We start from the raw sequence: 576,716 nt of genomic DNA on the forward strand, positions 1-576,716 counted from the left end.
TTTTTATTTGTCTTTTCATTTATTTTTAAAACTTTTAGTCTATAAACATAAAAATTGTTGTTGCACTTGTGCAAATAAACATGTTACTTAGTACAGAAAAATTTTCTTTCTTGCTAATAATGTCAGATACTAATTAAATGACTTACATTAAAGTGCATTTTGGGCTAAGTACTCATCGGATGCCATCATAATTTAGAAATTGATGGTTTTGAACTATTTAAACTGTGACAGATTTTATATTAATTTTGTTCTGTATTCTTTTCTCATAGCTTGTATTAATATAAATTAAGAGACAGTTTAGTGCCAACAGGGTGATAAATATCTGATTTGTGCCCTATAATTAACTGCTATATATATGTATTTTTTTTAGTTGAAGTATAGTTGACACACAGTGTTACATTAATTTCAGGTTATGACATAGTGTTTCAACAAGTCTTTACATTATGCTGTGCTCACAAGTATAGCTACCATCTGTCACCACAGAACACTATTACAATACTGTTGCCTGTATTCTCTGTGCTGTGATTTTATTCCCAAGACTTATTCATTCCATAACTGGAAGTCTTTATTGCCCACTTCCCTCCACCCATTTTGCCCATCCTTCCACCCCTCTCCCCTCTGGCAACCTTTGGTTTGTTCTCTGTATTTATGAATTTGTTTCTGCTTTTTGTTTATTCCTTTTTTTTTTTTTTTTTAAGATTCCACATGTAAATGAAATCGTATAGTATTTGTCTCTCTTTCTCTGACTTATTTCACATAGCATAATGCCCTCTCGGTCCATTCATGCTATCACAAATGGCAAGGTCTCACCCTTTTTTGTGGCTGAGTAATATTCTGGTGTGTGTGTGTGTGTGTGTGTGTGTGTGTGTGTGTGTGTGTATCACATCTTCTTTATTCATTAATCTATCAATGGACACTTATGTTGCTTCCATAGCATGGCTATGCTGCAATAAACATATAGGTGTATATATCTTTTTGAATTGTGTTTTTTTTTTCTTTAAGTACATACCCTGTACTGGAATTACTGGATCATATGGTATTTTTATTTTTAATTTTTTGAGGAAACTTCATACTGTTTTCCATAGTGGCTATACCAATTTACATTCCCACCAAGTGTGAAACAAGAGTTCCTTTTTCTCCACATCCTCACCAATACTTGTTATTTCTTGTCTTTTTTGATTCGAGTCATTCTGGCAGGTATAATGTGATATCTCATTGTGGTTTTGATTTGCATTTCCTTGATGATTAGTGATGTTGAGCACCTTCTTATGTGTCTGTTGGCCATCTGTATGCCTTCTTTGGAAAAATGTCAATTCAGATCCTCTGCCCATTTTTTAATTGGATTGTTTGTTTTTTTGGCACTGAATTATTTAAGTTCTTTCTATATTTTGGATATATTAACCCCTTATTAGATACATTATTTGTGGATATCTTCTGCCATTCAGTAGGTTGCCTTTTTTTTTGTTGATGATTTCCTTTGCTGGGCAAAAGCTTTTTATTTTGATGTAGTTTCAATAGTTTAATCTTGCTTTTGTTTCCTTTGCTTGAAGAACTATATCTAGAAAAGATCTATATGTCTTTTTTTTTTTTTTTTTTTTTTTTTTTTTTGTGAGAGCACCAGACTGTTTGGAATACCAAAGCTTTGCAGTGTGTTTTGAAATCTGGGATTGTGTTACCTCCAGCTTTATTCTTCTTTCTCAACCTTGCTTTGTCAGATTGGGGTCTTCTGTGGTTCCATACAGATTTTAGGATTATTTATTCTAGTTATATGAAAAATGCTATCAGTATTTTAATAGGGATTGCATTGAATCTTTAGGTTGCTTTGGGTAATGTGGACATTTTAACAATATTAATTCTTTCAATCCATGAGCATGGCATATCTTCATTTGTGTCATCTTCAATTTTTTCATCAGTGTTTTATAGTTTTCAGGGTATAGGTATTTCACCTCCTTGGTTAAGTTTCTTTCTAGGTATTTTAATTCTTCTTGATGTAGTTATAAATGGGATTGTTTTCTTAATTATTCTTTCTGATACTTTGTTATTAGGGTATAGAAACAGGACTGATTTCTGTGTATTAATTTTATATCCTGCGACTTTACTGAATTCATTTATTACTTCTAATAGTTTTTTGGTGGAGTCCTAATGGTTTTCTACGTATAGTCTAATGATGTGTGCTAAAAGTGACAGTTTAACTTCTTTACCAATTTGCATAACTTTTTCTTTTTCTTGTCTGATTGCTGTGGTAAGTACTTCCAGTACTACATTGAATAAAAGTGACGAGTGGTCATCCGTGTCTTGTTCCTTATCTTAAAGGAAAAGGTCTCAATATTTCATCATTGAGTATGATGTTAGTTGTTGTTTTTTGTATATGGTCTGTATTATGATGAGGTGGGTTTTCTCTAAACCCACTTTAGTGAGAGCTTTTATCATGAATAGATGTTGAATTTTGTCAGATGTCTTTTCTGCATCTATTGAGATAATCATATGCTTTTTATCCTTCATTTTGTTGATGTGGTCTATCATGTTGACTGATTTGCAAATACTGAAACATTCTCGCATCCCTGCAGTAAATCCCACTTGCTCATGGTGAACGATCCTTTTAATATATTGTTGAACGTGGTTTGTTAATATTTTGTTGAGGGTTTTTGCATTTTTGTTCATTAGGGATATTGGCCATTTATTTTCTTTTTTTGTGTGTGTGGCATCTTTGTCTGGTTTTTGGTATTAGGATAATTTTGGCCTCGTAGAATATATTTGGAAGCTTTTCCTCCTCTCCTATTTTCTGGAATAATTTGAAGAGAATAGGTATTATCTCTTCTTTAGATGTTCAGTAGAATTCACCTGTGACTCCACCTGGTCCTGGACTTTTGTTTGTTGGAAGTTTTTGGATTACTGATTCAGTTTTGTTACAAGTGATTGACCTATTCAGATTTTCTTTTTCTTCCTGATTCAGATTTGGAAGATTTTATGTTTCGAGTAATTTGTCCATTTTTTCCAGGTTGTCCAATTTCTTGACATATAATTTTTCATAGTATTCTCTTCTTTGTGACAGATTATTTTATTTATTTATTTATTTATTTATTTTCCAACGTTTATTCATTTTTGGGACAGAGAGAGACAGAGCATGAATGGGGGAGGGGCAGAGAGAGAGGGAGACACAGAATCGGAAACAGGCTCCAGGCTCCGAGCCATCAGCCCAGAGCCCGACGCGGGGCTCGAACTCACGGACCGCGAGATCGTGACCTGGATGAAGTCGGACGCTTAACCGACTGCGCCACCCAGGCGCCCCTGTGACAGACAGATTATTTTAAAGTTAATTAAAACACACTTCTTTTGCATTATTAGTTCAAATAATACGAAAGCACTTCGATATTATTTTAGTGGGTGCATTTCAATGTTTTACAAGTTGGGTTTTTTGCATTGTGATCTATGTCTTGTTTACAAATGCTGGGGTTAATATTTCGTGAGTAGTAAATTGTCAGTTAACATGAGCTTTTGTAATTGAAATCTGAAACTACACCTATAGGTTAAACATAATATTAATGTGTATTAGGTCAAATGGCTAGACACAAATTAGCAATGCATTGGCACCATTTCAGTATCCTGATGATCTAGCTGTGTTCCTTTGCATGAATAGTATTTATAGTGGTTTAATTCATAGTATTCTTTAGCTCTGAGTTTTGTTTAATGTAAGAAGGCTAGTGAAGTTAATTATGTTGTCTAGAAATTGAAAAAGAAACCCACCAACAACCACAAAGATTGCTGCTAATGTTGATATGATTGAATTCATAGTAGAGGCAGCTGGATTTAATTATCAGTTTGCAACGTTGTGGTTTCAGCAGCAATTGCTGAGGAATGGATAATGCGAGTAGCCTTCAAAGCCACTCACATTAGAGATAAAAACCTTGTCATTCAGGCAGACAGCTGACTGAACAAGTATTAAAATGAACAAAGATTTCCCAAGGGAGGTTGCAGACTAAGGTTTGGTTTTGTCTCCTTGGCTTCGATTCAAATATGTCAGAGACATAGGATCTTATTCTTTTTAACTTAATAAAACGTTAGCCATTCTTAGCATTAAGGCGTGTGTTGGTAGAGAGGTTGATGGTGGGGGGCATTAAGTGACAATTACAGAAATTCTTAGTTAGCTAATTATTCCATTCCTTATTCAGTTCATTTATGGGGAGAATGTAGAAAAGAATCCGTGGTTTCTAATTATCTTAGTAGCATTACCTAAATACCAACTTAAATTCTGTCACAGCTATGACTGAGCTGGCTAAGAGCAACAATGACTACTGGTAGCAGAAATCCAATATTTTTTCTATAAATCAATGTTTCTCAACAGTGGCACAATTGGCATCCTTTGGCCACATAATTCTTTGCTGTGGGGGACTGTCCTCTGAATTGTAAGATAGCCTGGCTTCTGGGCACAGAATGCCAGTAACCCCCTCTCACAGTTGTGAAGACTTACCGTGTCTCCAAATATTTGCCAAAAGTGCCCTGGCAATCAAAATTGCCCCGCTTTGAGAACTACTGCTGTAAGTGTATGAGAGGAACACAGGCAGGTTAATTTTAGAAGGTCTAACAAATTTCTCCTTCCTAATAAGCCCTTGGTGTTGTCAGCTTACTACTCTTCCATAAGGACAGGTCTTGTGCTTAGTAGTCCCAAGAGAATGGAATACTTGTAGGAAATATTAACATCTTAGACTTTTAAAATTTTTAACATGTTTTTCATCAAAAAGCTCCTAGAGTTTAAATGCTTGTGTATACACACATAGACACAGACAAACACACGTACACACAAACACTAGACTGCTATACCTTGGTTGTGTTCACTTTTATAAGTAGCGTCCTCATGATACTCTAGGTGGAACATTCAGAAGTGCGATGTCTCAACATAAATTCTGTCGTTGCTGTTGCTTCCCTGCACAGCAGTACCTCATACTCTAGGAAGCAACCCTTTAGCGACATAAGATACGAAACAGCAGGATGCAATAAAGAATGAATGAATCTTTAATGAATAGTTTTTAATAGAAGTCGCATTGTTTTAATATGCAGAAGATAACATGGTATTAGTGCTGGCAATTAATTAAGGAATCCTTGCCAAGATAATTGGTAATCATTTTCTTAATTTCTTTGTGTGATTCAATAAATACATTTTTTTTTCAACGTTTATTTATTTTTGGGACAGAGAGAGACAGAGCATGAACGGGGGAGGGGCAGAGAGAGAGGGAGACACAGAGTCGGAAACAGGCTCCAGGCTCCGAGCCATCAGCCCAGAGCCCGACGTGGGGCTCGAACTCACGGACCGCGAGATCGTGACCTGGCTGAAGTCGGACGCTTAACCGACTGCGCCACCCAGGCGCCCCTAAATACATTTTTTTTAAGTGTGATAACATTAGCTGACTGAATCACAGCTCCCCTTGCATGTAGCTGAGAGTTACCAGACTGAAGTTCACAAATGTTAGGTAGTTTGCCCTGCATTGCATTAACCAATGAATCAAAAGAATAATTAAAATAAAAAGACTTGCCTGTTCTTAAAAGTATGATTCAAAAAAAAAAAGCCCTCTTAGGCTTAGGTGATTTCACTTTTTTTTGTTATATTTTTAATCTCTGCTTATCTCAAAGCCTCCACCTAAAGAAGAACATAGGAGCTCACAGATGTGGTGGTGTTTGGGTGCGGGAAATAGAACCCAGAAATTGGAGTTCTGTTCTTGGCTTTCTCACCTGTATGACCTTGAGCAGGCTGGGATTTACTTCCTATTTTCTTCTATATAATAGGAGGTAACTCTTCTCACCCCAGCCAACTCTTCCTAAAATTTTCTAGGAATTAATTAGAGACGTCATTTCAAGTGTTTTGCAAGCCTAGAAGAAAAGCACTCTCTGTACCATAAGATATTACCCAGGTTTTTTCTTCCTGCTCTTCTCTATGCCAGGCAGCTCTGTTTCTCCTGTCTACTCTCATCTATCCATTTAGCTGTTGGGGGTTGATTAAACTGTTACTCACACTCTCCTTCCCAGCTTGCATTAAAGGAACAGTATTAGATTTCATTCTGTTGAGAGATTTAAACCCTACCTTGTCTGACAGACTTTGAATTCACCTCTTAAATGCATTCCTACAGGCCCCAGTCACAGTATCAACAAAGTTGAAAACACCAACTTTATTTCTTAGTCACCTTGAATAAAAATGATGCCGTTTATTTTTAACAAGTTTGGAATATTCTGATACAAGCACTATCAGCCCTGATGTACTTTCAGTAATGGGAATGGTGTCTGTGCTGGTTTTGTTTTGTTTTGTTGTTTTTGTTTTTTTCTCTTTATGGAAAACTTATTTCTAACAGTTTCCTTTTTTGTAAATCTAATTGCTTTTGGTTCACCAAGAATTCATGGGCAATTGCTTTTCTCACTATTACAAATATATTGCAAGTGGAGCTTTTATATTCAGGGTTGCTGACCTGAATCTGTTTTCCTTCACAGTAATCTTGTGCTGTTTCCAAGCTTAGGAAAGCTGACAGAGTTTGAAAAGACAATATTCATCAGTCAGACGATGGGTGCTGGTTTTGCATCTTTTACACATAATTGTCAAAAAATCTTATTAATACCCAACTACGGGCCAATGCATGAAAATATAATCAGAACATTGCAGAACGGATTCAGAGACAAACAGGAACCTTCATTTTCGACCCCAATTTACTGCTATCCCACACAAATTTGGTGGTTTCAATTTCCGAAGAAATTATCTATATCAGACATGTAGACTCATGGTCCAGAGGTTATAGGAAATGTCACTTTATATTAAAAAAGAACCCACCTGATACCTGGCTTTATGCGTTACTCCTTGCATTAATAATGATGTGTTTCCAGTCTTAATTCTACTTTTCAATCCTGGGGGACACATATTTTAATTTTTTATTGGTTGTGGTAGAGTTTCAGCAGATTTATAGGAAGCCCTCACATATACAGAGAAGTGTATATGCTTCGTGTGTGATTGTGTTTGTGTTTGTGTGTGTGTGTATGTGTGTGTGTGTTTGAGTGTGTTGGTCGATGAGAGAGAAGGAAATGGCAACAGTTGATTTCAATTGAAGCAGCACTATTTTAAGTAGACACAAAATAGAATATTTCTATTCACTTAGCCATTTTCTTATTCTCACTCGGTCTCAGACTCTGAAATTTGATGGTAAGATGGGTTAGGAAGATGAAAATAATAAAGAAGAAGTCAGTTTACCAATGATTTAATCTGTAGGGTAAAATCCATTGAAATTCAAAGCATTGGAAGGTCCAATTTTAGTAAAAAGCAGTGGATACTGATACAGTGCACAATTTCCCACCCTTTATATGATTGGGCTGGGACTGACAGCATTTAAAAGGTAGGGTACTGTGCCTATATTGGCATGTAGTTTCAATTTATGCTTTGTAAAATTTTTATGTGGACCTATTTTTTCATTTAAATGTCTAATCATGAAATATTCTTAGAGACTTGAAAAACCTCCAAAAACTTAGATGTATGAAAAAAGCAGAAAATATTATATTTATGATAAGTTGCTATTTTGAGAAATGACAGGGGGCTTTTCAAATAACTAATTGTAAGGTCTCACTCTTTAGGTGAGGACAGCTTTGTTGTTGTTGGTCAAGTAGACTGAGGTTGTCCAAGGAGTCCGTTTTGAATCCAGATGTAAATCATCTAGAAAACAAATATAAAATGTGTAGTACAGGTATTTATATGTGAAATCTAATATTTATATTCTGTGTAATCTGGAGAAGGATCTCTGGCTCCCTTCTTTGCCCTATGGGTGTCATATTACTCAATGATATTGTGTTTGATTTGTGCATAAAGGTTTTTCTGAGCAGATTCAGGTCATATTTTCTATTAGAATCTTAATGATTTTTAAAAATTTCAAACTTACTTTTCATGTATAAATGAAAGATTTAGCTAAAATGGTTTAATTTTTTAATGTTTATTTACTTTTGAGAGAGAGAGACAGAATGAGAGGTGGGGCGGGGAGCAGGGGGAGAGTTGGGGGGAGAGCAGAGAGAGATGGAGACACAGAATCCCAAGTAAGCTCCAGGCTCTGAGCAGTCAGCACAGAACCTGATATGAGGCTCGAACCCATGACCTGTGAGATCATCACCTGAGCTGAAGGTGGACACTTAACTGACTGAGCCACCCAGGAGTCCCCAAAATGGTTTATAATAGTCTTTGCTTCTCAGACATTTCTAGAACTTGTTTGTGCCATGTTTTGATATCCAACTTAGTGCTTTTTAAAATTTAGCACTAGTCCTTAATTTTATTCTCGAATCCTTTTAAATGTATAAAGTTTGCCTCCTCCTAATAGAGTGGGATGACAGAGTTTGCACGTGATAAGCTCTTTGATGAGAAGGAATGCATGGTGTTTAGCATTTTCTTAGACTGGAATATTTTTAAAACTGAAGTAGGGGCGCCTGGGTGGCGCAGTCGGTTGAGCGTCCGACTTCAGCCAGGTCACGATCTCGCGGTCCGTGAGTTCGAGCCCCGCATCGGGCTCTGGGCTGATGGCTCGGAGCCTGGAGCCTGTTTCCGATTCTGTGTCTCCCTCTCTCTCTGCCCCTCCCCCGTTCATGCTCTGTCTCTCTCTGTCCCAAAAATAAATAAATGTTGAAAAAAAAAGTTAAAAAAAAAAAAAAACTGAAGTAGTCTTCAGTAGCCATTTCCCCTATTTCTGTGTGTTTTTTTTTGTTTTTTTTTTTTTTTTTTTTTTAAGAGGACTGGACATGTCCAAACTAAATTCCTCATCTTCCTCTGAAATCACTACCCCAGGGGCTTCGTTTTCTCCTTGATGGTAACAACTTCCAGTTGCTCAGGCCAAACATCTGGATGTCATCCTTGATTGTCCCTCTCTTTTATATCCCAGGACTAATCTTTCAAAAAATCTTTTTGAACCTATGTTCAAATTATGTCCAGAACCTATCACTTTTCACCACCTCCACTGCTATTACCCTCATCCAAACTACCATCATCTTTTGCTTTGATGATTGTAGTGTCCTCCTTAACTGGCTCCCTGCTTCTGTCTTTGCTCTCTTATCTTTCCTTACAAAGTAGCCAGAGCAATCCTGGTGAAAGCAGAGTCAGAGTGTGTTTCCCTTTTGATCAGATGCTGCAGTGGCTGCCTACAGCCCTTACTGCATAGAAGAATCTATGAGATGTGCTCCTGCCATCCTGTCATCTGTCTGAGTTCATCTCCACTGACTTCTCTTCCCACCCCACTTTCCAACCACACTGGCCTCATTGCTACTCCTCACATATGCTGGATATTTTCCTGCCTTGGGTGTTTGCTGTGGCTCTTGCTTCACCTCTGTCACTCCTGGATACCTTCTAGATGTTCTTCTTCTACATATGTTCCTGATGGGTTCCCCATCTAATGTCTTCTTCCCGTGAGAGTGTCTTCACTATCTTTAACATTATAACTGTTTCCCTGACACTCTCTGTCCTTCTGACCATGCTTTTTTTCCTCTCTGGCTCTGACCACTGACTAACAGACTATACAACTTAGTTATTTTGTATTTTCTGTCATTGCTTACTAGAATGCCAACTTTATGAAGGCAGGGATTTTTGTTGGTTTTGTTCAATATTATATTTCCAGCCTGGAACAGCTCTTGGCACATAGCATATACTATATAATACTCACTCTCATTCATTTACTGATGATTGTGGGTAGATTTTCACTTTTATCGTTTAACTTTATTCTCCGCTGTGCTCCCAGGACCATTTGATACAGAGTTAGGTCTTGACTCATGAGTAGACTTTGAACAGATAAAGAGAAACAAGAGGCATTCAGGGAGCAGAAAGAGAGTTTGCAAAGACACTGAGAAGTGAGAGAACAGTGTGTGAAGATTTGTGAAGGAATGTAAGAAAGGAAATGGTAGCAGAACAACATTAGAAGGTTTACAGCAAGCATATTAGCAAGGGACTTGTGTTTTCCACCAGGGTGCCCACATTTATCCTGTGGGCAGTGGTGAACCATTAAAAGATTACGCAGGGTTGACTTACTCAGATTAGTATTCTGGGGAAAAAATATCACTGCAGTGTAAATTCTTTCAAAAAATTGTGAACTTCTCAAATTGTACAGATGGGTATAGAAAATGATTTTTCTTACAACATAATTATCATGAGACAGTACCCTGGAAAGGCTTATAACTTAAATAAATTTGGATCAAAGTTGCAGACACAGCGACATTTGCACATCTGAGCTTGAACAAGGGCTTATGTGACAGGTGTAAAATAAATGGCTTTGGACCCTAATCCAGTTTTAGGAATTTTGTACCACTGATGTGATGTTCCTGTTTTACTATCACAACAGGCTGGTTATTACTGTACTTCATTATCACTGAATGTGCTTTGATATTATTTGCAGCTAAAGGGCAAATGGTAACTTTTAATTAACAGTATTTTCAATTACTTTTCATTCTACGTTTGTAAAGAAAAGAAATGACTAAATGAAATCCACTTGCTTTGTGAAAACAAAGACTTTTCTTAGTGGCAGAAAAATAGCCCCTAGGGGAAGAAATTTTATTTTTCGAGAAGTGTTGGAGGGTGGTATTTTAGAGATAGTATGTGGGTCGCCAACAGTAGTCACACTTTTCCAGGTAAAGAGAGACTCTACCAGGTGGACAGTCTCTGGAAGCAGCCACATGTTCAATTAAAATGTTTTAGCGAATGTAGTGAGAGTTGGGTAGTTTTTCATCTTTATCTCAATTTCCAGCACATCAAAAGAATTTAACTTTAATTGCCTCTTATAGGAATTAATCTGTATGGAAGCCTATCTCTAAATAGCCAGAGAGGCCATGCCCAAATGTGAAGCCAATCTTCTCTCCACACTTGCAAGTGCCCCAGAGAGATTTGCTCACATGTAAACAGACCCCTATTGGGTCCCTATTAGTAGAACTAACAGTAACTTATTTTAAATTGAGATTTTAGGAATTCCAATAATTTTTTTTTTTTTTTTTGTCAGGATTCTTGGTTCCAAGCAACAGAAACTTGTTGGGTATTTTAAGCCTAAAAGGATTTCACTGGTTGACTGGTAGGGGAGGAGAGGGACACACTTATTGATGGGGAGGTAGAAAGTCTTGGAGGGAAAGTTTGCAGGAACCAGGAAGCTCTAGGGGAAGCAGGAACCATAGCCACTAGCAGAAGTCTGGTTTGTCAATGGCCACTGATGCTACAAGGAATTTGGCTTTCAGAAATTCTTCTTTTCTCATGATTCAAGCTGCCAGAAGCAAGTACCTGATAGTCTATCAGGAAGTGGGCAGTGGAAAACTCTGTCCTCTTCTGATTCTTAGCAGGAGGCCACAGTACAATGTAGGCCCTACTGCCTAGATTATACCAAATGGACAATTTGGCCCAAAGAGAGACCACAATGTTCATAGGAAATGGGGGAAGGTTGCATGCTATTAAAATGACCGATATATGCTGTTCTTGGTATTTTGTTGTTTGTTGCTTTGCTTTTTTTCAAGTGACTAGTATGGTGAGGGGCACGAATTCTTTTTTTTGTAAATTGGTTTAAAATATCCATGTATCTATATCTGTCCGTATAGCATATAGATTTTTTTTTTTCTTGTGGAAGAGGAGTTATGTATGGGTTTGGATGGAAAAGGAAGAAGGTTTGATAAAGGCCAAATGTACTCTCTATCTGTAGTAACTCAGGTTTATCTGTAGTACCATAAACCCAAAATTGTTGTTCCAAATTATACTTGAACTGCATTACTTTTTACTTGCGCTCTGCTCCCGAATTACTAACAAAAGTGAGGCAGCATACACCAAAAAGGTCTTTATATGTTTTTCTTACTAAAAATCAGGCTGGGATCAAAGGTAACCATTGATTAAAACAGGCAGATGTATGTACACACACACACACACACACACACACACACACACACATATGTATTTATGTATCTATTTAATATTCTTAGTTTTTTAGAGTCTGTTACAGGACTGATGTTCCCTAAACACTTTGGTGCTTTTTTTTTTAAAGAACCAATAAATTATTTTGTATAACCATGGGATAATTATCAAAATCAGGAGGTTAACATAGACAGAATACTAAGGACCTCATTTCAGAGTTCACCAATTGTCCAAATGGCCTTTACAGCAAAAATAAAACTCAGATCCTGTGTTGTATTGTGCTGTCATGTCTACTTGGTCTTTGTCATATGGTATACTCCCTTGTTAATCTCAAAAGAAATATATTTTTTTAAATTTTTAACATTTTTATTCACATTTTGAGGGGGGGGGGTAGAGAGAGAGGGAGACACAGAATCCAAAGCAGGCTCCAGGCTCCAAACTGTCAGTACAGAGCCCTTCGTGGGGTCTGAACACATGAACTGTGAGATTATAATCTGAGCCGAAATCAGAAGCTTAACCGACTGAGCCACCCAGGTGCCCTGAAAAAGTTTTTTCTGTACTTTAAGATATTGATATTTTTTGAATATTTTTCAGAATGTCCCTCATTTTGAGTTTGGTCGATAGATTTCCTTATGAATGGATTTAGGTTTTATGCTTTTGGCAACCCGATACCAAAAATGATGTATTCTCAGTGCATCATTTTAGGAGACCCATGAGGTCAGTTTCCATTCCTGAACTGTTCACTTTGATCATTTTCTCAAGGTTGTGCTTGATAAGTTACTGTCCATCTTTAGAAGGCTCAAAGGTAGTTAGATCCCAAAGCAAGACAATAAACGCTGTGTGTAAGGTGTTCTGAGAGGAATAGAGAGGTGCTTACTTCACCCAGAGGGTCCTGGTTTGTGAGATGCTTTTGAAAATACATGCAAATCAATGTGTCTAAGAAAGGAGAGATTTTTTTCCATTTCTTTTAGAATGGTTGGAGTCAAATGATGACTTTTTCTAAAAGAGACTATAATTTATTTGAAACAAAAAGTTCTAGTCATATTAAATCATAACAAAGAATGTTATAGAACTACTGTTATGAGTTTATGAACTTGTTTTATCTTAAAAATTTGCTTTTCTATAATGAGGTGACATGATGGCCACATAAATAGGTAAAAATAGTAAATGAAACCTATCTAGAATGTTATACAGACTTTTGATTATTTTTATGTGATATAATTGGAGGATTATGGATTCTTCATGTGGAAGATTCAAAAAATATTAAACCTGGTGTCCATGGCTCCCTGAGCATATGCAAGGATAAGCTTCATGAGTGTATGAAATCTTTTAAAAATTTCTTTTAATGTTTATTTATTTTTGAGAGAGAGAGAGAGAGAGAGAGAGAGACAGCACAAGCAGGGGAGGGGAAGCGGGGGCCGGTGGGGAGACACAGAATCTGAAGCATGCTCCAGGCTCTGAGCTGTCAGCACAGAACCTGATGTGGGGCTCGAACCCATGAACCATGAGATCATGACCTGAGGCGAAGTCAGACAGTTAACCGACTGAGACACCCAGGTGCCCCCACTTTTTTGTATTATTATTTTTGTATGAAATCCTTTAAATTGTAAGCCAACTTTTTGTGAGTTTGTATTTTATGTACATTTTTCTCTCACGGAGTCTGTAGCTTTTATCAGATTCTTAGTGCGTCTTTTGAATCCCTCTAAATTAAGAAAGCATTTGTGGAGTGGTACATTGAAAGTAGATTTATAGCCCTAGACTAGCTATACTCAGTGAAATCTTAGGTCAGTAATTTAATCTTTCTAAGCTTCAGTTTCTTCTTTTCTAAAATAAGAGTTTTAATTAAGGTCAAGTTTCCCTAATAAGTGTATCTCTGTCAACAAGTATGTTTTAGAGACTTTTGCAATCTAGGTGAACACAGGTAAGGTTTTTTAGCCATTAGAGTGATGACCCTCACAGTGTATTAAGAAATTTGAATCTTGACTTGAAGTTTACCTTGAAAAATCTGCAAACCTATCTTCTCTGGGTCCAAATTACAGCACAGCAGTCATTTGGAGCAGATCAGTGCTCATGTGTTTGTACAGACATATGTGCTCAGGTTCTCCACAGTCTTTGCCATGCTCTATAGTCTCACACCAGACTGCTCCACTCACTTATATGGTTTTCCTTCCCCCGAATCCATCTGATATCCTGTCCTCAGATACACACAATATACTCTTTAGCTGGGGAAAGAGAATGGGTGATAATGAGGTGACACAATGTCAGGTAGGCATGCCTCTTTGTGCCTTTATTGAGAGAATTCTGAAGCTCTCTGTATTCCTATGTGTGCCCTGATTGTGGAGGAAGGTTTAACACTTTTTACTGAGAAGGATACCTGTACTCAGTGGATGCTGGAAAATTATTGCCAACTTGTATCACACATCTCGTATTACACTCTCAAGTATTTGCTATCCATCAGTATTTTAGGATGTTATGTTACATCAGGCTTAATAGATCCCAAATCAGAGCAAGAGAGAGTTCTGAAAAAATGGGAAAGGGTATGATAAAACTTCTCAGGCCCTGTTTGCTCACAAGCAAGATGAAACCTGAAATAATTGTGCATTTTAGAGAACTTCATTGACTCTTTTTCTGTAAAGGGCCACAGAGTAAGTATTTTTGGCTTTGTAGGCCATGCAGTCTGTGTTGCAAGCACACAAGCCACTTTTGACAATGTATTAATACATAAATAATGGCTGTGTTACAATAAAATTTTATTGACAAAAAAAAGGAAAATTTGGCTGTAGGTTGTAGTTTACCAACCTCTGGGCTAGAAACCCATTAGAATAAGGAGTGTGGTTTTAAGAGGGGCTTAAAAATCTTGATGCGAAGTCACAAAGATTAAAATAAGATGCTAATACAGGAAGTATTAAAAAAGATGACCCACAAGAAAAGCAGTCTGGGATTGTTTAACTCCACCAACAGGAGGCTGTTGGGTGACATAATTTATGTCTGACATGAAAGATAATTTCCTGACAATGAGAGTGTTACAGTGTCGAATGAATTATTAAGGCAGTTTGTGGACTCTCCCAGAAAGGTTTTAAAAATAGTATAAATTTTCATCTTTCTGAGATGGCTTTCTTTGGAACTGTAAACAGGATAATCTGTAGGCACTGGAAGATGAACAGTGTGGAATGTAGAACTCTATTTGAAAATGGAATTGGAATAGGATTGGACAGAAGCAGAGCAACAATTCAGAATTCTGATCTATCAGTACTTAGTACTTTCATGTTATTAGGCAAGGATTTTTAAAAACCATTTTGCTAGTCTCTGAAATGCCCAGTGTTGCAGGGAATATGGTTGATTAACATCTAATACAATTATTAATAGTGTATTTAATGATTATTAAATGCTACACAAAACTTAAATAGCAGATATAATATTTCATTTAAAAGAATTATCCTTAGGGGCGCCTGGGTGGCGCAGTTGGTTAAGCGTCCGACTTCAGCCAGGTCACGATCTCGCGATCCGTGAGTTCGAGCCCCGCGTCAGTCTCTGGGCTGACGGCTCCGAGCCTGGAGCCTGTTTCCGATTCTGTGTCTCCCTCTCTCTCTGCCCCTCCCCCGTTCATGCTCTGTCTCTCTCTGTCCCAAAAATAAATAAAAAAACGTTGAAAAAAAATTAAAAAAAAAAAAGAAAAAAAAAAAAGAATTATCCTTAAATTCTTTTGAAAGCCCCACAATACATTCTATTAAGTTATCCATGCACAAAACGATGATTTTTGTGAATGGGGAATAAAGATTATGCATCTACATTTCACTTACTTATTTGGTCACATTGTGTGTCACAAACTTATGACAGTAATTGAAGCAACTTTAATCAATTTTTGGTTACTATCTCTGTTATATCAAATAGATTTATAGAAAAATATTATGACAGCATTGGCAGAAACTTTGGAGGTTATCTAGTTCAAAGGCTTAATAGTTAAGATAGAGAAACTATAACCCTGTCGTGGGTTTTATTGCACCTGATAAAAACTTAGAACTTCAACTACATTGTTTATTCCACAAAACTAACTTTTTCAATTTGGGTTTTTTTTTTTTTTTTGTCAAAACAGTTGCTCATAAAATAGAATAATTTCAAGTTTCATAGATCTACTTAGCCAAAGAATTTAGTATTTGTATAACTTGGTTAAGTTTAAATACCCAGTCCTTTTCCAGGACTGTGCGATGGTCATTCTGTCAGTTTCTTCTTTTATTGTCTTAACATGTGTTATGTATTACGAGAATCTGTGCTATTCATTCCAATAATGGAATAGAATGAGGCATGATAGTAGAGACTGCTATCTCATGTGGTGAATTAAAAATTTATTCTGTCTTGTTATAGTCTTATGGGGGAGGTGTAATTGGGGAGCAAATGTGATCACTGTGTTATGCATATTAGAGGGTAAATAAAATTTAATAGAGAAGACCTCTTCCTTGTTAGTCGGGCTTAAACTGAGTATAATTGCAAATTAAAATTTAATCTGAGAATGTCTGTGTCTTTCAGACGTTATATAATGAAGAAAAAATATGAAGTATTTCTTTTTCAAAGAAATAGGTATAATTTCAAAATTATACCTATTTCAAAATAGGTATAATTTGAAATTATACCTATTTCGAAATAGGTATAATTAACTTAGCAGAGCAATTTTGCTCTACCATCCCTTCCTCATGTGATTAAAAATGTTTCCTTTAAAGCAGTGAATTAGGGAGGCTTTGACACTCATTTCAGGGATTCTACACTTAAACAAAAAAGTTTTTGGAACGTTTAAATTGAATCTACTATACCAGTAGGTTGTGAGTGAGTGTTTATGCTTATATTTGTGTTTGTGTGAGAAAAACCAGGTTGTGAGAAAAATCAGGCTCGTTAAATTAGTTACTACTCCAGCAGGAGAAGCAAAAATGTTGTTTTCTGGCTTAATCACTTGTAATAAACAGACTTGACCCTTAATGATGCTGGATATTTCTGAAAGGTAATTTCACCCTCAGAAGATTTGCTGCTGTTGATAGATAGATAGATAGATAGATAGATAGATAGATAGATAGATAGATAGATAGATATAGGCTTTTAGCCTCTGAATGCAGTTACAAAAGAGGAGTTCCAAAATCTCTGAGCTACAGCAACATCACAGTTGGAGTACTAATCTCCTTAAGATCAATTATGGCTGGTGCGTATGCTTATTTGCTTCTTAAAACCTGAACTATAATCTGCGCACAGTAAAATGCACAGATAATAAGTATACAGTTCAATGAATTTTAAAAATTGCATACACCTGTGTAACCCATATTCCTATCAAAATATAGAAAAGTTTCATTACCATAGGATTTTTCCTGTTCCTTCCCATCATTCCCTGAATTGAACACCTACTTCAACCCAGGCAACCACTCTTCCTATATTTCACCATAGCTTAGTTATGCTGTTGCAGAAGTTCTTATAAATAGCATTGCAAAGTGTGCCCTCTATCGTTCCTGGCTTCTTTCCCTCAGCAAAATGTTTTCTGAAGTTCACCTATGACGTTGCATGTATGCTGCATGATGTTGGCAGTTCATTTCTTTTTATTGCTGAGTAAGAATGCTTTTGTTGTGACTTCTTGTTTTATAATTTAAGTTAAAACTATGTGGGGATAATGGACTATCCTCTTCTAAGTTAGAGAATAGGACCACATTTGAGTACTCCATATAGACCAGTTCTTCCTATAGCATATCCTATTATAGAAAATATTTCTATATACACAAATTATTCAGTCTCGATGACAACCAATAGTTCACATATTTTGCCATAAATAGTTGAGGATAAAATTGTGTCAGAGTCTTAGAAGTTTTTAATAGATACCTATCTAATATTTACCAATTTTATTAAATAAATACTTATTAGGAGCCTAATATATGACAGATATAGCACCAGATGATTTTTAATGTATTTTGAAATTATGTATAAAAACTCTAGAAGAAATGAAATGTCAGCCACTGATCTAAACCTCTTTATTTATTTGTTATTGATGCTTACCAGTTTTAGTATAAATCTGTCACTCTCTAGGCTGAAGATGCATGATCTGGGGTAGGTACTGAGAAAAGTGAGTTCTTATACACCATGTTTCAAAAAACAGTTTGTCCTGAAGGCTTTCTTTGCTGCTTGCTGTTGAAAAATGGACTCCATGGGGTTGAAGCATCATGGAGATTTTAATTAAGTTTTAATTAAATGTTTTCCATGGTTTTGCATAATAAGGAGATAATATCAAATCTAATTCCTGCAAAATCTAACATGCATCTAGGTAATCAACACATGAGTTATCTGTAAGCATCCGCATAGTTGAGTACCATTTCTATTAAGTGTATGTTAAAAGGATGATCCTTACAGTGTCTCTATATGTGTTAGAATACGTGAAACCAGAACTCTCCAGGGGAGAAAAATTTTGTTTTAACTTTTACCTCACATTTCATTATAGTGACAATTGAATGATTTAATGTCTCTGAAATTAGTGTGTTTTCGTGTTTGCTAGTTAAAGAAACTCTTGCATAAGCACTCTTTTGGACTTTTAAAAGTCTAAGGGGATAGACTATAAAATGTTGCATAACCTTCAAATGTGTGAATATGGTGGGAGTTGCCTAAACTCTTTGTTGTCTGTAATTGGGGAATAATGATATACCAAGACAATAAGCTTGTTGTAAGGCTTACATGAGACATTATAGTATTTCATTGCCACACATTGGCTAAAACCCATACTTTAGTCCTTATATCTGAATGGAATTATAGGATAACTACAAAGATCAGCTAACAGGAATGAACTTTCAAAATATATCACAGTTCTGTCATTTCTTCATTTTTAATATACTGTAAGCCTTAAACAAATGAAAGTATCCCATATCTCTCTTGACCTTTGGGAAGCTCTAGTTTAAAAGATCTATAACATGTAATATAATCCAGTTGACCAAACATATATTGAATTTTCCCTAGTTGCCAAGGACTTTATTAAGTACTAGAAATACAAAAAATGAATAATTCAAGATTGCTCACTTCCTTTTCCCTGTTCAGCTTTTGTCCTTACTTCTTTTGGCTTTTCATTCAATATGTATTTTTACCCCTAATTTCAAGACCTATATTTTAACTGTAAATGAATAGGTCAGACTGGATGGTTTCTAAAATCTCTTCTATTTCTGCAATTCTATGCCTTCTAAATCTATGCTTTGAATACTAATATAGATATATGTGCAAATACTGAAGCAGGCTTTGCTGAGAAATGCAGGAAGTTTGAAATAATTTTATATCCAAATTAAAGAAACTAAACTTCAGACTCAGACAGGCCTAGGTGCAAATATTTACCATTTGGATAAGCTACCAAATCTCCTTAAATTTATCTCCATGGAGTAATCAATCCCTAAAATAGGGATACAAATACTACTTACTTTATAGAGTGTTATAGAGATTAAATGAGATAATGCATGTAAGACACTTAAACAGATGTGTTCAGAATATAATAAGCTTAAGGTGAGTATTACTCATTGTTATTCAGGCAGTATAAATATAAGTAATTTATTTATCTGGAAAAGCGTCCCTCCCTAAATGTTCGGAAGTTAGATAAAATGTGTTTGTCTTCATTTTACAAGAAAAGTTAGTGAACTTGGTGATGATGGAAAAATAAATGTATTTTCTGTTCATTGGAGTCATGCTCTTGTCGAGAGTAGCAGTTTGAGGTTCTTTGGTGGCAGAGGAATATGGCACAGTAGAACCATCTTCTATCTGGTATCCTCATTGCTTAGCACAATACTGAACACAACAGCTCTACCACATGTTTGCTGAATGGATGAACAAGTGATCGATTGGGTGAATGAATGGAAAGGATTCCACAAGATCATTTTGTCCTTTATACACTAGGGAAAAAGTCTTACTCAAGGCAACATTAGTGTATAGTTGAATTGGGACCAGAATCCAGATTTGCCTACTTGTTGGTATTTTTCCATAATTCTATAATCTTCTGTTTCTTACAATGACACAAATTCACGGCCATGCTGCATTATGATGACTTCACAAAACATGTGATACATTCATATTTTTGGCTTATTCATAGCAAGAATTTCAAGTACTAAGTGAGGTAGTTAGCATTACTTCTCCTATTTTATTTTCAGAAATGTGGGGCTGGGGAAAAAAAGGAGATGACCTAGGATTACAGACCAATTTTTAGTATCCAGCAAAAGTTTGTTCCGGAGGAGTGCTATTCTCTCAACGTTATAATGTTATCCCATCTTTTCCAAGTCAGTAATGGCCATATGACTGGGAACTGGCCCTTCCAACGGCACTCTGTGGCTCTTTTGCATTCCACTGGATCTGTTACGATTATGGAATCCTATTAAGAAGATTCCCTTTGAGAGTTTGAGATAAAAGACCCTGAATGTGTATCATTAAGAGTTATAACATTGGGCAAAAGTCATGCTTCCTTTTATATATCTTTGATCTTAATGATCTGAGTTTGGGCCAAAATGGAGTTATGCTCTTGGAACAGCTGCAGGGGTAAAAAAGAGCATTTTTGAGAGGGATAGAAATTGAGAAATATGAATTGAAATCAGGACTAGTGAAATCACTTCAGCAGCTGGGTATAAAGGAGCATTTTGAAATCTAGAATGGCGATGTACCAATACTTAGGGCCAGGTGTTTTTAATTAAACATATCTTAAAGTATTAAAAATTAGAACTGCGCACATCCTTCAGGATTTTGACCTCCATATTTTGTGTGTGGGGTTAGATAGAGAGTAAAAACATAACAAGGAACTAAAGAAACTGCCAGTAGGAAAATCAGTTGAAATAATCCAGATGCTTCTACCATTTTAAAGGTCAAATCTGGTTTGCTCATAAAGCGCAGAGTACTATGAGAGGAGATGTTTAATAAATCTTGGAATTTGGTAGTAGAAGAAAAGTAGTGAATTTACAGTCCTTAAGCTTGGTTGCGTGGATTTTCACATTATGCCATCTAAGAGTAGAAAAGATTTCTTCCAGCTGTAAAATTGTGGGTTAAAAGAAATGTCACACTTTAACTTTTTTTTTCCTATTTAAATGAATATCCATATGTTCTGAATGTTACCAGATTTTCAGGCTTTAGAAACTGAAGGCTTTTTATTCATAGGACAGGATTTGCAGGAGCTACTATAGTGCAAATTCATCCTCCTAACTCTCTTAACATAGATATATTTCTCTTTGGAAATATCAGCTCTTGGGTAGCAAGAATAATTTCATTGTGGCCTTCATAGCTTTTGGCTTTTGTCTGAAAAATCCAGGAAGTGCAGAGGTTATGATGTATTGCTTCGGTGGCATGAACGCTTGTCCCTTAGGATTGACATTTCAGGAACTTCTTCATGTGTTACAAAGCCACCTGCAGAGATTATTTGAAAGTCACTGGATAGCTGACTTCACCCACAGGGAAAGTGACAGGGACCTGGAGTAGAGTCTTTTCAGTGGAAACCTTTAGGCATAATTAGATTATTCTAGCAGGTAGCGGATTCATGTCAATCCAGCCATCTCCAGAGGATGCTGGGAGCTACCAGCATCACACGACAGCTTTCACTGGCTGGTTGCCACTGTACTCTGAGTTAACTTCAGGGACCTTTTGAACTGCCTTTAGGGTGTGGGGTAGGATTTCAGCAGGCTCTAGAGACATTTTAAAGATTCATTCTCTGTGAGTTGGTCCTAGGGATTCAGAGGGAACCTGGATGGTGGAGGTAATTCAAGGGTCCTCTGAAATGTGAACTATGTATAAAATACTGGTTTGACATATACTGACTTATTCATATAATACTGGCATGCATTATTCATAAAATATTCACAAAATGCTGGGCACAAAATATTGGTGTTGAGACATGGTTGATACTAAGCATGATGGCTAATTGTATGTGTCAGTTTTGGCTAATGGCTGCCCTGATAATTGGTAGTAAAACATAACCTCTAGGTGTGTCCTTGAAATTGTTTCTGAAGAGATTAGCATTTGAAATGGCAAACTGAATAAAGGAGATATCCCTCACCTGTGTATGTGGGCATCATTCTATGCATTGAGGGCCTGAATGGGAAAACAACAACAACAACAACAACAACAACAACAACAACAAACCAGAAGGATAAATTTGCTCTCTCTGTTGAGCTGGGACATCCATCTTCTCCTGACTTTGGAGAACATTGGTACTCCTTGGTACTAGGCCTTCAGACTCGGATCAGAGCTTACACCATTGGTTCCCCGACTCAGAATGGAACTTACACCACTGGCTCCTCTGGTTTTCTGGCCTTCGGACTTGGACTGAATTATACCAATTTACAGATGGCAGATAGTGGGACTTCTGGGACTCCATAATTACATGAGCCAATTCCTATAATAAGTCTTTTTAAAAAATCTATCTATCTATCTATCTATCTATCTATCTATCTATCTATCTATCATCTATCAGCTTATCTGTCAGTGTATGTATCTCTAGTAGTTCTGTTTCTCTGGACAAACTTGATGAATATAGATTTAGGTGCCAAGACTTGTTCTAGAGGAGTAGAATTTTAAGAATGAGTTTTCTGAATTGGTTTTGTTGTTTCTGGAATTGGCTCTCTAATCTGATTAAAGACAGGAATGACTCTATTTCCAGTAGTAAAGAGAGCATGGATAGTTCATGGCGTGAGCTGTATATACAGATATGTAAACTATCTGCACTGGATGCTCCTAATCAACCACTTGTAAGAAGCAAGGAGTGAAATGACTTCGTAGATGATAGTTTTGAATGTTTTTGGAAGACTAAGGAATATAATGACATTGGTTGGCTACTCCTAATGTCTCTGGTCAAAGTGGTGAAAGAAAAGGATGAGCTCAGGGATTCAAATTCCCAGCTCAAGCACCGGCTGTATAAATGACCTAAGAACTTCTGTGTGTGCCTTGAAGGAAAACCTTATCTCTTGTAGCTAGCTGCAGGGCTGAAATTGCTGAAACTCAGAATCTCAGGCTGTGGTTGGCCGAATTATAATGCAAGTTGAACTCAGCCTCAAGGGGTATCTACTATTAATGTGAAGACACTGATTGGAAAGAATGGGACCCTGTAAGTTAGGATGAAGATGTGTGGGAAGACTCTCATTAAGCTGGGGACATCAAGTGCCTAAATTCTGATGAGTCTTCTTTCTTAGTAGATGTGGCCTTCTCACCCCCCAGTGACAGCTGCTTCTCTACTCCCAGTGGTAGAGATCTCACCACCCCTGATTGAGGGGATTAACCCTGCCTTGTCCCAAGGCACTGCATCCCTGAACCACTCACCATGAAAGACAATGCTGATTCTTCTCAGGACACACCCCTACCTCTCTGCTTCTACACCTATAACTAGACTCAAGTCCCAGAAGGCATTTAAAAATGAGGTATAAAATATGACCTATGGCAAGGTGAACTACACTAAATTAGAGTTTTCTAATTTTTACAAGCAGAAATCCAGGGAACATAGGTGGGAATACATATGAAGAGTGTGGGAGAATGGTGGAAGGAACAAAAAATTGGATCAGGCCAAATTTATTGATATGGGCACACTAAGCAAAGGCTTTGCATTTACTGTTGTAGCTTGGAGAGTTAGAAGGGGCTCTTACAGTTTGTCTGGTTGAACCAAAAGATGGCCCACTGTGAATGAATTGGAAATGCCTGACCTCTCTTGGTTTAATGTAGAGGAGGGATCCAGAAGCTTAGGGAGATGTTAGAGTGGATTTTTCATTTTCCCTTACTGTGGGAAATAAATTTTTCGTGGACTCTCCAGCATCCTTGAAGAGCTGCATAATCACTCTCCTCTGTAGGCCAGACCTTACAGTGGTTATCACAGCCACTCAATTGGAAAACCTGTGTAATGGGAATAATTGGATCCTGGGGTGACAGGGGCCAAGTGGTGACACTCAACTGGCAAAAGCAAGTTGGACAGCAGAGACACTGATAAAGAAATAACACAGAACATGCTTTAGATATTCAACTTTGTCTATACTTTATAGTTCTTTAAGCCTGATTTTAATAAGATATTTGGACCAACACTTGGCACGAAGACTAATGAATTTGAAATATCTCAGTAGATTGTATAATTGGTTTAGAAATGGTAAATTCTACATCTAGTAAGCCACTGTCCTAAGTTTTAAAATAATTCTGGTGTGTCAAAATGCTTTTGCATATTCAGATAAACACTGGTGACTATTTCATTATTGCAGCAGAGTCTGGTGTAGGTGAGGTGTAACAAATACCAACAGTGAGGAAATCTGGTTCTTTCAAGTCTGTGTTTTTGGCTGAGGCTGCAGAATTTCCCAGTGGTGTCTGTTATAAAGCAACATGCAGGCCTTGGCAGCAAGTTAGAGATAACAAGACTACTCTCCCAAAGATCATCCAAGCTGCATGCTAAATTTTGCCCATCTGTCACCTGTCTCCTCTGTCCCATGTCAGAATCAGATTTGGAACTGGTGACATTGGAGGTACTTGATATGGCTGGCAGAACGAAACCCAGAGGTCTTATTGTTCGTGACAGTTCGGATGTACTTGAATAGTAATTACTGTTCATATGGATTTCCTTGTGGTGTTCTCCTGTTTTATGAGCTTCCATCTTTTAGATGGGTCACAGTGTACATGGTACTGAATATTAGAATCAGCAAGAGATGGTACCACGGAGTGGTTTTTTTCAACATTATTTAGAGTGAAAGCCAAAGAATGCTAGTATGGACCTAACATTTGATTGGACTGTATTTGTTGTATATGAACCAAGTAGATGAGGGTAAGTAGTGTAGAGCTATCACTATATTTCCAGAGAACTATGGTTTGAAATGTTTAAGTTTTATGAGTATATAATTGAAAATGTCACATTCAAACATATCTGTTTACACACAACATTATCGATGAATCTCAGAAACAATGTTGAATAAAAACCATATCCAAGAAAGTAGGTACACTATGATTCCATTTATATAACATTCAAATACGGGCAAACCTATTATATGGTCCAAAAAATTAGGGTAATGGTTTCCCTTGCAGTAGTACCTGGAAGTGAGGCAAAGCGGGAACATCTGAGATGCCAATAATGTTCTCCTTTCTTCATCTGGGTAATGGTTACATGATGGACTAAAATTTATGAAACTGTATGTTGATATTTATTTTGTGTGCTTTCCTGTTTAAATATTATTCTTCAATTAAAAATATAAAAAAAATGAGAATTACCTTCTAAAGTAAAATAACGGTTATTTAAAAACATCACAAAACGATAAAGGTATAGGAAGCAAGGAATTGGTTTTCAACATTGTTCAGAATTGCGATCAATGCTGACAATAATCATTTATTGTCACAGCACATCTCCTGTGTTAGACACAGATGTAAGTGTTAGAATTATAACACTTATTTAATGATTACATCAGGTTTTGAGGTTCTTATTATCCCAATTTTTGGTTTGTTAAGGAGGAATTGGGACTTGGAGAAATTAAGCAGCTTGCTCAAGGTCACATAGCAAGTTGGTGGTCATGCATGAATTTGAATGCTTGTCTGTTTGACTACAAAGGAGGGGGAGCTCTTGTACCGTGCCCCTAGCTTCCTCTTACCATCCCAGTTGCACACTGAGACAAGTTGTTAATTTCAGAATCTGGACCGAATTTTATTTTGGGGACAGGCAGTTTTCTTTCTGGATTTAACTTTCTGTTCCCATGATAATGAATGATTATTATTACTAACATTTTGTTCTCAATCTGTACTCAAAATTTATAGAGCTGAGACAAAATCAAATACAAAGCAGCAATATTAGTTTAACCCTAAAGTTCAGAAAAGCCAAAGAGTAAGTACTATTTCACAAACAAGTCAAACAGGTAGATGTGGGAACATTTTTCACTGGCAGTCTCATATTTATTTTTTATTATTTTATGAAGCTGCTTCCTAGTTTTGCCCTTTGTGCTTCTAAAGGTCATGGTTGAGAGAATAAGTGAGAGATATTAAGATAAAACCTTTGAATTTAAGTATAGTTTTTAATGTATTAGGGCAATATCGGGTGATTAGATTTTGAGAAGTGTAAAGAATCATATTTTATTTCTCATTGGAAAACTTATTTCCTCCCCTGGGCCACACATGGGGCGAGATCTAGGGAAAAAGGGATATGGGGTGGTAGGACCATATGGGAGAGAGGCAATAACTTACCCGCAAGTGACAATTAGGGGAATGTCTTAATTCTTTTGGACTACTAAAACAAAAATATCATTTACTGGATGACTTAAACAGCACACATTCATTTCCAACAGTTCTGGAGCCTGGGAAGTCTAAGATCAAGGTGCCGGCAGAGAGGCAGAAGAAGTGGAACATGAATGTTGTATAGTTTTAAAAGCACTGTCGCCTCTCATTACACTCTCCTGATTCTGTGAGATTGGTATCACTGTTATGTCAATTTTATAGATTACATATCTGAGGCTCAGAGAGGCTAATTAGCACAAACACATTTAGCTAGTAAGCCACAGACTGTGGGAATGAAGGAGGAGGGGCAGTTCATTATGACTAGATAAATTGGGAAATGTGTGAATTAGGTCTGGAGGATTTAAGCACAAGAAAGTCAAAGGACAGGTACTGCTGGTTGGAATAAACCATGGGAGCCGAAAGCATGAGAAAGCGTGGCTCTTTTGGTCTGTAGCCAACTATCCACTGTGGGTGGAGGATAGGTCCCAGGGCCAGTGTAGTTTGGCTGCATATACAATTCTTTTGTGATCACATTATGAGGTCCCGGTTCCGTAGGTTGTGGGAAGGAGTGCTTCTCTTCTGACTTGGAGGCAAGTTAATGCCAGTCACTCCCAAAGTCCTAGCCTACCTCCTCTGTATCCCTTTTCCCCTATCCCTTGCCCCTACACTAGTACCATGTGTGGCCCCAGGGGGGAAATGAACACGGGTGTCGTGGATGGGTAGGACAGTGAAATGATGAAAGAAGAGAACAGGTAGTGTGTTACTGCAATAGTGCAACGTGGGCTTGAACAAGGAGAGGTTAGTGGAACTAGGAAGGGGGCCATTGGAGAACATTCCAAGGGTTTCCCAGTGAGGCCCAGGTGTTCCTGACTTCATGTAACTTCCCATTTAATTACCATTACAGAGCAATCCTGAGAGATCTCATTAAAGAATTTTCATTGTAACTCTGTTTACTCACTGTTTGGAGAAAGTGTGGTTCTTTATCAATTTATTAAGATCACAGAAAGAGTAAGTGCGGCACTTTTATTTATTTTGCTTTTTTTTGTTGTACATACATAAATTATGAAATGGAATTTTGAATTACAAAGCCTTGGCTTTGAAAAGATTTGAGGTAAATATAACTGGCTACACTACATACCACTACGATTTCCTGACTACATGGCTGGCATGTCTTAGGTTAACACCCAGTGCAGATTGGTATTCCTTTTAATACCCTCTCTTCTGTAAAACAGGATTATTTTGGGCAATAATCCTGAGAGATCAGTAATTGCTTTCTTGATTTTCTCTTTAGCTCTAAACAATTAAATTTGAATATATTTAACTTTAAGTTTTAATACAGTCCACAGATGAAATAAATTTTACATGTAGCAAATGAAAATATTAAACTTTATACTCTTTCGTTGCTTTAAATTTTAAATTTTAAGCACAAATAAAAATTCCGTGTGGTTGCGTAGAATGCCAGAATTAAAGTAACTCAAGTTCTGTTTCTTCTTTACAAAGACTGTGCTGCTATTGCTTATTTTGAATATACTGATTAAATATAGAAACGTAGTATTGCACATGTTAGAAACATGAATTGCACCTGAAGGAGCCTCAGATGATTCTGAACTATTATAAAGTTATACTTGAATGCGTGTAGTTTAGTCTTTAGCTATTAGGAACTAGTTGCATAAGTGGAATTTGGTTGAATGATCTAAGTTCTCTGAAATTCTATGTGGAATCCAATATTTATGAAATGATAAAGAATAAAAGCATGTGACGCTGAAACTTGCATGTATTATTAAAACGCAACAGTAACTGTGTACTTGTTTAGAAATTTGACCAACGAAATGTTTTTTCAGTGTATTTTGTCACGGATGGTTTTTAATGTGCAAATGTGTAGTGATAAAAACCTGACCTTACTAGTTTATGTTTTCAGAGTATCTATAGGCAATGTACTGTCTAACTGCCTGTGCTCACGGAGGCGTCTTCAGCCTCATCCTTGTATGCCATTGCCTTGACTGGCGCCTTTACTCCCTCTGGAGTGACTCCTTTTCTCCTGGCCCAACCTCCTGCCATGTATCTTCATTGCCCTTCCAGTCTCTGTCAGACACCACCTATGTTACTCAATGCCCGTGACTGAATGCTATGTCTCCTCCCTTTGAACTCACTATGTACTATTATCATTACTCCGGGGATCACTCTGTGGTTTTAACTTTGTAAATACTGTCTTTGAGAGTAGAGTCTTCGGGGTGCCTGGGTGGCTCAGTTGGTTGAGCGTCTGACTTCGGCTCAGGTCATGATCTCACAGTCCGTGAGTTTGAGCCCTACGTTGGGCTCTGTACTGACAGCTGAGAGACTGGAGCCTCCTTTGGATTCTGTGTCTCCCTCTCTCTCTGCCCTTCCCCTGCTCATGCTCTGTCTCTCTCTGTCTCAAAAATAAATAAAAGCATTTACAAAAATTTAAAGAGAGTAGAGTCTTTACTTTTTATTTTTGAGCACATAGCCTGGATACTTTTTAAATTTAGCCAAACCAGTCCTTAGACACATTATATTGCTTAAGCAGAAAGGGAACTATTACAGTGACCGCATTTTGTTTCTGTTTCTGTTTTGGTGTTGTTATAGAAACTCACAAATAAGATTTTGGGGAATATGAATACATAAAAACCTTTTCAATATAAATATTGAACTTTATATATTTTCTACCAAAATTTAAATTTGCTTAGTATTTTTCCTCCAGAACAAGACAAGCAACTCTGTTCCCTTATCTAGCCCCACTGTCATTTCCTACTTTCTAATGTATGAAATTTTAGTTCTATTTATATATTTTTTTACCATTCCAGTTTTTTTTTGCACCCAGTATTTAATTAGAATTACCAATATATTTTTATAATTACTTTTGTCATACTTTTATATATTCTATTCCTTCTTTCTGTGCCTTTCTTCTTCCTGAAATATGTTCTTTAGTAATTCTTGCAGTGAGTATCTATTGGTGGTAAACTTTCCTACCCTTTACATTTCTGAAGAGTCTGTTTTACTCATACTGTTAAAGGCTAGTTTAGCTGAATATGTAATTTTAGATTGGTAGTTACTTGCTCTCAGTATTTTGACAGATTCCAGCTGCTGTTATAGCCGTTGAGATATATGTTGTCAGTCTAATTGTCATTTATCTAAAGATTATTTATCTTTTGTCTTAGGAGGCTTTTAAAATATTCTCTTTATCTTTAATGTGTTCTAATTTCATTAGAATGGATTTATATGTGAATGAATTAAACTTTTTTTAATGTTTATTTATTTTTGAGAGAAAGAGAGAGAGAGAGAGAGAGTGTGTGAGCAGGGCAAGCAGGGAGGGATACACAGCATCCAAAGCAGGCTCAAGGCTCCGAACTGTCAGCACAGAGCCTGACATGGGGCTTGAACTCATGGACCGTGAGATCATGACCTGAGCCAAAGTCAGAGGCTTAACTGACTGCCCCACCCAGGCACCCCTATGTGAATTTATTTTTAATTTATTTTGTTTTCTCCCAGTTTTCACTTTCTGAGAATACATTCTGTTTAATTCTTGAAGTTTCTCAGGCATCATTATGATTATTTTCTTTTGAATATTGCTTTTTCATTATTCTCTCAACATGCTACTTCAGGAACTCCTACTTGCGATATATGGGAGCACAAAGTGAGCACTCGTGCCCCAATATATGAATATTTACTCTGTCCAGGGCATGTGAATGACTATATCTTTTTGCTCTTTGCAGTTAAGCAGAACTGTGTAACTTATTATGGGCAATAAAATGTAAGCCTAAGTGATGTGTCTTGTTTCCAAGCTGAGGTAAGGAAAAGCCCTTGTGCAACTTTCTGGGTTCTCTTTCCTTCTGCCTCAGCAATTATGGAAGAGGGCCCTGAATAAAGATAAATACATTTTTATTAAAAAAATACATTTTTATTAAGCCACAAAGATTTTGGAGATGTTTGTTACTGAAATGTTTGTTACTTTGAATAGAATAGGGAGCCTCTCTATTCTGCATGTCACATAAAATTATCTTTTATAGTTTTCACTCATTTATTTCTCCAATACAATATTTCAGCTGAATAATTACTTCTTTAACTGTGTTGAACTCAGGATTCATGCCTTTTTGGATTCATTTTAGTAACTATCTTTTTACAACGTTATGATTCTTTATTCATCATAGCCATCTGTTCTCACTTTTAAATGATTATAATTTCTGGTAGTTGAGTTGATTCCCATAAGGGTATGTTGGGTTTCTAGCCCTGCAATGGTATTGGTGTGTTATATATCTTGTTTCTGAATCAGAGAATGACTGGACCCAGGGTCAGAGTGAGGAGTGTTGGCTCCCACTCACTGCCTTGACTGCAGCTTGATGGAGTCTCACCTGGGCAGTGGTCATCATTTTGTTGAGGCTCCTTTCATAAGTCAGGGAAGCTAAACTCAGCCTCCGGTTTTATAGCCTGAGTCTAGTTACAGTCCCCTGAAGCAATGGAACACTTTGGGCTCCTGTTATTCCTTCTTCTCACCTTGAAATTTCTTATATCTATCCGGGAACCTAGTAGGCTACTGTTACTGTTTATGTTTCTGTTCCAAGGTGTTTATCTTGTTCTTGAGTTCAGTTTTGTTGTTTTACATATCATGTATATCATAGAGCATAAAATTATAAATATACTAATGTGTGTGTTTCTCTCATTACTATGGGCTTGACACATAGGGAATGAGTATTTATACTTGAACTCACAATTTCATCTTAATAAGAAGTCAAAGTCTTTAATTTAAATGAGATTAAACCTCTGACTCATCATATGGTGATCTTTCTCTTATTACAAACTGCAGATATTTCATTTTGATTTATTTCTCTCGCAGTGGTTTTTATTTGGTTGTTAAAAAAGATTTCTGAGAAGTAAGAGGTCTTTTTGGTGTGGGTGGGGTAATTTATTGAAACCAAAAGATCTTCAGAGCAGACTAATCAGTATCATTAAATGCACCAACTCTCTCCTTTGCTAAGCAGATGAGTGTGGGTTAGCTAAGCTTTTCAGTCTTCCTATATTTGTTTTTCTTATTATCCTTCATTCAGTAATAGAATTAATAGTAGCTTAAGGGGAAAAAATTCAGAGATATGTGACCATCCAGAGTAAAATTACTGAATATAATATCAGTGGTAGCTAAGCGAAGAGGTTATGCCACTTTCGTTTTTTTGTGTTACTCTGAGTGAGATGAAAATCAGACTCTGTTTCACTCTGTGTTGGTGAGCCTTTAGGTGCCAGATCTCTGAGATTGCCTAGAATATAAAATGTAATTTTTTTCCAGAGGAGCACCCATAGAGATAGAACAATGTTTACTTTCAAGATTAGGTTTTCTTTTATTCTTCCTTTGCTAAGTGTTTGCTATCACACATGTGTCTCCTTTGAGAATATTTTTATGGGGAATCGAAACATTCAAAACAATTTCATGGATAATTTTCCACATTATTATGGACGCTTTTCCTTTATTAAAATGCTTAAAAATAAGCTTCCCCAGTGCATTTACTTGCTTTTAAATCATTCCTTCTTTAACCAAAAAATATTTTACTTTGCAAAAGATAATCATTTCAGTGGAAATAGTTCTAAAATGCATGCCGTATATGTTACTTGCTGTACTGGGTTACATGTAGTGTTTCTCCAAAATTCATGTCTACCCAGAACCTGTGACTATGACTTTATTCGGACATAGGATCTTTGCAGACATAATTAAGTTCAGATGAGGTCATACTGGATTATGGTGGTCCACTATAACAGGTGTCATAGAAAAAGGAAATTTGGGCACAGATACACAGAAGGAATGATACCATGTGAAAGCAGAGATAGAAATTGGAGTGATGCATCTATAAGCCAAGGGATGCCAAGAATCGCGAGCCATTATTAGAAGCTAGGTTTGGAGGTATGGAGTAGATTCTCCCGTAGAGCTTCCAGAAGGAGCCAACCTGGCTGATATCTTGATTTTGGACTTCTAGCCTTCAGAACTGTAGGGGAATAAATTTCTGTTGTTTTAGGCCCCCAGGTTGCAGCACATTTGTCATACAAGCCATATGAAAACAATACATCTTTTTACATGGTATATTCTGAACATAATGCAACCTTTATTTGTGCTATAAACAAGTTGGGCTTAGCCTAATGTCATGATGTTTCAAGGGGTCATTGAAGTGTTCTTGACTTACTTTGTCCCTCAAAGAAAGTAAATAATGAAACTTTGATGTTTTTGCTGGCCATTTTGTCTTATGGTCATCTGCTATTCTATTTCTCTGTCTATATATGTATTTCCTTTTTTCTTCCTCTCTGTGTCTAAATACATGTTATATTCTAAGAAGGATCAATAGTTTCCTGGAGAAAAAAAAAAAACAACCAACCTAAGTTTTGCTAAATTAGTTTTTTACTTTTTATTTTTTTTAATTTTTTTTTCAACGTTTATTTATTTTTGGGACAGAGAGAGACAGAGCATGAACGGGGGAGGGGCAGAGAGAGAGGGAGACACAGAATCGGAAACAGGCTCCAGGCTCTGAGCCATCAGCCCAGAGCCCGACGCGGGGCTCGAACTCATGGACTGCGAGATCGTGACCTGGCTGAAGTCGGACGCTTAACCGACTGCGCCACCCAGGCGCCCCAGTTTTTTACTTTTATACACAGCTCTAAGTCCATGGACTCAGGTGTAAGGATCCCCGATTTCTCAAAGTGTATCTGGCCATGGATGCTCTAGAAAAAAAAATGGTGGGTGATGATGGTGGTGATGGTTGTGCTGTTTATGGTCAAAAGTAGTTTGGGAAATGCTGCCTACTTTGTCCCTCCTTTGGCAAATTTATACTCTCTTGCTATGTGTACTAAAGACTCCAAGAAGTTCAAAAGTAAAGAATCTTGTTTAAACTAGTACTTGACATCAGAACACTTTCTATGATATCATCTATAAATATCTCAAGAGTCTACAGAAATCACTTTGAAGAACACTGTCTTAAAGGGAAAAATGCCTGTTTCTTGGTAAGCAGTTTTCTCTAAGCTCAGAGCTGAGGATTTCTTTGTGGACCTTGTTTGAATATTTAAGGTTACCAAAAGTGGGAGTGTCAGAGACATGAGGAGTTGTTCTAATTTGTTCTTAACAATAATTAATCTTCCTAAAGTATCCTTCATTTAGGTAGGATTTTGCCTGTTGTTTGTTTGAGGTTTTTTGCATTTGTTTTTCTGTCATAATTTCGGTGCTGAGAAAGATGAAGTAAATCTCTATTTGGGAAATGCTGTATAAAACTGTTATTTCAATAATAAACAACAAATTGGCAAGATTTTAGTGTCCATTTGTAGTAAGTGTTAGGGAGGAAAATAAAATAGGCCAGAGGAATAGGAAGGTGATGGGTGAAAGTTGGTGCAAGTTTGCAGTTTTGATGATTGTGATCAGAAAAGTTATCACTGAGAAGATGGAATTTGATAAAAAAATAAATAAAACCAAAAATACCCAAAGAAGGTAAGAGAACAAGCCATGTGGCTATGTTGTGGGAGAGCAATCTGGAAAGAAGCAACAGCCAATGCAAGACTCAGAGGCAGGGGTGTGTTTGATGTCAGCAATAGCACTAGATTGTATATATAGAGCAAAGGGAATAAGGCGTAGATACAAGGGTATAAGATCAGTGAGATGGTGGTGGGTATGGTATGGAGACGTTGTAGGTCATTATAAGAATTTTAGCTTCCATTTTGAGTGAGATGGGAAGTTACTGAAGAGATGGGAGCAGAGAAATGACACGATCTACCTTATATTTTGAAAAGAGCATGATGACTGTTGAGTTTTGCCACCAAACTCATATACCAGCTTTCATAAAGACATTTTGAAAATAGACTGAGGTAGTTTCTCATGGAGAGGAACTCCTACTGTGGAGGCAGATGTCATAGGGACTATAAGAGTGGATTAGACTCTTTCATTTTCTCTTTAGAGAAAAATGACCTAGGGATAACAAAGGAGTCACTGTGGTGGGAGAATGTTTTTAGAAAAATCTGAGCTGAGAGCCTGTCTGTTTTCTTTTCTTTAGCTCTCTGGAAAGAAGGACCTGCTCAAGTTGATATGTGTCACTATCAGTTTTGAATTAATCATTTGTGCTCTGGCATTTAATTGCCACCAGAATAGAAGGAAAATCTTGTCATGAAAAGTTCTATGTTACAAGTATTCTAGGTGGTGTTAGAAGCCCAAGATACAAGCCTCTGTACTTTCATCTTGTTTGACTATCTGATCATTAAATAGAATTTTGAAAACTGGCAAGTGAAAAATAGAATGAAGAATTTGTCCTGTTTTTCTTAAACCATCTATACCTTCGGATAAACAAAAAGTTGATGAGAAGAATGTTCTTTTTAAAGAACTGTACTAATTAATGGAAAAGAACAGGGGTCATATTATGAACCGTCCATTAATGAACCAACCACTTATCAAATATATCCCTTCTCAGACATCCCTTCCTGCAGATATATGTTCTCATCCCATCCCATTCTGTCAACTTTTTTCTGATCAGTATATCCCATATTGTTATATGTGGTTGTGTTAAGCAGTAAAATGCAAATTATTTCATCATTTCTAAATGAGAATAGTAATTGTTCAAAAAATATGGGCTTTCACAAAGTCCACCAAAGCAGTGCTAGAGCACTATTTGAATCACTGTTAAAATTATCAACAAACAAGGGTCTGGGAGAACTGTACCAGTTGTTATTTGAAGGAAAGAAAAAAAATTTGCAGATGATCATAGATAGTGCTTCTAAAGTGACATTTTAAAAATGTCAAAGATTAATAATAATAACAGCTGTCAATTATTAATGTATACCATATGCCAAGTGCTATTCCAAGTGCTTTGCATGTAATCTTGATTGGGCTATTGATTTGGCTGTACCTGTGTCAAAGGGTCATAATAATGGAAGTGTAGATAAGCTAAAAGTTTATTATTCTTTAACATAAAAGCCTGAACTGATAAAACTTCTCTGCTCAACAAAATTCTTGAGGCCCAGCTCCTTCCATGCTCCTTCATGTTGTTCTCTTTCCCTACTGTGTTTGCCTCCTTCTCACATTCCGACAGATCTCATTCTCTCTGTGCATTTCTCCCAGTCATCCTTTTCTTTCTTGTAGGGCTCCAACCTGGAAGTTACACATGCTACCTTTGCTCACGTACCACCGTTGAGTACTTATTCCTTGGCCACATCTAGCTGCACTGATGGCAAATGGCAAGGAAGTGTATTATTATTATTATTATTATTTTTTTTTTCTGGCTATGTGTGTGTTCAGATGACCAATAGTAGGCTCTGCCCCTTAGGGATTATTTTATTTTATCCCCATAATAATCCTATGAAATAGGTTCTATCATGATTCCTGTATTATAAATGAGACATCTTAGGCACAGAAAGGTTTGATAGTTTTCCCAAAGTCAGGAGATTCCTTAAATGTGTTTATAAATACGACCTTTGTTACGATTTTGCTATGAACATCAAAAAGAATGTCAGTATTTCTCAAACTTTCTGTGGTAAAGGAACATTTTTTTGTCTTTTCTCAAACATTCTAGATGGATAATTTTATAAAATGCAATAAAAATGTGGCCATCCTGTAAAATTGCCAAGCACATTCTTTTAATTATGTTCATATGGTGTAGACCGGGAAGAATAGTCTGTGAGCTGGTACCAGTCCTCAGATCACAATTTGTGTAGACCTAAGCTAGGTCGTATAGTTTTAACAATCAACTTTATTGGGAAAATCAACATGACTCTCTCAGCCTTGGCAAACTTGATTTAGTCATTGTTTGCTCAAAAAACCAACATGCAATTGCAATTACAGATACATATGTTTTTAAAATGTAAACTTTTATTTAAAAATAAAATGCAAACTTGTTTTAGTAATTTTTAGTGTAAAGAAGTATAAAATTTGTGAATCTCATTTTATTACTATTTGCTGCCAGTTGTGTGTGTGTGTGTGTGTGTGTGTGTAAGTACTAATTATCCTCAGGGACCTCTTCTTGTACATTCACAAATGTACTCAAAATCTTTGGCAGTCACCAGAGCTATGAGGTCCTTTAATTTCAGAAAATGATTTGATTATAGTTATGATAAAAGACATATGTCAATAAATCTATCAAACAGACATATGACAAAAATAAGAGATTATATGCAGGTGGGGTAGTGAATATATTATCATCTAGGCTAGTTGAAGCCATTTCATATCATGGGTGAATTCTGCTCCATTGGTCGTGGATACCTAGGATATAATATTGAGAAAGACTCTTAGTCCAAGCGGGCTCAGCTGGGAAAACCTGTCATGCTTGATTAATGATGGCTGGAAGAGGAGCAGGTGAGGTGGCATGCATGCCATGCATTCTCCTCCATTAACTCTTATACTGGTTCGGAGCTTCCAGCAACAAAGGGACAGCATTCAACATGGCGGGTTACGTTTATTACTTAATGAAGAAGCAATGTTTACATTTGTAAGAAAGATTGACTTTTTCTTTTTCTAAATTCCAAGAGAATTTTGTTTTTCTAAATGGATGGGATATTGGAAAATGTAATGAATGGTATCCTAAACAATGTTTTTTTTCAGGAAAGGTACAAACATTTATATACCTTTTAAAAAATATGTCAAATCTTGATAATCCAAAAATATATCAGGAAAAAGAAACAAGGTTGGTGAGAATTTCCCCAAATATTGTATTGTACTTATACAGGATAACCAAGGAGGATAGGATGAATGTATGGAAAGTTACATAATCAATCAATTACACCCTCTTTTCGCTTTATATATCCTTCTTTTTTGAAGAAATCTTCTTATTTTTCCTCTGTGACCAAACACATGACTTGACATTGTACTGAAGAAGAAGAGGTTCAGTAATGAGGTGTGGATTAGACATGTCAGGGAGATTAGACAGTCCTGGAAGGTGGTATTTGCAAACTTCCAACTATCTCCGATGTCCTAACATTGGTTTTGACAACCTGTAACTATGACAAAAGCAGCAAGGAGATGAATTTTAATAATGCTCAAACGCAGTAGGTAAAATAGTGTATCCTGAGTATACTGCCATTTTCTTCTCTAGACACTTTTCCCATTTCTCACCTTTTCTTCCCTTCTTCCCGTGTACTTTTATCTATTATGTTTGTTCCATGTCCAACATTTTGTACCCCTCTCTCCCAATCCCAATCTTCCCAGAAGTGTAATGTTTTTGAATTGTATAGGAGACAGATTAAAGATTATCTCTGACCTTGTCGGCTAACAAGACTGGGTTTAAGTTGTTAAATGCTTCAGGAATTACTTCTTAATAGTAAGACCTAGTACTGATTCTATCTCAGTGTACTGCTTTCTCTAACACTGCAATACCTCAAGCTTATAGTAACACCTTCTTATTAGATTTTCTCTATTTAAAATTAAAAGCACACCATTGTTGTCCATACAATAAATAATACTAAATTATAAATACTCTTTTAAGGGATGAGTGAATTTTAAATTTTTTAAAATGTTAATTGGGGAAGTTGCCACTTTTAGAGTAGCAAACACTGGATTTAGTATCCTACCAGAAACAACACCCCAAAAATAGATAAAACATATGAAACAATGGTTTTCAAGACACAGGGCATTAGGCGCTGGAAGTCTTTAATCTGACAGATAGAACACAAATGAAGTGTTGCCTATGACTACCCAGTCTATAGCCCTGAGAGTTTCTAGGCTGTTGCACTGGGAGGGGGAACCCTGTCAGACTCCTTACATTGAGAAGACAGAGCTGGGCATCCAAGGAGACTCAGCAGTCTACTACACAGTAAGAAAATGCTGGACGTCTTCAGAGGACACTCCCTCAAGTCAGAGTACTGATCATCAAGGTCATGGGGAAAAGACTCACCTGAAAGGATTAGAAGGTACAGTGTCTGATGCCCATAGGGTAAAATGTCTGTTTCTACCAGCCAAACTGAAAAAGTCATAATTAACAGATCATTGACTAAATTACTCAGTGATGGGGAATAATTAACCCTAGACTAAGCGTTGCTCCGAACTATGTAATAAATCATAAAAGCAAGACCTGAAAGAGTCAAACTGTCACCAAATAACAACTTTTCAAGTGGGCCAGAATAATGAACAAGATACTCCATATTTGGGCCATAAAGCAAGTCTTAATACATTTAAGAGGATCCAGATCCTATAAACATGTTACCTGACCACAATGGAACTTAATGTAAAATCAGTAACAGAAAGATATTTGGGAAATCTTCCAAACTTTCAAAAACTAATTATAATATACCTTTAAGTAATCCAGAACTCAAAGGAGAAATCAAAGGAGGAAATCAAAAGTAGTTTGAATTGAATGCAAATGGAGATACAGCTTCTTCAGAATTTGCCGGATGCTGCTAAAGCAGTTCTTAGGGAGAAAATTTTAGCACTAAGTGCCTGTATTGGAAATAAGAAAGGTCTCCAATTAGTGACTTTAGCTTCCAAGTTTAGAAACTAAAAAAGCAGTACAAATTAAATCCAAAGTGAGCCTGGAAAAAAAAATACTAAAGATCAGAGAGAGAACCAATGAAAGAGAGAACAGAAAAACAATACAGAAAATCAATGAAGCAAAATCCGATTCATGAGAAAATCAATATTATTGATAAACTCCTAGCCAGACTGATAGGGAAAAAGAGTAAAGACATAATTACCAAGTATCAGAAATGAAAGAGGTGACATCACTATAGATTATATACACATTACAAGGATAGTAAGGGAATATTATGAATAACGTTATGCCAATATATTCAATAACTTAGATGCAATGGACATATTCATTGAAAGACATAAATTACCAAAACTCATTCAAGAAGAAATCAATAAGCTGAAGAGCCCTTTATATGTCAAGAAATTGCATTTATGGTTCAAAACCTCTGACAAAGAAAACTCTAGGCCCACAAAGCTTCACTGGTGAATTCTGCCAAACATTTAAGGAGGAAAATAATGCTAACTCTGCACAAACTTTTCCATAAAAATTTGAAAGATTATTGCCCAACTCATTCTTTGTGACCAGCATTGTCCTGATAACAAAATCAGACAAACACATTGCAAGAAAAAAAGCAAAGAAACATGAAGGGGTATTGATATAAACTTTTTAAATTCTAAATGAAAGTTTTAGAAAATTGAATCCAACAATATGTAAAAAAAGATAAAATGACCAAAAAAAGCAACAATCATCCCAGCCAGTCTGTTTACCCATTGAATAGTGGATTATGCCACTGGTAGTACACTGGAAACAGGTTAGCTTTACATCAAATTTTTTAGTAACTATAGTCGTCAGGGGTATTTGTCCCATGTATAGATGAGGAACTGAAGCTCAGAGAATTGAAAAAAATAAAGGGAGTTTAGCAAGCTTTCAGGGCATAAGATAATGAAAAATTAAAAACATTTCTGTATATTTGCAACAAACCATACAATTAAACTAACAAAGTAAAACGTGTACAATGGGATGAAAAAACATGAAATTATTTAGATCATCTGACAAAATATGTGAAGGAATTATACACTGAAATTGCAAAACATTATTAACAGAAATTAAAGAAGAACTAAGAAAGGCAGAAGAAGTCACTTCTCCCTAAGCTAATCTATAGATTTAATGCAATCCCAATAAAAATCCTAGCAGAGAGAGAGAGACAGAGAGAGCGAGAATTATTCTAAAGTCACAAGGAATGTAAAGGACCTAGAGTAGCCAAAACAGCTTTGCAGTGGAAGACAAGTTGGAGAACGGACATTACCCAATATTAAGATTTACTATAAGCAAGACAGTATGGTATTGGCACAAAGATAGACTAATGTATCAAAAGACAGCTCAAAATTAGGCCTAAACATAGGTAGACAGATGATTTTCTACAAAGCTGAAAAGCCAATTCACTGGATAAGGGACAGTTTCGTTTGTTTTATTTTTTTCTTCTTCAACAAACAGTGCTGGAACTTGGATATTTAGGCAACACAAAAGGACAGAAGAGAAAAAAAAAAAACATCAAAATGGAGTATAGACCTATTTGTAAAACAAAAACTGTAAAATTTCTTAAGGGAAGCACAGGTGAAAATCTTGGTAATGTTGGGTTAGATAAAGGTTTTTTTTTTTTTAAGATATGACACCAAAAGTACAATACTCAGAAAAAAAATTGATAAATTAGACTTCAGCAAAATTAAACACTGTTGGTGTTGAAAAGACATTGTTAGGGGCGCCTGGTTTGCTCAGTTGGTTAAGCATCTGCCTTCAGTTATCCATCTGCCTTTTGGCTCAGTTCATGATCTCACGGTTTATGAGCTCTAGCCACGCTTCCTGTGAGCTTGTGCCCTGCTTCAGGTGAGCTCAGGCCTGCTTTGGGTGAGCATGAGCCCCCCATCGGGTGAGCATGAGCCCCCCATCGGGTAAGCATGAGTCCTGTTTCAGGTGAGCCCCGCTTCTCTCTGTCTCTCATCTTTCCCTCTCTCTCTGCCCCTTGCTCACTTGCACACACTCTCTCTCTCTCTCTCTCAAAAAGAAAAGAAAAGAAAACAGAAAAAAAAAAAAAGAAAAGAAAAGAAAAAAAAGACAAGACAAGACACTGTTAGGAGAATGAAAAGATAAGTCACAAAATGGGAGGCTATTTTTACAAAGCATACATCTGATAAAGGATATATACCCTAAATATATAAAGGACTCTCAAAAATCAACAATAAGAAACCAACCTAACTTTCAAAAGTGACAAAAGACTTAAACATATACATCATGAAAGAAGACATACAGATGGCAAATAAGCACATAAAAAGATGTTCAACGTTATGTTATTCAAGAAATGCAAATTAGAACCACAAGAAAAGATCGCTACACACCTAATAGAATCTCTACAAATAAGAAGACTGACAATGTTGGCAGGAGTTTGAGGGAACTGGAACTCCCATATGCTGTTGATGGAAATGTAAAATTGTACCACTTTGTAAACGGTTTGGCAGTTTTTAAAAAATTTAAACATACACCTGTCATGTCACCCCGCCATTTCTCTGGTCATTGACTAGAGAAATGAAAGCATAAGTTCATACAAAGATTTGTATGTTAATGTTCACAGCCATGACCATAAAAAGCCCTGAATTTCATTAACAGATGAGTGGAAAAACAAACTGCAGTGTGTTCATCCACTGTAATGCTACTCAGCAAAACGAAGGGATGAACTATTGCTACACATAATATGGATGGATTGCGAAATAATTATGCTGACTGAAAGAAACTGGACAAAAAAGAGATGCTGTGTACATGCTGCATGATTTCATTGTATAGAATTATAGGAAATGCAAATAAATATTCAGTCACAGAAAGTAGATCGATTTTTGCTTGATGGGGCTTGGGGAGTGGTAATGGTGGAACAAGACTTGGAGAAATTACACAGGGGCACTGGGAAACTTTTGGGGGTGAAAAATATATTCATTTTGTTGATTTTGATGGTGGTTCTATGAACATTTGTATATGTCAAAATTTATCAAATGCATGCTTTAAATATTTGTGGCTTATTATGTTTATCAATTATAGCTCAATAATGCTGTTAAAAATGCTAATTGTGAGGGCTTTCTGCTGTTGTTTGCCAGCTCTTAGAGAGTGTCTTTCCAAACAACTTCAGCTCTAAGTAAAATGCCTAGTCAATATTGCTTCATACCAAGCAGCCATACTCTCTATTGAATCCTTTTTCATCTTTGCAAGTGGCTCTGTAACACCGAAAAATTCTGCAAGTTCAGTCTTTAATCCCTGGTGTAGATGAGACCTTAATGTCTTCAACAACGGCCTTGTCAGCTGCTCTCTCATCCCAGCTCTGCTTGAATAGGAAACTCACCCCCTAACAGGAGTGTACTGTAACTTTGGAAAGTTCTCACTCTTAGAAAGTTCTTGGGCCTGTTGATAAGTTTCTATGTATATTGTTACTGATTTTTAAGAAACTATAAATTGTTACAGAAAATCTTTAATATTTGAAAGCCCAAATCTGGGAATGAGATAAGCCTCATTAAGAGCAGCAGCAGTATCCTACAGTGATGTCCCTACTGGATCCCTCCTTAACTGCCACCAAGGAGAGGGTCAGCATGGGGAATGTCAAGGGAGTGGCCTTACAGGTGGGGTGTGATAGGTTCCTGACCTTTCCCCACGCTTCGCTCAAAATCAAATTATTTTGATCTGTTTTAATATTCTGTTTTTGTGCAAGTTATCTCTTGACAGCTTTTTTTTTTTCCTACTGGAGTGAAAATCACTGGAGTGGTGGAAAGAACTTCTTTGAGGAGAGGAAGATGGATTTACATCTTTCTCACCCATTTCCTAGATGTTTTCCACATTAGTAATGTTGGTAAGCCAGGTTAAGTGAAATACTGAGCTGTAAGAATTGAGTTACTACATCAACATCATTGTTTCTGTATTAGTTTGCTAGGGCTGCCATAACAAAACACCACAGACCGGGTGGTGTTTTATGATCTCACAGTTCTGGAGGCTAAAAGTCCAAGATCAAGGCATCAGTAGGTTTGGTTTCTTCTGAGGCTTCTTTCCTTGGCTTGTAGATGGCCAGCCTCTCACTGTGACATCATGTACTCGCCCTTAGGTCTGCATCTTCTCTGTGTGCTAATTTCCTCCTTTTGTAAGCACACTGGTTGCATTGGATTAGGATCCACCCATGTCAAGCCTGATTTTACCTTAATTACCCCTTCAAAGGTCCTATCTTCAAATACAGTCACATTCAAAGGTCTTGGGGGTTAAGACTTCAACATAAGAACTTGAGTAGAGGGACATAATTCAGCCCATAACAGTTTACTTTTTTTTTTTTAAATAAACGGAGGACCTATGTTTCAAGATTCTTAACAGCAATAATGGGATAATCTATATAAAGCAATAATAAAGCATCTGGAACATGTTAGGTACTCAGTGGATGATAACTACTGTAATTTTGAAAAAAAATATGTAAATCTGTGCTTCTATAGAGAAAAATTTTTTAGATCATTGCTGTTCTGCCTTTAAGCGTAAGACTTTTTTCCCTGTAATTTATTTAAAAATTTTTTTAACATTTATTTATTTTTGAGAGAGAGAGAGAGCGAGCGAGCATAAGTGGGGGAGGGGCAGAGGGAGACACAGAATCCAAAGCAAGCTCCAGGCTCTAGGCTGTCAGCACTGAGCCTGATCCCACAAACTGTGAGATCATGACCTGAGCTGAAGTTGGATGCTTAACCAACTGAGCCACCCCGGCGCCCCCCTTTTCCCCCTGTAATTTAAAACGTATTAAGATGTAATAGGAATCTATAAAGACATCACAGAAAATGCTATTCAGGTTACAATTTGTGTCTATTTTTAACAATTAAATTTGATAGAAATGGCAAGACTACTTTTATTTACACAACTCTTCACTCAAATGAAGAGGAACAATAGCTCTCAGTGCTCTAGAGCTCTTAATTGAAGAAGCCCAATGAGGAGTGCAGGGTAGGCAGAAGGTACAGAATGGCAGTGGTAGCAATTTGTACAGCTTCCGATTTCCCGCATGTTTACAATTTCAGAGGAGAAATGAGAATTTGCTCCGTTGCTTTTTAAGCTGTGGTCATAGGAACAGTTGTTTCATATTTTTTCCTCTAGTGAGAAATTTCAGAAGTCTGAAATTCAAATATATCTGTGAAATGCAAATAGTTTTATTTATTAATGGCCACTAATGGTCTGTGATCATCACAGCTGATTAAGTAAATAAGCAAATCACTTATTTGAAGTTTGCAGAATTGAATTCACAGATTTTCTAATTGTTTTCCCTTCATTTGGATTTAGCAATATCTGATCTTCAATTGAGTCAAGGAACCAAAGCTTCAAAAGAATACACTTTGAAGGAGCAGAGGAGTATCTTATAATTATAAAACGTCATGATACTCTTTAAAATTCTATATGTTATTCATAATTTCTAAGCTCAATGATCTGTACTGTTATATTAATTAACTCTCAAAATTCTAATAGCTGAGCAGATCACTTGATTTCGCTTGCCTACACTACTTTATGTTAATTAATGAAAACCATAAATTCGGAGCCCTTGCAAATTGTGCTGCTTCATTGCATTTAGTGCTCTTGTAATTCCTACTCTTAATTAAATAATGAGCCTCCAGAGCACTTTCCTAGCTGTGAGTTATACTATGTTGTAGATACAGCTGGCATTCCCACTACCCCGTCCGTTCAACCAATGTGTGTATTTTCTAACAGGTAGAAGAGTTTATTATTCAGCCTTGGTGCCTGATGTGGTGAGACACATGATATAGGAAAACCTACCTCTGTTTTGACCAGGTTGCCCAGATTGGATTTTCACTTGCTTTTTCCTGTTAACCGGGCTTGTATTTCCTTATGGTTTGTGCAGGCCACATCTATAGAAATGGAACAATCAGATATAGTGTACTGTTTCCTTCCCTGAAGGAACCTCTCTTTGTCATTCATTCAGAAATCAACAAATATAGATTGAGTATCTAGTGAGTACCCAGGTGGATACAGCAGTGAACAGGTGTTCCTATGAGAAAGCATTTAAATCTCCATTTACATAAGTTTCTGAATCTTGCAACATTTCAATAGAGAGAAAGTACAGTATTTTGAGAGTCTCCTACAAAGGAATTTTAAAAACAAATTATTTGTAAGAGGTTGTCCTAGTAAAAATGCATGATAAAGAAATCATCATTTAAGCAGAAAGATCTTAATAAGCTGGGCTTGTTGCTTACCCATGCTTATGGCATTCATCCACTTCCCTTCTCATTTCCCAAATACAGTTCCTGACCGATTTATCAATTTTTACTTCTTGCTTGCAGGATCCTTAATTTTTTATGGGGTTGTTTAGCACAGAGTGAGATAGGGCTTGTTTTGGTTTTCATGCCATAAGTTACTTAGTTTTACCATAAAAAAGTAAACATAAGTTACAGTTTATTTTTAATAAGTGATGAAATCATTTTCACATGTAAGATTTACTATAGAAGAAAAGCAGGCGTTCCACGAGTGGCAAAATAATTCAAGGACAAAAGTGACCCAGAATAGCTGATAGGAGATACTAAATGACTACTTGGAAGCAAGAAATATTTAATTTGATTGACATAGCTAATTCTTGATTTTTTATGAATCATGTTTCAAATACGTGGATTATCCAATATTTCTCTTTCTTCTTGATCCCTGCCTTCAGCTATTTAATTTATTTCTGGCAAAGAAAATGAAATAGTTTTACAGCTCATTCCAATTTAAGAAAATATATTGATTATTCATATTCAAAGTTATATGTAATAAAATATTGATTAAAAGAGATTCAAAATGATATGTAATGAACTTCGGTTATTATACTATTTAATTGACTCTAATACAGTGCACTGAAAATGTGGTTCACAAACTGTTACAGCATGCATTAAAAGAATTTTAGAGAAACATGTACAAGTGCTAATAGCAATTTGCCTTTCTCATACACCCACATGCATGATTAGTGGACTCTTCACTGAACAAAGTAGAGCTAAAAAAGGAATTAAGGGTAAACAAAGAAACAATCAAACACTAGTCCTTCACTACAGATAGCTTAAGTATTACTGTTTATAAGATGTCCTTGATTGCTAAATGCTTTATCAATTTTAAGATGAATCTCAACTGTAGGGATGTTAAAATGTGAAGAAAGTGTTATCTTAGAGTTGTTGATATGGTAGTTTTCCATTATTAATTTACTCCTTTATTTTCCCATGGGGCATTTTTTTTTTTAATTTTTTTTTAACGTTTATTTATTTTTGAGACAGAGAGAGACAGAGCATGAACGGGGGAGGGTCAGAGAGAGGGAGACACAGAATCGGAAACAGGCTCCAGGCTCTGAGCTGTCAGCACAGAGCCCGACGCGGGGCTCGAACTCAGGGACCGTGAGATCATGACCTGAGCTGAAGTCGGCCGCTCAACCGACTGAGCCACCCAGGTGCCCCAGCCCATGGGGCATTTTTTATGGGATATCTTGAAGGTGATTATTTCATAATTTTTGTAGTAATTTCAACAGTTGTGTGCTATATTAGGAAATGATTTGGGTTTGACGGCAGACAGACTGCTGTTTACTGGGTTTACGACATTGGACAAGGCTCACGTTCCTTAATGGTGAAGAGAAATAAAAAAAACATATGTATCTCAGAGTTGTTCATACTGCTTTATTATCTCCACTTGACTCATGGAAGAGGGCACTGGAAATGTGTTTCTTTTTATTTATAACAAATAAATCAAATATGTGCACATGCTCATACATATAATTTTTTGTGCCTTGAGAGAATATAAATTGATAGTTTCAAAATCAAGCTATGACATTTTAAATATTTATTCTAGAAAAATTAGACTGTAATTATATGAATACCAGGGTCAAATTTTTTAAATGAGGTCAAGAATTACCTCTCATAATTTTGACTCTTTTGACTTCCGTTACAAGTAAGAGCTCATTGAATAAATATTGAAAATAAATTAAGTTGGAGTATTCTCTTAATTTTAATTAGTTTTTAAATTATTCATCTGTTGAACCAGAATATTTGATACATATCTTCTACAGAAATAAAATTTTGTAACTCAGTATTTTAAACTATTTGGAGTAATTACATAATCTTGATTTCTTGCTAATTTTTAATAAGTTTGCGTCTTAAAAATTTTAATACTAATTATTCACTAATGAAAATTTCTTTGGAGCATATAGTATTTTCTTTAAGATAGTAAAACTCTAACAAATAGTGTTAACTAAGTAATCTTGACCACCACACTTAAATAAAGACATTTATGTTTAGATAGTTTTTATTTTGAACTCTGATTTTATCAACAGAATTGTATGCTAACATCTGAGTTAATTAAATGAATTAGACCCGTATTATACTTACCTTATGCTTGATATGTATTAAAACTGATATCTCAAATTATAGTATTAGAATAATAGCACTTTGATTTAGTCTAAATGTTAGGAAACTAGAACTTACATTTGGAAATGAAACAAACTACAGAAAATAGACTTTCCTTATTTACCTTTATCTTTATTCAAGTAATTATATTAACTATAATATTTTGTTGCATATATATATATATACACACACACACTTTTGGTGTACAAAGTATTTTGTACATGTTTTAAATATTTTTACAATTATAGAAATATATTCCTTTTAGAAAAGTAAAAAAAATAAAGTTGTTATTTTTTGTGTTGCATGTGATATTTATTTATTTATTTATTTATTTACTTATGTTTCTAGTCTTATACAGAAATGTATTATTATTTTTTTTTCAACTTTTATTTATTTTTGGGACAGAGAGAGACAGAGTATGAACGGGGGAGGGGCAGAGAGAGAGAGGGAGACACAGAATCGGAAAGAGGCTTCAGGCTCTGAGCCATCAGCCCAGAGCCCGACGCGGGGCTCGAACTCACGGACCGCGAGATCGTGACCTGGCTGAAGTCGGACGCTTAACCGGATCGCGAGATCGTGACCTGGCTGAGGTCGGACGCTTAACCGACTGCGCCACCCAGGCGCCCCATATTTTTTAACTTAAATATTATCTAACTATGTTGATAGCTACTGTGTTTTAGGATTAAAAAAATTTTTTTTTACTTAATTAGATAATATTCTGTCCTTTAAACATAATGTTGTGTAACATTTATTCAATTTAATTAAAGTCTCTTAATATACATAATCCATCATATGAATGTTTTAGCATTTAGTAAACCATTCACCTTTTATTGAATATTTAGGCTGGTTTTCAACCTAAATACTGTAAGTAATGTTCTGGGGTATCTTCACATATGCTTTATGTGGTCTCTTGATCACAGTGAATGGGGTAGGCAAGAACTGGTTTATAATTTTTTTTTTTCATTGCTAGCAAAGAATTGACAGGCCAAGACACTGACTCAGTGTCACAAAATCAGGAAATTTAAGTGTCAGTAGATAAGACCAGATGTTTGATGTTTAATTAATTGCTTATTCCTTTAAAGTGCTGTCATCATCAAAGGGTTTAAGATAGGGGTGGCGCTCATAAAGTATGTACAACAGCTGTATAGCTGAACAGAGTTGATGGCAATGTCGTGAATTATGTGGTCTTGTTTACATGAGATTTCAGTGTTGGTGGAGATCGTGACCTATTGAGGGATGAAACTAAATATAACAGAACTTAAGAAATGTATGGAACAGAATCTTTGACAGAACAATGTTATCCCTGTGCAATCGGTGAAAATGGAAGGGGATTCTAATTAATCCAACCAAGTCAACCGAAATCAAATTTGGTAATCAAAAAGTGAACAGATGTGTGGGTAATGCTGACCACATATATGATTTACCAGAAACAGAAAATACAGGACTCAAAAACTGATGTGTGTACAGATTATAGAATTGGCATTCCAGATATGCATTTCAAATTAGACTTCAAAACTGTAACTTAGAATATACATGTTTTAGAGAAACAACATAGGCTCCCCCTTAGTTAGGTTAGCATTGTCATTTCCCCTAATACCTGGTAAAGGTGTAGCAGCTTCTCACTATACCATTTCCTCATAATGGTATGGATTTAATCCTATCTTCTATTTTAGGGGCTTCTCTTTAATTGAATCATGGGAGTCATTCGTGTTTCCTGTGAGTAAAGTTGGCACACGTCACAAGCAATGGACAAGCACATAGGGCCGTAAAGAGCATACACTTAGCCCTGAGCAAAACAGTAACTGGCTCATTGGGACCTTGCACTTCCCAAAATGCTGAGGGCAGCTGAGAACGGGGCCATACAGAGAGAAGTGATTTACAGTACTTATAAGTGGGAAGTGCTGATGTGCTACTGGGTCCTAACCTGACTGCCAAACGAGAGAGCCACACCAGAATGATCCACATACTCATCTCCCTGCCCATCCTGGGTTGGTCGCTGTGACCAGGCGAGGTCTCTGTTTTTCTGCCTTCTGAAATAAGAATTCTGATTTGATTTTTTATACCAATTGTCTGAGAACAATAGTGCTGTTCTTTAGATGTATTTCAAGACCGATTTCATGCTCACTGTCTGGACAAGTCACCAGTGTAGTGATTTGGAGTGATACACATTTTCTTTCTTTCGTGAGTTGCTAATACAATGTAATACATATAAAATTTTCTGAGCCTCAGTTTCCTCTCTGCAAAATGAGATAAATAAACTTACCTAGAAGGGTCATGAAAAGTGAATATGATTATGCAGATAAAGTATAGAGAATACTCAACACTTGGTAGCTATTGTTATTTATGTAAGTAGTCAAAATCATAACAGAAGAAACATAGGCTTGTGCATCAGGTACATTCATTTGAAAGTTTTATCTTTGCCACTTAATAGCTATATGATTCACTAAGCTCAAATGTTATAATATTTGAAATTTCTCTTGAGTTCTTTAGATAACAGGTAAACTGGGCACAAGTATTTTGGGGGATGCTTACAGTGTCAGAACTCTTCTGGAATTATTTAAGAGCAACTCAAGAATGATTTTTTTAGAGTAGTTGTTAATTTTTGGAAAGTACATGGTTGAATTTGGTCGTCAATATTTTGTGATGAAGGTATGTATCATGAATGGTTGACATTCACTGTTGCAATAATAATTTAAGCTCATATAATGAATCAGTTCAAATCACTGAGCATATTTACCAAGCTGTACACATAATTAACATTTTAATTCCCCTGAATATCTTATCTCATTATCCACACTGCTTAGGAAAATATATTAAATAGACTTTGGCAACCAGCAAGCTTAGGCTCTATCAGACCACAATACAAGGACATTGAGTTTCCATTAGTGACCATGTGAGTTTGAGGTAACTTTTGAAATGAAGTTAGGGAAAGTTGTTCATGTTCTTATGATTACACTCACTACAGAGAGCTTTGAAGGAATGGAGGTTGGAATTTGGATAGAATGGGTGAGATTTGAAAATGGACTCTGGAAATTAAACATTTTCCAAGCCAACAAACTGGTAATTTTACCAATGTCCTTCCCACGTGTGCTCACTACTTTTACAGCCTCTGCTCATGCTGCTCTTAGTTTTAAATAGTTGAACTTCTGGCCAGATTCTAAGCTTTTATTTCTTTTGCTTGGTAATTCTTATTTTCTTTCTATTTTACTTCTTCTTTTTCCTGAGACATATTTTGAAAAGAAAGAAGTAGATGTTCAGCAATAGGACCAATTGTCAAGTAAGCAAATATTCGTTTTGATGTAAAATGATAGTCTCTGAATTCCCGTTAAAATCCCCATTAGGACACAGAGGGAAAAAAGGCCAACTCATAACATTGAAAGCCAAGATTCACAATCAATCTATTGCCAGGATTTGGCAATTTGTGCTAATTGTGCTAATTGGTAAAGTGAAAAAATAAACAGGTTAACTTGGATAGGACTCATTTCAATTCACGAAATTGGTGAGAAGATATGTACATCTAGCTATTCACTAGTAAAACATTTGAATTGAAAAAATAAATAAAAATAACTTTTGAAAAGTTTAATCTCTTTAGGGAGTGCTTCTGCCAATTGAGATGCACTAAAATTATGACATTAAAAATGAGGAAGTCTTTGTTAAAAAACAAATAGGGGCGCCTGGGTGGCGCAGTCGGTTAAGCCTCCGACTTCAGCCAGGTCACGATCTCGCGGTCCGTGGGTTCGAGACCCGCGTCGGGCTCTGGGCTGATGGCTCAGAGCCTGGAGCCTGTTTCCGATTCTGTGTCTCCCTCTCTCTCTGCCCCTCGCCCGTTCATGCTCTGTCTCTCTCTGTCCCAAAAATAAATAAACGTTGAAAAAAAAAATTAAAAAAACAAAAACAAAAAAAACAAATAAGTTTGAGGCAAGGTTTAATTGGTTAGACTTAAATCTAAATAGTAGTTGTTTGAAATTTGAAAATAAAATTCAACAGAAAACTTTAAAAAGTACTTCTTAAAGTACTTCTTAAAGTACTATGTACATGTAAACATAAAAATTTAATTGAAAAGAGATTAAACTCACAGAATTGTATTAACTAAGACCTGCAAGTATAAAGCAGGAAATAAAGAGAGGTCAAAGTGGTTTTTTTTTTTGTTTTTTTTTTTAATTTTTTTTTTTTTCAACATTTACTTATTTTTGGGACAGAGCATGATCGGGCGAGGGGCAGAGAGAGAGGGAGACACAGAATCGGAAACAGGCTCCAGGCTCTGAGCCGTCAGCCCAGAGCCCGACGCGGGGCTCGAACTCACAGACCGCGAGATCGTGACCTGGCTGAAGTCAGACGCTTAACCGACTGCGCCACCCAGGCGCCCCGGTCAAAGTGTTCTTAATTTCTTGTTTTGTGTGGTTGGATGTCAACAGCTATGGTATCTTTTGGTTATTGCTAATTTGGATCTATAGTTTAAATATTTAAAGATAACCACTACTGGAGTTAAACTATTCCGTACCTACCTACTGGAAAATATAAGTTACTGGAGAATATAAAAATTATTAAAAGTTATAAATCAAAGTAAGCATTTTAAAACAGCATAAAACTATATAATGGAAGACCAAATACAATAGCTCTCCAATAAATATGTTAAACTCCTTAGTTAATGTATAATATTTTTTGCATTTGGTTAAAAACTAAAGTATGATTATTTTGTATTTATCCAAAGACAGAATTTTAAAAAGAATCAATAGGGTAATATTCAGACAAATATAAAGAGAAAGAGAATAGAGATAGCTAAATTAATTTCAGACAAATGTATTTTACAGGAAAAATTTATTTTTCTTTGATTTAAAGAAAAATTACAGGGGCACCTGGGTGGCTCAGTTGGTTAAGCATCCAGCTTCAGCTCAGGTTGTGATCTCAGTTTGTGAGTTGGAGCCCCATGTCGGTCTCTGTGCTGACAGCTCAGAGCCTGGAGCCTGTTTCAGGTCCTGTGTCTTCCTCTCTCTCTGCCCCTCCCCCCGGCTCACACTCTGTCTCTCTCATAAATAAATAAACATAAAAAAATTTTATAAAAAAAAAAATTGCCATCTTGATAAAGCTATAACAGGAAAATAAATGAGATAATCATTGAGAGATATGCAAGCAAAATTGACAAAAATAAATGTTTTAGAATTGAATATTCCATTCAGCAATTAAATAAAGTGAACACACTAGAATAAATTAATCAAGTTTAGTTAATATACATAAAATTGAACTTTGTATCTTTCAAATACTGTATTTTATTCAAGAATCAAGAAACACTGATTTACAAATTTACAAATGCACAGGGTACATTCATTGATAACATAAATATTCATTGAATGAATGTTAAAGGTAACAAATGGACTAGAGAAAAAACAATTCTCTAATACTGAAGGGCCATACTTTACCTAAGAAAATGGGAGCCAGAAGTAATTTAGCTTAAGCTAACAGAATGTAAGAGAAAACTCTTAGCTTTAAGTCCTCTCATGATTAAACATGAACTAATAACACAAATTAATTAAGGATTTAAATCACAAATTTAAATTTTCTTTTTCAACGTTTATTTATTTTTGGGACAGAGAGAGACAGAGCACGAACGGGGGAGGGGCAGAGAGAGAGGGAGACACAGAATCGGAAGCAGGCTCCAGGCTCTGAGCTGTCAGCCCAGAGCCTGACGCAGGGCTCGAACTCCCGGACCGCAAGATCGCGACCTGGCTGAAGTCGGACGCTTAACCGACTGCGCCACCCAGGCGCCCCTTAAATCACAAATTTAGAAAAAAATAAATATAGGCCTATTTTCGATGAAAATAATAAAACTAAAGGCAGACTTCATTAAGTTATTTAAAAAAAACATTGAAAATCTTGTTCTTTAAAAGTACATTCAAGAATTTGTTCTATTAAAAATATAATTAATAAGAATAAAAGATAAAACTTAAGTTGAAAATTACAGGAAGGATACAGATACTATAAAGTAGATTCTACACTCTTATACTTGAAAATATAAATGAAATATTTCTGAAAACACACCAACTCTCAAAATTTACTCTAGCAGAAATCAAATATTAGACCAGTAATCCTAGCAAAATTGTAAATAAAATTGAGATTATTGCCTCCATAAAAGTTTCTGAAGTCAGATGAGTTCTGAAGACATACTGTACATTCCATTGTAGAGCATGGAAAATTTAGAATACTGAGCATCCCATTTCAGAAACCAGCATTTATTTTGATTACTGAATATAATAAATTTAGTGCAAAAAGTCTATGCATCTGACTCACAAATGAAAATAGAATGGTTATGGTAGGAACTGTATTATTAATTTTATCCTTGAACTATCTCTATTCGGTCTCTTACATTGCTAATAGAATTCTTATTTTCTGTGTGCCGTAATCTTCCAAGCCCAAGATGATTAAACGTGATTGGTCTAACTCTAAGAATGATAATTATGTTTCTCTTCGCCAGTTGTTCACTTTCCCAGCCTTCCGTACAGAATGTTGCTGATTGACTCAGGTCTGTCCAATGGAACTTATGGGGAACTCTGCTAGAGAATGTCTGGGTAAAGCTGACTTGGTGTCCTAATACAAGGATCAGTTAGAAGAGGAAGGCTTGTTGGTGTTGTCTAGAGTAGCAGCAACCATTTGGCAAACATGAGCCGTCAAGTGTGAAAAACAAAGGCTTTGGCTGTTGTTAAAAATGGTGGAGGAGAAAGAGATAAAAAAAGGACAATGACAGGATTGACTTGCTGACCCAGGCCTGAAATCACCTCTTAGGTTTTTCCTGGTAAATGAAATAAAACACCTCCCCACCCCCCCACACACACTCACAGGCTCACACGCATGCGCGCGTGCAAACACACACACACACACACACACACACACACACACACACACACACCACTGCCACTGTTGTAGGTGTTTTGTTCTAACAGCTAGGAGCACTCATCTGATATCAAGACAAAAAAAATCCAAAATAAAATACTGGCAAAGAAAAAAAAAACATCAATTCATCCAAAGAATCATTCACCACATTTTGATAAAATTATTTTAAACAAAAAGTCACTTTAAGAAGTAAGGATAGTCTGACGTTGGGAACTTTATTAACGTAATAGCACAACACTAAGTCTCATGATGCTAAAAAAATTGACATCCATTACTAATTTTTTTTAATGTGAGTAAATTTAGAATACATGTGTTAAACTTTAAAAAATAATATTCTAGTGATTTTTTTCCATATTTGGGGCAAGCTGAGGCTACTCATTATTATTTTAATTTAAATATTGTTCTGGAAGTTCCAGTCAATGAAATATGACCTGAAATAAAGACAAAATTATAAATTTTGAAAAGGAAATTAATACTGTTATTTGAAAACAATATGATTATATGCTTATATATCCCAAGAGGATACACTGAATTGATAAGAGTGTTCATTAAAGTGTCCCTAGATGAAATATATATTGTCTGATCTAAAGAAATTAACAGGATATACATAGTCCCCATAGATTACAGTGATGATAGCACTAATATCTAAAATTAAGGAAGTTTATCAAGAGACAAAAAACCTATAATGTGCATCCAGTTCTATGCAGGGGAGACAGACATTGGCCCTGAGACAAAATAATTTCAGTCACTATGAAGGTCTGTTGTGCTTATGTTGTAAGGTTATCATCTTTCACCAAGAGATAGATGAAATATCCTTAAAAACATTTATCATCTTTCATTCTGATTTCATCTCTGCCTAACAAAATTCTGATAAATTATTTGGCTTCTAGATAACTTGATCCTAGGTGTGTGTGTGTGTGTGTGTGTGTGTGTGTGTGTGTGTGTCCTATGAATAGAACTTTCGAGTACTCTCATAACTGATAAAGGGCTATTCCCATTAATACATCAATAAATTAGAATTCTGATTAACCACAAAAGAACTGGAAAATATAAATTGTTTAACAAAGATGTTGCAAAAAATAGTTAAATGAATATAAGTGAAGTGATTACATATTGAATATATCAAAATGAATTCCACATGGATTAAACAGATTTTATCTTTAAAATAAATAAATACATAAAAAGACTTAAAAATTTAGGAAGAGCATATGCATGTATATTTAACTTAATATGCCAGGTTTAAGAAGAACTTACTGATAGAAAATTATTTCAGATGTGATGACATCTTGCCTAGGTTAGTAGGTAATATTGTTTAAAAGTGTATTTGAAATGTAAATGTCCCAAAGTAGACCAGTTAGACCAATTATTTTGGGAGGAATGTCTCCTCCTAAAAAGTATATATATATATATATATATATATATATATATATATATATGTATATATATATATGTAATTCCAAATACGGTTTCTACACTCACTACCCCTCTTGGATCAGGGCTCTTAAGATCTTTTACAAGCCTTAAAATTCTTTGGTGGCCACCCTTATATCTCCTAGTCATTCGTTTTCCTCTAGGATTGAGCAAATCAGAAAAAAATCTCCTCTTGTCCGTGATTGTTTCCTCACATCTCCACAGGCTGAGACCAGATAAACTTCAGTTTTTAAACGTCTGTGTCAGGACCTGCTAGGTGCCCAGAGCAGGGAGACAGGGAAAGGTGGCCTTTCTGCATCTTAGGCTGGGGCAACAGTATTCTGTGAACTTGTCCCTCCTCCCTCCCCCTAGTATTTTCCATATCCTCCTGTGACATTGCACCCTTGCCTATCATCATTGCATGCCACCTGTGGTGCCTACCCACAATGAAAATGAAGAAAAGAATGACACAAAGACAGGGGTAAGGAAGCTGAGTAGCCTGGAAATAATCAGTGGTGTTGCTTGAGATCTCCCGTCCCCCCCCACACCTAAGCTTTGCCTGAGAGAAAGGTTTGTCTGGGTGAAATTCTATGTATAATGTCACTACCAGAGTCACGTCTTCCGTGTCCTGCTCTGCCACTCTAGCACCTTGTAAAGTACCTAGAACTTTGTTCCATTTGTATGAAATGGCTCAGAATCATGCTTCATTACCTAATGTATAAAATACAGATTCAGATATAGGACAGGTGTTTTAAAGGTATCAATATATAATGTATGAAAGTACAGGGTGTCTGAAAATTGTACACATAAAAGCAGAGATGAACTACACATAAAGAAAAAAATGCAAAAAAAATCCTACAAAAAATATTAAAAGAAAATGAGGAAACAGGGAATCTATAACAACAACACAAAAACAAGAAAAAGTTTATTTTATTTTTTTATTTTTATTTAAAAAAATTTTTTTTTCTTCAACGTTTATTTATTTTTGGGACAGAGAGAGACAGAGCATGAATGGGGGAGGGGCAGAGAGAGAGGGAGACACAGAATCGGAAACAGGCTCCAGGCTCTGAGCCATCAGCCCAGAGCCCGACGCGGGGCTCGAACCCACGGACTGTGAGATCGTGACCTGGCTGAAGTCGGACGCTTAACCGACTGCGCCACCCAGGCGCCCCTGAAAAAGTTTATTTTAATTTAAAAATCAATAAAAATAAAATGCTATGCTGTTGGTGGGAATGCAAACTGGTACAGACACTCTGGAAAACAGTATGGAGGTTCCTCAAAAAGTTAAAAATAGAACTGCAGTATGGTCCAGGAATCACACTACTGAGTATTTACCCCTAAAATACAAAAATACTAATTTAAAGGGATACATGCACCCCCATGCTTACAGCAGCAATATTTACAATAGCCAAATTATGGAAGCAACCCAGGCAGGTGTCCATCAATAGATGAATGGATAAAGAAAATGTGATTATATATATATATATATATATATATATATATATATATATATATATATATATATTTGTTAAATAAATTTGTTAAATTGTTAAATATATTTGTTAAATAAATATATATATATAACAAATATATATTTGTTAAATAACACTTTAAGAAAGATAGGGTAAAATTGTAAGAGCTTCCCTTTTTTTTTTTTTAATTTTTTTTTCAACGTTTATTTATTTTTGGGACAGAGAGAGACAGAGCATGAACAGGGGAGGGGCAGAGAGAGAGGGAGACACAGAATCGGAAACAGGCTCCAGGCTCTGAGCCATCAGCCCAGAGCCCGACGCGGGGCTCGAACTCACGGACCGCAAGATCGTGACCTGGCTGAAGTCGGACGCTTAACCGACTGCGCCACCCAGGCGCCCCTTCCCTTTTTTTATAAAAAAAAATATGTGTGTGTGTAAGTCTGTCTATACGTGCACATGCTTCCATATGGTTAAAAAAAAATCTGAACACTGTAGAAAAAAAAAAGATAAACTTGTTCTTCTTTACCCTTCATCCTAACAATTCCAATCAATAGAGACAATCATTGTTATCAGCACTTTTTTTTTTTTTAACGTTTATTTATTTTTTTGGGACACAGAGAGACAGAGCATGAACGGGGGAGGGGCAGAGAGAGAGGGAGACACAGAATCGGAAACAGGCTCCAGGCTCTGAGCCATCAGCCCAGAGCCCGACGCGGGGCTCGAACTCACGGACCGCGAGATCGTGACCTGGCTGAAGTCGGCCGCTCAACCGACTGCGCCACCCAGGCGCCCCAGCACTTTTTTTTTTGATGATGACTGTTAGAATCTTAAAACCCCCATATCTCTCTTTATCAGCTTTAGACAGTAGTTATTGACTTCCCTTATGAAAAATTAGGAGTTTAAAATGCCTAAACTTCCTGCCAATCTTTGTAAGCTCTTATTATTTTCAACCCTTCTCGGTTTCTTGATTTATGACATATATTTAACATTATTTATTACCATCTAAAAAAAGAGTTAGTAGTCTTCATTACTTTCCCTTTCTGTTTCATCCTCCACTTCATAAAATTTGTTATATTATTATTATTATATTGTCAGGTTTCATAATATTTAAATTATCTTCTGTATTTATTTTGTGTTTTGCCTTTAGATTGATTCTAAAAACTAAAAAACCCATCAATATTGAATATGTTATGATTTTGTATCTATTCTGTGTATAGATACATGTATTTATATATATTTCACTGTAAGTATATAGTGTAATTGGACCCATAGAAAAAGAAGTTACATTATTTGTCTCCAAAACTTTGTTGCTTGAAGGATAATTTCCAAGCATCAAGTTGTCATTGATTCTTTGAATTCTTTCCCATTTTCTTTCCATTTTCTGTTTTTACTTCCTTCAGCTGCCCATGTTTCTTGTACCCTTGTCATCATCTTTCTTGGAGTTCTTTTTGGTTTTGATGGAAGATTTGGCATTATACATATATATAATATATAATATATATGACATATATATGTATATGTATGTATATATGTCATATGTATATATATGTATATACATTGTAGTTACATACATACATATATATTTTATGTATATACATTATATATACATATACATACATATATATATGTGTGTATGTGTATATAATGTTTTCAGTGGAAAGCTTTCTGTTTGCTTGAATTTGTAAAAATGATTTTTATTTTCCTCTTCCACTAATTTGGCAGTGTATGAAATTTTAAATTTAATATCATTTTCCTTCAAGATTTTAAAAATTTTGCTTTTTTGTGTGTTCTTGCATACAGTATTGCTAAAGAGAAACTGATGATAATGCAGATTGTGAGATCGGGTGAAACATTGAATCTTGTTGATTTGTATGTAATAGGTTTATTCAATTTGGAAGCTTTTAGTATTTTGTCTTTATCTTTAGAATACTGAAATCACCAAAGAGTTTGCAGGTGTGTATCTATGTTTTTTTAAATTCTTTTTATTTTCTTAATCTTTCTCAGCCATACTTGAGCCATTTCAATTTAAAAACACATGTCTTGGGGCGCCTGGATGGCTCAGTTGGTTGAACGTCAGACTTCAGCTAAGGTCATGATCTCCTGGTTCTGTCAGCTGTGCTGACAGCTTAGAGCCTAGAACCTGCTTCAGATTCTGTGTGTCTCTTTCTCTTTGCCCCTCTCTCACTCATGCTCTATCTCTTTCAAAAATAAATAAACACTAAAAAAATAAAAAAAACTATGTCTTTCTATTCTGTTTATTATTATTATTATTATTATTATTATTATTATTATTATTATTTCTTTGAGTCTGTATTTCTTTTTCATTGATTCATTTCTTTCCTACCTGGATATTGTGCCTCTTGGATTTTTCATTTGTGACTCTTAACTTTTTATCCTTACTATTCATTTCTTTATTTTGCTTTTCATCCCGTGAAACTTCTTTACTTTCATCCTACAGACCACTCCTTTGGTTTTCAGTTGTTTTATTCTACCATTAAACCAACTGTTTTCAAACTCTGGGTCACAACATGGGTCCTTTGGGTCATGGGTCCTTCCTAAAAAATAAATAGAATTATCATAGAGATTATATGGAATTATTATTTGGTGAAATTTTACACACACATGCACACACACACACACACACACACACACACATAACATATCAGAATGTTAAATATATTTATTGGCCAAAAAAGCTTCAAAGCCACTGAGTTAGCCCATAATGAATTGGTTTTATTAAGAAATTTCCAAATCTTTACCTTTTTGTCCTTGAATTGTTCTCCCAATCATAGAGGGCTCTTCTTGATTTATAGAGGTAATATCCTTCTTGGCTGTCTCTGAAGATACTAAAAATATTTTTGGAGAACTGTTTTCCCTGCTGATTGGCCTCTGTTTTCTCCCAGGTTTGTTAATATGTTTCCTTGTTTTATTTCCTTATTTTCATCCTTTCCATATTCCTCCAGTATCTGGTAGTCTTTGTTTGACTATGTAGATTTATGAATAAAGGATTAGTTTAATTAGTATAGCTAGCTTGCTTGGAATTTTCATGTAGTTTTATAGTTCTGTTTTCCCAACATCCCTTCAATGTGAGATTCTACTTTCAAACTCTAAAGGGCAGATGCCTGGGTGGCTCAGTCATTTAAGCATCTGACTCTTAGTTTCAGCTTAGGCCATGATCTCATGGTTTGTGAGTTTGAGCCCCACATCAGGCTCCACACTGACAGTGAGGAACCGGGTTGGGATTCTCTCTCTCCTGCTCTCTCTTTCTGCCCCCGCCCCTCTTTCAAAATAAATAAACTTACAAATTTTAAAAAAACCTCTAAAGGGCACAGTTTGTTGACAGGAGGCACTGCACAGTGGTGTTGTTGGGCAGAGTATACTGTCCCATGATACTTTTCAGTGCCAAGTAAGGATTTCACTCTGGGAGTGAAGAATCTTAGTGAATTTCATTTCTGAGTCAGTGTATTCTTTCTTGCCATATATTGTAGAAGCTTGTCATTACCTTAAACCCTATTCTTTTTTTCTCTTAGGCTTTAACACCCATACATGGAACTCTCCCCTGGGAGATGACCCATTTTCTTAGGAGAAAAGTTCCCTGGGGTTAATCCTGAGGGAAAAAGTTACTAACCTCTATCTGCAATGGAATGGCTATCTATCTGGTCCAACCGTTCTAAATATAGTACTTTCATTAATCTACTCATATGATGTATCCTGGCTCTCTTCTGTCATTGTACTCACTGACTTTGAACTTGAAGTGTCTACAGAGCTCCCTTGGGGAGAATCCTCCTAATCACTGGTGTTTCACGCTGTGGTTTTCTCTGCTCTGTATTATTCTATAATCAGATTACGTCTGATTTTTATGTTTCAGGAATTCTTCAAATATATGCAGTATGTTGGTATTCTTTCTTCCATTTTCAAAAATGTTTTGGTTCCTTTCACAAATATCTTGTCTGTCTTTTCAGCAGGAACTTGTGAGAGAAGGGAGGAAGGCATCTGTTCAGTCTGTGTCTTAAACTGGACAAGCATAACGTTCCTTGAAATAAATTTGGCTTTTTATGGCAAGAACTCTTCTTACTCTTTACTCAGTGATTCTACGTCAGTGAACAAATCCTGAGCGATATGAGCTACATGCAGAAACTGAGTTGTGTTTATGTGGAGTTATAAGAATACCACATAGTATAAAAAATGTAGTATAGCAGGATAATTTATATGAATTATGGTTTACTGATCCAATAGCATACCATAATATCATTAAAAGTCATGGGTCTGAGGTTTCTTCAAATTATTTGAAAAATCTTTGAAATATTATGTTAAATTAAAAACTGCGTAAAGAGGTTCAGTTGAGCATCTGACTGTTGATTTCGGCTCAGGTTATGATCCCAGGGTTGTGGGATCGAGCCCCAAGTCAGGCTCCATGATTCACTGTCTCTCTCTCTCTCTCTCTCTCTCTCTCTCTCTCTCTCTCCCCGTCTCTCTCCCTCTCTCTCCCTCCCTCCCCCTTTTCCCCTCTCCTCTGCTCTGTCTCTGTGTTTCTCAAAAAAAGCTGCATATATATATATATAAGATAGTCACAAACCTATAAATAAAAAATTGTGTATATTTATACAATGACAGGAGAATCCAGTATGTCAAACTACCAGCTGCAGTTCAATCTGATTGTGGTCCTACTGTTACTTTTTCTTTTCTGTAATGTTAACAATATTTTTTAGTTTATATAGTGAACATGTATTATTTTATACTAATAAACTATTTAAAATATTTTAAAGATATATTACGTATTTATATGCTTGGTCCTTGGGAGGAGAAGCCTACTTTTATTTTTACCTCTATTAATAATTCTCTATAATGTGACAGCACTTATCATACATAATTTTGAAATTATCTTGTGTGTGTTTCCCCAGCACAACCTGACTGTAAGTCCTTTGAAGGTAGGAGCACTATTACTGTTTTTTTAAAAATAGTGTTTAGCGTAGAATAGGTGTTCATATCCCTCCCCCCCTCCTATTTTTTTCAGCTTTTACTTTTTTTGACGTAACAGCAGTTCTCAAAATGTGATCAGTGGACTTCTGGGTGTCCTCAAGACATCTTATGGCATTTTGTGAAAGGAAATTTTTTCCACGAGAATACTAAGGCTTAGTATCGGCCTTCTTCAGTGTGGTGCAATTGCCCTGATTGTACAAAGCAATAATGGGTAAAATATGCATTAGCACAAATAAGGCAGTGGCCCGGTATTCACAGTCGCTGTAGTTTTCACTGCCATCGTACATTTATAGTTAAAAAAAAAAAAAAAAAAGTTTGCCACTTTTATTTAAGAATGTCTGATGAAATGGTAAAAATGCTAACTGGATTAGGTCATAATTCTTGAATACACAACCTTTGAATATTCTGTGTGATAAAGTGGGGTGTTTGCAAAAAGCACTTCTGTATTGGTAAGTGATCCATTTCAAGGGCAAGGAAGACAGTATACCGCAGTGCAAGAGACAGTACCCAGTTCACTGAGGTGGTTTCAGACTGGACATGGCAGCGAGGCTTTAAGAAACTGCCATTTGTCAACTTTTGATGTAGTGTCAAAGAAGAGCGTCCATAATTATCTTAAAAAGCTAATAAAATATTTCTCTCTTTCTCTACCACATATCTATGGGTAGCTGGATTGTTTGTTACATACATGCACCAAAACAACCCATTTTGACAGATTAAATGCAGAGGCAGATATAAGAATTCACTATCTTCTTTTAAGTCAGAACATTAAAGAGATGTACAAAAATATAAAATATGACATTCTACCTATTTTTTGAAAAATATAGTTATTTTCATTAAAAATGTATTGTAACGTATGATGGGTTGTTACTATTATATTTAAACAAATTAATGACTAAATAGCTTTTTAAATTCTCAGTTTAAATATGTAACATGGTGAATAGTGATAGATATAATCTACATATACAGAAACTCTTTAGATTCCTCAATAATTTTTAAAAATATAAAGGAGTATTCAATATATCCAGTTTGTTTCTTGTTAACTTATTATCACTGGAAAATGTTAAGTGACTTGCCCAAAGCTACATGCTACTGACGGGCAGAGGCAGGATTTGAGCTAATATCTGACTGTTCCAAAGCTCTTCTTCCTGTTTCTGTATTCAATCCTTGAAAGCTAGGGGGCTTTTTCAGATCTTTGCCAATATCTAATCGTAAATAATTTCTTGATTGATTATCACTTTCATCAGTTTGGCATCCAGCAAGTTATGAGTAATGATGGAGTATATTTATGGGTAGAATTTTGAGGACTCTTGTATACATTTCTGAAATGTCCTTGACATCCCCAGGAGTTATCAACCATTCTTTCTTTAGATAGAGTTGACTTTCAGTTATCACACCTGTGCCTATTCAGGCTTTTGGGCACTCTAAACAATTTTTTTTAATTTCTTTGTCTCTTCTGAATTTGAATGTTCTCAATTCTTAGTGAGCATATTGTTACCACAATTGCTGTTAACAGTTGCTATTGTAGGTTACAAGTAAAACAGGTATTGTTAAGTGGCTTCTGTATTTGCTACTAATCACTATTATGATGTATCTCATGTAATATCAACAATCATTATTGGAATTTCAGAATTTCTATACAGTACTCATCTTGATAGTTCAGTCTCCAGTGTCTTATAATAACTCCCTCTTGCTTATGGCTTCAGTTTTCATATGAGAATACGCCCAATATGATACCCACCAATATGGCTTCTTTCCCAAGTCATGAATCATACAGCTCTGCTTGCTCTTCTGGCACTATCCCCTGTAGCTTATCCATTCCAGGTGGATCACTTGCTGTCTTCTTGCCAATTCCCTCATTCTACTAAGTTTATTCATTTATTTTGAGAGAGACGGAGACAGCACAAGCCAGGGAGGGGCAGAGAAAGAGAGGGAGACAGAGAATCCCAAGAAGGCTCAGTGTTGCTAGTTCAGAGCCCTACCTGGGGCTTGAACTTAGGAAATAGTGAGATCACGACCTGAACTGAAACTAACAGTCAGATGCTTAACCGACTAAGCCACCCATGCTCCAGGGTACGTGGTGTCTTAAAACAGAGACACACGAGTGGGTCCAACTCATCCCCTCTGCCAGGCCATCATGGAGACCACACTGTAAGACTCTGATTGTCCTTTAGAGATCATATTGGAAAATTGGTGTAGAAGTTTGGTGACACTGATTTTGAACACCACCATGATGTTCCAAATGCCTTCTGGGCAGTCTCCCACTTTGGGGTAGGATTGCAAGCTATTCTCTTTAATTTTCAAAAGAAAATGTCACCTTCACCACTTGCATGTCTGATCTCTATAGAAAAAGGTGTGTTGCTTCAGTGGAGAATGCCTGTGTGTTTCAAGAATTCATTCCCTGTGACTTTAGTCTCAAATTGTCTACTCTTCATATTTTTACCAAAAAGTCTAGATGTCATTTTTCTAAATTTAATTGTCAGTCCAGAGAGAGGCTGTGGAGCCTAAATAAAGTGAATTTCCTCAGGGATCGACCATCACTTGTATCATCTCTCTGGAATTTCTTTCTCCTACTTTTATCCTGATGTATTTGCTTACTTCTCAGTGTCAACCTTTGCTTGCCTGAACCCTTCCCAGTTGGCTATTTCTTAGTCCTGACAGTTTTATCTGTCCTACTGGCCTACTGATCTTGGATTTCTTGACCTGGCAAATTTTCATGGAGAGATCTATTGGCAACCTTTATCCTCACTTTAGGAAGCCTGGTGGCCTTTACTCGTAGATACTTCCTCGCAGACCACGTGTACTATATCTGAATTATTCCTGGTTGTGAATGTAGAGGTGCCAAATACCCGTTTTTCTGGGTTGTCAAACCTGAGTAAAGTCAGATCCCCAGGTAGCTATATATTTGGACTTTATGGAAATGGTTTCACTCTGCTTTAATGTAATGCATTTGACATCATTAAGAACTAGATTGAGATATGTTCATATGAAGGTTTCTGCAACCTTTACTAGCCTATGGGAAGACCTTGCCCATTATTATATTATTTTTGGTCATCCTTACCTAAAGATCTACATGATAAATTTATCTTAAAATATGTTGGGTAATATTTGCCTTCTCTGCTGAAATGGTACTTGTAGATTATTATATAATGAATACTGACTGGTTTGTCATATTTTGTCTTTTGCATTGTCCAGTGGGAGTCATAAAGCTTTTTTGTTGTGCTCATTTTGCTTAAGTTTACTCAGAGTAAGTTTATTTGGTATTCACCTATTTATTTGATATTTATGAGATTCCTTAACTCAAAGTGATGACTTAAATTACTCCATGATTTTATGTCTTGCCTTAGTCCAACAGATATCTAAGCACAGAGATATAAAAATAATAACAGAGAAGAGCCATGTAATAACAAAAGGAAATAGTTATTAAGACCTTGCAGGGTCCAAAGAAAATAAAGGAAATTAGAGATAATAAAATAGGCTAACTTTATGTGGGCCAGGGATAGTCAGGATAACTCCAAATCATCTCCCATCCAACACCTGAATTATTTCCACCAGCTTCACTCCTACCTCAGTGGCATTACAGTCTTCCCTCTTGGACTTCTGATGAGTGGACTCAGAGATGACTTATCCTTGAAGTCTTTCTGTTCTGCCCCATCTTGCTTGGTCATTGGAAGGAGTGTCACAGAAGGAAGAAAGTGATACTAAGTAGTATTCTCAAAGGCACAGACCTATTGGACATTCTGTGGTACATTTGTGTATAAAGAAAGATGTATATGAATAAGTAGAGGGGGTTTAGATCTTGTCAATGTTGGCTTATTGCATAGGGGGGTCTATATACTGAATTCATTTTTTTGTGTGTCACATTTTATTCATCTTTATTTTTCCTTTGTGATTGCGTTTTATTTGTAGAAGAAACTTACTCCTTGCTTTTCTTTTCCTGTATGGCCACATCTTCTGCAGGGTCCAGGAGCTCCCTTTAAAGCCAGTGCTCTTAGATGACTTGTCCTGATGATCTTCATACCATGGCTTTGAGTATTTTTTAATTGATTATTATTTGTGATAAACTGAAATGAGGGAAACTTATTTCCAAACTATGAAGCTGGGGCACACAAGAGTTAAGTGTTTATCAAAGCTTCCTAGCAAGGAGAGCTGGAGTGAGAAGTCACAGCTGTGAGTGATGAGTCTACTGCTTATCTCCAGGGACTTGTGGTACAGGTTTCTAGCCTCTTTCTTGACATTTCTGTGGACTTGTTTGTAACCTTGGAAGTCATAGTGTGGGAGGGAGAAGGGGGAAGAGGTGAGCAAAGTAAATAACAGTCTAATATATACCATCTCTCTCTTTCTAGATAGAATTTTATGATCTTTAATGTATTCTTACGAAAGGAAATCAAATTTTTAGAAGGTGACATAGAAATTCATAGAATCACCACATGCAAAATTATCCTTTTAATCTCACATATATGTATGTGTGTGTGTGTGTGTGTATATATATATATATATATATATATATATGAAAATATGTACATTTTCTTTTTATCTACCTCATCCTCACATCCCTCCTGACAAAATTCAAATTGTATTTTAAGTGTTCTTCTCTTGGTTAGGGCTGCTGCCATTTACAGGAAATTTTTCATTAAATTTTTTTCAAAATTTGTTGCTTTGAAAGGCCCCCTAGGGTTATGTAGGGTGTAGGTATACACAATTATTATCCGCTGTCAGCAAAACTGAATAGCTGGGAGGGAATAATTATACACTCCCTGGTGCCATAAGCCACTTCTGAACATATTGCAATATATACTGGATTCATTTTAAAGTGGTTGTAACTAAATGAATCACAACCTTTTGGGGATAGGGTAATAGATAGTATATTAAGACTGTGTACAGTCGGTAAAAAGTCAGTATATTAAAATCTGTCAGTAAAGGTCATCATTGACTATGGGTTAATATCTGTAGTCAGTGCCTTGGCTAGTGCCAATATGTGTTGCCCTTATCTTTCACATGGCTCAAGGCAGGAAATGAGATCTGAACCTTCAGCTGTAGGGATAGGAACCAGATTGCCAAATTATTCTTAGTGAAGAGAAGTTTTTGCTATTTTTTAAAATGGTTTTGGGTATTTTAGTGTTGAGGTATAATAGAGGATTTTATAGTCTTTGGACTTTTGGATCCAGGGAGAGAAAAGATGTGCCCTTTTTCGCTCACCCTACCCCCAACCAATTACCTTTGGAGAGGCATCAGCTGTGTTTTGCTAATGAGCATTGCCGGAGGACGTTCTGGAAGCTCACGGAATGTGGGGACTTGTAAGAGTCACAGTGGAATCAGACAACCTGTCAGTCTGTTTATACATGTGCTGGCGTTTTCTTTGCAAGGCATGCAAACCAATTAGAGTGAGGCTCTTTTAGAACATTTTTGAGGGGGTGGACACTTCCTTTAATGTCTGGCATGAACATCTGTTGTATTGGGAAGAGTGAGATCAACAATTTTTTGATCAATTTTTGGAGGAAAATTTAGGATGAAGGTAAAAACCAAGTTTTGTTTAACAAGGATTAGCAGAGAAAATTGAGTTCCATATCTCTGTACAGTTTGAAAGTTCAAAAGAATGAGGACAAACATGTTTCCTTGACCATGCTTTTCATTAAGTGCCTATTGTTTTGATAATTAGTTCATTATAGAGGAGAGATGTGAATAGTGACCTCTGTCCAGTCTGGCTCATGAAAAACAAATGGACTGATTCCTCTGGGCAGTGTGATCAATTACTAGTAATGAAGCTGAAATGAATGATTCTGATATGCCTTTGCACATTTTATTTTGCAAAGAAATTGTGTCTTATACAGTTTGAGAGAAAGCAAGGGCTTAGTATTAGCACCATAATGTTCTGCCTTCTGACCCGACCCTTTCCAAATCAAGACTTCCTGTCAAATAAATTCGACTGGTGCCTTGAGGAGGAATCAGGTGAATATGGGGCAGAGACAGCAGAGTTACATTTTGAAGGTTTCCTACTATGTGAATAGCAACCAGTTATAGAATAGGTAACTGTCAGCAGTTTTATTTTAATTCATTGCTAGATGGAATCTCAGGGAGGAAGTGTTCTCATATGTAGTGAAAGGTTCCTTTTTTCTAAATTGTGCAATGACTGAAAATTGTGGCTGTCACTACTTGTATTTTTACTCTCAACAATTATAATAAAGCGATGGCAATAATATTTAGAAGTTGATACCGAGGATCTATAAACATTCATTGCAAAATCTTGTATGTAATGTTACCATTCCAGAATTACTGCCACCTCATCCCATTGAAAAGCCAAATAGGATCTGTAACAGTGGATGGAACCTGGGCATTATCATCTCCTTCTTTGTTGGTTGCTGTCTGGCTGGAAGTGCTGGAATTATTAACTGCAATTTTCTACTTAGGGTACCTGGGACAATTGAGATAAATTTTAGTTTCGCTCCAGTTTTGCGTGTCCTGTTTCCTGCTTTGACCAAAGCCTACTTTGAAGGAATTATGTATTTGCTTTGTTATAATAGTGATGTAAAAATAAAAGGTCTGTGAAGAGTTAACTTCATTATTTTCTTCTGATGGCTTGAGCAAGGAAATTTTGGGGTCTTTTGGTTACTGACCCATCATTACTGCAGGGCGAGGGAGTAATACATGTATAGGTTTAATACTCTGATTGATAGGTGTACCTTATTAAAATTGTGAATGACGATGTAGCAGATCATAGTATTTTATACTGGAAAGAGCCAAATAACTATCATTAGTAGGCCCAGTCATCAGGGCTCATCACCTGTTAGCTCTGTGATTGTGAGAGAATCGTCTAGCTTCTAGAATAGTCTCCAGATCTGTTCCATAAGATTAATGTGCTAAACTATCCGTAATATCGCCTCTAACTCCAATATTCTATTCTTTAGTGATCTGAAACTGTAATCATCCATTAGTATGTTTAGTAGACAAAATTTATAGTCACTGGGGACTGGTACCAGGACCTCACTTGTATCATCTACTAGTACGACTAAGAAGATTATGAGTGGGAACAAAATCTATTTTTCAGGAGCTTACAGCCTAGAGAAGACAGACAGGTAAATAACTCACTCTAATACAGTGTGGCAAATACTGGGTAAGACCCATCTGCTTGTCTCCCTCTGGGATAGTTAGTTGTTTAAGGAGGAATCTCAGCCTGTGGACCTCAGGGATCTTCTGGGAAGACAGATTAAAAAGACTTAGAGTCTGACCCTGTGGCTGTTGGATTCTTTGTGGGAGTTTTCAAAATAGGTAAGAAGCCAATCCTGGAATGAAATAGATGCCTAACCTTATCATAAAAACCATGTCAATTTTCAGAGTTGACAGATATTTTGTTGTGACCCTCCAAAGGCCCCTCCAACCCAACCAAATGTCCTCCAACCCAGCTCTGAAAAGATATGTCCAGTTTTATCAAGGGAGACAATTGAAACAAAGATAGCATTGAAAATGGGAACCTTTGGAGAACCTAATGGAAGAGCTGCTACATGATTGAAAACAGAGGTTCTCTTTTCCGTGAGGGCTGTATTGATGAATACAGCAGTGGCATGATTGGATTCATAGCTATGGAGACAGTACCCCAGAAATGAAATCAAGGCCAGTCTCTAGTTAAGAAATGGCAGCAGCCTCTGTTGGAGCTTTCAGGTACTATACCAGCAAAGATAAAATAAAATTTTTTAATTTAATAATCTTAAGCTTTTCTGTGTATGCGTGGCGTGTCATAGCCCATTTAAGAGGGCTAAAGACCTTTTGTTCCTCCCATCCCAGTGATTCAAATTTGCATTTACAGAGTTTGCCACTTACTCCTATATTTTGCCAGAACTAACATGCTAGTAGATGTAGGACATGCCATTTTAGGTATCACTAAGAAAGAAAAATCAAGTAAAGTAAGTTTTGTTATCATTCTACTTTATATGTACTGCAAGAGCTCTTTAAAGGGCCTCTGACTGCCAGGTGAGTTTGCTGGCTCGGTCCTACCGAACTTGAAACAAAGAGGAGTCTATAATGGTTGTACTACCTGGGCTGGCAAATATCAGAGACAAGCAATGGTGCAAAGAAATCTATCTGGTCTTGCAGCATGTTTGCTTGGCATAAAACTCCCATGTTTATATTCAGGGGCTCTAAGATTGGTTTGGAAAGGGAAGGATGGAAAAAAGGATCAGCTGTAATCTCACAGTGGGAGAGTTTAGGGAAGGAGTGACAGAGCAATTCATAGTTCGTTGAAAAGGCCAAACATTTGTAAGATGCATCCTGATTTCAGCAATATTACAATGTAAAAAAAAATGCATCTTAGAATAGAGGAAATAGAAATATGTATGCCGTGCAATAAGGAGGAGCTTTTTTTTTTTTTAATTTTTTTTTCAACGTTTTATTTATTTTTGGGACAGAGAGAGACAGAGCATAAACGGGGGAGGGGCAGAGAGAGACGGAGACACAGAATCGGAAACAGGCTCCAGGCTCCGAGCCATCAGCCCAGAGCCCGACGCGGGGCTCGAACTCACGGACCGCGAGATCGTGACCTGGCTGAAGTCGGACGCTTAACCGACTGCGCCACCCAGGCGCCCCAAGGAGGAGCTTTTTAATGTCACCAGGTATTGAATGTTGAAAGGCAGCTAGGCCACATAGGCAAGTGAAAATTGATGGAACTGGGCATCAGTGCTCTCATGGCTAATGGTAAATTCTCTTCTGTGAATGAGAGAGGGGAGAGAAAAAGAGACCAGAGAAACAGAGAAGCAGAGAGACTATCTTCTTCTTTGAGGACAAGCTTACTGGGTTGATTTTTAATCTGTTTGGAGAGCCTAATAGTGGTTAAGGATTCAACTTTGATAATCATTTAATGGTTTAAAAGATCACCATGTGCCTAAGAGGCATCTGGGGCTAGTGAAAAAAGAGACTTAGGGTCTAAGTGGTGTGGTAGAGGGTCTAAGTTTAAAAATTATTTTTATTTTTCTTGGAATTCATGTACTTCATTGACTAACCTCAAGTTTTACTTAAGCTGCAGAATCATGGATGACATGATGGAGTAGGGTGATCATGTATATTTCTTTCATTTCCCCCCTCAGTTGAGTAAAGCTCTTGTGTGCATAAGAATCAGTTGGAGATCTGGTTAGAAAATATTTAGTCCTGGTCCTGATCCTAGAGATTTTGGAGCTGATTACAGTGTCTGGAGTCTATATTTTTCAAAAGCATCCTATCCCTACTATTTCTAATAAAGATTGTGCAAATATTATATTTTAAGAAACATGATCTCATGGCTAATGGTAAATTGCTTTATTACGGTGGTCCTCTGTCTATCCCTAGCACTCTTCAGTTAAAACTTTCCTTTTTTCTCTAAGAATCCTCAGAATCAGAAAGATTCCCACACCCCCAACCCCAGGAGGTCTCTTCAGTAGTGTATCAAAAATACCATCTTTGGCTCAGTTTAAACTAGATGGACATTTCAAAAAAGTATATATTCACACACATATCCTTTGCATAGAAACATATTACTTCCTAGAAGTTTTTAGATTTCACATTATAGAGGCAAATTAAGTGCCTAGAAATGCTTGTCATTACTCATTGCACACAGTCACTGCTGGGCTGCTCAACTGCGAACAGTATTCTAACCTACATGCTCCTTAGTTTTGAAGACTAACAAGATACCATTCAGTCTTTTCTGGATAAAAAAAAATACCAGAAGACCCATTCATGGGCTAACGTATTTGCTTGGTAATACATTTGGAGAGAAGAAGAAAATATATGATGGTACTGTTAATTGAATGATGCAAACATTTGTGATAATACTCAAGCACATTGTGCTGAGTAACTAAGGAAGATGAGTATGTGGTAGGGATGGAAGTATGTGAGCTGACTTTTAGCCCATCAACAAAGGGTTTGGGCCATTTGTGTTGGATAATTTGTGGATTTAAGAGAATTTGTTTTCTTTCAAGAAGGAAATGATGCATGCAATATTCCATATATAATTTGTTGAGTAAGAGATAATTGCTGTACACATTAACCAACTATTTGCATTTAATTAGCAACGGTTTCTGCTACTGTAATGTTTCTTTTAAGTAAATGTTTGGAAGTATGTTTATTTTATTTAGTAACTTTTTAAAGATGTTGCCACATCTCCATGCTTCTCAAAGGTTACCTAAATATCCTACTCAAGGAAAACATTTTTCATTTACGCAGTGTCATAGACTTCAGTTTCCTCATCTGTCTGAGGGCTTGCATTAGGTAAGGTGTAATATTCATATCAGCACTGACATGTGGTTGCAATTATGTTTATGGCGTTATATTACATATTTTAGAATTGCCATCAGTAACGGTTTAGTTTGTATTCCTTTTAGGAAGGATGCATGGGAATATATTGCAAAGCAGGGCCTGTCAAAGCCAGGTTCTTGGACTGTCTGCCTCTGACTCACCTAGGAAGCTGGCTGAAAATGTGGATTTCCATAGTGCATTGGGCTGAATTGTGTCCCCAGCCCCTCTCCCCATTCATATGTTGAAGTCCCTACCCTTAATGTGACTGTATTCAGAGATAGGGCTTTTAGGAGATAATTAATTTTAATTGTGATCATAAGTGGGGGCGGGTGTCTTAATCTGATAGAATTGGTGACCTTGTATGAAGAGAGAGATCTTTCTTTCCCTTTGCACCATGGGAAGGCCTTGTGAGGGAGGACACAGAGAGAAGAGGGCCATCTGGAAGCCGGAAAGAGAGCTCTCACGAGGAACTGAATCAGCTGGCACCTCGATTTTGGACTTCCTAGGCTTCAGAAATGTGAGAAATAAATTTGTGTTGTTTAAGCCATCCAGTTTATGATATTTTATTACAGCAGCCTGAGCTGACACTTGGTTCCACCTCAGTTTTCCCGGATCCAAAATACCAGAAATGAGGTGGCATAAGAATCTGTATTATAAAGAAGCTCCTATGCCTGACACATGTAGGCAGTCAATATGGGGGGAGCACAGAGGAGAAGACAGGTGGTGTCACCGCAGCAGGATAGCAGGGGGTGAGGATTGAGGTTTGGTGGGAGTATTTGGTCTTTAAGTTTAAATGTTTGAATGTCTGAGGCCCTGAGCAGGGCCAGGGACTTGATGGTAGACCATGGCAGCCTCTGCTCAGACAGCCAGTCAAATGTTTTGATCGTGTATGGAAAATCCAGATGACTTCTGGAAGAAGCCAGCCACACCCTGAGCCAGGGTTATGAACCCAGTTGTGCGGCTACAGAATCTGGTAGACATCTCATGGCTTTTGCATTTATTTCTCCCATTGGATTTAATACTGCAGGTGTTTCTGAAGATACCTTTGTGCCCTTTATTTTTTAGGTTCTTAGTATCTTTATACTGTTCCTGACACAATCCTCTTAGTGTTTTCTGTACCGGACTTTGTTTCCTTTGTCTATTCTGTAATATCACCCTCTCTCACAAAAATGGAGGCATGTAGTTACATGTATACACACACTGGCAACACTTTCACAAGGAACTTTTTCTGACCAATTGATAAACTAATCCTTCCAAATATATTAATGGATTTGCAGATGATGAATTTCCAGGTAACTTACTTACATTTTAATAGAGAGCCTTCAGGAGGCAAAGCCTGGAAACACCAAGGAGTTATTTTACTGACAAAAATTTCAGGCCATTTTCCTTTCAGTTATCATGTAGGCGGCTGTCTCATTGACTTAAGTCCAGGAACAACCTCACTCAAAGGTATAAATAAAACAGAACCAGACTAGTTCTATTCAAGGTCATAAAAAAGTGATAAAAGAGACCTGCTCTTCTCTGGCCCAGATCCATGTGACTGGACACTTTCCCTTCCTGTTCCTATTTGTTCAAGGACCATGCTTTATTAAAATTCTCATTCTCTCCCTCTTCTTTTGTCCTTAGTCCCTGTTTTTCTGCCTGTATCAATTCAAACTTGTTCAAATCTCTCCTCTGAAAACCCAATACCAGTCCTGCATGCACTTCTGTTTCCTCTGTTTTGTTTGATTTTATTTTACTATTTTATTTTATTTTATTTTATTTTATTTTATTTTATTTTATTTTACTTTATTTTATTTTATTATTTTATTTTATTTATTTAATGTATTTGTTAAATTTACATCCAAGTTAGTCAGCATATAGTGCAATCATGATTTCAGGAGTAGAATCCAGAGATTCATCCCCTATATATATCATCTAGCACTCATCCCAATAAATGTCTTCCTTAATGCCCCTTACCCATTTAGCCCATCACCCCACCCCACAACCCCTCTAGCAACCCTCAGTTCTCTATATGTAAGAGTCTCTTATGTTTTGTCCCCCTCCCTGTTTTTATATTATTTTTGCTTCCCTTCCCTTATGTTCATCTGTTTTGTATCTTAAATTCCACATATGAGTGAAGTCATATATTTTGTTTTTCTCTGGCTATTTTGCTTAGCATAATACCCTCAGTTCCATCCATGTAGTTGCAAATGGCAAGATTTCGTTCTTTTTGATTGCCAAGTAATACTCCATTGTATATATATACCACATCTTCTTTATCCATTCATCTGTCGAAGGACATTTGCGCTCTTTCCATACTTTGGCTATTGTCGATAGCACTGCTATTAACATTGGGGTACATGTGCCCCTTTGAAACAGCACACCTGTATTCCTTGGGTAATACCTAGTAGTGCAATTGCTGGGTCATAGGGTAGTTCTATTTTTAACTTTCTGAGGAACCTCCATCCTGTTTTCCAGAGTGGCTGTACCAGTTTGCATTCCCACCATCAGTGTTAAAGGGTTCCTCTTTCTCCACATCCTCACCAACATCTATTGTTGCCTGGGTTGTTAATTTTAGACATTCTGACAAGTGTGAGGTGGTATCTCATTTCGTTTTGATTTATATTTCCTTGATGGTGAGTGATGCTGAGCAGTTTTTCATGTGTCTGTTAGCCATCTGGATGTTTTCTTTGGAAAAGTGTCTATTCATGTCTTTTGCCCATTTCTTCACTGGATTATTTGTTTTTTGGGTGTTGAGTTTGATAAGTTCTTTATAGATTTTGGATACTAACCCTTTATCTGATACATCACTTGCAAATATCTTTTACCTTTCTGTTGGCTACCTTTTAGTTTTTCTGATTCTTTCCTTAGCCATGCAGAAGATTTCTATCTCCTTGAGGTCCCAATAGTTTATTTTTCCTTGCTTCCCTTGCCTCCGGAGACGTGTTGAGTAAGAAGTTGCTGCAGCCGACGTGAAAGAGGTTTTTGCCTGCCTTATTCTCTAGCATTTTGATGGCTTCCTGCCTTATGTTTAGGTCTTTCATCCATTTTGAGTTTATTTTTGTGTATGGTGTAAGAACGTGGTCCAGGTTCACTCTTCTGCATGTCACTGTCTAGTTTTCCCAACACCATTTCCTGAAGAGACTGTCTTTATTCCATTGGATGTTCTTTCCTGCTTTGTCAAAGATTAGTTGGCCATATGTTTGTGGGTCCATTTCTGGGTTCTTTATTCTGTTCCATTGATATAAGTGTCTGTTTTTATGCCAGTACCACGAAACTTTGGTTTTCTTTTTCAGGATTGCTTTGGCTATTTGGTGCCTTTCCTGGTTCCATACAAATTTTAGGATTGTTTGCTATAGCTCTGTGAAGAATGCTGGTGTTATTTTGATAAGGATTGCATTGAATATGTAGATCACTTTGGGTAGTATCGACATTTAACAGTATTTGTTCTTCTAGTCCATGAGCATGGAACATTTTCCCAATTTTTCGTCTTCAGTTTCTTTCATAAGGGTAATGCCCTTATAGATTTCAATGTATAGATGTATACATTTCAATGTATAGATTTTTCACCTCTTTGGTTAGGTTTATTTCTAGGTATTTTATCGTTTTGGTGCAAGTGTAAATGGGATCGATTCCTTGATTTCTCTTTCTGTTGCTTCATTATTGATGTAAAGAAATGCAACCAATTTCTGTGCATTGATTTTATATTCTGAGACTTTGCCAACTTAATAGATCAGTTCTAGCAGTTTTTTTTTTAATTTTTTTAACATTTATTTATTTTTGAGACAAAGACAGAGCATGAACGGGGGGGGGGTCAGAGAAAGAGGGAGACACAGAATCCGAAACAGGCTCCAGGCTCTGAGCTGTCAGCACAGAGCCCGACATGGGGCTTGAACCCACAGACCGCAAGATCATGACCTGAGCCAAAGTCGGACGCTTAACCGACTGAGCCACCCAGGCGCCCCAGTTCTAGCAGTTTTTTGATGGAATCTTTTGGGTTTTCCATACAGAGTATCATGTCATCTGTGAAGAGTGAAAATTTGACTTCCTGCTTGTCGATTTGAATGCCTTTTATTTCTTAGTGTTTTCTGATTGTGAGGCTAGGGCTTCCAATACTATGTTGAATAACAGTGGTGAGGGTGGACATCCCTGTGGTGTTCTTGACCTTAGGGGAAAAGTTCTCAGTTTTTCCCCATTGACTATGATATTAGTGGTGGGACTTTCATATATGGCTCTTATGATATTGAGGTATGATCCTTCTACCCCTACTTTCTTGTGGGTTTTTATCAAGAAAGGATGCTGTATTTTGTCAAATGCTTTCTCTGCATTTATTGAGAGGATCATGTGGTTTTTGTCTTTTCTTTTATTAATGTAATGTATCACATTGACAGATTTGCAGATACTGAACCTGCATTCCAGGTATAAATACCACTTACTCGTGGTGAATAATTCTTTTAATGTATTGTTGGATCTGGTTGGCTAGTATCTTGTTTAGAATTTTTGCGTCCATGTCCATCAGGGAAATTGGTCTATAGTTCTCCTTTTTAGTGGGGTCTTTAGTTTTGGAATCAAGATAATGCTGGCCTTGCAGAATGAGTTTGGAAGTTTTCCTTCCATTTCTATTTTTTGGAACAGCTTCAAAAGAAGAGGTGTTAACTCTTCTTTATTTTTTTTAAATTTTTTTTAACGTTTTTTAATTTTATTTTTGAGACAGAGAGAGACAAAGCATGAACAGGGGAGGGTCAGAGAGAGGGAGACACAGAATCTGAAACAGGCTCCAGGCTCTGAGCTGTCAGCACAGAGCCTGATGCGGGGCTCAAACTCACGGACCGCGAGATCATGACCTGAGCCAAAGTTGGCCATTAACTGACTGAGCCACCCAGGCGCCCCTGTTAACTCTTCTTTAAATGTTAGGTGGCATTCCCCTGGAAAGCCATCTGGCCCTGGATTCTTGTTTTTTGATTACTAAGTCAGTTTCTTTACTGGTTATGGATCTGTTCAAATTTTCTATTTCTTCTTGTTTCAGTTTTCGTAATTGATGTTTCCAGGAATTTGTCCATTTCTTGCAGATTGCCCATTTTATTGGCATTTAATTGCTCATAATATTCTCTTATTGTTGTTTTTATTTCTGCAGTGTTGGTTGTGATCTCTCCTCATTCATTCTTGCTTTTATTTATTTGGGTCCTTTCCTTTTTCTTTTTATCAAACTGGCTAGGGGTTTATTAATTTTGTTAATTCTTTCAGAGAACCAGCTCTTGGTTTCATTGATCTGTTCTACTGTTATTTCAGTTTCAATAGAATTGATTTCTACTCCAATCTTTATTATTCCCCCTCTTCTGCTGGTTTTGGGTTTTATTTGCTGTTCTTTCCATGCTGTTTAAGGTATAAGGTTAGGTTGTGTATCTGAGACCTTTCTTCTTTTTTTAGGAAGGCCTGGATTGCTATATACTTCCCTCTATGCCGGCCTTTGTTGCATCCCAGAGGTTTTGGGCTGTGGTGTTATCATTTTCATTGGCTTCCATGTACTTTTTAATTTCCTCTTTAACTTATTGGTTAACCCATTTATATTTTAGTAGGATATTCTTTAATCTCTAAGTATTTGTTGTCTTTCCAAATTTTTTCTTGTGGTTGAATTTGAGTTTCATAGCATTGTGGTCTGAAAGTATGCACATATGATCTTGATCTTTTTGTAATTGTTGAGGGCTGATTTGTGTCCCAATGTGTGATCTTTCCTGGAGAATGTTCCATGTGCACCTGAGAAGAATTTGTATTCTGCTGCCTTAGGATTAAGTGTTCTGAATATATCTGTTAAGTCCATCCAGTCCAGTGTGTCATTCAAAGCCACTGTTTCCTTGTTGATTTTCTGCTTAGATGATCTGTTCATTGTTGTAGGTGGGGTCTTGAAGTCCCCTACTATTATGGTATTATTGTCAATGAGTTTCTTTATATTTGTGATTAATTGATTTATATATTTGGATTTCTCCACATTGGGGGAATAAATATTTACAATTATTTGCTCTTCTTGGTGGATAGTCCCCTTAATTATGATATAATGCCCTTCCTCATCTCTTGCTACAATATTTATTTTAAAATCTAGACTATCTGATATAAGTATGGCTACTCTAGCTTACTTTGGTGACCATTAGCATGATAGATGATAGATGGTTCTCTATCCCCTTACTTTCAATCTGAAGGTGTCTTTAGGTCTAAAATGGTCTTGTAAACAGCATATAGATGGATCTTGTTTGCTTAAACATTCTATTACCCTATGTCTTTTGATTGAAGCATTTAGTCCATTGACATTTAGAGTGAGTACTGAAAGATATAAATTTATATCTACTTTTTTGCCTATAGAGTTGGAGTTTCTGGTGATGTTCTCTGGTCCCTTCTAGTCTTTGTCGCTTTTGGTCTCTTTTTTGTTTTGTTTCATCCTATCTCCCCCCAGAGAGTCCCTCTTAAATTTTCTTGCAGGGCTGGTTTAGTGGTCCCAAACTCCTTTAATTTTTGTTTGTTTGGGAATCTCTTTAGCTACCCTTCTATTCTGAATGACAGCCTTGGTGGATAAAGAATTCTCGTATGCATATTTTCCTGATTCAGCCCGTTGAATGTATCCTGCCACTCCTCTCTGGCCTGCCACATTTTTGTGGATAGGTCTCCTGTGAACCTGATCTGTCTTTCCTTATAGGTTAAGACTTGTTTTCCCTTGCTGCTTTCATAATTTTTTCCTTGTCTGTGTATTTTGTGAATTTTACACTGATATACCTTGTTGATGGTCAATTTTTATTGAATCTAATGGGAGTTCTCTGTGCTTCCTGGATTTTGATGTTTGTGTCTTTCCTCAGGATAGGAAAGTTTTCTGCTCCGATTTGTTCACATAAACCTTCTACCCCTTTTTCTCTCTGTTTCTCTTGGGACTCCTATGATTCAGATGCTATTCCTTTTTAATGAGACACTGAGTTCTGTAATTCTTATATCATGACCACTTGCCTTAATTTCTCTCCTTTTTTCTGCTTCATTATTCTCCATAATTTTGTCTTGTGTATCACTGATTCGCTGCTCTGCCTCATCCATCTGTGCTGCTGTGACAGCCATTCGAAATTGCAACTCAGTTATAGCATTTTTAATTTCGTCCTGACTAGATTTTACTTCTTTTATCTCTGCAGAAAGGGATTCTATGCTTTTTTACTTCTTTCTTTCTTTTTAATATTTATTTATTTTTGAAAGAGAGAGACAGAAAATTAGTGGGGAAGGGACAGAGAGAGAAGGATACACAGAATCCAAAGGAGGATCCAGGCTTTGAGTGGTCAGCCCACAGGCCAGTGCAGGGCTCAAACTCACGAACTCTGAGATCATGATCTGAGCCAAAGTCAGATGCTCAACTGACTGAGCCACCAGGTGCCCCTATGCTTCTTTAAACTCCAGCTAGTATTCTTATTATCATGATTTTAAATTCTAGTTCAGACATCTTGCTAATATCTGTGTTGATTGAGTCTCTGGCTGTCATTTCTTCCTGTTCTTTCTTTTGGGGTGAATTCCTTCTTTCCATCATTTTGGAGGAAGAAAAAGAATTAATAAAATAAAAAAATAAGAATTACAAAATTAAAAACAGCAACAACAAAAAGACAAATAAAGAAAGCTAGATCCTTGGTGTGTTTTGGTCTGGTTTTTGACCTTGATCGAATAGAGAAAAAATGGAAAGAAAAGAAAAAAGAAAAAAAAGGAAAAAAGGAAAAAATAAGAAAACGTTTAAAAATTTAAAAAGTATAAATAGAATAAAATAAAATGAAGAAAGGATAGGATAAAAAACATAAAAAAATAGAAAATATAGTAAAAATTAAAAAAAATAAATAGAAAATACAAATAATTTTTTCTCTTTCTGTATCCAAGAATAAGAAAAGAAAAAGAAAAAAAATGAATTGATGGTCCAATGAACAGAATGAAATCTGAATGAAATTACATCTAATTCCCGCTAAGTCAAAGTATGAAACACTATAATCTGTAAACTAAGCAGGCCGAGAGACTTGTGGTAGTCCTCTAGGACTTGGTTGGTGCACTTGAACTGGACTTGGTTGAACAGCTCCATTCTCCACTAGGTGGCAATGCTTAGCTTACTGGGGTGGTTCAGTGTGGTGTTCGTGTATGTGAAGGCACAAGAGAGGTGAAAATGACGTCACACAGCTTTCCAGACTCCAGCCTCAGAACTGTTCTCTCAGTGACCAGCCATCAGGCACCTCTCCTTTGTCTCCTGCTTCCATCTACTCCCTGCTTCTACATTGTGACCAAGCTGTCAGCATACCAGGTGGCACCTCTCTCCTGAATTTTATCTCAGATGGGGCTCTGTTTCCAAACCGCTCACTTCTGAGGGCCCTGTGGTTTGGGCCTGCTCTGACTCTCTTGGGGAGCGTCTTGCCGAGCAATGGTCAGGTGCTGGGTTGCCCCCAAGAATGCTTATGCAACCGCACCACTACAGAGACCCAGAGACTGCATCCAGGTGTCAACCTGCCCCAGAAAAAGTTCATGCAATTGTGTAGTAGCAATGGTTCAGGAGACTATGGCAAATCACAGCACACAAGTGGCTCCAGGTTTCACCACACCCTAGCATCCTTGTTCCAACATCAGCAAACATTGCTTTTCTCTGGGGTCTGCTGGGACCCTTTCCCATGCAGAGGCTACACAGCCTCTACCAAATGTCCTCCTAGCAGGGGTATCGCCTCTCCACTGTGGCCCAAGGGCCCTCAGACCTCTCAGTCTGCTCCTGGGATTTGCCTTGCCACCATAGCACTGCCAGGTATCAAGCTATGGAATTTCCTACTCTGTGCTTCCCTGTTTATAGAGTCCTAATGGCGTTGAAACCCTTTCCTTTTTCCTTTTCCCCTTTCTTGTTCTGGCCCTTGTGGATGCTTCCACTCTTTCCCTTTCTTTCCACCTGCTCCCAGGGGTTGTGCTTTTCCCATACTTTCTCCTCATCTCTGCCCTCTCTTCTCAAACAAAAATAACTCCTTACCCTCTGCAGCTTTTCTGTCCCCCAGTTCACCTCTCCATACAATGTACCTGCTGAGTTCTGTGGCTCAAGTTATGCAGGTTGTTGTGTTAATCCTTAGATCAATTTTCTAGCTGTGCAAAATGGCTTGTTTCTGATCTAGTTGCATTTCAGGGATGAGATAAGCAGAAATTTAATGTAGCTCCACCATCTTGTTCCCTCCCCTCTGTTTAATCTCCTCTGTGTTCTTGAGCCAAATGCCTAGAAAAATGATTTTATGGAATCACTGTCCCTATGTTTTATTTCTTGCTCCTTCTTTAATCTGGCTTCTTGCAACTCTCACCCTGTATATAGCCCAACTAAGGTCATCAAGGACTTCTCTCTTACTGAACTTAATCAACATTTGATAGTCTTTAGACCTTGAGAGGCATTGCCCACTGTTAATTATCTTCACATTGTCTAAAGTAACAACATTCATGCAAACACTTAAAGCAATTATGTGTTCACCACATACCAGAGAGAAAAGTTCCAGATTATAACTGTGACAGTTGTAGGAATATGCCCTTGATCCCTGATCCCTTATTCTCCTGGGCCTGAATCTGAATTCTGAGGACCAGAAACCACTGAAAGTAGGGGTAGGGAATTGAAGCTAAGGGAGAAGGAAGAATTTAACATTCCTCCACTGCCTTTAAGGATTTTCAGGTCCGAAGTAAGCTCCCACTTGGATAGAGCAGTTATCCTAGTGCAGGGTTTCCTAAACTTGGCATTACTGAGATTTGGGGATAGGTAATTTGTTGTTGTGGGAGACTGTGCTGTTATTGTAGAATGCTTAGCATCCGTCCTGGCATCTACTCACTAGATGCAAGTAGCATCGACTCTTCCCAGCTGTGACAGCTAAAAATGTCTCTAAATTACCAAATATTCCCTGAAGGCAGAATACCCCTCCTCTTTCATGCATCTTTCCCAACAGAGAACCACTGTTAAGGGAAATGAAATTGGAGTTTTAATTATGGTACTGGAAAAGATATTCAAATTACTGAAACAAGCTGTCCTAGTGACTAAAGAAGATAGGAGAAGCTACAGGACCTGCCAGAATTTCATACGGTTGTAGAGGACCAAAGTTTTAAAAGATCCATATGAAGAAAAACCCAACTATTTTTAGGGTTGCACCCCCACTCTTGTCATATTTTGAATAAAATTTTTATACCTACTTATGTAAAAGGGTAAATATATGAATATATATTTTACTTTTTCCCGGACAGTTTTGCCCCAGCTTAATTATTAATAGAATCCCTTTCCATTCTAAAAAGTGTCCCACTGTGGACAATAAATGACATGATCATCAGCTCTGTATTTTCTCAACAACATTCTAAGCATCAGGAGGGAAGCTAATTCTTTCTTATGCACTCATGTATGCTCACAGTACTTTTGTTGCGGTGGTTAATTTTAGGTGTCAACTTGATTGGGCCAAGAGTTGCACATATCAAACATTATTTCTGAATGTGTCTGTGAGAGTGTTTCTGGATGAGATTATCACTTGGATCTGTAGACTCAAAGTACACTTAGCCCTTGAACAATGCGGGTTTGAACTGTGAAGGTCCACTTACATGTGGATTTTTAAAAAAATATAAATACAGTACTGTACATGTACTTTTTTCTTCCTTTTGATTTTTTTAATAACATATTATTTTCTCTAGCTTACTGTATTGTGTTAGTATAGTATACATATAAGGTACAAAATATGTGTTAATTGACTATGTTATTGGTAAGGCTCCCAATCAATAGTAGGCTATTAGTGGTTAATTTGGGGGGAGTTAAAAGTTATATGTGCATTTTTGACTGCAGGACGGGTCAGTGCTCCTAACCCCCATGTTGTTCAAGAGTCAACAACATCAGTGGTCATCATTCAGTCTTTTGAGTGCCTGAATAGAACAAAAAGTCAGAAGAAGGAAGAGTTTCCTCCTTTTTGCTTCCTGCCTGCCAGCTGAGCTGGGCCATTGGTCTTTTCGTACCCTTGGACTGGAATTCATACCATCAGCTAGCTCCCTTGGTTCTTAAGCCTTCAGATTGAGGCTAGAATTATACCACCAGTTTTCCTGGGTCTCTAGCTTACAGATAGCAGATCATGGGACTTTACAGTATAATTGTGTGAACCAGTTCTTCACAATTAATCTCTTCCTGTACATATATCTTGTTGGTTCTTTGGTTCTGTTTCTCTGGAGAACCCTGCTTAATATGGTCATGTAGTGGTAAATCAATAAATAGTTTTGAACCTGCAGTAAAAACAAAACTCAGTTAATCATGTTATGTAATCTATCAGCAGGATTAGACAGAGCCCTAACAAAATGAGGCAAACTTCCATACAAGGTATTTCCCTCTATAAGCCATGGTGCAGTTTAGAAGTCCTTTCTAGGATATAGTGGGTTTTCTGGCTGGATTTCAACCAGAGCACCTTGCCCAGATTCAGCTAGGGAAGCAGGCTGGTTACAAACACAGTTGAAAGCATTTTATTTTACAGCTCTACAAGTCTAATCGTATTTTGAAAAGATCATCATTGTTCAGACTTTATACACTATTGGTAGGGCAGTTCACTTGATTTGTTTCCAAAGGGGAATAAATGAATAAAGAATTTAGATTCTGAAGGATATTTTTTGGGTAAGAATTCAGTGCCAAAGAGGTATGCCTTAAAGAATTGTTCTAGATAGCATCTTTGTTTCCTCATCCTTCTTTGCACTCATAGAGACACATACATGCTCACAAAAATTGTGTACTTTACCTTACCTGTCATTTTCAAGTTCTCATTGTGGAGTTATTTGCTGAAGAAATTGAGAATTACTCTGTATTTAGGAACAAATCAGAGATGACATATAATGACTGGTAGAATTCTCACCTTGGTCTTTAATAAGAACAAGATGGCTTAATTCATCTCTTTGAAGAAAAGCTTAACATCCTACAACTGTTGTAAATATAAATCTGCACTAATATCCTGAAAAATTCCTTAACACTTCTGGAATTACTGATATGTTTGCTTCCAAAAATAATGGTAAATTCTTGAAAACATTTATGATTAAAGTAGATTGAGAAAGAAATAATATTATTTTCCTCTTGTAGCTGGGAACTTTTGATGTATGAATTTCGCATGCCCCTGTGAATCAGATGTTATTAACCTCATTGTATATTTGAATAAACAATGATTCTGTGAGTTTAGGATTTAAACACAGATCTTCCTGACTCTGAGTGATTATATCTTCCAGTATTTGATTAGAAGTCTTTTGACCAATATTAGAAGGTAAAAGAACAAATATTCTATCAAACGTATTGAATTTAATATGCAGAAATCCTTGTGAACTTGGACAAATTATATAAACACATCAAACTTCTATTTGTTTTATCTGCAAAATAAAGATGGTAAGACTAACTGCCTTATAGGACTGTTAAGAGAGTAAGATTAGATCATGTACTTATAGAATTTCACAGAATCTCTGCACACAGCGAGTGTTCAGTAACTTTGATGCATTTTGATACATCAGTAAATTATTTTTATTATTTTTCTTCTAAGTTTTTATTTAAATTCTAGATAGTTAACATACGGTGTAATATTAGTTTCAGATGTAGAATTTAGTGCCTCATCACTTACATAAAACACCCAGTGCTCAACACAATTGCCATCCTTAATACCCATCTTTCATCTAGGCCATCCCCTTTCCACCTCCCCTCCAGCAACCCTGTTTGTTCTCTATCATTAAGAGTCTGTTTCTTGGTTTTCCTCTCTTTCCCCCCACCCCCCGCCATGTTAATTAGTTCTGTTTCTTAAGTTCCACATATGAGTGAAATCATATGGCATTTGTCCTTCAGTCAATTATTTTTAATATATGTAGGAAATAATTTTAGGACATCGATAACTTAAAAATTATTTTGCTTTGTGCCATAATTAGGTATTTAATAAGAATCTGTTACTTTCACACAGTATGCTGGATATTATCAAGAACATAGAGAATCATCTTGTCTGCTGTTGAACCACTTGGGTCCTGGCTATGAAGATAAAACACACACCTAAGTCAGAGAGCACCAAGTGGTGAGATCTTACCTGTAAATGTACTAGGAATTTGATGGAGAGAGAAATTGTTGTGGGCCCCAATAAAATGTGAGCCATGTTGCTATTGGCTCCGAAGGAAGGTGTAGAATATGAAGAGGAAAGGAGGGCAGGTACAAGGGGGGTAGATCATGAGTAATGTTACAAAGGTGTGAGGAGCAAGGCCCTTTCAGGAAAAGCAACCAGAGCTAATGATACTGCCTTACAGAAATAAAAAAGGAGAGAGAACTGTTTTCAAGTTGGATACCCTGTTCAGTGCTTTATAATTTTCCTTACAGACATTTTGAGAAGCAAATGAGTAAACTGGGCCAATTGGGAAATTGATGCCCATTCTCTCCACTTCTTATAGAAACCTTTACAGTGGTGAAGGAAATGAGGGCCTCGCAGGGGTGAGAGTCTGAACAATCCATAGTCTCCCAGTGTGGATTTTCTCCCCGGTAAAGTAGCACGTGCAAAAATGCAAAGGTCAGCTTCTGAAACGTTTTATATTTACATGTGGAGTAGCCTAAATTGTTTGAAAATGTTACTTTGATTAATATTCACCGCCAAGCAGCCTCCCTGCCTATTCATTGGACTTTGCTTTCACCAAATAGGTGAGGAATCCTCGCTAGACTGATTAGACTCCTTTGTTCCTCTACCCCGGTATTTACCTATCACTGATGTCTTCTAGTGTCTGTGGCAATGGGTGTGAGATTACTTTTCCATAGATCAAACTTCAGAGAGATTTTTATAAGTTTTAAGCCTTTGTACTTAGATTCATCTTATCTATACTTTCAAGTGTCCTTTCCTACCATCTTTTAGCAGCTTTATTAAGATATCATACACATAACAACCTTATTTAAATTTACTCATGTTCAGTGACTTTTCATGCAATCATAGAATCATGCAGCCATTGCTACAGTCAATTTTAGAAGGTTTTCATCACCTCAGAGAGAAACCCTCCCTCACTCCTTCCATCTCCCCAGCCTAGGTAACCAAGAAACTACTTTCCATCTGCATAGATTTGCCTTTTCTGGACATTTCATGTAAATAGAATCATGTAGTGAGTGGCTGGCTTCTTTCAGGTAACGTAATGTTTTTGAGTTCATCCAGGTTGTCATATGCATCAGGACTTCCTTTCATTAATACTCCGTTGTACAGAAACACCACATTTTACTTACTCTTTCATCAGTTCTGGACATTTGGGTTGTTTCAACTTCTTGGCTATTATGAATAATGCTACTAAGAACATTCAAGTGCAGTTTTTGTGTGACCATTTTTAAATTTCTTTTCAGTAGTATTTCTGGAGTGGAATAGTTGGATCACTTGGTAACCCTATGTTTAACTTTTTCATGCCCTTTTGAGCCTGGAGCTGGCTTCACAATATCCCTAAACCAGGCATGCAAAACACCCTTGTTTTGCATGGCTCCTTCTTAGGCCCTCTGCTCTTCTTGTACCCATATTCTCTTGTATGTCTTCATGCTAATCCCATGCTTAGAATAACAGCCAAATGCATATCTCTGGCCTAGACTGCTTCTCTGGACTCTAAATATTTATATCCAAATGTTCAATAGCAGTTCTTTTTGAACACCCCACAGGGACTTCTAAATCAATCTTTTATTCTTCTCCCTTCCACCATGCTCCTCCTCCTATATATTCTAAGTGGGTGAATGACACATCCTAATAAGAAATCCAATAGCCACATGAGGCTTCTTTCCCTTCTATAATCCATCACCAAACCCTATTGATTCAGCCTCCTAAGAATCATGAATGTGTCCCCTCATTCCATGCTCACAGTTACCACTCTGCTTTAATCTCTCAAGTCTTCTCCATGTGGTAGCCTCTTAACTTATCACCATGCAGATCATCCCCTTCCTCCTCCATCTGTTCTTCCTGAGGCTGCCAGAAAAGTTGCTCTGAAACACACATCTAATCATTTCACTCTGCTGCCTAAAACCTCTCAATGTTTCCCCACAGTCTGCAGAATAAAAAAGCAAACTCTTGTGCTTGGTGCCCCAAACCATCCATAACCGGACCGTCACAGTCTCTTGAGTTTCCTCTTCAAGTATTTCCATCCTGTATCCAGACACCAGATTCTGTAGAGGCCTCTAGATGTGCTGTAGGTATTTTCATGGCCTCATATCAGTTTCCCCAGACTGTCCTGGTTCTAAGCCCCTCTTTAGTTGGACTAAATTTACAATTTATTTGTGGAACAAATAAATAGACATGTATTGTAAAAAATAACATCTCTTTTGTTCTTCAAGACATCTTAGGCCTTTGGGAAGAATTGTCTATAATCTCAGCTTGAATTGGTTTGCTTCTCAAAGCATTTTGCACTTTCTTTCATCACAGATATTATTGGGCTATATTTTAAGTGTCCCTTAACTAGCCCAACTTCCTCAATTCACTGTTCTTTGAGGAAAAGACCACATCTGTTTTGTCTTTGTCATCTCAGCACTCTCTATGATAGTAGGCACTGAATAGTATGTTCAATGAATGCACGAATGCCATATCTGCAAATATTTCAAGAACCTTCAGATCTTCTGTGTTTCAGATTCCCTGCCTGTATTTGATCTAACCCAGCTTCTTCCAGGCCTAGAGGTAGTGAGAGTATTAAGCACTTGATATGAAGTACTGGTGGTACTCTTACTCTGACAGCCTTTTCTTACACCTGTTTTCCTGCCAGCTATAGCTTTCCTTTTCTTTCTGGTTCTCATGGTTATTCTTGCTGTTTTACTTCAGATTGGCAAGGCTGACTGTTTAGACAGGTCTCGAGAGGCCATGAGACCTGAACTAATCCTATGACTTGTGAGGGCTCTGTGTGTGCCTGGTCTTCATGCTGTGACCTTATTATTCTATGCAGCCCTGTAGGTGATTCTCTTTGACATGGGTATAATGGAAAGTGAAACATTTGCCTCTGTAATGGCCATTGCATAATGGGCAAAGAAATATCCACGTAATTTTATAAGCTTTCTGTAAGTTTCTTTGGCTCTTCCTGTTTTAAAAAAAAAATATTTTAGAGAGAGAGAATTTGCATGTGTGGAGGCAGGAGAGGCAGAGACAGAGAGAGAGAGAGAGAGAGAGAGAGAAAGAGAGAGAGAGAATCTTAAGTAGGCTCCACATTTAGTATGGAGCCCAATGCAAGGCTCAATCCACGACCCTGGGATCATGATCTGAGCCAAAATCAAGAGTTGATCGCTTAACAGACTGAGCCACCCAGGCACCCCTGACTCTTCCTTTAAACAGTTGAGTAATTTATTAGTTACAACTTTAAAAAAAGAAAGTGAGTGGAGTGATATAGGAATTCAACTTCTGCATACCTCTTTCCCCACACAGAGTTCTGAGAATCACTTTTTAAAATCTCTGCTTCTGTTGTAAGGAAAATGGCTTTTATTTCAGTGTTTCCCATGGGGCTTTCGATTCCTCTCATTAAAATGAATGTATTTGCAGTTTGGAGGAAGAATTAATAGGGCCGTCCTGTTGAATGTTGAATGAAAGAGTGAATGCATTAAAGGCAGAAGAAGCTCTTGCCTGTATACATGTAAAATGTGAAATATTGTACAAAAAAATATAGCTGACATCTAGTTCCAAAAATGCATTACTAGCCTGTTAGTCTAACAAAACAGTTCAAGGTTTGTTTTGTTTTGTTTTGTCATTTGAGTTGTGATTGGTAGCTTGGTAGCTTTAAATTTCTTTGTATTTGGATATTGACTAGCATGAAAAAGTATAAAAAAAAAAAACTTCAGAAAAAGTTTTAGCTTTTTTATATTTCATACAGCATTCCAAATAAAATACATGATTACATTGGTGATTGAGTAATTTAGTGTTCATTATCAAAAAGCTGTATTTCCTGTGCCTTTGTCTCTGGGACGTGTATGGTTTAAAGACATTTGTAAAGATTTCAGACAACAATTGGAAATCTATTTCATAAAGCAAAGAAAGATGACTGTGATATTGTAGGGCTTAGAAGTAGTTACCCCACAGGATTGTTTTCAGTTTTAAATACACAACTTCGAAGAAAGGTAGATAGGCTTTCAAGCCTACCAATACTCTTAGGCATTGCCAATAAGGCCAAGTCTGGAGAAAATGAAAGCAAAAGATATAAAGTAGTAATTTCATAATGAGACTTTGTTTATTCCAGGAGATAAATGAGATTCACAGATGGATACAGAAAGAATCTACATTAAGTGTAATATACTGAATGGCTGGTTTGTAGTTTTCTTCCGAGGTTTCCTTTTTGAACATCTGAATTAATTCTCAATTCTGAAAATTTCCACAGGTTGTTTGAGAATTGTTTCCTTCATTACTTGTAAATATGTTTCTTGAGATTACCACCCAGAGAGTCTTAAACTCAGAAAAATCAAGCAGAATCTGTTTTCCAAATTTGTTGAAGAAACCAAACATTCCTCTAAATTCTGTGTATACACCTCTCCATCCTCTGCTGGAAGAAGAGTTAAGTTAGGAGGGAAGAGGCGATATGGAGGCACAGATTGACTGCATAGGCTTGTGAACCACCCTTTAATGGTTATCTCAGTAAAACAACAAGGACACCATAAAGCCAGTGAGGTTGAGGAATGGTGAGGGGCAGAGAAGCAGCTTCTTCTGTTTTGTTGGTGATTGTCAAGGGGAAGTCTGTAAATACAGCTCAGAGTGTAGAAAGAGTCAACACATACTTGACTTTTATAGTATAACATGTGAATACAGAACACACGGGGAAAGATGTTTTATGAGAAAGTAGTCTTTTGATAGAAGGCATACCTTAAATTTTATGCTTGAAATAAACTGAAATACCAAATCATTTTCTAAGTTAACAGCAAAGACTTATTGAAATGACATGGTTTTTCTTTGCACTGGAATTTAAGCAATGAGGCAAAGCTTTCAGAGAGCTGTGTTAGATCTTTTCAAGTATATTGATAATAGCAAGAGATGTTTTGTTTAGCTTCTGAGTAGGTTTTCTCTCTCTTTTTAGGTGTTATTGTTAAATGTTGTATCCCATCTGTTGTATCAAAATGGAAATGGCTATCAGTGATTCAGTTCTTACCACCCATAGTTGAAGCTTCATGTAGGAATATCCGCTTAGATGAAATAACAACTCTGACTTACTGTTGAGAATAATGAGTAAGTTGAATATAAGGCATGTAAGTTGTATACCATGAGACTTGGAAGAAGTTCAAAGTTACTCCACTCCTCCCTTTCTCAGCCAATATTTCACAGTAATCTGAAATCTAATATTCCCAGCATGTATATATTTACTTATTTGTTTGCTCGTTTATTTAACAAACGTTTGTATGGCACTTACCATGTGTTAGGCACTGTTGTAAATACTTAACAGAACTAAGTAAGATAGATACTCTTATCATTCATTTGCAGATGCGAAAATGGAGGAAAAGTAGCAAAATATTATTTTCCCAAGGCTACACACTATAGGTATGGAAATCAGGCAGGCTGACTCTCAAATCTGTACCTTCAGCTACTAAGCTGTGTACTTTCACTTCTCCAAGCTATGAGTTTATACATAAAGGCTATGTTTGAAAAAATCAAAATACTATGGTAAAGAGGAACAATATATTAATAGCCACAAATACATTACTCTAAACAATGTAAATGTCTTATAAAGAGCTGACTGGTTTTCCAGAGGGGAACTAAGACCTAGAAGTTTATTGGGGGAAAGGAGGGGTGGAAAGGTTTAAAATTCAGGCTATAAATAGGGGCACCTGGGTGGCTCCCTTGGTTAAGTGAGTTCTGTTCAGGTCATGATCTTGTGGATCATGGGTTCCAGCACTGCATCTGGCTCTGCACTGACAGGTCAACCTGGAGCCTGCTTCAGATTCTCTCTGTGCTTCCCTCACTTGTGCTCGCTCAAAAGTAAATAAATAAACATTAAACAACAACAACAACTCAGGCTACATATGGAAGAAGAAAGCTTCAGAAAGGCCCTAGGTATATTTGGGAAGGGTTGTTGTAGCCAGTCAGATGGGTGCCCACATGGGCTTCTGAACAGACTTGACTGTTTTAGAATATTAATCAGGTTTAGTCACCCTAATCAATTTTTTACTTTGTCTGCTTTTCATTCTAAGTATTTTTTTTGTTGTTTTCCTCTTCTCCCTACTCCCTTTCCTTCCTTCCTCTGTCTCCTCCTCCCTTACCCTCCTCTTTACATTCTTTCTTCTCTAGTTAATGTCAAGATCATATATTCTTTGTAGCAATCTAACATTTAGTTTGTTTATTGAACCCAAATCACATGAACTCTCTTATTAAGCACATTCAGTGTGTTTCAGACTAAAAACTGATGGTCCTTTGGTGAATCCTGGCCCACATTGGTATGTGACTTTGTGTTAGTCCACATATTGCTGTGTTGTGTTTTTAACTGAGTTAGTGTCTATATCAGCCAGGATAAGCTCTTTATAGCTATCACAATCACAGACACACACACACACACACACACACACACACACACACACACACACACCTCAGTAGTATAAAATAACAAAATTTTATCTTTCACTCACGTAGCACATGTATCACAGGAGGACAATTGCACTGAATTGCCTTCACTCTGCACCCGCCTTGATAAAGCAGCCACTATCTGGGGTATTATTAATTGCTAGAGCAGAGAGAAAAGAGCTTTGGAAGGTCAGACACCCACAATGAAAATCTGGCTTAACGAATCATTGAGAAGACCTGGTCACATGGCATAATCCAGCCACAAAGGGATCAGGCAGTACACTTGTACTATTTGGCCAGAAGGTTAAGAGCTTGTGACTCTTACAGTTGCACACATCTAAAATTCAGAAGAGTTCCCCAAAAAGTCGTTTTTTTCTTAATTAAGTCAGAAGATTTGGCATTATTCTCCAATCCCTACTAGGAACCAGTTGGTTAAAGCTAAATAGCAGGTGTCTTGTTGATACAAGTTATGTGGCAAGCCTCTCATTTACCAATTCCATCTCCCCCAGTCATCCTGATTCAGTGCCCATAACCATATTTACTATTCTGGAAGTGCTTTTTTTCTTCTAGAGGGTTTAAGAGGGAAGTATTTGTAACCACACTTATCAAAAGTAGAAAAACAAATGATTAAAACAAAGTCCAGGTTTAAAGAAGAACAGAATAGTGTGCGCATGTATGCATGTTACGTATATGTGTATATGTTTTGTTGTTGTGTTTTTGTTTTTGTTTTTGTTTTAGGAAGCTAAAAAATGTTTATGGCTTAATATTTATTTAATCTGAAAAAAAGTTCACATCAAAATTTTTTATTTGTCTCTTTAAATTATCCACCATCAGTCTAAATAAAAATACAGATGGGGTACATGTGGATTAATTAATTTTGTTCTTAGAACATCTTTTAAAGTTTCACTGGAGGCTTGAGTTTAAAATATTATTATTCAATATATATGATCTGTTGCAAACAAGAGGTCACAGTAGTTCAGATTTGAAAAGAACAATAGCCCACATGGAATTTAAAAATAAAGTATGTGTATGATGCCGTGCTTTTTTTCTACCTGCTTTTTTACATATGTTTGAGGATCTTATTTTCTCCAGGAAAATTCATTTATGTTCATATTGAAGGGGTTCAGAACAAGCCTCCCCAAAATGTGCTATTTGGGCATGTGGATTACTTTGAGCTGAAGTCAGTCAAGGCCCAAAAGACTCAGGAATAGCTTTTACCTCCCCTTAAGTGCCTAAAAGAATTTAGATAGAGGACCTGGTCCAAGAGAACTGTCACCAAAGGTAACTCCAAAAAAATGGGCTAGGTGTGGTAAATTGGGGGGGAAGCTCAGGAGGGCCTGGAGATCAAACTCCTCTCTGTGTATCATTATCTTTGTATGACATAGCAAACATTTATTGATCAAACATTTTTCTTCCCATTTTCTTGTGAAATGTCTTCCTTCTCTTTGGTGTCTCAGACCCCTTCTTAGTTCAGGATGGCATAGAAAACTCAATTGCCTGACTACCTGTGGGTCTCCTGTCCTTATGGGGATTTGATATGTATGTCATTAAATTTTTCTCCTGTTAATCTGTCTAATGTAAATTTAATTAATAGACCAGCCAAAGAATCTAGAAGGGTAAAGAAAAAAATTTCCTTCCTTCTGATGTACATTTTCATCTTGACAGGGATAGGGACAGAATTGAAGTTAGCCATTATTCACCTGCCAGACAAAACAATTATTAATTTAAATAAACTCAATGTGAATTTGTTTAAAAACAAACAAACATTGGTCAACCTTTTGTTTCTGAAGTTTAGATTAATCATATTTGGGATTTTTGAATGCATGGTTGGGATTAAGATGAAAAGATTTTCCAAATAGCTCTGGACACTATTATAACAAAATACCATTTACCATTTCATATCAGAAGGTGATCAATTCTAAATGATCTACATTTTAGGAATTGGTTTGAAGAGTCTAAAAATTGATATTTCACTTAGCACTACTGTGAGAAGATCTTTACATATTACAGAGAACAAATATATGCATTTTTAACCTTTTACTATTAAATTGGGATGAAATATCCTATTTTACTCTGAATATGAAGTGTCATACTTTAAAGCATATTAAACTTTAGATGGCTCACTCTATATTGCCGAATCATATGAATGGCCATGGACAGCTGAGTGAATAAGTTTGAGGAATGACAACTCAATGTGTTATTCCTTTCAAATGAAAGCTGTAGAAATTCAATCTGCCTTGTCTACTTTTAGACATTAATATAAGGTCAATCTATTTTTGTATTTCAGTTGTACTAAATTTAAAATGCCAGGTTTCATTCATGTCTTATGGTAACTCTTAACGCTAACCATTTCCCAAAATATTTTCTAAAGTGCATATAAAAGCCTACTGGAAAAAAAAAAGTAGATTGGCTCTTGTGTAGGTTAATCAAAGTATGAATAGTTAAAAATACTCTCCTTAAAACAAGGTTATTACAATTGTTTTATTTATTTATTTATTTATTTATTTATTTATTTATTTATTTATTTATTTATAATATTTATTTTTGAGAGCCAGACAGAGTGTGAGTGTGGGAGGGGCAGAGAGAAAGGGAGACACAGAACATGAAGCAGGCTCTAGGCTCTGAACTGTCAGCACAGAGCCCCATGCAGGGCTTGAACTCACAAACCATGTGATCATGACCTGAGCTGAAGTCGGATGCTCAACCCACTGAGCCACCCAGGCACTGCAAGGTTATTATAATTGTAGGTGAAAATACATCTAGTGAAATGTGACAGGTTCTAATTTTTCTTTTGCCAAGAGAGTAGAGTTGAAATCATAGCATCTTCAGGGAAATATAAATATCCATAATTTCTGGATGAGAGAGGATTTGGGATGATGAGCCCTTTAAGAATTTTTATCATGAACAGTAATAAAAAGAAAAACTCTTTTTCTGTATCCACAACACTTCTGACACCAAATGTGTGGGGCTTTTCCCCTCATGAACCAATTCACTAACCCTCTGAACACCAACTGGGTAACCTAAAATTCACTCTGGCACTATCTGGAGTTACTGCAGACTCCCCAAATTAAGGGCTTGATTTCACAAGGCTGCTCCTTACATCTGATGCAATCTCAAGTCCTGTACTTCTGATCAACCTGTTATAAATTGGAGATTTCCCATGACCCAATTCTTGGGTTTGGTAATTTACTAGAATAACTCACAAAACTCAGGAAAGTGCTTTATTTACTATTGCTAGTTTATTATAGAGAATACAACCCAAGAACAGTTAAATGGAAGAGATGCATTGGATAAGGTATGTGGGAAGGGGTGCAGAGCTTCTGTGCCTTCTGGAGGCACACCACCCTCCCAGCACTACATGTGTTATCAGCTTGGAAGCTCTCTGAACCCCTATGTTTAGGTTTTTTTTTTTTTAATAGACGTTCCATTATGTAGGCAAGAGTGATTAAATCGTTGGCCATTGGTGAGTGAACTCAACCTCCACTTCCTCTCCTGTCCCCTGAGGTCAGAGGTGGGGATGAAAATTCCACCCCTTTAATCACAAAGATGGTTCCTCTGGCAACCCAGCCGCATCTCCCAGAGTCACCCAATTAACATAAACTCTGCTATAGTTGAAAGGGGCTTATTTTGAACAACAAAAGACACTCCTCTAACCCCTATCATACAGGATATTACAAGGGACTGAGGAGCTAAATGCCAGGAACTGGAGAAAAAGACCAAATGCATATTTTTTTATTATATCCCAATAGCACAATTACACCATTTTTTGCATATTAAGGACAGTTTTATCACAATATAGGGAATCCCTAAGCAAGCAATTGTTTCCTGTTTTTTTTTCCACATATTTATTATCATCCGTAATATGCCATGTGCTATTGTTTGCTAGGTACTTGTCTTTTTCGCCATCAAATTTAGGTTTGTAATTTCAGCATTTTGATCTGTGATGAATTTCTTATGATATACATCCTTATGATGAAGTTTTGAAGTGATGTTGTTGTCTGGAGACAACAGCAACGGAAAAATTCTTGAAGATGTCTTTAGTGCAAAAAGGTGATTTTATTAAAGCATGGGGAGAGGACCCATAGGCAGGAAGAGCTGCACTGGGGTTGTCACCAGTAACTCATTATATACCCTTAGGTTGGGAGGGGGTCATAGAGAGAGTAAGTCTGTAAGTATTTTGGAAGCAAAGTTTCCAGGACTTTAGAGGTTAGTTGTTGCTAGGGAAACACCATTTATTTCCTTTTAATAAAACATCAGTCATGAGACCCTTCAGATGTATATCGGGGGGCCATAAGCTTGGAGTATGATTGCCAGCATGTCTCTTGAGGCAGTTGAGATAAAGGAGGTAGACTTAGAGGATCCTTGAGGTTGGGATAATGTTAAGCTAAGATTCCCTTATGCCCCCAGCAAAGTGTCATCATCAAGGCAGTTGAGCTCCTAGAGGGACGTAACTTTGCCAATTTCAAGGACTTGTCCGTGGGCTGTAGGCAGTAAGGTACGGGAATTTAATATTTCATTTGCCTTAGGTTCCCACATTACTATGGCAAGCACTTAAACCCCTATCCTTTGTTCTTGGGTAGCCAGGAGTGTCCAAGAAATATCACACATATTCCATGAGGGGTTCGGGGCGGGGTTGCTATTAGCCTGTATTTTGCCCTCAGCTTGCTCCACGCTTCCTCATCACTTACTAGTTTTGTGAAGTGCCCATGATCTCTTGATGGGAACACACCCATTATTGTAGCACCTAGGACAGGTCTAGAAAATCTTGAATCTTTCTTTTTACAATCTTTCTTTACTTTTCCTCTGAGATCTTTGAACTTTACTTTCCTGAATTTGGGTGCAAGTATCACAGGTGTGATACACTACTCAAATCCTGTACGATGGTGTGATCATTTCCTCCCAAGGTTTCAACTATTTCCTTAACCAACCACTGAATCAGAATGATGTTGAGAGAGGTACTTCTCCTTGCTTTTTCAAGTTCCTGAGAGATTAAGCTGTCAGGCTAGGCAAGTAAAGCATTTATCAGATCTTCTTTTAGTTGGATGAGAGCATCCAGCTAGTTGAAGGCTTTTTCTACCTGGCATCATGTCTGAGTTCATTTTCTCCTCACTATCGGGAAAGCACTATTGACATAAACTCTTGGTTATCCATCCTTCAGCTGTCGGTAGCCTCATTGCATAGTGCAGTGTCTGATAAATAGTAATTCAATAATTTTTTTGTTGAATAATGTAATAAATGATTAATTCTAGCCCAGTCTTTATGTACTAAGGTCTCTTCTGTTTCTTTCCTTATTCTTACCCATGTGCTGCCTCCGTGCTCTACACTCCGGTTTGCAGACTTCAGAACTTATCTTCTACATGTTACACAGCATTTTGTACAAGGTGCCCCTCTTTTTTGTTGCTGTACTGAGTCAAGAGTCCCATCCAATGTATTAGAGAAGCCAATGAGAGTTTTACTAACAATATTATGTTTTCAACTTCATCTCACTGATTATTCACTATCTGTATGTTTTCATTCTCCTGTTTTTAGTTTTAAGGGTCATACCTGACCACCTTTCCAGTTATTTGTGCCTGAGAATGAATGAATTCTTCCTCCATATTATTCTTTTTAGGCTCTATAAGTCACTCTTTGCAATGTCCAATTGTATAGTTTTATCACCTGTCTTCTACGTTTCAGTTGAAAAGATCTTAGTGAATGTCTATTTTATGATCTTATGTCTTTGAACTTTAAGTTGCTTTTACAATAAGATACTAGATATACCATAAGAATTAACATATTTAAAAGACATTTTCAGCATGTGAAAGTGTCAGTGTATGTTCATTGCAGAAGAAAAAACGTGTGTTGTGGATTTGAACAAAGACTTTTCACCTTAGGCTCAGATTATCTGATTATTAAAACACACTCGCATCTCAAAGCCCCAGTTCTCTTATAATGTCATGACCTTTAACTGGAAGAAGAGATGCAAATACCACTTGTCCTCACAAATAAGTAAGCCATTAGAGGAACATTTTTGTTTTCTTCAGGCTTTCCCCCTTATTCTCAGGGGATTACCTAAAGAGCACCTGATGGGTTCCATGCATTTGGTCAGGAAGAGAGCAAACCTCTCTATTAGCTGTCAAATACATATCAATGTATGTGTTTAGCAGCAGTTTACTAAATCATCACCCAGAATTCTGTTCATCTGCTAGCACCTTGAAATTATGTGACATTATAAAATGCTGTAGCTTAATCACAAAGGTCAGTGGCTACCTTCTTTGAATAAGGGCAATGTCTTATACCTTTAATGTAACTTCAGAACTTCAAGGATATAAAGCAGTAGCTTTCAACCTTGGACACACATAGAGAGCTTTAAAAAATGCTGAAGCCTGGGATCCATTCCCAGAGATTCTTGAGTACAGAATTTTGGGCGTCTGAAGTTTAGAAAGCCTCTCAGGTGATTTTAATGTGAAGCCGGCTTTAAGAACCACTGACATGGGTCAGTGCTTCTCAAACCTTAGTGTGAATACAAATCACCTGGGGATCTCCTTAAGCTTCCTTCTCAGGGAGTAATGGGAGCCTAAGAGTCTGCATTCCTAACAAGCTCCCAGAGGAAGCTGATGGGTTCCTGGACCCCACTGAAGAGTAAGCAAGTAGAATTCCTCTTTCTTTTCCCTCTTTGTCATATTCTTCTACTCTCCAGAATTTTGACACCCACCAGTTTTACTTCCATACCACCTTCTTAGAATCTTTTCCTTTCGTACTTTTCTGTGGGGTGTTGCACACAACTTTTTCTGAGAATTTGCTCCTTTCTAATAAGCCAGGACATAGAGAGGCATTCCTCGACCCTTGTGCCTTCCTTTGTAGCAGAGAGGCCAACTTGCATTTACAGTGTACATAATTGGTGAGTGCCTTAGGCAGGGAGATAAATATAGCTCTGGTCACTGGAAGGTTTCCTTCAGTGGCCCTATCTTCCAGGTCTCCTGTTGAAAAACTGCCTTTTATAGCTCCCTTGGGAGTCCTTTGTTGTTAACTTCTGGGAAAAACTGCATCCAAGTGATCCAACCAACTGTCTTCTGCCGTAGCTAACCTGTGCTTAATTGCTTGTCGTTGATAATTAGCTCTAATTCGCACAGCTTTCTTGAACTTGGAAAGCAATGTTCCAAATTCAATATTCTGTTTTAAAAGTCATAGGCTTTTCTGTCTCTTTTGCTTTATCTAATTCACCAAAGTGTAACTTTCAGGTCTTTGAATCATGGTAAATGATGGTGGTTCTCAGCTTTTATTATGTATGAGCATCACCTGGGCTGCTGATTAGTCATGATGATTCCTGGTTTGGTATTCAGAGGATCTCATTTGCCGGGTCTAAAGTAGACCCAGGTATCTGTATATTAAGTGTCCCTCTAGGGTGATTCTGTTGTAGGCAATCCAACCTTGGGGAAATACTATTTTTGACCTCGCTTCTCAAGCTTTAATGTATATTTGAGTCATCTGGGGATCTTGTTACAATGTAGATTCTGGTTTAGCAGTTTTGGGATGGGATATTTCTAACAAGCCTTTTGGTCCCAAGAGCACAAGATTCTGAGAAGTAAGGCTTTAGATTAAATAGTAATACCATACAATTCATACTTGTAAGTGTACATCACCTTAAATCTAATATAATGTATGTTTAATATCATATCTGTGTGTTTAAACATAAGCTTCTTAAGAGCAAAAGTCTCAAATTATAGAATGCCAAACTTGGAGAGGATCTACATAACTAATCCAGAGATCTTTTGCCAAGCTTAACCCAAAGATCCAGACCTTCAGCTCGGCCTCATTTTGTTTAAAGGAAACATTGCATATAAGTGTCTTTTAAAAATATGTGACTTGCCAGTTTTCCTCAGCCTCCACCTATCCTCTGAAGGCTTTTGAGTTTGGCAGTCTGCTAAAATTCTTTCTATTTGAGGTTCAATAAGAGAAGGTTATTGGTCATTTTCACACTCTTAACTGTTGAAGAGCTGGGGATGGGCTTAAACTTGTCTCAAGACTGGGCACATAGTGCCTTGTTTGTTTATTGCTTAAATACCTGCATCACAGTGTTGGTTTTGAAGATTCTTTGGACTTGTAAATCTTATACAGAACACATAGTCCCTGTTTTGCTTTAGTATTAAAACTCAAAAGTGACAGGGAAAAAGAAAACAAAACAAAAAAAGCTGTCCTAGATTCATTGTTACTGGGTATAAGGTCGGTCCTTGGCCTTTGGCTTGCTTCAGTAGCTTTAGCATAAGACTGATCTCAACAAAGCATCACTAATGTGACATCTCTCATGTGGAAAGGAAGCCTTGGCTTCACAAAATATCCCTTTATCAATAAGATGAAATTATTTTCCATCGTCTCCTGTGGAATTTATTAGAGTGAAGAAAAAGAAAGGATTTTTATTTAAGAGGAAAACTAAATCTAAAAGCCTAGTGTGGACTAGGCAGAAATTTTGCTGGATAAGGGTGAATTTAATCATTAATTCTGCCATTCGTGTGACAAGCTCTAGGCAAATATTTAGCATCTCCAAACTGATTTCCCATCTGTGAAATGGACATAATAATAGGTACCTGCTGAGCTATATACAATTAAAAACTACAATGAAACTATTTGCAACATAATTCACAGCAAAGAGTAATCATTAACTCTCTTACTAGATTTGGTTTTTTAACATATATAGCCATTGTAAATTCTCATTGTTTTTACATATTTGCACTCTGTGAGTCAGATGTATAATTTTTCTATATTTAGACTATTTAAATTCTGGAAGTTTTACATAGATGACTAAAAACATAAATATAGATGGAGAATGGCGGTAAAAACATTGGGTATTACTTATTGTTACAGAATCTTTTAAATAAAAGCCAGGTCAGAAATTCAGAATACAATGTATGAGAGGAACAAGGTGATGAGTTTATACTGAATTATAAAATTGAAGATCATTAGTGTTTTAGAAAACAATTTGCTAAGATAAATCATTTCTCTGTAGCATTTGCGATAAGCTGTATAGTGTTGTTCTTTTCAAGAACATTTTGGGCAACAGAAAAACTACCAGATTATGGAGGAGAATTTTCTTATTTTCCTTTGTCCTGGGAAAAATAATTTAATCCCCTTACGTTCGCTGTTTAAACCCACGAACTCTGAACTAGGGAAAATTTGCTCCCCTCAACCGCAAAGGGGGACATTTGGTGATGTCTAGAGACATTTTTGTTGCCATGACTGGAGGGAGGTGCCTCTACTCACTAGAGACCAGTGATGCTGCTCCATAGCCTACAACTTGCAGGGACACACCTGCCACAATAAAGGATTATTGAACCCAAAATGTCAGTAGTGCAGAGGTTGAGAGATCCTGCTTTAATCTATAGATGGATCAAAATAAATGGTACAGTATTAAAAGTCTGTAGCTCTAAACCATGCTTTCTCAATGGGGGCAATATGGTTTTCAAGGGGGAAAGAAATGACTTTTGGTGGGCACAGAGTATCTATATTATCATGGATCTGGCCCTCCAAAAGTCTATCCTTCTCAGTAAAGAGACATACAGTATATCTGTGATGTTAAAATTTCGTGGGGATAGGATGGCCAATTAGGGAAAAATTGTCTAAATAGGCTTCTTAGTGGATGACACTGAAAAAATAAAAATAAAAAAACAAAAAAAACAAAAAGTTGAACACTGCTCAACCAAATGAGCAAATGACCCTAGGTAGGTCCCTTCAGCCTTTTGTGCTTCAGTTCCCCATGTGTCCTCATGGGATTTTGTGATGGTGAAAGTAACATTAAACACCATATATTTATTGGTGCCCGTTAGTCTAGACCCTATCTTATACTGGTAGCAACTGGCACGGCAACCCTGTGAGATAAATAGACTCTTTTTTTTTTTTTTGTAGATGAAGAACCCAAGGCTCATGTAACCTATCTTAGTATTAAAAGCAAATAAGTGGAAAGGACCACCCAAGATTTCATATCTAACTGACTTCAAAGTGTTTTTTCTTTCTTCTGCCTTTCATTAGCTCACATTATAACAAACAGGTGTTATTTCATCATTGCAAGTAATAAAGCAAGCACGTGTCCAGGATTTTCTCTGGGGAAGTAAACATTATGGGTAATGTTTGTAGCTTTTTAAAGTAATAGCCAGCCTCAGGAAACCTCTCTCCTTCCTTTCAAGACTCTCCCTCCATCTCCCGATTCCAACATTCCCCCTCTCCTCCAGAACCCAGAACATGTGCCAAGGTTTTTTTGTTTTCGTTTTTGTTTTTTTCTCTCTCTCTTGCAGGCACTTTTCACTCCATCCCTCTGCTGACTCATCCCCCACTGCCTGTACCAACCTTTTGAATTTTACAAAACTATTCCTTATCTCTGTGGCTCACTTTAGATGCCCTCTTATCCTACTCTTTTCCTTCCCAGGCATCTTCTTTGTAAGACTCATTTGCAACTTCTGCCTTTGCTTCTTTAGCTGCTGTTTGCTCTTCAGCATCCCCAAATTATGCTTTTATTTATTTTCACTGGATCTCATGAGATGGCCATCTCTGGTATTTTCACTGTGGGTGCTCTCTTTTACTTGAAACTCCCTGCTCTCTTAATTTCTGAGACATCCTTCTCTCCTGGAATTCCTTCTGCTTTTCTGACCATTCCTTGTCAGCCTTTTATGCCCATACCAAAGTGATGGTGGTCCATAGGGATATGGTCTCCTGGCTTTGGATCTCCAGCCAAATATCACTTCTGATCCATGTGTTATCCTATCACCTCCTGAATATGTCCACAGGGACCTCCAGGCTCCCCAGAGAAAGTAAACTTACCCTCTCCCTTCCCTTGCAAATTTACTTCTTCTCTGGTATTTCTTATCTTGGGTACTGATGCCACCTAGATAATATGTGTACCAGTTCTAGTATAGCACATGGAGGCCACTCAAAAATAGTACTTATTACTAATTTAATCTTCATACAACACTATTAGCTAAGTACTATTATTATTATTTCCATTTTACAAATGAGAAATTGAGGCACAGAGTGATTAAGTGGCCTGCCTACAGTCATTCTTGCTTTCTCCATAACAATAGCTAATTAGTAACCAAGCCCTTTTCATTCTATAACATGTCTCCATCTCCTACTGCCTATATTCAGGTTCTCTTTATTTCTCATGTGACCTGTGGCAGTAACGCCCATTGCTGTTTCTTCCTGTAGCAGTACCTTGCCCCCATCACACCATCTCCACCAGGGTCAGATCGGAGTGCTCTTTCCAAAAACATTTACCTGCTCACGATATTCCCTTTCTTGAAACTCCTCAGTGGCTTCTGTTTCTTGCGGTTTAATCCAAATGCCATGTCATAGCATGATGTGCCCTCCTGAGCTAGCCTGTTCTTGCTTCATCTGCTTTAGACCTGCTTTAGAACTCATGCTCAGGCCACACAGAATAATGATAATTCTTAAATGCATCATGCTCCTTCACATTTCCATGATTTTATTCACACTGCATTCTCTACTCAAAATGCCCTTTCTTCTTTGTCTTCCTGAAGAGCCCCTACTCATCTATGGCTGACATAAAATGTCAACTACTTTAGGAAGCATTTTTACCTGAAATCTCAAGGGCAAATGAGCCCTAGTTTGTCCCAATGAACAGTGTATGTACATTTAGCATAGTATCTCTAACAGTTAAGTTGTCCTACTTTGGGTTACAGGGGGGTTCAGAGGTTGGACTCTGGGTTTGAACCCTTAGCGTAACTCTTAGTAGTTTTGTGTCTCTTGGAAAATTACTCCCCTTATCTACATCTATAAAATGGGGATCAAATAGGGATACTTAGGGTTGTTTAGAGCACTGAGATAATCACAGAAAGTGTTTGGCACATCAGAGCATGTGACTTTCCAGCTCTCAACATTCTCACGGGTTCCTATCATATTTGTAGATATAAATAAATAAATAAATAAATAAATAAAATGTAGACTATTGTTATCTTTTCTATCTAAATATATTCAGTCTTGATTTCAGAAAAAGAGAGGTTTTGGAAGGTAAGGGATACCTGTATTTATTATTGTGTTTACAATCTTGCATGATCCAGGTGTTGGCTCTTCCTGACCTGGTTTCCTAGCACTTTTTTCTTCACTCTCTCATTTTGCCCTCATTGACATCCTTATGCTTTCTTGGCCTTGGCATCTAAACTACCACCTTAGAGACTTTGCCTTCCTTGTTTTCTCCACCTTGATTGTTTTTCCCACTAATTTCCAAGTGGCTCCATGTAAGCTGTTGTTCAAAGGTCACTTAAGCAATTTATCTAAAGTAGAAGCCCCTTCACTTTATTTCCTTTTAATTTTCTTCATCACACTTAGTGTTTGATGTATTAATAATTTGTTTGCTTGTTTTTGGTCTCTGTCATTTGCTGCAATATAAATGTCATGACTTTGTTTTGTTTACTGCTGTATTCTTGAGAACTAGAATAATGCTTGACTTATAGTAGGTACTTAAATACATTTGTTGAGTAAATAAATGAATAAATTAGTGGATTATATTGTTATAATTCTTTAGTAGATGTGTCCTGAAAAGCAGCAATCAGATCCTTTTTGTCTTTATACACCAAGTTCATTGGTTTTAAAACTGTGTTCTTTGGAGCCCTGGAGTTTCTACTAAAATTCTGCTAGGGGCTAGCAGTCCTGGTTTTTAGCTCCAATTTTATATGTGTTATATAATGATTTGTAGTAATGGTTTCACTGCTAAAGGGCTTTGAAATCCATTGGCCTAGTATATCTCTAACACATTTAGTAAGTCATTCAATAAGTGTTTGCTGGATGAATGAATGAAACTGCCATAAATGTTGTCTTCAACCAGAAGAATAACATAGAGCTGACATTTTGTTGAATATCCTATCCATAATAAAATATCACCACCAGCATTAAGTTTTATTTGTGCATCCTTCCAAAACTAACTTAGATGTGATTTAAAAATTAAATATATATATATATATATACATATATATGTATATATATATATATATTTTTTAAAATATTTTTCTAATACAGCCTAATGGCTTTTCTACTTTTGTGGCATTCCTTTTATTGTTTCTTCATATAATTAAGTCAGTGAATACCAGTGATACATATGGAAACAAAAGGCACTAATTAAATTACTTATCACAAGGTAATTACTTTTTTATTAGCAAACTAGAAGATGATTCAGCATTCCTCATATCTTACTAAAATGTTCTATACCTTCAAGATATTGGCAATATTTGACTTGGATAGCATTAAAATTTTATTTGTATTTGATGAGTCTTGAAAAAGTTACATAATTACATTTGATATTATATAAAATATAAATATATAATAATTATATATGATGTATATTATATATAATTATACATAATTATATAAAATATCAAATGTAATAAACTAATTTGGTTTGACAGAATTAGAAATGTTCATAATGAGGTAAAATTTTAAGTGTAGTTTATATATTTTATTTAATTTAATATAAAATGTAGGTGCTAATAATGGCCATAGAAAGTTCAAAAGGAGTTCCGAATTTTCACACAGATCTGGTCTCTGGTACTTGTGAGTGGAAGAATTCAAATTGTTTAAGGTCCTTCCATTGCAGTAATTTTTAATAAGCTGTTTTGATTCTCCTCAGGTCCCACATATCCCACTTCGTGAGAAAGAAAGTAAAGAAAGGAAGTGGTGATAATGGCAGTGAGGATTTGAAGTGCAGGTTTAGAATACATGGAAATCAGAAGAAAGGTAGATGGCATGGTCATCCCAGGAAGGAGGAAGCTAATTCTGGCCATGAAACAAGATGTTTGTTAGCCACAGCTAGTTTTCATTGGAAACAGCTAGGGGGATTGAGAATCACTGGGAGGCATTTGCCCCACATTGGAGAAAAAATACTATGCTCCATGGCTAAAGTGAACTGAAGACAAATATGTTGAGGTAATCTAAACTGCTTACTAATGAATAGAGAGATTTAGAGAGAGATGAAATTAGATTAGGTCATCTCATTTTCTATATAGTAGGATCTTTCTAATCAGATTGAAAACTAGGAAAAGGGGTATGGAGGACATCGGTGATGCATTTGATTCTTTTGTCGTGTTGACAGCAAAAATGTTTTGGTAGCTTTAGGCTCTCTGAATGGGTGCTGGAGGGAATGTTTTTCATTCTTGAGGTCCAGGTCAGTCTCAGATCATGATGATATTCTGAGTCATAAGAAATGAAAAATGCTACTGTTTTCAGTTTTTAGTTTAACCTGTGATTAGCTTTTGGCAAATGGAGCCTTAAGTCTCTTCACTGGCCAATGTCAGAAACATGCATTTGCACACACATACACACACATACACACACATACCCACGAACATGGATTGTTTCACTTTGTTATGTGACACGAATGTCAACCATTCAATGGACACATTTTAATAAAGCATTAACAGCAATATTGAGAACGACATTATGGAGCATAGGTATTTACATTAAAACATGACCGTAAAGGTCATCTATTTCAACACCTGTATTCTACAGACATGGAATCTGAGATACATAAAGGTGACACATTCAAGGTCACACAATCTAAGTTATTAGAAAGAGTCAGGTCTAGAATCAAAGTGCTTAGGCTCCCACAGTGCTCATTATCAATAAGGGATGTCTGGTTAGGTCATGTATTTAATATTTGTTTATCTATTCATTCAAATATTCACCCCACATATTTTGAAGTTAGGTCTCAATTTACACAAGACATCATATGAATCTTTATTTCCCCCATTAAATAACTTAAGTGCATACATTTTCCTGTGAATATAATTTTGGCAACATCTCATAGTACTCTCATTCTCTAACTCTTAAGACACTTTATAATTTATTCATTATTCTTTGTTTCTTTTGAGTAAATAGCTCTGTTGGGGAACTTTTTTTTTTTTAATTTATAAATTTCTAGTTTTGTTGCATGCAAGTTAAAGGATAGAAAGCTTTTTACTTTTGGAAATTATTTAAGGTTTATGGTCAAATTCATAGTGAACTTCTTCATGCTATTAGTGGAGATTGTGACCTAGGCTAAAATCAAGAGTGGGAAGCTTAAGCGGCTGAGCCACCCAGGTGCTCCCCTAGTTTTTAAAAAATAAATTTCAAGTCTATATTTTGTATATAAAGGTTAATGACTCAATTTTGAGTGGATTATATAATCATCAAATATCCCTTTTTGTCTTTGAATTTAATTTTGATTAGTATTAATATTGCTATATTTGCTTTTTTATTCTTTCCACATGTATCTGATGCATCTTTTTTTTTCAACTTCCAAACATCTTGTTTTTTCTAATGTTTATTTACTTTTTTTTTTCTTTGAACTATTTACTTTTGAGAGAGAGAGAAAGAGAGACAGAGTGTGAGTGGGGGAGGGACAGAGAGAGAGAGAGGGTCTGATGTATCTTTTCTATTCCTTTATTTTAATCTGTCTATGCCATTTAATTTCAGCTATATCTTCTATAATCAGTAGTAGATTAATTTATAATTTATTTTCTTTTGATTTATCGTATCCTATTACTTTATGTTTTCTAGTTGCTATCTTTATTTTTACCACTTAAGTCTTCTATTCCTTCTTTTTCTTTGAGTGTTCTTTATTTTATATTTTCTTCTTTGTGATTTAGACTTTATTCATCTTGTTTTTTGAAGCTAAGTTATTAGATGACTGAGCTGGGTGGCTCAGTCAGTTAAGTGTCCAACTTTGGCTCAGGTCATCATCTCACAGTTCGTGGGTTCGAGCCCCGCGTCGGGCTCTGTACTGACAGCTCAGAGCCTGGAGCTTGTTTCAGATTCTGTGTCTCCCTCTCTCTCTGCCCCTCCCCTGTTCGTGTTCTGTCTCTGTCTCAAGAATAAATAAACATTAAAAAAATTTAAAGAAAAGATTACTACAGATTTAGCATTTAATGTGCTACAGTCATTTGACCCCTTTGTCATTAATAAATGTCCTTTTTTATCTTTAATGATGCCTTTTGCCTTAAATACTATCCTTCTGATATGAGTCTAATCTTGCTTTTAGTTTTATTTTAATCTTTAGTTTTATTTTGATTAGTGTTTAATGGTACTAATTTATTTTTTTATTGAAGGATAATTAACACAATGTTATATTAATTTCAGGTGTACAACATATTCCTTCAACAATTCTATACGTTATTCAGTGCTCACCATAAGTGAAGTCACAATCTGTCACCAATGGTATTACGATATTAACTATATTCCCTATGCTGTAATTTATATCTCCAAGATATATTTATTTTATTACTAGAAGTTTACACATCTTAACCCCTTTATTTCATTTTTATTATTAATGTTTATCCTTAAAATTGTAAACTCATATTTAAACTATCTTTTTTTGGGGCGCCTGGGTGGCTTGGTCGGTTAAGCGTCTGACTTCGGCTCAGGTCATGATCTCACGGTCCATGAGTTCAAGCCCCGCGTCGGGCTCTGTGCTGACAGCTCAGAGCCTGGAGCCTGTTTCAGATTCTGTGTCTCCCTCTCTCTCTGCCCCTCCCCTGTTCATGCTCTGTCCCTCTCTGTCTCAAAAATAAATAAATGTTAAAAAAAAATTTTTTTAAAGGAAAAAAATAAACTATCTTTTTGTTTAACATATAATACTAACCAAATATTTATATTTATATGCCCTCTGTTTTACTACAGTCATCTGTAATTTCACCAAGAAGTTAATAATTCTTTTTTAAAAGCTATTTTTTTATTAAAGTATAGTTGACACGCAATGTTACATTCGTTTCAGGTATGCAACATAATGATTCAACAACTCCACATTATGTTATGCTCACCACAGATGTGACTACTGTGTGTCACCATACAACGCCATTACAAAACCGTTGACTATGTTCCCTATATTCTACCTGACGATTCTTTTGTATTATGCCTCCACTTTCCGTATATCTTTAAACTTACCAGAAGTTTCGTATACATCTTTAGAACTAATGATCATTTATGATTCCTTTCTTTACCATCTTTTCTTATATTTCACATTTCTCTTTCTTGGATTAATTTTTCACTAATTGGGATGAATTCCCAAGTGAGTCTTTGAAATAGTACTTGTTTGCTTTCAAAATCATCTTGATTTTCTTCTACTTGAATGCTAATTTGTAGGTTAGACATTTTAAGCTCATAGTTATTTTCCCTCAGAAGGTTGAAGAACTTTCTCAGGTCTTTCAAATTAAGCCAATAGTAGGGGTGCTCAGTAGGGGTGGCTCAGTAGGTTAGGCGACTGACTTCGGCTCAGGTCATGATCTCGTGGTTCGTGGGTTTGAGCCCTGCGTCGGGCTCTGTGCTGACAGCTCAGAGCCTGGAGCCTGCTTCAGATTCTGTGTCTCCCCCCTCTCTGCCCCTCCCCCGCTCACACTCTGTCTCTGTCTCTCAATAATAAATAAACGTTAAAAAAAATTAGAAAAAAAAAGACAAATTAAGCCAACAGTATTGAAATTTATGATGTAAATAGAGAAATTTGAGGCAAACAGTAATAGAGGATACTGGACACACAGTCAAAGGGCTGACAGAAGTTAGGTAAAGCACTGAGCTCAAATGTCACTACAATATCAGTGGAGATTCAGTATCTGACTACAGTCTCCCCAAAGAGTATAACTGATTTACCAATTGCCAAGGACCCCAAAGAAGAGCCAGTTGGAGGGACCAACTATCTTTTGTGGGTAACATTGAAGGGGAAGTCAAGGGTCTGGTACTTACATATATGATCCAGGAGTTAAGTTCCTTTTAGAGGCATATCAAACAGCAGACTGTTTCCAGACTGACCTTGCTAGTGAGGAAGCTCTGTCTGTAGGAGAGAGACATTTTACAGGGAAAAGATAGTGTCAGCCAAACTAAAGAAAATAATTCACGAGGAAAGCCAAGGTTTTCATAATATAACTGTACATTATGTAAAACAGTGGAATATGCAGATGAATTAGAAACTGAGCATGTCAGAACAAATTTTGTAAACTTGGTGGCCTAAAACAACAAGAATTTATTCTGTCTTACATCTGAAGGTCTGAAGTGTGATATTGGGAGGTTACTGGGGCCACACTCCTTCTGGAGTCTCTGGGGAGAATCATCCCAGCTTCTAGGAGCTCTCAATATCATTGTAGCTGCCTCACTTCAGTCTCTGCCTCTGTCATCTTCGTATGGCTTTTCCCTTTTCTCTGCTCATGTCTACCCTTCTGTCTTTTATAAGGACACTTGTCATTAAATTTAGGGCCAACATTGGTACTTTAGGATGATCTCATCTTGAGATCCTTAACTTAATTAAATCTTCAAAGATTCTTTTTCCAAATAAGATCACATTCCCAGGGTCTGGGTGGACATGTCTTTGGAGGCAGGGAGCAATTAAAATCACTACAGCAGACAAATTCATGTTCAAAAATAAATACCAGCCCAAACAGTGATACATAAATGAGAATAGGTGTTGGGCTTATTTATACTGGTGTAATGTGAATAATGGAGGGTTGGTATTGAAATGAATAAACATAACGTTCAGTATTTTGCAATTCATATTATGTCTCCAAGACATTGATTCTCAGAGTGTAATGTTCATATAAAATCACCTGGGGTCTCCAATTAAAAATGAAGACATTTTAGGCTCCATTCCCAGAGATTTTGTTTTAATAAATCTGCATGAGACCCAGGAATCTGCAAGTGAGTAGGCAGAAAGAGAAGGAAAAAAAAAATCTAAGTTTTATAGGATTTAATACAATTTTGAGAAGAGTCTTATGAAAAAAAATAACACGGGCGCCTGAGTGGCGTAGTCAGTTAAATATCTGACTCGATTTCGGCTCAGGTCATGATCTCAGTTTGTGAGATCGAGCCCAGTGTTGGGCTCAGCATGGAACGTAGAGCTTGCTTGTGATTCTCGCTCTTTCTCTCTGCCCCTTCCCTGCTCATGCTCTCCCTCTCAAAAAAAATAAGTGAACTTAAAAGAAAAGAATGCAAACTTACAAGTATGAACTTAAGGTCTAGTGTCACAGTAAGTTATCTCAGAAGCTTAAACTGAGCTAGCTTTTTGGCAAATCTGCCCTGGCAGTCACCCTAAGAATCTACCATGCGATCGATAGACCCCTCTTAGTGGAAAACTGTTTTAGTGTACATCTCCTACCTATCTTTCGTTGTTGTTAAACATCATTTCTTGCTAGAATGCTGTGTTTTACAAATATAACTTCTCTTTACAATCTTATCTGAGAGTTAATTACTTAGACAAAACCCTTAAGGTTGATTAGAATTATGACTATATTAGGGGAGGGGTTGGTCCCTGGTATTAAATGTAAGACTTGTAAACTTCAAAAATTCCTTTCATATAATCCTTATTGTTACTGTTAGTATTACACATTTTCTAGTTTCTTTCCTGGAAGCATCATGGGATGGAGAAAGAGGGCATACATTACAAATCCCAGGTACCCTTCTTTGAGACTATGCATGAGATGAATATCTTACCAAATTGCTTCCAGGATTGAATGTGGTAATATATGGGTGCCTGATACAGGGACTGCACAGATTCTTGTTAATACTTCTTTTCTCACTTCGGGTTATTTTTTTCTTTTCTCCCTCCTTACCTCTTTCCACTTTCTCTAACATAGCTTTGCTCCTAGATTGAATAACTGGAAAAAAAAAAAAAAAAAAGCCCTGTACACTTCTCTACGGAGATTTGCATTTTCACATATTTTCACCAGTTCACATATGAAAAGACCAATGAAAATCTGTTACTTTTCTTATGCAATTGAAACAATTGGTTCATAATGCTAGTAGCATTTTTTAAAACTTTTCACCGAGGTTTTCTCTAGGCTAGATTCTGCCATCGTGCTCCATATACATTATTGTCTTTAATTCCCAGAAGAAACCTATAATGGAGGCACAATAAATATCTCCCATTGTTTCTTTTAATTTATTGAGATTTAATTTACATGTAATACTATATAAGTTTAAGGTGTTTAACATGTTGATATGATGCATTTACATATTGCTATACCCTTATCTCCATAATTTTAGCTAATACCTCTATACCTCACATAATTATCATCTTTTTTGTGTGTGTGTGGTGGGCACAATTTAGATCTAGTCTGTTACCACCTTTGAAGTTTATAACACAATGTTTTTGTTTATAATCATGAAGCTATGAATTAGATCTCCAGGACTTATTTACCTACTAGTTCCAAGTTTGTATCCTTACACAACATATTTTATCTCCCATTTTTACAATGAAAAAACTGAGACTTACAAAGCCTTATGTGACTTTTCCAAGAAGACGCACAATGAGGAAATGGCAAAATAAAGACACCTACACTGGTTGACCTGGAGCTTTGTTCTTTGTCACTGCTACAATTTTGAGATATTTCTGAATTAGCTAAATCAACTGTATTCCTAGTAACCAATTTCTATTACTTAACAATAAACTTCTGTGTGTGTTAGCAGCCAGTGGTAATAGAATGTTCTTTGCTTTATTTGAAATGGTACAGACATATTGTAGTTGTGGGCACTTGAACCTAGGAAATTACAGAGAATACAATTTTCAGTGATTGGGTAGAAATGCTTTTAATTTCCATCTTCTTTTGGCAGTTATACTTTTTTAATAAAATTCTTTGCTGTACATTTCAGTTTTTACTAATATGATTATGTGGTCTAACATCAAAAGGGCTCATTGCTTAATGACCAAGAACCAAGCATGTGAGGATGCAGACATTGGAAATGGTTTTAAACAAATCAATTTCAAGTGAATTAATCTTTGAAAACAGTGCTTGAGTGTTTTCCATATGAAAGTCATTTCCATTATGACTTCATAGAGCTATTCAAAGTGTCTTTTTGATGTTTATTGTCTTTATGGTACGAAGAGTAGCTACATTGCGTTATAATAACATGGTTTATTTCTGTCTCTAAATTATCTACGGAGGAGAGTGGATTTATATAGTTGTGTATATTTGCTCAGCATCTCTTCAGTATCCTTCCAGAATCACTTATACATTGCCTTTGGTTGTATATGTATCTTAGTGAAAATGACATAAGCACTGAATCAGAGTGATGCACCATTTACTCTGTGGGGCTTTATGTATTGTCACTACAATTGCATGTTCACAGCCAGCTTGGTGTACTTAAGATTTACAAGTCATTTGTTTGCTTCCAAGGAGTCATCTGTGATGACATTGTATATTAAAGTCGCTAAACAAATTATATATTTTTGTGCCTAGAACTTCAATGATTCAAGATGAATCTGCAGCTTTCTTTTCTTTCCCTTCCTCCCTTCTTTCCCTTCCTCCCTTCTTTTCCTTCCTTCCTGCCTTCCTTCCTTCCTCTCTCTTTCTTTATTCAAAGAGCAGTATATATTTTGTAATTCATTGGGTAACTTCACTGAGAACCTGAAATCATTTTTCTTAGAAATCTCTCTTCTTCCAATTTTTGCCTTTGCATTTATATTGTCTCTGTGGCCCAACTTAATATTTAAGTCTCAAAGTAATTCACACTTTTCAAGCATTCTCTTCATTGGTATTTTTAAACTTAGATTTTATCTTCTCCCATCCAGTCACTAGATTGATACGATCAAAAGTGAAGTTATAGATGTGAGGTCTTTGTAAGCACTTAGTGTATACAAAAAAAGAAGCCTGGTCTGAGGGGAAAAAAAAATAAATGTTAGAAGAATCTAATATTCCCCCAATATTTTTTGAATATTCCTCATAAAATAATTCTTTTGATTTCTATTTTAAAAGAACACATGAAATTCTTATAAATATTTTAGGTAAACATTTACAGCAGATCTTTATTAAAAGGTTACTTAAACCTTTTTTTTTTTTTTAAATCTTTTTGAGTAGCTAGTTGATTTTACTCAAGCCAGCTTCCTGGCATTGAACATGAAACCATTAAGTATCCATGTTGTAATGTCAGATGGAGATATTTTAAATTTTTTGGCATTTACTTAGAGAGTTCCTTCTCTGTCTCCCCAGATGACAAAAATGTTGCTTATTATTTAATTCAAAGTAAAATTGTACCATGATGACAGGGCTTTATAAAAAGAATACAGCGATAGCCCATGCCACAGACTGAATTATAGAAGCCTATATCATATTTGTAAGTTTGGCTCAGCAAATACTACTTCTAATTCTAATTCTACATGGTTTCAAGTAGGTAAATACAGAAAACATAATAAATATTCTTTTATTTCTCTTTCCTTTGTTCCTTCCTGCTCCTTATTTCATCCCACCACAAATAGAGTTTTGAGTTAGAAATGAAAACACAGAAGTGATGAACACCAGTACTCCAGGATTGCTTTAGACGTAGACTTCTGGTGTCTATGAAGAACTCTGTCACACAATTCAAAGTCCTTTTGAAATTGTATAGGCTTTGAATCATCAAATTTGAAGGAATTTGGCAGTTATTCAGTCCTCCATCTGCCTCCAATAAAAGCTGCTTTATTAAGTCATCCAGTGAGATGGGAATCTGTGCTTTCTTTTAGGCTTTGAGAGAAAATGATTCAGTAATCTCTTTTATAACTTATTTCAGTGTTTAATAACTCAAACTGTCAAAAAAGATTTTTTCATCATTAGCCTAAATTCTTTTTGTTGTCATTTAAACCCAAGAATCAGATGAACGGCCTCACAGAATTAATCTATGAATGCAACATCAAAGGACACAATAATTACAACCCAAGCTGTTTTGCCTCACTCAAGACATCCTAATTCTAAAAGTCCAGAACTGGGACTCTTATTAACAGTGCTTAAATTTTAGTATTTAATACTCCTAATATTTATAAAGACAAAATCTGTTGCATATGCCTCTGAATGCCGAAAACTATAAAAAGAATGATATTTCTTTTTTTTTTTTTTTTTTTTTTTTTTTTTTTTTTTAAATTTTTTTTTTTTCAATGTTTTATTTTATTTTTGGGACAGAGAGAGACAGAGCATGAACAGGGGAGGGGCAGAGAGAGAGGGAGACACAGAATCGGAAACAGGCTCCAGGCTCTGAGCCATCAGCCCAGAGCCTGACGCGGGGCTCGAACTCACGGACCGCGAGATCGTGACCTGGCTGAAGTCGGACGCTTAACCGACTGCGCCACCCAGGCGCCCCCAAGAATGATATTTCTTAATAATGTGCATTTTGTTACCCTTTCCGTTTACTGTGGTTGAAATGATGTGTCTTCATCTACACCTGCTTCCTCCGTTCAGCTTTCTTATTTTGGGCTCTAATTCTTCTTATTGTCTGCCTCAATTCCAGCCTAGTTCTATAGCTTCAAACATGTAAGTTTTTCTTCCATCCTATGCCCAGCTACAGGTATTGCCCCTTCCAACTTCTGTCTTTATTGTTACTATACCATAGCTGACCCACTGCCAGTTCTAGAGAACCTGTAGCTAATGCTCTCATTCCTTTGCTACTTCTATTGCTGCTGCTACACGTATGCCACCTGGTCAATAGGCCCCAGAAGCATGAACAGTGCTGGGAAACATGCTGATCCTGGGAAAAGAACCAGCACTAGAAATCAATGTAGTCTCTCGATGTTTTGCTTATATGTATTATCCAAAATGGATTTGGTTACATTTAAAGAAAAACTAATACCCTTCAGATTTTGCCCAAGAAAAGATGAGGGAAGGTGTATTTACCTGATTTTTAAAATTCATCCCAGAGTATGACACATTGATTGGAGTGGTTGAGATTCGATGCAAGTGAGAGAAGCCCAATTTAGAATAGCTCAGGAAGAAAAAAAGAGTGGATTAGCCTACGTAATCAAATGATGTGAGGGAAGAGGTGCATCTGGCATCAGGAACGTTGGGGATGAAGATACTAAAGTGATACCAGAATTCTCTCCATCTCCCCATCCCCTGCTCTTTGACTTGGGGGTCTCTTGTCTCTTAAGACACGCTTCTACAGAGGACAGTTCTTGGTGCTTCACAACCCATAGCTTTGCCACTGGGTGGGTATTAGAGTTCTTTCTTTAGCTCCAGTATAGAAAACTCTGATTTTGATGAGATGATTATTGATGATGTTAAGCAGGAGTTTGTGTTAACCTATTGGACATCTTAAAAGGCTTGCCTTGGTGGCCCTGTCTGATTGTGGGGAAAGTGGGTTGGAAAGAAAGGGAAACCAATTAGAAGGTCATTGCAGTAAGTTGGGTTGAGAAATAATGGTGGTTTGGGGTAGAATTGTCAGAGTAAAGAGACTGAAAATAGTTCAATTGGAAGGTATTTTGGAGGCCAATGAACAGGCCAGAATGATGAATTGGGAGTGAGATGTGAAGAATCAAAGAAGAAACAGGGTAACTCTTATGTTTTTGGTCTAAGCAATTAGATGGTGATATTATTTAATGAGAAAGAAAATGCCCCAGTATAAAATATGTAATATATATATATTCCAGCAAGTATTTATACATTTATTTTGTAGATTTAAACAAATAGGGAAATACTATGTCTTTATATCCAAAGACAATTACATTCTACAAGATTGCAATTGCTACTATCCAATTTTGCCTTTTAGCAGAACTAGAATGAGTCAGAGAAATGGGTAGGAAGAGCCATATAAAAAACACACCCCTCTGTGCCCACAGATGGTTAGACTGGTGGTGAACCCATATACAACCAGTACTGTGTTTGGTATGCCAACTGGATATTTAGTGTGCGCTTTGAATAAATAACATAGAAACTATACCAGTTAAGTAGAAGGAGAAGACACTTGGTCATAATATGAGGGTTGAAATGGTACAAAGAGGAAGAATCACTTGAAAATTGAATTTTAGGGGAACAAGAATTACAAGGAAGCAAAAAAAGTGGCTCTGCAAGGAAAATCACGACCACGCAACAGACTAGATGCACCAAACAGAAATAAGATACCAACCACTCCATGCTCTGAGAGAATGAGAATTTGTCTTGACATCTGAGTTTCCCCTTCAGACCGTGTATCGACAGCCAAAAGTGTGTTTCCTCTCTTTGGATATAAGTATTTCCTGTACTAGATATAGACTTGGAATATTCCCCTTTAGGCAGAGTTGGAAATTCTGATTCAGATAAGAAACTTATCAGAGATGCAGAAAAATATTTATGTACAAAGATGTGTGTAGCCAAATTTTTGAACAGGAAAATAACTTAAGTCCCCCCAAAAGGGAAATGATTATAGTATTCAAACAGAGGAATATTATGCAACCAATATATTATATATTGACAATTCAGTTATATATCGATGCTCATATTATAGTATTAAGTTAAAAGCAAAAACAATACAAAACTGAAAGTAGTCTGGGACTCTAAAATATGATTCTATATTATTTCTATACATCAACCAACCTGTGAGAAAGCAGGGCCCTAAGGGTCCCTCAGTTATCTCTGAATGTTTCTCAGGGATCTGTCAATGCTTTGTAACATTTCCTTCTCTAGCCTTTGTTCTGGCCTTCAGGTCTTGACCTTGCTGCGGATGGATCCTGTGAGATCACCATGTCATAGGGACTGACTGCCATCTTTTGGTAATTGTGGCCAACATTTGCCTCAGTCTTGGAGTGGGGAGTTTTCTCCTCTTAGTACCCCACAGCAGCAGCATTCTAGACTTTACTAAAGGTACTGGAGTAAGAGAAGTAGAGTATGGATTTGCTTCTGTCAGTGGTGACTCCTAGCATTTGTAACCTAAAAGTAACCTCATATCTAGGCTTTTGGAAGGTCCCCATGTACTATCGCAACTTCCAGAAATAGGAATTTCCAGATAGGTCCATATCTTTAGAGTCTCAGTCTTTTTTTTTTTTTTTTTTTTTTTTTTTTTTTAATTTTTTTTTTTCCAACGTTTATTTATTTTTGGGACAGAGAGAGACAGAGCATGAACGGGGGAGGGGCAGAGAGAGAGGGAGACACAGAATCGGAAACAGGCTCCAGGCTCCGAGCCATCAGCCCAGAGCCCGACGCGGGGCTCGAACTCACGGACCGCGAGATCGTGACCTGGCTGAAATCGGATGCTTAACCGACTGCGCCACCCAGGCGCCCCTAGAGTCTCAGTCTTAATGCACTGCAGCCATGGACAGAAGAGGAATACTTTTCTGTCTCAAGTCCAGTTTCCCCTGAACATCTGAGAATGATTGGTAATGAAACATAAAGTTACAAATTAAAAATACAATCTTGCCAGTAGAACCAGTTTATAAGTGCACAGAACCCTCAGTGCCTCCATATGAAGCAGGTATCCTAACAACAACAGAAAGGTACCAACCAAACTCCTCATTAGCTACAAGCCTTGCAGAGTGGCCCCTTTCCAGAAGGAAAATTCCCCTAAGGGAAAATTCACTTTTCTACCCTAGAATTCAGAAACTGCTTATAACCCCCAAAATAATATTATTGAAAATGAAATTATTTACATCATATTCTTCAATGGACATTTGTGAACAGTGATTATTTCTGGGAAATGAGAGTGTACTCTTTAATAATTTTCTATAATTTTCCAAATTTCCTGTATTGAACATGTATTATAAAAATGAAATTTTTTTTTAAATTTTTTTAATTTTTTTTTTCAACGTTTATTTATTTTTGGGACAGAGAGAGACAGAGCATGAACGGGGGAGGGGCAGAGAGAGAGGGAGACACAGAATCGGAAACAGGCTCCAGGCTCTGAGCCATCAGCCCAGAGCCTGACGCGGGGCTCGAACTCACTGACTGTGAGATCGTGACCTGGCTGAAGTCGGACACTTAGCCGACTGCGCCACCCAGGCGCCCCAAAATGAAATAATTTTAAAAAGCTTATGTTGGGGTTTACCTTCATTTACTGTAAATAAGTAATAGTTGTTTGCCTAGCTAGCTTATTAATGGCTTGAATACCACTGACTTGATAGACTTTTAATTTAAATGAAAATTTCTTATTCTGAAAAAAACTAGCAGCTTCTGTTAGTACAATGACAATTGCATCTGTGAGAATTTCAGTCATAATTTCTTACAGGAAAAGAGGTCAAGACTCCTAAAAAGTACCAAAAAGGTAAAATCTCACTTCCCCCCAGTTAAATCAGAACATTATTAACTCTGTTTTTGTTTTGTTTTGTTTTGTTTTTAACTGTGTGTGTGTGTGTGTGTGTGTGTGTGTGTGTGTGTGTGTGTGTGTGTGTTGGGGTGGGTGTTTCTGTGTTGGGGGAAGAAGCTCTTTCCAAATGAGGTTAATTATTGAACTTCCAAATGAACTGTTTTTAAAGTACAAAACCAGGGCTAATTCTATGGCATGGACTCTCTGAGATCATCAAAATTTTCAGCATTAATGAGATTATTATATCATTATGGTATCATTTGTGATAGTATTTCATATCTTGGGTTTAAGTAACCATCTCAGCACTAATTTTGAACCAATTAATTATATATGCCAACAGAATTCAGGTTGAGTTAGTTTCAAACTACATTCCCTTTGACTGTGGTGGAAATAGACAAGAAACTTTAATTCAGTTTTAAGTGCAAAATAATTAAATGAATTGAGTTTGTTAATGGAATCTTCTGATTGGAAATGCCAGGAGGTCAATCAAGTAGTTTTATAGAATTTCTGTGAATTAAAATCATATCTCCAAGTAATGTGATAAATACTCACTCTATAGACTGAAAACATTGTTCATTTAATTGCCTTTCTTTTAAATTAGTCTAGAATAGGTAGTTTCATTAAATTTTATAGAAACCACTATACACTTTTAAAAGCACCATTTCTTAATATGTATTTGGTGGGGAAGCTTTTGTCATCCCTTTTTCTTGATCAAAACAAAACTCTTTGGAGGAATTTTTCTTTTTCTCTTTTACCTTTCTTTCTTTCTTTCTTTCTTTCTTTCTTTCTTTCCTCCCTTCTTTCTTTCTTTTCTTTCTTTTTCTTTTTTCTCTTTTTCTCTTTTTCTTTCTCTCTCTCTTTCTCTTTCTCTTTCTCTCTTTCTCTCTCTCTTTCTCTCTCTCTCTTTCTCTCTCTCTCTCTCCTCTCTTTCTCTCTTTTCCTCTTTCTCTTTCTCTTTAAAACACTACTAATGTAGTGTTTCTTTGGTTTATATTGCAAAATATATACAAACTGTATAGCTTTTGATACTGAGATTCAATTCCAATGTGAATCCTCTATCTACAATGAAATATCTTTTCATAAATGCCCTGAAAACATTTAAGCAAGAATCTTGCTTAAAACAGTGTGATTTTGTGATTTGTTTGAGGTATTTTAAAACAACTCACAGAGCTCTGTTACCCTTGGCCTCTTACTTCCTTCCATCAGTTGAAATGTCAATTTTTAAATCATTTCTTTTTTTTTTTTTTTAAATTTTTTTTTTCAACGTTTATTTATTTTTGGGACAGAGAGAGACAGAGCATGAACGGGGGAGGGGCAGAGAGAGAGGGAGACACAGAATCGGAAACAGGCTCCAGGCTCCGAGCCATCAGCCCAGAGCCCGACGCGGGGCTCGAACCCACGGACCGCGAGATCGTGACCTGGCTGAAGTCGGACGCTTAACTGACTGCGCCACCCAGGCGCCCCTTTAAATCATTTCTTAATTTTACTTTCTCACTTTCTTTTTCAGTATGGAACTTATCCATCCTTTCACTGACCTTTGTAAATGGTTTTCTTTGTTATAAGAACAAAGTAACAGTGCCCTCTTACTTGATAATTATTAGGAAACTATGAGATCAAGGAAGGAATAATTAATTTTATGTCTCTTCTTGTTCTAAATCCCCTGTGCTTTTTGATGTCAGTCCTTATGGACCGGAAGGGAAAAAGAAAAACTACTGCAAGTAGTTTACTGCTTCTGAATTTAGGCAAAGGCCATCTCTTAAAATAGGAATAGAGTTTTCCTTTAGTTTTTATTGAGTGGGTTAACTACATATGTTTATTTTTTTCTGTTAAGCAAATAGCAAACAGGTCAAATTGAAATTGTTTCCATTAAAATTCACATAATTTTTGTAATACAATATTGAACTTGCCTATGTTAATTAGCTGAAGACAAGTCCGTTTCTTACAGAATAAATATATTAGGCCAAAAACTATAATCCCTCTCTTCATTTTATAATTATCTATGCATAGAGAGCAAAAGGAGTGAATTCGTGGTCTTGTTTTTTTTTTTTTTTTTTTTTTTTTTTTTTCTAGGTACATTCTTAAGCATTAGATAGCTATCTGTTCTGCTGGATAATTTCTGTTAATTAAAATTGATAATCCCAGAAAATGAAGTTCGTTACATTCATCTCTTGAGTCATTTTCGCCTCCTGTAAGTTTTGGATAATGAGGTCATCTGCTTCTTTGAAATGCCTCATGACTCTTGGCTGTTCAGAGAGATTGTCCATCTAAAACAGATAGCATAAGGTAATGAGACTCCTTTCCCATCTCATGGTGAAAGAACATTTTCTTTCTTGCCTTTTTTTTTTTTTTTTTTTTTGCTTAGAAACTCTATGCAGAAATGAAATTATATATCTAATATTTTATGATTAATAATTTTTTCCTTCAGGGTTACTGTTTTTCCCCTGTTTTTACCCTAATATATCTTGTTAAACAATGAAGCAGGTGACACTACCATTTGGCTTTAATGGCTGGCTTCTGAAAAGCATAATCATTCATCAAATTTATTTTTTAATTATGGCTCCCCCGGCCATTCACAAATATTCTTTGAAACAGTTTGTTAGGGTAAAAGTTAAATGTGATATTTTCATAATCTAGGGACTAAAGAGACCTTCAAAAACTCCTTTTGATGAAATAAGTAATAAAATACGAAAACAACCAAATCTGCAGTACAGTATGTATGTGTATATGCTAGAATCTTTATGCAAATTTGAAAACTTCTTATAGTTTTTTTTTAGAGTGAAAATATGCCAGGACGTCAGACTTATAAACCCCTCTTGTCTTCAGTCTCATTGGCTATGTCCAATAAAGTTTGATATTTCCTAAAGGACCATTATGGTTTATTGGCTCAATGAAGCAAGTTGGAAAAAGTTTTGTGCAGCACCTTTTCTGTGCTCTGGGTGTTTTATAAAATTACAAAGTAGATTCCCACTTTAAACAATTCCCATTGATGGGTTTACTTCCAGTGTGGCAAAACTGGGCCTGAGGGAGTAACTACACAAGTGTCTCTTATACATATACACACTAGCTCTACCGTGCTAACTGCTCCAAAGAGAGTATCCTTCAAGCAATGGTTAACATAGTGTTAATTTCCTCTTTTGGATATTTGCCAGGGTATCACGGTCAAGGTAATTGTATGGAGGATGGTTTGGGAGTCAGATGATTAACATTTTGTTATACAGGAGGAGATCTCTAAAAAATAGATTCATTCATTATCTTGAAAATTCTTTCTGAATATACAGATTTTCACGGCTAGACCATTGGTACTGGACACGGAAGAATTCTGGTTTTCCTCACTAATATCAATTTCCAAAACCAAATTTTAAAATCTACTTCTTAGTATAGAGAAGGGAAATAAGAAAACAATGAACAGGTCTGCTTAGTGTTTAAATAGATTAGTAGAGATGGATCTGGAAAATGCCCTTCCAGCAAACATACAAAGGAATGGAAGCTTTTCCTCTTTCATTTGTTGTTGTTGTGATTTTAAAACATTGATTCCTAGGCTGCCATTTGTAACTTAAAGGATAAACTTTAAAGCATACTTTATTCCATTATTTTATGTATTTGTTTTCTTAATATATATTAAACTATTCGGGTACAATTCAAGAGCTTCAGGTCAGAAAATGTATTCACTGTTCCCTGAAAAAGTGAATAAAGTCTCCAAGACAACCTATTAAGTTTATGGAAACACTTGACGTGCATGATCTGGCTAGAAGGAAAAAAAAAAGAGACAGAAGTGTGCTATTGAAAGATAATTTACAAAACAGATAAAATCACAGCTCTCATACAAATATAAAATGAACATATATCAGAGATTTTATTCAACTCCTTAATTAATGAGAAAAGTAGTAAGATGTTACAACTAGTTGAAAGGAAAATTCAAAGAAACATCTATATGAGCAGTAAGAAAAGCTGAAATGAATGTACAAGTAAATGCAAAACTGCTCTGTCCACAAACCAATAATGAATCACATTTCATGGGACTCAATTCATTTGCATTTCTATAGATAGGATTGATTTGCATTATTTTTAGTTTTCTAAAATTTACAGGGTTGTACAATAGCTCCAAGACAATGAAAGGCAGAAGTAACCAAGAAGGATGCACTAAACAGGACATCCAGCAGCATTTTTGCCCTGTTCAAGCCTTTCCCAATTTTTCCTGATAGTAAAAAAGTTCAAATGTTGTCTTCCTACAAGCTTGCTCACTAGGTGAAAAACATGAGTTTTTCCCATTAATTTTAATAAGCTATCTGGCAAAAATAATTGCAAATTAGATTCAAGTGAATAAGAACTATGATTCCAAGGTGAATAGAATATACTTCCTGCCACCCAAGACCATTTAACCTTTTAAATGAGAGCAGCGAGGTCTGGAATGTGCTCTACGTAAATTATGAACTGCTGGGTGAATGTTGTAGAAGTTTCGACTTGGGAAGATCAAAGAGGGGTTGGCTCTTAATGATATTAAGTTGACTTAACTGCTTGCAAAGGGGACTCTTTTCTGATTATCCACATCCAATCTTCCTCATGTCTGATTGTTGCAACTGGGGAGGGACTTCCCTCTCCATGAAGGCAAGCTAGTAGAGGCTAGTAGAGTGTGTTGTGTTGTGTCTCAAACATATATACAAACTTTGAGTGTAAAATGAAGCACCCTAAGTGGAGAATTTCTAGATCCCAGATATTATGTTCTGAAGATGTAAAAAAAAAAAAAAAAAAAAAAAAATCATGATTTTTTTTTTTTTTTTTTTTTTTAATCAGAGGTGGAAGGTAAGAAGCCAAGTTGGAAGGATGCTGTGCCCAAAGCTGAGGTTAGACAAGTGTGGGCATGTCTGAAAATCAGTTGGTGAGGCTGCTGGTAAACCTAATTAATGTGAAAGAACAGAAATTCTTTGAAATCAAAGACTACATGCTTTATTCTTACTCACAAAGAAGTAAAGAGTTTGGTATAATTTAAGAGTAACGTAAAATAGTTTTCAGAATGCTACTATAATCACGGAGTTCATTAAAATATATGCCCATTTTTCTTGCTTTACAGAGTTTTGCCTTGCACGTTAATATCAAAATTTATTATAGCAAATTTTACTCATGACCTTTTTTTTTAAACAAAGTTTCAAAGTTTCCTATGTTCATTTTATTGAGCTCAGGGATTTACATGGTAGCAGATATAAGAGATGAGTCCTGTCCTACTCATTAGTAGGGGCAGATGTTTCTCTAGGACTACTGAGAGATGTTCTTAGTAATCGTAATTATAATAAAAAATCTCTGCTTTATTAAGATGTGCTTCTGAGAGGAAGTCTTTCATTTTAAAAGATAAGGAGCTCCGAACATGTCCTATTCAGCAGAATCTAAAAAATCTAGTGAATGCTGGGAGAGTGTTCTAAATGCAGTGTGTGGGATCTCTTTGTCTTGACTGGCGTGTGACAAATGACCTAAATGAATAAAATAAAGGAGGTGGCTGATAAATTAATTTTGTCTTTTGCTAAACTTTGTGGTAGACTTTGTAATAGTGAATTTTAGATGCTGATTACTTTATACTGTCGCTATTTATAAAATTCTGCAGTTGTTGCCTGAATGTTGTGGAGGCATTTGGGTCTAGTATAGAGATTGGATTTTTATTTGTCACATTGTCATTTCCTAACTTTTATAACCTTATACTTGATTGGAAAAGGGACAACAAGTGCTAGATGAGGGTTTTCTTGTTTGGGGTTAAAAAAAAAAACAAATTGCACTTTCTGGTAGAAAAGAGGAGGGCACAAGATTCAAGAAGAGAATTTTTGCAACTAGAGCTTTCTTAAAAACCTTAGTATGTTTGCACACTGTGGATATGGCCATAGCAATTATAGATGCAATTAAAAAGTGTCACCTGATAAAGATTAAGTTAATAAGAACAGATTCAAAGCATCTGAGGTTTGCATCTGCAACTGGATTGCCACCTAAAAGGAGAGGTTGCATATAATTTGCTGATGGAATTGATAGAATGACTCGGTATCTTCTAAATATCAGGAACAATATTATAGTATCATTCAGATATTGTCTAAAATACCACTAATACAAGATTCTTCTTGGATTGTGAGGTAATGTTACAATAAGTGTTTTTGTTGCTAGTAAATATAAGATTTTTCTTGCATTGTGAGGTAATGTTATAATAAATGTTTTGGTTGTAATAAATTATGCTGGTAATAAGGGATATAGAAAACTGAAAAGTTGTAAAGAAGCATTTTACCTTCAGGTTGGGGACACACCCCTCTCTAATGGGTAGAAGTATATGGCAAATAGAAAAGTGTACTCTGTGGTATAAAATTCATTTGATACTTGATTTTAGAATAAGAAGACATATGCTGGGTGCCATCTTGCCACTTGTTACCCATCTTTCCTTAGAGATACTGCTAAACTGCGTCCTCTTTCCTCATTTTGAAATGAGTTTAATGCTATCACCATAGGATTGTAGTGAGGAATTAATGAAATAAAATTACCTGGCCTAGAGCCTGGCACATGATGAGTGTTCAGTTAAGTATTTATTCGCCTTGCCTCTTTCTAGAATCTGGTTGGAATGACCCATGAAATAATTCAGTTTCTTTTCCATGATGCTGTGATCGTCTTCCTTGTCTGTCTCACTACAGCAGAGGGACACCGATTCCTGTCACATCAGTAACAGAGGCATGTGCCAGCAGTTTCTGGATGCTACCAGGATGTCTAAGTGAAGTAGATGAATAATTTGGAAAAAAAAAAAAAACCTCTCAATTGATTCTGATAGGATTCTCTCTAATTGAAGAATTGTCATAATATAATTACATTTTTTTTTCTGCAGTGCGTTGACGAAAGAAGGAGGCCTATGAATGAAATGCATAATTTTTCTGGCTCTGGAAATATACAAAGTACAATTGTCAAATTATACTTGTGGGTTATAAGTCAGTCACTGCTCATCTTCAGGTGAGCTCTTAAGACTCACATCTGTAGACCTGGGAACCCAGAGCACAAAGGTGCAGTGGCTGGGGAATTGATTTTTTTTTCTACATTGTTGTAAAAACACATTTCCGAGTATAAACACATTTTTATCTATATTTCTGATCAAAAATGGACTGTATTTTTCTCTTACTAATCTGTGCCATCTGATCAACCAGCCATTTCAAACCAGGGTTAGTCTTAGGCCCAGTTTTAAAATAAGTAACATCCTATCAGTGGAACTAGAAACCTTTCTTGAAGGCTACTTACTGGTTTCAAGCAAGAGGGACAAAAATTCAGTAACACAGAACAGACTTCTAAGTAAGTTGTTTTTCTTGGGCACATTGTATATGCTGAAAAGTTAATGCTGTTTTTAAAGTTAATTCATGATAATTGAACTGAAGTGCTTGGAAAGTGCTGTCAGAGAGTGTATTTATGAACCCTGTGCCCTCTCTGTCCATTCAGTAAAAGCACCGTTCAGTAAAAGAAAGGAGAGTGAGCTGGCTGCATGGTGAGCACTTAGCCATATTTGCCTCCTTTCCCTCAAAAGTATCTGTTTTTCTAAGTGCTTTTTTTCTTTTATTCCATCTACCTCATTGAGTCAGCACACCTGCAAGGCCCATTATCACTCCACTCTGAAGACTGGGAAGGGCTGATAAAATGTATTTTTGTGTGATTCACTGCAAATAACCTTTGCTGCTCGGAGGTGTAGGTTGGAGATGGCAGTATAGGTTGGGAGGAGGAGAACATGTGGCACAAGTGAGTGAATTAATCTACTGTTTGGACAATCACATTGGCAGATACTTTAAATAAATAAAATGGCAAGCCTTTGTTAGAATGGAGGACATTCATTGTTTTCATGACTGCGGCTGGAAATGAGTCATTTATAGGAAGGGTTACACTTTTACCCAGCAATTCCATTTTATAGTAGCAAAAAGTTGGTAACCACCTTTCTCTTCAACAATAGCAGGCTAATCAAATTATGCTCTATTTAAACAATGGGATACTAAGCAGGCCTTAAAATGATGATCTAAAGTAATATTTAATTACATGGGAAACTACCCTGATAAATGTAGTGAAAAAGGCTATGAGACCATATTTTTTGTTTTAAGAGAAGTATTTCTCTATGTGAAAGAAAAGAGGCTAGCAAAATACCCATATAATATTAACAGTAATATTCTTTTTGTGATGGAATTAAAATTTCTTATTCTCATTGCATTGAATAACTAGGAACTATAAGGCATTATAGTAAAGTTATGAGAAAATTGTAAATAAATAACTTTTGAAAAGAGTGTGGGCATGTCAAGAAAGTCATGCTTGTAAACAAAAAGAAATTAGAAAGTGGGAAAGGCTTGTTTCAGCACATTTCTGATTAATTACCCAACTATATTACGTTGTTCAAGAATTGAGCCTTCCAGGGGCGCCTGGGTGGCGCAGTCGATTAAGCGTCCGACTTCAGCCAGGTCACGATCTTGCGGTCCGTGAGTTCGAGCCCCGCGTCAGGCTCTGGGCTGATGGCTCGGAGCCTGGAGCCTGTTTCCGATTCTGTGTCTCCCTCTCTCTCTGCCCCTCCCCCGTTCATGCTCTGTCTCTCTCTGTCCCAAAAATAAATAAAAAACGTTGAAAAAAAATTAAAAAAAAAAATTGAGCCCTCCAGAAGTCTCTTTGCAAATAAGCCTAATATTAAGGAAGAAACCTATAAGAACCAAGAACATGCAGTTGTGAAAAAAATTTAGAAGCCTCATCAGTATATCAAGGCTTAAAAAATAATTGAATCCACAATAGCTTCTTAGCCTGAAAATGAAATCAGGTGGTAATTATTTAGAAGTGAGAGTGTATTATTGTGTGTAAAACTAGATTTTAAAATATGTGTAATACAAAATATTTATACTATAAAATATTTCATGAACTAACAAAATTCTGCAAAGACATTGAGCTTGTGGGGGGAATTGATCGGGATTCTTCACAGCACTATCTGTATAAAAGTGAATAGTCTGGGGGCATTAGACGGGTGGCAGTGGAAAAAACAGGGAGTTGGAATGGCTTTCTGCTCACCTCACTGGGCTGTATGACCTCTTTGGACCTTGCTGTTCTAATCTGAAAATTGGAGAAAATAATAATAAATACCTATTAAAGTTGTTAAGTAAAAAGCATATTTAAAGTGCTTAGGAAAATGCTTGCCAAATAGCAGCGATTCAATGAATATTAGCTCTATGCTTGAATTTGGAGTCTCCCTTGGTGATTCAAATTTAATTATGGAAAAAAGCTAATGGCTTCAAAAGTAGCCATTTTAGAGAGTGAATTCACAGTGGGGAGGAAAAACTCAAGCAGTTATTCTTTTACAGAACTCCGTGAACAGGTCTTGGGCTCATTTATTCAATATGATGCCAAATGGCCATGGAACAGTGGGTTTTCATATTTCTGTCATTTGTTTGGGTTCAGATTTGACTTTGATAAGTTCACAAGTGCAGAGATTCTTTTAGCTGGAGAACAAGTTGGGTTCTCACCCTAGAAACTTCATGTTCAGTAGGTTAATTTGATTGGCAGCCATTCTAATGGAGAGATTCAGAAGTAGAAGAACAAATCTGTGGTAATTAATGCCTGAATTATTGAGTAAGGAAATTAGGTTGGAATTTCGTCATCATGACATCTATTACCTTCCATAATCTTTACCTCAGGAAAAACATTTAAAAAATCTCTTTTTTCGCAAGAATGACTATCGTAGGGGAAAGGAAGTGTTAAAACAGCTATATGAAATTACATTCTCTTAGGTGTTGTATGAAACAGTTTTCTCTGACATGTAATTTGCCTTTAAACAATCCAGAAGAGTTTGAATGGTGATTGTTAACTGAGTCTATCCAGATAGTTCAGTGACAGGGCAGCATGTGGACTTAGTGATGTCTCTGGATGTATGTCTACTTGACTAAGACACAGAGGTGAGCTCTTCTGGGGTGACAGTGATCCAAAGATTTAAATCAAATTATAAAAGTAGAATCTTCCAGGCTTTCAACCTTACTTCTTTTAGTCCATTTTGTTTAAAATCATTGCAGGCTAGATTTTCTGCTTACCTGTTTTCGAGTTGCAGTAATACTGGAATAATCATTTCGGGAACCACAACAAACATGTCCTCTAAGGCTCTCAGGCTACTGGATAAAGCAAAGAGATTCTATGATTATTAAGAGCTTTCAACATCTGAATTTGGTCTGGGAAAGCACGCTGTGCAATATTTTTCAGACTTGTAAAGCACATAGAAATGGATAGTATTGGACATATGGAGTTGTTCATTTTGCAGAACACTTGCTATCAGATGTTCTTAAATAACAGGATGAAGAACACATGCTTCATTAGCTCGATTGTCTGTGGATAACTGTGGTGATGCTCAACTTTTCTTTCACTTGCAAGTTTATGATGCTTTGGAAATTCTCTCTGAAATTTGCCACAGTGTGTAATGCTTGCACATTGCTTTAATCAAATTATTCAGCCCTACTGAAATCCTGCTGGAGTCCATCAAGATATTTCTACTTAGCAATAATAATATTATCACATAAAGCTACATCCAGCCTTTAAATTACAATGCTAGGGGCTGTATTTTGAAGATCCAACATTCTAGAATTCCTATTCAACTGTCAACATATTTTCCCATTACCTTTTATGTAAACAACAACAAACAAAAACTACAACAATCTTCAGCCTTTAATATTAGACCTAATAATGCTAATGTTACCTTTGGCCATCCAGTTATTGAATAGCTCTTTTAGGTGTCATGAAGTCAAATGTTTACTATGCCTTTTTTAAGTTTGCTTATTTTTTGAGAGAGGCAGAGACAGCACCAGTGGGGGAAGGGCAGAGAGACAGGGAGACAAAGAATCCCAAGCAGGCTCCACACTGACAGTGGGGCTCAAACCCACGAAACCATGAGACCATGACCTGAGCAGAAACCAAGAGTCGGACACTTAACCACCTGTGCCAGCCAGGCATCCCCAAATGCTTATTATATTAACAGCAAGAAGAGATAGTAACTCTAGAGAACTGGGAAGTGGGCAGTTATCACTCACCACCTGGGGGTCATTGCATTGTAGCAACAGAAACCTAATGGGTGCATGTGTATTAATTTCCTATTAGTGTGACAAATTACTACAAACTTGGTGGACTTAAATATATTATCTTACAGTTCTAGAGGTGAGAAGTTGGAAGTGGGTCTCATTTAGCTAAAATCAGGGTGTTGGCAGGGTTGCCTTTCTTCTGAAGGCTCTAAGGGAGAATTCCATTTCCTTAACCTTTTCCATTTTCTAGATGCAGTCTGCACTCCTTGGCTGCTGGCCCCCTTCTATCTTCAAGCTCAGCAATAGCCAAATAGCCTGTGTCTCTCTGGCACTAATTCTTTTCCTTCCCTTTTCCACATTTAAAGGACTCTTATGATTATCTTGGACCCACCTGGATAACCCAGGATAATCTATTTTAACATCAGGTTATTAGGAGCCTTAATCTCATCTGCAACCTTAATTCCTGCTTGCCCTGTAATATAATATATTCATGGGTTCTAAAGATTAGGGCATGGATTTTGGAGGGGGATTATTCCACCTATCTTAGAGTGTGTTTTCATTTTTTTCTCAAAGTTTACTTTTGAGAGAGAGAGAGAGAGAGAGAGAGAGAGAGAGAATGTGGAGGATGGCATGGAGAAGAGGAAGAGAGAGAGAATCCCAAGCAGGCTCTGAGCTGTCAGTGCAGAGCCTGACTTGGGACTCTGTCTCATGAATTGCAATCCAGGCATCCCTGCATTTCCATTCTTAAAAGAAGCTGGGAACCCATGATTTAGGTGAAATATCTGGATATTTAAATCTTTGAAACTACACATATACATATATTATATGGTCCATTTGGGCCAATAGGCTGCCTATTTACAACCACTAATGTATTGCATGTCTGACTCAATGCAAAGTATCATGTCTCTTTTACTCAGGGCTTTTCAGTCTAATCAAGGAAGTAAACATTTAAGAATGTGTATAAAGCAATATGTCAACAACATAGTACAAGGAACACTAGTAGAGGCTTCGGAAATGATCATTATAGAGTGAAGCAAGATAGGTCTTAAAAAAATTGTGATGGAGCTAGATTGGCAAAGGGGAATTTAAAACATATTATGAGTAGCTGGAGCAAGACCAGCAGTGGTGTGAATAGGAAAAAACCAGAGCGTGTAGTGACTCACCAAGAAGATGGTCTTGTTGGTGTAGGAGGAACCAGATTGAGGATAGGTTATATGGTACAGTGGTCCAGTTAACACACAGCATTCAAGTCTTTCTTTAGCATTTGGCTTTATTTTGAGATGCAATAAATTGTTTTAGTTTCATGTGCCAGAGAAACACATTGATATAATATAGGCTCAGGAAGTTATTTTGAGAGTTATCATAACAGAAAATGAAAGCATGACAATAAGAAGAATGACTGTTCTAGTTATCCAGGTGTGCTGTAATGAGAAACCTATACTAGCGTGCTCGGTGTGGGTTGAAAAAATCTAAAGACATTGCAAAGAAAGGATCAGCAGGGCTTGGTGAATGACTGGCAGTGAGGAGCTAATGAGATAAAGGTAATGACAAGATTTGAAGCATGGGGAGTAGGAGAACAATGGAATCACTGGCTGAGGTATATAGATTTGGGTAATTAAAGCCATGGAATTAGATGCATTTTTCTCAAAGGGAAAGAGCTAAAGTATGAGGGGATAGGAGAAGAAGGAAGAGCAGGACCATTGTAACACAGTGTCTCAACAGCCAGGTAGGAAGGAGTTTTAGGAGAGACACATAAGGAATCCTGTGATAACAAATACAGTTTGTTTGCAGTGTGAGAATTGCTGGATGGATACAGAAGTTGAGAAGGCAAGATAAAGAAGACTTGTTCAAAAGAGTTTGCAGTGGAATTTGAGGGAGAAATGAAATGCTTGGTAAGGGTGAGGAGATGAATTTCTAGGTTTGTTAGTCTTGAAGTGGTTACAAGACAGAAAAAGGCCAAGAGAAGAGTGGAGAGTAATGTTCCTGAAGAGATAGGTGTGATGGACACCTTTGAAGTGCCTATGACACCAACTTCTTTTGTGAGATGCGCTCATTCTATCTTCAGGGTGAGCCCAGGAGACGCTTCTCTACTTCATGAGCTCACCCTATTGGCTACGATATATTTTCAGAGAGGAAATGAGCACCGGATACACGATAGACTAATCAGAATCTGTTCTCTAAGACATGTGTGGTTGAGCCTAAGAAGTGGATGTTATGAAATGAGGACATGTAAACTCAGGCTCTGAAGGTGCTATTTAGCTGTGTACATGTGCCTCACAGCAGTGAGAATCAGTCAAGAGATAGGAGAAAGAGAGGAAGCAAGAGAGGTGGAAAGAAAGTGCAAGCAAAGAATGAGGGAGGGGCAGAAAGAGGAAGACTCTGCCTGCATTTCTGCTGTTTTCCTGTTCCTGCTTTGAGCTCCTTCCGGTTTTCCCTCTTTCTTTAGATTTCAGTGATTATCCCATATCTTTTCCAGACATTCTCTTCTTTGCTTAAACTAGGTTGAAGTGATTCTGTTACTTTTACCCAAAAGAGTGAGGAATAAGACATAAGGCAAAGTTAAATACAGAACACTGGCTGACATTTTGAGAGGGCTTCCTAAGGTAAGAGGCAAGTGGAGAGATTTGGTACGATGAATATCTGGGAAACCAGATAACCAAAAGAGGTACTTTGGAAGCCTCATGTTCTTTATCCTATGATTAATTTAAGCCTCAGTTAGAAGATACATCTTCTGAGAAGTCTTCCTTCAACTGCTACTCTAGGTAAGGGGCCACTTTAATATGTTCCCTCCTGTATGTTGTAGGATTTATTTTACTGTATTTAAATTGTGGGTGTACTTGTCTACAAGCGGCTCTAGACATTAAGCTCTAAAGAGTCAGGGACTACCTGTATTTGTTAGAGAACAGTTCATATCTTCCCAGTAGAGACCAATAATTTTCCATTTTGCACGGTGTAAGTAAAGCTTTATACAGTTGAAACAGTTCTTCCTTGAAATGTTTAAAGTAGAAACTTAGTTGATCCATGCAACATCATGAGAACATGCCTAAAGATTTTAAATATATTGTTTGATTTGCTATTTCAATTATGCAGTGCTTAAAATTATTTGGGGGAAGTTGTTGATTTCTTTAAGTATTAATGGTAGTTACTTTCACAGCAATCTCAAAGTTGTATTGCCTGATAATTTTAGGGGTCTAGATGTTCTAAATACAAATATAGAGGGAAATAAAAAGGCAGAATATTCCTAATGATATGTGACTTGGTTTAGCAAAAATGTTTTAAGTAGTAAAGTGTGCAGTTAGGGGACATGTAATAATAAAATCAAGTACATAAAATGAGTTGGGCACTTGACTAGTCAAGCTTCTCCAAAGGGCGTCCAAGTGACTCAGTCTGTTAAGCGTCTGACTTTTGATTTTGCCTTAGGTCATGATCTCATGGTTCGTGGGTTTGAACCCCAAATGGAGCTCTGTGCTGACAGTGTGGAGCCTGCTTGGAATTCTCTCTCCCCCTTTCTCTGCCCCTCCCGCACTTGCGAGCTCTCTCTCTCTTTCTCAAAGTAGATAAACTTAAATTAAAAAAAAAAAAAAAATTAAAAAAAGAAGCCTCTCCAAGCAGGTCTTCAAGCACACTGCTGCAACAAGTGACGTTCACCCCTCTACTAACCTCAAAATAAAGAAATCGTGTTGTATCTCTTCTTTTCAATAAGGCCGGATTCCTCTGGTAGTAAGAAAAGCGTGTAGAAGTGATGTCATTATGGACATAGTTCAGGGCCAGCACAGATATTTTGGATTTTTAAGCTGTAAAAGAGATGGCATGCTTAACCATCATTTGCAGGACTTGATGATTGTAGACTCACACTATAGGAATTAGACAAATCTGCCATCGCGTGAGAACCAATTTTAGCAGAATTGACTCATGTTTGAAGTTCTGAAGATTTCAAGTCCTTGGTTCTGAAAATAACACACTTATTCATTCATACTCACACCCTGCTTTACCCTGTACTGGAAAGCAGCCCATGTATAAGCGAAAGGCCCCCCTCTTGTCTCCCATGTCATTCACATCAGTGTTGGCAGGTGTCAGGTTATCAGTCCTTCTTGGTCTTCCTTCACACACTTGAGCTATCGGAATCATTTTTTTTCCCCTCATTGAAACCCATTCCATCATCTTCTGAACATACTGATCTTCAGTCATGCACATACTCATCATACTCTTCCTGGTGTTTCTGCCTTCAGGCCTCCCCTTCTCATTATTTCTATATTGGTCACTCTGTCCTCACAGCTGATGCCAATCACGCTTCTCACAAGTGCATTTCAAAGGCATTGAGCCTCTGGTGTTTCACTCGCGGGAAAATAATACTGAATCTCTCGTTTGTACCTGTAGTGTAGATTCACTTAGCTGATTTAATTTGACTACTAGTCAAAAATTTTAAGAACTTTTATAAAAGTACATGCATTTTAAATCCTTCCCCAGTATTCCCTTTTCACCCTATACACAAGTGAAAAGAGAAGAATTTCCTATAACGAGCACAGAGGACAATTGTACCACACACAAAAGAAAGGATCAATATTAATCATGACCTGCAGTCATACTACCTTTGGCTATGATCATCTCAGATCTCCCATTTGAGAGGGGCCCAGCTGGCTGCAGTTTTTTAAATAAAGAACCCTGTGGGAGGGCCAAGAGGTGGTCAGAAGCATTTCTGGTGATTCTGTTTGTGGCACTGCGTTCTGGCAAGTCTGCAACTCTGCCTTTCTCGCGATCATGTATGCTCACTGGATTTCCCGTAGAAATTTTCATAAGATTATTACTAGTCTACTGTGGTCAATGTGTACTGATCCTACCTCACACGTTGGATAGATTTTTTTTTTAAGATATTTGGTTCAAGTAGATTCAAGAAAAACAACAACAATAGTGAGACCTGATTGGAATGTTAGGAAATGTCAGCTGCTGTGCAGCCTACTTCATCTAATTAAATTCTCAGCAATGTAAATTAACTTCTGGCCACATAATACAGGTGAGATGCTGTGGCGTAGAGGCATTGAGAATCATGTTCCATCAGTTTTGAGATGCATGTGTCTTAGTCCATTCGGGCTGCTATCACAAAATACCACAGACTAGGTGGCTTATAAACACCAGACACTTATTTCTCACAGTTCTGGGGCTGGAAGTCCAAGGTCAGGGTCCCAGTACAGTCAGGTTGTGGTGAAGGCCCTCTTTTGGTTTGCAGAATTCCACCTTCTCACCATGTCCTCACGTGGTAGAAGGGTTGATAGAGCTTTGCCAGACCTCTTTTAATAAAGGCACCGATCCCATTCATGAGGGCCCTGCCTTCATGACCTAACTACCTCCCAAGGGTCCCCCCGCCCTGCCCTATTAATACCAGCACCTCGGGCATTAAGTTTTCAACATAAGAATTTTGGGAAAGACACAAGCATTCAGACCATAGCACACAGTTTTCACATTTTAACATCTCCCAAATTGAGTCACGTCTTACTATCGATGTGTTACAAAGGTAACCGGCAGTTTTATTTTTCCGAGTGGCACATGAGATACTAGTATATATCTTCCAGTCCCTGGTGGTTTTGATTTCACAAAATGTGAGACTTTGTCTAACCCCATCCAGTTACTGTGTGGTAAAGCAGACTGGAAATCCCAGGCTACGCTCTCCAACGTTACATTTCCAAGAAAGGAAAGCTGGGAATGAGGTGGAAGCACTCCAACTGATTCGAAGTAGCCTGTTCTCTGTGAAGATGTGACATTCTTTCCACGGCTAGAGTTGACGTTGACAAAAAGATTGGTAAAAAGTTTGTCATTCTCGCCCCAGTTTTTATCGAGAGCAATTATGCAGGTCAGAGGGTGTGATCTCAGTGGCACTGGATGGAGAGGATAATAAGCTTGGAAACTCCTTTCGGTTTTCTGTCTGATTATGATACTTGCTGTGCAGATAAGGAAAGGACCTTTGAGTCTCTTTGTTTTTAGAATCTTATTTCTCTGGACTTTTTCTATATTCTCGTCTGCAGTCCTGAGCAGTCCTTGAATATACAGGTTATCCTCTCTGGACTCATAACCTAATTAATCAAAGACAAGGGCAGCCATCTCTTTGCTTAGGGACTGATAGTTTTCTGTTACACATTAGGAAATGTGTCTCAGAAGGCATTTATCTTTCTTTACTTGCTGTTCACATTGAAGAGAGAGAGTGAGAAGAGCAATAAATGGTTTCTCCTCTTCGGAGTGTTTCAGCATTTTCTGTGTGGCTTCTCATGTTCCTCTGCCTCCTGTTTTACTAGCACTTCAGAATGTCTGACAGTCTGTTTTAGAGACAGTTTATTGGCTGTGATGCTGAGAAACATTGCAACTTATGTTTCTTCATTTTTTTCTGCTCTGTTTTCCTTTCCAAATTAATACCAGAAATGGCAACCATTTTATAAGTGGGAACTTGTCAAGAGAACTGGAAAAAAAAAATCCAATCCCAGACTCCTGTGATGTGATGTTAATGAAATATTTTGGTGTGCTAAAACCTTAATTTAATACTGGCCTGGTGAGTGAAGCTGTCTTGTAATGAGTATCTTCAAGTCACAAAAACGCTTGAAACATTTCCAAAGATAATCAGAGTTCTGTAACACCAAACTTCATCTTGGGGGTAAATCACATAAAGAATTCCAAATATTTAACACACTCTCTCAGCAAAGATCAATCTCATGTGAGTTGTTGGATCAGACTTTTTATTGACCTTTGATAAAGGTAAATGCTGATGTTGGGAATCATGTAACTGCATCATTTGTGACAAGATGGACCCTTCTTAAAACCAGGAATTAGATGCTCAACTCAAATACTCTAATAACAGCTCTTTAAATCACTGAATCCTTTTTTTTTTATGACTTGTGGGTTATTTTAAGATATTTTAAAACCACTACTCCAGCTGTTCCGCCTATTCTTTGCCTGGGGATTATTTATTTATTTATTTATTTATCCAGCTTACAAACATAAAGTTCAAATTTCCACTTGAAAAAGTCAGGGAGTTTCTAATGCCAAATAGGAGAAATTATTTTTTGATCCATGTTCCTCCTGCCTGACTTGTACTTTCTCATCACTTGTCTGCCATCCAATTAATGCATATCAGTTTTGTTTTGTCACCTCTGTTGAGAAATGTGATTGAATGATTAGTCCAATTTCATGCTATTACCTAACACATCACACATACGTAATTGAACGAAATGCTGTAGGTAGACTTGCCTGAGTTTGTGCTTCAGTAATTTCTCACAGAGTTAATGTAAGCATCACTTCCTCAGAAACAAAGATAACTAGGGCCAGCTATGTAATTTGTGGAGCTAAGTGCAGAAAAATAAAACAAAAACAAAAACAAAAACAAAAAACAAAAAAAAGAAAAGAAAAAGGCAAGGCCCCACCTAGAAGTGAGGAAATCAATGGTCAGTGTCCTTTTCCCACAGTTTTGTGGACAAGTGACTCCTAAGGGACTACATCGTCTACACTAGACACCTGGACTGGGGGTTGACAGGTGGACCATGGAGTGCATTGTGGGGCTGGCAGTCCCCTCAAATGCTAATGCATGCCTGTGCCTACCTACACACAGGCTCCCAATAAGGGACCAAGCCCTCACCCCTGCCCTAGGCAGGGAGCAGAGAAGCCCAGAGTAGGGGGGGGAGCTGATTTGGGAGGAAGAGGTAAGAACCTGTCTGGGGGATTGCAGGACGCTATGTGAGTTGGGGCTCCAAGCTTGGTCCATGTGCCACTGGCCCATTGAATGTCACTTAAAACACACAAACTCAAAGATAAAATGATTCAGAATTTCAAGATGGCAACCACAGAGCATTAAAGCCATTTGAAATTGCCCTGGTGGTATGCCCTTGAAGCCTTCCTTGAATGATAACTACTCCTTCTTTTGTGAACTACTTACTTCAATTACTCTATGTTTGCTTCATGTTTTGAATATTTATTCATAAGCATTTCTCTTTACTAGGTCATGCACTAATGAGCAGTCTGGTAGCATAAGTAGTATCTTTCTTGGAATTCCTACTTATTATATTTATAGCTGCAGTACTGCACATAATAGGTTTATTAATTAGAAAAAGAAAACACAAAAATACATGATTCAAAGAATATTAGCTAAACCCTAACTTTTAGTTTATTTAATATAGTAACGAGGCACTTATGTATATAATTTTCTAATATCTCCTTGAGTATTATATTACTTTTCAGGTTTGTAGGTCTAGAGAGTATAAAGGAGATTGGTTATTTCCATCTGAGTGTTGTGAGTGTTGTTCATGCTACAAGTCAGTTGTTTCTGACCCTGGCTGCGGATTTCAATCGCCCAGAAATTATCTTATAAACCCTGATGCTTGGGCTCTTCACTCAGTTTCTGACTGAAGTGAATAATACTCATTTACACTGAGTAAATGACTAAGTGAGAGACTGGTCATTATAGCTTTTCAACGCTCAGAGGGTGAAAGGGGACTGTGGGGGGTGGGGGGGGTGGGGTAAAAGCTAGTTGTGGGCTGGGGCTGTCAACCTGAGCCCCTACACAAGCCTCTCCATTTGGCTTTGCCCTCTCAGAGCCTGGTAGCTGGGTTCTGAGGAATAGAGCAAGCGTTAGGATGCTCAGGTAGAACTCACAAGGCTGGCTGTGACCTAGCCTCGGAAATCCCAATGCATTGCTTCTGACACATTCTGTTTGTCAAGCGAGCCACTGAGGCCAATCTAGATAAAAGAAAGGAAAAATTAGACTCCACTTCTTGTTGGTGGAGTGTCAAGATTACCTTTGAGAAGAGCATGTAGGATGTAAAATATTGTTACATTTATCTTTGGAAATGCAACCTGCTGCAGAGGTCATGAACCCTTTAAAATCATTTTAGGCAGAACTGCAATATTAGAAAACCAAGGAAGTAGCCCAAGGTGTAGTTTGTTCCCCATTGTTTTTTTGAGTTCACAAGCTTGGCTTTTAAGATTTACCATGCTATGATTTCTAACTCTGGTGGTAAAAATTCTATTCATTTTTAAGAATGTTTGTAATGATAAAAGTGTATTGCTGAATTTTTAAAAATGAAAACAATGATAAATGGCAATCTTTTTATTTTGCTGCACTTTCCTTCCTAGCCCCAATTAAGTAAAAGCAATGTATGAAATTTAGGATTTGGAAGGCCAGTCAATCCAACTCTCTAGTTTTATATCCACACGTCCAAAGAAACAAAACACTGAAAAGCCTAGATTTTATGAAACCTTACCTTGGCACACTGCCTCTTCGTATCTATCACTTCAATAAAGAGACCTCATTAATTCTTTATCCAACCTGATTCAACTCAGTCCCCAGGTTTAGATGGTAACAGGTGTTCATCCACACCTGCCTGACTTTAGGTCTTTCCTGGGCATGGCAAAGGCCTGGAACTTTGTGGGTTCAGTTTAGGTTCAGTTTGTAGAACCAGAGTGGTATTTTTTTGATGTTATGAACGTTCAACAAAAGTTAGAAAACAGTAACATAAAGTTTTCTCATTCAGCATATTTATAATATCTGTTGAGCAACCTAAACCCATTTAGGCAACCCAAACTGAGTTTATGGTACGCATGATATATAGATATTTTACGAGGCTCTAAGGAGTGTTTATCTTTGGTGAGAACACACTCAGCAGCAGTAAATGCAGGCTATGGAAACATCTGTGCGTTTGTTTTATCCCAGGTAAATTTATACTTATGTCATTTTTTTTCTTTCTAAGAACTATGATTAGTAGCAGAATTTTTGGAATAGATTACTAGGCCAGTCTCGAAGTAGTAAGTTGGTACGTTTTTTGCATGGGCCAAGATTCAGCTATAGGAAAGAGTCATGAAATTATCTGCACTACGAGCATCAGAGTTACAGATACATTTCAGTTACTGACCCAGTCTCTTCTTATTAGCATTTTGAACACTTTTTTTTTTTCTAATTGAAGCCTCCCTTGTACGCTTCCATGTGGTCCTTTTCTTACCTTTGTTGTTGTTGTTGCTGCTGCTCTTGTTTTTAAATAATTAATCAATATTCGTCCCTCTTCTCTCATCTTGACATCCTTTGGCTTTTTACAATGCGAGAATGGACACCTACCAACTGTCTAGTTTTCAGTTTGTCCCTACGTGAAGGACCACCTCTTTCAATACCACTTGGAGTACTCAAAAAACATGTGGTTCTTGGACCTACTCCAGATCTTATGGGATCAGTAAAATGCCCCACAAATCTGCATTTCAGCAGGTTTCCCCGGTGATTCTTAGTCATGAGAAATTTTGAGACCTACGTCTTACTGCTCAGCGGGCCATCCTCGGACTGGCAGGTTAGATATCCCTGGGGAGCTTGTTAGGAATGCAGAATCTCAGGTCCCCACCCCACACTTACTGAATTAGAAGCTGCATTTTAGCAGCAGGTACCAATAATTGGTATTCACTTAAATTCTGAGAAGCAGTGATACAGAAGGCTTAGTCCAAATTCCTAATGACTAACATAATTGTTACTACCCGTGTCTCCAGCTCCTTTTCCTGCCCCTTTCCGTCATGTGTACATTCCACTTGAGTCACTCCCAACTAGGAAAATGAGCCTGAAAAGTGCAGGTATTCTACTATTTTTGAGCTGCAAAATAAAAATTTTCTGTGGTTCAACCTAGATACTTGTGGTTCCTTGTATAAAGAGTTGCTGTTCCACGATTCCTTGTGTTTCCTTTCTGCTGCAATGACCCCTTTGCAAACTTGATGAATTGTTACTCATTCTAGAGGATGTTCTTTTATAAAGTTTGACTAACATCTGTACAGCTGAGATCCTGGCAGTTTTAATCTGCCCATCACCCATTGCAATGACTAGAATATATAAGGAATTCAGTTAATACTTAATGAATGTGAAATGAATGAGTATTTCAAATGTTTTCTGTCTTCTTCACCACAAAGCCACTACTGGTGATGGAAGCTTTTATTATAGTTTCCCTTATAACAGCTAGTATCAAAAGAAAACAAAGCAGAAATGTATTTTCCAATTCTTAATATAAAATATATAATATAATATGTTTTGCATGGTGCAAAATATATGTCCCTAAAAATTGTCACTAATTATGGTATTGGTCAAAAAATTAATGCCTTTTAGGGAAATACTCCTCTCTATTTGAACCCTATGCTTTATAGAAAGTTTCGACTCTTCTTAAGATAGTAATAGTCACCTCTAAATTTACCAGTTTTTAACTGGGTTTGTTGCTACCTCTACTGATATGGGATAGGGTTAGCAGGGCACTTCTGGTTTTATTCTAGGAAAAAAAAAAAAGGAAACCAGATAACATCTTTACATCTTGAGTTTTTCTGCTGTGATATGAGAATAACAAAGAACACAGCTTGGATAAGTTCCAGCTTGGCTAGAGAATATATACTTCACATTTGCTCTTTGACTTTAGCATTATTATCTTGTGATTTAAGGATTTCCCTTTTGTTTGGAAGGTTTTTCTTCAGATAAATGCATCCTTGATGAAAATGAGATCTTAATAAAATTTTAACCCAGACACTATGAAATTAAACACATACTCTATTTTAAAAAAAGTAATTTTCACTTTATACCAAATAGTAACAGATCCCCCAGATTGCTTGCCAAGAGATTACCCGGACAGTTCTGATTGTCCATTTTAATGAACAATTTCCTTTATTATTTTTCCCTGCTTGTAAAACTAATGTTAGTTCATTGTAAAAAATATATAAATTCTTTGAAGATATATAGAAGGGTCAAGTCTGTGGTAATAATCACTATTAACATTTTAGCATATATTCTCCCAGATTTATTTCTCTGTAGGCACTACAATATATATGTTGTATGTTATGATTTATAGAAAACATGGGCCACTGAATCTGAAATGCACTAAAGGAAACCTATGTGTTTCTAGTCCACAGCTGTAAAGAATTTTTGATCCATTGGTTCATGCTATATATGGGCCACACTCCTTGAGAGTAAGGAATATATTTTTTGTGTTTTACATGCATATGAACTTTGTAAATATGTTATTAATATACACTTTCCATTGTAACATATTATAAATTAATACAGTGTGAAATGATCACTAAAGTTTTATTTAACTGTTTATATCTTTTTCTGAAATGTTGTAAGTTTTAATATTGATTCTTTTTCATGGACAAATGATTAGTGCGATTTTGTGAAAATTTATTGTTAAATCATTAGTTTTTCGTGCCAACTGGGGAACATATCTAAACCGAGACCACTAATTTGTCTACGATTCTTTGAACTCTTTGTTTCTAATGAAAAAAATGGAAACTACTGGTCCCTTTCTAATGTGTTTTGTTAAGCAAGAAATGATGTTGGGCTTTTTTCATTCTCATGTTTTGAATTTCATCTTTTTTTTCTTATTTTGAGAATAGCTTATGTCTATTCAATCATTGTTGTTCTCTAATGTTATGAGTTTGTTTTCTGATTGCTTAAATTTTCATCATTATTTAGAAGTTACCATAAGCAAAACTTTCTTTCTTCATTTTCTTTTTCAAGATATGTGTGACTTATAGAAAATCTACTAAACCCATTTACACACACACACACACACACACACACACACACACACACACACACACATTCACTTACAAATATTGGAAGCATATTTTGAGTTCAGGGTCAAGGCCTAAAAATTTCAATTGATTAAACTTAATGAGGATAAGGCATTTGAGACACTTGAATAGAGGATGCTATTCATAGTTCCAGTGATTATATGATAATTATAAAAAGTGGACCCAATGACCTTCACTCTGTGGAGTTCTCTAAAGAAGGGGAAAATCAAGTTATTATCCTAGCATGATATTGTTCTTTAAGATGACTCTTAAAATAGACTTTTCATAATAATTACCTTGGAAAACTTTTGATATATGATTCATCAGTAGCTTTGGGCTAGATTTAAGCTTGAATCAAGGTCAGAATAAAATCACTTTGCTCAGCAAGAGTATAACCTTTGTGATCAAAATCTGAAAGGACATATGCTAAGTATTTTTACTTGATTTCTCTCATAGGTAGGAGATTTTTTTGTGTTTTTATTTTTTCTCTATTTTTAAGAAACTGAAATTTAACTATTTTGTCCTCTCAAAGAGGACTGGTCTATATTCTGAAGTGTGAGATGCCAAATTGACCTCAAGCTTTTGATACCTTGATAAACTTGATATTAAGTTTTGATACCTCAAGCTGTGAAGAAATTCGATTTTAAAGAATCAAATATTCTCCTTTATTGGAAGGCACTTTCATATGTACCTTTAAGTCTTTAATTTTCTTAAATATTTGTGAAAATAGGAAATATCTGTAATAAGTTGATTACTTTGTGACAGTGAAGCTGGACTTGGTAGTGTTCTGTTTGGGTTTAGACTGTTATAGCTTTGATGATTCTCAGTTCTATAGTAGCAATGATCCTTTGGCATCTTTGAGTAGTGTGGAGATCTGAGACCAGTTCAACACAGGATGTTTTATTGATGTCTTGATAGCTACCATGGAAAAAGAATGTGGTTTTTATTTTTAAAATTTTTTTTCAACGTTTTTATTTATTTATGGGACAGACAGAGACAGAGCATGAACGGGGGAGGGGCAGAGAGAGAGGGAGACACAGAATCGGAAACAGGCTCCAGGCTCCGAGCCATCAGCCCAGAGCCCGACGCGGGGCTCGAACTCCCGGACCGCGAGATCGTGACCTGGCTGAAGTCGGACGCTCAACCAACTGCGCCACCCAGGCGCCCCAAGAATGTGCTTTTTAAACTCAATAACCACATATACCAAGCACTGTAATAGAAATGTTTCTTGCCCTTATGGGGCTTTCAGTCTGCAGAGTTAAAAATTTGTATTAAAGTTTATGAAGGAAAAGAACAGGATACTATGGGAGAAAATAATGGCATGTAGTGGCATAGTGGGGATGAGGGTTTTTTAACTTTGGTTACAGATGTTAGGAAAGAACTTTTTAAATAGGTGTTGTCATAGATTGGGTTCCCAGGAAACACACTCTAAGACTTGAGAGCCAGAGATTGATTGGTGGTAGGCAGGGCGGGGAGTGGGGTGGAGGGGAGACGGTGCTTGTGAGAATGACAAGAAAACTTGAAGAAAGGTGAAAGAAGCAAAACTGGACAGAGGTCGAAGCTGCAACAGTTTTAGACAATCCTATGGAAAGTGCTGGAGCTGAGACATACCTTCAGAGTTGTCTCTTCCTTGAAGCAAAAGGGCCTGGCTTGGTCTGTATACAATATCCCCCCTCTACCCAGCACAAAGAGATATCTTACCAGGCATTGGGTAGGAGCTGCTTGCTCCTCAAGAGCGTGATCTCAGACAACGTTGCTGAAATAAGGATAATGCCCGGTTGGGAATTCAGCTGAGAGCCCTCAGTCACTGACTGAGGATCTTAGGAACATCATAGGATGTTCCAGAATCATAGGAGCAAGCACATCAGTTTGAAGGAGGAATCCAGGCAGCACACCAGAGCATCCACTAGAATGAGAAAGCCACAGCCAAATGAAAATGGAGGGGCAGGGCTTTCTAGACAGAGAAAGCATCATGGGTAAAGGCCCTAGATTGGCAGTAGGTTTGAGTTATTGAAGTAACTGAGTGTTAGTAGGACTGCTGTAATTACTGTATAGAGAATGGGTTTAGTAGGAATGTGATAAAGGTTAGGACATTGTAACGATTCAAGGAAAATGAAATTGTGGCATAGATATGATGGTAACAATAACTATGAAGAAAACTTATTTGCAGAATGTATTTCAAAGTAGAATCAACAGATCTTGGTGATGGGTTGGGTGATGGTGGAATGAATGAGAAGGAAAGGTCTAGAATATCTTCCATATTTCTGGCTTGAGCAGCTAAGTGATAGGCGGTACAGTTTACTAAGATAGGGAGTATTCAGAAAGGAGTAGGTTTCTGAAGACTACTACAAAAAAGGTATTTTGATTGAGTTAATAGAAACCATAATACCCATTAATCACACTTACACTGGAACATTTGACAACCTTTATGGTTGTCCTTTCCATCACTAAAATATTTCCTGGAAAACAGGGGAGTCATTATTGGTTATTACAAGAAAAGCAACATGACAATGTCAATTTTGTATCAATTTAGAAATGTTTATCCTCTGAGGTTTCATTGTATTCTATAGCACCTGTATAGGGTAACAACAACCACAACCACAACAACATTCCAGATGGTTCTGGCTATTCTGTATGGATGTCTTGGTACAGAGAATATCTCTTTGGGCATCCATATCCTGCAAAACATCCATATTCAATCACTTACTCAACTGTGTGTGTGTATGTGTGTCTGTATACCTACAAGCTTCCAGAGAGTGTCCTAAAGTGTTGGAAGACACAGTTCTGAAGATGGCAGAAAAGGTCCCTGAGCTACTCATAAAGGTTACAGCCTTGTTAAGGGAAAAAGGCAAGAAACTAGTTAGTAACTAACAAAATAAGATCATTTCAGGTATGATTAATATATAAAAATAAAAAGGGCAATGTAGTAAGTGATGAGTGAGGTGTGATGGGGCGTGCAACATGCCAAAGGGCAGATACAGGAGGCCCCTCTGGGGAGGTGGCAGGCAGGCTGAGAACTGAACAGTAAGAAGGCCCCATTATGTGAGGTCTGGGATAAGATCTTCCAGAGAAAAGAAAACTCAACTACCCAATATCGGAACAAGCTTGGCATATCCAAGAAGCAGAAGGAAGCACGGTAAGTGGCAATGGGAATGCCAGGAAATGAAGTCAGACAAGTAGACTGGAAGTACCTTGGAACCCATGGAAAGAACTTCGTCATTCAAAGAGCACTGGAGAGCCTCTGAAGAACCTAAGCAGCTGAGTAAACCTGGTCTGATTTCTGTTTTCAAAAGAAAACTGGTGCAAAGAATGGATTCCCAAGGGGAAATGGGTAAAGTAGGAGGTAGCTGTTTAGGAGGACCTGGCAGTTGGCAGAAACATGATTGTGACTTGGACCAAACTGGTAGCAGGGGGGATTGAGAGGAATGATTTGAAATACATTTTGGAGATGAATCCAATGAGTATTGCTGATGGCTAGGCTCTGGAGGTGAGGGAAAAGATCATTCCCCAGTTTTTAACTTGAGTAGCAGAGCGTAGAGTACAATAAGAAAGGAAGACTGCGGAAAAAACACTTTGCAAAAAGAACCCAAATGTTCTCTTATGGAGATATCAAGGATGCTCTTGGACTGTGTCTGGAGATGCAAGACAGAAGTTCAAGTGGAAGTTGTAAATATAGGAGTCTTCAATGGCTACATCTTAATTAATGCAATCGTAGTATATGGCCTCCAATAAATAAAAGAAGAAGTAGACATCTAGAGGTCTGGAAGAAGAGCAGAAGTCCAGCAAAGACCATATGTACTTTCTTCACCTTTGGTGTAGGTACATCTAAGGATAACTGTTCATTAGGCAGTAAGCTAGGAGGGAAATCAGAACAGTGCACTGTCACAGAAACCAACAGGGGGAAAAAAAAGTTTGAATAAAGGAAGAGTGACAAAAGTATTGGCTCCTACTGAATGATGCAGGCTGGTAATATGTAAGTCACTGGTAAGATTGGTAAAATCAGGTTCAGTGGAGGAGAGGAAATTGAAACCTGATTACAGAAGAGTGAACAGGAGGCAATGAAATGCATTTGCCAGGAGACCACTCTTTTGATAGCTTTTCTGAGAAAGCAAAGAAGGGCAGTGGTCAATAAAGGATGAGAAGACTGGAAATAGACTTTCTGAAGGAGAGGCCTTAGAGTAGTTTGCACGCTAGTGGAAATACTCCAGCTGAAAGAGAAGAAATGTTAATGCAGGATCCATGAGGATAACTGCTGGAATGATGACCCCTAGAGGTAAATTGGGGAGAGAATGGAGCCCAAGTGAGGGGCACAGCCTTCCATCTGAGTAGGGACAGAATGTGTCTTCTGTACAAGGAAGGCAGACAAAGTGGGTAGAGATTCAGAGAGACTGGCAGGTTTTGTGATGAAAAGATGAAAATGTTCTGTTGCATCCATTTTTTCCCCCGTGAACTGCAAGGTACTAATGGGGCAGGGGTGCCTGAAAAGGCAGATATGATGGAAGTGCAGATCGGGGGATATTGAAACTTTTCACATTGTGTATCTTCTTGGAGAAGATTGAAGGGAAATATTCTCAGGTTATTACCAATTAACCATATTTAATAGATAAGAAAATATGGGATGGTAGCAACTTATGAGTGCCTAACCCTTATTATAAAGAGCAAACAACGACCCCTATAACAGTGTACTTCCTTCAAGTCTGACTGATGGATTTCTATTGTTCCTCAGCAGAAGTAACTATTTCTTCTTTTTTTTCCCCAGAAGTAACTATTTCTAATCGCTGAAAATTATAGACATGTCCACTTAAGTTTAGTATGACTCTCTTTTAAGAGAAGTTTCTAAATTTAGTGGGGTATTTTCACTATTAGTTTTATTGTGACCTTACTGAAACCAAGAAAATATTTCTTCTTTAGGAAAGAGGGTTTTCAACTTGCCTTCTTCTTCCTCATAAATAAGGAAAGAGAGCCCCTTTCAGAGCCCCTGTAAGGTAGGTTATAAAGTATCTATTTTTAGGGCAATAAAACTCACATAGAATCATCTTCTACCTCTGCATCCTCCACTCATTTTCCCCTCTCAGCTTTGTGTGAAGATTACAAGGGGGACACAACCTGTCCATAGAAGTGCCTTTACGAGCAGATTTTATCATGCTTGACGAAATTCCTGTTCTAGAACATACTCTATCATCATGAGAGCAGATCATCCTGATGTCACAGTTTCTCAGGCATGGGTGTTGCACCTTTCTGGATAACTGAAAGGGTAGGAAGGAAGATCAGCTCTGGCTGGAAATAATCATCTGTTCTGTTTTTATTGTTGTTGCTTGTTTACTTAAAAACTGACAGCAGGAAAGTAAATCTGGGTTTTGTGCCCCAAATTTCTGTGTGTGTGTGTGTGTGTGTGTGTGTGTGTGTGTGTGTGTCTATGTGTGAATGTGTTCATGTATTTCCCTTTCCCCTTGATGTGAGTCTTCTAAGGATGACTTTTTACTATGCAGTGTGATGGCTTTTCTCAAGATTATGAGCATTTAGTGGTTCTGGTTATTTGTATTTTTAATATTCTTAAGTTACAGAAAATAACTTGAGGATTTAAAATATCACTTTATCCAATGCAAAAAATAAAATGGGTGATGGGGCCTCATTGAAATTGATATCATGGAAGTACAGATTTAAAACAACTTAGTACTTTTTACTTAAGTTTTAATATATTTTTTGAGAGCTGAGTTATGATTTACAAGGTGATAGTAACGGAAGTTTAGCTATAAGCCAGTCTAACTTCGCAGAAATCTGAAATCCGTTTCCTCTGGAGAAAAACAGGCAAACACCTAAAAAGTTGAAATGGTACCTGGGTACATAGGGCAAAGCAAATATGAGCATAAATTTTAAAGATTTGTGGACCAGAGCCAACTTGCAAAACATTTCTGAGTCTTCAGTGATATTAAAATGCAGACTCACAGTGTTCTGTAATGATATGCATTTAACATTAACTTTGCCTCCAAGTTTGTTATTCTCATCTGAGAAAGGGTTTAAAGTATAAAATTCTGTTTTTGAATTTAATTATTATTTTATGCCTGAGTATCAGAATGTTTGTTATTGGTTAACACACTCATCATATGTACACATATTGTATTTATACTCTTTGGAGGCATGATATTTTATAAGTCGAAGAAATAAATATGTATCTATTATTAATGTACAGCCGCCATTGTATATTTATGATACATGATATTTTTCTTTGCTCTTTTAGAATGATTGATTTTTGTCTCTGTGTAGCTTTTATAGTTAGATTGAGTGATGATTTTCTCTCTCAGAGGTGTCAGTGGAAACATTTCTAACTGCCCGAGGCAGTCATATGCCACAGCTGCCACCATATTTAAACTACTTCCTCACGTAAGTGCATAATTTTGTCACCTGGTGGTAAAGAGCAAAGAGCTACAAAAAGGAAATTTTGCAAAAGGTCGTTTTATTTCTCCTGAGCTAATGCTGCAACTCTGTCAATTAGGCCTTTCAAGGTAGATGAAAACATTTGTTTGCAAATGAAATAACTCAGCGAATTTCAGCAAGACTCAGCAAAACTCAGAATGCCATTTCCTGAAGATGCAGCCACATTCTTGTTAATCATAGATGATCAGATACCATCTAGGACATTTAGTGGCTCTCCAGATATTGAAAACATTTTTAGAGACAAAGCAACACTCACCTAAGGAAAACCAAAGAAAATAATAAATGAAACAAAAATATTAAAAACATGAAGAATTTTACAAAAAGATAGAAAAAAGGAAGGTGGGAGAAATAATTTGAATCAGTAGATCTTTTCATTTTATATTGCAAGGTGTAGCTCTGGTTTTCTTGTTGCTAAATGATAAGATGTCTTAATGAAATAACAGAAATATTTGCTATCTAGGTTAACATGGTGTCAATGGTTTAAACCTAGGATGATGATTTAGTTAAAAAAAAATAGACCTCTGCTTAAAATGACATTTGGGAAATTACCTAAAATCTATCTTTAAAGTTTTGTGCTTTTGAGATTACTGCCTATTTCTTAACAACCCCCTCAAAGTATGTTTCTGTTTCAAAGAGAAAAAAAATATGAAAATATTTATAGTCACACCATGCCAAACCACCATGTAGTGTGATTTGTTTCCTTGCTTTCCCAGGGCTGTCTCCACTAGGGTATCCAAGGCCTGCTTCCATACCATTCCTAAGCTTTTCTCCCTTTCAGTCTTTCCAATATGGGTCCCATTCCTTAGACACCCTGCTTTCTGCTTTTTAGTTTTTGCTTTTAATGCAAAGTAATACCCTCATTCAATGGGTATTTGTCTCAATGAAAAAAAAAAATCTCAGCAGCCATGTTTATCCCTGTAGAAGCTGGTAGAATGATTTGCAGCTCTGTTTCCCTTCTGTCCTCACCAAATTATGCTGGGTTGGAATCTGCTACTTTTGTTCATGCATCTTGACCCTACATCTCTCTACAGAGAATTGAACTGTCAGCCTTTGAAATAACAGAATAATTTAGGTGATGAGGTTTTATTTTTTTTTCCTCAGAGGATCATGCTGAAAAACATACTACTTTATATAGAGATAAACCCCAAATCTAAAAGAACAGTAAGAACAATGCCTCTTTTAAAATAGAATTTATGAATGAAGTAAATAGTTCATATAATAAATATGAGATAGAATTCCTTTCAGAAAATTAATGGACAATAAGAAAATAATGGACTTTTCAGGGAGCAGAAGATTGAAAGAAAAAGAACAATTTCTGATTCTAGGTAGATAAAAAAAATACTCATAAAAATTATGATTATTTCCAGTATGGAAATAAAATAAAATACTGGATTGGAGGTCACTGAGTAGCATTACTTTTAGGAAATTATAGTTTTTACTCTGCGTTCTGGAAAAAGATCCAGAAGTGGTAGTTAGATTGCTACAAATGTCCCCCAAATTCTCACAGACTACCACTGGAGGTGCATATGTGCAAGTATGGGATAGCCAGGTTAGCTCTCAGTCAGTGGTTGACATAGTTTGTCCGGCTTGGCCAGCTGTTTGGCAGGCTAAAAATAAAAAGGCTAGAAAAGAGAACTTTAAAAGACAAGAGACTCAATAAGAGTTAAGAGGAATTCAAGGTAATGTCAACTCTTCAAATATTCAGGGAGGACCAGCAAGTAGCACAATCAATGCCAAGTTTGAATAGTAGATTCAATCCAGGCACAAGCTAAGCATTTGGGGCTCTTTGCTGTTGTTTACTTCAAGGGAAATTGAACAAAATTTCAGGGATTTAGGTTTCATAGAGCCTGAAAGTAATCCAATACAGGAAACCATATTTAATAAAAATAATCCAAAATTATGAATATGGAATTCGTTTTAGGGTCATGGAAGGGGCTCATGGAAGTGAGGGGGCTGCAAGCTTACATTTGAGAAACTTCATGTTAAATCCACTTCTGAGTAGAGAGATGTTGTCCCTGTCGGTTTTAAAGGCAGGCCATTCCAGAGGTAGTAAGAGGTGTTGTAGAAACAAGTTGACTCAAGATGGAACAGCAGTTCTCACCTAGAAGAAGTGAATGTCAAAGCCACCTGGCAGGCTTTAAAATAAAACCTGCCTGGGCTCCATCTCTACAGATTTCAATCGAAACAGTCTGGAGTGGTGCTAGGTCTTTGGTATTATACAGCCTTTCTCTTCCATGCAGACCTATAAAATGCAGCCAAGATGGAAAACTGCTGATAGCTAATAATAATAGGGGTGATGATGAGTTTGTTGCTGCCATGTATGAAACATCTACTTTGTAGAAGAAGATACTCTATCAGACACTTGACAAGCATTATCTTCTTAGTATTCATGACTCTCAGAGGTAAACTCCTCTGAGGTAAGACCTTGAGAGGTATTATCACCATCTCAAGAAGGAGGATTCTGAGGCTCAAGGAAGTGCCTTGGATTACACAGCAAATGCGAGATCTAAATGCAGATGCCAGGATCTAAGTAACTCTAGTCTGGCCATTTTTCTGCCTCTTTTTATTCCACCTCCTTAGACAACAGCATCTTTGAGGGGGGCAGAGAAAGTTCGAGACTTCACAGAAGGAGCTAACTAGGGGGAATTTATAAGAACTGCATACCAAATCAGTTCTTGGAAGTCCAGGAACATCCACATCCACATCCACATCCATGGAAGCAGAGAGAACTAGTTCTGGATCTCAAAAAAGTTCTTATGGAGGCCGAAGTTATGTTTGTCTGTCTGTCTTTCTTTCTTTCTTTCTTTCTTTCTTTCTTTCTTTCTTTCTTTCCTCTTTCTCTTTCTCTTTCTCTCTTTCTCTTTCTTGCTTTCTTGCTTTCTTGCTTTCTTTCTTCTTTCTCTTCCGTCTTTTTACCCTCTTGATCCCAACACTGAGGGTTAAAGTCACCATCAGGAACAGTGACACAAGCCTTCCTCACTTCTCTTTTCCTCATTCATTGGGTCTCCTTTGCTGCTCACAGAGTGTTCCTGGCTTCCTGGGTAGATGCCACTGCTTCTGTCTATACATTCTCTTTTCTATTTCCTGTACAAATGCTATCCATGGCCCTCCTCTTCTCTCTCTGCAACAACTGTAAGCTAATGGATTGTGTTTATATATACCTTTTGTATACATGGGTCTATGTCCAACTTCCCTTCTAATTTCTAGCTGACACTATTGAACTCTATTCAGCTATCAAAAAGTAGGTTATGCAGCTGCTCTAGATTTCTTATACCACTTCTTTTTTAAAAAAAAAATTAAGTTTATTTATTTATTTAAAAAATTTTTTTTAACGTTTATTTATTTTTGAGACAGAGAGAGGCAGAGCATGAATGGGGGAGGGTCAGAGAGAGGGAGACACAGAATCTGAAACAGGCTCCAGGCTCTGAGCTGTCAGCACAGAGCCCGACGCGGGGCTCAAACTCAGGGACCGCGAGATCATTACCTGAGCTGAAGTCGGCCGCTTAACCGACTGAGCCACCCAGGTGCCCCAAGTTTATTTATTTTTTAAAGAGTGAGAGAGAGCTGTCAGCACTAGAGCTCGACACAGAGCTCAAACTCACAACCTGCGAGATCATGACCTGAGCCAAAGTTGGATGCTTAACTGACTGAGCTGCCCAGGTGCCCCTTATAGCACTTAATTCTAAATTACTTGCTTATGTTTTTAGTAACTCCCTTTTCCCTGATGACTGGACCATTTCATGTCCTAGGAACTAGGTGATTCCATGGGCAGTTTGAAAGGCATCATACCGTATTGCAGTCACCCGTGGCTACCTACCACCAATCCATGTCCCATGGCGTTTATGCGCCATATATTTTTTTTTTCCATTTGGCTGGCTAATTGCTTTCAAATTAGCCAATAGGATTCTTATTGGCCAGTAGAATTTAGGATGTCCATCCAAGCTTGCTTGGATGTGACTTGATGACATGCTCTGGTTGTCTTACTCCATAGATGAATAGGCAGGAGAGATGCAGAGGGAAGGGCATGAGATGTAGAGTCGGCATCCTGGATTAAAGTTTGCCTCTCGTGCTTTCCAGTTACAGGATCTTGGGCAAGTTAGTTGCTCTGTCATCTCCTAGAAAAATAGAATGACTATCTACTGTAATGTTTTAAATGTGGGAACGTGAAACATTATTGAAACAGGGAGATATCTAATGTATTTTCAAGTTTTGCTTTTAAATGCAGACGCTTTCCTTTCTCAGGAAAGGAAATTCAATTCTAATTCTTTCACAAAGTCCCTTTTTCTTGGAAATGCTTTTTAAAAAAAGTTTAGTGACCATGGTTCTGTTTCTCTTGTGCAACTCCAATAAGCTGTCAAAAAAATCAGTATGTGTTTTGAGGGATGAGGTGTAGATTCAGAGATTCCAGATATTACTAGGTTTTGTCCCTCCCTGCCTGCTGATTTGAGGTCCACAGTCAACTCTAATACATAAATCAAGAGAAATCACTAGAAATATCTCAAACTCTCCTTTCTTGTTAGTGTAACAGCATAACGTGTTCAGTCAGTACTGATTTATGCACAGTATTGAATTTCTCCTTTCTATTCTAAAAATGTGCTCTTTTATTGCTTTCAGGTGATTGATTAAATTAAGCAGCATTTATGTTTTATTCTGTTTGGGGAGCAGAAATAAAAATATATACTTTTGTATCAGGTATATATATTTTAGGGAAAAACAGAAAGGAAAGTAATATACATATTACATATTCGTTCACTTATTGGATCAGCAAAGTTACTGAGTTCCTACTCTGTGCCAGGTGCTAGAGATATAGCAATGGAAAACCCAGAGAGAAATCCCTGCCCTCATCGAACATAAATTCTACAATTAAAAGGATAAAACATGAAGATGATTTTTTTCTGTTTATGTTGCATACATATTATAACCAGCTAACGTGTATTTTTTCTGGTGTTTACAACATGCTTTTATGTAATAATTTATCTAATTAAATATTCTTAGTAAATTTGTGAGGGAATGATTATACTTAATCCATTCTATACATGAGAAAAGGCCAGCTCTGTATAGCCTAAGTTCTCCATCAAAGTCAGTGGTAGAGTTGACCACGGACTTACATTTTCTGCTGTGTTTACAACCTCTATTTTAGTATTCTTTCTTCTCCTCATGATGCAACACTATATACCAGTCCCAGGGAAAAAGAATGACAGAAATCTGTTTTCTTCTTGCTTTGTCACAATACAAGCACAGGAAGTGCAATTATATTCATCCCAATTGATGGATGTAGCTAAATCTAAGCATTTTAGGAGAGGAATAAAAACAGAATTAGTTGTATTAACAAAGTAATCTTACATGTCTGGGAGTATCTTATATCTGACATGATTTTTTTTTTTTTTTAAGTGTTCTGGCTTTTAGTGGACTAGAGACCACAAGAATGTTATGTTATGTTGCCACCCAGGCAATTCAAGCTAGGTTTCAACCTAGGTATTTATTTTTATGCTCTTGTTAGTTTTATTGGGAGTAAATGCAACCATAGGCTTTTCCTTATAATGTAGCTTCAGTGGCCTCCTTCATTGTTGGCTAACACTGAATAAATATTTATAGACAGGTATAGATATTTGTCAAGGAGATGATGATGATGAAAATGATTTTACAGGATTTTGGGAACAAGAACCACCTTCTAACATTTGTTTTTACCTTAAAACATTTTTTAAAACCTAATAATCTTTTTATGGACTATTTCATAAATGCAAAAATTTCAACAGAGATTCTGTAGGCTCAGGGGAGACACACTTTTCTCTCATCTGTAGGACAGTAGTGACTTTAGCTCTTGTCGGGAGAAATTGCTGAGCAGCCAAAACAGATTCTTTCTCGTTGGTTATGCATAACTAAATGCTGATAACATAATATAGTGTTCTTGGAACCATGCAACCATAAATAAATGGACCATATGTTTACTTTCTAAGAAACATCCTTTAAGAAGGAATGGGAAAATGTCAGTTTGAGGAAGCCAGAAATAAATATTCATAATTGGCAGCTAAGGAAAACGACTTAGGTCTCACATATTCACACTCATATTACCACACTGACCTTCTTCATGTTACCTGCTTAGTACCCTAAAAGCCACAAAACGTATGGAATGGAGTAGAAAAGTCAAGGATGCTCAGATCTTGATTCCATTCCTTTCTGAGCAATGGCACTCAATATGAAGGAAGCAACAAGTCAAGTTACAGTGAGGTGAATGTGTGGGAAGTTACTTCAGGGAAAACAAAAAACAAAAAAACATTATATAGGTTTGTTTTAACTTGTTGTAAAAGCTTCTAGAAATGACATATGATATGATAGTTAATTTTTTGAAAGAAAAATTATGAACATAATTCCACCATACTAATGCTTTACATGATTTTATCTATTGGCCTCACTAGCAAAGTTAGTGGGGAGATATCGTTCACTTCTACAGTTTTCTTATCATATTCTTTAAATTATATTCGTTATCCAGTCGACATTACTTTTTTTTTTTTTTTTTAATTTCAGAGTCTCTCCGACAAGACCAAAGTTCTCTAATAATTGGTTCCTCTCAGTGTCTCCTATGATTATCAAGATGCCTGGTACATAGTTTGTGCCCAATAAATGTTTGTGGAATAACTGAGTGAAAACATAGCCTTATGCTTGAACTATTTTCCTTTCTAAGATTCATTTCCTATTCCCATACTACCCTCCCAAACTATGCTTGCTTTCTTTCCTAAGATATAATTGACATATCATAAAATTCACCATTTTATAGTATACAAATCTGTGATTTTTAGTATATTCAAAGAATTGTGGAACTATTACCACCATCTAATTCCAGAATATTTTCATTGCCTAAAAAGGAGCTCCATTCATAGTCACTCCCCAATCTCCCCTCCCTTCAGGAACTTGCAACCACCAAAACTTCTACTTTTTGTCTCTGTAGATTTGCCTATCTGGACATTTCATTTAAATGGAATCATATACTATGTGGCCTTTTTCTCTGTTCCTTCTTTCATTTAGCATGTTTTCAGTATTTATATTTTGTTTCAGTACTCCATTCTTTGCCTTTGCCTTTGCCTTTGTATCGCTGAATAATATTCTTTTGTGTGAGTATGCCACATTTTGTTTATTGATTCATTCATTAATGCAAATTTTATTCACTCATCAGTTGATAGTCATTTGAGTTGTTTCCACTTTTGGGCTGTTATGAATAATACTGCCACGAACATTTGTGTACAAGATTTTTTTTGGGAACATATGTTTTTATTTCTCTTGGGAAGACACCTAGTTGTAGAAATGCTAGGTCATATAACTGAACTTTTTTTTTTTTTTTTTTTTTTTTAATTTTTTATTTTTGGGACAGAGAGAGACAGAGCATGAACGGGGGAGGGGCAGAGAGAGAGGGAGACACAGAATCAGAAACAGGCTCCAGGCTCCGAGCCATCAGCCCAGAGCCCGACGCGGGGCTCGAACTCACGGACCGCGAGATCGTGACCTGGCTGAAGTCGGACGCTTAACCGACTGCGCCACCCAGGCGCCCCATAACTGAACTTTTTAAGGAGCTGATTTTCCACAGAAGTTGCACGATTTTGCATTCCCATCAGCAATGTAGGGAAGTACCCAAATCTCCACATTCTCATCAAAACCTTTTCCCATTAAAAAAAAATGTATAGCCATCACAATGGGTATGAGGTGATATCTCTTTGTTGTTTTTTGACTTACATTTCCTTAATGACTAATTATGTTGAGCATATTCTCATGTGCTTATTGGCCATTTGTATAACTTATTTGAAGAAATTTCTATTCAAATTTTTTTGCCAGTTTTTCAGTTGGGTTATTTGTCTTTTTATTGTTGATTTTTAAGTATCCTTTACATATTCTGTATATTAGACCCTTACCAGATTTGTGATTTGCAAATATTTTCTGCTAAAGGTTGTCTTTTAACTTTCTTTGTAGTATCCTTTGATACACAAAAGTTTTTACTTGTGATGAGGTCCAATTTTTCTATTTTTTTTTTTCTTTAGTGGCTTGTGCTTTTGGTGGTAGGTTGAAAGAACCACTGCCTAGTCCAAGGTCACAAAAATTTATGTCTATAATTTTCTCTAAGAGTTTTATAGTTTGAGTTACACTTGGGTCTTTAATCACTTTGAGTTAATTTTTGTATATGGTATGAGGCAGGGGTCCACATTTATTCTGTTGCATGTGTTATGTCTCATTATCCTGAGAGATAATGAGAACACTGGCTTTTGCGTTTAAATTCTGAGATATTCCACTAATTATTAAATCTTTCTGAACTTTTGTGTTTCTCAAAAAATGGAAGCTGTAAAATCTACTTCATAGGATTGTTCAGAAAATTAAATGAGATATATTTATAGTGCCTAGTCATATAGAGGATTACCCAAAGAAATGCAGCTATCATTAGTTTTGTTGCATATCATATTATTTTATCAGCATCGTTATTATTAAACCAAATATTTTGGCAAAAAATAAAGTGCTTAAAAATCCAAACATGATGAGAAATATTGGTTGTTCTGTTGGTTGTTAACTGGCTCCCTCTACAGATAATTTAAGAGTCTTGGTTGTAACAGAAACCGATAACTAGTGTTAAGAATGTACAGATATTGGAAGTATGCTTGTGGCTCTCCAAAGATGCTATGTTGTCCTTTTCATGTCGAGTATGATCTTAATTAAATCTGTTGGCAACACTGATTTATATTTTTAATAACCAGAGATATATTAGCTAGGATCAAAATAGTCATCTTTCTTGACTAATCTGTTTCTCAAAATACCCTGCTGGGTTTTGCACATTTTCTTTGGATTAAGTAACATAAACTATGCAGGAAGTATAATTATGTTTCTATAGAAGAAGTCCAAAACACCTTGCAAAAGCATGATTTCTCTGAGCATAGAGAGATAAGTTGTAGGTATTTTTTGTCACTTTTTGGCCTACTACACAGCAAATGATACATTTTATATTGCTAGCAAACACACAATTTTAATTAAAAAAAAAAACTTTGTGATGTGCAGTGCCCTCCTTTATTTTCAGATCGGGTCTGCTCTATTCTATTTCATTAACCAATGTCACTAAATTGGTTTCACAACCCACTAAAATGTTGCAACCTGTAATTGAAAAAACACTTCATTTTAAGAAGTAACCACTTCCCTTGTGGCTTTTTTTTCCAGAATCAGACCAAGCAATTATTTGAAACACTTAGAAAAATCTTAAGAATTTAAGATTTTTAGTATTTTGGTTTTATAAATTTTGGTATTTACATTTTTGTGCCAGACCATTTTCTTTGGTAATATATCCCTCCTTCTTTCACTTTGTTTAAAGGCACTCTGTATACTTTTGTTTAAAATAAGAGTACAAAAGCATTCAAATGCGCTGTAGAATTGTGTTCACTTTAACTACAAAAAAAATAATTCCACTGAACCCATATTATGCTCTTTCATTTTTTTCCACCATGATTTCTGTTTACTTTCCTACATTTGATAAGGTTTGCATTTCGTACAAAGTTCTTCTTAACGAGTGATTTGTATTGAATGTCATGTTTTAAATGTAAAAAAGAGTATATTATTACAATGAAAAGGAAGCATGTCGAATAAAAGAGCAGACGGACAGGGCTTGATTGATGTTCGGAAGTTATTTTTGCTGTGAACTCCCGTCAGCCTAGAAATCATAAAACAGAAAGGAGGCTTGGTTCAGCTCACACGCCCTTAGGGGATGTATGGAAAAGGATTTAAAATTCTGATAGAGTAACTTCAAAAATGTAGCAGCTGAAATAATTTATTTCACTACAGAGCAACCAACTGAACTTTTACATTGAAATTATTCTTTTTGAACTTGCACATGGTAGCAGGGAGGCTCAGTGGTCTCTGTACCTCAGTGCGAAGGATGCCTAGCTGCATAGCTCTGCCTTTCTGCCCCAAACCAAACACTGGCTGTTCTGATCCTTCCTGCACATTCTCGCTGGCCATTTCCTGAATAATAGGGAAAAACAGCCAAAAGCTCACAATTTCAAAAAAAAGGTTGAAGAAGGAGGCTGAGGGTAGTGAACAGAAGAAATATTGGCCTACTCACTGCTTGGGCATTTTTACCCATAATGACACCTACATTCGATCCTAATTGTGGTATATGATCTAGACGGGACCTTGAGGTTATTTTAGAAGAGGAAAGACAAAAGTAGTGAACCGGCCAAAGGCCAGTGCTAGTTGTTGATACGTTACATTCTTTCTCACTCTCTTTCCTCTTTACCAAGCTATGCTTGGACAGCTCCATGTATCTCTTTCGTATCTGAGTGATACTGAGATGACCATCACCAAGGAAAAAGATATTACCACCTCTGACAACGTTTCTCAATGTGATCCCATCTGTGATAGCTGTATGTTTAATCCTGGTTAACTACAAACATACAGGGTAATAATGATGAGGCCAATAAATTGTCAAATGAATTTTCATTGTATTAGTCAAAAGCAACAGTATTGACATTTGATAAACAGTACGTATTTATGTATATGCATGTGAGTGTATGACATATCATTAATCCAACATACAAAAATCCAATCTTATTTATGTGTAAGAGTTTCCAGACTCTGTAAATTTCCACTTATCACCAGTGCTGTGTAACTCACAAATTGAAAACCATTGCTCTAAAATTTTAAAAATCACTAATCTAACAGATGAGGAAGATGAAGTTTAGAGGTATCCCTGGGTTAATCATTTAAATGGTCAGAAACTAAAACAGTAAAAAATAAAGGGATTATGAATAAAGAAAAATGTGTTATCTAATTTGCCTTTATTGATATCCATACCTTGAAACATGGAAAAAGCCCAAAAGAATGGAAATGTGTATGTTTATTTTTAAATGAACATTTTCCTGGAATCTAGTTTGTGTGTTTTATTTTTCAGGTGAAATTCTTCTTGCTTTAATGTAAAACATCAAAATATGCTGCTGTGAATAATATTTGTAACTTTAGTGTCTATACTAATCACTTAAATATGTGATTTATCAAAAATTACTGAGGTACATAATTGGGACAAAAAAAAGACCCCATCACAACAATAACAACAAAAATAAATTTTCACATACACCTCTAGCAAAAGTGAAAAAATTAGAATTATCGAGTACATTTTTAATTTATGTTATTGAGATTTTGGTCACAATACTTTTTTTAAATTTTTATTTATGGAAGAAATATTTCCATTCTGAAAAAAGAAGAAAAGTTTCATTATCAGGTATAGAACTTGAAACCTGGAAAATTCTGCTTTGGGGTAGAAGTTAGTATTGAATCATTTCATGGTTCATAGTTAATTAGCTTTTATCTAATGTTGAATAGAGATATTCCAACTGGAAAGCGATCTCTAGTTAACAAGCTTTTACAATTGAGGGTAATTTTTGTCCCCCACCAAGGAACAGCTAGATTGCATTCTATGCTAATGAAACTGTTTTTCAGCGGAGCATACAGTGATTTTCATAATTCTAGTCCTGGCTGGGATGTTGGGAAAATGGTGCATGGCCAGAATAATTAAAATGGGATTTAAGGCCATACGTTGGAGGGCTTTTATTTTCCAACATGGTTGTTTGCGACTGCAGTTACTCTGAAGTCTCAAAAATTGGGACTTCACAACTTTCCTTGGAAGTTGTGATCTTTGATTCAATCCCAGCTCTGCTGCTACCAGCTCTATAACCCTGACCAATTTTCTTAACTTCTCTGAGACTCAACTTTGTAAGTATCAAATAATGTGGTGTTTATTTAGCAGTGTTGTTAAGAAGGTTTTATATTATATCTAAAGTACCTGTCATGCTGTATTCAAAAATCATAATTGCTATTATCATGACCAGTATTATTACCAGTATAATTCACATAGTGATGATGATTATTCCTATGTTATTTAGCAAGTCCTCCTTTAAAAATATACTGAAAATAAACACTTTTCTAATGAAAGTGTCAGGCTAAATAATCCAACATAAAATAAATGAGTGTGTCTTTGAATGCATTGGTATGATGAACTCATGATTATGAAATTTGGAAATGCTGAATCTAATAAGCTGCCTCAGTTTCTTTACTATGACAGAGCAGATGAGATTCTAGAGAGATCCATACTGTCACACACATAGTTATTTGGTCACCATTAGGGCCTGCCCTTATTCAAATGAATATTACCCCTTTGGTAATTGCATACAAGGTAGGAAAACATCTATACATTCTTCAGAATGTTCCAGAATCCCACTAAGACTTCTTTATTAACATTGTCCAGACTACAGCATTGATTTTTCCACATATATTCTAGCCTACAATATCCTCTCCATTGGAAAAATAATGTATTTCCTTTACATTAAGAAAAGAGCAAGGTACATGAAGGCCAAAGGAAGTCCTTTACAGATTTTGTATGAAAAAGAAAAACAAAAGGAAAAACAGAGGTTGCTTCTATGTGGTAGGTCTCTCCACAAGATGGCACTCATTTTTCCTCCTCTTTTTAAATTGACAAATATAAATTTGTCATTGTTTTATTACACATTCATAGAACAAACATATTGATGGATTATGTATCAAATATAGCTGATTTCAAGTATTTTTAAAGCAGTTAATTATATACCTCATTCTTAGTAGTAATGAGTGTAATTTTACCTCTAAGACTTTGTTTGGATGTGAGCATATTATTAAGTCTTAGGAGGACATACGTACCCCCACTCCCACTCCCAAATGTGACAAAACTCATATTAACCTAAAAGATTTCTATTGAAACCTCCATGGAGTATAAACTTAAAATCATAACTGAAGGCTAGAAAGAACCAGAATGTTCCTCCATTCTTTAAGTTTATTTATTTATTTTGAGAAAGGGACAGAGAGAGTGAGTGAGTAGAGAAGGGGCATAGAAGGAGGGAGAGACAATCCCAAGAAGGCTCTGCACTGTCAGCACAAAGCCCGACATGGGGCTCAAACTCACAAACAATGAGATCATGACCTGAAATCAAGAGTTGGAAGCTTGAAGTACTGAACCACCCAGGCGCCTCCCCCCCATTTTGTTTTTATCATCACTTTAAATTTTAAGCGATGTACCTTTCCACTTAAAGAAAATATCTGTGATAATTTTATTTGGAAATGAGTCAGAAGCGTATTTACCCTCAAAGAATAAGGGTCTCCATACTCATTTTAATGATGTGAAATGTCACAAATTTACTCTTGTCACCTTAAGTTAACTTCAGTTGGAGTCTGTATAATCATAGAATTTTAAAACAGGAAAAAAGCTGATTCATTAACTGATTTTTTTAAAGATCAGATGCAGAGAAATATATGTCAGCTATTAAAACATTAGAGAAAAATGTTAGATTGTCTCATGAAAAACAGACTTTGAGTATGAACTAGTAAGTAAATAATAAATAGAATTTAATTGACAACTTCACAGTTAAATCTTTAGAATTTGTCTCAGATTATATTTCCTATCTACTGGTTTTCTTTCAAAAGACTTAGAAGATACGGAGCGTATGAGGGCAAAATTAGAGCTTACTCGATTTGTTGATGTGGTGATAATGATCCCCTACTAAGAAACACTGATTCTAATATAGTTTCCAGTGTCTAGATTTTCTTTTGGTGGACTTTAGAGTAGTTTAAGGTTTCTATAAGACAGATTGCTGAAGGCTATAGTAAAATTTGCAATGCCATGATCATAACAACTATTATTATGGAGTCTTCTCCTCACGTTCTAGGATACCAGTGCTGCATTGGAAGCTAATATTGCAGAATGCTTGCCACTCCATAGCAAAAGTCACACTTGGAAAGAAGGAGGCAGAACAATTCTGAGAGAATTCTGAGAAGTGAAAAATATTACTACAGAGAGATAACTAGGATTTATATCAGACTGCTCATATGAAAACAAAACTAACGCTCAAATTATTTTAATAAGAATAATCACTACCGCTATAATAACTTGTTATGGACTTGACACTAAAATAAGCACTTCATATTTCATTTTTTTAGATCATTTTACACTCCCAAAATTCCCAATGAGACCAAAATCGTTATCCCCTTTTTAATAGATAGAATGAGTAAGAACCAGAAAGGTTAAGTGGCTTGGATTTGGAGGTAGGATTGAAACCCAGTTGTACCTTGTTTCAAAGCCCATGCCTTTAACCATTACACATCCCTGCCTCATTGTCTTGAAAGGGCATAGAATATTAGAATTTGACCACAGGCTTCAGAGATACGTAATTATTTTTATATGAGTGTCAGTTCCATTCTTTCAAATTTTTAGGTTATTGAAAAAATACATTTTCAATGAATGCAGGAGAGATTTCGGTTTGATATACAGAAGAAATGCTTGGTCCTCAGGATGTGGACACAGTGAACAATCTACAAAAGGGCTGTGTGGACTCTGAATGAGAAGTCTATAAAAAGCAAGTTGTCGGGACACCTGTTGGCTCAGTCGGTTAAGTGTCTGATTCTTGATCTTGGCTCAGGTCATGGTTTCATGGTTCCTGAGTTTGAACCTTGGGTCAGGGTTAGAATTATCTCTCCTTCTCTCTCTTCCCCTACTCCCCTCATTCTCTCTGTCTCTCTCTCTCTGTCTCCCCCAAAATAAATAAACTTAAAAAAAAAAAGGAAGCAGCAAGTTGTCACAACCATCTGTCCTAGTTGTGTGGTTCAATCCTCTAAAGGACTTAGGAACTGCACAGGTGTCTCCTTTTAGAGCATTTATTATGACTGCAAACACCTTTACATGAAAGATATCTCATACATATTGAACTCAATCAGCATCTTTCCACATTCACTTCTTGTCTCTATCTGTATAAAGCCCTAGACCTTTAACTAGCAGGTGTTACCTGATATGATAATTTTTCTCATTAATCACATTTTCACATTTTCATCAAACTAGTCAACTTTCATTTGTAATAGTTACCTGGAAGTTTCTCCAGTTACTCTGCCTTAGTTTATCTAGCTATTCATATACTGTTGGATATTTAGAATTTTCCATTTTGTGCTACCATGAGTGAGCATTTGCTGTTTCTTTTAGGGGAAGGCAGGGAGGGGTATTTGAGAGATACATGCTGGTTTCTTTGAAATCAAGTCCCTGTGGTAAAATTATTATATCAAAGGATATTAATAGATTTTAAACTCTTGTTTAAAATTTCAAGACAGCTTTTTAGAAAGAACAACTTTTTAATGACTTGGGCAATGTATAAATCATAAATCTCAAGCTCAGATTCTGAGTAAGTGATCTGGAAAAGCCCCCACCACCCTGGCCAAGTGATAGAAAAGTGACAGCAGCTGCCCAGGTGTTTAACAGCAGAGAGGAGTAGGGGTAGATCACCCGGTTGGTCACCATCTACCATCTGGCAGGAACAGCGTCCTCTGCTCAGCTCTGTCTAGATGTTGCCTTGTGAGCATACAGTTCTGGCGCTGGCATAGAACTTCCAATTTTTATGGAGACTCTGGAAATCCAGGTTTTATGTGAAATCTCTTTGGCAAGAACTTTAAAGTGTTCTTGAATACAGTGTGGGGAGAAAAGGTGCTGGCTTGATCCTGCCCATGGACAAGGCCTCCAGTTGGTGGCCTCTGTGGTATATATTCTGTTTCTCCAAAAACTCACATTGAGCTTTACCATTTTCTATTTTATTTGCCTCATCGGTGGGTATGCAATGATACCTTAGTGTTATTTTAGTTACCATTTTTAGTTGTTTGTAAAGCTGTGTTTGCCCACCTCCCCACTCCCCAGTTAGATAGTTCTCTCTTTATTCAAGTGGAATTTTGTTTGTCTCCTTTATTTGTGAGAGGAAGTCTGGGTAATGTGATGTGAAAGGCACATTAATTCTTTATACACTCACAAACGTGTGTGTATACATATGTGTGGGTCTACACACATATATGATAGTATGTTTTAATTAGATATATTTCATGCATGATCTCATTGTGTTGCTTTCTTCTTCTATATGGTATAGTTCAGATGCTTTAGTTATACATATCTGTGCTCATCCATCTTGCCTCTGATGAGATCCTAATGTACTACCTTTCTTTATTATCAGGGATTTATCTCTTCTCCCATAGCTAGAAGGAGACTTTTTTTTTACCTCTAGTTTTCAATGAAATATTTAATTCTGACTCGTCTGGAAATTAATACATTGTGTGATATGAGAAAAGTAATTTTTCTATACTGATATCATATCAGCTCAATATTATTTATTAAATAGTAATTTATTTCTTTATTGTTGAGGATTCTTATAATCTTTTGAATTGATTTTACCAATCGCAATTGTATTTCATCTGTCTTTCATGGGTTTTGAACTGTTTCTTACTATGTAGTTATTGCTTTGTGATTTTAATCTCTGATAGAATAAATCATACAGAGATATGTCAGACTTCTTTATTATTTAGACAAGGTGATCCCTTCATGACCTCTAGTGTTTCCTTTTGCAAAACAAAAAAACAAAAACACAAACAAACAAACAAAAACAAGAAAAATGTTAACTTCTAAAATGAACTAATATGGCCAAGGGGAATTAAGTGTTATCAGCTGAGAATGAATGACAGATTCTTTGTATAACATATTTTGCCAAGTAAGCAGTATCATCTGATGCAATGATGTGATTAACAGTTTTCATTGAATCGTTTTAGGAATCCATGAAATTAAGAAATGAAATAGATAGTCTCTAAGTTTTCTCAAAATACTGGAGTTCTGTGACTTTTTTTTTCCTTGAAATAACTATACATCATGTAGATGACCCCAGTGTCTGACAATGTATTTCCTTTGTGATGTGACAACAATCTCAGACATCTGGGTAACCTTCCCTAAGTGCTACCACAACCTCCTATGCCCTACTCTCCTGCAGCCTCTCCTGCTTCTCCTCTTTGCCTGCCTGGCACCCTGTACGTATTCCCGCACAGGTCCTAGTACAACACTGTAGGAGGGAAGAATAACTTATTTGGTGACTTCAGTCCATGTGAAGCCTGTGGAGTGACCCTCAATGTTGTGGTATTTCCCCCTAGAGGGTGAAAGCAAGAAGTTTCCAGACCTGGAAAGTTTGAGATTCTGGCATCACAGCAGTCTGCCAGGGCTCCTTCCAGGAGGCAGCTTCATCATGGCCATGGCTCAGGTGTTTGAGACTGGAGTGAAAGCTAAAAATAGAATGGAAGTCCCTGATAATCATCGTGGCCACACGAACGTGTGTGAGTTCTTTGAGCTCTCTTCTTAGTCCAAGAGGAATAGCAGGACTGCACATACATACAGAATTAGAAGCTTAGAATATTTTGGGTTCTCTTTGCAGACAACCATAGAGGATAGCTTAAAGTTTAAAACAAAGCCACTGCATCTTTGCAGGGTTATTTATTGTTCATGGCCAGTGATAAACTGGCTATTCCTGTTACAAGAGAGTGCCGTGCTGAGACTCCGGGAACTATATTTATCTGGACAATGATAATATATAACCTAGTAAATAGAAATGAAATTTTCCCACCTAGCATGTTTTCTGATTGCATCTTAAAGAAGAACATTTTGGTAAATATATCTAAAATGAAGGTAGGGATATTTTACAACTGTAAACCATCCTTGCATAGCAGGGATGTAGTCCATTAATTCTCAGAGCTTGAGGCAAGGCTGACAATTCATAAGTGGTAAATCCAGAGAGTTATGAAGATATTAAATCTCACATCTGGTGAGAAAATGTGTTATTTCACTGGGTTGATTGATGGACACTTTTCCATTACAGTGCAATTTAGGAAATTGCACTGTTAATTGCTAGGGTTTTAGCAAAGCTCTGTAGTTCAATTCCAATTACTTTCATTTTGAAAAACAGAACAGCTGGATGGTAAAATTGCCTGGAGCTGTCACCAAGGGAGGGCGCGAGCCAGCAACCCGACCTCTCCCATTCCTGACTTGGATTTTCTACAGAACTATTAGTGAAATCAAAGGCTCCAGGTATCTGAGGTCTCCTTACCATGTACTTTCCTCAGGGTCCAGAGCATGTCCGTTTGCTGACTTCTCAGGTGATGGCAACTCTATCATAGGTGCATTCCTATTAATACTAATTCGCCTCTCTCATCACAGGGCAGAGATGAGAAAAGTAAATCTCATTACACCTTGATCCCTTCCCACAAGGTGGTCACTTCCTTGCTTTGGAGCCAAGCAGAGCTTTGAATTTTTCCTGCAGAGATTTCTTTTGCTGTCACATTGACCTTTGGGGCCTCTGTCTATGCGGCAAATTGCATGTCTCCACACACAATGTCTTTGTCTCTGGCTAACTTTAGAAAGAACAACTCCAGTCATGGTTTGGAAATGACCTGGTACCAGCAGCTCACTGGTTGAGTTAGCCCCCCGGGTTCCCAAATGATTCTGCCCCAGCTCACTGACTGAGCCAGATATGGATCCGATTTTTTTTTTCTTTTGGTTAATGTAATATAGGCTCCAGGAGGCTCTGCCTTGCTCGGTGTAGCTGTGGATATGTAAGGGGGTTTCCTCAGTAGTTTCAGGATTTAGGGGGTATTATAAATGAGGGCATGGCAAGTCTGACAAAATCTTGATGAGGACAAAGTTGGGGAAGGATATCAAAGAAAAATATTTGTGAGGAGAAGGAAAGCTTACCTATGCAGATGGGAAATTTAGAGAAAATGGTGTCTCGCCTTTCCAGAATCTCTCCTTACTGTTCAGTACATTTTTGATGTTGTAAATTCAGATTAATACTTTTAAATGTCCTTTTAAATCACCCTTGAAATATGTGTTCAACATATTTTGACAGGACAGATTGAGGACAGGCGCTATGAGAGAAAGGGCCTTACCTCTCTGGTTGTTATCCTAAGCAATGCATTCTGGCCGAAGGCCTGTATAATACTCAGATAAACAGGTACCTGCTCAAACTACTATTACTCTTGGGGGAAATGTTTTCTTGGAGTTAGACCCTCTCCCTACCTGAGAGGTTTTGAAGATATGACTATGTATGTATGTGGTCTGTGCCTTGTTCTAACACAATTATTAATAACCTCCCCCACCCCGGAACTCTCAAAAGAATCCCAAGGTGAATCATAAATTATATAGTCACCCTACTTATCAAAGTCTTCTGAATTATATGTAGTGTGCAATCTGGTAAGTAAAATGTTCTCAGCCTCCCTAGATTTCCTGCCATGTTCTTAGCCTTTGTAGAACAGATGTCCCCAGGGAGTGGCACATCCCTCAATCAAGCTACGGTTAAAATCTCAGAGTCATAGAAATTTATGTCTGATGGGACCCTTAAAACCAAATCCAAAAAACCTCTTGGCAAGTTAAAAGACTTGACTTACTTTCAAAAACTAAGACATAATGTTGTACATGAACTGGTTATTTTCATTTGTCATTATCTCTTCCTTTGCCTTTTGTGTTAATGGCAAGTGTATCTTCTGAAATATTTGAAATACCACCGTTCTGAGCTGTTGTCTCCTGTAACTCTTTCCTTCCTTACCTTTAACAGTCCCATTACTTTCATTCTTCTCTCGTAGGTCCTCTTTTCTGTCTTTTTATTCCTGTGGGTCTGTTGTGTTACCCATCCGTGAGCCTCCACCGCATCCATCTGAAGACTGAGCAGAGCCCTTTGGACATGGTGATCTGGGGTTGGCAGAGGTAAGATTATTTATGTAAGTGCACCTTTTTACTGAAACTGAATACGGCCAACTGCATCAATGAACACTGCATGAGTGCTTAATCGATGAGGACCCTGACTCTTCTTTACTTCGTTATATCCTTCCAAAGACATTTGTTGTGGGATTTTATTATTCTTGTTTAAGTGTATGCACTAGATATATTTCTTCACTGAATCATTTAATCCTACTCCTAATAACAGGGGCCATTTATTTAGATTTTAGTTCATGTTCAATCTTGATCTTCCTCCAGAAAGCGTGTGAGATTTAGTTCTCTTCCATTATTTCCCTTTCTAGAAATGCTATTCCACAGAAAATAGGGCCTTTTTTTTCTTAGTAACTTAGTTATTCATAGTTCTGTAACCATTTCCCATGTGTGATTTCTGTTTCCCTATGTATATTTAAAGCTTACTGGCTTATTTAAAGCCATGTGTTTGTACACTTTTTAGATCTCTACAGAACTGAGCTTCTCGTCAAGTACACAGAAAAATTTCCTTGATTATCTTGACCAAAGGTGTCTGCACCATGGCTGTTTATCATTTTTGGATACAGAGAGGCTGTTCACCTCTTTTGGTTAGGCTCTTTGATTGAACGTGTCAGAAAGCACTTCTAACTTAGACAAAGTGAGAGTTTTGCTGGGATCTGTTATGGGGGTTGCCCAGAAAATTCAAGGAAAAATTGAAAACCTAGTCTTAGAAACAGCAGAACCTACGGCAGCCCTAGGGTTCCACATAATTGTTATTAATTGGGCTTTTTTTAAAATCTTTGTTGTTTAACTCAAGATTCCAATTCCAGAGCTAAGCTCAGCTCTTCTGTTCATTTTTGAACAAGAAAGGGTGGACTTTCTGGATTAGTGTTGCCTTTATGATGGGACCAATGATGGATAAAACCTTCAAAAAGCTCTTCCTTAGCTTTTTGTGTGCTACTTCAGACTCCACACATCTAAAGGTGCAATGATACATTACTAGCCCATTGAGTGTCCTTCATTCCATGCTACTGTTGTTTCTTTTGTATTTCTTACCCAGGCAAACACACCTGTCCTCTCTATGACTCCACCATGCTTATATTTATAGATCATCCTATGGTTTTTCTACATTTAGAAATATTCTTGTAAGCTTTTATATTCCTGTGGCACCTAATGGATTTCTATGCAGGTTAAGGGAATGAATGAACATACAAAGTTGCTAGCGTTAATAGAATGCTATTAACCAGAGAAAAAAAGGCTTCTCCGCATGATTTGAAAACTTGAAGTTATAACATTTTTATATCCCCTTTAGGTACATTTTCAAAGTAATAGGCTATCCTCTTATTCTTCACAGCTAAATTTTTAAATTTTTTCAAAATGTATGAAGGTGGTTAAAAAAGAAATTTCTCCATGTTTTCTATATCACTCTTCTCAAGTAATATCAGCCTCATCCCTACAAATTAGCAGTTCCCAGAGTGCTAATGCACAGGCTATATATAGCCAAAGGTAGCCTTTTAGTGAGCGTTAAAGAGAGTGGGTGATAGACTCTGAACTCATTATGTCCTATATAGTAACATTGTCGCTCTATCTTTGGACATTCAAGATATTGTACAAGATAAAAAAATAGCTCTTATTAGTTTATGTAATTTTGTGATGCATTTCATTGAAATTTTATTAATATTTAACATAATAATTTATTGTAAGCTGTGAATTTGCCATGAATAATGGATTTAAAAATTATGAATATTGAAGCATGATTTAATTATGTTATAGCATGGTGTTTTTTAAAATTTTTCGGTAGGACTTATCTGACTTCAAAGAAAAACTATGGGGAGAAAAGCTAATAGTAACTTTTATTTGTAGTGCAACTATGATCTTTTGAAGTACTTTTATATCTATTGCTTCATTGTTTGGTCATAACTGGGATACAAGAAAAACAGGTGATATAGGATGGGGGCTTTGAATCACATGGTACCAGTCAGCCTGGTGATAGAAACCCACCATGTGGGCAATCAACCAATCATACTATATAATTGATCCCCAATAAACACTCTGAACACTGTGTCCCAGGTGATTTTCCCTTGCTGGCAATATTCTGTGTGTATTGTCACACAGTGCCAGGAAAGCAGTACCTCCTGACTCCATGGGGAGAGGATAATGGAAGCTCCATGATTGCTACTTTCCTGGACTCAGCCCTTTGTGCCTCATTCTTTGACTGGTACTCCTCTGTACCCTTTCAGTGTAATGAGCTGTAACCATGAAACAACTGCTTTCAGTGAGTTCTGTGACTCCTTCTAGAGAATCATCTAGGCTGAGGGTAGTTATGGGATATCCCAAACTTGCAATTAGTGTCAGAAGTGAGGGCAGTCTAAGGACTGTATGGCCTCTAACTTTGCAGTTGTCTGAACCTCCCAGAAGTGGCATAAACTCTGACAATAAGGTACTGATCCATTGGATTTTGAATCAATATAATATTGAAATCCTGAAGTTATTAATTTTCCTATCCTATCATGTAAGTTTTTTTGTAAAATAAGCCAATTATGGATTATGCCTTCTTTCTCTGATGGAAGATTTTAAGTTTCTTAAAACAGGAATTACCTTTTTTTTGCCTCTTCTAGTTTTTACATTTATGGTTTTGCTAATGTTAAAGGATCACTTTTAGATTGATTGAAGTCCTCAAGGTTCTATTGTTTGTGTGTGTAATTTCAAGCCACAGATTCACTCACAATTTCTCAGTATTCTTTCCGTTTCCTTATCAGTAATTAGCAGGCCCCACTTCATTTTGTTTCTAATCTCTGTTTACATTGCTTCTTTATTACCCTTTTTTCCATGCCTGCAAGCTACCATTTCTTTTGCCTTTTTGATTTGGTCCCTCTTCTAAAAATATTTGCCCCTTCCTTACCATATCAGTTCAACTACTTGGTTATTGAATGTCAACTGTGTGTGAAACATCATTTCATATTTTGAGAGTCACATCTGGGAAAACTCCAAGGCCTAGGTAATGAGTCTTTTTACTATGCTTTCCATTCTGATATTAGATTTGGGGTGTGTGCGTGTGTGTGTGCGTGCGTGTGTGTGTGTGTGTGTGTGTGTGTGTGTGTGTGTTGCCAGTCTTAGGAATGAATTATACCATCATCTCAGCAAATATTGTCATGTGTGGCTATAGAAACAGAGCAAATAAAATGATAGCCGATTTAAGGCGAAGGAAGAACAAGGGTGCAGGTCTCTGGACTTCAGTTTACTGCATTTTAGTTGCATTTCTTTTTCTTTCTACATGTTACTAGCTCAAAATTTCAAACTCAAAAATTTCAAACTGGAGACATACAGGACATCATATAAATTACCACTCCCCCTGACATTTCTAATACACAGCTATATAACCAGGAAACAAAGGGATCTATGGCTCTAAATGTTTAGGTTCCTGAGCAGCTCACTTCTTTTTAACGTTGTTTCTAGTTGATCTCCAACCTGCTCTATGCAAGTTCTTAGCTGACAGAATTGAATACTTAGCCTAAAACAGATGTAATAGATTCATACCTGAACTTGTTTAAATCTGAGTAAGACTACAATTTTCATTCACAATGGCAGAAAAATATGTAGCTCTGTGGAAGATACAGCAGGCAAACAAGCTTTCTCCAACAGTGTGTTACGTTAGGCTTCTTTTTCTCTTGGTCTCCTTTGTTTTATTTCTTACTGATGAATCCAAACCTGATTAGGTGTTGAAGTTGCTTTGGATATTAGGCATGCCAATACCCTCCAGGTTTTAGGTCCTGTTCCTTCTCAAGCGTTTCCTCTGAAGTCATCTTCATGGCACTCTTACTCCTAGGTGTCTGGCTGGGGGATAGAGCAGCCTCCCATCAGCAAAAGTGCTTTGGAGCAATAGCCTTCTACTTGTTCTAATTTAAAAATAATTTTTTAGGGACATGGGTGGCTCAGTCAGTGAAGCGTCTGATGCTTGGTTTTGGCTCAGGTCATGATCTCACAGTTCGTGGGTTCAAGCCCCATGTCAGGCTCTGTGCTGGCAGTATGGTGCCTGCTTGAGATTCTCTCTCTCTCCCTCTGTCTTTGCCCCTCGCTTGCTCTCTTTCTCAAAAATAAACATTAAAACAACTCTCTCTCTCTCTCTCTCTCTCTCTATATATATATATATATATATATATCTTTTATTCATTAGTATAATAATAATTAAAACTGTCACTCCAGGAGTATATACCATACTTATTTTGTAGTTCTTGGTATTTCTGTCACATGACAGTCTATCCTTGACTCAGATGAACGTATACCCTCATTTGAGAATCACAGAGGTAAAATATATGAATTTTGGAGATCATTAGACAAACAGGTTTCTGGTTTCAGATCTTCTCAGAGGTTTTTGTGTGTTAATATAGACTGAGAGTCAAGATTATTTTTTAATGTTTATTTATTTTTGACAGAGACAGAGACAGAGCATGAGCGGGGGAGGGACAGAGAGGGGGAGACACAGAATCTGAAGCAGGCTCCGGGCTCTGAACTGTCTCCAGCCCGATGCGGGGCTCGAGCTCACAGACCGCGAGATCATGACCTGAGCCAAAGTCGGACGCTCAACCGACTGAGCCACCCAGGCGCCCCAATATAGACTGAGAGTCAAAAAGAAGAGACCTACTAACCCACGTTTCCCAAATATATTTTACCTTAAAATGTTTTTCACACAGATTACTGGAATCTTATGAAATGAGCATTCCAAGGGATACAGTTTGAGAAAGGCTTGTCTAATTCATTGTTACGTCTCCATTTTATTATGTAAATGCATGTTTTCTTAAAATAATTTTTTAACTTACTAGTTAAATACAGTAAATATTAATTCTACTGTGATATAAAAGGAAATCAGGTTTTTTTCAGTTTCATAGCTTGTCACAAAACTTTTTCTGTTACTTGGGTAAAGATGTTTAAAAAATCCACTCAGTGTTTGGCAAATAGGTCATTAGGTACCTAGTCTAGAAATTAGAAGAATCCAGATTCTGACACCTATCAGTTCTGGGATTCCAACCTTTCTAGTCATATAACCTCTGTTTTATTTCAATTGCTTGTTTAAGAATTTTAAAAACACAAAACACCTGCCCCCCCTAAATAAAGATATCACCTGTCTTATGTACTTCACAGTATGTTGAGCATTAAATTAGATAGTTAAATTTACTGTGTAAACTAGAAAGTATAATAGGAATGTAAGGTCTTATCACTATTACTACCATTATTATATGACTAATCTCATGTCCATTTAATCTTGCAAGTGTGGGTAGAATTGGTGGGATTTACAGAGATGCTGAAAACCATTTGAAATAAAGAAAGAATGGTTATTTGAATCAAATGTGAGTTTCTTCTAGTAGTTTCCTCCATCATCTTTTTGAAAGAACTCTCTCTATATGTTTATATGGGTTAGTTTTAATTTGTTTCTTCTTATTTGCTCTCAGCCATCACAGCTACCATTCCCATGAGACGCTTTGTCTTATAATTTATTTTTAAGTGAGACGGCAAAACTGTTTTAGTTTAATGCATTTTTTCTTCAAGTTTCCTGTAAGTAGCATTTATGAGCAATTTCAGATTTATTTTGTTATAATGGGCATTTTAAAAAGATTATCCTTAGGCATTATGATGGCTTTAGAATAAATCTAGCTAAAAAAAATCTATCTTGGTTGTGGAAAAAAAGAAAGGCTCCTAAATGTCTTTAAACAACAGTCCATCTTTTGGAGACCTGTTTGGAGACAGGTTTGTCTCCTGAGTGTATTGAACAACAGTTATTCATGGCATTTCTTCAGCATTGTGTATTTTCAAAGCCATTTGCAATCATCAATTCATTTAACCACCCAGCAATTCCAGCACTGAGAAGTGAATGTAACCTGACCACCACCTGAGCTGTAGTATTAGTGCCCCAAATTGCCTCTGTGCTCACATCATCGAAGACTTAGCTTTGATTAAAAATCACCCTGGGAACAAATGAAAGGCTAAATATAAGCTATTCCTCTCTATTTCTTTGTCTCTTATTTGCTTATAAGTGGAATAATGTATCACCACTTCAGAGAGAGCTCTGTGTGTCCCCAAACTCCTTAGAGACGGTTTGCCCTTAGAAATCAGAAGGCAAGCTGTTGTGGTAGGATCCTTTTAGGGAACTTTTTGTACTCACCTTTAAGGTCCAGCTCAGACATTATTTTATAATTGAAAATTTCCGTACAACTTCTCCTTCTGTCTTCCCATAATTTAATTCATGTACTTCTGTGTTCTCACAGAATTTTATACATATTTCACTTACAGCTTTTGCCACAATTTTGGTGTAGCTCTAAGTCTAGACTGGGAGCATTTCTCTGGCCTGTAATCATATCTCATTTATTCATCTATCCTCATGCCTTATCACAGTGTGTGGATTATATGGAAACATGAGCATCTTTATATCTCATCTTAGAACTCCCCTTCTCCAAGTGGCTTTCACTGAGCTCAGGTTGATGTAAAGAGTAGAAGAGGGGCATCCAAATCAGCTGAGCTCAGTGCAATCTCCCCGGAGCCACTGATGCTTTGGCTAATTTCTCAGCATGATGAGGTTGTATTTTGGTGAAGCAGATATGAAGGAAAAAATGGGGTGTGTGAAAGCTCCAGGGCAAGAAACAGCATGAGACACTGGATGGATTATGAATAGTCTTCATAATAGTGGCCATCACCTGCCAGCATCATTTTCATTATCATCTCCACCATTGTCATCTCATAGTTACCATTTATTGAGCATTTTCTAGATGCCTAGCACTGTCTTTGGTGTCTTAAGGACTTTACCTCACGTGATAATCACAATAGCCATGCAATGTAGGAATTATTATCATCATACTTTTTCAGGTGAAAAAAGTCAGATTCAGAGAGACTAAAGACTTTCTCAGGTTCCACGGTTAGTAGGCAAGGTAGCCAGGATTTGAACCTCATGGCATGAGGATTGTGTCTTTTTGTGTTGCACTGTGCCACTTGGATAACCATCTCAGGCCTGCTTCCTTCTTGGAATACCTGCTGATGTGTCGCTTCTTTTTTCTCCTTTGTCTATGAACCTGCAAGTGGTGAGCAGCCCACAGGCTATGTTCAGTGACACTTTTCAGTTCTGTGATTCTGTGCAGAATCCACACATCCTCTAAAAGGCCTCCTATAGAAGGAGTCACCATTAACTGCAAATGGAGCTCTGATCACAGGAGGAATGGGGACAGGAGCTGAGACCATTATTCTCTATTCTAAGATGTCTAAAGCAGACCATAACACCTTTTATGTTTTCATTCCTTGCTTTGAGGCCTACACCTTGAAGGCTACCTTTCTTCTCAGGTCCCCCAAATGGTTTTTATTCTCAAAATTATAAAAGGCAATGCTATTAGTTCATGCTCTTGCAGTTTAAGGAAGCAAAAACTTTTCAAATCTTGAGCACAATTACTTAGAGTGTTTAATTTAAAACAAGGCAGATTGAGCTCTATTGCTTGTGGTTAAATACGTGATGTGCTCCTTACAGGGCTTTGGACCATGTAGTAACTCATTGCAGAGTCAGCAGGAACCATTTGAGAGTTGCCTGACACAATACAGAGTCATTTGCAATTTACATCAATCAAAGAAATCAATGAAATTTGCAAAACTTTGTGGCTCTCAGAAGACTTAAGTGTTACTTAAAATTCCAGCAAAGAGTGGCTTACCGTATTTAAGTGTTCCATTCCATCTTCCATCTCAAACATACTATACCACGAAATTAATTCAAGGGGCTTTTAACTAATATGAAAAGGATATAGAAGTGTGTAATCTGGGATGTGTGTGTGTGCACGTGTGTGTGTGTGTGTATTCCTGCCATTTTTTAGTGTGGTACACACTTTACATTGGGAGATTTAGAAAACATGGTGATTATTATTTTTTTCCTTTTCCTTTCCTTTTCTTTCATTTGTACTTTAATTCCCATCAGTTGCTTACATATCCTTAAATAAATCTTCATTATTTGGCACTGAAAATATTTATGTATAAATTAATCTTACATCATCCATCTTATATATAGTTTGTTAAAAACTTATCATTAAATATCGCTTGTTTCCTTGATCTTGGCCTACATACTCTTTTTTTAGATTGTAAAAGTCTAGGTTAGAGGTCATGAATAGTGGTAAGGCACCAACCTTTGGAAGTATTGAAACTCACAAGACCCTTTACAAGTGATTTCACTCTTGCTCTTATAAGATTTTGTAAGATACCATGTATTATAAGCTGATATTGAGCTAAAAACAGAAAAGGGAGAAAATAATACAAAGCATTGAATTTGTGGCCTTCTCACACTAGTGGATAGAAACTATTAATTGGTATTAAAATGTAATGTTGAGTGCTATCAACTTTGTGGTAGTAGCTTGGACATTGTCAATATCTTCCTCCATTGTTTTAATAAAATGCTTTTAAATGTGCTATGCTTTGTTTTAGTTATGAAGTTATGGGTCTTCCAGCCACCATCCCCAAATTTAATGCATTCTGAGAGAATCACTCAGAGTCGGTGATCCTTTGTTCCAGGCTCTAAGGGTGTATTGTCTCTCTGTCTGTCTGTCTGTCTGTCTCTCTCTGGCTGTCTCTCTCTTTCTTGATTTCTGGGAAATATACATATTTTGCAAGACTTCATGGGGGGGTAAGGGAGTCAGAGAAGAAATCCTCTTATTCTGCCTCTCCTCATTTGTTAAAATGAAGGTTCATTGCTCTCATTCTAATTATCCCCAACTGTAAAGTCAACTAGGCATATTTGAACCATTTTTTCATAGTTACTGACCAAATAATTGTGTACATTTATGTGTACAGTACTTGAATTTAGGATAAAGAACTGGTTGGCAACAGATTTAGTACAGTACTAGTGGACTGATAAAAATAAACTTAAGCTCTTAAAGATGATAGTTTTAGAAAAATTTTCATTGTACTAGGCACAGGATGTTATATATTTTTCAATATGATGGAATAACCTTCAAAGGAAGAACTAATGGCTTGAAAATATTTTTTTTTTCAATGTATGAAATTTATTGTCAAATTGGTTTCCATACAACACCCAGTGCTCATCCCAAAAGGTGCCCTCCTCAGTACCCATCACCCACCCTCCCCGCCCTCCCACCCCCCATCAACCCTCAGTTTGTTCTCAGTTTTTAACAGTCTCCTATGCTTTGGCTCTCTCCCACTCTAACCTCTTTTTTTGAAAATATTTTTTAAAATGTGTCGCTGATAATAAAATTAGTCACTTACCCCTATAATTTATTCCATCTTGAGAGTTCCCTAATTCTGACTTTCTTGCTTTCCCTCTTCTTACTACCATCTCTTTCCATACTTTTACTTGTTTCTGGAGCACCAAACAGATATGGAGCTTCATGGCCAAGGTGTGACCACCAGATGCTAAGACTCCTCTGAGAAAACATTTCTAAAGGGGTCTCAGAATTGATGCACCAAGAGCCCCTAGCTTCAACTGAAACTGGTAATTTTGTGTTTCCGAAGAGTCCATTTCAGTGCTTAGGTTTTAGCTTACAGATCTAGGGAGCTCAAGGTTGATGAGGGCCTTTTTAAACCTTTAACAAATGAATTCACATGTGTAAGGGAAGCAAGATTTTACCTCTACCCAACTGAGGTTCAGGACTCTTGAACAAAAAGTCAAATTAACAAAAGAAAAACAGCTTACAATGCCTGCAGCACACATCACACAGAAGAAGGAAGACTCTGTGAAAAGTAATTCAAAGTGGTGATTTAGAACTCCGGTTTATACAGCATGTTCAGCAAGGAACAACAAATTTGTGTAGAAATCACAGGACAAAGGAGGGAGTTTAGCCTTGCAAGGGTGGCAGACTGTGGGAAGGCAAATATATGAGAAGGAACTAATGGAGGTAGATTTGTTTACAGATTCTTCTGGTGCCATCTCTGGGCTGCTATGAGCCTGTCTGCAGTAAAGGGAGAATTTATATTTTATATAGTGCCTTTAGGCTTCACAGGGGGAGGGTAGGGAGAGCTTTCCTGCATTTCCCTCTTCTTAATTGCCTTCAGCTCAAAATAATTTTTATGTCAAAGAAGTATATCTTAAGTGATATATATTGATTTCCTTCATGTGCATAAGTGGAACCTCTACTTCAGCGTACTTTAGAATAATGCACATCTGCTCATTTTAATTATTACTTAAATTATTAAGGATTAAGACTCTAAGAACAGGTGATATCAGCAGGAACTGAAATTCATAGAGAAAAGATGGCCATTCCTGAGTCTTTTTCACACTTTGAGTTTTCACAGCATTGATGTCTGCATAGTTTGTATGGCAACATCCACTCCCTGGAGTTTTTCTCTCCATTCATATTTAGGATGAGCAATGGCTGAGAGTCAGGCTTCTGGAGTCTAGTCCCAGGAGAACATTAGTTAGCTTTGTGGTATGTGCAAAAGCACTTAAACTCTCTGGGCTTTAGTTCCTACAAATTTAAAATGACTCTTTTTCAAGATCTTTGAGAGCATTCACAGCTTAAAAAGGTCTGTGAATCCCTTGCATTTTTGATCTTTAGATATATATTGCTATCTCCATGAGGCCATGGCTTCTATATCAGACATATCTAGAACAGTGCGGGTGATAATTTAGGCACTCAAGAAGTTGAATTCATTCAAAGGAAATAAAGTATTAAAGAATGCATTCCTATAAGAATGCGTTCCTGTAAGAATTCTGGTAACTATCTGTCACATTTCCTTGTTCTCAGTGATGCATGTATTGTTGGCATATGGAATAGGGTTAACTCTGAAACTGTTTATGTTGAAATCAGCCTTCTTCAGACTTCAAATTAAGATTGTCAGAAGTGGATGTTTTGAGCCTGTGGGCTATATATCTACACAGATAAAGGCTAGAGAGGAGCAGTAGAATCAGAATGAATTTGTACCATTTCCTACTAAGGCAGCAGAGAAAATCTAAACTCTTCCTCTCACCACCACCGCCCCCCCCCAACAAATCCTCCTAAAAATAACAAATTTAATTATAACTCATTGATAATCTAGGAGGATCCATTATTCGCCAGAGAATTGCCAACACTTTATTTCACTTAATTTGGGATGATGTAATGAAGAATCATTTTCTGGTGAAATGGCAGATGGAACTTGGTTTCTGGTTAGAGAGTTTTCATTGATAGTTATTTTTCCTTCTTTTTTTAATCAAGGGCTCCTGAACTTCATTAGTTGAAACCACACCTCCCACAGCTACAGTTAGGTGTGTGGGAATATTATTAAAAGTACATTTTCAGTAGAGGAAGTCTCCAGAATGTGTTACTGCTAATCTTCTGAGCCATTAGTGGTATTCATATGATAAAATGTTAATGTGTCTCTTCTAATTTAAGTGCATTTCTGAACATACCTCAAAGCCAAGCCATGCTGGGTTGAAATGAGGAATGTGATTGGATTTGATTTTAATAGAACATAACATTGATGGAATTGAGATTGACCTCATTATGATTCTCAATTCCATACTAGATCTTTGCTTTAGGCATTAAAGAGCATATGGTAATAACTTTTTTTTTAAGCTTTGCTGTAAAGATTTAGTGGAAAGATTATCTGAAATACTCTTTATCAAATATCTTATTTAAATAAGAGGGATTCTTTAAAGCATTAGCATTAAAAATTCACAGAACGCATGAAATTAAAGATAGAAAAATCTATTAGGTTATCTTTCCTCTCCCAGAAAAGGATTACTTCAGAGAAAAGAAGCTATGAAAGTGAAAAATAATAACTGAAACAATTATAATATTAACATTACAGATGAAAGAGGAAAGAATGTATTGGATTGGTTAGAGAAATCAACTGAAATAAATATTTTATTCTTTAAAAAGTCTTTTACTCCATTTTTACGTATTAAGTTTTCATGTTTGAAACATTTACACTTAAATCATTGGTCCTTTTTGTTGTTTTTACATCTGAGTGATTTTGAGGTGTTTTTATTACAAATAAACTTCTGGAATTAAAATTTGATTGAAAATTATTAATGCAAATCATCTGCTTAAAGTACCTTGTGAATCTGCCTTTTTTGTTTTTGGATTCTCAACACAAAATTCTCTTTAAGCACACATATATGACATTTTAGTTTTGTTATATAATATACACACAGACTGAAATGACTTGAAGTTTTACTTATGTGCTATAAAGAAATTATTAGCAGACTTGTAAATAAAATCATTTCTGATTTTATTTTTAAGAGCTAATGAGCTCTCATCTTTCTAAACATAAGGTAAATGAGTATAAGGGAGGAAAACTTGACTTTTTTCCCCCTCTATCTATGTTAATTCATTGGCTTGAGCCCTGAAAATTAGACTGACAAAAGATATTAAAAGAAACATGGAGTTCATTAATGCATACCTGTGGATACACAGAATTCAGTGATGAGTAACTCAAAGGGGTGGTTAAAACTTGGGCTTATTTAGCATCTTAACAAAAGAACAATAAAATTGTAGAGAAGTGTCAAGACAGAGGAAACGGTCTTTGAGTTTTTAGGGTGGCAAATTGTGGGAAAGTAAATATATGGAGAAACTAATTGTAGGTATGGGCCAGTTAGCAAGATTTGTTTGTGTAGAATCTCTTGGTGTCATCTTGTTTCCAGTAATAAGGTTGTTATCTCTTTCTTGCTAGGAGAAGTGGGTAGGGAGGGAGCACCTTCATGAGTAGAATTCACGTATTTATGTTCTGCTTTCAGGCAAATAAGGGAAAGGGTGGAGCAGGCAGAGATCTTATCCTGTGTCTATATTTTTTAAATTGCCTTCAGCACAAAATAATCCTTATGCCAGAGTGGAATATTTTGGGGTGACATACTCTGAACCCCTTCATGGCTAGGCAAAAAACTTTAAATTTGTCAACTTAGAGCATCACTGATGCTTTCAATTTAATGATTTATTTTGGATGACTCAATACCTTTTAGGAAAATGTTCAATCTTTTAGATACTTTCTACCCCCATCCTTTTCATCTCCAGCTAGACATGTATAGTTCTATTTCTTGTGGTGGGTGTAGATCTTATCTAGCAACAGTGTGGCAGGTCTGGTCTGCTCATAAGGCTGGCAACTGTGAGGTATGACTGATCCCATATAGACATTTGGGTGGAATGCTGGCACCCATGTTTGGAATCTATAGCCCAGTGAAGTGTCACTCATCTTGATTTTCAGTGAGATCCCATAGTATCTCAAACATGTCTGTATTCACCCAACAATACTACCTGACATAAGTCATAATAAAGACTAACTTTAAATTTTTTTAAATATTTATTTACTTTTGACAGAGAGACAGGGCATGAGTGGGGGAGGGGCAGAGAGAGGGAGACACAGAATCCAAAGCAGGCTCCAGGCTCTGAGCTGTCAGCACAGAGCCCGATGCGGGGCTTGAACCCACGAGCTGTGAGATCATGACCTGAGCCGAAGTCGGACGCTCAACCGACTGAGACACCCAGGTGCCCCTCCCCTTTTTAAAAAAATTTTTTTAAGATTAACTTAATGAAAGTTGAATAAATAGAGTGATATCATTTGGCCTTTATAATAACTTGTTAAAGTGTGCATTGTTACCCCAGTTCACAATGGGAAAACTAAGTCTCGGGGCAGTTAAGTGACTTGTCTAAATTTACCATACTAGTTAGTGTGAGGCAGAAATGGAATTCTAACTGAAGTCTGTATAAAGGCAAAGCCCATCTTTGGACTCTAAGCCATACTGTCTCCTTCTGTAGTGCAGATTTTGTCACTTATTTCTAATAGCTTGGTTTATATGCTAATAGACTAATGTATTATTTTTTTCTCTATGTGTTACCCAGCATAAACATAGGTTGTATATAATTTGAGGTAGATCCCCCTACCTAAATCTTATGTGAGAGCACAACCACATCTGCATATTCATTTTTCATAAAGCCTCATAGAAGGGGATGTCGAACTGTGCTCTTAACAGTAAAGCTGCAAATGTCATATCCACTCAGGTATGAAAATAATTTTCATAAATAATTCAAAGAAATGGAAACATTTTTAGGTAGTAACAACTTTCTGCAACTCTCAAAAATTTGAATTTTTTTTTTTAGTGATTTTTGGCTTTCATGTTCAACTCCAATTGGAAAATGCCATCATGGTATAATATTTCACTAAAGGAAAAGTTCATGTAGAACAATATAGAGTTATTGAGAAATAACCAAAGACTTTGCTGATAAATTAACATGAGTTTATTTGGTTTTGGACAGATTTCCAGGTCCTGTTCATGACCATGATTGTATATACACAGCTCCTTGCTCTCTTGGCCACTGACACATCTGCAGGATAGATGATGGATAACTCCATCAAAAATACTTTATCATTCTCTTCATAATGAGGCATATTTTTTGTGCCTGTACTTGATCTAGTTATTTGGAGTACTTCTGGCTGAATACCTCTTCTCTCTCCCTCTTTTTCTCCCTCGCTTTCTTTTATGGATGAGAGAAGGAAAAATATAGTTTTTTTTCCCACCAAATTTCCCACCTCTTACATGTTTTGCTTCAACAACTTGTGCAACGGCAGATAGAAAGAAGAGCTGAGCAGTTGCTAGGTAGCACGTTTCTGTAGATCGATCCACAAAGGACAGAATAGAGTGCATTCTGAAGGGGTGAGGACTAGAAAACGAAGCCAAATCAGCAAAACAAAGTAATACAAAAAGTCTGAAGCAAATTAATCATGACAGAACCTATATAAAATCTGGAGAACAAGTTGCTGTACCTTAACCTTCAATAAACAGATTCATTTTGAATTTTTCTAGGGTGGAAGATTTAAATGCAGACGGATTCCCATAGTATCTTAAACATAGAGATCGATTTTGAGAGAAATTGATGGCAATAGTTGAATTCTGTTAACTATTTTCCAGTTTAAGGAGGGCATTTACTAAAACATTATTATCGTAAGATCATAAAAGTGACAGACTTTTCGCTTCCTTATAAAACAACTTTGTTTTGCTATATTTAAATGAATATAAGTCCACTAAAATGAAATGCTCATGTTTAGTAAGATCATATTTTGGATTTAATTTTTGACACAGAAATTTTGACAATTTTAAATGCAAAACTGTTATGTTGATAAAGGGAAATTCTATTAAAATCAACCAAATTCTTGCTTCATCCATTTCAGTTTGTTAGAATGTTTTCCATTAGTAGAACCAACTTTATTAGTAATCACTTACCCTGGTAACCATCTGTATTGATTGTATGGTAAAGAACACCAGATTTGCTTGTTTGTTTGCTTTTACATCTCTTGGTGAAAAACCAACAGCTAAATTATTAGTGACGTGTTCCAGGATTCAAAAACGTGTCTTTGTGACATCTTGTTTCTTCTCCTCAAACTAGTAACTGGTTGTAATTGGAGTTTCTCTTTTGAGTGAGAGACATAGATGCAACCGGTTTTAGAACAAAAACTGGCTCGTGATAATTACATGCACGAGAAAATAAATAAAGTTATGAGGTAGAATTTGTTGAAATGCATATTTAAGAAGTGGGGCTAATGGCACTTAATAATATATAAGAACTCTAAGAAGATATCTTTGGTATTTCTAAAGATGTGGCCAGGAAACTGAAGATTTGGGGAGCATGACTTGAGGTCTCATTGCTTCTTTCAGTAAATGGCTGGGATAGTGGAAGAGAGAGGCAGGGTCAGGAAATAAATGGCTGGCTTTGAATTTCAGAGGCTTGCCTTAAGAAAAAGTGGTGTCTGGATCAAAAGAATAGGGAGACAAACCTGTCCTCTCACAATGATTCTGTAATAGTTTTTTCTAAAAATGGAATGGAATTGCATCAGAAGGTAAAATTCCTTATTTCTGGGAAATGTTGAAACCAATGAACAACTTCTTGGTGAGAGAATTATAAAGAGGGTTTGATCATAGGTGATAGGAATAGATGATTTCTAAATGTCCCTATAGTCTTAGAGCTTATGATATTGTTAATTTCTCTGCAGTTAACTTTTTTAGAAGAGTGTAATTTTATAAAATGCCAGGCCAGTTAACCTAGGTTACAGAATATAAATATAAATTTCTCTCTTTCAAAAAGAGGAAAGTTGTATGTCCTATGTTCTAATCCAATACAAAGAATTTAGTATTTACAGAATTGAAATTAAGCCCATATTTTATATAACTCATCATTTCAAACTTAAGAATACTTAGAGAGTACTATTTCATGTGACCCCACACTGGAAAGTTGTCATATTACAGGTTAGCTCTACTAGTCAAGCCTTGGGAAGACAAAAGTAGAAAGCAAACTCTGGAACATGGAGTAGCATGGGGAAAGGACTGGATCTCCCAGAAGATAGGATTGACTGATGAGGAAGGGGAATTTTCAGATGCTGATAAACCATATGCAGAAAGTGAAGTGAACTGTTAGGCCAGTGTTCCAGCTCTTGTGAGGCCAAACATATTCTTCTATAACAATTGTCATAATACAAATTCAACTCACAATTTACACGTTTTTAAGCTAGTCTATTATGAATTTTCTATGTGGGACAATGCCTTTGATTTTATAATGAAACTTGATGGAAAATGAGAATTATAACAGTTTTCTGAGATATAATCCATAAAATTGAAGGATCTTTGTTTTATGTTGAAGGACTAGATTGCGACATTCCTTAAATATAGTTAATAAGAGTTATCTGAGTCAACATATTCTAATTGAATTAAACATAATTGAGTAAGACTCAAAGAAAGTAAAATATGAGCTATCTGCCATAATTTATTTTTAAATGTTCATTTCAAAAGATTTCAAGGAAAACTAAGTTGTCCCATGGAATATACTGTAGATTGAAGACCTCTTCTCATGGGGACAGAAATTAAAGACTTTGACTTAATAGGTAAAGTTTTGAGATCACATATTTTCTATTGCCATCAGAAAATAATTACTGTATGAACACTTAGAACTGTGTTCTCCTTTTCCTCTTCAGCTCTGGGTAATTCTCTTGATGAATTAGATTGGTCAAATGGCAAATAAAGATGGTTCCAATCTGATGTTCTAATATTCAATTCTATTTCATGTTCCTTTTCTTGATGATATGCGTCATTTTTTTGTTAATAGAACGTACTTTTTTCTACATTAATAGTTAGCTCAATGGTTTAGAAAATAGTTTTCAAAAGGGTGAGATCTTATGTGAAATCCTTAAATTTATTCAGTGTGTGTGTGTGTGCGTGTGTGTGTGTGAGTGTGTGTGTGTGTGTGTGTGTGTGTGTGTGTGTGTGTGTGTGTGTGTTTATTTTTCTCTGTCTTTGCTAAGCATAGCCAGCCACTTTGGAAGTGCACATTATCAATTAGTTTTGCTGAAAACAGCTGGGGACATTTGGTGAAAGAATGTGACTAAAACAGCATATCCATCACCACTCCAAGGGAATCTGTTATAAGCACGTCCCCTTGGGGCTCAAGTGACTTCTGCAAACAGAGGAAGCTCTCTTATTCAGTAAGATCAGGACCAGTAGTTGGCTGGTTAATGGACACATTGATTAGTATGGAAAGTCAAATAATACATACAATGAAAGGTAATGATATATACAACTTTAAGCATTTATTTTAAATTAAGACATATGAATAAACTCTTAGCGATTCATCTTTTGATTAAGAATTAAGACTTTTTCTTTGAATGCAGGCCCTCTCTGGGATGTTTTGTGTTGTATTTTTAGTATAAGCCATATCCATTTTGTACCCTCTCCATATCAGTTTCATTTTCATGAAAAAGAAGTGAGAGTATGGATGTTGATATAGTTATGTGACAAATCTTCCTAGGTATTTATGATTTTTTCCCATACCTAACTCAATAGTATTTTTTCAACTTTTCACCTTTAGCAAGACTCCCCAAAACTTTGAATCAAATAGTCTCTTAAGTTTAATACTCAAATTTCACTGCTTTTTGATAATATGTAATCAAATGTATATAATTATAAATATGTTCTAAAAGAACACAATTCTCATTGTAAAGATGTCCCCTCTTCTATTTCCCATACTAAGAAGTAGAAAACAATTTTACTGGTGGAATAAAATGGCACTGAGAAAGAGCCTACACAAACAAACCTTCCTTTACCTACCATTAATTTTCCCATCTATTTATCTTCCTACAATCGGTCCCCTTAAAGCTTAAGCCCCTTTTCCTTCATCTTGTCACTTCTCTATGAAATTATTATTCTTTGTTAAGATGCTATGTGCGCACAAGTTCTAACTGCTTCCTTCAGTTACTCATCTCTGAGTTCTCCCATGTATACACGCATTGTGCACATTAATAAATTCTGTTTGTTTTTCTCTTGTTGATCTGTCTGTTGTGAGTTTATTTTGCAGGCCCAGCTACCAAACCTAGAAGGGTAGAAGAGGAATTGTTTTCCTCCTCTACATGGGCATACAACTCAACTGGTGGGTTAAGAAGCTAATGGTGAGAGAGCAGTCATTAGATTGAGTGTTTAGTACGTCATGGACAGCAATCATTGTGTTTAAGGGAGGAAATGGCTAGTGAGGGTTAGTCAGACAAATCACATAAATAAAGGTCAGTTAAGAGAACTTCTAGTGTTTTCACGTTCTTGATTTTAAAGTTCTTGAATGAAGTGACTGCATCTTATACATCCTTATGTGTCCTATTTACCTAGCACAGCGTCTAGCACATAACAGACATATGCATTTGTTTCTCCATTTGAATTAATACACTTTGACAACTTAATTATCCCAACAGGAAACTGTTCCTTCTAAGGAGATTAGTGGTAGTTGCATTTTGTTTTGTTTTCTCCCATGCTCACTGAGCCATAAGGCAATATTAACATCCTGTTTGTGTTTCATTTTGATTGCCATTTGGTCAGCTTGAGCCTGAGAAAATTTATGCACAGTGTTTAAGAGGGCCAATTTATGCTGAAAGCTTTGGAATTATCTTAGAGCCATCTTGAAGCTACTGCAAATTACAATTGCAGTCATAGAAATGCTAGAAATCAAATGACTTTTGGTATATACAGTGTCAGACCATGTTTCGATTACTCCCTTCAACCCAAGCATTGAAAAGAGCTGGCCATTAGTGGATTATAGGATTTTTACTAGATGCTAGCTTCCTATAAAAATGTATTTGTATTTTACGAAAGTTGTGCCTGTTCACGGTTTTAAAAGTCAGAGTAATACAGGCCTATTATTACTGTTTTAACAAGCTTTCTGCTGAACCACCACTCCACTACCATTCCTTGGTCTCTGCCCCTTCTACTGGACCTAATCTCAACTCTTCTGCAGCTGTTTCTTCTCATACGTGTTTCCATATTTCTAAAGTGGCCATATGGCCACTTTGCCGTTTTCTGATATTTCTTTTCCGGTTATGGTCCATCTTCCTATTACAGAAAATGAAGTTTGGGCTCTCTCACTTCAGGTCTGTCTCCATCCTACGTTACATACATTTTCTGTTTCCTTAGTCCTCCCAAATCTATGTCACATGTTATTAAATGAATATTCACTATTTACATAACTATATAAATATTGATCATAGAAAAGCCACTTTGTTACTATGATTACATTTTTCCCTTTTCTGACTTTTTTTGTGGAGCCAGTAATTGCTCCATTTTTCTCATTTTTTTTTCATTTTCCTCTGTAATTAATTCAATGCAAACACTCAGAAAACTTATAGGCCCTCTTCAGTATGGTCAAACTCAGCAAGGGATCTAATGGTCTTATTTTCTCTTTAGATACAGCTCTTCTGGGGCCTCCAGCTCCTGCCCCGGTGGGGATGGTTTCCCTCAGGTTTGTAGCACAGTTGTTGCTTGGGACATTTTTTCATCACTGCTATGGAAATTGCTTCTGTCTTCCCCTTGTATTGGGTGCCCTGCTTTCTGAATCTCCTAATTATTTCTTGTGAGAACACTTTAGTAACTATCCAGAAAAACTGATTAAGGGGTACATTCCTTAAAATCTTCACTTTCTCAAAAAAGCTTTCTTGTACCCCCACATGTAATTGATCATGTGGCTAGTTATCGAATTCTAGGGTGAAAACAATTGCCCCTCAGAATTTTAAAGGCAATACAGCGTTCTATTCTCGTCTACCTTCCAGCTTTGGAAGTCTAATGCCTCTATTATATCTGATTGGTTATTTTTAAAAGCTTTTCCCATTATTTTCTTTCCTACCTGGTGTCTTGAAATTTTACAATATTATATCCTGATGTGGACCTTTTTTCATTAATTTGTGCTCTGCACTTGGCTGACTCTTTTAATCCAGAAATGCATGCCTGCAATACTGGAAAATTGTATTCTATTTTCTTGGATCATTCTGACCCTCTGTTTTCTCTTTTCTCCTCCTGGAACTCCCATCAATCAGATGTTGATCCTCCTGGATTGATTCTCTACTGTATGTAAGTTTTTGGTGTCCTATTTTCTTTTTTTTTTTAATTGTTTAATGTTTATTTATTTTTGAGAGAGAGAGAGAAACAGAGTGTGAGTGAAGGAGGGTCAGAGAGAGAGGGAGACACAGAATCTGAAGCAGGCTCCAGGCTGTGAGCTGTCAACACAGAGCCTTGACGTGGGGCTCAAACTCACGAGCCTTGAGATCATGACCTGAGCCAAAGTTGGACACCCAACTGACTGAGTCATCCAGGCATCCCTGGTGTCCTATTTTCTATCATTTGTTTTATTTATATAGTTTCTGAGAAATTTCTTCAACCTTTATATTGGACTTTTTATTGGATAATCATTTTAATTTCTAAGAGTTCTTTCCTATTTCTAAATGCTTTTGTTTATGGTGTCCTGATCAAATTGTATAGGTGCAAGATCTACCCGTCTTTCCTTTTATGTCAGAGAATACACATATGCAAATATGCACACACACACACACACAGAGTTTAGTTTCTTCTTCTTGCATTGTCTGTTTCCATCAATGTCTTTTGTTAATTTTAGTACTGACCTAAGTACCAAACCGTACAGAAAAGACTGATGAGAAATCCCATATGGGTGTGGGTATAAAGGGCGCCATCTTTGGGTAAATGCACAGGAACAGGGCTCAGCCTTTTTTTTTTTTTTTTTTTTTTTTTTTTGAGGACATACAAATGCCAGTCCAAATCTCTAGGTCCTTTTTCTTGGACTATTTAGTTTCCCCAGAAAAGAATTCTCTGCTCTCGTTCCATATGGACAAGTGTATTTAACTCCTGTTTTCAGTGTAGTATTTCACCCCTCCCCTAGCTGGTGTCCCTGAGTCTTTTCAGTAAGTTAACTTCCTATCTTCAGTGAGGATGGGGAAAGGGCAGTTAATTAGCTGGCTAAGCAGAAAATGGGATCTGAGAGTCTGATTTTTCTCCTGTGGACTTAAAAATAATCTTCCCGCTTTTAGTTCCATCCTGCACCCTGGACTTCCCAGGTCCCTGGTAACTAATTCCAAAGCCTAGCAGGGCTTCTACATCTGCATGGGTTTTCATCAGACTGGTAAATACCCTTTCTCTCCCCAGGCAGTGAAATTTCTCGGGCTATCTCAGTACCCCACTTCCTTCCACGTTCCTCTTTCCAGAATTGGCTGCCAAAACTTGTCTGCTGATGTCCCAGCTCCTATTTTCTCTGTGTTTATAGTTGAGCTCTTTATTTTGATTTTAGTGAAATTTGGGAAAGGAATAGGATAAAGATTATATTCCTTTTCTCACTAGTAAGAAGAAGCTAATATTTGCTTTTGTAAAATGCTAAATACATTCTATAGTAACTGCTATTAATTTACATTTATTAGTTCTGACCTTTGGTTAACGTTATTTTGACTTTGGGTGTTAACTTTCCTAAATCTGTATTCATAAAACCACTGAAACCATTGACTATTTATTTCTATAACCTGAAAACTAAGCAGTCTGAGAGCTGCTTTAAAATTTGGACAGTTAATTTGCACACTGTTGCTCTTGAATGTTGTACTTTAGATTATGTTCTTAAGTTTATCTTATCTACTCTATAATAAGACGTTTTAATGCACATCTGATTCCCTATCATTCTCACAAGTATTTGCATTTAATGCTTTGTTTTCTTTATCTGATTCACCTTATGAAATATTCCCTTTAGCAGAGATTAGAAGTAGTTTATTACTTATTTTCTGAGTCAATGAGATTGCATACATGTAAATATTATAATCTAGTTATATGGTTAGAATACTTCTGCATACATGCTTGAATCATTCTCTCTGCTAACATAATTTTCAGTGGAAATATATTACTTTCTTTTGCAGATAAAATGTATTAAGGATATCTTCTTTTTAAATAATGTATGAATTATAAATCTGTGCTTATAAGTTTATGATGCCTTCAAGTAGGCAACATTGTCAGTGGAAAAATTATTGTGTGAGTTTGTTTTTATGCTGCTAATAAAATGAAACTGTGTTAGGTAAGAATACATTAAAAAATGATAGTTAAAGTTAAACAGGAAACTACTGAATTGTGTTTGTTTTGAAATTGAAACAAAAAGCAATATTTACCCAGCATTCCCTGAAGCAACCATTCCAGATGAAGCTTTTATTGAACTTGGCAAGCAAATGATGACAATCATATTCTTTTTTTTCTGACCATCATATTCTTAAGTAGAATAAATTGTTGGAAAAATGAACAGCTCTACCTCAATGATCAGCTATGCTTTTCTCTTCAACTAGTCTACATTTTGGCTTTAGCTAAGCTTCAGTGATGATTTCTTTGTCACTTGGTTTAAGTGGGAAGTTTAGTCTATTCTATGTAGGATGAGTAAACTAAGAGTTTTCATTACTTTTCCACAACTGAGCTAGCTCAATACAGAAATTACTTAAAGAATCCTGACCCTGGTACCAAAGAATATGGAACTAAAGACAGTTTGATAGCCTAAGTCATGCCCACGACATCTACGTCCCAGTCCTCAGACTCCATGCATATGTTACCTTATATGGCAGAAGGGACTTAACAGAGGTAATTAAAAATCTGGAGATGGGAAGACTACACAGAATTCTCCAGGTGAGTCCAAGGATGTAACCACAAGTATACTTATAAGAGAGAAACAGAAGGGGAGGAGACTGTAGAAGAGGAGCAGGTGATGTGATGATAAGAGCAAATAAAAATTATAGATGCTGCACTCCTTCTTTGAAGATGGAAGGTGCCATGAGCTAAGGAACAAGGAGTATAGCTCTAGAAGCTGGAAAGGGCCAGGAAAGGATTCTCCTGTAGTGTATTTTATTACAGCAGCAATAGGAAATGAATACAGCAAGTTACTCCCCCCAAATCACTGCAAACTAATACAAAATAAAAAATAGGAAAAGAAAGCCACAAAACTTCCATTTCCCTTCAGCCATAACCTAGATCCATGCTGAAGGAAGATTGCAATGGAATATTTGACAAATATTCCAGCTATCGCTACTTTTGCAGAAAGGTTCTTGAGGAGACTTTTCCGTTAGGTGAAATACTTAATGAAATGGTTTGTAAAAGTTATCAGAGGTAGTCAAGCTTGGTATCCTTAGATTCAGCAACAGAACAATTTTATTTTAATCCCTCCTGGAATTTTTCTTTTTATACCATGTTCTCTAAGAGGAAATGAAGTGAATTTTATAATTAGTAATTACAGAGGAACTTCAGGCTAATTTGTTGACTAGCTTTTTTAGAGATGGCTATGGTAGCTGTTTATTTATTTATTTTTCCTACAAGTAATCATGGCAGAAAAGGAGATGCAAATGTATGGTTTTTGTGAAATTTAATGGGGAGATATTGAAGTGCAAAACACTTTATAAAGATGTGTTTCAAAATGTGGCTTCAAAAATGCGTTACTTACAAATTGCATACAACAGATGTATATGAAAGCAAGCACAGTGGTCATCAATTCTTTTGAATATTACATAAACTCCCATATCAGTTACCTTTTAGTACCTAACAAATCACCCGGGGACTTATTAGCTTAAAAGCACAACCATTTATTTGTTCTCGATTCTGCAGTTTGGGTTTGGCTTGACCTGTGGGTTCCTTTGCACATCCTGCTAATGATCCTGCCTAGGCTCACTCATGCAGCTGTAGAAATTAGACAACTCAGTTGAGGCCGAATGATCCAAGAGAATCTTTCACAAGCCTGGCAGTTGATGATGGCTGTTGGCTGTGGCACCCTCCTCTGTATTGCTTGCCTCTTATTTGCTAATAGGCTAGACTAGGTTTCTTCAGATGGTAGTGAAAGCATTCCAAAGCAAAAACAGAAGCTGAAGTTCTCTTAGGCTTGGCCTGAGAAATCACACAATGGTATTTCTATCGTATTCTCTTTGGTAAAAGCGAATCACAAGGCCAGCTCATTTTTGTGGTGGTGGTAGTGGTGGTTCCAGCCAGCCCATCCTGAAGGAGTGGAGAAAGAGTCCACATCTCAAAGGGCAGAGTGTAAAGTCTCATTACAAAGGATATAGATGTAGGGTAGCGCAGGTCTCATTAGGGGGTACTAGTGTAATTATCTACCCCACATCTCTAAAGCGCATGATTTGCCTCATCTTTTATCTTTATCCAGGCGAGGTGAGTCTTTCTGTTTGTTTTTTATTTTTTCTTAATTAATGATGAATAATGGCGGGAGAGGAAATTATAGCAATTTGGTTTGGAAAAACAAATTACTTGAATACTTGAGGGTGTGTATGATGGACATTTGTTTTTTGACTTTTTTTTTTTCATTACTTACTTTTAAATAGGTTGCTTGAATATAGAAAATATATAAGTCCTATTTTATTTGTATAAAGAAAGTGCTGTGGGGTTGTTCAAATTACTTGATAGAAGTGTATTGGAAACCAGAGGACTTTGATCTTTCATGGTACGGGTTTGTGAAGGGAAAGTGGTTAGATGTATAGTTTGGGGAAATAGGCAGTAGAAATGGATGATGGGGCTACTAGATGATTTCTTTGGCGCAGTGGGTCTCTTAACCTGGCTGCACCTTAGATCATCTAGGGAGCTTATAAAAACATTGATGCTTAAGTCCTATCCCAGCCCAATTACATCAGAATTTCTAGGTATCCACACTTTTTAAAATCTTCCCAGGAGAGTCTAATGTGTGGCCAGGATTTAGGACCACTCACTGTTTTAAGGGTTAGAGATTTGAAGGAATAGTTTGAAATAATGAGGTTTGGGGATATTGTATAGAAAGGTTGGGTTTGGACAGGGCCTCCAGCCAGAGCTGATAAATTGGCAGTGCCTCAAGGTGGAAAAATTATTAACCTTCCTGTTTGATTGGATAGCAGATGAAGTGTCCTAATTTTCTGATGGGGCTTCTAATTTTTTAATATATTTTTAGAAGGCAAAATAGCATCAGTGAGAGGACGTTATTTTGAGCTAATAAAAGTAATTGAAAGTCTGATAATAGAATGACTAGAGATAAAATAATGGCAAAAGGATTTTCATATACCAATTGCATTTTTATGTTCTCTGTTTAAAAGAACAAAATTCATAACTAGAGATTTGTAATTTGTACTCTCTTCCCCCAGTGGGATTATTCTTAACTCACTCATAGCTAGAGTTGAAAGTATATTGTTTAAAAGTTGGTGAGGCTTTTCAAAGGCCTCAACCTTCTTTTAATAATTCTTAAATATGTTACCCCCAGGAAATGGAAAAATATATTTGCAAATGGTATGCAAACCATTTGTCCAGTTGCACTATTTTATATAGGAGAGAATTCTTAGCAACTATAGTTGGGGAATTTACAAGGCTCTAGAGTAATCTGGGATGGATAGAAATGTAGCTTGTATTATGATACTGCTATAATTTTGCTTGTTACTAGCAAAGCTCCTTTCTCACTAATATTTTCCAGAGCTAACAGAATAAGTGTTTGTATCTCAGCTACTCACAAAGGACTGAAATAACCAGACTATTCATTTGTTGACCTTCAAAAGTAACTGATTAAAAGCAGTGTCTTGATGGCTCAACAGTGTCATCCCAAATCAAGACTTGATTGTGAATGGGGAGAGTAATCTAATACTGTACCTGAAGTGAAAGATTAATGTCTCAGACTGGGTGAAGCCATCAAATAGGTAATATTTCTTTTTTCCTTAAAAAGTAATTACTGGTGGAGTAAAGAATACATTCAGGCATTCAAAGATTTAAGATGACATGAAATCTTTGGAGTTAGAGTTATAAAAGTTGATTTATTCCAGAAGATCCAGAAAAAAACGGTTCAATGAAGCCATCTCTGTATGTTGAGACTGTTTGCTTCAACCCAAGTCACTAGGATAAAAAAAAAATCAGCATTGAGATGAAAAATTCCATCAAAGGAAAAAACTCTAAGTTAAGGCCAAGGATTAAAAATAAAATAAAATAAAATTATCCCTTTGATCCTGAAGCTAAATCTAAAGTAATCTGCAGCAAAAGGCCTTTTTTTGTTTAAGGAGTCCCAGTCCCTTGAGGTGAGGTGTGTGCTGTGTTTAATAAAGATGATGTGACTGATTACTTTTCACACACTGACAACTCCCTATGGTGTCTTTTATATGTATGTTTGTCCGGGGGGGTAGGAAGGGGGACGGATATTAAAGGTCTGTTTCTCTGTGTGGTGGTCACCTGTTCTTAAAAGGGATGTATCAAACTTACCTGGAAATAATGTTAGGGGTCCAAAACATAATGTGGAGACCAATGAGACTGATCTGCATGGAAGCTGTGCGTACTGTGAATAGCAATGAAGTGGGGAGAATGGAGCCCCAGGCAAGGTGAGATATCTGCTCAGTTGTTATATTTCTCAAGAATTATACTGAAGCTCGATTCTGATTATGGACAAAGTGTTATGTCCTGAAGTAAAGATGATGAGTAAACAAGAACGAGAATCTTCTTTTCTGTGATGTGTATGCATAAATGAGCTGTACAAATTTATTTTATTTCCCTAATTGATTTCATGGAGGAATCTTATTGAGTGAATGTGGGAAAAGCAATTTTTACACCAGACCTTAGTGTAAAGTAAAGCAAATGATTACTAGAAATCCTCAAGGTAATTATAGTACAAGGAAATCAATATAAAGCCATACTGCAGTGTTTATTTCGGTTATGGACGTGTGTGGGTATGGTTGGAAACTGTTTCTATCTTACAACAAACAAAGCTGAAGTTTGCTTTCAGAATAACACAAAGGTAGATATCTTCCATGTCAACATCGAAACCGGTTAAAAACTGAGATTCGGTAACACAGTACAAAAAACTTTGTGTTAAAATATTTCTAGTATGACAACATGACTTACTATGGCCTGTGCAAAAGTTAACATGTTCTTTCTCTTGATTTTTTTCCCCTTTACTTTCTCATTACGTTTGGGGTACCTGCTTTTCTGTCATTCGGTCATTAATGTGTCTTTCCATGTCCTTGGATTGTCTCAACTATTATTTTGGTTTTAAAGCCAGGATTCTCAAACCTATTATTTCAAATTTACCATATTTTAAATCAAGCTCATTGTCTACCTTCTGTAAACATCCTTATGCTTTCTTTATTGCTCTCGATTGATGCCATCACAACCCCCATGTTCAGATAAGCTGGACACCCAAGTGTCATTGTGCATTCTCCCTCCATCCCAACACCCAGTATTCGGCCTTTGTTGATGTTCAGCGTTCTTTCTTTTCACTGCTACACATCCGAATTCAGGCCCTCCTCATTTTCACCAGAATGTTTCAGCTGCTTTCCAACTCATTGCTGGTATCTTACCACTTCTGGTAAAGCATACACATTCTCTGGCATTGCGTTCATGCCCTGTCACAAAATGACCCTTGCGGTCCTGATCTTTCACCAATTCTCTGCATCTCTCCCCAGGGCCTCCCTCTTACTTGTTCTCTGGTGATAACAAACTTCTAGGAGCCTCTTAATCTTTCATGTCTCTTGCTTTGCACACCCTTCTCCCTCTTCTGGGAAGGCCTGTTCTCTTTTAATTGCTCATTGGTGGGTCCCTTTCCCTCTTCTTGGGTTGGTAGTTCCACTCTTTCACCCCACATCCCACATCATGTATTGGTGATGGTCCATGCAATGACCCTATTATATGGCTTATGTCCTTTGAGCAAATGCTACCTTGACATGAAACTTTCTACAAAGACATTAATGTTAGTGAAATGCCACTTGGGAATTAAAGCATAATGTTTTGAGAAGTGAAGTCCAATGATGTTGTAAAGAACTGGAAACTCTAGGGGCGCCTGGGTGGCTCGGTCGGTTAAGCGTCCGACTTCGGCTCAGGTCATGATCTCATGGTCCGTGAGTTCGAGCCCCGCGTCAGGCTCTGTGCTGACCGCTCAGAGCCTGGAGCCTGTTTCAGATTCTGTATCTCCCTCTCTCTCTGCCCCTCTCTTGTTCATGCTCTCTCTCTCTCTCTGTCTCAAAAATAAATAAACATTAAAAAAATTAAAAAATAAAAAAGAGCTAGAAACTCTTAACAAGGGTGCTCTCTCTAGAGGCTGCTTCCTTGAGCGGCCACGGTCTAGAGTCTATATCAGGGTCTGAGTTCATGTGTATGGAGAGTTGAGAGGTGGCAGTCGTGGTAGTTATCGTGGAGGTGGGAGACCCAGACAAGATGGGTGTGCCTCAAGATGCCAGAAAGGTAAAAGCCAAAGAAGCTAGTACAAGACTGAGTTTTCAGAGGATGCTGAAGATCAAAGATAATATACAAAATGCAAACACCAGATTTAAAGGTTGGTGCAGGGTTGATGAGGAGCTGAAGCTAAGCAGGGAATCAGGTAGAAATGGAACTGAGCGGAGCAGGGAGGGAATGCAGCAAGGCAGTTTCTGGGCCGCTGTCAGGATAGGCATGAAATGTTCATAGCTTGTCATTTTTTTTGGAGGGTACATAAAACATGAAGCTTGGGCACATTGGACTGACATAGACCACTGGTTTCAGCAATCTCTGGTGTCCCATTTTCAAATTCAGATTAAAATGAAGGCCAATAAATCCTGCTTTGCTGTCTCTAAATAATTGGGATTGGAATTGGACTATGGGGCTTATTTCTAAGATATCTTTCGGCTCTACTGTGTTACACATCTATGATTTTATTTTTGTTTGGTTATCTGATGTGGACCATAATTTCATTTTGCTGGTTTAGAAGTAAGTCATGTCAGCATGGTGTTTCTCTGTAACTTAGTTTCTGTTTTCCTTTTAATAGTAAAACACAGTGATACATATATGTAATATCCTAAATTAATAGAAGTTACTCAAGTCTTTAGAGTTTCTTGAAATTACGCAGTATGCTTTTTTGAAAGCTCTACATTTTCTAAAATCAAATTTGCCAGGTGAAACTTTAGGTATTGTGTAGATATTCAGTGGACTTATGTGTTGGCAATATACCTTAGATTATATTTTTATATCTTTTCCTGTTGGCAGTGCATACAAATATATGCCACCATTAGATGGACTATATGGAAATGCATGCTTCGTAAATACAATTTGATGATGGAGAAAGTTAGACATTTAAGTCTGTAATGATTGGTATAAAGTACGTTGGATGAGACCGTGTAGTTGAATTTCCCAAATGATAGGAAATCGGCAGTAAAGAAATATATACAAAATAAATTTCAAGAGTTGTCGGATGTTTACCTGTCACTACAAATTATGTTGGAGACAGTACAGGTAATCTGAATGGAAAATTGTGCTAAGAATGTCTTCCTCTGAGCCATTTATACCCATTCTTCCATAAAATGTTATTTATCCAATTATTTTATTGTATCTTGTCTTGCTGTATTTTTTTACTATCTTCTTGTGCTTCTCCTGACTTCAGACCTCTGTAACATCTTCCAGATGTGCTCTCCTGGCCCATGAAATCAAGTGTGGGTGAGACCTGGTGCAGAGCAGGAAGGCGACCCATACTTGGTTTCAGAGGCTGTGAGAATATCGACGGTTTTGAGGGAATACCATTCATGTTTACACAGGCCTTTCAGAGAACCCTTCAGGGCAACCTTGTTTTATTAAAGACAGAAACAAATAAGAAAAAGGGGTATATTCATAATTGTTTTCCATTTCTGGTCCAAAAGAATTTTGTAGACCTTTTTAAAAAATAGCCCGGTTGACATATAATTTGACACCTGTTAATGATTTTTAAAACATTGTACAAATATGAAGCTTCTTCCTCCTTAAGGACATACCTCCTCTCCCTCCACTACTTGAGCTCTGGTGTTCAGTTTGCCCATGCTCCAGAGCTAGCTCCTGGGAGAGAACAGAGGTGGACAGAGGTGCAAGGACAAGAGAACATTCGGCTGGGGCCCTCATTTATGCTTTCGCATCTACCATAGTTTTTCTAAGCACATCTTTTCCACACACGCAGCCCCACTCACGGCTGATTGCCTATAAGGCCAGACATCCTGAGTTAGCAATCTGCTAGAATTCCACATTTTTTTCTGTGTAAGAGATTGGTATATGTATACATATAAATGCACATACATGCATATCTAATTAGATACTTGGCTGCATGCATTGTATTTTTGCTGGTAATTCATTTATAGACTATATTTGTTGAACTGATATTTGTTAATTTTTGTTTATCCTATATTTTTTTATTTAATTCAATTTTTCTTGGGGTAGGGAGCATGGCAGTGTGGATATGGGTTGTCATCCGTTGAGCTATAGGAACCATTTCAAAATTGTTTTTTATATTTTCAACCAGAATTCTGAAGACCTGGATCCTTGGCATAAGAATTTAAGCTAGGAAAGCAAGTTCTGCCAAGTGTATATTACATACGTCCTGGCCATGGATTTTGGTGGGCTTACTTAGAGAAATATATGAAAGTCATTTCCAATGAAGACTTATTCTGTATTGCCTTACTTGACTTTCATATTTCTAACACATTTTCTATTCACAAATGGTATTCCTTTGTTCCACTTACAATATTTTAATCTATAAATATGCAAAATTAATAAAGGACACATTTCCATTTTCTTGGGCTCTGACACAGCAAATTCTTTGCTCAGGATTTTCCTTTGTTGAGAAATGAGTTGGAGCAACTCAGTTCCCTTTAAACTGTCTTCTAAATTAAAGATCCCCTTTGGGCTGATCTAGAGAAGTGCTGTCCAGTAGGTTTTTCTGCAGTGATGGGAATGACCTATTATATTTTAGGTCTACTATGGTAGCCAATAGCCATGGGACACTTGAAATATGGCTCATGCAATTGAGGAACTAATTTTTTAAATTTATACAGCTACATGTGCTTAGTAGGCACTGTATTGGACAGCATAGTTCTAGAGTGCAGTAATCATTCTGACAATTTCTTCTAGGTTAAAATTTCACCAAATGCATCTTTTTCAGTTCTCTTATGAATGTGGTAGGCGTTGATCAGTAGCTTAAGTTTATATATTTTGGAACAATTTTAATTTATCACCATGTACTTCTGTAATAAACTGTCTACAAAATAGTAAACTAAAATGATTGTCCAATTTTTAAACTATTTCTATGGATGTAATTTTATTTTTAATAGAAACACTCATCAGATTTCTGCTGAATGCTAAAAGCTAGCCAATTACCAAGCAATGACCATATACAGTAATTGACTTTGGCCAGTATTGCATAAACTACTCCTTAAGTTGCAAAAAAGAATTTGATGTGATTCCTCTTTTCAGCAATCTTTCAGTATTGCTAGAAAGACAAAACTAGCAGGCATGAAATAATTAAAAATCAATCAGTCTTAAACTCCATTATGCAAAATAGGAGTGTAAAAGTGGGTGAATCAGTGTGACCATAGTAGCCAATCTCTGCACTTTAAAGAATCCTTAGAAATCATGTATTCTGAATTTTAGACATGATAACATTGTAGTTCAGTGGGTTTACCCATTTAGGATTCCACAGTCAGGTAATGACATGTCCAGAATATGAATGAAGATTCTCCCAACCCTTACACCATTGGTCTTTCCTCATTAGTTTGCCTTTAAGACTGCTGTCTAGAGAAGATTCTTTTTAATAATTCACTGAAAAGAAAGCTTGAGGTCAAGCAATTATAAAGCAAGTTCCATTTTAAATATCAGTTTCCTCTATCAGAGTGTTCCTCAAACTTTAGTTACTCACTTAATACATTCATATGTTTTGTCATATGCTTCTATCACCTATACTGTTGTGTTATTTTAAATTTAAATCTATTATAAGGAAAATGGAAAGCCAAGATCATATATCATAAGTAAAGTTAACTGGGAAATAAATACCTGAAAAATAAAAACTAAGCTATGCTGTAAACTCCAGACAGATACTTTGCTTAAGCCAGAGGCCTGTTTTTGTTTTTTGTTTTTTTTTTTCTTATAAAGGAGATTAGTAAATGTTGGAAAAGCATTAGTTGTAATAGTCCCACATTACTATAAAAAACAATCCTTTCCTTGACTTCTAGTTTTAAAAACTGTGAGATTTACGAGGTCTCATTGCTGAATCTAATACCTTTCATTCCAATCCCTCCCCCGCACCCCACCCAGAACCATGGTTGTTTTTTGACTGCTTCAGAAAAGAATTAACCAAGAACCCTTATGTCTGTACCAACACACATGCACGTCTGCATGAATCTGTGTATGTGTGTTGGCTGGTGGTGGGGCTAGGGGGTTTTTCAAATTGTGTAATAATTGTGTAAGTGTTCTGATTTGTTCTCTTAACTGAAACAAAGCTTGTTTTATCTACTGGTTGTCATTTTTATTGTGGTTATCTTCTACAGGGAAGGTATTAAATTATATAATTAAATTATTTTTTAAATGTTAAGTAAATGGAATTTGTATGGACTGTCTTTCCATCTACAAACATGTAATTCTCACTATTCATTAAGTGAAAAAAAATTTATGGTTGATGGTGTAGCAGTCAGGAACGCATAGATAACTCTGTGGCTTATAGAAGTGGTTTATTAGAGGAAAAGATGACAGGTGTGTCTCTTTTAAAGGTGGAAAGGGCTGTCAAAGAATTGTTAAAAATCTTAAAAACATGACTTTCATGCAAGTATCAAGTAAGGATGCATCATAGTTTATTTAACTCATTAATTAGAAAAGCTTTAAGATGTTAGAGCTGGTTTAAAGAGCTTTGTGAGGAAGAGATATATAGTTAGCTGGGAAAGATGTGAAGGTGGTAAGTTAGAGAAAATACAAATAAATGTCCAATAGGGCAATAAAAATCATAACCTTTGATTATATCTTTTCTACCAGAAGAGAAATAATTTGTATCTCTACCAGATCAAAATCTACAAAAGTAATTTGACCAACTCTGGGTGCTTCCCAATAGTAAATAGTAAATGAAACAATGGTACATTTCCCAAGAACAGTCCTTCTTGGGACTCCAGGTGATTTTGCCCCCACCGGGTATTTGGCAAGGCTGGAGATGTTCTAGGTCTTGGCAACATGGAGCGTGTTGCTGGCATCTAGTGGATAGACCCCAGGAATGATGCTAAGCATCTTTAAAATTTTTTTTAAGTTTATTTATTTATTTTGAGAGACAGCATGCATAAGCGGGGGAGGAGTAGCGAGAAGGAGAGACAGAATCCCAAGTAGGCTCCCTGCCATCAGCACAGGGCTCAATGTGGGGCTCGAACTCATGAACCACAAGATCATGACCTGAGCCGAGACCAAGAGTTGGACGCTCAAACAACTGAGCCACCCAGGTGCCCCTGCTAGACATCTTAAAGTGCAAAGGACAACTTCCCTACCTCCTCTTAACAGGGAAAGGATCATCCAGGCCAAAATCTCAGTGCTGTTCCAATATAGAAACCCTGCCCTAGAGAATTAAGTATCCTTTGTGCAGATCTGCTAGTACTCCAGCATGACATTGAAAGAAACCAGTCTTTTTTTTTCCTTCTTTCCAAGTTTTGGGTAATTTTTCTCAACATGTGTGCAGACTTTCCAAGTAACTCAAGTTTCATTGGTTTTTTCAATAAACACTTGATTTATATTTTCAGAACACACCTAGAGGAAATAGACATTGTGAGCTGAACTAGAGCTAGAGCTCTGCCTTTCACATTTCCTGTCCCTTTCTTTCATTCTGAGGCTGCTTTCTTACATTTGATTTTTTTTTATCCTAAAATAAATGGTAAAGAAATAATAAAACATGAATTATCTGTCACTGTGACCATTTTAATGAATGTTTCATTCCATTTTCTACGGGACAACATTTTTCTCAGCTGACTGTATCTTCTCCTGATTGACACGATTCTTGAAAAAGAAATAGAGGCGATGCATTGTAATGCGGACAGGAAAGAAGTGCATATTAGTAAAGCATAGATGCTCCCCACTTCTGACTAAATTTCCTGTACAGTTAGGAAGTTAAGGAAAACTGACATATTCTTAATAAGGAAATGGGGAGTTGAAAGCATCATACTTTAGTCTTTTTTAGCACTTCAGCGGATTGAACTGAGAGTCAGAAATTGAGGGCAGTCTCTTCTTATACCCCTAAGTTAATGAAATGCTAAAAACAATGGAAAACTCATTCGTAATCTACCTGATAACCCAGCATTGTGTATTTTAGGCTTTTACTAAGTACTAGCTTCATGTTGTTGTTTTTTTCCTTCTTAAGTTGATTTGATTTAATTCAACATATGCTTCTTGGGTGAGGCAGAGGCACACAGAGATGAGGATAAGGATGAAGACATAAACTCTTAAGACTAGTACCTAATGTTGTAGTTATGGAAAAGATGCAATTTCATAAACTTATCAGCATTATTCTCCTGTTGCCATATTGTCTTCCTGAGTATCATTTTAATGGTGTGATTTAGATGGGTTTAAAAACAGCTCAAGTTTCCCACAGAAAGTAAGGTATAATTTATGATTACATATCTATATGTCTTAGCAGTAGGATCAACACTACTATACAAGAGTAAAATTCTCTTCCAAGTCATAGCACGGCACCTGCTACTTGATAGGTGCTTAGAAAATGTTTGTTACTGGGGCCTGGGTGGCTCTGTCAGTTAAGCGTCTGACTTCGGCCCAGGTTATGATCTCACAGTTAGTGAGTTTGAGCCCCACGTTGGGCTCTGTGTTTACAGTTCAGAGCCTGGAACCTGCTTTCAGAGTCTCCCTTTCAATCTGTTCCTCCCTTGCCCTCTCTCTCTCTCTCTCTCTCTCTCTTCCTCTTTCTCTCAAAAATAAATAAACATTTAGAAAAATTAAAAAAGATGTGTGTTCCTTTTCTTCTGTTCAAATCCTACAATTTTTATACTGGAAGGAACCTTGAACATTTTAATTAAATGAAACCTAGTTAATTTCACTTAAGCAGTGTTGAGCTCTATACTTGAACTGAAAAGATTGGATTCAAGTCCTACCTCTGCCCCTCATTGACTGCATGATATTAGATAAGTCACTTTATATCTTAGGGAATATTTCTGTAATATAACTGTAAATGGGGCCAGTTGCACTAGATAACATAAAACATTTAAGATTTAACATGTTTCGCTTCTATCCAAGATCTCCTGCTAACAAAATTGAGGTAAAGATCCATGGTTTCTTAAAGAAAACAAAAACTAATAAAGTGAATCTTAACCTATCAAACAAGGTTATCATATAAGGATCCCCAGAGTACTATAAAGTAATACACATTCATTTGGAAACAGAAAAATTACCATATTAAGAGCCCACTATATATTAAGGAGGACTTTAAATATTTTTTGTGAGTTTTCACTATTAATTCTCACTGATGCTCTCAGGTAGGTAGTATGCTTCTCAATTTATTTGAAGAAACTAAAGAAGTTACCACATTATCCCAAACAACCCACCAGGCATACTTTACCGTATACCGTGCCAATGTCTAGAAAACTGATGTGTTCATTTAAAAACATCACTTAAACCTGTATGTAGCAGTATTTTTCTTTACTTCTTTAAAGTTCTGAAAGGGCCTCTTAAGAATGCTTTTGTGGACTATGACTATTTAAAAAACCCTTCAGGAAAGTGGGAAATCACTTCTCTTGTATCTCACATGAATTGTTCCTATAGCTAGGAGACTGTAAAAATCATTCTTGGCATTCTTCAGAAAAATGTCAGGGTGTGGGGAGTAGGTGGATCTATGAACTGGAAGCCTGGGTGATGTCATGAAAAACACTTCAGAGTTGAGTGTTCTACACTCTTGCTAACTCGGTGTGTGAGATAACTAATTGCCAGAAAGACATATGAGTGAGGGAGATATACCCGGTGATCTCCAAGACCTTACACTCTGTCTCCTACCTCTTCTTGTACAACTTTCTCTCTCTTTCTGTCTCTGATGTGCTGTGTGTAGTGGGCACGAGAGTCCACAGTTCTGTTGGTAAGCTTTCAGTTAATCCTTTGTTTCTTAGCCTCCTATCTTCCCTCAATCGTCCACTCTTATATGACAAGTACCAAATCTTTTTAGGTTTTTTGGGGGGGCAACTCCCCTTTCAGCCTTTCTCCGAGTGACCACTCCACGTTTTGGCTTCCACTCCTTTTTTATGTTTTCTCCAACCGCGTCAAAGAATTTCCACAATTGTGATGAGAACTCCATGCAGAGATGGTCCCTTCCTCATTTTCTCTCTCTCTCTCTCTCTCTCTCTCTCTCTCTCTCTCTCTCTCTTTGTGGTAAGTTTTATTATTATTATACATTTCCAGTGATTTCAGTGTCATTTCTGAATAGAAAGGAGATACATACATGTAGGGGTACACTATGTTGTTGCCTTGGGAAAGTAAGTGGAGAATGGAGATTATTGATAAATTGGGAAAAGAAGCAAATAACGTCACTCGAATGTTCCAAAGGAAATGTGCCTGTTTGGGTGGGGGGCTGGGGGAGGGTATCCAGAGGTGGCTAGAAATGCATCAAGAGAAGAACCACACAAGATGAACCACACAAGAATTATAAACTTTTTTCCCCACTGTGAACATCTGGATGAGATGCTATAGTCATTCATTAAGTCAACAGATAATTACTGACAGCCTATTTATGTAAACTCCACCTTGGGTACCTATGCTGTGAAGATCAATGAGTATAGCTTCTGTCTTCCATTTGCTCATGGTATTGAGGTACAGTTAGAGGCTTAAAAACAGAAAAGAAAAACAACACAGTATGTTAAAGAGGAGGCATTATAATTTAGAAGTAACTAATTGCCCAAACTGAAAGAGAAATCTTACAACACATATTCTGGTTAATATTTTATAGAGTAGATGCTAATTATTTTTAAACTAATCAGAGGTTTGAAAAATGTTCATCAAAGGGTGGTTTCTATGATATGTACATAAACTAATCAGGGGTTTGAAAAATATTCATTAGAGAGTAGCTTCTATGATACATCCAATCTAAGATTAATATGTGGCACATGATTCCAAGAATCATGTTTTGAGTATTTAATCATAAGGTATAAGAGATGTGGAGCTTTAGAAGGGAGAGTTAATTATCATTGGAGTCATTCCTATTTTGGAAAATACAATAAACAAAAGCAATGATGCATCATTATGCGCCAACTATAACAGCTCAAGGCATGGACAGTGCTGTATAAGGAGGTGCATTTTAATGCAAAAATAATGCCTTGTAAAGGTGGAGGGCACAGGATTTCTTGGTTTAGAGGGGAATATGGGTTCTCCAAAGGGTCGATTCTCCTAACGTATTCCCCAGTATTATAACTACTTATATCCAGGCTTTGAAATAATGGGGACTGTAGAATATGCCTATATGTAGATGGGGTCTCCTAGGAAGAAGAAGTAATTGAATAAATATACCAATGTTATTAAATTGCAATTTCTCTGCCTCTTACTATTACATTATCTAGTCACAGAATTTCCCTTATCCTGTAACAGGACAGGGGCCACCAAGGGCCATAACCATGTCTCCCATCTTCTTCAAACCCTTTCCAGTGATCAGGAGAATGAAACCATGAAATAGGAAACATTTACTTTCAGGCACTGCCTTTATTCATTTTTAATAAGGAATTATTAGGAGGCACAACTCATGCTGTTATTAATTTCAAATTAAAGCTCAGACTATGTATGACCTCTTTAAATCAGTTATTTTCCAATTCATTTATTTTGGCTGTAATTATGACTGATTGTGCAATTCTTATTGGAATAGCTATGGTGTGATTTAATTTCAGTTGAGGTCTTTACAGTAATAACTAAGGAATCTTTTCTACATAAACTTATAATATACCTTTTTTTTTTTTTTTTTTACCTTATAGCAGACTTGGGCACCTGACATATTTCTTTTTACTGCGTTGTGGAAAATAATTTGTCTGTTTATTCTGTGACTATGTCTAGGCAGCTCCAAAATATTGAACTTTGTTTCACTAACAGAAAGAATGATATGTTTCTTAATATCAGTACTTAATTTATTGACATATTATATGTATTTGTGGGCACATATCCACATATAAATACACATAGCCACTTATATAAAGATGCCCAGAGGTTAGAAATGAAGTATTCCTTGATAAAATTTTTTTAAAAAGCTCCATGTCAGTATCTGTGTTGTGTTCCCATTCTGAAAACTCAAACTCCGCATTTATATTTATTTTTGCATATTGAAACTAGAAAAGAAACTTCATTGGTTATGTTTATTATGTTAAAAACCTCAACCTTTCTATTTGACACTGTGCTCTATTTAAGCTCATCCTTTAGAATCTGACAAAAAATCCATTTTAAATATTGTTTTGGAAACCAGATTTCTGATGCTCTCCACTGTTGCTAGACCTTATTTTCGTGTGTGTGATGTACTGCACAAATTGTCTATTGATACGAAGCAGGCTGTGGAACGATTTTTCAGCTTTGATCACTAGAATGAATCGATTTTTAACAAGCCCTCGATATGGCAGCCGTTGCTGATGTTGTGTGTCTAACAACTTCATTGAAGGGCTGCATTTGATTTGCTGTTGCTAAGTGCTCTCTTTCAGTGAGCTTGTCTGTGAAGACTTCCTCAACCAACTGAAGATCTTCTATCGGGTTAGAAAATGCTGTTAAATGTTATTTACTGATTAAAAAATAATTATAGGCAGTCTCCATTACACAGAATCATCAGTTTGCCATTAGTGCTACTTGCGTTAGAAAATGCAAATGAAACTCAAAACCAGCTTTCTCACCAAACACGCTGATTAAAATAAAAAGGTATCTGTTCATTTTGAATGTGCAAGGTTAGTGGCAGAATCTATTGTGGTGTTACTTTCCCTTAGTGCTTATTATGTTTTGTGTTCAGCCAGCACAGTCATTGTTGTCTTCACAGGAAAACCATGAAATTGGGAGTCTCCAGAAATTGTCAGCATCCTAGCACAACTGGAAAGATGAAATCATAGACCACTGATTATTTATGTCCCAGTTGCAAGCTACCCTGTGGACCAGTGTGCTAAGCTGAACAATTAACTATTACCATCGGCTTCCCGAAAATAGCAATATAGATAGCATTTTAAATCTGCAAGAGGATTGTCAACCTCTTTTCCTTCAATCCTTACTTGATTTCTGTAGTTAGTTAAAAAAGCCAAACTAGGTAAAACGTCCATAAAGGCAAAGTCTTTATTTTTTTTAAAAAAACAGTCTCATTAATATCACTACACATTTTATTCATCAAAGTACTTTACTCGAATTTTTCTTTTAATCTCCGTTAAAGACGTTAATGCGTTAGGGGGTTTACATGTATACGTGTTGGGTTAGCTCTTTGAAGCCTGGAAAGGGTTTGCTTTTCTAAAAAAAGTTTTTCTCGCCTAGTTGTCAGGTATCTTGGCATTGTCCTTTTCTTGTTGGATTCCACTGAGAATAGAATGTCCTTTAAATATTTTAACAACGTAGCCACACACTATTCATGATTTCCTCCTTCCATTTAAAAATATAGTTTAGTTCATCTTGACCAAAGATTGACAATTTTAAGAGTATTTTTGACAGCTGTGACTGTCAAGAATGGAGTAGAATCAATGATTAAACTGGGTAAATCTAGGAAAACTAAACTGACATAGCAAGGAAAAATATATTTCTGGTTTTAGAAATAAATATGTCAAACCAAAATCATTGCGTTTGTCCTTAACCCACTTTCCCGAGAAGCTATCAGCCACTTGAATACCATGAAAGGGTTCAGATCAGAGATGGAACCAACTCTCTGCAGTTTCAGCAGCATAATCATGTCGTTGATCAGTATAAAAATTCACTGTCCTATTAAAATAGCTTAAGTTACAGCAAGAATGGAAAGAAACCAGGATCATAATAAACTTTGAGTTTTCTTTTGTAGGCAAATCAAATGTGAAAGGGAACCAGATAGTGGCGAAATTGCTTGTAACTTCATGCTTGCTGCTTTCCTTACTGCTGTGTTTAGTTTTTGTTTTGTGTGTTAAATTGACCAGAATGGGCCAAAAAGGCCGAGTGTTCTTGTTAAATATGTGACGAAGTGCCAAATGCGGGAGGTACCTGAAGTACTGTTTGTTAATATTTTTGTCAGCTTTCATTTTGCTCTCTGTTAATAAGATGGATCAAAAGAAACAATGCAGTGAGTTTCTGTGTTTACTTAGTTTCCTTGGGTGATCTCTGGGTTTCTGTATTCTTTTAGAAACGTGTTCACGTTTCATTCTCAAACATGTAAATATAGACCAAAATTTAAGGGCTGGTCAAGAGACACGAACTGGAGTGTTTGCTTTGATCCGCCTGTTCATTCTTCTTTATTCTAGCAGGGCATAAAAGGCCCTCGACAGTGGCTCGAGGCTGCCTTTTCTGAATGAAACTTTGTTCAGACCCAGAACCATAAATTTACCATGATTATCCATGCGGTTATTAATTACACGAGAGCCCTTTATTAAGACCTCTTGGTCCTCCCTAATTATTCACCAAATCACAGATGCTTAATGACTTACCACTTACCAGTTTTATCAACAACTTAGAGTAAAATTAGACACTCTTTTTAAGTCTTTTCATTTCCCTTCGTTCTTCCTTGGGAAAGGAAAAATATTTTGCCCCAATTGCCACATTAGAAGACTATCTTTTCTTGAATAATTTCCTCAGAAAACACCCAAAGTTTTCCTCACTTTTTCTAAAATGGCAATTCTATCTCTCTCTCTGAACACATGTTAGAATAAAAGATGCCTGACAGCTGATTAGGAAAGTGACATATATTTTACTTCCTTTCAGATGAAACCTTCTAAAAACGTATTTACTTACCAGGGGCAGTGACAGCCTGTCCAGCAAAAATAATTGATATCTTTTTTGGTTATTGTAGAAGGGGAGCAATGAAACAAGAAAGACCTTTCTCGTACCTTCAGAGATGAAGAAGTTGGAAGAAACTGATTGTCATTAAATTAAGGTTTTCTTTTAGACACATCTGGCCACTAACACATTCTTGTATAATTGTGGGAACTCTTTGCTTCACTCGTGTTAATAATCAGGCTAGGCGTGTGCTGTTTTCAAATATGCTTGCCAGGAAAACATGCATATTCTGCCCTTGAGGTAGAATCTAAAAAAATATTTTAATATTAGCAAACTTATACAAAATCACATATCCCTGAAATATTATCCAAGTTAAGTATAGCACATCTTCATTAATTCAGATTAATACATACAGAACTATTTTCTAAATGAAGCTCATTGACTTTTGAATGAAACTTAAACTGGGAATGTTGCTTCTATTTTTATAAGCTAACTGATCATAAGAAAGTTTGTCATACATTTCAGGATATTTACTTTTGACATATATAAAATAGATACAGCTCCAGTACCCACACCATCGAGTTGCATGCTGTGAGCTTTATTCATAGTCATGTAAATATTATTACTTACTATGAAATACCTTTAAGGAAATGTGGTTTTGGCACTTATCTGTACAAACAGCAAGAAAGGAAAACAAGTTCTTTCTCCTTTCTTTTCTTTCTTCCTTTCCTTTCTCTTTCCCTTTCCCATTTTCTTTCTTTCTTTCTTTCTTTCTTTCTTTCTTTCTTTCTTTCTTTCTTTCTTTCTTTCTTTCTTTCTTTCTTTCTTTCTTTCTTTCTCAAGAGAGAGTCTGTTCTGCTTTAAGAAACAAACCCTGCTTGATTTTTTTTTCCAAAGGACCACAGCCAAGAAGGTCAAATTGTTTTTTTAAGCATAACAAACATTTTTAACGGAATATTTACAATGTTAATTTCTTAAAGACTTTGCTATAAATTCTTTTTTCTTAGCACTTCAATGTAGTCACAATCAAATAGTCATCTGCGGAAGTATTAATATATATGTTTTCTTGCCTTTTGAAATGCAATCACAAGTCAGTGTTGCTCATTTTAAAGCTTGACAGAGTGAGGTTATTCATTGTTCTAGAAATTACAACGATTTCCTGTTCTGTGGCAAGCCCAGAGAATAGGAACTAAGCTACTCTACCAAATTCCATATTTTCTAGGCACCCTGGAACATCCTTGTTTCTATATTAAAGCATTCTTCTATACATGAATCAGTATGTGGCACATGCCATCTGATCAGTGTGGTTGTGGGGCATCTGTAGAAGTCATGCTTTGTTGACCTAATGGGAGCTCTGTCTTCAGAGAAGTAGAAAATTGGTTGTTTCTGTAGGTTATAAATTTCCAAGCCGTTGCTTGCCACCTGAGAGCATTAATCCCATTATATTGGTTGTTTCCATAGTTAAGGAGTGGCTTGTCAGAATGCTAACTGTCCATGTCTCTTCTCCAAGCCATTAGGTAATAAATTGGATATAATATGTAATTTCTCAGGATTTTTTTTATATAATGAAAGATATTATGTTAAATCCTGTGCACTAAAATGTTTTTTAGCTGTCTCATATGATCTGATGTTTTTTGACCTGCGAAAACTGCAAAAACTCCCAGTTTCCATCAGAGACCCCATTGTGCTACTAGGTTTATCAGTTTTCTCCCCTTAAGAATGTTTGACTTTGGGGAATATAGTTTTTTTTTTTTTTCCACTCGATTAGATTACATTTTATTATATCTGTCCTTGAGACTTTTAACACTTAACTAGCAGTTCGATTTTTAACGACTCATGAGAGATCAGGAATTTTTCTTAAGCCTTATATTGTCGTGCCAATAACTTTTTGATGGGTATCGCTCATAGTCTTGCAGCTTAATATTATAAATCACAAACTATTAAAACATATTGAAATTGTACAGGTGTTTAAAGATACAATATGGTAAAATGTTTTATATTTTTCAACATATTATAAATTGTAAAACACATTCAGTTATATCATTTCACTTACTTTTCACTATTGTTTGTCTCATTATGGCATTTGTACTATTTTTATCATTTGTGAATTGAAAGATTGAAGTGAGGAGGTTAACTTGACCAATGAAAGGTCATATGCCTGGTTGGCAAAATAAAGGCTAGAGCACAGATATAGTTTAATATCATCTCTACTACAATACACTGAAAGCAATGCATGGTTCATCGGAGTGGTATTTTATGTAACATATCAGGCTTTCTTTCTCAATAATTGTGGCTATACATTGCTTTCTGATAACATGAATGAATCATGTCACTGAAGACTTTTTCAAATAACATCTGTCGAGTTTATCCATTGCCAAATTTTCAGGTGTGGAATCTGCCCTGGTGCAGGTACAGGCCTTCTGTGCTACTGCATGAAAAGACGTGAGTAAGGACTCCTTGAACAATAGCAACAATGACCACTTTCAATTGAAATGTTAGTTGCCCGTATACAGAAACAGTGCTATTTTTATGACACACACCAGAGCAAATTCTAAAGCATCTACCATATTACCAGTTGCAATTCACTTCATTATTTTTTTTTTCTCCTTAGGAGAACAATGTAATTCCTATCATTGCAGATTCTCAAAATAAATTATGGTTGAAAAAAAAACACACACATACACACACAGTTTCCGATACAAATTTCACCAAGCTTTTGCATCCCCCCTCGTTTTGGTTGAGAATCAAAGAAGAGAAACTGTGTTCCCAGTGGAGAAGCCACAAGGAAGGCTTTATATAAGAGCCAAAGTTAAAATGATGCCAACAGGCAGATGGAACCCAAGTCTGAATGAGAAAATTCTGAGCCAGGCCTCTCGCTGTGGCTTTAATATAGCCCAGTTGTTCCCTGATTCCGCTGTCTTTATTACTGGGATTTCAGTTATTTATGAATTGAATTCCCATGTAGTTATCTTGCTGTTATTGTAAAATGCCACATGATATTTTGTGCTAAGTCAATAAATGCCTCGTGCCACCACTGTATTTACTCTGGGTTTGTAATCTCTGTGCGTTTACCCTTTTTCTGACATTTTCCGAGTCTCTCCCTGCAAACCGGCTGGCCAGGAAGCCACGCTTCCTTTCAGCAATTGACAGTGTGCGGCTGCAGGCCTAACCACCAATTCACACCCCAGGGGACCGTCCTCTCCAGGAAGAGATTTGCTATCAGTTGTCTGACACTTCAGTTACTTTAAAAATTGCTCCTAGGACTTGAGTTTCTTGCAGGTAATTCTTAGAGAAACATGAAAAAGTATTGGTTGTTTGAAGCTTAAGCTTAAAAATAAGCAGAAGCAATAAAGTAGGATCATTTGAATTGGAGAAATAGGAATATCAAGAGGTTGTGGGATAAATTTTCTAATTCAGAGGCTTCAAACTCTTTTGAACAAGATCTATAATAAGAAATATAATTTATAATGTGGCTTACATTCGTTTGTATGCTTTTATTAAAACTACAGTTTATTTTTTAAGTTCGTTTTTGCCTTCCTTTTTTTATCTTCAAAGATTTTCTATTTATTTTTGTGGGAGAGAGAAAGAGAGAGAGAGGAGACACAGAATCCGAAGGAGACTCCGGCTCTTACCTGTCAGCACAGAGCCTGACATGGGGCTTGAACTCATGAACCAGAAGATCATGACCTGAGCCAAAGTTGGATCCCCAACCAACTGAGCCACCCAGGCGTCCCTAGAGTCCAAGAGTATTTATAAGCAATGCTTATCCTCATGACACGGGATTGTCAAAGTGTAATTTTTTTTAAGTTAAAAACACGATTTTCATGCAAAAATAAAATGAACAAATGTCAAAGATTTCATTCAACTCATTAGTTACTGAGGGAACAATTAAGATGTTAATATTGGTTAAAAGATCATTGAAGATCTGAATATTTATAGGGAATTTAATAGAGAGGTTAAGATTGCTCAGTTAGATAGAACTCTGGTTATGGTGCTACAGGACAATCAGTCACAACCTGTAGGGCTTTATTTTCCACCAGACAGAAATTATTTGCATATCTACTATATAAAAAATTTACAAGTTTACATGTACTTTCACTAGTTCTGGGACCCTCCATCCATAATGAAGTCAAAGTTTATCCTCCTAAATAATGATTGGTTGAGTCTATTAAAAAATGCACCTATGTGATGGTGAAAGACAATAGTGTCCCAATTCTTTTTACTCGTCTTTTCCAAATTTGGTTAATTTATCTTAATAGGCTGCATTCTGATATTTCCTATTGTGTTCCCTCTCATTTTTAAAATGCTGATATGGCTCACCACATTACGGTCATGTGCCACTAGCAGGCCATGACTCACTTTAAATAACACCACTCTAATGTACCTTTAATAAGGACCCTCCCGAACACCACCAGACAGAGGCAAGTTTCTTTCTGTCCTATGAATAAAAAGCTAACAAAAACCTGGGGGTGGGGAATGGAAGGAGGAAGAGGAGAAGGAAGAGCCTACTTACAGATAAACTGAGGCATGTTAAAAACTTTAAGACTTTCTTTGAGCAAAAAGTGAGTCTAATAGTGCAGCACCAAACCAAAAGTGATTGGGAGCACTCTACTAGAGAAGCCAGGAGAAAGACTTACAGAGAAAGAAAGGAAAAAGTTTTTGTAATGTTCATTTATTTATTTTGAGATACAGATAGAAAGAGAGAGAACGAGCAGGGGAGGGGCAGAGAGAGAGAGAGAGAGAGAGAGGGAGAGAGAGAGAATCCCAAGCAGGCTCCACGGGGTCAGCACAGAGCCCGGTGCAGGGCTCCATCTTGCAAAGTGCGAGGTCATGATGTGAGCTGAAATCAAGAACCTGACGCTTGACCGACCGAGCCATTCAGGCACCCCAAGGAAGGAAATTATTTGACTGGCTATATCTTAAAGCCTAGTTGGCTGTTTGTAATTGGTTGTCCTGAGTGTTGTGGTTTCGTCACCTTGAGGCCTTTACAGGTTTAGATTTAGGTGTGTTTACACAGGCCTCCACCTCACTCTGATGGCCTCCTTGTGTCATAAACTTAACAAGCCTCAGCAATCTGTCTTCAGAGACCTCAGTATTCTCTGAAGTGATAAGACTTCTTATAAAGTCATCATTCGTTTTTCTCATAGAACACATATTTTGTGTAAGTTTCAACTTAACCTCCTCTCCCCCTGAGTAGAGTAGAAGTGAGACAACTTTGTAGAGTTTTCATAGCTATGGGCAAAGGTGAATTTGTTCCCGGGAGCCATGACCCCATTTTACAGATAGGGAAATTGATTTAGGAAACTAAGAGGATCTGCTCCACACCAGCAATTCTCTGGGGAAGCCCCAGTGTGAAGCCATGGCATGAAGAGGACCTTCATGGGACTGCCATGAAGAGCCATGAAGAGCCATGGCATGAAGAGGACCTTCTGGGACTCAGAAGGCAGTGAAATTCATTATGAGTGACAGCCACCAGAAGAAAGGCCTTGACAAAAGCTCTCATCTTCCTTAGTTGCCACATCTCTAAAATAGAGCTATAATGAGGATTAAAGGGCGGACTACATATGTATTTGTAAAACTACAAACAGACAAAAAACCAAAACCAAACAAAAACCAAACACACACACAAAAACAACCCCTCGAAAAAGACAAAAAAGTAAAGACACTTCAAAAATGTATAGTAGCTTTACTCTAATCAGTTTATCCAGTGTACATTTTTCCATCCTTGGATACCTTCTAACAGAGGAGATCTAAATATTGACCTATTCGCACATATTTAGAAGGAGTTGAGATCATGGGTACAGCATTCCCTGTTTGAATCTAGTTAATTTTGTAACTGCTTCCTTTATTCTACATACAGTTCTATATTAAAATATTTAAAGATGTGATAGTTATTATTGCTAATAGATCATTGCAGTAAAATGCTCTAAAATTTGCAAGTTAAAGAGCACCATTCCGATAAGATGTATTATTATTATATAAGATTTTCCACCTGTGGAGGTTTCTAATTATGCTTTCCATGCATTAAAAAAATGCAGCTAGAGAAACTGATAAATGGCCAACAGCTACTTCCCTGCTGATTATACAGAATTTCATTATAGTAGAACATTTAACAATTTAATTCCAAGCTCTCTCAGGAATAACATGTAAAGTGTTTTGCTTAGGTCTCTTTTTAAGCACCAAGTTTTCAGCTTAAATAAAAGGTACATTGAGCCTTTGCCATAAGCAAAGTTAAATTATTAAATTATAAGATGTGAGCTTGAAGATGACAGGCAATGATAGCAGAAATAAACACAATCAAAACATGCCCAAATGTTTTCTTCACCACCACCCCCCCCTCCCCCCGTATTCTCAGAGAGACCATAATTGTTGGGATGGAAATGAGGCTGTTTCACTGAGAGGCTACTCTCCTGATTGCTAAGAAAGAAGTTTTAAAATTCCCATAAATATTAAAAAACATTCTAGGCATAATTACACCTTTTGCAAAGTGCTTCAGACAGTTGCAGTAATGGGTCTCTTGAGTTTTCTTTTTTTCGTGCCTTCTTCCACCTCCACCTCCACCTCCACCTCCTACCCTGATTCTCCTGATTACATTAGAGAAATGAGAAGGCTTCATTTAGGCCCTCATGTGTCTATTGTACTTTCTGGCTCAACACTGTGCAGGTGCTATTTTCGTGTTTTGTAAACGAAAAAGCAGGGCCACAGATCAGTTGGCGTGGGACCTCGGCAGGCAGCAGACTGGTGCCAGGGAATGTGGACATAGAGTCTGCATCTGAGAACCAGCAACAGTGGAGCCCAGGATGGCACACCAGAGGGTATTTATTCACAGCTTTGAAGCATAAATGCAAAAGGTATATAGCCATTAAAATTCCAGGAATCGTCCTTTGGTTTTCCATTATGTAACTAAAATAACCACTTTGCCTACCATTTCCTGCTGCTAAGTTTTGGGGATCTAATTCTCTTCATTTCAGAGTATTCTAGAGGAATAATAGTTACTTAATTTATACCTAGAAACCCTTTCTTTTTCTATTCCTGCTAAAATATTCTGACCCTCTGCTATTGACCCCTTCTTAGTCATATTTCCACTGTACTCTTTACCTCGTGCTCAAACCACAGCATACCTTCCTGCTCATGCAAAGGGCAGAAGACATTTGGTGTAGAGAAGATCACAGGTTTGGAGTCAGTTCAACCTGTTCTTAGATCGCAGTGCTTCCCCTCTGCTTGACCTTGTAGGGAAGGGAAAAAATACTTTTTATTCTACCCTTTTATGTTCAGTACCTGGGGTAATGCAAATAAAAGTGACAAATGGTCTAACAGGGGAAACAGTTTATTATGTATGCATACGGAAGCTTTAATAGAAAAATAGTGGAGATCCAAAGAAGTGGCTAGAACCTGAGATTTATATACCATTTTAGCAAAGAACAGTAAATATGTGGAAAAGTGACAGGATAAAGGAAAAGAGGTTTTAGGGGAGGTAAGCTATGGTAAGGTAAATTTTTGAGGAAACTAATGGAAGATAAGTGTTGTCTAGTAAGGTTTGTTATAGATACCTCTTAGTGCCATCTCTGGGCTGATAAGAGTCGAGAGTCATCCATGATGTAGGTAAATAGGAGGAAGAGTTGAGAAAAGAACCTTTTTTGAGTCTCTTGTTTTTCAGTTTCCTTTTAGCTGAAAATAATCCTTCTGCCAAAGTGATTAATTTTAGAGTGGTATATTCTGATCCCCTTAAACCTTGAAAAGGTTACTCACTTCCCGGAGCCTCAACATCATACTCTGTAAAGGAGAGTAAAACCTTGTGTGATCGTTGTGGGAATAAATGCCTCTTACCCACTGCCTTCATAGGGCACTGCTCTTTTTTCAAGGCCTCTAAGAAAAGTGCTTCTCTACTTATCGTTTTCCTGGATTTTACTTTTCATTTTCTTTCTTTTCATTTTTTCTCTATTTAGTTAATTCCATATCCTCCAGCTGGACAATCCTACTGAGAGGTTGGGGTGGGAGCAGGAAGAAACTGAAGAGGGATAAAGATAATGAAATAGTAGGAGACGAAGGAAATGTAAACATTTTTCATTTTTGTCCTACCCCGTAAACACATAGAAGCCATATAGTAACCTTGCCTATAATGTCCCCTTTATCCTTCATTCTTTCTATCCACAAATAGTGTAGTTCTGTATGTCTTTGAAGGCTCAACCCAGATTTTATATTTTTACTTACTTTATTTTAGTTCCTTAGCTGAAAGTAACTTTTCTTACCCCAAACTTCCATGGAGTTTAAAAAAAAATGTTATTTATTTGTTGTTATTGTCCTACTTTCTGCACTTTAGGATAGGTTCATATCTCAAGTTTCTTGTTTAATTGAGCTGTGGAGCAACATCTCTTCCCGTTCTGACATGAGAACTAGATAAATGACTGTACTTAAGTGACTGAATTCAGGTCAGAAATAGAAATACTGGATTTAACTAATCATTACTTATGGGCAACATCCTGATAGTATTACTATTCTACCATCAATAAATGTTGTAGAAGGAAAAAAAAATTCTGAAAGATTAATTCTTTGGGCCCATGTTGACTCTCTCTTTGCCACGGAGATTGCTCATTGTGCCAATAATTTAGCAATGTGGGAGATTATTTTTCTTCTGGTTGGTAGCAATTCTGATAACTGCTGATTTAGGCAGAATTCACGCCAAGAACCTCACAGTGAAAGCTGCTATACCGTCACTAAATCTGTGAGCCCACTTATCTTGTAGTCTGAAAGTTTCAAATGAAGCTCTTTTTATGTTTTCACACTTTACGTACACTATGTTTAAAGTTAAAGTAGACCCCTGCCCCCACCTGACCTTTTCTCAAAGTTTTAGATCTTAAGTAAAAGGAAATCAGTGACTGATTTCATTTCAGCTGAATTTCCCATAGAAGGACCGAGGAGAGTTGAGGGTCCTGTTTTATGCCATTAGATAAGAATAAATCCATGATAATCCATGATTTAAAGCAAGATAAATTTGCTTTTATGGCAGTTGGGTCTTGTGTTAAAATATGACACTTTACTATAGGTCACTGTAGTAAAAAAAAAAAAAAAAGCTTTATTTCTTTAAGATTTTTGGTGAATTGCCTGTTGCAAAATATCAAGAACACATCTGAACTATAGGAGCCAAGGGCATGAAGATTATTGTAAGCTGAAGGCAACTGAGATGCTACCAGATCAAGAGAAACTTTTTGCCCCTCCATTAACTACACAGAAGAAACTAAATTTCCCAGAATAATGGTTATTGCCAGAGAGAAATTTTATCTGAGTGACTCATCTGTATGGTGGGGCAAACATCTAATTACTAAAATCCACTCATCTTATTACCCTGTGATATGCATTCCTTCCTTTCAAAGTCCCAGACCCCTACCCCCAGTTCAGGATGGCATATATCTATATCTATATCTATATCTATATCTATATCTATATCTATATCTATATCTATATCTATATCTATATCTCATTTTGCCTGCCTATCTTTGGAATTTCCCTGTCTGTATGGATTCCCTGTACATATAGAATTAAATTTGATTTTTAGTCCAACTAGAAGGACCTTGAGAGGACAGGAGATTCTTGTTCCCAGACAGTAGTTTAATGACCAAAAGGACAGTGTGCCCTATATTTAAGAAGATGGTATGAGCGGTGAGAAAATGGATACACATTTTTGGAATTAAGCTATGATTCAGTTATCTAGAAGATTAGCCAATAAATGCCTTGGTGTTACTATAATTGATTCCATTTGCAAATTGGAATTTTGCAAGCAAAACTCACTTGGTACTTTCTTGACACCATTGACTTTGCACAATTAAATTCACATGTATGCTTCAAGGGAAAAAATGGAAAGCATGTCTTTCTTTCGCCATCTATCTCTGTCTTCGCAGAAATTTATGTTTTCATTGTGATTGTTCTTTTAAGGGAAGGCAAAGCATGAATGATTTTCCTTGTAACATAGAAAATTCTGATTTAATTGTTTGTAATAGTTGATTCTGGTTTCTGACTTCAGTTGTGTTCTTCTTGACAAGCTCCTATTTCCTGATTCCCCCGCTCAGCTTCCCATCCTGTGGCTTGACAGGAAGATATTAAAAGACTGATGGAAAACTGTGTATGCCTCTAGCACTCTGCATTTTACCTTTACAGTTACTCAATAATTATTTGTTGAATGAGAGTTTAATTTTCCCTTTTATGTAAGATATGTGGCAGAAGGCAGTAAGCTGGAGATGGTGACTTACAGACAGTGTAGGGCTCATGAAACCCTCCACCAAACACCAGTGAGCAGGGAGGCACAGAAAGCAAGGAATGGAGAGTTTGTGCCCTGTCTGGGAAATCTCAACAACATCATCTGTCCATCCAGAATCACTGGATTTGTGAGATCCGTGAGGTTAGAGATGAACCCTTCCTTTATTCTTGACCGTTTCCATCTCATGCCTCTCATGCAATACTTGGCATGGGGGCATAGAAAAATGCCATTAAGGTACTTCCTATGAATACAAACAGAAATAACATTCTCTAAATGCAAAATGGAGTGAAATAAGTCTCCTTTTAATTTCTGAAATACTACAGGTTAATCCCGAATGCTTTGAAAGATGATTCTCTTTAAAAGAAGAAATGCTTATACCATATATAAAATGCTTACATATAACATAAAAGCATTAAGCCTATCTGAATAATTACTATAGAACCAAAGAGCAAAGTTGCCCATTTATTTTTAATCTTGAATGGCATGGCAGTGACTCACACTGTAGTGTAAAATATTTGGTGATACAGACACAGAAGGACTTTTTAAACTTCTATTTTGGGAGCGAAAGTAGGATTTCTAATCAGTGCGGCACCCTTTAAAATCATTCAATTGATGCCTGTGTATTTAGGGAGAAAAGAAATGAGGAACATGAATAGATTTCCTGAGAGAGTTAGAGTGAACAGTGATTAAGCTTAGAACATAAAATTACCATTTATGATTAGTTCGGTTCAATTAATTCCATCTATCTATCCATCCCTTAATTCATTTATTCAATCAACCAGCATTTATTGAAAAACCTATTTTGTGTCAGGCTCTGGGCAAAGCCCTGGGGATACAGGGATCAAAGAATTGATGGTCTTGTGGTAAAGCCAGAGATGTAATTGCGGTACCCAAGGGCAGCACAAGTTTTATGCTAGGGAATAACAGGGAGATCTAGAAGCACGTATTCCAGGCAAGTGATGCAGGCTGTAATTCACAAATAACGTGAGAACCACATGGAAGGCAAGGGGATAAGGTGCCAACAGTGACCAAAATAGGAAATGTTCCCTGCCCTCAAGAAGATTATAGTTCTTATGCATTATAGTTCTGATGCATATACTTATAGGCAATCATCTTTGAGGATATTTTTAGTTCTAAGTGGCTTCAGTGAAGTTTCTGGTAATAAACACTGGGTATGTAATCTTAGGTTACCAATTGCGTGTTTGTTCAAAGAGTCCTGGTTTGCACACTACTTCCCCTCTGCCAAAGAATTTAGTCACTATCATGATTTTTGCTCGTTGCTGTATGCAAGTTCACCCAGAAGTACAGAAAATCCAACCAACTAGTGTTTTGTGACTGTGACACGTTTATAAAAATTTTCATATTAGCAATGAAATGCTGTAATCCTGTTTGTCCCAAGAAAACGCTTGCATTTCTGTCTTAATTAAATCTCTCAAACCAACCAGGTTTCTGCAGGATATAATCCATTCATTCAGGTGTGAAAGGCTGGGACCTATTTACATACTCACAACCCTGATAGCTGTGTCTGGTATAAAATAAATTTATTTCTGAGTTGTCTGGGTTCTGCAGATATTGCAATTACTATTGTACATTCAAACTTTCTCCTAAAAGACTCATTTAGGACAGTTCTGGAAAATACTGAAAATGTGAAAATAGATTGTAAGCTCTTGGGGCAAAGACCATGTTTTGATTTTGGTTTTCTTTACTGCTCCGAAAGTGCTGTGTGTGCCTACAGCTCCTTATAAATATGTAAGTAAAAATAAAATGATTAGCTGAACTGGAGTTAAAAAAAAGAGACTCTTCTTATAAAAGGACTGTTATGAGAGAAAATAGCCAGAGTTTAGAAAATGCAGTCATTGGGAAAGAGTGTTCTGGATTATATAGGTCTAGTTTTATTTTCTTATATTCATCACAACGGGAATAATATTTGCTTGAAGTTATAGCAAAGGTTTTCAGTGAAAGAGGCTACAAGCACATGAGTAATTCAATACATGGCAAGTAGAGTAATTATAGTTCTGAGTTACCTTTTCAGTCACTTGTAGTGGGGAAATGGCAGAACACTAAGGAAGGAGAAGAAACAGAGGAGCAGATTCAGAGAAGGATAAAACAGATACATGTTTGAGCTTAGCATATTTGAGGGGAATATCCTGTGGACACTCAGAGGAAAAGTGGCTCGAAAGAGTTCTGGGAATTTCTTTAAAAGTAAAAATATGACCATATTAAAGGCAAAGCATAGAGATAACCATGCAGATGAAAAGAAAGATAAGAAAACCATAGGAGGCTGCCATCTGTAAAGCATAGTCTGTTTTTAAGATCTGAAATGCAAAAAGCAATTATCTGCTGAATAGAACAAAGGCAGATCAGGAAGGAGGAGAGTTAGGGAACAGTAGAAGCCTGCGGGGCGGTCAGAGAGGCCAGGACACAAAATGAGTTCCAATTAGAGCAGGTCACCAAGGAGAAGGAAGAAGCCTTTCATAACACATTTGAAACAAGAACAAGGTGAAAGGAAGTGTAGGCTCCCCAGTTAACAAGGAAGGGAAACAAATAACATGACACAGAGAAGCCTTGGGTTTTCTATCTATTTATTTTTAGATTATGACCATGAAAAAAAGGATTTGCAGCAGACTCTGAATAGAACTCACAAATAGAGACTTAGACATAGTCATTAAAGGAAAAATCAAGCAATTAAAACTTCACTCATTTTAGCTAAATGCAATAGATTATCTGTAATCATCAGTGAGATGGATGAGAATACTCTTTCTGAAGACTATGTTTTTATTGAGTCATTGGGGTTTAGACAAGATTCCACAAATCAGTCTTAAAGAGACTTTTTTTTTTTTTTAATTTGAGAGAGAGAGAGAGAGAGCAAGGGGAAGAGAGGGGCAGAGGGAGAGAGAGGGAATCTTAAGTAGATTCCACACTCAGTGCAGAGCCCAATGCAAGACTGAATCCCACACCCCTGGGATCATGACCTAAACAGAAATCAGGAATCAAACACTCAAGCGACTGAGCCACCCAGGCACCCCAGTGAAGAGGCTTTTTGAGAGAACTCACCCATTATCATCTTCAAATAGCTGGAGTTGCAATCATTGTAACTGATATTAAAGTGGAGATGCTGGAAATATGTACTTTTTAATCAGATTTCTTTTCATTCTTACAAGAAACTATCATTTCTTCCCAAGTCAAGTATTTATATCTTCATTAGCAATAAACACAGACTTTCCATTAGACAATTAGATGAACTAGCTCGATACCTTTTAAAGGAGTTATGGAACTTTAATAGGAAATATGTCTGTGTTTATCTTTTCTTGATATTGTTTTCAATATGATACAAAGGATAAGGTTAGTGATGATTTATATCTAGAAATACAAGAATATCTAAAAATAGTGTAATGGATAGATGGTCTCTAGTTCCTTCATAATGAACAAATTTTATTGTATACTTGTTAAACCTCTCATATGGATATGTAACCAGTTTATTGAGCTGCTGAACTCAGTATATAGTCATGTGAAATGGTTTTGTTCTCCCAGTCTTCTCCTTCAAGCACACTTTTGTGTCTCCCTTTAGAGTCTCTTAATTCAGAGGTAGAAGACTGTGGTGATTAATAGTGAGGACCTGAACTGCCTGTTCCCAATATATGCTAGTTGTGTGACTTTGGGAAAGTTACTTAACAGGTAATGCATCAATTTTCACATCTGTATAATGGAAAAGCAAAAGAAATTGTGTATAATAGCAAAATTGTGTATAATAGCAAAAGAAATTGTGAAGATTCATTGAATCTTATTTAAATCACAGTGTCTAGTACACAGTAAAGACCCATGTAAATGTTACCTATAATATTATCTCAGTCAAATTCAGTATTTTCCAGTCATGTTCAGTTATTGAAAACTCAATCCAATATATATGTTTTTTTTTTTTAATTTTTTTTTCAACATTTATTTATTTTTGGGACAGAGAGAGACAGCATGAATGGGGGAGGGGCAGAGAGAGAGGGAGACACAGAATCAGAAACAGGCTCCAGGCTCTGAGCCATCAGCCCAGAGCCTGATGTGGGGCTCGAACTCACGGACCGCGAGATCGTGACCTGGCTGAAGTCGGACGCTTAACCAACTGCGCCACCCAGGCGCCCCCCAATATATATGTTTTTTAATTCAAATTGCATCATTACTCTTTCTTCTGTTTAGGTTTAACCCTAGATTTCAGGGAACTTCTTTAGGAAGAAGAAGGGAAAGTCTCTCTCAATTTTCTTTTAGGTTCTAACTCTTCTTTTTTTTTTTTTTTTTTTTATAATTAACTTTATTATTTTTTTTTAACATTTATTTATTTTTGAGACAGAGAGAGACAGAGCATGAACGGGGGGAGGGCCAGAGAGAGAGGGAGACACAGAATCTGAAGCAGGCTCCAGGCTCTGAGCTGTCAGCACAGAGCCTGATAACTCTTCTGATATCAAGGCAAACATTGGGGTTCTTGGGGAGAAGGCAAGGATTCCCATAAGAAAGCCAGACTTGGGACTGTTGCCACATAGGAGGGATTGACACTGTAGGTAGTAGCAGGAAACTGTATGCAAGTGCCTTTTGCATGGCTTTCTCATGGAGCACGTGTATGTGGTCTCATGGGGGAGGTCACTGTGTGATTTCTCCTTGGTACAGATTCTGGCTCCTGCTTGTCATCTTTGATACTGTCTCACATTTTCCCTATTTCCTGTTAACTGGTGAACCCCATAGCTGGGGTTTCCTCAACAGGCAGGCTGTAGTCTTAGGAAGACACTGGCCAGATAGCCACGATGCTATTTTTCTGGTATCTCTCAAAGTCAAATTATTGCTGTGTAAAGTGGTAGAAATGTAAGCTACTTCATCTACCCTCAGCCTTCTGCTTATCAAGATTGGGAGCCGTTGGGTAGCAAAGCCAATGTGACAATGTCTTAAGAAGTCCCATTTGTTGGCAATTCATTTGTGGAACACAGAATACTAAATACCTATTTAGTTTTAGTTTAGGGACTAGTCACCAATTCCAGGGCAATAGGAAAGTCTCCTATCAACTTGTCATAGATATACAGATCCATTAATTTGAAGCCAAGGCTACAGATCCCATAATTTGAGTATAGTCTTAACTTTAGAGATTCTTTAAATGTTACATTACCCTCTGCTGTTGCTCAATAAGAACAACCCTATTTGGGTACTGCATATCTGATTTATCACTCTCCACCTCTGAGTCTCATATGTAAAACTCATTTTTAATGGCCTCTTGGGAATTCCCATTAAGAACAAGGGATGCAGAATGACTTACGTGGGCAATTTCCAAGATTACAGTCTATTACAATTTTCCCAGCCCACACATGTGGTTTAACTGCACAAAATATGCTTGAATAGCAGGTATTTTTAAAAAGGTATTTATTAGGGGCGCCTGGGTGGCGCAGTCGGTTAAGCGTCCGACTTCAGCCAGGTCACGATCTCGCGGTCCGGGAGTTCGAGCCCCGCGTCAGGCTCTGGGCTGATGGCTCAGAGCCTGGAGCCTGTTTCTGGGCTGATGGCTCAGAGCCTGGAGCCTGTTTCCGATTCTGTGTCTCCCTCTCTCTCTGCCCCTCCCCCGTTCATGCTCTGTCTCTCTCTGTCACAAAAATAAATAAACGTTGAAAAAAAAAATTAAAAAAAAAAAAAAAAAGGTATTTATTAGGTGTATGGGCAAAAAGAATAAGATTGAGAAGTTTCCAGCCATTGGCTCCCCACTCCTGGCCCCAGATCTCCTCTAACCTATCTGAGTACTATGGAGGAAGGTGGTTGATTATGTTGCAGATGGCCCTCCTGTACCACTGCTTGCTCTTTCCATCCAGATTTTGTATCTCTAGAAATGTAGAACAGACAGGAAGTTGGGACCCTAGGTTATCAAATTAATGGCGGAAATGCAACATCAACTTGGGCATCTCAGGAAATAGGACACACAATTTTTATAATGCTCATCCTAGAATTTTTTAGGTTTGGATATAGCCAGCTTTTCATTGCTCCCTCATTGCTGGAGCTGATAGCCTTGACACAGGTTGTTTTACCTTCTTTATCCCAAGATTCATGTGGAGGAAAGGAGATATGACACTATATTATTTGGAAAGTTACATTTAATGATTCAGAACTTTAAAAGTCTGGGCTTGATTCCTTTCCTTTAATTTTCAAACAAGGGGGTAAATATTCATAAGGAAAAAATCTAATACAGACTGAAATCTGCTTTAGCTCTTGCGTTCTGACAAGTTTCCTTAACAAAAAAAGAAATATTTAGGAAGTCTTCTCAATAAGACACTGCCATTTCTCTGGTACCTCCACTATTAGCTCATTATCACCAACTTTTCCTTTGATATTGTGTGATTGGTAGTCCCTTCTCAATTTAAGTCTGGTGTGAGAAAATTGGGAAATATCACTTTATTCCTGCAGGACTGATCTTATTATGTATTGGTGATCCAGCCTTGCCATCTTAAGTATGACTCAGAGATGACATTGATGAAATTAGAAGTGAAGTCTAACATAGTTGTGACTCTCAGAGGCATGGGACTACTGAGTCATGTCAAGAGACTCTTGATTAGGAATTAAAATCCTTGGTTTCTACCAGTCCCATAAGACAGTCTCTGGACGTCAGCCCAAAATGAAGTTTGGTATCTCTTTTCCATAGCTGTTACTTCAGTCTGGGTCTCAACCCAAAATTGGCCTTGATTTTGTCTTTTTTGTTTACAAATAAAATTCACAGTGCTTTACTAATAGTTAATATTTATTAAGTATTGACTATGTGCCAGACATTGTGCTAATGCATTTCATATGCATTATCTCATTTAATACTCCCAACACATTGAGGTAAATAATATTTTATATAAAAAGCTAGGGGCGCCTGGGTGGCACAGTCGGTTAAGCGTCCGACTTCAGCCAGGTCACGATCTCGCGGTCCGTGAGTTCGAGCCCCGCGTCGGGCTCTGGGCTGATGGCTCAGAGCCTGGAGCCTGTTTCCGATTCTGTGTCTCCCTCTCTCTCTGCCCCTCCCCCGTTCATGCTCTGTCTCTCTCTGTCCCAAAAATAAATTAAAAAAAAACAAAAAACAAAAAAAAACAAAACGTTGAAGAAGCTAATGTAGGGACCAAGGGCAGGCCTCCTCAACATGGGTTACTTGACATACAGAGGACACCAAACTGAAAATAATCAAGGCCTGAAAGACTCAGGAAGAAATGTTGACACGCACCTCCTGACACCCAACTGCCTTAAAGAATTTAAATAGAGGACCTGCTCTAGGAGGAGAGTTAGCACCATATATAATTACCATATGATAGGAACTAGGTATGGTAGATAGGTAGGAACCCGGCAAGGCCTGTTTGATCAAAGTCCTGTCTATGCTATGTCACGTGTTTCTGAATGGCCCAGCGACCTTTTGTTTAACAAATATTTACTCTTTCTCATCTTCCTGTGAATTGCATTTCTTCTCTTTGAAGTCACAGATTCCTACCCCCCACCCCACCACTTCTCCTTCGTTCAGAATGGCATATATACTTCATTTTGCCTGACCATCTTTGGAGTTTCCATGTCTGTGTGGATTCCCTGTACATATAAAATTAAATTCGATTTTCTCCGCTCATGTTAATTCTTCTCATGTCGAATTCTTAGTCCAGCTAGAAGAGCCTTGAATGGAAGATAAATTTTTTCTCCCCCACACTAGAGAAAATAAACATTTTTCTCAAAGATTTATAAATGATAGGAATCTAGGTCTTTTTGGCTTTTGACTTCGCATTTTGAACAGACAACTAATATTGCTACTAAAACTACTTTAACTATGTTCCATATTTCTTTATCAGTTAGATCATTTATTAAAGAAGGACATGGATAAGTTTGAAAACTTTAATGAAGCTTTTCAGGTTTACATTCCAAAATAATCGTTTTTGACTGCGTCTCTCTGATAGTCCAATAAATCTTCATTAGCAACTTTCAACCAAACAATACAGCATTATTAGCTATAGTCACCATGCTATACATTAGATCCCAGGATTTATTCATCTTATAACTGAAAGTTTGTGCCCTTTAACCAATATCCTCCTATTTCCCCACCCAATAGCCCCTAGCAACCACCATTCTACTCTCTGTTTATATGTGTTTGATATTTATTTAGATTCCACATATCAAAATAAATGATATCATATATATAAACATTTCCATATATATCTACATTCATATAGAAATATGAATATTTATGTGTCTCTCTATATATATCTGTGTACATGTGTGTATCATAGATATAGATATATAGATATAGATATAGATATAGATATAGATATAGATAGATACAGATATAGATAGATATAGATATATGGATGTCACAGTTTCCAGTTTCTCTATCCATTCATCTGATGATACACACAAGTTATTTCCATGTCTTAACTATTGTGAATAATGCTGTAATTAACATGGAAGTCCAGATATCTTTTCAAGGTAGTGATGTTATTTTTATATCTTTCTGATATATACCCCAAACCTGGATTTTTAAATGATATTGTTATTGTATTTTTTTTATTTTTTGAGGAATCTCCATACTGGTTTCCATAGTGGGTATATCTACATTCCTACCAACAACGTGCAGGAGTTCCCTTTTTCTTCATCCTTGCCAGCATTTATCTCTTGTTCTTTTGGTAATAGCCATTCTATCTCATTATGGTGTTGATTTTTGTTTCCCTGATGATTTGTGATGTTGAGCATCTTTTCATGGACTTGGCCATTTGTATGTCAGCTTTGGAAAAAAGTCTATTCAAATCTCTTGACTGGTGTTTTTTGGCTATTGAGTTGCATGAGCTACTTATAATTTTGGATATTAACCACTTGTATTAACCATTACATTATACATTATATACATTATATACATATACATATATGTATATGTATATAATGTATATATGTACATATATGTATATATATATTAACCATCACATTATACATTATATACATATATACATTAACCATGTATATATGTGTGTGTGTATATATATATATATATATATATATAGTTTGTAAATGTTTTTCCTGTTCTGTAGATTACCTTTTCATTGAATTGATTGTTTCTTTGTGCAGAAGCTTTTTATTTTTATGTAGTCCCATTTGTTTATTTTTGCTTTTGTTGCTTGTGCTTTTGATGTCAAATCCAAAAAAATATTGGATTTATAAGCATACAAACTTGTAACAAATACTAAATAAGCCATAGAGATCTAATGTACAGTATTTTGAATACAGACAATAATATTGTACTGATTGTATGGTGTGTCATATGATAAATATTACAATAGCAATCATATTGCAATATATAAATGTATCAAAGTAACATGCTATATGCAATTTACACAATGTACATGTCAAATTTATCCAACTAAAAATAATTTTTAAAAAAAAAATCTTTATTTTATATTTGAATTTTATTTCATGTATCAGAGTTTCAGGTTCTCACATAGGACAAGTTACAAAACTCATGGATGATATTTGCTTATTCAGTTTGAATTATATTTTATTGTTTTGTTTTTTTCTCAGTTTTGTTGCTTCAGTTCTGTTCCTGTTGACATTTTCTGTTTCCTGCTCTTAATGTCCCAGGACCTGATCTGTTTATCTTTGTTTCTTGTAGTTTATTCACTTGTCAAACTCTTATTAAGTATCTGTGTCAGCTAGTGTTGTTCACAAGTGATTGAAAATTAGTACCTGAAAATGGTACTTATCTGTTGTTAATGGGGCAATATCAAATGGAAAGAAACTCTAATAAACTGCCAATTTATCTTTTAGGAAAATCGTGCAATCCTTTTATTAGCCTGTAACAAGTATAGACATTACTATTAATAACAAGTGGTACCATTCACTATGATCTCACCATGTGCCAAGTGACTCATGTGGAATATTCTACCAAAGTTGCTGTTACCCTAGGGGTTCTCTTTTTCCCATGGTTATGTTCTTATTTGTGACACAGCGGCAGCTTCATTGCAAAAGAAGAATCAGATAAATCGAGAGTGGTTTAAACAAACCAGAGAGAAAAAGAAGGAAGAGGAAAAAAGATTTATTTTTGTGAGCATATACTCAACTGATTAAAGACAAATTTTTCTCTTTCTAGCCTTCCCCAAATACATGGAGAAACTTGAAATCTTGGGGTCACACAGACAAAGTTTGGGCTAATCCAGATCTGCTAATGTCTAGGCATTTTTAAAGCTGCCTTAGGCTATTCCTGCCATCATTTTGTAGCAGGGATTTGTCTAGAATAGATTCAGATCTGGGGAGGATTTTGTGTGTCTTTTAAACAACTGCATAGGATGTGTGCCTCATTTTTTTTAATGCATGTTTGTTAGAGCATATTTATAAGTCAAATGAGAGCCAGGTGCTCTAAAAAGGTGGGAGCTCTCAGTGGAAGTTGTGTTTGAGAAGTGTGGTTAAACAACAGTTGTCTTTCTGGCAGGATATCAACATACTTTGAATATACTACTAAGCAAAGGGACTCTATAAGACACTGATAAGTGAGATTTTACTTTCATAATATTCGACCATCAAAATCTTTTTCAGAAAGCAAAAATAGAGACAAGAATTTCTAGGAATACTCTATGGAAAAGAAATGCTATGGTAGAAATAGGCAAATGGGCAGTTTCTAATTGCTTAGGTACAGAATGTCACATTCCCTCTGCGAGCCTAAATTCTTAGTATTTTCTACATATTTCTGGTAGAGTGTGATTGTTGTAGCCATTTTAGAAAACTGTTGACAATACATATAAAGAGCCATAAAAGTATTCATACTTTTTGACCCAGCAATTCCACTTTGGAAAATAAAGAATCTAAAATAATGAATATGATATATGACCTCTTTTAGTATAACATTTTTTAACAACACATTATAGTACTAGAAAAAACTTAATGTCCAGAGATAAGTAAGAAAATTATACTATAGTAAATGTGAATTATAATAGTCATTAAAATGATGTTTATAAAGACTGTAACAGTAGAAAAATCCTTAGAAGAAGTCAATAAAAAGAAAGATGCAATAAAAAGAAACATGTATACAGAATGACTTTATAAACTACAAAAGAAGCAGAGGAAAATTTTCTCAAAGAAAATACAAAAAATGCCAATAGTAGTTATGTGTTTTTGAGCTGATAGGTTTCTGCATGGTTTTCTAATTCTTTAAAACAATGTGGTTCGTTTGTATTTATAATAGTACTTCAAAGATATTTTTGCTAAATAAGAGAAAAATTGAGGCAATTACCCCCTTTTTTTTTTTTGTATTCAAACTTTGACTTCTGAGTGAGCAAAATTGGTTCCTTTTTCTTATGATAAACAAGGCCTGTCCTTTGTACCTGCTGCAGGCAGCCTACCTGGGAGGCGGGCATTTCCTCCAACCAGCAAAGGATACTTCCGTTAGGACTTCACTGATAAATGAGGAAGTTTTAGTATAAACTTTCAATCATTTGTGCAGACTAAATACATGGACCTCAGCATTCTCCTTTTTGTGTTCTTCATGAGTTGTTAGATGATAAAATGCAAAATGAAGAGAAGCTGATGCAAACATTTCTGTTTTATTTAATTTACATGAGCTTTTCTTTTAAATCCCCCAAATGAGCTCTTTGGTGTCTAAAGGTATTTCACACAGAGTTTTTAGCATCATTATTATTGAAATGAAAGGAGGGGAAATCAATGATAAACATCCTGCAGACGTAACACATTTGATTTCAATTTGCACCAAATTGTTAGTTATTAAATCCATTGTGAAGCTTTCTTCAACTTGCTTAAATTCCTCATACTCTTGACTGCTGAACAAGTGCTTCTGAATTTCTGATATATTTTGGCAATTTTTTTCTCATGCTATGTGACTTGTCATTTAAAGATGCACCAGAAACGAAATTTTCAGGATATGTCCACATTCAATTTGACATCATAAAATTGTCTATTAGTTTGACTTTTGAAACAGAAGAACAGGATTGAATCATTTTGTATTAAAACAAAGCTCTCTTGGCTTGTGGTCTTGGGAATATTTGCTTAGATAGACACTTTTCTTTCTTCAAGTGGAAATTGAGGTGACTTAGTAATGTACTTTGGATATACATTTTTACTCTGCTCCTTTAAAACTCTCCTCAGCAATTTTTCAGTGACCTTGAGTGAGTGACTTTATAATTCTGAAATTTCCTTGGGGAATATTTTAAGGGTCAAACAAATTTAATGGCATTTACCTCTAGAGAAATCAGGCATATGATACTCAGGTGTGGTATAGGGTACGCTCAAGTACAAATAACTAAGAGAAGCTTAAACAGTTAGTAAGTAGTTTGTCTTCTAGTACCAAGTGGCCAAGGGGGAGGCCAGCAGGACCTGTAGTGGCTCAAGAATGCCTCCAAGTACCCAGATTCTTAACTTTCCCACTTCTGCACCTGCAGAATGTTCATTTTCATTTCGTACTTTTCATCCATAGATTCAGGATGGCTTTTGCACCTCCAGGCACCTCATCTATATTGCGGTCTAAAAGATGACAAAGTAGGATGTCAGTGCCTGTATGAGGGCACATATCCAGAAATCTGGGGCAGACTTCTGTTTATATCCCATAAGCTGCCACTGGGTCACGTGGCCACCATTAGCTGCACAAAAGCTTCCAGGTCTCTACAGAAACAACAACAACAACAACAACAACAACAACAACAACAACAACAACAACAACAAGGCAGGGGTTAGGGATGGGTGTGTCAAGTGACCTTGTCTCCAGTAACTGCCACATACCTCTCTAGGATATTACTTAAACCACAAAATCATCACATTTTTCCCAAGCCAAATTAGATGTGTTAGCATTTAAACACTGAAAGTTGTAAGCTTCCACTCTCTTCCCTCAAGTATGTTGCCCAGTTCTTATCAGAACTGTTACTGGGTGAGGAGGAGGCCAGAACAAATGACGTGGTGCATGCTCCAGCAGGGACCACTCATAGTTGGATAGAGAAATATTAGGAGAACAATCCTTATAGAAGTATTCCAGTCATGAGGGTAGCGTGGGTTCATTTAAAATAGAAATTAGAAGTTCTTTATTGTTACAGTAGGGTACAATAAATAATGAGTGTAACATTGGCTGTTGAGTTCTCAAGAAGAAGGAAATTATGTTGACTATTTTTTTCTAATGAGGAGATGGCAGAAATATTTATGTTCTGTGTGTACATGGTAGAAAATGTAACATTATATAAAGAAGCAAACTCTGATAGACCATCTAAAATCTTTTCCTAAGTAGAAAAGAGTTTCTACTTTTGTAGATCTACTTTTTGGAGATTTTGTGAGTCTCCACTGTTTTTACTTTTTAATGAGGGAGTTAACACAGTAGTATGTTAAGGGGAAAAATCCACCTATGTTTACTTTCCTTTCATACAGATCATTTTAGTGCCCAGAAAAGGAATGACACAATCTTGGTGTTAAAAATCTTTAAGCTGATGGGTGCCTGGGTGGCTCAGTTGGTTATACATCTGTTGGTTTTGGCTTAATGATGATTTCATGCTTTAGTGAGTTCGAGCCCCACGTTGGGCTCTGTGCTGGCAGCAAGGAGCCTGCTTGGGGTTCTCTCTCTCTGTCTCTCTTGGAATAAATAAACTTTTAAAAAATTTTTTAAAAAATCTGTAAGTTTAGGAAGAGCTAATAAATTAAAAAAAAAATTTTTTTTGGTGCAAAAAAGCACAAACACTCAGTCACAGATCATCACCAGTCCAGAGATGGATCTTTAGGGACCACTGACTTATTGTGAAGAATTTTGCATATCTGGGATTGACTTGTTTTTCTCGTCTTCAGCAGCCATATATATACAATTCATATTTGTTTGGTGGCTATTGTGTGCTACTAGCCCAGTCACATGCATGGTGTGAAGTGCTGTGTGTAGCAAATGATCTCCCCTCCAATTTTCTGAAATAATTGTCTTCCTTTTAGAATAAGTTGAGATGGGAAACACTATACATGTGCCATCATTGACCTATCTTATGCCAATGGCAAACTTACTATTCAGGGTAATTTTTACTGCTGAGACCAGAAATGGTATCAGCTCTTGTCTCACCACAATGTTTAGGAAGCCACATTCAATTTATTGGAGCTGACAGGTAAAAATCCCTTTGTCCTTCTTGAATTAGGCATTATCCCCAGAAGGCCTTTGTTAAAATGTGCTTGTTATGTGAAAGGGGAGACTTATTGACACATCAGTTCAGATTAACCAGCTGTTACGTGGCAGAGAGAAGAGTACCAAGGGAAAAAAATATATAAATCAATTATGTTTTAAAGTCATTGTGAGGAAAGGGCTGGGAATGTAGAGGGGCTTCTAAGGAGCAACGTGAGAGCACCCTCAGAGAGGAGGTAAGGGCACTATCAAATGGTTCCTTTTGAGCTCCTACAGTTCCCCTTCTGAGCACATTTGCAACGGCTTCTCATTGCTTGTCATATTCAATGTGGATTTCCCCCAAACACCTTGCACAAACCATAAACTCTGGCAAATCAGTTATTGGTCCCAGAACATTGATCTACTTGTGTCTCTGGTCTTTGACGTGGCTGTTCTTAAGCCTACATGCTTACGTGTTCCAGGTAATTGCATTTAAGTAAAACTTAATACACAATATTGTGTAATTGCATTTAAGTAAAACCAATACAAGAATATTTCTAATATTTAGAAATGTTAGCTTCTCTCAAACTTTACCTCCCTCCAAGAGTTCTTTCCAGAGTTTTTGTTTGTTTGTTTTTCCCTACCTCCCAAATAAGACATGAGATTCATTTACCGAAGAAGTAGAAGAAATACGTTGTAAAGAAGCCTTTCCCATACTTCTATAAGGAGCATTCTCAGGATTAGAGTGAACCGCAGTGTTAAACAGAACAACTTGAAGGTGTTTAATCTACGATAGGGAAAGAGACTAAAATATATGTTTATTCAATTATAATTTTGTTTTTAAAAAAATCAATTTAATTTAAAATTCAGGGCACCTACGGGGCACCTGGGTGGCTCAGTCGGTTAAGCGCCAGACTTCGGTTCAAGCATGATCTCATGGTTTGTGGTTTTGAGCCCCATGTCAGGCTCTGTGCTGACAGATCAGAGCCTGGAGCCTGCTTCGGATTCTGTGTCTCCCTCTCTCTCTGCCCCTCCCCTGCTTGTGTTCTATCTCCCTCTCTCTCTCAAAAAATAAATAAACATTAAAAAAATTTTTTTTTAAATTTAGGGCATCTGGGTGGCTCAGTCAGTTAAACATCCAGATTCTGCTCAGGTCATGATCTCACGGCTCCTGAATTCAAGTTCTGTGCTGGAACACTTGGCTCTGTGCTAATAGCTCTGAGCCAGGAGCCTGCTTAGGATTCTGTGTCCCCCTCTCTCTCTCTGCCCCCTCCCACACTCTGTCTCTCAAAAATAAACAAAAAAAATTTTTAATAAAATAGAAAGTAATATAAGGACATTAGGGCTATGAAAAATAATCACCCATAATTCCACCATACTAATATAAATGCTTTGGCATTTTGGTGCATTTCCTTCTAGAATCCTTTTTTTTTTTTTTTTCTCTTTTTGGTCCTAGGCATTGCCAAAATATGTTTGTATTTCATTCCTTCAACAAATATTTGTTGCATGAATTTTGTCAGCATGCCTTATATTTTAAATTGTCATCTTTTATAAATTAGAGCATTCTATATCATTACTGTATTAATTTACGTTATTTGATTTCTAGTGAGAATGGTGTTTCTAAAGCACTTGCTAAAATATGGGAATTGCCAACTTTTGTGAGTTGTCTTTACAGAATTTATCTATCTATTTAATGATTTTCTAAATAACTGTGTTCTCCTTAGTGAGGATAGTGATGTTATTTTGATATATTTTCAAACATTACACTTTGTTCTTTCATTTGATCTATGTTTCTGTGACATGCAAAAGTTAAAAAAAATGTCATGAGCTTGTGCTCAATCAATTCACTGATTATTGTCTTTGTGATTTTTTTTAACTTCTGCTTGTTAAAAACTCCCCCTCTTCAGAGATTTAATGAATATCAATTTCAGTTTTTTAATAACTTGTTTTAAAAAAAATATTTAACTCCAATCTACTTGAATCTGTTTGGGTAAATGGTGTGAGGTGAGGCTCTAAATGGATTTTCCCCAAGATTGCTTATCATTTATTCAAACACAAATTATTGAATAATCTACCATTCCCCTGTGATTTGAGATGCTTTATCTATGATTCAAATTTTACAGAGAATACGACTATCTCCGGTCTAAAGCATTGCTTTAAATTGAAATTTTAAAAATCAAGACCCTTTTTTAAAAATGCAAAATATTGTGATTATTTATTTGTAATGCAGAGTACACATGGCAGGCACTTTGAAATAGCTCTCTGAGGAGAGAACACAGAAATCATTATTATAGTTTCAAGTGCAGAGTATACTTGCAATATTTCCTTTGCAGAACTTTTAGACTAGCATACAAATAACAGGTTAGTCTCAATTGTGTCTGATTGCTTTCTGCAGCATTAAGAAGTCATACTGTAAGCAGGAATATGCACCAATATTTACCTAGAAGAATATTGATAGAAATATTGATAATGCTGAAAACAGAAATAAACTAAGCTCCAAAGTAGGAAACTTCTTATATAAGTCATGACACTTCCTTGCAGTTCTTAAAACATTATGGAATGGTGATAACCTGGAAAATATTCACAGAATATTATCGAGTTAATAAAATGAAGTATTGTGTAAAAGAGAATGAGCAATGTAATACCACATTGGTAAAACAACATGTGTGTACTGTTATACACTCGTATTATTTTCTTTGTCTGTGAAACAGAGGGAAAATACTTGCAAGGTATTCAACATGATATTAATGAAGATTACCTGACCATCTCTATGTGGATATATTAATGCCTACATCAACACTAGGATTGAGCAGCTATCTGTACTGTTTCTTCCTTTGACTCTCTGATTTTTTTTTTACTATAAATAGACAATTGACATGAGCTGAAATTATGTCAAGGAGGTTGGCTTAACAGCATAAACAGTAGATTTCCCTTTCTGAGGATACTAGGTTTTTGTTCAGATAAGAAAACAAAACTCTGGCATCAAATGCTACTGTCTTGTTTTTCTTTGTGCCATTAATAAAGTTCAGTGATAAAATTTCAGGAAGTATCCTCTCAACCACACCCCAAACATCATACCATTAGTTTCTAGACTCTGCAGAAGTAAAGGAAAAGGTTCATCCCAATAAAGAAAATCACAGGGTAAATGGATCTCTCGAAGTGTCTACGCAAAATGCTTTTTTTTGCCACTTTCACCTTGTTCTTATGACTGAAGAGTTATGTGAGAGACCAGTGGTGACAAGACCAAGTCACTCAGTTAATTTGTTTGGCACCCTTTGAAAATTCCATCATCATAAAAATTGTGTACCAACTAAGGTTTTGCTATTTTAGTCATTAAATGGTTGGCTGACCATTAGGGACATTGATAGCGTTCTATTATGCCAGATAAAACTCTGTGTTGTGCTCTCAGAGCAAAATATTTTAAAAGAGCAGATTAATGGTGCAAAAAGGCCTAATTAGGCTCTGGAGTTCTCTATAAGCACTACATTTTCCTATGTAAAGAACCTTAGTGAGCGTGGGGAAGAGAATGCATATTTTATTTGGGCCATGTAAGAAATCTTCCTGCTCAGAAGGCTAGCTTTACCTACTGACTAATACAAGGCATGACTAAAAAGTAATCAAGGAAATCCCACAGGCCACATGTGAAAATCAGTTTCATCACTTTATAGTCACATCTCATTTTTCATTTATTTCATGCTGTGCCAATCTCAGAGAGGGCCACTGGAATTGGAGACAATAATTGAAACTTTGAATTTGGTGCCAAACAGTGATATTAATATTCTCTTTTGGTAACATTATAGGTACAGGTGATGGTGGCGGGGGTTGGGGAAGCTTTTGTGTGAAGTGTATGGAACACTGGTATGAAAGGGAAGGTGGTCATGGTGAAGGTGGGATAAGAAAACCAATAAAATTCATAGTACTTCGTTTAAAGTGTTGGATATATGCGAAGGTGATATTTAACATTACTTTGTCACTTGTATGGAACAGGACAGCCACAAATTCAGAGCAGATACCAGAGCTGCTAGGGTCCTAGAGGCCCCCTACTGCTAGCTTTAATAATTTATTATCTGGATTGGGAGAGGTCCTTGAGGTCCAGCGGAGGTGGAGGGAGCCATCTAGTGGGTGGGGGCACTCAGGGACTGGAGGACAGAGACTACTTCTCCACCAGTATGGAAATACATACAGCAATATTTTAACAACCATGTGCATATAAGCAACTAAAGTTCTTTCAGGACGTTTATTTGAGGAGTTTGTGTCCAGGATTTCAGATTCTGAAAGAGCTTAGGATTCAAACCTTTTCAATATGAAGAGATTTCTTCCAGGCATTTTCTGTCATTCCTTCCCTTTGAGTTCAAGGGTCTCCTTCTTTTTGTCTGACTGTGTTTCCCAGCTCAGGCCCTAAGGGGGGCAATTATCACTGGCCTGGTGAAACCATCAGCAAGATCATTTCCTGTGTGGCTTCTGATGGAAACAACTGTCAAGGTACTTCCCTGTGCTAGAACTGGAGGTCTCCTCCCCTGAACCCCACCCCCCTCCAAGGCTGATCACCTGTGCCCACAGCCACCATTAGTGCTTCTCTGTTTCACTGAACATCTCTGACAGCCACATTGAGCACCAGCATCTGGGACTGACTTGGAGGAAACATGAACTCAACACAAGCAGCTTTTAAATTATCAATGAAAGGTATCAAAATATGTATTTGTTCAATAAACAAAACCCCATTTGCCTTGGGAAGACGCTTGCGTCACTCATTACCAGTTCGACTTTACATTTGTATTTTAATATGTGTCCCCTCATCCGGTATTTGGTTTGTCAATTTTTAGTCACTTTGAGAGCAGAGAAAGTCTGTTTTTGAATACCATTTCGTTTCCACAGACCTATATCTCACTTAACTTTAAATAATTTACTCTAGAAAATAAGATTTCTCCTTGGGAAGTTTAACTTTAAGTCACCCAAAACTCATTTTAATGACTTTTTTTTGTCAATAAAGCATTCTTGATTTGTAACCAAGTTGAAAGTTTTATTTATGTATTTGTTTTTTTTTGTTTATTTGTTTATTTATTTTAATATAATTTGTTGTCAGATTGGCTTACATACAACACCTAGTACTCATCCCAACAAGTGCCCTCCTCAATGTCCATCACCCATTTTTCCTCTCCCCCACCCCGCCATCCACCCTCAGTTTGTTCTCTGTATTTAAGAGTCTCTTGTGGTTTGCCTCCCTCCCTCTCTGTTTGTAACTATTTTTTCCCCTTCCCTTCCCCTATGGCCTTCTGTTAAGTATCTTTTATTTTTAAATCTTTATTCAGCATACTTACCTTTTTTTTCTTCCCTTATATAAAGTTCCTGTAAGTTTGTCAGGGAAAAGAAGTAGGAAAATTGATTCCTAGGTGAAATCATTTATGAACTGATGACTTCACAGAAAGAAAAAGAGAGACAACACAAATACAAAAGTGGAGACAGTGATAAGTTCTGCTGAACTTAGTATAGGAATTTGCAAACCACCATGAGAAAAATTATAGCAGAAATGTTTCTGATGGATTGATAGGGTCTCTTTTTAATTCGCTTTTTTGTCCTCCTACAGCTTACCTTCCTGAGGTTTAAAACTTTAGAAATAAGCAAAGAATAGGAATCATTTTCCAAAACCTTTCATAAATGTGACATTGATTCATTGATATACAGCCCATTAGCTTAGAGTTTCATCTCTTCATCTATCATTTCAATTATCTCCTGATTTCCCCAGGGCACTTGATAAATGGGAGACCATTTACATTTGGTGCATTAATGACCTTGGTAAATTTTGAAAATGCACCCCCCTACTATAGGCCTATATGTTTCAAAGCTACCTACTAGTTCTTTGTGCGTGCTAAAGGATAGAATGACATACATGCATCTTCATTACTTGGAGAGAATTTAAAAATAAAATTCTGAAAATGTGGGGTTTTATGTTGTTACATCCATAACAATAAGTAATTGTGTATGGGTTAAAACATACATATAGCAAAAGACACAGAAGGTCATTGTTCAAAATAAATATAGCCCTTTGGGTGGTATTTTTCCTCTTCAGAGTTTGTTCTCGAAAGCATTCCTCATCAGATATGGTTACAGAACAAGGTATTTGTTTGTTTCAGTGTGATATTATTTTGTTGTTGTCATTTTCTTACCATGCTGAGTTGAAAAAGTTTTTTTTTTCTAATTTCACTTGTTCGCCTATCCCAAAATGTTCAACAACCAAATGCAACACACTCTACATAATCCCTGTTATATATGAGAGCTACCTATCTATATCGATACCTATTTATTTACTTCCTTGTTTGTACCTTATCTGTAGTTGCTTCTTTAGGGGAGGGGAGGGATGGTGGGATGTTGGGGGAACACACCAGTGGACCTATTCTACAATTACTCTCACATTCAGATGAAGCAAAAATGCTTCAAACAGAGCTATCTCCTGGTGCTCTGGAGTTTCATTTGGTCATCAAGATGTTTGCATTGGAAGAATTTCTGAAAGAAATACATCTGCTAGGAAGGAAATGCTGGTTATGTCTAGTCCCTTTGAAGATTTAAAGAACGAGATTATGATCTCTTGTTTACAAAATTTAAATTACTCATACATAGCTTCACCAGTCATAGGATCTTCCCTCTCCATGAAGGGATCTGGCTTTCTCAATTCTTCATATTAATTGAAACCCATCAGTTATTTCCATTGAAAAGAAACTTATATTCTTTTAATTAACTGGTATCAAATATGAAGAATCATCCATGCTTTTCTCATCTTGTACTAATTTCCTGGTTAGTTTGGTGATGTTGTCTAACATAACTTTGGTCACATAAATGTCTATAAAATTAGGATAAATGTACTCTTATTAAGGATTCTTCAAAATTATTAGATAAACAGGAGACTTGGATTGAGAATTTTACATGATGGTAATGAAGCCAAATTTCTGAGAAGTAGAAGCTGTTGATAACTTTCTCTGAATATAACATTAAGTGTATCACAAAAACAATCAAATAGTTTTGTAAAAAAATCAGTTAACCCATCACCTTTACTTCCTTGTAAAAATACAAGATTTTTGAAGTAATGCTGGGGGTAATATTTATGATTAGAAAGAAGTTAGCTTCAGTGTGGCTTTAACAAACTCCTGAGGGTGAGAGTTGGATGTGACATGAGGAGATCTCTTTGGGGTTCAGCTCAGACTCCCAGCCGTTCAGGGTTATAGCCTACTCTGTTTTGACAGATGGCTCCTTTATGAGCAAGGCTTCTAAGAGGACATGTTGCAGATGTGAAATGTACTTGAAAAGGTCAGAAATTCATTGCTTTATAGCACTTAGTGGTTAAGGTTTTGGAGGGCAAGGATATATTTTATTTATCTAGATACCTTCTGGCACCCAGTGCAGTGCTTAGCACATATGAGGAATTTAGTAATTTTTGACAAATGAATGAATGACCGAAATAAATGATGAGTAAATGAATGAACATTTTGTTTTACTTAGAGGTTACCAGAGCTATTTATAAATCGCATGGCAAATACCCAGCACGTACATAATAAAGAGGAGATTCTGTCAGTGAACCACAGAAGTTAAAGGCTAGAGGAAAAATGGGAAATCTTGACATTTATATGGAAAAGTTCATCTTCATGCAGGTGACTCAAATCTACTTCTCTGGTCCCTCTTTTTGGGCAGGGCTCACCACAGCACCAGCCAAATGACTAAGATGAGAATTGGATTCTTTCTTGTTAGGTCTAGAATGAATCAAGCATTTCCTACAAGATGTATCAGCTGAAATATGGGTTCAAGGATCCTGCCCAGCAAAAGAGAAAAGCCAAGGTCCAGATACCAAAAAGAAAAAATAAATACCAGGGATAAAAGGATAAAAAAAGAGAAGCTAGGTCAAAACACAGAACCATGGTGTTTAATCTTGTTAGAACAAGGGATCACAGTAAAATAGGTTATTAATAAGCAAGAAGGAGGGAAGGGATGGAGTCCTTGGCAGTTGTCTCCAGTTCCAGCCTGTGGTTGTGTCCCAATTCAATGAGCTCACTGATGAGGTATGTGGAAAAATCGAGCCGAACTGACAAATTTATTCAAACCTGGTCCTTTGCTGGTGTGTAGCCTCACACTTCTGATTGCATACCGGACTTTCTCCCCAGAGTGTTTCCTTGGCACTGCATATTTAACATATCTAAAATGAAAAATAGCTTCTCTTACATTTATTGTCAGAAAAAAAATATTGCAAGACTTGGAAATGGGCAATAGAGATTACAGGGTATCTTTCCTCTCAGTGGAGTGCTGGGCATTGTCTAAGGGGACTCTCTGGGGATTATATAATTCTATAGGAGTATGTACCTCTGATTGACTTTCTGTTGACTAGGCTATTTTACAACTCTCAAGACATAGAAGTTAAGTCCTAAAAAACTGATAGTCATGTAAATGATCCTCTGTGTAGCAGTACAAAGGAATGGTGTCCCAGAGACTCATATTTGATTAGTGCACTATGGAAAAGATGACCTAAATAATGTTATTGACCTTTATAATATTAACCAATTTGACATTTATTAACAAATTAATTTCAGCACTCCTGATTGCCCTTGTTAGGAGTGTGTGGGTGTGTGTTTTACTGTTTTTCTTTCATTAATTAATGTGTTGAATAAAATCTTTAACATATTCTATATTTACAAAATACTCATCTTTTTAATTTTATAAAAATTGTGCTATTTATCACTAAATCTGTACCATGCTAAATACTTGATACCAGTGAGCTTTCTTATTCCTTGGCTCTCCGTTAATTTTTGGTAATTTTGCTAATTTTTTTTGTAATATTTTTATTTATTTCTGAGAGACAGAGCACGAGTTGGGGAGGGGCAAAGAGAGACACACAGAATCTGAAGCAGGCTCCAGGCTCAGAGCTGTCAGCACAGAGCCCAAAATGAGGCCCAAACTCACAAACTGTGAGATCATGACCTGTGCCAAAGTCAAGATGCTCAAGGAACTGAGCCACCCAGGCGCCCCTATTCAGTTGTTAAATTAAATGCACTTGACTTCAATTCACATTTTCTGTATCATGAGCCCGTTCAAATTCCAATTATTTTGTACTTTGGCTGATCCAATGACCCAATAGTCCCCAAACTTATCTTGCAAATTTATCTCCCCATCATCACAATCCAAACACAAAAGCCAAATCTTTTCATCTAAACTCAAGTCTTCAGGACATTCTCAGCTCACAAACCTTGTTTGACTTCCTATTGACTAATAAATCAAAATTCCCAAGCTTCAGCTCCTTACAAATAGAGATCTAAGGGATTCTCTTATCTCTATATTCACTGACCCTTCTATTAGTTTGCCATAACAAAGTAAAAAAACTGGGTGGCTTAAACAGCAGAAATTTAATTTCTCAAAGTTCTTGAGGATAATGGTATAAGATCAAGCTGTCGACAAGGTTGATTTCTTCTGAAGTCTTCTCTTCTTGGCTTGTAGATGGTTATCTTATCCCTGTGTCTTCATGGTCTTTCCTTTGTGTGTCTGTGTCCTAGTCTATTCTTATAAAGGCATCAATAATATTAGAGTAGGACCTATCCATATTACCTCACTTTACCCGAATTATCTCTTCAAAACCCTATCTATACATTACAGGTTTGAGGTGTTGGGGATTAAAATTTCACCATATAAATTTGAGGAGAACACAGTTTAGCCTATAATACCTCTAGAGGAGGAAAGAAGATAAATGTTTGTTGAATGCCTACCGCGAGACACACGCTATATTTTATGCTTTCACGTATGTTAAAAAATAGTTGCCTTGATGTTTTCCTGAACATATCCCAACTCAATTTCTACTTGTAATATATCACCTCTATGACACCTAATTTTCCCCCTTATGATACTTTCACATTCTACCTGGTTTTAAAATCATTTTGTAGGTGTTTTTTTTAATGTTTATTTATTTTTGAAACAGAAAGAGACAGATCATGAGCAGGGCTGGGGCAGAGAGAGAGGGAGACACAGAATATAAAACAGGCTCTAAGCTATCAGCACAGAGCCTGACTCGGGGCTTGAACTCACAAACCATGAGATCTTGGCCTGAGCCAAAGTTGGACACTTAACCAACTGAGCCACTCAAGTGCCTCTGTGTTTTTTAATAACAGATTATTAGTTCCTTAAAGGTAAGATGATATTGACTTTTTTAGGGCCCACCTGAGGTGTATGGCCTGTTGTGTAGAATATAGGATATTTGCTAAATTAAAAATCAAAGGAAGGAAAAGAAAGTTTGTAAAATGAAAGAGACAAGGTGACCAAGTTGGTTTTTGTTTGTTTGTTTGTTTGTTTGTTTTTCTGGTGGGAGTGGGAAGGAGTTGGGGGAGGATGAGTCAAGAAAAGGAAGCACAAGACAGGTGTTTCATAAGAGGCACAATTAGAAAGATTTTAAGTTTGAGGCCAATAGTAAACCATTTCTGGAATGTGGAATTTCTAATACTTTACCTTTTAATTGATGGTGTTATTAGTAAATCGTATTCCATATAGTTTCATGCCTTTGACCAATGGAGAACGTTATATTTTTTAATCAAAGTGATGTTAAGATTCATCCTCATTCCCAGTGTATCACATTGGTTTGAAGGTCTGATATTACTTATTTGTCTCCTGCAATCAGCTGGGGTGTGGCTTAAGGGGACAATTTACTGTGTGGCAGTGAATATATTCTGCAATTCAGCCAATCTGGTGTGGTTTGTGAAGCATGAAAAGATTTGAAAGTCTCAGCTAATGTGCATTACATGTGTCACATTCCCCAAACTAGGCCTAAGACTTGTGAGGGTGTGATCCATAACTCCATCTACTGCCACCAGACTGTGATATTTATTGCTGTGAAAATTCCCATGACAAATTTGTTGCCGTGGCACATTTACCATTATAAATTGACATAGAGCCATAGATGTGATGGCTTCAGACATAGAAACCCCAGCACTTTATTATTTTTTTCAAGTCTTAGACTTAGGTTGCTGTGAAATTTTTAGAAGTTCCTATTTCTTTGGGTTATTAAAAAAAATCCAGCAAATCATTCTTTTAATAGAGTGTATTATTATTCAAACCTTTTCTGAAGAAAGGTTTCATCTGATTTCTAAATTTAACAGAATGCTCTTATCTCAAAATTGTAGTCACCATCCACTTAACATGTATTTTTCTCATTATTGAAATATTCCAAATGCTTCCTTGTAAAAGAAATCAGGACTAAATTTAATAGTTTGTACAGGGACTGTTTGGGAGGGGGGTATACATATGATTTCTCATTAAAGTAAGATGTTCTAAATTGAGACTGGTGGAGTTGAATGTGTGGCTTCAGTATATGTGGGGCTCTGTAGTGTGTCCAAGGCACATAAGGATGAATAGTCATTGTGCTGGTTTTCAAGAAGTTTCAGTCACCTGAGGAGAGAAACAAATAACCATATATAAGTTAACCATCAGTTCTCAACTGGGGGGTGATTTTTCCCCCCCGAACCCACCTCCACAGAACACATTGCCAGTTGAGATAGGAATCTGCATCAGGAAATTAGATATATACATATAAAGCTTTAGTAGAGCACTGGGCTAGAGATATGGATGTGACAATCTTAACACAGTAGGTTTGAAATAAGACCAGTAAGATTATACAGTAAGAGTGTGTGGATGATAAGGACATTCATTGGGTGAGGGACACCTGCCTTTAATAGGAAACATAGAATCACAAAGGCAACAAAGAAATCCAATAATATGATAAGATTAGCAAACAATTTTTAGAGCCCATACAATGTGCCAAAAGCTGTGCTAAGTACTTTACTTACATTAATTCTCATAACTAGCCTATTATTCTCAGCTGTTTTATATAATGATTAAAGGAGGGATCAACAGTATCAAATGCAACAGAAACCTTCCGTACAGTGAAAGCTAAGGTGTTTATAGATTTGGCAATTAAGAGTTCATTGGCAACCTTAGTGAGAGCAGTATCTGCTGCTGGGTGACTTGGCCAGTTAAGTGTCCAATTTTTGTTTTTGTGTCAGGTCATGATCTCACAGTCTGTTTCAGGATAGAAGAGATGGGAGAAAGTAAGAGTGTAGATATTGTTTGTAGACCTTGAGGAGAGAAATGAAGATTTCTGATAGATACCTTAGACAGGAAAAGAGACTTGAGACACAGTGCCTGTGGCCCAGCTGAGATAGGATATCACTTCCCTCAATTCAGCAGTCCACTGAGCCCCTTTTTGGAATTTCTCCCTTTTACCCCATTTGGATTTACCTGAAATACTCTTTCAGGAGGACCTTTGAATGTCTCATTATCCTTACTTATCAGGGCACTGTTCTATAAAATCAAATCACATGAATCCTCTACTACCTTCTGTCTTCTCTATTCCTGCAACCCAGGTAGTTCCGTGCCCAAGGGAAAAACAAACACTGTTGGACTACAGCCTGTATCTGAGAGATGAGGATTCCCTAAGTAAATGTTATATAATTTGCTTATTCTTCGTGATCATCTTACCATACCATATTAATGTATATTGAACATTTCTTTCCATTAATACAATGCTAATATGGAATAATTTTTTCTTTACCCATCATTTTCCTGCCTCTGCATCTTACTCTGAGCAAAACATGTGTTTTCTATATTATTTATAGTCTGATTCATTGATTTAACCAAAAATGTTGAATATCTGTAATATACTAGGTCTCAGTTTGTAGGACACATACAACATGGTTCTGGCACTTGAAGAGTTCAGTCAGTAGAAAAAGCAGATAGGTAAATAACCATTTAAAATGAAAAAGAATAAGTGCTCTAAGAGATGTAATATATAGAGTCATTATTCAAGCCAATGCAGTAACTACACCTCCCTCCCCCATAAAATGTCTTCTACTCAAATACTGAATTACTTTTATTTTTTCAAGTGGGCTGTCAAGAATGGAAACACCCCCTTTCTTTGCTTGATGGATTTTTTCCCCTCTTTCTTTCTCTCTTTTCTCTCTTTGGTTTTTACCTTGCCAATTCTGTGCATGGGCTCCTTTCATATTCTGAAATCCCAGTTAAGGGACTTTCTCACTGATTATAATGACTTGGTCTGTTTTCACAGCTGTAATCTTGAAGTTTCTTAATAGTGCCATATTTTAAACATTATTCTGAAATGCTAGAAGGTTTGAAGGTGTTCGAAAAGTAAACAGTCGGCTCGTATAAAGAGAACAGTTGTAATATAAAACTTTCAACAATTTGTATCAGATCATTGGCACTTCATTGAAAATCTCAAGGTCTGGAAACAACAAAATTTTCCCCCAAGGGGAACTAATTCACTAGACATGTATATGCATTAGAACCAGATGAAGGTGATGCAGAGAAATTGGAAAGACAATTTCTGGGCTTATTAGAAGCCGGAGACCACGCATTTGTATTTCTACTGGATTCTTTGGCCTTGGCAAGACTCTTTTCTCCCAGCAGAGCAGATTTTGGGAATTTGCATTTATGTTCATGATCACCTTTGACATCTGAGACTCTGAGGACTTGACATCACATACTATTATTATTATAAGCTGTTAAGCTCAAATTGCTACTTTGGTGTTAACAAGAATGGTGCCACATGGTGAGCATATGCTGTTTGTGAAAGTAAATGATGCTTTAAGAATGTTTTATTCTCAAAAGGAAGTCTACTGGCAGATAGCTTGTATTCAAACTCTGTGTATGTTCCAATTTGACCATCATAAACAATGTTTAAAGAGTCAAGGTTGTTACTTGAGAATAAATCAGGGAGCTCTTGAACATGTGGGTGGATATATTCGCTGTAAAGCATGACAGACATTTTCGCCTATGTTTATCCTTTTAAAAATGTATGTATTCCACTTCAGGGCTCCATAGATCTTTCAGATGGTATCTTAATAGAGTTTCCTCAGCACAGAAGTGATTTATTTCTTTCAATGGAAGATTTACCTAAATCTACTATTTAGAAATTTAGCATTATTATAACTGGATGTAGAATTCCTTTACCTTGGACAGACAAAGAAAAAAAAAAAAAAAAAAACTCCCAAGACTAATTAGGCAATTTAAATGGTGAATAATGCTATTTCCCTATGCATCTGCTTTGTGAGTTAAACTGATGAAGATTTAATCTTCTTTTTCACAGTTTCTTTTGTCTGCAAAACTAAAGATCCACTTTTATAAAAGATTCTCCTTTGTTTTGCTTTAGAAAGAGATTTGACACCTGAATAGTAGTGGTAATGAAATTCTCTGTGGGTTAAGCTTCAAGAAAGAAATATTAACATGAAACTAATGAAGTATTAACAAATAAATTGAGTTCATAATGGTAACCATTTCCCTACATTCTATGTGATGATCGTAGACTTATGTATAAGTAGTTTAGAGTTTTGCATCTGATCATCAATAGCCATCAGTGCATTCCTAAAAATAAAGCAACTGGGGAAAACTAATAAATAATCTCACCAGAATGAGATTATGAGCCCCTCAGCTGTCACAAGCCTTTTCCCCCCCTCCAAACAATTTATTTTCTTTTATAAGGATTAAAGTTCTAATGTGTTATAACCTGAGATTTGAGATTAAATATGAATACAATTGAAAGCAAATAAAGGATATTACTTCCCTTCTTATACCCTATATAAGCTCATTCTTCATGGGGAACAGCTGGAGCATACAAACTGCCAGGTTAATCTTCCTCAAAGTTGGCTCCCAACAAATGACTTCTGTGTACAAACTGATGGAGGACCAGATGAGACAAGCAAAGGGAGTTTAGATCTGATGCATTTATGGGGCAGGGAGGGAAGTGCTATTGACAGTATGGGAGCAAAAGAATGACAATACGTAAAAGTATTTTAAGGACAGTTAGTCTGGAAGCCGACAATAAAATGAGCACTGCAGATAGAAAAGATGGAAACAAAGAGATGGTATTTGTATCACGTGGAGAACCTGGCACCCACTCACAAACTTCCTCCTTTACCTAATATGGCTCAAGGCAAATTAGTGTGGAGAAAAAGCCACTGAGCTTACAATAAAGATGCTCTTGGTGACTTTAAGAATGTATTTTTTTCCAAAAATTATGGAAATAGCTATCAGCTTACAGAGAATTTGAAGAGGAACTTTTGGGGACACGTGAAAAGATGCTATGGGTAAGGGGAATGAGGGCTTAGACAGAGAATGGAGAAAAATGAAAAAGTACCTAGAGGAAGATGCAATGTTATTTCTAATTTTTTGAAAGCCTGTGAGCAATTCACTGTAATACAAGAGTAATACACAAAGAACATGAGTGTGTGTCAGCAGTGAAATTGGTGACTTTAGGGAGGAGTTCAAATTGTTGAGAATAGAGATCCTAAAATGCCAATTCCTGAAGCAAATAGCCCCCAAGACTGGGGAATTCACTATGAACTGTGTAGGCATATCTTATATTTTGTGATTCAGCAAATATTTTTATTTCCTGATGATAAATTTGTGAATGAATCTACTTTCCCAAGTGACAGATGTTTCACAAGGGTGATAAAAGAGGTGAACTAGGAGATTCTTTGATTTCCCTTTCTAAAGGCAGAAAGACACTGGAAGAAAAGCATGAAGGGAAAATACAAAGTCCATTAATATTTTCATGAGTCAAGCTTTATGGCCATAGTTAACCCCAAAGGAGGTGAGTTCATAGTATCAATGGCCATTGGGAATTGGGGTGACTGGGGAGGGGAGGATATTGAAGGGAAGGATACAGGTATTCTTTTTACATGTATAAAAATGAACTAATTTGCCTACATATCACTAGCTGATATTTTATCCCAAGAGTTTCTCTGCAATTAAAAGCTTTAGATGCTTAGTTTCAAAGATGTACAGGTTGACCAGCAGTCTAAAAGATAATAAGTTGTTGGATAATTATCTCAATCTACCTCCATCCCTTCACCCAAACAGAACTGTTAAACCACCAGCAGTAATTACTTGGATTTTAGCTTTCAGGCACCAGACAGTGGATTATAATCAATAGCAGCTCTGTCATTGGGGAGAGGAGGCTGCAGGTGAAAGGTGAGAAGCTCCTCTCTCTTTGCAAGCTTCAGAAAAGCAAGTCTGTTTTCTAGTCATTAGCCTCGTGTTGTGTGTGTGTGTGTACATGTTTAAGAGTTTATTCTAAGTCATTTACTTCTTTTTATTAAAGACAGTTTAAATGTGATCTATAATATGCCAAATTCTAGTTGATTACATTTTCGAGAGACTGCTCCTTCAAGAAAATAAACTAAGCATAGTGCCTCTTTTTTTTCCCTTTATCACAGATCTTTACTATTATTGAAATTCTTCTCTATGTTAAAAGTCAGATAGAATTTAGTTCATAAACAGCTTAAAGAATTTATTTTCCCAATCTTTTCCAGGTATGGAAAATGTAATACTTGAAAGACACGTATCTATCACAAATCAAAATTGATGTTTAAACACAAAAGATACATTTGCCAAATTGCTTCCTTTTCCTGGTGCTCCTTTAGAGACGTATGGAAATTAGTTCTTATCATATGCATGTTTTTCTCCTCTGCTTCAAAATTCACTGTTTTTTTTCCAAATTTGAACATTTCAGCTTTTTTATTTTTCTGGTTTTCAGCTCTAGGTTTTAATCCCCTTTCGCCCCCCACCACACCAACTTTTCTCCAGTCCTATTGCTGTGGCAGTAGAACATTTTTAATTTCCTCTTTTTGAGAATTTGTTCTCGTTGTTGTTCCTGTTGTCTTTGCTTTTGCCCTGTACTTTTGGGCAAACCCCCCAGCAAATGTCTTAAAAGTTCACGGTAACCTTGCCCTTCAATAACAGGATCAGTGAATGATACTGTAGTAGGTGCCTTAGACTGAATGGAGAACAAGTAACCAAGGATGACAAGATCAGAAAACTCAGACAATGGCTGATGAAGATAAAAACATAACAGTTGGAATAACACTGAAAGAATGTATATATAGAGAGAGAGCACAGAAATCTGAGTGCCATTAAAATATTATTACATTAAGTATCTGAAAACCTATTGGGCTTTAATCCTGACTTTTCTGCTACCAGCTAGGTGACTGTAGTGACTTCACTGAACTTAATGTTTTCTTTCGGAATGCAGGCATACCTTGGAGATATTGCAAGTTTGTTTCCAGAACATTTCAATAAAGAAAATACCACAGTAAAGCAAGTCACATGAATTTTTTTGATTTCCTAGTGCATATAAAAGTTATTTTTACACTATACTGTAGTATATTAAGTGTGCAATAGCATTATTTCTAAAAAAAAAACTTGTACATACCTTAATTAAAAATAATTTATAGGTGGGGCACCCGGGTGACTCAGTTAAACGTCTGACTCTTGATTTCAGTTCAGATCATGATCTCACAGTTCACGGGATCAAGCCCTGCTGTCCGTGTGGAATCTGCCTGGGATTCTCTCTCCTTTCTCTGCCCCTTCCTCTCTGCCCCTCCCCCTTTCTCCGTTTCTCTAAAATAAATAAATAAACTTAAAAATACTTTATTGCTAAAAAATGTTAATCATCATCTGGGCTGTTAGCAAGTCATAATCTTTATTCTGGTGGAGGGTCTTGCCTCAGTTGTTGATGGCTGCTGACTGGTCAGGGTATCAGCTGCTGAAGGGTGGGGTGGCTGTGGCAATTTATTACAATAAAACAGCAATAAATATTACCTCACTGATTGATCCTTTCATGAACGATTTCTCTATAGCAAGAGATGCTGTGTTGGATACCATTTTATCCACAGAACTTCTTTCAAAATTGGAGTCAATCTTCTTAAACTGATGCTTTGTCAACTAAGTTTATGTAATATTCTAAATCCTTTGTTGTCATTTCTACAGTCTTCATGGCATCTTCACCAGGGGTAGTTTCCATCCCATGAAACTACTTTCTTTGCTAATCTATAAGAAGCAACTTCTCATTTATTCAAGTTTTTTTTTTTTAATTTTTTTTTCAACGTTTATTTATTTTTGGGACAGAGAGAGACAGAGCATGAACGGGCGAGGGGCAGAGAGAGAGGGAGACACAGAATCGGAAACAGGCTCCAGGCTCTGAGCCATCAGCCCAGAGCCCGACGCGGGGCTCGAACTCACCGACCGTGAGATCGTGACCTGGTTGAAGTCGGACGCTTAACCGACTGCGCCACCCAGGCGCCCCTCACTTATTCAAGTTTTATCACAAGATTGCAGCAATTCAGTCCCATCTTCAGTCTCCACTTCTAATTCTCTTGCTACTTAAAACAGATATGCAGTTACTTCCTCCACTGAAGTTTTGAGCCCCTCAAAGTCATCCATGAGGGTTAAAATCCACTTCTTCCACATTACTGTTCATTCTGATAATTTGACCTCTTCTCATGAATCATGAATTTTCATAATAATATCTAGAATGGCGAATCCTTTCCAAAATGTATTTGATTTACTTTGCCTGGATCCACCAGAAGGATCACTGTCTATGGCAGCTATAGTCTTATGGAATATATTTCTTAAGAAATAATACTTGAAAGTTGGAATTACTTCTTTTTTTAAAAATATTTTCAAGTTAGTTAACATACAGTGTAGTCTTGGCTTCAGGAGTAGAACCCAGTGATTCATCTCGTACATAAGACACCCAGCGCTCATCCCAAAAAGTGCCCTCCTTAATGCCTGTTGAAATTATTTCTTGATCTATGGGTTGCAGAATGGATGTTGTGTTAGCAGGCATGACAACAACATCAATCTTGTTAAACATCACCATCAGAGCTCTTGGTGGCCAGGTACATTGTCAATGAACAGTAATATTTTGAAAGTAATCTTTTTTTTTCCCCCTCCTGAGCAGTAGGTCTCAACGACGGGCTTAAAATATCCAGTAAACCATGCTGTTAAATTAATGCACTGTAATCCAGGCTTCCTTGTTCCTTGTATGGAGCACAGGCAGAGTAGATTTAGCTAATTCTTAAAGGTTTAGGATCTTCAGGATGGTAATGAGGATTCAATTTAAAGCCACCAGCTGCATTAGCCCCTAACAAAAGAGCCTGTCCTTTGAAGCTTTTAAAGCCAGGTGTTGACTTCTTTTCAGCTATGATAGTCCTTGATTGCACTTCCTTCCAATAGAAGGCTTTTTCATCTCATTGAAAATCTGTTGTTTAGTGTAGCCACCTTCATTACTTAGCTTAGCCAGATCTGGATAATTTGCTGCAGCTTCTACATCAGCACTTGCTGTGTCACCTTGCATTTTTATGTTATGGAGACTGCTTCTTTCCATAAACCTCATGAACTGACCCTTCCAGCTTTTCTCCTATAGCTTCCTCACTTCTCTCAACCTTTACAGTATTAAAGAGTGCTAAAGCCTGCTCTGGATTAGGCTTTGGTTTTAGGGAATCTTGTGGCTGGTTTAATCTTTGATCTAGACCACTCGAACTTTCTCCATATCAGCAATAAGGCTGTTTTGCTTTTTAACATTTGTGTATTCACTGAAGTAGCACGTTTAATTTCCTTTGAGAGCTTTTCCTTTGCATTCACAACTTTACTAACTGTTTGGTGCAAGAGGCCTACCTAGTTTTCAGCCTGTCTTAGCTTTCGACGTGTGTTCCTCACTAAGCTCAATTGTTTCTAACTTCTGATTTCAAGTGAGAGACATGCAACTCTTCCTTTTACTTGAACACTTAGGGGCCATTGAAAGGCTGTTAACTAGCCTACTTTCAATATTGTTGTATCTCAGGGAATAGGGAGGTCTGAGCAGAGGGAGACGGATGGGGGATTGACTGGTCAGTGTGGATGTGAAAACACACATGATATTTATTAAGTTCGCTATTTTATATGGGTGTGGTTCATGGTACCCCCAAACCGTTACAATGGTGATCAGAGATTGCGGAACACAGATCACCATAACAAAGCTAATAGTGATGAAAAGCTTTAAATGCTGTGAGAATTAACCAAAATGTGACACAGAGACACAAAGCGAGCAAATGCTGTTGGAAAGATGACTCTGGTAGGCTTGCTCCATACAGGGTTGCCACAAATCTTCAATTTGTACACAATGTAATATCTGGAAAGAGCAATAAAGTGAAGAGCAATAAACATGAGGTATGCCTGTATCTAGATCATAATACCCTTCCAGGATTATTGTGAAGAAAGTACGAATCTTTTTACAAACAGTGCTTTGAATACCATTTATTATTAAAACCTGTGTTTATGCTGTGTCTGTGGAAGAAAACTAAAACTAACTCAAGAGCCATGGGGAATCTGATTTTTTTCTTCCTTCCTTTGCAGTTCAGGCTTTGTGAGGTAGTCCGAGAATTTACCCTTGATTTGGTTTGAAATCAGGGTGCTATTTTTAGGCAGAGTGACAATTTCTACTTACTGCTTTTATTAGCTTGACCTTGCTTCCCAGTCCAAGTACTCACTTCTTCTCCACTACCTAAATAGCAGATTCTTTCAGAAAACAGTCTCATTTTCTCTTACTTTGGAGATGGCCATGGTGTTATTTTTGCCCTTGCTTGTCTCCCAAGTAGAAGAGAGTAACTCTGCCCAATCCATCGTACTGGTGACCTCATGCTCAACCTGCTTTTGAGCATCCCTCCCTCATTAAGCAGTCCTTTTCAGCACTCTCAGACTGTCAAGGCGGTGAAATTCTGGTCAAGAAAAGCTCTCAAGTTATTGAAAGGATGTTCTTCACATTTAATGGTTGGGTCTACAGGTGGTATGGAAGTCTCTGTGCCACTTTTCCTGTATGTATGCCATATTCCTATAGCCTAAGCTGAGATTGCTAAAGGACATCAAGATAAAACTGAGGGTTTTAATCTTCTTCCTCATATTTAAACATCCAGAGGATACCAGTAAAGTGGGTAATTGTAGATTAGCAGAGGAGTCTCTTACACATTTCAATTGCCATGTTACTGCACAGTAATTTATGTCAATGCTTACATTATGAGCCTTGTTTGTCCCTGTGCTAATTTATCAGCTAACAAAATATGCATTTGCTGTGACAGTTACATTCTTCACATAGGTTTATGTTCCTTCAGACCCTTTTTCTGGGGCCCATCCTGGTATATATAATTTTAAGAAGCCTAAACAACTGGCTTAAAAATTTTCACTGTGGCATAAATAATGCCAGAGTTCATTCGTTCTTAGTACTGTTCATGGAAATTTATTGTGTCCTCCTCTATGATTAACACTTGATAGCTGGTTGTCTGTGGTGAGTCAGTTTTCTTTGGGACCCTCGACTGACCAGTGTTTTCTGTAACCACCAGCTTTCCCTTGGCACCTTTCTCTGGGTAATTCTCCTCTCCCCCACAATCTCCCTGTACTCTTCGCTCGTCCAAGTTATTGACTTGGCTTAATTTAGTTTGAAGTATGCCACACCACACACATATTTTCTTATGAGGCCATTGGAGGTGGGGTTCTAGTCTGTTCGGTTGAGCTCTAGCAGCCTCTGGCTACAGAGGTTCACCTTCTACTTGATGATCCTTTCAGCAGCCATAGTACAGAAGAGTTTGCAAACCGGTAGCTGGTAGGTCAAGTCAGCCCAAAGAATTCTTGTTTGGTCCATATAAATTGTTTATATGGATTTAAAGATTGAGAGATTTCATATGAAATGCACAGTTTCTCTTACCGTAGGAAAGGACAACACTCAGGCCTAATCTCTTCTTGTCAACAATCTTACCCTTGCCCACCATTTACACAGTATAAACAGATCATTTACAACCAGTGCCTGCTTCATTCATGTATTGGGACAGTTTCCTTTTCTCAACAAGCATTTGAACAACCACATCATGTACTGAAGTTTTTAATCAAATAGATACGGTTTACGCGTGTGTTGACGGGAGGAAGGATGACATCTAATTTCTTAAGTCATGAAAAGGACTTGGCATATCTGTTTTGATATACAGAGATCTTTCTTAGATTCAGGTAAAAATAGGGTACATTTTCTTCCCATTTTAATAATATGTTTATACAAAAAATCATTTTCTATCAAAGAGAAACTTTTCTGCAGTTGAAATGCATGATGATGAACTTCTGAATATTTTAAACAAGGTTATAATATGGGTGAATATATTTGCATTGTATTAGGTTGAGTCTGGAAAAATTATATACAAATGTTAAAGAAACTGCACAAAGTGTGTGTGTGTGTGTGTGTGTGTGTGTGTGTGTGTGTGAACTTCAAACGATTCATTCTATTTCTCTATTTTGTTATAAAGTGGTCCCCCTTATCCACAGTTTTGCCTCCCTTGGTTTCAGTTACCCACAGTCAACTATGGTTGGGAAGCAGGTGATCCTTTTTCTGACATAGTATCAGAAGTTCAAGAGTAACCTAACATTACATCACAATGCCTATGTCATTCACCTCACTCCATCTCATCATGTAGGAGTCTTATCGTCTCACATTATCAGGAGAAGGGTGAGTACAGCACAATAAGATATTTTGAGAAAGAGAGAGAGAAAGAGTGAGAGAAAGGCAACATTCACATAACTTTTATTATAGCATATAGTTATAATTATTCTACTTTATTATCAGTTATTGTTGTTACTATCTTACTGTGCCAAATTTATAAATTAAACTTTATCATAGGTATGTATGCAGAGGAAAAAACATAGTATACATAGTGTAGGGTTTGGTACTATTCATGGTTCCAGGCATCCACTGGGGGTCATGCAACATATCCCCCACCGATAAGGGGAGACTGCTGTACTTAAGCAGAGTTTTCAGGGCAAACACAGATACACTGTCATAATGTTAAACTATACAGTTTAATCCAACTTCACCAATGATCACTCAAATACCTTTTACAAATATATTGCAAGAACAGCATTTTTGTGTTTGTCTTGCTTTGGTTTTGGTTCTGTACTGCCTAGGTGACCTCTTCTTCTCATCCATCACTTAATCAGGAAATCAAAAAGCAATAAGCTGCAAGACAGACTCTTGTTCAAGATAAACCTTGTGACCTTCTAACAGGTCACTGAATCTTCTGTGATAGTTCACCTGGCCAAGTGATTTCTTATATGTTGGAACTTATTCATGAGCCAGCAAAGCTCTGGCTGATGTCACAGAACCTGAGAGTACTGCTCATGGCTTCATCTTTAGACTCAGTGGGTCTATTCTGTTTCCTTCTGAAACTCAGTTGAGGCACCATATCTTTAAAACTAAATGTTTCAGATAAACAGGGCCTATTTTTCCTTATGAACATATGCATATCTTCTATTAATCCTAATGAGCTGGGAACATTCAGAAAAGAACAACTGAATAAGGTAATAGTATGGAGTATTTTGCTGAAAAGAAATGGTTTTTCTGTGGGGTGTATGGGGAAGAAATAGAAAAAAGAACAAAAAAAAAAAAAGACCTTCATGAAGTAAATGGTTTAGAAGTAAAGCTTATAAAATAGGAATGCTTTTATTCCTTTTGTATTTTCTGAGGAAGTTCTGCCTGTGAATCCACAAAGTGGCACAAATACAAATACATCACATATGCCTGCTGTGATTAAATTTCTCTAATTACACAACCATACTTGATACGTGGGACTGATGCATCACCTCTTTTTTTTTTCTTCTGTAATCATTGTTATATCCGTGCTCTATAATCAACGTTCATCACAGCTAATTAGAATTTCTTGGTCTGTTGTTTCTGAGATCTGACGTTCCTAGAGTTCAACTAAAAAATACATTTTTAAATATCTCTAGACTCTGAAGCAAAAAAAATAATAATAAAAATAATAAATTCTAGAGGCATATTATTCACAAATGGCTTTTGAAATGTTAATGTACTATGATTTTTTTTATTGAATTTAAATGATTACTCTTGATGTAAGAGACTAAGTCTCACTTACGATCTTAAAGGACTCTCCTGTGATATACAGGTACCTTTCTATTGGTGAAAGTACCTGTCAGTCTTGCTTGTTAGTAAAGATTCTGTGGATTTCTGTATGATACCTGGGGACAGATATTTTTGTTGTGTTTGATTGCCATTAATGTTGCTTTCTCTGGTAAAAAGAATAGAATGCTGCAGATTCACATCATTCACAAGTTTAAAGCTTTTGTTCATTCTCAAATGCAGTTTTCTTTCAGTGTTTCTAATTATGGACACTTTAAATGCTAAATGATAGTGGTAGGAAAAGCTGGTTAAATTTTAGCAGTCTATTACAACAGATTTAATCTACTTTCTAGATGTTAATTCGAGGCCAGAGCTTTCAACTTGTTGCTCTGTTTTGTCATAGGAAATCCTGTCATCTCTTGCAACCCCCTCTTAAGGCAATTGTAACCTTTAGAAGTTTGACTGAAGAGTAAACCTAAGTGGAAGTCAGATATTCATTACCTGCTATATCCTACCTTCTTTATTTTGTATTATCCTAGCTTGTTTTCATCATCTACCTTCATCTACATTTTCATTTTCATTTCATTTGTACCTGTACTTTGGACTGAGTCATTCTCTAAAAAACAAACCTGTGCTACTGAGCAGCCATTTTGTTTCCCTCTCCTGAGAAGTTCACGGTACATTGGAGGATCTAGGGCTATGAACATATGATTACAATGAATCTGAAAAGATGGATTAGGAAAGAGGTACCATGCTAAGCTGGAAGGGAGAATGAAAAATCTGTGAGACTAATAGGAAAGGCTCTGCAGAATAGGTGATATTTGTGCTGAGACTTGAATGATACTAATAAAATTTAAATTAAATTAAATTAAATTAAATTAAATTAAATTAAATTTACAAAATTAAATTTAAGGAATGACATTCTCCGTGCTGGGCACTGTTCTAAGCACTTAAAATGTATTAGCTCCTTTAAATCTCCAGAACCCAATGAAGTGCCATATATTATAACCATTTTAAAGGTAAGGAAACCGAGGCACAGAAAAGTTAGCTGACTTGTCCAAAGTCACTGTGGCAGATTTTATTTTCTAAAGATGGCCATAGCAATAGCTCTCTTTAAATTTGTTTTTCTTAAATCTTGCCACTCCCACATTAAGAAGGGAAGTCTAATTCCTTTGCTTGAATCTGGTTGGGTTTGGAACTTGCATAAAACGATCAGACTGTGGCAGAAGTGGCACTGAGTGACTTCAAGGCTTGGTCAGGAAAGAAGACACAGCATCCACCTGGATCACTAGAACACTTGTACTGGAGCCTTGAGCTGCCATGTTGTCAGTCCACAGCCCTGAGGCCATCATGTTTTGAGGAAGCTCAAAGTAGCTCTAATGAAAGGCCATCTGGAGAAGAGAGAGAGGTGCCTGACCAGCTCCCCGCAGCTCCAGTCCCTCTTTGCTTTTCTAGCTCCATTCACACTGACTGTAGCTCATAAGAGATTTGGAGCCAGTACTTCCTAGCCATGGCTATCCCAAATTCCACTGGAACTGTGAGACAACACAGTAATTACTTTTAAGCTACCAAATTTTGAACTGATTTGATACATAGCAACACTATTGGGAACAGTCGCACAGCTAATAAGTTGTGAGCCCTTTATGCATCTTGGAACCATGGCCCAGTTTGTCCGTAACCTCACAGGGAAGGCCCAGCGCTGGTAAACGCTGATATAACTTACTTGGAGCCCTGATTGGCCACATTTTGGCCCAATGCCAAGGTTGAGCTGGTTCCTCCAACCCCTGCTAAGACCCCTAAAGCTATTCAGAGCGTGAAATAAATAGTTGAGAGTGTTCAAAATCATAGCTTCAAACAGCTCATAGTTAAGGAAGCTCTGTTGAATGGTTTGGTGGCTACTGAGGTATGGATGTGATTTTATGTTGGCAAGATCATAGACAAGCATGGCATCATTGGCTATAATGTTTGAAAATCAGTCTTTAACATTTGGTTTATTATTTGAGTGTTCTTGGACAATGTGTGATAAGACTGGCATTTGAAACAATAAGATAAGGAATATAATAAACATGGCATCATTGCCCATGATGTTTGAAGAGTAGTCTTTAACATGTGTTTATATTTGGCTTATTATTTGAGTTTTCTTGGACCATGTGTGATCAGACTGGTATTTGAATACAATAATAATAATTATTATTATTATAGAATTACAAAATAATAATATAATCATGCATTATTATATAATTATTATTATATAATTACATATAACAATAATTATAATAATAATTATTATTATAAGTAGTAGTAGTGAGCCAGAATTTGAACCCATTCTGACTTCAGAGCCACTTTTGCTCTATGCCAGAAAATAAAGCTTGAGAAAATATATGGATATTTTAAGTAAGTGCTTTAAGTAAAACCTCCATGTTGTGTGATGTGTTGGAAATCTCGCCTTCAAATCAGTATTCTGAGGGTTAGGAAATGTTTTTGCATAATGAGTTTTTTCTTTTATGGTTGAAAATCAAATGAGGGAAGAATAAGAGAATGTTTGATGGGGTCATAAGCACATCAACTATCATAATTGTAAAAGGTGACTGTTCAGTGATTGGGTAGATATATGTTGCATCATCTGAGTAATGACTTCCAACCATGTTAAAATGACATGGCGGTTTAGATGGGGAGGTGGAGGGTGATTTAGATGAATATTTTAATGAGGCAATAATTTCTTAGTAGGCAGCTTAGAGTGGAGAAGACTGAAACTACTTTGGAGCCAGAAAGCTTATGTTTCAGTGAGCATGAGTTTCAACCTTGTCTTTAGTTAATTTATAGCAACTTGTTGAATTATATCTCCCATACTAGCCAGTAAGCTTATTTAGCATGGGAATGAAAGTTTATTTTGAAAAATAATAATAATGGGTTTGATCTCTGGATCCTTTGGCCCCAGCACAAAGAAGACATTCAATAAACACTTAACAAGTAAGTGAATGACTGTATAATACAGTATTGTTAACTATCATTCACCATGCTGTGCATTGGATCTCTAGAAATGACTTGTCTTATAGAAGTGAAACTGTGCTCTTTGACCAACATCTCATTTTGTATCCCCTTCTCTTCCTGGCAGCCAACCACTATTCTACTCTCTGCTTCAGCGGATTTGATTATTTTAGATTCCATGTTAAAAGTGAGATCATACATGGGGCGCCTGGGTGGCGCAGTCGGTTAAGCGTCCGACTTCAGCCAGGTCACGATCTCGCGGTCCGGGAGTTCGAGCCCCGCGTCGGGCTCTGGGCTGATGGCTCGGAGCCTGGAGCCTGTTTCCGATTCTGTGTTTCCCTCTCTCTCTGCCCCTCCCCCGTTCATGCTCTGTCTCTCTCTGTCCCAAAAATAAATAAAAAACGTTGAAAAAAAAATTAAAAAAAAAAGTGAGGTCATACAGTATTTGTCTTTTTGTGTCTGGCTTATTTCACTTAACATAATGTCCTCCAGTTTCATCCATGTTGTTGCAAATGGCAGGATTTCCTTTTTTGGTTTTAAGGATGAATAATATCCCATTGTGTATATATACTACATTTTCTTTGCCCATCTGTCCATTGGTGAACATTTAAGCTATTTCCATGTCTTGGCTGTTGTCACTAATGCTGTAATGAACATGGGAATATAGATACCTATTTGAGACTCAGATTTCATTTCCCTTGGATATATACCCAGAAGTAGAATTGCTAGAATTATATGTTATTTCTATTATTAATTTTTTGAAGAACTCCATACCATATTTTCGTAATGGCTATACTAATTTACATTTCCCCCAATAGTGGTTCCCTTTTCTCCACATCCACTTCAACACTTGTTATCTTTTGTCTTTTTTATAACTGTGATTCTAATAAGTATGAATGATATCTCATTGTGGTTTTGATTTGCATTTTTCCTGATAATCAGTGATATTGAGAACACTTTCACATACCTATTGGCCATTGTTGTCTTCTTTTGAAAAATGTCTATTTAGGTCCTTTACCCATTTTAAAAATTGAGTTATTTCATTTCTTTGCTATTGAGTTGTATGAGTTTCTTATATATTAAATCTAAATATACTTACCACACACACAATAGTGATAATGTAGAAGTGATGGGTAATGTATTTACCTTGATTGTGGTGGTCTTTGCACAATGTATATGTATCAAAACATCAAGTTGTATGCCTTAAATGCATATAATTTTCACAGACAAATCTATCTCAATAAAGTTAACTTAAAGAAGCAATAACTATAGTTTATTAGAACTTCGCCTTTCTGATTTCTAAAATGTAGATCAGTAGTCGAATTTGCAATCTAGAAATTATCTGTACTTGTCATACCTTATACTGGGAAATTTTCTAGGACCAGAGTATTTTCTAGGTCATGGAGTGGCCTGCACTTTACAAATAAATAAATAGCTACATTTAAAATTTGTCTTCTTGGGGTACCTGAGCTTTGGGGCTCAGTCAGTTAAGCATCCAACGTTGGCTCAGGTCATGATCTCAGTTTGTGAGCTCAAGCCCTGCATCGATCGGGCTCTCTGCCGTCAGCACAGAGCCTGCTTCGGATCATCCGTCCCCCTCTCTCTCTGTTCCTTCCCCACTTGTGCACATGCATGAGTGTGTGCTTTCTCTCTAAAAAAATAAATAAACATTAAAAAATTTAAAAATTTGTCTTCTTCGATTGACGTTATGTGTAAAACAAACACTATTAGAACTAATGTGACATTGGTTCCTACCATTGTTCTGTAATGATGCACAAATGGAGGGCTAGAGAACCCAGCTACAAGATAGATTTAGGATATCTCATTTTACTTCTGGATACAGAGGCTCATGTGATTTCTTAATACTCTTCTGGGATAGAAGTTTCTCAACCACAGCTACCTCAATCCAGATAGTTCAATTCTGCCATTATTAATAATAAGACTTATTCTACCTCCCTGATTTATGAAGTTCACATGTAACTCCGAATGTGAAAATATGATGCAAGCAGGCAAATGCTAATTATGTGAAATAATATATAATTGGTAATTATAATTATTAATCATGACTAATTTGTGCTATTGATAACTTAAAGGAAACCTAGAACAGAAGAGCCAATCAATTTTTGTCAGTTATGATGTAGACTTGTCTGTGACTTTTTGCCTTTATGAATAAAGGCTGATAATTCAGTAAGACTGTATTCTACAAACTTGCAAACTTCCATCATATTACATAGTGGAACTATTTTTTGCAGCTACTTGGTAAGAATAATATATATATTGTGGACCTCTGACTCTTGGTTTCAGCTCAGGTCATGATCTCACGGGTTCATGGGTTCAAGCCCCTCATTGGGCTCCACGCTGCTGGTGAGGATCCTGTTTGGGATTCCCTCACCCTCTTTCTCTGTCCCTCCCCTGCTTGCACACTCTCTCTCTCAAAGTAAATAAATAAACTTTAAAAAGAATAGTATATAAATTGCATAGAAAATTTGAAATAAAGCAATTGCACTTAGAAAGTCACCGTGTTATAAATTGGAAAAAAGAAAAAAAGAAGCAAAAGAGAACAGATTTCATTTGTAACTAACATTTGAGAAATATCGATAATAGTAATAATAACACTACATGACTAAATAGGTCCATGCATTTAACTTGTAATAATGTAATCTTCACAGCAAACCAATGAGGCAGGTCTTTAGCTATTACCCTCTTTTTAAAGATGAGGAAACTGAAGGATAGAGAGCAAGCAAACACCATAGTCTTTTTAAAATTTTATTTAAATCTAAGTTAGTTAACATATATAGTGTAATAAGGGTTTCAGGAATAGAATTTAGTGATTCATCACTTACATGTAACACCCGGTGCTCATCACAAATGTGCCCTCCTTAATGCCCGTCACCCATTTAGCTCATCCCCCCGTCCACCTCCCCTCCAGCAACCCTTAGTTTGTTTTCTGTATTTAAGTCTTTTAAAGTTTGCCTCTCTCTCTGTTTTTATATTACTTTTCCTTTTCTTCCCTGTATTCATCTGTTTTGTGTCTTAAATTACACATATGAATGAAATCCTACCATATTTGTCTTTGACTGACTTATTTCACTTAGCATAATACATTCTAGTTCCATCCACATTGTTGCAAATGGCAAGATTTCATTCTTTTTGAAGGCTGAGTAATATCACATTGTATATGTACACCACATCTTCTTTATAGGTTTAATTGATGGACATTGGGCTCTTTCCATAATTTGGCTATTGTTTATATAGTGCTGCTGTAAACACTGAGGTGCGTGTGCCCCTTCAAATCATTTTTGTATCCTTTGGATAAATACCTAGGAGTGCAATTGCTGGGTTGTAGGTAGGGTAGACCTATTTTTACTTTTTTTTTTTTTTTTTGAGACACCTTCATACTGTTTCAAAGTGGCTGTATTTCCCTGATGATCAGTGATGTTGAGCATCTTTTCATCTTTTCATGTGTCTGTTAGCCATCTGGATGTCTTCTTTGTAAAAGTATCTGTTCATGTCTTCAGCCCATTTCTTCCCTGGAGTATTTGTTTTTTGAGTATTGAGTTTGATAAGTTCTTCATAGATTTTGGATACTAACTCTTTATTCAGTATGTCGTTTGCAAATATCTTCTCCCATTCGTTGGTTGCCTTTTAGTTTTGTTGATTGTTTCCTTTGCTGTGCAGATTTTTATCTTGGTGAGGTCCCAATAGTTTGTTTTTTCTTTTGTTTCCCTTGCCTCCCGAGACATGTCCAGTAAGAATTTGCTGAGGCCGAGGTCAAAGTGGTTGTTGCCTCTTTTCTCCTCGAGGATTTTGATGGTTTCCTGTCTTATATTGAGGTCTTTCATCTATTTTCAGTTTATTTTTTGTGTATGGTGTAAGAAAGTGGTCCAGGTTCATTCTTCTGCATGTCGCCTGTCTAGTTTTCCCAGCACAATTTGCTGAAGATAATGTCTTTTTTCCATTGTTTACTGTTTCCTGCTTTATTGAAGATTAGTTGGCCATACATTTGTGGGTCCATTTCTGGGTTCTCTGTTGTGTTCCATTGATCTATGTGTCTGCTTTTGTGCTAGTACTGTATTATCTTGATGATTACAGCTTTTTAATATAGCTTGAAGTCTGGAATTGTGATGCCTCCAGGTTAAGTTTTCTTTCTCACAATTACTTTGGCTATCCAGGGTATTTTGTGGTTCCATACAAATTTTAGAATTGTTTGTTCTAGCTCTGTGAAGAATTTTGGTGTTATTTTCATAGGGATTGCGTTGAATGTGTAGATTGCTTTAGGTAGTATTGACATTTTAACAGTCTTTGTTCTTCCAATCCACGAGCATGGAATATTTTCCATTTCTTTGTGTCTTCTTCAATTTCTTTCATAAACTTTCCATAGTTTGCAGTGTACAGATCTTTTACCTCTTTGGTTAGGTTTATTCCTGGGTGTTTTGTGGGTTTTGATGCAATTGTAAATGGGATCGACTCCTTGTTTTCTCTTTCTGCTGCTTCATTATTGGTGTACAGAAATGCAACTGATTTCTCTATGTTGATTTTATATCCTGCAACCTTGCTGAATTCATGTATCAGCTCTAGCAGTTTTTTGATGGAGTATTTTGGTCTTTCCACATAGAGTATCTTGTCTGCAAAGAGTGAAAGCAAACACCATAGTCTTGACTATATCACTATAGTTAGTATGAGATTATTAGTTTCAGTTGAAAATTACAGTTAAAAATAGCACTCTAAGTACCCCAAAATATTTCAAACAATTCCTAATTATTAATAGAAAGGGGCTACAGTAAGGCAGTGATAATTTTAGAGTTATTATTTAACCTGACTGATTTATTGCAAATTCAGTGAGCTGTGACATACGCTTAAAGACAACATAATTTTGGTTTTAATATTTTTGCCCTTTTTAAAAATTTCTTCAAAAAAATAAATATATCTCTAAAAACATAGGCTACATTAAATGAGTGCACTATAACATAATGGCTCTTTTTTCACTATCTCTGGTTTCACTCATTTTAAAGTAGTCATTGTTGAATATAACTTATTTCCTATGTACCTTGTCTTTTCCACAGTTCCCTTTGTCAGATGAATTTCTGCTGAATCTTTAAGAAAAGCCACTTAGTAGAAACATGAAAGAAATTTATATTGTCCCTGAGAGAGCATTTACAGGGGGTTTCAAAATGTGCATGGCATTGTCATAGGTATTATCATAGTTTTGCTTCTCAATATCCTATGAAGTATCATCACATTATTTTTTAAATGAGTTAGAAGAGGTTCACAAATGTGAAGTGAATTGCACAGTATCTTGTGTTAAGTGGTGGAACTAGGAATCAAACCTAGATTCTGTCAACTCTAATATTTTATTGCCTTCTAATTGTTTTCTGCCTTATAGAGTGGCCATGTAAAGAATGAAGTTATTAGTTCACAAGGAATGATCTCTTCTGATACTTTCTCCAATAGTCTAGCACATTTCCACATTCCTCCTTTCTGTCTCTCCATAACCAATGATGAACATATAAGAATGTGGTTGGACATCAGGAGACTCATGAAGGTCAAGATTTTTGTTGTGAGGTTTGTAGTTTGTTCCCTAGTGACTGGAGATTGAATGGGTTGCCCATGCCTTGAAATTAAATCACATGCACCAATTTAAGGAAAATCCTAGAATTAAGACTATGTATAGAAGTTATTCCTTTGGCATTATCTAAATCTTCAGAATAAGTATATTATTATTATCCTTCATGTGTAATTCTATAATCTCAAAATGAGGTCATAAAAACCCAGAACATTGTTTAACCGCATTTCCTAATTATATTTAGGGCATGTATGAATTTCTCAGAGATGTTGATTAATGCCATACCTTACCTAAATCTAAAGAGAATTACATTAAGCTTGGGACCTACAAAAAAATTAACTGATTTTCTGTAAAAGCTAATTGCAATAAGAAGCTTAGGTCATTCACTTCATGAAGCCCATTGATTTGAAAATTAGTATGATACATAAGATCTGTGTGTGCTTTTTGGGTGATTTTCACAAAGCAAACACACAATCCTTTAAAAACAAAAATACACATACTAAACTGGGCCAACCATTTGGTTTAGAGAAAGATGTGAGTAAAATAAAACAGTTCTCATTTTGACTTTATTCTGCACTGTGGCCACCTCTGTGTAAGATTTGCTGTGTTCCTGAAAGCATTGTGCACTATTACTAAAACTGCATAAAAACAGACTAAATGGATCACATGATTTTTAGAACAGAAGAACGTTTTAAGAAAATAATCAACTCTAAGGAGCCTAAATTCACAAATTGTGTTTAAAGATAGAAATTAACAGCCTATTTGTATAGCTTGTTCAACAGACCTTTCATGTGTTTGCAGTTCTGTTGTATTTGTCCTACAACCAGAAATGCAACACTGCTCTTGCAAACATCATATTTAATTCTTGAAGAGACTGCAGTATGTCATTACAGATGGATTGATAGCCTTGATGATATCATTGAACTTTTGTCATGCCTAACCTGGAAGACTTGCTATGTGTCAGAGAATTTTTGTCATTCATCTTGCTTTTGAAAGGCCAAATTTATTTGCAACCTTGAATGACATTGGACACATGAAACAGCCTGAAATCTATCATGCAGTGAGTATCTTATAAAACTGCAATTTAAAATCCTAAGTATTGACTTGGTTTTCAGAACCATCTTCAAAGCCACTGACTTTCAAATTTTTTACTTATAGACACTGACTTTTAGTTGATAACAATAACTTTATATTTTCATTTTTTGAGTATATGAGGTCACCGCATGTATACCATGCTTTATTATTTCCTTTTTAAAGAAAACTAGAAAACAGTAGAAGAGGAAATGCATGTTTATATTTTATATTTATTGATGTCAATATGTAGCTGACCAGTGAACCAGCACTAGTAATGAATTCTATCCTTTGGTGGAATTATTCAGCCAAGTTTTAAAAAAATCTCAGATTATATATGAAAACAGCAGGGTTACGTGAAAACAGCGCTATCAGAGGAAAAACAAAATTGTTTTTGAGCTTTCTCTGGGTAGTATAAGAAATGTGATATTTGTTACTATAAATTTATAATTCTGTCCATATTAAAACTGAATTCACATTTAATACAAATTAAACAGGAAAGCCAATTGAATGCCTTCTGTGAGCCAGGTTTGAATTCTCAAGTATGTGATATTAACAGCTAATGTGTAGCTAATAAAAAATAATAACAATAGCTTCTGTTTATAGAAATTACTTTATGTTAGAAAGCGTGCTAAGACTTTTAAATGTGTTACTGAATTTCATTCTCACAGAAGCCTTATAAAGTAGTTACTTTCTTTTTCCTTAGTGTACAGAAGACAAAATTAAGAACTGTGAAGTTAACAACAAATATTTCATAAAGGGGTTCACTCTTGTGTTCATCGCTCTTAAGCCAAATACGAATTACTATCTTTGGAATTGTGTGTTCAGGGAAGTTGCCTGCCTGTTGCATTTAGTCGTCCTTAAACGGTTTCTACTTTAGACCTAGTGGGAGGTTCTTGGTATAAAATGTGTGGCATCCTTTCCTTTTATCAAATCTTCGGTACATAAGCGTGGATCAAATTTTCTTAAGAATACATGGTCTCTCCTATAACTTCCACTGAGGGTATCCTAGAATTCTGTTCTTACCACTTGAATGTGAAGATTCCTCCAGAGACCGAAAGCATTGGCATGCATTGCTGCTTTTTCAAGTATGGAGCATCCAACTGATGGGATGATATAGCCTTGGCCATGGGAAATGAACTGAATAAAACACCAACATTCTGTATCATTGAGTAGCTTTAAACTCCTCACAAAGCAAATTAGAAAGCAAAATCTTAAAGATTATTCATTTAAAAATAGCATACTATGTATTCTAAAATTCAAGTGAATATACTTAAAGTGATGTAACTGTGCACCATGACAGAGTGTATAAAAAAGAAAAACTACTAGCAACCTTTTAGCCTCAACTTTACATATTTTTTTTGCATTTATTGTGCTATTTTTCTCAAAGTATACTTATTACAAAGAAGTTGGGAAGCAGCCAAGGACAGAGCAACAAAACAAAAATCATCAATAATTACTTCATTCAGATAGACAGTTTTAGCATATTTTAGTATGTTCTTGCAATTTTTTTCTAATAAAATATATTGATATATCTTATATAAGTAGATACGTATAGGGTTACCATTATATATGTACACACCCTTATTGTGTGATGACATTTGCAGAGGTGAATAAATATTCCCCTGGAATGTTGATTATTATATAGCGGTCCTCTGTTTGGATGTATTATAATTTACTTAAAATTCTACTATATGATATTTAGTTTCCATTTTCCCTCCTCTGATATTTAAAAATACATAAACCATGGGGGTGCCTGCGTGGCTCAGTCGGTTGAGTGTCTGACTCTTCGGCTCAGGTCATGATCTCACGGTTCATGAGTTCAAGCCCCATGTCAGGCTCTGCACTGATGGTACAGAGACTGCTTGAGATTCTTTCCCTCTCTCTCTGCCCCCCCTCTCAAAAGAAATAAATAAAACATAAAAAATTAAAAATACATAAATCATGGACACTTGTAATCATTTCCCTTGGATGTCGTCTTGAAAGTAGAATTGCTGGGTAGAAAAGTATATATATTCCAATTCTTTTAATTTCTTTTTTTAAATTGAGGTACAGTTGAACACAATGTGACATTAGTTTCAGGTATAGAACAGTGATTTTACAAGTCTATATGGTATGCTGTGGTCACCACAAGGGTAGCTATCATCTGTCACCATACAATGCTGTTACAGTAATATTGACTATATTTCCTACACTGTACTTTTTATTCCTGTGACTTACTCATTCCATGATTAAAAGCCTGTACCTCTCTCTTCCCTTTACCCATTTTACACATCCCTCCACCCTCTTCCCCTCTGTCAACCACCGGTTCCTTTGGGTCTTTTTCTGCTCTTATTGTTTTGTTTTATAGTTTCCACATGTAAGTGAAATCATATGGCACTTGTCTTTCTCTGTCTGACTTATGTCACTTACCAAATATCCTCTTGGTCCATCCATGTGGTCGCAAATAGGAAGATTTCATTCTTTTTTATGATTGGGTTAATTTTCCATTGTATATCTACACCACATCTGCATTATCACTTGAGTTGCTTCCATATCTTGGCTGTAGTAAATAACTCTGCAGTAAACATAGGAGTATATACCTTTTGGAATTGTTGTTTTTGTTTTCTTTGGGTAATGTTGAGTAGTGGAATTATCGGACCATATAATATTTCTGTTTTTAACTTTTTGAGGAACCCCATACTGGTTTTCATAGTGGTGGCACCAATTACATTCCCAACAACATTGTATGATGTTCCCTTTTCTCACCAATACTTTTGATTTTTTTATTGTTTGTTTTTTGATTCTAGCCATTCTGACAGGTATGAGATGATATCTCATTGTGACTTTGATTTGCATTTACCTGACAATTAGTGACATTGAGTGTCTTTTCATGTGTCTGTTGGCCATGTATAGCTCCTCTGGAAAAACGTCTCTTCAAGTCTTCTCCTCATTTTTAAAAACTTATTTATTAATTATTTATTAATTTATTTAATTTTTTAATGTTTATTTTATTTTTGAGAGAGAGTGACAGAGCATGAGGGGCAAAAAGAGAGGGAAACACAGAATCTGAATTAGGCTTGTCAGCTGTCAGCAGGCTGTCAGCACAGAGCCCCATGTGGAGCTTGAGCTCATGAACCATGAGATCATGACCTGAACTGAAGTCAGACGCTTAACTAACTGAACCACCCAGGCACCCCTCCCCTCATTTTTTAATCAAATTATTATTTTTTTGGTGTTCAATTGTGTAAGGTCTTTATATATTTTGGATAGTAACCCTTTATTTGGTATATCGTTTGCAAATATCCTGTCCCATTCAGTAGGTTGCCTTTTTGTTTCGTTGATAGTCTTCTTCACTGTGCAAAACTTTTTTTTGCTTTTTGGGTTTTTTTGTTTTTGTTTTTGCTTTGTTTTTGGTTTAGTCTCAGTAGTTTATTTTTGCTTTTGTTTCCCTTGCCCGAGGAGACATATCTAGAAAAGTGTTGCTAAGGCTGATGTCAGAGATTACTGCCTGTTTTCTTTTAGGTTTTTTTTTTTTTTTTTTTTTAACGTTTATTTATTTTTTTGGGACAGAGAGAGACAGAGCATGAACGGGGGAGGGGCAGAGAGAGAGGGAGACACAGAATCAGAAACCGGCTCCAGGCTCTGAGCCATCAGCCCAGAGCCCGACGCGGGGCTCGAACTCACGGACCGCGAGATCGTGACCTGGCTGAAGTCGGACGCTTAACCGACTGCGCCACCCAGGCGCCCCTCTTTTAGGGTTTTAATGGTTTCGTGTCTCACATTTAGATCTTTAATACATTTTGAGTTTATTTGTGTGTATGGTGTAAGGAAGTTGTCCAGTTTCATTCTTTTGCATGTAGTTGTTTATTTTTCCCACCACCACTTATTGAAGACTGTCTTTTCCCACTATATATTCTTGCCCCCTTTGTCAAAGATTAATTGACCATATAAGCATGGGTTTATTTCTGGGCTTTCTATCCTTTTCCATTGATCTATGTGTCTGTTTTTTTTTGCCAGTATCATACTGTTTTGATTAATAAGCTTACTAACTGGCTTGTTGACCGAGTCAAATTGTTAAGAAAAATAAACAAACTTACAGTGCTTCAATTAATGAGGTTTTCTTTGGGCTGATGTAAGGAAAAGTAAGGAAGATCCTATTTAAATACTGTGAATAGGAATTCTTTTATTGGCTATGATAGTGTAAATAGTAGACCAATTCTCCACCCTAGAACAGCTAGAAAAGTTGTATTTAATATAAAAATCATTCATCTGAAGACATCAGAGAATGTCATGGCAGGCAGGAAAGTCAGTGAGGTGAGTTTACCCCTCGAGGGGTTGATTCATAAGTAACATAATGGGACAAACTGAAAAGGTGAGAAGAAAGTGGCTGCTAACAAGGAGAAAAGGTACATGGGGCTGAGGCGATATAAATTGGAATTCAGACCTATCATGGAAGCCAAAATTTGAGGGATCAAGATACTGAAGAGAAAGTATACCAGTCAAAGTCTAGTAAGAGACAGAAACCATGCAAAGATTTGGTCAGGCCAAAAAAAGGTAATATAGATTATTAATTAGGAACTGAAGATAAAGTACTCAGAGGGATAAAGAGAATGTTGAAGAATATAGGAATAGCAGATGATAGGGAGCAGCTACTATGTCTAGGACTGAAGGAGAATACCCAAGAAAGGAACGTACTTGGAAGCATTCTCCCACCCCTCTAACCCCCACAGGTTGAAATTTAGATCTTGGAGAGGGTGGGGCTATGTCCCACTTTATGGCACAGAAATTTGCAGTGGGGCTGCTGGCCAGGGACAGTGAGCAGGAGCCTGTTGCTGGGCGTAGCAGTGAGATTCACTGAGAATCTGCCTGTTGGGGTACTGGTGAGACTTTCTGAAGCTGATACACCACTGGCAGGGGGCGCTGCTTGCTGTTGGAGATGCTTCCCACCTGCTGGCAGACACAGTGTCCACACCTGCAAAACAAAAAGCACTGGCCTTTTTCTCTTCCAGAGTTCCTCTAGGCCCTCTACCAAGATGACTTAACATTGTATCATCTGACCAGGGAGATATATTCATAAGATCCAGCTTTGGTATCATAAAGCAAGTCTAAGAAGAGTAGATTTATAGAAATGAGAAAATTGATGACAAGATGGAAAGTTTTACCTGAAAAGAAGAATTTATATAAATAATCAAATGAATGTAGGGGCGCCTGGGTGGCTCCATCAGTTAAGTGTCTGACTCTTGATTTCAGTTCAGGTCATGATATCATGGTTTCATGAGATTGAGTCCCTTGTGGCTACTATGATGATGACACAGAGCCTGCTTGAGATTGTCCCCTCCCTCTTCCCCTCCTCCACTTGCACTCTGTCTCAAAATAAATAAATAAACTTAAGAAAAAGAATTAAAAAAATCAATTGTAAACAGTAGAAATGAAAAAGGAAACTTTAATGGAAAAATGAAGTATATGGAATTAATGGCATATGATAAAGAGCTGTTTATAGAATTAATAACCTAGAAGACAGAAATATATCTAGTGGAATATATCTAGACTGAAGTAAAGAAAGAAAAGAAAGATGATAAAACAAAACAGAAAAAAGCATGAGACAAATGATGTATAGATCAAAAGTCTTACAAACATGTGTTATGCAGTACTAGGAAGAAAAGAGAGAAAATAGGGCAAAAGCAATATCCAAAGAGATAACCGTGGATACAATTTCTCTAAAACTGAGAGAAAGGCACAAAACTCCAAGGAGGAAAAATACAAAACAAAACACATAAAAGTATATCACAGTAAAACACATGAGAAAAAAAAGGATAATGAGAAACTCTTAAAAGCAGACAGAGAGAAAGTCACATCATATTCAAAAGGAAATTTAATTGATAATGGAATGCCACTTTTGAAATGCTCTGAATAACTGCCAATGTAGAATTCTATTCCATTGATATTCTTCTTCAAAAATTAAGATGTAATAAATGGAGAAGATAGGCAAATCTGTGCAGAAGAGATCCAAATAATATATGTAGGTACTTCATCCTCAAAGAAAGGGAAGGATAACTCTCCACTCTTGAAGTGACCCCATTCCAAAGACCCCATTTTAAATGACCCTATTTCAAAGAATACAGGATGGAAAAAGGGATAAACAACAGTAACCTTACAGTCGAAAAACCTGACAAACAGTATGTCAGCCTGAGGATCAAGGTTGACATCAACAGTGCTAAATCATGTTGATAATTTATATCTCTGATATGATGTCATGAAAATGGCACTTTACCTCTGTGATCTTCCTCCTCAAAACACATAATCCCAGTCTAATAACAGCAAAGACATCATAAAAATCCAAATTGAAAGACAGTCTATAAAGTACCTGACTAGTACTCCTCAAAAATGTCAAGGTCACCAAAAGCAAGGAAAGTAGTAGAAACTGTCACAGCCTAAAATAAGTTAAGGGTACATGACAACTAAATAAAACCTGGATGGGATCCTGGGACACAAAAAGGGCAGTAAGTAAAAAGTAAGGAAGCCTGAGTAAAGTATGGACTTTAGTCAACAATAAGGTATCAATAGTGGCTTATTATTATAACAAATGTACCATACTAATATAAAATATTTATAATAGTGGAATGTGGAATATATGGGATATACTGGAACTCTGTACTATCTTTGCAGTTTTTTTTCCTGCAAAATCGAAAACTGTTCTAAATATTTTTGTAAGTTTATTTAAAAATTAAGGTGAAGGTATTGTTTCCCAACAAATAGAATCTGAAAAAAAAAAAGAAAAGAAAAGTTGTGCCAGCAGTCCATATGAAAAGAAATACTAAAAGCAATTTTCAGGCAGAGGAAACATTATTCCAGAAAGAAGTACAGAAATGCAGGAAGCAATAATGAATAGCAGAAAAGGTAAATATATGGATGTTTATATTATTTTTGACCATGCAAAATAATAATAATAAAGTCTTATGGGGTCTTGTGATCTGAAATTAAAAAGCATGATAGCAATAACATAAAAGCAGAAAAAGCATAATGGAATTAAAATGTAAGTTTCTAGCATTACCAAGGAAGTGGTTAAAGTACTAATTTATATTAGAGTTTAATAATAGATGTTTTAATATCTATAGTAACGACTGAAAGAATAATATAGGATGTATAACTGACAATCTAACATAGAGTGCAAATAGAACGGCAAAAATAATAAATTTAAAAGGATAAAATAGCAGAGAGCAAAAGTAACATAAAATATATAGAATTTTAGAAAAATAGTAAAATGATAACTTTCATCTAAATATGTCAGGGAATACATTAAAAGTCAATGATGTAATACCACAGCTTAAATATATTAGAATATTTACAATAACACATAGAGATAGATATAAATATATGGATATAGTTTGTTGAATGCATGAATATGAAAAAGGTTAAAAGTATAGAAAACAAAATGTCATGCAAACACAAACCAAAAGAAAACTGATATAGCTATACTAATATCATTAAACCTCAACTTTAATGAAAGAAGTGTAACTGGATCTAAAGAGGAAAACCTCATAATAACAAAGGGTTAATTTGCTAGGAAGATGTGGCAATTCTAAATTTGTATGTCACAATAGAGCTTCCAAACATATAGAACAAAATTGTCAATAGTCATAAAGAACAAATGTAAAAATCACATAGGGAAACTTTACTCTGCCACTTTCACTAGCTGATATAGTGAACAGTGCTTGGTATAACGAGCATATAAAGAAAAATCCTTAATGATACAAAGATATGAAAAACATGTTTAACAAACTTGAACTAATTAAATCTACATATATATATATATATTTGAAATATATACATATAACATATGCATATACACATACAGAAAATGTAGCACTTGAGAATTACTGAATACATCTTATTTTCCAGTAAACATAGATTTTTTTTTTTAACCAGAATTGATCATGTGCTGGCATATGAAGCAAGTCTTAACAAATTTTGAAGAATTGAACCACGTAGATTATAATGTGTCCATAGTGGAATTAATATAGCATTTCATAATAATAAAATGATTGCAAATGCTGCAAATGTTTGAACAACCTTCAAAATATACCTCAAAATAACCCAAAGAAGGGTGAATGTAGATTGGGAAATATATTGAATTGAATGATAACACATTACAACACAGAAAACCTGTGGGATGCAGTTAATACTTTATTTTTAGGAAAATTTATAGTCTGGAATGAATATATTAGTGTGATATGCTGTCTCCAAAGAGGCTGCCATCAACTTTCTTTCCTGGACACTGCAATTCACACATTTTGGGAAGGAATTTTTCCACATCCTGGAATCTCAGCTGACCTGTGACTGCTTTAACCAAAATATATCTAAGAAGTGATGCTATGTAATTCCAAGTTTCCATCATGAGGAGCCTTGCAGCTTCTGTTTGGATCTCTTGGAATGTCTCTCTAGGGAGTGATAACCACCTTGTAAAATGTCTCTACCCTGAGACCACCACGCAGTGAGAAAGTCAAAGTTAGTCACGTGTAGAGAGAGATTAATGCCCAGCCAACCACCCAAATATTCCAACCATCTCAGCCCCAATCCCAACATGTGAGTTAAAAAGCTTGTATGCAAACCTAACTCCAACTTCCATTTGACTGCTACCATACTTGCACTCCCAAATGAGAACTATCAAACTGAGTCCTCAATCCTCAGAAATGTGAAAGATAAAAATAAATTGCCTCTTTAAATGAATTTGGGAGTAGTTTGTTACACATTTATAACAAGAAGTATTTTTAAAGTTTATTTATTTATTTTGAGAGAGAGAGAGAGAGAGAAAGAGAGAGAGAGAGAGCACAAGCAGGTGAGAGTCAAAGAGAAGGAGAAACAGGCTCCTTCCCAAGCAGTCTCTGTGCCATCAGCACAGAGCCCGATGCAGGGCTTGAATTCATGAACTGTGAGATTATAACCTGAACCAAGATCAAGAGTCAGATGCTTATCTGACTAAGCCACCCCAGCACCCCAATAACCAGAAATATTTTATAAGAAGAAAGTCTAAAAACTGATGATGTAGATGTCCATCTCAACAGCTTAGAAGCAGAGCAGTGAAAGAAATCTATAAAAGGTAGAAGGAAGGCAATGATAGAGATCACAATGCTAAAGTAATTAAATGGAAAAATGTGGAATACTGAAAAATCAATAAAGCCAAAAGTTTGTTCTTAGAAAAGATGAAGATAGATAGATAGATAGATAGATAGATAGATAGATAGATACCAAAGCTGTTCAAAAATAAAAGAGAAGACATGCATTTATTTCAGGAATAGAAAAGGGGATGTCACTACAAATTGGACAGATATTTTAAAAGATAGTGTGATGATTCCAGACTTCAAGCTGATTACAAAGTTATAGTCATCAAGACATTATGGTACTGGCACAAAAGCAGACACAAAAATCAATGGAACAGAATAGAAAACCCAGAAATGGACCCATAAATGTATGGTCAACTAATCTTTGACAAAGCAGGAAATAATATCCAATGGAAAAAAAACAGTCTGGTATTGGGAAATGGTATTGGGAAAACTGGGCAGCTACATGCAAAAGAATGAAACTGAACTACTTTCTTACACTATATACAAAAATAAATTCAAAATGGATGAAAGATCTAAATGTGAGACAGGAAACCATCAATATCCTAAAGGAGAACACAGGCAGCAACCGCTTTGACCTCAGCCTAGCAACATCTTACTAGACATGTCACCAGAGGAAGAGAAACAAAAGCAAAAATGAACTATTGGGATTCCATAAAAAAAGGCTTCTGCACAGTGAAGGAAGCAATCAACAAAACTAAAAGATAACCTACAGAATGGGAGAAAATATTTCAAATGGCATTTATGATAAATGCTAGCATCCCAAATCTACAAAGAATTTAGCAAACTCAACACCCAAAAAACCAAATAATCCAGTTAAGAAATGAGAGAAGATATGAACAGATACTTCTCCAAAGAAGACATCCAAATGGCTCACAGACACATGAAAATATGCTCAACATCACTCATCATCAGGAAAATACACATCAAAACCACAAGGTACCGCCTCATACCTTTCAGAATGGCTAAAACTAACAACACAATAAACAATAGGTGTTGGCCAAGATGCAGAGAAAGGGGAATCCTCTTGTACTATTGGTGGGAATGTAAACTGGTGTATCCACTTTGGAGAACAGGATGTTTACTGTTCTCAAAAAGTTAAAAAAAAGAATTATCAGCAATTGCGCTACTGGGTATTTACCCAAAGGATACAAAGATTCAGATTTGAACGGGTTCATGCACCTTGATTTTCATAGCAGCGTATCAACAATAGCCAAGCTATGGAGAGAGCCCAGATGTCCATCTATTGATGAATGGATAAAGAAGATGTGGTTTATATGTACAATGGAATATTACTCAGTCTTCAAAAAAGAATGAAATCCTGCTATTTGCAATGAAGTGAATGGATCTAAAGTGTATTATGCTAAGCAAAATAAATCAGTCAGAGAAAGACAAATACTGCATGATTTCACTCAACTGTGGAATTTAATAAAACAAAACATATGAACATATGGGGAGGGGGAAGAAAGAAAGGAAAAAGGGAGAGGGAAACAAACCATAAGAGACTCTTAAGATAGAGAGCAAACTCAGGGTTGATGGAGGGAGTTGGGTGAGGGATGGGCTAGATGGGTGATGTGTATTAAGGAGGGCATTTGTTATGATGAGCACTGGGTGTTGTATATCATTGGTGAATCAATGAATTCTACTCCTGAAACCAATATTGTACTGTTTGTTAACGAATTAGAATTGAAATAAAAACTTGAAAAAAATAAAAATAAAAAGATAGTGTAAGAATATTGTGAACAACTTAACAGCAATGCATTTGACCATTTATATGATATGGACAAATTCCTTAAAACATATTTACATCTTTAAAAATCTGAGTAATTTTATATTCACTAAAGAAATTGAATCTGTAATTAAAAACCTTTTAATGTGCACCCCACCCTCACACACACACACACACACACACACACACACACACACACACACAGGTACACAATCATAATCCCAGACACAGATGGCATCACAGATAAACTCTTCTAAAACATTTAAGTAAGAAATAACAATGGTCTTATACAGGTTATCTCAGAGAATAGGATAAGAGGAAAAACCTTTCCCACTTGTTTTACTTATGACCTGGATGCCAAAACCTAACAAGAATATTATAAGAAATAAAAAATGTGGGCAAATCTCTCTCATGAATATAACCACAAAAATTCCAAACAAAATGTTAGCTAACTAAATCCAGGAATATATAAAAAAGACACTGTATCATGACTACCTGTACAGGGGATTCAGGGATACAAAAATCAATCAGCTTTATTCATCATATTATCAGAATCAACAGGAAAAACCATATAATTATCTTTATAGATTCAGAAAATTAATAAATAAAACTTAACATCTATGTATGATACAAATACTAAATAAATGGGAAGAAAGAACATTTTTTAATCTGGTAAAACTAATCTATAAAAAAGCCCAACTATGTGCACATCATAATTAACAGCGAAATGTTAAAAAACTATCCGAGTTCAGAAGCAAGACAAGGGTGATCACTGCCACCATTGCTATTTAACATTCTACCTTGGCCACTAGTAAAAGAACCAATATTTTATTTTTTTTTTAATTTATGTTATGTTATGTTATGTTATGTTATGTTATGTTATGTTATGTTATGTTATGTTATGTTATGTTATTATTTTTTTGAGAGACAGAGCATGAGCAGGAGGGGGCCAGAGAGAGAGGAAGACACAGAACTTGAAGTGGGCTCCAGGCTCCATGCTGTCAGCACAGAGCCCAACACGGGGCTGAAACTCACACAACTGTGAGATCATGACCTGAGCTGAAGTCAAACGCTCAACTGACTGAGCCATCCAGGCACCCCACCAATATTTTAAGAATTGGACAAATGGACAAAATATTTGAACAAGCACTTCGACAAGATGTTATCTAAGTGGCCAGAAACATGAAAATGTGCTTAACCTAATTATCATCATGAAAATGCAAATTAAAACTTGCAGTATGATACGAGAATGCGCTCTCCAGAAGAGTAAAAATAAAACAAAAGAGAATATCCCAAATGGTGGCAGGGATGCATAATATGAGAAACATCTGGTGTCTAATATACCATTGGTGGGAGTGTAAATTAGCATAACTTCTTTAGAAGACCATCTGGCTATAAATACTAAAGCAAAGTATATCATACCTTTTGACCTAGCAATTCCAGTCCTAGCTATATTACCCAACAGAAATGCGTATGTGAGTTCACTAAAGATGTGTATGAGAATGTTTATAACAGCACTCTTTATAATATCCCCAAGAAAACCCAGTTTCTCAACAGCTATGAAATGGACCAATTAAAATGGTAGTTATTAATAGAATTAAGTAATATACAAGAGTGAGAATGAACGAACAAGTATATGCAACAATGTGGATGCCTCATAAGCAGAATGTCCAATGAAAGAAGCCAGACGCTCACACACAAATACATACAGTATGATTCTGCTTGTATAGTTCAAAAAGATAAAACTATCCTATAGTGATGAAAGATCAGGGTAGTTGTTACCTTCAGCCAGGCAGAGTGCTCCTTGGGTGCTAGGAATGTTCTCTTTATTGTGGCTGCATTGGTATATTCTATATCTGAAAACTCAGCAAACTGTGTACTTAGGATTTGTGTACTTTCCTGTGTATATGGCACACTTTAATGAAAAGTCAACTAAAAATAAGCAAAAGCAGTCTCAATACCTGCACAGCCATACCTCAGATCAAAGAAGTTACATCCAGTCAGGATGCAGGTAGCTCACTCTGCCTGTCAGTTCTTTGTTTTTTCAGGATTAGTTCTCTCCTCTCGGGGTTCCACCGTCAGGGTGACTCAGCCCCATTTCTTCTATGCTTCTGCTTTGTCAGCTTCTTCTGCCCCAACACATTCTCCTTCTCTCTTTCGGTCTCTCTCTTTTCTCTCCCATTTTTTACCTGCCCCTCCCCACTTCCTCCCTGCCCTTTCTACCCTCCCTCTCTTCCAGCCACACTCATCTCATGAGGCAAAGACTCAGTAACTGTCAGCTAGTCAGCATGCAGGAGAGATGCCCCTTTTGAGGGAAACACACCATTATCAAACCTACAGTTGTGCTGGATGGAATATTTATTAGCTGTAAGCTGGAGAGGGGAAATACATAAAACTAAACCCTATCTGTAAAGGTGGGTTCTGGCCACAGGTTTAGAAGTGCGCTGTGGACATAGCTAGTACATGGACACAACCAAATCACATTTCCGTTTAGTCCTTAACTCCATCTCCAGCCATTGGAAATCCTGGAACTACTTTTCTAACTTTCCCACGCTATCCAGCACAATACCAAAAACATAGTGGAGGGTGTTGAAGAGTTATCTGTTTGAAAAGCCAGTAACAACATATTTCTTTAATGGACAAATGTGTGACCTAGTGTTCTGACTCACTGGTTTATGACTCTGTTCTCAATCTCATCATCCTCAAATGGTGACTTGGGTGTGAAATTTCTGGACCTGCACTGTAAGTCTCCAATTCCATAAGACTAAGTGGCTCCTTAGTACACTGTTCAAAAATATCTCAAATACCGATGGCTAAGACCTGACTTTTTCTTTATGTCAAAACAAGGGTGCCTTGGCTATAATGAAAATAAGACAGCATAGTGTTACCTCATTTAATTTGAGATCAAAGAATAATGTCACTCTGTGATGGTACATTTTTAGGAGAGCCACTGAAGTCTTTTTTTTTTTGTGCGTGTCTAGTTATAGGAGGCTAATTCTGCTTAAATATTCAATTGCAGATAGAAATGAATGTACCGTTGACAGTGGTGGCTGTCAGAACCAATGCTGTAATACAGCTGGGCGTTATCACTGCAAGTGTCAAGCTGGCCGGAAGCTGGAGGAAGATGGCAGAGGATGTGAAGGTAACGGGTAGGACTGTCTGCTTACTGATAAGGAAAAGAGAGAACATCTACATAATGCAAAAGGGAGGGTTTGTCTTTTATCCAGCGCCAGTTGAAGTGCCTGTGTTGAATGTTGTCAAGAGTACAGATCTTCCTCTCATGTCTAGATTACAAAATTGTAACCCTAAGAACACTTCAAGTAGCTTATTATAGGAAACATATGATTATACACTGGTTTGGTTGTGTCACGTTCTGATTATGGAATTTCAATCATTCATTTAAATCCCTGGGTAAAGTACATATTTTTGAAAGCATTTCATTTAATTCTGAAGTAAAAATGGTGCTTATCATAAAATACTCATATGTTGCTACAATGGAAATGGAGAGGCACAAAACTAACCACAGGGATAGTATTCTTGGTATGGAATCAGCTTTTTTCACAAACTTCAATTTACTGTCTCCCTTTAAAATTAATTCCTTCCTGCCTTTATTTATTAATTCATCATTTTGTTCATTTGACGATCATTGAATTCCTGCTCTGTAGCTGGCATTAATCCATGCTCTGCGGATATAAAAATTAATGAGAGATAAATTCTGCCCTGAAGGAGTTTACTGATTACAGGCAAAGATGGAAACATAAGCCAAAACCTTACAGAATGGTGTGTAATACATTATAGCATAAGGCTAAATGCAATGGACTCAACGAGACCTGGGTTTGAATCTCAGCTCTCACAATTTATGTAACCCTGGGAATGTTAATTGTTAACACTCTTTCCTTGTCTATAATATTTGGGATAATGCCAGTTTCTAAAATCACAAAATTTACTGTGGGATTAAATAAGATGATGTATCTAAAGCAGTTGGCACAGTGCATGGCATATAGTATGTGTTCAGATGTTAACTATGAATTTTGCTCTCATTTATGAACTCAGTCGTTGCCCATATTGGGAATGTAATGGAGCCCAGACATTGTTCCCTTTTCTTGTTCTCTAAAAAGGACAAAGATCCAAATTAAAAAGAACCCTGTATCAAGGCTTTTAACTGTCCTTTCTGATTTTCCCTCCATCTATTCATATTACTAGAATGCTAGGGCATTTTTTTTAGATCACTTAGAAATGTATTTATTCTAAGTATGTTTTCCATTGACCTTACAAAATCATACTTTTTTTTTTTAAACTCTGACAGAGTCTATTCCCACTGGGGCATGCGTGAATAAGTTGGTAGGAGAAAACAAAATAAACCGAGAGACATCCAACTGGAGATGACTGGAGCTGGGGCTATGGGTTTGATTGGGACTGTCAAGGCAAGACAAGTTGTAGTGTTGTTCGGCCCCTTCTGGCATGTTCTGGCAGGCAGCAACAGGAAGGCCTCCAGGGAAGCTGGCAGATATTCAAGGGCAACTGCATCTGGGCCTTCTGGAGATAGGGCTTTACCCCAAGCAAAGTCCTCTGCCAGGAAGAGTATAAATTAATAAAGGCAAGCACTAAATTCACCCAGTCTCCTTTCATTCGAGGGAGGTAATCTCTATTTCTGAGGAGATTATCTGTCAGTGGTGTTCTCACTGTTGATTCAATATCAGAGAACAGGAGGACTCAAGGACCCCATGGTGTCCAAATGAAAAGTGGGACACTGACCACTGCAGAGAGCATAGTCTACATGATGAGAATATTCTTTGTCGTGGCTTCTCCCTTCCCTTACAGGCAGCAATCTCTGTCTTTTTGGCTGAGTAGTATTATCACCATTGTCCTTATTATTGATACATTCAAAGTGCCAGCACAGCAATTACCTACTGTTAGGTTTAACAGTTGCTGTTATGTTTCTAATAATTATTAGGCTAATAAGTCATGATAAACTTTGTACCCACTAATTCATTTACATGCCATTATCTCATATGTAACTGAACTTAGTTACTCTTCATATAATCGTCAACACATTTAGAGCAATGATTTCCTGGTTCCATTTAACTGATGTCCTTTTGCACAGACTGAATAAGAGCAAGGTTAGGAACTGAATAAGAATCAAGAGCGGGACCCTGAGCTAACACTGACTTCCTACTTCCTGAGATTCAGCACTGGGGATGGTGGTGTGGAGCAGACCAATGTGCCATGGTAGAGAACCACCTCACAGTGTGATACTGCTTACAATCTTTTCCTGTTCGTTTCCTTAAATGACAGTTTGGTAGATGTGGTGATGCTAGAGAAGCGGCTTGCTAGATCACTCAATGTACAGTGGTCTCAGATTTGTTTATATACATAATTAAATACAAAATAACAGAGGTCATTTTGAAATTGAGTGCATTCTAAAGTCACTGTAAATGAGCATTTCAGTTTATGTGAGTAGACTAATGAGTCATTCATATTTATTTACTGGATGCTAACAGTAAAGGTCAGTTGGTTTCCAAAACCATTGTGTTAAATGCTACAGACATAGAAGTAAATAGTCATTTGAAAAGAGGGTTTTTTTGCATTAATATAAATTTAATTTAACTTGTTTGAATTGCCTTTTAAAATAGAGATCGACATTTTAGTAAACGGTTGTACTATCACAATAAATCTAGAGTCTACTTTTCAGTGGAAATGGAAATATTTGTAAATGGTCTTGTTAGCCAATCTTATTTTTAACCTTTTCTCTCAACAGCTATAAACTTGTGGAGAAGGCTTCTGATTAGCTCAGTTACATGGTATCCCTTTTTCTCAGGCATGGCAGGGAGCCTAAAGCAGGGTTTCTAATTCACACTGCAGATAGGTTATTATGAAGTGTAAATTAAACAGCAAAATAGAGGGGAAAGCACTGCCTCCTAGTGGACACTGTGGTATATAGTGTGTGTGTGTGTGTGTGTGTGTGTGTGTGTGTGTGTGTGTGTGTGTGTGTATGTGCGTGTGTGTATATATATATGTATGTGTGTGTGTATATATATATATACATACATATATATGTATATATATACATATATATACACATGTTTGTATGTGTATACATATATGTTTATATATTTTTTGAAAGGGCATTAGTTTTTTTCTTTAATGTATTAATGTGGATTATAGTATTTATAGCTTTTCATATATGTAAGCATCTCTGCATTTCAGGAAAAAATTCAACTGGATTTTAATATTTTATTTGCTACTAAATCCAATTTGCTATTATTTTATTTAGGGTTTTTTTTATTCATAACCATGAGTGAAATAAGCCAGTAATTTGTCTTTCTCATATGTTTTTTATGGTAGTTGTTCTCACCTTGAGTGATTTTGTCCTCAGAGACCTTTGGCAATGTCTGCAGACATTGATTTTCACAACTGAGGGTAGGGGGTACTGTTGGCATCTAGTGGGTAGAGGCCAGGATATGCTAACTAGCCTCTTCTTCTGTTACTTTGAGTATACACTTGTTAGACCCTCATTTGATCTCACAGGCTGCTTTCATCTGTTGTATTTTCCTTTCTCTCTTCACTGCATATGCTCAACTAGTTTATTGAGTTTGAAATATAAATAATTTAAATGGACAGTTTTAAACGTCTTATTTTTCTCAAATCTGTAGGTTTCTTTCTGTTGTATGCTCAGGTTTATATTGTATCCTTTTTTTTTTTTTTTTTTTTTTTTTTTTTTTTTTTTTTTTACTGTTTCACATGTAGCTACATTGTGTGCCTGATTCCATTGTGTGTTGGTTGGGAAGTCTAAATCTATTATTTCTTATTTCCGGGCCGTTAGTTACACTCTCTTTCCCTTCATGTTGTATACACTTCTAGTATGGAACTCACAGAGGACTGTACTTATTTATACATTTGTACTTTCTCTTACACTGGGAATAAGTTCTGAGAAAGGGCCATGTCTTACCACTTTCTCATCCCTAGTTAACAGGTGGCTAGAGCCCAGCAGAATTCCATAAATGTTATTGAATGACTGGATGGGCAGATGAATACCCACCTACTCAAATATAAATGCATACAAGCATACAATCTGTATACCTTTATTCACTTCCTTATCTACAGATTGTAATCATGCTGGGTTTGTCACTTAAAGTCTGGCTAGTTAAACCATTTGGTTATCACTAGGTCTTTGTGTAAATATTTGCTGATAACAAGACTGTTTCATTTGAAAAGGTAAATCACATTTTTACTTCTAGAGGGCAAATCAAAGTCTTTTAGCTTAGTTTAAACTTCCTGAAGTTTCTCCAGGAGACTTCTCTAAATATATAACTAGTGTGACTCTTTCAGCATAGTAGTCCCATGGAATCAAAGAATTTCTCTAAATAAAACAGTAACTAACATTACTGTATTTTTAATAAGTGAACTGATAATAAACATTGGACATTTGGGATACACCTTACATTTGGGAAAAATAAATGGACATAAAAGTATATTATTTAATGAATTGACTGTTGAAATATTTTAAAATAATTTTGATAATGTTTTCAGCCAATTCTTTTTCCTGAAAAATGTTAGAAATTATAATATGAATAAACAAAATGTAACCCAGTATGCCATTGTCATGGAATTTATAGAATTTTTGGCTAAAAAAAGGCTTCTATAGATGGAATCCCAGGGAAATTAAATGATTTGAGCAAGCTCAAAATGCTAATTGGTGGACCAAGGGACAGCAGAAGCTGAGCTTTCATATTTCCTTTCTGGAGTATTGATAGGCAATATGAACTGGATACAGATCAGGTTAATCAGAACCATGGAGTCACAGCACTACTAGGGTCCCAGAGACCTTGAACTCACAGAGGCCAGGATCTACAGAGGAGGGAATTGAAGACCTGGAGAAATTGACTGACTTCCTCCAAGTTGCAGACTATTTACAGAGCTAAGAATAATCTAGTTCTTTTCCCAATGCCATTCCACTCCTCAATCTGGTCAGTAAGCATTCATCAGATAACTACTATGTGCTCAGCACTGTGTTGCATAGTTTTAGAATAACTGGAGTACTATAAAATATGGTGTCTTCTGATATAGGGTTTCAGTATCATTATGAATCCTAGATATAAAATTATCATGTGATAATATAAGCGCAAGTAATTTTATTATATGCTTTGGGAGTTCATGTAGGCCAGCTCTTTGCCTCCAAGCAGCACTGTATCTAACCCAGCTGGCTGTTTATCCTGCTCTCAGAGATCTCCAAGGGAAGAGGTCCTGCACATCTTTTCCATGGTCTGTTTAATAACCCTTGTTATCAGGGAAGCCTTCCTTATATGTAATCTATTTTGCTTCTGCTGAAGTTTAAGCTTTTTGATTTTATTGTCTTCTTAGTCCAGAAAGAGTTAGCTAACCAGAATCCTCCTTTACAGTAATTCTTCACATACTTACAGCTTACCACTGTGCCCCTCCTTAACTTAGTAAAACTGTATGCCCAATACCAGAGGCTGTTGACACTTTAATAAAAAAATATTATCTATTTATCTATCCATCCACCCACCCACATACATAAATGCATACATATTTGATTTTGAGTTCATAAAATTCACTTGAAGAGATTATTAAGGATTTATCTACTTCTGCGCATTGCTTCTGTTAATAGTCATTCATAAAGGGCCTTCTGAACATCTACTGGTGTTAGGGAGGATGTAAAGGTGGTAGCAATATTTCCCTAACCTCAACAGTTGACAATCTATTGGGATGATGTAAATGGAGAACCGTTGGAGAAAATTCCCATGCGGTCTTTCCTCATAAACTAAAGAAAAAGTTATCCTTTTTGAATTTATCAAGACATATTTGCAATAATGGAGTTCTTTATGTTTACAAGCTTGAATCACTTAAAATCCTCGGGATTTATCAGAGTTGATGCATAAGTGTATTCCGAGTTTTCTTCCTTTTCATCCATCTACCCATCCATTCATTCACCAAATATGTGTCTGACCCATCCACCGTAGGCCATGTTGAGGAAAGAGCACACACTTGGGTTTGAATATTGACTGACATTTCCTAACTGTGAGGCTTAGAACAAGTTACTTAATATCTAGGGGTTTCCCTTTCTTAATTTATGAAACCAGAATAACTATACCTAACCTGATGTAGATTGAAAGATTAAATGAGATGTATGAAACCCCTTGGTGGTGAAAACACCTCCTTTCCTCTACCTCATGACCACAGAAGAGAGATGTTCATCAGTTTAACAATCCTGACATCTTTCTGCCTGCTCACTCACTGCCTGCTTTCCAGACGAGAAGGAGTAAGTTACCTTATTGGCAGGTTTGAAGAAGCAAACTTGTGTGTTTGGGGAAAGACATGTGAGGTTTAACCCATCTTCCTGTCTCCTCTTTAGGATCTGCAAATGCCTGCAAAAATGCTCATTCTAGTCTTCTCTGCTATAATGTGTATTTAACAAGGGCAGAACACCACGTGGGGAAGAGTGAGATTTTTCAACTACACCTGTAACCAGGTGGGAGCATTTGCTTAATTCTGCATACAATTTTAGGAAGCCCATTGTTGCTGTACCCCTAAATCTTCTTCTCCAGTTTCAACTTTAACAAAAATAAAGCTTGTATTTTGTGTACATCCTTGTATTTTGGATTAGCTCTCAATTAATTCAAAACTAAGGCAAGTAACACAAATTTATTATTATACCCTTCCATATACTAATACCTTGCATTTGCCTAATGCATAATACATGCTCAAGACATTTTCCTTTCCTCATTTTTAAATTTCCTCCAATGTTATATGTTGCTAAAGATAAAAATACATGTAAGGTTATCTTTCTCTCTCCAAGGAGCTTCCAGTTCAATAAAAGATTTAAGATGGATGAACAAACAGCTACAGTGTAAGATAGCAGGAGTAAATATAAGGCAGGTGCAGGCAAAGTGCTATGGGAATTAACCAGACAAAGAGATAACCCACCATTGAATCAAAATAGGCTGTAAGAACAGGGTTAGACACTAATCATTCAGTCCTGGGACTGAACAACCCTCCTTCCATTTCTTTAGTTTCTTAAAAAAAAATCCCCTATTGGGGATTGTAGTACGGCTGTCAGTCTTCTCTCCTGTTTGACATTGGAAGGCATCTAAGATTTTAACAGCAAAGCTGACATTGCCACACCCGCAATCCTTCTTTGTAGAAAGTCTAAGGGTATTCTTAAGTATCTATGTCTTTTAGACAAATCTGAAACTTTGCTATGAAAGGGGAAATCCACTTTATCTCTTTTTAAGTTGATCTTTTAAACGAAGCTCATCATTTCTCCTCTAATGATTCAGAGAGATCATTTCAACACGTAGCTTTCAGCTAACACAGTCAAAAGTGTATTTGGTAGTGAGGCAAACTGGAAGAGACTATAACTGATATAAATTCTCCAAGATGAGCTGACTCACTTTCCAAATTTCATTAGGGACATACAGATTCACGGCAGTTATAGCTTCTATAGGTAGTACAAAAGAGAGAGACTAGAGAAAAGAGGTCCCAGAAGTCTGTGGTTAACAAACAAGACACCTCTCAGAGGGGTCTTTTGTTGGAAGTATGCCAGGACAAAAATTAACCAATCACAAACCTACTGTTTCAGGACTACCTGCCACTTGCAAAAAACAGTGAAACAGAAGCGGCCAATCAGGGCAAATTGCTGTGTGGAAATGTCTGGGAATGGTGGGCAGTAAGGGATCTTCTTTCCAAAGTTCGGTTCATGGCCCTTAAATTTTACCTTATATCAAGAAACATAATATAGGCTTAATATTCTTTGTTTTAAGTGAAGCATAGTTGATATACAATGTCAACAATATTATATTCATTCAGGTGTACAACATAGTGATTCAATAATTCTCAATATTATACTGTGCTCACCATGGTAAGTAGTTACCATCTGTCACCATACAACATTATTGCAATATTATTGACTATGTTCCCTATGCTGTCCTACTTTTCACCCCATGACTTACTTATTTTATAACTGGAAGTCTATACCTCTTAATCCCCTTCACTTATTTCACCCCTCCCCCTCCCCAGTGGCAACCACCAATTCATTCTCTGTATTTATAATTCTGTTTCTGTTCTTTGTTTATTTGTTTGTTCATTTGTTTAGTTTTTTAGATTCCACATAGAAGTGAAATCATACGATATTTGTCTGTCTTTGCCTTATTTTACCTGGCATAATACCCTCTAGGTCCTCTCATGTTGTTGCAAATGGCAAAATCTCATTCCTTGTTAGAGCTCAGTAATATGCCTGTGTGTGTGGGGTGTGTGTGTGTGTGTGTGTGTGTGTGTGTGTGTGTGTGTGTATATCTTTCTTATCCATTTAACTATCAATGGACACTTAGATTGTTTCCCTATCTTGGCTATTGTAAATAGTGCTGCAATAAACACAGGGCTGCATATATCTTTTTGATTAGTGTTTTTGTTTTCTTTGGGTGGTAGTGGAATTACTGGATTATATGGTATCTTTCTCCTGCAATTCTGAATGACAACCTTGCCAGGTAGAGTATTCTTAATTGTATGTTGTGTTTTTGTGGGTTTTTTTTTTTTTTTTCCTTTCAGCACTTTGAATATATCACACCACTCTCATGTTGCCTGCAAAGTTTCTGCTGAAAAATCAGCTGGTAGCTTAATGGGGTATCTCTTGTACATAATTAATTACTCCTCTCTTGCTTCTTCTAAGATTCTCTCTTTATCTTTAATCTTTGACATTTGAATTATCATGTGCCTTGGTGGTGACCTCCTTAGATTGACCTTATTTGGGACTCCTGGACCTGTATCTGGATGTCTGTTTCCTTTCACAGGTTAGGGAAGCTTTTAGCTATTACTTCTTCGGGTAAGTTTTCTGCCTCTTTCACTCTCTATTCTCATCCTGAGACCCCTGTAGTCCAAATGTTGGTATGCTGGATGTTGTCCTGGACATCCCTTAATCTATCCTCATTCTTTTAAAAATATTTATTTATTTTTTGGGAAAGCACAAGCAGGGGAGGGGGAGAGAGAGGAGGACAAAGGATCTGAAGTGGGATCTGTGCTAACAGGCTGACAGCAGTGAGCCTGGTGTGGTGCTCAAACTCATGAACCACGAGATTATGATCTGAGCCAAAGTTGGATGCTCAACCAACTGAGCCACCCATGTTCCCCAGCCTATCCTCAATTTTTTGTATTTTTTATATGAAATTTATTGTCAAATTAGTTTCCATACAACACCCAGTGCTCATCCCAAAAGGTGCCCTCCTCAATACCCATCACCCACCCTCCCCTCCCTCCCACCCCCCATCAACCCTCAGTTTGTTCTCAGTTTTTAAGAGACTCTTATGCTTTGGCTGTCTCTCCCACTCTAACCTCTTTTTTTTTTCTTTTTTTCCCTTCCCCTCCCTATCCTCATTTTTTAATTTGTTTTTCTCTTTGCTGTTCAGCTTAGGTGCATTTCATTACCCTGTCTTCCAGATCACTGATATGTTGTTCTTCATTCTCTAATGTGTTGTTGAATTAATGAATTAGTGTATTTTTCATTTCAGTTGTTGAACTATTTAGATCTTTGTTAAAGTTCTCACTGAGTTCGTCCATTGTTTTATCAAGAGAGATGTTGGGCCTCTGGCCTTGTAAAAAAGTGTTGGCTTCTGTGACTATTTATCAAAATACTCAGGGTACCTGATCATAAATTATGTTTTACTCATAGTCTGTCTTACAAACTGAGAAAAGCAGTTGGGTTTTTTGAAAACCCTTTGATAACACTCCAATAATAGACCACCTAACAATGCCGAGTGACACTGCTCATTGGAGGAGGCCTTCATTTCTCAGAAAACACCTGTGATGAGATAGCTCAGGTTAGTCTGAGTTTGTCCCTGGATCCTGTTGAATGCCGTTTCAGGGTTGGGATGGAGAAGAGCAAAACCACGATGCCTCAAGTTTCCCTGTCTGTGTGGGCACGAGGACAGGGATAGGAAGAATAATCCTTGACAGGAATGAATTTTATATGTGTGTTTCTCAGTTATAAAATTCTCTTGTTCTAACAAGCTTATAGAAGCATGATGCAAAAAGAAAATCTCTCTCTACTTCATGTATATTTATTTCTTTTTTGAGGTTGACTAAAATGACTCCCACTAATTCATCAAAAAATATTAACAATAGTATAGTGAGAAAAATGGTGGTTATAAGCTGCTTTTAATTGATAAGAAAATAAGTTGGTTTAAAATATTTTTCTGTATTTTTTATTAAACATTTATTTATTTTTGGGACAGAGAGAGACAGAGCATGAACGGGGGAGGGGCAGAGAGAGAGGGAGACACAGAATCGGAAACAGGCTCCGAGCCATCAGCCCAGAGCCTAACGCGGGGCTCGAACTCACGGACCACGAGATTGTGACCTGGCTGAAGTCGGACACTTAACCCACTGCGCCACCCAGGCGCCCCATATTTTTCTGTATTTTTAAACAAGTTAGCTTGTGCATTTAAATCAATGATTATAAACGATGATATGCCTGTAAAATTCAAGGGGCTAAAAGATTTGAACAAGTTATCTATTTATTTTCTATAATTTCTTATATTTTAAATAATCATCACATTTTAGGAGGCTTGACTGAGCACTGGAAAATGTTAAAACTGCAGCTGAGAAAATTAGGTTAATTGTAATTCATTAGATGCTGTCCTTATTAAAAGTGAATTGATTTAATCCCCATTAAAAGCCCTAAGGCATGAGAAAGCAAAATGGCTATGTAAAAGCTCAGTGTTCTTAACAATTAGAAGATACCTCAGTTCAGTGTTTCTCAAACTTTGACGTGCATATGAATTATCTTGGATCTTATTAAAATGCAAATTCTGATTCAGCAGGTATGGGACCAGCCTGAGAATCTGCATTTCTAACAGGTTTTCAGAGGATGTGATGCTATTGTCCACAGACCACACTGAAGGGAGAGGCTTTTGTTAGACTTTTTTTTTTTTTTTTTTGTAGTTCATTTGTCACATAATTACTAAGCCCTTACTAATTGAAATACAGCTATGGTAAGGAGTTATAGAATGGCGTAATATGATCTGCTATTCTGGACATTTTTTAGAACGTTTCAAAAAACACTTTTATTGAGATATAATTCATATATGATACAATTTATCCTTTTGAAGTAGACAATTCAATGGTTTTTAAAATATATTTACAAAAATATGCAATTATCACCACAATTGATTTTAGAATATTTTTATCACCTCAAAAAGAAAACCTATACCTTTTAGTGTCACCTTTTTTATCTTCCCCATTTCCTTCTAGACCTAAGCAACCACAAATCTACTCTGTATCTCACTATATTTTTCTCTTTTGGACTTTATGTGAATGAAATAAAACAATATGTGGCCTTTTGTGACTGGTTTCTTTCACTTAGCATAGTGTTTTCATATAAGGCTCATCCATATTATAGATTGTGTCAAAAAATTTCTCTCCTTTTTAAGGCTGAATAATATTCCGTTTTATGGATATACTATTATTTGCTTATTCATTTGTCATCTGTTGGACATTTGGGTTGTCTCCATCTTTGAGCTATTATGAATAATACTGTTATAAACATCCATGTTCAAGTTTTTGTATATACGTACTTTAATTTCTCTTGGATATATACCTTGTAGGATAATTGCTGGAGTAAATGGTAACTGTATGTTGAATTTTTCTGGAGCTTTTAATTTAAATAAATGAATCAGATTTAGAAATATAGATATTCATATAGGTATGCATATAGCTAGATATACATCAAGCAATTGGCTTCATGAAAAGCATTCCATAGTTAAATAAATTTGAGGAGCACTATAAACATTTAAAAAATAATAATAATTTTGAGGAACACTGTATATTAAAACTCTCTTGGGGCGCCTGGGTGGCGCAGTCGGTTAAGCGTCCGACTTCAGCCAGGTCACGATCTCGCGGTCCGTGGGTTCGAGCCCCGAGTCGGGCTCTGGGCTGATGGCTCAGAGCCTGGAGCCTGTTTCCGATTCTGTGTCTCCCTCTCTCTCTGCCCCTCCCCCGTTCATGCTGTGTCTCTCTCTGTCCCAAAAATAAATAAATGTTGAAAAAAAAAAAATTTGAAAAAAAAACTCTCTTGAGGAAAACCACACAAAAGAGGAATCATTTAACTTTGTTTAACACAGGTTTCCCCAACATGTTAGGGAAACATGTTTGGAAATCTTTGAAAGTGAAATATTTACAACTCAAGGATTTAGTGTTTAATAGAATGCCCTTTGAGAAATGGTTTAATTCAATGTTCTGAAGATAGAAGACCTATTGGATGAGTATGAGTATTTTCCAGGAACGTATGAATGATTTGTTTGGACTGGACTGAAAATGGCTTCAACTCCAGAGGTAAATTCCATAGGAACATAGGTGGGAATGTGGTTTTCAACGAGGGATATTTGAGCAGAGCAATAAGATAAAAATGTAATTTCTGTAAGTTGTTCTGGCAATGATATATAGGCTGATGTGGAAATATCAGGGAGACCATTGAGATTGTCTAGCTATTGGCATCCATAAGGTGGAGAACCAGATAAGAATGAGCAAGTCGTGATGACGCAAGGGAAAGGGGAAATACCAACGTTTTTGTAAATAAGATGATAAATAATATGGAATACATTATTGGTAGCAGAAATGCCAGGTGTAATATGATAGAAAAGGTAATGAACAGAGAGATTCCATTCCAACCAGATTTATTAGAATATCTATGTAAAAACTTCTATCATTGTAAGAAAATTATAGTCCATTTTTTCATCATTTCTCATTTGAAAATCAGTACTTGATTTCTGCGTGTGACCCTGCCATAGGTTTTGATGTTACCATCTGGTAGAGCCTGCTTATTATCTTCATTATAGACTGAGGCTCTTTTTATGCTAATTCCTATTTTTCGCCATTAAATTGTAAGTTAACTCAATTTCAAATTAATGAGAAATATGATTAAAGATAAAAACTTCCCCTGAATGTTATTATTAATTATGCTGTTAGGGCACAATATTTAGCACTGCTCAAATCTGCTTGTAAATAAGTTCTCTATTTGAATAAGATGACCTGTCTTTAATTTTGTTCCTGTTACTGTTTTTTCCTGTTTTCCTTTTGTTGGATGTCATTGGAAAATGGAATTGCCAGATGGTTTGTAGAGAGAAGTGAACAATGACAGTTTTTCTTTTAAAGACTCTTTATGCACAAACAAGTTAGCAAACAAACAAAAAAGAACGTTTGCTTAAAAAAAAGAAAAAGAAACTTTTGCTTAAAACACACAGATACACTCAGAATCTCAGATTGTTAATTATATACTCTTGTTTCTATCAGGAGGAATATGACAAATATGGGTGATAGTTCTTAAATTAGATAGCAATATGGATCTCTAGGAGCCACACATTGTCAGCATAACAAAGCATGCAGATAGTCCCCTGGCCAGCATTTGTTGTTCAGCTATAGCTATTTAAGTCTCCATTCATTTTCACACGTGGTGCTCCCTGATATCAGTAAAGAGCCGCCCATGTTGCCCACAGGAGCTCCAACAGTATAAAGATCATCAATATAGACATCAGGAGATCACTTGAGTGATCACTTCAGATCCACCCACTGGGAACTCCCTTCCCTTCTCTGGGCCTCGATTTTCTCATCTGTAAAATGGGACATGTGGAATGGGAAATCTTGAAGTTTCTTCTGGTTATAAATTCTGTAATTCACAAAGCATAAACCTACAACTTCAAATGTAATCCAAAAGCTGTAATTCTGTGAAAGAGACCAGGAAGAGATTTTTAGAGGGTAATGAGGCATAAAGACTTCTTCTCTGAACCCCACAGCCTTTCTTCACTAGTCCTGGGGCTACACAGAGAAGGTAAGGCATCTAGAGAAGATAGGAGATCATATCTAATTGGAGGGGGTGGAAAAGAACAAAACGTAAGTGGCAACTAAACTGCATCAGACATTATGGAAGCAATGGATTCTACCTGCCTTTTAGGCATAGCTTTACGACAACCTTGTTTTCCATTTAGGTCTTGTTTCTGGGTCTCTCAAAAAATGAAAGTTGTGGGATTTCCACAGCTCCAGCATAGCGTTACATACCTTATATTCAATATATTCATGTTGAACTTATTGTCGTCCATTATTCACATCAGTCGTCAGTCTAGAGGAGATTTTAGACAAGAAAATAAAACACCATATATTTCCTCAAATAATTCTTTGAATTGCTTACTTTTCAATTGAGAGGAATAGCTGCAGTCTCAATAAACATTTCTTTAAAAATTATATACATATATTAATAAAAACTATAATTAAAGTTCCTTTTTACCCAATTAAATGGTTTACATTTCTGTGCTGATTATCAGGAAACACATTCTAAATTACAAAGGCATATATGGTTCTCACGTTCACACACATATTAACCAAAAATGTTACCTATGTGTTTTCTGGATATACTCCCCACACTCACATAATTCAGCTAGTACTTACATTGGTTAGTAAATGTATCAGAAATGAAAGTTATCAATTACTGTTTTAAGAGTATGATGCCTTTTAAAAGTTGCTTTTTATGGGTCATTTCTAATGTACATATGATATTGGCATAACTGAAGATCCCAGTGAGGCCAAGCTCAAGAAGTTGGAGTGAGAAAGAAAATTAGGTATCTTCTGAAAATCAACACAAAATCGATGAGAGTAAAGATAAATGGAGGTAATTCTGTTCTCAGAGAAATGGGAAGAGCTGACCATAACCTTAAGTTACTCACAGAGCTTGAAAAAGAGTTTGGCAATCAAAGGTGCTGGGACACAAAATTGTACAAAGATGGCAGCCCATCCAAGCACACCCAGGATAAATGGAGCCTTAAAACAGCAAACTCTGAAAATCTTGGTCCTATGTGCCAATAAATAAGTTAATTTATCCCACTGAACAATAAGTTTCACATAACTAATTCCATGTGTTAGATCTCTGTGAAAGATTATAGTATGGTTCCTGTATCAGCTTGGATACAATTAAGAGAGAGAGAAACACATAGTAATTTGAACATGGGAAGTTTAATGCAAAGAATGGTTAACTCTAACAGGAAGTTGGAGGAAAGAATAACTAGACAGTAAGAACTATAGGAGACTCTAAAGAATACATGATCACAGCTATTACCCCAGACTGGGGTCCATACCCTTCAAGAAGAGGCTCCCCAGACTGGGGAGATCTCTGGAAGAGATCCAGGCATTGTCGGAGAGGGTGTGGTCATGATTCACTGGATGGCAGAGAGGCCACTGTGGTGGCCACCAAAACTTGCTGGAAATATGACCTCTGGAACTTGCCAGAAATCTGCTCTCTAGAGTGCTGGAGAAAACTAGTTATGGAGAGGTTTCTCTTCACTACAACATTTCCCAAAGGGTGTGTCAGGGGAACCTGCTGGTTGTTGGGGTTTGATGACCACCCGTCATTGCAAGAACCAAGAGTCGAGGAAGCTGTCTACAATGTAGAAGTTGACACTGGAAGAACTATGCACAAATGCAGCAACCTAATGCTAGAGAAGCTGCCCATGCTGCTGAAGCCTAACACTGGACAAACAGTCTGCGTTAGAAAATCTGGCTAGTAGGAAACCTGTGTGCCGCCAAGAGCCAGTTGCTGGTGAAAACTTTTGTGCTAAGGGAGCCAGGCATTGGAGAAGTTGTCTCAGGAACCTGCCTACGAGAGCATGGTGGAACAGGAAGAGAACCCCTTACTTCACCATGTCTCTCTAGTACTTTCAACTGGCAGGGGAAGGGAAATTATTTAAAAGACCCAGATCCATTTTCACACAGAGGGAAAAAGCAAATTTGAAACTGGGACGTAATAAACCAACAATGAGCACAACTCCCAATTATGCTCATTCCACCTATTAAAAGGATTATAAATACACGTCCTTAATCATAGAGACTTGGGTACTCCCCTGAAGTCAGTTATTTCCCCTATCCATTGCCAACTTGGTCACGTAACTTGCTTGGGCCAATAGCATTTGAGTGGAAGTGACACACCACCAGCTCTGAACAGAAGTTTTGTTTTTAATAATTTTTTGTTGTTTGATTTTTTCTTTCATAATCATAAACTTGACTCTGCAATCCAGCTAGATTTGGAGGGGATAAGGAAAATATGGAGCCCACAGAACTGCAGCAAGAGCACAAAGATTATAGGATATTTCAAACAAGGATGATGGGGTGTTCACCTGAGCTACAAAAGGATTGGTCTGGTGGTTGAGATAAACACAAGTCAAATTTATTAGACTTGTCCACAGTCAGCAGTAGTGATCTTGCTGGTCTTGCCATTCCTGGACCCAAAGCTGAACAGAAATTTTAAATGTGAATGTGTAACTCGATATCTCTATCCTCTTCCATGAAGAAAGCAAGTCCCAGGGAGAGGCTACTCTTTTATCTGAGTCCCAGAATGAGGCACAGAGCTTAGTGGAGCCACAGCCAACCTACAGACCTCTAAGAGAAGATAAGACATTGATGTTTATTGATGTTTATACACCCCTAAGGATTTTGGTTGTTTTTTACTACAAATGCAGCTTCATGCTTGACAAACAACTCTGGTTTTGACTTGGCTGGTTATGACTATGCTGCATAAACTGTAGTGTAAATCATTATGTTATTTGCTGATTTTACATATTCACCTGCACTAAGAAGATGTAAATGGAGAGGCAAGGCTTGAGCTTGGATTGCGGCAAATTACATCACAGCACTGTCAACCTGAGAAAAGTCTCCAGATGCAGCTAGCTAGTATTTCCCAGATGGCATCTAGCTGGTATTTCTTGGATGGCATCTCAGCCTTGCTTAGGCATAACTGTCTAGTGGAAGGTTAGAGATGGAAAGATTATAGTCAACGGTTTCTTTAATGCCAAGAGCTGCTCTACAATACTATCACTTTTCTGTCTTTGACAGTTTTGCTGATCAACTGTCAAGATTATCATTTACTTCATTTTATTTTATCTTAATCAAGCATCCCCAGATCAGTTGGGATACTGGGTTGTGGATTATCTTTGGATTAATTGTTGTCCTTAACTAGATTTGGTTGACTTCTACACAACTTTCTGTGGAGGAAATTTTTTTTTTTTTTGACAATTTCATACTCACGTAGACTCACTCACTTACATAGATGTATTCTTTCCTAATTGATTTAGAAGAAAATCATTTTCTAATTCACTGTTCTCCTAGCCACTGTAAGTATAATTGATATCCCTGTGCATTGCTATTAAAACAATTATTATATTTAGTAATCTCAAAGCACCTCCCAACCACACACACACACACACACACACACACACACACACACACACATGCATGCACGCATGCCACTGCCATCTGGGACTAGATAGTTCAGCCTTTATTCAGCTGAAAAATAATTCTGCTACTCAATAAAATATTTTTAATTAAATTCAGAAATAGGAATTAATATACTATGATTTTATCACTGAATTATTAGAGCATGGGTCAAATATTAACATGTATGTAAAATCTATGTATAATTAAGGAAAATTAGGGAAACCTGGGTGGATCGGTCAATTAAGTGTCTGACTCGTGATTTCACCTCAGGTCATGATCTCACAGTTTGTGAGACTAAGCCTCACATCAGGTTCTGCACTGAAGGTGTAAAGCCTGTTTGGGATTCTTTCACTCTCTCTGCCCCTCCTGCTCTCTCTCTCTCTCAAAATAAATAAATAAGCCTTAACAAAAGAAAAACTAAATATCACTAATGCTTTCCTTTGACAGTGAGAAATATTACTTCCTATGGATATTTTAAAAATTGGCTACAGTGTTCAGATCCTGTTTCTGTAATAATGATCAATCCTAGAACTAATTTCATTTGGGGCAAGTAAATGAAAGACATCATGAAGAAGTAGAAAAAAATGCACAGTCTAGTCTAGGCTCTGCCATTGTACTTCCAGAATCAGCTTTCTCATATCTAAAGCGGGGATTAATAATATTTGCTCGACCAAACTCATGGGAACCTTTTTCTAAGAACCAAATTAACATGTGTCAGTAAAAAGGATATGTAAATAGTAAAAGTGTTTGCAAACGTGAAAAATTTTTATACTGTGAAGCGATGTTGGAATCTTCCTTAATCCCATTGAACCTAGAGCCTAGGCAAGGGGGTAAGACTTATCCAGAAGAGTAATCTTCAAAGTATATCCTACTACAAAAAGAAACACAAGATATCGATAGATGTTAAAGGTAAGAGTAGGTAGAAATGTAATGTCTCCTTCTTCTGAAGCCATTAATAACTATAACTTCAGCTATCAGGAAGTATCATATTTCCCAAAGTCCCATTTAACAAAAAAGATGTGGTCAAGCAGTAGAGAAATTTATTGCTGATATGCTCCCTAATAATTATATAGTATTATCACTAAAATGGGAGGAGACAAAATGATGAAAAGTAGCTTAATGCCAAACTGGAGGTGGGGGTTAGGGATGGAAGGAATGTACTCAACCCATACTCATCTTCTCTCTGACTTTGCCTGGACTCCATTGTTCCAAGAATCTAGTGAGCACTTAGTTTCCTTATTTCTCTGTAGTCCCCCAGCCTTGGGGCAAATCCTCTATATTAAAAATTCATGTGGCATATTGTATTTCTTTGTTAAACTGTCTGTCTCTCCCATAAAACTAGAAGTGCCTTGAAGATAAGAATCCTGTCTTTTTTTTAAATTCTTTTTTAAGTTTATTTATTTTTAGAGAGAGAGCAAGCAAGCACAAATGGAGTAGGGGCAGAGAGAGAGGGAGAATTCCAAGTGGACTCCACGTTGACACAGCACAGAGCCCAACATAAAGCTCAAACTGACAAACCGTGAGATCATGACCTGAGCTGAAATCAGAAGTTGAAGGCTTAACCAACTGAGGCAACCAGATGCCCCTAAAGAATCCTGTCATAATTCTCTTGTAGCCCTGACTGATGCTTTGCACTGGGCCTGGCATTCAGTAGATGTTCAATGAATGTTAGGTGAAGGAATGAATGGGTAGAAAATAAATTAAAGTAGTAGGAAAAGATAGAATTTAGTAAAACTTTAATGAAGAATTGCACTTCTTAAATTAAAAGGAACTGTTTTCAAGACAGAGCATAACACAAATGTTGTATCAAAGTTTAATAGAAAAATTAGTCCATAGCCTTGCAGGTATATTTTTCAGGAGACTCCTGGAAGACATGATTAGTTGCTAATGTCTGAGTTCCTATGTTTACACTTACTCTTGTCTTAAAAAATAGACTTAGAACAATTATGATATTCGGTTTAAACAGATAACACTTTTCTTTGAAAAAAAGAATGTATTTTTAGGTTGAAATAGGATGGAGGAAGAGGTGTTACAAAAGTCACAGGGCTGTGTCCAATATATAAACCTAAAAGCTTAGGAATCCTTTTCATATACAGATTTGGTAATTATTTTGTAAAAGGAGAGAGAACATTTTAAATTTGTTTGAGCTGAATATATTCTAAATTACAATATGGCATTAACTTCCATTTTTTCAAATGTTGTAAAGATAGGTGTGAAACTCTCAAGCATTTTCCAGAATTTTTGAGCAAACTTAACTATTAACCATCTGTAAATGGGTCATCTCATTCTTCCTCTTAAGCATGACAAAAGAGTATATATAATCCTTGACTGTGCTTACAAGAAATATTGGGAGGAATACCATATCTGCCAGGCTGTAGAAATTTGACTTTCAATGGAAATGTTTCATAAGGTAAATCTTACTTTGTCCATTACCCTGCCTGCTATATGATATAAATTCTTTGCCTACTAATCACAAATCTCAAGATCTGGGAAATAGAGTTCCCTAGAACAGGCTATATATTTTTTATTGCCATCTCGAATCAAACTGATGCCGTTTTTCATGAGAGGACTAATAAAAGTCACATTCTGTATTGAAACATCCCTGTATTTTATAGACCCATCTGATATAACCTTAATAAAGTTTTAAAACAATCCATAATAGATTTTGCAAGAAGCTCAGATCTGCCAGCACTCTCATTAACAGCCCAATTTGAAGCACTACTTTAGGCATGATTATCTGCAAAATGTTAGTGGGGTTGTTTAATATTAACAGACTAGCTGAAGGGACAGGAAGCTCAATTATTCAAAAATCCAGTTAGATTGCTATTTAGAGTAATTTAACAAATAAAATTTCATTTATTCTTATTTTCAAAGTACAGACTTATGTTTATTTCCTCAAATATGTAGTTCATCGAAAGTGCCGACATTTCTAAGTGATTCTGCATGAGAAGAAACAGTTGATTAAAATAAAAATACCCCTTAGCTTGTTAAAACATAAATGTATTACAAATGACACCATACTCATACAGTCTTTGCTCAGTTGACTACACATTATGAAACAAAAAAGCCAGAGTCTTTCCCATCTAATGTTCACAGAAAGGACAAATAATGAACAAATATAGTTGCACGTAATTGTCTTTTACATATAATTGTCTTTTTTATTGACTCCTCTATCTGGGAGGATATCCTCTGGGCCTGAGACCTGTTTATAAAAAGTATTTACTTAGCTAGACTTTCTTTCTTTAACATAGGAGATTAGCAAATTAAGATTGAATTAATCATCAGATATGGCGCCTAGGCAGCTTGGTTAAGCATCCAACTTCAGCTCAGGTCATGATCTCCCGGTTCATGGGTTGGAACCCCTTATCAGGCGCTGTGCTGATAGCTCAGAGCCCGGAGCCTGCTTTGGATTCTGTCTCCCTCTCTCTCCTGCCCCTCCCAAGCTCACTAGCTCTCTTTCTCTCTCTCTCTCTCTCGCTCTCTCTCTCTCAAAAATAAATAAACATTAAAAATTTTTTTTATTTAAAAAAAAAGATTGAACTAATCATCAAAAAGAATGAGACAGTTACTTTAGTTGTGATGTAAGATTGTCTGTCCTGTATTAAACTTTGTGTGTATGTGTGCAAGTGTGTTAGAACTGATATTGAAAGGGCACCTGGATGGCTCAGTCAGTTAAACGTCCGACTTCAGCTCAGGTCGTGATCTCATGGTTTGTGAATTCAAGCCCCGCATCGGGCTCTGTGCTGACGGCTCAGAGCCTGGAGCCTGCTTCAGATTCTGTGTCTCCTCCTCTCTCTGCCCCTCCCCTGCGCATGCTCTGTCTCTCAATAATAATAAATAAACATTAAAAAAAAAGAACTGATATTGAAAAGAGCTGGATTAATTTACTGCAAATTATTGAGAGTATGGTCAGAGTCTGGGAAGATAAGAGACAGCAGTCAAAAAGGGAGACTTATTTTCAATTGTTTCTTCTCTGTACTGTTTGTGTGTGTGTGTGTGTGTGTGTGTGTGTGTGTGTGTGTGTGTGTGTATTACAGCCAGTAAAAATATTCAATTCAAGGAAATTGATAAAATATAAATTTGTTGAACTTAAAACACAGAAGCAAACTTATTTATTATTTATTTATTATTAATTGCAGTGAAAGAAGATCCAAGCCATGGCTATTAGACTACTAACTCTCATAGTGGATTTAGTGATGATAACAAAAACAGAAAGGGATTTCATACACTTGCTACTAGTCACCCTTCTCCACTACACCTATTAGTAGAATTCCAACCAATATTTATTCTTGATTGTACAACTTAGCCATTGGACACCATTTTTGTATACTTTTGCATTAAATTTGACAATATACTCGGTTCTTAGTAGGTCAGTTGAACCATTAAAGCCACTTTGGGTCAGGTAGTGCGATTTGGAATTACAGAATTAGAATGAACATTAATGTATTCTTGTTCCTTTTTGTTAGCTTTTAAATGTCGTATGTCTAACTCTTGAATCTGTTTATTTTAGAATTCTGATCACTTATCCAAAATTATTTTAAATTCCCAAAGACCAGTAGGCAGTATGTAGGGCAGAGTTACAAACATATCATATTTGAAGTCATTTCTCCTCTGGCTTTCACGGGAGGTCCTCCCCGTTTCATCCCTGATGATTACCTAATCCTGCATAAGACAAGGAGGACAAAATGAGATAAATTAACACCCTAGGCTCCTGGGTACAATTCCGTATATGACAGTTTTTCTTGCCCTGCAGAGACAATCTAGTTTTCTTGAAAGAATCACTTATTTTACTCATAGAAAGCAGTGTGCTCCCCTGCCTCACTATGAGAGGTAATAATTACAAGACCTGCTTCACACTTTGATGTATCTGTTTGTTTCTTGGATATTGCTCCTGGGTTATTATAGCAACTGTTATATTTCAAACAGGAGTTTATACGATATCTTTATATGACAAGTAGCACCTAGACTTTTCAAATTAGACTTTGCCCATGACTCATTCTCACTTGTTATGTTCACGGTATGTTCACTTGTTATGATCTGGTTTCTGTGACCAGATCTGCAATATCATTTTTATTTAATTTTGTTGCTCAGTTAATGCTAATTTCATTTTGTTATTTTCCATATTGAGGAAGTCAGAAACATTCCCTTTTAGGTTAATGACACCTTTTCAGGATGATTTGAGGATTTATTTTTATATCTAGGTTGTTATTCTTTTTCTAAAGCCAGAGAAGAATAATTTTGGATCATTTAGGAGGATCCATCAAATGAATTATAATTTGGAACCACTTACTTCAGGTGTTATTATTATTTTTTTACATAAATGAAGACATCATCCAGACTTTTCTAAGAATGTCCTGATTTAATGAGCTTATTCTTTTTAATGAAGGACATTTATTAAGGGCATTACTAAATATATATTTATTTTGTAACATTCATTATATAAATATATTTATACACAAGGTGATTTTGATTAATGTGTATCAAAATTTGGTTGAGAAAATAAAATCCATATTTTCTTCCCCACTGGCAAGCAAGCAGGCAATATTAAATACGAAATATGATGATGATAAAATAATTTGAGAGATTTAATGCCATAAAATCTTAACCTTTTTACAATGAGGTCAATGAGATGGTGGGTTAAGCCTCCCCAGGTGGCTACTGAGAGTCTCTTGGTCTGGTTGAGGATGGAAAGCTCTTCTGGCCCTTGCTGAGGTTTGGTGCACTAGCTGGCAGTTGTGTACTCCACTTAAACATCAGTAGAGAAAACTCTTTGCCCATGGCTGGGTTAGGTTTCAGGGTTAGGTACAACAATTCTAGGAGTCTCCCTGTAAATGACTGCTCAAGGACACTGGTCCAGATGAGTGTTGGGGTTATAGAAAGATAATCATTACATTTATTGCCCAAACTAGACCGCTTTGGAGAATAAAGGGTAGAGGGATACTTAATTAAAGTTTTATAGTTGTAAGTATTAAAACATAAAAAATATTCCATTCCATAAAATAAACATGTGTGATTTATAACATGTAATAAATGAAAACACCAGAGTAGCAAGGACATTCATACTACTCTCTCTAAGCCCTACAGTAGGACTTAAAAGCCTTTTGTGAATGACCCTATAATTTTCTATGTTATCCACTGACCCTGTCAACTGAGGGCCAGTTGCAGCAAAAGACTACTGGAGCCAATCTTCTCTAGAGTTTAGAGAACAAAGTGACTGTAGTTGATGTGTGGATTACATCTCTATCTCATGGAATTGTTGGAAGGGTGAAATTGGATGGGGTGATGTGTGGGAATACCTTCTACCCTGCTGATCTAAGCATCCAGAAATGCTAGCCTCCTTCCCTTCCTTTTTTACCACTCACAGCACACTTGCACAAAATTCATACAACACCCACTTCACTTTACCTTTATTCTAGTTGTTCATGCCTTTTGTCTATTAGACTCAAAGCTTCTTTAGTACAACCCACTTTTTATATGTCTTTATACCTATCCAGGGCCCAGGACACTGTTAGATCATAAAAAATACATGTTGGTTAATGGAATGTTTCTGACTGTGCCCAAGAAAGAGACTCCTATCTACCCATCTTGCTCAAAAAGTGGAGAAATAATTCAATGGGTTTGTTGAGCTTGAGGGCATTAAATGTTAAAGGCATGTGACATTCTTGGGTCAGATTGACAAGGCCAGCTTCTCATCTGTCATCTGGTTTCCTGAGTAGATTACTCCCCAGGTACATGATTCATTATGAAGAACAATACAGATTTTTAAGCTACTAATATATCCATAAATAGGCATGCATGTGAACCGAGATGCCCTTGGTCTCCCAGGTCCTCTATGTGAACCAATACATTCAGACCTCTGAATCTGCCATGCTGAGGGTCAGAACATGAATGAGAAAGATCAGGGAACAAGCTTCTCTGAGGCCAATCTCACCTGAGTCTCTCAGACATTTCGACTAGGCACGTTTATACCCTTTCATGAGTTGAAATAACTTTGCTATGGTGTGGTGTGTCTTTACTTTCCAAGGAGATCATTAGTCTATGCCAAATTTTATTTTTGTTTTCAGTTGTTTTTCCCCTAAAATTTTCATAATGATGTGAATGAACATGTATTGTTGAGTAGCACTTTGTAATTTATATAACCTACTATTTCAGTAGAAGGTATTATTATTCCTGTTTCCAGTTGTGAGGAAAATGGAGCTTAGAAAGATTAAAAGATTTGCTTGTGATTAGTAAGTGGTGGAAGTAGCCTTTTTTTTTTTACTCCAAATCTAATGCTTTTTCTACAGTGCCACCTGTCTTCAAATATATAGTGTGCAAAGATATTTATAATCCTTCTAATGAAGAATGTAAGTTGAAAATGAATTAGCTAATATCCCAGAAATGCTTCCTTTAATAAATACAATAAAAATTTGATAAGAATTTAGTGAGAGGTCATTCCATTCCATTTACTTTATGTAATTATTGTCTATTTTTTAAAAGTGTGACCTAGATCCTAGGTTGATTGGGCATTTTTAAATGCACATTGCAAACTAAGTTCAAATCTATTTAAAATTTTCTAGGTTGCTTTGATTTGTTTCTGGGTCATGGCTGATGTTTGCAGACACTCTGAATCTGGAATCATTGAAAGGTTTTATTAATGAATCCTTCTCAAGCTGTTCGTCAGTGAAAATAGCACAAATGCATATGGATGTTAGTCCCTGGGTGGCAAACTATGTCATCATGCCCAGCTTCCAAGAAGACCTGAGAAGTTTAGCACCACCCACACCCATTTCTTAGGAGACCTGTTTTAAGGCTGTGTAGATTTTCTATAAACAGACATATGTGTGAAAGCTACACACTGGAAGAATTAAGGAAACCATTGGATCTAGAACAATAGATCAGAAGAATATTAATGTTAATCAGAGGCAAACAAAAATTGTAATATATTTTGATTACTGATTTCTTTTCAATCTTACCTGATCCTTTGAATCTGTATATAGAGGAATCTTGGCCTATGCCCTGGGGAAGAACAGTACCTCCTTTGCTTTGTTTCCTCACTTCCTCTTCTTTTCTTTCCTTCATGATTTTGTTTTCCTTTGTAAAATATTCTTAAAACCATGGATTAGAATATACAGTGTTATATCTCTTTTTTTCTAAAAATATCCTGTATAGTAGGAAATATATAGAGAGATATAGATATAGATATAGATATAGATATAGATATAGATACATAGATAGATTGTGTGTGTGTGTGTGTGTGTGTGTGTGTGTGTGTGTTTACTTCTTACAATACTTTTAAAATGGAGACTGTCAGAAAAGATTTTATGGTGAGTTCTCATTTAAACTCTTTCATCTTTTCCAGAGATTTGGTAGTTAGTGGTAAATAAGATAAATTTTTGAAATTAAAATAGCCAAACTAAAAAAATAAAGAAGTCAAACTTTTCCATATAACATAACAAAAAGAAACAGAATCACAGAGTTGTAAGCAGGTATGGATGGAGTTGGCCGACGTCAGACCTTTTGGGTTCCAAGACACCAGGAATTGGACTTCAAGACTGAAACAACCCAATGGAAAGTGGATCGATTTGCGAAGGCTGCCATAATAAACTACCACAAATTGGGTGGCAGACATGTAGGTGCCTGGTTGGCTCAGTCAGTTGAGCATCCGACTTTGGCTTAGGTCATGATCTCAGTTTGTGGGTTCAAGCCCTGTGTTGGGCTCTGTGCTGACAGCTCAGAGCCTGGAGCCTGCTGCAGATTCTGTGTCTCCCTCTCTCTCTTCCTCTCCCCCTCTCATGCTCTGTCTCTTTGTCTCTCTCAAAACGTAAACATTAAAAAAAATTTTTTTTAATGGCAAAAATGTTCTGTTTCACAGTTTTGATGACCAGCAGTCTGAGATTAAAGAGTCAGCAGAGCCGTGCTCCCTCTGAAGGTGCCAGAGAAGGATCTATTCTAGGCCTCTCTCCTAGTTTGTCATACTTTGCTGGCAATTTCTGGTGTCTGTTGGCTTGTAGAAGCATCACACCAATCTCTGCCTTCATCATCACATGATTTTCCCTGTATGGGTGTCTTTCTCTTCATATGGCACTTTTCTTTTTTTGTAATTTAACTTTATTTTTTTATTTTTTTTAAACTTACATCCAAATTAGTTAGTATATAGTGAAGCAATGATTTCAGTAGATTCCTTAGTGCCCCTTACCCATTTAGCCCATCCTCCCTCCCACAACCCCTCCAGCAGCCCTCTGTTTGTTCTCCATATTTAGGAGTCTCTTTTGTTTTGTCCCCCTCCCTGTTTTTATATTATTTTTGTTTCCCTTCCCTTATGTTTATCTGTTTTGTCTCGTAAAGTCCTCACATGAGTGAAGTCATATGATTTTTGTCTTTCTCTGACTAACTAATTTCACTTAGCATGATACCCTTCAGTTCCATCCATGTAGTTGCAAATGGCAAGATTTCATTCTTTTTGATTGCCGAGTCATACTGCATTGTATATAAATATATACCACATCTTCTTTATCCATTCATCCATCGATGGACATTTAGGCTCTTTCCATACTTTGGCTATTGTTGATAGTGCTGCTATAAACATGTGGGTGCATGTGTCCCTTCGTAGTAGTGCAATTGCTGGGTCTAGGGTAGTTCTGTTTTTAGTTTTTTGGGAAACCTCCATACTGTTTTCCAGAGTGGCTGCACCAGCTTGCATTCCCACCAACAATGCAAAAGAGATCCTCTTTCTCTGCATCCTCGCCAACATCTGTTGTTGCCTAGGTTGTTCATGTTAGCCATTCTGACAGGTATATACGGTGGTATCTCATTGTGATTTTGATTTGTATTTCCCTGATGATGAGTGATGTTGAGCATTTTTTCATGTGTCGGTTGGCCATCTGGATGTCTTCTTTGGAGAAATGTCTATTCATGTCTTTTTCCCATTTCTTCACTGGATTATTTGTTTTTTGGGTGCTGAGTTTGATAAGTTCTTTGTAGATTTTGGATACTAACCCTTTATCTGATACGTCATTTGCAAATACCTTCTCCCATTCTGTCGGTTGCCTTTTAGTTTTGCTGATTGTTTCCTTCGCTGTGCAGAAGCTTTTTATTTTGATGAGGTCCCAGTAGATGAGGTCCCAGTAGTTCATTTTTGCTTTTGTTTCCCTTGCCTCCGGAGACATGTTGAGTAAGAAATTGCTGAGGGCAAGATCAAAGAGGTTTTTGCCTGCTTTCTCTTTGAGGATTTTGATGGCTTCCTGTCTTACATTGAAGTCTTTCATCCATTGTGAGTCTGTTTTTGTGTATGGTGTAAGAAAGTGGTCCAGGTTCATTCTTCTGCATGTAGCTGTCCAGTTTTCCCAGCACCACGTGCTGAAGAGACTGTCTTTATTCCATTGGGTATTCTTTCCTGCTTTGTCAAAGATTAGTTCCCATGGCACTCTTTTTGTAAAGATACCCGTCATATTGGATTAGATGTATACCCTACTTCAATATGACCTCATCTTAGTTTGACTAATTACACCTGCAGTGACCCTATTTCTGAATAAGATCACATTCTGTGGTACTGAGGGTTAGGACTTCAACATATAAATTTTAGGGAGACACAACTCAACCCATAACAGTAGGGTCTCAAGGCCAAACTCATGGCCAGAAACCAGGGGCCAGGAACAAATTTTCCCACCTTTGAAAGGAGGCTGACTCAAGCTGCTTGTTCTAATTTACATACCTCAGATGGTGAGGAGGAGTCAGAACTAGGCCAAGCCACCTCCTTGTTCAGAGACTGTGTCTATGATAGTTCCATTCCAGGAATGCATGTGTCCTAGTGCAACACTTGTTCTGGAGAATCTAGGTGCAGGTGACTGCAAAACTGGTATATGGAGATGAATGAGTTCAGAGAGATAGCAGAGAAAGTAAAATGCTTTAATGTAAATTAAAGTTGTCAACTAAAATTCTAAAGCACATAGAAGAGAGTCAGTGGTAGGGAAAAGAGCTAAAAATTTTAGCAATGAACATGATGAGTATAGTTCCATAATTCACTAATTAAAAATGGCTTTTAAATAAGTATGTTCAAGGGGCACCTGAACAAGGTGGCTCAGTCAGTTAAGCATCTAACTCTTGATTTTGGCTTAGGTCATAATCTCATGGCACATGAGTTCAAGCCTTGCATTGGGCTCCGTGTTGAAAGTGCAGAACCTGCTTGGGATTCTCTCCTTCCCTCCCTCTCTGCACCTCCCCCTGTGCACTTGCACTCTCTCTCTCTCAAAATAAATAAACAACAAAAAAAGAAAGGAATACTAAAAGAAAATAATAAAACCAAAACTGGCAAATGTGAATCCAAAATAAGAGGTCATAAAATAAAACTCATGGAATTGTGGATATAGTTATAGATATATCTTAAGAATTGAAAGATAGTGCTGAAGATTTCATTTAGCACATAATTAAATGATATGATGAGATGAAATATATGAAATGAGTTAAGATATATAATGTTATATTGAGAAGTTACAAAATATGTATATTAGGAGACCCAGAAATAGTGGAGAAATGACAGAGAAGTAATATTTGAAGAGATGATAGCGAAATAAATGTTTTTCCATAATTAGAGAAAGATATACAATTTAATTTACATTATAGTGAAGCTTCAGAACATCAAGGGTAAGGGGAAAATTCTAAAAGCAACAAGATAAAAAAGACAGATTACCTAAAATGACAGATGATTTGTCATAGTAGAGTCTAGAAGAAAATGGAGCAAGATCTTCAGAATGGTGAAGAATATACAGTCTTCATTATGTGCGAATTCACCTACTAAAATTTATTTTTATCTCCCAATCAATACTCACAGTGCTATCATAGTCATTTGTGGACATGCACAGAGCAGCTGAACATTTGAGTCACGCAATATACACGTTCCCAGCTGAGGTCAGACAAGGTAACACTGTCTTCTTATTTTAGTTTTCACACTGTAAACTAGTGTTCTTTTTGCAGTCTATTTAGTACTATGTTTTCCATATATTTGTGTGTTTTGTTAGTGATTGTACTATTTAAAATAATATATATATTATACATAATATATATATTACACATAATATATATTACGTGTAATATATATATATTAAGTATGGTGTTTTTAAACATAAACATACACAGAACAATATTCTTTATTGATAGGTTAGTGAAAACGTTGTGACCAGAGGCTTGCAGAAACCTGTGTACTCCCCTTTGGAATAAGAATTAAATCTCATGTAGGAATTATAAACCGAAGAAACTGTATTCTTCATATACTTAAATAGGGCAACACATCTTTTTTGTTTAAGTTTATTTATTTATTTTAAGATATGGGGAGAGGGAGGGGGGGGGAGGGGAAGAGAGAGGGAGAGGGGGAGAGAGAGGGAGAGGGGGAGAGAGAGAATCCTAAGCAGAGTCAGTACTGTCAGTGCAGAGCCCAATGTGGGTCTTGAACTCATGAACCTGTGAGATCATGACCTAAGCCGAAACCAAGAGTTAGCCACTTAACTGACTGAGCCACCCAGGATCCCCAGAGGGCATCACGTTTTTAGCAAGAAACCAAACCAAAGAATAACTTATCACATGATACTATATTCATTTGCTGGTGGTACCTACTGGTAAAGTCATTTTGAATTTTGATTTTTTTTCCTATATCATCCTATGTATACTGAAGAGCCTATTCGTAAAAAATGTCTCATTTTTTTTCAGCGACCTAGGGCAAACATCACTCTTTATAGGTATTGATTGTTGTTTCAGGATTTTTATGTACTTGAAATTTCCAAGATATTATCTTGATTAAAAGCATTTGCTATATTCCTTTTAGACTGTATATGCTTTCATTGACATTTTTTTTTATTACCATACAGAATTAAGACTTCCGTAAAACCCAGAGAGAGGACATTTGTTTAGCTGCTAACAAGAAGCAGCTGTTTTCTATGGGAGATCAATCATTATTTTCTGTATTTCTTATTCAATAACCTTATTTTCAACACGTGTCATGTCCTGCGAAGCGAACATTCAGGGGGCCTGTCATGTAACAGAACTGGACACAGCTTGAATTTTGAAACAGCAGAAATTCATCTGGAAAAAAAAAAGAGTCCAACATTTTCTTCTTTAATGATTTTGCTACTATAATAATAATGGGTTTTACAGACACAAAAAGAATGTAGATGGAACTCTATTTGTTGGAAGGAAATTCTGTGTGTTAAGTGGAGATAGGGCAGACCTCAGGAGGATATCCAAGTTTTCTTTTTTACTTCAAGCTCTTTTGTTGTTGTTGCTTCTATGTTCTCTTCACATAATTCTTTCACCTTTATCAACACCTTTTAGGGCCCCAGTGGTCTCTACCTTATCAAAAGCAGAATGAAGAAAGGATATGATATCGCTGATTTAATTCCTGGCATTACTGGAAGTAAACTCTCGTGGAGAATTTTATTTAATTTTTATCAGTTTGTCTTTGGTTAAAGGGATTTCCAACATTCTGAAGTAGGAGAGAGAGAGAATCTAGAAGAATCCTCCTGAAACCCCTTAATAATAATGAAAATAATAAAAATAACATTAGAACCTAACATTTATTGACTTCTCACTATGTACCAGGCTCTATGCTATCAGCTACTTTAATCCTCAAGACAATCCTATGGGTCAGGCACTATTATGAAGCTCCATTTTTATACATAATAAAAGCTTCTTGAGCTTACATAGCCAGCAGCCTCAGCATCATTCAGGAGGTGGTTAGAAATGCAAGTTCTCAGCCCCCCGCCCTCCAACGTGAAGACCAGAACCTCTGGGCTTGCAGCCCAGCAATCTTTTTTAACAAATCCTCCAGGTAAGTTGGATTCCTTAAAGGCTGAGATCCTAAACTCTGGCTCCCAGTGGAAGGGTCTTTTCTGCTTTGTACTAGAGAGCAGAGGGCTGTGTCGCATTTGTTTGTGTCCCAATGCCTAAAAATGTGCTTGATTCTTAAGAGGTGTTCAATAAAGGCACACTGCATAGCTGTGAATAAATCTGTAATGATTCATTTTATGTAGCTATATTGAGGGTAACAAGATGATCTGATCATTCACAAGCCCTCTTTAACCAGGTCTGCTTTCTTTTCTTTCTAGTGGGAAGATCTGTAATTTATTTCCAACAAACATCAGGCTATGGAGACCTCAGGTCCAGTGTGCAGTGATGGGTGTTCACTTGTGAATTGGAGCATTCTTCTTAAGATTTCAAGGTCTGAGCAGTGCACCTGATTCATTGTTTTTGTATTTTGACAGGCTGGGGATAGGAAGTGGAAGGGAGAGAGTATTCCAGGTATTCAGGGAGTGAGAAATAAGAGTAGCCAGACAGACAAGTCATGAACACATAAAACAAATAAGTACCAAAGACTGAATTACTAATATAAAGCAACAAGAGAAGCCACATTTTAAAGCAGATCATAATTAATAAAATAATTTATACAGATAGTTATTAAAGATGTTGAGTTTGGTATTGTGTCCAGAGTCCTAGAATAGGAATCAGCAGGTCAGGACTCCAGTCTCCAGTCTCCATTAACTGCCATTTGCTGATGGGTGGATGACTTAAGCTCCTCGAGTCTCTGTTTTTTCATCTGTAAAAAACCCTACCTACCTCATAAGTTTATTAGAAGAATCAGAAAGCATAATGTACAGGTCTTTCTACTGTAACATGAATTCCTAAGAAAACGCCACAGCCCTAAAAATAATGCAACTGTAAAAACATGAAGGGCGCATTACCTAAACCAAATGCAACTTTATAACCAAAGCTCTATCTAAAGCAACCATGCTAATAAAAATACTACTGTTCTTCAAAAGACAAATTAAAATCATAAAAAGGAAATTCTGTAGTAAATATAGGACCTTGCCTTAAAAAGTGTGTGAGAGAGAGAGAGAGAGAGAAAGAGAGACAGAGAAAGGAAGAGAACACAGCTAGCTAAAAAGAGAGTAAGGAAAGCCTGAAGCTTTTGAACAAGGGGACCAAAGCACACCAAATGCATATACCTCCAAGACCAAGCCAGTTCAGAAGAAGAATATGGAGTGAGTGGGCATTGGTTTTAGTTTGCAACACTTTCTGTATTTCAGTTGTATGGCATCCATTTAGCTGCTGATATGTGGTGGGACAAAAAAGCTAATATGTTGGAAAAAACTAGAATCGGAAACAATGCATTGAATTGACCTAATTCCCTTATTTATCAACATCTTATCAGCAATTCTTATTCTAGGAATACTTGTAACAAAACAGGCTGCATTTGGAAGTATTGTGAAGAAAGTCCCCAAATAATCAAAATTGTCAGTGTAATCAAGTCCTTTATGAATTTTTCATTAAATCTGTGGCAACATGCAAATGGTGGTGTGCTGAGTGACTTAAGGAATATTAGCCAAATGAACGATTTGTGGTCTTTGAGTTCTATCCTGAGTGATTGGGATGTATTTTGGGCAAAGCAATCAGTTAACGTACCTCTGTTTATAAAAATTTTACAGTGATACCAAGATAATCTCAGTATCTCCAGCAGTTAGTCATTTGGAATAAGCAAGGCGTCCAGAGGCGTTTTTATGTTTATGTGCAGAGTCTTTTTAATTAAATGGTAACTTTTCAAAACTCAAATTATTGGTAACAAAAATAACCCATTTCAGTTCTAACGACAGTAATGCATTTCTTGTTGCCATAGCTTTGAAAGTCAACAGAGCGAGCAAAGACTGCTTCACCCGTTCCTTCATTTCATCTCTTTCCTACCTGCCTGTAGGCCTCCCTTCCCTAGGTTTTGGGCCCACTTGTTTCATGAAATGGTTGCCATGCTGGCAAGTTGTGTGAGGCTACATACCTGAAAAGAAGTTTATTGGACGCTAGGGTGTGAAGAGAATTCAGGGCAACATTGGAAAGGGGGAAGAGGCAGAAGCAGCCTGGAAAGGAAGTAGGGAGAAGTTGCTGGGGACTTGGGGTAGAGATGGACACATTGGGGTCTCCCATGAGACAAGCGCCATGCCCCATGACTGCAGAATGTCCAAGGACATGTGCGAAGCACTGGAAAGTGGCCTCCTATGTGCAAATTCTCCCAGTCTTAACGAAAAGGACCCACCCCATTCCCAAGCGTGGCACAGAGGTGGCGGAAATGTTGTCTACGGAGAGCCCTTGAGAGCCCTGCACACGAGTGGCTGCTGGGGACCAAAGAACAGGGCCATTTCTCCTGACTGGCGCTGTCCTGAGAATTTGTTACCCGATAGAGATCAGTGCACCTTATATTTGTTTTAGCAAAGCAAGTAAAAACTGGCATGAATTGTCTCTCCTGGTGTGGGATAAAATAAATCTCTAACACAAATGTAAAACACCCCTCCCTGGATTCTTAAGCAGTACATAAAATGACTTAGCTTCACCTCTCCAGGAACGCAATTTATACACACATGCATTTACCTTTACAAAACAATGTAATACAACACTTTTTAGAAGTATTGGGTCTGTTTTTTATAGTTATTCCACCTCTTCTTCAGTTTTACTAAATGTCTCTGATTTCTGATCTGTTCCCCTCATTTAGCTCTGGCCTTTAGAGAATAAAGTTCATTAGAAATATAAATAACACAGTAATTTTGAAAATATATTTATGACATGAGAAAATATTTATAGTTCAATATTCAGTGGGGAAAAAAGCAGGATATAGATACATGCAGCATGATTTGAATTTTATATTAAAACAAAAATGTAGCAAATAACTAGAACCAACAACAGGATTGAAAAACTAATTAGCTGGTGATGGGGTTGTGCCAGCTTCGGGTACAGATAATTGGAAGGAGATGGAGAATTCTGCTTTTTGTTATCACCCCCTACTTCTTGAGAAAAAGAAAAAAAAAAGAAATGGGGGAGAAAGTTTCCTGCAATGATGCCTTGAAAGAAGGTCCAAGGAAATGGGAGAGTTACTTGGGATTCACCTACTACCTGATACATAGATATATGTACAGAGAGATTGAAAAATAAATAAAGCAGATATTGAAGTACACAAAAATATGGATAAAGATATGGGTCTGGGAAAGAAATTCATAAAGATAGAAAGGTAGATACAGATCAGATATGTGAGACTAGAAAGAGATTCGCCAAAGTGCTACCATACTCTCTCCCAATAGTGGCTTTATGGGATATTTAATTTCCTTTTTAAAAATTCTTTTCAGTAATATGCATCTTGTCAAAATGATAGTGTATTACTTTTATAATGATGAAAATATTTTAAAATGTTTATGCATTAGATAAGCTTCAGTAAGCACAGACTAAGGCCCTATTTCTTTAGATAAAGAAGATTGTGTAAAGCTCTAGGTTTTAAAATTCTGATTTTTATTTTTCTTTTTGAAGAGAAGGTTCTACTATGTCACCTTCGACAACGATATTAGTCCTGGCTGATGCACAATGACAAATGCATTAAATGAATTTTTGGCTTTTCACTTATGGGCTGTACCAGGTTATTTGTATTTTTCCTTTTATTATCAAAATGTACATGTGTATAAAGGCTGCTTAAGGGTACAAAATAGTAAATGGCTCCTTCACAATAATTTTTCATGAGTAATTCCTTTAGACTTCATTCTGGAAACCAACCTGTAATCTTGATCTTCTTCACTTCTCTGTTCTCTCATTGAGCTCATTTACAGACATGTTTTAAAACAGTATACATTTTAGAATGAGTATTACCAACCACATCAGAACGAGAATCTTTAGAGTTTAGTCTTCATCTTTCATTTTGTGGGAGAGGTAGGAATAGAGGAGGAGGAAAGGAAATTAACCCTTTCTGCTGTCCCTTAACATTTCTGGAAATGAGTATATAAAAAGACTTATCTCCATCCCTTAAGGTTGTTATCAGGGCTTTTAAGAAAGTATTCTAAAAGGTTTGTATAAGATGCTAATGAACATGCTAAAGCATATTCACTATATTACCAACTAATTTGCTTTCCTTTCTACGTTTAGAAATGTTTTTTAAGAGCAGTTGCTACATTACTCCTTTTTACCCCATATTGATTGAAAAAGAGTTATGTTTAAGGTCTTGAACGTTGTGAGTTTGGTATGAGGAAATAAACAATAGCTTTTTAATATGGAAGTTGGTTCTAATTGAAAGAAAAGCTTTGAAAAATTGGTAATAAAAAGATTCAGCATATTACTTTCAGGATGACATTTTGATAATGTGTGATTTAAATTGAAAAGATGTGCATTAAATTTCTGTGAAAATATTCATGAGAATATTAGACATACATTTTGATGTAAGAATATTTAAAAGTAATCTAAAGTATTTTTCTGAGCTCATATATTTTTGAACAATTAAATTTGTTAAGCCCTATTAGATGTTTAATAAAGGAAAGAAAACAGCATCAAGTGTTCAAATTTACTTTCAAATCATATATTTTAAAAATAAAATTTTAATATCCTTATTCTATAATTTTTATACTTATGGAAATGTTATTATTTCAAAAAGTTTTGAGACAATCTTGAATGTATTGTGTTCAGAGTTGATTACAATTATAGTTAAATTTTTGTATGGGCAATTTACAGAAAACAATTATCAGGTATTTGTAGCAAATCAAAATAATGGTGATTCTAATAAAAAAGAACAATATTGTTCATTTCTCTTTGAAACGTAAATTAATAACTAGTTGAAAGTGAGGAAGAGTATCTTTCCTTTATATGACTTTCCATCCAGCTAAAAAATTACATCTTTAGTTAAACATGCATTCACATTTTATGTTTTTTGATTCCCTCTTCCATGAAAGGCTTTTCTTGGGGAAGTTTTAATAAACTGCGTTTTAAGTATCTTGGTGATGAAGGCTAAGTATTAATATTTTGTGTCTTCCATATAACCTCTCACAGCATTACTACTACTAACTATCTGTTTATTGACTCAGTTAACCAGAAATTTATCTGCTATTATTAGGTCCAAAAAACATATAAAAAAATATACAGGGATGCCTGGGTGGCTCAGTAGGTTAAGTGTCCAACTCTTAATCTCAGCTCAGGTGTTGGGTCACCTGGATGGCTCAGTCACTTAATCATCTCTTGATTTTGGCTCAGGTCATGATCTCAAGGTCCTGAGATCAAGATCCTACATCCGACTCCATGCTGAGTGTGGAGATTGCTTGGAATTCTCCCTCTTCCTCTCTCTCTGCCCCTCTTTCACTCCATGCACTTGCTCTCTCTCTCTTTCTCAAAATAAATAAACATTTAAAAAACTACAGGTTTTACTGTTACTTTACATGTCTATTAAAAGCAGTCTTTCCTAGATATTGTTTTATATAGCTTTTGGTTAAGACTTTGTCACTTTTTTGCTGTTTTACTTCAGTTACATTGTCTACAGGGCTTTGTCCAGATTCTTGAATGCAGGCTTCCACCTTAATGACCTTAACACTTATTTTTAAATGTAGATAATTTTCCATTTCACAGACATCTGGTTTTTTATTACACTTGCATCTCTCTTTATTATAAATATATTTTGCTTTCACCTCATGAGAGCCTTACAAAGGAAATTCAATACAGTTTCCCCCAATAAACTCCTTAAAAATTATAATAAAATGTTTCGCAGGAGCATGATACATGTCCAGAAATGTGTTAAATGCTTATAGAAACATGAAAATAAGAATTATTTCCAACATTAGCATTTTTACCATATTTTTTTGAAATTCTTTTCTTGTGAATTACTGTGTTTCGAATTTGATTTCTGGCCTGATTTTTAAATAAACCGTCAGGAGATGGGTTCCCAGGAAGCAGACTCGGATGGAGATTAATGTGCATGAATTTTATTAGAGGGTACCCTTAGGATCAACAACTGTGGAAAGGAAGGGAGGGAAACAGAAATGGGTGTAGAAAGAAAATGGGCTCTGATGGAGTCGCACAAAACTCCAGTGGATCTCATGGGAAGTTCTGAAGTTGAGACGGCGCTTTAAAGTTTGCTGACTTGGGGCCAGGGGCTGGGCTTTTATGCTCTGCACGGTGATTGGATTCGGGCTGGCCCAAGAAGGGGACACATCCTTGGATAAGAGGCTATCTTTAGGAGAGACAGTTTCCAAAGACGGGTGACAGCGGAAGGCTTTATACTGGCAGCACTCTTGGCACCTGGGGTCGAAGTCCTTCATTCCTGGAGGGGGATCGGGCGGCACAGCACAGCGCCCGCCACACGCATGTATCATGAGCAGAGCTGGACGTTTGCACTGACTCTGCATCAAGCTGTTTTGAGCTGAGGCACACTCACAGCCCTGGCACACAAAATCATAGAGCAGATGCTGCTTTCTTCTCCTACCTCTTTGCCTCCCTGACATTTTAGCTTTCTTTGCATATTTAGAAGACCAACCAGTGATGTGCTTTGTTCCCTGAACTTTTGTGTTTGAAAAATCAACTTGAAGATTGCAGATAGATGTAACTGACAATGCATCTGTTATATTGTTCTTATGTGGAGTTCCCCCCGAAATATTTGGTAGATCTTAATATAGTTTCTCTTTTGACCTTGTTTAATTTGAATGGACACTTTTAATTAAAGCCTGCAAAATTTCTAAATGTGCCATATGGTTTGCATAAAAGATTCAGAATAGAAGGAAGGGTAATTATTGTCTATGGAATAGCGAAAAGGATGTTCAACTAGCCAACTATCAAATGTAATTCAGATGTAAAAGACAAACTGAAGGAGCAATAATCAGTTTTAAATTATACCAGTTTTGAATTATATTTTCTGGCCTTCTTATTTCGTATAGAATTTGTGGCTAAAACCTTAATAAAGTAGTAAAGAGTCATTCCCACCAAAACTTAATTGTTTTTACAGTGATTACATGTAGCTTACTCTACATTTGTTTGTAGCAGTTATTTGGGAATACATTAAACCTTGAAAAAAGAGCATTTGTCCTCTGAGTGGATCAAAATCTTGAAAAATCTTAAATATGGGGCAAATATTGATGCTCTGTGCCTTACGTTCAGATTTTGAAATGCAGGTAGTAGATCTTGCTTGTAATCTATCTTAAATTAATGAAGAAAGTAAAGGAAACCCTAGGAAAGGCATAGTTGTAGCTATGATATTATATATAGAATATGAAATGTATTCAATATTTGATAAATAGAGATTAGCTGCCAGGTGCTATTGATTTTGGTTATCAGTTTTGGTGACATAATACATGTAATTTAAAAATATAGAAGTGATTCATTCTCATTATAATATGTATAAATAATAAAGAGAAAGTGAGATTCTCTCTTCAGTAATTCTTCCTACCCTTTGTGCTCACCCTTTCCTTTAGACTTAACCACTGATCTGTGTGTACCCTGAGTGGTCTTCTTATAAGCATTTACAAAAACATAGACATGTATGCATCTGCATAAAAAAATCTGTGTATACATTCATAGATCCTAAACATTTGCATAAGTGTATATGCATATACATACATTATATGTAGACATCCATATCATGTCATATATATTCAGGAACTTTCTCTCTCACTTACCATTATGACAAACAATTTTATGCCAGCACATTTAAGTAGAACTTATTATTTAAAAACTTTGTGGGGCACCTGGGTGGCTCAGTCAGTTAACTGTCTCACTTCGACTCAGGTCATGATCTCACAGTTCGTGAGTTCGAACCCCATGTCGGCCTCTGTGCTGACAGCTCAGAGCCTGGAGCCTGCTTCAGATTCCGTGTCTCCCTCTCTCTCTGCCCTCCCCCACTTGCACTCTGTCTCTCAAAAATAAAGAAACACAATTTTTTTTTAAGTTTGCATAGTACTCCAGTAGGGTTGACTTACCAATTTTTATTTAACCAGTTTGAAGCATGTAAATAGATGTTCTTTGAAGATACCTTTATTTGATTTATTATAGTTTGCTTATTTATTAAATAGGTGGATGTTTTTATATTATTTATTTCCTTCAGGATCAAAGTGATATCTTTTTTCATTTTTTGTTGCTTAAATTTTGCAATACTTTAAATATTTTATTCATATTTAGATATTCTTTAAGACCAGGCTATTAATTGTAAAATAAATCTATATATTTTAAAAATACTTTTACATCCTTCTCTTCCAAATGTTCCTTTTTTTTTCTGGAGCAGCCTCTTCTGTGCTTTTTTCTTTTTTGAGAATGTAAGTTCCTCTACAACATTATGTAATATGTAATAGCAAATGCCAAGTTCTTCATAAATAGGTGCAATACTCTAAATTAAAGTCTACTTCCAAATAAAGTTTATATTTGGGGTTAAACTTTCCATTTTTGAGGCATGCATTATAAAAACCTGACCTACTACTACAGCACATTCTTCCAATTTCTAATCAATGTCCATTCAACCAAAGCAATAACTGCTTCATAAGCTAAATTAGAGTGCCTTCTTATAGCTGATAATTCTTGGTACAGCCTCTTGAGCATCAAGTGCGAATTTCAAGAGAATCCGTCCCTCGACAAATTCAGCGTTATCAGCCTGAATCCAGACAGCTTTTGCTTCCCTTTGAATGTTACTAGCCTGTACTTTCCATCTCTTTCATTTGTGCTCCCTTTGTGAATCCACAAAATCATGTTCAGAACACTAGTGGAAGAAAGAGCATAGGGGCCAGAATGCATGTTTTCTTTACTTAAAGCACTTCAGCCCCTACAAATTTCTCTTTCTTGTTCAATTCTCACTGAGAACCTCATCTATATCGTATTTGCCTGCAGTCAGAAACTCTTAAATGATAAACCTGAAAATGTATTTTCCTTGCCCTGTCACGTCAGGTGCTAACAGAGTTCTCCTTCTTCAAATCAGATCCACTCTCTAAAATGAATGACTTAAACCTAAGTCTATTCTGTGACACTTACTAGAATGTTTCTAACATTCGCCAACTATATTCTTGGCATTACTGACTCATCTTTACTGAAGATTTGTCTTTTTGATAAGTGAATTGCTTTATTAGATCTCTTTATTTTTATTTATTTTTTTAATTTTAATTTTTATTTTTACAGAAAGAGAGAGTATGAGCCAGGAGAAGGGCAGAGAGAGAGAGAGAGAGAGAGAGAGAGAGAGAGAATATCAAGCAGACTCCACACTCAGCACAGAGACCAATGCGGGGCTCAATCCACAGCCCTGGGATCGTGACCTGAGCCGAAATCAAGATTCTAATGCTCACCGGAGCCAAAATCAAGATTCTGACTGGGCCACCCAGCCACCCCTAGATCTCTTTTAAGGTAAGCAAATTATCGTGTTTCTACATGCAAACTTTTATTTAAATTTATGTATGTTATCATTCATTTATTTAATTAATAAGTCTCTCTTTGCTATCTACTATGCCCAAGAAATTATGCTAAGTGCCAGAGGTCTTATGTGTTTGGACCACACAAAAGCGACTATAGTATGAAGAAGAAAGAACACTGGATTTAGCATCAGAACCCATGGGTTTGAGTCCTGGCTTTGCAGTTTAGTTGCTCTCAGACCGTGGCCAAATTGCTTAACATATCTCAGCTCCAGTTCCTATGCACACCTCAAATGGGACCAATAATATATTTTTCATTGACTTCATAGGAATTAAATGAATGCTAAATCACCTTATAATTGATTAATGCAAATAATAACTATAAAAGTGTATCCATGTTTTGTACCCTAAATGAGCTTATATTTTAATGGAGAGTACAAAAGTATTCTGGTTGAAGGTTACCTGGGATTGCCTAGTAGCCAAAGAAAATAGCATGGCATGTTCCCAGCATGTTGGACCTTTCAGTAGATGTCAATACTATTGACAGTCTCACCTCTCAGCCTTCACTCCTATGTTGCATTCACTGTCCTGGAACTTTAATGATTCTCTCTCATGTCCCTGAGTCCTTCTTCCCAGTCCTGGGCATTTTCTAAGGCAAGGTATGTTCAGAAGAGAGAAGGACAGAAAAAAATATATATTGTAATTTTCCAGGGAACTAAATTATTTCCAATTGCAGGAACCAAGGAAATATTTATGAAAGATGAGAAATTTCAGCCAGAACCTGGAGGATGGTAGAATTTCAGCCTCTGGGAAATGAAGAGATCACTCCTAGTTCAGGGATCAGAACAAGCCAGACAGGGAGCCAGCAAAGAGCCTCTGCAATACTGAGTGTGACACAATATGGTTAGGGCCTTAAATACATAAAGCAAAGTAGTGAGATGTCAATCTAGAAAGGAGGGCTGTAGCTAGAGAAGAACTGACAGGGGTCAGATGTTAGGAATTTGCATTCCATCCGGTAAGCATTAGGGCCACACTGAAAATTTTGGAAATTCCTACTATACCAATAACTTCCAGAAAATAACCAATAACTTTCAGACATTAGTCCCCAAAACTCTCCTACATAAGGGAGAATTTTTTGATGGAATAGCAGAAAGACAGTTCTGACAACACATCTAATTTACAGAGCTAAACTGAACATTTGACATCTCAGTCTAAAGTATCTGCATTTGAGTCATCTCATTGATTTTGAGATTCCTGGAGGACTTCTCCTTAAATAAAAGAGTACACCAAAGAAATGTCTTTTAGGAAAAAGGCGAGGTTAATCCTCATGGAGAATTCCAGTCTCTACCCTCAAAACATCAGATATGTTAAGATCTCCAGTGGTCATCGGTCACTCGCATCCGGTGAGCAGTCAGTTAGAGGATAGAAAATGCCCAGGACTAGAAAGAAGTTTTCAGGGATGTGAGAGAGAATCATTAGAGTAGTCAGCACAGCAAATCCAAGGTAGGAAAGGGGACTGTGAGAGGAGGCTGAACTGCCAGAGGAGGAGATGGCCATGAAACAGAGACCCCTGGATTTTGGAGTGGAGGAGGAGCAGAATGGTGGAGAGAGGGGGTGACAAATACAAGGAAAAATAACCAATGGCAAGGGAGAGAGGGAAAGTGGAGCTGAAGAGAATAACTGATGTTATGAAGTCTGAAGGATGGAAATGGAATCAGATGGAGGGTATTGTGTAGAGAAATTGACTTTAGAACCCAAAGGAAAAAGAGAAATGGGGTAGAAATAGGAAGTATTTTGTAATATAAAGAGGGAGGACAAAGGAATGCTCATCAACTAGCTCAAGGTTCCCAATAAGATCAAAGGGGAGCAGCTCTTGGAACCTGAGAAGTATATGTAAGGTGACCTACATAATGCCCAGGGCCTAGCGCAAAAATGAAAATGTGTGACCTTTGTTCAAAAAGCAGAAAAAGGTGTTGTTATAAGTGCTAAAATTTGAAACTTATTTTTCTTCAGTGGTTCCTGTCTCATTCTGTCATGGTGTCTTTTATTTGCTCTTGTGTTCCTTGGGCATGGGGACACTTGAGGGAACTGCAGATACTCATTGGTGCCAAGAGTCCCCCACCCCCCCAACCCCCTTGCAACTCAGCATGTGCTTGTCATACCTGAGCACAGACATAGTGGTCTGGCTGTTGGCAGGAGAGCCTGTCTCTTTCCTACCAGCTCACACCCCTACCCACAATGGATGGATGAAACCCAAGGATTCTTTATGCTTAGACTCAATTAGCACTGGATCAGTGCTGGATACGAGGCTAACCTCTGCAAAGTTGCCTTGCAGATGGGCTTTGTCACTACTAGTCTGGTGTGGAGCAAGCTGCTGCTATTACCTTCTGAGATGCCACAGAGACTTTCATCATACCCTGATCTTCTCCCAACACATGTTTAGGCCCCCAGAGAAGAGTAGGGGTGGCAGAGAGCTTCAGTGGTAACTGGGTATAGGCAGGAGAGGTGCTAGGCAGCTTAGAAGAGCCATTCCATAGAGGAGGGGAGGTGTGAGAAGATGGGAGGATGTGTGTGAGCTGAGGTTCCAAGTTCCTGGTTCATGTTGCACTGTCCCACCTGACTTCACTTTCAAAACACAAGTCCTGAGACAAAATTATTAGATATTTCAAGATGGTGAACAGAGGGGTGCCTGGATGGCTCAGTCAGTTGAGTGTCCAACTCTTGATTTTGGTTCAGGTCATGTTCTCACAGTCGTGAAACTGAGCACCAGATTCTCTCTCTCTCCCTCTGTCCCTCCCCCCTTTCTCTCCCAAAATAAATAAATAAACATTTTTTTTAAAATATGGTGAACACAGAACACTAAACTCTAAGCACAGAGCCTTTTTTGAGCCAGGGCCCTTTGCCATTATCCTGGTCACATACCCATGAAGCTGCCTCTAAGTGTGTGTGTGTGTGTGTGTGTGTGTGTGTGTGATGTAAAAGCTTAGAATAGTCATGAGTTGAATGGGTCCTTCAGTAGTGCTATCCTTTCTTGGTGCCTTTTGAGGTAAAGCAGGGTGAGTCGATTTCAGGGACACATTACTATTTTTATGGACTCAAGGCGTGTTTGCCTTAATGGACCCTTTCATGTATTAAAAAAATTTTAAGTATATTTTATGACTGCTTTGATATAATGATGAATATATTAATATTATATATTAAAATATTTTATTTAACCTAAAAGAAAAAAACAACTTTCTTAACCTAAAAGTTTAAGATATTAAAACATTTATGTGGGCCTCTAAAACTATTGTGGGTACTAGGTACTATGCCTAACGAATAAGTTGGCTCTGATGGATGGTAGGTGTCATTCAGACCAGGCACAGGGATATGAGATGGGATCAAGGGGAAGGGATTCTGGAGACCAGTGGGAACAACAGAATACCCTGGCTGGGTAGAAAGAGGTATGAGAAGTCTCTGGGGAATGAGGAACTATTAGATAAGGGTCTGGAGCTATAGCAAAAGGAGAGGGAAGTATCAAGAGGAATGGGGTAATAAATGGAAGTTTGGAGTCATGTTGGGAAATAGTCTAGGTCTTATGGTGTTGAAACTATCAAAAAAAAAAAACCCAATTGGATTAGAGATAAAGGCCAGTCATGGTCACATAAATGTTTATTTTTATGTTTAATGTATTCATTTGCTTTATATATTTAGATATATACACATATATATACACACATACATACATACACACACACACACACACACACACACACACACACACACATATATATATATATATATAGAGAGAGAGAGAGAGAGAGAGAGACCAACAGGTAATTCTCTAAGAAATAAATGCTGGGGGCGCCTGGGTGGCGCAGTCGGTTAAGCGTCCGACTTCAGCCAGGTCACGATCTCGCGGTCCGGGAGTTCGAGCCCCGCGTCAGGCTCTGGGCTGATGGCTCAGAGCCTGGAGCCTGTTTCCGATTCTGTGTCTCTCTCTCTCTCTGCCCCTCCCCCGTTCATGCTCTGTCTCTCTCTGTCCCAAAAAAAAAAAAAATAAAATAAATAATAAAAAAATAAAAAAAAAAAAAAAAGAAAGAAATGCTGGGAGAAAAGAGTTTTTTAGATTATTCTTAATATTAAGAAAATTCCTAAATTATATTCTCCTAGTTCTAGTTTATTTGGCTGTAGCTAACAAAGGAATGAGAAAAGTAATACAGTTTTGCTTCACCAGGGCTTTTAAATATAAGCAGTGCACCAGTTTTTGTGAACAGTAACTTCAAGGTTTGATTTCAGGACATCTGTACTTAATCTACAAGTGTTAATGTTTCTGAGATAATTTTAAACAATATCATATCAGATTGCATATGAGTTATTTTATAGTAATAGAAGTCACATTTAACTACAGGTTAAGTGACTACATTAAAAGGGAATACAATTATTTTAATGGATTTCTAATTAAATTCTTAAATCTTGGATAGTCTAGAGGTGCACTTTAAATGAAATTGGTCTTTCTTAGAAGTTTGGTTGAAACTGTTGGCAAAGAGGGAAAAAATCTAAAAAAACACGATTCTATTTTAAGTGTGATACTTTATCTTAAAAAGTACCTGTTTTGATAAACATCGAACAAGGAAAGGGTTAAGAAGGAAGAGAAGAATGTAATGTAATAATGGCCAAAAATATATATAAGCTGATAGTTTGCCAAAAGAGGGTATAACCTATAAACAAGCATAAAATATTTATTCTTTTTTTTTTAATTTTTTTAATGTTTATTTTTGAGAGGGAGAGAGACAGAGCATGAGCAGGGGAGGGGCAGAGAGAGAGAGAGGGAGACACTGAATTTGAAGCAGGCTCCAGGCTCCATCTGTCAACACAGAGCCTGACGCGGGGCTCAAACCCACAAACCATGAGATCATGACCTGAGCCGAAGTCAGACGCTTAACCAGCTGAGCCACCCAGGTTCCCCTAAAATGTTTATTCTTAAAAGTAATAAATTGAAAATTAAAGAAAGGTACCAATTTTACTAAAAAATAAAGTAGCAAAATGTTGCATTGTTTTATTTGTACTATTTTGTTTATAATATTTTTTATGTTTTAAAATAACTTTATTTTATGGGAATATATATAACTATTTTTTTTTCCTTTCAAATGTTTGTAATGTGGTAAGGTCACATAAGTACAGGACAAGGGAGAGGAGAAGTAGGAGGAAGAGAAAGACATGAAAAGGATAATACAGTGAGCTCTCTATAGATTGACATGTTTAATCAGAGTCTGAGTAGCCATTTGTTAAAAATGTTAAAGAAGGGACTCCTACAGTATGTAAGAGTTTGAACTAGTTTATCTTCTGAGGTCCTTTTAAATTCTAGAATTCGATAAATCAGTTATTTTTAGAATTTTAGTAACAGTTTTTACTAGAAAAGAAATAGAGGTGACATTAGAAGTGGCACACAATTTAACATACTCACAAAAATATACAGCAAATGATCTTTATGATATAAAAAAGTGTAACTTCAAGCACTCTACAGAAAAAAGCAGTGCTACTTTTCTGGTAGCTTGAGCAAAAGTCCTCGGTAAGATGTTATTTTATCTGGCTTGGGTCACCTGCCTTGACCTAATCATTGTGGCTAGGGAGATGGAGTTCTCAGGTTGCCTCAACCAAGGCCCTACACCCACCCCATAGTTCAGTGGTGATCATGGGACAGACAGGTGGTAGCAGCCCTAACTCCCAGTTCACAAGAGAGGAGCTCTGAAATCTGGAAAAAGAGAGGAGGAAAATTGTGCAAATAAAATCATTACAAGAGCTCTCCAAATTCATAACATCAATTCGTCATTATTATGGTCTCTATTAAAGTCCCATGCATGGTATAAATTGTATGGTTTCTGAATGTGATAAAACAGCCAGTTTATTTTAGTTCATTTGACCCCTTAGGCTGAGATGTGGAGAGAAATTTAACTATAAGAGGTAGGGTTTATCAGAAGTAATGGAAAGGAGAGAAACTGGCTTCTGAGCTTTTTCTGAGTCTTAATTCCCAGCTTCTGGATCTCCTCATCTTGTTTCTCCAGCTGCCCAGTGACCAAGAGCTGTCCAAGGCCCCATATCAGCCATACTCTTAGTTTCTCTGTCTGCTGTTCCAACTTGTCTGTCTCTCCCTCCCTCTCTCCCATAAGAGGTCTTGCTCTTTCCTTGACTCTAGTAAGTAGGCATATCTATTCAAAAGCCATGCTGAGATGAAAATTCTAGCCTCACATTCACTTCCCCAGGAGAGTTTTCCTATTGACATATATAGTCAATGGGGAACAGAGGATTTTGTCCTGAAGAAGACACTCTCTCACTCACTTGCTTCTCTCTCTCTCTCTTTCTCTTTCTCTCTCTCTCTCTCTCTCTCTCTCTCTCCAAACAGAACCCCACTGTGTATTCTGTCCTGCATCTCAATACCTGGGAAAAGATGCATCTTTCAAACATTGACCCCTGTAGAGTATACAGAGCTCTAGGTGCTCATCTCCCATTTGAGACCCTTAGAGTTGGGTTTTCAAGGGTCTTCATAAAGGTCTTTTAATAATTTCTACATCAACCCAGTTATCTCAATCAAACAGGCAGCTGGCCAACCATTATTCATTACCTGCTTCTGATTTCCAAACCCCATGTTGGTCCTCCCATCTCCTATGGCCCCTTTTCTGCCTCTCTTGGTGTCTTTATTCACCATTTGCTTAGGAAAAACTAAGCACCATCTACATGCTAGAGCTATGTTAGACCTAGAGAAAAAAGGAGAAGTGGAGCCAGTCATTGTCAGGAAGATTAAAATCTCTGGGGACCATGCCATTCATTCTTTTAAGGATTCACGGTTTCTGTTTTTCTAAACTAATGCTCAGGGTGAAGGCTTATCCACCCCTGGAAATAACATCTTTAGTTCTCAATCCACTAAAAGTTTGGTTATTCCTTAAAAACTGGAAAAGAATCAATGCATCTGGACTGTGAATTGAACTGGATATAAAGTTAGCTAAGGAGAACCAACCACGTGAGTTTTTGCTGAGGCTCAGTTTTACTTTCTTCCCATGGATACTAATCCTACGAAGTACAAAAATAGTTTTGCATCTCATTAAATATATGTCAAGTTGATGTTTGTAGTAAACTCCATGTGCATGCTTTATTGTCATTGCTTGCTGCTCCCTCACACAGAGAGACTATGATGACAATATTGTATTATAATATACTAGAGTCTTGTCACACTGGTCCTCAAGGATGATATTGGGTCATGTTATAGAGGAGGCAGCAATATAGTAGATCCATGAAAGCATGACCTTGGCTGCTCTGTTTTTAATAACAAAGAATAGGTTATTTCTGGGCTTGGAAAATTTTTAAAGAAATAGACATCCCCAGAAGGCGAACTTGCTATACACATTCTGCACTATAACAGAAACACCTTATAATTTTCAAATCTACTAGACGATTTTCAGTCCCCATTTTATTTGATTTTCAGCAACATTGATATTGTTGTTCATTCCCTTTTAAAAAGACTCCTCCTTAGGGGCATTGTCCTGCTACTTAGGATTCTGCAGTGTCCTGCTCCTTTCCCCTTTCTCTGTCCCCCTCTCTCAGTCCCTTTTGCTAAGCCCTCTTCCTCTGCAAATTCAGCTATCCACTACTCATTTATTCCCTATTTTTCATTGTATCAACAAATATTTATTGTACATATGCGTGTGCATATGGGCTGGGCACTGACACAGGTATGGGAAGCACAGTGATAAGCAAAACACATTATCTTTTTTTGTCCTCAAGGAGCTAACAATATAGGAAAATTGTTGGTTCCCTGGATTAGGGATCTACATCATCAGTGTTCTTTAAAATCATGTAAAAGCATGCTAACATGACATCTTTTCCTTTATCCCTTCTGAGCTAAAGTAAAAGATCATATTGCCAAATTGGGTTCAGACACAGAGATCTACCAGAGATCTACTTGAGAGACCTACCCAGAGATCCATCCAGCATCATGCTTTACTAATAGTTTCAAGGCTACAGGCAATCAAGAGGCATAAGGGAAAGAGGAAGAAAGCAGGAACATCTGTGGCTTCTCAGGTCCTTCCAACTTGCAACAGACATGCTTTCTCTAACCCAGAGTAACAGATGATTATGTGTGTGATTTCTAGTCTATTTACTGTCAAGAACTGTGCAGGATCTGGGATTTTACCCCACTTTTTACACTAACAAGTTAACCTATTACTGGATGCTGACAGAAGACATGAGACTTCTGGGTCAGAAACAAAAGATTTTATTGCTTCTGGCAAAAGCAGTGGCCAAAGCTTAATTTGTTTATGTCAACTTCTGTCTCCCCATATCTCACATCGGTCACACAAGGGCTTATAATAGAGCCTGTACATACAATCGATTGCATTATACAAAGGGAACACTAAGCTTGGGGGTGTTCACCACTTTTACAGTTAGTGGAAACAAGCCTGCTCATTTTCTCAGGAGATATGTTAACTCATCTGTCTCTGTAAGCACAGCCTTAAAAAATGTTTTGGGTAAAGACAGTGGTCAAGCATAGAATGTATAGGGATACTCAGGGACCATGGTGGATTGTTTCTTCCAGTACATGCCTCCTCTTGGAATGCACTATGTGATTTGAGAGTCTCAATAATTTTAGAATGTCCTCTCTCTCTTACATCTTTAATGCAGCCCTTTTTATTGGCCATCAGTATTTTAGCTACTGCAAGTCTCATCCACCTTAAACACCCCCTACCTCTACCACACTCTCCTGTCCAACTACAAGCCCCTCACCTTAACAGTTAAATTTATTTATTTTTTTTTAATTTTTTTTAACATTTATTTATTTTTGAGACAGAGAGAGACACAGCATGAACGGGGGAGGGGCAGAGAGAGAGGGAGACACAGAATCGGAAGCAGGCTCCAGGCTCTGAGCCATCTGCTCAGAGGCCAACGCGGGGCTCGAACTCGTGGACCGCGAGATTGTGACCTGAGCTGAGGTCGGACGCTTAACCGACTGAGCCACCCAGGCGCCCCAACAGTTAAATTTATTACAATACATCTTTTAACTCATGTTCTCTCTTTCTTTTCCTTCCACTTTTTCTTCAACCCAACCCACTGCAATCTGGGATCGGTATTAGCTACTCAATTGAAACAGTTTTCTATGTCTCAATGTCCTCCCCTGTAGGTTGGGGTAATAATACTCTCTACTTCACAGGGCTATTATTTGATTACTAAATATGTTTAATATCTGTAAAGAGTTTAGAGAAATGCATGGCAAATAATAAGTGTTCCATAATTGTCAAGTTGTTTATTATTAACATGCTCTTCATCAATGTCGTCAGTGAAATTCTTCTTGCTAAATCCAGCGGGAACTGGCAGTTCCTATTTGACATCTGTGTGTTGACCGCATTTCCTTCTTAAAAACTCGCCTTCCTTGGTTTCCATGATGCAAGTCTCTCAGTTTTCCTCCTACTTCTCTGTGTGGTTTTCTTGGTCAGCTCTATGTGTCCTACAGCGGCCTGCCTTAAATGTTGATATTCCTGAGGGTCCTCTATTTGACTCCTTTCTCTTTTTTATCTACATGATTCTGCTTAGTACTCTCATCTACTCTTGTGCTTTGAATTACTATCTCTAAACCTCATTCACTTATGTATTTAACAGATATTCATAGAGCATATTCTATGTGTCACACACTGGGATTACTATTGTGAGCAAAACTTGACAGTGTTCCTGCTCTCATGGACTTAGTCATTAATTAGGAACACAGATACCAAATAATCACATACACAAATCTACAATTATGGAGCATTAATGGCTCCAAAGAAAATGAAGATAGTCCTAAGAAAGCATAGTACATAAATATGACCTAGATTGAGGGGGAAATACAGGCTTTCATAAGGTAGTGGTGCTTGGGTAGACATCTACAGGATGCACATATATTAGGTAAAGGAGGGGAGAAGGAAATCAAAAGGAGTACAGAGTATTCAAGGTACTTAAAGAAGATCAGAGTTGTTAAAACACAGTAAGGGGAAAAGAATAGCAAGATAGAATTAGAGAAGGAGGCAAAGACCAGAGATGGTGATGTAGGGACCATGCAGACCATGTTGCTGTTCGGTGTAAGAGCAATGGGAAGTAATGAAGGGTATAAAACTATGACATGAGTGAGGGAGTAGGTGACTTGATTTTTCTTTTTTTAAACATCATTGTGTGCAGCATGAAGATACTGGAGGTCCCATTGTGGATATGGGATATTATAACCATCTATGTAGTTTCGATTAGAGCAATGTTAGTAGAGATGACAAGTGGACAGATTTGAGATGTTTTAGGAGATAAGTTTGATACAGTTTAATGTAGTTACTAGATCAGATATGGGTGAAGGGGAGAAAAGTATCAAGGATGACTCCTAATTTTTAGACTTCTACAGGTAGATAGATGGTAGCTGACAAATCAGCCCATATCTCTCTCTTGATTTTAGTCCACACACTCAATTGCCTGCTAGATATTCCCAACTTCCCATCTCACTTGCCCATCAAATAATCTATGTTCAAAACTGAACTATGCTAGCAAATGTTCTTCCTCTTGTGCTATTACAGTGAATTCCACAACCATCCATCCAATTGCTCAAGGCAGTTGACCTTGACTCTTTCTTCTCCATCACATCCAGTTAATAACCAACTCATATTGATTTTTTTTTATCCTTAACATCTTTTATATCTGCCCACATTTCTGTGTTTCCACTGCTACTAGCTTAGATCAAGTCCTCATCATTCATCTGGATTTTGGTGATAGTTATTCCTTGGCTTCTCTGCCTTCAGTCTCCCACTTCTCTTATCTATTTTTCACTCTGCTGGTGCCCGTTGTCTATAAAGTATGGTCCCTTAGTATGGAAGAAAAGACCCTCCCTGATCAGGACTCAGCCACATCTCTAGCACCATCTTTTTTTTTTTTTTTTTTTTTTTTGGCTTTAATCCTTACTTTATAAGACCAAATGCCTTCCATTTTCTACAAAAACATATTGTCCTATCCTCAGCACAAGATAACAAGTCTTTTGAGCTTTGATCCTTCCTAATGCTGTAATTCTTTAAGGGGCCCCTGGGTGGCTCAGTCAGTTAAGTGTCTGACTTCAGCTCAGGTCATGATCTTACACTTCATGAGTTCAAGCCCCATGTCGGGCTCTGCTGACAACTTAGAGCCTAGAGCCTGCTTTGGATTCTGTGCCTCCTTCTCTCTCTGCCCCTCCCCTGCTCACATTCTCTCTCTCTCTCTCTCTCTCTCTCTCTCTCTCTCAAAAACAAACATTAAAAAAATAAAGATAAATAAAAAATACGCATTACCATCCTGTTTGCCTCTTTGTGAACTAGATGGTTTTTACTGAGAAAGGCCGTCTCTATTACTGGATGAATGTATGGGTTAGAAAACTAGTAACATTTTTTTTAAACAAAAAGGCAGAATGTAGGGCAACAACAGCATCTGCAAATTTAACAGCATGTATTTATTTCCTACTAACTGAGCAACTAGCTACCAGAAGTAGCTACCAAGAAACCAACAAAAAGAGAAAGCAGAGACCAGGGGTTGGGGGAAAAGCTAGGGAAGGATCACTCAACACAGGTGTTGTAAGGAAACTGTTAAAGAAGGCATCATCTTCGGCCTCTCTAGTGCTGTCAGAGGTACCATGACATCTGACAGTACCATGGCACAGGCAGTTTGATAAACCCTTAATATTCGTAGTAAGAATGAACCAAAATTGTGACAGACCCCCAAATTCATTAGAAGCTTGATAGAATATAATCATTCCAATAAATACTGCAAGGAAGAACTACATGACTTTTCCTGACCCTTGATGAAATATAGATTAAACCATCTTACTAATCAGAGAGACAGTAAATCTTTTTGATAAGTGTATGCAGAGTTTAAATTGCATTTGGTGACTTCCTCCTGTACACCATCTTCACAGTTTACAACATGTATCAGTAAGGATGCTTTTGTTTATAAGCAACAGAATTATGTAACTCAAAGTGCTTAAACAGTAAAAGGGTCTTATGTTATTGGGTCACTTAACTGAGAAGTCTAGAGGTAGGGAGGACTTTAGGCACAGTTCAGTTGGAGTCTCAACTGGTTCTCTGTGAGTCCTTCCATTCTGTCTCACTTGTTGACTTTACCTTTAGTGTTGTTTCATTATGGGAACAACACGGCTCACATCCACGCATTATAATTTCCAGAGCCAGAAGTCATCTATGCCTCAGGATTCCTAACCCACATCAGCTGACTGAGCATCAGCTGATTGGATCACATCTGAACAAATTCATTCATTATTGAGAAAGCTATATGCTAATGAAGAAATAAACTTGTTCAATCACTATGGCAAATGGAGGTGAGATAATGTCAAGTAGAGTGTTCCTGGAATTTGAGAGGGGAATTGTGTTCATCAATCTCACATAAACTATATGGCTTTTCTAAAATGGAAGAGATAAAATATCCCAAAGGAAAACCTGGGGTTATCTAGTATAAGTGGTGAAGAAAAAAATGGATGAAATTCCTAACAGACAACCAGTAAATATTCACTACAGACACAATTCAAATTTATTCATTTAAAAACTTAGAAATTCTGTGTCCTGGATTTTTAAAGCTACTTGTGAATGGTTATAACAAATGTCAAGCATCTACTGCAAGGATAAAGAGAGATTACGTGCAATCAGAGCCCAATTCTCAGAAATCCCATTGATGAATGTGGATGCATAAGAAGAGTAAATACTGTGCCTGACTCTCAAATCACATATTCATTCATTCATTCACTCATTCATTCATTCATTCATTCATGCAACATTTATGGAATATCTACTCTATGCCGGAAGAGCTTAATGCAACAGAATCTTTGACCTTAAGGGGTTTATTCAATTAAGCACTGTAGAATTACAATTGAATAGTTAGAAGTTTGGATATACTACTGTATATGGTACTATGGTAGAACATAGTGAAAATAAAGCCACATGGAAAATCTAGTGGAATCTTTACCAACCCTTCAATATTTCCTCCAAAGCTAACACTTCTACAATGTAATCCCCATCAGAAAGCAACCCAAGAACATTCATTTCCAATCAACAGGTTTCTGAGAATGATACGTTAAAAGGGAAATGGAAAAATAAGTTATCTTATTCTAATTGTACACTCTAAGAAAATAATATGAAACAATTTTGGTTGTTTGGAAACAAAAATGGATCGTTATTGTCTCAGAGAGATTTTATGTGAAAAATACATTTGATAATAATGTGAATTCTTTTAAACTATTATATTCTGTGATCATCTGGGGAAATAGTTTTGGGAATTAATACAACAGAAATATTTATAGAAAGGACATTAAAAGGAAAAATAGCAGACATAGTTGATTCCTTGTGACATTCTTTTATAGTATAAAAATCATGAAATCCTTGGTCCATATCACAGAGATAATGCTGAAAAAATTCTAATCACTTTATCATTATTTCTAGCAGTGTCCCGGAGCTCCAATTCTAAGGACAGAGCTTTCTTTAAGCATCTAACATGAAGACATAGCTCAGAGAATTTTTGAAGAAATAGTTTCTTCACATGAAGTATACTTGATAATAACATTTTAATGTAATATTGACATTTCTGGTTTTTAACTCTGTTGGGCAGAATCTTGATGGAAAAGAAAATCACTTGTGACAGCTTCAGCATGAGTGTCTAATATCATGGCAATTTAACCCGGTTTTATCCTATATCAGAGATATTCCATCAGAAAAGAACTAAAGTGCCCTTCATGTTTTATAGAAGCAAGTAACTTTTCATAACAAATGATGCTAAAATAGTCTTAAAATTATTAACTCTTATTAAATGAATATTGTGGGCAATATTGGTGGTTTATTTTCAGAGGTTTTTGGTAGACAAAATATAAATCATTAAAAATATAGAGTATACATAAAAATGTGTATATATTATATAATATATATAGAAAAATAGAAAAATATGTATAATATTGGTCAGAGTATTGATTTACCCATTTGTACTAAACTGGTCTTTGATCAAACAATTGAAAAGGTGAACCAAGTCATGACATTTGTGATCCATGTATGTGATCCATTTATGCTTGAACATTGGACTGTCTACACTCTTGCTTCTGAGAGTACAGTCCACAGGCCAGCAGCATCAGAATTGCCTTGGGTCTAGGTAGAACTGCAGAATCTCAGCCCCTAGGCTCCAGATCTACTGAGTCAGCGTCTGCACTTCAACAAGACCCCCTGGGTGCTTAAAGCATTAACTACATCAGGGGATTTCAACTCTGGCTACACATTAGCATCAGTTAGGGTGCTTTTAAAATGTTTTATTCCCAGGCCTTACCCCGGACCAATTAAACAAGACTCTTTAAGGGTAGAACCAGGGCATGAGTATTTTTACATGGTCACCAAATGATTCTAATATGCTGCAAAGCGTGAGAACTATTAGTTACACAATGCCCAAACAATCAGTAAATTCAATGTATTCTGAAAAGGCAGAAAAAGGAAGTGAAACCAATTACTTTGTATTTGGTACTACTCTATAAATGACTGATCTTTTTTAACTGTTAATAAGTTTGCTTAGCTCCTGTGTGAACACAGCCTATTATGTCTCAACCTGCCTAGAAGTGTATTGTATTGTAAATCAAGAAGAAGAACACTTTGCCAAATCAATTAAAAGGAGTTTTAGGTTTGTTTCTCAACTTTGCTTCCCTTTGTCAGCCTTGCTTTCCAGCCTGACAGATCTAAATGCTGGATCTCAGACACTGTTCACATGCAAACCCCTGCACCTTTGGATTACCCACCCTCTTCTCCATGCACTCAGTGTTCAGTGTTTTACCCTATAATATTCCCTTGTCTCTCTAGCCCCAAATGAATTTGTTTCCTCTGAATCCCCATGTTACTTACTGTGTCTGTCATGCATTCTCACTGTATAGTCTTACATTGCTAGCTCCACTATTTAGTGGAATCAAATTACCTGTTGTTTAATTTCTATATATAATCTCAGTCATTAGCAATCTATTTCAAAATGTTATGCATGAATAGGGAAGGGAAAAAGAAATCATGGCATAGTACATATGGCAGTCATTATAATCCCATTTTATAGGTGAGCAAATGGAGTCTCAGAGAGCAAGGTGACAGGCTAGTAAGTTTCAACAGTAAGATATTTTCCCCAAGATTATTTAACTCAAAGGACAGGGGCAGTTTGATTGCTTTCATGTATATGTGTGTATTTAATATGTTATAGTACTTCAACAATAGTTCCAGGGCAAAGTTAGAATATGAATACACCAAAACATTCATTTTATTTTTATTTTTATTTTTATTTTTATTTTTATTTTTATTTTTGAGAGACAGAGAGAGGCAGAGCACAAGTGGGGGAGGGGCAGAGAGAGAGGGAGACAAAGAATCCGAAGCAGGTGCCAGGCTCTGAGCTGTCAGCACAGAGCCCGACATGGGGCTCGAACTTACAAACTGTGAGATCATGACCTGAGCTGAAGTCGGCTGCTTAACTGAGCCACCCAGGCACCCCACACCAAAACATTCCGAAAGAAAACTCCCTCTCAAAATTGATGTCCACTCTTCTCTTTGGAATACATTCAATGATTATTCTTTTTTAAATCAATTTGCTTTCTTCTGTTAGAAAATTAATGAAGTTTGATGAATAGGGGCAAAGGGAGGTGGTCATATTATACTTCTTTAAAATTACATCTTATGCTAAGTGAAATAAGTCAAAGACATGCTCTGATTTCACTTATACGTGGTATCTAAAAAACAAAACTAATGAACAAACAAACAAAAAGCAGAAACAGACCCATAAATATAGAGACCAAATTGATAGTTGCCAGTGGAAAGGGGAGTGGAGGGATGGACAAAATGGGTGAGAGGAGTGGATGATACAGGCTTCCAGTTCTGGAATGAAGATGACCTAGGAAGAAGAGGTACAGCATAAGGAATATAGTCAATGATACCGTAGCAGGGTTACATGCTGACAGAGGGTAGTAGCTACACTTATGGTGAGGATAGCACAACATATAGACTTGTCTAATCTGTATGTTATACATCTGAAACTAGTGTAACATTGTGTGTCAATTATAGTTTATTTACAAAGAAAAACAGGAGGGGCACCTGGGTGGCTCACTTGGCTAAGCATCTGACTCGTGTTTTAGGCTCATGTCATGATCTCATGTTTCATGAAATCAAGACCCGCGTTGGGCCCTACATGGGTAGCACAGAGCCTGCTTGAGCATCTCTCTCTCTCTCTCTCTCTCTCTCTCTCTCTCTCTCTCTCTGCCCCTCTCCTGTGCATATGCTTGTACATGTGTGTGGGTGTGCACTGTCTCTCTCAAAATAAATAAACATTAAAAAAAATAAAAAAGAAAACGACATTTTAATGTACAACTAATACCAGAATAACTTTTTCTTATAAAAAATTAGAATGTTGGAGATATGGATAAAATCTCTTTTTCCAACACCCTCCCACACACACATCATGCACTCCACCCAATCCAGATGCCTCTCTTTCCTCCCTGGAAGTAATCGTTTTTATTTGTGCACACCCTTAAAGATATTTTTAATGTCTTTAATACATATATACGGTATATTATCATAATTTTTATAGAATTTTTATGTTTTTAAAATTTTTTTTTAATGTTTATTCATTCCTGAGAGACATAGTGAGAGTGGGGGAGGGGCAGAGAGTGAGGGAGACACAGAATCCAAAGCAGGTTCCAGGCTCTGGACTGTCAGCACAGAGCCTGACATGGGACTCAAACCCATGAACTGTGAGATCATGACTTGAGCTGAAGTCGGACGCCCAACCAACTGAGCCACCCAAGTGCCCCTTTTTATGTTTTTTTCATATAAAACATAGGATTCTTGGAAACTAAGAGTTTTATTTGTACATCTAAAGTAAAAGACCTGGGAAGGATATCTAACTCAGGGGTCGACAGAATTAAAATTCGAAATTATATCTCAACCCTGTGGAATAATATCCTAAAGCTAGAGAGATAAAAATTTAGCTAGCATAAATGTTAAAGTCCTGTATAAAGTACAAATAACAAATGGAGAATTCTGAATTGAAATTAGTTTATATTAAAAAGATTTACAGGTTTATTTATCACACTCACAATTTAATAAAACTTCTAATACTTTGAAGTTAGTAGTTCTTATATCTAAAATAAGATTCCTTTAATAATATCAGAAATTACTCCAGAATATCTAAATTTAGAAGGAAAATACTAGATTGTATACAATGTGTATAATACGGTGAACAAATAATTTTAAAATGTGGGATTTACTTTGTGACTTAATATATTTTCAGACATAGACATATGTATATATTTTTTTCTTTTTCACACACAGACATACAACAATGCCAAGTGAAAGAAAATTCCTTTGTTTCCCTCAGGTCAAGCTCTGTAAACATACGAAACATTTTTTACAGATCAGATAGTTTTAATATGAGAAAAATCCTGTGATGGAGCACTACAGTAGTATTCCTTGTCAATGTTGATGACTTCTCAAGTAAGGATTTTGCCCCAATGGACTTAATCTCACTCAATGTAAAGCAAATTGTCTATCGTGATAACATATTTTAGTGGCGAATATTCATACCCAACATTCTTTGACAGAATATCTGGAATTGACGACATGGGAAGTCAGTGACGTTTCCTGCCTGGTACACATGCTTGCCCGTGTTAAATGTCCACCTCTGCCTGATTTTTACTTTGACACTTGCCAACAGGCATAGATTTCAAGTAAAGAGTATTCTCCAAACAAGAAAAATTTAGAAGCCCTTTATCCACTGATTACCTCAAAGGTTTTCCCTACATTTGTGGATATCTTCTCTTCATGATTTTAGATGCATAAGTGCGGATTTACCTAGGGTATAAGGAAGTAGACATTCTGAGAGATGAATTTATTTTCCTTTCCTGAAGAAAGGTGAATATGACATTAATTTATCATGACCTTGACTGGTCATAAGACATAGGTGACCATGAGTCTTGATCTCTTTTCATTTCTTCGAAAATTAAACTCTCATATAAACATGCTAAGCATTTCAGAAAATGGAAACCTGAGTGACAAGGAAAAAGCTGAATCAATGGAGCAAATGTATTGATGCATTTTTAAGAACTCCAAACCATGGTTTTACTTGAATTTATCTATCTTTGCCTTGATGTCCACCATAGCACATGAGAAGGAGATTCAAGGTCTTAACTCTATTATTGGCTTTATTCAGCAGCATCAGACCAATAATAGGTGTTTATCTACTAGTGCGTGCTGCTCCAGATAGAGTAGCTCATTGAAATTCTCCCCTCCGGTTTTCCTTCCCCAAGGAAATATCTATATCTCAGATCTGTCTAATTAACTAGTATGTGAAGAATAGAAAACTGTGAGACAATCCCTATGCTCATCGTTGCTGGGCTTTAAAAAGCTCAATAAAGTTTCTATCTACATTTTCTTGTTTACACTGTGGAGCAAAATGGATCAAACAAGCAAAGATTTGTGGCAACAGAGACAGTGCCTTTGTACAATATAACACATACTGTGTATCAAAGAAATATTGTGCCACTTCTCCGAAGCTGACATTGGAATGACATTGTAATCCTGGCCATCTGTCTTTCTCCTCTAGATGTCGATGAATGTGCGGTGGTGAATGGAGGCTGCCAGCAGCGCTATATTAACACTCTGGGCACCTTCCACTGTGAATGTGATACGGGATACAGACTCCATGCTGACGAACGCACCTGCATAAGTGAGTAAATATTAGAACCAGCTTGAAGCCGTTTTCAATGAAAATCGACCTGCCCATGTAGGGGCAGGAAGGAAAGGTTTTTCTATTGTAAAAATACCTCTGGAAGCTGATGGTTTTCAAGTACAAATCTATCTCTTAAGATAAAAAATACATTTTGCTATTAAAAGACTGAAAGACAAAAAGAGATGGGGGAGGAAATACAGAAATTAACATTCATAAGTAAAACTCGAATCCCCAAATGCGTGAGTATTTCTATAGACTGTCATTTCTGCCACATGCAGTGAAGTGTAAATTTGTTAGTTATTGCTTATACAGGAGTACAGCACAGGGCCACAATGAAGACAGGACGCTGAACTGCTACAATCACTAGCTACAAGGTTCACTCGTTTCAGATCAGACTCAGAACTGGGCTCATGATTGTATCAGCAAAAATTATAACCGATAATAAGTCAAGGATCTTAGGGTTGCTCAAGAATAGTTAAAACTACACGCATGAAATATGAAGTTATTGTAATTTATTATACATCAAATTATTCTCAGCTGTTAGTTTTGGGTGTTAGGGTTATTATGTTAAATCTTCTCTGATTATTTCTAACTTTAATAAATTTTCTAAAATAAGTAGGTACACAGAAAAAAAACAGAATAAACTTGTAAACTTCTGTGCTCCCTGTATGATTTATACATGCTCTTTTTGTTGTTGTTTTAACAAGTAATTTAGGTAAGTGTTTATTTTTCTAAATTTTTAAAAATGTTTTTTTATTTATTTCTGAGAGAGAGACAGAGAGAGAGAGAGAGAGTGAGCAGGGGAGGGGCAGAGAGAGAGGGAGGCATAGAATGTGAAGCAGGTTCCAGGCTCTGAGGTGTCAGCACAGAGCCTGATGTGGGGCTCGAACTCATGAACCAGGAGATCATGACCTGAGATGAAGTCTGATGCTTAACTGACTGAGCCACCCAGGTGCCCCCAAAGTGTTTATTTTTTAATTGAATGATTATTCCCAGATGGAATCAAGCACATTCTAATTTTATCTCTAGGTCTCTTTTAAAAGTATTTATTATATATAGGGCTTGTTCACTAGTCCATTTACTCAAAATTATTAGTGTTTTATAAGTATTCCATAATTATGAAACTTGAACTAGAAATCAGCCAATTTCATGTAGTTTCATTACATGTGCTTCCTTTTTCTTTTTCTCAACATGTTTTCAAGGAAATGAGAGAAGGCCAAGGGAAACAGGTACAGATGTCCTCGTCATAGGTCTGGTTTTGATATGAGAAAATGGGGTTCTGACAGCAACAAAAAGACTTTGCCAAAATCGAGTGAAAATACAGATAGAAGTCATACCCAAGCAACCAGGGAACTCAATAGCATAATGATTATATCTACAGGAATCACAAATGGTGGGACAGCAGTCCATGCATATTTATGTAACTCAAATAGCCCCTTCTTTTTGCAAGATTACTGGTTTTAGCAACAGGAATCCCTTTTCCATCCACATCCCCAGCCTGTAAGGTCTTCAGGGTAGCATCCTTTAAACTGCCATTCTAACTTCTCTCAGTCACAAAATATTTGGGAGCAGCAGGATTATTGATACATACAGATGAGGTATTTATCAGTTAAGGTTGAGCTGGTGAATTTTTGTATCTGATAGACAAATATTTTGCCAAGTAGTAATTTCTATAAATCTATGATATCTGGTCTTTTTGATAAGGCCAAATAAACACTCTAATAACCAACTAAATTATATACACAGGTATAATTTCCTAAGTTTTGGTGGTTAATAGCTATTTCTTAGTAAAATCATTAAGCACTTTTCTTATTCCTGACCGCCATTGCCCTTGAATTTTCTAAATTTTGTTCTAATGACTTCGGGTCAAGAGTGGAGTTGGATAAGGATATTATGGTTTATCTTTTCTATTTCTATTCCTTAAAAGTCCTGCTGTGCAGATACATGGACACTACAGTTATAGCTTAGTTTAAGTTCCTTATGCTGATCTTCTATGCAGAATTTCAGCATAGTATACAAATTATATATATATATATATATATATATATATATATATATATGGTGCAAAGTAAGCTAATGAGAGGTATGGATTTCATGGCTATAATCTTTTTAAAGCATTAACCCCACAGATGTGACTCTACTGATGGTACAGTCTGGTACTGATGGACTGAGACCCAGCACTTGACCTTTATGGAAATTCTGATGCCTCTCTCACATAAAACACTGAAGGGCCTTAAGAATCTCAGGTGATACAATTACAGCATTCTTGTTAAAATGAGTTAGAGAAGAATTTAAGTACTTTGTATTTAAAGACTAATACTGTAAGTTTGAGGGTAAGAACTATTTGCTTATTTGTTTTGAAAAACTAGGTTTACTGTAGAGAACTGAATTTCATAGTGGTTTGTATTTTGAGTTATATTGTAGGAAGGGTCAGATATTTTTAAAAACAGGAAAATTAAGTTAGCTTGCTTTCCCTTTGGAATTTTTTACCTGGCAGAAGACTGAAAATGGTGGTTGATGCTTACAGGGAAATTGTAGTAGACAGAAATTCATCGTGACTCATGGTAGGGTCACGGAAGAAAAGACGGAGTTATGGAATTTTATGATTCCACTACTTCGGGGTACTTGAAATTAATTGCCTCCATTTATCCCTTCCTCCCTTCCTTCTCTTCCTTCCTACCTCTGCCCCATTTTTCCCATCAGTCATAGACCTAAGCTAGTGTGACATTTTGAATTATAGCCTCTGGTGCCCTTTGCACTTTGTCTTAATCACAGTTACAGTAAAGTAAACTCCCTGTACCTCTAAACATTTACAGAGTTTCAGACGATTTTGCTTTAAAAAAAAAAAGGGGTCCCCTCTCTAGCGATCGTGCACTTGTGGTGATATACGGCCAGTCAGCCTCTGCCAGAATGATAAAGTTCCATGAAGTGCTTTCAGACAAGGGTCCGTAGTAGCTGACTGCCATGGCAGGAAGTACGAGTGTGTGGGCCACATGGTTCCTTATAAAGGGTTTCTTGGACTGCCAATACAGTGTGATCCCAGCAAAACTGGGGAGTTTAGCCCCAATGCGCTTCATCTCAGCTTCTGAATGTGTCTATAAATTCTTGGAATGTATGTCATTTGGGGGCGGGGGGGGGGCAAGAGCTTATTATTTTAATCAGATTCCTAAAGGTATCTATGACACCTCAAAACATTCCACACATCTTTTTGTCCTTACGATGGCACTTCTTAAGAAGGTGTATGTGTGGGGGGATCTCATGACACTGTTATGTCAGTCGCGTGATACTATCATATGGTCTAAAGCAATGCTGATCAGTGACTGCTTCTCCCTACGGCCTCCTTTATGATAGAATTCCAAGCCAGAGGCCTGACTCCCTGTCCTTCAATAGCACGCTTCCTGCCTGCTATGACCTCTCCTGAGAGACAGCAGCATCAGGAAAGCCTGTCTGAGGAGATGTCCCCCACGGGAGGAGCACCGCAACAAGTGAGACCAGCCATGCCTGGTTGTTGGAAGGGCACAGACAAAGCATGGGAAAGCGGACAGAAATGGAATTCTCACCAGAGTTGATTTGCTATTCATAGTCTCCATTAACACAGATCCATCAAGTAATTCATATACCTTTAAATTTTCCTTTACTTAGAAACCAAAAGCGTAAAAATTAGAAACTTCTAGGGGCACCTGCGTGGCTCAATTGGTTAAGTGTCTGACTTCAGCCCAGGCCATGATCTCACGGTTCGTGGGTTTGAGCGCTGCATCTGGCTCTGTGCTGACAGCATAGAGCCTGGAGTCTGCTTCAGATTCTGTATCTCCCTCTCTCTCTCTGCCCCTCCCTTGCTCATGCTCTCTTTCTTTCTCTCTCTCTCTCAAAAATAAATAAACATTGAAAAAAATTTTGCTTAAGTAAAATAAAAAATTAGAAACTTTTAGCAATCATCTTTTGTAGAAATCATCAGACAGATAGATGTGTTGATGTTCTCACCAGTCTACCATTGACTCTTGTCCACAGATTAGGAACAGTGGCACAGTAGAAATCCAAGCTAGTGCGTGGACTTCTATAAAGCATGTAATCTTTCTGCACCCTGGTTTCCTTATGTGTAAAATGTGCAAATTGGACAAAAATGACCTTAAAGCTACTGCATCTCTAAAGTGTTGTAATTTTATGGAGTTTCTAAAAGGACTAATTCATAACAAATCATCTGCTAACCTATATTTTTAAAAACTCGATTGATTATGTGTAATAATTACCCTTTAGAGCTCTAACTTTATTTGAAAAGTGTTTAAAGAATTTAGGCTTTAGAAAGCCCAAGCATAAAATCGGGGTGAGAATTTTATGTCCAGTTTAATTAAAATGAGTGTGTATCTCAAATGTTTTTATTGGAAAAAAATTATACTTCAATGCTTGTGTGAAAATACTATTTTTTATAATTGTATCTGGGAAGAATCTGAGAAATTATCTAGCCCAGTCTCCTATGTGAGAGAGAGTCTGCCTTCTCTCTCCTCCATTTGAAGATAGGCCAGAAGGTGGCTGGCCATCTTAAGCCAAGAAGAAAACTGTCATCAGACACCGAACTCCATCTTGGACTTTCCAGCCCCCAGAACTATAGAAAATAAACTTCTGTTGACAAAGCCACCCAGTCAGTGGTATTTTGTAATGGCCCCTGAGCAGATGAGCATACCCACCCCTTCTCTGCTTTATCTCCATTTTGCTCTTCTACTTTCAGACATAAATCAGTACCTGTAAAATATCTGGCAGGTATTTATTGAATATTAGCTTTTACTATGACAGAATATTAAAAAACACAAGAAACTTTACCCAGATGGATTTGCTTGTTGGGGAAAAACTCAAACTCATTGCAATATTTCTAGTTTTTGATCTTTGCCAGTGTTCTCTGTTACAAAATATATTACCCTTCGATAGCTTTTAATTAGTGATTTTCTTATTGTTAAGAGGCGGACTTTAGTAAATATTGCTAAATATAGGTAGTAATGATAATGTAGACTAACCCCCTTATACTGCCAGTGGATATTTTTTCACAGCCAGAGGCTACATACCAAAATAATTGATATTACCCAGATTTTCTGTATTTAGCTGTGTAATTTGCATTTTAAGTAGCTTGTAAGGTTTTAGCTATAATTTGATAGACCTCACAAAATCTTTCATGATTTTCCATTTTTAATAGCAACCTTGTGAGACACACTCAGCTCAAATCTGCATTCATAATCATGTCCTTCCCCAGATATATTTGTTGAAATCAGCCTTTCCAGAGGGGTGAAATAATTAAATGATTGAAAGTTTTAATGCTTGCATAGTTCTCTTACCTTTCTTTCATGCCTTCAGCGCATAGATTTATTAACATCTGCACTCACGAATAAACAAATGGAATCACTGATGTCTGCACAGAGAAACCTCAGGTCAACAACATTTTAATTATTTTAGTCTTTAATGCAAGAATTCTTCATTTCTAGTTGCTGGGAATGGTCAGAATCTGTTTTTGTTCATTGGCCCCTTTTTAGTCTCACTAAATGAGAGGGGAACAAAAAGGAAAAAGAAAGGTAACAGGTAAGCTGTAAACTAAAGATTTTTTTCATGTGGGTAAGTGTGTGACAGTAGGGTAAGAGGTCATATTTTAATTCCAAATAAACAGAAGTTGGATGGAAAGAAAAGGAGGGAAGGACAACCTAGAAACTGGATTAAATAAAGATACCCTTAGTAAAACTTTGAGCTTGAATAAATTTTCTTAGATAAGATTTTTATGAGTTTCACATTTTAAGTTAATGCTAAACTTAGAAAAAAAGATTGAGAAAACCATTAGGTGTGGTGGTCTTTGTACAATGGATTCTTTTGTTTTGATCTCAGTGTTCTGATCAGTGATGTCTAAGTTTTATCTGATAGAAAGAGTAGAAGATTCTTTCGATGGAATGCAAAGCGGTTGCCCTAAAATTGGAGATGAAAGAGGTTGAAGACTTTCATTGTAACTACCTTTCAATTAGTTGCATTATTTATGAAGACAAATTAGAAACAGAATTCATTTCAGATGACAGCTGATGTCTTGAAAAGGGATATGTCAGGTTAAAAAAATTGTTTAGTTTGTCAGGTTGATGGCATCTCTCAGTCATTATCAGATTCCTTTCCCTCTCAATATTAATCACTTTTGTGTGGTAGATGATAAATTTAATTCCCAACTTTGAATTTAAGGAACACTTCCCCATGCCCTCCTCATCCCCAATCTGTAGTCTTATGAAAAATCATGAACTTCCCAAATTTTTATCCATGTTATTGATTATTAGCCCAATTCAAAAACTTTTTCCAACTACTTGGATTTTAGGAATACATTTGGAAACTTTCCTTTTTTTGTAGTTTTTCCACAGTCTGAAGACTTGGGAAGGTAAGACTGACAATTTTAGACAGAGGCTGACTGAGGTCTAAATTCTACTGCATCACGTAAAAGTTGTGTGATCTTGGCCCAGTTTCTTAGTCTCTCTGATCTTCAGGGTCTGTATCATTTCTCTTTCTGTCTCTCTATCTCTATCTATACCTAATAGAACCAGGAAAATATGTCACAAAAAATCAATATTATACATTGTGCAAGGACACATACCTTATAAAGAGGAATGCATTTAACACACTAGAATGGCTGCCCATCAGGATAGGGGAGACTGAGAGTAGACTCTAGAGCTAAAAGCGAACACATCAAGCAAGGAGGTCCCTACAAGGGCTAGGGAGTAATGAGAATTTTCCTTGAACTGAGCATTATGGTGAACTCTACCTTCCATATCAAAGGTTAGGACAAAACAGAACAAACAATGACATATTAGCACAGTGGTCTTCCTACTTGCCAGTAGTCTTTCCTTTCCTTCTTTTTCTCTGTGTGGAAGGTATTGTCACATGTCTTCCTTCAGAATAACCTCTAGGATTTTTTTTCTAGTTACATTTGTAAAATATTTTTAAAAGTGAGATTTTTATAATATATATCATATCAAATAATAACAAATAATTTTGTTTTCTTGTGTTTCTTAAGTAGTTTCATAGTGCGTTACAGAATACCCACTGTTTCGGATGAACTTAAGTGTGAAGAGATTAAAACAGTACCTGGCACATAGTGGATGCTCAGTAAATGGTGGCTTGAATCAATAGCTTGTGATGATTATGTGTGTGCTCTTACATTGTCTTCTCACAATAGGAACACCTGTCAAGTGCATAGAGACACTGAGAATGGGAGATTTTTGGATTGTTGGCAATTCCAAGTACAAGGGTCTAGCTTTAAATTATTCATTTGTGAAAATATAGCATGGGATTTAGGATTGCGAGAAAAATAATGCTAATCTGAAAACAGCGTATCTTGGAAAAAATTACACCTTGTTCATTGTAACAATATGAACTTTATGACATAGTTATCTCACATACAAACTATGGGACTTTGAGATAGTCACTTAACTGTTCAACAACTGTTCTCCATATCTAAGGGGTAGGGAGGGAAAGATACAGGATAGGTGAAATCCTTAATGTGGTGCCTAAAACAGAGTAGGCATTCAATAAATACTAGCTGAATATGAATTTCAGCCATTGACTGTTGTTATGGGACCACATAGAATTATGGAGGGTCAGACACTATAGGTGTAAATTTGTTTTGGTGATCAGATGGCTTCCATTGAACATCTTTGTTGCTGGGTTTTTAGTAAATGTATATTAAGTGATTCTTTTAACATCTGTCTATTTTATTTTATTTTATTTTATTTTATTTTATTTTATTTTATTTTTATTTTTCATGCCTTTGGAGTTTTAGAGCAATATTCACAACTATATTTTCACTGTGTGGTAAAATTCCCCATTCTCATTTATCACTAGATTGGCAATTTATATCTCCCTGTTTCCAAAAGCACTGGGGACAGTAAGCTTCAAGGCAACTTATGCATTTTTACAGGGTACAAAGTACAAAAAGACATTAAACTAAATAGTACTGCTTCCATCTAAACGAAGCAGAAGGATTAAGAGATTGGAAATACCAGATATGAGCATAAAACTTAAGTCCAAATCTAGTATCCCAGTATGGTTTTCTGCTAATGACGGGAAAAGAGCCACATGGTTTCAGAGTGTACATTCTCTAACAACAATCAGAGAGACATTTTTTTTTTAATTGAATGATATCAAAATCTAGTACTGAATATATGTCATTTATTTTGCAGAAATAAATCCTGAAATTCTCAGCTAAGGGGCCTTCCAACCTTTACTTCCATCTAGCAACTTCAGTATTAACTCTCTGCTCTGTCTGCTTTGCTCTTCACTCAGAGAAAAAGTGCCCGGCTGTTATTCAGGCAAATCCCATCCTGCCCTCCCTTATAACTTTGCTTCTAATATTACATCCTTCTTTCTCCCCTATCATCAACCTTTTTCTCTCCATCTTAACACAAAACGTTTCCCTAAAACTAGTTTTGCCACGCTTATCCATGAATTTTCCCTACTCTTAGGTTCCAGGAGTGCTTACCAGTCGCTTTGCTTAATGTCTTGACAATAATGATCCCTTTTACCTTCATGACATTTTCTCCTCCTTGGTTTGTAGGACACAACTTTCTCTTGGTTCTTTTCCATCTCTGTGATGATTCCTTAACCTCTGTCATATAATCATTTCCCTCTGCCCACCTTTGAAAATTCTGATCATCTTCGGAGTTCTAATTTTGGCCCTTTCTCTACTTTCCCCTGTGTTCTTTTCTACTTTCATAGCTTTGTGTACTACAATCAGCCAGAGGTGAGTGATGTCCAAGTCAGTATGACTCAGTCAGTTCACTTTCTTTGTTCTCTTGACCTATAGATGCAGCTACTGTGTGAGGCCCTCATTAAAGAGGTCCCCAGCATTTCAAACGTAGTGGACCTAAAACTAAATGTATCTTCCTTTCTCCTCTTGACTCCTCATCTTTCCTCTTCTCTTGTATTCCCCCTTCATGCCGTTCATTCTCCAGGCCAGCCTAGTACCCTAGAGTTGCTCATGGCTCATCTTGTCTCTAATTCCACACATCTAGTTCTCCAATAAGACCAGTGGGCAATCTCTCCAGAATACCCCTGCCTCTAAAGAGCTCTCGCCACCAGGACTATTTGCATTCAGGTCCTGATAATCTCTTACCAAAAGGTTTATTGTCATTGCCTCTTAAATGGTGTCATCTTCCTTACTTGCCCCATTGCCACATATATCTCTTGAAAATATAATTCAAAAAATTATATTTTCATCCTTAAAACCCTTTATTGTCTCTGTGTAGCTTTTAGAACTAATTCAGAATGCTTACTGTGGCTTAAAAGATGATTCATGATCTGAGTCTTTGTTACTTCTGTCTCACCTGACCTGTTTCTACTCCATACTTCATACTCCAGGCTCAGATACACTGAACATTTGCAGTTTCTCAAGTATACCAGAAGTTTCCACATCCCTATGCCTTTTTCTTAGTGTCCCATCTGTCAGACACCCCCTGCTTCTGCACATGCTTTGTCACTGGGCTTGACTGCCGGTCGACACTTTCTCTTCACCCCTAGTCTTCTCTCTTCCCCACCTTTCTTCACCTAACTCCTGCTTATCTTTCAAGATAAAGTTTGTAATCACGTCTTCTGAGAAAACTTTCCAGGTCCATTCCCATACTTCTAAAACAAATTTGTCACTTGTAAGATTTAAAGATTCTTTTAGTGATGAGACACATCATAAAGACACTCAGATAGACGAAAGGAAGAACACTTGGCTACTTACATCTCCAAATGAGAGAAGGGTATCACTCAGGGCTGCACGGGTTACACCGAAGACAGGGTAACAGGAAGCTGGAACTATAAGAGGTAGCTTATTTATGCCAAGTGGGGTGGGATTATGCTAAACTCACTGTCTTCCTGGGATTGGGTATTTTGAATGATTTCACAAACAGAAAAAAGCAGGGACCACCCTGGGTGTTCAGTGTCTGAGAACCTCTAGCGTTTGGGCGTGTGTTCCTGATACAGGAAGTAGTTGGGGTGGGGGCTTGGCAAAGTATCTGCGAAGGAGATCTGAGAGTTTTGAGCCATGACTTAAAAACTGGGTCAAGATAGCACTGTGAAGTATTACATTATACCACTACATAGAGCCAAAGGCGGGTCTCTGACATAGAACCTCTTACAATGGATTGTAAAGATAGCTCTTCTTGACTACCTCCCCCACTAGGCTTTCATCTCTTTTGTATTCTCAATACCTCGCATGTGACTGAAATAAAGTGTTTAACTTTCTTAAATGACTCTACATTCATTCAGTGTTTAAAATATAAAGATCCTTGCAATATATTATGCTTTGTTTAGAAGTAGGAGCATTTTGGTTTTTTATGATCTGCTTCTCTTTATAGGTAAGACGAATTAAATGTAAATGCATGGCTTTGGCCTCTAAGAAAAAATCGAGACTGCTGGATTGGACCATTCACAGAGAAAGCCAGGTCTCCTCAGGGCTTGGCCCTCTGTGTTGACGTCATGATGAGGCTGAACAAGCATAGTTTAAGTACTCTGTCTTCAGACGCATTAATTAATCCAAACATTCTAATTCTAGAATCTAGAGAGTTGTTTAATTTTGACTGTGACCATTAATAATAATAGTTATTATGATCTTTATCACATTATATCTAACACCCACAGCCACCTTAAGAGGGAGATACTGATACTGTCATTTTAAAGACACTGAAACTGGGATTCAAAGGTTAATATTACAGCTTTGGAATCTCAGGCAGGGTTTATGGCCCTGCAGATTCCTTCTCGGATATGAGTACACGTGATGGGGAAGCATACTGAGGCTGCTTTTTACCCGTTGAAGGGGAAGAAGGAGACAAGTAGTCAGTTCAGCACATCTGCCAGGTAAACTCTGCTAAACTTCTCTTTTCCAGGCTATACGATAGGGTGATTTAGAGTCTTATGTCATCCTAAGTTTGGGAACTGAGAGAGATTCTCTGTATTCTCTCTTAGAAACTGAAAAGTTGGCTCATTCCGTAGGTACCCACACTGGTTGTTTTGGGCGACGGTGCGTTGGCCTTCTGTCTGGGCAGGAATGCAAGTCAGACTCTTAAGCTTTCACAACAGAATGTCAACTTTGCCTCCTCAGTGTCTGGTATCTAAATCTTATGGCTCTCACTTCAGTTGACAATGTAGAAATTCTGCACTGCAGGCCTGTGTTGGAGGATCTGACCGTGAACTGAATGGGAGCCAACATTCATCCAAATCTCCCTTAAGACGTCTGATATACAGAGTGCACAGCAGAAGATCATAAGCTTTGGCACCTAAAATCTCTAAGTTAGAATCCCAGCTTTGCACCCACTATCAGCGTGAACGAGGGCACGTTGTTAAATGATAACAACGGCTCATATTGATGGAGTGCTTGTTACCTATGAGGACACGGTGTTAAGTACTCTCTATTCACTGTTTCATTTAAACCTCATAAAATCCTGTGAGGTGGGTTGCTAGTATGGCTATTTTAGCGATGCGGAAAGAAATGAAACATAGAAAGTCTAAGCAACTTGAGGAAGGTCACTCCACTTACAGAATGGATAAATCCATGATATGCCCTTTGGGCATAGCTGATCAATGAAATCCAGCTGTGTTAAAATAAACAAACATGTCTATTCAAAAGCAAAGCATTTGGATTTTATTGTTAAAGCTTTTTAAGGAAGGAAAAGATGCCAGTTAAAATTTAAAGGGTTCACAGCACAGTTGCATGGAAAATGGGTTAGGCATACATAGAATCAGAGAGAACCCATCAAGAGATATTGCCTTGGGGCGCCTGGGTGGCTCAGTCCATTAAGCTTCCAATTTCAGCTCAGCTCATGTTCTCCGGGTTCATCAATTCAAGCCACCAGGCTCTCTACTGTCAGCACAGAGCCTGCTTCAGATCCTCTGTCCTCCCTTCCTCTTCCCCTCCCCTCTCTCAAAAATCAATAAATATTAAAAAAGAGAGAGAGAGAGAGAGAGAGAGAGATTATTGCCTTATGGCTGGACCGGTGAGAGACTCTGTCACTTTGGGTTATGATGGTTAAGAGACTAAATGCCAGGAACCTGGAATCCTTTTTCCATGTATACTCAGCCATATGAATTTTATTTTATGAAAAATAACATCATATAGAACATACAAAATTTTGTAGTTTGATATTTTACGGTTTGCAAATTAGTTATTATGTAAAAGTCAATATAATCGTTTGAATATACACTCCAAGCGCATGAGTGTTTGCATCAAATTCTAAAATTTGGCTGGGTTATTTAATAACAACCTGATGACGTGTCATAAAGTAAAAAAGAAAGGATTTCCAAGACTTATTCTTGTTTGACATTGTTTAGAATTTGATTTGAAGGTTTCGTATTGTCTGGTTTCATATTTGCTAGGAAGCTTTCGTCATGTCAGTCCCTCCCAAATGAGTCATAGAGTATAAACCAATAGCACAGAGCCCCTCTGCCTGTTCTGCTCCGCCACAACCCCAGTGGCATTACTTTAGAAGTGGGTATAGTAGAGGACTCAAAATTTTAATAATTGCAATGGAATGGCTTGATTGATCATCTGCCTCTAGTGTTTTCTATATTGTATGTTGGAAAAAACATGTTCAAGATTTCAATATTTCTCTTGGATTCAGAGGGGAAAAATGCAAATTTGTTTTTCTGTTGAGCCGATTAATTAGTCCTCTTTTGTCTGGGGAGAATGCCCTGATTCCTACAACTCACATTTTTAAAAAAATTCTTCAAATTCAAAAGCAGTCTAGTCTCAACCTGGCCTTATTTCGACAACAGCAACAAAAAAGATTTCATAAGCTTCCTTATTTCTCATTATACCTTTTATGGGACCCTGTGGTATAAGAACTACACTATTTCATCTCTTGTATTTCCATGAGACTAGTGAGGGCTTCTCTAAGTGCCATATCCCATACACATCAGAATAATGGATTAAAACTAGAAAGAAAACATTATATATTAGGCCTCTTCAACCTCACTCTGAGTGTTGAAATAGATTGTTGCTTTGTTACACAGTTATTTAACTTGTATGGAATCATCAAAATACAAAATTTAAGATGCGGAAGAATAGGCTTCCTGCATCCCAGTGACTGACACACTTGCTAACCCTCTCCTTGTAGAAAGCATAAGTTAATAAGTGCAGAGTCTCAAATTCAGTAGGATATATCCTGCCTTGGAAGCACAAATTACGAGATCAAGAATAATTGATAGTCCACGTGACCCATTAAAACAGGTTTCATTTAATGCAATATGGTTTAAAATTGTATCTCTTTTAAGTAGGCTAACCTGAATGTAGGCACCCTTTTTTTGCACTTTATAGCAAAACTGAGCAATTCCCTCAGCCATTCCGATCAGAGGACCTTGAACTGAGAGCACATGTTTAATGATGCCCGGACTAGCTATTGATTAAACACTGACAATGTTCAGAGGAATTGAGAATCAAAAAGCCTCCCCCATGGCCAGCTCTACCATGCTCACTTCTTAATAGATGGCAAAGGAGGATTCTAAATGAGAGCGCTGCCCTGCTTGTCCTCAGAACTCCACAGGCAGTGGGATTAATTTCTGCTTCGCAGTCCTTTGCAACCACCATGTCTAACATGTCCAGAAATGAATACAGATATCCCTCCTTTTTTATTTCCTTGTTCCTCCTTTTTGAAGAAAGAAATTTCTTATATGAATTTAATATAGAATGACACCACTGCATAAGCAGAATGAATGAGAGCTCACCATTAATTCATACATAAAAAATAAGACAAATCCTGGGGAGATAATTCAGGCTGAATAATTCTCCAAATCAAGCAAGCAAACAACAACAACAAAAGTTTAAAGAAGATAAAGAATAAGAGAAAATAAAAATAGAAAAAGGATTCGAAGCCAGGACTGATATTCCTACCACCATGGCTCTGTTGAGTTGATTAGTTTCCAGAGGCTCAGATATTTTTAGGATATTCTTTTGTCTGGGTGGGAGATTGTGACCCAGAACTGTGAAGTAAGGCTGTTTCTACACTTTAAAAAAAAAATGTGATTTTCAATGATGGAACCACCCAGCTGTTTTACCTTCAACAAACATTAATGGAACCCCTAGAGGGTGCCAGGAACATTGCTTGCTGCTTACCCTTTTAATGTTACTTAATCCCTCCAACAATCGTATGAAATATTCATTATAATCTTTTTAGAGATGTGAAATCTGAGGTTTGGAGGAATTAAATAAATCTCTACTATCAAATAATCAGTAATTAGGAGAGACTAAAGTCATGCTGCTAGAAATTGTCAGAGCAAGGATTAAAATCCAGATATTTTGAATAATATTCTATTGAGCTAATTAGCATATAATACCTTACTTAGGTTTGTTTTTTTTTTTTTTAATTTCTTTTAACGTTTATTTTGTTTTTGAGACCGAGAGAGACAGAGCATGAACGGGGGAGGGTCAGAGAGAGAGGGAGACACAGAATCCAAAGCAGGCTCCAAGCTCTGAGCTGTCAGCACAGAGCCTGACACGGGGCTCGAACCCATGGACCGTGAGGTCATGACCTGAGCTGAAGTCGGATGCTCAACCGACTGAGCCACCCAGGTGCCCCACCTTACTTAATTTTATAATACACACTTAATGAAAGGTTGTGTGGAAAGCTCAGATTTTTTTCTTTTTATTGTTGATTGTTCTTTTACTTTTTTTCTCACTGGTTTCCTAAGGATTACATCCTTAGGGTTAAAAAAAAGAGGAAATATAAAAAAGTATAAATAAGGAAAGAATACACGACAAAAACCCACAACTCAGAAGCAACCACTGCTAACGTTTAGGTTTCTTTCATTTCAGTATTTTATTTATATGTTTTTTTTTCTCTTCATAACTGAGACCATGCTACTTTTTGTGATATATTCATAGAGCAGCACACATATCACACATACACACTCTACATATCAATATGTATTAATCTAAAACTATTGGTAAAATGCACTTCAATTGGGGCAAATACCTTTTGATGTATGTAAAGAAAGATATATATATATATATGATGGAACTTTTTTCTCTTCTAAATAATGCTAATATTAGTATTTATTTGCATATATTATCTAGATATTTTATTGTTTTCTAGGTGAGATTCAAGCACAAGTGTTAACGTAAAAGAAGTTTTTGAAAAATACATGGTTTTAAAAATTCTTGATACCTATTGTCAAAATATTTTCCAGATTTTAAGACCATTTGTTAATCTGTTACAACTTAACGGCTCCAATATAAAACCTCCTTTCTAGCACAAAATTTTATTGCCTTTTCAGTGTTTACTAATTTAATAAGTAAAACCATGTACATTGTTTTACTTCTTTCATTAACTTCAGATTCTTAAAAAAAAAATGTGTCAGTTGTATTTCCTTTTATGAGTTTCCTGTTAAGGTACTTGGCTTTTTTAAATTGTGAATTTCAGGGGCGCCTGGATGGCTCAGTCTGTTGAGCATCTGACTCTTGATTTTGGCTCAGGTCATGATCCCAGGGTTGTGAGATTGAGCCCCACATAGGGCTCTGCACTGAGCGTGGAACCTGCTTGACATTCTCTCTCTCTCCCTCTGCCCCTATCCCCCACTTTCACTCTCTCTCTCTCTCTAAAGATAAATTTACAAATAATAATAATAAATAGATTGTGAATTTCATCATCTAAAATATATATATTATTTTATAAAGCAAGCATAGCATGATATCTGTCATCCTTATTACAAATATGTTGTAATTTTTTTGGTATAAAAGTGTATATATGACAATTTAGAATATATATATTGGGGCGCCTGGGTGGCTCCGTCGGTTGAGCGTCTGACTTCAGCTCAGGTCACGATCTCGCGGTCCGTGAGTTCGAGCCCCGTGTCGGGCTCTGTGCTGACTGCTCAGAGCCTGGAGACTGTTTCAGATTCTGTGTCTCCCTCTCTCTCTGCCCCTCCCCTGTTCATGCTCTGTCTCTCTCTGTCTCAAAAATAAATAAAAACGTTAAAAAAATAAAAAACAAAAAATTTAGAATATGTATATTAAAAAAATAAGAGGAAAATGTAAAAAAATCATCACCATTACCACCCAGAGTTAATGAGTTTTAATATTTTCATTGTACTAGGTGTGAACTTGGGTCCTGAGGCCTGGCCAGATCCTTGACCAGAACTAGAGACAGATGTAGTAGAAAGCCTGTGTACCTCCAGCACTTTTGCTGTCTACCTATCCATTATGAATCAATCATCCATATGGTTTTAAGAGCTTTTGAAGTAGGACTCCCTGCCCACCCTTTCTTAGCAAATGAGACTGTACCTCAGTTCTTTGAATCGAATGAAATGGGCAGCAGGGGACTCCAAGGAAAATATTCACCAAAGAGTTCCAGCACTTTGTATTTCCTAATCCTAATAATGCCATGCTTCTCTGGCCCTCACATAGCTGGTACCTGACAGTGAGATTCTTCCTAGGACCCCAGAGCTAGTGTAGAAGAAATTCTTCTCACAGGAGCTATTAACCACAGAGGTTTTCTAAGCAGAGACATCCAAGCAACTGTTTAAACAGAGAAAAATGTCTGATCGTATATTGTTGCAGCAAATTAAAGGCCTATGGCGATATTAATTCAGTATATTTTTGGGGCGCCTGGATGGCTCAGTCTGTTAGGCATCTGATTTCAACTCAAGTCATGGTCTCATGGTTTGTGAGTTTGAGCCCTGCATTGGGCTCTGTGCAGACAGCTTAGAGCCTGGAGCCTGCTTCGGATTCTGTGTCTCCCTCTCTTTCTGCTCCTCCCCTGCCCATGCTCTGTCTCTGTCTCTCAAGAATAAATAAAAATTATTTTTTAATGTATTTTTAAACTTTGGGACAGTAGTGGATAATTATTTCCAAGGTATCATGTAGAACCGTACAGATTTTTAGAAGTCCCCTAAAGCACTGATATTAAAGAGGACATTCTGAAGAGAACGATTAGGAAAGCATGATTCTCAACCTTCTAAAAGGACCAGTAAGATGATGCAGAATTCCCTATCTTTACTATAGACAAAAAAGTAATTGCTTAAGAGAGGCACACAAGTTTGAGGAGACAGTGTTCTCTGTCTGCTCATCCCATCTTTTTCCCACAAGGAGGAAAAAGAACAAAGTCAAAGAGGCTTGGCTGTGAGTTCTTTTTCTTTTCTAAAAGAAATTAAATTGGGGCGCCTGGGTGGCTCAGTTGGGTAAGCATCCAACTTCGGCTCAGGTCACGATCTCACGATTTATGAGTCCGAGCCCCGTGTCGGACTCTTGCTGACAGCTCAGAGCCTGGAGCCTACTTTGGATTCTGTGTCTCCTCCTCTCTCTGCCCCTCCCACACTCATGCTCTGTCTGTCTCTGTCTGTCAATAAACATTAAAAAAAAAAAAATTAAAAGAAATTAAATCAAAGTTTGTATGATTTTTAGAGCTCTTCTTAAATTTTAATATATATTCTCTCCCATGCCATTATATATTTAACAAAATCATTTTAATGACTGATATTCAGTTTTATGATAAATAATTTCTTTATTGATTTACCTGCTAATGGCCATTTTTGTGTTTTCTGTCTTTTGCTATAGTGAACACAGTCACTGACGAGCACATTTATAGTCAAATCTATGAATATATTCAGAATTACTTCCTTAGAATAAATGAACATGCATAGAATAACTGCATCAAAAATTGTGTTTGTTGTCAACCTATCCCCAGAAAGTATCAATTTACATTTCTGTCACCAGTATTTTAGAAAAACCTCTCCTTTTGCTTCATGCCCAGATAAAATGTATAAATTATCTTTTATTGTATCATTCTTCCCAATACAATAAGTGTCATAGGTTGGGTTCCCAAAAAAACACGTTTTAGGGGTTTGTTTAAGAATAACTCAAGTGAGAGGTTAGGGAAACAGGATAAGACAGAAGGAAATCGAAGTGCAATGCAATTTCAGCAAGGGTTTACCAGTCTTTACAGAGGACTCGAGAGCTGGGATGTTCCTTCAAGATTGTCCAGGCTTAAGGCAAGTGGTCTGGGACTTGATATGCTTATAACAATCTTCAGGCTTCCCTGGATGGGGCCTGACCTTGGATGAGAAGGTTCTCTTCAGCTAAGGGCAACTGTTATGGAGAACAACTTGGCCATAAACAGTGACCATGGCTGGCAGTTGAGGAGTTAGTGTGGTTCTGAAGGGGATAATTGGGCGGTGCTTCCAGAATTGCTACTGCAGTCCATGACTTGTCCCACTCAGATCTGCTTGCTTTGTATAATAATTAGTAGGAAATCTCCTCCGGGATTCTGATTATTTTGTTCCCAGGAAAATTTGCAAGGGTAAGGCTAATGAAATGAACTACAGTCCTTGTCACTGCAGTTGGTCTTGAGGCTGAACTGAGACTCAGCATCTTCTCATTACAACCCTAGATTTCTTTTAGTCTAATTCCATTACCAACTGTCATAGGTAGGGGTCTCTGGGATGTGCATAGAGGACATTTCTTGAAGAGTGCTCTTGGGAACAACACAGGTGAGAGGTGAAGGAAGGAATTGGGCAGATGGATGAGTTGAATTGAGATGCAGCTGAACTGAGATACAGTTGCCTCGGCCAAGTCTATGGGAACATCAGAGCTGGAATAGCTTTTCAGATTGGCCCTGTCTTTGCACAAGTCAGCAAGACTTTATTCTTATACCAGACCAATCTACGGATGCAGGCTTCTCTAGAGTAGGGGATGTGGCCTTGGGCAAAGTGGGTCTCTTCAGTTAATGACGCTTCTAGAGAGGGACTCAGCTGAAATCTGCCAGTTGCTAACACCCCCAGGAGCTGAAGGAATGATTATTTCAGTCCCCAAATGGAATCTGGGCACCAAGCGATGGTACTCATTACAGCAGTTTAAATGGCATTTCATGATTACTGTAATTTGTATTATTTGATATGTCTGTTAACTATATGAATTCTTTCTTTTGGAATTACATACTACTTTCTTCTATTTAAAAAAAATAATGTTTATTTTTGAGAGAAAGAGAGGCAGAGTGTGAGCAGTGGAGGGGCAGACAGAGAGGGAGACACAGATTCTGAAGCAGGCTTCAGGCTCTGAGCTGTCCGCACAGAGCCTGACACGGGTCTCGAACTCATGGACTACAAGATCATGACCTGAGCTGAAGTTGGAAGCTTAACCGACTGAGCCACCCAGGTGACCCTCTTTCTTCTATTTTTCTATGTAGATAACATTTCATTGATTTGGGTTTTTTTCTGTCACATGTTGCAAATACTTCCATTTTTTCAATTTTTGGTTTTCAGTATATCCATATTTAAATTTTATATAGAACAATGTATTTATCTTTTTCTTTTGCATTTCTTTCTTCCAGATGAGTGTTAAGAGTCCTCTATCAAGCTTACAGAGAATTACTAGATAATCAGATCTAGTAATTTTATTTTGTTAGATTTAAATATTCAGTTTACTTGGAATTTATTGTGGTGTGTGGTATACACTTAAATTATGTATGTTTTCCAGATAATTCAACAATTATCCCAGCACCATTTTTGCGTGATACTTCTCATCTTCACTGAATTTAAGATTTCTATGTAATTATTAGGTTATTTTATATACCAGGTTCTGTCTATATGATATTCTTTTCATCAGTTAACCTGCTCATACTTACATCAAAAAATTGCCTAAATTATTATAGTTTTATAGTATGGCTTATTACTTAGTTGAGCTCACCCACCAGAATGAACAGATTACTGATACAAGGGTAGGTGATCATGGTTATCTTATATACCTAAATTTTTTATACATCTTCTTGTTTATTTTTTTACATTTATTTATTTACTTTTGAGAGAGAGAAAAAAAGTGCTAGAGGACGAGGGGCAGAGAGAGAGGAGAGAGAGAGAATCCCAAGCAGTGTCTGCACTACCAACACAGCTCAATGTGGGGCTCAAACTCATGAACTGTGAGATCATAACCTGAGCTGAGGTCAGACACTTAACTGACTGAGCTACCAAGTGCCCCTATGCCTCTTTTTCTTATATGAACACATCTGTATTTCTTTACTTCTGATCATCGTTCTATGCATTTTACCACTTGACATATGTTTAAACCCAGTTTGAAAGTGTCACACTCTTGTCTTTTTTTCCTCTTCTTTTTGTTACAGTCAATTTTTGAAAACCACCCCTGAGCTGCATGTTTCTTTTTAAATTCCTTATATTTTCTATTTCAGGCTTCAACGATATAAATAAATATTTATTGAGGTTTGAAAGAATAAGATCATCACTTCCTTTCTGTGTCAACTTCTTGGCTCTTGATTTCTCTACATCACAAACTATGTCTAGAATATCTCACGATGAGGTAGGAAAACATGGGGAAAAAGTAGATTAAAATACACTGAAGTGACACATATTCACTTTTCTGTCCTTTTATTACTTTTTCCTAAAGAGATGTCATTGATAAGGCTTTCAGTGTTTAGGCTAGATTTACTTTCAGGGAAGTTATAAATCGGGAGACCTCTGAACTTGGTGGAAAGTTTTGGAACCCATAGAATGAAAAAGCTACTCATTGCTTGTGTTTATGTGTTTCTGTTCATCCTGTACATATCACTGAGTGAGGGACTGGCTCTGTAATTTGCAGGAATGAGTACAAAAATGAAAAGATAGGGTCTGCGGTTCAGAAAATATTAAGAATTTCAAGATGGTGATACCGAAGCATTCCACCGAGTGTGGAGCCATTTTGCAACTGCGTGGGTTTAAGGTCCTCAAAGCTGGCTTGTGCCGGAACCCACCCCACACACTGTGCAGGGCAGCAGTGTGACGGGGGAGGACACTGGCAGCCATGGTTACTTCCCTGGCGAAGCTCACAGGGTCAGTGTAGATGAGAGCTGAAAAGTGCCAATTCATTTCCTTGAATAGTGCTCCATTATCTTCTGTAATTCAGGATTGGTTGTAGAAATTTGACCGCTTTACACTTGTCCCCCAATTCCCAACATAGTTTTTCAACTGCTGCAGCCTTGGATAATCATTTAGCAGAATTTGTTAAATGACTACTGTGTGCAGAACACCCTACTATCACCCGGGTAAAGATAAGATTAGTGGCTTATTTTTACCGTTAAAAGATCATTCCCAATAAAGCAGTATAAAGGTCCTTTGCAGAGGGTATTTTCATATCTATGGCGAGCATGTATGTACTCTGATTTATAATAGCCGCTGGAAATTTTCTTCTCATTAATCTGACTCCCCGAAAGGATATTGTCCTCCAAATGCAAGGAGCACTGTCACGAAGGAGGAAATGTATCTTATTAGAATAAGACTCTTGTAGATAATGACTGCGTGGTTTGTCTTGATTTGGGGACTAATATATATGTGCTCATTTTCTTTGGGGGAAGAGGATAATATCAAAACATATTAGCCAAAGAGCCGCAGGGGTAGGTAAGAAATAGGCAGAAATAGATTTCCTTTAGCAATTGATTCCTCAGCATGCTAGTTATGTTCAAACAAGCACTGGATTTTTTGACATCTGTTTTATTTTGTTTCTTGCCTCTTCCAGTATTCAAGCTGTCAGCTCTTGCTCTGTTAACAATGGGGGCTATGAGCTGAAGTGTGTTCAGATCACTGATGAACACTATAAGCCCCGGTGTCTTCCACACCACCAGCTGAAATGAGACAGCAAACACTGTGAGAGGAAGTCACGGTGAACACGTATTACCTGCTGCAAAGGAACAGCGTGTTGAGAGCAATAAAACTTTTTCCAGCACTGTGTACCATTTTGCAAGATTGTGTGTTTGAAACAATCATTTTTTTATGCCTATAATCGACTTCACATGTTCCTTTCCATAAACAGCTGTTGCCTTTTGTGTCTCAGGAACCATTTGGGGCTCTGGGTTCCTATTCACTCTCTTTTAAGGGAGGGCAGACAGCAACAGCAATATGATTCATGGTGATGAACTGTGACAGGATTCAAGAATTGAAAGTGATGTTAAGTGTCCCATTGAGTTTATAAGAAATTCCAAACAAAGATTTCTCGAAAATGCTTAAATGCACAAACAAAGCAAGAAGGGTGAAGACTTTCATTCTCCCTGTGCAATTTGTTACTGTGCTTCAACAAGAAACAGTCTCTGCAGACTCAATAGAAAAAAAAAAAAAACTACATGTATTCATAGTAGTGTTTTATTTTTTGATAAAAAGCACATATTCCCTCACTTATGTTTATTTAATTAATTAAAATTCTCCGAAAGACTTGGTGTGCCAACCTCAACTCATTCAGCAGGGGAGGCTGAATGAGTCAAGGGGAGGCTCCCATAATTTTCACCTATACCCTAATTGTACTCCCCAAAGGAGAAGTATCTTCTTTAATTCATGCAACACATTTTTTCTCAGGGCTAAGTAAAATGTAAATAAAACTAGCTCTTTAAAATTTCGATATTCTTATTAACTGCTAACACCAGTCTACATACAGTGTATGTACTTGCTTCTGTGAAAATGCAGCAAGACTGCATTCTTTTCCAAATAAAGGGTTTTTTCCAGAGTCTTCTGTATAGAAATTCTGGGACCACAACTGCTTATTCCCCAGTTGGTTATAGGTTTTTTTTTTTCCCAAGTTAACTCTTTCCGTTATTTTTTTTTTTCTTTTTCTAACTTTCCCAATTTTTTTTTTTTTCCTTTCTAGTTTCCTCGTCACTATATCTCCACTCTGGCAACAAAGCTCTCCTTATGAACCTCCCTTGGGGTTTTAGTACTGTATCACAGCTACATCCCCAAGCCATCTCTGTCAAAGATATGAATCCCCTTCATATTCTAGGGGTTCCTGGATTAGCGAGATTCCTTAGGCTACTTGAAGTTATACAAATGAATGACAACATTTCATGCACCCTAGAATTTACTTTCTTGAGCAAAAGACTGGTGCGCAATTGGGATTAAATTTAACACTGCAAGGTGGTAGGGCAAGGCAGAGACCCCTGTTATATACCAAAAGAAAGAAATACCCTAGCCAGTTTAACACAATTAAGTAAGAACAGTGTCCTTTGCAAGCAAAATTGTGCATGTTTCCTCTGAGCAACTATACATGATTTGAGTTGTGGGTTATTCTCTGGAAGTCGTTCAGCATAATCAGTGAAGAGCAGCAAATGCCATTTTGCTGGGCACCAGTGAAGGTGGGCCTGAACTGACGTGTGCAAGTTCATGCTCTCGTGGTAGTTAATGTCCATCACCTGTAAGGTCTACAGCTTGCCCGCAATGAATTAGTAACAACTGGAATTTTAGAAAGAAGAGGAAGAAAATTAACATATTAAGGTTTCTTCCTTTTAGAATTACGTGGATGAACTAAGATGATGTATTCTATACTGTAAACAAATTTCCCCAAAGCGTGGTTTTGCTACACTTGGGATGAAATGAGGGACAGAGTTGTTTTCCTCTGATATCATGGTCCATTTAGTAAAAACTTCCAGTAGTCCCAAAGAAAAGCTGCCTACCAGCAACTATTGACATTAGCAATTACTCTGCTTAATTAAATTCTGTATTGACAAAAACAGAATCTCTGGGTACAGCTGTCTAATCCTAATCCCACGAAAGATGGGAAGACTTTTCTTCATTTGTTCAACAAACATTAATGGATCATCTTCTTTTTGTTTGGCACTGTTCACAAGAGTGATGTTTCTGCCCCTGGAAGGCATTCATTTTAAATGTAGTTGAAAGACTAGTTCAGCTATAAAATGAAGTTTGATAGCAGCTCCTCTTTTCCTAGAAGTAGATCATGGAATGCTGAATAAGACAGGGAAGGGACATCCAAGGGACGTCCAAGGGACTATCTTAGGGATAGTCTAAGTCCAGCATCTGACTTAGACTATCTCAGCATGGTTTAATGACTTTATTTCAAGTTCATATTTGGGAGTTTGCTGTTACACATGCTTTTCTGCCAAAAGCTATTGGGATTATTTAGATCATATTTAATTTTGTTTCCCATGATGAAGTCAGATGGTTAAGGTGTCATTGCTTTAATCACACTGATTTGTCCTATGTATAATGGAAGTCCACAATCATGCAGTTGTGCACGTGTAAAGGAGTTGCCTTTCATGTTAAGCCCTATGGGGCTATTTGTGGTTTACCTGCATTTTTATCCAGAACCGCCCTCAAAACATCACGTGTCAGTCAGAAACGCATTTGCAGTGCTCATAGACGCAGGGCTGTGATTTTGCTGACAATGTGTCACTGTCCAAGACAGTAGAGAGAAAGCAACAGAATGTGATAAAATAATAATAATAATAATAATAATAATAATAATAATAAATCTTAGAGACCAGAAGTGCTTTTTGCCAAACAGTTTGGCCTTACAAAATGTGTACAGAAAAAAAAAAATCATGGTGAAAGATACAGAAAGGAAACCAACTTTAAAGGCTTAACACCACCACCTGGTAACAGAGTGAAAGACTTGAGAGTAAAGGCCCCCAAAACTGGCCACCAATCCAGACACAAAAGCACTGGCTTTAAAGGGGTGTGTATAAGGCTTGAGTGCTTCACTAGCAAGGCAGCTCCAGTGTTTTATGAATTGGCCATTTTTTCTCTTCATTACTGGAGACAGAATACAGCATAGTAAGGGAAGCAGGAAGTGGGCTTCTCTTTTCCCTAGATCTCCGATGTTTTCTGTGTTATCTGTTATTGACTTCACCCTTTGTTGTGCCTCAGTTTCTCCTTATCAACTTGTCCTAAAATTTTCTCCATTAACCAAAAACAAGAAACTGCAAAGATCTCCAAGCAGAAAGAAAGATGGCTAAGAAGAGCTAGAATGAAACAGGGTTGGCACGATAGGCATGCATTTCCCTGGGGCTGACACAGGGCCACCAGAGCACAAGAACAAGAAAGATTGCAACATCAGTGTCAGCCACAGGATCCTACAGGGCCCTTACTTCCCCTTTCCCAGACACAAACTTTGCAAACACACGAACCTCCCTACAGGCACTCTTTAAATAACTTCTACACATGCATCCTTTCATTCGACTGTTGAGATATTTCCAACTTCCTCTCATGTTCCTACCATTGTTTTGCATTTTCCTTTTTCTTTATTAAGCAAATGATAAATACTTACTGAAGATGAATTAGAAAATGCCAATATATAAAAAAATTCCAATCAGCAAAAAAAAAAAAAAAAAAAAAAAAAAAATATATATATATATATATATATATATATATATATATATATATATATATATATATATATATATTGGGTTCTTCCAGAACTTTTTGTTTGTTTGTTTTGTTTGGCTTTTATCAGTTCTGGTATCATATCGATTGGGTGGTTTTTTAACCTAACCTATTTCTTTTTTCTTTATTTAAATTACTTAATATATTATAAACATATTTGTTCTGTGTCAGTTAAGATAATTCTACTACATAGTTTCCAATAGTTACATAATATCCCATTCAGTGAATATAGCAAAGTATCCCTACACATTTTCCTACTATCAAATAAGAATTTTTACTCTTATTTTTGGAAAATAATGCTGCAGTGAATGCTCTTCTGTTTTTACAAACATCTTCAATTATTTTCTTAGGCTCAATTCTTGAAAATGTAATTATGCAGGCAGTTATAAGGCATTGATACATAGCCAAACTAGAATCATGAAGCTGTATTTCATTCTCCTAGGAATTTCACAGTACCGTTTATTCTCAACCTCACCATTTGGTGGGTCCAACAGTATCTGATAATTGTTTCTGTTTACCTGTTAACGTTTTTATACATGACACTGAAATTTGTTTGTGTATTCCTTGGCCTTTTGAATACTTTTTATTTTATATTGCTTCTTTATGCCATTTGCCATTGTTCTAGGGGCATGTACTTTGTTTTTGATATATAGGAGTTTGTTATTTATTGTAGATATTAATAAACCCCTTAAAGTGAATATATATTCTAATATTTTTCCACTATATTATTTGATTTTTTACATAGTTTGTGGAAGTTCTTGCTATTTTGAAATATTCTTTTGTGGAATATGGTTTTCTTTGTTTTGCCCCCAAATAGAATTTTACTCTGAAATATTTCATGTTCAACAAAATATGAATTTCAAAATATGAATTTAATAATAAATTTCAAATATGTGAAACCTCTACTTCTGGAAGATAAAAGTATAAGTTTCTCCCAATATTTTATGTATATATAGTGTTTCATTGTATGGATTACTATGAACTATTTTTACTCACAATACTTCTGACACCAAATATGTGGGTTTTCCACACCAAGCAACTCCCTAATTCTCTTCAGAGATCAATTGAGTGTCCCACAAGTCAATTCAATTGTAACATTAACTACCTGGCATTAGCACAGACCCCACAGAAATAAGGACATAGTCCCACAAGACTGCTTCCACTTCTGATGCCAGTTGCAACTCCCAGGCCTCCCATACTTTTGATCACCTAGCTCTAAATTGAGATTTCTTATAATCCTCTCCTCGGGTTCAATAATTGCTTGAATGGCTTATAAAATGAGGAAGACATTTAACTTACTACTACATTCATTCAGTATAGAGGGTACAACTCTGTAACAGCCAAATGGAAGAGATGTTTAGGGCAAAGTATTGGGGATAAGGGACACAGAATTTGCAGGTACTCTATGGGAATGCCATCCCCCCAGCATCTTCAGTTTGTTCACCAACTGAATCTTTCCAAACCCCACCATTCTAGGGGATTTTAATGAAGGTTCTATTATATAAGCATAATTTAGATTCTTGGCCATTGATGGTTAACTCAGTCTTCAGCTCCTCTTCTCTCCTCCCCTGCTTCAAGTACAGGAGTGAGGATATTGAGGGAGGAAAAGTTCCAACCCTCTAATCACATGGTTGGTTCCTCTGGCAACCAGCTCCCATCCTGAAGCTATCTAGGGACCCACCAATACCATCCTCATTAGCATAAACTCAGGTATGATTGAAAGGGGATTATTATGAATAACAAAAGCTGTTTCTCTCATCTCTATCACTCAGAAAATTATAAGGATTTTAAAAGTTCTTGTTCCAGGAGCCAGAGGTTGAAGACCAAATATATATTTCCTGTTAATATCACAATTACCATAGTTTTTTTGACTAGTCCCTGATAAATTGAAACCAATTTATGTCCTGGCACATAATCTATAGACATTTATATTATTTCCTTAGGATACATTTCTAAATGTGGAATAGAGTGTAAAATATATATAGTTCTCTAGGCTTTTGATAGAATTTACAAATCTATCTTCAAGAAAAGGGAACCAGTTTATATTTCCATCAACATATAAGAGGATCAGTTATTTTCTATCCACCAACACAGGATATTGTCGGTCTTGTTTATTTTGCATGTGGATAGACAAAAATAATTTTATCAAGGGGCGCCTGGGAAGCTCAGTCAGTTATGTGTCTGACTCTTGATTTTGGCTCAGGTCATGATCTGACAGTTGGTGAGATCAAGCCCTGTGTCGGGCTCTTTGCTGACAGTGTGGAGCCTGCTTGGGATTCTGTCTCCCTCTATCTAAATAAACTTTTTGAAAAATGAGAACAAAAATAATTTTATCAAATTCTAATTATTAATGTAAAGTTTTGATAGGGAGAATGTAGTAACCAAATTTTAGGAAAGCTTAGGAGTCAAGCTGAGTTTAGAATTGATGTAGGGAAAAAGAGCAAGGGAGTCTATATCTGTTATCAGCTTGGAAATGATACAATAAAGTTGATATTTTAGGAAAATCATTTCGATGATTAAGAAATCTGTTGTAACAACTCAGGTATGATTAAATAAGTTTTAGCAATGAAGGAGCAGGAGGAATTATAGTTGATTTGACAAAGGAACTAGAGAATGTGGTGAGAGATTAAACAAAAAGAGAAGATCATTTCAGGTTTTCCTACTTGTCGGAAATGATAGTAATAGCATAATGACAGGGAGGTTATTGGACTGCTGAGTTTATGATGATGGGGCAGGGGGGAGGTGGAGGGAATATCCATTTGGCAAACCCACTGCAAGTTAAATTGGGTGAGAGCTAAGGAATATCCCCATGATGTGCCTAAGAGATCATAAAAAATATCATGCTTGCATTTCTGGCATTATAATCCAAAGTTTACAATGGGCTAATGAGCTGAATTTTCCAAAAACTTAGAATGTAAGTCTGTGCTAATTTGTTGAGAGGTGGGAGAGTAAAAAGAATAGCTGGACAGCTTTTATTGAAAGGCCTAGAATCATAGAAAGAATCTTAGAGATTGCCTAGTTCAGTAGTTTCCAAATTAAATGCTCCCAGGAACTTGAATTTAAGAAGTTAGAGTTTGAAGAAGGTAACTCAAGGATGGTACTGTGTGTGTGTGTGTGTGTGTGTGTGTGTGTGTGTGTGTGTGTGTGTGTACATGCACATGTGCATGTGTGTGAAGGGAAGAATATGGGTGTGGAGCTCTTCCAGGATTTTCATCTATTACAGAGGAACTCTAATTTTTAATCATTTAGTATATAAGGATTTTATTTAAAATGGTAGCCTTAAAATATTTGAAACTAGTAATCCTAAATTTACAAATGAAAAAAAATTGAGCCTCAGAGAGACTAAATAACTTGTTTACACTCATCCATTTGTTCATTCATTCAGTGAATATTTAGTGAGCACCTGCTTTGGGCTAGGAACTGACATGGGCACTGGCAGTACAACAGTGAATAAGACCAAAGAGTCAAGGGGAAGAGACAGACATTGATCATAACCACCACACAGACTGGTATAGAAATGCCAAATGAGGTGGCTTAGGAAGCAACAGGCTCTGGATGGGCCATGTCTTAGCTCAGGCATCCTTCCAGTATTGTGTACACTGCCTTTCACCATGGTAGTGAACCTGCCCAGACCCTGAAATGACATCTAAACTTGAACTAAAGATAAAAACAATTCCAAAGAAATCATAAAGAAGGTAACTAATTTAATCAGGGACTGAAATATTACTCAAGGCAAAATCACTATTCCGTATCATTAGAAACAATTATGTCCCACTTCTTAATGGTAGTGATCTTAATGTTGAAATTGTGCCTTTTGTGTTTTCAGCAGACATTGACTTTTTGGTCCTCTTGTCATCAACCTCAAATTCTATTACCCTTTATTGGCTACACCGAGTCCCCCCTCCACACTTCTCCTCTTCCTGTGGTCTTTTTGGTGTCATTAGCATCTCTTGCCTCAGGAACTATTGACATACTGATAGCAGCAACTTCTACAGGCGTCCTTTTAACTTTGCTGTGGATCAATATATGCCATGCAATTTATTTTATTGTTATGACTTTACACTTTCTATCATAAAAGCAGTGCATGTTCATTGAGGAAAATTTGGAAAAAAAATGAATCATAAAATAACAAAGAACAAAAACAGTAGAAACCACCCATACTGCCATAGAGAAGTAACAATTGTTAACATACTGGCATAAATCTTTTCAAGTGTTTTATTTGCATAAAGGAAAATGCTTTTATGAAATAGGATTATACTATGCCTTCTATTATACAATTTACTTTATTAAATATTTTAAAACATTATTTAATGTAATCTAATTTTCTACTATATTATGTTTAATGAGTGCACTATAATAATAGTTTATTTAGAATTATCTTTGTGTTAGTTACCTTTGGAAAGTAAATTTATGTGCATTGTCTCATTGAAATTCACAGCAACCATATAAAGTAGACACTGTTACCATCCCTATTTTACAAATGAGGAAATGGAGCACCGTACAGGTTGGGTAATTGGCTCAAGGTTTCACAGCATGCAAGTAGCAGAAATAGGATTCGAACCCAGGGACTGGAACTCTGGAACCCAAGTTTTTCAAGCTGATTATATAATGCGTAGCATACCATTGTTTTTTCATAATTGCACTATTCCAATTTACTGATGTTGGATACTTAGATTTGCATTTTTTAACTATTTGAAGAAAATTATACTAAATATTCTTACAGATAAATCTTTGCTCCCATACATGGTAATTTCCTTAAGTATATTTCGCTGATTAAAACTGTTCAAGTCCAAGGGTTACTTGCACAATTTATGGCATCAAATTTTTATGCAAACTTAAATCTTAAGGCAGCCCAGCCTCACAGACATAAGACTAAAAATTGGAAGCAATAAGACACTAAATTCAAATCCTTTTGATTTTTAACAAATCATATCACCACTGTGTATCTTGTGGGAAACAAGCCTAACAATCTGTTCCTACCTTAATGTTATGAAATATTTTAGAAGTCAAAAAGACGAATTCTAAAATAATTTAGATTTGACAAAATCTTGAAGATGCAGTTGCCTTCCATAGATAATGATCACTCAGTAATGGCTTGATGACTGACTAGGCCAGAAAATGTTGGGAAAATGTCCTGTGTTTTCTTATTTTTGTGATATTTGACTTAAGGAACTGTTTGCTTGAGTTGTTGATAATTACAGAGATCATTAGAAGCTGAATAAATGACATATTGGGAGATTAAGGTCAAATGGTCTTTGTTGACCTATTTACCTTTTACAAATACATCAAGGAATTATATCTACCATTGCTTTAATAGAATTTCCAAGTGTGCCTGTTTTCAATATTGGTATTTCTGGAAATGTGTTTATACATGGAAATTATTGATGACAGATATCAAGCTACAGTAGCACTTTGGAAACAGTTTGACATTTTTGTGTTTTAACTTTTTCCAAACCAAAAATCAGGATAAAAAGTCTGGCATGTGTATATGTACTTGAAAATCTGACCTCCCTTGAAAAATTTAGTATCCTTAGTTATAAACCAGTATGCCAACATTCCTCCTGCGCCATTGAAAGGAAAGCTCTTGTGAAATAATTTCCACAGTTAGCAGTGAAGATCCATTTTCATTGTTTTTCTCACTTTTGATATGATCCAATGCTGTTGAAATCCCTCCAAATGACTCCTGCTCATCCCTTACATCCACCACCCATCCAACAAGTGCCTTCGTTTAAAAAGTTGTTCACAACACTGGGAATGAATTTTCCCCAGCAAGCATTGCACTGAGTTGTTTGGGTTGGTGCTACACACATACTCAGTTTCAAATAACTGATCCCCAGCTGCTGCTGCTGCCATTGTTCTTGACCTCCTGCCTTCCTATATTTATGCCCTGTAATTGTGGATTGAGTTCAAAATTTTCAAACCTATTTCTTATCATAGGTAATTCCAGGTTATTACGGAAGCAATAAAACCCAGTAGTATAAAGGACTACGGGGTTAGACAGGTTTGGTTTGGAGTCCCAGCTTCCTCATTTACTGTGATGGTGAACAGTTATTAAATTCACTAGTATTCTTCATCTATGATTTGGACATAATTGTACATATATGTCATAAGGTTGTAAATAAAGATTTAAAAAGTAATGCATGTAAAGAGCTTAGTAAGTTGCCTGACTCACAAAAAAATTGCTAGAACCCTAAAGCAGGGACAGATACATTTTGAGCTGCAGGTTTACAAAGCTATTTCTTGACCTTGTCAGGACTGGAGTTCAGAGTTATCCGTGACACCAAATACTCAAACTGCTCAAACTGCAAATCCTCCATCCAGGGTGACTTTCCTGGACCTCACCTTGCTGATTCTCAGTGCTTGCTTACTGAGTTTTAGAAATCAATTCCTATACACCCTCAAATTTTTCCTCAATGCCATTTTTCCCATCTTCCAGGAACAAAAGTCCCATTTCCCTTTAGTCTTCTGTCCTTTTTATGCATCATTGTTGTCTGACTTCAACTGTCTCTTTATCACTTATCTTCTGAAGCCCTCCTCATCCTTTATAACCTAACTTGGTAAGCATCCCATCTCTATAGCTATCATGAGAGAGCCCAGACTTCTACACTTCAATATAGTGTAGGAGTTAAGAAACACATTCTGAATCCAACCCCCTAGGTTTCAAGCCCTCTTTTTCCACAAATCCCAGTTCTGTCACACATTTTAACCTGGGACTTTAAATACACTTTGTGCCTCAGTTTCCTCATCTATAAAATGGGTATTTAAATTGTACCTACTTCTTGTTGTGAAGATTAAATTCATGAATGCATATAAAGCACTTAACAACAGTGCCAGGAACATACTAAGCACTATGTAAATATTATCTGTTATTTTAATCATTATTTAACCTCAATTTTAATTATTACTATCATTTGTTAACAATTTGAAAATATAGCTCAGAGTTATCTCTTCCAAATTCATCTCCTTGTTCCTTGCTTCCATCCCATACTTCTCCTCATCTTATTTGAATGGTGTATTGAATAAATATTTGAGAATTGTCTGAAACCATGCTTAGCACAAGGGAAGCACTCAAAAACAAAACAAAGCAAAACAAAACAAAACAACCCAGCTCTTTATGTTGATTCTCAAACTCTTCAGAAATTGACTCAGTTTGCCCTTGACTTTCTTCTAGAAATTCTCTTCCTTGGATTTTGAGACCCTATTCTTTCCTGGTTCTGGTTCTTTTTCTGACACATGATCTCACTTTCTACATCTTTTCCCATAATGTATATACTTGTTCATCTCCCACATGGAGTAAGCCCCTTGAGGGCAGTGGGAATACCTTATGTATCTCTGTCCTAGTATCTTACACTTAGAAACAATTTAGTAAATCTTTGCTGACTTTAGTATCTGTCTTGATTATTTTAACTCCTACATAAGGATTTTCTTTATTTTCTCAATTCCTGTCAGGTTTAGCTACACACAAGCCTGAATACACTGGATTTTCATACCACTCACCATTGTTTTACTTCAAGTATTTTAAATTCTAAAATGTCTCCTTCTGATATTTACCTTATTATTCTCTTATCCATTTCAATTTCTCTTTCTTACTATTTTCCTACTAATAATGCCTAACATTTATTAAGTTCCTATGATATTCCAGATATTGTATTAGTTGCTTTATACACACTATTCCACTTAGTATTTGCCACAATCCCATGAAATAGTTGTTACTATGCTTGTTTTATAGGTAAGGGATTTAAGGCTCCTAGAAGTCAAGTAATTATTCCAAGATCACAGAACTGGTGGCCTTGGCGGTGTCAGGTTACAAATTCACATCTCTTTGATCTTTTCTTTATGCCATTTTTAAGTTTAATGTATTAAATGTCAACATGAATATTCTAGACAGTAATTATTACGGCAATTCTAAGGCACAGAATTTTTCAAGAACATACTTAACTTTAAGAAAATGTTTAGTTTCTCATCCCTTTGGTATTCTCATTGCATCTATTAATACTTCACAGACCAGATAGCCTCCAAGTACCTCAGGGAAGGTGGCATTTGACTACCAGACCTCTTGTCAGAGCTGGCTGTAGTTGTGCTGAAAATTGGGTCTCCAGCTGGGCTGGACTGCGGTTAGGAAACATGATTGTAGATGGTGAACCTGCCACTGCTGGGAAGCGGACCAGACATGAATGTTAAGCAATAGTGTCCACAATTCACAGCCCGGGACCTGCCAAGTTGACAGCCAGACTAAACTATAGCAGCACAGGAAGATATGGCCAGTTTCTTCATCCGGTCTACAAAGTCTTATATTGTACTTTGATGAATACAGTCTTAACTGTCCCATAAACCGAGTTGCTCTCAATTATGAATCTCAGTTAGATTCTTAGTGGGCATTTCATGTCTGAGTGCCCTTGCAAGTCTCATAATGACCCTAACTCTAGTTGGTTTGGATTAAGCTTTCAAGTGAACATGCAGTTTATTAAGTATGTAGAAACTCTAACAGCCGCCACACTTCTTCTCTCCATGAACTAAATAGATTTCTTGAATTTTATCATAGGACTTAGATGAAAGGGATCCATAATGCTGTGCTAGAAATAAGTCTTGACTTGCTGAGGGACTTGAACAGTATAGTGAGTATATGAAATGAATAACATTAGTAATGAGCAAAACTTGAAAAGAAAATCTAAAGGTTTGGGGGGATTTTCAGTCTCTTTTTAAAGATCATGTACCAAATGATTGTTTTATCTCATTTTTGCTTTGAGGATTTATTTCTTTCAGGCTTGAGATAGTCATTTGGTATTTCACCAGATGGAAAATCTGCTTATCTTTCTTTCAGATGTTGCTTTGTCATTCATTTCTATCATGCAAGGGGTATTTTGTAGGTTCCTATTATATGCCAGGCACTGGGGTTAGAAACTAAGAGTTCTTTGATGCTAAAACAGTTCCCTGCCCTCAATAAGCTCATGATTTAGTGGGAGGAAACAAATGCATAAATAAAGAGTATAGCAGCACAGTGGTAAAAGAAAGCATTATATATTACAGAAACCCCAGTGAATAATCCCACATAAGCCAGCCTAAACAGGTTCAGAGAAAGCTTTTAAGAGGAGATAACACCTAAGTTAAATTTTGGAAGAGTAGGAATGAGTCCAGAGAAGGGAAGGACCAAGGTCCCAGGTATCTTCTACATTGTAGGATTAGTGCACAGTTAGTGTATTATATTTGAAATATCAACAATTAAGAAAGCTATGGGGATTTTATAGTGGATATTTTTATTACCATATATGCAAGTAATTTTTCATTAGGGACATATTTCTTGGATCAGAACATGTTTCCTGGTAAAATGCCACCATAACCTCATATATAAAGATGTGCCTTGTTTAACCACATGGGTGTTTTGTTAAACATGGATATATCAACCTTCCAAGTAGAATCACTGGCTTTTAAGTATCTTCAAAAATCAAGAAGTGAGAATCCAGGAAGAGGTGAAATCAAGGGACTCTAACTAATGAATACCTCTTGCAAATGCTCTAGGGGCCAATGAGGAGGTACGTGGAGGTTACCAATATATATTTTTGAGAAAATGATCTTGAGAAAGTATTACATGACTGTTTTGGGAGGTAGTCATGCTAAGAACAAAACCAGTCATATGTCTTCCATGGCATCTTTAATCTGTCTTTAACCATCAAAAGACTGGTTGCTGGAAACTTGAGGAAGTGTAATATAGCATGTCTAAGGAGAAAAAATTCTGGGCTTAAGCTTGAAATTTGTGTCACTGGTTCTAATAAAATGACGTTTAGCAGTCTCAGTATACATTTGTACCGATTTGAAAAGAGGCTTTTCTTGAATTCAGAGGTATAAATTAGCTCATATAGGTTGAAGGTAGTTATAAGTTTATTTTTATGAATAAGTCAAGAATGTATCTCTGGCTATTTATTCAATGCATCTTTTGGAAAATAGAAGTATATGACAAAGTCTCACTAAAGGTAAATATTATAATTAACCAAGTTCTGAGTTGTTAAATCATATTTTTGTCTCATATTTGTTAAAAACCTACATAAGCTTTTAAGTTGTGTTTTTCCCACTTAAGCATCTCCCAAAATTGTGACTAATCATCAAGTCCTTAAAATGATTTTCAGCCATAGTTTGAGCAGTTCAAGATAAACTACAATGTATTATTTTAAAATGCTGCTAAACTAATGTATTTAGTGAAATTTGTGCCAACTCAGCCATCTAAATTACCTTATTTGTGTTCTCCAAGTTACATAGGAAGTGAAAAAGAAACAGCAATTTCTTTTGAATTTGAAATGCCTTAACTGTATATAACCATACAAGATACTGAGGGATTTAAGATTGCAAAGTCAGTGAAAGATTTTATCCTATGTGGCTTTAGGGCTACCATTCTGAAGCATTCTTTTAATAAAATACACATATTTTAATAATCTTTAATAAAGAGGAAAGGATTATTAAACCAAAAGTGAGGAGACCTGAGGATTTTACTTTTGACCCTACCATTTATCCACTTAAAATCTTCAGTGTGCTACTATTAAACTTAAATTCCAAAATCCTTACCATGAACCAGTGTCTTACATGTGCAGACAAAGAACTTTCCCTATTGTTCTTTGAATATACTATGCCTTTTCTATCTCAGTGTCTCAAGACCTCTGCCCCAAATTCTCTTTTCCAGCTTTCCTCCTTAGCTACTGTTTCTTACATCATCTTGTTTATTTCCTTTATGGAATTCACCGAAATCTGTGATTTTTTTTAAATTAGTGTACTCATAAACTGTCTATCTCGTCTACTGGAATGAATGTTCTGTTAGGGCAGGAACATAGTCTATTCACTGTTATGCATCGCAAGCCTACAACCATGTATCTGTTGTCATTCAAGGTAACATTTGATTTACTAGCAACTGACGGACCAATTCTTGAAACCAAATTTCTAATAGCTATATCCTCTTTCCATCAAAACACAGTTTATGAATCACCTTCTATGGAGATTATAGACAGATAGTGATATCAAGTTATATGAATCAGGTGTCTGCATTCATTATAAATTATTTGAAAAAATAAAATGTGCCCTGTTACTGATCTCTTAAGGTTTAAGGTAGGATATTATAAGAACTACGTGTATGACATCATCCATCATTTCCCATATTTGTTCTATGAAATATTAAATTATTGAACTTATTTACAATAAAAATAATGCCATGGTCAAAATTTAAAAAAAAAGCAATAAATAAAAAATTATGACAAACTTAAATAACCTATCATCTTTTGAAGGACCATAATCCATTATAGCATATTGAAAGCTCTGAGAGATTCAATGGAAAACAGATTTGCTGAGCAAGCATTCACATGCTTTTTTGATGTTGGAAATTTTTATTACGTAACATTTACTATCATCCCCAAAACTACTCTAGTAAGGACCCCGATTTGAGAAACACTGTCTGCTTTCAATAATGAAAGCTGTCACCGAGATCATTGGGAAAGATTTCTTAGAGGAGGTAGTACCTAGGACTGAGTCTTAGAAAAAGAAAAAGTCTTAGCCAATCAGGTGATCAGCACAATGAGTATCTGGGCAAGGAGAGCAGGATGTAAGTGAGGTTGTAACCAGTGCTTTCTTATGTTTCTTTAAAACATTAACATTCATTTGTTAAGTAAATATATTTGGATGGCTTAGAATAGATGAATAAATAAGATCTGGTACTTGCTATGAATGGGGCTCCAAAGTCCATTGGGACATATACAAAGAATGATATACAAAGTTATGTCAATTCATTGTCTTTAATATAAATCACAACCAATCAAACGAAAATATTACTCCTTTTTTGTTATTGTTATTTATCTTTTTTTAACTCAACATTTTAAGTATAATGTACCCTGAATGAAATGCAGCAACTTTAATATTACACACTTAAATGGATATGCCATGTAACTACTATCACAATAAAGATGTGACTCTTTCTGTCTCCTCCAAATTTCCTTTCCCAATTGCTCTACTCTTACAATCACTCAAATATTTAATCTTAACAACCAATGATCTGCTCTCTGTCAGTATAGATTAGATATGTGTTCTCTAGAGTGTTGTATAAAATGAATAATTCAGTATGTAATTATTTACATCTGTATTCATTTAAAGCTCAGCTTAATGATTTTGAAATCCATCTATGTCTTTCTGTAAATTAGCAGTACATTCATTTTTATTACTGAATAGTAGTTTACTACAAAGCAGATACCTAAGAGTAGAATTGTTGGGCCATATAGTAAGTGCGTATTTACCTTATAAAATATTGGCAAATTGTCTTCCAGAGTTATGCAACTTTATATTCCCACACATGAGGGTTCAAGGTGTTCTGCCCTCTTGTTAAAATTTGGAATTGTCAGTCAAGGGGTTATGTCGGATTTCTGAATCTATTTTAAATTAGGGTTATTTTTCTATAGTTTTATTTTTTGTAGTATTCGTCTAGGGCAGAGTAATTTTGGCTTAATAAAGTGAGTTAAGAAACATTCCCTCCTGTCTACTTTCTTGAAGAGTTTGTGTAGGGGCACCTGGGTGGCTCAGTTGGTTAAGCATCCAACTTTGGCTCAGGTCATTGACCTCATGGTTCATGAGTTTGAGCTCTGCTTCAGTCTCTGTGCTGACAGCTCAGAGCCTGGAACCTGCTATGATTCTGTGTGTCCCTCTGTCTCTGCTACTCTCCCACGTGTACTCTGTCTCTCTCTCTCTCTCAAAAATAAATCAAACATTAAAAATGTTTTTTTAATAAATAAAAAAAGTTTGTTTAGAATTATTTAAATGTTGAAGGTAATTCACCAGTGAAACCATCTTAGCCTAGAATTTTCTTTGAGGAAAGTTTTTATTTATTAATATAATTTTTAAAATTGATATAAAGCTATTTAAGTTTTCATCACTTCTTGATTCAGTTTTGATATATTATAATATATTGTGCCATCCAGGGTGTCTTCCTATTTCATAACTATCAACTATATTTGAAAAATTTATCATAATATTCCCTTATTAATTTGTGTCAAAGCTATATTCTTGCTCAGTTTAACTAGAGGTTAATTTTATTGACCTTTTAAAAAACCAACTTTTCATTTTATTGATTGTCTCTATTGTTTATTGTTTATTTCACTGATTTCAGTCTATTACTTTTTCCTCTACAGGTCAACTTGCTCTTCTTTTTTTAAGTTTCTTATTTATTTAGTTATTTTTTTATTTTATTCAAATCCATGTTAGTTAACATATAGTGTAATAATGGTTTCAGGAGTAGAATTTAGTGATTCATCACTTACATATAATACCCAGTGCTCATCCCAACAAGCGCCCTCCTTAATGCCCATCACCCATTTAGTCCATCCCTCCACCCACTTTCCCTCCAGCAACCCTCAGTTTGTTCTCTGTATTTAAGAATCTCTTATGGTTTTCCTCCCTCTCTGTTTTTATCTTATTTTTTCTTCCCTTCCCCTATGTTCATATGTTTTGTTTCTTAAATTCCACATATGACTAAAATCATATGACATTTATCTTTCTCTGACTGACTTATTTCACTTAGCATAATACATTCTAGTTCCATCCACATCATTGCAGGTGGCAAGATTTCATTCTTTTGATCACAGAATAGTATTCCATTGTGTGTGTGTGTGTGTGTGTGTGTGTGTGTGTGTGTGTGTGTAAACACACACACACCACATCTTTTTTTTATCCATTCATCAATTGATGGACATTTGGCCTTTTTCCATAATTTGGCTACCGTTGTTCGCACTGCTATAAACATTGGGGTGCATGTGCCCCTTCAAATCAACATTTTTGTATCTTTTGGATAAATGCCTAGTAGTGCAATTGCTGGGTCATAAGTAGCTCTATTTTTAATTTTTTGAGGAACCTCCATACTGTTTTTCAGAGTGGATGCACCAGTTTGCACTCCCACCAGCAGTGCAAGAGGGTTCCCCTTTCTCTGCATCCTCACCAACATCTGTTTTTTCCTGAATTGTTAATATAAGCCATTCTGATAGGTATGAGGTGGTATCTCATTGCAGTTTTGATTTGTATTTCCCTGATGATCAGTGATGTTGGGCATCTTTTCATGTGTCTGTTAGCCATCTGGATGTCTTCTTTGTAAAAGTATCTGTTCATGTTTTTTGCCCATTTTTTCACTGGAGTATTTGTTTTTTGGGTGTTGAGTTTAAGTTCCTTGTAGATGTTGAAAACTAACCCTTTATCTAATATGTCATTTGCAAATATTTTCTCCCATTCCTTGGTTGCCTTTTAGTTTTGTTCATAGTTTCCTTCACTGTGCAGAAGATTTTTATCTTGATGAGGTCCCAATAGTTCATTTTTGCTTTTGTTTTCCTTGCCTCCAGAGACATGTTTAGTAAGAAATTGCTGTGGTCAAGGTCAAAGTGGTTGTTACCTGTTTTCTCCTCTAGAATTTTGATGGTTTCCTGTCTTACACTGAGGTCTTTCATCCATTTCGAGTTTATTTTTGTGTATGTCACAAGAAAGTGGTCCAGGTTCATTCTTCTGCATGTCACCTGTCCAGTTTTCCCAGTGCCTTTTGCTGAAGATACTGTCCTTTTTCCATTGGATATTCTTTCCTGCTTTGTCAAAGACTAGTTGGCCATACATTTGTGGGTCCATTTCTGAGTTTACTATTGTGTTCCATTAAACTTTAGACCTACCTCTTTTCTCATGTAAGTACTTAAAGTTATACTTTTTATAAGCACTGTTTTGTTTTCCCCTACACATATTAATGTTTACATTCACTTAAAAATATTTTCTAATTCCTTTGACTCAAGGATAATAGAAATGCATTGTTAAATTTCTACATGAGTAAATTCCAGGTGTGATTTTGTATTCTAAATTAATTCCATTTTGATTAGAAAATATACTCTGTATATCTGCAATCATTTTACATTTACCAAGCCTTGGTTTGGGCTCAGAATATTTTGTCTTGTTAAATGTTCTATGTACACTTGAAAAAAATGTATATTCTTCAATTATTGACTGAAGTTGTTAGAAATGTCATTTTAAATTATTTGATAGTTGTTAAGCCTTGTCTCTAGTCACCTATTACTATTCTGTCACCTATCTTATCAATTATTGGTAGAGGAGTATTGAAATCTCCAACTATATGTATTGGTGTGTCTGTTTCTCCTTTCAGTTATATCAATTTATGCTTCATGTATTTTGAAGCTTTGTTATTAGGTGCATATACAGTTAAAATGGTTTTGTGTTTTCTTGAAAAATTTATCACATTATTGTATTTTATTATAGTAATTGATCACCTTATTATACTAGTCTACTTTCTCTGAAATCTACTTTGTGTAGATTCAAAGGTTTTTGAATCATTTGAATCATTCAAAGGTTTTTGGTTAGTGCTATCCTAGTATATATTTTTATTCTTTTAAAAAACATATATCTTGTTCTTTGTAGTTAAAGTATGTTTATTGTAGATAGCACATAGTTGTGTCTTGCTTTTTTCCAAGTCTGAAAATTCTTATCTTTTAATATGAATATTTAGAAATTTATATTTAATGTAATTTGCCATATGGTTTTTAATCTATGAGAATGCTGTTTTCTGTTCATGTCATTTATTCTTTATTCCCTTTTCCTCTTTTCAGACTTCTCCTTGGTTAATTAAGAATTTTTATATTTCATTTTGTCTCTGAAATTGCTTTACTAGTTATACTTCCTTAAAAATAATTGTTATTCCAGGATTTACAATATTTATTATTATTTTATCACAGTCTACTTTCAAAAATTATTTACCACTTGATGTATAATGTTAGGCCCTTACAACAATATACTTGTATTTCATTATGTTCTATTGCTTCGTACAATTGTCACATGTAAAAAAATACCAAATACATTTCTATTGTGTTTATTTTAACCTATATGGATATATATTAGATATTTTTTAAATGGAAGAAACTATATTTTTATCACATATGTACAATGACTTGCAGTCTATTCCATTGTGTAGGTTCACATTTTCATTCGCTGTCATTTACCTGATACCTGAATGACTTCCCTTACCATTTCTTGTAGGTTAGATCTGTAGTGATGAATACTTTCAGCTTACTTTTTTTTTTAATGTCTTTATGTCTTCTCCATTTATGTCATATCCATTTCGGGTATGTGCTTCTATTTTTTTTTTTGGTTTGTTTTTATTTTCCCTCAGTATTTTTAAAATGTTTCCTTGTCTTCTGTCTTGCATGGTTTTTAACAAGATATATAAAGTTTTTTTATATTTTCTTTTATATGTAATATACTTTTCTTTGTCCTTTGGATTCAGTTAAGATTTTATTTTTATCATTGATTTTCATCATTTTTATCATGATATGTTATGGTTCAGTTTTCTTTGTGTTTATCCTGCTTAGGTTCATTAAGTCTTCTGGATATGTGAGTCTAGTTTACATCAAAGTTTGAAAATGTTTTGTCACTATTTTTTTCAGTTTTGTTCTTTTTTCTATTCATTCTTTTCTTCTGAGATTCCAGTTATATTGTATTTTCTTTTCAATATTTTCCCTTTGGTTACTGAAACTGTTCACTTTGTTAATATTGCTTTGCTTTCTTTCATTAAATTGTGTGTGTGTGTGTGTGTGACCTAGCCTTTCCTCACAATTGCTCTGTTCCATGCCTTGGGCAACTAGGCCCTCCAGGCCTTTGGAGTGCAGCCCATTCCAAAATCACCTGCATACCCTCCAGAGTGGAGAGAGTCCACATCCAAAAATCACTTTAACGTGGCAGCTTTAAACTGGTGACTATCAATCCCCATTTAGATTTGCTGCCTGATGGGGTCCAAGGCTTCTCCAACAATCAGGGATCCCAGATGTCTCTCTTTCTCTCTTTTTTCCCCTAAATAATGTTTATTAAATGAAAGTTGAATGAATAAAGTCAGTTCTGTTTTTTTTTTTTAATAAGAGGTTACTTACATTGCAGTTCAACAAACATTTATTTACTTAATAGATTTTTTTTGTTGGTTTTGTTTTTGTTTTGTTTTGTTTTTTACCTTTTGGTCCTTTTTTTCTTTTTAGATAATTTTGGATTCACATGCAATTTTAAAAATAACATAGAAAGATCACATGTATCTGTACCTAGTTTCCCATAATGGCAACATCTTGGAAAATTATACTACAATATCACAACCAGAATATTGGTATTGATGGAGTCAAGGTATAGAACATTTTCATCACCACAAGGATCCCTAATGTTCCCTGTTAAAAACCACACTTTCCTTCCATGCCTACCCCCTCCTTAACCCCAGGCAACACTAATATGTTCTCCATTTCTATCATTTTGTCATTTCCAGAATGTTACATAAGAAATCAAAGGGTATATATACCATTATGGATGGGCTTTCTTCACTCAATATCGTTCTCCAGAGATTCACCCGAGTTCTTGCATGTAGCAGTAGTTCATACTGTTCCATGATATGGATATACCAGTTTATTTAAACATTTCCATCTGAATTGATTCCAGTTTTTAGAGCTTATTAATTAAGGTGCTATTTTCTAAAAGTTTTTAAAAGATAGTTTTATGTTTTACATTTTAGTCTGTGATCAAGTTTTAGTTAATTTTTGCATAAGATATGAGATTTATGTCAAGATCCATTTGATTGCCTATCATTTATTGAAAGGCTATCCTTATACATTGAATTGCTTTTTTGTCTCAAAAATCAGGTGGGCATATTTCTATGGGTCTGTTTCTGGGTTCTTCATTTTTTTCCCACTGATTTATACATGTATCTTTCAACTAGTACCAAACAACCTCAATTATTCTTTTTATAATGTTTATTTATTTATTTTGAGAGAGAGAGATAGAGAGAGCAAGGGAGGAGCAGTTGGAGAGGAAGAGAGAATCACAAGCAGGCTCTAGGCTGTCAGCGTGGAGCCTGAAATGGGACTCAATCCCACAAACTATGAGATCATGACCTGAGCTGAAATCATGAGTTAGATGCTCAACAAAATGAGGCACCCTGGTGCCCCAGGAATTTTCTTCTTTATTTTCTAAATCCGGAGAATTACATCAATTGATTTTTTTGTGTAATGTTGAGTCAGCCTTGAATGCTGCAATAAACCCTACTTGGTCATGTTACATAATTGTTTTATTTACGTTGCTGGATTCGATTTGCTATTATTTTGTAAAGGATTTTTGCATATTTATTGCTAAGTGATATTAGTCTATAGTATTCTTTTTCTTTCTGTTTTTTGTTCTGTACTGTTTTACCTGGCTTTGGTATCAGGATAATATCATCTTCATAAAATACATTTGAAAGTATCCCTTTTTCTATTTTCTGGAAGAAATTATAGAATCAGTGTTAATTCTTCCTTAAATATTTGGTAGAATTATTCAGTGAAACCATCTGAGCATAGAGATTTCTCTTTGCAGAGAGATTAAATTATATATATATTTTCTTAATTATAGGGCTGTACACGTTTTCTATTTCATATGAATGGCTTCTGGTTGTGTGTATTTCTTTTGAGAAAGAAATTTGGGCAACTGGATGGCTCAGTCAGTTAAGTGACCGACTCTTGATTTCTGCTCAGGTTATGATCTTGTGGTTCCTGAGGTCGAGCCCCACATGAGGCTCTGCACTGACAGAGTGCAGCCTGCTTGGGATTCTCTCCCTTTTCTCTCTCTGTCCCTCCCGCACATGCAAACATGCTTTCTCTCTTTCTCTCTCTCAAAATAAATAAACAAACATTTAAAAAACTAAAAAAAAAAAAAAAAGAAAGAAAGAAATTAGCCCATTTTGTCTAAGGTACCAAATTTATGTTATGCAGAGTTGTTGGCAGTTGTTCCTTACTATATTTTGGATGTCATCAGGATGTATAGTAACATCCTGTTTCATTTCTGATATTGGTAATCTTGTCTTTTCTCTTATTTGTCAGTCTTTTGTTGTCAACTTTATTGATCTATGCTAAGAATCAGTTCTTTAGTTCAGTAATATTTTCTTTGTTTTCTGTTTTCAATTTCATTGTTTTCTGCTGTTATCCTTATTATTTTCCTCATTCTACCTAATTTGGGTTTATTTTGCTCTTCTTATTCTAAATTTTTGGTGTGGGAGCTTAGACTATCTTTTAGATGATCTTAGATTATCTTTTATCTTTTCTAATATATTTTGTGCCAAAAATCTGTCTCTGAGCACTGTTTATCTGTGTGCCCAAATTTTGGATGTTGGATTTTTATTTTTATTCAGTTTAATTCTTTTTACTTTTCCTTGGTACTTTCTCTTTGACCCATAAATTACATAGAGAAGTGTCTTGTTTAGTTTCCATGGGTTTACAGATTTTCCTATAATCTCTGCTATTGATTTGTCATTTGACTTCTTTGTGGCCAGAGAACATGTTTGATTTCAATTCTTTGAAATTTTTGAGGTTTGTTTTATAGCCCAAGATGTAATATATGTTGGCCTATTTTTTTTGGGCACTTGATGAGAATGTGTATTCTGATGTTGAGTGGAGCGTTATATTAAGTGTCAACTAGATATTCTGGGTAGATGGTGTTGTTGAGTTCTTCTATGTCTTTGATGGCTTTCTGTCTAGTTGTTCTGTTATTTGTTGTTGAAAGAGTGATGACATCTCCAACTGTAACCGTGAATTTGTCTATTCTCCTTCATTTCTTTTTTTAATTTATTTTTTATTTTTTAAAATTTACATCCAAATTAGTTAGCATATAGTGCAACAGTGATTTCAGGAGTAGATTCCTTAGTGCCCCTTACAAACTTAGGGCCTAGCCCCTGCCACAACCCCTCCAGTAACCCTCAGTTTGTTCTCCATATTTATGAGTCTCTTCTGTTTTGTCCCCCTTCTTGTTTTTATATTCTTTTTGCTTCCCTTCCCTTATGTTCATCTGTTTTGTCTCTTAAAGTCCTCATATGAGTGAAGTCATATGATTTTTTTCTTTCTCTGACTAATTTCACTTAGCATAATACCTTCCAGTTCCATCCATGTAGTTGCAAATGGCAAGATTTCATTCTTTTTGATTGCCAAGTAATACTCCATTGTATGTATGTGTATATATATATATATATATATATATATATATATACACACCACATCTTCTTTATCCATTCATCCATCGATGGACATTTAGGTTCTTTCCATACTTTGGATATTGTTGATAGTGTTGCTATAAACATGGGGGTGCATGTGTCCCTTCGAAACAGCACACGTGTATCCCATGAATAAAAACCTAGTAGTGCAATTGCTGGGTCATAGGGTAGTTCTGTTTTTAGTTTTTTGAAGAGCCTCCATACTGTTTTCCAGAGTGGCTGCACCAGCTTGGATTCCATCAACAATGCAAAAGAGATCCTCTTTCTCCCCATCCTCACCAACATCTGTTGTTGCCTGAGTTGTTCATGTTAGCCATTCTGACAGGTGTAAGGTGGTATCTCATTGTGGTTTTGATTTGTATTTCCCTGATGATGAGTGATGTTGAGCATTTTTTCATGTGTTGGTTGGCCATCTGGATGTCTTCTTTGGAGAAGTGTCTATTCATGTCTTTTGCCCATTTCTTCACTGGATTATTTGTTTTTTGGGTGTTGAGTTTGGTAAATTCTTTGTAGATTTTGGATACTAACCCTTTATCTGATACACCATTTGCAAATATCTTTTCTAAGTCTGTCGGTTGCCTTTTAGTTTTGCTGATTGTTTCCTTCACTCTGTAGAGGCCTTTTGTTTTGATGAGGTCCCAGTAGTTCGTTTGTGCTTTTGTTTCTCTTGCCTCTGGAGACGTGTTGAGTAAGAAGTTGCTGCAGGCAAAATCAAAGAGGTTTTTGTCTACTTTCTCCTCGAGGATTTTAATGGCTTCCTGTCTTACATTGAGTTCTTTCATCCATTTTGAGTTTATTTTTGTGTATGGTGTAAGAAAGTGGTCCAGGTTCATTCTTCTGCATGTCACTGTCCAGTTTTCCCAGCACCACTTGCTAAAGAGACTGTCTTTATTCCATTGGATATTCTTTCCTACTTTTTCAAAGATTAGTTGGCCATACGTTTGTGGGTCCATTTCTGGGTTCTCTGTTCTATTCCATTGATCTGAGTGTCTGTTCTTGTGCCAGTACCATACTGTCTTGATGATTACCGCTTTGTAGTATAGCTTGAAGTCTGGGATTGTGATACCTCCTACTTTGGTTTTCTTTTTCAAGACCACTTTGGCTATCTGGGGTCGTTTCTGGTTCCATACAAATTTTAGGATTATTTGTTCTAGCTCTGTGAAGAATGCTGGTGTTACTTTGATAGGGATTGCATTGAATATGTAAATTGCTTTGGGTAGTATCGACATTTTAACAATATTTATTCTTCCTATCCAGGAACATGGAATCTTTTTCCATTGTTTTGCATCTTCTTCAATTTCTTTCATAAGCTTTCTATAGTTTTCAGTGTATAGATTTTTCACCTCTTTGGTTAGATTTATTCCTAGGTATTTTATGGTTTTTTGTGCAACTGTAAATGGGATCGATTCCTTGATTTCTCTTTCTGTCGCTTCATTGTTGGTGTATAGGAATGCAACCGATTTCTGTGCATTGATTTTATATCCTGCAACTTTGCTGAATTCATGAATCAGTTCTAGCAGTTTTTGGTGGAATCTTTTGGGTTTTCCATATAGAGTATCATGTCATCTGCAAAGAGTGAAGGTTTGACCTCCTCCTGGCCAATTTGGATGCCTTTTATTTCTTTGTGTTGTCTGATTGCAGGGGCTAAGACTTCCAATACTATGTTGAATAACAGTGGTGAGAGTGGACATCCCTGTCTTGTTCCTGACCTTAGGGGGAAAGCTGTCAGTTTTTCCCCGAGGGTGATATTAGCGTTGGGTCATTCATATATGGCTTTTATGATCTCGAGGTATGCTCCTTCTATCCCCACTTTCTTGAGGGTTGTTATCAAGAAAGGATGCTGTATTTTGCCAAATGCTTTCTCTGCATCTATTGAGAGGATCATATGGTTTTTGTCCTTTCTTTTATTGATGTGATGAATCATGTTAATTGTTTTGCGGATATTGAACCAGCCCTGCATCCCAGGTATAAGTCCTGCTTGGTCGTGGTGAATAATTTTTTTTAATGTATTGTTGGATCCAGTTGGTTAATATCTTGTTGAGGACTTTTGCATCCATGTTCATCAGGGGAATTGGTATATAGTTCTCCTTTTTAGTGTGGTCTCTGGTTTTAGAATCAAGGTAATTCTGGCTTCATAGAAAGAGTTTGGAAGTTTTCCTTCCATTTCTATTTTTTGGAACAGTTTCAAGAAAATAAGTGTTAACTCTTCCTTAAATGTTTGGTAGAATTCCCCTGGAAAGCCATCTGGCCCAGGACTGTTGTTTTTTGGCAGATTTTTGATTACTAATTTGATTTCCTTACTGGTTATAGGTCTGTTCAAATGTTCTATTTCTTCCTGTTTCAGTTTTGGTAGTGTATATGTTTCTAGAAATTTGTCCATTTCTTCCAGATTACCCATTTTATTGGCATATAATTACTCACAATATTCTCTTATTATTGTTTTTATTTCTGTTGTGTTGGTTGTGATCTCTCCTCTTTCATTCTTGATTTCATTTATTTGGGTCCTTTCCTTTTTCTTTTTGATCAAACTGCCTAGTGGTTTATCAATTTTGTTAATTCTTTCAAAGAACCAGCTTCTGGTTTCATTGATCTGTACTACTGTTTTTTTTTTGTTTTGTTTTGTTTTGTTTTTTTGGTTTTGATAGCATTAATTTCTGCTCTAATCTTTATTATTTCCTGTCTTCTGCTGGTTTGGGGTTTTATTTACTGTTCTTTTTCCAGCTCCTTAAGGTGTAAGTTTAGGTTGGGTATCTGAAATCTTTCTTCCTTCTTTAGGAAGACATGTTTAACTAACATTCTTTAGTAGGATGTTCTTCAATCTCCAAGTATTTGTTACCTTTCCATTTTTTTCTTGTGGTTGATTTCGAGTTTCATAGCATTGTAGTCTGAAAATATGCATGGTATGATCTTGATCTTTTTGTACTTACTTAGGGCTGATTTATGTCCCAGTATGTAGTCTATTCTGGAGAATGTTCCATGTGCACTGGAGAAGAATGTATATTCTGCTGCTTTGGGATGAAATGTTCTGAATATATCTGTTAAGTCATTCTGGTCTAGTGTGCCATTCAAAGCCATTGTTTCCTTGTTGGTTTTTTGATAAGATGATCTGTCCATTGCTATGAGTTGGGTGTTGAAGTCTCCTACTATCATGGTATTACTATCGATGACTTTCTTTATGTTTGTGATTAATTGATTTATATATTTGGGTGCTTTACATGTGGTGCATAAATGTTTACAATTGTTAGGTCTTCTTGGTGGATAGACCCCTTGACTATGATATAATGCCTTTCTGCATCTCTTGATACAGTCTTTATTTTAAAGTCTAGATTGTCTGATATGAGTATGGCTACTCCAGCTTTCTTTTGTTGACCATTAGCATGATAAATGGTTCTCCATCCCCTTATTTTCAATCTGAAGGTGTCTTTGGGTCTAAAGTGGGTCTCTTGTAAACAGCATATAGATAGATGTATCTTGTTTTCTTATCCATTCTATTACCCTATGTCTTTTGATTGGAGCATTGAGTCCATTGACGTTTAGAGTGAGTACTGAAAGATATGAATTTATTGCCAGTATGATGCTTGTAGAGTTGCTATGTGAGCACACATAACATTTCTACCCCTATTTTTCTCTCTTCCTCTTCTGGGACCCCTATGATTCTGATGTTGTTCCTTTTTAATGAGTCACTGATTTCTCTAATTCTTAAATCGTGCTCTTTTGCCTTAGTCTTTCTCTTTTTTTCTGCTTCATTATTCTCTATAAGTTTGTCCTCTAAATTGCTGATTCTCTGTTGTGCCTCATCCATCCTTGCTGCTGCTGCATCCATCCGTGATTGCAGCTCAGTTATAGCATTTTTAATTTCTTTCTGTCTATTTTTTACTTCTTTTATCTCTGCAGAAAAGGATTCTAATCTACTTTCGATTCCAGCTAGTATTATTATCGTGATTCTAAATTCTGCTTCAGACATCTTGCTTGTATCTGTGTTGGTAAAATCGCTGGCTGTCATTTCTTTGTGCTCTTTCTTTTGGGGTGAATTCCTTCATTTGTCATTTTGAAGGGAGAAAAGGAATTAATGAGTAGAAAAATTGAAAATAAAAAAATTAAAATTAAAACTATATTAAAAATAAAAATTAAACACACACACACAAATCAAATAGATGATGCTAGATCCTAGGTGTGTTTTGGTCTGGGTGTTGAAAGTGGTTTGACAGATTAGAGAAAAAAAAGGGGGCAGGCAGAAAAAAAGGAAATCATTTGAGAATTTGAAAAAATGAATACACTGAAGTAGACTAAATTGAGATGATGGGGGTAAAATAGAATTTGAAAAAATATAGAAAAAAGTAAAGAATATAGTAGGAAAACATTAAAGAAAACTATTTGTAATAAAAATTAAAAATAAATATGAATTTTTTCTCTTTTTCTGTATTTAAGAAAAAAGAAATGAAAAGGAGAAAAAAATAAAAAGAGAAAGAAAAAAAGGAAATTGTTTGAAAATTTGAAAAAGTGAATACACTGTAGTAGACTAAAGTAATAATGATGGAAGTAAAATATAATTTGAAAAAATTTACATAAAAGCAAAAAATATAGTAAAAAAAGTAAATAAAAATATTTTAATAGAAATTGAAAGTAAAAATGAAGTTTTTCTCTTTCTGCATTCAAGAAAAAGAAAAGAAATGAAAAAGAGAAAAAAGAAAAACAAAGAAAATAGGAAATTGTTTGAAAACTTGAAAAGGTGAATACACTGAAGTAGACTAAAATAAAATGATGGAAGTAAATAGAATTTGAAAAAATGTACACAAAAGTAAAAAGTATAGTAATAAAAATTAAATAAAAATATTTTTAATAACAATTGAAAATAAAAATGAATTTTTTCTCTTTCTGTATTCAAGAAAAAGAAAAGAAGTGTAAAAGAGAAAAGAAAAAAAAAAAGAAAATTGAATAGATGAACCTGCTAACAGATTGAAGTAGGACTGAAATTACTTCGTTTTCCCCTAAATGTCAGTCTATGTAGCGCTTTATAGTCCATAAACTAAGCTGGCAGTGAGACTCGTGTTCTTGAAGACCGAAGTTGGCCCAGTTGGGCGGGGCTCAGTGTAACAGCTTTACTGTCCACTAGATGGCGCTGCTAGCCTACTGGAGTGGATTGATGTATCGCTCTTAGGTGCATATGCGCATGCACGGGAGTGATGAAAATGGCGTCACCCAGCTACCCAGTCTGTAGTATAGGAACTGTTCTCCTGGATCAGCAATTGTGCACCTGTCCTCTGTCTTCAGCTTTCATCCACTCCCTGCATTTTTCACTGTCTGTGACCAAGCCCCAGGCAGTACCTCTCTCTTGAGTTTTGTCTCAGGTGCGACTGTTTTCCACGGCCCCTTACTTCTGAAGGACTGCGGCTTTGACTCGTTCCGCCCCTCTGTGGGAGGGTCTCACTGAGCAATGGCCGAATGTCAGCTGCACTCAGGAACGCTTGCTGGACCCTGCTGCTGCCGGTGCCCTGAGACTGTGGCCAGGTGCCAGCCCGCCCCAGAAAAAGTCCGCGAGATAGTGTAGCAGCAGCATTTGAGGGATAATGGAAAATCACAACACACATCTGGCACCAGGCTTCACCCTTAACGACCTTGTTCCAGCACCAGCGAATGTGGCCATTTATTGGGGTCTGCTGGGACCCAGGGGGCTTCAACAGTCTCTACCAAATGTCCTTCCAGCAGTGGAACAACTTTTCCCCGTGTGGCCCAAGAACCTCCTGGACCCCACTCTATTCCTGGGGATTCGCCCTTCGCACCAGAGTACCACCAGGTATGGAGCTGTGGAGTTACAGCCTTTGCACTCCACTTGTTTGCAGTCTTAATAGAATTTAAACCTTCTCCTTTCTCCTTTCTCCCTTTTTAGTCTAGTCCCTGCAGCTGTTTCCAATTTTCCACTTTCTCTCCAGCTGCTTTTGGGGAGGGGTGCTTTACCCGTATTCTCCCCGCCTCCCCAGTCTCCATCCTCTCTCCACCTGCAAAAGCGGTTCCTTGCCCTCCACGGTTTCTCACTCCCCACATTCACCTCTCCAGGCCATGTACCTGCTGAATTCTGTAGTTCAGGTTGTACAGATTGTTGTGTTAATCCTCCAATCAGTTTTCTAGGTGTGTAGGATGGTTTAGTGTTGGTCTGGCTATATTTCATGGACTCAAGACACACAAAACATTTCCATGCTGTTCTGCCATCTTGGCTCCTCCCCTTATTTCTCCTTCATTTCTATCACATATTTTGCAATTCAGTTTTTTGGTGTATATACATTTAGTATTATTTCTTATTGGTGGATTGACCATTTTATTATTCTTTATTATTACATAATGTCTCTGATTTGGGAAATTTTCTTTGAACGAGATAGACTTTATCTGACAATATGGCCACTCCTACTGTCCTGTGATCAGTTTTTGCATGATATATATTTTCTCCATTCTTTTACTTTTGATCTGCCTATATGTTTATATTTGAAGTGAGTTTCATGTAAGAGTATATAGTTGGATGATATTTTTTAATACACTCGTCAAATCTGAGCCTTTTAATTGGTATACTAAGCCATTTACACTAACGTAATTATTGATATGTTACAGCTTGTCTACCATTTCTTTTTTCTCTTTATTGTTTTGGTTTTTATTTTTGCTGTATCTTTTTTTCCTGTCCTACTGTAGTTACTTTAACAATTTTTAGATTTCTGTTTTGTTTTATTTATAGCAGTTTGGACTGTATCTCTTTATATAGCTCTTTATTGATTACTCATTCCTCCCTGTATTATTTTCTGTATAACTAAATTACCTACTGGTCATATACTTTTACCAATTTAAGTGAGGTGTAGAACACTTAACTTCCTTTCTGTTTAATTTTCTCCACTTATATATAATTATTTAATTTTTTTTCTATGTTCATTTAGAACCATATCATATAATATAATTTTTGCTTTAGCCATTATGATTCAGAAGTCTCAGGAGGGGAAGGAAAGTTTATTCGGTATTTTTTTCCTTATTTTGCTCTTTCTTTCTTCCTGATGTTTTATAATTGTTTTTTCTTAATCATTTCCTTTCTATGTAGAAAACTTCCTTTATATATTGTCTTAGAGTTAATAAATTCCCATAGTTTTCCCTTACCCAAGGATGTCTTAGTTTCCCCTCCATTTCTGAAGAGCAATTTTGCTGCATAGAAGATTCTGAATTGTTTTCTTTTAGTGGTTGAAAAATGTCACTTTCTCCAAGGCTCTATGATTTCTGCTGAAAAATCTATTATTTCCCTTTTTTGTTTTTTTTACAGATGAAGTCTGTCATTGCTTTAAAGATTTTTCTTTTGTCTTTACTTTTCAGAAGTTTGACTATGATGTGTCTTGGTATATATTTCATTGGGTTTAATTTGCTTGCGCTTTATTCAACTTCTTGGATCTATAGATTTACGTCTTTTGCCAAATTTGGGAAATTTTCAGCTTTATTTCTTTGAACACATTTTCAGCCCCACCCTATTTCTTCTATCTCCTAAGATATTGATGTTCATACAATGTTATATCTTTGTTATATTTCCATGGGTCTCTAAATTTCCATTCTTTTCTTTTCTCTCTTTCTTTTTTTAATTTTGTTTTGTTTTGTTTCCAATCTTTTATCTCTGTTGTTCATTTGGGTAATTTCTATTGTTCTATCTTCCAATTCACTGATTCTTTCCTCTGTCCTCTCCATCCTACCTTTTAGCCAATCCATTGAGATTTTTGGTTGTTGTGTTCTTCAGTTCTCAAATTTCCATTTTCATTTGTTTCAAGAATATTTGTAATTGCTTATTAAAGCAATTTTATGATGGCTGGTTTAAAATCTTTGTTATATAATATTAAGATCTCCAAAATCTTGGTGTTGGCATTTATTGGTTCACTTTTTCAATCTTGATATCTTCCTAGTTCTTGGCATAATGAGGAATTTTCTACTGAAAACTGGACATTTTGCATATTATGTTATTAGACTCTGGATCTTATGTACCCCTTATATTTTAAATGGTTTCCTTTGACACTACTCTGGAAGGGGAAATAGAATGGGGAGAGTACCACTTTTTACTACTCAGTGGGAGTAGAAGTCCAAGTTTACCATCAACTGGCTTTTAATTTTCATAAAAAATGTATGCCTCATTACTTCTGCACTGGATGGGAATGCTAACTTTCTTTCGGTACCACTTGGCTAGGAGGTATATGTGTGTCTTTTTACTGTCCCCAAATAGCTTTACATCCTTTACATCCTGTTGAGGGGAAAGTGTAGGCTTTGGTGTTTTAGGTGGGGGTTGGGTCACATTTTTTTTCTATGGTGTCTGGCTATAACAAGGCAGTCATTTTCTGAAAGTTTTCTCTCTTATTAGGCTGTCTATTTCGGATCGTTTGACTAGAGAAGCTCCTTTTAAAATGTGATATTGTCTGCTTAATATTGCTCTACTAGTTACCAGACTTTGTGTATTTAAATTGCTTAGTCTTTTTTGTTCTCTCTGTTCTTCATTTTGGATAATTTATACTGCTAAGTTTTTAGTTCAATAATTTTCTAATTATGTAATGTGCTGATAATACCATTTAGTGAACTTTCCATTTCAAATCTTATCTTCCTCTGCTTTAAAAGTTCCCTTTGGTAGGTTTTTTTTTTTTTTTATATATATCTTCTCTTTCTCTACTCATTAAATGCACATTTTTCGTTAAATCATTGGACATATTAGGTTTATTTATAATTCTGTTTTAATGTACTTATCTGCTGATTTCATCATCTGTTATTTGTAAGTCTGTTTTTATTAAATGAATTTTCTCCTGGGTATGGGTCACATTTGCTTACACTGTCACATGTTTGTTAACCTTTTATGGGATGCTGGACATTATTCATTTCATATTGTTGAAGGCTAGCTTTTGTTCTTTAAAAGTATTGTGCTTTTTTTCTGGGTGCCAAGCTAGGTTACTTGCAAATCAGTTTGATCCTATCAAGTGCTGTTTTTAAGCTTTGTTAAATTTAATCTAGAATTGACCTTACTCTGGGGTTAGATTAGTCCTACTGCTGAGTCATGGCCCTTGTGAGATCTCTATTGAAAGCCCCATGTGTTCAACAGTATTTCCCCAGTCTGGCTGATAAGAACTAACTGATACTTGGCTCTCAGTGTGCTTTGGGAATTGTTTGACTTACAGCTTCCCTAATTCTTTGTTCTTTGCCTGGCCTCATGGAGATTTACCCTATGTATATATGGATTAATATTTAGTGAAAAATTCAAAAGGATACGTATATAGATTTCTGGAGGGTTCTTCCCCCTACTCTGTGCAGCACTGTCTTTCCCACCTCACCCTGCCCCTTCTAACATTCCACAAATTATAGTTTCCTTGATAGTCATAAACTCTGATTTGTCTCCTTAATTTAGCAGGATCACTGAGCTCTCTTTTGGTTTCTCTTTCTTGTGCTGTAACCCAGAAATGGTCTCCACCAAAACCCAAAGCAGTAATTTAGCTTACTTTGTTTCTATTCACTCAAGGTTTCCACTCCTGTGCTCTTTGAGGTCCAAAATCTACAAACAGTTGTTTCATATATTTTACTCTGGTTTTCTAATTGTTTATGGTAGAAGTAAGGCCATTCATGGTTAGTCTTTCAGAATCACAAGCCAAGCTTGAACAGGTCCTATTTAAGTTCCACTATATAAAGAGTACTGCCCTTTATCTCTATACAAAAGAAGCATTAGGAACTTGACTGAAAATATAACTTGTGTCCCACATGCTACCCTTAAATATCCTTCTATGTTCTGCAGCTGAAAATAAAAGTTTTACCAAATGCTGCATTGTAGAAGTTTTATTTTACAGTTCTTTCATGCCTAATTCAAATGAGTTAAGTCCACAGTTAAAAACCATTCCCCCAACCAAAAGGGACCTCTGACAGTAGTAGGGCTTCCTATAGGACTATATATAGCCACTTTCTGGGAGGGTAACCCCTTCTATTGAGACCTGGACATCAAGAAGGCGTTAGGGCAATAGACGATTAAAGTGAATCTAGAAAAGGTGTTCCCAGAGACAGTGGTCAATGAGAAGAACATATCAAACATAATTGCAATCTACTTCATAATTTTACATCTGGCAGAAATGACCCTTCACTTTCCCGAGTTCAGAGGAGACGTTACCTATCCCACTGTCTGAAGAGTTGGTAGCAGGGGATATAGATTAAGTAAATTAAGTTTCTGGCATAAACGTAGCTGTGTAGGTCTCTTAACCTGTGACAAAAATACAGATGCAGTAAAGAAAACAAAACCAAAAATTCCACCAAATTTTATTTTTTGTGAAATTCGGGAGCACACTGAGTTAGATATATAATAAGTAAAAAGATAGAATTAGTAATTTTGAAACTTCCCAAAAAGAAAAGCTCCGGTCCAGATGGGTTCAATGGTGAATTATACCAAATGCTTAAGAAGAATTAGTACAAATTTTTACAAATTATTTAAAAATATGAAAGAGAAGAGAACACTTCCAATTCATTCCATGAAGTCAGAATTACCCTCATAGCAATACCAGACAAGGATAACACTAGAAAGAAAACAACAAACAAATATATTTATGAATGTAGATATAAAATCCTAAACAAAATATTAGGAAACCAAATCCAACAACATTTAGAAGGGATTATACACTATGATCAAGTAAGATTTATCTCAGAAAAACAAGGTTGGTTCCACATCTCAAAATCAATTAATGCTATATACCATATAAATAGAATAAAATACAAAAACCACATTATCATCTCATCCCAATAGATTCAAGAAGAGAAATCAAAACAAAACAAAACACTTGACAAAATCTAGCATCCTTTCATGATAATTCAACAAACTTAAAACAGAAGAGAACTTTCTCAACCTGAGAAAGAGAACCTATGAAAAACCTACAGATAGCATTACACTTAATAATGAATACTGAAACCTTCCCCCTAAGATCAGGAATCAGACAAGGATGTCTGTTCATGCCACTTCTATTCAACATTATACTGTAGGTTCTAACCAGAAAAATAAGGCAAGAGAAGAGGAAAAGCATCAAGATTGTGAAAGAGGAAATGGAATCTCTCCATTTGTAGATGACACGATTTGTGTATAGAAAACCCTAAGGAATTCACTTACAAAACCTAGTAGAGCTAATGAAGAAATTCAGCAAAGTTGAAGGATATAAAATGAACACATAGGGGTGCCTGGGTGGCACAGTCGGTTAAGCGTCCGACTTCAGCCAGGTCACGATCTCGCGGTCCGGGAGTTCGAGCCCCGCGTCGGGCTCTGGGCTGATGGCTCAGAGCCTGGAGCCTGTTTCCGATTCTGTGTCTCCCTGTCTCTCTGCCCCTCCCCCGTTCATGCTCTGTCTCTCTCTGTCCCAAAAATAAATAAACGTTGAAAAAAAAAATTTTTTTTAAATAAAATGAACACATAAAAGTCAAATTGGTTTTCTATATAGTAGCAATGAATAATCTAGAAGTGAAATTAAACAATTCTATTTGCAACAGCATCAAAAGGGGTAAAATATTTAAGAATAAATTTAACAAAAAAGTACAAAACTTATATATTAACAACTATAAAACATTTTGAAACAAATTAAATACCTAAAATAAATGGAAAGACATCTCATGTTCATGGATCAGATGCTTTAATATTGTTGAAATGACAATACTCCCCCGAATTAATCTACAATTTCAACTTAATTTCTCTATATCATAAAAGCAAAAAGTATAATACTATGTACTATAACTGTGAAAGGTAAATATATATATATATATATATATATATATATATATATATATATGGCTGTGCGTATATGTATTACATTTTTGAAAACAAAGTCTGAAATGATTCACACACAAAAAAAACCAAAAAACTAATGAAAGCATTTACGTGTGGTAGTGGTTGGGTTAAAACTAGGCCAATGTGGGGACAGAGTGGCTCTATATATTGTTTTGATTTATATACTCTGTGTATTATAGGGGAAAAAAGTATGAGGACAGGAGCAGAAATTCTGCAGTTCTACCCCAGCAGCTTGTCAAAATCAACAAATAAGCTCTATATTGAGGTACTCCTGATAGGATATATGACTTCACAATATTCCAGACTTCCAGAGAATTTGACTAAGACTGACTAAGACAGGAGCAAGCAAGGGTGAGAAGGAGGCCACATGACTTAATTACAGTGGGATCTGAACTATATTCCATCTCCCCCAGCTATGGGAGCTATGGCTAAGACTCTCCTCTGTTGCTTCAGCCTCCCTTCTTCTCACACCATGGTTGTTTATCCAAAGGCAAAGGTGACCCAGAGGAGATAAAAGATGATTCTGATGCCCAAAGGAGTAAAATGGTTGGGAGAGAAGGAGAAAATGAAAGAGTATATGATAGTGTTTATGCTGACTCTGTTGAACTTTTGGTACCAGAGGGCAGAAGGCATATTCTGGAAAGAGTGAAATTAAGGTAATTCTTCTCTGGCTCGAGTCCATATTTAAATCTGTTGAGATTTCAGAGTTCAGATCACAAAATGGGAAACTTTTTATGGGATTAGTTCTTTCTGGAAGTGGGAAAAGACTCTCCAGAGTGAGTCCTTACCATCTTTAGATGAGAAACCCCATGGGCCCAGTTCCCTCTTTACCTCTCTCCACCCATCCACCTTGTATATCTTTATGAAGTTAATGAATTATAAACTACCACTGCTCAATTGCTTTCAGAGATGGACCACTGCGTGGGTGGGAATGGATGTCCTCACATCTGTCAGATGAGAATGGTGTGGCCAGGTGTCTCTGTTTGCCCCGGGGTACCAGCTGTCTGAAGACACAAAGGTCCGTGGAGGTAGAAGGTTGAAGCTGATGGCTTAATTGTGTAATTGTTTGAAATCTTGTTGTAATTCAGTTTTGAATAGTCAGAACTGCTGGGAGAAAGGTGTTTTCATTTATGCTTTAAAAAGAACACCTATAATCGCATTTGATCATTCTGAAAGGTATTTTTGTGAAATTATAACAACTCAGTGAAATTTTAGTTACAAAAGAAACGGTCTGGTGTAGTTTCAGAATTAATGCTTTTGTTTTCTGTTTCTCATTATGAAGTGAATTCCAGAATTAATATTCAAAACCTTCCATAACTACACAGGGTGCTTTTCATTACTGGCTACAGATAGTGGGGGATAACCTTTGAAACACAAGTATGTGCAAATGAGTGTTCTCAGAAGTTAGAAATAATTAAAACCAAAAAGAAAGAAACTATAAATACAAGGTTACATATTTCTGTTTCCTAGAAATAGCAAAACAGACATGCTTCAATTCAAAGATGAAAGTGACAAATTATTCCATAACCAGAACTAATAAATGAAATCATTCCTGTGGGACAGTCTTTGTTTTAATAACTTCAGAGAAATCACAGAATCCTTCATTTTTATCATGACATTTTCATGAAATGAGAAACAGTTTATTTGGATTAATTATGAAAATACCAAAATATTTCCTGACTTATGGGATGGATAAACACATTAAGAAACTGAAAAAGAATTAGGTCTAAAAGTTACTGCATAGTTATTTTTTTTCTTCTTTAAGCCAAAACTAAGATACAATTTTGTGTTGATGGTGCTAATATACTTTTCTGACAGAGACCATTTCTGCCTTGGTCTTCTGTTTACACAGCATTTACCTAACTTAGCACCCGGCACGGACTAGGGCCTTATTAAATATTTGTGGAAACTCGACAAATACATACGTGTATAGATATATACAGCTATCTGTATGTATCTAGATACAATCTCTTTCAAAATTTTATTTTAGTGTCTCATTCATTATTCCCAGAAAGTCTATCCCCCAAATTACTGTCCACTTAGAATTTTACAAATATCTCAGACGAATGAGTATCTCTCATGAATGCCCTTGCAGATGACACGCAGGACAGTACAAGAATAAGTACTCCTTGGGAAAATGATGTTGAGACCTATCGACTTGAAGGGAAAGAACAGGGACTATCTGGACCACAGAATGAAGTTACACTGAATGGAACAGGCTCTCAGTGTCAGGACAAGGAGGGAGCATCCTTGTTTAAATGGCACTGCCCTGTGGCAATCAGGTAGAGCATAGACCATGGATTGCTACACATGAAGGCCCCAAATCTGCCTGGTCCACATGTCCTGTCTACCTTAAATGAGGGAGATACCATTTTTGGTTAAGAATGTGATATATATTCCTAAAGGAAAATTAGAATGACTTCTCCCTATATTATTAGGGAACAGAACAGATAAGGTATAATTTTTAGTTATTTCCTTTCCTCGTTCTCCCAATTAATAAATATTAGTAGATTCTGATAGAAGTATTTGAGAGCATTAGACCAGCACTTGAGAAAATACAATTAGCAGTTGGTTTATTTGCAAATGTGGTGCCTGTGTGGTATTTTACTGTATGCTTGATGTCTGGGGTTGAGAGGAAGGAGACGCTTTAGCTCATGTTTATAGTTTACAAATAAATGTCGATTTGGGCCCTGAAAACATAGCTGCTGTGTATCTCTTTCTGCAGATATAAATGAGTGTGCTGAAGGGCTGGCTCACTGCAGCCGTCACTGCATGAACACAATGGGACCTTTCACGTGTGCCTGACACCCCGGCTTCGAGCTGGGAGCTGATGGAAAACAGTGTTACGGTAAGTGGCAGCAATAGAAGCCCAGGAAATGTGTTGCATTTTACAAATATTAAACAAGAGTAATAAACAAAAGAACTGTACTGCATAACTTGCCAAAGCAGAAGCTTCTGGAAATGTTTTCCCCTGGGGTGTGGTAAGAGTGGGATCTTAGAAGTCCAACACCCTCATTGTGGTTTGAGGAAACAGGGGCCCAGACTCCACAGAAAACGGTTGGCATAATGACCACAGTGTACACAGTAAGGGCTGTCTCAAGGCTTGTGATCCAGGGCTCTTTTGGACCCACAGCTCTCCTTTGTGAGGAGTCTGCCCACCTTCATCACCTCTGCCATGCAGTATTTATTGAACACTAATAACTCCAATGTAAAATACCAGGAAAAGGAGCTAGTGGTGGTGACGTACAGGAGCAGCTCGTGATTGAAATAGCGTTCCTGGCACATCGGATGCTCTAATGTGTATTTTTCACATCAGCTCTTCTCCCTTTCCCATTTCTGTTCATTTCCATCATGCCTTTTTTTTTTTTTTTTTTACATTTTATTTGTTTTTGAGAGAGAGAGAGAGAGAGAGACAGAGCACAAGTGGGGGAGAAGCAGAGAGAGAGAGAGAGAGAGAGAGAGAAACATAGAATCCGAAGCACGCTCCAGGCTCTGAGCTGTCAGCACAGAGCCCGACACGGGGCTTGAACTCACAGACTGTGAGATCGTGACCAGAGCCGAAGTCAGACGCTTAACTGACTGAGCCCCCCCAGGGGCCCCTTTCCATCATGCCTTTAAATTTTTTTTTTTTTCAACGTTTATTTATTTTTTGGGACAGAGAGAGACAGAGCATGAATGGGGGAGGGGCAGAGAGAGAGGGAGGCACAGAATCGGAAACAGGCTTCCATCATGCCTTTAAAGAGGCATGAAGAGCTTTAAGCAGCTTCTTCTGACTGCATTCTCTTTCACTGGCTCATCTGTGTACCCCTTTTCTTCTTCTTACTCAAAAAAAGATGGTCCATGTCATCTAACTTTAGCCTTTCCTCACCTAGGCTCCATTATACAATTTAATAGAGCTCTTATTGTGAATATATTAAAATGTTAATATGTGGAATTATTAACTGCTATTAATAGCTATTATGTCTATTTTGTTTCGTGTCTTCTCCATTGGTCCACTACTCAACCTATAGATGAATAATGCACTTTCTGCTTTACTAAGCTTAAAATTATCTGATACAAATTCCCTCAAATTCCATGTTCTCTGCTTCAATATTTCTCTAACTCACTCTTCCTCCACTTCTTCCCTCTTCTTTTAAATGACAGAAGTTTTTTTTTTTCTTATTTCTTTGGCTGATTTATCCACCTCTGCTTCTTCTTATGTAATCAGGGTATATCAACAATGCATTTTCTTTCATCTTTAGACTCTGCCTTTCTGTCACTGACTTCCTCCCTTCTTTCTCTACCAGGTAAATTGTGTTGTGTTCCGAACACAACCATGTTAATTAGTTTTACTTTGAATTCAAGACCATAAATCTCCAATGATTATGCAGCATGACTGGAACAATCTATACCATCAGAATATGTCTATTTCTATCCTCATCAAAAGGAATTCGAACACCTTCTCTTTGTGCTTCAAATTTTTATATTACCCCTGTTTTTGCCTTTATCCTTACCTTGTTTCTTACGTCATCAGGGAAGAGAATGCAAACTACCAGTCAAGTTAGCAATTGACCCAAAATGCCCCATAGGGTCTCATGAAAAAGACTTCACCCCTGTTAATATAAAGGAAGTGGTCCTAGTACTATCAAAGGCCGCTTTCTCTACTATACTTCAGATTCCATTCTCTCTCATTATCTCAGTATCTTTGCTATTGCAGTTATCTAATGGAACACTCTCATCAGCCTATCAACATGGTCCAGTATCTCCTGTCTTTAAAGTACCCTCCTATGAGCCCATGCCCCACTATAGCTTCAGTCTGATCCCCTTCATCAAACTTTTTTTATCACTTAGCCAATGTTTTCTCCTCATCTTGCACTCTCCCATTGTCCAAGACTAATCACATCTCATCTCTACCCACTCATAGTCATCCATAGCTTCCATGCTGCCAGGCTGCTTGTTAGCATCTCTGGTTTTATCCAACTTGACCTGTCAGCAGCATTCAACACACTTGACTAACCCCTGTTCTTATTCTTTTTTTAAATGTTTATTTATTTATTTTGGAGAGAGAGAGAGAGCACGCACACGTGTGCAGGGGAGAGGCAGAGAGAGAGGGAGAGAGAGAATCCCAGACAGGCTCCACACTGTCAGTGCAGAGCCTTACACAGGGCTCAATCTCATGAACCATGAGATCATGACCTAAGCCAAAATCAACAGCCAGATGTTGAATGGACTGAGTCACCCAGGTGCCAGAAGTTAAACCTTTCTATGTCTCACTTTTCTTCATTTTAAATTGAAATCAAGTTGGGCTCTTAGCCAACTCAGCCACCCAGGTGCCCCCAACCTTCTTCTCAAAACATTTTCCTTCTCTTTCGTGTTTTCACATTTTCCTGGTTTCCTTTCCATCTCTTTCCCCTCTCTAAATGTCCAATTTATATTTCATTTCTCTTCTTCTGTTCACTATATGTGAATATATCAAACTGTGTACTCCTTGTCTCCACTTGCTTGACTGATAGGCATTACAAAACAGAACTGCTGGTTTCCAGTCTCAGTTCCAAATATGCTGTTCCCTGTTCTCCATACCTTAGAAAACTATCAATTCAATGTTGGAGCCAAAAACTCAATGACACAAAATTGGTAAGTGACAGCACTGGGACTTGAACTGGGGTCTTTAGGCTCCAAATATACTGTCCTTTCAACTTTCTCATGCATTTGTATACATTGTGTGCCTACTTATTAATTTAATCAAGGAGGAATGATAGTGATAAATAGAATAAACAAATTTATGTTCTTCCCTAAGCTGTCTCATGAAGAGACATTTTTAGGGTCACTAAAGAATTTAAAGAATTCGTCTCCACTGCACAAAATTCTATGTTTCTTTAATGCTTGGGTTGCCAGTGTAGCCGTGAGCTCTGATGGTATATTTCTATTGCTTAAAGTCAAGGCAGTTTTGCTATGGTGGTATTTGTCTTTTCAAGAGCAAACTAATAGGACAGGAGAGAAGAATTAACTGCTAATTACGATACAACTTCTGAAGTGAGTCTTTCTCTCAGTGCCCTGAGGAGTCCTTTCAAGCAGAGAGAAATGTGGATGAGTTTTTCTTTCTTATTAATATTTTGACTTTTTAATGCGGCCAGAGGTTTAGGAGGTTTAGGAAATGAGTATACTTTACAAATGTCTGAAATAAAATCTCTTGCAGTCTGACTGGTGCATTTTCAGTTGTCATGAAAGAGGGGGCCATTATTGCTAATGACTTATGAGGTACAGGCTTTCAGTAGAATTTACTTGGTAGGGCAATTTGCCCTAGAGTTGAATACGTTTGGTAGAAGTGTAGTTTTACATTTTTTTCCCTTATGAGAATATTTGGCTAAGTTCTTTGTGCAGGTCTCACTAGGCCTCAATATTTACTAACTGACACACAAAACTTTCTTGGTGAAAACTGGTGTTTTGGGTGGCTTCAAAACCGGTAGGTAGAGGAAGTGTTTTCAGAACACGGTAATGTTTAAGGATGAATTATGTGTCCTTCGGAGAACAAGTATATTTTAGGAAAATGTTGTTTTAGTTTTTTCCTAGGAAAACAATGTTTTGTGTTTGTCTAATTTCTCCTCAGAGGCTCTAAAAACACTGTATAGCATAAAAATGAAATCTTTATGGAGTGGTATAAATACACTATCACTGACTCATGATTAGAAATTGGAAAATTCCTGGGGTGCCTAGGTGGCTCAGTCAGTTCATCATCTGACTCTTAATCTCAGCTCAGGTCTTGATCTTAGGGTCCTGAGTTCTAGCCCCACATTGGGCTCCATGCTGAACATGGAGCCTACTTTAAAAAAGTAAATAAATAAATTGGAAAATTCCAGATCCAGCATGGTTAAATAAGACTTCCCCAGATTACCAAGCAATTTAGTGTACACTTAATATGTTGAATAAATAATGGTTATTTGCTCTCTGTGACAAACTACAAGGATCATTTTTTAAAGTTGTTTTTTTTTTTTTTAAAGTAAGATGGTTGAGAATTATTTAACACCAGTATCAAGGATGCAAAATCTCAGCTTACTTCTAGTGGGCAGTTATAATAGATCTAAGTATGCACTTGTTTTAGTTTCATGTATTCTTTAATAAAGGTTACAACAATGTAATTTATATTTAAATTAAATTACCACCAGCAGTCTTACAACTGCATCGTCCACAGAAAATAACCAGAATAGGAGCCATGATTTAAAGTATGTCTCCTTAAAGAGTATATGTTAACATGTTATAAAAATATCAGTCCTCTTCATTATTTTGATCTTTCCTTTAGCTTTCGAATTTCCCTCAGTGCTAAAGTAGTTGTTTCTAAACCCAAAGGGGTCCTTATTTTCAATAACAAATTGATTAGCATAATCCTTTTGTCTACTCAATCATTTGAAACCTATTTTTGAACATCTGCGATGAGCTGGGTGATGCAGGATGATGATGGCAAAGAGGGATGAGCCCAATGACAGGATGAGCGCTGAGTGCTCTGCAGAGGAGCACATAGGGTGGCTCCTACCAGAGACTGAGGCTGGGGGCCGGGAGCTATTACCATACAGGCGCTGCAGCAGGGATCAAGACCGTTTGAATGCTGATACAGGCCTTCAAGGGTACTGAATCCCTAGTACCCTTTTCCTCTTCTTTCCTGTCTCCCTTCTTCAGTAGTTAAGAATGGAAGGAAATGAACCAATATAAACACTCTTATTAAGAAGAGGTGGGTCCAGGCAACACAAATGAAGAACTATAGTGGCCAGTGGTGAAAATAGCAGAATACCCAGATTCTGTATTTTTAACAATGACTCAAAGCATTCTTTATTTCTCATTTCCTCACTTAGAAAATGATTGATTACAATGCCTGTGTGCTTAGGACAATTGGTATCCATATGCTGAGGCCAGTGTCCCCCTAAATGCCTATAGTTAGTTGCATGTACCAGGATCAGCAAATTGTTTTTCAAAGTCATAGTATGTTTATGTAATAAGTGATGCTCATATATATCAAAACTAATTAGTACATCAACGCGATACTAGTTACTACGAATGATCAGCTCATTCATTGGTTTTGTGATCATACTTTTGTAAGGCTATTTTTAACATTATTTTCATGTACTTACAGCCTCTAAAAAAGGACAGATAATAACATACCATTAGCTTGAGAACAGATGCGTCAACTGGCAAACAACCTACTTGCGTTCTGATCATCGATTCAATGTGCGTATTTTTTATATCCTGAAAATACTGAAAATTCCCAGAGGTAACTGTCTTTTAAGAAGAGTGTTTAATAACCACTGGTGGACTCATTACTTTTCTGTATCACTTCATCAGTTTAACATTATTTATAGGTTTATTTTTGATAAGGTATAGACATTTACAATGCCTAATAGCCCTCAGTTTTATATGTGTAGAGTGTTGATAAATTTCCAATAAAGTTTGTCATCCTCCTAACAGAGTGTACCCATTATTAACATATATTCAGGTTTCCCTGTTGTTATGCTAATAACTCTTTTGCTTGTTTTGGAAAGGGATTGCATTGGAAATTGTCAATAGCTGTAAAGAGAACAATGGTGGTTGTTCCCATCACTGAGAGCATGTACTTGGGGGGGCCCCCCATTGTTCCTGTAACCATGGACACCAGCTTGATTCAGATGAGAAAACATGCATAGGTAATGTATGGTAAATGCCATCTTCAGAATTTGCCCTGGATTCATCTAGCCCTTTCATCTCTAATACATATTTGTGGCTGTAGTATGCAAGGAGAAGTGAATTGAATAGTATCTCTGGCTACTGGATAAATGTAAAAGAAAGATTTCTTGGCAGAAGACATCATTATATTTAGGTATTTATTTTGAAATTAAAGATTTAAAACATTTTAACAAAATATATCGACTTAATAGTTTTATGTCAAGAAAATCTTGCAGGGTCTATCTAACCATTTAATGTAATTTATGATTCAAACAACATATACACCCTGCTTTACCTCAAGCAGAAACTAAACCATTGATTTTCAGCTTGGTGATGATTTGGGTGCATGTGCAACTTTGGTATTGCAAGTAGCTATATTCCAAAAGAAAACTTTAAAAGATATTATTCTTTGGAAATCCCACCTCAAGCCCATTCTTAGTGAATAATTTTTCCAACATATTATTAGACTTTGATCATATGGGAAAATAAGAATAAACTCCACCTTAACCTTGTTCCATATGAAATGTTTAATCCAAAGCTTCTGAGAAAAAGGAATATCTACTAAAATTAGGAATAGTGAGCATCAAACTGTATTACTATGTGCTTTGGTTCTGAGAGAACCTCTAAGCCCCTCAAGCAATTTGCCATTATTCAGGAATTGTAATACCCTATTTGCTTGTTCTCTTTTGGAATACTTTATATCACCTTTCTTAAAAATTATAATATGAATCTGAAAAAAAATCTTTGACCATTTCATACTACTCAATGTGGTTAGAGACAAATTGAAGTATCATAAAAGAAGAGGTGAATTACAGAGGTCAAAGTATTTGGGATCTTTTATTTTGGCCCTATAACATGACAGAGTGTACTTAAAGGGATTTTGAAGTATTCTGGTTTCATAAATTATTTAACCAAAACAATGTCATTACACATATTTCTTGATCCAACATTGCTTTCTGCATTTTTCCCAGTCTACAGTGGTTAACTTAATGAAACCAATTACTTCCCTTGCCAATACGCTTATATTTTTCTACCTTGCTAACATTTTTATCTCTGGAAAATATAAAAAACTTTCTTCTTTCCTCCCTCCTTCCCTCCCTTCCCTTGTTCCTTCCCTCCTCCCTTCCTTCCTTTCTACCTGTCTTTCTCTTTTGACTGTTGGATAAGAGAAACTGGAATTTTGCTAAACCTCTGCAACTTACAATCTGGTGTCTTTCCTTATTCTTTGAAAAGTACAATTCAGTGAAGCTCTTATTTACAGCTAGAAAAAAAAAATAACATCTGCCAGGGTCAAAATGTGGAAAAAGTACATATTTATATTATTTCAGCAGTCAGCATGAGGTTGTACTGTTTATGGCTCAAGTTTATTTCATCTTCCAACAATAAATAATACTCATTCCTTAAGTCCAAATATTCACTTGAGTAAAGGCAACGATTTGTTTGGAGTATACATACACATACTTTGCTTATTTGCCTGAGAACAGATTAAAGCCATGGATGCTTTATAAGAACATTCATGCATAAAGGAAACTAAATAATTTTTTAGCTTATTTTAAGATTAGCTTTTCAAAATATAGTTGAATATACAAATAAATGTGAAAATCAGTCATCTAATCTGCAAATGTTCAGTCTTACCCACATGCAAATTTTATTAGGGCTAAAACTTAGAGACGTGTTAAGTGGCTATCCAAAATATTAGTGCCTGACAGGCAGTAAGTTCACTAAATTTAACAATTGGTAATTGTTAGGAAATATTTTTTTTATTTCTAACCTTTGGAGCTTTATTCAGTGGTCATATATGGGGAACAAATATAAAAGCTCAAGTTCTCTTATGGTTTACTTTTTCTGTTGTTTTTTTAAGTAGGCTACATGCCCAGAATGGAGTCCAACATGGGGCTCAAACTCATAACCTTAGTATCAAGACCTGAGTTGAGATTGAGAGTCAGATACTCAACCAACTGAGCCACCCAGGCATCCCTTATGGTTTACTTTGGATGCTTTTTTGAAATTAGAGCTGAAATGTTAAATTATTTTGCCTTGCTACATTTGCCTTGTTGATACTCTTTTATTATTATTATTATTATTATTATTATTATCATCATCATTATTAGGGCTACAATTTTATATACAGGTGAATTTCTCTGTAACACTGCAACGTTTGACATATTGGCTTATGTCAGAAAAAATAGAGATGAGGAAAATTAAAAGGGAAAAATAAGCAAGCAAAAATCTCACCAAATAAGATCAGAAAAAAAATATATAGAAATTTGGGGAACAGGTGATGCAAAAGTTGAAGAGACAGGGCATTTTAAGAAACGCTTATGAGGCAGAAAGGATATTCAGGTGAGTTCCAGACTGAGGATGTTACAGATGAGACACGCTAGAAATAGACCCAGAGGAATGATAATAGAAGAAAAATCCAAAATGGATCATAAAATGATAGTTAGATGGAGGAACTAATTTTCCAATTATGCGATACAATTGTGCTCTGTGCTAGTTGAGAACAGGGAATCCTAAGACCTGTATGTTTAGAGGCTCTGGTGGTATCTGAGAAGACTTTAAAAAAAGAAAAAAAAATCTTAAAATTAAAAAAAAGAAAAACCTAAAGTATAATGTTTTTGATGAAATGAAACTGAGTTTTATAAAAAGTATTGAGGGGAGTGGTGCCTGGGTGGCTCATTCGGTTAAACGTCTGACTTGTGGTTTTGTCTTAGGTCATGATCTCATGGTTCGTGGGATCAAGTTCCACACTGGGCTCTGTGCTGAGACCACCAAGCTTGCTTGGGATCCCCCCTACCCAACACCCTTCCCCCAGTCATGCTCGCTTGCTCTCTCCCTCTCTCTCTCAAAATAAATAAATAAACATTTTAAAAAAGCAATAAAAAAAGTTTTGGTCCCCTATATTCATGCTTTTTAATCCAAAGGGCAAAAGAAGGTTTAATATAAAAAAGGCAAAAATATCACGAGGAACTTTGTGAGCAGCACTGCTTGTGACATTTTGCAAGAGGAAGAACGTTTTGTGTCCAAATGACCCTCATTTAGATATTTTATGGTGACCCTTCACCTTGGCTGATTGATTGTACTTTCTTTCTTTCTTTTTTCTTATCTACATTTCTTACATTGGTACCCTTTCCAAGGTTAATTGAGACACTGACCTTTTATATCTGTGACTGCTCATGGAGTTATGGAACAATGAAATTCAGTAAAGTCAGCACTGAAGGCCACCCAACTTAACAGCTGAACAAACAGAGGGGGTCAAACTGAACCAAGGGCAGATAGCCAAAAACCCTGACCACCCAATTCCCAGCTGTGTAGCCTAAGGAAATAGTGGGTGAAGAGTCTGTCACCACTCCTCAGCCAATTATGTTAGAAATGATCACCTCAAAACTCAGGTCAAATAGATTATTTTGCAGCTGAAAGCTTTTGATTGGACATCTTCTGGTACATGTTTATTTTCCTCAAGGCAATTATGTCTTAGGAAGCAACATTCAAGATGGTAAACTTTTAGAATAATAGTGTTGAAGGAGACTTAAAGACAATTATTTTAAAAACAGTTTATCTGATAGGACATGCCAAGGTAATGGTGTCACCAATGATGATAAAACCCCCTAGATCCCACTCATCCATCCAGTCAAAGCATCATCAAATAGTTCAAGCAAATGCCCTGAAATATTCTGTCATTTAAAAACATAATATTTAAAATGATTTTCTGCCCTCTCTCTCAATTTCAGTTACCACTTCTCTTGCCAGTCACATGAATTCCATTTACTTGGGATTGTTCTTTCATCTGAAGTTCTGGAAGAACAAACACATTATGGAGGCTAAGACTACCTCCTCTTTGTGGCTACAAAATGTTCACGAAGTGGAATTTTTTGTCTCTTCTCAAGACTGGCTGTTGTTGTTGTTGTTGTTGTTGTCGTCGTCCTCTGATCTCTGTTTATTCAGTCAGATTGCTGTTTAAACTGGGAAAATAGCAGATATCTCTTTTCCTGTGCTTATCAATGCACTTGGACATGATTTACATGCTTAACAAGCATAGGAGAAGCATTTAAGAAACAAACCCAAATGTGGGCCTCATTCTTTTTGTGTTATAGTTTCTTTGATGTTTGTACTGTGTAGCTTGAGAAACAGAAAATGATCAGTAAAACAGTTGTAACTTGGAAGTTAACCGACTTCTATGGGTTGGTTCAATTCCGGTCTCTTAAATAACATAAATGTCCTTTTCTCCTTCAGACCTCGATGAATGTGAGAGTTGAGAAGCCTGCTGTGCCCAACTCTGCCTCAACTATTTAGGAGGCTGTGAATTCAGTTGTCAGGAAGGCTTTCGAATCACTTCTGATGGTTGTGGATGTGATGGTAAATTCCTGAGATCGAACATGAAATCATTATGTGATGTGGCAATCAGTGCAGGATGAACATCTGAGGCTGAGGGTTAGGGGAGGAAAGGGAAGGTTTTGACACTAAAGGGACTTGGATTTGTATGTGCTTCTACCATTCACTATTGTATGAACTTGGGTGACCCTAACTGCTCTGAGCCTCAGATCCTCATCAGTAAAGTGAAGACAATAATAGGATTAGTGGGTAAATTAAGTAAAGTAATAAATGTAAAGTGCCTAGTACAGTGATTGACATCAAGAAATCACTCTGCTAAAAGTAGCTATTATTAGTATAATATTCATTGGCCCATAATCCCTTTTACCTAATTTAATATACATAGGCAAGAGAGATATTCAGGGAGGCCATAGCACACTGCCATAAGAATCACTCATGGCAAGCTTGATGGGAATTAAAGTTGGTTGCTCAAAGTCATTTTAATTAAGAGAGTCAAAGCAGAAGGATTGCCAGTTCATGAGCCACAGTTCAGATTTTTACCACATTCCTTTACATAACCGAAATTAATCTACCTAATGCAAGCTTTCAGATGAGTCATTTTATAATCTTCCGATTTATTTGTTAAAACCAGTTTTATGATATATATGTTTAAATATCATAGGAAAGTGCGAATTTAGTGAGTAGGATTAACTCACCTCTTTATACTACTAAAAATGGCTCTTGTAAGTCATTGGTGTAATTTATTTCTTAAAGCTTATCTTAAATATATAAACTTTTTTCATTTATGATCATTATTACCATTATTTTGATCCATAATTTTTAAATAGAAGCAAAGATTAGAGGATGGATATCTATTTTAATAACAGTAAAATTACGTGAGAAGGTTTTAACGTTTTAGAGAGAATAGTGTTTCTTTGCTTAAACAACTTCCCCTACATTCTTTTGAGGATGATAGGTATGTTTCTTCATATGGGTAGCCAAGCTCCTTAGGCTTGCAGTGTAGATAACAGCAAAGAATATAAAACTGTATCTATATTCTAAACACAGTAGAGTATATTACCATTTACCACATTCCATCCAATTAACAAGGCCAAAAAAAAAAATTGAATTTCACGTACCATCTGCTTTTAAGTAGAGTGAGCCAAGAGATGATTGTATGGCGTGAATGTACATACTTGGGTACACACATCCAAATGGGAAAGGTATCCAAAATCTGAAGCAAAACTTAGAAACTCAGCTTTATAAATGAACTTTTAGTATCATAAACACATTGACCAAAGTCTGGGCTCATATGTGGACATACACCACTAGTAAGTCATGAGATCAAGGCCTTCCATCTCTAAAATTGTCCACAAGCCTTGTACAGAATTACATGTGGAATAAATTCTTCACCATAGATACTGAATAATTCGAGAATGATGAACGTTCTGCAGAAGTGGTGCACAGCCTGAGACCATTGAATGTCTTTTAAGTTGTATATTCTTCATCAAAATCTTGTGATCAAGGTTTCAGGAAGAACTTGTCTGTGTAGATGAACTACAGTAAACTTGGAAATGAGTGGAAGAAAAGTAATTGGCACGGTATACTTGAGAAGAGTTTGGGAGCTATGCTTTCTACATGGACAAACCTTGTTACTGACTAATAAAGGTCACAAGGGGAACACAGTGATGCCCATGAGTTCATAACGTCTATCTTATCTCTCAACACCTAAAAACAACATTGTTTAAATTTTCCTAGGTGTGGATGAGTGTCTGAATGTCAGTAGAGTCTGTGACCAGCTGTGTATGAACTCTGTGGGAACATACGACTATACCTGTGTGGAAGGCTCTCCAGAATTGGAAGTGATGGGAAAACTTGCATCTGTAAGTCGCTGTGAAGAATTTTATTGTTTCTCTTCTAAATATTTCCACCCTCATCTTGTTCTTGGAGAGAAACGGAGACCACGTGACCCTTAACCTGCCCTCCCCTTTCCCTCTTCACAGACTGAGCTCTTCTTCCTTTTCCTTCGGTTCAGTCCCCTGCGGTTTCAACTTCGTGCTTGCTGCTTCTCACCTGCATTTACAAAAGACTTTTTGAAAGGGCCTTCTCAAAGAGATTCACCTTCCAGTCACCCCCTGCCCTGGCTGTCTGATTCAAACTCTGTCATTTCTCTCATCAACCATTGCTCAGTTTTTCCTTCTTTTAAACAGCATGTTGTACCCAGGCATTTTTCTGTGTGGCCTTAGCTTTAGATGCTGACAAGCCGGAGGAAGAAGAGGCATTGGAACTTGTAAGGTTTCCAGGCCTTCTATTCAAGAGCCCACCTCAACTGCTTCCTGATGTTGCTACCGCTCTGCCTACCGCCTACACAGATGAAGATGAGGAGGACAGGAAACGCATATTCGAGAACTGACTGCCCTGCATAAAATTGGTGAGTGAAAGAATTTAATTGTACTCACCTCTTTGTTTTTCGGTATTTCACGTAAATTCTCTTCTTTGTCATTTCATTGTCGATATTTAATGCCTTTGAGTCTTTTAACATGATGGTAGCAAGAAACGTGGGGCCCAAATTACATCTTCACTGCTTCCTGTCAAATTCTACATCTTTTGTCTTTCTTCCTTTTGCACAATAACGGTTGTTATGTAGGTGTGTGTAGGAGTGGAAGCACAGAGTGTGGGGGGGGATGTTGAAGTGCAAGACAGTGAAATGGAGCTGGAAACTATCTTTATATTAGCATAACGGGGAGAAGGGTTGTACTGGGACCTTCTGGTTCTTGTAACTATTACAGCTCCGCTAGAAGTCACTATTACATAGTTGAAATTTACCTCAAATAGCCTTAAAATCTAGATTCTTTCTACATTTTAAAATGCCAAAAAACAATTGTTCATTATGCTCAAGTGGACCAAGAAAAATATCTTTTAAAATGTGAGCAGTTTCTCTTATACATCCACGCAACAGAACTGAAGCATCAAATCACTTCTGATCAAAATAAATTAGCATACCCTCTTTCAAGAGTAACAGTTTGCAGCCAGTCTGCTGCCTCTTTTTTTTTTTCTTTTCTTTGTAAAACAGAACTGCTCTTTTTGTTCTCATCCTATTCGTGGTATTTTAATACTATCAAAGCTTGGAGATTGCTGTAGAAAGAGTTGGTTGAAATGGCAGAGACACATTTATGATATGGTCAGTCATAATAATAATATCAATAAATGTGTCTGCATAAAATTGGAAATGCTTTGATATTTCTTACATAAACTCCTGATACTTTGCCTTCTCAAAGTCAGAAGAGATAGAATAGAGACCTTACTAAACCTGACAGACTTTCAACTAGAAAGTCTGAAAGACCCCACCTAGAAACAGGAGCAAAATTTGAAATGGAATAGTCCTGAAAACAACTGAAATCGAGTCTCTCCATTCTTATTCAAATTAAGGTAATTTCCCCAAGGAATAGAATGGAAAGTCACATTATGTTACATTTACACAATAGAAACCTACACAGCCATTAAGAAATAAACTAGCAGGGCACCTGAGTGGCTCAGTGGGTTAAGCATCTAATTCTTGGTTTCAGCTCAGGTCATGATCTCATGGTTTCGGGAGTTTGAGCCCCACATCAGGCTCTGTACTGACAGCGTAAAGACTATTTGGGATTCTCTCTCTCCCTCTCTCTCTCTTTGCCCCTCCCCTGCTCACACTGTCTCTGTCTTTCTCAAAAATAAATAAATTAACTTAAAAAAATTTAAAAAAAGAAATGGAAAAAAACAAAACAAACAAACTAGACTGCACACAATATGGGTGTTTCACAAACATTCTGAGGGAAAGAAGCTTGATACCAAAGAATACATACTTTTTGTAAAATTCATTTATATGACGTTCTAAAATAAGAAAAAATAATCTGTGGTGATAGAAATCAGAATAATGCTCAATTTGTAAGGCTAATGATTAAGAAATCATCAAATTACCTTCGAGTTTTTGTGGTACTGGTAGTTATCTATATCTTGAACTGGGTGCCAATTACAAGGGGTTATTTATTTACATTGTGGAGAAAAAAGTGTGAACTCAAGTATGAACTTGAGTTTTATGGACTTCTCTGCATGTATATTAAATCTCAGTAAAAAATTTCAAAAATATTACTGGAAGAAAAAACAACAATTTTGTATTAAAACAACCTAGAAGGAATAACACCAAAGTGCCAGAAACATAATTTTCATGTTCAGGAATCAATGATAATTTCTTTTTACTTTTTTGCTTTCTTAAACATTCTCAATAGTCTTTAGGGTCTATATTTAAAGTTCTCTTTTAAAAGGTTTTATTGCTATTATCTTTCTGAGACTGTTCAGGAATCATGCTCAAAGATCTTTTCATTTTTTCTTTTTCTTTTCTTTCTTTCTTTCTTTCTTTCTTTCTTTCTTTCTTTCTTTCTTTCTTTCTTTCTTTTTTTGAGAAATGAAGGGTTTCATTTCCATTTTCAGTGATGTAGACAGTATGGGCCAGCTGAGATGGGGTCATAGTTCTGTCAGCCTAGATCCCACCTTCAGATACAATTGCCCTGTGAGCTGTGAGGACTGTCTGAATGGAGGCAGATGCCCAGAAGGGAGGAGTGAGTGCTCTTGCCCAGCTGGCTGGGGAGACACGCTTTGCAACGACAATAAGTCATACCCCGGAGTACTGGTAGAAGGGTAGTGAGTTGTCCTTTACTGCTGGTAAATTACTGTGATGAGTTCTCTTTTACATGTGTTCTCCCTAAAACGTTTTAACAAAGTAAACAATTGGTATGGTGACAAACCAATTTATTTGCTGTGCATAAAGAAATGCTGAGGTTTTGCACTGAACATGTGATTAGGTGGGGAGATTTTGTGTTACCTGGGAAACTTGATGCGCTGTCTCTTGTTTATCCCCAGAACATAAAAGTTAATAAAGGATCCTAATATTCTAGGCCTATAAAAATCCCTCCATTTAAATAAATCATTAGGCCCCGGCAAGCTATTCCCAGTGAAGGAAGAAAGAATTCATGTTACAAAGTGCAATTAATGGAACTGCTTTATGGCTTCTTCTTTTTGTTTATTTGTTTTTCTTTTCTTTCTTTACATAAGATGTAAATATAGCCAATAACGCTTTTTTTATGTGTCTCATGAGAAAATATCAAAGATTTGAAAAAACAATACCGCTAACAAATCTTTTCTTTTAAATTTTAAATGGAGGTATGCTTGCAGGAGAGAAAACTGCCCAGTACTAAAACCAAAATATATTGACTGTTTCCTCTTCCTCTTTTTAAATTTACCTTATAAATATTTAATGAAAGGGTTTTCTTAGTTTTTGTGATTAGCTTGGAAAATGATATAAGCAGATTTTCTTTTGAGCCCCTTGCATATGGGAACAAAAATGACTAATATTGGTTGTGAGACAGATGCAAAACTCGAGTCAGAACATAGGAAGTAGTTTACCCAAAATTACTAGTTACAGCGTTGAGGATCTTCCTTAAGTGTGCCTCTGATCGTGTTTCTCTGCTGCTCAGAAAAACTTTAAGGGCATCCATTTCCTGATACATAGGCACACGCTTCTAATCTAGTACTGACAACCATCTACAATCAGACCCTCATAAATCCTTTTTTTCTTTTTATCCTAATCACAGCTTTTTGCTCGGCTTATCATTTCCAGCAAACTAAACCACTTGCTACTTACTGCTTTTATCAGCTTTGTGCCTTTTGCTGAACTGCCATCTTTGGCTCTTGCTGCTTATTGCACGAAGCTTTATTTGATGGCTCCAGTCTAGCCACAACTATTTACGTCTTTGATGGATTTCAAGTCATTCTCTCTCTCTGAATTGGAGTTAGCCATCTTCTGTTCTGTCTCCCTTACTAGACTGAGAGCTCATCAATCAGGCCCTATTCATGTTTCTCCAAAGTAAAGGCACTCAGTGCATGAATGGACAAATGACTACGACTTGGTGTTGAGAGACCCCACTATATTGACCTGCAACTTGACAGACTCAACTATATACAATTGGGATCAAATAAATGTTGTATGACTATTAGGAAGTAAATACTTCCCTTACATAAGTTTCATTGGTAAATGTGCATCTTCCAAACCCTTCATCCCTAACATGGCAGCATGAGAAATGAAACTAAAAATCTATCGCAAATACTTCAGAATAAAACATCTCTGATACAAAATTAATAGAGAAGTGTTAAAAGTGAGCTTTTTGATGAAATGAAGAGAAGATGATCTCTTCTTTAGCTTTGGAAAACTCTGAGGATCTCTTAAGTGTTTGCATGGTCCTGCAAAGGGGAGTCTGTTCCTGAAGCAGAAGCTTATAAAATCTTTGCGTTTCTTCTTTTGTTTTTCTTTTATACAAAAACAGAACAATCGAAAAAAAAAAAGTAAGTGCCCACTAATTCACTAATTCTTTAACAAAAGGGAGGAGTAAAAACATTTTCCTAAAATTCCCTATAAATGTTGGGCACCTAAGTGGCTCAGTTGGTTGAGTGTCCATCTCAGGGCTTGAGGCTTTGAGCCCCGCAGAGGGCTGGAACATGCTTTGGATTCTGTGTCTCCCTCTCTCTCTGCCCCTCTCCCATGTGCACTCTGTCTCTCTCTCTCTCTCAAAAATAAATCAACATTAAATTCTTTTTTTATTTTTTTATTTTTTTTTCAACGTTTTATTTATTTTTGGGACAGAGAGAGACAGAGCATGAACAGGGGAGGGGCAGAGAGACAGGGAGACACAGAATCGGAAACAGGCTCCAGGCTCTGAGCCATCAGCCCAGAGCCCGACGCGGGGCTCGAACTCCCGGACCGTGAGATCGTGACCTGGCTGAAGTCGGACGCTTAACCGACTGCGCCACCCAGGCGCCCCTAAATTCTTTTTTTAAAAACATCCCTATAAACCTCAATAAATAGAAGGGACTAATCATTCATTACCCATATTTTTAAATTACCAGCTCTTCAAATGTAGCAATGAACATTAAAATAGAACATTCTGCAGAGATCTGCAAGGTTAGTGTTCCCAATGAGTAGCTTTTCTAGCCCAATATCTATTGGTCTATAATGAAAATATTTACTTTGAGGTCTTAGAAATTCCTCCAAGTAATTATAGTGAAACAATTTAAAGATCATCAGATATTAATTTTAATAGCACATATTAGAACTGCATTTCTTTTGAAGAGATTTCAAGTTGACTCATTTGTTATTGTGAGACTCCATCCACTCGAAAGGGAGGGTAGGAAGATTTCCATATGACAAATGAGTGGACTATATATGGAAGAGAGGATTCATGACTTCTTCCAAATCATCCAGCTATGGTGTGGGACGTTTGTTTTACAATTTTCTTTTCCAGGATAATTGCTTTGTTTGATGCTTATGAAGTATTTAGCAAATCCTTGTACTATGTAATATCATATTCTACTTCATGGGGGAATGTAAGTTTACGGTGTTGGTTTGCCAGTGTTGACGAATTTCTATAATCCATATACTGCGCAAGCTATTTAAACTTCACTAGCTTCAGGGTGCGGGGGTGGCTCAGTCTGCTGACTGTCTGACTCTTCATTTCGGTTCAGGACATGGTTCCAGGGTTATGGGATCAAGCCCCACATCTGGATCCATGCTGAGTGGAGCCTGCTTAAGATTCTCTCTCACTCTCCCTTTGCCCCTCTCTTGCTCACTCTCTGTCTCCCTCTGTCTCTCTCAAAAATAAAATAAAATAAACTTCCTTAGCTTCATTTTCCAGGTTTATTTTTTAAAAATGACTCCTCTATAGTTGCTGTAAGAATTAAAAAAAAATTTACTACAATGTCAGTTTTAACCAGTGTTGCCATTTCTTTATTTCCTATCCCTTTTGTTCTTCTCTTCCCTTTCCTTCTCCTTTGCATAATATCTTCAAGCTGAAAAGGAGACAAAAAATGAATAAGAAGCCAAGTTTCCATATTGACATCTGGAATTGTGTAGGTGGGCAAATAGAGGAGGTGATATAAATGTAATTTTATAATATTTAGCCAGCTATGATAAAATGCCAAGGAAAATGGTTACTGGAATCATCTCAACAGCTGTATTTAGTCAAGTTTAACTTCTAGTCGCATTTTTCCCAATTTATTTTTTAATGGAATACTAAACTCTTCCCAAAAAACAAACAAGCCAAAGAAAACAGTTGTTTGCTTGACTTCATCAGTCTTTGACCATGCAAAATACCTTGGCACCTTCAAGACAGTCTTAGTTGCATTCATTCCTACTAAAAATACATGCCATTTTTTTCCCCTACATTTTCTTCCCAGTTTTCAAACTGGAAGTTTCCATGTATTTCTCATTAGGGTTGGTGACAGTTATACACACAGATGTCTAGGTAGCTGGGAAAATGTGAGTGTGAGAGTTGAAGGAATAAGGTAAATTTTGCATGTGAACCTTGTTATCAGTTCTTCAGTGACCCTCACTCTAACTAGCTGCATCAGTAATCCCTCTCAGGAGTGATGATGCCATCCAAGCTAGAAGCATGCCAGTGACTCTTTCTTGGTCTGTAAACCAGAGATTTTAATTACCTGGTATCCATTCTAATAGAAAGACAGGTTTGTTTTTGTTTGTTTGTTTTTCCTCCACTCTATCATGAGTATATTACACTGCTTATTCACCTTCTCCAACTGTCTTCATATGTGGTTCCCCAAAGACCCATGGGAAAGCATGTGGCAGCATCTGTGATTGTCAGAATGGAGACACTTGTGGTCCTCTGACTGGGCAGTGCTGGTGGCCCCCAGGAGCTCCTGGCAAAGCCTGGGAAAATGGAAGGAATGACTGGTGCTGGTCACATGACACCACTCCTTAAGTTCTTGAGGTTTCTAACAGGAAATGAGCTAAATGAAAATCACATCTGTATTTTTCAAGGTGGTCTTTTCTGAAGAAGAAAAAAAGCTGTATCTACATATACGAGAGTACAGTTGCTTTGACTGATGCCATGTATATCTAAGCAGGATAAATCTTGATACAGAGAAAACCTTCTTGTTCTCCTGAGCAAAAAGTTGAGTTTGTGTGTGTACATTTGGATCTAGGAGCTAGGGGGAATTTATTTGCTCTGCATAAGAAAAAGAAGAAAAAGAAGTGGAGCTCTTTGGGCAAACCAGGGAGGAAGGGAGATGAAAATCAGAGAAGAAAAGGAAAGGAGGGTGTGAGGACAAAAAGAGGAGAAATGATGGATGAAGAACTCACAAAATACCTGTGAGTGCTGTGTGTGGATTTTACATGGAAACCAGTGAAGAGGCCACATTTTCCGCATAAGCAGATAAAAGACAAAAAGGAAACTACTTGTACAAGCCCAAGAGCTGAATGCAGAGAGTCGATGAAGATATAAGTCATTGGGGACTGCCAGAAATCCTGGGGAGTTTATTAGATGCTCACAGATCACAGAACTGGAGCCACGGAAACCAAGTTTACTTCCCCCTCTGAGAAATGTAGGAAGACCCCTGTTGGCGTCCCAGTTATTTGCACCCCATGAGCAACGTTTATTCACATATTCAAAAGGTATAGGTGAGGGGCGCCTGGGTGGCGCAGTCGGTTAAGCGTCCGACTTCAACCAGGTCACGATCTCGCGGTCCGTGAGTTCGAGCCCCGCGTCAGGCTCTGGGCTGATGGCTCGGAGCCTGGAGCCTGTTTCCGATTCTGTGTCTCCCTCTCTCTCTGCCCCTCCCCCGTTCATGCTCTGTCTCTCTCTGTCACAAAAATAAATAAAAAACGTTGAAAAAAAATTTTTTAAAAAAACAAAAGGTATAGGTGAAATGGTAGCAAGGCAATCTGCCAGGCATTGTGATATGGTAATAAAAAATATATAAAAACTAAAAAAGACTCTGGTCGCTCCATGTGGAACTTACAGTCGTATTCAGAGCAGATGTAAGTTACAAATATTGGTAGGTATTGCCAATTAAATATTAATGTGTGCTTGGCGGTCAGACCGGGAGGACAATGAAGACTGTATGGGCCAGGGAGAAGTAACACTTACGCTGAAGGCAGAATAGCAAGCAGACATGAAACAGGACAAAGAGTGAAGGAAGAGCATTCAACACTGACGGCATCTCCTGCTGCCAGACTCTGAAGTGGGAATGAATGAGGTTCACCAGAGGAGCCCAAAAAGGTCAGCTGGTGGAGCAAACTACAACTATGGAGACATTAATGCAACAGGAAGTCAGCTGGTGCCTGGGCTCATAAATCTTATTAAGTTTGGAGTTCTTAATCTGACAGCAATGGCAAGTCACTGTAGAATTTGATTTTATTTTTTAATTAAAAAATTTTTTTTAAAGTTCATTTATTTATTTTGAGAGAGACGGAGCTAGCATGAGTGGGGGAGGGACAGAGAGCGAGGGAGACAGCAAATCCCAAGCAGGCTCCCCACTGGCCCCGCAGACACAGGGCTCAAACTCACAAAACTGTGAGCTGAAATCAAGGGTCGGATGCTTAACTGACGGAGCCACGCAGGCACCCCAAATTTTAGACAGAGGATTTGGAATCATATTTGGAGTTTATGAAAAATCTCTCTAGCTTCAGTCCAATTACAGTGCAAACATCTTCCTTTCTACAATCCCCTTATTTCATGTAACAGCAGCATTGCGAGTTTTGCATGTGGGTAGTGTTCGCTTTGTTTGTCCTTCCAACCCTCCAGGATGCCCAAAAATGATCCTTTGGGAAGAACTACAAAAAGAAATATAACTGTGCCAACAATGACCATTGCCACAGGGTGTATGGTGCCTTATGTGTGAGCCAGGGCCCTATGGGAGGTTTTTTCATCTGAGTAAGTCATGGGCAATAATTTGTACTCTACATGAAGCAAGAAGGCTCAAAAAAGTACCAAAAATATGTTAGAGAAAGAGAGTAAAAAACATAACATTTTATATAGTCATATCATATATATGATGGTTTATGTTCTAGTCTTTATTTAGCCTCCTGACATTATAGAATCTAGATTTTGATGAATGAAAGAAAAATATTTGTGAATTATTTACACTTTTTTTCTAGTTAGTGCTTACCCTGAGAGGATTTAACTAGTTCATTTAAATGCACATTTGAGGAACATCTGGGTGGCTCAGTTGGTGAAGCATCTGACTTCAGCTCAGGTCATGCTCTCACAGTCCGTGAGTTCTAGCCCCACATCAGGCTCTGTGCTGACAGCTTGGAGCCTGGAGTCTGCTTCAGATTCTGTGTCCCCCTCTCCCTCTGCCCCTCCCCTGCTCACACACACACACACTCTCTCTCTCAAAAATAAATAAATATTAACAAAAAGTTTTTTTAAAAAAATTAAATGGACATTTGACACTTTCTGGGGATTGAATATCAAAGGCCCAGTGCTAGTTTCTTTTATTTCTGTGTTCTAATACAAAGCAATGATTATTCCATAAAATTTCTAAAACAGGCTATTCATTTTGCATTTTGGCCATCAACCATGTTTTGCAAAAGCTGCAAGAAAGCACAATCACCAGTAAATACTTCAGCCAGCCATCAGTAACTTTTAGAGTTTCTCCCAGTGGGTCAGCACTGGTTGCCCACCACCCCATCTTGAAACGGTGTGCAAACACTTGTGAGCCCACAGCAGTCTCTACCCTCTTCTTCTGCCCATTTCACATGCCCTTCTCTGGAAATCCTTCCTCAGTGGACCTCAGTAATACTGTGACCTGTTTTTTTTTAATAACAGAGACCTTTTGGGGTCTTACATTATATTTTTAGTTGAATGTTCATGGATCTTATCTACTTTCTGAAAGGTATGCCCATTGAAGACAGAGAGTAAATTGTGAATATTCTAATAAGAGAGCCAGAGAAGGCACCATAGAAAACTGAACCTAGGTCATGAGGAAAGGTTACACTTGGACAAGCAAAACAGAAGGAAAGGGGAAAAGGCATGGGTACATGTGAACAATGCAGGTGTGGATGGTATGGTCTAGAACATGACATACCTCCTAGAACATACCAGGAGAAGGAGACCCATCTAGAAACAAAGATAGCATCACTTCTATTTTTGTTCCTCTAGGGTAACAGGACACACCCCATTTTTAGTAATAACTTGAATATTTTATAAGGTAATATCACATGTTTAGGCAAAAACATTTCAATCATAATCCATCTGGTCAAAAAGTCAAAGAGCAGATGGTGGTGGTAGTGATGGTGGTTACCATCTTGAAAGTGACCACCTTTAGGAAGAACATACACATTCTAGTTCTTCAGGATCCTTATTGCTTAGATTCAAGGCTTCATTTATTAATGCCACTTACCTGACCCTCAGAACCTTCATTTTGCAACCCTCTATTAGTTTTCTAAAACTATCATAATAAATTACCACAAACTAAGTGCTCTAAACAACAGAAATTTATTGCCTCACAGTTCTGGAGCTAGAAGTCTGGCATCAGGGTGTTGGCAGGCCATGATCTCTTTGAAAGTGCTAGGGAAGGATCAGTTCCAGACCTCTCTAAGCTTCCCATAGTTCCTTGGCTAGTGACCATTTTAACTCTAGTCTTCACATGGCATGTGTGAGTGTCTCTGTGCACGCATTTTACCTACCTATAAGGACACCAGTCATATCAGGTTACAGACCCATCCCACTCCATTATGACCTCATCTTAACTAATTGCATTGGCAACAACATAATTTCCAAGTAAGTACACATTCTGAAGTACTGAGTGTAAGGGCTTCAACATAAGAATTATGAAGGACACATTTCAATGCATAACGAACCCTGAGTAGATATGGGATTGCCAAAGATGTTACTCCACTTTTCCTTTTTCCCTAAGCACATTTTCAGTTATAGCTTCTTAATATGTCCAGTTGTCATATTTAAGCATATTCTATCATGCCTGAGCTGTTCCCTGAACCACTGTTCTCCATGCTGAACCAGGAAGAGTAAGGCATGGAAGCCAGTCCAGGGAAGTGAGTGCTCTGGAATTCACAAGAGTCCTATCAAGGAGGACAAAAGCTCTGAGAAAGAGGCCTGCAATTTAGTTGGTCTAAGCCACAGGAAGGATTAGAGAGGGATCACGTAATTTATCATCCAAATGGGACAATATTAACAGTGAAAAGGAGTCCTGTTAATAAATCTGTTCCGCTTCTAGGGGTAACTCTGTTCCTGGCAACTAGGACAAGGATTACCCCGCATGGTGGCACTATAACCACTACTTTAAATTACCTCTTCTAATAATAGCAGATATTAGCAGATACTAATAATTTCCATCTAGCAGAAAGTCAAGTGGCTTATTTTGTTTTCTCCACGCAGCTTTTGAGAACAAAGCCTCTGTAGGCATACAATGCAGTTACCTGGAGCTTGGAGGTTACTTGAAGGATCTTGATGAGTCCCTTGGACATTTGTAATGGAGGAGGAAAAAACATGTCAGAGGTTTTGGAAAGGGAATTGAATTACTGTAAATAACCCCTCAAAGACAGAGCTAAGGCTATGTTTTCCTAAATGCAAAGGTGGGACCTCAAATTAGAATTCCTGTGCTGACTACCATCCCTAAAATTCAACGGCATGGGGAAAATAATGAAGGAAAGGCAAACACCATTTGCCAAAAGAATGTGGCCAAGAAAATGCGGCTGTCACGATGAAAGTTTTGTGTAATCTACGTGATGTAAAATTACTTCCGATTACCATATATTGAAAGGGAATGGAAACAATGGTGAGCCTTTACATCAGTGCTTGTCCATCATCCCCTTGCTGCGACCCGATGAATATAGGGCCTGGCAGATCTTAACAGTCCTTGGAGAATATTAACTATAGGCACCAATGGAGCACACTGAGAAGCAATTTCTCTCCCAGAAGCACCAAAGCCTTTTAAGTAGTTCAGGCTTCACTGTTCACATCCAGTTGCCAAAAAGCAAATGAATTGCCTGATTTGAAAGACATTTGTTTTTCTGTTTCTTTTTTTGGCAGTCAGGATGATCCCCTTGTTTTCCCCATAATCGGGCCCCGCAGAACTACATGCTTGTACACTGACAATGTAAAAGAAACAAAGCATGGTTTTCAGGTGACCGGTTTGCCTCAATCTGCTTGCAGACTGTCCCAAGGGGGTCTATGGAGCTGGCTGCTCTTCAGAATGTCAGTATGTGGAGGAGAACACCCTGGAATGCAGTGCCAAAAATGGCAGTTGCACCTGCAAATCTGGTTACCAAGGCAACAGATGCCAGAAAGGTACAATCTGATGATACATTTTCTTTCTTCTCTAATAACAATGCTCAGCCTTTGTTCGGCACCATATGATCATTAATTGGTTAATCCGCCATTGTTTTCAGGAGATGGGTAAGCTTTATTAATCCCCTATTTGCAGGTGAGGAAACTGAGACACATGGCAATGAAGTTATTTTACTTTGTCTTCTCAGCCTCTGCTCTTAGCTGTCTCCTTGCTAGCCTGAGCAGAAGAAAGATCACATTGCAGAGAATCTTATCTTAAGATTAAAGCTGACCAATCGCTTCTTTGAGCTGAAGTAATCAACCAAGGGTACTAGCTTCCAGAGTTAAAGAATTGTTTCCTTTATACCTGAAGATAGATCACTCAAATAAACACAAGTCAAAGATTCTGACCATAGAGAAGTTTTTGAAAATTGAAATAGGGGTATCAGTATCATCTTTTTTTCAAATGTCTAAATATTACATAAATATTTTTAAGAAATCCATAAATATAAAAGTTTACATACAACATAATTCCAATTATAAGTAACATATGTAGATGTGTGAATGTGCATGCGCATATACGATTTGGGAAAACATATTCCGAGATCAAGATGTTAGTAATAGCTTCTCTGGTTTGTGGACTCATGGAAAGCTTCTCCCCAGGTATCTACCTGGCTCTCTCACTATTTCACAAAGTTTCATGTCATTTTTTCACTGAATCTTGTCAGTCCTGCCTTACTTAAAATTAACAACTTGCAAAACTCCTTGAACTTTTAAAATTTTTTCCAAAGTATGTATCATCTTCTAACATCCTATTTTTTATTGTATACTAGTATATATATAGTATTTATAACATACTAGTCTTTTTATTATTATAACATACTCCAATTATTATTATATCTAATATTTATTCCCTGTCCTTCCTGCTAGAAGTTAATCCCCACAGGGGGAAGGCTATCTGTTTGCTTTGTTCACCAAAGTATTCCCAAACTCCTAGAATAATCCTAACATTTTGGAGTTGCTCAATAAGTATTTTCTTAAATGAATACATAAATGTTCATGGTTCAATTTGTATTCTTTGTAAATTTTTCTTATATTATTATGATGTATTCTGAATTAAGCACTTGTTACTGTTTATTCAGAGGAAATTCTTACAGCATTTTTTTCTTTCATACATAGAAAGACTGAATATATAACAAATATAATTATACAATTACCAGAACTAAATGGTCAAGTGAGCTTTTTGCTTTTGAAGTGATCCAAAGGGCAGTCTTTTTTTTTTTAATTTTTAAATGTTTATTTATTTTTGAGAAGGAGAAGAAGGGGCATAGAGAGGGGGTGAGGACGGAGGATTCAAAGCAGATTCTGTGCTAAGCAGAGAGCCCAGTGTGAGGCTCGAATTCAGGAACCGTGAGATCATGACCTGAGCTGAGACCAAGAGTGGAAGGCTTAACCAACTGAGCCCATCCAGGTGCCCCCAAAGAGCGATCTTTTTAAAAATCAGGAGGAAGAGTGGGGCGCCTGGGTACCTCAGCTGGTTAAGCCTCCAACTCTTGGTTTTGCTTAGGTCATGATCTCACGGTTTGTGAGTTCAAGCCCACGTCGGGCTGTGCGGTGACAACACTGAGCTTGCTTGGGATTCTCTTTCTCTCCCTCTCTCTCTGCCCCTCCCCCCACTCACACACACACTCTCTCTCTCAAAATAAATAAATAGATTTAAAAAAAGATCAGGAGGGGTGACTAGGTTGAAAGGAAGCCATCATACTGTTGGATTCACTTACAGAGGTAAGCCTTGAAATTGAAGGTTGTCTTTTGCCGTCAAGTATTACGCATTTCTCCTTGCATTGTCAACTTAAGATGGTCTGCAGGGATTTTCTGGAGCTGACTGAACGGGAATGAGGGCTTCCAGGTTGTCCTATGGCTATGAAGCTGGAGTATGTGAGCAGCAGTGTCCATCTAGATTTTGTGGAGAAAGGACTGTTTCTGTAGCTGCATTGTGACTTTCTAGGCTAAGGAGAAAAGAACTTAGGGAAACACAAGCCTGACATAACACAAGTGTGTTTAACATCATCTAAGAGTAGGCCCCATGCCAATCTCTAAACCTCCTCCTGCTTTAACTGATTTTTAGACCTAGAATCACCCCCCTATTCAATAACTCACTAAAGAAGTCATGCCCTGGAAGTCAACGCATGAGGAGACAATACCATATACAGACATCTGGGTAGATTTAATTTATTCTGATAACATTTCCTTAAAGCAGCTGCTGAATATACTTTATTGGAAAATGCTTCTGAGATTCCCACTGTGAAGGAAAATGAGTTGAAAGTATATGTAAATTAGCAAAATAGAGAGGTCACCATAATCTCTGGAAAACATATTATTTTTCAATCAGATAACTTTGTCCAATTCTGATATTTTTGTCTAACCACAAAATGAAATTATGAATCAGACTGGAGCGGGTGAATGGGATCGCCATGATTGGCAGTTGAAATCAAGGCAAGAAGAGCTCTCGAAGAGTTGTGCATGATGAAAATCAGGCCTGTTGTGTTTCTTTTTCTTTTTTAAAAAAGTGAAGTAGCCCAAGTGCTCCTAGAGCCAGACATAGCTTTAAAAATCTTAACTCTAGACCTGTATCTAGATTGCCGATGAATAGTTAATTAAAGACTGCAGATCGTTTCAATGGCACTAATGAACAGTGCTCTCTACAATCAGCACCAGGCTTTATTTAGCCCATCAGCAATGACTTCTAAGAGTGGAAGAGCTGGTTTCTATGTGAATCTGTGAAATAGCGAAAAAGAGGGCGGGTGGAGGGGAAAATGACAGTGTCTTTGCCTTATTTTGATTAGTTTGTAGCCTGTGGTACTTTGGATCCCAACTGCAGGCAGATCTCTAAATGTGGAGCACTCTGGTCCAGAGAACCCACTGAGTCCATCAAAGGAGGCCTCGACAGCCCGAAGAAGGACAGATGTTTGTTACCATAGTTCCATGCTGGACGGATTTTGAACTTTGAGCTCTGATGGGTGTCTAAAAGCAAGTCAGTTGACTTGAGAGGTGCTCATATTGTAGCACAGGTTAGGCATGGTGGCTGAATTTCAGTCTCAAAAGGCCAGAAGATCTGGGTTCACATCCTATTTTGCTACTTATTAGCTGTGTGACTCAAAGCAAGTCACTTTACCTCCTGGAGTTTCAGTTTCTTATGTAAAAAGGAGATAAAATTGCTTACATCACATGTAGATATTTATGGAAATGTGAGCTAATTTATGTAAAGTGCTTGGCACTGAGTAATGATCGATACATAATAGCCAGGAATGGTATGCACATCCCAGAAAATGTCACAATTCTGTTATTCAGAGATTCTTCCCAGGATGAGAAGATACTTCACAGCCCAACTTGGATGGATGCCACTTTTCACAATTGTCATGTTTAGGAAAGTTCCCAGGTTTTCCCTGTGTTAAAAGAATGCTTCCCACGAGGCTTCTAATTCCAGTAGTCCATGGTAGGACAAACGCTGGACCCTCTCACTGAGCCTTCACCGGGCCCTGTGGCATCAGCCATCCTTTTCCGGTTCAAAGGGCGCTCAACAAAGCAGCAGCATGTTCCTCTTTGCCCACTTTATGCATTGCACACTTTTATAAAATACACAAATTATAAAGCTCTGGGGTGATTTTTCTGGCTTACAAAAGAAGCAAAGACTGGGACAGGATTCAGGCAACCATTTGGGGACAGTTTCCCAAGCACGGCAACTCCTAAGCTTCCTTTACAAATTACATCTCATTTTCAGGTTTTGTTCTGTGCAACTGCCCCCAAAGATATATATCAAAATTGCTTCCATTGTTACTGTCTGAAAAACCACATTTTCAGCAAAAAAAAAGGCACCTCTGTATCTGTGTTTCCAAAGTGACAAGTTTTGGCATCATGTTGATTTCTTCAGGGAATGTCTTTGGAAGGGCTATAAATCCTTGGAGGCTACTCGAATGTTCCTTTCTTTGCAGCTCAGTGATACATAGATACATTCACACACACAACACATACAGACGCATACACACGCATGAACACTTTTCTAACTCACTTAGGCAACAGAAGAAATCGGGGAGCATGTTGAGATTCCTTATAAGACTTTACTCCTTCCTTTTTCTTTATTTTTATTCTACAAGCCTACTCTGCTGGCCTCTGGGGACCAGAGTGCCAGTTCTCCTGTGGACCCTGTGAGAATGGAAGTCAGTGCAACAACAACAAAAAAACCCTGAAAACTGTGACTGTCCTGGTTACACAGGAAAAGCGTGTACCACATGTGAGTCAGTGACCTAGACAGGATAACCAACAAAGTCAGGAAAGTTCTTAGCTTTATAAATGCTCTTTTTTCCTAACTGCTCTATGAGATATTATGTTAGGGTGTATTTCAAGTATCTATTGTGGTGTAACGAACCATCCCAGTACTTTGTGGCTTAAAACAATGATTTATTCTTTCTTTTGATCCTGTGGGTTGATAAGATGATTCTCCCCCTTTCAACTAGTAGACTGGCTGGGAACTAGGCCTGACTGGGCTTCTCAACCCGGGAACCCCATCTTTCCTATATATGGCATTTTCATAAAGTTAGCTTAGACTTTCTCAAAGCACAGCAATCTCGAGAAAACAATCCAAGTAGCAGCATCCTAAAAGTGTTAAAGAGAAGCCATAACATGTCAAAAAAGCCCAGCTTCAGAATCCACACGTTATTACTTCTGCCAAATTCTATGGGTTATGCGAGTGATAAGGCCAGCCAGATCCAGGAAGAGGAGAAGAATTCTACCTTCTGATGAGTGAAGTAGCAAAATCTCACTGCAAAAGACCTGCAAGGTGGGAGATGTGGTTGCGGCCATCCTTGGAACCAACCTACCATAGTACACTATTTAAAGTTAGACTTCAAGGCGTTTTGAGAATCCACTAGCCTGGATCTATCATCCTCATCAGATTATAGACTCATAAAAAGCGCTTAGTTGCACCGAACCCACTTCAAAGAGCTAGTAGAACGACTATCCTGTTATCTTCCTTTCTGTGTGTGGTTCTTACATAACCTCTGTCACCCTGCCTGTGTTACCTTCTCCACTCCACTACATTGAAACAGAGTTTGAGAACTTGAGGGAAGCTGCGGGCTGGATGATAGCACCGATATTTTTTACATTATTACTTCAAATGCATCTGATAAGGTAGCAAGAGTCTGTTGCTTGTGATTATCTGTGATTTTATAAGGTGTGAACAACGATCTGAATTAATTTTCAGTGCTGAGGACTTTCTGTAAACCAACAAGCAAATAAAACCAGAAACATAAATGTTTACATAAAATGTAACATGAGGATAGAATTCAGCATTTAGCTACTCATCAGATCATTCGGGGGACATGCAATACTGCCCCTAAGGATAACTCTCAAGCAAAAGTGATAGGCTAAGGTCTTTGCCTGACGATTTTTCTGGCTGTAAGCGTATAGTTTTTATTTTAGGACTGTCGTTCTGGCAACGTTGACAAGTGTTTCAAGCAGTATAAAACTTTGCTGGAACAGCAGCTGGCCATCCCTAACTTACTTTTTTGCTTAAAAAAAAAAAAGCTTAAAGGTAAGAATTTCCATATTCAGAAGGCAGTTACTAGCTATTTCCACAGTGAAGTGACATTTTCTCTTGTCTAACTCAACTTTAATGGAATAATTATTAAGCGGTTAGTGATAGAGTTTACACTGTTCCAATTGTCAGGTGATATAAATAGCCTATTTGAAAACAAGTGAAGAGAAAGATAAACAGTTCATTCTTGAAAATATTAATTTTAATAGCTATATTACAACTCTTCCATTCTAGGATATCAAGTTCCCTGAGAATAGATCATGATAGTTCAGAGAAATTTTTGGTGATTAGTAATAGCATTGTAATTCTATTGGCAACCTGATAAATGAGATAATGTATTGAATTGAATAGGCAAAAATATTTACCAACTCCTAGTCCAGTTCAATTTTAGTGTCATATGGTATTATCTGATTTTACACAGGCAGACACAAACACAAATTCTATAATCATCATAATAAGATATTTTGGAAAATGAGTAGAACCAAAAGATAGGACTCATTAAAAATGCTTCATGCTTACTCCACAAAGAAATGTGTGTGGCATTTAAAAAAGGGGCTTGTGTTTGAAAAAATGCATACAACATTTTTCTAAATATCCTGTTATGGTGCTTACAGAATTTTAAAACCTAGTTACTTTGCATAATGAACTGTAAAAATACTTATAAGCTATACAAGGTAATATGTTTTCAAGGCGGGAGAGACCAAAAGCTATTTCTAAAGATATTGGCTTTGTATAAATTCCAATTTTTGGTAGTTATAAATACAAATACTTGGGGGGAAATAATTCTTTTTTTTTAAAAGGGTTTATTTCACTGTGTTAGAAAACTCTCTGCATTACAGTAAACTGTGTGGTTTTTTTTTTGTACATCCTAAACAGTGTTTGGGGTGGGGGGGGGGAGCAGTGACAGCTATGGTTTGATAGATCCTGTCACAACCTTGATAATCTGTGAAGGTTAGCCTTATGTATCAGGCCTTTTACCAAATAATCTGAGAAGGAGTCCCAGTTTCTTCTTTATCCCAGCATTATTTATAATACTAAAAGTACACAATGGAAACAACCTAAATACCCACCAAAAGGAGAATGATTGAACAAATTCCATAATGCATGAGTGGCCTATTCTGAGGCCATTAAGATTCATATTTTAGAAGTATGTGTAATGTTGAGAGAGTTGACGTTAAAGTGACATTAAATGATGTGCACAGAGAGTGACCCAAATTTATAAGGACATATACTTATATATGTATATGGACAAATACGGTAGAAAGGAAAACAGTTGTTACCAGTGGCCATCTCTAGACGGTGAGACTGTGAGTGACTATCTTCCTCCTTTCTACATTTTGTCTTACCCATATTTACTACTTCACCTGTTTCCCCCTTTACTATCACGGGGAAAACATATCATCTTCAGACCAATCACTGACTAAGTACCTAAGTAAGATGGTTGCCTGTTCTTTAAGTGTTGTCTGGTGGTGGCCTTCACCGTATCCATAACAGTGGAGATGTTTTTCCTTTAGTTTAATTAAACTTGTTGGCTTTTTTTTTTTTTCATGTTTATTTCTGAGAGAGAGAAAGAGAGAGAACAAGTGGGGGAGGGGCAGAGAGAGAGGAGAGAGAGAGAATCCAAGTAGGCACTGCACTGTCGGTGCAGAGCCCGACGCGGGGCTTGAACTCATGAACCGTGAGATCATTACCTGAGCTGAAGTTGGCTGCTTAACCGCCTGAGCTAACCAGGCGCCCCTTGCTGCTCTTTTGATTTAAGACTGTTTTCTCCTATTTCACATGACATGCATATTGAGCATAGCCTGACAGCACCACTAAAACTCTCTTTTAAGAAAAAGAAAAGAAGAAAGTAATGTTTCTTTATAACTCTTCGTTTCCCTGTCTTCAGAAATCCCGTTTTCTATCCCTCAGTTGTTTTGTTACAACTTCTCTGAATTCTGCCATGTTACACAATTGGCTCCTTCACTGCTAAAGGAGAGAGAATTAGAGACAATGGGGGAGAAGACACTAGAAAGAGGATACTAACTCCAAATACAACTTATGCTTTAAACACCATATCATCAAACATCATGTCATGATTAATCATCATGAAATGATGATAATTAAACATCATTAAACATCGTGAAAACCATATTGAATACAGGTGGGAACCTTCTGGAGAGGTAATCTGGTAAATGTTTTACAACTGGTCCTCTGAAATGTAAAGATCTTGGCTGATAGTACTGGCTATTCTCTACAGTGTTAAGTCTCTCACCATGGTGATTGGTCAAGCAACCAGTGGGATGTCAACTGGCTTGCAAAATTCCAGAAAATTTAACAGTTGGTCTCCCCAAGCTGGTAGTAACAACTCCAGCATACCACTAGCTGACAAATAGTTTTATTCTGAACACACTGAGTAATTTCTTAACCTTTACTTACTTTCTTGATACTAAGAAATGATTACTTCTCAGATGTCCATTTTACTTTGCCGTTTCTAAACAGATCACTAGTTTGGCCTTTTTGGTCAAATTAAATTAACCAACAAATAGTTCCAACCAACAAAAAATTTACTAGTTACCCAAGTCTAATTTATTTTTAGAGCAAAAATTATTTGCTTTTGCTGATTGAAGATTTAAAAAAAAAAACTGTTGCATTGTTTTATGCGGACACAGCCTCCTTATTTTTTTTTCTCTAGAATTTATGTAGTTGGAGTATTAACTCAGATCTAGAGGAACTATTTTGTTCCCATACAGAACCTCTAAGCTATTTTCCAACTTCCAGTAACACACCTACCATAAATCAGGCCTGGTGTTTCCTTTATGACGCACTATTGTGAACAAGAAGACAGTTATCTAAGCCAAAAAAAAAAAACGAAAAAAAAAAACCAAAAACAAAACAAAAAAACCCACATAAAACAAAACAAAACAAAAAAACTATTCTAACAATTACAATTAAAAGTATTAACCATCCCCAGACATGAAGAGGTGAGATGCAATAATATGCTTCTAACGTCTCTGAAAGCGATCTTAAATCTGATTTTTAAGTTGCTGTAAAATAAATTGTATTTAAATAATGCATCCCCCCATCCTTTCCAGCAGTGAGATGCATATCCCTTACCAATCTTGTTCTCAGCAGGCAGTCCAGCCTGATGAAGTATCAGCAAAATGTCAGCTCCCACAGAGAAGTGCAACAAAGAGTCTACACTGAAGCAGTGACAGGCCTTTCAAAAACCTATTGTGCAAATTCAGTTTTAAGATAGGGACGTGGCTGAGGACTGATGCGTATGTCATTACCAATGCGTTCATCTCCCCATTGTCTGTGGGAGTGGAAGAGAGTTGAGGTGCAGTGATATAAAGGCATTAAGTTGAGGAGTGGCATATCTGGTCTTCAGGAGATTTAGCTTCCTCTGTTTTCAAAGAGTTAATATTCAAATTGGCTGTCATTTTTTAGTACATATCCATTGAAGGGCCCCCAAGAGCTGTTTTTTCCCCTATTCTTATCATCTTCTACAGTATCTCAGATCTTTAAAGTTAATCTTGTTATTACATTATAACCCTCAATGACCTGCTGATGCCTTCTGTGATGAAACGGAAATCCCTTAAAGAGCTTCGGGCACTAAATGACCATCATCAACCTGTCCCTAGCTCCTAGCATATTGACAATTATCACACACATTCTCCATACTTTACTCATTCCCCCAACCATCATGTGCTTTTAAACATTAAAAAAAATTTTTTTAACATTTATTCATTTTTGAGAGAGACAGAGCAGGGGGAGAGAGAAAGGGAGACACAGAATCCAAAGCAGACTCCAGGCTCTGAGCTGTCACTTCAGCAACATGGGCTTGAACCCAGGAGCCATGAGATCATGCCCGGAGCTAACGTTGGACACTTAACCGACTGAGCCACCCATGTACCCTAAGCATCATGTGCTTTTAAAATGCAGTGTCATTTATCATTGCTCTTCCCACTAATGAATTTTTCTCTCCCTCCACTTTTATTGCCTGCTGTAATTTTTCAGAGATTTTTTTTCATTTTCTGGTATGTGTAAATAAAAACAAACAAAAATACTAAATCCCTTCCAGAGTGTCACCCATCATATTGTATTAGAATTTTTCTTTTGCCCATTATTAAAACTATCATTCATTCAATTTTTGTATTCCCTAACTCTTGATATATAAGTAATACTCATCAAAGATTTGCTAGCACGTGCACTCTCTATCTCAAAAATAAACAGTAGAAAAAAAAAGTTTTCTAAAAAAAAAAAAGACGTATGTGATCTTTTAAATATAGCCAAGCCACTTTAAGAAAGTAAATAAATGGCTCTGGCTCTTAGTGTCTGAATATGGAAAGAAGAGGTTCAACTAAACAATAGTATATAATTATATGTGTGTAATAATATGTAAGTCAATGTGAAGTAAATAACAACACTATGTGGTAAATACAGGCATATGCAATATAGTGCAAATATGTTACTCAGAGCTCATGCTGAGTGCCTACTCTATGTTCACTGTGCTGTGTTTTTCATCGATTCACTCATTTAATCCTCTGAACAACTAACTGAGATTGGTACTATTGCTTACCCTTTTTATGAAGGAGAAAGCTGAATCTAGAAAAATTGAGTCACCTGTCTGAGGTCATGTAATTAGTAATTGAGGACTAGAGTATCAGTCAAGTCCATACCAACAGTACATATCTATAAAATGAGACAATAGTTATTGATATTAAATATTGTATCCAATATTTAATTTCCAAGCCAGCTACATTTCTAACAGGTCAAGAAGTTTGATTAGGGTTGTTCTCTTTTTGGCCCCACATCTGTAGGTTGCAAAAAGAGTGCCTGCCATAGCCAAAAGCATTGTTGAAATGTCAAATGCCATACCAGCCTGTGCTCAATTCAGTGATGGAGGGAGAATGCTTTTATTTGTTTGTATGCAGCTTGTCCAACCTATTTCTACAGCCTAAGCCTCCTGCTGCACCACATCAGTAATGATAGTTCTCAGCAGGACCTTGATACTAGCCAGCGTACCTGCCTGTCCAACTGGACTGAGCCTCATGACCAGTGCTGTAAATCAGAAGCTGCCTATAGTAAGTCCTGTTCATCATCTAGCATAAATAATGACCTGAGGAATTTCCTTTGCATTCTGCAGATGCTGAGTGGCCTCAGTTCTTTTTGCTTTTATAGGACTGTCCAATCTAACTGTTTAAAATTCTTTTTGTGTGTTGGTAAATATAGCTGGCTAGCTGCCTACAGTAATCTATGATTGCATTTGCCGCTCGCTTCCCAAGCCCTGAATTGAATATCTGGCAAAGTACAAAATAAATTCTTATTTCTACGGAGTCATCCAGACGTTCTACCTTCCAACACATACTGCTTTCATATATACGTGGACTCTTTGTGCATTGTTAATTGAGCTCAAGGTTCACTGTGTTTTGAAATTTTTATCTACTTACCATCAAATATCGTTTTGACTTATTTGACATGTATTCATTCTAGTACTGTAGTTGCTTAATATATAAATATAAGGACCAACTGACATGTGGAACAATTTCTTTTCTAATTTTTTTTGATACCAATGTGTCCAGACATCATTGTTTCCTTTTCAAACAAAAATCCTACAAAAGTCCATATAACATAGACTTTCCTGAGAATTTTACAAGTGCTCTGAAAGTGAGAAAGATCTCAGGTTATAATACTCATTAAGCTGTAATTGTGTTATTGTTTATTGTGCATTCTGTGTACATACCCCATTTGCTGAGTGTTTTATAGGATACAAAAAAAAAAAAAAAAGCTAAGATGTCTTCCTGTCCTCATGGAATTAATTTAAAATGTAGTAGATGAGAAAGGTGTATAAAGCACTAATTTTAATTCTATTTTAAGAGAGGATGAGATAATAGATGTGAGAGAAGTAGCTGTGATTAATTCCATTGGGGAAATCCTTGAGGTTTCATAACAGAGGTAAGATATTGGCCAAATCTCAAAGGATGAGCAAAAATCTGGCGCAAAGTTTATGCCAGGCAGAGTGATGTGCAGAACAGCCACCTAATGGTGTGTAATGATGGGCTTGCGTGCCATGTGTATCGTTGGAGGATGACTAGATTTAGGTTTGGATGTGACGGGAGATAAAGGTAAAAGGAATAGAATTGGGTTAGATGTTGAAAAGCACCAGATGACATATTAGAGGATTCAGTCCCTCTTGCGGAAGTAATGAGGAGAGTTCTAAAGGTTTTAGAGGAGTAAATGAACTTGATCTTAGCCATGAGGTGCAGAACATCATTGCAGCCCTGCTCTGCTCAGCCTCTCTGTTGTTTCATTTTTGCTTGCTCTTGGATGAGGTCCCATAACCCAATTAAAAGTATAGTTCTCTTATCAAAACTTCAATTCCCAATCCAATTTAAACTTGTTCCCTTGCTAGCCCAGGCCTAACTCAAGCTCAGAAGTGGGCAGGAGAGAAGGGGTGGGGCCCTTCACTCCCTCCTTACCTTGCTCTTGTTCTCTACCTTCTTCTTGGAGTATTATTCTTCAAGATGCCCTCTATGGCACCAGCAGCTGCCCCGTGGTAAAGGTCTCCTACAATTTGCCATTGGTGGCCATGTCACTCTCCAGTCTCTTACCTTCAAATGTGGGTCTGATACCAGCTCAAGAATCTCCCACTTTCCAGAAGGCACATATCAAGCTCTCAAAGTGTTTTCTCTGAAACCTCTACACTGGGCTTCAGGTGAAGGGAAAGCATCCCCATGGAGAGGGGACAAGGAAGGCAACAGTCCCTTGACAACTCCAAAGATGCTGTCCAGTGCAGTAATGAATTACGGCAAGCCAGGGCCAGACTGCCTGACTGTCTATGCTTCTCCACTTAGGCTCTCTGTTACATTAAGTAAGTACTTAGTTACCTTAGTATCCTCATCTGCAGAATGGGACTAATAGGAAAGTTATAAGATTCTTCAGAGTATTGAATAGGCTAATACACATTACATCTTTGGAAGGGCATTTAGCACATAGTTAAACTCAGTGAATAGGCTAACAAAACTTCTTCCTTTAAAGAAAAAAACTACCCATCTTTAAAAAGTAATCCACAGCACGTATTTTATACCCTCAATGTAGGGGCGCCTGGGTGGCGCAGTCGGTTAAGCGTCCGACTTCAGCCAGGTCACGATCTCGCGGTCCGTGAGTTCGAGCCCCGCGTCGGGCTCTGGGCTGATGGCTCGGAGCCTGGAACCTGTTTCCGATTCTGTGTCTCCCTCTCTCTCTGCCCCTCCCCCGTTCATGCTCTGTCTCTCTCTGTCCCAAAAATAAAAATAAACGTTGAAAAAAAAAATTTATACCCTCAATGTAACTGAAAAGCTAAGAATCATAAAACTACATTAACACTCCATTAGTGAAACCTGAGTAAATTGCCCAGATTCTGCAAATCTGGGACAATTAAAAAAAAAAAAACAAAAAACCATGTTGTATCTTGTTATCTAGTCAGTATTTTTTTTAATTATCACTATAACCCTATGGGGTAGGTACTTTTATTACCCCCACGTCCAGATGGAGAAAGTGAGGTACAGATAGGTAAAGTAATTTGTCCAAGGCCACATAGTAATGAGGGAGGTAGGATTAGAACCTAAGTGGTTTGACTCCAATGACTGATCTTAACCACTATGTGATGCTAGCTTTCAATATATATAAAATAATATAAAGTAATAAAAATTTAAAAACATATATTGTATATCACAAGTTTCAGTAAACAGATGTGGAAAATGAAAGATGACCGAGTTTGACGATGATTTGGTGTGTACAGTTTGAGACGTGCTGAGCAGGACATGCATGAATAATCATTTGTTGGAAAATCAGATCCTAAGAACTCAAAGGAAGGATCAGAACTAGGAGTGTAGATGTGAGAACCATCAACATAGAGACAGGTTGGATGAAAGGACTAAGAGGAAGACAGTAAAGACAAAAGCTATGGAGACCATAAGCAGAAATCAATAAATACCCTACATTTAGGGGGAAATACAGAATGGGAAACCAGTGAATGATATCAAGATTTACTTAGAGCAGATGTTACAAACTGGCAGCCTTAGAGCTAAATTTGACTTGCAGATGTATTTTGAATGGAAGGCAAATTCCTTTTAAAATAAGCGATTCAATATTTTTAAAAAAATCGGATGATTTGGGAACACTAGGACCATATTCCTGTTTGGGAACAAATGGCTACATTTAGTTAGCTCTCTGGGTGGGGGCAGGGCGGTCAGTACCTCTCTGGGTGGGGCAGGCACTTTCCAGTTAGTCTTGGTCCCTACCACTCCCTGGTGTTCACCTGCTGAGACTCCATTCTCTTACTGCTGTTTCCTGCCTGGGCCTCAGGGACCTGTGTTTGTTACTCCTGCTTTAGAAAGGTAGAAAAAGGTGATAAAGAAATAGAAGGACTTAGAGATATAATCCCAGAAAAGGAGGACTTCCAACAAGAAAAGATTGTTGCTGTCTCATGTGCTGCTTAAAAAGAAAAAAAAAAAAAGCAAAGAAAAATGAAAAAGAAAGAAAGAAAGAAAGAAAGAAAGAAAGAAAGAAAGAAAGAAAGAAAGAAAGAAAGAAAGAAAAAAGAAAGAAGGATTGGTATGTACAGTTTGAGACATGCTGAGCAGGACATCCATGAATAATCATTTGTTGGAAAATCAGATCCTAAGAACTCAAAGGAGTTCTTGTTGGAAAGAAGAATGTAAGATTTGTGACTTGAGATTTGGTAATTAAAACATGTACTCAGGTGCATGAGTGCACACACATGCACACACATTGAGAGGAAAGAAGATGACCCTGCAGATCAGGATTAAAGAATGAATGGAAGTGAGAAAATGAACACAGTGCCTTCAGACTGCCTTACAGAAAACTTGAGAGTGAAGGCAACAAAATTGTTAACCATTTTTGGTTAATGTTTTTTGTTCTTTTTTTTTGCCCTATCAACAGAATGCTTAAAAACTTTTTTGCCTCTCCAAGATACATTATCCCTGTTGATGAATCTTATTCAGTGCCAATCCCTCTCACCCTAGAAGGTCAGATCCAATGTAATAATTATAAAAAAGGATGCAGAATCCATGAGAGTTATTAATGTTGAAATGAAATAAAAAACATACCTGGAAAGTTGCTTTCACATGAAATTTGCAAACAGTATATTTAAATGTTCTGATAGATACTTTGAGAAGTAACTTTTCGAAATCATTGAATTTTTCTATTGCCAAGTTTTAATTTATCTTTTCCTTCCTTCTCTCACACACATATGCATACATATGCCATATTTATATCATGTATTCTAAGTCACAATTCTTTTTATATTTTAACATCTCTAAAATTAGGGAGGGTCTTACAACTGATAAAAAAAACAATACTTAGCTGCATTTGTAACTATCTAATATAGTTTATTTTCTCAGACCACACTCAAGGAGTGTCTGTGACTATATTAGGAATAATTTCTATCTCTTGGGCCCAAAAGGAGATAGAATATGAAAGGAAAATCAGATGAAATACATGTATTAATCAATTTTCAAAGAGTTTAAAGTGGCTCAATTTTAAATGCCTGATTGATCATAATAGTTATTTCCAAGAATACATAACTGCCTGCTGGCCTCAGAGACAATGGTGATGCTCAGTCTGAGATATCTGTATGTGCTTTTTTCTATAATAAAAATGACAGGTCCAAGAAACTGGAGGAATAAATCCTTCTGCTATTTTAAGATACAGTCGATCTTACTGTGTTCTTGTGCCATCATTAATCAATTGTCTGAATATAGAGAAGAAAGAGAAGGGAGCCTGCACACCACTTAATGTGCCTCACTTTAGCACAACAGCCAAGAGCTCAGACTTCCTGGATGTCTACCTTAGTGAGCATCTCCGCATAATTAATGTGTTCCGGAAGTTGAATCTGAAACTTTTCAAATCTTAGGGAAGCAGTTGTGTAGTATCATTGAAATTCCCTATGTATTCTCACAAGGATGATGTGTGTTAGCTATTAGCAGGGAATTATGTTTCGTTATATTATAGAATCTGAAGTATTTCCATTGTAGATTTCACTGTATGTTGCTAAATTCTGATTTAAATTTGAGAGAATGCAAAATGATAGTGCCAACCCGTCAATATCTGGTAGCCTTAGAAGTTTACATTTCTAGAGAGAATGTCTATAATTTAAACTATGTGATCAAGCAGTGTGATTTACATCTCTAATAATCATATCATGATAAAAACAGCTTAATGTTTTATGCTTTACAAGGCATTTTTCACATCTATTATCTTACTCAAATTTGGAAAATTCTCCAAAAGGAAACTATAATACCCACTTCAATATCACAGTATTGTTGAAATGGTAAAGAAGCCAACTCAAATTATATTTAGTCTCTTAAACTTTTACTGCCATCAATCTTGAATTATGTGTTCTTTATGATAGTTAATGCACAGTCTCAATATTATACTCTCTTGGATTTCACATACTTTTTTTTCTATTGTGTTTTAGATTTTTAGAATGAAAAGTAAGACAATTCTGGTTGGAAACATATGAAAAGACTATGCTTCAGATGATGAATAGTTTAAGAGTGCCATGCAAATGTTTGTAAAAGCCACCCTTTGTCAAGTGGTACATTCCTACACACTTAGTATTCATGTATGTTATCCACCTGACAAGATAGTAAAATATCCCACTCATCTGTTCAAGGCTAATTTTTCAAATTTTAATAATTTTATTAATCCCTAGCAAGGCCTTATAAAACTTTGCAAAGAATGTTAATAACTCATTAAAGATTAATTACATGTCAGCTTTGAGGTCAAAGTGTTTGAGTGGTTTTTAGTTATCTGAATTAAAATGTATCTGCTATGAAAAGAACGCATAGTGTAAGACCCACTGCTGTCTTCACCAACCTTAAATTCCTATTTATGAAAACACATACACAAAAATGTTAATGAGATGCCAACATGTATGCTGGTTAAAAAAAGTTAGTACAGACAGATGTCCTCAAAGAAGGCAGGTTACCTCCTGAATCTTGGGTAACATAGTTTACCAAAATTGGTATGTTGCTTTCCTGGGGTGTAACCATGAAATTTAGCTCAGCAAGAGCTTGGAAATAAGAAGATAAATTAAAAAAAAAATTATTTTCTAAATGGAGGATAGAAGAATTTGGAGAACTGTGAGGTCATAGAAAAGAGAGAAAGGAAATAGAAGAAAGGTCTAGAGGAGTCTGGTTCTTACATGATTCTGATTTCAATGTGTTCATAGAGCAGAAAAATATGAATGATAAATGTGGAAGGAAACAAAAAAACAGCATTAAAATGGTTTAATTCAAAGCTGTTTATTTAAATCATTAGTGTGTTTCTAATGGGACTTCTGGCAAATTATACATCACTTTCCTTATTTTTCAAGTAAGAGTAACAATAATATCTATGTTGATAGATTGTTGTGAGCCTACCATATTTAAACAGCTACACAGGTTTTCACATGATAGATCCTCAATAATTAGTAACTCTTATTACGACAATTAATTTTTTAAATATTCAGACATCACTTTCCAAGAACGTTAAGTTTTAAAAAAAGATAATCTGGTGACCTGTGCTTTATTATTTAGGATGAATGTGCAAATTCCTGTAGTTATTTTCACTACGAATTTGGGGAAAATTATAGTTTCTATGTCTTTCAAAAGATATATTTCTCTCATTCTAAGTGTTATAACTCAATCCCCGAAGGGTTACCGGTTTCATTTCTTTGTAAAAAATGCTTGAGGGAAATTATATTTCTTCTTGGAATTCTGTAACTTAAATGAAGGAGTCCGCCAGTCAGCATCGCCAGTTTTCCCTGGGTCCTGGCATAGGGAACATGAATTGGTTTCCAAGACAAAGCATTCAATAATCTGCATGCAAAGTAGTATTTTTACATAGCTCTGAATGTCATATCCAAATGTAAAGCTGCCTGTTGCCTCAAGTGTGAAATTCACTCTGATTTAAATTTTGTGTTTCTTTGCTACTAGTGATGCTGGTATTTGCGGACAGGGCCATAGAAACACATGTGACTGTGGTTAAAAGTAGTAATAACTGTGACTTCTCCCACTATTGCCTCTGTCTCCACAACGAGAGCTTCAGTTTCAAGCTACCCCTGGGCCAAAACAGTAAATCTGTAGGGCTCAAGGGAACAGAATTTTTTTTTGCCTTGATATTTTACAGTATCTTCCAAGTTGTAGACTATGTTATGATCGTCAATATGTTGTGATCGCCAGTGTTTTTAGAGAGCCCGTGTTTAAAAGTATATGGTTTCTTTCATCATTTGAACTCAAACAATGGAATAGATTGAATACTTGGTTATTTTCAGATTTCTTTGCCCAGGAAGAGTCTGCTCAGCAATTAGATTTTGGTTTTTAGGTAGAAAGAATATTAGGATGTTTGTCTTTGCTCACTTACAAAAGAGCATCCCGGGACCAGTGTCCCAGTTGGTACCTGTTCATGATCATTTAAAGATACTAGCCATTTTTTGGAATGCATTTCATCTTGAGCTTTTAAGGCTGATTTTGGCTCAGAGTGCCAATTGAGGATGAAAAGGTTACTAGGGAGTTTGCCTATTCATAATGTACCTCACTTTCCATCTGGATCCCATCGCCCCCTGCCTGGATCACTTTTAATCCTCCCACGGCTTTCCTGTAACGAAGCTGTTCCTTTGAACCACCTTTCTAATGTGGAGGGGCGATGACAAGAAGCTACTGTCGCTGTGCCTAGACTCAGATTTCCCATCTAGGGAACGCACCATACCAAAATCTGGGTTTTTCAAGTATTAATTGTAGTAGTTGTATGAAGTACTGAGAAATGCATCTCACATGAGATAGCAAAATTGATAGTAATGGCTGTAATCTGTGTCCAAAAAGGAATGTAAAAACTACCTTTTATTTAGAGAAGTAACTTGTTCACCATAATATCAGCCAGGATTGTGTAGCTATTGGTGTGTAGGCACATTGCCTTATAATTTAAGGTCATAAAACAATAACTATTATCTGTCATGAGTCCATGCGTAGACTGGGCAGTTGTCCGAGTCTGGGCCAGACTTAGCTGGACTCTCTCATGTATTTGTGGTCAACTGTCAGGTCAGCTATGGCTGGCTGGTCCAAGGTGGCCTCTTAGGACTTGCCTCAGAGCGGGCACACCATCACTTCTGCTACAGTCTACTGGCCAAAGCAAGTCATAAGGCCAGACAAGATGCAAGGGGTGGAGAAATGAACTCTACTACTTGAAGAGAGGAACTGAGTGTCACATTGCAAAGGGCAGGGGTACAGAGCTGGAAAGAGCACTGGGGACAGCTTTATAATTAATCGCAATTGCTTTCTCAGATTATGAGGAACAATATTAATAGCCCCTCATATACTGACCTAGACCAACTCTTTGACATGGTGCACTCCATAGGCCAAAAAAGAGAGGTCAGGTTTTGAATTCTCTCTAGCCCTCATCGAAGTTAGCATTTGAGAAAAATAACTAGATTGTTCCATGTTGTTATCTTGCACCAGTTAATACATTTCTACATCGGTTATATAGACCTAATTTCTCTATTTAATGGAGTCTTGATTTTTAAAATAGCCTGTTCTGAAAGTGTTTCTTCAGGTTTTTCTTTTTCTTTTTCATCTGCGTGTGTGCGTGTGTAAATATGGATATGCATGTGCATATGCGTATATATATGTAGGTATGTATATGTACACACATATTTCCTATTCTGCTCCTGCCATCATGCTAGCATCCTTGTTATTCTTTACTCTGAGGCACTTGATTACTGTTTATTCTAAAGGTTACTGAACAGAGGAGGAGATGTTACCTGCCTCACTGCAGTCAAATAGTTGCTCTATAGAGGGTGAAGATGTTAATAAGCATGCTTCTATATCCCTTCATGTGGTAGTTCTAATAGAAAAATCTGTAGGCTCAGCAATAGGGGCCTCAAAGTCTGGCGCCTAATTTTGCACCTGAGGTAGTGGCATTTATAACCCTCCATTGGTTGTCGTGGTGTCATCCCCATTAAGGATTTAGTGAGCACCAACAGGCCTAGCGAATGTGCGGAACATGGAGGTAACCACATCCCCTGCCCAGCACGCTGTTGCATGATTACAGAGTTGCTGGCATACACAAGGACCTGGGACCTCCCCATTTTCACTGACTTCATAAATCCAGACACAGACCTCACTTTGGGGCTCATATTATTAAGAGGAGACTACAGAGGAAAAATAAACCCCATTTGGTAAAGTAAATGGTATGCCTGCTTCTGTAGCTACCCATGGTTTATTACTGCTGTATGTTATTTCCAGCAGTACTTATAACAGTGATCATAAGGGACCTTTAAAGACTTGCTGATGCCTCTTGGGCAGTTTCAGAATAATACAGTTTATAAATAATTCTGCCTACACATCTTATGTCTTCAGGATTCCTTTCGCCTTGCTTTGTTTGTTATGAACATATTTGCATGAAAACCGGTTATTTGGATTTCTGTCCTTTGAGAGCTATGGCTTATTCTTCCTCCCAAGTCAGAGTCACATGCTTTCCATGCCAGAGTCATTTCTACAGCCAAGTGAAGACTTTCAGACTATAGTGAGGGACATAACATAGAGACATACAAACTTCTAAGAAAGCAGTACGATTTTACTGAAGTTGGTGGGGTTTTTAACTTGTTTTTGTTCATTGAAGATTCAGAGTTGGCTATTTGGAGTAACACTTAAGTGTGTGTGTGTGTGTGTGTGTGTGTGCGCGCACGCATTTTGTTTAGGGGGGTGTTCATGTTAGAGTGACATTTATTGTACAACGGGTGCATATCTTTTATAGATATCACCCTTCTCATGCAACAGAAGTTATATATTAGAATCAATAAAATATATGTGATTCTTTCTATTTCACATCATTTTGATTGTCCAAAGGCATTTAAAATATGAGCTCCTATATTCAGGCTTTAATTTTTGTCTACCCCCATTTTGAGGAATTTTCTTTAAGGTATCAAATACCATGTGTATTTGCAGTTAAACTGTGGTTTATATTTGGAATTCAGAAATCCAGGTATGTACCAAGGTTTGCAAAAAATACCTGTACAATTTTATCTCCGTATTTTGCAAAGTGTTTCATGAGAATATCTGTTAAAGATACAAATTCATGGCCCTTTGTCAGTCCTGCCTAATCAGACTCTGGGAATAGAGGCAGAGTGCATTTCCATTTTAAGTCAATCCCCTGGGTTTTTTTTTAATGCATGTTAAAGTTTGAGAAACACTGCTGAGCTTATCTTAAAATTAAATTTGATTATTAGAAAACTATATACTGGGACCGCATTAATTTAATTCCCTAGAGAATCATCTTCATGGTACTGTGATTCACTACTTTGTGCTTGGTTTTTATCAAGAATAAGTATCAGAAATGACAACATGTAAAGTGATTCTGTGCTTTTAAGAAACTATCATCAAAAAATAGTTCATTATATTATTCAGAGACCATCATACTGAAATCACAATACATTCCCCTTTAATCTGACTAAACTGGTTAATTATAACATACATTTACAAAAGTAAAGGGATCTTAATTGTCTAGAAGGATAGCTTTTCAAATTGAACACACCCACGTCAATAATACTCAGACCGAGAACTGGAATATTATTGATATCCCCAGAAGCCCCTTTGTGCCTCATGGAAGAATAACCACTCTCTTGGCTTCTATCACTGTAGATTTGTTTTGTGTCAGTTTTTGATCTTTATGCAAATGGAATTATAATGTATATACTTTTTAGTATCTGGTTTCTTTTACTGCACATGTTTGTGGGATTCATCTATAATGATGCATATGGTTGTAGTTTGTTCATTCCCATTGCTGTTTACTATTGTATTTTATGATTACTCCACAATTTCCCATTCTCTTGTTGATGGATGTATTAGTTAACTACTGCTGAATAACAAATTATCCTAAATTTGCGACAATTTTCACCTTCAAAGAACAGACATTATTTCACACAGTTTCCAAAGTTCAGGAACCTAGGAGCAACTTCACTGGGGGACTCTGGCTCAGAGATTCTCATGAGAGTGTGTTTAAGCTGCCAAGCTGGGCTCAATCTCTGATGATTTGACTGAGACAATCTGCTTCCAAGTTCACTTACGTGTCTGTTGGCAGAAGACTCCGGTTCCTCACCACACCTCTCTTCGTAGTGTTTCTCTTGATATGACAGCTGGCTTCCCCAGACAGTGATGAGAAAAAGGTGAAAGGGGCAAAAGGAGAGGAAGGGAAGGTGGGAGAAGGCAAGGGAAGAGAGAAGGAGAGGGGAGGAAGAAGGAGAGGAGGAGTAGGTGAGAGGAGGGGAAAGAAGGGAGGAAAGAGCCTAAAAGAGAAGATACAGTCTTTCATAAGGAATCTCAGAAGCCACAAGCCATCACTTCTGCTATACTCTATTGGTCACACAGACTAGCCCTGTTACAATGTGAGAAGAGACAACAAGAGGGCACAAATATCAGGATACAGGGATCATAGCAGGCCATCTCACAGGCTGGCTACCTTAGTGGCTTCTGGAGTAGTTGCCAATTTGTGGCTAATGTGAATACTGATGTTTTGAGCATTCCTTTATATATTTTGTAAAGGTACTATGCATTTCTGTTAGGCAATACCTAGTGGTGTAATTCTTGCATCTTATGTTATACAGACGTTTACCTTTAGTAAGAGAGTGCCAAAGAGTTTTACAAAGTGATTATAATAATTTATACTTTTGTAAGCAATACTCTAGTCACTCTGTCCTTGAAATACCTGATACTGTGTATTCCATTTTCATCATTCCAGGCCTGTTTATAATAGTATCTTACCATGATTTTAATTTGTGCTCCACTATCATTAATGATATTTACTCTCCTTTTTCATATACTTACTGTCATTTAGATTTTCTCTTCTGTGAATCACTATTTTACTCTTGTGCCCAATTTTTAAGTGGGTTGCCTGCCTTTTATTATTGGTCTATAGAAATTCTTTCTATATCTGGATTTGGTCCTTGGTAGGCTATATGTAGTATAAATATTTTCTCCCACATTGTGGCACACGGTTGCACTCCTTTAACAATGTTTTTCAATGAGCATGGTTCTTAACTTTAATATGATTTAATTTGTCATTCTTTTTTTTTTCTGAGCCCTGTTTAGTAAGTCTTTGCTCATTTCTCATTCAAGCTCATGTATGTATTTGCTTGTTTATTCCTGAAAGCTTTATTATCTTATCCACACACTTAAATCTATAATCTGTTTAGCAAGATATATATATATATGTGTGTGTGTGTGTATATATATATATATATATATATATATATATATATATATATGGCATAATATATCTTGCTTAAGAAGATTTGTAACAAGAATTCAAAAGTAAATTTGCAGTTAAAAATAAATCAGTAGGGCACCTGGATGGCTGCTTGGTTAAGCATCCAACCCTTGATCTCAGCTCAGATCTTGACCTCAGGGCCTTGATCTCAGGGCTGTGAGTTCAAGCTGCACATTGGGCTCTGTGCTGGGCATAAAGTCTACTTAAAGAAATCAATCAGTGTAGTGTATTATAGTACTAGGAGAAAATAGGAGAAAATCATATGATCATGTTAATATATGCAGAAAAGTACATAATTCAACATTCATTATAATAACACACACATACATGTGTATACACATACACACATAAACTCTTAGCAAATGAGGAAAAGAAATACCTAAATCTGATTTAAACAATATGTAAAAATGAATACAGCAAACATATTGTGTAGTAAAATGCTGAACCTACCCCTCGAGATTAAGAAAACAAGACAAGGATGCTGCTATCACCACTTCTTCACAATATCGCAGTTGAAGTCCTAGCCAGTGTAATAAGTCAAGTAAAAGACTTACTGGAAACAGATATAAAACTGCCATTGTTCCTAGATGACTGGATTATGTGTAGGAAACATAAAAGAATTTACCTACTATTAGAGCAAATAGGTAATTTTAGCAAGGTCACTGGATACTATATCAATGAACAGACTAATTGCATTTCTATATACCAGAAACAAACATAAATTTTTAAAAGGATGCCATGTGTAATTGCATTACAGAATGCCAAATATCAAAAAATAAAATTTAGATGTAAGAGTTATAATGCCCCTAACTTAAAACTACAGAATATTGGCTCAGTCAGTTAAGAGTCCGACTCTTAATTTTGGCTCAGGTCATGATCTCATGATTCATGAGATCAAGCCCTGAGTGGGGCTCTGCACTGTCAGTGCAGAGCCTGCTTGGGATTTTCTATCTCCCTCGCTTTCTGCCCCCTCCCCCACCTCAAAAGTAAATAAATAAACATAAAAAAGACTACAAATTATTATTGTGAGAAATTTGAAAAGCTAAATAAGGAAAGCATATACCATGGCCATGGGTTGCCAGATTTTCAATACTAACACAATCAGTTGTAAAATTTCTGCACCTTTTTTTTTTTTTAATTTTTTTTTTCAACGTTTATTTATTTTTGTCACAGAGAGAGACAGAGCATGAACGGGGGAGGGGCAGAGAGAGAGGGAGACACAGAATCGGAAACAGGCTCCAGGCTCTGAGCCATCAGCCCAGAGCCCGACGCGGGGCTCGAACTCACGGACCGCGAGATCGTGACCTGGCTGAAGTCGGACGCTTAACCGACTGCGCCACCCAGGCGCCCCCTTTTTTTTTTTTTTTTGAATTGGCAAGCTGACTGTAAAATACATTTGGAGAAGTAAAGATCTAAGAAGGGCCGGGAGGGGAGGTTGGGTGATGGGTATTGAGGAGGGCACCTTTTGGGATGAGCACTGGGTGTTGTATGGAAACCAATTTGACAATGAATTTCATATATTGAAAAAAAAATAAAAAATAAGTAAAAAAATAAAAAAAAAGATCTAAGAAGGGCCAAGACAATCTTGAAGAATAAGAATAGAGCTGGAGAACTTTCATTACTAGATAAAAACTGCAGTAATTAAGATCATATAGCATTGGTTCAATATAGATGAATAGTGCAATGGAACATAGTAAAAGTTAAGAAAAATGACCCTCTCATACAGAGTCAATTGATTTATGACAACAGTCACCCTACCACATAGTGAACATGCAGTGGTCTTTTCAATAAATGGCACTGGGTCTCCTGCATATTCATATGGGAAGAAAAAGGAATCTTCACTCCTACCTCACACCACACACACAAGTCAAAACACTTTAATAGTACAATGATAAGTGTCTTTTTTTAAAAATATAGTATTTTTTTCTCCTGAGTTCAGAACATTTTGTTTTAGGACATGGAGCAAACTATAGGAATACGTCCTTCACTCTGACAGGACCCGGTTCTCCTAAGAATCCAGTACTCCTTATATTATATTAGGGTTATGTAGATTATAAAGTATAGATTAATAGCTAACAAGCTAAATTAAAATATACCAAAGTTTTACTATAATTTTTATTATAGAACTATATTTTTAATTGTTCAATTGTGTTTGCTTTAGCTATCTGGAAACTCATGAATAAAGCATGTCTGATTACAGCTATTTTCTTTGATCCAAGGTTTTGGGCACAACTGTCTTGTCCCTCTTATTGCATGCTTATTATTCTTTCATCCTTGCTTTAATGATTCCATTTGATGGCTCTCTCTTTTTGTAAGTTATTTTAAATCTTTTTTTTTAAATAGTCAGGGTATAAATAATGAATAAATCAATCAATGAGGCAAGTTAAACTTCTTTTGAAATTTTGAAGCCTGATTGAATTGTCAAAAAGAATTATAGCTCATATAGTCATCCTCGTAATTGCACTTTGATAAAATTATAACTGTCCAACATCATATTGCTAATGCATATTATGCATATAAATATTACATGGAATATTCTTTAAATGTTAACATATGTGTCAGTATTAAAAAATAAGCAGCATTTGCACTGAGAAAGAATCTACTTTTTATAAACTGCCTATAATCTATACTCAGACAAAAACAATAGATTATTGGTTCCTCTGTAGTCCTCGTATGGGAGGAACATGTAGGGGAGAAGAAATAACTGTTCTGAAGGTAGGAAGTATAATCATGGAATCCTTCCAACCTTGTTAATGATTTAGAGCATAGGTTTTAGAGTTACCAAACCAGCCTGTGGAGGAATCCCAGCACTACCACTTAGTGACTGTAATCCGTGAACAAGTTACTTGACCTCTTTTAGGCTTCAATTTCTTTGTATCCAAAGTGGTTATAATAATACCTACCTCATACATCCAGGCATGGCTCCATATATGGTTGAATGTATGCATGAGACTTTTGCATACTGTATTTTTCTAAATCTTAAAATCTGGCCTTTATTTTTTTTTAATTTATTTATTTTGAGAGAGAGAAGGGAGGGAAGGGAGAGAGAGAGAGAGAGAGAGAGAGATTGAGAATCCCAAGCCTGTCCCTCTCGTCACTGTCAGAGCAGAGCCCCATGTGGGGCTCAAACTCACAAACCTTGAGATCATGACCTGAGCCAAAATCAAGAGTCACACACTTAACCGACTGAGCCACCTACGTGCCCACTAAAATCTGTCCTTTAAAAACTCAATCGTCAGATTCTGGAATACACTAAAACTTGGACACCTCTCCGAAAGAAGCTGGCTGAATATGGAGTAGCTCAACTAGGAGAGCAGGTTAAAAACTCAAATGATGTGGGGCAAGTACGAAATTCTGAACACTATGTGCAGCCCATCAATTGCAATGAGGACCCGGGGAGTTGTAACCTCTGAAACTGTAGATGCTGTTGCTGTCCTGTGAAGCTCAGCAGTGCTAGCGGGCTCTCTGGGCTCCCATTCCACCTAACACACATGGCAATAAAGTGCAGCACACGTTACCCACATTAGAGCAATAGTTACATCCTCAAAATAACATTTTAATGACTCCTCTAGTCTGCATTTGGGAAGATCATTTTAAATCTTGAATCTTGTCTTTCTCTGGGTGAATATACCTTTCCCTTCAGATCCTTGCATTTGGGACATTCGGTCACAGTGTACTTCCCAGAAAGTATTTTGTCTGATTCTGAATGCCCAGAGGGTATTCTTTGATCCAAAATGTAAGGTCAGCAGTTAAAGCCACAATCAGGATATCTGTGGTATGAGAAGTCTGAACATGGTCAGGATGATGGATAAGGATGGTCTGTAGGAAAAGTAATGTTTCTTTCTCTCCCACCTTGGTCTGCTCGCTGTTGATATTAAGTCATTGTTGGCAAAGCCATATTTTGTCAGCAAACTAGAACTGTACCCCATGTTGTATGGGCAGTTTCTAGGTTCTTTGTTCCCTTCTGCTGACACCTATATCTATTGGCATTTGCAATGCTCTTTCTTGACTGTTTCCATTGCCCACATGACCAGAAGCCCCAGACCAAGACGCAAATAAGAAGCATTTTTGATATTTAATATTAAGTCAAATCCACCCCGAGGCTCAATCACCACCAGGAATCTGCCATTTCTCCTGAGTACAGAATATTTTGTTTTAGGACAGAGAGCAGACTAAACGAAAATGTCCTTCACTTTGTCAGGACCCCATTCTTGTAAGAATCCAGTACTCCTTATATTATATTGGGGTTATGCAGATTATAAAGTACAGATTAATAGCTAACAAGCCAAATTAAAATACACCAAAGACTTACTGTTATTTTAAAATCTCACTATGGAAAGAAAAGGTCTGGGTAGATACTTCAGTAAACAAATTCAGGAGAGTTCAATTTTACTTGGTTGTAAGAAGCATACAGACATGCAAATATCTAAAATTAAGCAATGCTAGAGAAAAGACAAATTCACTTTTCAAAAATGATTAAAGTCTAGAAGCGAATTTGCTATCACACAGTAATTTGCTAAACTGAAGCAGGAGTTATTTTGGATTGAATTTGTTACATAGCTCATGCATGAAATGATCTGTTGCTTGTGCTTGTGAAGTTGTTTTCACACTATGAAACGACAGAGAGGAAAAATGTATTCTGTCTGAGGCATTGTAACAATATTGAAAGCACCGACGGAGGCTTTTTGTAGAGGTATCTGACTACAACTTGTCATTTACACTTTACGGGCCAATAATTGTTAAGCCAAAACCGCAGATGCTTAGCTCTCAGAATTATCTCTCCATGTGTAATGGGTTCAGAAACCTAGCTCCGGCAGCGTGACAAGTGTCACTCATGTGATTACACTGCCACCGTGTGGTTTTAAAGATCCCTCTCATTTAAAAAAATACATATATATCCAAAGAAATAGTCTCTTAAAAAAGGAAAATGATAACAATCGAAGCATTGTCTCTGTTTTTCTCTCATTCATCTGTCCCGTTACTATGCCACAGCTAGTCTATGGATTACTGTAGGTGGTAGGGCAGGGGGGTAACAACATAGAGGTGGTAGGTTGTACAGATATGATTCTAATAACGCTGCATAATTCACGAAGGATGCAGCTTCCACCTAGTGAATGTCATCAAAATGTTTGCTAGGAGATGCTACCTTCACTGACCTATTCTGCATAAATCTGGCATTTACAGTGTTCAGAGGAATCTGAAAAATTCCCTGTAGGTATCCATAGGCAAGTAGATCTCAAACTGGGGTCCCCAGACCAGTAGCATCAACGTCCCTGGGGAACTTGTTAGAAATGCAAATTCTGCATGCTACATGCTACATGCAGGAAACTCTGGGGCCCGCAATTCTGTGTTTTAATAAGCCCTCCAGGTGATTTTGATGCTTGCTAAAGCCTGAGAAACACTGCTGCAGATGATCACACCTGTCTTGAGGTACATTAACACATTTTCCTAATAGAGCTAAATTTCAGGGGCTGCTCCCAGCCCCTGAAAATAGTTCCAAAGAAGGATCCAAGAGAAAGGTCCCAGGACTCCCTATGAATATGGTCGCTCAGCACCCTGAAGTGGCCCCTGGGAAGGAAGAAGCAGAACAACTCTGAAGGTTCCCATCCACATCAACTGCTGGGTCAATGCCTTTCTCTTTAACTCCACCTGAAGGAAACGCTATAGTCAACCAAGAATAAATCTTTCTGCCTTTTGGGATTACTGGAGCATACTAGAACAGCAGTCTAATATGAGCAGATATTATATATAAGGCCACTTTTTCTGACATTCAAAATACAGTTTTAAGAAAAGAAGCTAAAAATGTGGAAGTCCTCCAGGGTCTAAAAATACTAAGGAATACTGGGAATGATATGAAGATTCCCTGCCCTGTCCCAGGGGTCAGCCACTAAGGTGCTTCCCAACTCCTCTGACAGTGGCCATGCAAGAAAGTTGACCCCAGGCTGCCAGGATTTCTGAGTTTTAAGAAAAGCCAGAAGTCAGATTTTTTTATATGAAATATTCCAACTTTTAAGCAGGGGTTCCATTTTAAGTGCATGTTTAATTTAAAAAGATGAAAACCTATCTACCTGTTAAGGAAAATTGTTGATGGCAACCTCAGCACATATTTATGACCACGCACATGTCTTGTACTTAAGTAATTTGTGTCCGTGTGTTTTCATCTCTCTATGCATAAATACACATATTCAAAGTATGGAAATCCAGTATCTCAACACATGAGGGGAATACTCTACTCAGCAATGAAGTGCTTCAAACTGAATAAAGGTCAAGGATTTAAAAGTTGCCTGAATTCAAAAAGTACATCACCAAAATGCCATGCTTTAAGAACATAAGATATTTTTACTAATGTGAAGTATGCTTTCACAACATTTCAAAATCTTACAAATTTCACAACATACATAGAATAAAAGTACTGAGGATATACAAATTACTTGCCTGTGGCTTTTTCTTAGGAACAAATAAAATACTTCAAAAATATCAAGCTCACAAATATGTTTAGGCATGAATTTGGAGCCCAAATCATGTTTTAATCATATATATATTTTTAAATCCTCGGCTCTGAAAGGAGTGTTTAAAGATAGGTGCTGTATTAATAGAGGAATAAATATTGTTTTAGACGTCACCCACGTGACGTCTTTACCAGGCATGCTCTCCCTTGCTTCGTCCTCACTGTTGTCACTGCATCCAAGATTTAGAAAATGTTGCCTCATTTCCCTGCAACTTATAGATTTTCTTCAAAGACATTAAGGGTAAAACCAACTTGAGATGGACTCTTGGCTTTTCCTTATGGTTTCTTTCCAAATCTAATAAAATTCCAGCGTCTCCCCTGGTGACAATAACTTTAAGATTATCTGACAGTAAAACTAGGTCTGGGGTGGATGACAATGTTCATTCTGAGCTGAAGACCATTTTAGTCACAGGGGCCAATGCCTAGATATTCCCCCCCCCCACCCCCGCTTCTGTAAAATAGGAGACTATTCTTGTGGTTGGCAGGGGGAGGCTAGATTTTCAGATGTAGTGTCAGATTTAATGAAGAGTCCCTAACCAAAGTATCTTGCCCCAAAACATACCATTGTGTTTAGGATTCTGACCACAGGAATTCTTTACTTTTTCTTATAATGAGTTTTGGGTTTCAAAAGTATTTCACTAAAATGTATATACTCTTGGTAGGGAAGAAAACATGATATTTTTCTTCTATACTCAGAAACATTATTGGGACTTCAGCATTGGAACAGAAGAGAGCCAGATGGATATGTGTCAGACTTCTGCATGGTTCCTGACCAGGAGAAGCACAGAAACCAGGAACCAGAAAAAATAATTGCATGAAAGTATAATTAATGTTTGAAAAAATGCTGGGGATACACCGAGAAAAAAACAAACAAACAAGAAATCTGTCTCAAAGAATCTAAAATGGTTGCACAAGTCGTTAGTATTTGAACTGGATCTCGCAGGATTAATAGGCACTTACCTGGTGAAGGAGGAGGAGACAAGGTGTAAGGAAAAGCTGGTCGTTTCTTGTGACTAGAGTATTTGTCAACAACTGCATCTTTGAAGTGCAACACAGGGACCCTATGATGAATCTAATAGCTCTCCTTTGAATGCAAGAATAAGTGAGTGGAAGAATGATTTATGTTTTGTAGGGCAGTGTAAATAATGGAAGAAATGAGATAAGACTAGAAAGATTATTTAGTGACAAATACCATGAAAGCAACACTATTCTAAATTTTATTTGGAGGACTAGTGTCATCTTTTGAATCAGGATCCACTTGCATCAAGATCTATTGAAGTACTTCTAAAAACTGCAGATTCCTGAATCCTACCACAGATCTGTTGAATCAGATCCTCTCAGAGACTTAGCCAATGAGTCGTCATCTTCTGCACTCGTGAAAACCACAGCTGGAAACAATGCTCAATTCTTAAAACATTATTCTTTAACTTTTTTGGGTGCTCAACATCTTAGAGGATCTATCAAAAGCTATGGAAATTCCCCCTACAAAAACACATTCATTTTTACTGATAACTCCAGAGAGATCATGAAACCCCTGAGATGAACTATTAACTCATGGATGCATATTTATAAACTCCTGAAACCACAGCCAACAACTAATTCAGAGAAAGTCAGATGAGAATCATTGTTACCAGGAGTTATAGAGAGGAAAGGTATTTGGATGAAGTTGAAGAATAGAGACAAACTCTTTCTTCCTGTTTTGTCTACAACCCAACCTAATTTCATTTTATAAAACGGACATGTTCAACATTTAAAAGAGAAGATTTATGCTGGGAACCAGGGAGCTTCTTGGTCATTCCATCCTAAGTAAAGCATTTAACAAAAAAATTGAAATGTTTCGAGGGGGAGTAAAAAAGCTATTTAATGAGCATTTAAAAACTGATATGTTGTTTTGCCCTGTTTCAAATGACAAAAGAAGTTGTTGGAATTCTAGAAAGTGTATGAGTTAACTGTTTTTATACTTAAAGCTTCACATATTTAGATCGTATCTAAAAATCTTGTTCTCTTTCTGATAATGTAACATTTGGGAACCACAGTACGGCTCTATTTCCTCTAAAATTGAGAGCCATATCTGCAAATAACAACTAAAACGGTCTATTGCTGGAGATATGTCACATGGAACAAGATAAAGTCTATGAAAACAGCCCTTTAGAAAAGTCATGGCTGAACTCTAATGACCTAGATTATTTAATGCGAACATTGTGTGCAATTTTGGAGATTTAGGGCAGCCCTCCCTATCGTCAACTAAAGTAAGCCTGTTTATGTGACACCAAACATAGAAAGAGTTCAGAGACACAACCTGCTATTCTTCGTACTTGGGGCAGAATCACTGAACTCTATCCAAACTTGGAGCAGAGTCAGAAATAAGGTGAGAGGGAACCTTCCACACCGAGGGAGGACAGTGCTTCCTAAAGTGCAGAGAGAGCATTGTACCGAGTGAAGGAGTTAATCCTGTATCAGCTAACAACGTGTAGTAACACTTTGTAAACTTTTAGCCTTTGATTAACAAATAACATCATACTGTGCTTCCCAACTTGCAACTTGATTTTTTCCTCAACTCTTGTTTTGGAAGTTAGTTTGTGTTGATACATGTTGACAGATTCCTTTACTTTTGAGTGCTTAAAAGCCCACTGTTGTGTGAAAGTGCCACACCTTTGTTCTCCACGCTCCTAAAAAGAGCCACAGAGGTTGTTTTCAATTGTTTAGCATTATGAGCAGTGTTTCAACAGACATCTCCGTGCCTGTCTCCTTGTGCACGTGTGATAGGGTTTATTTAGGGTTCGTGCTGGGTGTGCATTTGCTGGGTCTTAGGATATAGCATCTTAAGCTTTGTTTAGGAATCCAAATTGCTATCCAAAGTAGGTATGCCAATCATGTGAGATTTGTAGTATTACTTTGTTGTGCAACTTGTGTCAGACTTGCAAAGGAAATGCTATTTTGATTTGCACCTTCTGGTTACTAGTGAGGTTTTGCATTTTTTTTTAACACATTGTCTCCTCAAGTGTATTCTTCCATGAATTGCTGATTAATGCCCTATGCCCATCTTTCTGTGGGCCAAGCACTGATTGAGGCCCCTGGGATACACTCTTGAACAAAACCAAGAGCACTGCTCCGTTAGAGCTTACATTCAAGGAAGAGAAAACTGGTAATAAACAATAAGCAGAAAAACACGTATATTCTGTAGCATGATATGTGATAAGTGCTTTTGGGGAAAAAAAAAGTGGAACAGTAAAGTTAATGGAATCAGGAATGCAGGATAGGCAAAACAGTTGATCGCAGTAAAGAGTGGTCGAGGTAGACCTCCTGGAGAAGGCAAGATTTGAGTCAACGTGAGAGTTCAGGAACAGTGAGAGGCTAGTGGGTCAGGAGCAAAGAGACAGAAGGGAAGAGCTACAGAGTTGAAAGCAGAAAAGCAGAGGGTTGTTACTTCGGGCCTCCTGAGCCGTTGTAAAGCCCTGGCTTTTAGCTGAATGAAACAGGGATCCACTGAAGGACTTTGCACAGAGGAGTGTGATGTGATCAGCCTTGTCATAAAGGAACCATTCACAATAAATTCTCAAGTGCTTACATACTATATATAGTTTCTACATAAAGAGCAACTTGGCTAAATCTCCCCTTCCTGTGGGAACATTCTGATTATAGATCAAGCTAAGACTGGGAAATGTTGAAATGGATTGCTCTTGTGCTTAAATGAGCAGCTAAGGTTTAGGGACTCAGATAAGCAGGGTGCGTTGCATGAGTTTTACATGTTTCCTCTGGAAGGCCTGGGCTGTTGCCTTTGACTTCTGTCCCTTAGCTTTTACCCACTTGCCACTCGGGAGTAAAGCTGCTCACTGCTACTGTTGCCCGCTCTATGCCAGGCCCTGGGCCAGCTGTTGTTTAAATGTTATCTCTAATACCTGACACCACAACGTGTGGAAGGTATTGTCATCGCCATTTGGGGAAGCTAAAATAGAATTAAATCTGTCCAACTCAAAGTCCCCAATTGCTTTATTATACTATTGGGTCCACCATGTACGGTAGGGCTGGAGAATTTCTCTTAACTAGATGGCAATGAGGATTAAAACAAGATGGCACTGAATAGTACATAAAACCACATTAAGATTTTTTTTTTTTTTATTTAAGTTTACTGATTTTGAGAGAGAGACAGAGCAAGCAAGGAAGGGACAAAGAGAGACGGAGAGAGAGAATCGCAAGCAGGCTCTGCACTGTCAGCACCGAGCCCCAAAGTGGCTCGATCTCATGAACTGTGAGATCATGACCTGAGCCGAAATCAAGAGCCAGACGCTTACTGACTGAACCACTCAGGTGCTCCCAGCCATGATAAGGTTTTAAAAATTATTTTAATGCCGGGGCACTGAATGGCTCAGTCAGTTAAGTGTCTGACTTTGGCTCAGGTCACGATCTCACAGTTCGTGAGTTTGAGACCCACATCGGGCTCTGTGCTGAGAGCTCGGAACCTGGAACCTGCTTCGGATTCTGTCTCTCTCTCTGTCCCTCCCCTGCTCACTGTCTCTCTCTCTCAAAAATAAATAAATGTTAAAAAAATTAAAAAAATTATTCTAATTTACATAACTTCGAAAGTATTCAGCTTCTATCTTTGAAGCTGACATATAACAAGAGCTGTTTTTTTTTTTTTTCTCTTTTCCTGTTCGTTTTGGCCCTTGAAAAGAAACAATTTATGCAATGAATTTTCAGTCTTTAGGAAGATTTATCCTCGTTCTCTAGACAAGTGTAGTTTCAGTCAAATATGCTAATCCGATATGCTAACATATTATTGAAACCCAGAGCAAGTGACTGGTTCAAAGTGTTCTAACAGATTTAAAATTTTGAAAGAGAAAAAATGTCTACCCCAGTGGACTGTGAATCACAAATTTTCCTCTACCTGAGTGAGAACACTCTGTAGGGTGATGGGTCTATTGTCTTCAAGTATATTTGTCAATTCTTGTGCTTCATGTGCTGGTAACACACGCAGTCCCAACCCCAAATGAGTTCTATCCGTTTGCAAATTAAAGCAGCACTTATGTCTCCAATTCAGGAATTTTCAAAGGCAGCCTTAGCCAAGGGATGCTTATGTTATTTTTTACATAACTATGTAAAGACCAAATAGTGAGTCTTTTTTTTTCTTCCTCTGAGCCTAGAAGTCTATGGTAATGCATGTTGCCTTTAAGTACACTTTATTTTTTTAAACTAACTTCAAGATAGACAGGACAGAATAAATTATTTCAGTGTTCGATTGTAATAAGTTGCTAGGCATATCATCATTTACTGCAAATAAATGTTCACGTCTGAACTAGGGAAACTTGTGGATGTGAACTCAACTGCCCCATCGCTAAATGGTGATGGGAAGTGATACTACTCACCGCCAGGTTCACCTTCCAGCTCTGTCTGGAGGAACTCTTTCAAGTTCACCTCAGTTGGATGGATTTGGATCTGGAGACGAAGACGGTATGCACGCGTGTGACTGTGTTCTGTTGAAATAAACATTTTCTCCTCGCAGATAGATCACTATAACAACCAAAAAAAAAAAAAAAAAAGCAAAACAAAGTATACAAAACAAAGTTTGTTTAAAATTAGATTTGATTAGGGTGCCTAGGTGGCTCAGTTGGTTGAACTTGAACGTCCGGCTCTTGATTTTGGCTCAGGTCACAGTCTCACAGTTTGTGAGTTTGAGCTCCACATCAGGCTCTGTGCTGACAGTGCAGAGCCTGCTTAGGATTCTCTCTTCCTCTCTCTCTGTCCCTACCCCACTTGTTCGCTCTCTCTCTCAAAATAAATTTAAAAATTGCATTTGAATATTCATTTTGAAAAATCTACCCCTATAAATCCATATACTAAAAAAAAAAAAGAAACCAGAAGATAAAAATGGTGTCCCAGTACATTTCCCCATGGCATGGACACAGCTTGAGGAAAAAAAAAAATAGTGACCTTCATTACTTCTCTAGAAAAAAATTTGCCTCTTTAGGAATTGCCTCTGTTTGCTAGGTTGTTCTCACTAAATTTCCCTTTGTCACATAGGAAATTTAACTGGAAATAATAGTGGCCTGTCTTCCCTTGACAGCATTTCCATATACGCATTTAAAAGACAAGGTTACTATGCAAAGCAGTCTGGTAAATTCTTTCCTTGCAAGGGCAAAACACTAGTTTACTCGTTCAAGATGATAAAGAGTTAAGACCAGAGTTCCTAACACGAAATTATCCCATGACACCCCCTCCCCCCTTTGCTTGATGAAAACATGCTCATGTGAAGTGAATTTTGAAACCGAATCCGCTGAGCACACTCTGCCTTCGGTGCCAGATTTGTACTGTGACATTCAGACTTCTGCCATGGCTGTTGCAATGTAAATAGGAAATTCTAAATGTGATTTGAATTGCCCTTTGGGGAGTTTTACACTGAGAGACGGTACATTTCCAAGGTAGCCAATGCTTAATACGGAGCAAGCCCAGTGGTTGGGTTGGAGACTTTTCTGCTTCAGAGCTCAAGTTGACAGGAAACTCCGCATGCCTTCCACAGGACCCAGGGAATTTGGCGGTTGACACAGCCATCTATAGTTTGGAAATAGTTTCTCTTGTTAGAAATGTTTTAGATTAGCCCATGAAAATAAGCCCCTTTATTATTCACATACGGTGATTCAGTTTTGAGGTGACAGCTGCCTACATAGATCCCACTTTAGAGATTGGCATACGCAATGATTGGTTTTTAATTAGTAACAAGCTTTTGCAGTTAATTAGAAGTCAGCCTTTCCTGTAACTGAGGCATCTATGCTACCAAATATATTTTATCAGCAGACGGACACGCTCAGACTTTTCCCATGACATGCCACTAAGTAGGCAGGCTTCTGTTGCACACAGAAAATGCATCATAAATTAAAATTTTATCAGAGGATGTTTCCAGAATTGCTAAAGTGAGAGTTGAATTCAAGGGTATTGAATTTTATGTGTTTTGTGATAATACCTATACAAAATTTTAGTTGAGTCTACCCATAAATGAATTACGACGTTGAGATTTCTTTAGAATGGGATTAAGAGAGATGCATTGTTGCGATTCTCCACTAGAGGGCCTTGGCTCCCTCTTTCCTGTGTGGGGTTTGGGCCAGGGCTCAAAAGAAAAAAAAAAAGGTGAATGTTACAGTGTTATTATTTTTCTCTCAAATTCATTGTTTTATATATCATGTATATGATAAATATATGAAAATTAAAAGTATTTTTTAAATAACAGTGCAGAAGTGTGTAGAGTTTGAAAAGCTTCACTGAACTCACCCCTCAGGGGTTTTTTTTCTTTGTTTTGTTGTTGTTGTTGTTTTTACACAAGTATATTTGTGACAAACATTATTTTTGCGTCTTGCTTACTTGTTTATTTATTAAACTAGATATTTTAGGCATCTTTTCATACCAGTTGACACATATCTGACTTTTCTTCCCTATGGCTTCAGAATATTCCTTTGTAAACCTTTAAAATGATTTGTTTACTAAATCCCATAAAAATGGACATTCAGATTGTTTTCATTTTTTTTATATTTAAAAAAATGCTGTGGTGAGCATTCTTGCATTTTTATTTTTTATTTTTATTTTTTTTACCCACAGAATCTGGGAGTTCCTCTGTAAGCTAAACCTCCTAGCTGCATAATTGCAGGGTTTATTTACTTAAAACCTTTTTAAAAAATTTCTTTTAGTGTTTATTTTTGAGAGAGAGAGAGAGAGAGAGAGAGAACATGAGCAGGGAAGGCAGAGAGAGAGGGAAACACAAAATCCAAAGCAGGCTCCAGCTCCGAGCTGTCAGCACTGAGCCTGACGTGGGGCTCGAACCCACGAACTGTGAGATCATGACCTGAGCCCAAGTCGGACGCTTAACCTACTGAGCCACCCAGCCGTCCCAATTATTTAGTTAAAACCTTAATAGATGTTGCAAGTGGTGTCTATCTCCAAAACCGACAACCACCACAACAAAACTGTCACTGATTTATATTCACCCTGTGTATGAAGATGGCTTTTGGCCCTAACACTGGCAAACGGTGGGTATGTCAAACCTTATAACCTTTGCCAGTCTGTCAAAGGAAAAGTAGTATCTTGACAGTAGTTTTAAAAATGTTTAGGTTTATGATAACCTCAACCAGTGAATTAAATTGACAATTGAAAAAAAAAAAACCATTTGTGGAAATTGTTACATAGATTTTTATCAGAAGATGACAGCAGAATGACCAGTTGTTAATAGTTACAGAAAAAAATGGTTTCCATAAACCAGAAACTGGTGATAATAATACTACTGCTGTATCTAAATAAATATTTCGCATTTTCCACAATACTTCAATATCATTTGGAAAAATCTTGTTAGAAAATTCTGTAAAATTTGGGGCACCTGGGTGGCTCAGTCGGTTAAGCGTCCGACTTGGGCTCAGGTCATGATCTCACAGTCCGTGAGTTCGAGCCCCGCGTCAGGCTCTGTGCTGACAGCTCGGAGCCTGGAGCCTGTTTCGGATTCTGTGTCTCCCTCTCTCTCTGCCCCTCCCCTGCTTGTGCTCTGTCTCTCTCTGTTTCTGTCTCCGTCTCTGTCTCTCTCTCAAAAATAAATAAATAAACATTAAGGAAATAAATACAAAGAAAATTCTGTCAAATAAAGTAGGCAGACATGAGAGATGAGAAGGAATAGAGGAGAGATGAATACATAGGAATGAATTCGTGAACAGTGTTCTTTCTGCTTTATCACTGTTATGATCTCCAGGTTAAAGAACTTCGGCGAGAAATCTTGAAGTTTCTCAGCTTGTTTCTCTCCCTTTTCCTTAGAGACTATCTAGCATAATTTGCCCATTCTTTTCTCTTCATTTTAAACTGCAACACCTCCCTTTCCTCTTGTTTTTTAGCAAAGAACAAAAATGCCCAGAATTGAAATGTCAAGTATTTTTGCCCTAACAAAATATTTTTATTACTAGGTTAAATATACACCCAAGTATCAGATTGAAAATAATTGCAACAAAAGTTGGCCACTTTGTTGTACCAGTTTTGTTCATTTTCCACCGACAGAAAACTGGTTCTTTTGGTGATAGCCATATATATCTTCCATGACCCAAAAATATCCCCTCCAGAGACAAGCCCACCTTGGAAAATTGCAAAGCAGGCAAGGCTTGTCTACTTCCCTTCCCCACCCCCTGCCATATTTTCCCCATCTGAGTACTTTCAGTCTTCCACCCTCCACCTAGCTGTGTTTAGCTTTATCCCAGTAATCTACACAGGAAGGGAGAGATTCTGAACTTCAGTGTTAGTTGAATATGTCTTCCAGGGTGTGGAGGGTGCATATAAATAGAGAACATTCAGAGACTCAAAGGAGAGTTTCTCTCAAAGGGATAATTTAGGGAATAGTGGGCGGGAGATGTATTTTCAAGCATAGAACACTTTATACGTGGTTTCTGGGCCTACTTATATGGAGCATCTTTGGCTCTGTGTAAATATGAAATTTCAGATGTAGAAAAAAAAAATGGCAAGGAACCATTAGGTGCACTAGGAGTATCGCTATTTCTTTCGATTTAGTGGTTTGCTCTATTCCTGTGTGTGTGTGTGTGTGTGTGTGTGTGTGTGTGTGTGTGCACACGTGTGGTTTGGTTTAGTTTTGGTTAACCAGTCTTCAAGCTTTAGAATAGAATGTTTTTAAACCCAAATTTCAGCTTTACTGGGGATGGGATTTTGTTGGACTCTGGCTGGTACTAATTGAGGAAACAGCTCCCTCCTTCTGTTTCCTACTCCAACCAAGAAGAATCAGATGACTTAAGTATCTCTATAATTTCTTATTTTGACGTCTCTAAATTTTTACAGTCTTATGTATTCCATTTTTAGTTATTAACTAATATATTTGCAATAAAGTTGGTGAAATGGGGCAGAATTGTTTTTGTTAGCTGCCAATTTATAAACTTGAAAAAATACTGTGTTGTTAGAAAAGAAAAATACATATGAATCAGGAAAAATGAATTAGTTATGTGCATGGGTATGGCTTTTTGTGTGAGAGAGAAATGAGTTAAATATATGGGACGAATTCCCATAAATATATGGGAGTGTTAATGTTATTTTAAGAAATAATAATTTAATAAAAACACATTTATACAAACCAGAAAGGAAAGGGAATTATATACATAAACTTGAATTTATTTCTGCCTTCTGCTGTAACTTTCTGTGTTGAAAATGTGATTTTGGATTATAAAATTCCAGGTGTGTAGTAATTTCTTATCAGTTGTGTATAATAACCTTTGACATGAATATTTTGAAATTGTTGTATATTCTCCATAACAGACATTGTGCATAAAATTTCCCATGCTCTGTATTAGACAGGTAAGAAATAATTTGACAGAGGGTCAAACACTGTTCAATATAATTGGGGAAACTATTTTTAAAATATGAAGACGTTTTCTAGTGGTTGAAAAGTTTATGTCCAGCTGCCTAGAAACAGTGTTGGTTCATTTACCAGGCACTGGAGCAGTACAGAGAAACAGAAGCTATGTGGGAAAGAGAGAAAGAAAAATAAAAAGTGAGAGAGAGAGGTAGAGAGAAAGAGGAAGGAATGATGGAAGGCAGGAAGGCAGGAAGGCAGGAAGGCAGGAAGGAAGGAAGGAAGGGAGGGAGGGAGGGAGGGAGGGAGGGAGGGATGGAGGGAGGGAAGGAAAGAAGGGAGAGAGTAAAGTTGATTTGTTATTGGTCATTTTCAGCTTGTCCACATGGACATTTTAGGGTTGCATTGTCACCTCATGTGTTACACATCAGTCTATCTCAGGGACCTCCTGATGCCTCCTTGATTGAATGGGGCCAAAGGAAACTATGGGAGTCACAGAGCAATTCTACCACATATGCCATACCCCTTGGAGCATCACACTTGGACCTTTTAACCTTTCGTTTTTTTTTTTTTTTTCCTATTTTCTTTTCTTTTTTGTCAAATAGATTCCAACCATTTAAAATGAATAAAATTCTGGGCGCCTGGCTAGCTCAGTCGGTTAAGCTTCTGATTCTTGGGTTTGGCTCAGGTCATGATCTGGCAGTTTTGTGGGTTCAAGCCCCACATGGGGGCTGGCAGCGTGAAGCCTGCTTGGGATTCTCTCTCTCCTTCTCTTCTGCCCCTCCCCTACTTGCACTCTCTCTTTCTCTTTCTCAAAATAAATAAGTAAACTTAAAAAATAAAAATAAAAAAATAAAATGAATAAAATTCTAGTTAATGAACATATACCCAAATGTGTTTCTTATACTTTAGTGTTGAGTTGTGAAAGTAGCTCCTTTCAAAACATTAAATTGTTATTGTGGAAAAGAAGCTGTACATTTCCAGTCCTTGAAGATGGTATAACCTCAATTCCCAGACACAAACACAGGTGATGAACTCAATTAATTCAAGAGGAAAAAAATCAGACCAGTTAGTGTAGGCAAAATAACCAGGTGAGTTATTGAATGTTTCATGTTTCAACCAGCCCTTTTGACAGCAGGTTGATTAGGTGACAGGAAGAGGTACAGGAATTTTGTATCCTTGGGTGAGTATGTGTCCTGCCAGTATTTTAGCTTCGTACCCATGCTGTTAGCATCCACAGGTGCACATGTATGCCACTTTCTATTAAGTTGCATTCTCCAGAGACCCAAAGATATGCTTATATGTTTCTAAATAACTAGCTTGTGCCAATGTTGAAAACCTTCAGATTTCACAAGAGCTTACACTTTGGCAAACTATTAAAAGGAAAAATATCTCTAGCGCTTCTGGGATGTATCATCTTTTGTTGGCAACACTGAATCACCGAGCATTCTGGGTAGAATCCTCTGAAGAACTTATGTGCTGTTTGTGTAGAAAAGTGCTTTTTTTTTCTAGAACAGTTTTCGAAAAGATTTTGTTTTGCAAAATAGGTACCTTTATAGAGATATCAAAAGCAGTTGAATTGTCACACATTTCTAGACTGTTATACAGAGTTCTCTCCCCTCCCAGATCCAAAGCAGAAAGTAAATGATAAAGATGAACTTCTAAAATATTAGGATTGGTGCTATCTCATTAATATTAGACATCTTCAACATTTAGTTTTAATTTAGCTTGGCTTTAAAAACTGGGTACTATAAGCATTAAAAATTATATATTCATGTTATTTGTGACCTCTAGTTTCTAGTTAAAACTCACTGGAAAAAGCAGAGTTAGTGTCATATACCAAAAACAATAATGATCTGTTATTATTTGAACTTCCAAGTCTTCCTTTTCCTCAGTTGTGGACACACACTGCCTCAACTCAGTTCAACCAACATTTAATAAAATTGCAGTCTGACTTGTGACATGATGAGATTTACCATGCTCATAAAATTCTTACTTGATGGTCATGTTTGGCCTGGCCTTAGCTCTTGCCTCACCTCACTACACCTCCTTCACTTACCAAAATTGTCTTTTCGGGAACAAATTCTTTCCCCCTTGTCTCCCTGTGGCAGCCTTTTCACTCCCTCTCTCTACTCCTGCCTTGCACTAAATCCTACAAGTAAACCCATTAAAACCATATCATCTATTAATTTGATTTGGCTGCAGCAAGGAAATTAAGACAACATTATCCATGTTACTGGATAGTCCCCGTTTGTGGTCTCAATCATAACCTTAGAAAAACTTCATTCCCAGGAACCGTGCAGTTAGCAAGCTCTCGGAATTACCCTACTTATCCATCAAACTACTTGAAACCATGGCAAAGTTTGTTCCTCCATATTTTATTAAACTCAATTAAGTAATGGGGTATTTTGTCATCGGTCCCAACTTCACCTTCCAAGGAAAACCCACGGCACTTTACAGTTCCTAAGATGCCAACCATTTATTTCTTTGTGGTGTTGAGGGTAATTTGATTTATGTCTTGCTCTAGTTAAGATGCCCATGTTTTCAAACAGTTTTGACTTGGAGTTAGAGGCTAAGGTCAAGTTAACAATGGTAATCTGTCTCTCTGTTTGCAAACAATGAATCACCATTTGGATTTTAAGACTATGGTAAGCTTTCGCTTGGCAGCTCGGTTCAAAGGTTGTCAGGAAAATGTATGAAAGTGGCCTGTGCCTGGAACCTCTGGTCATAGATGTCAAGGATTTTCTAACAAGGCCACCAATATAGTTGTGAATAATTGGTCAGAAGGAGGAGTGGTTAAAGAAGCATTAGTCCCATGCCCTATTTAGACTGGATTGATTTGATCTAGACTTAATAATATTAAAAGCTCTTCTAGTCATTCCCAGGGCACGAATGAAAATGCTTTCAAATTATTAAGAAGGAATGTGGCTTATTCAGGACAATATGTAAGGACAGAGTGATACAAGGAAGTAGTTCATTTCAGTCCTTTACTTTGGATCAAATAAACTGCCATTAGGAAGAGAAAGAGCTTCACAGAGAGTTGCAATATTTTATTACTAATTGAATTGGAGTTTGTTTTGGAGAGTTGGCAGTTAACATAGTTGAAGTTGAGATGAAAATTCACAAAAGTTAGGGGCCAATTTTCTTCAAACGTCTTGTTGTTCTTATTCATCAGGAATTCAGACAAAATGATGACTTTGAAATAAAGAAAACTCTGAGATCTGATCAACTTTGAGTTTTTTCTAAGTAAGCTAAGTGGCTGCCACATAGTAAGCATTGAATTAATACTGCAAATTGGGTGCATGAAAATGTTAGTAGAAATTTATGAGTGAGTATTGGTATCTGTCTGTAAAATACTGGTGTTAAGAAAAGGAATTTGTTTTCACGAGCCACGACCTAAAAGCAATGATTTTATGATTTGAGCTGACAAGAATGTAGTTACTCTACTACAGTTATTTTCATTTATTTTATCATCCAAAGTAGCATTAACTGCTTCCCTTATGTTTCTGTTTTTGAAGCTTTATTTTTTCTATAGTGATAAAAGGGGACTAATATTCGGGAAAGCCACGTAGACGTCTGTTTGTCAGGTCAGGGTTTGAGCTGATCACTGATGCAGAAGTTTCATTACTATATTTGAGTATCATTTGTTTTTGTTCATTGGCCTTAATTATGATATGAAGAGAATTTTCACTGGGGATTCATTTTACACGGATTCCCAAAATTAACCCTCTAAGGTAATAGTCAAAAAGGAATTGTCTCTCTTCTGGTAGCAAATCTGAAAAAAAAAAAAAAAAAGGAAATAATTACTATTAATTATGCTGCCCCTGGATTCTACAAACTTTCTCTTGTATATGCACTTAAGGGGGTATTAACACACGTGAGTGGAAGCATGAACACTCAAGTCTTTTGGATTCCAGGGTTTCCTGCTTACTATGTCAGTGCCCCCTCTTTGTCCAATCACCATAGCGCTCATCATCCACTGTGAGTTCTAAGTGGCTAATACTAACACCTTTCCTTACCGTTACAAAGGGAAATACTTACATCATGTATAATTGTTACAATCCACTAACTCCGTAAATTGGACATGCATACCACAGATCTTGAGAAGAGTCATGATTGGTGACATCGCATCTCAAACTTAATATCTAATTGTTTCATAGAGGAACAGAAAATTATAGGATCTGATCTTTCTTATAAGTTACTGTGGTTTTGAATATAGCATAGCCAGTTTATATACCTGCATGCTAAAATAGAATGTACTAGATTTCCATCATTTGAGATGTTTTACTGACCACTTTAATAATAACAATTACTTGAAATTTAAAACTAAATAGAGCTATGGAAGTGACAAAATACAATATGAACTTCAGAGACGAGGTGACTTTCTCAGAGCCACATGGGTAGGAATTGGTAACTCCCAGTGCTCAGTCCAGATTTTTCTCACTATACTATCCTGATTCTGTGAAATGAGGTCCTTCTGTAGGACCTTCTGTAAGAACCCATAAACTAGTAGTACATGTTCATATTACCCTGTTAATGCAGTAACTCCTGGGAAGAAGAATAATGTCATGTTTAAGAGAATGATACTGAATTATCAATGCTGACTCGGGCTGTGCAAGCTCTGGGTAAATGACTTCACCTTAGCTTCCTTAGTTTTCTCGACAAAATGAAAATAACAATAGTTGTTTCCTCACATTGTTTCAGTCATTAAAGGAGATGATACAGGTGGAGGGCTTAGAGCAGGTCTGGCACGTTTTAGGTACTCAGAAAATGTCAGCTCTTTAAACATGACCCTTTCCTCAGGCCTCCACGACACTCATTTCTCATACTTGCTATCTGGTGATTCTTACCTTCTCCTATTTCTACAAACTTCTTTCTCTTTTTCAGCTTGAGTTTCTGCATTCCGAACATCCACTGGAGGTTAGAGTCTCCGAACAACAATCCACAATTGTAACTGTGCTATTTATTTTCACCTTTTAGTAGCTGAAGAAAACACATGAGAACATTGAAAACCAGGCATGAAAAAATTAACTCTTGGTTTTTGGAATTGATTTATTTCTTCTGTGGGTCTTAACATAATCCACCAGCATTGAATTGAAATGTTGAAGTTCTAGAATTGTGATTTATTGTTTGGCTTTTATCTGGAGCACTGATGAAGACGAAATGTTGTTGCTAGCTATTAATTAATATGATCCACACATCGGGTAGATGGCAACCACCAAGTTCCATGAAAGGGTGGCAACCACCATCAATGTCCTAGTGGGATACCATGTTGCCAGTGGTATATAAGGTGTCGATTCCAACAAGGAACATCATCACTTTGACTTCAAACTGAAATACTCTGAATGTTTCCTTAGGGAGTGTGCTCCATATGAGCATATACTCAGAAAGCAAGCCTAAAAGAAATGAACCGGCTGGAACTTGCTTCCAGGACCTATCCCAGTCCCATTGTCTTACGATCATCTCTCTCTTCTGATCCACATGCTCATGCTGCTTTCCAGCCTGGAGCCCCTGGTGCATCCAGTCTACAGCTCTTACAATGCCACTGCCCTGGCAGCCTGCCCTCTCCAGCCAGTACTGTGATTGCCAAGGTAAGCTGAAAAGGCCTGTTATCAAAGGTGTAAGAATGGCTGCATGCTGCTTCAGATTTGCTTATCTGCTGTGGCCTTCTCAAGTCAATGTCTTCATATTTTTTAACCCATTTGTAATTGGAATGTGAGAATATGAGGCCATTCTGGAAGAGAGACACCGTATGGCAAAAACAAACAAACAAACAACAAACAATAAAAGAAATGTTTACAAGCAGAGCCTTCTCTCTGGTCTCTTAAACAATCTGCCATCCAGTACTCTCCTCCTCAAATAAATAAATAAAATATTTTCTCCCCCTCATCGCCATTCTTTTTTCAGATCTCTAATTCAGATTCTTTTTTTAATTTTTAATTTTATTTATTTTTGAGAGAGAGGGAGCACGAGAAAGGTGGGAGGGGCAGGGCAAGAGAGGGAGACAGAGAGTCCAAAGCAGGCTCTGCAATGTCAGTGCAAAGCCTGATATGGCGCTCAAACCCACAAACCCATGAACCGTGAGATCATGTCGTGAGCCGAGGTCAGCCATTCAAACAACTGTGCCACCCAGGCCCCCCTCTAATTCATGTTCTTGTCTCTCAGGATGCCTTCAATGGCCCCCAATTGGGCTCCCATTCTCTAATCCAATATGCACACTGTCAACAGTCTGATCATGATGTTTCTGTGGTCGTCTATGAGCACCAGATTGAGCCTTCAATGTGATATTAAAAAAACACTTTTAAGGGCCAACACAAATCTTTGACATCATACTTGTTCCTAAACCCTGCCCTCTAGCCATTAAGCAAAGGTACCAATCACTTTTAATGAAAGGCTTTATTCATTCATTCTCTTCTAAGAAATTTCTATTCATTCTTTTAGGCCCAATTCTAACGCCACCTCTCTGAGGACACACTGAGTCCCTCATGATAGGGTTAAGCTATCTTCTTTCAGATGCTTTAGGCTTTTTTTAAACATGTTTGGAGCACTTGCCATATTATTCTGTATCAATTTTTCACATCTTCCTAAATTAGTCTGTTGGGTTCTTGAAAATAGATACTAGTCTTATTTAATTTTAATTTTTTTTTTCAACGTTTATTTATTTTTGGGACAGAGAGACACAGAGCATGAACGGGGGAGGGGCAGAGAGAGAGGGAGACACAGAATCGGAAACAGGCTCCAGGCTCTGAGCCATCAGCCCAGAGCCCGACGCGGGGCTCGAACTCACGGACCGCGAGATCGTGACCTGGCTGAAGTCGGACGCTTAACCGACTGCGCCACCCAGGCGCCCCAGTCTTATTTAATTTTATATCATCATTACCAAGCACAGGGCCCTGTAAACAATTGTAAATGTTGAATATTTTTTTTAATAAGCCAATGAATATATAAACATGCCACATGGGGATCCAGTGTTCTCCTTTTGGGTAGGCTCAGCCTTTTACACAGTTACATATATTGGGCTACAGAAGCTTTCCTTCCTTCCTTCCTTCCTTCCTTCCTTCCTTCCTTCCTTCCCTCCTTCTTTCTTTTATTCATCAAGGATTTATTGAGTACCTTCTAGGTTCTTGGTTTATGTGAGATGTGAGGCACATTGAAAATAATAAAACGTTGCCTCTGCCCTAGAGGCGCTCTCAATTTAGTGTGAAGGAAAAATAGTAAAGTAATAATATAATTTGGGACCAAGTACCTTAATAGGAATCCCCTTCATGCTTGTAATTGGGCTCTGGAAATGTCCTCTGCTCCCTGAAGACCAGCATTTGAGATGAGCCTTCAGTAAAAATGATCACCTCCATATTGTGCCCTGACACATTAGCATGTGCAGAAGCTATTGGTCGAACTTCCTCCAAGTGTCTCTCAAATAGCTCCTGGGGAATGATATGTGATGTAGAAAATGAAAAGAGCATTGATCTGAGGGTCGGGACCTCTCAGTTCTGGTTTTAGTCCTGCCGCCAAACAGCTATGACCTTGGGCAAATGATTCAATGTTATTAGATACCTTATCTGTAAATTGAGGGTGTGGCTCTAAATTCTCCTTCAATGGCTCTTTGCCAGGATCCTAGAATTTTAGAAATATACGTACCTAGTCCTCACCAAACAGTCACTGAACTAGAATCAAACCTCACAGAATGAGGCCAGTCTATGTTTATTTAGCAGAAACCTTCCTGGTGATTCTGAGAGCCTCTGACCTGAGCTGTGTCTCCTCTCAATATCTTGATAAGCTGAAGTCTGAGGCCCTCTGTCTGGCAGTCCCCAGTCTGAGACAGGAGACTCTAGGCCCACTCCAGTCTTTCTCCTCTGGCAAGTCTGTGAGAACAAGGAACATTGTTTCAAGAAACAATCAGATCAGTAGCTGACTTCATAGGTCTTCCTGAAAGAGAGGAAAGAGATGCAGGACAGAGATAAGACCAAAAACAAAAAAAAAATCCCCAAATGCTTGTGGGACCCTGGTAATCACAGCCATCACCAAGACTCTCCCTGGCTTCTTGAACTTTAAGATGGACCCAGTCATTCTGATGCCCTTACTCCCATATGTTTATTCTCTGACTAAGGCACAAAGGTTCGGGTGAGCTAATGCATCAGCCCATGAAAAATGAACAATTAAAACAATGAAGTTGTCAGTTCTTTTACCGGATTGCAAATAAATAACCTGCCTGTCAGACTGGCTGCTCTGCTGGACCATTAGTTTAATACAAAGACATCCTGAGGAACGGGTACATGACAGCTGATCTATCACCAGGCCTTTGATAAAGACCTGAGCAAAATATGCTGTCATAAGCCATTGAAGGTCAGTCCCAATTTGTGAGAAATGAAGTATTAGATGAAATTTGAAGACACTTCTTTCCCCATCATGAGAGCCATCGGCTGTTCTTTCTTTTTCAACTAGCGGGATGGTGGATATTTGTTTCGACGATATAAAACACTGTTCTGCTTATGCTTATGTAACTTGTCGGGGACACTGTGCTGGCATTGATGACCTTGGCGTTTGTAACTGTCACGGTGGAGAGACTGTGATCTTGCGACTGCACAACGTATCTATTTGCCAGGCTAGGCAGGGTCTTCCCACAAGAAGTTACTCTGCATCATGCCAAATGCTAAGGCAGTCATGAACTTCCAAACAAAAAGTCAGTTCATTGCATTTGCTTATATGTATGCTTGAATTCTATATGCCACCTCATAAACTGTTTGCCAGCCAGATACATTGTTCACAGAAAATACTTATATAAGGTCGTAGATGGGATAATGAAATGAAGACAAACTCATTAAATTCTCTAGTTGATATCTCATTTATCTTTAAATTTAGTGGGAAAAGTAAAGATAGGAATCACCTTTCAGAAGTCACCTTGAAGAAGTTCTTATTTCTTTTCAAAAAAAAGTTTTTTTAATGTTTATTTATTTTTGAGAAAGAGACAGAGCACAACCCGGGGAGGGGCAGAGAGAGAGGGAGACACAGAATCTGAAGCAGGCTCCAGGCTCTGAGGGGTCAGCACACAGCCCGGCATGGGCCTCGAACCCACGAACTGTGAGATCGTGACCTGAGCCGAATTGGATGCTTAACCAACTGAGCCACTCAGTCGCCCCAAGAAGTTGTTATTTCTTAGAAGCAAAAAGTACTATTAGAAAGTTTACCGTGTAGTAAAATTATGTGAGGTGTAGTGTTTATGAAGTGGTCAGAGTTAACCAACTTGTCTCTGTAATGACTTTGCTCAACTAGAATCTTAGCAAAGCTGACTACTCAATTTTTAATAAAAATCAATCAAGTGTTTGGGAATACAACAAACCAAAAATATGATTTTTCCCCTTCCAGAATCTTATATTCAGCTTACATCTTCATGATCAAAGTAATATAAATTCTACCTAACTAAAAAATAGTCACTGTTGATTCATTCTTATTCTTGAGTATATTCCTGGTTAATTTAAACAGTAGAGTGTAGCTTTAATATGGGAATCAGCTTAAATCTACATAAAAATCACCCCAGAGAGTTTTGTGGTCATTTGATTGCCCAGAATAATTTCAGCTAGGAAGAACTAAAATACTTCTGACTGGTTTGACCAGTTCATCCAGTGTTCTGGATGGCTAATTAGTAAATAAGGTAAACAAGAAATTTGCAACATAAAATTTTCCAGGCTGATTTTCCTACCTAGTAAGTTAAACCACAACTTTGCCTGTTGAGCAGCTTTGCAGCCTCTTCGATATTGTGTAGTACTGAGGTCCCTCTCTCTCTCTCTCTTTTTTTTTTAATATAATTTATTGACAAATCGGTTTCCTTACAACACCCAGTGCTCATCCCAACAAGCGCCCTCCTCAATGCCCATCACCCACTTTCTCCTCTACCCCACCCCCCCATCAACCCTCAGTTTGCTCTCAGTATCCAAAGTCTCTTATGGTTTGCCTCACCCCCTCTGTAATTTCCACCCCCCCACCCACCCTTTCCTTCCCTCATGGCCTTCACCTCCTAAGAAGAAGCTCTGAGAGAGTAGGAAATACCTTAGAACTCATCCTAAGGACACCATGGTTTTGTTCCTGGTTTTGCCACTTATTAGCCATGTCATTTGGCAAAATGATCTTATGTCTATTTATCTTATTATGGGCATAATAGCATCTGCTTAAAGGAGCATTTATATGTAAAAGCATAAAAACAAATACTGTTCCTTAGATGAGTGGGGGAGACCCCTAAAGTGGCTTATTTTTAAGCAGAGAAATAATGTTATTATACAAAGCACAAGAAAAGCAAGCAGTTCATGGTCTAGAAACTTCTGTATTCTATAGTTAGTCCATCATTTCTCTGAGTTTTAGCCCTTGAGAAGTCTCTGCTTTCTGTTTCCCTGTAGATGTCTCTGGCACCCAAGGTTACTTCTGGGTCCTGATCTTCAAAAAATCCCAAGTCACTTTCAATGTGACATTGTATTAAAAGCTGTATGTGATAAAAGACCTGAGCAAAATATGCTGTCAGAAGCCATCGAAGGTCAATCCCAATTTTTGAGAAACGAAGTATTAGATGAAATTTGAATATACCTTTTTCCCCATCATAAGAGCCATCGGCTTTTCTTTCTTTTTCAACTAGTGGGATGGTGGATACTTGTTTCGATGATATAAAACACTTTTCTGCTTGTGCTTATTTAGCTTATCAGGAGCGCTGTGCTGGCATAGATGGCCTTGGAGTTTGTAACTGTCACAGTGGAGAGACTGTGATTATATATATATATATGTATATATATATATATACACACACACACACACACACATATATACATATATATATTTAATAATTGGTGATAGTTTTCCCATATAAATGGTACATTGCTTTTAAAATATGATAATTTAATTTCTATAAAGAGTTGTGCATTAGGCTATTGTTAAAAACATGACCTTCTGTGATACCTTGGTCTCTAAGGAATAAGTCAGAAGATACCTAAAATATTTGGAAATATAGAGATTGTGGTAGGTTGAATAATGACCCCTCAAAGATGTCCATGTTCAGGGTGCCTGGGTGACTCAGTCAGTTCAGCATCCGACTTGAACTCAGGTCATGATGCCACTGTTCCCAAGTTCAAGCCCTGTGTCAGGCTCTGTGCTGACAGCTCAGAGCCTGCATCCTGTTTCAGATTCTGTCTCTCCCTCTCTCTGTCCCTCTGCCACTTTCCCACTCATGCTCTCTCTCTCTCTCTCTTTCAAAAATAAACATTAAAAAAGATTTTTTTAAACGTCCATGTTCTAATTCCTAGAATCTGCGAATATGTTATCTTACATCGCAAATTGGACTTCGAAGACATGATTAAGGATTTTGAGATGGATTACGTGGGTGTGTTCAATGTAATCACAAAGGTTCTCTTAAGAAGGAGGCAGGAAATCAGAGGAAAAAGAAGAAGAAGCTAAGTTGCTGGCTAGGAAGATGGAGAAAGAGGCCACAAGGAATGGAGGTGGCTCCTAGAAGCCGGAAAAGGAAATAGATCCCCCCCCCCCTCAAGTCTCCCGAAGGAACACAGCCCTGTCATCACCTTGATTTTAGACTTCTGACCTCCAGAACTGTGAGATGATAAATTTATATTGTTTTGAACCACTTAACTTGTGATAATTTGTTACAGCAGCCATAAGGAACTGATACAGAATTGCTTAAAATAACATAGCCTAACTATTGTCTAACATACACGCATGTCTAACATATATGCATACCATTGCCAACATCATATTTAGGAATAGTATCAGTAACTCATATGTACCTGGGACTTTCCCTCTGGAAATTTTTCTCCTCCATAGTCTTTCTTCATTCCCCTTCCCTCTCCCACTACATATATTCTGTAGGGTTTCAGGTCTCAGTTAGTGATCTCTTCAAAGAAAATATCTGGACCTAAACACTACCCCCCCCCATGCCTGTCAGTCAAAGTGGAGTCCCTGATGTTATGCTTTCTCATAGCACCCTGAGCTCATATAATATTTTTGAATCATATGTTTATTTGGATGGTTATTTTATTGTATTTATCTCCCCACTATTGCAAGCTTGTTGGGTACAAGGATCATGTTTAGTTTTGCTCACTGTTGTGAACCTGACACATAGCAGATATCCAGAAAATATTTCTTGCTGAATGAGAATATTCCAGAATTTTGCCTGTCTTGTAAGATGGGTGAAAAGCATGCCCCATAATCCAGTCCATCTGGCATCACAAGGCAATAAACGAACACACCACATTCTCTTTCAGAGGATATGAGGCAGGCTTTACATGAACTTTGATTTCCTCTGAAGTCTTAGTCAAAGTCATTCTTTCACCAGGTGACAACTGATAGATATTTTTCACTATGCATGTGTAATCTAAGAAATGCAATATTTTTTTTTAAAAAAATCTTTTGGGTAACATTCAGGATACTTTTTCTTGCTTTTATTTCCATCTTCATTTTATTGCTTTGCAATACAAATTGTAAATTCCTTCAGTGACATTTAAACGTCCATTTGCGACCGACTTTAAGAACTTTAGGAGGTCAGTTTCTCATGAGTAGATAATTTAAATCTTCTGCAATTTTGATTCCTCTGAAGTTCAAGAACCAAAGTTAAGGATGTGTCTGAGCTCTTCAGGTAGAGAAGTGATTCACATTTGTGAATGGTTTCATGAACCCTCAAAACGTTGAACAAATAGTGAGACTATGGATAAATTTTACGTATATGTTTTTCAGAAAGTTTATGTCATGCAATTCTAATTTTTTTATTTTTTTTCCTTTGAGAAATAATTTTTCCTGAAAGATACAAGTAAAGATGATTTTTTTTTTAATTTTTTTCAACGTTTATTTATTTTTGGGACAGAGAGAGACAGAGCATGAACGGGGGAGGGGCAGAGAGAGAGGGAGACACAGAATCGGAAACAGGCTCCAGGCTCTGAGCCATCAGCCCAGAGCCTGACGTGGGGCTCGAACTCACGGACCGCGAGATCGTGATCTGGCTGAAGTCGGACGCTTAACTGACTGCGCCACCCAGGCGCCCCTAAAGATGATTTTTAAATAGTAGGTAACTTTTTCATAATTATTCTGAATGTATCTATCCAGTGTTTGCCCAAATACAGCACTTCTGTTGAACAGTTGAACCTGATTTTAAGTATAAGGTTTTCAATGGAAATCAAACAAATTTTACTGAAGCGCTATGAGATTCCCATGTGTTACTATGTCCGCTAGACTACTACTCATACCATTCTGTGAGGTAGGTTTTGTTAACCCCATCATATAAAAGAGGGAATCAAGCTTCTTTGAGTTTTAACAACTTGTTTAAAGCCACAGATAAGGTCACTGGCAGTGCTGGGCCTACCTGACTCAAAGTTCATGCCATTTCCTCTAGACCACCCAACCTTTGATGGATGCTTGCAGATCAGCACAATATTCCTAATGGCTCTCTCTCAGAGCTGACCAGTCTGAATGTCACTTTCCTCAGAACCCTAGGCCAGTAGGCCCCAAACCTCAAGATGGAAAATGGCTAAATACATTGGGGCACTAGAACTTACCACACAAATCCTGTTGTGTTCAGCACAGCCACTTGGACTTCGCAGTATTATCAGTCTCCACAGAGCATAGGGTTTTGCGCAGGGAGACCAAGCTTTATGCTCACGTGACCCTGTGGCAAAACAGGTCTTCTCAGCGATGGGAAGATTTTGTAACCACTGCATCTCTTGGTTCTCAAATGATTAGAAGCCTCTAATGAAACATATTTTGATTTTTCTGATGATTTGTTAGCCTTTACACATTCGAAAACTTCCATTAGGGAGTTCCTTTCATCACGTCACAGTGGAATGTAAGTGACGCCCTCACGTGTGTACTGACGAACAGGGTGAAGGAAGTGAGAGTATAAACATCCACACTCTCAGCCATGTCTGAAATGCCGTGATCAGTTCGTCTTGCTTGGCCACTTATTAACAAGCAAAGTTAGTAAACTTTTCAGGCAGTAAAGCCAGATGTGCTTTCTGGCATACCAGGTAAATGCTTTATTGGTGTGTGTTTGATCAGTGATTCTTAGATAAAAGAACAACAACAGAGCAACAACAAACTGCTTAAATAGCTGTTCGGATGCTGAATCAGATTCCACCTCTCTTGTTTGTATACATCCCAGTTAAGAAAGGGAGGGGGAAAAATCCTCTTTTTTGATTAATTAGCCTGTGTTTCATTAGTCTTTTTTTTTTTTTTTAATGTTTATTGATTTAGTTTGAGAGAGGGAGAGACGGAGAGATAATACCACTCAGGCTCCGTGCTGTCAGCGCAGAGCCCTATGTGGAACTCGAACCCGCAAACTGCCAACGAACCACGAACTGACCTGAGCCAAAATAAGAATCAGAGACTTAACCAACTGAGCTACCCGGGCTTTATTTAGCCACCATTAGTCTTTATTTTTAATACTAAGCAAGCAGCCAAAGGCCTTTAAAGTTAGTATTTCTACTATTGCTGTCATTTTTACTTAAAGAAATGGAAGATGAAATATTCTTAAAGATAGTGTGTGCTAAGAAAACAAGTGACACCGTAGGCACAGGACAGCCAACAAAAAACAGGGGCAGCATGAACAAAATAGTCAATAATGTCTCCAATGTGAGAAGACTCTATTAAAACAGGTTCATTCATGCCAAATCTTTTAGATGATAAATAAAAAGGTTGATCCAGGGGGACGCCTGGGTGGCTTAGTTGGTTACGCGTCCAACTCTCGGTTTCAGCTCATGTCATGATCTCACAGTTCCTGAGTTCACGCCCCACATCGGGCTCTGTGCTGACAGTGAGGAACCTGCTTGGGATTCTCTCTCTCTCTCTCTCTCTCTCTCTCTCTCTCTCTCTCTCTCCCCTTCCCTGTCTCTCTGTCTCTCTCAGAATAAATCAATACATTTTTACAAGGTGTATCCAGAGATTATTATTCAACTTTAGGTTCACAGGACATATTATAACCAAATTGTTTGACTTTTTTTTTTAACTGAATTTGTTTAAATTGTCATTAGACACAACCATGAAACTTAAAGCATCTATTTGACTCCCGTTTTATAAGCTGAAAAATACCCAGAAACCTTTTTTATTTTCTTAACAAAATGGCATGATATTACTTAGAAGTTGGAGGGAAAGCTTTTACTGCTCGGCCTTAAAAAGAAAACAGCACAACCCAGCAGAGTAGCTGACAAGTGACACAAATACAGTACATGCTAATGTGCAGAGAGAAACAACCTTGAGAATTTAAACCGGCTGCACCAGAAAAAATATCTTTATCCAGATATGTGGTCCCTCATGAATTATACTATTATTTTAGTTGATTTTACCTGACATCACCCTATGATTTTCTTCAGTGACGAGAAAATTGCAGCTGGCCCTTGACAGTCGGTCACAAATTGACTGAACAAAACAAAATCAAACAGTGAAGTAATCCCCAAGTAAATTTAATGAAACCTAAATCCCAAAGGGCAGCGCACTTCTGTAGGCAATGGTCTTATTTAATAAATTTTTCCCTGCTTTCACTTTTAGAGCTATATTTACACAGACAAATTTAATTCATTGGGTTTACATTTCCTCTTTCCCTCAGTTTGTCCACCAGACACATATGGGAAGGACTGTAAACAGGTATGTCAGTGTTCAGCTGAGAATGAAAAGTGTCACCCAGTCGCAGGGAGATATACCTGTCTTCCTGGCTACCATGGAAACCGCTGTCATCTCAGTAAGTGTGTTTTGCACTTTTGTTGTAATTTATCCAAGAGACACCAATAGGGTGGGTCATCAGTCAGAATGCCAAAGGGCAAATGTTAATTCAAGCTTCTAATTTATAGCAAGTCCTGTGAGAATGTTTATCGAAGTGGTTGAAATCATGCACTTTCTTGTGCAATCCATTCTCCTAGGTTGCCTTTTGGGTTCCAAATGTCCGCCCCGCCCCCCCAAAAAAAAGAGAGAAAGAAAGAATGAAGATAATAGGAACTGGCTGTTATCAATCAATAGACAGCAGATGGGAACATATTTAAAGTGATTTGTAAAGTAAGTTAGCTCCGGGATCTGCTTAGGAACAATCAAATTAAACAAATTGTTATTCTGGAATGAAAATCGTAACTTGCTTGAAGGACAAAATGCCAGTTGGCTCACTGCTGTGTAGTAAAAACAGGATGGTCCCTAGACCAAACACCTTATATTGATTTGTTAGGGCATTTTAACATCTAAAATGGTTCTAGGGGAACACACGATAAAATGTCCCAAGGAGCATGTTAAAATGTTCAGTCAGCTACTTAATTTTTAAGCTTGTAATTATTTATAATGTACTTTTTATAGGTTTAAAAGTAAAATGATTTGGCCTCAGTTTCATTTTTTCCCCCAACTTGGCCACTGCTTCTCTTCTCTCCCTAGTTGCTCCTGTAGCAGATTCCTTCCACTTTCCTTTCTTAATTCTGCAAACATATGGACAATTTTTGGATTCTCCCCCTCAAATGCCACCTATAAAACATAGATTTATGGTCAAGCTATTGTTTTTAATTTTCTACAAGCCATAGAATGTACCTTTTGAATGTCACTTCTCACCGTTGTCCTAATTTTAAATATTATCAGCTACAAACACAAGTTAAGCCTGTATGAAAATGGTTTCAGTTAGCATTTTGTTTGGAACCCATAACCACTGTGGTTATACAAACTCAAACTGAGGAATTAAAATATAAAATTAGTAAAATTTCAATTCTAGTTTGGTTATGGCAGATTTCAAGCACCCTGGTAACTGAAGAAAGTTATTTCTTCACTTTTAATTTGTCACATTTCTCAGGAAGAATTTCTTCTTGATATCAAGAATGTTTTATATTAACAAAATAAAGTGTTACATAGGGCTGATAGTACTTCCATGTCAGAGGGCAAACTACCTTGGGTTGAAGGAGGGGACCTCCACCTTGTAAAATCAAGGCTGAGTCGGGATGCCGCCCCAGACTAGTCAGATTGGCTTAGCGCCAGGCAACACGTGGTTGGGAGTTGCTGCAAAGTTTCCTTGGCAACACCCACTATAATTACAGAACTACGAAAAAGGGTTCAAGAAAATATCCATAAAAGGTGCAGCTGGCCCAAAAGCAAAAGTTTCAGCGGCCAAAAACAACTGGGCTTTCATGTTCTCGAGTTTGGAGTGGAGAATCCAAATTTTCTCTCGGCAGAGGTCAGAGGAAGCAGACAAATTGTAGTAGGATCTCACCACTTGTCCATGGTTTATAATGGGCAGGTTGGTCTCAGTCTGTGGATAGCATGTGGGAAAAAACAAACCAGCTGCTCGATAGATATCAATTTATCATGCTGTGTATTTTATGACCAAAGAGAAATTACAAAGTAACCCCATACCCTGGAAATCTTTTATTTCTCCAAACTGTGATACCCACTATTTATAATATTCTCTGAGAGCATTTAAGGCATTGGGGTCTTCTAAAACCATGGGCAGTTCTTTTGACAGTTTTCATAAAAACACCCTTGGTATAGAATGCTTTGAGAAGCATGAGCCATAGAATAGCCCACCTGTGCCAGGAGGAAGATATCAAAACAATGGGGCGCCTGGGTGGCGCAGTCGGTTAAGCGTCCGACTTCAGCCAGGTCACGATCTCGCGGTCCGTGAGTTCGAGCCCCGCGTCAGGCTCTGGGCTGATGGCTCAGAGCCTGGAGCCTGTTTCCGATTCTGTGTCTCCCTCTCTCTCTGCCCCTCCCCCGTTCATGCTCTGTCTCTCTCTGTCCCAAAAATAAATAAACGTTGAAAAAAAAAAAATTTAAAACATTAGTAGGAGCTTGCTTTTAATGCTCTTGCTCATAGCAATAAAAATTCAGACAGACCAAATTTTAGCATCTCTCTTTTTTTTTTAATTTTTTTTAACGTTTATTTATTTTTGAGACAGAGAGAGACAGAGCATGAACGGGGGAGGGTCAGAGAGAGAGGGAGACACAGAATCTGAAGCAGGCTCCAGGCTCTGAGCAGTGAGCACAGAGCCCGACGCGGGGCTCGAACTCCCGGACCGTGAGATCGTGACCTGAGCCAAAGTCGGACGCTTAACTGACTGAGCCACCCAGGCGCCCCAGCATCTCTTTTTAAGAATAAAACAAAACTGTGTGACAGCGTACGTGTGAATAACCTGGTCAAACACTAAGAAAAGGCTGAAAAACACATTCATGCTTTTCATTTTTTGGGAGCTAAGTGTCTCAGGATACAGTCACTACCTTGCTTGTTCCAAGTTTCTAATGAAACTACCAAATGTTTATGTCATCATAGTATACAGTAGCCTTTAGTACTTAAATCAGAAATCTGTGTTCATAGCCCAGCTTCATCCAATAAGTCTCCTTCAACGAGAGGGAATAGTGCAAAAATGGGAAAAAAAATATTCATCTCCCAATGGGAAATATCTAAATAACCCTTGCCAGAAAAACAAAGTTTCCTGGGAGAAATAATTGTAAAGGATGGGGCAAACGCCAATTAATGGTCAAAATGGAACTTTACGAAATGAGGGAGAAGAAACCAAATTTCACTCAAGCCAAATGAAATCATTATGTCCTATGCATGTGTTCCCTTGTTAAATTTAGTGAACATTTGAGCAAAGGATGTCCCTGATTCCAGAAGTCAATCTTTCACATAGCTACAGAATTCTAACAGGAAGTGGAATTGCCAGTAAATAACTTATTCTTGGGGAAAACGTTATGGGCACTTTTGTAAATGCATACTCTTGATATAAATTTAATGAGTTTCGAGGCTAAGAGGTTATACATACACTGTCTTTCAACAGATGGCATACTCATTAGTAGGTAAATTTCGTCAAGTTCGGTGTCCCAATTTCAAAGGATAATTAACTTGAAGGCTAACAGTCATGTGATTTTTGTATTCTGTGTACAAAGAAGGACCAATATGAGGATGGTTCTATCAAACACGAAACCACCATTAAGATAGTCTGCAAAATGAGGGGCGCCTGGGTGGCTCAGTTGGTTAAGCAGACGACTTCAGCTCAAGTCATGATCTCGCAGTTTGTGAGTTCGAACCCCATGTTGGGCTCTGTGCTGACAGCTCGGAGCCTGGAGCCTCTTCAGATTCTGTCTGACTCTTTCTCTCTCTCTCTCCCTCTCCCTCTCTCTGCCTTTCCCCCACTTGCACTCTCTCTCTCAAAAATAAATAAGCATTTAAAAATATATAAAAAAAGATAGTTTGTGAGATGAGTGTATGTCATAGGGAAATTATGTCTCCCAAATAACTTCAACTTACATGAAAATGAGTTCAAAAGATAGGCACACACACACACATCAGTTATTTACATTTTCAAATAATTACACATATGATTTTCCATTTAAACTGAAATTCTAATTGTTTATATCCTTGACTATATCCATACCTTGACATTTTCCCCATTAATAAGTACATGAGTTTCACATTAGCAGGTGTTTCTCTTTTCCTTCTTTGCACAGAAACCCATGTCAGCTTTCACTTCATAGCAATGTGACTGCAGAATTTTCTGTACCAATCCACTCGTATTAATTTAACCTCCTTTTTGGAAGGAACATCCCAGCAGTACACATAAGACTTCATTGTTTTGGACTCCATGCTTTCAGCTTGCTTTTTGTGTATGTTCTCTAATATCAAGCAATCATTCTTTCTAAGCCTAGCAAATAGTAATGATAAAAAATACTACAAAAAATTGCATTCTAAAAGTCTGACCCAAATGGGCATGAAGTATTATATATCTTGATGAATAGGAGAAGAGGAGGAGATGCGGTCTTTTTTAATCACAAGTTTTGTTTTTAGATATGCGCTGTTACATTTTTGGTGAGGGAGAAAAGACGTTCCTAGGAGAACTAATGAACGTTGTATACCAAAGAAGGAGCAATTAACTATGGGAATGGACATTCTTTGGGAGGAGGGAATGACAGAAGAGACTGTGGAGTGAAGCCATCACTTTTCAGAGGAAGGAATAAAGAAATACAATAGCTACAAGACAGAAATAACCTTTGGTATGAATAATTGTCATGTTTTTCTTTCCCTCTCCATTATGGAAAATTTTATCTTAAAACTGGGGGGGGAAAAGGAAGAAAGAAGCAGCCACTTTTTGGGTTTGAGACTCAAGGTGAGGCCTCTGGGTTTTAAGACAGGACTTATATGGGGATTATAAACAATCTCAGTCTCAATGAAATCCATTCTTTGCTGCTACCTCTAAAACATGCTACATGTGACATACTTAAAAAAAAATGTTCCTTCCTGTTGGATTCTTACATAAAAGATTAAATGAAGGAAACAAGTATCATCCAGTCTAGTTTGGTCACTTTTAGAGATATTCTTCCAAATGAAAAGGTTTTTCAAGAGGAAGGACCTAAGGCAAATACCAAACACTCTGAGTCAGGTCAAGCCGGTAGGGAAAGGGTTCTACTACATGCCTACCAATGGTACTGCCACCATTAAGGAAAATAATGGCCACCATTGACATGGGAGCCGAGTTTGTACTTGTTCACTCTAGCCACCACAGCAGGTCTGTGATTTTGTTATTATCCCCCTTGGGAATAAAGAACCAGAAGCTCAAAGAAAGGAGTTAAAGCCACAACGTTAGTAAGCAAAATATATAGGTTTCAAATCACAGTCTATTCAGAATTTCCTGCAGCCTCATATTTAAATATGTGGCAGGAATAAAGATGGTTATCTTTAACAGGTGACAGAATTTTGTGCGATGTGTATTCTAAGTCGCTTTACTCTCTAGGACTTAGCTTCGTCATCTTAACATTAAAGTTGAACCAGATGGACATGAGGTCTCTTGAAACTCAAACTTTTATGATTTGAAGACTTGAAAGTACCAGACATTTCATAGAGCAGGAGAATATCACAGATGGAAGTGCTTCAAAGTTAATCAAGTACTTGAATACCCTCTATATTTTCTCTACTGTATACTTATCCTGTCTCTGTTTGAACTCCTACAGAGATGAGTAACCATGCCTCCTGAAAAAAGCTTATTCCAATCTTGGACAGCTCTTTCAGAAAGTATTTCCTTATTGAGATAAAATCTGCCTTTCTTCTTTTCTTACAAGGCTGCCTTTTCATGTTTGAAAACATTCCTGTCTTCTTAGCTCTATTTTCTCCTGAATAAACATCCCCCCTCTTTCGATCATTGCACAGATAATGTGGTCTTCAGCTCACTCTTTGTTCTGTTTGCTCTCCCTTTATCTTGAATTCTGGCCATCTATCTGTTACACAGGTATCATCATGGTAGGCCACACATCCATGGATGTGAAAGTAGAAAGGTGAGAAACCAACAGAAAATGAAAATGCTTTCTCCATGCTTTGTGCCAATTTGTTTTTTGTTTTTTTTTTTAAATTTTTTTTCCACGTTTTTATTTATTTTTGGGACAGAGAGAGACAGAGCATGAACGGGGGAGGGGCAGAGAGAGAGGGAGACACAGAATCGGAAACAGGCTCCAGGCTCTGAGCCATCAGCCCAGAGCCTGACGCGGGGCTCGAACTCCCAGACCGCGAGATCGTGACCTGGCTGAAGTCGGACGCTTAACCGACTGCGCCACCCAGGCGCCCCAGCTTTGTGCCAATTTGAATTTATACTTGTGTGAAACCTATATCATTCCAGATAAGACAAACTATGAAATTTAAATATTAAATAAAATAATGAATTTGCCTAGAGTGGAACAAAATAGCCCTGTTTGGTGAATTGTCACCTATTCTGAGCACTAAGAATGGGCAGATTTCCAAGGAGACTCAGAGTTAAGTTTCCTGTAACTTATTAATGAGCAGCATCAGGAAATTTATGCCCCCACCTGTATTTCTAAGGCATCTATCTTTACCATCTCATCTCCTCAGATAAGTGCATGGCTTGAATCATTAGCTTGAAGGTGATTGAAAACACCAAAGAATGGTATTTGGAATGTTGAGTTAACCACATGTCTATGGGCATGAATTTCAACCCTGATTGCTTTGAGTTACAGTATCACATATGGTTTTGTTCTCCTTCAACAGGATGCCCAGGAGGCACTTATGATCTAAATTGCCAAAGGATGCATAAGTACCTTAATGGCGGCAGCTGTGATACCGTGATTGGCACCTATCACTGCCCTCCTGGCTTCATTGGGGCCGACTGCAGTCAAAGTAAGTCAGCCTACCAGTTAAGACATGGAGATGCTAAAGTAGAATTTTAAGAACTGCCCTTAGAGAGTAAATGTTGCAATCATTACTTAATAATTTACTGTAGCAATGGCAAACGCCAACTGACCTACATTCTAGGTTGAGGAGTGCTTACGTCAGGAGTTTGATTGAGAGCTGGCGCAGTGAAGGCAGCCAAAGAGAGCCCTTTGGTCATAACCTCTCATATCCCAGAAATGCTAGCTAGATTCCAGTAAGGATTAGAAAATCTGTTCCATAAGAGAAGAGCAGACTGGGGATGCCTGTGTACATAATGTCAAACGCATTGTCTAAAGTACCACCATTTCGTTTATCCTCAGCGATTTCCGGCTCAAAAGTAAGCAGTTGCCCTACTTACCAAAAGTAACCAGTTCCCTAAAATTTAAAGACCTAACTACCTATCACAAAGACAACGATTGACATAAAGTTGAAGGGACCAGATGTAAATTAAAGATCTCTTAAAAATGCACTATCTTAGACACTACAGGGATATTCTTAACAAATACATTTTGATCTTATCAGATTTGCCATTTCCTATATATTTTGACAGTTTGCAAGATCCTTCTGATCTTCAGGGAGGATAGAGGAGGCAATGCGTGGGAGAGAGCGTGACGGGGAGGTGGTTCTGGCAATTTTGTGTCCTTCAACCTATGTGCTGTTGAGGAAGTTCACTTTGGGATGCTTCACAGAGCTGTACATTTATGTTTTTGTGCACTCGTCTGTATTTTATACTTCAGAATTCAAAGAGTAAAATAAGCATCAGTAGATCTTTCATTAAAGATAGAAGTGATGGGGCGCCTGGGTGGCGCAGTCGGTTAAGCGTCCGACTTCAGCCAGGTCACGATCTCGCGGTCCGGTCCGTGAGTTCGAGCCCCGCGTCGGGCTCTGGGCTGATGGCTCCGAGCCTGGAGCCTGTTTCCGATTCTGTGTCTCCCTCTCTCTCTGCCCCTCCCCCGTTCATGCTCTGTCTCTCTCTGTCCCAAAAATAAAATAAACGTTAAAAAAAAAAAAAATTTAAAAAAAAAAATAAAAAAAAAAAAAAAGATAGAAGTGCTGTAGTTGCAACCGTGAGATTCCGTCACTGGGAAGAATGATAATGAAATTTCGTGATCAGGCAGGGTATTAAGTTGTTATGTGGTAAAGATACCCAAAATGCTTGTCTTCCCCAGACAGGTAGTTGCTCTGTCTTCTTTGTATGAGGGTAATTTTAATTACCCTGCCTCAGAATCCTGATGTTCTGAGGATAAGAGACAAATGAGACAAAGTCCTGGCTCCATGCAGTGGAAAATTGAAACCTAGTGGATACTGCCTCGGAGGCCTAACCAGCCAAGTTATCTTTGAGTTAAAGCCAACCCATAAACATCTCCTAAGGAAGGCTCTGACCGGCCCCTTTGTTCCTCAGAGAAAATCATTGAGGGAAATTTCTTAATTTCCTCAGGCCAATGCATCTTCAAGAGTTTTGATTCCCCTGAATATTGGTAGTTTTTTGTCTTCAGAAGCTGTGAACTTGTACCTGAGTACTTTTCCTTCTTTGCTTTGACAGCTAAGTAGGTCAGAGCCAATTTGCTGTCCACCTCTTACCAGTCTGGGGAACTGTGATACTCATTTATGTCTATATCGTTGCTGTATTTTTTCCTTCGCTTGATTCTTACAGATACTTATTTTATCTTTATTTTGGTAAGCATCTCAGTGAATCTGTGGCATAAAGTTGAAGCAAAATGAAATAATAAATGTGCTAATTTATTAATAGATTAAACTTTAATGTATATTAATTAACATTAATTTAAAAAGATAATTTAACAAATTTGTTGATTTTAACAAGTAAACAATACACTTAGAAATACATAACGATAGGGGCGCCTGGGTGGCGCAGTCGGTTAAGCGTCCGACTTCAGCCAGGTCACGATCTCGCGGTCCGTGAGTTCGAGCCCCGCATCGGGCTCTGGGCTGATGGCTCAGAGCCTGGAGCCTGTTTCTGATTCTGTGTTTCCCTCTCTCTCTGCTCCTCCCCCGTTCATGCTCTGTCTCTCTCTGTCCCAAAAATAAATAAACGTTGAAAAAAAAAAATTTTTAAAAAAAGAAATACATAACGATATTTGGAGATGTGAACATGATGGATCCTATGTCAATGCATAGAAGTGTAAACTAAAATTCAGAGGGGACATTAAGAGGAAACACTCAAGATTATTGGGCGCATGCATGCATATGTGTGCATGTGCGTGTGTGCGCATGCGCACACACGCACATACACACTTGCTAAGGCAGCCATGTGGTAAAGCAAGGCTGAGTTTGTAAGAGTCATTTCTATCATATATGTAAGTGTTTGACACTAGATATTTGGTTGGAATTCCTGATGTCAACCAAAATTGCACTAAGTAAGCAACCACTTGAACAGTGCCTTTTTTTGTTTTATTTCTTTCAAAGTAACCTTTTAAGTTGAAAACCAAACCGAAGGCAAGACAAGGAAGCCCATTTGATTAAAAGAAAGGGTCGTGTATTTACAAGGTTTTTTAAAGTCTTGACTGGCAAAACGTTTTAATAAGAAAAATCTGGTTTTGTTTTGCTCCTTCCTGCAGCTTGTCCTGAGGATCACCACGGGCGGGACTGTGTCCAACCGTGTTCTTGTGGCTCAGGACAGTGTGACCCAGTGACTGGAAGGTGCCAATGTCCACCTGGCAAAATGAGAGCCAGGTGTCAGCAAGGTAACAATGGCTGCAGGGTCACCTTGTCCGTCCAGGCACTAACTAAGCTACACTATGAAAGCAGATGTGGTGCCAAGGAATATAATTCAATGGGCATTGTTTATAACACTTTCTTCTTAAATGCGGCTTTAATAATATGAAAGTACACACTCTTGTTGAACTGTATAGCAAATAGCCTACCGAAGGGTAAAAAAAAATTGAAAACAAAAACAAAGAATTATTGATGCAAACTCTTGACGAGGAGCAAATTTTGAAATAACTTTGGCTAACTTTTGCAAAACCACCCCAAATTGTGTGTTGGGGTTGTCTAATTATAAGAACTGAAAAGTTTTATATTTTCTCCAACTTTCAGAAGCCCATTGAAAGCTGGAAGAAAACTGAGAGACAAAAAGGAAAATATGGTCTTTGTTTAAAGCTATAAAACTTTCTTGGGGCGCCTGGGCGACTTAGTTAAGTGTCCGACTTCAGTTCAGGTCATGATGTCACGGCTTGTGGGTTGGAGCCCTGCGTCAGGCTCTGTGCTGACAGCTCACAGCCTGGAGCCTGCTTTGGAGTCTGTGTCCCCCTCTCTCTCTGCCCCTACCCTGCTCATGATCTCTCTCTGTCTCTCAAAAATAAATAAAAGTTAAAAAAATTGTTTTAAATTACAAAACCTTCTTGTCCTAAATCATATTATTATTATCACAATAATAGTCATAACAGAAGAACTCTCAAGTTCAGTGAAATGATATGCAGAGAGCCACTTCTCTATGGCATTCACAGAGGGGCAAAACCAATGACCCTTTGTTAAAAAAACTAGGGTTGGCTGCATGAGCATGCTGTAGGAGCTTCCTTTAACCTCACTGTGCATCACAGAGTTGCAGGAAATTGGAATGAAACCAGGAAGTGCACAGACCTAGCATCTTTTCAAGTCTGCCCTAGGATAGAGGGGATCTATGGGTGATAAGCAGCCTTGCAGCTAAGGGGAGCTAAGCCTACACACACACACACACACACACACACACACACACACACACACATACACACACCACAACTTTGTGTCATATGGAATTTTACTCTGGGCCCAGGAGGCTTCCAACTGGCTGAAATGATTTTTCTAGCCCCAGATCCATACTCACCTCCCCTAAATAGCTAGTGCACACAAAACTAACCAGATACAAGAAATTAAAAGCAAAAACAAAAACTTGATGCATTAAAAAAAAAAAAAACACCCTCCTCCCATTTTGGAAGCAATATATGAAACCATTCAAAGCTTTGGTTACTTTTTCAGTGAAAATTCTATAAGAAGGGTAAAGGAGAAAAGGAATAAGAAAACAAAAAGCAGATGGACATCGAGCACAGAAGTTTTGCTACGAAGCACATGGAAATATTAAGCAGAATTTCTTCCAAGAATTTGAAGGACATAATGAAAAAGCTTTCTCTACAAATCGTGAGTGCAATGCAGAGATACAAGGGTTCATGGAATAAATGAAAAGACAACAAAGGGAAATGAAAAAGTAAGCTGGCAGGGCTCTGAAAGACGTATAAATGAAAATTAAACCTCACATCATAGAAATGAAGACCATATTGAACACAGGTAATAGGAGGATTGAATTCGCTTATGTGACAGCCAGATACGTGGAGAATATGCTTGAGAAAAGTGAAAACAATGAAATGGGGAAAAGAGGGAGAAATATATATAAGTGCAAAAGAAAATATTCAAGTATAATATTCAAGATTTTTTTCCCCTGAAATGAAAAAAAGATCCACTGCTACAGATTGAACACATTCTATCCTTGGAAACTCGACTTAAGGTTGATCAGAAGCAAGGGGAATCTCCATTGGGGACATAAGAAAAAAAGTGAGATCTCATATGAAGAGAGGGGGAAAAATCAGTCTGGCCTCATGCCTCACGGCAATAATCACAACCATTGCTAGCATGTGGGTAATCAATGCCTGTGAAGTTCTTGGGAAAAAATATGACTCAAATATTTTATACATGGTTAAACTTTATTCAAGGATAGCATGACTGAAAATGAACAACTATTTATAGTAATAACAAGTTGTTGGGGATATGGTCACAATAAAATACTTTTGAAGAAACTGTAGAAGATAAATTTGAGCAACCAAGTAATAAATGAAAGATCTCTGTTAAAAAGACTAATAGTGAGTATTAATAATATCTATATTTATTAAGGCTAAGTTTAAAACAAGTGTGGGAATTATGGTCACTTGACATAAGATAACTATATAAATATTTAACAGTATAGCAATTTTGATAGTTAAGCAAAACAGGCATAAACTGGAAGGAAAGAGAAGATGAAGGGGGATAAGTATACTGACCTTATTTCTTCATGAAAAGTTGTAGAATAGGAGGGATGGATCTGTGTCAAAATGTATTACTTAAATATGACAACTCAATAAGCATGCTTAAAAGTATAAAGGTAAATGCTGGAACTTAAAATTCTGGAACTGAGGATTTAAGAACAAAAACATAGCCAACTAAAATCAGGTGAAGGAGAGGAATAAAAAAAATTAAAAGAAAATTGAAAATTAAGAGAAAAGATAATTAACAATTAAGAGAAAGAAGATTCATATTAATGCCATAACCGCTCAGCAAGCCAATCTTTACTAAATAAAGAAATTAATTACACTATGTAATAATATATTTACTGTCTAAAAAAGAGTCTCTGGACTATATAAAATAATATATATAAGACTTAACTTAGAGAAAGATGGAGTACACACACTTGTCCCTCTTCCTTCCTCTAAACAGTAGAATTTTTGTCGCCATATTGAAAGCAAACATAAGAATCTCTGATGTGGAGAGAACAAGGCAGACTTGCTAGGGACTTCAGGGATCTAGGGAACAGGAATCGTGAATTCCTTGGGTTTTCATTTTGACCCATATATCCTGGACTGGGAGAACCTGCAACCCAGAAGGCCAACGGGTGCAGACAAAAGAAAAATCCAAGATATGCCTGCTTTCTCTAAATGAAAGACCAGGAAAAGGGCAGTGAAGCAAGAGAGAAAACTCAGACAATAACTGATCAATACTCCAGTCAAACACTAAAGAGTAAAACTGCATCCTTGGCTCTAACCTCACTACCAAAGGCCAAATGAGGAGTCTGCCCTTCAGACTCCATCTGGATATGTGAGGTACCTTTGCCACACACAAGTCAGTGTGAGAGAAAGAGCTGGGACTTTCACCCCTGCCACATAGGGATGTATCTTCTGCCCTGGCTATGCCAGTGGAAACCATGTGGAAAGCGTGAACTTCCACCCCCACTGGACGATATGGAGACACCACTGGTTCCTTCTAGGGTGGTGTCACAGGAGATCAGGGCTTTCACAACCATCAAGCACCAATGAGGCAACCTTGTGCAATGTCAGTGGAGGTGGAGTGGGGAGCCATAGGAGCCACTTCTACCCCTCCATCAGATAGGTGTCATGAGAGGCCCCATGGGGAGCCTGAACCCTCACACCGACCCAGCAGGAATGATGCAGATTTAACAATGCCCCACTTGGGGGCTATGTGGAGAACTTGGATTTCAACTTCCATCTGATGAGCCTCTTTCCTTGCAAGTACAGTATCATAGGAGACTTGCTAAAACATTAAATGAGATCTAGAATCTTATATGATAATATTCAAAATATCCACGTTTCATTAAAAAATTATCCATCATACCAACAACCAGGAACATTCCGATTTGAATAAGAAAATAATCAACAGACAGCAACACTCTGATGATATTGATTTTAAAATTATCTGATCAGAAGTTTAAATAAGCCATTATAAGTAAAAATACTTCAGTGAGCAACTTTTGCCATGTGTAAACCAAATTAAAAAAAAAAAATAAGCTCAGCAAAGAATAAGAAACATAAAGAAGAACCAAATGGAAACTTGAGACTTGGAAAATACAATATTCAAAAAAACCCAAAAAACATAATTAATGAATGGGCTTAATAGAACAATGGAGAGGAGAGAGGGACATATCAATACATTTGAAGATAAAACAATAGAAATTACTCAATTTCAACAATAGACAGGGAAAAGAAAAAAAAAAAAAAAGAAGAACCTCAAGGACCTGTGGAACTATTAAAAAAATCTGGGGCGCCTGGGTGGCTCAGTCCGTTAAGAATCCGACTCCAGCTCAGGTCATGATCTCATGGTTCATGAGTTCAGGCCCCGCTTCGGGCTCTGTGCTGACAGCTCAGAGCCTGGAGCCTGCTTCGGATTCTATGTCTCTGTCTCTCTCTCTGCCCCTCCCAGCTCACACTTTTTCTCTCTCTGTGTCTCAGAAATAAACATTAAAAGATATTAATATGTCATTTGCAAATATCTTTTCCCATTCCGTCAGTTGTCTTTTAGTTTTGTTGATTGTTTCCTTTGCAGTGCAGAAGCTTTTTATCTTCATTAGGTCCCAATAGTTCATGGTTGCTTTTAATTCCATTGCCTTTGGAGATGTGTCAAGTAAGAAATTGCTGTGGCTGAGGTCAGAGAGGTTTTTCCTTGCTTTCTCCTCTAGGGTTTTGATGGTTTCCTGTCTCACATTCAGGTCCTTTATCCGTTTTGAGTTTATTTTTGTGAATAGTGTAAGAAAGTGGTCTAGTTTCATTCTTTTGCATGTTACTGTCTAGTTCTCCCAGCACCATTTGTTAAAGAGACTGTCTTTTTTCCATTGGATATTCTTTCCTGCTTTGTCAAAAATTAGTTGGCCATACTTTTGTGGGTCCAATTCTGGAGTCTCTACTCTATTCCACTGGTCTATGTGTCTGTTTTTGTGACAATACCATGCTGTCTTGATGATTACAGCTTTGTAGTAGAGGAAAAGATAATTGCAAATGACATATCAGATAAAGGGCTAGTATCCAAAATCTATAAAGAACTCACCAAACTCCACACCCGAAAAACAAATAATCCAGGGAAGAAATGGGCAGAAAACATGAGTAGACACTTCTCTAAAGAAGACATCCAGGTGGCCAACAGGCACATGAAAAGATGCTCAACGTCACTCCTCATCAGGGAAATACAAATCAAAACCACACTGAGATATCACCTCACGCCAGAGTGGCTAAAATGAACAAATCAGGAAATTATAGATGCTGGAAAGGACATGGAGAAATGGGAACCCTCTTGCACTGTTGGTGGGAATGCAAACTGGTGCAGCCACTCTGGAAAACAGTGTGGAGGTTCCTCAAAAAATTAAAAATAGATCTACCCTACAACCCAGCAATAGCACTGCTAGGAATTTACCCAAGGGATACAGGAGTGCTGATGCAAAGGGGCACTTGTACCCCAATGTTTATAGCATCACTTTCAACAATAGCCAAGTTATGGAAGGAGCCTAAATGTCCATCAACTGATGAATGGATAAAGAAATTGTGGTTTATATATAAAATGGAATACTACTTGGCAATGAGAAAGAATGAAATATGGCCTTTTGTAGCAACGTAGATGGAACTGGAGAGTGTTATGCTAAGTGAAGTAAGTCATACAAAGAAAGACAGATACCATATGTTTTCACTCTTAGGTGGATCCTGAGAAACTTAACAGAAGACCATGGGGGAGGGGAAGAAAAAAAAAAAGCTAGAGAGGGAGGGAGACAAACCATAAGAGACTCTTAAAAACTGAGAATAAACTGAAGGTTGATGGGCGGTGGGAGGGAGGGGAAAGTGGGTGATGAGCATTGAGGAGTGCACATGTTGGGATAAACACTTCATATTAAAAAAAATTTTTTTAAAAAGATCTAACATTTCTACATTTCTGTCATCAGAATCCCAGATGAGAGGAGAAAAAAGTAGGGCTGAAAAAATATTTAAAGGAATAATGGTTGGACTGACACATGAAAAAATGCTCAACATCACTCATCATCAGGGAAATACAAATCAAAACCACAATGAGATACCACCTCACACCTGTCAGAATGGCTAACATGAACAACTCAGGCAACAACAGATGTTGGCGAGGATGCGGAGAAAGAGGATCTCTTTGCATTGTTGGTGGGAATGCAAACAGGTGTAGCCACTCTGGAAAACAGTATGGAGGTTCCTCAAAAAACTAAAAATAGAACTACCCCATGACCCAGCAACTGCACTACTAGGTATTTATCCAAGGGATTACAGGTGTGCTGTTTTGAAAGGGCATATACACCCCAATGTTTATAGCAGCACTATCAACAATAGCCAGAGTATGGAAAGAGCCCAAATGTCCATGGATGGATGAATGGATAAAGATGTGGTATATATATACAATGGAGTATTACTCAGCAATCAAAAAGAATGAAATCTTGCCACTTGCAACTAGGTGGATGGAACTAGAGGGTATTATGCTAAGTGAAATTAGTCAGTTAGAGAAAGACAAATATCATATGACTTCACTCATATGAGGACTTTAAGAGACAAAACAGATGAAATAAGGGAAGGGAAGCAAAAATAATATAAAAACAGGGAGGGGGACAAAACATAAGAGACTATTAAATATGGAGAACAGAGGGTTACTGGAGGGGTTGTGGGAGGAGGGATGGGCTAAATGGGTAGGTGGCATTAAGGAATCTACCCTTGAAATCATTGTTGCACTATATGCTAATTTGGGTATAAATTAAAAAAAATAAAATTTAAAAAATTTTTAAAAAAGAAGTAATGTTTAACCTTCTTAGGTTATATTTGTATATGTTTTAATATAAATATTCCAGAGATCGTATAAAATTCCTAAAAATCAGTCATGGTATAATGTTACCACTCATAATTCCAGTTATCATCATAAAATGTTATATGTTACAGAAATAAAATTTTGGGGTCAATTGCACTACAAAAAAATGAATAAATAAATAAACAAACAAACAAATAAATAAATAAATAAAGGTCAGAAATTTCCTAAATATGACAAAAAATATAAACTTACAGATTGAAGAAGCTGTGTGAATGACAAACAAGACAAAGAAATATACAAAAGACATATCAGCATTAAATTTCTAAAAACTAAAAAAAGAAAGTCTTGAAAGCAACAGAAAGAAAGAAATAATGCCCATATTAGCTTAGAAAAAAAGATTCCAAAATAAAATGACATTAAATGAATGGGTACAAGTCACACAAAACACATGTGAGAAAAATAAAGCAGTGGTCATGACATCAGTATAAAACAATATTAAATTTTATGACAATGATCAACTAATGGGAAAGACACATAATAATAGGGAATAAAATTCATAATGAAGATTGAAATATAGTAGATACGTATAAAGCAAATAACATAATATCAAAATTCATAAAGCAAAAGCCATAGTCTATACAAGCAGAAATAGAGAGTAAGAGCTTATCAATAGAAGACTAATTCATTTATGTTAACTCATACACATAAAACTGTATACACATATACAGAAAAAAATAACTTACAAAGTTTGAACATAGTAAGGTATATCTAATTGTTAGAAACCAAATTCTGTGGCCTAAGAAAGATATTATATCTTTTTCAAGGATCCATGAGACATTCACAAAAATTGAAAGAGAAAATAAATCAATTCCAAAAAGTATGATTTATGGCATTCTATGATCAAAGCAGTAAAACAGGAACTAATAACAAAACTAACTCCCTACCAGGGAAAAAGCCCACCACACTATACTGCATAGGCATTTTGAAATTTTCTTAAATAATGGCTCAAAAAGGGAAACAAAACCAGTATTTCAAAAATTTTAAAGCAACAGTAAGGACATTCACATCCCATGAGGTAATTCAGAAAATGGAGGAAACTTTATATTCGAAAATACTTATGTTAGTAAATAACAAATGATGAAAATAAACGAAAAACACAATAAAATAAAGTAAAAATGAGGAATGACTAAAGTAAAACATAGGGAAAATATGAATTATTTAATAAGTTATGTTAACTCAAATGACCAGCAATCTAGACAAAAGTAACTCATGTAAAAGTAATTTTGTTCACCAAAATTACTCCAAGTGTATAAAATACTTAAAGATAATGACAAAAACTCTAAGAGCACTGGAATTACCATTGGGGTTTTTACCAAGTTATTTTAGAAAGTCATATTATAAATCTTGACAAAAATTCAGAACCCATAAAGGAAAAAAAGTCCATGATGTTTTGATTGAAAAGAACTAAAACAATTCGTCAAGGCATAATACACATAAAAAACATCATATTTTTTTAAATAGAAGAAAAAAGACCAACTTTTTAAATAAGCTAAGTGTTCTTATGTATTAGTACCAAAAGAATCTGTGACACCCATAGATCTTATGAAAAGATAATAAACATCATTCATAATGTAAGAAATCCAAATTAAAGTTGCATTTGACTAAGGAAAATGGCACATTGGTAAACCTTCTAAGTAAATTTGTGCATCTCTTTGTAAGGAAATTTGATACTATCTGTCACCAGTTAGAAGCACATATTTTATTTTAAAAATTGTTGGCGACTTATCCCACGGATACAATGGTATGTATGAATGAAGACTTTCACAAGGATATTCATTACAGCACTGCTCATAGTGGCAAAATAAAACATTTTAAACAACTACTTGCCTATCCATAGTGGTGTGGTAAAATAAATTTTATTAGATGCAATAAATCCTGAGTAGCTGATAAAAAGGAATGAGGCAGATGTATTATATGCACTAATTTAGAAAAATCTTGGAGAATTTTATTTCACAGAAGAAACAAAATTCACAATATTATGTATCTATATTAACCTTTTGGATAAAAAAATGTGTTAAAGGGTAAGACAGATACACATATATATGCTTTATGAGGCATCGACTATTTCTGGATATATTCAGGAATTTATTCATTCAATTCAAACATATTTATGTAATGCCAATGCCCATTTTAAGCATATGGAACATATGGATAAAATACACAGTATCTCAGTCCTACAACTTGCTTTCTAGCGGAAAAGAGAGTGGAGAATGAACATAATTAATAAGTGAATTATATGTATGCTAAAAAGGAATAAAATCAATGCTAAGAGAAAAAATAGAGCATGATATGGGGCTCCAGAGAGGTATGTGGGTGGAAATGTTATTTTATTTTTTAAATTGGTTTATTTATTTTTGAGAGAGAGAGAGCAAACAAGGAGGGACAGGGAGATGGAGAGAGAGAGAATCCCAGGCAGGCTCTGCAGAGTGAGTGCAGAGCCCAACATGGGGCTTGAACTCACAAATCCTTGAGATCGTGACCTGAGCTGAAACCAAAAGTCAGACGCTTAAAGAACTGAGCCACCCAAGCACCCCTGATGGGTTGAAATTTTAAATCGAGTGGTGATTCAACCATAAATTGTACAACTGTATTTGTCTTCATTTGGTACTAAAGTTAAGGACAGCTATTGGGTCAAAAAAAAGGCAGGAAAGAAAGTGTCATACATACTGAATTAAGTATGTGCTCTGTTATGTAGTAACCAAATGTCTTTGGGCAAATAAAAAAAAAAAAAAAAAACCTCTAATGTCTCTCCTGCTAGCTGGAATAGAAAGAATGGTTGATGAGAAGTCAGAAGTTCTAGATTGGAAGGTCAGTTTTTATCTTTCCTGGCTACTTGAGCCTGAGAAAGAATGAAGTCTCTGGGCTTCGGTTTTCTCAAGTGTAAATAAGAATACTGTTACCCACATCAGAGGTATATTTGTGAACATTACATGAGATAATTCATGTGAAAAATATCATTATGTAAAAATACTATAAACTAAAAGGTATAAATGACAGGCCTTTGGCCAAATCTAGCCACAAATGTGTTTGAATTGGCTGATATAGTTTTGGCTTCCACAGTGCCATAAAACAATTTTAATTGATTGCCAACTTTCAAAGATTAAATGGTTTCATATAAAATATGGATCTTGAGTTTTCCTGAAAAAAAACCATCTTAGCCGGTTATATTGGGCCCGTATTCTTCATGGTAAAAGCAGCTAAATGTGAGTAGTGTCTAATCTCCTATTTGTGGCACTTTGTGCCACTCGGTCATTTTCCCCTGACAGTGAAGGCTCAGTTCGCCTTATGTCTGGTCAGCTTCACTCACTTGTATCTTACTTACCTCCTCTTGGCAATGGTCTTTGTTTGTGTCACCCACCACTGTAGGCTAAAGTGCTTTTCAAATTTCAGCACCAAGACATTGACGAGTGAGCCACTTGTCTGTCGTCAGTTTTGAGACTAAATATAGAAAATGCTCCCATTGCCAATCTGGGATTGACCTCTGCTTATTTGCTAGGGTATCTCCAGTTCCCCAAGCATACCAAGCATGTAGTTATAAGTGTCATCAAAGTGTATAGTGTGAATGAAAACATGGATGAATGATTGTGCTTACTACCTTCAGGTAACATCTGAGTAGTTGTTTTAATTTGAACATTTTCTTATGCTTTTGCTATACAAATATGATTACTCTATCTGAAACATAGAAAAATGTTTGCTCGGGGCGCCTGGGTGGCGCAGTCGGTTAAGCGTCCGACTTCAGCCAGGTCACGATCTCGCGGTCCGTGAGTTCGAGCCCCGCGTCGGGCTCTGGGCTGATGGCTCAGAGCCTGGAGCCTGTTTCCGATTCTGTGTCTCCGTCTCTCTCTGCCCCTCCCCTGTTCATGCTCTGTCTCTCTCTGTCCCAAAAATAAATAAACGTTGAAAAAAAAAATTAAAAAAGAAAAAAAAGAAAAATGTTTGCTCATGTGCTATAGGGTATCCCAAACAATGTATGGCCCAAACTGTGAACTGAAATGTACCTGTAAAAATGGTGGACTTTGCAATCCTGTGGACGGAAGCTGTACTTGTTATCTTAGATGGACAGGAAATTATTGTGGAAAAGGTAATTTGATTAGCACTTTCTTTTATTCAATAAAAATCTGGAGCATACTGCCATTGGTTGATAAAATATAGTAGAGGCCTGTGATGAGGCTATTTTCTAATAAGTTCATGCAAGTTGTTTACAATTATGACTCCATTGCCAATAAAAATAGTGTTATGTGAATATCAACTGGTTTTGTTACCTTGTTACCCACATGAAAATCCTTAAAACCCCTAAGTAACTGAAATAATATAAATTAATGTGAAAGAGCTCTTATGAGACCTAAACCCCACTCCCCTTCCAATTCTGTTTAAGCCTAAAGCCTTTGTGGATGGCAGGTTTGTTGACCCTTGAGTTTCTTGGCAAGATACTAAAGAACCTCAACCACCACTGAGGCCTTGAGGCTGGCAGGGTGGAGGACCCAGGGCCCTGGGCAGAGCCAGTTCACATTAAGAGTGGCCCCAGCTGCAAGGGGTCAAGAGGAGGACTCAGAGGTCACCCACCATCACTCATTAAGAAAAATTAATCATGCACCACCATGAATATATTTTTAAGTGACATGCACGTGGTTTTCAACAAACATGTATGTTACAAAAGATATATAGAGGTTTAAATTGATAAAGAATGAATAAAAATAAACATTGATGGTTGTTCTGATGTTTTCTTTCTGAATCGCAGTTGATTATTTGGTGCAACATTGGAAAGCATGCTCCCTATTTAGAGCACGGTATTGTAGGAGACGATGTTTTCTTTTGGCAGAATAGAGAGAAAGGGCTCTGACGGTAAGGCTGAGTGTAGGTGGGAACACTGTGTGGTGACCTGAACTTGGAGTACACAGTGAACTTTTACCTAAATGGTTTCACCTATGGGAGCTATGACTCTTTAGATCTGTGGCCCCAACATATTATGATCACAATGGGTATAATTACCCACCATCCTTTACCACTAATTTGACTGTCATGAAATTTGGCAGCAATGAGAATGAATAGTTCCCTATGCTAACTCGTGCACTGCTGATACAATGCTCTGTGTCTCTGGGAATATCACAATGTTCACAATTTGGTTTTCCCATCTGAAAGTGAGGGTAAAGTCACTTGAAATAACAGCCTTTCTAAGTCTAAATTGAAGATTGTTTTTCAGGAAGTTTTTTTTAAGATGGATATTTTCCCTAATTCATGGAAAACAGCTCATCAATTTTCTGATATTTGGGATTACTAAATCAGAATCACAGCAGTACTTTAAAAATAGTATCATCGGGGCGCCTGGGTGGCGCAGTTGGTTAAGCGTCCGACTTCAGCCAGGTCACGATCTCGCGGTCCGTGAGTTCGAGCCCCGCGTCAGGCTCTGGGCTGATGGCTCAGAGCCTGGAGCCTGTTTCTGATTCTGTGTCTCCCTCTCTCTCTGCCCCTCCCCCGTTCATGCTCTGTCTCTCTCTGTCCCAAAAATAAATAAACGTTGAAAAAAATTTAAAAAAAAAAAATAGTATCATCATTTTCATATTAGTTTTTTTTAACTTTTTTTTTGCATCTATTTATTTTTGATAGAGACAGAGCACAAGTTGGGGAGGGGCAGAGAGAGAAGGAGACATAGAATCCGAAGCAGGCTCCAGCTCCGAGCTGTCAGCACAGAGCCTGATGCAGGGCTCAAACTCACCAGCTGTGAGATCATGACCTGAGCCGAAGTCAGATGCCTAACCGACTGAGCCACCCAGGCGCCCCCATATTAGTTTTTTTAACCCCAAGTTGAATATGGAATATTTTAACTTTTGATTCTATCATTTAAACTGTTAATATGAAACATTTCAAACATATGCAAGAGTTGCTGAGTCATTGGGTAAAAACAAATATGATTTTGCAACATATAAAATTCTCCATGTGGTGTTGTACCATTTTGCTTGCTCACAAGCAATATATAGAATGTCTGTTTCTTCACAGCCTTATCAAAAGAATATGTTACAAATTTTGGTGAGAAATGTTATATCAATCGAGTTTTACTTATTTATTTTTAAAGTTTATTTATTTTGAGAGAGTGCGAGAGCAGGAGAGGGGCAGAGAGAGAAGGAGAGAGAGAGAATCCCAATACACGCTGACAGTGTGGAACCTGATGTGACACTCAGATTCACGAACCTGAGATCATGACCTGAGACAAAATCAAAAGCTGGACATTTAACTGACTGAGCCACCAGAGCACCTCTCAATAGAGTTTTAATTTAAATTTTATTATTATGAAATTTTTTGTTATCTTCCCTAATGGATCAGGACTTTTTGCATTTTTTCTTATAAATTATTCATAACTCTAGCTCATTTTTCTATAAGGTTGTTTTTTCTTCTTTAATGTTAGAAATTCTATGTGTGTGTGTGTGTGTGTGTGTGTGTGTGTGTGTGTATGTGTAGATAGATAGATAGATAGATAGATTAACTCTTTGTTGTGAATCATTCACCTTAATATGGGAAAGTTTGTCTTTTGTCTTTTTACTTTGCCTGTAGTGCATTTGCCACCAGACTGGTCATCTATCAATATATAAGAAACCATCCCAAAGCTTAGAGACTTAAAACAATTTATTATTCTCTCTTGTGATTCTGATGATTAACTGGGTTCATCTAAGTGACTCTTGTTGCAGATAATAACTGGGCCTGGAGCTCTCTGGACACTCCACTGGGTGGGAATAGAGAAGGTAACCTCTTCATTTACACATCTGCGACCTCAGTGTTCCTCCACATGGATTCGTTCTCCTTGTCTTAGTTAACTTGGACTGCTAACAGAATATTATAAATGAGGTGACTTAAAATTCTTTTTTTTTTTTTTTTCAGTTCTGGCGTCTGGGAAATCTAACATTAAGGTGCCAGCCAATTTGGTTCCTGGAGAAAGCCCTATTTTCTGATTTGCAGGTAACTTTTCTATTATTTTATCCTTTTATGGCAGACAGAGAAAGAGTGTGAAAGCTCTCTTGTGTCTCATCTAATAAGGGCACTAGGCCCATCATAAAGTTCCACCCTCCTTTGTATGGCCTTTTTCTCCAACAGGATAATTGGGTTTCTTAGGTGACTGCTGATTTCCCAAAGCAGAGGTTATCAGGTCTTCCTAAGGCTTGGGAGTGATATAACATCACTTCTACCACATCCTATTGGATAAGGCAAGTCATAGGATTAATGCAGATTCCATGTGGGATGGGCAGTACAAGAGTGCAAATCCCAGGGGATATGGTTTATTAGGAGCCTCTTTGGATTATAGATTCTGCATGATTCAAAGTTTCTTCTTGTTTGTAATAAGATATATCTTTTTTTCCCTCTATTTTTTTTTTTTTTTAGTTTCAGTCATAATTAGGAATTTATTTCCCATTTTGAAGTTTTAGGAGAATTCATTCATGTTTTCTTTTCACACTTGTAGCATGTCATTTTTGACACTTAATTCTCTGATCAATTTTAAGTATTTTTCCTGGTGTATGGTGTAAGGAATATATCTATTTTCCCTTTATATAGCTTTTCAGTTATTATATTGCAACTTTTGCAAGTCTATCTTACCCACTGCTTTGAGATGCAGCTTTCATCAAATACTAAACATTTATATGCAGTTAGATATAGTTCTGGATGCTCTATTTTATTGGTTTGTTTATTTATGTGCAAATGAAATGAAATACTTTTTTATTATGAGTCTTTATTATATATATTTGATACTGATAGGGCAAGCCACCATTCATTGCTGTTATTTTCAGGGATTTCCTGATACATTTTTGTGTATGTGTTCCACTAAATAAACTTTATAAATAAATTGTCTAGATGCAAAAATGAAAAAAAAACAAAAACAAAATACAGGTGTTTTTGTTTGTTTGTTGCTGTTTTTGTCCTCTGCATTTACTCTGTTAGGGAAAATTAACATATTTATGATGTTAACTCATTTTATCCAAAAACAAACATGCTCTATTTGTTCAATATTTTTGTTTCCCATCAAGTGAAATGTTGGGTTTTAATATCCATATTAAGATAGCTATTAATTTTCTGATTTATTCAATGATTTCACTGAATTTTTTAGTGAATTTATTTTTTGAATGTATTTTCTGCATCTATGGAATTAATAATATGATTTTTCTCTTTTGACTGATAAATATGATGTATGTATTAATGAATTTTCTAATGTTGAATGACCTTACATTTTTGGAATAAATACTACTTGATCATGATATATTGCTTTATAATATGCTGTTGGTTTCTGTGTACTTACATTTTTTATGAATTTGGCATCAATATTCATAGGTAAAATTAAGCTGTAGTTTTATATGCATTTTGTCAGGTTTTGGAATTGATGTTATACTCAATAAAATGTATTTGAAATTACTCTTCCTTTTCAATGCTCTGAAATAGTGTATATAGTAAGGTGATAATCTCATCCGCAAAGGCTTATAGAATTCCATATGAAACCTAAGACTGGTGGGATTTTTGTTGCTGTTGTTCTAAATCAGAAACTATTTTACTATTTGCTTTATTGTTTTTGTATTATAATTAGTCTATCTAGGTTTTCAGCCTCAAATTAGAGGAATTTTGGTAAGTTGTCTTCTATAAGTTTTCCATTTCCTTTAGGTTTTTATACTTATTTGTATCATGCTTTTTGTAAGATAGTGGTCCAGCTTTCCTTTTTATGGTTAGTCCACATTAAAAAAAAAAAAAAAAAAATTGGGTGTGTTTCTGTTTTTGTCTTGATTAGGTTAGCTAATGATTTGCTTTTATTTTTTTATCGATTCTTCAGTTTGTTTCTGTTTTTGAACTCATTACTACAAATTCAGTGGCCTTAACTAGAACTAATGCTTGGGTGGTTTCTTTTTCAGAATGTTCTTGGTTATTATGGCTCAGGCTGCCATTTTAATTGCTCATGTCAGAACAATGGAGTCTGCAGTCGGTTTTCTAAAAGCTGTGAGTGCCTTTAAGGTTCCCACAGAAGGAACTGTGAACATGGTAAACAGAGATAACAAGTGGGCATTTCATAGTGTTGACAAGTTTTAAGCTTTAAAAACTGCTTTGGGGCGCCTGGGTGTCTCAGTTGTTTGAGCATCTGACTTCGGCTCAGGTCATGATCTCCCAGTTTGTTTGAGCCCCTCATGGGGCTCTGTGCTGACAGCTCAGAGCCTGGAGCCTGCTTCAGATTCTGTGACTCCCTCTCTCTCTGCTCCTCCCCTGTTGTGCCCTCTCTCTCTTTCTCAAAAATAAATACACGTTAAAAAAAATTAAACTGCTTTAAATCATTAAAGTAATACATTCACATTATATCAAATTAGTAAACTGTTAATGATTTAGTTTCTTACAATGGATTTCATAGCTCTAATTTAAGTTCTAGATGTCGCATCTAGATGTTGCCATGATGAAGTAATTGAACTTGTTCATTCTTTTTATAACTCTTGTTCAACAATGATTCCATGGTTCCAGGAGCATCTGGAGTAGACACAAGCAGAGGAGTCAGCTGCCATACTTTTTGAACAAAGTTGTTCTTCCTCTGCCTTTAGGCAAAATATAGACAAGTAAGCCATTTATTTCATGTTAATCTAGGCTTAACTCAGAAATGTCTGTTTTCAAGGTCTCCTGAAACATATTTGTATCACTTCTTCATTTGGACTCAATATTTTCATCTAAATAGGAAAAGGAAGAATTATACAATAATTTGCTTTAGACATCAGAGATCCCTGATGGACAACAAAGTTAACAAATTAAGATGTGAGAGCTTAGTCTTTCGAGTTAGCTGTAAATGGCCTAACTCTGTCATATAAAAGATGTATAAACTATTAACTTCTATAAGTTTCAGTTTCAACATATGTAGAATGGGGAAAATAATAACACCTTCCCTTAAAGATTATAATGAGGACTAAATAAGAAGATACATGTAAGTATTTAGCACTGAGGCATGTGGCATGGCAAAACTTGATAAATATTAATTATTTAGAGGTAGATAATTTTTTGAGCCTCTTAACTAATATTAATGTACAAAATTGTTCCCATGTCTTTCAACTTGTTTTTAGGCTCTGGCAAACATATTTCCCGGGAACAAATCTTATTAAGCTTTCTGAAGTTTAGAATTCTCGCCAACTACTCTGAGGTTTCTTAGGTCAGTAAGTATTGAATCAAACGTCTTGTAGTTTTCGTTTGTTTTGTTTTCAAGATCAGAGTAACAGATACAAGAGAGTAAAATATATTTATTCGAAGCCCATAAATTTTATCTTCTGTGTAGCTGCTTATCAAGGAAGATTTTGAGCAGACAGGAGACATCACTCTGGTGAAACAAATCTGTAAAGTGGGTACATTGTTGATCATCGGGAAGGATAGTCATGAGTATTGTGTATGCGGGAAGCTATAATTATGGTCTAGAATTTTTAAAATATAGACTGGGATAAAAATGGAAATGAATGAGCAAAAGCTTATTTTGGAAGAATAATTGACCGTTTTAGGCAGTTGATTTGGACATGAAGATGAGGAAAATGAAGGAATCAAAGATGGCTGTAAGTTCTGAGCCAGGGAGCCTGGAAGAATAATAGTATTATTGAAAGAAATGAATAAGTTGAGCAAAGCAATCTTTATGAATTCACTTTTATATATAATTAAAATAAAAGAGATAAAGTATAGTTGATTTTTTTCTATGTGTTTTCAGTAGCAATTGTACAAGAACAAACAGAAGAAACATTGCATTGGATCTTCCTTTGTTACTTATTTTTGAAGATTTATGAGATCAGACAATAGAAGGGTATATATTGTGTAAAATTTCCTTATCTCCTTTTGGTTTTACCTTCTTTTTCTTCTCCCTGATTATGAGTTTTTCCTAATGTTGAATCTGTCCATGCATGCTGGACAAGTGTCATACACATGGAACCTAGCCAAATCCAACTCTAGAAGGGGGGTGGGGGACACAGAGAAAGAGAGAGGAGAGAGAGCTAGAGAAAGGAAGGGAGGGAGAGAGGGGGGAGAGAATATGGGTAATTGAAGGGTGAGTAAATTTCATCCCCTTCCCATTGATGAGTGGTAAGCACAGCCTTATAGAAAGCTCGAGATAGGAAATGAGAATCTATTTTTTGCAGTCAAGCTTAGCTCTCACACACCTTTCTCAGGTCATCTCTCTGGACAGATGACAATTTTAGCATTTAAAGAAATGCATTTGCTTGGATTACATGGTCTCTAAATGTAAACCAAGTACTACTTCTTGATATTCAGCCACAAAAATATTAACCATCTCCAACCATGGAAGAGAAACAGGTCATACTGGACTTCCTAAAAGACAGTTCTATATTGTACTTTATGGATCATCTAAGGAAAATTTCCAAATATTATATTTCACTGACTTTAAAACTTAACTTCTTCTTAAGATGTTAACCTACTATATATATATATATATTAACATCTTAAGATATATATATATATATATATATGTATATATCATATTCTCTCTCTTTTATTCCCTTTCTCCTTCTTTTCTTCCCCTGATTTCCTCATACCCACCTTTGTCATACATTCCCAGGACTTCAACCATTAAGAGCTATATGCGGGGTGCCTGGGTGGCTCAGTCAGTTAAGCATCTGAATCTTGATTTCAGCTCAAGTCATGATCTCACAGTTTGTGGGATCTAGACCCACGTAAGGCTCTGCACTGTCAGCATGGGAGGATTCTCTCTCTCCCTCTCTTTTTTCCCCTCCCCACCCTCTCAAAATACGTGAAATAAACTTTAAAAAAAAAAGAACCATGTGAATCACTTTCCATAGATGCCCTTATTTACTTAAACAATTTGATTGAAAAACCATTCTTGCTAAATTTAGCTTGAATCTGAAGTTTGAAAACATAGTTTTGGTGTTTAGGGTATTAGAGGGTTTTGGTGAAATCTTTGTAAGACTATAGCTCATCATAGCAAATAAATTTTATCTATTGGAAGATATTTTACATTTTAGTATGGATTTTTCTAGATGACTTATAGAGAATGGCCTTTTATATATTCATTTATCTATATGGCTAAACTATTGTCGATACTCATCTCCATATAATTTTTTCTTGTTTTCTAATTCTTTGCTCTCATCTCCTTCTTTAGTCTTGGGGGAAAAAAATGACCTAGAGCATGTCATTTATTACTTATTCTTAAAGACAACATAGCCTTTTGACACTTCTATTTTCTAGCGTGCCTTCCTGGATTTTATGTTTTGGATTGTGCTCACATCTGTGACTGCAAAAATGGAGCCAGTTGTGATGCAGTGAATTGACAGTGCATTTGCCCAGCAGGTTTCCATGGCAGCCAGTGTGAAAAAGGTATAGCCAGAGCATTTTTAGACATATGGGAATTCTGTGTGACCATGAGATCTTTCCAACTAAGGGCAAAAATACAAACTCCAATTGAAAACATGGAATAATCATCTAAACTTCCGACTTGGACATTAAAGAGACAAGAATTCATTCTATGCCAGTATAGTTGTTCTTTCTGATTTTGCTTCTGATTGATCAAAATGTTTTGCCTCCTATAAATGAAACTGTTTAATATCTCAAAACATCACCAACGCTGTTAACTTTTTTTTTTGATATTTTTATTTATTTTTGAGATAGAGAGAGACAGAGCATGAGCAGGGGAGGGGCAGAGAGAGAGGGAGACACAGAATCTGAAGCAGGCTCCAGGCTCCGAGCTATCAGCACAGAGCCTGACGCGGGGCTCGAATTCATGGACTGTGAGATCATGACTTGAGCTGAAGTTGGACACTTAACCGACTGAGCCACCCAGGCACCCCAAAAGCTGTTAGCTTTTAGTGGACAAATGATCTCCCTCTGAATGAAAAATATTTCATTAAATGTTTTTAAAAGACTATATTGGGTTCAATGGAATTGAAATAAATATAAGGGTTTTATGAAAAAATATTGAAAGATGTGAATTGGGCTTTTATCACAAGAAAGTAGTGGCAGCCATGAACGTGGATAAATAGATGGAGGTGGGAATTTGGGTTACTCAGTTTGAAACAAAGTATTATAAAGTCCTAAAAGACTCTGATCAGCCTACTTCTAAACAATACCAAACTACATAGTTCTTAGTTAACAACTCTAAGTCCAATTTTACTCTCTATTATGTACAGTCTTGTGCATATCATTACAACAGCCATGATAATAATACTATAATATATAATATAATAATTTGACTTTATGTGAACCAAAATTATTGCCTCTTAAAAAGATTTATATATTAGTCTCATACCATATCCTCATTTGTCACTAGAGCCTTATATATAGTATTTCTTGTCCATCCTTTATTCATTTATTATTTAGTGATTCAATAATGTGCTGTTGTTATGTGCCTGATTCTGCATTAAAATGTGGGAATATAGTGGAAAACATAGAGCTAACAGTCTTCTGAGGAGATACACAATAAATAGCTTTTTAAGGAAAAGTATTAAAATGCCCTTAGTGGACTCAGTCTCTTTCCTTAAATTCCTATCTTCAAAAAGCTTACCCACATTCTGACAGATATAAACCATTGTTGAAATATATAGACCTGTTGAAATATATAAGACCTGAATGTGAAATCGTGTATACAATGCAGCTTCTTTCTGAAAATTCCAAAACTTCCCTCCCTTCTTCTGACCAACAAAAATCAGTTTACCATCCCATTTTGTTAGTTGGGACTTAATCTTGAAGAAATTGTATTTTTTTAAATTTTTTAATATGTATTTATTTTTTGAGAGAGAGAGAGAGAGAGAGAGTCAGAGAGTGCGAGCAAGGGAGGGGCACCGAGAGAGAGGGGGACACAAAATCTGAAGCAGGCTCCCGGCTCCGAGCTGTCAGCACAGAGTCCGACATGGGGCTCAAACTCAGGGACCATGAGATCATGACCTAAGCTAAAGTCGGATGCTTAACCAACTGAGCCACCCAGGCACCCCGAGGAAATTGTATTTTAATCTCAATTTAAGTGCGTCAGTGAAAGCTCAGAGGGTTAATTTTTCAGTATTCCTTGGTAGAGTGTTCACTTGGAATGTTTGGAGACAATTGCCATCAACTTTGTGACTGTGAATGAGAAAGTTCCTGCCACTCAGTAACTGGAAAATACTTCTACCCACCTGAGAAAACTGGAGCCACATGTGATGCTGGTATGAACCAAAGCACCTCATGATGTCCCTCTGATTCATGGTTCACATGGACATATACAGACGTTTTCATACTAAAAACATTACTAAATTAGAGAACATTGCCCCACCACTGCTTGTCACCTTGCCTTAGTACAATTAACCAGGGTATATAGCTGTTACATCACAGGCACCCAAATCCAGCACCACAGCTGAGACAGGGCACATTGTAAGTACCTCATAGTAATCCAGCTAAATACCCTCATCACAAAAGTTATTCAGAGAAATAACTAAAATTAAGGCAATTAAGGTACGATCCAAATAGTATTCTTGAGAACCGAGTTCCCACCTACTCATTGTAAATTGAGATGTATCCTTTATTTTCCATTCCACTCACAAGAATGACCTGGAATGTAAAATCCTAAATCTTCATGGAGTGTCTTAAGAAGAGGAGAAAGTAGATTGAATGGATCCTTGATACATCACTTGCTATTTAACTTGATGGATGTTTACTAGATGAAAAGATTTTACATATTTCACTATAGCCCTGAAGGACTGACCCTGCCACAAATTATGATCCAAAGTAGAGCATTTAATCTCAGAATTTACTTTCCTCCTTGCCAGGAAGAAGGGTTGAGGCTACATATTGCTAAGATCATTTCCAGCACTAATCTATGATTCTGTAACTTGGAATTTCAGTAATGCTGAGAAAACCATAGTAACAGGCTATAGGAGAGTACTTCTTACGCAGCGTCATCTCCCCCACTCCACTTTGCTTCTAAGAAATAGTGGGGGGAAGAAAAGCTACTTTTTGGAATGCCTTGGCCCATCTTAAACACTTTGCATGCATTCATTTAATTCTTACCACCACTCTATGAGGTTGTTGCTATGGTTATTCCTATTTGACAGATGAAGAAATGGAAGCACAGAAAGGTAGTAAGTGGCAGAACCAAGATTTGAACCCAGGCAGACTGTTTTCAGACTTTGGGTAATACTACTAGTGGTCAATACTGTATGTGTGAGTATCTGTATACAGGCCAGAATAAGGAACCTCCAGTAGCTCATCAAGAGTGTTATATCCTTTCCTCTACTTTTTTCTTCCCTTTCTATAGACTTTGAGACCAAGGTAAAGGGGTTATGAATACTGACTTGGAACCTTATGGGTTCTTCCAACTCAGGCACTTGTTGATACAGGCATTGCTTTCTTGCAAAGCTGCTTCATTTAAATGTCTAATCCTTGTGTTCTGCTGCACTGCAGGCTTGTGAATTGAGCGACTGTCTATTTGTCCATCCAGCACATGATAGTCTGTAGCAAATTTTTGTTGAAGGAATTCTGGCTTCTCTTCTCTGCATTCTTCATGGGGTCATGGTAGACAAAAGTCCTGGAACCTTGTCATATCTAAGCTAAATATGTCAGGATAAACATTTACATAACATCTTGGTGAAGCCACAGCATGCATGTCACCAATGAAATGCTCAGGAAAGGCAGAATGCTTGTAGCATTTGTGGTTTGATCTAAATATTGAGAAAAACCACTAGTGTTTATTGAATGCATACTATGTGCCAGACATTTTAATTTATGCTAGGTGCCTTTGCAATCATAGGAATTGCTTTTGGTTCTCTATCCGTGTTGTCTAACATGCCTTGTCCATTAACCATAGGTGGCTACTTAATTTAAATTTGGTTTGATTTAAAATTCACCTCAGTCGCACATTACATTTCAAGGGCTCAAGTGGCTACGGTATTTGACAACGCAGTATAGAACATTTTTGTCTTTGCAGAAAGTTCTATGGGACAGCACTCAGAAGTGGCTTAATGCTAGCCACTAAACCAAGAGAGCTGATGGAGAGGCTGGAAATTAAAGCCTCGCTCTATGGACTTTCCATGGACAAAATTCCTGTATCACATAGGCTCTTTCATCCACAAGTAATTACCACGTGACAGTGGATCATGTGTACTAATGTGTCCATTCTCAGTGGGCACTTCAAGGCCCCTCTTGTCACGAGCTCTTTGGGATACCCACAGCCTACACAGATGTACTACAGGGTCTTTTATTTGCATTTTTATTTTCAATTAGGCACAGTTCATCTGTGATATTAACTGTGAGCAGCTGTGTCTATGCAGGCACTATAAAGATAAAAGACCTCATTTTAATTTGAACTCTGGTAAAAGACCCATTAAACAGCCATAATGTTAATTCATAAAAGAATGTAGCAGCTTTTTATTGGATTATTTCCCCACCCTCTTGGTAAATTAACATTTGCAGACATTCAAGCAGATGTCTTAAATACACATCGTTATTAACATGAAAATGTGGTATTTTTATAAATTAAAATCAGATTCTGAACTGCTCAGGAGAGATCCTGATTCATAACTCCTTTACAAACAAGAACACTTAGGTCTTACCACCAAACTTCCTCCCACACACTGGGCAGAGGTGAATGCGTTAGTTTGAAATTGAAATGACAGAATTCTTTTTTAACTTCATAAAGTTTGGAGCTTTAAAGAAGAGATTCATTTCTTTTTTTTTTTTTTTCAACGTTTTTTTATTTTATTTTTGGGACAGAGAGACAGAGCATGAACGGGCGAGAGGCAGAGGGAGAGGGAGACACAGAATCGGAAACAGGCTCCAGGCTCTGAGCCATCAGCCCAGAGCCCAACGCGGGGCTCGAACTCACGGACCGCGAGATCGTGACCTGGCTGAAGTCGGACGCTTAACCGACTGCGCCACCCAGGCACCCCAAGAAGAGATTCATTTCAGAGCAGCATTTACATCACCTCCAAAACTCCTTTACCTACCTGTTGTACCTTCCTTTAGGAAAGAGTTGAATTACTCTATCAAAGCAATTAATTACAAAATTGATTTCTCAGTCTCCATTTATACCATATTTAAAATCTAAGTAGTTAATTACTTAAGGCAAGAGCCCTAAAGCACCTCTTAAAGCAATCTTCATTGTCCAAGAGAAAAAAAAAAAAATCCAACTGCTCGTGGTAAATTTAGGTTGACTCTCTAACTCAGCAAAGAGAATTTTGAGGTACTAAAGAAATGTTTAACAAAATTTTGCCTACAGACTCAAGACTTGCTCTAATATCTATTTATCTATCATCTATCTATCCACACACAATTATATATATGTTATATATTTTTATTATGTATGTTATATATTTTTTATCTATGTTTTATATTTTTATTATATATATGTATATATTTTTTTTTTCTAAATTTTCCACTTTCCAGTGTTCTAATTTCTTATTTGGTCTTTCTTCTATATGTACGCTTGATACTTTGTCCTTCTACATAATAGTGGAGAATGACCAAAGAGCAACAGACGAGAACTTAGAAATCCAGCTCTGCCATTCACCTGGGATATAACATGTACGAAGATTTCTTAAGCCACAGCGAACCTTGGTTTATCTCTTTCCAGAATGAGAGGGCTTACCTCACTGCCTTGCCTACCTCACAAGTGTTTGTTAGAACCAAATGAAATAATGTATTAGGAACCCATTTTGTAAACTGCATAGAGCGAGGTGACTGTTATTACTACAAGTTAAATTTCTCTGATCCTTAAATATTGGTAAATTTATTTAATTCCTAGTCTTGCCAGTGTGACTGGAAAGTATGAATCGATTTTCTGTTTCCATGGGCTGGACTGGGCTGGACTTTCTCCCTAACCTCACAGTCCTTCAGAGACAGACCCTGTTAATTCTCTGCTAATTCTCTTCTGGACTAATACCAAACACCCAGACTGGGGTGTGATATTTGAAGGACCCCTTTTAGTCCATCTTTAGTTATTTTAATAAAACATTAACTATTTTTATCCCTTCCTTTTATTCTTCCACCAGTTGTAATCACAACGCAATTCAATTTAAACATAGTTATATCCCTTTAGTACATATAGCAGGATTTCACAGAGTTAGGTATACAGGAGATCTATGGCCCTTTTGATATATTTTAAGAGATGAAAGAGTTGAATTTAAAAGCATTTCATTTTCGGGGTGCCTGGGTGGCGCAGTCGGTTAAGCGTCTGACTTCAGCTCAGGTCACGATCTCGCGGTCCGTGAATTCGAGCCCCGCGTCGGGCTCTGGGCTGATGGCTCAGAGCCTGGAGCCTGTTTCCGATTCTGTGTCTCCCTCTCTCTCTGCCCCTCCCCTGTTCATGCTCTGTCTCTCTCTGTCCCAAAAATAAATAAACGTTGAAAAAAAAATTAAAAAAAAAAAAAAAGCATTTCATTTTCAACAACATAAGCTCAAATGATTGTGTTTCAACCTAAAGACAAATTTCACATATTGCGTATTCTGAGCGAGTGTTGCCTTGTTCTGACCTCAAGACAACTAATCCATTTTCCCTGGGTCCCTCAGAATGCCACTGTTGTAAGCTCTATTGAACAATCTAATTCTGAGAAGGTACTTTAAAAATGTAAGCTGCTGTCCTGCCTTCTCCTCTTTTCAGTTTTGTCACTAACTTCCTTGACACCCCCAGCTTCCTCCTGTTTTCCATTAAAGTCCTTACTTTTGTTATATAACATTCTAGCATGGGAAAAAGATACCACATGGTTAACCAGAATTCTTTACAAGTCTATCATTATCCTATTCGTTTCCAAGAAATAGTAGTAAAAAGACTGTGTGATAAAAAAGCATATTTGAATTGCCCTTATTTTTATTTTTCCCCCTCACAGAATGCAGGTCAGGCCAGTATGGATCGAACTGTGCTCTGAAGCGTCAGTGTATCCACAGAGCTCACTGTAACTCTCATGTTGGAAGCTGCACTTGCCCCTCAAAGAGAATGGGTCCAACGTGTGAGGAAAATGATTTGGGCGAGCCTCAATAACCAAATACTAGCAGCTTTTCAGTGGGTGAATAGAATGTTGCCAGGGTTCACCCATGGTTCATCATCTTAACTTTGGCAGAGAAATGTACTTACTCAACAACTATCTTCGGCCCAGCTTCGCCTGTTGTGAGGTGAAAAACAGGACGTTTCAACTTTATGGCTTCCAAAGACAAGTTCCATTCTCTAACCTACCCTTCCCAACTGCTTTTTGCTGAAGAACATGCCCAAGAAAAAGAATGTTTTTTCAAGATCCCAATCATAGTAACATTTTGGACTAATAAATAAAACTCTTTTTTTTTTTTTTTATATGCACAGGCGGTATTTAAATTTGGAATGAAGAACTGCTTCTCAGTTCAGGTTGGACTGCACTGAAATATTCACACCTATTCACCAAAGACCTCAGTGGCTATTAAGTAGCTGGATCCTCTTTAGAAATGTCTAGAATTTCATCTATTTATTCTCAGTATCCTGCTTCACAGTTCAGTCTGCTTCAGATTGTTAATGTATTGTATTTCAAACATGACTTTTGGTGTGGGAGACCATTAAGATGAAGCCACATAAAAATCAGTGTAAAAGTATGATGTGCACACTTATAATGAATCATCAAAATGTTTAGTGGTGTTCTCCCCATCAATGGTCAGCCTACAGGAAAAAAGTCAGTGAGCAAGGCAAGTTCTTAGCCAGCCCTCGGAGACAGATTTCCCATAGAGAAGGGCCTGCTGGGAATTAGGCTTTTAATCCACATTGGTATTCTTCACCCAAATTGCTCATCAACCAGGTAGGTTCCACGGCTGACTATTTGTAAGCATACACCCTCTGATAAGCCCAAGAAAGATCTAACGTTAAATATGATTGTATTTCTTCTTCTCAAGTAGTTTATGAACTACTAAATCTAAAATGTCAAACTACTGGTTAATTCACATTAGAAACAATAATTTTCTTTATTGGAAGTGCTTTTCTCATGTTATCTCTATTTGATTGGGATAAAAATAGAAAAAAAAATCAGATTAGATATTTGACTTAAATATAATGTCTAGAGTAGCTTGTGAATCAAAACTGATTTAGGATAGAATTTACTGAAGGATTTATTAAAAATACTTGGTGTTATCAATTCAGTATGGTTTCTGATGTTTACTTACATTTCCTATATCTCAGCACATGTAACAAATCTATAGCATACATATATTAGGCCAAACTTAATGTTTTTAAATGCTATCCAGGACTTGATAAGTAACACTTTAAGAGATTATTCTTTTTTTAATTTTTTTTAACATTTATTTATTTTTGAGAGTGAGAAAGACAAAGCATGAGCGGGGGAGGGGCAGAGAGAGAGGGAGACACAGAATCCGAAGCAGGCTCCAGGCTCTGAGCCATCAGCACAGAGCCTGACACAGGGCTTGAACCTGGGAACACCGACATCATGACCTGAGCTGAAGTCAGATGCCCAACCGACTGAGCCACCCAGGCGCCCCTTAAGAGATTATTCTTAAATTTGGCTTAGTCTTAATAGAGTCATGATGACCTTATCTTTTTTTTCCCTCAAACTACAGTATTTGGAATTAAAGTTTTATGTTTATATTTAATTTCATTTAAACTATTTTTATCAACTCAGTTGAAAACTATGAGCATTCTGAGTATTTGCTCATTTTCTTTACCTTTTTTTTTTTTTTTTAAGTGTCTCTTGGCTATACCTATCTGACCTGCAAAGAGAATAAGATATATAAAAACAACATTCTCTTTTGGGCTGCCATCCACCGCTGGACTCCCTTCATTTCAAGACTTAAAAAAACAGTGACTACAGAGAAAAGAAGCAAGAAACCAGATTTCTCTTCCTTACTAGAGATGTTATCTCCTATTAAGACAGGCAAGAAACTCTAGATTTGGCAGGGTAAAAAAGAGTAAGACTTCTTTTGGTTGAATTTGTTTCCTTATGTACTGCTTAACTTTTTATAAATGTGTAACCATGTGTGTAAAATGCTAAACACAGTTCTTGGCAAATGTCAGGCGGTCCATATATTATCTTCTTTCACCTCCTTTTCCACCCCAAGCTCTAAAACAAATTTGGAGAGTGGGCAAAGTCAAAGCATGTGCTTGTACTTGCACAGTCACGTGACCCATTAAACAAATTGAGTTTCACTTTCCTTCTTAGACCAGTCAACAGGAAATAATGCAAGTGGCCGTTGCCCCATTTCTTTACAAAAAAAATTGTAGGTTGTCTTTCATATCAAAAAAGAAAACAGAGACATGTTTAAAGTCTGGAATATTTTCGGGGCGCCTGGGTGGCGCAGTCGGTTAAGCGTCCGACTTCAGCCAGGTCACGATCTCGCGGTCCGTGAGTTCGAGCCCCGTGTCGGGCTCTGGGCTGATGGCTCAGAGCCTGGAGCCTGTTTCTGATTCTGTGTCTCCCTCTCTCTCTGCCCCTCCCCCGTTCATGCTCTGTCTCTCTCTGTCCCAAAAATAAATAAACGTTGAAAAAAAAAAAAATAAAATAAAGTCTGGAATATTTTCATCTTTCTTAAGTCATCTTGAATAATGTTGATTTAGGTGGTACCCTGCAAAAGTTAGTAGTCATATGGTAGGTCATCCCTCCTAAAAATAGTCCAGTCCTTCTGCTTGAGAACGCTAGTAGATATCTGAAAATCATTTCAAGCAATACCATTTCATTCACGGACCAATATACCATGAATGATAATCTTAGATAATTGAATAACCAGAAAACTCTAGAATAGAATTTTCTTGCAAACTCATACAACAGAATTTAAAAATTCATTTTTTAATAACTGCCATTTTAGAATGCTTCAAAATAAGAAAATAATGTATAATGACCTACATTTTTGAACAAATAAAGTATACTTTTTTATATTTATAAGGATTTAACTGAGTTTTCCACATGTAAACGGTTATTCTGGTACAGTGAAGGGTGATTTGGCTTCTAAGAAATAACTTGCACAAAATTACAAGGAGTTCAACTATTGTTTAATGTTTATTTATTTATTTATTTATTTTTTTTTTTCAACGTTTATTTATTTTTGGGACAGAGAGAGACAGAGCATGAACGGGGGAGGGGCAGAGAGAGAGGGAGACACAGAATCGGAAACAGGCTCCAGGCTCTGAGCCATCAGCCCAGAGCCCGACGCGGGGCTCGAACTCACGGACCGTGAGATCTTGACCTGGTTGAAGTCGGACGCTTAACCGACTGCGCCACCCAGGCGCCCCTATGTTTATTTATTTTTGAAGGAGGGAGAGACAGAGTGTGAGTGGAGGCGGGGGCAGAGAGAGAGGGAGACACAGAATCTGAAACAGGCTCCAGGCTCTGAGTTGTCAGCACAGAGCCCGATGCAGGGCTCGAACCCACAAACCGTGAGATCATGACCAGAGCTGAAGTCAGAGGCTCAACGGACTGAGCCACCCAGGCACCCCAAGAGTTCAACTGTTGTTTAAAATGAAGCATGATTGGGACACGCGCATGGCTCAGTTGGTTAAGTGTTTGACTCTTGGTTTCTGCTCAGGTCATGATCCCATGGTTTGTGGGTTCCAGTCCTGCATCAGGCCTATGCTGACTGCGTGGAGCCTGCGTGGGGTTCTCGCTCTCCTTGTCTCTCTGCCCCTCCCCCCTCTCAAAATAAATAAATAAACTTAACAAGATAAAATGAAGCATGTTTTAGCAGGCATGTCCTCCTCACACTAAAGTCCAACACTGAATTAGAATCATTGTCATGAGGAAGAAATAATTTATATTACTCTTCTTGTTTCTCCTCCGTATAGAATCTGCCCTTGGAATTTAGAAATTCTGACCCTAGAAAGAAACTCATCTACCCATTATACCCGTTTACAAAAGTGCCTATGCTGAGATAGTTCAGGCTCTTTCACTTGAAACACAAGATCAGAGTGGGGATTATTATGCTTTTCTGCAATAATATAGCTCAAGTTTAAAGAAAAGTGAGCAGATGTATGGAAGTGTGCTGGCTAATTTGGACTTTCAATCTAACATGCCTGGGATATACCATTTCAGTTTAACACCTAACTTTCCCCCTGCTTTTTCTAACTTCTACACTCATTTATTGAGTTTTCCAGATGAGACAGCTATTTGACACAGGTTAAATTATTTTTAGAGAACTTGGAAATCATTCCAAGAGTTAGTGGCAAGAATGGCATTTCCTTTGTTAGAAATAGCAAAGAAGGTTTGGCTTCTCCTGGGCCTCTTTCACCTTGGTTTCTCCAGGACCTGGTAATACAGATGTAGCAAGAATTTAAAAAAGCATTTTGATGAAGTGAACAAATAATAGCAACTGTCTACACTCCAGGAGTTATGTATGCAATTCAGTTGAAATAACTTTTCATGTTTCTATAATAGAAAAAAAGTCAAAGTAGCTGAGCTTTTAAAATACATTTCAAAGCGATTCCAAAGTTTTGACCGTTTTAGCCAATCATGTGATACTATGTTCTATTTTTCCTGCTTATATTTTATTTGTTCTAAATAAGAGACATAAAACCCAATAATTAAGGTTCAGGAAATATATTTCAAAGCAGTAGATACCTCTTTTTTATATTCTTACAAATTCATACTCTTTCATCTCTAAATCTTCTGTCAGGATTGTATGAAACACCAGTTCATCATTCTTCACTTTAATGTTTGTGTGCAAATAGCTCAAATTTCAAAGAATATTAATTAATTTAATGTTTATTTATTTTTGAGAGAGAGAGAGAAGGGAAGGGGCAGAGAGAGGGGGAGACCGAATCCCAAGCAGGCTCCATGCCATTAACACAGAGCCCAATGCAGGGCTCGAACCCACAAACCGTGAGATCATGACCTGAGCCAAAACTAAGAGTCAGACACTTAATGGACTGAGCCACCCAGGTGCACCAGTATATTAATTAATTTAAATAATGAATATTAACATTTTAATTAATATTCTCCCACTGGATATCTTAAAAATGTAGAGAAAGTTTAATCATAATGCCTTGACTTAAAAAGGACATAAAGATATTGCCCAGCTTTCATGAGACACATTCTCAATAGCCCATTAGGCAAAAAGATTCATGTAAAGATTTGAATATTAAGTGCTTAAGTGTTGACAATATTGGTCTCTTGAAATGTAGAGTATTGGTTTGTGAATAAAATTCCATATGTAGGATTTGGATGGATATAGTAGCAAATGATTAACACGAATAATGAAGTTGTGACTTATTAGTTATCTAAATGCTCAACTGGTGATATTTTGAATCATTTACTAACTGAGAAGTACTTTCATTAGTGTCAGTTTTTAAACATTGCCTAAAAAGCAACTTTCTGTGTTTTAACTCTATCTTGAACTTCCTAATTCACTCAAAAGAATTTATTAAGTGTCTGCAACACTAGATACTGTTAGAGGCATGAAAAAACCAGTAGTGAACGAGATGGATGTGGTCCCTGCCTTCATAAACTTACAGTCTAGTAGGTGACATTAGCCAAAGAGACCAATGTTTTTCAACATTCTTAGCTCTGCAATGAGTTTTATAGTTCATCAATCCTTTTATGGTTCACTAATCCTTCTCTAAGTCTATTTCTCACAAATTTGTTAATTCTCCTTTATTAATACATGCTTTGATAAGTCGGATGTATTCCACCTAACCTTAAAAATCCACACAGCAGATTTTACTCTTAATGCCACTACAGGAAATGAAATATTTTTTTAAAAAACTTGTGAAATGCCATTTTACATTTTTAGAACACTGTATTATTTTTTGCCATGCAAAATGGAAGCCTCCTTTCAAATCTGTTAGTGCAACTGTAACACCACGGGGATTTAGGGAGTGGAAGCACAAGGAAGAAAAAGAGTATTTCCCTTATTCTGACAACTGTTGTATAGTTCACCATCCACCACCGTCTTCTCTTTTGGCCAGGACAGTGTTTCCTGGTGATAGAGGAGGGTTTTTAGGTGGTTTTTCTTTTAAGAATCTGCTTTTATTACAAGGCAAGTCATTCTCTCAAGCATTAAAAAATATCTTGCTTTTTAATAGTGCCTTAAAACAAGATTAAATTATTCATTTACTTTTTAAATTGTTGCAAAATATACACGATATGAAATTTACCATCACCGTTTTTCAGTATCCAGGTCAGTGTCATTAAGTACATTCGCGCTGTTTTTCTCTAATCATTAAGGATTATTTCTTTTAATGTCAGAAGAATTACCTGATGCCATTTGAGTAACAGGTACAGTCCCCAGTACCACAGCTATGGTATAGAGGCTCCCAAGGCCCTGGGGCCTTAATGCAGCATTTCCCGGTGAGTATCCCATGGAATGCAAATTCATAGTATTTAGGAAGGAGAAAAGAGGGAAGAGAGAGAATTCCTTGGGTCTTAGAGTAAAAACAACACCAACAACGAGGAAATTCTGTGCTAAACAAATAAATAGCAGATTGCACTGCCATACTTATTAAGAACTCTAATATTCAATTGTGATTTGTGAATTTTCAGTAGGAAGACATAGTATGCAAAAAATTCCAAATTGTTTAGGAGTCCCTTTTTTCAGGGGTGTTTTGAAAAACTAGTATCCCAAGGAACACCTTTGGTAAAAAATGGGAATAAATACATAATTGAGTGATCCCTCGGAAACATCCATGATCTGATACCATGATCACACATTTTTATGGTGTTTCTAGTAATTGCCTGAGAGAATTCTGAGCAAGGCCTGTATTACTTTATAGTTTCTCATGGATTTGCTATGATCCAGTATTTCTCGAATGGAACTTGGGAAATGCAAAGTAAAATGTTGATAAAGCTCTTTTGAAGAGTTCTGCCTTTCTTGCTTATCTGATTAATGTGAAATTGAGTCACTTTTAAACATTAAGGACAATTAGGAAGAGGTGAAATAAATTGTATTCTTTTTAAATGAAATATTATAAAACTTTTATAGGAATATGTATTAGAAAATAAAAGACCAAAGTTTCACTAACATCTGGGCATTTTATAGTAGTTTTACATACCATATCTTGAATAACCCCTGGGGATTATTTAAATGATTTAAAAATTCCAAAGAGAATGTTTAGTAGCATAATGGAATGAATATAATTCCTTTTTGAGAATCACTAAATGGTTACATAAGTCCTCGTCATATCATAATTGAAGTGTATAAATTCTAATACTACAGTTATTATGATCTAAGTATTATTTGCTAATGATCCTTATATCATTTATTAAGTGCTTAACATAAATTAGCCCCAGCTCTACGTGCACACACACACACACACACACACACACACACACACACAGGCCTATTTATGTTTTTGGTAAAAGGTTGTGGGGAATTTCCTTTTGAATTATATATTTAAGACAGTTTTGGTTAAAACTCTTTAAAATTCCACATTATTACAAATGAATGTACAGTGTGGCATTCAAAAAAACCATCTTTCTCTCTAACAAAAGCCTCCAGTACTACATGACTTTGATATATATATTTACATTTTAAATTAATAAATAGTGATACGAATCAGTTCACATAGGATCAGACAAAAATAACCTTCTATTCATAATTTGAGATATTATAACCTAGCTATATTACATGTCAGAAAACCAAGCAAAACAAGGGGGCAACACTTAAACAGAGTATAGAATCTTGCATCACTTGGAATCACAGAAGCACAAAATTGGAAAATACCTTAAAGCCCCTCTAGTCTTTAAGTTTTATAGACAAGGAAACTGAGGCTCAGAGAATTCGGTCCCACAGTGAATACATCACAGAACCAAGACTCTCTTGTCCTATATCCTTCGTGTTTTGCTTTTTGGTTGTTACCTTTTCTGAGACACGTGAGAAATTCCTTTAGCTAGAAGGGTCAGTGAACTTTGCTTTACAGAAATCCCTTTGGATTCTAGCTGTAATACCATAGAACTTTCAAACTTGCAGTGCCCCCCTTTTTTTGGATATTCACACTGATTCTGGAAGCAGTAGTTAGATACAAATATAAGGAATGGAAGCCAATAACAGGTCCATGGTCCTGGTGATTTCACGGTGTTCCAAGAAAAATAATCTGAATTTTAAAGGTTTTTATATCTTCTTTACCATATATTATCCAAATTTATTTTGAAAGACTGTTTAGCCTACATATTTTAACAATATTTTATTTTGCCATTGCTATCACTTTCTATAATGAATAATAAGCACAATTCCTATATTTAAGTCACATATACATGAATTCTTCATTTAAGTTTATCATATAAGTGCCAAAGAAACCTCTAAAAAGTATTTTTGGTTGCTACACCACTTGTAACCATAAGGAAAAGTTGCATTAATGTGTTTTTCCCCCATTACTGTGAAAGCACTTGGGATTAAAAACCCCAGAGATATCGGGGTGCCTGGGTGGCTCAGTCAGTTAAGCATCTGACTTTGGCTCAGGTCATGATCTCGTGGTCCATGAGTTCAAGCTCCACGTTGAGCTCTGTGCTGACAGCTCAGAGCCTGGATCCTGCTTCGGAGTCTGTGTCTCCCTCTCTCTCTGCCCTCCCCCGTTCATGCTCTGTCTCTCTCTGTCTCAAAAATAAATAAACGTTAAAAAAAATAAAAAAAAAAAACAACCCAGAGATATCAATGCATCAATTCTTTATACATTTAATTAACCAAGTGTACTGTCTGATACTCAAGAATTCAAAGAAATTTAGAATATACATATATATATACGTATATATGCATATATATATACATATATATACATATATACGCATATATATATACATATACTTCTAAGGCAATGCTTATCAACATTGATCAGGAAGCAGAACAAGTGAATATCATGGTACTCAAAATGGTATATGGATTAGTGGAATATTCAATCATACTACATGAGCTGGAATCAGAACTATTTAGAAAACTATAACTTCTATTATAGGTATATAAAACAGAAATCTTAAACATGGGAATATATGACACCAAAAATATATTAACTATTCTATTAGGCCCAATCACCTTTCTCAGAAATTCCATCAATACATATTTTATGATACTTGGACATTCATTTTGTCAGACTCAACATTTCTTGGACATCAGTTTTTTAAAAGAGAACTGTTATTGATCAAAATGTTAAAGAAAATCCAATCAAATGTGAACTTGGTAAATATTCAACTAAACAGTGGAACCCTTCTCCACATTTTCAGCACACCATTGTAGAGTTTGAGAACTGTTGTCTCAAAGTCTATATTATAGTTTACTGATCAATTATTTAAATAATAGGTAAATACAGTGACTGTATTTCAGTCTATAAATGTATAAGTTTTAAAAACAGAGAACCTAAAACTTTATTCAATAATGTACTTTTTAAAACAAACTTGGGTATATAAAAATCATGCCTCTTTTAAATAAATACTTTATGATATTTTTGTGATACTGTATGTTAAGAGTCACAAGCATCTTCGGGTGCCTGGGTGGCTCAGTGGGTTGGGTCCAGATCTTGACTTCAGGTCAGATCATGATCTCACAGCTAGTGGGTTCAAGCCCCCCGTCAAGTTCTGCACTGACAGTGTGGAGCCTACTTGGGATTCTCTCTCTCCCTCTTTCTCTGCTCCTTCCTTCCCTGCTCATGTGCGTGCGCGCGCACGCACGCACTCTCTCTCTCTCAGAATGGGTAAATAAACTTTACAAAAAAAAAAAGAGTCATAAGCATAACTGAAATATGCCTTTTGGAATGAATTGTTTAAACTTGAGAAATCAATAGCTAGTTATTAAAAAAAAAAAAAAAGGTTAGATAAGTCTGATATTTGTTGGCTCCCCATCATTTGATTTGACAATGTCAGTTGTCAGTTCACTGGAAGGTATGATGTCTTTTCCACTCTGATTATTTGAAAGTATTTGTTGTGACAAATTAATCTTTTTGAAAGACTTTTCCTTTCCCCTTTATCTCCTTGGTCTAGTCTTGCATTTATAGTTATTTTTCTCTTGGATATTTTATCCTGATTTCTTTTTTTTTTTCTTTCTTTGTAAACAATAGTATGTTATCTTTCCTAACTCACAGGGTTGGTGCCAAGTTATTTATTCATGAGGGAATATTTCTTAGACATTAAAGTATTGTGTGTATGTTATTATCCTTTTTATCATTATTTAATCAAGCAAAATGCAGTGAGTCAACTGGCTCAGTGTATAGATAAAGTAGTCTTAACAGATGTTTTTTTTCTCAAACATCTGATTGTGTTTATCTTTGGGTGATGATAATAATTACATAATTAGCTAGTGACATTTATCAAGTTCTTAATATATACCAGACACTATAATAAGCATTTTTCAAACAATTTAATTAATCGTCACCATAATTATTTGGTAGATATGGGCCTGTATCTGAGTTTTCTTTTTAACGGTTGAGAAAGTTAATACCAAAGAGAATCAGATAACTTATACAGGTCCTATGGCTCTTAAGTGGGACAGAGCTCAGGTTTGCCTGATTCTGGGAGCCAAGCTCTGGACTATATTATGCATGCAATTTTGAAACACTACCATATAAGATGAAAATCTATAGCTGGAAATGTTGGAAGGTAATAGAAATTTGGTGAATCCAAATAAGAGTGTGTTCATACTACAGATGCTGATTCAGACACATGGATTTAGTCACATTTTCAACCACCATTATTTTGCTGTATGAAAAATGCATCTGTATACTCTTTTGGAAGATGTATATAAGAAATTAATAAATAAATGGTATCTCCAGGTGGTTTTGACTTTATACAAAAAACATTCACAGTAATTTCAGCTGCACCTTGTTCTGTCCCAATTCCCAACCAGATTCTTAAAAATCAGAATAAAAAAAAAAAATCTTTGGGTATTCTAAGATATTGCATGCTTTGGTTCTTCACTTACAACAGTATTTCCAGCTAACTTTTGTCCCTACTTATTTGTCCACTTAACATCAGGCTTTTGTTATGGACATTCTTTGCTGGGGCAAGGACATCAGGTTTTCTTTTCACATTTTTAGGTACATAATACTCTGTTTCTCAGGACTCACAGGGATAGAGCTTACATTCTTCGTTTAAAAACTTTTGACAATGACTCTTTGCACCAAGAAATCCATCATCTATACCATCCCCTTCCTACTTAAGTTTCTACATCCATTCCACCACGTGCCCTCGAGCCACAATGAAGAATTGCTTTACCTCTGAACTCACCATATCCCCATACCATTCTGGCTGCTCAGAATGCTCTTTATTCTCTGCATGGTGAATTATTCATCCTTAAAAGATCATTCAAAGAGTCTTACCTAATCCTCCACCCCCACCCAAAAGCATACAGAAGTTTTCTTTTCAAACTTCTACAGCACAGAAGCTGGCACATAATGGGAGAGAAACAATGATTTATGGAATTGTCAACAGCATTAAAAATGAATTAGAGACTGATCTACCTGTCAGGAGGCCTCTTCTCTCTTAGAAAATTTAGAGCTCCTTGTTTAAATTTCAAACACTCATTTCCCTTGTGGCTATTATTGGCTTGGACCAGCAATAGCCAAATGAACATATGTGGACAGTAGATGCCAAATAATGTGATTTTATTGAAATATGCATGTGGCTTTTTTGTTGGCGGGAGAGTATACTGCTATCCCACCATATATACTTAGTTCAAAAAATGCAGCATAAGGAAAAAAACAGATCCCATCTGCCAGGCAAAATAGCTATAAAGTGGAGAAATCAGGTTTTTAATGAATCCATTGAGAGTGACTTGAGTTATTTTTTAATGTAAGAGCAAATAAACTCTTGAGCAGAGCTGCATAGCCATGTAGTATTCTTTTAATTTATAGCTAGGCCAAGTCCAAATCCTGGTTTTAGCTAAATTAGAATGTTCCCAGAAGAGAGAATGATTAGACAATACAAGCAGGCTTATATTGGCCTCCTAAAATTTGGCTCACAGTCTAAAGGCACTAGAATTCCATTCTCAATTCAAGACATGTAAACACTTCTCTACATATTCATGAGACTGCACAAGTTGGCTGGATTTTTCTGTTTTCTTTAGCGCATATCCACAAAAACAAGAGTGTTGCTCTCCCATATTCCAGTCTGAAGGAGTGTGGGATAAGGGCAAACACCTGTTCTTTCTTCTTTCTTGGCCAGTATTTTCTGTCTCCATTTTTGGACTTCCATTGTGATCAATGCTTCCCCCCCCCCTTTTTTACTCATGGGATTATTTGAAATATAATTCATTCATAGGATTTTAATGGTTAACAAAGAAAGATCCTCTATTGATAAAAATTAATTATGAGGTACATCATGTGAAGACCAAGACATCATAAACAATCAGAGGTTTTGGGGGCTTGTCACTATTAAGATGTATTTTTTTCCTTAATATTTCACAGCATTCTCCTTCATAGCATGATGGAGAACTCTGCAGAAACATGACTTTGAATCTCACATGAGTCCTGTACCAATTGAGTATCTTGGGTAGGGGTTTAATATGTCTACCCCAGGAAGTAATAGCTTTGTGATCCAAGCAATATTTACTCCTTTGTTTGTTTGTTTATTTATTTATTTATTCATTCATCCATTCATTTAATCCTATTAATGAATTTGTTTATTTTTTAAGTTTTTATTTAAATTCTAGTTAGTTAACATATGGTGTAGTATTGGTTTCAGGAGCAGAATTTAGTGATTCATCACTTACATATAACACCCAGTACTCATCCCAACAAGTGCCCTCCTTAATATCCATCAGCTATTTAGCCTATCCCTTATCTGAATAGAGAGGGACAAAGTTCTTCACTCAAAGTTACAAGGAGATTAAATAAAAATAGATTGCAATACTGCACCGTATAGATTCTGAATAAATAGAAGTGGAATCTGCAGTATGCAGTCTATGTAGTCTATGTAGACTACATCAGTTTCATCTGTTAATAGCAATACCATTGACAATAATAATAACAGCACTTTCCCACTGAGTACAGAAAGCTGGCCTAAGACTGTATGTATATTAGTTCTGTAACTCCTACAATAGCCCTTGTGCAGTTCCTCTTGTTATTTATATTTTTTTATCTGTAGAGAACAACTCTACAGTCTCATAAATACTGTCGTGTACAGGACAGTATTTCCCAAATAAAAAACCAGAACATGGGAAGTGACCGTGGAAAGTTTAACATGATGGATTTGAAATTAGAGGCTTTCTCCGAAAATAGAGAATTAAGAATTACAGTTCTCCCTTCTATGACATGTCTTTATATTTCAGAAGAAAAGTAAAAAAAAAAAAAAATCACATTTTTATTATTTATCAAGGGAACATTTCCAGCGGGCTCAATCATTCCTCTGGTATTCATGCCTTTGAGTAGAGTAAGTAATCTAAATATCGAAATTACCCAGAATTCTAGATATCTATATTCTGTTACTTTTACTAGCAGATAAATGGCTATTGGTGTTTGGAACAAAGTTTCTGATACTATTTGTCTGGTCCCTAAAAGAATGGTACTACAAAAATATTTGCTTTCTACCTAAAGCCAAAGAAAGGTGAGGAGGTCACACTCACCAAGGATCACAGAAGTGGCATCCTGAATTAGGAAGGAGACTGAGATGTCTGGGAAACTGATCACAGATTTTGAGTAAAATGGTATGGAAATTGATGAAATAGAGAAAAGACTGGATAATATGGGTCATTTCTAAATCTGTGATCAGATGAGCTGTAGAAATCTGATCCCATCCCATCTTACTCTTTGTTATTTTTCTCAAGTCCCTGCGAACCCCAAGCCACGGAAACCCCACCTTACTATTTATGGTACATAATTGACACATTGTGTCATTGTGACTTAGACGAGTCACTATATTCTGTAATTTCTATTCTACTTATATCAGGCATGTTATCATGAGGAATTGACTGCTCCTTTAGCATTGTGCTCAAGGGCAATTTGCCCCAGTGACTCCTTGGAAAATGCTGGACTCAGCATTTTCAGTCACTATGGGAGGAAAGTGAGAGTGGGGAAGGGGGAAGAACGGAGAGGAAAAGAAAAACCAAGACTTATGACCTCTAGAGTCTTGGGCAAATATGTTAGCAATGTTTAAAGTAATTGAATCCAAGGGTTGAAAGGACCTTAAAAACCCCATATTCTTAGTCTTCACTCAGCATCATTTTTATAACTGTCTGATATCCATCCAACTTCTTTTTGAATATCAGTTTGTTCCCTTATTGTTAGAAATGTCTTTCTTAAATTAAGACAAGTGCTGACTCCATAGAACTTCTAGTCTTTGGAAAATAAGTCTTGATACTCCTCTACCTGACAGTCTTTCAAATGGTTGGAGCCAGCCTTCATGTTTCATTACTCTTTTTTTTCGCCAGGTGAAAAATCATCAGTGTTTTCACAGCTCCTGATATCATTTGCCAGCCTCCTCTGAAAGTGTCCCAGATTCACAGTGAGTCCTTTTCACAATTGCCAAGTTGTAGCTGTTGTTTAAAATAATTATTATATAATGCTTGTTGTTTCTCTCCTAATTGTTTAAGTAATATATGCTTATTGTGGCAAATCACCCATAATCTCACCCCTGAAATAACGACCCTTTATGTTTTCATGTACTTCCTTTCATCTTTATATATTTTAAATTGTTTTATAAAATAGATTATGTATACATTTTGAGTCCTGCTTTGTTTCTCATGTTAATTTGCTACCTCCTTAACACTCTTTGAGAAGATGTCTATAGCAATTCATCCTAAATTTAGTATTTTAAATAATATCCTGATAATATCTTCTTCTTGACCCCTTTACCCTACGTGTCTTCAGAAATTCTTTTTGAAGCACTTAGTCAACATCAGGACTATGGGTTTAAAGACTTGTAGCAACTGCTAGGTAATCATTGATGATAAAGCACTTCAAGTACAATAGAAAGCCAATGTTTTTTTTTTTTAGAAAGTTGGTTTAAACTGGGAACACTTCTCTCTTTGTTGACCAAGTCTCCCTTCTTGAAAAGACACTTCTGAAGCAGATAAAAAAAAAATTTTGTACTCTATTCACAAGGCATTTAATCTTTGTATTCTTATGGTGACAAACTGAGTTGCTATTAGCCAAGGAGACTGTCTCTTGATGACAGAGGTGAATCCCCAGTGAAAGGAATCAAGTAAAGGTGAGGCAGAACAAGGCTTTGTAACCATAGTTACTTTAAGTCTAAGATTATAAACATATTGCCTCCATTATGAAAGATGCATTAACATTCCTTTATGTCCAGTCTTAGAAACCTTGTTATCAAGGCTAGCCTGTTTACTTACTTATCTCTTAAGAGATGGCTAGGCTTAATTAACACTTAAACATTAACCTTGAAAATAGTCCTAGAAAGTGATCAGGGAGGGGGGGACAGAACTCTTTGAAAATGGGATGGAGTGATCTCAAAGAGATACTCAAATTCTAAGAGAAGCAAAGACTTTATCTTATGAGCCTCTTCAAGAATTTGTTTTTGCTGACCCAGAAAATTCTGGAAATGACCTCCTATGTCTCTATACATGCACCTGAATGAAGTGAAGGGTGAAATGGGGGTACTTTAGAAAGCAATCCCTAAAAACAAAATTGCTATGTACTTTGCAGCTAATCATTCATCTAGTTGTAGCAGATGTTTTCTTGTAAATGGTAGAAAATATTCACCGTAAACCACTGGAATGATTAATATATTCATAACAATAAAGTAGAATGTTCTTTTATGACTAGGCTGTCACCACATTTGGGAAACTGCTGCCTCAGATTTTTTTTCTGCCTTTGTAGCAAACATCCTGACAACCACACAATTTTAGCTTTTGCATGAGAGGCTGGCTATTGAAAACCATTACATCTATTATAGATGTAATGTATTGTTTCTATATCCATGGAGTTTTTGAGATGAAGATTCCGATAGAAATTGTCCCTACCTATGCATAATAAATGTCCAGGGTAAGAAGTTTTCAACTGGCATTCCAAAAGTTTTCTAAAGTCTAGCATTAGCCTTATTTGAGATCTTTTCTAAAGTGCCTTTTTCTTTGTAAAGCAAGGAGAAACTTTACTCTCACTCAAAGCAGGACTAGATCACTTTATGTGATAATCATCTCTAACTTGATTCCTAATGCTTACTTGACTCTTATGCATATTGCAGAATTTAGCTTAAACATAATTTTCTCAAAGAAACCTGTTTTTCTGCACTAAATTAACTAGCCTACCACCCACTACCTGATCATATTTTATATCTTCACAGTATCCTAAATTTCTTCATGTGACCTAGCAAATTTGTAATTCTGTTACTCAATGCCTATATTCTCCACTAAGTTTAAAACTATGTCAAAACAGAGACCTAATCTGCACTTTCTCATTGCTGTTTTCCCGGAACCAAAGATAGTGCCTTGTACATGGCCAGTCTTCCACAAATATTTGCTGAATGAATAATATTGATGCATTAAATATACTCTATTGGGATCCTTGAAGCATGAGCTTTCCCATAATATCACTTAACTAGTTTTATCTGAGAAAGGAGATGGAAGTGGAACTCCATATTTTGAAATGCAAAATCTAAAATGTCTGGATTTAAGCATATTCATGGTTAGTGAAAAAGTCTACCATTTTGGGAAAACTCAAGGATTTCTCCCTTTCTATTCTCTATCATACCCCAGGAGGAGGATAAATATGAAGAAAGGGCAGTATTGGATCCTACACAAGGATATAAAACCCTCCATGTGACAATGAAAGGGGTTAAATCATCTTGTGATCCAGTAAAAAATTTCCTTCATACTTGGGAATCAATTTTCATGCTCTTGGTAATTGATAATACATGCTATAGTAAGAGAAAAATTAATGGCATATGATCATAGGAAACCTTTAGAAAGTATAGATTATTATTTCTATTTATTTGCTTTGTTATAGATTAAACCACTAATACTGTTTTATTTTGTTTTAAAGAGAAATTATATAGTCACATTTTTAAGTTTTCTTCTTTGTAGAGTCTCCTTATTTTCAGGGTATTGAAATAGCTATTCCAGGTAATTACAATGTATACTGAGGAGAAGAGACAAATCTCCTTTGCAAAAATATTCCAAATATTTTATGTAGGTACTCTACCCCAAAGGAGGTGGAGCATAAATCCCCATTACTTAAGTATGGGTTATGAATAGTGAATTCTTTCCAAAGATATCATACACATGGGGTGGGATAGAATAAGTTTACAGTGAAGAAATCTTACAAACACTACCTCAGCGGGGTGATCAAGGTTGACATCAGCAGTGATAAGTCATGTTGGTGATATGATGATGTGATGAAAATGATACCTTATTTCTTGTGATCTTCCTCCTAAAACTTACTGTCCCAGTCTAATCATGAGAAAAACATCAGCCAAATCCCAACAGAGGGATGTTCCACAAAACACTTGACTAGTACTCCTCAAAATCATCAAGCCAACAACAAACAAGGAAAGTCAGAAATTGTCACAGGCGAAAGAAGCATATGGAAACACTACAACTAAATGCAATATGGTATCCTCAACAGGCTAGGACACAAGGTAAAAATTAAGAAAATCTGAGTGAGGTGTGCACTTTAATTAATAGTAATGTATCAATATCAGTTCATTAGTTGTTACAAGTGTACCCTACTCATGTAAGATGTTAATAAAGGAAACTGTGTGTGGGAATTCTCTGTAGTATATCTGCAATTTTTCTTTAAATCTAAAATTGTTCTAAATTGAAAAGTCTAATTTTTTTTTTTAATTTTTTTTCAACGTTTATTTATTTTTTGGGGGACAGAGAGAGACAGAGCATGAACAGGGGAGGGGCAGAGAGAGAGGGAGACACAGAATCGGAAACAGGCTCCAGGCTCTGAGCCATCCGCCCAGAGCCCGACGCGGGGCTCGAACTCACGGACCGCGAGATCGTGACCTGGCTGAAGTCGGACGCTTAACCGACTGCGCCACCCAGGCGCCCCCAGTCTAATTTTTTTTTAAATGACTCTTTCAGCCTTAGAAATCTTATCAGACTAAAATTCTTGTGGCCACAAGTTGAATCCTATTTATCCTGGTTGTTTTTAAAAGAGTAGGATTGTATTTGTTTCTTATGGCTGTCATAACAAAGTATCACAAACTGTGTGACTTACATAACAAGATTGTCTCATAGCTCTGCTAGATACAAGTCTGAGATCAAAATGTCAGCAAGGTTGGTTCTTTCTGAGGGCTGTGAGGAAAATTCTGTTCCATGCCTCTCATCTAGCCCCTGCTGGTGTCTGGCAATCTTTGACATTCTTTGGCTTATAGATGCAGTGCCCTGATCCCTGCCATTATCTTCACACAGTGTTCTCCTTGTGTGTGTGTGTATCTGTCTCTTCCCAGGTTTCCATTTCAGAAGGGTACTAGTCATATTAAATTAGGTTCTACACTAATAAGCTCAACTTAACTTGATCTACAAAGACTTCATTCTCAAATAAAGTCACATTCATAGGTGCTGGGTACTTTCAAGATTTCTTGGAGGGACGCAATTTAATTCATAACCCAATCTTTGAAATCTAAATGTCTGTTCATCTAGGAAATCACCTCACTTATTGGATGACCAAATTAGACTGGTATTGTTTGGATAGTTTTCTTATGAGCCTATAACTGATACTTACTGCAAGTGATCTTGGAGTTAATGAACTACTGACCCTTTCATGGGGCCAACCAGATTTCAGGCTTTTTAGTACATTTGAGTTGACACAATCACAGCTAAAACTACAGATATAGACCCAGCTACTTTTTAAATTGACAAGAATTTTTAAGCTCAAGTGAATATAAGTACATTGAATTTGGATATGCATATTTCTCTCTTCTTGTCCCCACTACTCCTCTCCATCTGCCTCACGTCCAAACATGTTCAATAGTCAAAGTGTTCAGATATTATTATAAAGCACAAAACTGATCAATCATAAAGAATTTTTCAATGCATAGTTCCAAGAAATCTGCCCAGCCAAGCCTTTTGGAGACAATATGTAAGTAGACAGGAGCACCTGTCTATGGAGTAGATTACGGACTCCTCAACTAATCAGATTTATGAACCCACTAATGTGGGCATTTATCCTATCCTCTTTCTCACCTGTTATAATGGATATACTGCTGTTACTCCTTTTTAAGGCTAATTTCTCCAGTTAGCTTCAAATCACATCACTTCAAAGAGACACAAAATAAACACTATAAATAAGTAAAATGCATATTTTAGATAGTATATAAATAGTAATGAGTGTTAAGAAAAAAAATAAAGCATAGAAAGACAACATAAAATGATGTCAGACTACATGAAATTTTAGATAAGACGTTTAGGGATGATCACACTGAAAAGTTAACTGTACAGTGAAGAACCAAAAGAAATGAGAAATTCAGGTATGTGGACATCCGCAGGGAGACAACCAGTAATGTTCCAGGCAGAGGGAACAGCTAATCTGAAAGCAGTAAAGAGAGGGCATTCCTGGCATGTTTGAGACCCAGGTGGCTGGAACAGAGAGAATGAAGGGGGGGATATTAAGAGACAAAATCAGAGAGATATCAGGGAACCAGATTACTTAGGTGGTTGTTCAACATAGTCTTTTGGTTTTTACATTGAATGATGTAGAAATCCATTGAACTATGTTTGAAAAGAGGAATCACAAGAAAATAACCATGCTTTCTGGGGAGAGGATAAATTATGGAGAACTGGGGGCAGAAGACGGAGGGTAGTGAGGGACTATTGGCAATAACCGAGGCAAGAAAAGATGGTGTCAAGGATGTTAAGAATGGAATGGGAAGAAGTTGTTAATTTTGGGTACAATTTCATGCAGAATGAAGAACATTTGCTGATGCAATCGATGTGAAGAGTGGGAAAGAGAGGAGGAAAAAAAGCCACCACAAGGTGTAGGGAAGATTGAATTACTGTTTAAGTGAGATGGGAATAACTTCAGGAGGAGTTACAACTTTAATAGGGAGAGGCAGGTATCAGGAGGTCAGTGTTGGACATGTTAAGTTTGAGCTGCCCATTATATTTTCAAGTGGAGATGTCAAGTAGTCTGCTGGAAAGTTAAGTCCAGGATTTAGGGGGAAAGTTCAGGCTGGAGACAGAAAGTTTTGAACCATTAGCATATAGGTGGTATCTGAAAGCATGAGATTAGATTAGATGACTTACTAAGTGTAGGCAGGAAAGCAGTAGCCCAAGGACTAAGCCCTGGATGTTCCGGCACCTCCTAATCTTCATTCATCCTCTGATGTTCTCTGTGTATTTTCTGCAGTCATCTGCCCTATAAATACCCATTAGTAGTTGTTGTTGCTCTACTGTATGCCAAACTTATAAATAAAGCTATAGTGATTAAAAGAGCATGGTAAGGTTTCCAAAGATATAAGTAGATCAAATGAACAGGATCAACACACCATGTAATTTACAACATGTGAGGAATAGAATAGTGGAGAATATGGTCTTTTCAGCAAATGATATAGAAAAAAAAAAAAAAAAAAAAGAAACTTGGCCTTCCTTCACACTGTATACAAACATTGATGGATTCCACACATATTGTAGATTTAAATGTGAAAGGTAAAATAATAAAGCATGTAGACGATAATGTAGGAGAATATATTTACAATCTCACTATAAGTGAAAGATTTTTTTTAACTTAATTTTTATTTTCAGAGAGATAGAGAGTGTCCGTGAGTGAGGGAGAGGGGCAGAGGGAGAGAGAGAGAATCTCCATGCCCAGCACGGAGCCTGACACATGACCCCAGGATCATGACCTGAGAAGAAACCAAGGGTGGGACATTCAACTCACTGAGCCACCCAGGTGAAAATTTCGTTTTTTAAGATTTTTTTTTTTTTTTTTTTTAGAGAGAGAGAGAGCCAGGCAGAGGGGCAGAGGGAGAAAAAGAGAATCTTAAGTGGGCTTCATGCTTAGCTCGATCCCACTACCCTAACATTATGGCCTGAGCTAAAATCAGGAGTTGGATGTTCAACCGACTGAGCCACCCAGGTTCCCCAAAGGAGAAAACTTCTTAAATGAGAAGCAAAATACTAACATAAGGAAAAGACTGAAAAATGGGGTTATATATTAAAATTGAATTTTTCTGTTCATCAAAATATACCATTAAGACAGTCAAAAAAAAAAAACCCATCAAGAGGAAAAAAATGTTTTCAATACATATTACTAGTAAAAACCCTTTTTCCATCTTATATAAAGACTGCCCATATAAAAATAATGAAGAGGCACACAACCTAATAGAAAAATGGACAAGAAGGGGTGCCTGGATGGTTCAATTGGTTGAGTATCTGAATCTGAATTTTGGCTCGGGTCGTCACTTCACAGTTGTGAGATCGAGCCCTGCATTGAGCTCTGTGCTGAGCATAGAGCCTCCTTGGGATTCTCTCTCTCTCTCCCTCTCTCTCTCTCTCCCTCTCTCTCTCCCTCTGTCCCTCCTCCACTCATGCTTTCTCTCTCTAAAAAAAAAGACAATAAAACTGAAAAGACACTACACAAACATACAATAATAGCAAATATCCATAACATTGGAATATATGAAAAGATATCCAACCTCACTAGCAGTGTGGAAAATGCAAATTAAAATCGCCTAAAGAATGGTTAGATTTTAAAATACTACTACTAATAATAATAAATATTAGGGGGCAATAGGAATTATCACATAATGGTATTGGATGGTACTACAACTACTTTGGAAAAATGTATCTACTAAAGTTGACCATATTTTAAGGCCCTGTAATTTTACTCTTTAATATCTGCCCATGATAATGCAGAACATGCATACCAGAAAACGTGTACAAAAATGTTCACAGCATCATTATTTAGCATAGTCAAAACTGGAAAAAAATGTTTTTCAACAATATGGCTAAATAACTTGTGGCATATCTATGAATGAATGGATATAATGACAAGTAAAAGAGGCCAGGAAAATACATATATATTTTATTACTATTCCTTTATATATATTATATACACACATATATACACACATATATATACACATATATATTAAATATAGGTATATACATACATATATATTAAATATACATATTATTTTACTATTCCTTCATATATAACTATATATGTATATAGTTATAGTTATATATAAATTTATTCTGTATGACTCAACCAGAGGGCTTAGCAATGCATGCTTTGATGACATCAAGAGAAGGAAGGAAATTATCATTAGAACATTCAAAGTATTGGTAATTTTGAGGAGGAAGGAGTGATTGAAAGAGGGTGCATAAAGGGCTCTCCCAGGCACTGATGATATTTTGTTGCATGACCATGATGACATTTACACAGATATTTGCTTTATGATAAATAATTGCACTCTCATGAAGGAAAAAAAAAAGAACTGAATTAGAGAAATGAAAGATCAATTGTTAGTTTTTATTAAAAATATTTGGGGCGCCTGGGTGGCGCAGTCGGTTAAGCGTCCGACTTCAGCCAGGTCACGATCTCGCGGTCCGGGAGTTCGAGCCCCGCGTCGGGCTCTGGGCTGATGGCTCAGAGCCTGGAGCCTGTTTCCGATTCTGTGTCTCCCTCTCTCTCTGCCCCTCCCCCGTTCATGTTCTGTCTCTCTCTGTCCCAAAAAAATAAATAAACGTTAAAAAAAATTTAAAAATATTTATTAAATATAACAATATTTATTAAAAATATGAGTCTGCCCTACTGCAGTGTCATATGTTTCTTTTGATTTTATGCTTGGGCCAACTCCAGAAATTGGTAGAGTGCTATAACAGAAAACATAAGAGGGACGCAAAGGAGCATGATGTATCAGATCAAGAAGAAAAACCTGTGATCACAGATAGCAAGAGTTTTCATTTCACTTAACATTGTGATTGGTAGGCACTCTGAGGCTCTCTGATTGATCTTGGAACCATTCATTACCCAAACAAGAAAGTATTTTGTAATCAATTATTAATATCTGTTATTTTCATTCATCCAGGGTGCTATAACAAAATACCACAGACTGAGTAGCTTCTAACTACAGTAACTTATCATTTAACAGTTCTGGAGGCTGAAAAGTCTAAGATCAAGGCAGCAGCATGGTCGCCTTCTGGTGAGGACCCTCTTTCTGGTTCACAGCTGGTACCTTCACTCTGTGTCCTCTTGTGGAAGGGGCCATGGAGCTTTGGGGGGCCTTTCGTATGACACAGTTCCATTCATGAGGCCGCCACCCTCATGCCCTAATTACCTCTAAAAGGACCCACCTCCTAATACCATCACAGTGAACATTAGGATTTTAACATATAAATTTGGGGGGACGCAAACATTCAGACCACAGCATCTATAATTAGTAGATATTTGCAATATTTCTCCTAAATTATATAATTCCCAGGAAACAGGTTAGCTCCAAATCCTGCTGAAACAGAAGTTGGAGGAAAGAATGGTTAAGGCTGGGCTTACTTAAATAGAAACCTCAAATGCACGTATGAACCTAGCCTGCATTTTACCTTCCGAATAACAACAGAGTGTGTGTATTTTGAGTGTGACTGCAAGTGTGTGTGTATGTGTGTGTAAGGAACAGAATAGGGTGGAATGTGAGGTGGAGCATGATTTCTCAGTAACAGGAAATCACTAAGTACTTACCTACTCAGCAGAGAGGAGAGGTATTGGAATGTTGACTTGGAGCCCAAAGATTTCTCTTAGCATAATATTGTTATGTTTGTATTTTAAACGTGTTATTGGGGCACCTGGGTGGCTCAGTTGGTTAAGCTTCTGACTCTTGGTTTCGGCTCAGGTCATGATCTCACAGTTTCATGAGTTTGAGCCCCACGTAGGGCTCTGCCCTGGCAGCCCAGAGCTCACTTGGGATTGTCTCTCTCTCCCTCTTTCTACCCCTCCCCCACTCACACTGTCTCCGTCCCTCTCAAAATAAGTAAATAAACTTTAAAAATAAAAATGAAAAGTGCTATGTACTTAGGGCAAATATTTGGAAAAAATATTGGAAATGGCACCAAGTTGGAGGCGGAGTCTCCGTTTCTAATTTCAGCGGTGTCACTCAGTAGATGTTTGAACTTGTACAAATCTCTTTCCTTCTCTGGACCTCTGCTTCTTTACCTGTCAGGTGATCAATTAGGGCAACGTGGTTTCTGCATTTCCTTCCATTTCTAACAGTCACGGCAACCATCTGAGTAAGAGGAAAAAGCATAGGCTTTAGTGTCAGGCCTTTGTGATACGAAGTATGTTACTTAGCCTCCCTGAACCTCATTTCTTCATCTGTAAAGCGAGGGTGATTATATCTACGTCATCTCATTGTGAAAGATTGTGAAGGTAAAAAGGAGATAAAATTGTCAATTGATTATTCCACTGCCTGGACATTAATGAGTTTCCAAAAATGGTAAATTGCAATTAAGGCTCAAACTGTCCGCATGAAACTGTCTCACCCACTTTAGACTCCAGGCATTCCCCTTTCTTTTGATCTCAGCACAATTAGTGTCTGAGCCAACCATTTGGGAACCCCTCTATCATGTGACATCTCTTCCAGTTGTGTATTAAATATTACGGAAATATTATATTACATCACTAGTAATGATATCAGCGACCATTTACCTCTCACCGACTATGTGCCAGGCACTGTGCTAGGTAATTGCATATAATCCTCATAGCAGCAATGTGAGACAGGTGTTTCCTTGCTTGAGCATTAGCGCTGGGTCATATTTCATTAAATACCCCCACAACACCAAGCACAGCACCTTGAACACAGTAAACAGTCATTACATATATTTTTGATTGACTGAAATGTGGCAGTGGGTCCCCTGCATCTCCCTCTAATGTATGTAGTTATTTGATTTATAAGAAATTTCTGTCCCTGGCTATGGTCAGCTATTGAATTTATGTTTGACAAGAAAACCATAGAGTTTGGCAACTCTGCAGTGATAGGTGATGTGTGATTCATTTGGGGGAAGAATAGACATTTTCTATTCAGGCTTTGAATTCCTGGGTCTTATGGTTAGTTAATCATGTCTGTAGAAATGCATGACTGAGCAGACAGATTCAAAGGTAGGAGACTTTAATCTAAATTACTCCATTGTGTGTTCCCAGATATCATCTTGTTGCCCATTGGTAATACTTTCTATAGCCACGGCTCAAATGTATGAGATGAATACAGTCTGGTGTTTATTCATCTTAAGAGAAATTCTGTAGTACAGGAAGCAGGGTCCAAGCTGGAAGCCATGGGTACCTAAAATCCAGAATGTTATTACCCTTCGAAGTAGCCAGGATATCCCCCCAATAAGTCATATCTGTCTGTGTCCCCAGGAAACTGCTTGGGTTGGCACACAATGGGAGACTCACAGGAACACGCCCTTCTCCCAAGAAGCTCCATGACAGGAATAAAAAATGGTTCCGGAAGCTTCTCAGCAACAGAGGTAACAGGGTGAGAACTGGCAGACATCACAGAGAGCCACCGTTCCAGCTGCCTCTCTGAAGCCTTGCCCCCAGGAGGCTGGCACAGTGGTTCCTCCTCAAGTAATTACTCTTGGCCTCCTTAAATTACCCCCAGGTTCCCAGTGGATGTTTTTCTTCACTTCCTCTTTGAAATCACTTGAGTCTAGTGGTTGAGCCAAGGGGAGTAGTATGGTAGGTGCTAAACAATTCCAGTTTCACCCGTGGGAGACATGGCCCTGTAAATCCTTTCCAAGAGGGCCCACCAAGTCCTTCAGAAGGAAAAGGCAGCCAGCGACATGAATACAATTATTGTAGCGGAGCAAAATGTGTGACCCGTCGGGATTCTGTTAAATCCAGCAAAAGGGAATGCCACAGTTAACCCATATCCCTAGGGAGCACTAAACCTGAAGCAGACTTATTAATTAGGGCTTCTGAGGGGCACAGAGAAGTTGGGGGTGGGAGGCTCTTTCAGTTAGAGAGACAGAGCTCCTTTCTAATCTATCCCTTCCATGGGGGCACCTCCTGTATCTTTTTAAAAAAATTTTTTAACTAAACAGTTTGAGCTATATGCTCACAAAATCCCTGTTGTGTCAGGAGCATTTTCAATTCAAAACCAGAACAGAGAAAAAGGTTTTAAAATGAATCAGTAGGTGGAGCTCTTTCTTTTTATTTATTTTTCTATCCAAGGTCCCATTTTTAGTGAGGGACCCAGAGCTTTCGGACAAAAAAAAATAGGCATTTTAAAAATGAAAACACATATACGATGTGCTTTCCTAATTGAAAGGGTATATTGTGAAATCATTACTGTCACAGAACATTTGTGTTGCATGCAAACGCTAAAGCAAAGAAAATATATAAACCTAAATTGACTTTAGCAATTTGAAAGTGATAGTGGACATCTGTGTTCAATAACTTTTTGCTGGTAACTGGTGTTTAATATTTCATGTCAAATCAAGAAGAGTGATAGAAGGTTTGTGAACACAGAGACGGCTGGCATTTTTGCAGCACAGCCTGCCCTTTGTCACACTCACCATAAGGAAACTTGCTGCAGTGAGGGTTGAAACTGCACCAGAGTGACTCCTTTTTGGAAACTTACATAAACTTACAGAATACACTGGTCTCTATATTCCTTTAGAATGATGTCTATAAGGAAAAAGAGGTTAAAGGACTTCCAAAACTCATTATTTATGTAAGGGGGAAAGGTGTGCGTGTGTGTGTACGCGCGCGCGCGCGCGCATGTGTTGAGGGTCGGGGGCTCTTGGAAGAAATTACGGAGGAATAAATCATCTAGAACAAATCTTACCTTTGTGTTTTCATCAATCCTGATTTTTTCCTAATCGGTGTGCAGTGATGTTTAGGAAGTTGGTTGCCAGTAGAAACAGACCTTCTTAAAGCTCACGATGAAGTATGTCTAGATAGTATTTTAATGTTTATGTAGTTGGGCAGGATGGCGATGGGGAGTGGAGAGTAGGGAGCAAGAACTTTTAACTTTGTAAGTATAATTTTTTCCAACATCATCCTAGACATTCAATAGTGATTCTAAATGCATGTTTGCCTTAGCAACAAATGTGATAAAAGGAAGGACCAAAGGGACAGTATTACTCTTTGAGTTGACCATGGGATTTGCATTTAGTCCTAAAAATGACCTGCTAGTCATGTTAGGTCTTGCTGACCTCAACACTTTCTTCCATTCAATTCTCAGGAGATTGGACCCTGGCAGCTACCTTGAATAGTATGTAATGAAAATAAAATATGGAGGCCCATAGAGTTTGAGATACTCTAGACATCTGGGAATATTTTATATTCATGTTGCTATAAGAGGAGTGTATATCTGAGCAAAGAAATATTCCACTCCTATTCCCTAATAATAATGTGGTCCTAGAAAGTCCTTATATAGGGATGTGTTCTTTATTCTAAAGAGACAGATTCTAGTAGCAGAAAAGCAAGATGCAGAAAGAAAAGAGAAAATTGGAATAATTTGCCTGTGTGCTTAAATTCATCTAATTTAGGTTCAAGAATGGAAGGGAATAAGATTAAGCAAGTTATTTAATTAACTATAGAAAAATTTCCTCCATCCCTCCAAAACTGTTAGAACTAATAAATGAATTCAGTAAAGTTACAGAATACAAAACCAATATACAAAAAACAGTTGTGATTCTATACATTAACAAACTATCAGAAATAGGAATTAGGAAAACAACGTATTTATAATTACATCAAAAAGAATAAAATACCCAAGAATAAAATTAACTCAGGAGGTGAAAAGATCTATATACTGAAAACTAGAAAGCACTGATGAAAGAAACTGAAAAAGACACAAAATAAATGGAAAGATATTCCATGCTCATGGATTGAAATGATTAAGCTTGTTAAAATTTCTATACTACCCAAAGTAATCTACAGATTCAGTGTGATCCCTTTTGAAATTCCAATGACACTTTTCACAGAAATAGAACAAACAATCCTAACATTTGCATGGAACTATAAGAGATCTTGAATACCCAAAGCAATCTTGAGAGAAAAAAGAGTAAAGCTGGAGGCACCACACTTCCTGATTGCAAACATCTTTCAAAGCTATAGTAATCAAAACAGTATGGTCTTGGCATAAAAAGCAAGCACACAGATGAATAGAACAGAATAGAGAGCCCGGGAACAAACCTACACATATATGAGCAACTAATTAATGACAAAGAAGCTAAGAATCTACAATAGAGAAAGGACAGTCTTTTCAATAAATGATGGTAAGAAAACTGGAAAGCCACATGTAAAGGAATGAAACTGGACCTCTGTATTACCCCACAGGCAAAAATCAACTCAAAATGGATGACAGATTTGAATGTAAGACCTGAAACCATAGAACTCCTAAAAGAAAACATGAGGCAGTGGGTGTTGATATAGATCTTGGCAATGATTTTTTAGATTTGACCCCAAAGCAAAGGAAACATAAGCGAAAATAAAGAAATTGAACTACATCAAACTAGAAAACTTTTATACAGTAAAGGAAACCATAAACAAAGTGAAAAGGCAATCTACAGAATGGGAGAAAATATTTGCAAATCATATACCAGATAGGGGGTTGATACCCAAAACATAAAAGAAACTCTTACAACCCTGTAGAAAAAAAAATCCATTTAAAAAATGGGAAGATGAACTAAATAAATATTTCCAAAGAAGACGCACAAATGACCAAAAGGTAAATGAAAAGGTGCTCAATATCACTAATCATCAGGAAAACTCAAATCAAAACTGCAATGAGATATCACCTCATACCTGTTAGAATGGCTGTCATTAAAATGACAAGCGGTAACAAGGGTTGGCAAGGATGTAGAGAAAAGGGAACCCTTGTGCACTGTTGGTGGGAACGTAAATTGACATAGCCACTATGGAAAACAGCATGGAGGTTTCTCAAATTATTAAAAATAACACTACCACATGATTCAACAATTCCACTTATGGGTATATATCCTAAGGAAATTAAATCATTATCTTGAAGAGATATCTCCACCTTCATGTTTATTGCAGCATTATTTATAATAGCTAAGACATGAAAACAACCTAAATGTCTACTGATGGATGAATAGATTAAAAAACACATCATATCTATCTATCTATCTATCTATCTATCTCTCGATAGATAGATAGATATGATATATATATATCATATATATCACATGATATATATAATGGGATATTATTAAACTATAAAAATAAATCCTTACATTTTTTACAACATGAGTGGACCTTGAGCTCATTATACTAAGTAAAATAAGGCAGAGAGAAAGACAAATATTGTATGACCTCACTTATATGTGTAATCTTAAAAAACAAACAAAGTCATAGAAACACAGAACAGGTTGGTGGTGATAGGTGCGGAAAATCGGAAAAAGAGTCAAAGGTGCAAACTTCCAGCAATAAGATTAATAACTCTTGGGGATGTATAGCATGGTGACTATAGTTAACAATAGTGTACTCTACATTTGAAAACTGCTAAGAGAGTAGATCTTAAAAGTACTCATCATGAGAAAAAATACATTTGTAGCTATATGAGGTGATGGATATTAACTATACTTCTTTGGGTAATCACTCTTATGTATACAATATATCGTATCATTATGTTATGCACTTAAAACTAATACAATGTTACATATAAATTATATCTCAATAAAAAAGAATGGTGTGGTTCTACATATACTAATTTAGAAAACTCTTGGAAAATCTCAGCAACATAGGAGAGAAAGCAGAGTAGACAGGAGTAGGAACATGCTCAGTGACATGATAGAGTCTAATGGCAAACCACGATATTTCTGCACCCAGAAATATATATCTGCAGGCAAAAATGAGGTAACTGGCCAAAACAAATCACATGGAGAGGGCATAGAGAACTTACTTTGTTTCAAAGTGGCATTAAACAATGATACAATGTTTTACATTTTGCTTTATGTTTTACAAAATTACAATCAACTTGTCATTTGATTGTCTTGAATCCTGTATGAGGATCAAGGAAATGCCATCATGTTCCCTGTTGGGGACACAGGAAAAAAGGTGGCTTAACAATGAATTGTGCCCAGGATTCCTGGGAACCTCTGTGAGTACCTTTGTCCAAAAAACCAAATGGCATCGATAGGATCTGTGGTGGGGCCTCAGGACCGCAGCCTCATAGTCTGTCTCTTTTTTCTCCGATGGCCGGAAGCTGAAGTTGTCTGCCAGATGGGCATTCAATGTGCATCATGCACAGGACCAAGCTGATCTCCCTGCGGATGTTAAAATGATAGAAAAATGCAGATAACATACATGGGAAAGTATAGCCTTCTCTTTCTACAGCTGCCAGGGTGATCTGCCTTGGGGCTTAGTCTGTTTCCCATATATTTCTTAAGTAAAATCCCAGCCATTGTGGCTAGTTAAAAGGGTGAAAGAAAAAAGATGTCATCACTCAAATGTTTCCCATGTAGGGTATGTTTATTAGTCATCAGTCTTATATATCACTATTCAATGGAAAGGTCCACATTTACAGTAACCATGAACCCCTTCTTTTTCTACAAACTGCAATGAAGCCTGGACAATTTAAATGCCTCTATAAGCATCCATTTGTGAGCCATTGAAGCTTTTTGCCAAGTTATTGTGGCATTGAAGTCAGGGGTATGAACAGAACTTTATAGTACAGTTAGAGAAAATGATCTTTCCAGCAACATATCAAAATGCCCCATTGCCTCTTCACCATCAAAGAAGATCCAATGCTCAGTCACAGAATCCTGTCATTCAGAAAATCGATTTCTCATTTTATTAGGAGCCTGCTTTAGCCACCTAATTGCAAATCAGTATCCTCTGCTGCATGTAAAAGAGGTCTGCTTCTCAATTGTTAGTTCCTGTTACCTATTCCATTAGTAATCACTTGTGTTCTTTTCAATTTCAGGCATTAACTGTCTTTTAAATCAAAATGAAATGTGTACTTGGCAACTTCTGACTCAAGCATTTGGTTCCCCATAAATCCTGGAAATGACATAGTGTGCACTTCACCTCTGGCACACCTCTTCAAAAACCAGAGTTATGCACGGAGGAACACTTGAGAACCAGGGAGCCCTACCCCTCAAAGCCTTCCCAAGTTCTGGGAAGCAGTGGCATGTTGAAAATGACAGAAACAAATCTGCTTAATCACCTGGTATTGAGAGGGAGAGAGAGAAAAAGAAGAGAGAGAAAGGTCGTGTGTGTGTGTGTGTGTGTGTGTGTGTTTGAGTACGCCAAAAAAAGAACCAAGCTGAGTTTCACTTCCTAGCAGTCTTAAGCAATAATCTCCTGGAGTTCAATGTTGTTTACACTTTTAATGATAATCCATGATTTTCAATTCTGATTTTATTAGAATCCTGTTTCTCACCTTCTTTGTCCTAACCAACTTTTCCATCCAGTTATGCAATTACAAATTCTCTTCTCCAAACTGTTGTCTCATCCAATTAAAAAAAAAAAAAAAAAAAAAAAGGAAAACATTCACTTTTTCTTTTTCCTGACTCTCAATCTTCTTCCTAACACAGACGCAAAATAATTGGGCACACTATCTGTCACCCGTTGCAACAGTTAGAGTTCCATTATATTTGATACTTTCAATGATCCCATCAGATAAGAAAAGCATTATTCCCTGATTTAGAGAGAAAACTTAGGCACAAAGGTTAAGAATTTTCCATTGCTGGAGTGACTAGGTGGCTCAGTTAGTTAAGGGTCTGACTTTGGCTTGGGTCATGATCTCCCAGTTCCTGAGTTCAAGGCTGTCAGCGCACAGCCTGCGTGGGATTCGCTCTCCCTCCCTGTCTTTCTCTGCCCCTCCCCCACTAAATAAATAGATAAACTTAAAAAATAAAAGTATTGTCATTGCTGTAGCTATCCATGTGCATTAGAGGTCAGGAGTCCTCATTCCTAATAAGATTGTAATGATAATCAAAGCTGCTATAAATTAGCAGTGTACCGGGAACTACAGTCAGTGCTTTGCATACTGTTTTTATTTGAATCCTCAGAAAATACTATAAGGTAGACACTAGAACTCTCACCAGAAAGATAGCGCGACCTTCAAAAGATCACACAGCTAGTAAGCTCAGAAGCCAGGAACAAACCTAAATTCGCCTAATTCACAAACCGCTATGTAATCTCTGTGCTCTTGAGTCGCCCCTCCCCCATACTTCCGGCCCGCAGGCTAATGCAAGGACTGTAGGAGTCATCAGAAGTAGCATTGCTGACCTTCTCTTGATAAATATGTATTTTTTAAATTTCCCTGAATTTTTATAATATGACTGTGGGAGAAATAAGAGCTGATAGTGCACATTGCTAACCAAAACAAGGGTCTGGTGACTTCACCCACATCTGGAGAAGAGAAAAACAAGGCCACAAGAACCAGTTTGGAGAATGAGATCAATGGGCATATGATTCCTGGGTAAGTGGAGATTTCTGCTCTGTATTCTGTTCCCCACTGAAAAGAACCCAGTGCAAGTGCCTATTACCATCATGTAAGGATAGAAAACTGGTATGTTCTCAACGCTACTTCTCATGTTAATGTCATTTGTCATCTTCCCCTCACATGTCAAAAGACTTACATGAAGCTTCCTTGGGTAGCTCAGTCAGTTAAGTGTCAGACTGGATTTCAGGTCAGGTCTGATCTCACAGCTTGTGAGTTCGAGCCCCACATTGGGATCCCTGTTTGAGATTCTTTCTTTCCCTCTCTCTCTCTGCCCTTCCCCTGCTTGCACTCTCTCTCTCAAAATAAATAAATAAAAACTTAAAAAAAAAAAAAAGATTTATGTGAGAGGAAGAGCGCTCCCAACCTGGCTAAAGATTAGTATTTTCTGTCATCATGATCTTGTCAAAACAACTGTCTTGGAGTCGTAATTTTTAAAAGCCAGCTTACTTGTAATTTAATCCTTTCAGAGGAGTCCTCTTTCCTTCCCAGCGTTGATTCCAGACCACTGGCAGTTGTTCACAGGTTTCCTTCTTCAAACACATCTCTTCCTGCATTCAGGTGGAAGTAGAATACCATCTCATCTCACAAACGATGCCCAGAGCACAATTTCCCAGAAGGCTGGGCATCCTCCATGAAGTGTTCTTGCCATTCCCTTCATAATATACATATAAAATATTTTAAAAATTTGATTAATGCAGACGTGAAACCTTAGGTCAGACACCAAGGCACCTTTAGTCAGCAAAGATGACTTTGTCGTCATCAGGGTGACAGGTCTAAGAAAGTGGCAGCGAAATGCTACTTTTTTTAAGTAGTGGGGTATAACTGACATGTAAGAAAACAGTTGGACACATTTAATGTATACAACTCGACAAGTTTAGGAATGTAAACACAAACCATCACCAAGGCCATAGATAGACATGTCCATCGCTCCTGAAGCTTCCTCCAACCTCTGTATAATTAATATCACTTAGTGCGGTATGGAAAAAAAAAAACATTTAACATAAGATTTCTCTTCTTAGAAAATTGTAAGTGTTGCTATGATCTGAATATTTCTGTCCCCTTCCTTAAATCCGTATGTTGAAATCCTAATGCCTAATGTGATGGTATTAGGAGGTAGGCCTTGGGGACCGATCAGATCATGAGGGTGGAGCCACAATGAGTACGATTACTGCTGTTTGGAAAGAGACCCTACATTGCTCTCTAGCCCCTTCTATAATGTGAAGACAGGGCATGAAGGCCCCAGTTGTAAATCGAGAAGAGGGCCCTCGCCAGAATGCAGCCATGCTGACAACTCGATCTTGAACTTCCCAGCCTCCAACTGAGAGAAATATATTTCTATTCTTATAAATTATTTAGTCTGTGGCATTTTGCTATAGCAGCCCAAATAGACTAAGACAAGTGTACCTACAGCAGCTGGAGGCACTGTGTTGTGTAATAACCCTTCAGAATTTGTCTTACATAACTAAAACTCTGTACCCTTTGACCATCCCCTCCTGTGTTCCCCCTCCTTCTAGTCCCTGGAAATCACCATATACCGTTTTCTTCTATGAGTTTGGCTGTTTAAAATTCTATACCTGAATGATATCATTTAGTAGTTGTCTTTCTTTATCTGGCTTATTTCACTTAGCAGGTTCATCCGTATTGTCTCAAAGGGCAGGATTTGCTTTCATTTTTCTTAAGGCCAAATAATATTCCACTCTCTCTATGTATACTGCATCTTTTTTATTCATTCATCCATCTATCAATTAATAGACCCTTAGTTTGTTTCTGTATCTTTTTTTTTTTAATTTTTTTTTTTCAACGTTTATTTATTTTTGGGACAGAGAGAGACAGAGCATGAACGGGGGAGGGGCAGAGAGAGAGGGAGACACAGAATCGGAAACAGGCTCCAGGCTCTGAGCCATCAGCCCAGAGCCCGACGCGGGGCTCGAACTCACGGACCGCGAGATCGTGACCTGGCTGAAGTCGGACGCTTAACCGACTGCGCCACCCAGGCGCCCCTGTTTCTGTATCTTGACTGTTGTGAATAATGCTGCAATGAACATGGAGGTATAGTTATCTCTACAAGGTGATGATTTCAGTTCTTTTGGAAAAATACCCAGATGTGGGATTGCCAGATCATATGGTAGTTTTATTTTTAGTTTCTTGAGGAACCTCAGTATTATTTTCCATGATGGTTGTACCCATTTGCATTCCCACCAGCTCTGCACCAGTGTCCTCTTTTCTCCACATTTCATCAGCACTTGTTATCTTTACCTTTGTGGGTTTTTTTTGATTATTTATTTATTTTTTAGTGTTTATTTATTTTTGAGAGAGAGACAGGGTGTGAGCAGGGGAGGGGCAGAGAGAGAGGGAGACACAGAATCTGAAGGAGTCTCCAGGCTCTGAGCTGTCAGCATGGAGCCCCACGTGGGGCTTGAACTCACGAACCATGAGATCATGACCTGTTGTGAAGTCGGGTGCTTACCCAACTGAGCCACCCAGGTGCCCTGTTTTTTTTTTGTTTTTTTTTTTAATAGCCATTTTAACAGGTGATATGTTGTTGTGGTTTTGATTTACATTTGCCTGATGATTAGTGATGTTGAGGACTTTTCATGTACCTATTTACCATTTATGTCTTCTTTAGAGAAATGTTAATTTGTTGACACAAAATCATAGTATTGCCTTATTCTCCTTTGTTTCTGTGGAATCAGTTGAATGTCTTCTGTTTCACTGATCATTTTATTTATATATGTCTTCTGTCTTTTTTTATTTAGTTAGTTAAGAGTTTGCCAAATTGTTTATCTTATTAACAGAGAATTTCAAATTCTCTGTCTTTGAGCACACTTATTCTTTCTTCTTGACTGAGTCTTCTATTGAACCCTCTACTGAATTTTTCATTACAATCATTATATGCTTCAGCTCCAGAATTGTTTCATTACTTTTATGATTTCTATTTCCTTATTGAACTTCACTTTTTTTTTTTCATATATAGTTTCCTGATGTCATTTAGTTGTCCATCTGTGTTCTCTTGAGCTTCCTTAAGCCAATTATATTGAATTCTTTTTCAGGCAGGTCATAGGTCCCCTTTTACTTAGAGTAAGTTATTGTTTGGTTCCTTTGATAGTGCTATGTTTATCTGATTATTTGTGATTTTTGTTACCTTGCATTGATATCTGTATATGTGAAGAAATAGTCACCTTTTCTAGTTGCTATAGATTGGCTTCAGCAGGGAAAGGCAGGAAGGCCTGCTTCCAGAGCCCATGAACAAGTAAGCCTGGTACGTGGGTCCATGGGATCTAGCTTCTCCCCATGGGCCCATGTACCAGGTCCTTGGGGACCCAGGTTTCAGGGCCAAGCCTGACACTGGAATGGGTCTGGAGCTTGTGTCCACAGAGACCAGACTGGAGCAGGGATAAACCTGGAGCCTGGGTTTGTGGGTCCTGTACTTTTGTAAATCTAAATTTTGGAGAGAATTTCAAAGAGAATAATTTAAAAATTAGATAATCAAACGGCATAGCTGCCGAAATCTATACTGACTATCCCCTCTATCATGTTAGGAGCATGCTGTGATATAACATCTGAGTATTTAGTGTATTATTTATGCATATATCTTTCTTATTAAATGGAGAGTTATTTCAAAGATCAGCTTTTTTGAAGTATCATTTACGTGCAATAAAATACACCCACTTAAGGGTATACCTGTGTATGACTTTCCCTGAAAATATATACATCTGTGTAATCACCTCTGCAATGAAGATTTGAAACATTTCTATTATCCCAAAAATATTTTCTTGTACCTTCTCAGTGAATCTTGATAGTACTCCCAGACCTAGACAACCACTAACCCAGTTTCTATAATTATGAATTAAAACTTTATAGGGGCGCCTGGGTGGCGCAGTCGGTTAAGCGTCCGACTTCAGCCAGGTCACAATCTCGCGGTCCGTGAGTTCGAGCCCCGCATCAGGCTCTGGGCTGATGGCTCAGAGCCTGGAGCCTGTTTCCGATTCTGTGTCTCCCTCTCTCTCTGCCCCTCCCCCGTTCATGCTCTGTCTCTCTCTGTCCCAAAAATAAATAAATGTTGAAAAAAAAAAAAACTTTATACAAAGTGAATCATACAGTACGAACTCTCTGTTTCGGGTGTCATTTGCTTACCATAATGTTTTTCAGAGTTAGCCACATTGGTGCATATACCAGGAATGTATTCCTTATCGTTGTCTACTATTAATTTGTCCAGACATACTACAATCATCTGTGGGACATTTTATTTCCAGTTATAGAATAACATTGTTATGGCAGGTCTTTGTGTGGGCATATATTTTTGTTTCTCGTAGCTAAATTACTAGGTATGCTTGTGCTGCATCATATGGAAAGTGTATATTTAACTTTATAAGAAACTGCATAAACGTTTTTCAGTGGGTTCTACAGTTTTACATTCCCCTCAGCAACGTAAGAGGTCCCAGGTTTTCCATATCCACACCCTCAGCAATACCTGGCATTGTCTTCATTTTAGTCATGTGAGTGGATGTGTAATGGTATCTGCTTGTGGTTTAAATTTTCATTTACGTGAGAACTATCTAGCTTGGGCATTTTTTTCCATGAACTTATTGCCACCTACATATCTTTTGGTAAAAAGTCTGCTCCAGTCTTTTACCATTTTAATTGGATTCATTTTCATATTATTGCATTGTAAAATAGAAGTCTTTCTCAGGTATGGTGAAGATTTTCTGCCAGCCTAATGCTTGCTTATTCATTTTCCTAATAGTGGCTTTTGAAGAGCAGTTTTTAATTTTTATGATGTCAAATTTATCAACTTTTTATTGTTTCTACTTTTTGTGTTCCATGGAAGAAATCTTTGCCTTCTCTAACATCGCAAGAATTTTCTTCTGTTTTCTTCCGGAAATTTTTATATTAGCTTTTACATATAAATCTATTGTCATTTGGGGATAATTTTTACATGTGGCTTAAAGGGTGAGGTTAATGTTTTGTTTATTTGTTTCTGTTTTCATATGGATGTCCAGTCTTCTGGCACTGTATGTTGAAAAGGCTAGCCCTTCTCCATTAAATTACTTTGACATCTTTGTTCAAAATCAGTTGGCATATATACATAGGTCTATTTCTAGAATCTCTATTTTGTCCCATTGAGCTTATTGTCTATTTTTTTACATTAATACATTCTGTCTTGGTAGTAGAGTTCTATAATAAGTAAGCCTTGAAGTCAAATAGTGTAACTTCTCTAAAATTTCTTCTCTTTTTTTTTTTTTAATTTTTTAATGTTTATTTATTTTTGAGAGAGAGAGACAGAGTGCGAGCAGGGGAGGGGCAGAGAGAGAGAGAGAGAAAGACAGAGAATCCAAAGCAGGCTTCAGGCTCTGAGCTGTCAGCACAGAGCCTGACGTGGGGCTTGAACTCACGAACTGTGAGATCGTGACCTAAGCTGAAGTCAGTCACTTAACTGACTGAGCCACCCAGGTGCCCCTTTTTTCTTTTGCAACATTCTTTTGGCAAGGCTACCTCTTTTAACTTTCCATATGGATTTTGGAACTAGTTTGTCAATTTCTTTTTTAAAACCCACTGGAATTTAGATTGTGATGAATCTGTATCAGTTTGAACAATATTGAGTCTCCCAACCTAAAACATGGTGTAATTGCCCCATTTTTTAGGTCTTTTAAACATGCTTTATATTTTTTAAAATACAGAGTATCGGGGCGCCTGGGTGGCGCAGTCGGTTAAGCGTCCGACTTCAGCCAGGTCACGATCTTGCGGTCCGTGAGTTCGAGCCCCGCGTCGGGCTCTGAGCTGATGGCTCAGAGCCTGGAGCCTGTTTCCGATTCTCTGTCTCCCTCTCTCTCTGACCCTCCCCCGTTCATGCTCTGTCTCTCCCTGTCCCAAAAATAAATAAATGTTGAAAAAAAAAAATTAAAAAAAAAAATAAAATAAAATACAGAGTATTTTACCCATATTTTATTAAATTTATACCTAAGTACTTTGTATTTGATGGTATTATAAACACTATTTAATTTCAATTTCTATTTGTTTTTTGCATGTATATGGAAACATAATTAAATTTTTATTATCCTGATATTCTCAATTGTTGCTAAGCTCGCTTAGTTCTAGTAGCAATTTTGTGAGTTCCTTATTAATTTCTAGGTTTCTGAACATCCAAAAAATAAAGGTTTATCATTTTCTTTGTAATTTTTGTATCTTATCTTTTGTTTTTCCTTCCCTTAACTGGCTCGAACTTTTAGTACAATAGTGATAGTGATAGTTCTCAATATTAGGTGGAAACATTTCAATCTTTCATCAGTAAGTATGATGATAGGTATAAATTTTTCTTAGATGCTCTTACCAAGTAGAAGAAATTCCTATGGATTCTTAATTTTGTTGGTTTTAATCATGAATAGATGTAGAATTTTGTCAGATGCTTTTTTCTGCATCTGTTTTTCATTTTGTTTGTTTGTTTTAGTAATTTCTACACCCAACTTAGGTTTCCAACTCATGACCTGAGATCAAGAATCACATGATCTTCTGACTGAGCAAGCCAGGTGCCTCTTTCTGCATCTGTTTTTGTTTTTGTCTCAAGTTTGTATTTCAATTTTAGAGAGTTAACATGTAGTGTAATATTAATTTCAAGAGTAGAAGTTAATGATTCATTACTTACATATGATACATGTAACACTAACACTCAACATCACAAGTGCCCTCCTTAATACCCATTAATAAGTTAGCCCATTCCCCTGCCTCCCTCCCTCTGCATCTGTTTTTGATGATCATATTTTTTTTCCCTTTTATTCTGTTGGTATAATGAATTACATTGATAGCTCTTTAAATGGTAAGCCAGGGGCGCCTGGGTGGCGCAGTCGGTTAAGCGTCCGACTTGAGCCAGGTCACGATCTCGCGGTCCGTGAGTTCCAGCCCCGCGTCAGGCTCTGGGCTGATGGCTCAGAGCCTGGAGCCTGTTTCCGATTCTGTGTCTCCCTCTCTCTCTGCCCCTCCCCCGTTCATGCTCTGTCTCTCTCTGTCCCAAAAATAAATAAACGTTGAAAAAAAAAAATTTAAATGGTAAGCCAAATTTGCATTACAGGAATAAACCCTAACATGATGTATTAGCCATTTTAAAACAATTAAATTTGATTTGCTAAAATTTGGTTAAATGTTTCTGTGTTGATGTTTATGAGGGTTAATGGTCTGCAGTTTTCTTTTCTTAAAAAGTCTTGTTTTTAGCATAAATATACTAGTGAAGCTATTTGGGTCCCGAGTTTACTTTTGGAAAGGTTTTTAATAACAAATTCAATTTCTTTAAAAATACATATAGAACTATTAACATTTTCTATATTTTTGAGTCAGTTTTGGTAATAAGTATTTTTTTTAAAAATTTGTCCATGTTATTGAAATTATCAAATTTATTTCCATGAAGTTATTCATAATATTTCCTTATTATCCTTTTGGTATATGTAATGATGTCATCTGTTGCAGTCCTTATGTTAGTAATTTTAGTATCCTTTTCTTTTTTTGCTGATCATTCTAGCTAAATATCTACCAATTCTTTAAAATATTTATCAAGATTTTAAGTGTCCAGCTTTTGGTCTAATTGCTATTATACGTTTATCTGTTTTATATTTCATTGATATCTGCTATTGTCTATATTATTTCTTTTATCCTACTTAATTTTAATTTAATTTGCTCTTCTTTTATTTACATTTTTCAAGATGGATGCTCAGATAATTGATTTTAAAACTTTGTCTTCTCTTTATAGGAACTTTTGAGACTATAGTTTTTCCTCTGATGGTAGCTTTAGCTACAACCTACAAATTTTGATATATCTTTTTTCATGTTCACTTATTTTAAGATAATCTCTTATGGTTTATTTTTGAGTCACGAGATATTTAGAAGTGGCTGTTTACTTTATAAACATTTGGATTTTGTTCATATATTTTTCTGTTAGTTATTTGTAATTTAACTTCCTTGTACGTAGAGAATGATTAATGTCAATAAATTTATAAGTGTTGTAACTTTATTATTATAAAGTGGTAATAATATTTCAGTGTGTAATATTTTATATGTATTTATGTGTATATACAACTATATAGTTTTATATATAGTTTGATATAAACTATATTTATAGTTTCAAGGAATTAGCACACATGATTATGGAAGCTGGCAAGTCCACCTATTATAGGGTCGGCCAAGAGTCTGGAGATGCTTGAAACAACCAACACTGCTGACTAAGTCCAAAGTCCACTAATCTGGAGACCCAGGAAGGACCCAATGTTGTAGTTCACTTCCAAAGGCCCTCTGTTGTGGAATTTCCTCTTGCTCATAGGAGGCCAAGTTTTTTTTCTGTTTTTGTTGTTTATTCTATTTAGGCTTTCAACTGAATGTGGCCTACCTACATTATGGAGGACAATTCTCATTCAAAGTCACCCAGTTTAAACATAAATCTCATCCAAAAACACCCTCACAGAAACATCAAGAATAATGTTTGACCACATATCTGGGCACCATCTCCCAGTCAAATTTACACATAATATTAGCTATCACATTCTCAGTCACAAAATATATATTACAGGTATGAGTGTCAGGCCACAAATCTAAGTTTATAAAAAATTAATTAATGTCTATCTGATTTTCCATTACATCAGATGGAATGCTAATTTACCCATAAGATTTTGAGCAACTTTTCTATCCGTAGGGATATGTCAAGTTTGCTAACATGTTGGTTGGAAAGTGCAATCAGAGGCAATAATTCACAGGATATGGCTAAGAAGTTCACAGCCCCCCCCATCCTCTATTGTGTGTTCAGAACTCAGCCTCAGTGCCTCCATGTTTAAATATAGAATTTCCTAAAGTCAACTGCACAAATGTCTATTGAGTGATGTAATACAGACCCTTGGTGTCTACTTGAATGAAGAGAATAAAAAGGAGAATAACACAGAGATAAAAGATATAAATCAATATCTCAAAGATTGTAACCAGCTTTGAAAACTTCAGTTGAGTAGTTTATGAACTAAGTATCAAAATGCTATGCATTCACTTATTTATGCATATACACATTCATTCATTCGCTATTTCAACATCCTAAGCATCTATTATTTTTGCATTACTAGACTAGGTTCTGAAAAGCTGACACTAAAGGAAAAAAGTATTTTTATCTTGAAGCTTACCTGGGACAATTAGAAATATAAGGAATACAGAAAAAAGGAACCACCAATGGCTCAAGTCTGAATTCTGGTGGTCAGCCTTCTCTACTCCTTCTCCTTAATGTTCACATTTGATCATTCCCTTTGGTTTCACTCCCTAAACATATCATCTTGACTTTTAAAACTTCTCTTTATCTCCCTTGCCACCATCCTGGTACAAATCACCATCAGTTTTTACCTGGACTTCAGATTTAACTCCCAAATAGATCTTCTTGATTGCACTCGTTCCCCTCACATGCATTCTCTGCGTTAGGCAAGTGGTTTTTAAAAAGTTATGACAGTTCTTGCACCTCCCCTCCTTAAAAATCTTCAATAATCTCCCACTGCTATTACAATAAAGTTCAAACTCCTTGAAATGGCCCACAATGCTTTGGGTTCTGCCTTCATGTCTGGCCCCTCCCTTCCTAATTCATCCTATATTCTCTTTGTCCTTCTTTTTTTCTTGACTATAGAATGTTCCTTCCCATCTCAGAGATTTTTTGTACTTGTGCATATGTTGGTTCCTTTCTTTGAATGTTGCCTGTCTCCTTTCTCCAACTCACCTAAATTCACCTCTCTTTCTCTTCTGTTCCACCCACCTAACCCACTATTTTTTCAGACTGAAAATTTGCTTAATCACAGAGACTTTCTCTTTCTTACTCATGTAACTCAACATCCTCCAATATAGCACTAAGATCACCCTATTTTGTTCTCTTATGTTAAGTTATAATTAATTGCATTGCTACATTTTTGTACTTAAATATCTATCTAATTATATGTGTCATGTCTCTTTCCATAAGCAGACTACAAGCTCCATGACTGTTTTTTCAATTTTATATCTTCAGGTCCCTACACAGTACTTTACTGTAAAGTGAATGCAAAACAAGTCAGGATATGAAAATATCAAGAGGGAGGTACAAGAGGTTTTCAGTAATCAAGTAGCATAATCCATTTTATTAGAAATGACAGTATCATCCAAAACCATCTGCCATTATTCATGAAGCCAGGAAGGAACACTAGAAAGATTACATTTTCCATTACCTTTGACACCATGTCCCTAAATGGAATAAGTAAAGTCATGTTTGCCGTTCCCTGACTTTTCTTACCTTCCTCCTGCTTTAGCATTCGTTTTTTCTCAAACATCATCTTTTTCTCTGAAGTTACTCCCATTTCTCCTATTATGTAGGAAAATGGCTGCCTGAAAACACATTTCCTCTCCCTGAATATTTGCATTTTTAAGAAAGATACTAGAGGAATTCTCACTCTAGTGATGAAATTCTGACAACATTAGCAAGGACAGATACCGATTTTGAGAGCCCTCCAGCCCATGCTTAATGTGTCCATAAATGATACAGATTCTAGTATGTGATGGTAGCCTTTCCACTTCTTCTCCTTCTTTGAATTGGTCATGATGAGCTAACTTACAACTCCAAATGTTACGGGCTTAACATAATAAAAGTTTATTCTCTGGCATACAAAAGTCTAATGCAGCATTCTGGGTTGAGTGATTCTTCTGAATGGCTTTCTTCCAAAGAGAAATTTCTCTTTTGTGGCTTTGTTCTTGTGTGGCTCTGCCCTCCTCTGGGTGCTTAGAGTTCTCCTATTCAGCCCTCAGATGGGGAGGAACAACATAGAGACAGAGTGGAGGCTTAGTTTTCAGAAGATTAAGTAAGCCAGTTCCAGAAATGGTTCACATTAGTTCTAGCCACATAACATTGCAAGAGAGGCTGGGAAATGTAGCCTGTCTTCCCAGGAAGGAAAGATAAACAGATTGGTGAATAAATAGCAAGCCGCAGCCACATCTTTCACACTAAGATAAAAGATTATTCCAAATCCTTAAGGTATCATCTAGAAACTCACATATATTCCATATATTCAGATATGTATTCTTACATTTCTTTCACCCCAGCCTCAAGAACAAATAATCTTTGTGTATCTTTCTCTACAACTATTAACATTTTAATGAAAAGTTATTTCATTGTTATTATTGTTAATTTGGTATGAGAAAGGATACCTAGCATTACGAAAGACTATTTGGGGCACCATTTGAAATATATTTCACTGTCCTCCTTTATCTAGACTCTGACTATCCTGGAGTTTTCAAATAGCATTTGAAGCAAAAACCAAACAGCTGCTGAGTTTTTTCCTGATGTGCCTTACCTTAATAAGACGTAAAAGTGTTATGTTTACATAGCCACCAATTCCATCCATGATAAGTACTTCATTGAGAAGAAAAATAAAACTTCTACAAAGGGTTTAGCTCTCTATGATTCCACACAACTTCCCATTTTTATTGAAAAAACAACAGAATAAACAAGACAAAAATATAGGCAGTTTCAATGAAAATAGAAATTAAAAGATCAAAATATCTTATACTCATTGCGTTATCAATCATATTATTTTTTTCCCAATTTAAAAACTTTTTGTAGCTTTTATGTTAATTCTCTCTGGTTCCATAAAGAACCACAGCCCATATATGGCTAGACTCAAAGCCAACCCAATGTAGCAAACCTTCCACTACATATATGCACAACAGAAAACTCAAGAAATAACTATAAGTTGAATGTCTACCCTTTTTGATTGGCCTGTTCAGTCTTCCCATTTTTCATACTGTTAGATCATCCAATTATTAGTTGATCAGTCAATCATTTTCATTTTAAGGAATGAATTTGAGGGGCGCCTGGGTGGCTCAGTCGGTTAAGCATCCGACTTCAGCTCAGGTCATGATCTCACGGTCTGTGAGTTCGAGCCCCGCGTCAGGCTCTGTGCTGACAGCTCAGCTCCTGGAGCCCATTTCAGATTCTGTGTCTCCCTCTCTCTCTACCCCTCCCCTGTTCATGCTCTGTCTCTCTCTGTCTCAAAAATAAATAAACATTAAAAAAAAATTTTTTTTAAAAGGAATGAATTTGATAAATGCTGAGTGTCACAGATTTTAGTGAATTTTAATTCCTGAAAAATAAAGCCATGGCCGAACTAGGTTGAGTTCCTGATACTTAAAGCTCTTATACCTAGTTGATATGCACAAAGATTTCTTCCCTTGCCTTGTAAAATTCATTTATCTTTTCTTAAAAATGAGTTAACTGAAACTATAGATAAATTTCAGATTAAACAGATTGAATTGGATACAAAATACTGATTGTACTAAGAAGTATCAGATTTCAAAATATTCTTTGTTTCTTTCTTCAAATCATAAGCATAATACATATTTCCCAAGGCCCTTGCAAAAATAGGCTTCTGTCACATGGTTTCAATAGTTTCATCTTGATGTTTTTAAGAGACCATTTTAGACTCACTGGTTTTTGCAGGAGACAAAAGCAGTCAGAACAAAGCACTGTGGAATGTGATAAGACTCACTCCTCCTGGTCTAAAAATTATTTTAGAATCCTTGTAATAAAGTATCCTAAATATCACACTGGATCATATTCATCTTCTAAATCACACTGGCTATACCCATCAATAATTCCCAATTAACTGTTAACATCAGAGCAAGGAGTGTATCTTATTAATTTTTGTATTTCCAGAATCTTGGACAATAGAAGACACTTGACAAGTATGTGGTAAATACATGAATTAATTTATTTCTATCCTGTTTTTATAAAAGCAAAACAAAATCGCATGACACATAATGTGACAAATTGCATAAGATATCTCATATTCCTTGGTTCTGGGCTATCCTCACCCCCTAACTGCTCAGTCCTCAAATTCCCCTGCAAAATATCACATGACTCCTAGTATAATACATATGTGGTACATGATAAATGCCTGGTAATATGTATTTATTGAATGATTGACCAAATGATGATGTTTAATTAAAAAACAATACAATAAAATATATTAATTATACAAACTTACAAATACAGCTTAGACATGGAAATGCTCCTTTAGAAAAGGCAGAAAGTACAACTCTACATAGTTAATGCAAATGATAAAAATATATTAGTGAAAGTGTGTTTAACCAATTTCATGATGTGCTGAATTCTACTTTAGAAAATAACTAGATTGTTATTCAAATCTCAACTTTTTGACATCATTAAGAAAAACATAATGCCTATATCACATGACTTAGTATTTTATTACATATTGTCTTGTAATATTGTTTGTGTATTTATTTGTTTATTTATTTAGAGACATTTTAAAGACATTCCTTTATTTCAAGTAAAGATATCCTAAAACAATTGTAGGTTTAACAGTAGATGAACTGCAGATTCTATAATGTTCTATTTTATTTCTTCTTTCTTTCCTTATTATTTTTTTAATTTAAATCCAAATTAGTTAACATGTAAAATAATGATGTTTTCAGGAATAGAATTTAGTGATTCATTATTTACATATAACACCCAGTGCTCATCCCAACAAGTGTTCTCCTTAATACCCTTTCCCCATCTAGCCCATCCCCCCACCCAACACCCCTCCAGCAATCCTCAATTTGTTCTCTGTATTTAAAAGTCTCTTATACTTTGTCTCCCTCTCTGTTTTTACATTCTTTTTGCTTCCCTTTCCTTTTGTTCATCTGTTTTGTAGCTTAAATTCCACATATGAGTGAAGACCTAAACATAAAACAAGAAACCAACAGAATTCTAGAGGAAAAAACAAACAACAACGTCTTTGACTTTGGCCACAGCAACTTCTTACTTGACATGTCTCTGGAGGTAAGGGAAACAAAAGCAAAAATGAACTATTGGGACCTCATCAAGATAAAAAGCTTCTGCACAGCAAACAATCAGCAAAACTAAAAGGGAACCAATGGAATAGAAGACATTTGCAAATGACATATCAGACAAAGGGTTAGTATCCAATATCTATAAAGAACTTCTCAAAATCAATACCCAAAAAACAAATAAGCCAGTGAAGAAATGAGCAAAACAAATGAATAGAAACTTTTCCAAAGAAGACATCCAGATGGCTAACAGACACATAAAAACATTCTCAGCATCACTTATCATCAAGGAAATGCAAATCAAAATCACAATGAGATACCACCTCACACCTGTCAGAATGGCTACATACCTATCAGGCAAGAACAGATATTGACAAGGATGTGGAGAAAGAGGAACCCTTTTGCACTGCTGGTGGGAATGCAAACTGGTGCAGCCACTGTGGAAAACAGTATGGAGGTTCCTCAAAAAGTTAAAAATAGAACTACCCTACAACCCTGCAATTGCACTACTAGGTATTTATACAAAGGATACAGGAGTGCTGTTTTAAAGGGGAAAATGCACCCCAATGTTCATAGAAGCACTATCAAAAATAGCCAAATTATGGCAAGAACCTAAATGTCCATCAACTGATGAATGGATAAAGAAGATGTAGTATATATACACAGTGGAATATCACTCGGCAATCAAAAAGAATGGAATGCTGCCATTTGCAGCAACATGGATGGAACTAGAGTATATTATGCTAAGTGAAATAAGTCAGTCAGAGGAAGACAAATATCATATGACATGACTTATTATTTATTATAAATTAGTCACTGCAAAGATAATGGAAAATTATTGCTCATAAAATTACTGTCATCATTTATTAAGTGCTTATTAAATTCCAAACATTTTACACACAATACCATTAAACAGCCTCTTACTGCACATCAATTTCTTCTGAGAATTTGTCTCAGTTATCTGTATGATCTTCTTCTAATTTGGTATTTCCCAGACTGTACATTTTATAAGGTCAGGAAATAAGTACATTCTGTTTACCACCAGCACACACTCAACATTTGCTACAGAATCAGTCATTTAGTAGCTCAAACAAATATTTATCAAGCATTAAATGAACAAATAAATGAACACCATATTGTAGATGTTACTGCTCCCATCGTATTTAACAGAAATAACTTAGGCTTAGAGACTGTGAGGAGCTTGTTCAAAGTTAAATAACAAGTGTAGAGCCAGGATCTAAACCCATATTTTTAAGTCTCCAACTCCATGCTGTCATATGCCAAGGTTTCTAGTTCAAGAAAACACAATGTTTTCACTTCTTGGCTTAGTCTGTCCAAGCTGCCATAACAAACTACCATAAACTGGGTGGCTGAAACAATAAACATTTATTTCTTGCAACTGTAGAGACTGGTAAGTCCAAGATCAGGGTGCCTAGTACCAGATGAGAGCTCACTTCATGGTTCAGAGATGGCCATCTTCCCTCTGCGTCCTCACAGTGCAGAGGAAGGCAAAAGGTCTCTCTTGGGTCCTTTAAAGAGCACTAATCCCATTCATGAAGGCTGCACCTGCATGACCTAATCACTTCCCAAAGACCCACTTCTTAACACCATCACATTGGGGGTTAGGATTTCAACATATGAATTTGGGAGGAACACAAACATTCAGTCCATAATACTCCTCATTTATTCTTCAAAATAAATTATATAGCATGTGTTATTGGTTTATATTAGAGACCTGGATAAATGTCTCTAAAGAAATAATATGGACTACAGACTAACAGGAACATGGTTAAGACACATTCTTGAAAACATTTCTTGTTGAAGAGTGGGAATTAACACGTTATTTAGCTTTAGATTTTATTAAATTAAATAGATAAAAAAAATTGCAAAGTCCAAAGAAAGTCAGAAAAACAAAAAGAAATTTCGACCTCAATCAATGTTTTAAAAGACAAGAAAGAAAAAAGGATAGAAATTTGAATATAAAAATAAAAATATATGTCAACTAAAACATGTCAATAATTATAATTTTAATTTGTCAATTAAAGGTTAAATAGTTCTAATTGAGTTGAGGAAATAAAGCTATATGTAATTTATAAGAGACATGCTTAATGCATAAAGATTAAAAAAAGGCTGCTAGCAAAAGATTTCAAATGATATACTAGGCAAATACTACCTAAAAGAATGCTGGCAAGTGATGTAATATCAGGAAAAATAGAATTTGAGACAAAAAGCTGTATTAGGCTATAGGCTACAACATGGATGAAACTTTTCAATCATGCTAACTGCAATAAGCCAGACAAAAAGGGATAAATATTGTATGATTCCACTTACATGAGGAATCGGCAAGTTCTTAGAAAAAAAGAAAGTGGAATAGAAGTTACCAGGGCCTAGGCTTATGAGGGAATGGGGAGTTATTATTTAGGGGGTATTGTTTAGGGTAAGAAAAAAATTCTGGAAATGGATAGTTATGACGGTAGCACAACATTGTGAGAGTACTAATGCCACTAAACAATACCCTTAAAAATTATTAAAATGAGTTTTTAAAGTAGATATTTGAAGGATTTTTAAAGCTATTTTAGGTATAGAGAGGATTATTACATAATGACTAAAGTTTAATTCACATGGAAGACATCATTTGCATAAACCCAATAAAATGCCCTTAAAACATGTACGTATAAAAAGTGAATAGTCCTACAAGTAAAACCGATAAATCCACTTTCATAATGGTAAATTCAACATGCTTTTAATTATTGATAGGCCAAAGCACACAAAATAGAGATATAGGAAAAACTTGATAAACTTGATGTAAGTAGAGACATATAGATATATATCTACATCCTAAATTATAACATATACATTCTTCTTAAGCATAATCATAGTATTTACAAAAATGATTACATTTATATTAGGTTATAGGCAAGCCTCGACTATCCTAGCTGATCCAAGAAAATAAAAAGAAATTAAAAACACCAAAAAGGAAGAAACAACACCAGAAGAATCTAATATGAATTGTTGACTATAACATGAGTATATATAGCAAGTTAACAGAATGTTAAATTAATATGCAGTAATCAGTTGTACTTTTATAGAGTAGGAAGGAAGATCAGAAAATATTTTTACATGTCATTTGTAATAGCAATAAAACTAGGTCTCTTAAAGGAAATCAAACAACAGATGTGTAAGACCTTTTGTAATATATTTTAAAACTTCGTTCAGGGGCGCCTCGGTGGCGCAGTCGGTTAAGCGTCCGACTTCAGCCAGGTCACGATCTCGCGGTCCGTGAGTTCGAGCCCCGCGTCGGGCTCTGGGCTGATGGCTCAGAGCCTGGAGCCTGTTTCCGATTCTGTGTCTCCCTCTCTCTCTGCCCCTCCCCCGTTCATGCTCTGTCTCTCTCTGTCCCAAAAATAAATAAACGTTGAAAAAAAATTAAAAAAAAAAAAACTTCATTCAAATAATTTTACCAAGATCTAAATTAATGGAGAGATATTTTCTATGAAGATATATTCAGTGTTATGAAGATATATTCAGTTTCATAAAGATATCAAATGTCCCCGAATTGATATGTAGCTTTAACGCTAGTCTGATTAAAATTCTAAACGAGTTTTCTGTAGGATTTTTAAATCAGATTCTAATATTTACATAGAAGAGCAAAGAGCCAACATTAGCTAAGATATTCATGAGGAAGAAGAATAGAGAGGAATGAATTGTCCTACCAGATATAATGTATTAAGATAAAGCCTTAGTAAATAAGAAAGCATGGTGTTGGCACGATGGGTACACAGAATGACCCATAGGACAGAATACAAGTTCAGGCATAGAAGAACCCTTGATAAATATAGGGGTGTCATGGCAGATCACGGGGAAGATGATAGACTATTTGATAAATGTATCTTTAAAACGTCAATTTATATTAAAAAATTAAAGTAGGACCCTCCTTTCATCATATTAAAGCTAATGATTTAAATATTTATATATGTAATATAAAACTAATCTTTTTTCAAAAAATATAGGAAATATCACTCTGAAATTAGGGTAAAGAAGACTTTCTTAAATAATGCATAAAAGCATCAACCACAAAAAAAAAGATTGATGAATATGATTCTGTTAACAACTGTGCCTCAAAATAAAATGAAAACACAAGTCGCAAGCTCTGAGAAGATATTTGCAATACATATAGCCAACAAAAGATTATTGTCTCAGATATTAAAAAGCAACCTCATAAGTCACTAACACTACTACTCTATGGAAAACTGGGCAAAAGATATGAACAGAAGTTTCATGAAAGAGGAAAGATTTTTGGTAAGCAAAATTATGAAAAGCAATTCAATCTCACTAGTAATAAAGGAAATGAAAATTAAGATGAAATGTGATAGCCACCATTTTACCCACTCAATTGGCAGAAACTAAGAATTCAACAACACAAGATAGTTGACCTTTGAACAATGTGGGGGTTAGGGGTGCTGACCCAGCTGAAAATCTGCATATAACTTTTGATTCTTAACTAATAGCCCACCATTGATCGGAAGCCTTATTGATAGCATGAATAGTCGATTAACGCATATTTCGTAGGTTATATGTATTATATACTGTATTCTAACAGTAAATTAGTCTAGAAAAAAGAAAATGTTATTAAGGATTCATAAGGGAGAGAAAGTACATTTAAAGCACTTTACTGTAAAAGATCCACATAAAAGTGGGCCCACACAGTTTAAACCCGTGTTGTTCAGATAGAGAAGATATGGAAAGTCTTAGTCATTGCTGGTGCAGTATTATTTTCAGCTAAACCCTTAAGTATCTCACTTTTTTCCTACCAGGACTCTATTTAATATACACATTTTACTTCTATCCTAGTTCTTAGGCCCATCGTTGTTCGGTATATTCTTGTGCTTAATTACATATTTCTTATTACATTCTGTATCACTTTACAATACATACATGACACACATTCTTTTACTTGTATGAAAAAGAAAACTGTAGGGCGCCTGGGTGGCTGTCGGTTAAGCGTCCGACTTTGGCTCAGGTCATGATCTCCCGGTTCGTGGGTTGGAGCCCCACGTGGGGCTCTGTTCTGACAGCTTAGAGTCCGGAGGCTGCTTTGGATTCTGTGTTTCCCTCTCTCTCTTCCCCCCCACCCCCGCTTGCCCTCTGTCTCTGTCTCTCTCTCTCAAAAATAAGTAAACGTTAAAAAAAATTTACAAAAAAGAAAACTGTAAATTTAAAAAATACAGCTATTATCAACATAGCAAGTCAATTAAGAAATCCATGAATTATATTTGTGTTTATACTTCTAGGTCCAAAGGCTTTAATTGGATAGGGTCTTTTATTAATACTAATCACATTTACAAATGAACATTTACTGAAGCACTTGAATTCCTGCATGGGTAATGAACGGGATCCTGAAATTTCCTGATTTCTGAAATTGTGTTGTAGTTCTCCCAAATGGCAACCGTAATCAAGAACACATTTCACAAATTTCAAAATCACTTACTGTGCTTTGTAGTTCAAAGGAGTGCTTTTAGATACCTTTGACTCTCACAGTAAGCTTGGGTGGTGGATGGATAGGGCAGTTATTACAGGGAATTTTTAAGTAAACAGAAACTAAGTCTTTAGGAGGGTGAAGGACCTGCACAGCCCCACACGCTGGCTAGTCGCAAAGTTTGTACTTGACTTCCCACTCTGTCTACTTTCTCCTCTACGCCATCTTACGTCTAAAGATAATAGTAAGCTTGTAAGTCTGTGAAATGTTCACCACTTTTAAAATGCTTTCCGTATCACGTCATCTGTTTTGATTCTCACATTCAGCCTTGAGTTTCTTTAGCATATTTCTTTCTTCTCATAACATATATAGAGCATAATTTAAGCCAAACAGTATTAGTTATGAAAATATAAGGTCTTTCTGTTAGAAAATTACTAGATAATCAAATCAGAGTAACAATAAAATAATCTTGCTTTTGTTTCACAAACCCCACAGTTATAGTCACGGATTTGTCTAACAAATAAAAGCAAAAATAATTATTTTGGAACTTGTTAGTTGTCTTTTTTCCTCTTTTTTAAAAGCAAATGAATGACTGTAAGAATGAACAAACGATTCTATCATCCAAACAGTTTCTGCTTTTCTGAGATTTGTGAAGATGAAAAGAAATGTATTTCTGACTCAAGAAACCCACTTACTTAACACTTAACAAGTACAAAGGACATCTTTCCAGACATATTTCTTTAAATGGGCTTTGACACATCATGAGTATTATTCAGATGAATAATCGAACGGTATGATTTATTTTTTTTTCTTATTTGTAAACATCTGCTTAGATTTTTCTCACTCTCTGCCTGATCTCCATGTGGTCTTGCCCACGAATGGTAGTCTTGTTAGAGGCAAACTACATTTCACATCCCATCAAACCCACCTGCTCACACTGGGCGGGGTTTGGCCAGAGTTGCTGCTGCTCATTAGAGGCTCTGGCAGAGAGAAAGGGAGGGTGGAAGAAGCAATGAAATCGGGGCCTGAAAAGTGAAGCTGAGGTTTAGATTTTATGTGGGATTTTATTTGGTGAGTGGTTACACTGCTTTTCATTATACCAGATAACAGGTTGCTGGCAGCATATTTAAAAGATATGGAACTTTTAAGGGGCTGAACATGAAATTAAAGCTTGATGAAATGAATTCTAATCTGTGCCCCATAGTCATGTGTGTGCCAGGAAACATACACACTGGTGCCTTAATTGTGATCGGGCTGTTCCCTTAAAAGCAGCGAGAATATCCACTTTGCTGCACAAGGAAAATCTAGGAAACAATACTATTAGGAGTTTATATGCCCTCTTATGCTCCACTTTCTTCATAACATTACATCAGTTCTACAGGCATTTTCTGCCCCATTTACCAAACTGGCTCCAGTCAATGAAGTTTTGCATTATATGCCCCCAGGGAAGAAAATAATGCAAAGTTTTTACTGTCCATGTTAATGCCATTTAATACATTGCTCAAACACATACTTAAGACCAACAGTTCTGGGGCGCCTGGGTGGCGCAGTCGGTTGAGCGTCCGACTTCAGCCAGGTCACGATCTCGCGGTCCGTGAGTTCGAGCCCCGCGTCGGGCTCTGGGCTGATGGCTCAGAGCCTGGAGCCTGTTTCCGATTCTGTGTCTCCCTCTCTCTCTGCCCCTCCCCCGTTCATGCTCTGTCTCTCTCTGTCCCAAAAATAAATAAACGTTGAAAAAAAAAAATTTAAAAAAAAAAAAAAGACCAACAGTTCTGATTACGCAACTTTGGTTGAAAGTGGCTTCCAAACTGACTTCTTAACTGGCAACTTCTCAACAGCTCAGGTCTTCCCAAACTTCTTTGGGAAGATAGGAGGGTCAAAAGAGTGCCGTTTGCAATGGCGCGAACACCCTGGGTTGTCTTCAGCGTTCGTAACTTAGTGGTCTAAAAAGGAAGAGACAAGTGGTGGCCAGCTTGTTTGTTTCACTTTGTTTTTTAAAATTTGTGTGTTTAAATTTTGCTTAAACTGGAACGAATCTGTACCTACCTCTTGGGAATCTAATGCCTTTGAAAAATGGCTTAACATTCAAAAAATGATGTGAGTCCAACAGTTAAAGTTTGAAGTAGGAGTGAGTAGTGAGGTAGAACAGCATTCCGTCTCTTTTTTGGAGGACTTGGATTTCATTCCGCTCCTTTTGAGTAGGAAAAAACAGATCTGTCTTTTCTCTGTTTGGATAAGGAAGGGAGAGGGCTTAAAGAAGAGAAACATTTTCAATACCAGCTGTTCCCTAACTCAAGCCCTGCATAAATTTATTCTTTTTTTGAACTGGAGATGTTAGGACAAAACCCTAAAGAGAGTGGAAAATAGAAAGTGAGTCAGTAAAGCCAATTTTATTATTCTAGGTTACAAACTTTTTAGAGAACAAATAGGCTAAGGGACAAATTAACCATAGTTCAATTCAGAACCAGTTATAAGAGCATAGACATCTAATAAAAGCTCTGGGCTCTACTGTAGGGGGAGAACTTGCAAGGCATCCCTGTGGGATACACCTCAGTTGCTAATTCTTTTTACAAAAGTCTCTAACATATTTAAGCAATCATTACCAAATATGTGAATCAAATTATGCCTTCTCAAGACTGAGCAACTAGCTCTCTTACTTTTGGATGTGTGGCTTTAATACCTAGACTTAATATACTCTTAATATCAGCGTCTTCACTTCAAAATATTAGAAAGATTTAACTCCTACACATATCACTAACTAAATTTACAAAGGTTGGAATGTGTGTTCTTGAGCTCAGCAAGAATAACCATCTCAAGTCTTAAAGTCTGAATTACATACAAATGAATCAGCATCTCAGATGGGAATTTTAAAATATTGCTTCATTATGGCTGCATATTTTATTCATTGTGGCCATTGACCATATGTCTGCTTAGAGCTATTATACAGGACCCCCAGGCAAGCTAAAATTCTATCTTCCCTGGCCCCACCCCCCCATTCTTTTATGATAAAATATTAAGTAGACAAACTTTTTTTCTTCTGTCTTATCCAGATGCTCTCTACTTCTTTCAAAGGCATCAATTTTTTTGTATTTGCTCAAACGGAACTTAGACTTTTTTTTTGTACACTCTACTATGGATTCTGCATTTTTCATCCCTCCAAACTCTGCTTAACTGCCGTTTGAAATGTCGTGGGTTTTAGAACTCAGAGACCTAGGTACGGCACCATTTCTTTTATTTATTTATTTATTTATTTATTTATTTATTTATTTAGAGAGCACCATCTGGGTGAGGGCAAAGAGAGAGGCAGAAAGAGAATCCCAAGTAGGCTTTGTATGCCAGGGCAGAGCCTGACGCCAGGCTCCATCTCAGGAACTATGAGATCATGAGCTGAAATCAAGAGTCGAACGTTTAACCGACTGAGCTACCCAGGTGCCCCCAAACCCCATTTCCATCACTTGCAACTACATGCTCTTTTAAACTTAATATCATGAGCATCCGCTTCCTTGTCCAGACAATGCAACAGTTTCATAGGGATGATGTAAGAATCAGTGATTTTACCTGAAAATAGTGGTCCCCTGATGTAAGCACTTAAAATAAAGAACTAAGGGAAAACAGAATGAAGATGGATTGACATGTCATTCTTGTCCCTTCCAAATAGAGCTTGTGTGTGCTAGGCCTGAACAATGTGGAAGCAGGCGATGGTTCATAAAAGAGCAGTGAGTCTTCTCTGAGAAAGGAGTCCTTGGCCATGGCTTCATTTCCCTAGTGACTAACTCATCTGGGCAAGGGAAGCGAAGCCTGAAATGTTCGGATTGCTGTGAGGGGAAGTCAGCCCGACAGGCTGAGTTGCCTTTCTTGTCCTTGGCATTGTAACAGTGCACGGTCCTCTGTTGTTCCTGGAACCACTCAAGCATATAATGAATGGAGTACCAGTGATTGGAAACGGTCGGCCCTCGATGATATTTCCGCAAGTTGTTTTCCTTCTACAACTTGGTAATGGATTTTTCTAACTTTAACAGGATGGTTGAAGTGTCTCATGATTTTATATGCTGTTGCCCTCTCTGGAGCCAACTGTGTCCAGTTATCATGTCATTTTTTTTTAACACCAAAAATCAACTTCTCTCCAAAATCTTAAACGTTTTCCTTGGAAGGTTACATGATCCTAAGCAAACAAACAAACTGAAGAGTCATTCTGGTTTTTCTGAAGAAATTTGAACTCTCTCAATCTCTCTCTCTCTCTCTTTTTTTTTTTTTTTAATGAGTTAAGTTCTTGGATCTGTGGATTAGGCTTGCTGAATTCTGCAGAGGTCAGAGGAGAGTAAGAGATGTTGACAGTCTTTGTGCAGGAGGGAAATGGAGCACTGTGAGGCTGACCCATTTCTATGTACCAACACCTGGTAGGCCACTTGAAGGGTAAGGTCGAGGTCCCAGTTGTGAATATTAAGTAATGAAGCACTGTGAAGACAGACCAGTCAGGCATACTGGGTTAAAATCCCAGCCCTGCTACTAACCAGATAGAGGAACTTGCACAGAATTCTTAAAATTTTTGAGCTTCAATTTTTTAGATTTTTGTAGCGTTGTGAGGATTAGAGTGCATTGCTGAGTGAGTGCTTATTATATGTTCATCACTATTCTAAGTATTTTGCTTGAATTATTCCAATCAGTTTTCACAATAACCCTTTGAGGTATGAAGCAAATATTATTATTTGGATTGTAAAGATGAGGAAACTAAGAGAAAGGACACCTGGCTAAAGGTAACAAAGTTAATAATGACAACGTTAGAATCTTATTTATTTATTTATTTGAGAGGGGCAGAGAACACTCTTATGCTAGTGGGTAGGGGCAGAGGGAGAGAAAAAGAGAGAGAGAGAGAGAGAGAGAGAATCTTAAGCAGGTTCCATACTCAGCACAAAGCCCAATGCAGGGCTCGAGCTCACCACCGTGAGATCATGACCTGAACTTAAATCAAGAGTCGAATTCTTCACTGACTGAGCCACCCAGATGCCCCCAAAAAGTTATAATTTTAACATAGGCAATTTAACCTGAAAGTCCATATTTTTACTACTATGATTAAAGTAAGTCAGTCAATAGATTGCCTGCATATAACTAGCATTTAATAAATGGAAGGATTCAATTTATACTTATATATTCTTTATGTATTTCAATATATGTCATTTATATTCAATGTCTGTTTTGAGTTTGAACAGCAATCAGTAAACTTTTCTTTAAAAAATTGAATAAGCCTTGAGAATTTCTCGGAGCTTTAGAGTTGGCACACTGGTCACTGATTGATTCAGGAAGTTCCACTTCCCCTGGAGTATGAGTTCAGAGGTGGCACTCTAGGGTTGGTTTCAACACTGGGTAGGATTCTTTCCCCCTCTGTTCCTAAGGATATGGTTTTCTTTTATAGAAAAGGAAAATTAAATGAAGTGATTTTTCATTTTCATTCTTAGTCTGTCATCTTTAGCCTCACTATAAATTGATATGATCTTATGATTTTTTTCCTGATGTATTTTGATTCACATTTTTCCAATCCATCGGTTGACTTCTGAGCAGTTGAGTGTCTGTGCTCTAGATGCCATGACACAATTCTAATTCAATGGCTACACAATAGGAGACAGAGTCCCTGCTTCCATTACAGTGGACACAAAACAATACATGCCTTAATCATTTCACAGAAAGCCCCTGCTCAGTCTATTTTGAATATAAAACTGTAAAATTAACCATAAGGTCTTCTACATGTCTTCTTGCTATCAACCCTGGGCACCTTATTCCTCACGTCCAGCCAATCGTGTAAAGAAAAATTTATTTAAAAACTACAACGCAGAATTTAAAGTATTGAATCAACTAGCCTTATTTTCAGATTTCAATTCAAGCCAATTTCTTTTTTTTTCTTTTGAATACCTTAAAATGTTTTTTGATTTCCAACATAGTCTTCTAAAATGCATATCTCCCTCTAGCCTCCCATTGTTCCTCTTTCTAGTGCCTACATTGTTTTCCCAGCCTCCTGACTGTGCTTCTAGAATCACACACATCCTTCTCAACAATGGCCTCTCATCAATCTACCTTCCAATTTACCTTCTCCAAAATCGTTTGTGCCGACAAACTTCACCCTATGATAATTCTTTGTATCATAAATATAGAATCAACTGGGGCACCTGGGGCAACTGGGTGACTCAGTTGGCTAAGCATCCAACTTTGGTTCAGGTCATGGTCTCACGGTTCATTAGTTTGAGCCCCATGTCAGGCGAGCTGAAGCCCTGATTTGAGATTCTCGCTCTCTCCCTCTTTCTTCCCCTCACTCACTCATGCTCTCGCTCTCTCTCTCTCTCTCTCAAAAATAAATAAATAAATAAACAAATAAATAAATTTCCAGTAAGTTAGTGATTATATACAGATAGATGGTTTGTGAATTCTTTGCTAAGCATATATTTAGACATTTATGACATGACATAGCAGAAGTATGTGAGCATCGTGTACTCTCAAGTCCTGCTATTGTTAACTCAGTTTGCATTATGTTCTTACATGGATTGAAAAGTTGCTTTACAAACATCTGTATACATCTCATATGTGTTTGTTTCCTTTCTTATGTTACCTTGCTTTGAGGAAGGAAATTTGAGTTTTAATTTTTTCCCTTTAATCCTGTCATCTGGTCTCCTTTAAAACTCCTACTTAAACATTTTCTGAGATAATAAAAACATGTCAATAGTTCTTTTTTTTTAGTCAAACTTCTTATCATCCCTCACAACTGTTTAAATTTTTCAAAATCTGATTTATTTTTTGCTTTTTCTACTATATTGAATCCTTTACTAATGCCGGTGTATATGATCTGTTTCAGAATCATGTGTTTTTTGTTTTTTTTAATAACTGTGCTTTTTTTCTAGGTACTTAATAAACCAACTAACCAACCAACAAATGAATAAGTAAATATGTAAGGATAAATAAATTGACCAACTAAAAAGGGCCTTTGGGTAAGAGAAACTCAATACTATTTTGGTATTCTTGAATGAATTCACATGAGAAATTTAGATCCATGCGGTACATAAACTGAGTTTAGCAACCAAAGTCTGACATTCTGGCAATTTCACCAGACTTGTAAAAGCTGTTATTTTTGACTAACGAAATGAAATTTGCATTGATTACCTAAACAGACTGACATTCATTTGCGTGAACATGATAAATCTACAGCAGGCACATGAGCCAAATAGCACGTTCACTGGAAAATAGTTTCAGTGTGAAATTAATAAGTTCTTTTCCTCTTTTCAACATAGGCAATAGGAACTTTTTGGTTTTGTTCAAGTATTATCTATTCCAGCTTATACATTGTTTACTTTTCTTAATGGAATAATAACACCATGGCACAAATGCATTCTTTCCATGTGAGATAATTACATAAATTAAGTTAGTCCAATACTTACACCTAGCCTCAGTTCAAAACAGTTTTTTTTGAATGTTTTGATTATAAGCAAGTAAATGAGCATATGTCCAATTACATTTTGGGTGCAATAGCTTTAGCCACCACATTTTGGCATTTTATTTTATTAGCTAAAAATTCACATATGGTTTCCATGTCTCCAAGCTGTCTTTAAGGATACAAGAGTTGTATAACCTAACATTGTTTTCTTCCCTTCTCTCTCCCCAGCCCCCTCCCTATTTCTCACACATGCTCCCTCATTGAGGTGCCTTTCTTTGTTTTAAGGATTATACGTACAAATTGTGAAAACCTAAAGGTGTGCTGGAGCTTTGAAGAAATGATGAAAGAAAGGCTTCCAACCCTGAAATTCTTACCTAATAGAAAATTTGAAATGGATGCCAAAATGTTTACTATAGAAACAGCAATATGAGTATACAAATACTGCTGTTTCTATAGCCTTACAAATATGTAAGGCTTACAGTGGTTATTATTTTGCTGCTTCCTTCTTATAGCCTGGTTCCACATTAGAATTACAAAGGTCCCTTCCCTCTTCAGAACCCTCCCCCGTGACTTTGGGATGAGGAAGGCAGAAGCTCAGTGAACATCTTAAAGACTGAAATGTATAAGACACAGCCATGCTGGTGAAGGACACAGGATAAGAAAACACAAAGAAACGTATTCAGCCAGTTGGTTTCAACATTCCACCCCATGTATCTGTGTTACTGATACAGTTAATGGCTTGGAAAACTGCAAGACTTGCATATTTTGGCCAAGAGTTAAAGACAACCTTTCTAAACAACCGACTAAAATTTGGTTATTTTTTAAGGCTGTTACTCCAGCATTTCAAGAGCCTTGGGGTAAATCAAATCTCTTTCTTTCAGTTGCATTGCTTGTGTATGAGCAATGCTATTTCCAATTCCCAAAGAAAGTGGGAATTTTGAATATATTGTTGATTTACAAAGATTTCTGAAACGTCCTATACATGCAGTATTAAATCAATTTTAGACACTCTTCAAGCTGAATATATATATATATATATATATGTGAGTAAAAAAGAAAAACAGTAAGTTCCTGCAATAGTCAACTGTGTTGAATATTGAACTAGGCACACTGTAACAGTAGATCAGACCCTTGGCTTTCAAAGGTTTAACTCTGAAGGTTCCCACTATTTGCAGGCAACTTTTAAGAGCCAGGAGATGGAAGCTTTCATCTCTCCCCCACGATTTAATGGGTGTAGTACTGTGCCGTGGAGGTAATAGAAAATGCTTGAGTTTCACTGATCCTGTCAGCTGATTTTCTTCTCTTATCTTTATAGGTAAAAATGTCTTTTTAGGTGATAGGAAATCTTTGTTTCTTTGTGGGAAAAAAAAAATCACAAAAGAAAGCCAACTGCTTAATAAATGGCTTTAGTCTTTCATTTGTAAAATCATTACGAATCTGAAGGGCTTCTTTCAATCATAATATATTGCATGTGAGTTATAGGACATATTCCTATAATGGTATTTAGAATTTGGGCCTACCATTATTCTATATTTTGACGCATCCTGACTTTTTGGAAAGTCAGTTTTGCAACTAATTGCCAATGAAAGTTAGGGTGCTCCATATTTGTAGTTGAGCCAGGAATTTCAGCTTCCTTTTAATCTGACGGAAACATATTGAAGACTGATTGTTCAGTTGCAGTGTCCAGAACCTAACATTAATAGTATTGAATATAAAGAAAATACCCATTTTACATAAGCCTAGTGACTTAACTGCTCATATCACGTGGTATAAAACTCCTAAGAAACTATGATGCTCTCAGATTGTGGTTAAGACATAAGATAAGCTATTGTTCCTTATTTTTTTTTTTTTTATTTTTTTTTTTCAACGTTTATTCATTTTTGGGACAGAGAGAGACAAAGCATGAACGGGGAAGGGGCAGAGAGAGAGGGAGACACAGAACCGGAAACAGGCTCCAGGCTCTGAGCCATCAGCCCAGAGCCTGACGCGGGGCTCGAACTCACGGACCGCGAGATCGTGACCTGGCTGAAGTCGGACGCTTAACCGACTGCGCCACCCAGGCGCCCCTGTTCCTTATTTTTTTTAATGTTTATTTTGAGAGAGAGAGTATGGAGAGAGAGGGAAAGAAAGAATCCCCAGCAGGCTCCACGCTCGATCTCACAACTGAGAGATCACGACCTGAGCCGATATCAAGAGTTGAATGCTCAACCAGCTGAGCCCAGGCACCCCTTGCTATTGTTCCTTATGATAGGCTCTTGTTACTGTACTATTTCTAAGCTGGATTATTTTCATAATATTATTCCTTTTAATGTTATTTAGAGGAAAAATCAACAGCTTCACATGAACGTTCTGAGGAGCAGTAATTATTACAATAATAACAGAAATAGTAGGTACCAATTATGAAACATCTACTCTTCCTGGTACTATGTTAAATTACATGCATTACATACATTACCTAGTTTAATGCTCCAACAATAATCTTATTCCCGTTGTACATGAGAAAATGGAAGCTTAGAGAAATCACCACTAATTTCCTCTGAGTCATGCTACCCACAAAACTGAAATTTTAGCCCAAATCTTCCTGTCCATGAAGGGGTTAATAGATTTTTATAACAGTGCAAATGTATGGTAGATATTACACTTTTAATATTAAAGCATTTGATTAAGAAATTATGTGAATTCAAAATTTTGAAGAATTTTTATTGAAAAGCATTTTAAAAGGAAGTTTAATTTTTTATTCCAATATTTTTGTAATAAATAATATGTATGAGGTACAAAATTCAAAAGCTATAAAACATTATACAGTAAAAGGAAAATCATTATCCAGTAAAAAGGAAATCTTTACTCTTACTTATAATTTTTGGGTTTCCTCCTAAGAGGAAACTAAAACCACCTTCTTCCTATTCCCCCTCACACATATCCACTGCATGGATAAGTGTGCACGCACACGAGTGTGAGTGCATATGGACACACACACACGCACATGCAGACATGCACACACATACGCTTCTTATCGAATCCCCAACAATCTCCCCTTCCTTATAATGGAAGTTCTTTATATTCTGGATAAATATGTGCTCACCTAAAAGACAATATTTCAAAGGTGCCTTGAGATTTGAGTGGCTATTCGATACAGTCCTGGCCAATGAGAAGGAAGTAGAAGCAATAGGGCTTCTGGGAATGTTCTTTGGAAGAGTGCAGAATGTACAGTTCCACTTCCCTCTGCCTGAAACATCAGTAAGATGTAGGAAAGGGAACAACCATCTGCAATAAGTAGGTGGTAAGCCACACAGTGAAAATTTATCTTTTTCAATCTGGATCTTTGCTGGCATTATGGTGTCAGTGTGGTAGCACCAGACTGCATTTATGTTAGAAAAATAAAATTCCTTATTTATCCTTCATTCTTTTAACAGCAGCATAATATTCTTCTTTGTGGATATGGTATAATTTATTTCTGGCTTCCCACTAAATTCCAGTTGGGTTGCTTTAATGCTCCAAGGAAAGACAGTTCTGCAGTAAATAGCTGGGTAATGTCATTCTATGTGTGAGCATGCGTATCTGTGCAGTAAATTCCTAGAAGCAGAATTGCTTGGTCAAAGGGTTGCACATGTTGAATAAGTTTGGGTGTTGCCAAATTGCTTACCATAGAAACTGTTCCAGTTTGTTGACTTCAATTCATGAAAAAGCAGATTTTTCTACATTCTTATTGATGTGATATATCAAACTTTGAGATTTTGTTTTCCAAGCTGAAAAGTAGAAGGTATATCCCTTTATAGTCTAGGTTTCTGTCATTCTAAAGAAGGTTGAAAATCTTTTTATTTGTTAAGGAGCCATTATTTCCCCTTATCCACAGTCTCTGATTGTTCTTTGCACAACTTTCATTGCATTCATTTTTATCTAGTTATTCGAAGGAATAGTCACATAATGAGAAAAACCAGTCCTTTATTTTTATACAGTTTATAGATTCCTAGCTTTTAATTTGTATTTTGCTTCTTAATTTTTTACGTAATCTATGCAGAATTCTTTTTAATTTATGCAGTTGAATTTGTCCTTTTTTTTTTTTTTTTTTTTAATGACGTCTAGATTCGTATCTGTCTTGTAAAGGCCTTCTCCACTCAGATCATGAAAA

General features: G+C 36.9%; 1 long non-coding RNA gene and 2 pseudogenes across 2 annotated transcripts; all 3 read left to right on the forward strand.

Annotated features, from left to right (window-relative positions):
• Positions 1-83,995: 83,995 nt before the first annotated feature.
• LOC112849957 (uncharacterized) lies at positions 83,996-423,728 on the forward strand (annotated as a pseudogene). The gene is made up of 12 exons (XR_015240104.1): positions 83,996-84,942; positions 167,802-167,922; positions 280,336-280,458; positions 297,011-297,014; positions 404,907-405,047; positions 409,300-409,422; positions 411,624-411,773; positions 414,888-414,900; positions 416,346-416,384; positions 420,019-420,134; positions 423,378-423,512; positions 423,649-423,728. The product of XR_015240104.1 is annotated as an uncharacterized LOC112849957 (transcript).
• Positions 258,523-258,833, forward strand: LOC112850371 (ATP synthase F(0) complex subunit g, mitochondrial pseudogene; annotated as a pseudogene).
• Positions 423,729-476,224: 52,496 nt separating the features above from the next.
• LOC147577285 (uncharacterized) lies at positions 476,225-531,227 on the forward strand. Its single transcript, XR_015240105.1, has 16 exons — positions 476,225-476,430; positions 478,771-478,902; positions 484,403-484,448; positions 485,173-485,301; positions 487,911-488,036; positions 498,224-498,328; positions 498,681-498,808; positions 501,598-503,733; positions 504,202-504,293; positions 504,789-505,507; positions 506,923-508,868; positions 513,522-514,451; positions 515,349-515,537; positions 527,935-528,008; positions 530,218-530,361; positions 530,910-531,227. It is a non-coding gene; the product is annotated as an uncharacterized LOC147577285 (long non-coding RNA).
• The last annotated feature ends 45,489 nt before the right edge of the window (positions 531,228-576,716 follow it).

Source organism: Puma concolor, chromosome C2 (assembly GCF_028749965.1).
Source record: "Puma concolor isolate L17-30 chromosome C2, mPumCon1.1.hap2, whole genome shotgun sequence".
NCBI classification, from domain to species: domain Eukaryota; kingdom Metazoa; phylum Chordata; class Mammalia; order Carnivora; family Felidae; genus Puma; species Puma concolor.